This window comes from Ursus americanus, chromosome X (genome assembly GCF_024610735.1).
Source record: "Ursus americanus isolate L20-20 chromosome X, mUrsAme1.1.p, whole genome shotgun sequence".
NCBI lineage: Eukaryota > Metazoa > Chordata > Mammalia > Carnivora > Ursidae > Ursus > Ursus americanus.
The window spans coordinates 102,726,444-103,259,766 of record NC_142164.1 but is presented as its reverse complement, the minus strand read 5'-3'; the positions used below and the strand labels follow the sequence as shown (position 1 = coordinate 103,259,766).

Sequence of the window (533,323 nt, the reverse complement as noted above, 5' to 3'; positions counted from 1 at the left end):
AGTGAGCATCTTTTCATGTGTCTGTTGGCCATCTGCCTGTCTTCTTTGGAAAAATGTTCATGTCTTCTGCCCGTTTTTTAATTGGATTATTTGGGGTTTGTGCACTGAGTTTGATAAGTCTTTATATATTTTGGATACTAATCCTTTATCAGATATGTTATTTGCAAACGTCTTCTCCCATTCCATAGGCTGCCTCTTAGCTTTGCGGATTGTTTCCTTCACTGTGCAGAAGCTTTTTATTTTGATGAAGTGCCAATAGTTTATTTTTGCCTTGTTTCCCTTCCCTCAGGAGACATATCTAGATGAACACACTGTCCTTTTAAGAATATCTTTACTGAGTTTTAATTTTTTTAGATTTTTTAGTTGCAAGATACATGTTACTGTAACGAGTGTTGTACGATACGAAATAAGTATAAAGACAAGGTTGAGCTCACCTTCCTGCTTCCTGCAAGCCGCTCCCTGTGGTCGTCATAGCTAACGGACTGTGTGTTTTCCTTCCGTACTCGTACAAACCTGTACAAAGATCAATAATGGAAAGAGTATGAGGAAGCTGGGGAAACAGGGGAGGCAGAGATCGCACATTTTTTGACCGAAGTCCAATTACGTATCTTTGCAAGTCATTTAATATATCATGTCCATTGCTCTGGGGCAGGAGACCGAGCTCTGTTTCATTCTCTCTAATAGCCGAATAGCTTTCCAGAGGTTGAACCCCCCATCATTTGGTCAACCATTCCCCTTTGAATGGACATTTAGTTGTTTCCAGTTTTCTGCCACTACAAGAATGCTGAAATAATTGTCCTTGTGCCTATAATCCTTGCATACTTGGGCTTCGATTTCTGTGGGATGGATTCCCCTATGATGTGATTGCTAAGTGAGAGGATATGTGCGATTTTTAAAATGTTACTCGATATTAGCAAATTATTTTTCGTTCGTATGTAAATTTCAGGAGCGCAGGGATTTTTGTCTGTTTTGTTCATTGCTGTTCACCTAGAACAACATGGTCTGTAACGGATGCTAAAGAAATATTTGTTGGATGTTGAGGTTTTCAGGGTTGTAGCCACTCCTCTCAGTCTGACGAACAATGGCTGTTTGGGCCAATATGACAGATTATCTGTCTGTATGCCATCATTGTTCGGTCTGCCTTGACCTGACTGCTGGTGGAGTTGAGTAATACTTTCACATGGCTAATAGCCCTTTGAGTTTTCTCTTGAGAATCACCTGTTCAAATGCTGCGCCCCATTTCCTGTTTGGTCCTTTGAACGTCTGGCCTATGAGCTTTTTAATACACTTGCTGCACAGTTTTCCAGTCTATAGTTTATCTTGTTATTGTTTATGTTATCTTCAGATAACATAAAAATCTGTAATATTTGTGTAATCAGATGTTTATTTTCCCCCTTTATGATTCCTAGGGTTTCTTTTTTTTAAAAAACTTCTTTCCTTTTTTTTTTTTTAAAGATTTTATTTATTTATTTATTTGACAGAGATAGAGACAGCCAGCGAGAGAGGGAACACAAGCAGGGGGAGTGGGAGAGGAAGAAGCAGGCTCATAGCGGAGGAGCCTGATGTGGGGCTCGATCCCATAACGCCGGAATCACGCCCTGAGCCGAAGGCAGACGCCTAACCGCTGTGCCACCCAGGCGCCCCAAACAAACTCATTGTATTCTTTTTTTCTAAGCAGTGTGGAGCCCAACACAGGGTTTGAACTTACAGCCCTGAGATCAAGAGTCAGACACCAGCCAACTTGGCCACCCACGTGCCCTGGGCTCATCCTAGGGTTTCTTGTCCTACTTACAAAGGCCTTTCCTACCCCAAGGTTCTGCAAATACACACGTAGATTTTCTTGTGATGTTTGGATTTTGTTTGGATTTGTATACAGTTCAAGTTATTTTGGTATATGTTATTTGGCAAAGGACCTAGTCCCCTTTGCTCTTGGATAGAGAGCCAGTTGTTGTAGTAAGTCATCCTTGACCCTGATGAACTGAAATTACACTTCATGTACTAAGTTCATAACTTAACCTTGGATTCATTTAGGAAGTGCATTCTGTTTTTGCCATCTGTTTGTTACTCTTGTGCCAAACCCATATTGTTTTACTCACAGTACTCTCTGCTGAGCTGTAATATCAAAAGGCAAGTCCTTTTCTTTTTCACTGTTTTCTCGACACTTATTCGTCCATAGGAATAGTAAGATCATTTTACCTGGTTTCCCTTAGAAGACCCACTGGGATTTTTTCCTCCAAATTGCATGAATTTTTAATACTAAGTTGAACCTGATATTTGTATCATATTGTCTTCACATCCACATTCCTTCATTTATTCTGGTTTTGTTTTACACTCTTTAATAAAATATTACTGCTTTCTTCATATAGGTCATATTTGTCATGAGTACATTATAATTTTTTTACCTACCTAGATGCTTCTAGCGTATAGAGAAAAGCTATTGGGTTTTATATTTTTTTTCTGTACCCAGCTAAGTTACCACATTATCTTCCCGATTCCAACTGTGCTTGAGTAGTCTCTTGAATTTGTCGGTGTAGTTGCCACAAAAAGATGTCAATTATTTCCTTTTTGTGTCTTATCTTAGCTAGAACTTCTTTTTTTTTTTTTAAGATTTTATTTATTTATTCGACAGAGATAGAGACAGCCAGCGAGAGAGGGAACACAAGCAGGGGGAGTGGGAGAGGAAGAAGCAGGCTCCCAGCGGAGGAGCCTGATGTGGGGCTCGATCCCACAACGCCGGGATCACGCCCTGAGCGTGAAGGCAGAAGCTTAACCGCTGTGCCACCCAGGCGCCCCTTAGCTAGAACTTCTAAAACAATGCCGAATAAGCTAGGACTTCTGAATCAATAGCGAATACTATACGTTATAGCAGGCATTTCTGTGTTATTCCTGTGGATGGCAATACTTCAGTATTTAACCACATAGTCTAATGTTGGTTTTGAAACGTAGCACTTACCAAGGTTAGATAGTTTCTTTCCATTATTATTTGACTTAGAGATTTTATTAGGAAAGGCTAATAATATCACATAACTTTTAGCCACCTATTGATATAGTTACTTGATTTTTCTCTTTTTATTTCTTAATGTCATGAAGTATACTGAATTACATTGATAGATTTTTTAAAGTTAAACTGTACTTGAATTTCTAGGGTGAAAGTACCCTACTTAGGCAATTTTCACTGTTCTTTATACTGTTGCTTAAATTGGCTAGTATCTTATTTAGAATTTTTGCATCTGTGTGCATAATTGTGGTATTTTCTTGTTTTGTACTATTGTCAGGTTTGAATGTTAATGTAACACTAGCTGCATAAGATAAACTTAGAAACTTTTCTATAGTCGGGAATGGTTTAAAAACCGGAGGCAGGGGCGCCTGGGTGGCACAGCGGTTAAGCGTCTGCCTTCAGCTCAGGGCGTGATCCCGGCGTTACGGGATCAAGTCCCACATCAGGCTCTGCTATGAGCCTGCTTCTTCTTCTCCCACTCCCCCTGCTTGTTTTCCCTCTCTCGCTGGCTGTCTCTATCTCTGTCGGATAAATAAATAAAATCTTTAAAAAAAAAACAAAAAACAAAACCGGAGGCATTATCTGATTTTTAAGGATTAGCTAGAACTCAATTGTGAAAGCATTTGGGTCTGATGCCTCTTTTTTTCTTTTAATGTTCACCATTTAAAAAAAAGATTTTATTTATTTATTTATTTATTTATTTATTTATTTATTTATTTATTTGAGAGAGAGAGAGAGAGAGAGAGAGAGAACAGGCGGAGGGCAGAGGGGGAGGGAGAGGGAGAGAGAATCTCAAGAGGACTCCCTACTGAGTGTGGAGCCCAGCAGGGGGCTCTCAACCTCAGGACCCTGAGATCAGAACCCCAGCCGCAATCAAGAGTTGGACGCTCAACGGACCGAGCCACCCAGGTGCCCTGGGTCTGATGCCTTTTTATAAATGGTGCGTCTTTACTTTTCTGATCTTTTTAAGGTTTTCTCCTTAAATAAGTTTTCGTGTCTATATTTCCCTTGGAAACTGTCCATTTTCGCAATCAGTACATCTCATATGTTAATGTGCACGCACATCACCTGGGGGATGCCATGCAAATGCTCATCCTGATTGTGTAGGTCTGAGGCCCGAGATTCTGCGTTTCTTACGAGCTCCTAGGGATGCTGATGCTGCTGGTTCACCGACCGTATTGCTCAAGCCCTGTAAGGGTTAAGTATTTTGGTGGAACATGAGAATCACGTGGCCCAGCCTTTGTCTTCCTCGTGCCCAGACCAATGAAGTTAGAACCTCTGGGAGTGGGGCTCAGGCATCAGTAATTTTGTAAGCTCATCAGGTGATTATAATGTGTAGCTAAGGTTGAGAGCTAGTCTTCTAGATTTCCTATTTATTGCCCTAAACATGTACACAGTATTCTAATAATTATTTTATTCTCTTGCACTAAGAGTTTTATCTCCTTTTGCATTCGAGTGTTGTATATTTCGTTTTCTCTATTTTTAAAAAGATTTTATTTTTAAGTAATCTTTTTTTTTTTAAGATTTTATTCATTTATTTGACGGAGAGAGAGACAGCCAGCGAGAGAGGGAACACAGGCAGGGGGAGTGGGAGAGGAAGAAACAGACTCCCAGCGGAGCACAGAGCCCGCCCGATGTGAGGCTGGATCCCAGGACTCCGGGATCACGCCCTGAGCCGAAGGCAGACGCTTAACGACTGAGCCACCCAGGCGCCCCTCTATTTTTAAGTAATCTTTACACCCAGTGTGGGGCTTGAACTCACAACCCCGAGCTCAAGAGTCACACGCTCCACTGACTGAGCCGACCAGGAGCCCCTTCTCTGTTTTTCTTTAAGCAGGCTTTCAGAGGTTTAGCCGTTTATACATATTATCAAAGAAATGGCTCTTAATTTTGTTTATTCCTTATATGTTTGGGTTTTCTATTTAAGTTCCTCTTGCATTATTATTAGTTTTCTTTTCCTATTTTCTTCTGGTTTATTTTGTTATCTAGTTGAAATGTCTTATGTTTTATATTTCATTTATTTTCATTTCTTATTCAATGAACTCCTTGAAAGCTATGTATTTTATTTGGTATATGACCAGCTGTGCCCCATTGCATATTGTTCTTTTTCATAATTTTCTAGATAGTTCTACGTGTCAGTTTTGATTTCCTCTTTACAATAGTGTTTAACTTCTAAATAGTGAAAGTTTTTATTAATTTCTCTAGTGTTAATCTCTTGTTTTATTGGTTTGATTTCAAAGTATGGCCTGTATAACCTCTACATTTTGGGGGAATGTTTAAAGTTTTCTCTTTGGGAGAGGCACAATAAGGTTTTTTTGAAATCTAACACGGAGATATTAATATAATATTTACTTTTCTGTATCTGGTATAAATTCATAAATAAAATTGAGCTTGTTGATTATATTTTCAAATCCTTTATATCCTTCTGATTTTTGACTACTTACTTTTTTAATTTTTCAAAAAAATATGAAAATCTCCCCCCATAATGGTGTTTTATGCAGTTCCCTTGTGTTTTAAGTTTTGCTTTATATATTTGATGTCTATGTAAATTTTTGTTGCTTAGCTGTGTGACATCTTTAACATACGGGATCTTGAATTCTGCTTTGTCTGACACGTTTTCTATTTCAACAATCTTTTCTTATCTCCTATATTACGAATCTCAGTCATGTTACTATAATCTATTTAGAGGTAAGTGTGCACTGCAGGATTTATTGTTATTGCTGTTTCTTCGTCATTTTATCTTAACCCATTTGACATCTGTGTGCTGAAGAAATTGCTGTTTGATTGATGTATACCTCATGTTTGCTCCCTCATGTCTGCTGTGTGGTGTATAGATTTCCTGAGGCCTTGACTACTCCCAAATACCTTCCTTGCTTTGACAAACGATATCTTAGTGGGGAGGTCACAACTTCAGGTCATAGTCCCTTTTCTTTGACAGTTCATAGATGTTTCACTGTTTTCCAACGTCAGTGTTCTGAGAAGTCCGATGCTAGTGTGGTGTTTTGTTTTGTTTTGTTTTTGTATATGTTGCCTGTTCCTTTGTTGCCTGAAGGTTATATAGTTTTTTCTTTATCTTTGGAATTCAGAAATTTCCCCAGGATCTATCCTGTGTGTGTGCGTATGTTCTTAATCATGTCTGGGATTTGTCTGTTGAGCCCTTTCTTCCTGATGAGTCAAATCTCTATTCATTCAGCTGAAGGAAATTTTCTCGTGTGTGTATTTATTACTTCTCTGATTGGTATTTTGCTTTCTTCCTATAGTTCACATATACGATCTCCCGGATTTGTCTCATCATCATAAAACGGCACCAACAAGAAAAATGCCTTTATTCCCACACCCCAGTGTAGGATCGTTATTGTACCAAAAAATTGAAATGTTTGAAACCAATGTCTCTTGAAGAAAGAAGCCAGAATGGTAATATTTGTACATGTGTAGCTTGTCCTGATGGAGTAAGAGTGCTCCTGAGATATTTTTCTTTAGTAGAAGGAACTTTGGCCGCAAGTTTCCTGTCAAAGGATAACAGCATTCTGGGCAGCCCTTTGCCTCACCTTTGAAGAAGCACGTGAAACAGTCTTAACTTAGTGCTTAGCGTGTAAGTAGTGCTGGGTCAGAGTTGCCCACATCTGTCTCTGCTGGAATGCTCGAAGTCTTGTTAAGCTGGCAAGAATGAGAGCATTATGAGAGCAGACAATGCCATTGTCCCCGGTCATTTCATCTCACCTTATTCCGATTGCACAGGCAATGCCAAGGTCTGTTTCAAACTGGGCCGATTTACACTGCCACCCGCAAAACCTGAAAACACGGTTTTGGTGAAGATGGGCGGCGTTGTGTGAGAATTCTCGTTGCTATACACTCTCACCAAAGCATGATACTTGCAGACTTTTTCGTTTTGCCAATTTTGTGCATGTTAAACTGGTTCACTGAGGCTTGAAAGAATATTGAATATCTTCTCGCATGTTTATTGAGGATTTGCGTTTCCTCTTTTGTGACATGGCTGTATAGGGATTTTTTGGTCCGTTTTCTGTTGGCTTGTTTGCCTTTTCCTTGTCGATTCATAGACATCCTTGATATATTCTTGGTATTAACCCTTGATTTTTAACAACCCCCGCACATATTTTCTCTGGGAGCTGTGCTTGCCGTAAGACTCCTTCTGTTGTGTTTCTTGGTGAACAGTTCTTCATTTTAAAGTAGCAAACTTGAGGGGCGCCTCGCTGGCTCAGTCGGTAGGGCGTGTGACTCTTGATCTTGGGGGTGAGTTTGAGCCCCACGTTGGGTGTGCAGATTATGTAAAAATAAAATATTTTTTAAAATAAAAAATAAAGTACTAAAACTGAGATATTTTCATTATGATTAGTGCTTTACGTATCTTAGGAAAGGCTTCCCTTCGCTACAATAAAGAAGATATTCTCTAATACCATCTTCTAAAAGCTCTATAGTTTCACTTTCCTTACTGAAGTCTTTAATCCACAGCTGGTTTTAGGAAACATATGAGTTAGACATCCAATTTAGTTTTTTTTCAATTTCAAACTGGTACAATATGAATTCCATCAAAAAACCAATACCCTCTCCACTGATTTGCGGAGCCAGCTCTGTAATATGTATAATATTCCTACATATGTGGGTCTTTTTCTCTGTTTTGTTCCATTTGTCATTTGTCTTTTTCTGTAAATATACCACACGGTTTGACTGTTTTTTTAAATAACATCTTTATTGAGATATAATTCACATTATATAAGATCTACCCATTTAAAGTGTACAATTCAGTACTTTCAGTATCATCAAAGAGTTTTGCAACCATCACCAAGATCTATTTAGAATATTTCATCACTTCAAAAGAAATCCCATACTTATTAGCAGTCACTCCACAGTCCCTGCCCTCCTCCCAGCCTCTGGCAACCAGTAATCTCCTTTCACTCTCCATAAGTTTGCTATTCTGGTCATTTCAAAGAAATGGAATTTTATAATATGTCTACTAGGGGCGCCTGGGTAGTGCAGTGGTTAAGCGTCTGCCTTCGGCTCAGGGCGTGATCCCAGCGTTCTGGGTTCAAGCCCCACATCAGGCTCCTCCACTAAGAGCCTGCTTCTTCCTCTCCCACTCCCCCTGCTTGTGTTCCCTCTCTTGCTGGCTGTCTCTCTGTGTCAAATAAATAAATAAAATCTTTAAAAAATAATAATAATATGTCTACTATCTATACATCCTCTTTGTTTTAGTGTCAGTTAATGCATTTTGCCCATTTTTAATGGAGTTGTTTTCTTTCTGTCCAGTTCTGGGTTTCTTTATATATTCTGGATACAAGGCCTTTGTTGGGCGTGTGACTTTCAAATATTTTCTTCTGGTCTGTAGCTTCTCTTTTTATTTGATGTATTAACATCATCTTTTGCAGATCAGAAGTTCTACATTTTTTTACAAAGTCCAATATTTCATTTTTTTTCTTTTTATAGATTATGCTTTTGATATCGTACCTAAGAACTCCATCTAACCCTAGGCCAAGCAGTTTTTTTCTCCTATTTTATGTATAGGTTTATAATTTAGATTTAGGTTTATGATCCACTTTGAGTTAATTTTTGTACAAGGTATGATGTTTAAGTTGAGGTTTGTTTTTTTTTTTTTTTTTTTGGCATAGGGATATCCATTTGTTCCAACACCATTGGAACTTTTTCTTCATTGAACCTTTTCTTCATTGAATTGACTTTGCACCTTTGTCAAAAATCAATTTGCCATATTTATATGGCTCTCTTTCTGGACTGTCAGTTCTGTCCATTGATCTATGTGTGTATCCCTCTCCAATACCACATTGTCTTGATTACTGTAGCTTTACAGTCAGACCTACAACGGGGTAGTCTGAGTCCTCCAACTTTATTTCAAAATTGTTCTGATTATTCCAGTTCCTTTGCATTTCCATATAAATTTTAGAAACACTTGTCTCTATCTTCACAAATTTCCACCTGAAGTTTGAGTGGAGTCGGATTAGATCTGTAGACCAATTTCTTAGTTTTACCGAGTCTTCTGATCCAAGAACATGGCATGTCTCTCCATTTATTTAAAATGTCTTTTATTAGCATTTTGTAATTTTTAGCACTCATATCCTGTACATATTTTGTTAGATTTATACCTAAGTACTTAGTTTGGGAGTTATTATGGTGATATTGTGTTTTTAATTTCTGCTCCCAGTAATTATTCAGTATTATCATATAGAAATACAATTGACTTTTGTCTCTCAACCTTGAAACTGGCAACCTTTATAAATTTGCTTATTAGTTCTAGGAAATTTTTGTTGTTGATTCATTGGGATTTTCTACATAGATAATCATGTCACCTGTGACATGTTTTTACTTGTTACATTCCCATCTTATGAAATTTCTTTTTCTGGCCTTATTAGAAATCCTTGCCTTTTTCTGCTCTTTGGGGTAAAGCATTCAGTCTTTTATTTTAGCTGTGGAGTTTTTTGTAGAAGCCCTTTCCTTTTTATATATTGTCAGATTCAATTTACCAAATTTTTGTTTAGAATTTTCTTTTGAACTACAGCACCCCTTCATATGCATAAAGAAACTCCTGGAGTATTTACAGTTAACATCAATCTTGTGGTGCTTCTATTGCCTTGGCTTTGTAGTCCCAGGGTCTAGCTTTGGGTCCTAGAGACACACACATTGCCAAAAACTACGACTTGTTTGCATCAACCCTGGATCACAATTCTTTTCTGAAATTTGGGGGAAATCCCATTTTATGGACAAAGGGAAACAACTAGGAAATCATAGCAGTGAAAGGCACAGGAAGCTGGCGTCTGGCGCAGGGCCTTGGTATTAGGAATATGAATGTGTAAGTTATTCAGGGCCATCAGCAACCCTGATGTTCTTCTTTGACAGGAAGGAAATAATTTTCACTTGGGTGGGAAGGGTGGTATTATCAGGTGAAAATATCTTTCTTACTGGGTAGAAATCCCCGTGTGGCATTATTGAGCTCCTCCCTCCACCCGCACCCCAGGCCTAGCGGTCCTGGCATTTAGTCCTTACCACCCACCAGGGGATTACCCACTGAAGCCGGTTTAAAGGGACCTGCTCTGTTCACACACATGGCCTAGGATTGCAGACTCCAGGATTTGCCTCAAGAAGCTATCAGTTACTCCCCCACTGCTCCCCATCATCTCTGATTCTTCAGCTCCCGCTTAACTTTGTGCGTACTTCCCCTGCCCCTGAGATCCTGCCTCAGACACCTTGGGATGTCCCAGCCCACTGTGACCCCATTGGCTCAATTGATCCTGTTCTTGAGATAAAGACTTTCTGGTTATACAAGCCAATAAATGTCCTTTTTATGCATAAATTCTTCAGAATTGAACTTTTAATCTCTAAAAACATAAAGAGCCCTGACTAATACAGAAATATTTTATAAAGGGTATTGAATGCCAGACTAAGCAGTTTTAATCAACATTCAATAGGTAGAGGGAGCCCTTGAAAATTTTTGAGTAGACAAATGGCATCCTTCTGTTTATTCAGTCACTCCAACATTTATTGAGTGCTACCACGTACGCTGTGCTGGATCATGAGTATCCACCGGTGAACAACGTGATCCCTGCCCTGAGGAACTCACTGCTCATTTCATTCAGTAAATAATGTTTGAGTGCTGATTACGTATAATACACTGTGGTTAGTGCTTGTTGACAGAAGGCACTTAGTTCAAGATGGTAGCAAAAATGGTGGACTAGACCCAGAGGAGGATGTCATTCGAGGGCTACTGCAAGAGCCCAGCTGTGAGATAGGAAGGACCTGCGCTATAGCAGGGATGATAGGAAGGGAAAGCAGGGGCAGCCTTGAAACCAGTGAGTGGGGAAGGAAAACTGATTACAAGTTGATTGATTGCATGTGGGAACTGAGAAAGAGAAGTAGAAAATGGGTTTCGAGGATGACTCGAATGGTGATGCACGAATATTGGCAGAGATATGAGGAGGAGAATCTGGTTTGAGGGATGGTGAGAATTTTTATATCTTTGTTCATGACGGATGCTGGTTTGTGGTTTTCATATCTTGTGATCATTTCTTTTCTTTTTCTTTTCCCCAATCTGACTGGCTAGAAGTTTATCAGATTTATTAAAATTCTACAAGGAGCAGCATTTGGTTTCATTTATTTTCTTGGGTTTTTTGTTTGTTTCTTTGCTTCACTGATTTCTGCTCTGATCTTTGTATTATCTTTCTTCTGATTAATTTGGGTTTAATTTGCTCTTCTTTTTCTAGTTTCTTAAGGCGGGAGCTGAAGTCATTGATTTGAGTCCTTCTTCTTTTCTAATTTAGTTATGTAGTCCTACATATTTCCCCTCTCTTTAGTGTCATCTTACAAATGTTGAAATTCTGTGTTTTCTTTTTCATTTAGTTCAGTTTACTTCTAATTTCCTTTTTGACCCATGAGTTGTATAGAAGTGTGTTATTTAGTTACCAAATATTTGAAAAGAATGTGTACTCTGCTCTTGTTGAGGGAGTGTTCTGTAAGTGTCAATTAATTAGGTCCAGGTGGCTGGTAGTTTTGTTCAAATTTTCCATATCCTTCCTGATTTTCTGCCTACTTCTATAAATCACTGAGAGGGATATTGAAATCTCTGCCCACAGTTGTGGATTTGTCTTTTTCTCCATGCAGTTCTTTTAGTTTTTGTTTCATGTATTTTGGAGTTCTGTTATTAGAAGCATAAATGTTTAGGATCTTCATGCCATTTTTATTAACTCACCCCTTTATCATTATGAAATGCTCTTCTTTTTTTAAAAGATTTTATTTATTTATTTGAGAGAGAGAGCTTGAGAGAACACAAGCAGGGGGAGGGGCAGAGGCGCCCTGAAATGCTCTTCTTTATTGCTCGCAACAGTCTTTGCTGTGAAATAGGCTTTGTCTGAAATTAATATAGCCACTCCAGCTTTCTTATTAGTATTAGAATGGTATATCTTTTCCATCCTTTTATTTTTAACCAAGTGTATTTATATTTAAGGTCCCTTTCTTATAGGCAACATATAGTTAGGTCTTCCTTGTTGGTAATCTAAATTGACGATCTCTTTCTTTTTAATGGGTGTCTAGACCGCTTACATTTAATGTGAATATTGATGTGATTAGGTTAAAGTCTATCATCTTTTGCTAAGTTTCTGTTCGTCCTATCTGTTCTTTGTTCCCTTTGTTCTCCACTCCCAGCTTTATTGAGGTATAACTGTCAAATAAAAATCGTACATATTTAAGGTGTAAAATGTGATGTTTTGATCTACACGTACATTGTGAAATGATTACCACAATCAGGCTAATTAACATTTCCATTGCCTCACATATTTACTTTTTGTGTGTGTGTGTGGTGAAAACACTTAAGATATTTACTTTTTGTGTGTGTGTGTGTGGTGAAAACACTTAAGATCTACTATTTAAGCAAATTTCAAGTATTCGATACAGTATTATTTTTTTAAAAGATTTTATTTATTTATTTGACAGAGAGACAGCCAGTGAGAGAGGGAACACAAGCAGGGGGAGTGGGAGAGGAAGAAGCAGGCTCCCAGTGGAGCAGGGAGCCCAATGTGGGGCTTGATCCCAGGACCCTGGGATCACGCCCTGAGCTGAAGGCAGACACTTAACGACTGAGCCACCCAGGTGCCCCATGATACAGTATTATTAACTTCAGTCACTATGTTGTACATTAAATCTTCAGAACTTATTCATCCTACATAACTGAAACTTTGTACCTATGACCAAAATCTTCTTATTTCCTCCACCTCTCAGTCCCTGACGACCACATTTCTACTCTCTGCTTTTATGAGTTCAACTTTTTTAGATTACACATATAAGTGAGATCATGCAGTATTTGTTTTTCCGTGTCTGGCTTATTTCACTTAGCATAATGTCCACCAGGTTCATCCATGTGGTTGCAAATAGCAGGATTTCTTTCTTTCTTTTTTTTTTAGGCTGAATACTGTTCGTGTGTGTGTGTGTGTGTGTGTGTATGAAAGAAAATGCTACATTTTCTTTAGCCATTAATTAATTACAGGCACTTAGGCTGTTTCCGTATCTTGACTATTGTGAGTAATGCTGAAGTGAACATGGGAATGCAGGTCTCTCTTTGAGATCCAGTTTTCCCAACATCGTTTATAAAGAGACTATACTTTCCCCATTGTGTGATGACTTCTTTCAGCTTTTTTAAGTTTGAAAGAGTCTTTATTTCCCTTCATTATGAAAGATTTTCACTTGGCATAGAATTCTAGGTGGACTTTTATTCTTTTAATACACTAAAGATGTTTCTTCACTGTATCTTTGCTTGCATCATTTCAAAGAGAAATATGTTGTATAACATATTTTTTAATTATCTGGATGCTTTTAAGATTTTCTCTTTATCCCTGTTTTTGAGCAATATGATTATGATGTGTCTTGTAATGGTTTTCCTCATGTTTGTGTGTGTGTGTGTGTGTGTGTGTGTGTGTGTGTGTGTTTGCCTGGATGTCACTGAGCTTCTTGAATCTGTGAATTTATAGTTTTCATCATATTTGGAATTTTTTTGGCTATTATTAACCTGTTATTAATCTTATCCAGTGTAATTTCATCTCAGACATTGTAGTTTTCATCTCTTGAAGCTTGATTTGGGTGTTTAAAAAATATATCTTCAATGTCTTAACTTTTTGATTGTATGAAATAGTGTTAAAACTCTTTTAATGTTCTTGTTTACTAATTCTCACATCTGTGTCATTTTAGGTTGGTTTGGTTGATTTATTCCCTCCCACCCCCACCTCATTTTGGGTTGTATTTTCCTGCCTCTTTGCATGCTTAGTAATTTTTTAATTGGACGCCAGACATTGTGAATTTTACCTTGCTGAGTGCTGGATAATTTTGTGTTCCTATAAACATTCTTGAGTTTTATTCTGTGACACAGTTAAGTCACTTGGAAACAATTTGATCCTTTCAGATCTTGCTTTTAAGATTTGTTAGACAGGACCAGAACAGTGTTTAGTCTAGGGTTAATTATCTCCACAACTGACCCAAGGTTCTTCTGAGTACTCTGCCAAATTCCCTGTGAATTTTGAAGTTGTCCAGTCTGGTTAGTGGGAACAGGCTGTATTGTTGGCCTTGTGTAAGCTCGAGTACTGTTCCCTCTTCATTTAGGTTTTTCCCTGGCCTTAGGCAGTTTGCTAACATGCTTGTGCTGATTAGCACTCTGCTGAATACTCAGGGGGGCCCTCTGTAGAGAGTTGGAGTCCTCTCTTTATCTTTGCAGTTTTTTTCCTCTCTGGAACAAATTCCAGCAGATTCTCGCCATTTTGATCTCCCTAGATCTTCAACCTGGGGAGGTTCTTATTCCTAATATATAGTCCGTCAGAGATTTCAGCTGAAAACATGAAGTGTTTATCAGTGTCCCTTTTCCTTAGTGGACCCTAAACTCTTTAATTTCCCCCCATCCTTTGAGACTACTGGAAGCACTGCTCAGTTCCACGGTTTATGAGTCATCACTTTTGCTAAGCTTCTCAGCCTTTCAGCTGCTTTTTTAGAATCAGTAAATGCCTCAAAGGGAAAAGAAGTCAGCAGTGAATGCTGGTCTCATCGTGTTTCTCATCTCTGTTTTGTCTTGGCTCTCAAGTCCTCATTGCATTGGCCCTCATACCTTCAAACAGATTTTGAAAATGTCTTACCTGGTGTTTCTGGTCGTACTTTGTGAAAGAGTTTGTATACAACAAGTTAATTAACTATTGCCCAAAATAGAAAATATACATTCCATTTTTTATGGGTTACTTTTTTTTTTACTTCATCAAGGTGTTTGAAATTTGCATTCTATTCTATAAACATAATTTCTAGTTTAGTGTTAATTCTAAATGTATATTTAATGTTCCTCACCTGTCATTTTACCACTGTAGTGCCATTTTTGAGCTCTTTATTTTAATTCAGCATTCGGTGGTTTATTCACAATTTTTTTTTCCGCTGGTATCCTCCTTCCCCTGTTTCAACAGGCTTGATTTCTCCCCAGGTTTATTTGCGCAGCTGCTATCCTAAATTATTTCTATTTGTTTTCCTGGTGATATTTACCATTTCTTTAATATTATGTCTTTCTCTTTCTAGGCTTACACAATCACATGCTGGAGCACATCTTCTAAATTCCTGAAAAGGGTTTGGGAAGGTAAACTTTGAGTCCTTGCATGTCTGAATATGTCTATTCTGTTCTCACTCTTGATAGTTGAAGCTATATTATTTCCTTTCGTATGGTATTTAGAGGCTGTGATGAGAATCTGACAATAATATTATTCTAGTTCTTTTGAAGGCAATATGTTTTTCCTGTTTGGTAATTTAAAGGACTTTTTTTTTTCGTTCTTCTCAGTGTTCTGATATTTCATCATAATAGATCCAGATAAATATTGTACAAATTATCCTCCTTGGCATTTGATTGACTTTTTAAATATGAAAGCTAGTGTCTCTTTTTCACATCCAGGGCATTTTCATCTCATTTTTTATTATATTCTCCCCTCTATTCACTTTAGTTACTCTGGAATTTTCTTTAGGTCAGTGCTGATACTTCCAAATTTGTCCTTGTTCTCTTAACGTTTCTTTCACATTTTTACCTCTTTTTTTTTTAAAGATTTTATTTATTTATTTGACAGAGATAGAGACAGCCAGCGAGAGAGGGAACACAAGCAGGGGGAGTGGGAGAGGAAGAAGCAGGCCCATAGCGGAAGAGCCTGATGTGGGGCTTGATCCCAGAACACCAGGATCACGCCCTGAGCCGAAGGCAGACGCTTAACCGCTGTGCCACCCAGGCGCCCCACATTTTTACCTCTTTTGTTCCCCATTTGCACTGTGTTCTGAGAAAATCACTCAGAAAAACTAGTTCTTCAGCCAGAGTGTTTTCTGATATTCAAATTTTTATTTTCTAATCTTTAATTGGTTTATTTTAACAGCCAGTTCTTGTTTTATGAATGTGATAGCCTCTCTAATCTTTCTCCTGATATTAATAATCAATTCTAAGTCTAATAATTAAAATTTGTCAGGACTTCATGTGATCCATTTATTGCAAGACATCTATCCAAAGAAATCTAGGTCTGCAGCCAACATTCACAATGAGTAACTTACAGCTTTACTTGGTCTCTTGGGAAAAACCAAGGAGAAAATGCATCTTTAATGCCTACCTAACATATTAAATATTCCTTCTCTCTACTGCTGCTTCTCTAATAAACTTTACACTGCTGGTAAATCTCTGAAAATCCCTCCCACTATCACTTTCCAACCTTCTTAAATCCCCTCAAATATCTAGTCCATATAGCTTCTTATCTTCCCCCTCTGTGCTGTTCTTCCAACTTGGAATCTCTGTGTTCTTTACTTTTTAAAAAAAAAAAAAATCTCTGTATATTACCTATGGATTCTCTACAACAAAGGAAAACCCCAGAGCTGCCACATGAAAAAGACTCCTTCTCGCTTAGAAACTGAACATAGTGAGGGAAGATGGTGAATGCTCATACTATAAAATTCTTGTCCCTGTTACACTTTTTCCTGAGGAAATATTTGAAAGTTTCTGTAAAGAGAGTCCCAGTGTTCGGTAGTGGCGCCCCAAGAATACTCCTCCAGTTCAATCTCCATCCTTCTCCTGTTGACATGAGTTTAACTATGTTTTTGGTATTGTGGAGGCCAGGCCGGGCTGAGCCTGACCGAGTGCATCTTGATTTCTTCTCACATACCTTAGAGCCAGGGAGTGGCACACTATAATGGGAAAATGAGAAGACGTTCACCAAGTCGATACCTTTATGTTCGCAGGCTGCTTGCTGGATGGCAGTCTTCCTGAACAACTTGAAACAAACCCAGGCCATATAGAACATCCCAATGTTTGGAGGTCACATTTTAGGTTTCATTTATGTACCTTTGTCTGGGTTTCCAAAATGCTATGGTATAAGCGACTAAACAACTCGCTGCCAGCCCTGTCACGATTCATCCTGTTCAACTGAAAGCAAATGAGTACGTACAGTCTCCCAATGGAACTTCTGCGAGGGAGGGGGCCCTACTCGGGTTTCAGACCCTGCTTTATCTAAACCACTGGGATCTTGCTTATCCTGGGTCCAGTTTTGTATTTTGGATTACTTCTCCCCGCTCGATCTACACCAGAATCTTCAGTCTGAGCTTGATTATTTATTCTTGCTTTTGGAGAACAGATACGAATGACCTTTTTCTTATCCTCAGGTTAGCTTCACCAGCAATGAGAATTCCGAAGACTGTGCTGAAGTCTAAGATGGCTTAATAAATCTTGACTATAAATTAGGATTACAGGCTTTTAATCTGGATCAGAGGTTCTCAGCTCTAGCTGCCCAGTAGACCCAGCTGGTATCGTTGGAAAACTTCCTCTGCATAGGACTCAGCCCCGGCCAGTAGAATGTGGATCTCTGAGGGAGGAGTCAAGACATTGGTATTTTTAGAAAGCTCCCTAGGTGACTCAGTGTGTAGCCAAGGTGGAGAGGCTCCGCTCCTGGTGCTTTAGGCCCTTCCAGACTTGCTGTCTTCTCTCCCAGGAGATGCCGGCTGTAACAGTCTGGAGAGGTAGGCAGTGCCCAGGCCCCCATCTCACCAACATGTGCTAATAAATCGGGCGTGTGAATTGCAACCATTGTCCATTCTGCTCTTCTCTCAAGGGCTGTGAGGTGGCTCTCAAAAACAAACAAAAAACCATCTTGGTGCCCTGGAGTCCATGAACAGCCCGAACACGGGAGTCACTTGATAGCTGCTCTGTTCTTGTGGCTTCCACGCTTGTCCCATTTCCTTGGCATCTCTAATCACGGATCAAAGTCTTTTGATCTGGTACCTTAAGAAATACTCACAAATCGATCATGCTTCTTTTTTTTTTTTTAAAGATTTTATTTATTTATTTGACAGAGATAGCCAGCGAGAGAGGGAACACAAACAGGGGGAGTGGGAGAGGAAGAAGCAGGCTCATAGCGGAGGAGCCTGATGTGGGGCTCGATCCCAGAACGCTGGGATCACGCCCTGAGCCAAAGGCAGACGCTTAACGACTGTGCCACCCAGGCGCCCCGATCATGCTTCTGAAAGCAAGTGTTTGGTATCAGTGACTCTAAAACCTACATTATCACCAGCTGCACAGAGGCTGCTAAGTCCCGGGGGCTAGCGGCACTGGCGGAGCTTAGGAGGGCCCTGAGCGAACGCAAGCATGGGGGTCACAAGACCTCTGTCCCCATCCAGGGACACCTTTAATTTCTTCAGAGACTAGACATCTGCGGAGGTTATGTTTTAAGTGACATCTGATTTACAGCCTCAGACTTGCTCAGTTTGGTAGACTTACAGAATGCTGCATATGTTCCGTTTCTCCGTAACAATATGTTCTCCCCCAGACTTGCCACTTTGACTTCAAAACTCACAATGTCCCTTTTTTGGGGGCTATCTGGGGTGACTGTCCGAGCTATTACCGTTTGGGTCTGCACAACTCCTGTTCTTCATTTTTTTAAAGACTTATTAATTTATTTGAGAGAGAGAGAGAGAGTACGAGGGGGGGGAGGGGAGAGGGAGAGAATCTCAAGCAGACTCCTCTCTGAGCACCAAGCCCATGGGGCTCGATCTCATAACCCAGGTGCCCCAACTCTTTTTCTTTAGCATCGTTGTTCTGATAGTCTGACATTTATGGTGAAAATGGTTTCTTGCTCAGGTTTAACACAGAAGTTTCAATCTCAAGTCCAGCTGGGGCTCCCCGCTCAGTGAGGAGTCTGCTTCTCCCTCTCCGTCTCCCTCTGCTTGCTGCTCCCCCTACTTGTGCTCTCTCTGTCAAATTAATTAATTAATTAATTAAAGTCCAGCTGAATATTATACCTTTATACACAAAGATGGCTCATAGTGCCTCAAAATGCAGTCTAGGCTTAATGACCTTTGCCTTGTTGGGGAAGGGACAGGCTGGTCGATAACCACCCCATGCATGACCTTTCCCTCTTTATCTTCTACTTGAGAGAAAGCAAACCTTTGTGAGTAACCGGGGAGGTAAAAGATGTAGCATACCCCCGCCTCAGCCAAGCAAACACACAACAATGGTTCTTTACTTTAAGCCATATGGAGTCTAAAGAAGAACTTGGCAGGTTGTCCTTATCCAGTCAACCCATCTTGTGCGCCTGTGTCCACTTGCTCCGCTGGGAGAGAGCAACCTCCTCGAACCATTCTCAACATCTTTGCTTCTGCCCCACATCGCTTGATCTTTTTATTACCTCTGTTGCCGGCTGTCAGCTATACTGCCTTCCATCCAGTTCCCCTCTTGGCTGGAGGAGGAGAAAGCTTTAGGTCCTGCAGGTGGAAGTGGACAGTGGAAGAGTTCAGTGTGGTGAGGTGACCTTCGGGAGAAATAGTTACAAAGCAAAATAGTTACAAAGTGGAGGATAACTTCCGGTTGGTGTATATTTTGAAGCTAATTATGCTGAAAGAGCTCATGACTACTTCTTAGCCTTTAATTACATTTTTACAAAACCCTCCTCCTGTTATCCCAGCTTTGAGATGTTTCAGACTCCTACACACACACACACACACACACACACACACACACACACACCCCTATCCCTCCATAAATACCAGAGGCAACTCTGATCTTTCTTGTGTTGGTTGAGCTTGATGCCTATCTTTCATGGCAGTGGACTCCCTCAAATGTTCCCTGAGTTTTGCGTGTTCATGTTTGTATTGGACAATTCCTGTTGTGTGGCTGTGATGCTTGTTCGGATTATGGAGTTCGTTTTGAGGATTATAGGGCTGGAGAGGAATGGGGGAGGCTTTGCTGCCTCTGTGTCTGTGGGGGTTGCTGGCTTCGTGGGGTAGTTTTGGGCAGAGGGTACTTGTTGCTGCTGTCCACTGCTCAGCACAAGCCCCTGGAGAACACGGGATGAGCGAGAGAGAAACAGAGACAGAGACAGAGAGAAAGCGAGTGCTGCACGTGTGGCCTTCAAATCAACCACCTGCAAGACCGCTCAGCCCCCATAGCAATGTCCCTTCTGATGCACGCATAAGTCACATAGTATAGATTGAAAAACACTGCTGGATGACCCTTAATATCTATCATTACCTGGAGATTTTACCCATGTGGAGAAAGGATTAAAAGTGAGTTGATGGTATGGCCATTTTTCTGGAAGGACAATACTTTGTTAGACACAAATGGCCACATGTTGCTAAATTTATCTGTTGTGATGCTGAACTGAGGTACTTTTAGTTTAAAATGGCTGCTCACTTAGTACTAGTCAGATCCTGGTTTACGTGCAAAAACTTTACATGTCATTATGATGTAATTTGTCACCATACATGTCAAAATCTGCAACAAAATTGTAAAAAGACGATCACAGAAATCACTTCAAATTATAGCAGAATTGTACTATTTTTCTTTGAAAATTGATCATCAATAGGCATATATCATAATTCCCTATTAACAAGATTTTTTATTTGGCTGCTTAAATCTCTTTATCCCCAGGGTAGGCTGTGTCAGAAGATGCTATTCTCAAGGGAGTAGATACCAGCTCATAGTGAAGGCTGCCATCTACTGGATTTACTAATATTCTCTCTAACACCAGGAATTGTCTTCCAGGACTCTTGGATACTAATATTTCCTTCATGCCTGGGACACCCCCCCCCCGCACCTTACTGGCCCCATTCTAACACAGCATAAGCACAACACAGAATTCACATGGGACGGTTGTAGCAGCTTCTAATCTGGATCTAATGATGCTTGTCTCTCCTTGAGTGTGCTGCACTAGTCACTCGCTTCTAATGAACAGACTGTGACCTCTGTCCGGGTCACAACTGTCTGTCTGGTGCCTCTTGCTTGCTCGTTCTGATGAAGACAGCTGCCATGTTGTGATCTACACCATGGAGAGGTCCTCATGGCAAGGAACTGAGTGCAGTCTCTGGCCAACAACCAGTGAGAAACTGAGTCCCTCACTGGAACCAAGATTCTCAGTCCAACAGCTTGTGAGGAACACAGTCCTGCCAGCAACCCCCTGAGTGAGCTTGGAAGCAGATTCTTTTCCATAGAGTCTTCAGATGAGACTGCGGCCCCGGTTGACACGGTGACTGAGACACTGTGGGAGACCCTAGTTCTAGACCCACAGAAACTGTGAGGAAATAAAAGTTGTTTTGAGCCATGAAGTTTGGGGATAATTTGTTATGCAGCAGTAGATAAGTCATTCGAGGGCCAAAGCTGGCTCACTAGTTTTGGTGGATTTTCAAAAGCTTTACAAGCTTCCTGTTTAAATTTGGCTTAAGCCTCATAAAGAAGTTCTGCTGTGCCTGCCTGGTTAGCCTGTTAGACCTTGCTTCTCCAAGGGAGTACTGCTGGAAGCTTCTGGGCCCACTTGGTCTATGGTCCTACAAACAAGATGTCGCCAAAGGCAGGTCTTTATTATATACCAGGTGAGTGAGCATTTTAAGGTGAGTGTACTTTCCAGAGTAACAGGCATTATTTTTATTATTAATTTTCATTTGTAAGAATAAAACATTCTCCTGGTGAAAACAGTACATTATAAATAAAGATAAAGTCCTCTTTGATAGTAACCTGATCTAGGTCCCTCTCCTCCGTACCTCTCCAACTCTTTATTATGACTTTGGAGTAAATCTTTCCAGAACTTAAAAAATACGTATATAAACATGCATGTGCCTGTTCTTACAAAGATAATACTCTCCTGCAGTATCGCAGTATCATTCACTTTTTTCAATCCTCCTTACTTTTTTTTTTTACTCAACCATCGCATCCATTTCCGAAATCCCTGTTAATACATGTGCATCTAGTTCATTCTTAGCTATGAAATGATGAAAACACCACATTTCACTTATCTTGCACTGATGACCTTTAGGTTGTACCCAGATTTTCACTCTTATGCACAATGCCAAGGTGAACATCTCCCACCTATCTATTCCAGGGTGCGCTTTCTAGAGCGGATGGTGAACCATATAATACATACATATTTAGTCTTAGCGACACCACCAAATTGCTTGACAAAATGGCTGTGCCAATTTATACTTCCTGCAGGAACAAAAGTGCCTCTTTGCTCTAAACTTTGCCAAAATGTCATATTTTCCAGTCTGGAAGGTGAAAAATGATTTCTTGTTGTTTTAGTTGCATTCTCCTGGTTATTAGTGAGGTTGAAAATCCTTTCATATATTTATTGGCAGTTTTCCCCCTTTTTTATAGGGCCTCTGTGAGGGCAGTTGTGTGGGGGTGGGGGGCGGGGGGGTGAGGAGGATATGGATTTGAACTTGGATTCCAACTATCCAGCGGAGTTGCATACCAGTTCCGAGAACATCAGCTGCCCATCGCTGACAGCACTGGGAGAGCCCATGAGAAATTGAGATCACGTGCGGCCTTCCTCTGGTTTTAGCTGGGACATTAATCTAGAGAGCCACTGGGCTCATCCGGTACACGAACTGCTTGCCTCTTCCGGATATCACTGTGTGAAGGCAAAACAAGGGGCTTATGATATTGGCTTGATTAACTGCTTCCCATCAATACAAAATTGGTTGCTGCCACACTGTGGGGGTGGGGTAGGGGATGGATAGAACACGGGGCTCCCCCGGACGAAAGGGAATGGAAGACTCCCGCATGCCTAAACAGGCAGGACTGAGTCTCAGAAATTCAAGTTTGGGACCCGTCATGCCAGCAAGGCAGGAGGAATTCGGGTTCTATGATGGAGGAGGGAAACTTCAGACCGAGCGGCAAAAACAAGACTCTTGCTGGTCCACACATTGTCTTCCCTGCCAAATATGTATATTTGTGAATTTTAAAAGAATGTCTCGTATCTTTGACTCCTTTCTCAATATAGATGTATATGGATAAGCTTGCTCTTTAGACCACGGGTTACAGAATCGTGCTGGAATTAGAAGAGGAACAGATTTGATCCAAAGATCTTTATCTTGCAGCTGGATACAGAACCCGAGGAGACTTCAGTGTGTCTTCGGGAAGTGTGAGCACATTTTATGTTGTAAGGGATAAAATCACGTTATCTTGGACAACAGCATTTTGGGAAGTGTATATTTGGGCAATGGGTTATGTGAATAATGAGTGACCAAAAGGGTGGATTGATTTGCGTGGGGGGGGGGCTCACCACCCCACATTGATCCACCCTTCCTATAACAGCAAGCACGATTACTTCTGGGCAATTCCCTAGGTGTGTACAATCTTGGTGGAATGATAAATTGAGGATCTGGCAGAACTCCTGCTGCAGAAACTAAAGAGGCCCCTGAAGGCTCCATCTGCCAGATTCTTCCTCTCAAGTCTGCAGCAGAGCCAAAGTGTCAGCGTGTTGCCTAAAGTATGTGAGGGTGACTCATTCTCCTGGAACTTTTAATCCTTTAATCCTAAACAGGAGTGAAGCAAATCAATTCATTCATTCCAGTGGCTGAGCTGGGAAAGATCGGAAAGCTCCTCCAGTTGGAGACTCTGCAACTCCCCGGTTCTGTTTTGTTCCACTGGATGACATACGTCACTTTATTGACCCCGTCTCCATCAACATCCGGGGCTAGCTCAAATACTGCTACCGTGAGCATCTTGCACTTCCCTTTCGGTGCACACATTTGCACATTTCTCTTGGGCCTATACCCGGGGAGTGCAGTTGCTGGGTGGTAGTTGTAAGAGAGATTAAACAGGGGTCTTCATTAGGATCTAATGCTAAATGGTATTTTTGCCTACTTCCAGGAATGCAAGGACCTCAGAACCTTCCATTTACACCCTCTCCTGACCTACATGCCATTGTAGTTGTGTATGTTAAGCCTCCCCCAAATTAGTATTATTGTATCGAACAGTCGATATTAGAACTGCCCACATACTTACCCTTTCACTTGTACTTCCTTCCTTCCTGCGAATCCAGATTTCCATCTGCGATCATTTTCCTTTGGCTTGAATGACACTCCTTACTGTTTCCTTTAAGGAAATTCTGCTGGTGAGGAATTCCATCAGTCTCTTGTCTGCAAATATTCTTTTTCACCTTCATTTTTGAAGGGTATTTTCATTGACTATATAATTCGGGATGGGCAGTTGTTTGCTCTCAACACTTTGAAGACACCATTTCATGTTCTTCTCGCCGGGTCTGTTAAAAAAAAATTGTGTCGGTCTTATAATTGCTCCTTTGAAGGTGCTTGTCTTGTTGGCATGTCTTCTTTTAAGATTTGTGTGTTTGCCTTTTGGTTTCCGCAGTTTGACTACGATGTGCCTAAGCGTGCTTTCCTTTGTGTTTGTCCCGTTTCAGATTAACAGCGGTTCGTGAATACATGGCTTGTATGTTTCATTAGTTTGGGGAAGTTGCCAGTAATTATCTTTTTCAAATATTGTTTCTGTCCCATCTTGCCTCTCAAGTCCCCCAAAAGGGACTTCTCTGACCCCTTTGCTAGGTCTTTTCATTATAACCTATATATGTCTCTTACACTGTTTTCTGGATTTTCGTTTTTCCCCTCCGCTTTGTCATGGATACTTTTTCTCCTGGCTTATCTTCCAGTTCTTCAATTATCTCTTCAGCTGTGTATAATAATGCTGTTAAGCCCATGGATCAAGTTACTAATTTCAATTACTGTATTTTTTTGTTCTGGATTCCCAGTCGATTCTATTTACCCTTTCTAATTTCGTTGCGAAAATTTTAAATCTTCTCTTTTAATTTTTTAAGCATATTAACTAATTATTTTATTTTATTTGAGAGAACACGAGCGAGAGAACACATGTGCATGAGCGGGTTGGGGGGGTAGCAGGGGCAGAGGGAGAGGGAGAAACAGACACCCCACTGAGCAGGGAGCCCAACCCAGGGCTCGATCCTGGGACCCTGGGATCATGACCTGAGCTGAAGTTAGACGCTCAACCAACTGAGCCACCCAGGCACCCCGTTAACCAATTACTTTTAAATTAGAATCTAAAAACTTCACTATCTGGGTTGCTGTGGTTCTGCTTCTCTTCTTTGTTATTTCACATTTATTCTTGAAGGATATTTTCATTGAGTGGGGGTTGTTAGGTTGGCTGTTAGTCTCTCAGCTCACTGAAATTACCTCTTTATTTTCTTCTGGCCTCTGTTCTTTTTGCAGCCAAGTCCACTGTCAGTCTGTTTCTTCTTTGTAGGTCATAGATTGTTCTGCAGTTTCTCTGGCAATGTCAACCTTGGTCACCTGGCTGAGGTACTGCTTACCAGCTTTCTCCACTGTCAAGTGACTTTCCTTCCTTTCAACACTGTCCTCTTTGGAAGCAAGACTCAAACACAGCCCCCAAGTAAGGGGTAGGGAGTGAAGCTTCACCTCTTTCAGGGGAGTATGTCCAGAAATTATTTGGAATTCTTCTGTACAGGAGATTTGTCTCTTCTCTCCCATTAGTTTTTCTTCAGTTGCTTATATCATTATGGACTCATGGATGTTTATTTTATAAACATAATTTTAGGTTGTAATTCAATACTACTTTACGTATTTTGTTTCTCTTGCCCAAATTGCCTCAGCTTTGGCCATTATTAGCTCCTTGAGGTTGTGTCCTGTGCTCCTTTGAGATGCTCCCATCATTGTGTTTTTTGAGCACTTCCTTACTTTCTGGCACTTCGAGACGCTCCGGGCTCATCGTGTATTTTTCCTGCCCCAGTTCTAGAAACAATTATTTCTCCAAGGAGCCCTGATTCCTTTTCCTGGACAACAGCATTAGAAACCAGGAAAGATCACTTTTTATAGTTTTTTCTTCTTGTGGATATTTTCAATCATGTATTTTATTTCTTTAAATGCAGTAAGGATTTTTTCTCAATTAATCTGTCTGACATTTTGCTAAGTTTGATTCTGCAGTCTGTTGTTTTATCTGGTTCCCACTCATGGTGACTAGTTCTCCTGGATGTTTGGTTATTTTTTACATGATGCTGATGACTTTATACTTGAGAACTTGTTTTTTTGGAGAGTCGCTGAAGCCCAGGATGAAGTTGCTTTTCTTGACAAAAAGTTCTGCCTTTGCTTTTTCTTCTTGGGTTAGTCCCAGTCTGGAACCACTTTCAATCAGGTACACCGCTCTGATTTCCCAGAACTACTCAGGCAGTGTGAACCTGAGCTGTAAGTTCATGGTCACAACTTCACAGGGGAGGATTTTTTTTTTTTTCCTGTTCTAAATATCCTCAAGCCAATGGCGTCCCAGCTTACCATGGAAAAGGCCTCCTGTTACTTTCTCTACCTTGGGCAGGCCCTGGCATTGTTTTATGTCCAAATTTTCCCATTAAGCTGCTAAAATCGAAGCACATGTGTTCCTTATTAGCAAATCCCTTAGGGGTAAAAGTGATCCTGCGCTTTGAAACTGTTTCTTTCTATAGGCTCCTGCTTTCTCTTGGATTTTGGCCTGGTATTTCCTTACTTTTTTATTCGTTTTTTAATGCTGTTAAGATTTCAAAAATTTTATCCATAGTTTTAGTTGTTTTCAGTGAGATGCATAATACAAATAACACAGCTGATCTTCCCTGGAAATAGCTTTTTAAATCTAGGGACTCTCTTCAGTTCTGGAAAATTCTCAGACATTATCTCCTTAAATATTGCTACTTCCTGATTCTTTCTCTCATTTCACTCTCTGGAACTTTCATTAAATATGTGTTGGTGCCTCTCAATCTAATCCCCTCACTCTTAATTACTTTTTCATGTTTTAAATCTTTTTTTTTTTAAACGTGCTGCCTCTGAGTGATTTCCTCAGCTCTGTCTTCTAAAGCACGAACCCACTTTTTGCCCTCATTCTTGTTGATCTCATTAACGTTGGGCTTTTGTCGGCTTGCTCTGATTCATTCCCCACCCTACTCTGCCCTGTTCCATACTGCGGGCAACGATGTATCCCGGGATCCCTCCTGGGTAGGTGTGGCCAATGGGGGTATTGGCAGCCGGCTTGAGGGAGAGGGAGGGGAGAAACTGGGGCACTTCTCTTCTGTTTCGGGGTTGGGCAGTGTCTCGGGAAGTGGCTGTGTCTCCTCTGCGCCTCCATCTTCCGCCAGATAGCTGCACCTTCCACGGTGGCAGCCCCGGCTGTGGTTCTAGTTCCCATCTCGTGGCCCTAAATGCTGGGCTCTGATCCCACAGCCGGCTCAGCTATCCCTGGAGCCACAGGGGTGGTAGCGGCTTCCTGCTGATTCTGATCTCTGGGGGGGCCTCACTATCCCCTCTTGGCTTCTCAGTTCCTCTATTACCTGTGTAATGCATTCCTTATTTTAAGTTCACTCTGTTGGAAATATCTAGGGAGATTTTTCTTTTTCTGACTGGACTTCGGCTAATATTCCATCTAAAAATTGCTTCGGTGTTTTTTTGTTTGTGTGTTGTTTTTTTTTAATTTTCAAGCTTTTCATCTGTTCTCGATTCATAACCACCTGCTTTTGTTTGTTGATTTTAAATACACATTTGAAAATCCTTTCCAGATTGTTCTATTATTTCTACTTTGTTTTATGTGACTCTTCTTACATGTGGGCTTCCTTTTGTAGTGCTGGGTTTCGTTGTGGCCTTTGCAAATTTTTTTTCCAACGTTCAACTTTATGGAGGTTTTTTTGTTGTTGTTTTGTTTTCTCTCCCACTCACTGTCCCCCAAAAAGCGGTGTTAAGATGGCTTCAGCCCAGTGTCTTGAGGACAAAAGTCCATGGCTCGGGGCTTTTGCCCCGTAGGTGTGTCACGGTTCCCCACCAGGCGCTCACACCAGATACAGCGCCGCTAGCTGGTTGCGCAGCTCTCTCTGCGCTCTCGTCCTGTCCTGAGCGAGCAGTTTGTTTCCAGCAACTAACGGAGGACTCGGTCAGCCTGCAGGCGGAGCTGGGGGAACAGGAGCTCGGTGCATCCGTTCCCCTGCTGCGAATGGTGTGTGTGGGGGGGGGTGCAGTGGTTCCTTATTCCTTGGTTGGAGTTGAAATTCCCGACTCTACTGTCTGGGTCAGGTCCTTCCTGGTCTCCAAGGGCCCACACTTACGGCTGTGGGTTTCCACTTCATTTTTTTGGTCCGTGTGTTTTAAAATCATGTCCCTGAATATTTTCCGAAACACTCTATCCATCATTTTTACATTTTTGAAACAGAATGAGGGAAGTTTAGCGTCTGTTCACCCTGGGGCAACACAATCCTTAGCCACAATATAGTCCAAAGCCTTGCGCTCAAAATGTGGTCAGTGCAGTGTGTATTAAATGCAGAATCCCAGGCCCACCTGAGCTCTCTGAATCAGAAAATGCTCTTTAACAAAATCCCCAGATGATTCACGTACATATTAAAGTTTGAGCAGCACTCGGCTAAAGGTCAGTTTGCTTCTGTATAACCAGCCTGGACAAAATTAGACCCTTAGAAGCTTTTACTGCCCTGAACTCCACCCCTTCCTCGCTCTCCTGTGACTTCCATGTTGATGCATCTTGAATTTCGTTACCGTTTGGTGTTAAAGACCGTAATATTTATAAGCAATCATAATTTAGTATTACCACATATTTTACTGACTTCTCTGCTTTCCATCGCTCCTTCCCTCCCATTACTTGTTTTAGTCCCATTTTTCTCCTTGTTGAAGTTCTCTTGGGGCGTCTGGTATGATAATACTTTTGAGTCCTTATAATCTGAAAATGTTCTCATTTCGCCTTCATCTTTGACAATATGAATGGATATAGAATTCAGAGTTCAAATATATTTGCCATCTATTAAACAGCAAAAGGAAAAACAACAAAAGAAACCTTTTTATTATGAAAAAACTCGAATCTTACAGAAACGCAGAGGAAATAATATAACAAACTTCCAAGTATCAATGACTTCACATCAGCAATTATCCGTAGCTGTGCACCTGTTTTGCTGATGGCACAGTCCATGTCAGTCGCGCTCTCATTTTTTTCACGTCTTTTTGTTCCAGTAGCTTTAGGTGGCACCCTGTCCTTCCGTTCTGAAAACTTGTCACAGTGTCTTGATGTGGGTGGTGGTTTTGTTTCTTTTTAAATACTGATATGCACTCAGAGTCTCTCTCAATCTAGGGACTTGTGTTTGGGTTTAGTTCCAGCAATTTCTTGATTATTATTACCATTTTTTGAATGTTGCTTTGTTTATCTCCTGTTGGAAATAACTTTAAGAGGAACCTTGTAACCACTGAGTCTTTCCTCCCTGTGCGTTTACAAATCTCTATTCCTTTTGTCCCTTTATCTCTTGGTGCTGTGTTCTGTGAGAGCTTTTCAGTGTAGCCCTTCCGGCTCTCATTTCTCCTTCAGCTGCATACAGGCTGCTATGGGCTGATACCTTCAACGGCAACATGGTTTTGTTCCTTGGTTTTTCATATTTTAGAGGTATAGTGCTTGGTTGTGGACTTCTCTTCTATAGGAAGATTCTCCTGGGCACATGCTGAGCAGAGATGGTTTTCCGGTGGGCTTCATGTGCAGAGGGTCTGGCCACCCAGGAACATGGTGGCTGCAGCGTGAGCCCCGGCCTTCCAGTGGCAAGGGCTTCAGGTGTCACTGACAGAATCCAATGGCCACTTTAAGCAGAAAAGGAATTTTATTTCTACTTTTTAGTGAGGGACAGAATAAAGTGCTTACAGGGCACTAATACACTAATCGAAGTATCTCGATTAACTTTTCCATCTGTATACACTTGTGTAATCACCACCCAGATCAAAATATAGATTATCCCCAGCCTTCCGGAAGTTCTTTGTGTCTCGTTCCAGTTGGTATTCATCCCCTTCCCCCAGTAGAGGTAACCGTTTCCTCTGATTTCCATCACCACTGATTAGTTTTTCCTGTTTTTGCACATTATATAAATGGAATCACACCATGTGTATGTGTCTGACTTCCTTTGCTGAGCATAATGTCTATGAAATTCATCCTTGTTGTTGAGTATATAAGTTGTTTGTCCTTTTATTTTTTTATTTTTTAAAGTTTTTTTTCTTTGAGAGAGAGCGAAAGCAGAGCTAGCGAGAACACAGGTGGAGGGAGGAGGGGCAAGGACAGAGGGAGAAGCAGGCTCCCCACTGAGCAGGGAGCCCGATGCGGGACTCCATCCCAGGACCCTGGGATCATGACCTGAGCCAAAGGCAGACGCTTAACCGACTGAGCCACCCAGGCGCCCTGTTTGTCCTCATTCTATTGGACGAGTAGACCACAATTCATATATGCATTCTCCTACTGACAGACGTGGGTTTTTTCCAGTTTTTAATTATGCTGAATAAAGCTTACAAACATCCTTGCTTGTGCCTTTTGTTGAACATATGCATTCATTTCCTTTGGGTTCTAATCCCAGGAGAGTGATTGCTGGGTCATAGACTGGGCATATGTTGAGCTTTAGTCGATACAGACAATTTCCCCAAAGTTGGTTATACCAATTTACATTCCTGTCAGTAATGTATGAGACAGTTGCAGTCGCTCCACGTCCTTGTCAAAACCTAGTGCTGTGAATCTTTTTATTTTTAGCCATTCTGGTAGGTATGCAGTGGTGTCTCATTGTGGTTTTCATTTGCATTTCTCTGATGAGTAATGTTGTAGAGCACTGTGACAGATTACGTTTTTCAGATGAAGTTTCAAACAACATCTCTCATCCCACATGATCCTACAATGTAACTCGGACAACTCTTCCCATCGAGAGGCAGAGTCTCTGTCCCCTCCCCTTGAATCTTGTAACCGTGGTGGAAGTGGTACAGTGTGACTTCTGAGGCTCGATTATAAAAGGCATTACCCAGTTCTTTTGGGACACCTTCTTGGAGCCCTGAGCTTCCGCATAAGCGGTTCGACTAACTCGAGGTCATCGTGTGGTGACAAAGCCCCAACTAGCCTATATAAAGAAACCACGTGGAGATGCCCTGAGACTACATGAGAAGAGAAAGATTCCCAGCCTGCCCCTAGTTCTAACCACCATCCGACTGCAACTGCATTAGACACCCCGAGCCAGAACCTCCCGGCCAAGACATTCTCCAAGACTTTGTTCTTTTAAGCCAGTGAATCTCAAGGAGGGGAGGTTTTGCCGCCACAGGGCATTTGGCAACGTCTGAAGAAGTTCTTGTCGGTTGTCACAACTGGAAGGGGGGAGTTCTGGCATCTAGTGGGGAGAGCCCGGGGTGCTGCCAAACATCCTACAGGACACAGAACAGCTCTCCACAACAAAGAATGAGCTGGTCCCGGATGCTGACTGTGCTGAGATTGAGAAATTCCACTTTAAGCCACAAGATCCACTAGGTTTTAGGGTGACTTGTTCCATAGCAAAAGTACTCAAGCCAGCACAGACTCAGAGAGGGAATTTATTAACAAAAATCACGTAGTTCCCAGATGTCTGACAGGGCCAGAGTGTTGGGCTTAAAGGATACTCAGCCAGGAGTAGTGGTTAAACCATACCACCAGCTGTTCAGTGAAGACCACTGAACAAGCACCCACTGCTTGCCCCTGCAACGCCGAGGACCAGGTACCAGCCCCTCTGAACGCTGGAAGCAATGCTGCCCTCGCCAGAAAGTGGATTCCACGTGCTTCCAGATTCTTCCCATTGCTCACGTTTGAATCGAAGTCTCGCTTCTGTAGTCTGATGGATGATTCCTAAGTCACGTGTGAACCTATCTGCAAGGGAAGCTGAGAAAGCAAGTTTTCTGGCTTCTACCAGGGAGGTGGGACCAACATAGGAAGGGTGTTCCGAAGATACTGGGAAGCCAGAAGGTTGACAGACTTTCCTGATATTATGTTGTAAGCCTGTTGTTGTGTGTGACGACCGCATCACAACTTATCGATTCTTTTGTTAACACATTCGGAGAGTTTGCTAGATATTCTTTTCACTTCCTTTAGATAATGTTCTGACGTTATCAGACCATTTGAGCTAGAAATTTTACTTTATAGATTACAATCCCAAAGAAATATCTTTCAGAAACCAGTTTAGTATACAAAGGTACTTATTATTTGTAAGTACTGAAAACTGTAAAGAGCTCGAGTGTCTAAAACCATGGAAATGATGGACTCATTTGTGATACGATAAGAAACTTCTTAGATTTTCCAGGATGGAATTAATTCCAAATATTAAGTCATGTTGTCTCCATAGATCCAGTGTATCACATTCAAAAAATGTCACTGTGACTTTGTAATTTTATTATGATGGAATATTACGATAAAAATGACTATATGTTCTACCGGGCTAATACATGGAAAGTGAATACAAAACGCTTTATGAAAAAATGAAATATGAGTCTCAATATATTCATCATAGCCATGTAAAATTAGTGTTTACATAATGTGACGGATCATAAGAAGGCTGATTTGGGGTTTGGGTTTGTAAAGTTGTTTAAATATGGAGAAGAAAAAGGACACGCTCCCATGTTTGCAGTAACCTCCTAGCATCTGAAGAGCTTGCCCAATAGGTGGCACTACCAGATAAGAGCAGAGAGAACCTTCTCCAGGCTGCTTTCCGCAGAGTTTCTCAAACTTCAGTGGACGTCAGAGGATCTGCTTCAAACGCAGCTTGCTGGGCCCTCCCCGCAGAGGCTCTGATGTAGCAGGTGGCAAGTGGGGCCTGAGAATTGGCATTCCTAACAGTTTCCCACGTGAAACTCATGCTGCTGGTCCAGGAACCACACTGCCGCCTTTGCGCAAGGAGCTTGTCGGAGTGCAGGGAGCTGGAAGGGGGCCATCTCCGCCTGCTAACGTCCCCTGGCCCACCCACCGCCATGTTCAGCGTCCACAGAGGAGCTGGGCCTGCCACTCAGAGGCAGGGGCGGGACGGCCCTGCTTGACCTTCTATATCCTGTCTTCCATTTGAAAGGAGCAAATGTTCAAGATGAAGGGAATGCTCTTCATCTGCTGTTCCCTAGAGGCACTGAAAGACGTCACTCACAATGGGGTCTAACACTAGCCAACATGGCAAATCCCTGGTATCCCCAGTTGCTACCTGATGTACCCTCTGTCCATTCTGGGGTACCTCCTGTCTTGCAGCAGGCACCTTGGCGTCCTTTGTGCTCTCCCTCCCCTCCCTTCTGTGGACACTGATGTTTCTATAAACTGAAGCCTTCGGGTTAGTTCACTCCAGGCTCTATGTGTTCTGTGCTCTGACTACTGGTTAAAGAGCTTGCCTCCAACTCATAGAAATTCAAGCCAAATTCAGTACTGTTTTTTTTTTTTAAAGCTCTTTGTTCAAACTCTCAAACCTCTTTCCTCCCCTGTGCCCCCCATGTTCACTCTCCCCTGAGCTCGACCTAGCTTCCTAGTTCACCAAGCAAATGGAAAGAATTAGAAGTTCCACACATTCCCAGTCCCACAGCCACTGTCCCCCTGCATCTACTTCCTCTCCAGTGAGGTGGGTGCCTTGTGCCTTGTTTATGCTCCCAGCCAGGAACAGTCCCTCTGCCCGCTCGCTAGACTCTAGCCCTCTCAAGGCCGCGGCAGTCTCCTCTCTTCACTGCGTCGCCAACTTCCTCCTCTTCCCGGACCTTTCCCATCAGCATATACATGTGCTGTTCCTTCTTCTCTATTAAATGCTAGAGTGGCATCTGTTCATGGTCTCTGAGATCTGGGCTTTTGTCCTTTCAGGAGCCCCCAGTCAGGTTTCGTCTGCATCCGTCTACCGAAACCGCTCCGGTCACAAATGACCCCACGCTGCTACGTCCAATGTCACTTCTCAGGCCTCTGCAGCGGCATCTGACATGGTGGTCACTTCCTCCTTGAGACACTTTCTTCCTTGGCTCCCCCAATACCCCACTCACCTCTTTGGTCTTCTCTTTTGCGATCACGCTTTCTCATCCCATTTGCTGGCTTCTCCTCAGCTTCCCAACTTCCAAGTGTCCAGGTGGCCCATAGTTTAATCCTTGGACCCCTTCTCTGTCTGCTCTCACTGTCTGGGTGATTTCATGGGACGCCCCAGGGCTCTGAACATCGTCTATGTGCTGCTAACGCTCCAGTTTGTATCTCCAGCCTGAGCCTCCCTCCCCAACTCCAGCCCCGTACATCCAACGGTCTGCATGACGTCTCCACTGAGACAGGTGTTACGCACCCCCATCACCCGTCCCAGACGGTCTTGGCTATACGGCGCCCCACTCCGTAAACTTCCCCACCTTGGCGAATGGCAGTTCCCATGGTTCAAGCCAAACACCTCAGTGCCTGCCTTGATCCCTTCCTTTCTCTCACAACCCATACCCAGTCTGCCAGCAAATCCTCTTGGCTCCATCTTCAAACTACACACAGAATGCGAAGGCTTCTCGACTCTCTCCTTAGCCCTCGCCGCCCGCAGGCTGATGGGAGCCTGTGCGGGCCTCCTGGGTTACTGACACAGCCTCCTGCAACTTTCTGCGCTTCCCTTCTTGCCCACCTGCTGTCCTTCTCAACACAGCCGCTGGCAATCTTGTTCAAACCTAAGTCAGATCCCATCATCCTTTGTCGAAACCCTGCCCTCCGTTCTGCTCGGAACAATGCCGAGGTCCTTAGGAAGACCTCCGAGGCCCCACAAAGTCTGTCCCCTGGAATTCTGGTGTCTTCTCCATTCCTCTTCCCCTTGTTCACTCCCCTCCCGGCATATTCTCACTTGGCCTTGGCGCCTTCTGCTCACTCTGTTTTTCTCTTTCCTGGATATTTACTTGTGTGGTTCACTCACTTTCTGAAATTTTTTTTTCTCAAGAGCCCCCTTCTCAGCAGACGTTAAGCAAAGCAGATCACCCTCCACCATGTGGGTGCTGGCTGTTAGTTTGCAAACTGGCCCCCATATGAGACCGGCAGGGGAGGCTGACGAAAGAGGTAGGCCATTCCAGATTTGGGTGGCACGTTTAATAAGCAAGGGAACTTAGGAAGTTTGTCTTGGGCGCTGCAGGACGAGATCTCCACCACACCCGCCCGCCAGATTCTTAAAAGCTGATATAGAGGCTTTAACGGGATTCAGCCACATATCTAGTCCAGATGGGCTCGGAAACACCTTACCCTGTCAAGGCTGTGTCCTTGAAACTGGCTCCTTGTGTGGGACCAGTAAGCAGGACCAACGTTCCAAGGACAGGGGAAGGAGCCTCTGATTGCCCGGGTCCAGCTTAAGGGTCACCTAGCGGTCATGTCCTCTGGATGACCTCCTCCAACAGGGTGGGCTTCGTTCAATCAATCGAATGCCTTAAGTGAAAACGACTGACTGAGGTCCTCCCAGGAAAAGGAAAGCTGCCTCCAGACTGCCTTTGGCCTCAAAACTGCAACATCAACTCTTCCCTGGGACTCCAGCCTGCTGGCCTGCCCTGCGGATTTCAGACCTGCCAGCCCCATAATCACATGAGCCAGTTCCTTAAAATCTCCCCTTCTTTTCTCTCTCCATCCTGTTGGTTCTGTTTCTCTGGAGGACCTGGAGGAACACTGGTTTTGGTTCCCTGGCCAAGTTAACTAAAATTTCAATGTTCATCCCCTGACATTTCATATCCCCTTCCCAGCTCTATTTTTTCTTCTTAGAACAGGTCACTATCTAAACATACCACATATTTTACTCATTTATCTGTTGTCTGTAAACGACTGGGATGTCAACTCTGTCAGTGTATCCATTTGGGGATTCCAGAGGATTAAGGGTATATATATCAGGAAAGTGAAAAAAAATACATTTTCTCTTGTCTTCCATGTAGTGCTGAAGAAATATTTGTCAAACGAATGACTAAGTGAATAAAGCAGTGTACGAATCACTGAGTGGATGGCTGCTAGGGAAGCGGCCCCTGAAATGGCACCCACGCAGGCCTGTGAAACTTTGAGTGATTTGGAAGCCAGAGAGAATGCCCGGCGCCCTTGCCGGGCTGACACGATTCGCTGCCCTACACAAAGTGCGCCACAACGCATTGCGACTCTAGTAGCTCAACTGAGTCACAGCCTATTCCCTTTTTAAAAGCCCATCTTGAAGAGGGAGGGGAGTAGTCGCAGAAAAACAGTTAAACCCTGCTTCCCTCTTTCTTGGGGGGTGCATTATAGAATCTGTTTTTTTTTTTAAGATTTTATTTATTTGACAGAGTGAGAGACAGCCAGCGAGGGAGAGAACACAAGCAGGCTCCCAGCGGAGGAGCCTGATGTGGGGCTTGATCCCAGAACGCCACCCAGGCGCCCCTAGAATCTGCTTTTTATCTCCTTCAAGCTCAACCGAGGGCAGTGAGAGAAGCCCCGGGCGTAGCTGGACTGACTGGCGGCGCCATGGCGGGGGGCGGGGCTCATTCCAACTCTAATCCTGACGAGCTGCGCTTAACCAGCACGCACCTGTGCTCAGTCACAGTTCCGAGCACCTCGTAATGGACTTAATTCCCATAGCAACGCTAGGTGGTAAGGACTGTTGCCATCTTCTGGTGCCGGTTCACTGGCAGGAAGCAAAAAGCTCGGAGCTTGTCGGAGCTCACACAGCCACCACCGATAGAGGACAGAACCAAGGCAGCCCCTGGGCCGTGACCTCTAGGAAGAAAGTGTCCCCAGCCTGTTACTCTGAAGAAGTAGGTCTGTAAGGGTCGGGGGGAGGGCGGGGGGCAGAGATGCTGAGGCTCCTTGTGGTTTTGCATAGGACTTGACTAGAAAATCGTAAATTTGCCGACCAGGCAATTGCCAGATCTCTGCCAAGCACCCACCATGTGTTTGAGAGAAAGCAACAAGCATCGGTCAAAGCAGTTCCCTGGCTCCTTCTCTGTCCTGGACGCTGCTGAGAATCACAGGCAGGTGAAGCCAGGCCCCTGATCTCAGAGCTTCCAGCTCTGGTGGCAATCGACACCAACGACCCATATAATTAACAGAACAAGGCAGCAGTAATGTTGGGGACATCCTGACAAACAGAGCATAGTGTCCCCTTGTCTGTGACATGGCGAGTTCAGAAGCGGATTGGTGTGGCAAGCAGACGTGGCCGGATTTGGTCCGGGGGTGTGGATCCAGGCAGGAGACGCTGCGGGCACAGCCCCGGGCCTGGGCCTGCCTTAGTCAGGAGCAGCTGGAGAGCACAGGGGCGTGCAGGGACTGTATGTTTGTGAAAATACATCATAATTCCAAAGTTGGATACAGCTTCTGGGGCATAGTATTCTCGTTGTAACCAGCCTGAATTTGTCCACAAACTTAAGGGTTTGAGCATGGGATGTCTCTTAATATTTCCAAATTCAATTAAGATGGATTCAGGACCCCATGTGCTAAGTGAATAGGAAATCCAGCATCAAACTCGCTGGCTCTTGATGCCCCTCCAGGTGGTCTGAGAACACTGTGGGCCTCACACTGTTCGAACGGAGGCTCCTAGCTCGCTGGCGCCTCCTGCTGGCACTGCTGCGATGCTACTTGCCGATTCCTGGTGTCATGAGGAGCCCCAGTCCTCCATGGCGACCGTGCAGGGCTGTTGGCCTCACCGCTGTGACATCCTGGTCCCAGCGTGGCATGTTGTGCTTCCTTGGTGATTTGCTCACCCGAGGGTACTTGGCTCACGGCACACAGGCTTCCGTAGCTCACAGTGCTTAGTGTCCAGTCCTATCAGCCACACACGTTGGTCCCCTCCAGAGCCCTGATGCCCCAGGCTGGCCCAGGTGTCCATGCTTGGTGATGGTCACAGCTGTCGGCCTTTCTTTCGTCTTGGGGATGGCGACGGTGCCAAAGGGCTCCTCCCATGTCCTCAAAGACAATAGAGGGGCCATAGCTTCTCTCAAGACTTTTAGATTGTCTTCAGGCACGTTCTCTCCTTTGACCCGTAAACACATGAGACTGACTTCTCCATTTTCTGGATACCAGCAGTTAGTTTCCTCCAGTAAGACTTAGCCTTTTAAAACACAGTAAACTTATTTATATCATAGGACCCCTCCCCTTTTCAGAATTATCTTCCCTAAGGTGGCTAAGGTGACTAGCTGGCTGAGTCCAAAACCCAAGTTTATTCTCTGACAGGACACTGTGCTCTATGTGTGTCATGTGTGTTTTTCCTTCGAACTCTTCTCTTTCCTCCCTCCTTTGATATTTCTGCTGACGTTCTGTGTTCTATGGATTTTTCTGCAGCCTTTGTTACTCTAACAAAAGCAGACGGCACTAAGAACCTGGTGTGAATTAGCCTCATGTGTTACCCCTTCTCCAAGACCAGTGACGTTTCCAAATTTGGCTCCAAAGGGAACAACAATTTTCCACAAGGCTAGAGCTTAGGCTTTAAGCCTTCATATGGTGTACATTTAAAAAATAGCAGCTTTATTGAGATATAATTCACGCAGCTTATAATTTGCCCATTCAAAGTATACAATAGTTTTGGAGCACTGGGTGGCTCAGTCGGTTAAGCGTCCAACTCTTGACATCAGGTCAGGTTTCGATCCCAGGGTCATGAGTTCAAGTCCACTTCTTAAAAAGTATACAATTCAGTAGCTTTTAATATATTCTGATATGTGCAACCATCAGCAGTCAATTTTAGAACATTTGAATTGCCTCAGAAAGAAACCGTGTATCCTCTGGCGAGCATTCCCCCCCCCCCATCCCTACCAGCCCTAAGCAACAATTAATCTTTCAGCCTCGATAGAGGTGCCTATTCTGGACATTTCATATAAATGCAATCACGGTTTCTTTCACTCACCATCGTGTGTTAAAGGTTTGTTCACATTGTGGCGTGCGTCCGTACTTCATTCCTTTTTATGGCTGAATAATATTCCGTTGTATGGCTAGACCACACTCTCTGTGGACGGGCGCCTGTATTGTTTCTGCCTTCTGGCTCTTCTGAGTAGTGCTGCTGTGGCCATGTGTGTAGAAGTTTTTGTGTAGATGATGGTTTTCACCAGGTGGCATACATTTTAACCCTTTAAATAAAGTGCTTTCTAAAGCACACTCTGCCCAACCCTACGTTCACAGTCAGGCTGGGTGAGAAATCTTTTACTGTCGGCTTCACGGCTCCAAGTCCTCCCTGCTCGACTGTGGATGTTCTTGCTTTCTCTTTGCTGTCAGGCTGGGAGCGAGTACCTCATCATTCTGGATCCATTTCTCTGCCTTTTGCAGTCCTTTCCCAGCCAACTTCCTGGTATTTTCTCCGAAAATGGATAACAAAAATTGCTTTCTCTGAAAGTGGATAACAAAATGTGTCAGAATTATGTATAAATAATGCACTGATAAATATTTAGCTCTATAAATCTTTGTTAAATGAATGTATAAGTGGTGTAAAGAAGTTAGTGCTCTCTCGGGTCCTTCTTCCACGGACCAAAATGCATGAACATCATGACAATAATTTTAGGGGCTCTGAGGCCCCTCTTGTCTCTGCAGGGACAGTTGCGTTCCAGGGAGTTGAGGTTGCCAAGACAGCAGCTTTCAGACAAACACAGGATTGCAGTAACCATTGTTTTGCAAAAGGAAGAAGAATTGTAAAAAATTAAAAAAGCAGGGGCACCTGGGTAGCGCAGTCATTAAGCGTCTGCCGTGGGCTCAGGGCGTGATCCCAGCGTTCTGGGATCGAGCCCCACATCAGGCTCCTCCGCTGGGAGCCTGCTTCTTCCTCTCCCACTCCCCCTGCTTGTGTTCCCTCTCTCGCTGGCTGTCTCTATGTCAAATAAATAAATAAAATCTTTAAAAAAAATTTAAAAAAGCAGTTTGGGACTGGGACTCGGAGACTGGGGTTCTGTAGACTGGCCGGGAGCTAATGGTGTGACTCTGGGAAGTCAACCACCTCTCTGGGTCTCTGCGTTTTAGTTTTTAGTGAAGTAATATTGGATTAATGGTTCTTAACTCTTTTTTGCTTTGCAAAGTTCTTTGAAATTCTGATGAAAGAAATGAACTCTCCTTAGTAATGCACACCTACATAAAAATCTGTGTATGGTTTTCATGGTGTCTCTATAACCCCCCCCAAGTTAAGACCCTAATGTCATGCCCTAGGATCACCATGGTCACTTCCCATTTTAAGTGATGGAAATTTCAGTAATTTTAAATATCTCATCTAGGAAAAATTTGAAGGGTGTAGAGTTATTCCCAGAACCCTTCAATTGTATGACTTCAGAAAACCACTCAGAAACCCTGTCCTAAATACAATGTTTTAAGTTTAAAATGTAAAGTATGTTTCCCTACTGGGAGCTCAACTACAATTGTTAGTTCTTTGAGGTAATTTTTACATGATAAAAAGGAATGCGCAACATATTTTTACATGGTAATTCTATAATCAACCGGTTTACCTGTTGTGCCCAAACAACCGAATAATTACCTCACTTTTAAGTGGTTCTCTTTCCGAAGGGAGGCAGCTGAGTGAGAGACTGCAGAGGTGGCCAAGTGCTGCGCAATCCCACACACAGGCTCCTCTGTTCCTGTCTCTCCCTTCCCTCGTCCCCAGTGTTCTAAACTCAACCTGAACCCCCTGGGGAGCTCCTTTCGGGGTGCAGGGCTCCAGTAGATTCCATGGCGCTACCCTCCCTGGGGCCCGAGGTGTGGCCTCACGGGTTTGGCAAACCAGTTGTTTTGGTTAAACCCATCACGTTTGACCAATGGCACCCCTTGAGTGGCCTTGACCTCAACTCACAATGAATGACACCTTCAGCTCTGGGCACAGCGCTCCTCGAAAGCTGTCATTTCCCAGGACTGCCTGGAGAATCTGACTTAAGGCGAGTAGAGAAAGGAAATAGATAAATTCTAGCACTTTCGCTTCTGAATTCCAACCAGCAAATGGAAGGCCCAACTCCTCTTCCAGACCAAGGCACCGGAACCGAGGAAGCGCAGTGACTGCAGAGAAGTCAGTGCCCGTGACTGGAGCAGGTCCTCAGGACAGGCCATAGTCAGGACAATGTTAGAATGGAATAATGTGGAATTCAGCAGAAATGTGCATTACATCCAGTAGGAGCCAGATGACTTCATCATGGCTAATGTTATTACAATGAATATAAAAGGAATGAATGATTCACCATTTAGTTACTTTCCTCCCTGCCCCCAACACCTTTTCTTCAGCTTTAACAAACTGGTCCGGAGCCAAGTGCGACATGAGTTTAGTAATGACTTTAAGCACCATTTACGCTGCTATCATGGCAATTTAAATTGTCACTTTCTATTAAAAGGTCTACCTCAGAACGGTTTTAAGTGAAAGCGTTCCACACTGACAGTGCAATTAAACAAGAAAAAAAAAAAAAACCCTTTCTTGGGATGTCAGTGCAAACGCATTTTAAATAGTGGTTCAGCAGTGCCTTGCTAATTTAAACTACAGTATTGCTTTCTATTAAAGAATAGAAGCTGATTTAGGCTCTTTTTCCCTCTCTGTACTGTGTGACAGTTTGAATTGGCATCATGTCCCAGTCAAAGCCCTGATGTGCCAATGGGGTCCCTGAACCTAAAGTGGACCCCTCCCAAGGCAGGCATTAAACAGAAATAATTCACCCATGTGATGGGGAAGCATCACCTTTCCTAGCATCGGCTTTTAAAATTGCCCTTTTCTCATCCAGTGTACCTTTTTCAGACTGTGGTCCGCTTGCTTATCAGGGACGGAACTGTTAAGTTCTGGGGCCTGGGAGGGGGGTGACGCACGGGCCTTCTTGATCAAGATGACAACGCCCTGCTTCGAAAATGGATGATCAACTCTAGAGAAAATTTAGTGTGGAAAATAATTCTGAGTAGAGGTGTGTGAGTCTCTCTATTTCAGATCTCTGAGTTTAGATCTCGAGGTGGTTTATGCATTTCCCCAACCTCTTCTTCAATTCAGCCGAGGAAAGACAATTCAGGCACTTTTGTCTTTGAATACGTTTTAACACATAAACGCTAACGGAGCACAAATGTTGAACGTGCCAGTACAAAATAACATGTTTTCCCCACCTCATTTGTCTTCTGGACTCCTGTAGCCCCAATAGTCCATAATTCCCCAGCATTTGGCTTAGATAGATTTCAGCTATCAGAGAGAATAACACAATTACATTCTTAGGTGTTGGTGCCTTAAATTAGAAGTTGAAGAATATTTGAACAGCAGGAATGGCTGGCATTTTATTTTAATGGTCTTGAAGCATTTCCAGCCTCTCCGAGAGTACCTTATGTCATGAGTAATAGTCTTGCTCTGAAGCACATTAGCCTTACCAGGAGTAAACGAGGCATAACATTTAAGTTGCTTCTGTTACATTCTCAATTGATAGAGTTATTGCTCTGAAGGACACCGAGATAGCATCTTGAGAAAAGTGTCCCGATGATGGTTATAGAGATGCAATTTTTTTTGTCTACACAATTACATTTCTAACTTCACCACATTCCACACTTGACTGCCATGGAAAAGATGATCGATGTAAACCCAGTCCTTACGAGAATAATACATAAGCTACTGGGATCGAAACTCATTTTTATTTTACAAATTAGGCAAACTTTCTTTCAGTTCAATTTTCTTCCTGTTAATGTAACAGACATTTGTATTTCACCTTGGGGTGATTAGAAACAGAAGAAATGGCCTGCTGATTTGGGGACTAAGGGGAGGCAGGAAAGAGTCACCTCAAAAAGTGGTCTTATTGAAAGGTGGAGGTTTGAAGAAGGGAGAGAGAGAAACTTGAAGAGAGAGCTGGAGAAACTTGCTTTGGAATAATGCACGTAGAGAAAGTGGAGAAATCTTTAAAGACCCAGAGGGGGACATGGGGATGTACACTCAACGAGGGGCTCTGGAGGCAGCTGGAGTTACAAATCTTAGTTCGGGTAGTTCTTTCCACTTCACGCACCATGCACGCTGTCAACAACCAGATTCAAAGATCCCTGAGAGCAGGTTCTGGGTCTTACTCGTCTTTGTATGGCTGTATCCCCTGGGCCGGGAATGGGGCAGCCAGCAACATCCAAATAGCAGCTCTCAGGTGCCTTCTCTCTCCGTGTAAAAGGAGACTCTGCCCCCTCCTGTCTGGACGATGAAAGGGAGTTGGAATATTTAGGCGCTATGGGATATATAAATCGATCTCTCAAATTTTATCATTTTGTGACATTGCAGGCATCATTTCGTGGAAATTTTCACAACAGGGCCTTGAACGGCTTGCCAAAGGTGACCTGGGAAGAGAACGCTTATGTGTAAATGTAGGTTTGAGGAGAGAAGGGAAGAGAAAACAGTGGAGTTACTCCTGTGAATGAGGACGAAGGGCTATAAACTGAGCTAAGATACAGGGTGTAGCCTTGCTACAGACCAAGAAACGCATTCCATTCCTAATTAGGGAGCCTGCAGCTGCGGAGCACAAAGCGAGGAATTGGAGGCCAGTGGATGTCGGTTCTCAGCAATCCACTTGGCCACCAGCTAAATCTCCTCCTCCCATGAGAGTCTTAAATTCTCCCTCCCTAACCCCGGATTCATCTAAGCTTTCCAGCAGCATTCGTAGGGTGACATGGATAGGTTCTTTCAGGACCCTGGAAATGTCATTTATTGAAGGTAGAGGCCCAAACTTACTTAAAATGTCAGAATTTCATTTGCTCACTTTCTTTGTGTCACGATCACCACAGTCAGTTTGAGAACATTTTTGTCCCTCCCCAAAAGGAGCCCCCTACTCTTTGGCAGTTACTCCCCAATCCCCCCTCCTCCAGCCCTGAGCGATCACTAATCTACTTTCTCTCTGTACAGATTTCCCTACTGGGGATATGGCAGGTAAACGGAATGATACAGTTTGTGACCTTTTGTGTCTGGCTTCTCTCACTTAGCATTGTTTTCAAGATTCATCCACATTGTAGCACGTATCAGTACTTTGTTCCTTTTCATTGCTGAAGAATATTCCATTCTATGTGGATATACCACATTTTGTTTATTCATTCATCGTATCATGAACGTTACGTACGTTTGGGTTGAATTGTGCCCACACCCCGTCCCCCAGTGACAGGTTGAAGTCCTAACCTCCAGGACCTCAGAATGTGACCTGACGTGGAAACAGGGTCATGGCAAATATAATTAGTTGAGATGAGGTAATACTGGAGTAGGGTGGGCCCTTAATCCAACATGACTGGTGTCCTTATACGAAGAGGAGAAGGGACACAGAGGCATGCCAAGGAGAGTTCCATGTGATGGCAGACGCAGAAGTGCTGTGGTGCAGTGGAGAGCCAAGGAACACCAAGCCCCCATCAGAACCTGGAAGAGGCAAGGAAGGATTCTCTGCTAGGGACTTGGGAGGGAGCCTGGCCCTGCCAACACCCTGATTTCAGACTTTTAGCCTCCAGAACCACGAGAGACTAAACCCCTTTTTTTAAGCTGCACAGTTTGTGGTTCTTTGTTATGGAAGCCCTAGGAAACTGATGCAACGGCCATTTGGGTTGCTTCCTTTTGAGATTTGGTTTTAATATCGTGTAGGCAGTATGCACGCAAGAACGCTCTTAGCCATTTGAGCTCATTGTCTAAGCTAAGGGACACAACAAGCATGTGAGGGAGATCAAACCTTCCCATTTTTTTCCATCAAAAACCTGAGGCTCAGAGAAGATGCTATGGGACCAAGCCAGGATTGAAATCCGGGCTTTCTGATTCTATTCTCAGCACTCAATAAACCAGAATGTCAAGCAAGTTATTTAGAGCAGAAGGGTACAGCTATGCCAGATAGTACATCTCTCCCTAAGAAAGATATCGTAGCAGTGACAATAGCTAGCATTTCCCGAATATTTATGAAGTACCAGGCATTGTGTTAAGTACTTTTCTCACATGAGGCAGACACCGTTAGTTGCCTATACAGGATCTACTTCCTTATCAAAAGAAACCTAAGCTATCCAGGGTTGTAATCATACTGGCTGAAAACTACATTTCCCAGCCTTTATTGCGGCAGTGGTGATCAAGGACCACAAATCTAGGCAATACAATTTATGTAGAAGTTGCTATGGGTCTCCAGTGGGGCAGAGATAGCTCTACCCGCAGAGGTCCATGTCCCCTTCCATGGCCTCAAGACGTTGCTGGGAAGAACTGTTCATTGAGGGCCTATACTTTCTGGCTCCCTTTACGTAAATATGTGGACCCATGCAACTGAAATCTGGCCAACAAAATGTGAGCAAAAATCTAGTACCTCAATTCTAGACCTGATCCATTCTATATACTTCCCTACGCTCTATCTTCCCTTGTCTGCCAGCAGAATATTCATGCCTAATTTGACCCTGGAAGCCCCATATTCTAAAGGGGTTCTTGCATGGCTGCACTGACCAAAGCTGCATCCTATTCTTTTCCCCTAGCCCCTACCCTCCACTATCAACTGACCTTGGCAAGACTGAGAAGTAAACTTCGATTTTGTTAATCCATTGATGAGAGGGATTTTTTGTCACAGTGCTTAGCCTGCACTGACTTAAACATATGGGAAGGTTTTTGCTCTCTTGATTCAATCACTACCCCTTCCTCCTTTTTGCTGTTAGGAATTTGGGCGTGATGGCTGAGGCCACAGCATCCATCTTGGGATCATGAGAGAAAGATCACAGGAACCGCAAAGACCTCACCTCAGAAATCTGTGAGCCCTCTACCCAAGACCGGCAACTACCTACCCATGGGCTTCCTAGTGAGTGAGAAAAATGAATTGCCTGGTCTGCTGAAGCTACTATTTATTTATTTTTATTTTAATTTCAGTATAGATAACATATTGTGCTCTCTTAGTTTCAGGTGTGAGATATAGTGATGCTGAAGCTACTGTGTAGTCAGGGATTCTGTTGTTTGCAGTCCAGTATAATCCCTAACTGATACAATCCATTCATGCCAGTAAACCTTACCCAGCTCTTCAGAGGCAAGTGCTATTACTATTCCCATTTTATGATAAGAAATTAGGGGCACCTGGGTGACTCGGTCAGTTAAGCGTCTGCCTTTGGCTCAGGTCATGATCTCAGGGTCCTGAGATCCAGCCCTGATTTGGGATCCCTGCTCAGCGAGGGAGTTTGCTTCTCCCTCTCCCTCTGCCCCTCACTCTGGTCATGCGCGCGCGCGCGCTCTCTCTCTCAAATAAATAAATAAAAATCTTTAAAAAAAAAGAAATTAAATATTTTGTTGAAGATCACACAACTAGATACACAGCAGAAACCAGGGTATGAATCCTTAGGCCACAAAGCCAGAATATTAACCAATATACCATATGGCCTTTAAGGAAGACTTTTCCTAAATATGTCGCTTGTTCTATCTTATGTGACATTGTTCCATAAAAACTTAAAATCCTACACCCAATATTCAACCACTTATTTTTTATTCAAATTTATTGATGGGTCTATTTCTATAGATTCACATGTCACCGTTGGAAGACAATGCCTCATAAAAGTGAGCATAAGGACCAAGAAACAGGCTGCTTCATCAATGCAACATTTAATCAGATATATATTATCTTTTGAACTTGCCATATGAGCAGTAAGATAAGATTGATCACATAACAAAAGAATCTCTTAGTGGCTGAGTCATTAGGTTTGAATAAATGACTCAAAGGCAACAACTGAAAATAATCCATCAAGCTTTCATACTTAATATGCACTTGTTCTTTTCTTAATCTAATTCTGCTCTTAGAAATAATTTGTCATGCTTTGATGCTTAAAATACTCTTTTCTTGATCTCAATCTTCTCTTTTTTGCATAAAAGTGCTTCTCTTCTTCCCTTCCTTCTCTCCCATACTATGCCACTCAAATGCCTGGAAGCTTCCAGGAATTAAAGAATCAGCCCAAGCCTGGACTCTCCAGAGGTAGACTGGTTGTAAGGAGCAAGTAGAAAGACAGCCAGGAGATGCTAAGGATGAGCGTGACCCAGTAGATAACTTGAGGTGTCTCCCTAGCCAAAAAGCCAGTGATCCCGCTTGTTACCAGGAGTTGTCTCTTTAAACTCCCTCGCCCTTGGGGCATGTCAAGGTGAGACGCCTTGGAGGGAGCGTTTGTATGGGTATTCCTATCTCATTGGCTATGGGCAATTGTCCAGGGTTGAGCCCAAACCCAAGCTAGGGCAATCAGAATCTCTTTCTCAGGAAATGTGGAGGTTCAGTTCTGTGAGACTCAAGCGCCATGTGGGTTCTAGGACAACAGAGATGTAAATGCTCGGAAACCATGAGTGGCAGGTGTGCAGAAACCTGATCTGCAGAGAAAGAAGAAAGAAGTAGTTGTGCAGAGAAAAGCGGGAGGGAGGGAGGAAATGAGAGAGGGAGAAGAAAGAGAAATATCCCCAGCTTGCCAGGGATTTTGGTTTCCTGATTTTAGTCCGTTTCTGCCTCCAGTGCTTCAGTTCCATAAGGCAGGCCAGAAGCCCTCTCGTGGATTCTCGTTTTGGTTATGTTAGCTTAAGTTGGTTTCTGTACTTGTAACCAGAGCCCTAATTGGTGCACATTACGAGAATGACTTGAGTGATAATTGTTTCAGCAATAGCTTATGGTCAGAGTGGATGAGTTACCTAAAGCTGACATTCCTTTTCTCAAAAGCTGTAATCAACCCTTAATCACGCAGAGATACATTGCCTCTGATATGTATTACCCAGTCGCTTCCTTCTGCTCCTCTTTCCAGTCGTTTGTTTGATGATTCCACAAATGCCTGAAGTGTTCCTAGTGTGTGCCAGGTATGCTATAAGGGGCTGGGAACAAACCCGTGAATCAGAGAGCAAAGAAAAAACAAACAAGTAAATCATTACAATAAAGGAAATACCCAGATGCTATGACAGAGAGAAAATCGTCAGGGAAGGCCTTTTTGAAGAGGGACACTTAAAGGGTGACTGACAGGATAAGAGGGCCAGCCAGGCGAGGCACCAGAGAAAGCCCAGCGCAGGGCAGAACCTCTCATGCTCCAGGAATGGGCAGCGTCCAGTGTGACTGGATCCTGATGAGGGGAAGGAGAGGGACACAACTCAGGATTGACACGCAGCAGCTGCAGCCAGATCCCATGGTAATGGTGAGGAGTTTGGATTTTACTCCACTTGGAATGAGCAGCTACTGAAAGGCTTTCAGCAGAAAAGTGGTTTATAAACCACCATATGAAAAGATAACTCTGGCTGCTGGGTGTGGAATGGCTTGATGGGTGAAAGCAGGGAGGGAGGCTAACGCAGTTGGGAGGCAACGCAGCGCGGCGCTGGGACTGCGATTAAGGGCTCGGAGCTGCTCCCAGCGGGCAGGTAGCTGTGGGCGTGGCAAGAAGGCGGTGGGCGTGGCGAGAAGGCGGTGGGCGTGGTGAAAAGCTGGTGAATGTGAGTTCTGTCCTAGATGCTGAGTTGATTAAACGTGAGGGCGAGTGCAAGGGATTAGATGTGAGGGATGATGGGAAGGAAAGAATCAAGGTTGAGTCCAAGTTACTGGTCTAATAAGAGAGTGGATTTGAGGGGCCATTTCCTGAAATGGAGGATACTGGACAAGGACCAGTTTGGAAAACTGGGATATTAAGAGTTGTTGTTGTTCTATTGCAAAGGCTCGCATTTTGGTGATTTCCCCCTGCTGAGCTTGAGGAGGGAAAGAGGACCATACTCCCTCAAACAGGGGATAATGTATGTGTTCCAGAAGCCAGTCCACTAGGGCAGTCTGAACTGCCTGGGAGGTTTTCAGTCTCTAAAAGATGGTGTGGACTGGAAATTAGGTTTGCATCTCTGGGTGGGGGGTGCGGAGATGGGGCAGAGAGAGGGACACACACACAGACAGACAAAATCACACAGACGTGAATGTGAGCCTTGCCAAAGATTATTTGTCATGGGCTAAGTTGTCTCTGTTAGAAGAACAAATTCTATTTAAAAGACAGGCAAGTATCAAAAAAAAAAAAAAGAAATCTTACTATTTGCAACAAGGTGGATGGAACTAGAGGGTATTATGCTAAGTGAAATATGTCAATCAGAGAAAGACAATTACATGATTTCACTCTTATGTGGAATTTAAGAAACAAAACAGAGGACCATAAGGGAAAGGAGGGAAAAATAAAATAAGACAAAATCAGAGGGGGAGAAAAACCTTAAGGGACTCTTAAGTATAGGAAACAAACTAAGGGTTGCTAGAAGGGAGGTGAGTGGGGGGATGGGGTAACTGGGTGATGGGCATCAAGGAGGGCACATGATGTGACGAGCACTGGGTGTTCTATGCAACTGATGAATCGCTGAACTCTTACCTCTGAAACTAATAATAATTTTTTAAAAAGCAAAAAAAAAAAAAAAAACCAGAGGCAAGTATAAAACCAGTTGACTTACTGCAGTGTGCACAATTGCAATGTGTGTACCCGATACACAACATACAGGTTTCAAAGGTTGTTTGCAGCTGTGATTTTTCAGAAAGCAGTGGCTCTAATCCTGGCTGCACACAAGAATCTTCTGGAGAGCAGTTTAAAAAGACCAATGTCCAAGTTTCACTCAAGACCAGTGTGATTCAAAATCTTTGGGGTAGGGTACAGTTACCAGTATACAGTTTAAAACTCTCCTCGGGTTATTCCAAGATATAGCTCTGGTGTGAAAACCTTTGGTAAAACACAACTTAAACATGGCTCATGACATTTTAAAAAATGGCCGTTTTGGTAAGCTGTCTGCCTTCAAGCAATGATTCTAAACTAAGCAATATCTTGCACCCAGATAAGGCACAATTCGTCTTGATTTTTCTGAGTGCTTTTTCATACCAGGTGGTACTGTGTCCATCATTCCACCGCAGCTTTTCAAAAGGAAATCTCCCTAAAGTAAAACCCACCAGCCAATTTGTGTCCAGACTACCAGCTGATTTATGACTTCTTGTATTACTTTTCAGCTGATTGATTCTAGTAGAGATGGAGCCATCACCAACCATGAAAAATTTACAAACTTTCCTCCCGACTTTGTCAAATGGAAGCTTCTGGTCACTCTCAGTTTGGAACACTCGGAGGCTTGCAGAGCAAGCTGTTTTCGTGGTCGAGTGTCTCACACAGCTTGGTTGAGGTCAGAGCCACATTCCTGGGAACCTTGCCCCTGCTGAACTATGAAATTTCCTGATTAAGGAAATGAGAGGAGATAAGGCATTAACCAGCACCTACGCACAGCTCACCAACTCGGGGAGTTCTTTTTTTCTTCAGGAGAATTAAAAACAGAAGATGCTGCTGTTACAATTCTCTGAAATAAGATGACAAAACCAAGGATGAACATTTAACAGCTGTTTTGGAACGGATTCTGGGAATAAACAAAAAGCTGCCTATGGTTTCGCCACAGTTAAAAAGCACAGATACGCTGTGATTCATACTGTCTATAGCTCGTAAGCCGAGCCAAAGAAATGATGCCAAGAAAAGACAATGACAAAGGGAGAGGTTTAATCATCATGACAGTTGCAATTATAATTAAATGTAAACTTGAGAAGAGGATTGCTTCACTCTGGCAAGAAGGCCAAGGTTTGGGGGAAGTCTACAGCAAGTGGACCAAAGGCTGTTGTTAAATCTCTCTCCCTACTCAAAGAACTTCCAACTTTTACTTATTATTAATATTTATAAAGTACAAGAAAAGAAAATGGTATTATTTTAATAGCCGGTATAAGATTTCCTCTTAGAAGTTCCCAGGTCCTCCCTCCACTCGCCACTCTCTTTTATTTTCAGCCTGCTTGCCTTCCTTAAATTAAAAAAAAAAAAAACCTGTTTAGAGTAGAAGCCGAGACCGAGATGTCAGGGGGAGGAAGTGTGACCAAAATTGCCTGGAAGAGACAGGAAAGGAGTTTGTGTTTTGAACCAGAGAGGGAAAGGACAGAGCAAAGTAGAACGAGGAGAAAGTGGAATGAGCAAGATGGCCAAAGACTGGGGGTGCACTGTGTAACCCCCAAACCTTGAGCAAAGTTCCAAACATCCAAACTGCTTGTGTCGGGGAGGTGGTTAGGGATCTTACACAGCTTCTGGCAAAGCATCTGACCTTTGGCGAGGAAAGGAGTCAAGAACTCACACAGGAACAACAAGTCAGAACCATGAAGGAGGGAGTTGAGGATTTCCAGGACTCAGGGGGAGGGCTGTGGACTCTCATTGTGAAACTTGGGGTTTTGGCCAAGTTTACCTTAATCTCCCAAGGCCAGCCAGGCTTCATCTGGGATATATTTGCAAGAATTGGGAGAAGTTTTTCATTTAAGCTTTGTGGCTATGAAGCCATGCGTGGTTTTTCAGTGAGTTCTCTGCACTGTATTTTAAAAGTCATACCTGGAAAGATTATCAAGTTTCTATGGGGTGCGTGGATCCCTGATGCACACGTCCCAATTCTGACCGCATTAGGTGTCAGTCCAATGGGTGAGACAAGATCCATCATCTGACCAACCACCAGTCCACTCACCTGTGAACTCTACAAGCCATCATGTTTAGGGCACGATGCTAGATACTTGGGTGTAAACAAATACGCACAAAACATAGATCCTGATCTCCAGGAGCTTAGTGTAGCAATGACAACTGCAGTGGATTGAATTGTGCCCCCCTGCCCCATTAGGGTGGACCCTAAATCCAGGGACCGTGCCTATAAGGGACAGAAAAGGAGAAGACAGAGAGAAAAGACGGCCATGTGAAGACAGAGGTGGAGAGAGACTGAACTGCAGCTCCAAGCCAAGGAGTGCCAAGTGCGGTCGGCGGCCACCAGAGGCTGAGACGTCAGAAGGGAACGGATGCTCCCTCCGAGACTTTAGGGGGAACCAGCCCTGCCCACACCTTGATTTGGGACTTCTGGAGTCCAGAACTACAAGAGAATACATTGCTGTTGTTTTAAGCCACTCAGTTTGTGGTTATTTGTTCCAGCAGCCCCAGGAGATGAATACAGCCACCTGTACTGAAATAGCGAGGCGCCAGGATCGGAAGAACAAGGGAAGAGAGCAGGTGCTGATGAGGATGCAGAGAAGCTGGAACCCTCCTGCTTGTGGGTGGGCACGCAAACTGGTGCAGCCACTGTGGACAACAGTAGGGAGGGTCCTCAAAAATTAAAAGTAAATCTACCCTATGATCCAGCAATCCCACTTGCGGATATCTCTCCAAAAGAATTCAAAGCAGGACCTCGAAGCGCTGTTTGTACACACATTGCTCGTCACAGCGTTATTCACGGTAGCAAAGAGGTGGAAGCAATCCACTCAAATGTCCACGGACAGACGAATGGATAAAGAAAATGTGGCCTAGGCATATAATGGGATATGAAAAATAATTAAAAAGAAGGAAATTCAGTCACATGCTACAACGTGGATGAACCTTGAGGACATTATACTAAGCAAAAGAAGCCAGTTGCAAGGGGACAAATACTGGATGATTCCACCACTTACATGAAGTATCTAAAATAGTCAAAATCATAGAAACAGAAAGGAGAAAGGTGGTTACCAGGGGCTGGAGGAGTTGGTGGTTAATGTCTATAAAGTTTCAGTATTGCAAGATGAAGAAGTTCCAGAACTCTATTGCACAATGATGTGAATATTCTTAACACTTAACTGTACACTTACACTGGTTATGATGGTAAATGTAATGTTAAGCGTTTTTTACCACAATAAAAAATATAGCTGATAACCAGGCAGAAAGGGGGAAATGCCACAATTTGAGTATAGTAAGGTGCTTTGAAAGTTTGGATGGAGAAGAGTTGGCCTAAGGGTGTGGGAGTGTAAGAGAGGAAGCAGTTCAGAAAAGGTTTTATGGCAATGGCAACCATTGTGATGGATCTTCAGGGACGAAAATATGATTTTGACTTTCAGAGATGGCGGCAGATGTGGAACAGAGAAGCACCTAAATGCACCTGGCCAACGTGAGTACCAGAGACTGCCGCTAGCCTTAGAAAAAGATGCTGCTTTCTCCCGAGTGCCTGACGTGGCAAGCACAGCGTGACCAGGTTTCAGCCTGGGATCCCTTTGCTGTTCACATTCTGCAGAATAGAATTAGCTGTCGTAGGTCCACGCGCTGAGGTAAGAAGCTCAATTTGGAAGCCAAGATGATGAGCTCCATTTGGGGCATAGTGAGTTCCATGTCAGCAGGACATCCAGGTGGAAATAGGAAGCAGGAAGCTGAAAATGTGGGACCGGTGTTTGGAGGGAAGTTTAGGATTAGAAGTGTAGACTGGGGAGTCACTCCATCGTGTTAAAACTTTATGGTAAAAAATTGGTCATATGGTACCGGTTAATTCCCCATCCCTTTCCTATGGCACGCTGCTGTGGCCACCAAGGAGGCAGACAGCGCCCTCTGGTGGAAATATGAAAACACTCCTGAGCAGCACCACCCACCGTCGCTAAATTATTTTGAGCAAATACAATTCAAGATCATTCTGTTTGAGCAGGTATCCCCTTGCTGCCTGGGGTCCCACATGGGTCTGTTTAGCCCTGGTGGTGCCAGACACTGGGCCTTCCCTCTCCTCCCTGAAACTGTATTCCTGCTGAGTGTCTGGGTCCAGCAAGAAATCAGGCACACTCTTCACACTATTTCACGCTAAGGTGGACCAAGCAGAAATCCCCCGAAGCCCTGTTGCTCTGCTCCTTACGGCCTAGAGACCAGCCAAGCTTGGGGAGTCATTGTCCTAGCTTTTTCCGCCTGGGGCCTCACCTGCTCCCTTGAAGGCAGAGCCCCTCCCAAGAAGGAGTGTGGCCAACCTGAGAGAAGAGGGGGAGAGAATCCACTTACGGGAGGAGGGAGAGAACTTTTACCACTCCACTCCCTGGCTAAATGTTCCCTCACATTCTATTCCCTGGGGAAAGAGGGTGAGTGAGGGAGTCCACAGTATCCGTCTGCCCTGAAGCCCACCGAGACCCTCCCTGCCACTGAGGGCAGGGGTAAGGCCAGAGGCCCTAAAGACTGGGGCGAACTGCTGTACATTTAAGAGCTAGCTACCTCTCCACAAACAATCCTGTGTCAAGTAGTATTTTTTCCCACTTTATAGTTGAGGAGACTGAAGCTCAGAGAGGTTATATGCCTTTTCAAAGGTCTCACCACTAGTAAGAAATGGACCCAAGCAGAAGTGTGTTTTTAAATTTGAGACAATTCACATACCGTACGATTTGTAAAATGCGGTGGTTTTTAGTAGAGTCACAAAGTTGTGCAACCAGCATCGCTCTCTCATTCCAAAACCTTTTCCTCACCCTAAAAAGGAACTCTCTACCCCTTAACAGTCACTCCCCATACAGACATGTGCCCAAGGTCACTTAGCTAGTAACCAGAAGACCCAAGGCTAGAATCTGTATCTCCTCTGCCCTGCCCCTGCCAACCACTAATCTGCTTTCTGTCTGGATGGATTCAGGTATTCTGGAAACTTCATGCAAATGAAATCATGTAATATGCAATCTTTTGTGACTGGCTTCTTTCACTTAGTGTAGTGTCTTCAGGGGCCATCCATGTTGTAGCCGGTGTTAATGCTTCATTCTTTTTTATGGCTGAATATTCCATTCAGTGGATAGACCACATTTTGTTTATCCATTCATTGGTTGGCAGGATGTTTGAATCGTTTTCACTTTTTGACTATTCTGAATAATGCTGCTATGAACATTCATGTACAAATTTTTCTGTGAACACACGCTTTCAGTTCTCTTGGGTATATACCTAGGAGTGGGACTGCTGGTTCTTACAGGAACTTTATGTTTAACTTTTTGAGGACCTACCAGATTGTTTTCCAAAGTGGGTGCACCATTTTGCATTCTTACCGGTGATACGTGAGCGTGCCAATTTCTTCACATTCTCCCAAGCAAAACTCATTTTCAAATTCGTTTTCTTCTTCCTTCTCTTTCTTCCTTAAATATACATTTATTGCCTACTGTGTACCAGGCACCATGCCCAGCTTTGGGAGTTCTAACGTAAATATGGCACTGCGTCCATACCCCAGAACTCCTCAGGCCAGGGGAGACACAGCATGGTTGTGCTTGCACAAGGGTCCCTGTCTCACGCACTTCGCATGGTCGTCCCAGCCTCAAGGGTCACTTCTTGCAAAATATAAAGATGAACTGTGAAATTCATGCTAATAATTTAAATTTTTTCTTTATTTAGAATGACATTAAATAGCAAATAATACCATGACATGTTGAGAGAGAAAGAAAGAAAGACATACTGTGGAAGAAAGGAAAAAGCTCTGTATTTGAGCAGCTGTAATGGCACTCATTTGCTGCTTTTTGAAAAAGGGGTCCTGCATTTGTGCTTTGCACCAGTCCCCACAAACCCAGGCTCCGTACCTGGCTGAGTATTGTGGGGGGGGGGCGCTCTATGGAATTACATGGCAAAGGGTATGGATCCGGGGAGGGGTGAAGAATTGGGCCCTCTGTGTAATTTACCACACCCTGCATCTGATAGCCTGGGAATTTTTTTTATTTTATGAGGACAGCAGGGAGTGGAGGCTCTCAAAATTCTCAGATTCTTTAAGTGTCTTCTTGAGAGTGGTAAGGGACGATATTTGGGTTCATCAGGAACTGCTGACCAAATGTAGATTCTGTTTTATGTTTATAAATGAAATCCAGTTTGGAGCCAATTGCTTATCTCTCAACTTCAAACACAGGAAAGTCTTAGCTGGTCTTGCTCACTGCCAACATCCTTGAGACTGTTGTTTTGTTAAAAGAGACCATAAATTATTCTGGTTAGAGACTAGCTTGAGCAGTAGGGCAGGCTGACTGGAGGTGATGGTAGAGAAAATCAGAGAAAATGTCTGACTTCTTCCCTGTCCTGTCACATAGATAGTCTCTTCTTTACATAAAACTTCTTTGCTATTGTCTTCTTTTGGTTTCCTCATCCAATTTCAATCATTTTTCTTATAAATGGACTCAGAAACTTGGTGGGAGATACAGACATGTGCCCAAGGTCACTTAGCTAGTAACCAGAAGACCCAAGGCTAGAATCTGTATCTCCATAACTTTCCTTTTATTTGGAAAGAGTTGCAGTGTATTTTTGTCGACGGTTAATCAGCTTTGCAAATGTCATGTGGGGGCAACGTGTTTTTATTATTTTGGTCTTCTCCCCACTTCACTGAGCTATAAGACTCTGGCCCCCAAAAGTTTAGTTTGCACCAAAACGTTTTCATGAATTGTTTAAGACTTTGAAAAAGTTCTTCCTTGGCAATTCTATTAACCATTAGACAAGAAATTAGAGAAACAAACCTGCTGCCTGCTTAATTCAGCTCTTCACAAGCGTTTCACTTAGGAATACGTGTTTCCATCCCAGAAATGATTAGTAGATGGTTAAATTACAAGAGGAGGGAGAATTAACATTTTGAATGAAAGGGTATATAATGAGAGATTTTGAAGTGGAAGAAAATTGCTGGCAAAGAGATAGGATTTTGAATGAGACAAACTGGTCTAGCTCTTTATGTACATTACCCATTTCAATCATTACATTTTGGGGTCCTTTTCAGTTCTGGCCAGTCTTAACTGGCTGAATGCTCATCCTTTACTGCAGAGTTTTGCTGGAATTATACTGCTAGAAATAGAGCTACAGGTATCCCCCGCTTTATGACACTTCACTTTTATGGAAACCTACATTAGTACCTGTTTTCCCTACCTGAAAGAAATCTGAAGAGGATTTTTGCTTTTACGGAGAAAGGGCGAAAAGTGAAAAAAATACGGTTCAGCATTTGTGTCGCAGTGAGCCTAAAAGAGGCAGCTCGCACCCCAAGGGGCAAGAGCGGCCCCGCCCAGCTCCTTCCCCGAAACTACACTCAGGTCAGCAGCAAGCCACCAGAGCTTCGAACTGGGGCTGTGAGCATCTGTGCTTTATCTCGACTTATTTTGTGCATCCACCAGCAAGATGTGTCCTAAGGTATCAGAAAAGCCTAAGAGGTTATTTTTGAGGTCCAAGAATGCTCAAAAAGATTTCCATATAAAGTAATGATAATTGCTTCCTTGGTTTACGCCATTTCGGCTTACAAAAGGTTTCAGAGAAATGCTCGACTTTTGGATGGTGGGGAAAACCTGCACGTTGTCCAGATAGTCTCCCAAGAAGGTGTGCAGCCAGTGTGATGGTATGGGGGCAGGATAGAGCTATTCTGTCTTCCTTCTTTCTTTTATTTCTTTTCTCACTCCTGGGCCCAGAGTGCATCTGGTCTGTAGGGACATGAGCTTACTGAGGGCCTTCACCCACAAGGACAGAAGGTTCTGTGGCCTGGGAGAGCCAGGCAGAACTCTGGCTGATTACTCAAAGAAGCTCTAAGAGGCCATAGGCATCCTCCAGGTAAAGCCAGGCAACCTGGTTGGGTATAAGGTTTCTCAACATATCAGTATGAGACAGCCTCTTTGGGACTTGATCCTACTAATGTGGGGACCACAGAAATCATTGAAAACCTCAGGGGCAAAATGCTGGAATTTTTTTTCGTTTATCCATTCATCTCTGGCCTATCAAGCAAATGCGTCTCATCAGCCAGGCAGGGGACCCTGAGGGGAGCCGCCCGGTTACTCTGGCAAATCCACACACCTGGAAGGGTGAGGGGCTCACGGGTGACCCTCGGCTGTGAGGATGGGCTTGTGGGTCAAGACTCCCCTCTTCTGGGTTTCAGGTGGACCCTTCTGAGGTGGATCTTCTACAGGCCCTCAGGTAGGCCGCGATGCGGTGAGCTACCCTTGCTGAAAGGGACCCCTTTCCACAGAGAACTACCTGTACGTGGGCTGTCACTGTGGGATCTGCATTTGGAGCTCACTGAAGCTAAGACTCAGAATTTGCCTCTGTTCAGAAAAACTGGAGGAGGGCAAGGGCATACCTGAAACGTGCGTGCCATTGAAAGACATTGGCAGACACGAAGCAGAAGCAGCCTGTCCCAAACACGTCCGAGTAGCTTCCCCAGGATCTCCTGGTGCCTCCGTGAATGACCAAAATTATTCCCTTGGTGACTGATCCTGCTGATCAGTGGCAGAATGCCCAAACTTGTGTGGACCTGGACTCTAGAGCTTGACATGCTGGAGGCTGACCTAGTCGGCCCTTGACCAAAAGGAGGGACTGAGAGAGTGACAAACAGCCCTACTGGCGGCTTGGTCATGATATTCCCAACTGAAGATAAGTAGCACTCACGGAAAGTAATGTCCAAGGCAGGCCACTCTGTGAGTACTTTTGGAACTAGGCAGAGACAAGGCCACCCCTCAACCAGGAAAATGATTAACAATCCCCCACCTCTGACTAACGAGACTCACTGCCGCTCCTTTTCCAGTGACAATTCTAGCCCTTTCTTAATTTTCCCACCTCTCGAATAAAAATGAGGTTGCCCAATTACTGTTTTGCTTCTGCCGCTTGACAACATGAAATTCAGAACATATCCCTACTTCCTTAAACTCTCCTTAGAATCCTTCAACACTTGCCTAAATCCTTCAACAACCCTTCCCCACTCCTTCCTGTGTGCCGCACGGGTCCCGGACTGGGTTCTTCCTAGCTGCAGCAAGAGACCTGAAGCGACTTTGTCTTGACCACAGGTGCGTTCCTCCCGGTCTTCCGTCGGTAGGCACCTGCGCTGGCCTCTCCGCTTATCGCCGGCTGATTAGCCTTGGAAGCAATCACAGGGAAAAGAAAGCAAATGTCACCATTTACAAACATCTGCTGTTTTTTCTTCCCCCTCCTCTGTATCTGACATAAATCCCATCTTTGCCTTGTCAGACGGAATTGATCTGGTTAGTAACTTCTTTTATATCCATGCAAAATAGTGTGCCAGTAGGGCCCTTATATGCATCTGTAAGTCAGTCGGCACCGTGGTAGACGTTTACTGGAGATGTGGGAGTAACAGTAGGGTCTTCCCTGTGGCTCCGTATAGTCAATACCTTCCGTTTCCTGTTTCCTAGCATACACCTCCTTCCAATGCCCTTCCCCTGCGTCTGCCGACTTGGGCTCCAGCTTTTGCTTAATTCTCTTCTCCTCTTTGCAGCCCACCAGAAAGCAAACAAACAAAAAGAATCCCCAAACTCCAAAACGACATCAAAAAAGCTTCCGCCAATCATTTGGCAGCGTGGTTTCTCTCGCACTCAAGCCTCTACCTCAACACTTTGCTTCTTTGCAGACCTAAAGGCTCATTAATGAATGAGCAATGAATACCCAATAATAGAATAGTTAAGTATAGTGCATCGGCCGAGTAGACTATCTTCCAGCTGTTAAAGAGGCAATTAAGGCAACGTAGAAACAATGAAAATTGTTTATGAAACAATTATTTATGAAAATTAAGCATAATACAACAAATGGTGAACAGCGTGATTACAACGAGGTAGCAATCATTTGTGTGTAGCTCAGGACCTAAATGGGGGTACCAGGTGGGATTTATACTGAGTATGACATGATGGCCTGAGCAGCAGGCCTGTCCAGGCTCTATTACATGAGGGACAGAGGAGCCAGATGGGGAGGATCAGGGCTTGGGGCTACAGTGAGGCAAGTGGGGCACTTGCACAAATTAAGAGTGCCAGACAGGGTGCCTGGGTGTCTCAGGTGGTTAAGCGTCTGCCTTCGGCTCAGGTCATGATCCCAGAGTCCTGGGATCGAGTCCCGCGACGGGCTCCCTGCTCGGCAGGAAGCCTGCTTCTCCCTCTCCCTCTGCTGTTCCCCCTGCTTGTGCTCTCTCGCTCTCTCTGTCAAATAAATAAATAAAATCTTAAAAAAAAAGAAAGAATGCCAGACAAAAACGCACTTCAGTAATCTAGACAAACATAATTTAATGTAGTATTTTTAAAAATCAGAATTAAAGCAAAAAAAAAAATCCATGGTGAGCACAGTGTCAAAATTTTTCCTGCTCTTGTATGGCCCAGAGAGGGAATGCCTCACTGCCTTTCCCTAGTCCCAGCCCTGCTAAGGACAATGACTAGCCTTGTAGGGCCACTGGACCTCTCCCACTTGTAGGACTGAGCTTCATTGAGAATCAGGGCCACTCCTTACTAACCCCCAACGGAGGGAGAATCCAAATGCATACTTGGTTAGGGAACGGTTGATCAGAGGAAAGATGTTTCCATATAGTGCAATGTCAAATCGATCTTCCAAGGGCTTGGGCTGGGGCAAGAAGATCCTGCACGTCTAAGTGCCCCACCATGCAGATCTCCATAAAGGACCACTCTTAAAGTAACCTAGTTGAGTGACTCTTGGAGATTCTTCAAGTATGAAATGGAGGCATGTCTGTGAGTCAGAAGCAGCAAAGGACATCACTAGCCTGGGTGTCTGGGGTACCACTGTCCTTGTAGGAGCAGAGGCTAAAGGAGGTGCGTTACGTTTGTGCAAAGACGTGTGCGGGACAAGGCAGAACGACAGGAGCCGAAAGTCAGGCATTTGGAGATGACGTTTGTGTATATTCTGCAGGTTGGCGGTGGGGGCTGATCTGGAGAGAGACGGTTTTATAATTGTTATAAACCTATTGGACAGCCAGGCTGGGGTGGCCTGTGAAAAATCAGATTCTGGACGCAGATATGTAAGGACTAGTGGGTAATAGCCCTAAACAGAACTAGTGTAATGGCTGTATGGAATCTTGGAAAGTTTTCTTGGTGCTTTTATGTGATTTTTTTCAGTTAATGAAAGGGAAAATGAAGACCTACCACATCCACCGAGTTACCTCTGCAGAACCTGCCACGGTAACCTGGACTTGAGTGAATTTGAATGACAGTATCTCACACGATGATGTGCGCAGGAACTCTCTGAGGTCTTATCAAGATCAAGGTCATAGCTTTCCTGGTGGTGTTCTTACTAGAAAACGCTAGGTCAGGGTCCTAGGAAGATAAAATGCCTGTAGGATGAGGCCCAAAATAAGCCTTCTGCCTTTAACTTTAAAACAAACTACTAACAACAACAAACTATGATCAGTGATTCGAACGTGTAGCCAAGATTGAGAAAACCTATGAGGCCAGTGCTGTCCGAAGGAACTTTCCGCAAGGGTGGAAATGTGACACCTGCACTGCGCAATAGAGTAGAGTGGCTCTTGAGCACTGAAATACGGCTCGTGTGAGTGACTTTTTTAATGTTGTCAAGTTTTAAGTAATTACAGCGTGACTGTCAAAAGCCGCACGCCGCTCATGGCTCACGGCCACTGTATTAGCAGCGCAGCCCGCTGTGTGCTCGTGTTCAAATTTTGACTGGCGTCGGGGCCACCGAAGCACTTGGTAAAAATACAAAGGTCCAGGCAACATCCCACTTCAACAAGCCTGAGACTCTGTGTTCTTTATTTGCTTGCCAGGAGATTTTCTGTAGCAGCACTTGGCAGACTTATTGGGGATCTTGGAAAAATGCAGATTCTGAGTCAGTAGGTCTGGGGCCCGAGAGTCTGCCTTTCTAACCGGCTGTCCTTGCTGCCAGTGCTGCTGCTTACAGGACCACACTTTGGGTAGGATGGCTCTAGATTTTGATTCGATTTGTTTCTTTTTAAGGTCAATTCCAGAGTGGATGCTGTTATCCATTTTTGAACATTTTTAAAAAATTGAGATGTAATTGATATAAAACATGTTAAGTTTAAGGCCTACAACATGCTGATCTGATACATTTACATACTGCAGTATGATTAGCTTTAGCTAATAGGTCTATCGTGCCACATAATCAGTATTTCTCTTTTGTAGTGAGAATATTTTTTTAAAAGATTGTATTTATTTATTTGTGAGAGAAGAGAGTGAGCGAGAGGGAGCACAAGCCAGGGGAAAGGCAGAGGGAGAAGCAGATTCCCGGCTGAGCAGGGAGCCTGACTCGGAGCTCGATCCCAGGACCCTGGGTTCATGACCTGAGCCAAAGGCAGATGCTTAACCACCTGAGCCACCCAGGCACCCCTGTAGTGAGAATATTTAAGATCAAATCCCTTAGCAATTTTGGAGTGTATAATACAGTATTATTGACTACAGTCAGTATGCGGTGCATTCACTCTCCAGAACTTACTTATCTTCTGGTTGCAAGTTTGTCCGCTTTAACAATATCTCCCCAGTTCCCCCTCTGGGGGAAGAGGTGTCTGGGATGTCAGCTCCTCTTTGACTTCCCTCCTCCTGTTAGAATCAGGCCAGCTACATTTTATCCCCCCCACCCCAGTGCCCTACACAGTGAAAATGCCATCAACACCTTGAAGATTATTAGGAGGTAGAAATCCAAGGTAAGCGGCATCCAGATCATATCTGTATTTTTTCATAGTTTACTGGTTATTCCAGAAAAAAGAAAGCCCCCCCTCTATTTCTTTGTCTCTCTCTCTGTCTCTGTGTGTATGTGTGTGTTGAGAGGGGCCGTCACCATGCTTAGTGAGAGTGCTGTTTCAAAAACTTACTTATTGCCACAGATGTCCATGTCTGAAAAATCAAAGCTTTGCACAGTTTATGGCACAAAAACGAGATTTGGCCTGTATTTGCCAATATTAAACAGTTGTATTTCCTATAGATTTTACTAAAAATTCCCCAAAATCATTGCTAGGACTTGACAATAAGTGTAGATTCAATAGAAGGGAAAGGGGGATTTTTAGTGGGTCAGAAACATGACATCTTTTTTTTTTAACAAAGATTTTCTTTATTTATTTGACAGAGAGCACAAGCAAGGGGAAGGGCAGAGGGAGAGGGGAAAGCAGGCTCCCCACTGAGCAGGGAGCCCGATCCTAGGACCGTGGGATCATGACCTGAGCCAAATGCAGACACTTAACCAACTAAGCCACCCAGGCGCCCTGAAACATGCCATTATCTTAACACGGACTGACTTTTAAATCTCGGGAAGTTAAATAGATCTTTTGATGGGAAATCATGGGCACACTCTTTTTATGTCCACATACTGTTGTGTTCCACAGTGTCATCCAAACGCTGGACAGCTTTCTTCACACCACTCCGTTTAGATAAAAGAACCTAATTCTGCACTGCATCTCTGTCACACTCTGCTACAAACTACAGCCACAGGAGAGCGAGGGTTGTGTGGAAAGGCCGTGGTCTTCCCTAGCCTCCCTGTGGGGAAGGGAGTGTTGTCGCCCAGGTCCTGTCTTCTCTGACCCTGGAGCCGGCCATGGGTGGAGTCTGCCCAACCACTGTTGCTGGGGTCACCTTTACTGTATATTCATTGAGATTTCCAGAAAGTACCATTGCCCACTTTCCTGTTCTTCCTCTACTTTCTTGGCTACTCCTTCTCAGGCTCCCATTCCAACTTCATCTCTTCCCAAGCCAGAAACGTTGGCACCCTTCCAGACTGAATCCTAGGCTGTTTTCTTTACATATTTAGCTGCTGTGTTGCTCGGGACATACCAGTTTTTGACACTTGTTTCTTGAACTGTGCCTTCGGCCGTTCCACAATGTCCTTCTTCGGCCCCTTGGAAATTCTTTCATCTCCACTCCCTCCTTTCCTGATAATAATATTGCCATTTCTGGTTTTTTATGGCATTGGCTGGCTATCTCTTATTTCTTATACACGTCATATGGTTGGGTTTGTTTTTGTTTCAAACTCATTTGGACATTTCTGATCATTTGCATTTACTAAAATGACTGATATGCTTGATTTTTTTGTTCCAAGTTGTATTCATGCTGTATCATTGTACTTTTGAGAGTTCTCTTCCTTTTCCTTTGCTTTTACAAAGTTGCTATCCATGCCATTTTTTGTCCTTGCTAATTTGGACATTCCATTGTACTTTTCCATTCTTTTAATGGCAGTTTATTCTCTGGTATCCTAAATCGCCTATTTTCTTAATATTATTTGTAAACAAGACCCCTCAACTCTTTTCTCACTAAGTTTATTTTCCCTGCATCCCCCTACTCCAATAAGATGAGATTTTTAGACTATTTTAACTTCCCTTCCCTCTTTGGCCCCAGTTGAGAAATTTCAAATGTTCTTTCGCCATTCTGCCTCCATGTTCACCACATCGAGGCCTAGGTAACTCCGAAATAGTTTAGTTCTAGATTATTATTAAAATTACCATTCCAGCAATTTCCTTTAAGAATACCTACCTTAAAAAATCCTTATCTAATACTCAGATTACGTATTCCAAGAGGTTCATTTCTGATTGATTTAGATGAAACCATGTATTACTTATTCGCAGACATCCAGTCATTATCCATTTAAATTTTAGTACTTGAGGCCTCTGTTTTTGTTCATTCATCGTTTGGTTAGTATGATTTAAGTATTTTTCTCAAATAGGTCATATGGTTGTTAACATTTTTTAATTCTTAAAAATGAAAAACATTTTTTGTTTATGGGTGAATGAAATGCTGGCTGGTTCTGGGGTTCTGGGTGGTAGTCCAGTACTCTCAGAAGTCTCTAGATGTTATTTCAACATCCTCTGTCTTCTAGGACTTCGAATGTTGTATAAGAGAAGTCCAATACTCATCTTATTTTCCATTTGCAGAAAACCTAATCTTTCTGAGTAGAAAGTTAAGATTTATCTTTTATTCTAGAGATTTAGAATTTCACCAAGGTATGCCTAAGTATGTATTTCAGTTATTCCCAGAATGATGCTATGTAATAAACTACCACAAAAATCTTGTCGGCATTAAATTATAATTATCGGTTACTCACACATCTACAAATCTAGGCTGGGCTTGACTCCAACATTCAGGTTGGGTCCAGGTCCACTTGATGTATTTCTCATCCTCCTTGAGTCAGGAGCATCCCAAAGCGTGCTCTCCTCATGGCAGAAAGCAGAACAGGAGGATATGGAAATAAGGGAACCCTCATTTAAAATGGCATTGGGAAGCCCTGAAGGGGGAGCTCTTGGCACACCTGGCTGGTGTGCGACTCTTGATCTTGGGGTTGTGAGTTCGAGCCCCACATTGGGTGCAGAGATCCCTTAAATAAATAAACTTAAGAAAAATTTCAACCACCATTAAAAAAAAAAACCTATAAAAGCTGACCTTCCCTTCATCTCCTTGGACTTACCTAGGGCTCACCATGGCTTGTATGTCCCAAAGAGCAATTGCTCTGTTATTCCTCAATAAACTCATTTGACTAGTAAAATAACTGGCTTCTTTATTTTTGAGGTTGACAATGGTGAGCCCCATGTGCAGGGAAAATTCAGGCTTCTGCTTGTATTGTGTCCATTGGCTCAAGTGAAGCACATAGCCAACCCCAAGTCAGGAGCTTGGGAAGTACAATCTGCTCATCTGTGTTAGATGGAAGGGAGGCAATCAGTACTTGTCGCACAGGAACTTAATCAACTATAATTTGTTTATAGATCACCTACTAGGATTCTCATGGAACCTGCTGGGAACTTGGTGTACTTTTTTCAGTCTGCGAACTTGGGCCTTTGTTTTGTTCTAGGGAATTTTCATTTATTGCTTGCTTAATTATGCTTCTCCTCCACCAGTTCCCTCTCCTTCTTCATGGCCTGTCTTTGCTTGTTATGTCTTCTAGATCTGTCCTCCACCAAGACTCTTATCTTTTCCCTGTAAGTTCCACATTTTTGTAATTTTGAGATACTGTGCTTTGAGATATTTCTTGCCTTCACCCAGATTACTGACTCTAGCTGCAAGAGTAGCCATCCTCTCCTTTAATCCATCTGATGTATCTTTAAGTTTGAAAGCACAGCATCTGGTTTCACAGAGCTTGACTGCGTGGGAAGAGGCGTGTGTGCACAGGATGACCAGCCTAGCCTGGTTTGCCCAGTCCTGGTTTCAGCACCGAAAGTCTCACGTCCCTGGAACTCCCCCAATCCCAGGCACACTGGGACAGTTGGTCACCCTAATGCTGTACTTGAATCTCTTTAAATCCTAGTTTTATTTTTTATTTGTTATCTGTCTTCTCTGGTGATTCTGTTTTTGCTGGGTGTCTGCCCTGTTTGATCTTTCTTCTGGCTGCGTGTAAACTCTAAGATGTCTGGTTATTTTTCATTATCTACTGTACTAAGACCATTTGGGTTTTGCCTGTCATGTACCCATGTACCGGGGCTTGAAACTAATTCATTCATTCGTTTTTTTGGGAGAGAGAAAACCTTACAATGCCAGGGTAGCAAGAGAAGAGAAGGCATGGGACCCTTTGCTCCCATCATGCATTCGAGGAGACTACCAGTGCCCCCATACCTTCCTGGATAAACAGCGTGTGTCCACGTTCCAGTAGAGGGACCTGCACCCTTATTGCTCTCCTTTTGAACAAGCATGAGAAAACAACCTTATCAAGGAGGGGACACACAAACTGCTTGGGTGCCACGCAGTCTGGAGCTGGACACTAGATATTTAAAGAAGTTGTCTGGGAATTCCAGCCACTGGCACCTGAGGTCTGTTGGGAGATACTTTTCCATGGGTTTCTCTTGTTTCTGCACATCTTGTGAGCAGAGGCACTGACAGCTTTTATTCTGAGCTAACTTTCCAAGAAAGTTTGTAGAGTGAACAGCCTCAGGAGATAGAGATCATGTTTCCATATGGAGCCAAAGAAAAATTTGTTTGTTGACTGGTATAATAATGTCTCCCTTTAGGGCAAAAACTGGGCAGGTTTGCTTGCAGCCCTCTCTAAGATACTGGTATTTCCTAAGCTTGGTTCCTCCCCTGCTACACACCTCCACTGAATGTGCAGCATCCACTTGGGCTCACCTCTGTGTTGCCCCAATGGGACGTGGGGGGCAAGAAAACCAACGCAAATAGGAAGCGTGTGCTGCCTGTTGTGCTACGGGGAATCACATCCTTTGCTTCTGACCCAGTATTCTTGTGATTTCTGCCAGCATCCGTGAGACTAAAGCAGACTCACTTGTTTGCTTGCAGACAGGGGAAGTCTCGTACCCCCTTCCCAGTTCTCACTGGAGCCTGTTAGAGGTGACATGCTGCCCCATCAGGAATCCTTCAGTGGAAACTTCCTCCACTCTGCTCCAGCCTCAGCTGATTTGTGGTCCCAGCAAGCCAGAATGAGGTCACTTTGGGATAATTCTGCTAATTTCAAATGAGCAGATAACTGGCAACTCCAGGGTGCTCGATCACCTTTGACCTCTATATGGAGGAAGTCCCACTCTATGAAAGCATCATCTTCTAAGTATGATTTATAAGTATTTTTTTTAAGATTTTATTTGGGGCGCCAGGTGGCTCAGTGGGTTAAATGACTGCCTTTGGCTTGGGTCATGGTCCCAGGGTCCTGGGATTGAGCCCCACATCTGGCTCCCTGCTCCACGGGGTGCCTGCTTCTCCCTCTCCCTCTGCCCGCAGCTCTCCCTGCTTCTGTTCTCTCTCTCTGTCAAATAAATAAATAAAATCTTTAAAGAAGAAAAAGAAAAAAAAAAAAGGTGAGTCTGAGGTCACACCCCATACCTAGGGAATCTTTAAAAAAATATAGATTTTATTTATTTATTTGACAGAGTGAGACAGAGAGACTCTGCTGAGCAGGGAGACTGATATGGGACTCGATCCCAGGATTCTGGGATCATGACCTGAGCCGAAGACAGCCGCTTAACCAACTGAGCCACCCAGGCGCCCTTTAAGGGTTTGTTTTTTGTTTTGTTTTGTTTTAGGATTTTATTTATTTCAGAGACAGAGAGCACGAACAGGGGCAGGTGGGGCAGAGGCAGAGGGAGAACCAGGCTCCTCACTGAGCAGACCTGAGGCTCGATCCCAGGACCCTGAGATCATGACCTGAGCCAAATGCAAACGCTTAACTGATGGAGCAATCCAGGTGCCCCTGATTTATAAGTATTTTTCTAGGAAAATAACTTTATAAACAGCAGTTATACCTAGCACTAGTTACTTTTTTAGAAAGATTTTATTTACTTATTTGACAGAGAGAGCACAATCAGGGGGAACGGCAGGCAGAGGGAGAGAGAGAAGGAGGCTCCCCACGGAGCAGGGAGCCGGATGTGGGGCTAAATCCCAGGGCTGTGGGATCATGACCTGAGCTGAAGGCAGAAGCTTAACTGACTGAGCCTCCCAGGCACCCCAACCTAGCCCTAGTTATTTTCAGAATGACCCTGTAAATTTATTAAGCAGCTCCAGCTTAGTGGTTAAGATTATGGGTTCTGGAACCAGGCTATCTAGATTTAAATCTTGGCCCCTCCATTAGCTAGATTAGTTATAGTATCCTCTCAGTTGTCTCGCTTGAAAATGGAGTTTACAACACTAACCACCAAGAGGGTTATTTTGAGGATGAAAGAAATAATGCACGTCTTGTAAGTAGCTCCTTGCCAGGCTGCCGTGATAACCATTCAACAATCTGGCCGCTACGTACAGTTTAAGCAAGCCTGGTCATCACCTGTTGTCTTGCTCGTATTAGAGTAACATTAGCCTTGCTCTGCCCACTCAATTCTCCCAGGTGAGAAGGCCAGACCCGTGGGGAGGGTTCTGCAGTTCTCCAACCCTGCCTGGGAGTGGAAGGATGCCCCTACAACCAGGGAGGAGTATTATGAAACTTGCTTGGCTCATATCCAAATTACATCTTCTAACATATGAGCGTCATTTACAAAGAGAATATATTGATGTCCAACTGTTTGACTCTGAATCTCTCTCTTTCAGATGGTTCCAAACTCTGGCAGAGATGCCAGTTTTTAGCATCCCCCCCCATCAAGCACCAACTCATAGTTAAGTGACAGGCTGTAATCTATCATTTCATCCATACGCCTTAGGGTCTCTCCAACCATATGCTGAGCCCATCGTGCATGGGTCTATATCTTGCCCTCAGTGAGGCAGCGGAGAGGGCAGTGTGGGAAAGGACGTGGTCTCTTACCCCAAGAAGCTTGGGTCCAAATCTGGGCTCTGATACTTTATAGGTAGGTGACCTTTAGCTCCCAAGGCCTTTTTCCACATCCATAATTGTACCTTCCTTACACAGTCCTTGTAAGGACTGAGTGAGTTACAACATGTACAACAGAACAGTGCCTAGCATGTAGTGAGAAGAGCAGGAAGAGATCCTGTATTTTATAGTCTAGGTGTTTTTCAAGATCCAATGAAAGCAGTTAAGTACATTTTCCCTGTAGATGAAATACTGAAGTTCTGGAGATAAAGGATTATTTTATAGAAAAAGATATTTACCTGAAACACTACTGAGACTGTCAAGGATGTCCTCATCCTTTTTTTTTTTTTTAAGATTTTATTTATTTATTTGGCAGAGAGAGAGACAGCCAGGGGGAGTGGGAGAGGAAGAAGCAGGCTTCCAGTGGAGGAGCCTGATGTGGGGCTTGATCCCAGGACTCTGGGATCACGCCCTGAGCTAAAGGCAGACACTTAATGACTGAGCCACCCAGGTGCCCCAAGGATGTCCTCGTCCCTACCAGTGAGAATAAACTAAGCTCCTGCTAATGGACGGGTGGCCGCAGTGCTATTTCAGGAGGCAGCACACAAGAAAAACCAAAGATAAGATTGGGATCAGTTGGAAGGTAGGAGAAGCGGGAACAGAACCCTGGAGACAGCCTATCCAGCAAGGAACCTAACATGTTTAGTTATTTGTAAGAAAACAAAAGTTTCTTAGGAGAAGTGGATGTTTATCCCAAGATTTTCTCAAAATAGAAATCGAGAATGGGATAATAGATTTCTTTTAACTTATCATTTATGAGTAAGTACACATTCTCTCTGTAGAGAGTCTCTCTGGACTCCAGGGGCTGGGCAATACTTTTTCATCTGCAATCTTAACTCTGTCATCTTATGGTCTGTGTTCTGCCCTCTGACTTGTGATAGGGTGACAAGCCACTAAAATCTTGAGCCCTCTGTTTCCCAGTCTCTTTATTACGTACTCATCTTTGCATATGTGACATGCGTTATTCTATCGAGACTTTATCATACTGGGAATGTAGCTTAAATTGCTAAAGGATGAAATTACATGAGTTGTGACTAGGATCTAGATTCTGAAGAGGCATTTTTCTTTTCTTTGGTATCTGTATTCTCCCCACCCCAGCTGGGGCCTAACACAGTATGAGGCCCATAGGAAGTCCTCCCTACACAGTTCTGTGAATAAATACACACTCTGGGATTTTACTTCAAGAGTGCCTACCTTTTCCTGTTCGTCAGTGTGGCAGTTGCCTCAAATTACCAACCTTCATGGGGATGATTAGAAGGAAATAATCATAGACCACCAATGGTAATTTGACACAAAGCTGAACTTATTTGCTTGTCCAGGAGGACTGCATCCCATTACTCCACCACAAGTTAAGTTGCTGTGTCCCTGCAGTACAGTTGGACCTTGAACAACACCAGTTTGAGCTGCATGGGCCCACCTAGATGCAGATTACACTTGATATCTATGTCACAGTACTAGAAATGTATTCTCTCTTCCCAATAATTTCCATAATGTTTTCATTTCTCTAGCTTACTTTATCGTAAGAATACAGTATATAATACATATAACAGACAACATACGTGTTAGCCGACAGTGTAAGCGATCGGTAAGGCTTCCGGTCAACAATAGACTATTAGGAGTTAAATTTCTGGTTAGGCAAGAGATATACACAGGTTTTTGACTTCGTGGGGAGTCGGCGCCCCTAACCCCCACATTGTCCAAGGGTCACCAGTACCAAGAGGGCAAAAGAAAAGAAGTACATCAAATCGGGTGAGCTTCAGAGCGCAGGTGCCTGGTTGGTTCCCAAGACCCAGCATAAACTCTTCTTAGCAAGCAGTCATTAAGCTGGTTCACTTCTGAAAACTGCAGGCACCATACACAAAGATGTCCAGGATGGGTTACCTAAAGCCCTGCCTGGCTCGGCGTCACTCACATGGCATGTCTGGCTCGTTTGCTTGACGTTGGCCAGAATCTTCCCTTAGCAGGGCCGGGACAGCACTTCAGCACAGCGGGGTTGATCAAGTGGGAACGACCCGTTACCTGCCTCTTCGCTCATCTCTTTTGGAAGTGCCAGACCTCACTTCCCTCCATGCATGTGTACATGGAAAAACAAAGTTTAGGGAGACAGGGTGCCCTTTAAAAAGCGTAATCCAACAAAATATGAGAAGCTCTCAAAGAAATCCTTGCACACCAATGTTCCTAGCAACAGTATTCACAATGGCGCAAGGGTGGAAGCAACTTAAACGTCCATCGATGGATAATGGATAGGCAAAGTGAGGAACAGGCACACCAAGGAATATTATTCAGCCGAACAAGAACGAACAAAGCCCGATGCGTGTTACACCACGGAGGAACCTCGAACACATCGAGCCAAGTGAGAGAGGCCAGACGTGAAAGGTCACATGCTATCTGCTTCCATCATCAGGAAATATCTAGAACAGGGAGGTCCACAGACTCAGAAAGCAAACTGGTGTTTCCAGGGCTGGGGGAGGGGAGGAGGCGAGGCCGGGGCTTCTTGGCTACAGAGGTCTCTTTGGGGTGAGGAAGCTGTTTTGGAAATAGAGCTGGTGGTGGCACAGCCATGTACGTGTAGTGAATGCCACTCGGCATTTCAGTGCGCCTGAAAATGGGTGACTCTCGCGTATGTGAATTCTACCTCCATAAAAAGAAAGGGGAAACAGAAAGAATTTCAGGGCTGTTTTGAGCCCCACCGATGCAAGAAAGCAGGAACGGACATGGGGGAGCCGGGCTGCTCAGCAATTGATGGGCACCAGGAGGGGACAGGCAGAAACGGTGGGGGGGGGGTTCCCACCTCAGAATCTAACCAGAGGTCGCCAACACTTGAAACGCAAACAAATAATAGAACACATTTTCAAATGTGTAGCTCTTTAGTTTCTGCAAATAACCTGGAGTTCTAAACCAAGTAAATGATTGTATTGGGAGAAAGCAAGACATCCCACAAGTGCCTTTTCAAGTCCAGTGATTATACCTGGAGGAGAGGGGCTGGGTTCTGCGGAGGGCAGGGTGGCCCCGGAGTGCAGCCTGGGGACCGCCAGCAAGCAGGGGCGCCCCTGAGCCACTCTGCCCATTGGGGAAGTCTCCCACACCCTCCGTATAAGCCTGGCAAGCACATCATCTTTTGGCAGGTTTCACAGTTTCCTTCCAAACAAACTGGTAAAAACTGCATTTAATACACTGGGCACAAACCTATTTTAAGCACATACCAAGTCCACTCTTCTAAAAGATGTTTCTAGTATTTAAAAGGTCACTTCAGTACAGACATGTACAGGGAAACCATCTGTAAGAAGCTACGCCCTTCCCGACCCAAGGTACGACGTGGGCGAACCCTGAGGACTGTTCTGCTAAGTGAAGCGAGCCAGTCACAGAAGGACAAACACTGCTCCACGATCCCACTTATACAAAGTACCTGAAGCAGTCCAACTCGGGGAAACAGAAAATAGAATGGTGGGTGCCCGGGCTGGGGGGGGGGGGGGGAACGGGGAGCTGCTGCTCCGCGGGGATAGAGTTTCACTTTTGCAAGAGGAGGGCAGTTCCAGAGATTCCCTCGGGAGACAATGTCCAGCTACTGAGCATCACTGAACCGCACACCTTGAAAAGGTGGTATATTCTATGTCAGGAGTTTTAGCTCCTCTCAAAACTTTTACAACCATCCTAGTAAAGTAATACCCACGTTAACTGTAGTGTAGTTGCGTGGTTTTCGAGAAATTATAGGCTTTAGGAGTTTCGACTGAACCCGGTTTGGAGCTGGATCTACTCTAGAACATGAACATGAAGAGGACTCTGTCTACAAGCACAGCAACAAAGCAACGACTTGAAGCAAAAACAATCCCAGTTGCTTAAATCGCTGCCTTGTTTCTACGAACCACTCACGAGGTTGTGCTTCCCTAGAGAGTTTGAACGGTAAAATACTGACACGCTGAGGGAAAAACCAAAACCAAAATGAAGTCAAAACTCGGGAGTTGATTGGGCCCATGCTCTGGTATTTTTAAAAAGAGAGAAAATAATGCAAGACTCAGGATTTGGGAAGGGAAGGCGGGTCTCTGTCCAGTTTACCTTTGGACGGGCTTGCAGCCTGCGGGTCCGGAGGCGGCTGCGCTGTCTGGGTGGCTACTGTCGTCACAGCCACGGCACCCTGCAAGATTCTCAACTGTGGTACCTGCTGCCGGGACTGTGGCTGCGACTGCGAGGCAGGGGCCGGCTGCAGCTGCGGGGTAGGAGCCTGCTGCGGGGTAGGAGCCTGCTGCGGGGTAGGAGCCTGCTGCGGGGCAGGGGCCGGCTGCGGCTGCGGGGCAAGAGCCGGCTGCTGGGCAGGGGCCGGCTGCGGCTGTGGGGTAGGAGCCGGCTGCGGGGCAGGGGCCGGCTGCGGGGCAGGGGCCGCCTGCGGCTGCGGTGCAGGGGCCGGCTGCGGGGCAGGGGCCGCCCGCGGCTGCGGGGCAGGGGCCGGCTGCGGGGCAGGGGCCGCCTGCGGCTGCGGGGCAGGGGCCGGCTGCGGGGTAGGGGCCGCCCGCGGCTGCGGGGCAGGAGCCGGCTGCCGGGCAGGGGCCGGCTGCGGCTGTGGGGTAGGAGCCGGCTGCGGGGCAGGGGCCGGCTGCGGGGCAGGGGCCGCCTGCGGCTGCGGTGCAGGGGCCGGCTGCGGCTGTGGGGTAGGAGCCGGCTGCGGGGCAGGGGCCGGCTGCGGGGCAGGGGCCGCCTGCGGCTGCGGTGCAGGGGCCGGCTGCGGGGCAGGGGCCGCCTGCGGCTGCGGTGCAGGGGCCGGCTGCGGGGCAGGGGCCGCCCGCGGCTGCGGGGCAGGGGCCGCCTGCGGCTGCGGGGCAGGGGCCGGCTGCGGGGTAGGGGCCGCCCGCGGCTGCGGGGCAGGAGCCGGCTGCCGGGCAGGGGCCGGCTGCGGGGCGGGGGCCGCCTGCGGGGTAGGGGCCGCCTGCGGCTGCAAGGCAGGGGCCGGCTGCAGCGGGTGCCCAGGACGAGGACGGCTCTGCCCGGGTCTCCTCTGGCTCTCCGCAGAGCCGAGCGGAGCCAACACCGCTGCCTGGGGCTGCGGCAAACTCCCCTCTCCAGCGAGGGTAAGGAGCACAGCCGGCTGAGCAGATGAGGCCGTTTTCGGACTGGCTGCACCTTGTGCACCTGAACCCCGTGGCACCGGCTGCTGAGGGCCAGAAGTGGAGGCTTGCTGAAGTTGTTCTTGGGGAATCAACTGATAGAGCCGCTGCTCTGGCTGCTGTGGGGTGTTCAAAAGGAGCGAATCTTGTGGAAGCTCCAGTAGAGTAACTGGCCTGAGGCCGGAAGCATGCTTTAAAAAAAACTGAACGCGGACCGGAGGACCCCGCGCTGCAGTGGGCACCGCACTGGGGGGCCGAGCTCCTGAGGGCAGGCTGCTGGGCTTGATCCCCGCAGGAGCCGCGGCGCCAGCTCTGGAGCCCTGCCCGGGGCCGGAGCCCCTCGCCAAAGCCTGCGCTCCACAACCAGGGCCCGCCACCTTGAGGCGGCTGCGGCCTGCAGAGTTGGCCATGACCTGGGCGGCGGGGCTGCTTTGGGATGAGCTGGCGGTGGAGGCGGTGGTGGCAGGCAGCCTGCTAACTCGAGTGCCCTGTTTCACAGAGGATTCCTGGGACTTGGCCGCGACCGGGGTGGCCGGGGCTCTTTGTGAGGAGCTGCCGGTGGGCAAAGTGCCTGCAGGAAACACGCTAACTCGAATCACTTCCACAGAGGATTTCTGGGACGCGGACGTGGACGTGGACGTGGCCGTGACCGGGGTGGCCAGGGCTCTCAGCGAGGAGCTGGCGGTGGACGGGGTGGCTGCAGGAAGCGGGCTAACTCCAGTCACGTTCACAGGGGGTTGCTGGGAAAGACTTGGTGGCTTAGGAGCAGGAGCAAGAGATGGAGATTTACGAAAGCTGCTGGCCTCCCATGGAGTAAAACTGTTCCCCGACCAACTCTTTCCCGAGCTCCAGGGAAGTCTGATGCGTAGAGGTGGCTGTCTGACGCCCTTCCCCTGGACTGAAGGCCGAACCGACACCATCTCAGGCTGTTCTGGGTCTTTCCCGGGAGGAAGCCCGCTGAGGCTGGCTGAGTTGCTGGAGCTGTGGGACGAGGTGACGGGACATCTGGCCTTCTGCGGGACCGCCACCTCTGGCCGAATGACTACCCCCCCAGCATCAGTCTTTGACTCGGGCGGGACACCGTCTGAATGGTCATCTGTGGAGGGGTGCGGAGGAGACATCTGTTCCTCCCATCCGGCTTCCTTCCAGGGCCTTCTAGGTCCAGAGAGAGGTGGATTATTCAGCGGCTGCACGAAGGTCAGCTCCGTTGTCTGAGGCTCGTCGCCAGCTTCACATCCAAACACACCGCCACCTCTTACCTCACGGGCTGGCCAGATTCCCGGAGGTGAGACATCACGTGTGGCGGACCTCCTGCCTCTGGCGTATTTCTGCACATCCACTTCAGAAGGTACGGCCAATTCACAGGGTCTCTGTTTCCACATATCTACACAACTCCCTGCTTTAGAAATTTTGAGGTCATACTGCTGACCGGCTTGGCTCTCTCTGCCTTTCCTGCAAGAGGCCCATACTCTCAGCTCGGGAGGAAGTGGACAGTGAGACAGCTCCTGCTGCCGATTCAGAGAGGGTGCAGAATACCTCTTGAAGCTCCTTTTCATCGGGCGAGTGTTCATCTTCTGCTTGTCGTAGAGCAGCCTGTTTGCAGTGCAGGCTACTGCTATAGAAGGATCAAGACACAGGGGTTCAGCGGTAGCCAAGATCAGTTGGCTCTCAAGCAACAGTTTGTCTTCCTGGGTCCACTCCTGGCCATCGCTGGTTATGGACTGCACGTCGCAGGCTAAGGTCTGCATCGTAGGGCGCAGGAGAATATGCCTGCTCTGGTAGCCGGGAGGTTCCCCACCACTGCACTGCCTGTAGTCCCGCACCTGTGCTATGACACACCCACAGTGGAAGAAGTTAACCTGAGATTTTTCCAGGAGGTCCAGCAGAGCAGGAGGTAATTCTTCAGCATCCAGGTAGTCAAGCAATTCCCCTTCTTCATAAGGCAGCCGAATGGTCTCTGAATACGCTCCATGTTTCCCCTCGAGCATCAGCGAATATCCCCCCTCTCCTGGGTGTAGGTTGACCACTAAACATGGCAGCGACTCTCTCCTAACGAGCTTCTCTAGCAAGCTCACGTTGCTTCTTAGTTCCTCCGTAGCCTCGGGCTCTTTCCCACATTCTTCCACATAGATGTCATAAAGTTTTTCATAAAGAGATGCTTCCCCACTCGACGAGCGTTTCCTTTTAGGAGGCCTCTGCTGGGCACTTGCGATGACATAGTCCGCACGGTCCAAAGCTCGTTCTACGGCCTGTTGCATCGTGGTACAAAAGGGGCCCTAAAGAGAAGAGAGAACGCAAGCGCCTTGAGGGGCGGGGTGAAAACCCCGTCTTTCACGTCGAGGCAGCGTCTCGCCCGCGCCGCAAGTCCACCCCGGAGCCACGGGCCTCACTTCCAAATGGGCGGCCAGAAGCGCGCCCCACGAAAGCCCCACACGACATACCTGCGATTTGGGGAAACACCTACACGTGTGGGAGCCGCCACCGCGCCGGGTCTGGAGTCCCCGCGGGCTGGGCCGGAAGTGGACGGGAGACCCCCGCCCCGCCCTCCCCGCTCTCCCCCCGCCCCCCGGGCTCCCCGCCCCCACCCTCCCACCCCACCCCCAGCGGGAGCATCCGCTTGTGCGCATGTGCGCTCTCTGCAGGCCACCGGGGGCAGGCCTCAAGCCTCCTCCTGTTGTTGCCTCCGCCTCCCCGCCACGAGGCCCACAGCGCGCACTTCCGCTGCAGGGCCAGACCTTTGTTCTCCGCTGAACGCCAAGAGCACGCCACCAGCCACCACCGACGCGTAGGCAAGGATCCGAAGAATACGAACGTTCGGGTCCGGTCCTAGTCCACGCCAGTTTGCGCAGGAGTGCGGCTGTCGCGGAAGCCTTGGAAGCTGTTGCTTTCTTTTCTTGGCCAGCGCTTCACCCAGAATTGTTCACTCTTTCCGAGTCTCCTGTCGTGAACGGCAGGGCTGCGCCTGGTGCCCATCAGCGCTCGAACACACCCCACAGAGTCCACGTGTGTAGTAGCTCCTGCCTACGTGGAGGCTCGCTGTATTTGGTGCAGGCATCGGGATTCTTCCTTGAGTCTTCCAGTGAGCTGTCATGTAGAGGTGCGCAGGACGTGCCGTTCTGATACTTCAGTACTTACCCGGCACTGCCCTGTGTGTCCCCGTAAGGGCGCTTTACAAAGGATGCCATGCCATAGGCCAGGCGTCTCGTCTGGGAATTACAGTTCAGGATTCAACTACCGGTTTGAAAAGGTGGCCTGCGCGCGATGGACCTGAGAGCTATTGTCCCGGGTGATGGCAGCGCATTTCAGCGATCACTCTGACTTGGAGACACAGCCAGGATCCCAAGCGTGGATCTGGAGGGAGGACGATGGGGTCCTAGAGGATTGAGGGGCCCTTGTTTTCCACTACCTTTGTGGCCTTGAGATGTGCCGGCCTTTCGGGACAGGTTTTTAAATTTTAAAAGAATCTCTTGATGTTTATGTGAGACACGGTGATAATAGGATATTCATAGAAAAGTCTCACAAGGGAAAAGAAGCCAAGACAAATCGGTGAAACTCCCGAATTTCACACAGCTCGGAAACCGGGCTGGGTTTTAACTAGCGGCCATGATGCCAATTGCGTGGATAGGAGATAGGACGGTCCACCGAGAGAGGATTAAACACTGTTTGACGGAGAGCCCCTGAGAGATAGACGACCCTGGTTCAGGGATAGACAAGAATGCTTTTCTACTGGCCCACCAGCTGTCTTTGGGCGAGTGGATACTTGTGGAGCGCCTCAAGGGGGCTTGAAATCAAGTGTAGTTTCTTCACTCTTTCACACGGCCTCCCCTGTCCCTCTGTTTCCCACCCCCGCTTGCCCGAAAGTAGGCTAAGGACGAGACTGGACGGCTAAAGCCTATTCTTCTATGCAGTAATCCAAATACCCTCCCGAAAAAGAAGGAAGTCCGACACTTGTGCGGGCCGGCCGCGCCAGGCCTGGGGACAGGACCCCTAGCTTCTGAGCAGGGCAGAGGACAGGGCCGGGCCCCGGGTGAGGCCAGCCAGGGGGCCTGGGGGAGCAGGCTGAGGGACACACCCGCTCTCCGGGTGGTGCCCGTCCCAGCGAACAGGCCCCACGCCTCCTTGCCGGCTCCTGTCTCTCCTCTCTTTCCCACGTGTCTGTGCTCGCACCGCAGTCACGGGGCCACGGACAAGCGAACCGGCCCAGGGCTCCCGGTCATGGCAAAGGTCGTGGCAAACGCCTGCCGCTTCTGCGGAGAGGCCCCTCCCTGCTCAGGCCCCTGCCCGGCTCCACCTTTCCACCTCCGACACCCGACACCCGGGGCGGACCTCCAAGAAGCAGGTCTCCCGCTCTCTGCTCTCCTGCCACAGCCCACGCGCCGCGCGCGCCTCCGGAGAGCCAGCCTTCGCCTTGGCGAGGAACAGAGCATGTGCGCCGTTTCTCCTCGCCCGGCCTCTGCGTTCGCTGAGGGCGGAGACCGCGTCTTTTCCTTCCCTGTCCGCTCACCGCCTCGAGGGGTCGTTCCTTGGCACCAGGCTGGCGCCGTCGAACGAAGGAACGATGGACGCCGCGCTCTAGTTACCTCCACTCCAGACTCGTCCGAATCTTGTCAAGTAAATATTTTACCCCCCTTTCAGAGACGAGGAAGGTACCCGCAGCCAGGTCTTCTGGCTCTGGTGCCGTGGACGGTGCCAGGAGTGCCCAACCGGGGCGTGATTGACACGTGTTGTGCGGGGCCTGCCCGCGCGGACCGCTCAGCCGCATCCCCGGTGCTGTCCACTGCATGCCCGTGGCCCTCGCCCTCGGTCGCGAGAACCAAAAATGGCTCCAGATATTGCCAGAGAGCCCCCGGCGCGGGGTGGGGGGGGGGGGGGCGCGGGGGCGCCGAGATCGTGCCCTGGTTGAGAACCACTCCACTGTAGACCTGCTCTGGAAACCACCAGCGTGATCCCAATGCAGCCCCTTCGCCGACATCCCGGGGTTCTTGTCACTGGCTGGAGAGAGAGAGGGAGAGAGAGAGGTTCACCTGCCACCCTGCCAGGGGTTGGACCATTTCTGCGGTGCTTGCCCTGGCTGTGTCTTAGGTTGGGTTTCCCCAGAAGTACACCCTGAGAAGGGGATCTGAGTGCAAGCGGTTGACCTGGGGGCTCATCCGCAGAAGCACCGGTTGGGGAAAGGGGATGACCCGGGAAAGACGACAACAGCGGGCACGTCCAGGAGCAGAAGACCCCTGTGGACAGCTGGTCCCTGCTGGGGAGCTCCGGGGGGTGGGGTGGGGGGGACAGAACCAAACACGGGTCGGGTTCTTCTACCTGAGAGGCAGGGAAACTGGGGTGTTTATCCCTCCGCTCCTTTCTCCCGTTGGCTGAGGACAGCCCTGCCACTGTTGCCCGTCACTCCAGCTTGCCCCTTAGGAGAGCCACCCATGCTGACGTGGCCGGACGATACCCTCCTACGGAGAGTCACAGGCGCTTGCAGTAGTGCTCCATCCGTGGAGAGAGTGTTGAGCGCCGTGGGGATCGGGGCAGGGCACGGGCGGCATCTGTGCCACCCACGACTGAAGCTCAGTGGGAGAGGTGGGCCATTGCTTCTCAGTGCAGTCGAGAAATGTGTGCTCTCTGATATATCTGGCTGTGTGGACAAGGGGAGTGCTACTCCATGTCCAAGTGAAATGGACAGTGTCATGTGGGGGGGGGGTGAGTGTGTGTGTGTGTGTGTGCGCGCGCGCGTGCACTCGCGGGTGAGAGAGAAAGACAGAGAGAGAGTCCTCAAAGCCACCACGGCCTCCAGTGGAGGTTGTGGCCCTCTCCCTAGCCCCCGCCGGGTGGACCCCTAGGCCTTCTGGCCACAGGTGCCCTGGACGAGGCTCTGGCTCTGGCCCCGGCTGCGCGTGTATTCCAGCGTGCGTCCGTGGGCCCGGCAGCGCTTAGCGTGCTTCAGCCGACCCCTCCACTTGCACTCCCTAATTGCCTGGTCTTCCCACAAGATGAGGGGTTTTAAAAAAAATTGCTCCGAGAGCACACCGTCCTTGGAGCTCTCCAAGCACGTTAATGAGCACACTGGCTGATTATAAGGACTCCGATGGCTGCCCTCCCCTCCAGCAGCCTGACCTAGATGCACATGCTGAGAAAACTCACGGCCAGGCTAAGATACGCTAGTGGGAGAAGAGAGTTCAGTTAATTGCAAGATAATTGAGCTAATTTACAATTAGCAAACTGGTTTGTGCCATACCCATTGAGGTCTAGGTCTAGATTTTGCCACCTCTCCCCTGCTGCAGCTAATTAGAGGGCCCAGCCAGAAAATACGGACTACAGAGAGCAAGTGAAGGTGAAGATACGTTGCTTGTTGGCCTCATCTCTGGTTAACCCTCCATCACTTGCCCTGAGACTGATGTGCCTTTCCTGTGTTCAGGCCCCAAGACACACTGCAGCAAATCCCTGGGGGAGGGGGGCTCTAGCTCTGGGACATCATGTGACCGAAGGCCCCTCCCACAGCCCATTACAAAGATAGTAAGGTAGACCTTACCCAGAAGCATCATGGTAGGGAGAGGGACCACCGCAATGGGATTTTCCAGTGAGGGTGGGGGGGAGAGATTGGGCTCAACTCCAAATGCAGCATGGGCACGTGGGCGTTTAGAGCCAAGCCGGCGGGGGGGAGGGGGGGCGTTTAGAGCCAAGGAGTAGGGTGGGAGTCGGTGGGTGGAAAATTACTAAGAGGAAACCTCAGGGGTATGGGAGATTCTGGCTAAACAGAGCCAACAGGATTCTCTGCTGAAGACAGGCCAGGGTGATCAAGGCATCGCCTGGGGGATGGTAGAGGATGAGAAATGTGATCGGGTATGGGGCGTGAGGGGGTTCTGGTTAAACTGACGGAGCACGGTTCTTGCCAAAACTGGCTTCTACCAGGAAGTGCACGGATGGGCCTAGGAGAAGGTTCTGGAGCCTGACTAAAGTTTGGTCAAGGAAGGAATCTCTGTCACCATCAACTTTTAATTATGAAAATGTTCCTTATCACAGTGACAAAGGGTAAGATATACTAGAGGAAGAAGAGAATTGAATTAATTGCAAGATAAATACCCTAATTTGCAATAGTAAACCGGTTTGTTCCATGTTCATTAAGGTCAAGTATGAATGTTTTTTATTAAGTATAATATACAGAGAGTAAAATTTTCCTTTTTGAGTGTACAGACCTGTGAGTTTTGAAAAATGTTTTCAATTGTGCAATCGCCACTGCAATCAAGATATAGAACTTTTCCTTCATGAAAAAAAAAATTCCCTCATGCATATTTGACGTGGATTCCTTCAGGACCCAAAGGCCATACCACCTTATCTTAATTACTGTCGTTTTATAATGAGTTTTGAATCAAGTAGTGATAAAGCTCTCACTTTCTTCTTTTGCAAAGTAATTTTGGCTACCTTAGTCCTTCTTTCTTTTCATGTACATTTTAGAATCATTTTGTGAATTTCTACAAGTTGGGGTCCAAACGCCTAGTTCTACTAGTTATCTCTGCCCTTGATCAAGTCACTTAATAATTTTTTGGCCCTGTTTTTTTCATTTATAAATTAGAATGTTGATGCTGATGATATTTTGAAGTTTAAGTGGGACAGTCCATATAACCCATGTCCATAGGATGCCTGGCACATAGTGAGCACTCATTTAAGGTCAGCCATGTTTTCCTAACCACCACCCTTCTGAGTGCCTTAGCACCCTTTTCTTTTCTTTCTTGGGGACAGTAAGGAAGTAATGAACAGTTTGAAGAGAAATAGTAACTTGTTTAGCACGGTAAGTGGAGCCAGGGTGAGGGCAATGGGCTAGCATGGGGTGAGGTTGGGGACAGGAAACAGGTGATAGGTGACTGTAGTGCCCTAGTGGCAGCTGATGAGGTCAGTGTTAGTCAAGCTTGCAAGGAAATACTTGAGTTATTTCTCAGATAGGTTGAGTGAGACTTCAGAAGTAATTGGTTATAGGAGTTGAAAACAAGGGAAGAGTTGAATTTGGCTCAGAGTGGCTAGCATGAAGAGATTGAGTGGCTTCTGGTGGCTTATATGGTATCATATATAATTCGCAATGTTTTCCGTGTGTTGAGATTGTAGGAAGTTGGGGAATAGTACCATTCTGTAGACTGTAAACTGTCCTAACAGCAGGGACTGCTATTTTTGCCCACTACGGCTTACCCAGGGCATAGCACAATGCCTTGCATATAACTAAGTACTTGTAATAGACACAAAAATGGTCCCCCAAAGATGTCCACATCCTAATGTTTGGAACCAATAAGTATGTTACCTTTCCAGAGCAAAGGGGATTTTGCAGGTAGGATTAAGCTATGGAGCTTGAGATGAGATTATCCTTGTTTTTCTGGGTGGGCCTAATATAACGACAAGGGTCCTCATAAGGGAAGGAAGGAAGCAGGAAAGTCAGAGAGAGAGAGAGGGAGATACCAGAAGTTGCCTTGCTGCTGGCCTTGAAGATGGAGGAAAGGGCCATGAGCCAAGGAACACAGGCAAACTCTAGAAGCTGGAAAAGGCAAGGAAAGAGATTCTCCCTAGAGTCTCCAGAAAGGAACACAGGCTTGTCAACACCTTAGTTTTTGCATAGTGAGATCAGTTTTCGACTACTGACTTCCAGAACATTAAGATTATAAATGTGTTGTTTTAAGCCACTATGTTTGTGGTAATATGTTAACTCAGTGCTAGAAAACGAGTGTCTGTTTTATGTGATCGATGGTGCTAAGAATTTGTGAAGACCTGTATTCCATGGCCACAGTTTGGTGAATCTAAGTTTGCAGCACTCCATACCTCTCTAACAAAACCTGGTTGTCTGGTAGCAGGGATTGAGGGTGAGGAAAGGTGCAGGCAAAACGTGCATGCAGCCTTTCCCAGAACATCTGATGTCATCCTTCTTTAATTCTATAAAATGTTTCATTTCCAAAATCTCAAATCTCTGAAACAAATAAGTAAGAGGTTTAGGGTCTTTGGGGAATGCAAAACCAACCTCAAAAGAACAATGTGGTGGTAAGAACTCAGGCTCTGAAACCAGACAGGCCTGTTCCATATTCCTGGGTTTGCTCCAGTTCTGCAAGTTTTGATGAGTTTTAAAACGTTTTAGAGTCTCTATTTCCTCAACTATAAAATTGAGACTACATTAGACTTTGAGAGATTGAGACATGCAAACACTCTATATACAGTGAACACTCACTACATGTTAGTCATTGTCATTCTCTGAAACTAACTGGAACTGAAGAGCTGGTAATCTCAGTTTTCATTAAAAACTTAATTTACACAATCTCGATTTACATCATGGGATTATCCCTGTCTCTAGTTACACCCAGGGCAGGGAGATGGAGTTCTTGAGGGTAAGCTGTGAATTGCCGCCAGAGGGGAACTGGCAATGTATGTGCTGAGAAAGTGACCAGGCCACACGGCCTACAGAAATGGAACATTCTCCCCACCCCCTACACCTTGGGGGAAAATCGGAAGCTAGTAGCCTCCACTTCCTCCATCAAATCATCAGTGGCCTGGAAGAAGCACACCCTCAAAATATCATGAGCAAAATATGCCTTTTGATTTTGAAAGACAAGCCTTATCTTTCGCCTGAAACTAAATCTGCTGCCTAGAAGCCTTTGGGCTTCCTAACATTTATATGAAAAATGGCAGATATTCAAGCAAGGATTTTCGGAATCACAGCTTCTGCTTTTTTTTTTTTTTTTCCTATTTCTAATTCTTCCCAAGGTAAAGCACTTAGTCAGGTGTGGCTTACAGTTCATTAGAACCTCAATTAGCAGATCCTCAAAACACTAGAAAGAGGAAAATTAGAAGAAAATGAATAGACCCAAAATGTATTCATATCCCAGAAACTTATAATGAAAACAACACCTAGGGTCAGTATCCAGAAGCAAAGCAAGATCAGCGTCATCATTCAAAGACGCAGTTTTATCTATTGTACCGTACCTGCTGAGGTCAAAAAGCAGACTCATGCTACCACTTAGAAAGGTTTCCAAGGACAAGGGCTAAAACCAAAACCTTTTTCATTATCCACAACATTCCAATACCTAAACCAGACCATAGATCGTGTGGGTTTACAAGAATTACCAAATGTAGCTCAGAAAATGAAAAGTGTACTTGGTGCCCAGAAAAATAAAATTATATTTTATGCATGTGTGTATTACAATTTTATATATTAAATTCTAAATTTTTATATGTAAATATTATTTAGCTACTATATATAAATATATAAGATACGTGAATATACATAGTAAATATAAAGATATAAGGGAAAATAGTAGGCTTCAGTGCATATGTAATTTTAATATTTATATATTTCTATGTTAAAATTACATGTATATTCAAACTCACTATTTTACCTGACCTGAAGAAGTTCCTGTAGACAAAGTACCTCTCATTTAGTCAGCCCACATTTTGAAAAGAGTAAAAACTTAAAATATTTTTAAAAGAAAAAAACTGTGTCATCAGATCCATTTTAAAAGGCTGACTAATGTTACTAAGTATATAACACTGTCTAATACCAAATTACAGTCAAAATGCATTACTAAGAAAAGATGATAACCCCAACTATAATTTTAGTTTTGTCAGATATAAAAGCTGGATATGACTCCTGGCCTACATTTTTCTGGAAATATTGTTCATCTGTCTCAGAGAGTCAATGCCTTGTGCCATTGCCATTTTGATAACAATCTGCTCCTTACAAGGCTGAGGTATGAAGGTGTCATCTCTTATAAAAACCTCTTACATCCCGTGTAACCCAAGCACTAGCTTCTCCCTACTCCCCTCAAAAGGGCCTTTTTTTCTTTTATTTTTAAAGAAAGGGGGATTTGTCATCTGTCTGCTTGGCACCTCCTTTTCTGCTTTGTGAGCCCCTGCTCTGGGCCACCACCTGCGGCCATGTCTTCCTCCATGTGACAATGCTATCATGGAGCAGGGGAGAGTGATACGGGGTAGGCCACACTGCCTGGAGAGACGTGCCCTTGATTCCCCGACAACAGCAGGTGAGAACGGGCTTTAAGACTTTACTGACGAGGGCACCTGGGTGGCTCAGCCGTTAAGCGTCTGCCTTCAGCTCAGGTCATGATCCCGGGGTCCTGGGATCGAGCCCCACACCGGGCTCCCTGCTCCACGGGAAGCCTGCTTCTCCCTCTCACACTCCCCTTGCTTGTGTTCCCTTTCTCGCTGTCTCTCTCTGTCAAATAAATAAAATCTTAAAAAAAAAAAAAAAAAGACTTTACTGACCAGCCGGGGATAACTTAATGGCATTACAAAGTAGAAAATACATTTTAACTGGATGCTAAATACAACTCCTCTCATAGTCCAGAGGGCATTAAACACTTCATTGAGGAGGGTGGGGTACTTTTGAGGGTACATTCCAGTTCTCAGCCCTACTCTCAAGCCCACTCTCCTCTGTCCCTTCCAGAGAGAACATGAGAGTCCCCTTCTTCAAATACGGTCAGTTTTCATTCCGCAGTAGGAAAACTCCACCACCCACCCTCAAGGTCAGTGCTGTGCTAGGATCTATCACCTTCTGTGGTGGACACTTTGAGTCCCACTCAGGTCCCCTGGGATCCTATCTATAGTTCCTCCACCCTTCTCCCCTGGCTTCTGTATGCTTTTGCTTCTAATGGCCTCTACCAGAGACTCTTCTTGGAAGACTACTCTTAGGTTATTGGAAAAGCTTTGAAGAGCCAGAAAGAACCAGGAGTAGACAAGGACAGGAGTGTGAAAGCCCAGCTCCCTGGCCTTAAGCTGGGACAAACTCTGAGGCATAACTCACACTCCAGACATCTCCCCTCAGGTTAGGCTGAGGCTTCGTCTGCCTAAGGTCCCACCCTTGTCTTCCTCTCCTTCCCTGTCCTGCATCTGTCAACCCTTTAAAGTTCTCGCTGGAAGCACTTACTTCAAAAAACCACTTGTATATGCATCCTTATTTCAGGGTCTTCTTCTAGGGAACAGACCTAAAGTACCTCTCCACCCATTTTCAGGTATAGTCCAAGGCTCTAGGATTCTGGAGCAATACATTCCCAAAGTCCAGTCGAATGGCCCAGGGGCTCTGGTATGATATGTCAAATCCTTTTCAGTTGTCTTTCCATCGGAGTGGGATGAAACTGTACCCCTTTACTACTCCAGTCCCCAGTGTGTAAATTCTGGGCAAAATAAACATCTGTCCCAAGGACAAAAAAAAAATTCTTAGCAATAGATTTAAATTGTATTATATAGGACACACTTTCCCAAAGCCAATGCAACTTGCGAAGAGGTGCTCTACTCAAAATTAGATTATTTAATTAGGCCGAGCTCATTCTATTCCCCTCTTCTACCTCGTGCCCAGATACTGGTGGTACATAGGAAATGTATGGAGAAAATAAGCCCATTACATGCCCTGTGGAAGGACAAGCTGTCTACCCTGAGGACCATTTTTAGTAGTGCAAAGACTCAGTGGGGGCTTTTTGGTCCAGTGGTTCTCAGAATGTGGTGCCAGGATCAGGGGCATCAGCAGCATCGGGGAACTGGTTAGAAACGCAGATGCTCTGGATCCCACCCCAGACCTATGGAATCAGAAGCTCTGGGGTTGGAGGTGAGCCCAGCGATTTGTGTTTGAACAAGCTCTCCAGGGATTCTGATGCAGGCTTCAAGTTGAGAACCACTGCTTTGGTCAAATCAGGCATTTTCTTTCTTTAATCTTTGTAAACATTTTTTCAAATTCTCAGGAGAGATAGTACGACTGGCTGTTACCAAGGGGTTTCAATCCTTGACACAATCATCTATGTCAAAGAGAAAGGGTGAGTAAAACCAGGGGAATTCTGTGAACTAGGAAGCCTCCACAGCATGTGACTCTTGAATCTACCATTATTCCCTGGCCTGGGAGTCATGGACACAGTCATCTGTGACGTGCTAGAATATGATGAATGAGGTCAGACAAATAGAGTGGTCTCCATGAGCAATTTCGAAAAATGGAAACAAAGCAAGTTACTTTGCTTTAGATTGTTTGGTACAGCCTAATATTGAGATGAGCGCTCGTCCAGTGCATTCTTACGACATGAATCTGCGGATCCCGTTATTGTACATACTGTTATAGTGGCCTATTTACTCTTGTTTTTGTCCCTATACTGGAAGCATCTCAAAGATGGAGACTGTTCACTTTTGTATCTCTAATGATTGTTCGACAGTTTGGTGACCAATGTTTTTGTTTTTCCTTAGATTCTACATATGAGTGAGATCATACAGTGTTTATCTTTCTCTGTCTGACTTATTACACTTAGCATAATGCCTTCAAGTTCCATCCGTGTTGGTAGAGTCCCTCATTTTTTACAGGTGAATAATATTACATTGTATGTATATACCACAACTTCATTATCCATTCATTCACTGAGGGACAAGAAAGGTTTTTAACTGGAATCTTAAATTGACTTTGCCTCACAAAGGAGCAGTGTGTGGTAGCTTTTACAGGCCTCGGAAAAAACATTTCATCATTAAAATCTATTATTTTACCGAAAGGAGTTTATACTATTTCCTGGGCTCTCAAATCCTTTGTGAAGCTTCAGCTGGTGGGAGGACAGGGCAAGTTTTGAGGGAAGTCTGCAAAGACTGAAGAATGAGAGTGTAAAGGGGCTGGGAGAGCAGAATAAACCTGAAAAAGGTGGGCTTGTGCTGGGGGCACGGCACTGTAGACCTCTGCCACGCAAATACATTAGGGATGGGGAGACAGAGAACGCTATAAGGTTTTTTTTTAGAAAGGGAGTTTTAAGTTAAGGACCATTTATTTTAAGAGGCAGAAATGTAAAACTATCATTTAAATCACCTTCCAGGAGTGAAAGCATGCAACTAATTTATAAGCAGAAAAAAGTAAAACACATTGTAGGAAACCATGATGTGCCACCCCAAAATATGCCCCCTTGATATAAGGATTGTTTTGAGCTGAAAGCAGTTAAGAAACTGCAAAAGAAGAGTTTTCTGTCCTCCCCACATCTACCTAAAATTAGGGCATAAATTTCCCTTTGTGAAAGTGTTTCCTCTCCCCCTCCCATTCTATAGGAGGAAAAAAAAACCTTTACCACTGGAGACAGAAAGTCAGTCCTGCAATGGATCAGCGTAACAAACCTTACTAAATAACCTTTATCTTTCACTTTTGTTGTCCCCGTATAGTTACTATCCCACAATTTACTGCTCTGTCCCTCTTCCACAAGCACATTGGTTTTGTTGTTGTTGTTGTTGTTAAAATGCTGTATAAGGGGATGCCTGGGTGGCTCAGTTGGTTAAGGTCTGCCTTCGGCTCAGGTCATGTTCCTGGGGTCCTGTGATAGAGTCCGTATCGGGCTCCTTGCTCAGCAGGAAGCCTGCTTCTCCCTCTGCCGGCCGCTCCTCCTGCTTGTGCTCTCTCTCACAAATAAATAAATAAAATCTTTTAAAAAATTAAAAAAAAATAAAATGCTATTTAAGTCCCTGGGTCTAACTGCCTCCTTAGGGTCTTCACTTCTTTCTCTGTGAAGCCCCCATGTGCATATGTAATAAAACTTTTCTCCTGTTAATCTCTTTTATCAGTTTAATTAGCAGGCCCCAGACACTGAATCTAAGAGAGTAGAGGAAAAGTATCTCCTATCCTATGATATTGTCTTGGGTCCTAGAGAAATGGATTTTCTTCAGAGGTGGAAAAGAACACCATTAAGTTGGTTTTCTTAAGTTCTGGATTTTGTCTTCCTTTCCTTTTGTGTGTGTGTTCATCTTGGTGCTTTCCTTGATTTTTATAGTCACTGACACCTACACGATTTAGATCATCCCAGGCTTCCCTGTACACAACCTTTGCGGTAAATGATGAAAAAGGAAATAAGAAGACTTTGAGACATAGTACTAAGTTGAGTTTACTGCTGGACATGATAGATAAACCTGACTGAATATGGCAGGTTTAGGTCCTGGGAGACAGAGTCCTCAAACTGTCAAAGAATAATTCAAAGACAATTGAAGTAGTGAGGATTTACTCACATTTAGAAACTACACATGGGAGAGCAGCCCACATGGATACTCTCTCAGAAAAAAAACAAGGGTGGGACTTATAAAAGCAAAGTTGGAAAATTTCATGAAGACTGATTGAACAAGACCTAGCTTGCCAGTTCAGGATTGGTTCATTGTAATGAAGGTGGTCAAGTACCATTTATTGAAGCCTAAGTCTGGTTGTGGTTTTTAAGAACTGCATTTACCCATCAAGTCTGTAGGGTGACCCCATATAATGGACTTGAGTGATAGCCTGCAAAGAGTCACAGTTTCAGCATCAAGACATTTTCCCTGGACCAGTTTTCCATTAAGTAGTTGCTCAGTTCATTTTAGTTGGGCCCCGACGACAAACTATGTGACAAGTGTACGTACTCTCCCAGCTCAGGGTTCTACAAGCCTGCTATATTGAAGACCAGTTTTGTCACGTTGAACAGGAACATTTCCAAAATTACAAGTTGATGACATCACACATTATATATATATATATATATATATATATATATATATATATATATATATATATATATATATATATATTCTATACCCAGTGAGGGGCTTGAACTCACAACACCAAAATCTAAAGTCTCGTGCTCTATTGACTGAGCCACCCAGGCACCCCAGTGACAGAGATTCCTTCCTTGACCAAACTTTAGTCAGGCTCCAGAACCTTCTCCTAGGCCCATCCGTGCACTTCCTGGTAGAAGCCAGTTTTGGCAAGAACCGTGCTCCGTCAGTTTAACCAGAACCCCCTCACGCCCCATACCCGATCACATTTCTCATCCTCTACCATCCCCCAGGCGATGCCTTGATCACCCTGGCCTGTCTTCAGCAGAGAATCCTGTTGGCTCTGTTTAGCCAGAATCTCCCATACCCCTGAGGTTTCCTCTTAGTAATTTTCCACCCACCGACTCCCACCCTACTCCTTGGCTCTAAACGCCCCCCCTCCCCCCCGCCGGCTTGGCTCTAAACGCCCACGTGCCCATGCTGCATTTGGAGTTGAGCCCAATCTCTCCCCCCCACCCTCACTGGAAAATCCCATTGCGGTGGTCCCTCTCCCTACCATGATGCTTCTGGGTAAGGTCTACCTTACTATCTTTGTAATGGGCTGTGGGAGGGGCCTTCGGTCACATGATGTCCCAGAGCTAGAGCCCCCCTCCCCCAGGGATTTGCTGCAGTGTGTCTTGGGGCCTGAACACAGGAAAGGCACATCAGTCTCAGGGCAAGTGATGGAGGGTTAACCAGAGATGAGGCCAACAAGCAACGTATCTTCACCTTCACTTGCTCTCTGTAGTCCGTATTTTCTGGCTGGGCCCTCTAATTAGCTGCAGCAGGGGAGAGGTGGCAAAATCTAGACCTAGACCTCAATGGGTATGGCACAAACCAGTTTGCTAATTGTAAATTAGCTCAATTATCTTGCAATTAACTGAACTCTCTTCTCCCACTAGCGTATCTTAGCCTGGCCGTGAGTTTTCTCAGCATGTGCATCTAGGTCAGGCTGCTGGAGGGGAGGGCAGCCATCGGAGTCCTTATAATCAGCCAGTGTGCTCATTAACGTGCTTGGAGAGCTCCAAGGACGGTGTGCTCTCGGAGCAATTTTTTTTAAAACCCCTCATCTTGTGGGAAGACCAGGCAATTAGGGAGTGCAAGTGGAGGGGTCGGCTGAAGCACGCTAAGCGCTGCCGGGCCCACGGACGCACGCTGGAATACACGCGCAGCCGGGGCCAGAGCCAGAGCCTCGTCCAGGGCACCTGTGGCCAGAAGGCCTAGGGGTCCACCCGGCGGGGGCTAGGGAGAGGGCCACAACCTCCACTGGAGGCCGTGGTGGCTTTGAGGACTCTCTCTCTGTCTTTCTCTCTCACCCGCGAGTGCACGCGCGCGCGCACACACACACACACACACTCACCCCCCCCCACATGACACTGTCCATTTCACTTGGACATGGAGTAGCACTCCCCTTGTCCACACAGCCAGATATATCAGAGAGCACACATTTCTCGACTGCACTGAGAAGCAATGGCCCACCTCTCCCACTGAGCTTCAGTCGTGGGTGGCACAGATGCCGCCCGTGCCCTGCCCCGATCCCCACGGCGCTCAACACTCTCTCCACGGATGGAGCACTACTGCAAGCGCCTGTGACTCTCCGTAGGAGGGTATCGTCCGGCCACGTCAGCATGGGTGGCTCTCCTAAGGGGCAAGCTGGAGTGACGGGCAACAGTGGCAGGGCTGTCCTCAGCCAACGGGAGAAAGGAGCGGAGGGATAAACACCCCAGTTTCCCTGCCTCTCAGGTAGAAGAACCCGACCCGTGTTTGGTTCTGTCCCCCCCACCCCACCCCCCGGAGCTCCCCAGCAGGGACCAGCTGTCCACAGGGGTCTTCTGCTCCTGGACGTGCCCGCTGTTGTCGTCTTTCCCGGGTCATCCCCTTTCCCCAACCGGTGCTTCTGCGGATGAGCCCCCAGGTCAACCGCTTGCACTCAGATCCCCTTCTCAGGGTGTACTTCTGGGGAAACCCAACCTAAGACACAGCCAGGGCAAGCACCGCAGAAATGGTCCAACCCCTGGCAGGGTGGCAGGTGAACCTCTCTCTCTCCCTCTCTCTCTCCAGCCAGTGACAAGAACCCCGGGATGTCGGCGAAGGGGCTGCATTGGGATCACGCTGGTGGTTTCCAGAGCAGGTCTACAGTGGAGTGGTTCTCAACCAGGGCACGATCTCGGCGCCCCCGCGCCCCCCCCCCCCCCCCACCCCGCGCCGGGGGCTCTCTGGCAATATCTGGAGCCATTTTTGGTTCTCGCGACCGAGGGCGAGGGCCACGGGCATGCAGTGGACAGCACCGGGGATGCGGCTGAGCGGTCCGCGCGGGCAGGCCCCGCACAACACGTGTCAATCACGCCCCGGTTGGGCACTCCTGGCACCGTCCACGGCACCAGAGCCAGAAGACCTGGCTGCGGGTACCTTCCTCGTCTCTGAAAGGGGGGTAAAATATTTACTTGACAAGATTCGGACGAGTCTGGAGTGGAGGTAACTAGAGCGCGGCGTCCATCGTTCCTTCGTTCGACGGCGCCAGCCTGGTGCCAAGGAACGACCCCTCGAGGCGGTGAGCGGACAGGGAAGGAAAAGACGCGGTCTCCGCCCTCAGCGAACGCAGAGGCCGGGCGAGGAGAAACGGCGCACATGCTCTGTTCCTCGCCAAGGCGAAGGCTGGCTCTCCGGAGGCGCGCGCGGCGCGTGGGCTGTGGCAGGAGAGCAGAGAGCGGGAGACCTGCTTCTTGGAGGTCCGCCCCGGGTGTCGGGTGTCGGAGGTGGAAAGGTGGAGCCGGGCAGGGGCCTGAGCAGGGAGGGGCCTCTCCGCAGAAGCGGCAGGCGTTTGCCACGACCTTTGCCATGACCGGGAGCCCTGGGCCGGTTCGCTTGTCCGTGGCCCCGTGACTGCGGTGCGAGCACAGACACGTGGGAAAGAGAGGAGAGACAGGAGCCGGCAAGGAGGCGTGGGGCCTGTTCGCTGGGACGGGCACCACCCGGAGAGCGGGTGTGTCCCTCAGCCTGCTCCCCCAGGCCCCCTGGCTGGCCTCACCCGGGGCCCGGCCCTGTCCTCTGCCCTGCTCAGAAGCTAGGGGTCCTGTCCCCAGGCCTGGCGCGGCCGGCCCGCACAAGTGTCGGACTTCCTTCTTTTTCGGGAGGGTATTTGGATTACTGCATAGAAGAATAGGCTTTAGCCGTCCAGTCTCGTCCTTAGCCTACTTTCGGGCAAGCGGGGGTGGGAAACAGAGGGACAGGGGAGGCCGTGTGAAAGAGTGAAGAAACTACACTTGATTTCAAGCCCCCTTGAGGCGCTCCACAAGTATCCACTCGCCCAAAGACAGCTGGTGGGCCAGTAGAAAAGCATTCTTGTCTATCCCTGAACCAGGGTCGTCTATCTCTCAGGGGCTCTCCGTCAAACAGTGTTTAATCCTCTCTCGGTGGACCGTCCTATCTCCTATCCACGCAATTGGCATCATGGCCGCTAGTTAAAACCCAGCCCGGTTTCCGAGCTGTGTGAAATTCGGGAGTTTCACCGATTTGTCTTGGCTTCTTTTCCCTTGTGAGACTTTTCTATGAATATCCTATTATCACCGTGTCTCACATAAACATCAAGAGATTCTTTTAAAATTTAAAAACCTGTCCCGAAAGGCCGGCACATCTCAAGGCCACAAAGGTAGTGGAAAACAAGGGCCCCTCAATCCTCTAGGACCCCATCGTCCTCCCTCCAGATCCACGCTTGGGATCCTGGCTGTGTCTCCAAGTCAGAGTGATCGCTGAAATGCGCTGCCATCACCCGGGACAATAGCTCTCAGGTCCATCGCGCGCAGGCCACCTTTTCAAACCGGTAGTTGAATCCTGAACTGTAATTCCCAGACGAGACGCCTGGCCTATGGCATGGCATCCTTTGTAAAGCGCCCTTACGGGGACACACAGGGCAGTGCCGGGTAAGTACTGAAGTATCAGAACGGCACGTCCTGCGCACCTCTACATGACAGCTCACTGGAAGACTCAAGGAAGAATCCCGATGCCTGCACCAAATACAGCGAGCCTCCACGTAGGCAGGAGCTACTACACACGTGGACTCTGTGGGGTGTGTTCGAGCGCTGATGGGCACCAGGCGCAGCCCTGCCGTTCACGACAGGAGACTCGGAAAGAGTGAACAATTCTGGGTGAAGCGCTGGCCAAGAAAAGAAAGCAACAGCTTCCAAGGCTTCCGCGACAGCCGCACTCCTGCGCAAACTGGCGTGGACTAGGACCGGACCCGAACGTTCGTATTCTTCGGATCCTTGCCTACGCGTCGGTGGTGGCTGGTGGCGTGCTCTTGGCGTTCAGCGGAGAACAAAGGTCTGGCCCTGCAGCGGAAGTGCGCGCTGTGGGCCTCGTGGCGGGGAGGCGGAGGCAACAACAGGAGGAGGCTTGAGGCCTGCCCCCGGTGGCCTGCAGAGAGCGCACATGCGCACAAGCGGATGCTCCCGCTGGGGGTGGGGTGGGAGGGTGGGGGCGGGGAGCCCGGGGGGCGGGGGGAGAGCGGGGAGGGCGGGGCGGGGGTCTCCCGTCCACTTCCGGCCCAGCCCGCGGGGACTCCAGACCCGGCGCGGTGGCGGCTCCCACACGTGTAGGTGTTTCCCCAAATCGCAGGTATGTCGTGTGGGGCTTTCGTGGGGCGCGCTTCTGGCCGCCCATTTGGAAGTGAGGCCCGTGGCTCCGGGGTGGACTTGCGGCGCGGGCGAGACGCTGCCTCGACGTGAAAGACGGGGTTTTCACCCCGCCCCTCAAGGCGCTTGCGTTCTCTCTTCTCTTTAGGGCCCCTTTTGTACCACGATGCAACAGGCCGTAGAACGAGCTTTGGACCGTGCGGACTATGTCATCGCAAGTGCCCAGCAGAGGCCTCCTAAAAGGAAACGCTCGTCGAGTGGGGAAGCATCTCTTTATGAAAAACTTTATGACATCTATGTGGAAGAATGTGGGAAAGAGCCCGAGGCTACGGAGGAACTAAGAAGCAACGTGAGCTTGCTAGAGAAGCTCGTTAGGAGAGAGTCGCTGCCATGTTTAGTGGTCAACCTACACCCAGGAGAGGGGGGATATTCGCTGATGCTCGAGGGGAAACATGGAGCGTATTCAGAGACCATTCGGCTGCCTTATGAAGAAGGGGAATTGCTTGACTACCTGGATGCTGAAGAATTACCTCCTGCTCTGCTGGACCTCCTGGAAAAATCTCAGGTTAACTTCTTCCACTGTGGGTGTGTCATAGCACAGGTGCGGGACTACAGGCAGTGCAGTGGTGGGGAACCTCCCGGCTACCAGAGCAGGCATATTCTCCTGCGCCCTACGATGCAGACCTTAGCCTGCGACGTGCAGTCCATAACCAGCGATGGCCAGGAGTGGACCCAGGAAGACAAACTGTTGCTTGAGAGCCAACTGATCTTGGCTACCGCTGAACCCCTGTGTCTTGATCCTTCTATAGCAGTAGCCTGCACTGCAAACAGGCTGCTCTACGACAAGCAGAAGATGAACACTCGCCCGATGAAAAGGAGCTTCAAGAGGTATTCTGCACCCTCTCTGAATCGGCAGCAGGAGCTGTCTCACTGTCCACTTCCTCCCGAGCTGAGAGTATGGGCCTCTTGCAGGAAAGGCAGAGAGAGCCAAGCCGGTCAGCAGTATGACCTCAAAATTTCTAAAGCAGGGAGTTGTGTAGATATGTGGAAACAGAGACCCTGTGAATTGGCCGTACCTTCTGAAGTGGATGTGCAGAAATACGCCAGAGGCAGGAGGTCCGCCACACGTGATGTCTCACCTCCGGGAATCTGGCCAGCCCGTGAGGTAAGAGGTGGCGGTGTGTTTGGATGTGAAGCTGGCGACGAGCCTCAGACAACGGAGCTGACCTTCGTGCAGCCGCTGAATAATCCACCTCTCTCTGGACCTAGAAGGCCCTGGAAGGAAGCCGGATGGGAGGAACAGATGTCTCCTCCGCACCCCTCCACAGATGACCATTCAGACGGTGTCCCGCCCGAGTCAAAGACTGATGCTGGGGGGGTAGTCATTCGGCCAGAGGTGGCGGTCCCGCAGAAGGCCAGATGTCCCGTCACCTCGTCCCACAGCTCCAGCAACTCAGCCAGCCTCAGCGGGCTTCCTCCCGGGAAAGACCCAGAACAGCCTGAGATGGTGTCGGTTCGGCCTTCAGTCCAGGGGAAGGGCGTCAGACAGCCACCTCTACGCATCAGACTTCCCTGGAGCTCGGGAAAGAGTTGGTCGGGGAACAGTTTTACTCCATGGGAGGCCAGCAGCTTTCGTAAATCTCCATCTCTTGCTCCTGCTCCTAAGCCACCAAGTCTTTCCCAGCAACCCCCTGTGAACGTGACTGGAGTTAGCCCGCTTCCTGCAGCCACCCCGTCCACCGCCAGCTCCTCGCTGAGAGCCCTGGCCACCCCGGTCACGGCCACGTCCACGTCCACGTCCGCGTCCCAGAAATCCTCTGTGGAAGTGATTCGAGTTAGCGTGTTTCCTGCAGGCACTTTGCCCACCGGCAGCTCCTCACAAAGAGCCCCGGCCACCCCGGTCGCGGCCAAGTCCCAGGAATCCTCTGTGAAACAGGGCACTCGAGTTAGCAGGCTGCCCTGCCACCACCCCGCCTCCACCAGCCAGCTCATCCCAAAGCAGCCCCGCCGCCCAGGTCCATGGCCAACTCTGCAGGCCGCAGCCGCCTCAAGGTGGCGGGCCCTGGTTGTGGAGCGCAGGCTTGGCGAGGGGCTCCGGCCCCGGGCAGGGCTCCAGAGCTGGCGCCGCGGCTCCTGCGGGGATCAAGCCCAGCAGCCTGCCCCTCAGGAGCTCGGCCCCCCAGTGCGGTGCCCACTGCAGCGCGGGGTCCTCCGGTCCGCGTTCAGTTTTTTTTAAAGCATGCTTCCGGCCTCAGGCCAGTTACTGGAGCTTCCACAAGATTCGCTCCTTTTGAACACCCCACAGCAGCCAGAGCAGCGGCTCTATCAGTTGATTCCCCAAGAACAACTTCAGCAAGCCTCCACTTCTGGCCCTCAGCAGCCGGTGCCACGGGGTTCAGGTGCACAAGGTGCAGCCAGTCCGAAAACGGCCTCATCTGCTCAGCCGGCTGTGCTCCTTACCCTCGCTGGAGAGGGGAGTTTGCCGCAGCCCCAGGCAGCGGTGTTGGCTCCGCTCGGCTCTGCGGAGAGCCAGAGGAGACCCGGGCAGAGCCGTCCTCGTCCTGGGCACCCGCTGCAGCCGGCCCCTGCCTTGCAGCCGCAGGCGGCCCCTACCCCGCAGGCGGCCCCCGCCCCGCAGCCGGCCCCTGCCCGGCAGCCGGCTCCTGCCCCGCAGCCGCGGGCGGCCCCTACCCCGCAGCCGGCCCCTGCCCCGCAGCCGCAGGCGGCCCCTGCCCCGCAGCCGCGGGCGGCCCCTGCCCCGCAGCCGGCCCCTGCACCGCAGCCGCAGGCGGCCCCTGCCCCGCAGCCGGCCCCTGCACCGCAGCCGCAGGCGGCCCCTGCCCCGCAGCCGGCCCCTGCCCCGCAGCCGGCTCCTACCCCACAGCCGCAGCCGGCCCCTGCACCGCAGCCGCAGGCGGCCCCTGCCCCGCAGCCGGCCCCTGCCCCGCAGCCGGCTCCTACCCCACAGCCGCAGCCGGCCCCTGCCCGGCAGCCGGCTCCTGCCCCGCAGCCGCGGGCGGCCCCTACCCCGCAGCCGGCCCCTGCCCCGCAGCCGCAGGCGGCCCCTGCCCCGCAGCCGGCCCCTGCCCCGCAGCCGCGGGCGGCCCCTGCCCCGCAGCCGGCCCCTGCACCGCAGCCGCAGGCGGCCCCTGCCCCGCAGCCGGCCCCTGCCCCGCAGCCGGCTCCTACCCCACAGCCGCAGCCGGCCCCTGCCCAGCAGCCGGCTCTTGCCCCGCAGCCGCAGCCGGCCCCTGCCCCGCAGCAGGCTCCTACCCCGCAGCAGGCTCCTACCCCGCAGCAGGCTCCTACCCCGCAGCTGCAGCCGGCCCCTGCCTCGCAGTCGCAGCCACAGTCCCGGCAGCAGGTACCACAGTTGAGAATCTTGCAGGGTGCCGTGGCTGTGACGACAGTAGCCACCCAGACAGCGCAGCCGCCTCCGGACCCGCAGGCTGCAAGCCCGTCCAAAGGTAAACTGGACAGAGACCCGCCTTCCCTTCCCAAATCCTGAGTCTTGCATTATTTTCTCTCTTTTTAAAAATACCAGAGCATGGGCCCAATCAACTCCCGAGTTTTGACTTCATTTTGGTTTTGGTTTTTCCCTCAGCGTGTCAGTATTTTACCGTTCAAACTCTCTAGGGAAGCACAACCTCGTGAGTGGTTCGTAGAAACAAGGCAGCGATTTAAGCAACTGGGATTGTTTTTGCTTCAAGTCGTTGCTTTGTTGCTGTGCTTGTAGACAGAGTCCTCTTCATGTTCATGTTCTAGAGTAGATCCAGCTCCAAACCGGGTTCAGTCGAAACTCCTAAAGCCTATAATTTCTCGAAAACCACGCAACTACACTACAGTTAACGTGGGTATTACTTTACTAGGATGGTTGTAAAAGTTTTGAGAGGAGCTAAAACTCCTGACATAGAATATACCACCTTTTCAAGGTGTGCGGTTCAGTGATGCTCAGTAGCTGGACATTGTCTCCCGAGGGAATCTCTGGAACTGCCCTCCTCTTGCAAAAGTGAAACTCTATCCCCGCGGAGCAGCAGCTCCCCGTTCCCCCCCCCCCCCCCAGCCCGGGCACCCACCATTCTATTTTCTGTTTCCCCGAGTTGGACTGCTTCAGGTACTTTGTATAAGTGGGATCGTGGAGCAGTGTTTGTCCTTCTGTGACTGGCTCGCTTCACTTAGCAGAACAGTCCTCAGGGTTCGCCCACGTCGTACCTTGGGTCGGGAAGGGCGTAGCTTCTTACAGATGGTTTCCCTGTACATGTCTGTACTGAAGTGACCTTTTAAATACTAGAAACATCTTTTAGAAGAGTGGACTTGGTATGTGCTTAAAATAGGTTTGTGCCCAGTGTATTAAATGCAGTTTTTACCAGTTTGTTTGGAAGGAAACTGTGAAACCTGCCAAAAGATGATGTGCTTGCCAGGCTTATACGGAGGGTGTGGGAGACTTCCCCAATGGGCAGAGTGGCTCAGGGGCGCCCCTGCTTGCTGGCGGTCCCCAGGCTGCACTCCGGGGCCACCCTGCCCTCCGCAGAACCCAGCCCCTCTCCTCCAGGTATAATCACTGGACTTGAAAAGGCACTTGTGGGATGTCTTGCTTTCTCCCAATACAATCATTTACTTGGTTTAGAACTCCAGGTTATTTGCAGAAACTAAAGAGCTACACATTTGAAAATGTGTTCTATTATTTGTTTGCGTTTCAAGTGTTGGCGACCTCTGGTTAGATTCTGAGGTGGGAACCCCCCCCCCACCGTTTCTGCCTGTCCCCTCCTGGTGCCCATCAATTGCTGAGCAGCCCGGCTCCCCCATGTCCGTTCCTGCTTTCTTGCATCGGTGGGGCTCAAAACAGCCCTGAAATTCTTTCTGTTTCCCCTTTCTTTTTATGGAGGTAGAATTCACATACGCGAGAGTCACCCATTTTCAGGCGCACTGAAATGCCGAGTGGCATTCACTACACGTACATGGCTGTGCCACCACCAGCTCTATTTCCAAAACAGCTTCCTCACCCCAAAGAGACCTCTGTAGCCAAGAAGCCCCGGCCTCGCCTCCTCCCCTCCCCCAGCCCTGGAAACACCAGTTTGCTTTCTGAGTCTGTGGACCTCCCTGTTCTAGATATTTCCTGATGATGGAAGCAGATAGCATGTGACCTTTCACGTCTGGCCTCTCTCACTTGGCTCGATGTGTTCGAGGTTCCTCCGTGGTGTAACACGCATCGGGCTTTGTTCGTTCTTGTTCGGCTGAATAATATTCCTTGGTGTGCCTGTTCCTCACTTTGCCTATCCATTATCCATCGATGGACGTTTAAGTTGCTTCCACCCTTGCGCCATTGTGAATACTGTTGCTAGGAACATTGGTGTGCAAGGATTTCTTTGAGAGCTTCTCATATTTTGTTGGATTACGCTTTTTAAAGGGCACCCTGTCTCCCTAAACTTTGTTTTTCCATGTACACATGCATGGAGGGAAGTGAGGTCTGGCACTTCCAAAAGAGATGAGCGAAGAGGCAGGTAACGGGTCGTTCCCACTTGATCAACCCCGCTGTGCTGAAGTGCTGTCCCGGCCCTGCTAAGGGAAGATTCTGGCCAACGTCAAGCAAACGAGCCAGACATGCCATGTGAGTGACGCCGAGCCAGGCAGGGCTTTAGGTAACCCATCCTGGACATCTTTGTGTATGGTGCCTGCAGTTTTCAGAAGTGAACCAGCTTAATGACTGCTTGCTAAGAAGAGTTTATGCTGGGTCTTGGGAACCAACCAGGCACCTGCGCTCTGAAGCTCACCCGATTTGATGTACTTCTTTTCTTTTGCCCTCTTGGTACTGGTGACCCTTGGACAATGTGGGGGTTAGGGGCGCCGACTCCCCACGAAGTCAAAAACCTGTGTATATCTCTTGCCTAACCAGAAATTTAACTCCTAATAGTCTATTGTTGACCGGAAGCCTTACCGATCGCTTACACTGTCGGCTAACACGTATGTTGTCTGTTATATGTATTATATACTGTATTCTTACGATAAAGTAAGCTAGAGAAATGAAAACATTATGGAAATTATTGGGAAGAGAGAATACATTTCTAGTACTGTGACATAGATATCAAGTGTAATCTGCATCTAGGTGGGCCCATGCAGCTCAAACTGGTGTTGTTCAAGGTCCAACTGTACTGCAGGGACACAGCAACTTAACTTGTGGTGGAGTAATGGGATGCAGTCCTCCTGGACAAGCAAATAAGTTCAGCTTTGTGTCAAATTACCATTGGTGGTCTATGATTATTTCCTTGTAATGATGCTTACCAAAGTGTGTACTTCATGGAAGGTCCCTTTTGAGGATTCAACTAAGTTTTGTGAATAAACCTTACATTCATTTTCGTATCTTGAGAACCTGGAGGCTCTTTCCTACGGCAGGTCAAATTCATCATCTTAGTTTGAAATTAGATTCATGCAGTATATGTGTTCATGACTTACTGGCTGACCAACATGTAGTGGTTGTGTGAAAGTAGGTGGCTCCAGAATGTTCCAACAGGGAGCAGAAAAGATGGGCCAGGAGATGATCATCTAGGAAAATTAGGTGGGGCCAGTATAGCAGGACGTGTCTGGCAACTGGGGCCTCTGTCACAGCATGGAGTTTGGCAACAAAATTGTATTTTTTTAAGGCTACTTGCAAGTGTACAGAGGAGTCTGGTTCTAGGTCACTGCTATCCAATCGAAATATGATGTGGGCCCCATATATAATTTAAATTTTCTAGTAGTCACATTTTATTAAGTAAATAGAAACCGGAGAAATTATCCTTAATAATTAATTTTACCCAGGATATTCAAAAGATCATCATATCTCCATGTAATCAATATTTTAAAAAATTTTATTTTTTAAAAAGATTTAATTAATTAATTTATTTGAGAGTGAGAGCAGGAGAGCGAGAGAGCGAGAGAGAGAGAGAGAGAGAGCATAAACACGAGCAGAGGAGAAGAGGGAGAGGGAGAAGCAGACTCCCCACTGAGCAGGGAGCTGATGTGGGGCTTGATCCGTGGATCCTGGGATCATGACCTGAGCTGCTGGCAGATCCTTAATGGACTGAACCACCCAGGTGCCCTAAAGATTGTATTTTTAAGTAATCTCCACACCTAGTGTGGGCCTCGAACTCACAGCCCTGGGATCAAGAGTCACACACTCCACTGACTGAGACACCTAGGTACCCCTTATATCCTTAATGAGATATTTTACATTCCTTTATTTTTACTAAATCTTCAAAATCCAGACAGTTAGAGCCTCTCTTAATTCAGGTGCTAGATTTTCATCAGAAATATTTGATCTGTTCTTAGTTTCTTATAAAATCTCCAGCTGAAAATGTAGGTTCACTTTCCAACCACACAAGTTTTCCAATAATTGGATTAAGTACCAGTTTTTAAATTTATGTTAGTTAAAAAAAATTAGTTCCTCAGTCTCACTAACCATGTTTCAAGTGGTCAGTTGCCACATGTGGCTATGGTGTTGAACAGGGCAGTTCTAGAGGGAGGAGCAGCAAAGGAGATCTTAGAGCTCAGGCAGGAAGTGGGTAACAGGGCTTGAGAAAAGGCAGGGGCCAATCAGTGGAGCGCACAGTTGGAGTGGGAGTGATCATGCTGATTCCGTGTGCTTAGCCAGAGCTCCCAGAAATGCTCGCTTCTGGTCACCTGGGCCTGCAGGGGCAGAGTAGAGAGCAAGCGGCCCCAGCCATGGGGCCGGGAGAGTAATAGAGACTGGAAAACAAGGGTCAGCTCTTCCCAGGCTCTGCCTGGCAGTATTCAAAATGCTAACGAGGAGGGCGGAAACCATCCCTGTAGTTAATTTTAACTCACCTATTCCACCTCTGCCCTCAAGGAGCTTGGAACCTATGGGAGACACACTTGCCTTTTAACTCCTCTTCCTCCATTTTCTTGGTCTCTCGCTCCTCAACCCACCATGAAGCCAGAGCAACCCTGAACTGGTAATTGTGGGAGCTATGGTGATGCGTACAGGGAGGCTCACCATATCATTCTCTGTATTTTGGCATACGTTTGTAATTGGCTATATATATCCATTTGAACAGTCAAGTTCCTGATGTTCCCACGGCTCTATGATACACCTTGCCCCATCCCAACCTTCACCTTGTGCCGAAGTCCTGCCAGGCTTGGCTCTAGGCTTGTCCTTCATTCTTTCCTGCTGCATTCCCATAGCCGCAGGCAGCAAAGGGTGTGCGAGTTAATTGTTAAATTCAGTTCAACAAGTTCCTCATTAGGGACAAATTACCTGAGTTTGAAATCTGCTAATTTTCCAATCAGAGTGAGTGTTTGCACTTGTGATTTGGAAATAATTACCATATGGTAAAAGCAAAACCTATGTGGGGATTAAAGTAAAGGTGAGGGAGGACAGGAGCTTATTTTGGCATCTTCCCTGGTAACTCATGTTAGCATATGCAGATTAGTTGAGGTGCCTCTGGGGTTTGGGTGGGAAAGCTCACCTGTACTTCAGTTTTGCAAAGGCTGTTTACTTCATGTGCTAATACCACTGAAAGGTGACCTTGGCCTTAAAGGGAGAGCTGTGTGGCCTTTATAGGCCTGAATTGCTTCTGGAAAGAGAAGAGTCTTTTGAATTTAGCTGTTTCATCTAAAAATACATCTATGCTTTTGCTTTAATTCGTCGTCAGCCTAAAGCTTCTTCCTGAGTTACAAATGAAAACATCTCCTTGGGGGTGGAAGTGGTGAGCCTAAAAGTCCTTTGGGTGATCTTAACAATGGATGGATGAAGGAAAAGCTCATCTGAAAGCATTTGAAGAAATGTGGGATAAGATCTGGTGTAGAAATCTGAGTCGGTAACTTTCAGTCAGTTTGTCCCAGTCCCAATTACTATATTACCAGTTCGGGACACTTGGAAACCCACAGTAAAGAACAGTCAAGGTTTTGGGTAATTTACGAGCCAATGCAGAAAACTCCTCCTGAGACTTTGCTTTTGAAATTTGGAGCCCAGAAGAGCTTGTCTCCCTCGAGAAGGCAGTGTCCCTCTTCCTTTCTGGTAACTGGAACTGTATTTCCCTTTACACCTCAGCTGACAGGAAACTCAAAACCAAATTTGAAACTGAAATCACCATGTTTACATGTATGGTTAGCACTTCAGCATTCCTTGCTCTTTTTAAAATTTTAATTGCTATTTTAGTAGTTCTTTTTACTTGTCTTTTGTCATAGACTACTTCAAATCTTTTGTCAAAAGAAACTGGCAATGAATGCCTCCATACAATCATAAACAAATACATAAATAGCGGCTTCTATTCGTTTATATACACTGCCTCTAATCTTAATAACCTTGCCCATTAGGTATTATGGTCTTCTTAGGACTGAAGAAACTGAGGGTCAGATAGGACCGGCTTGAGGCAATAAAGGTATTAAGTGGCACAGTTGATATTTTCTTTCTCCTTCCAAGTCCGTGCCTGTGCCTGGGTACATGTAACTGATGTGTTGACAGGTCTCAACTCAGTGGTGGATTGTGTACATGAAACTCTTATTTTTTCCAATCACTGCTTTCAACCATGTGGCACCAAGCCTCTTTTCCCATTCTTTCATGACACCTTGGGCATATCTCATAATTGTCAGTGTTACCTTGGTTGGTAAAGCTGATCAATCCCAAGTACAATTTCAATATTACATCCTCTGGGAGACAGAGGACTTCTGCGGATATAGTCCTCTTCCAGCTCTAATGCTGTGATATAGTGAGGTGCCCTGCAGGGCGGCGGGGTCGGGGATCTCCGCACAGGGGCTGTTCTGTTTTTCATCTGGCCTCCTCCTTCTCGGGGGCCTCTCTCAGCCAAGGGCAGCTATGCCTGCTGACTCCCATGCCCTTCTCCCGGTTCTGCCTCTCGTCTGCTGGACAGCCATCTAAGAAATCGCTGTGCTCCTCCATACGGAGCCTTAGAAACTGCTAAGGTCCTTTTTACAACTCTGACGGCTGGGAGTGATGTTCCCATTTTCTTTCCAGGCACGTTACGCCTCAGTACTTTTTGAGCTTCTCACGTTCGGTTATCTCTTGACCACAAGGGGGCACCAGACTCCAGGTTCACACACAACACACCGCTCAGCTATTTGTTAGGCCCGGGCAAGAATTTCCTCACCTATAGCTCCCGCGGCCGCAGGGTGGGCCTGTGGATCTGTGCAGCTCGCCGAGGGTCCAGGCAGGAAACCAGGTGCCAACTTTCCCGGCATGCAGCTCTCTTAGGGTTCTCCCTTCCATGTTTCTCGGTTTGGGGGAGCAGGAGGGCACCGGTGTATCTCCTCTCCCCATTCCCATTCTGCCCCAGGAGAAAGCAGGCTCTCACCAGGAACACTCAGCCCCCCCGCCCTCCCCTCTCCGGTCCTCTCGTGTGGACATAGTGTGGTGGGTGGTGGCCCGAAGGGAACAGTCTGAGCTGTAATAGGGCCAGCTGTGCCATTTCTCAGTACTTTTCTCTGAGAGTATGCGTCTGCTGGGTTGGAAGCTTAGAACCCTTCTTCAGGATGTGGGAGCCCCTGATACTTTCTGTTTCCAGCATTGGGCTTCAGCAGCTCTGGGACAACAGGAAGAATCCTTTTGCACGCACGCGCGCACACGCACGCACTCACAGCTTCCCAGCCTTCCATTGTCTCCATCCACAAACTCTGGCTTCGCCCTCCCAGTTTTCAATGGGAAAGGGCAGAGGTCTACAACTGGTGGGACAGTTTTTCGAAGGACTGTTTGGGGTGAGTTTTCTGCAGAGTTTAAGACTTGAGTAAGAAGTCAGCGGCGAAGGTGGGGGCAGCTCGGGAAGCTTTCGCCCTCCACCCCTATTATCGCTCTGGGGGGCATTCTTTGATAGGGGAAAGTGATGTTCCCTCAGAGTTGTGTAAAGTGGTATGCAAAAATGGCTTCAAAACAAAGCCCCTCCTGCCCCGCCCCCACCCAGCAGGCTTACACTTGGGCTGTAACCAGCTCTTTACGAAGTGTTGGAGACTTTGTGCCAGAGTTGGAGGGGGAAGGGGGTGATTTTAAGAAGTGTTATCTGGGGCTATGCATCTTCCTCATACTCTGAGAAACCAGTTATTTTGAAATTATTATATTTTTTTGGTGTTGTTTGGAGAGTGTGGCATTTGAAGTTGAGATTATGGAGGCCTATGGTTATCAATAATGAGGACGGCTAGGGTAAAACCATGGGAGTGATGAACACAATCATTGGAAGAGGAGGTCAAAGAGCCCGGGGACCAGACTATTGGAAGGCTCATCTATCTGTAAGGATACTGAAATCACTGAGAATTCTTATGTTATAGTAATCAATCAGGCCCTAGAATCTTCAATGTATGCAGGGGAGTTGACTTCCCACTGTGCGGAAGAAGAATGGTTGGTTTTAGGGGTCAATTAGATCAAGATATCCCTTGATACTGGTTGTGGGAGACTTCTTCAATGTCATCTTTTAAATATTGAGAGCATGCTTATATTGCAAGGCCTTTTGCTTGATACTTTGGAAGAGGAGTAAGGCACTTTCTCCATCTTCAGTGGGATTAAAGCTTATTCAGGGAAAACAGTTTGTAACTATGTGAGGTGATAGATGTTAACTGAATTTATTGCGGTAATCATTTCGCAATATATACATATGTCAAATGATTGTGTTGTACACCTAGAATGAATACAATGTTATATGTCAATTATATCTCAATAAAACTGGGGAAAAAGTCTACTCAGAGAGAAGGGAAATACACAAATGACTATGAATCAAGGAGATTTGGCAAGTATGGTTAAAGATAAGTCTTTCCTGGGGTGCCTGGGTGGCGCAGTGGTTAAGCGTCTGCCTTCGGCTCAGGGCGTGATCCCCGCGTTCTGGGATCGAGCCCCACATCAGGCTCTTCCACTATGAGCCTGCTTCTTCCTCTCCCACTCCCCCTGCTTGTGTTCCCTCTCTCGCTGGCTGTCTCTGTCAAATAAATAAATAAAATCTTTTTTTTAAAAAAAGATAAGTCTTTCCCAAAGGAATTGGGGAAGACTTCACAAAGGAGATGACCTTTGGGTGGATCTTGGCTTTGATTTTGATAGGTTGAGATGGGTGTGGGAAGAGGTGTTCTTAGCAGGGGAGCGCCGGAGGGTGATGTGTGCAGAGCGGGAGCTATCTATGTAGCATGGCGTATGTGCAGAGAGGTAGTGAAGGATAAGGCTGCAATGATGGATTTGCTCCATATCCTGGATCTTCTTGGTAATTTAAATGAAACAAAGACTCTGCTGTTTGAATAAGGAATCCAACAGAGGACAGATGTGTAATACTCTCGTGCCTCAAGGGAGAGAAAGAAATTCCAAAGCTCTTCTTCCACTTAACAAAGAAATCTGACAGATAAATTTGTCACTTTCTGGGAAACAGAATTGACAATTTAAGTATTATTATTAGCAGAGCGACACATTATTAAGTAAGATGACCATAGTTTCAGACCTTTAGGTGTTATAGGTTCTATTTTACAAGACATAGCAACAAACGCTGATATTCAGGTATCTTAAAAGATACGTTTCCTTACAAATAACACTTTAAAGGACAGTTTTATAGTAACAGAAAACAAAACAAGATCATGGCCTTTCACTCAAACCTCCATATTGGCCAGGAGTGTGGGACAGATACTTGAGTAAATGTTCCCAGTTATAGTTTCATGACATGACACTGCCTTTGTGCCACACAATAGTGTCTGCTTCTCTGCACCTGTAGGAAGGGAACATTTTCGGGGCGCCTGGGTGGCTCAGTCGTTAAGTGTCTGCCTTCGACTTGGAGCGTGATCCCGGGGTCCTGGGATCGAGCCCCACATCAGGCTCCTCCGCTGGGAGCCTGCTTCTTCCTCTCCCACTCCCCCTGCTTGTGTTTCCTCTCTCACTGGCTGTCTCTCTCTGTCAAATAAATAAAATCTTAAAAAAAAAAAGGAAGGGAACATTTTCTCTTTATTTTCCTGAGATTTCTCACCAGCAGTTGGACTGGCAGTTTTAAGATAAAGCATTAAAATTCCAAGAAGCTTAAATCTTAAAATAGGAAAAAGAAAAAAGGTTATCGAGTAGGTTAACAAATTAAATATGAAATCGACAACATTAGGGTGAACCCTATGAAATTGCTGATATTTGACCATTTTTGCCCAATTAAATTGGCAGTTTTGTATGGTTCAATCTAATATCTCCAGTTTCAGTCTTGAACGGCAAGTGAGAAATGCGAAGTTAATTCGGTTAATACTGGGGAGTCACCACTGGAGGAAAGTGCTGTGATTGGAGCCGTGGTTTAGCAAAAGATGGTCTGGCAGGAATGTGAAGGAGGAGTTGGAGGGGGAGAAACTGGATTAAACCTTACTTTAATACCCATCGTACTGGAAATATACTCCTAGATCTGCACCCATAGTATAAATCGATTAAGAAGCTACATTAGCAGTAACCTTCTAAGTTAAAGATTGAGAGTTTCAATGTCTCCCCAGTGATGGGCTACTATGGGTGGCCTGTAAAAATGGGTTTTTATGCTCCAGTAGATCCAAATCTTGGCAAACTGTTCTATTAACCTGATTAAAAAAGAAAAAAACCCACTCTTGATCTACCTACATCAAGGAGGAAAGGAGGCATCTTCAAATCCATGGCTCTCCATGTTTGCCTTCCCATCGCACAGATTCCATGCAGCCTGCTGAGACACCCTTCCTCGAATCTTCCTGAGAAACATAGGTTTATAGCTATAGATAATACTGTGAATGGCAGTTGCATTTTGACTGCTTTTTTGAGGATAAGGCAGACTGGTAAAGGAATAAAATGTCATGAGAATAAAATCATAGGGCTTTTTGGGCAAGCCCCCAAGTCACAGAATAGGCTCACTAGCGGGGAATACTCTTATTTCATTGTTTCTCAAACTTTGGTGTGCTTGCAGAATCCCTGGGGTCCTTGTGAAAACACAGATGGCTGAGCCCCACCCTTGGAATTTCGGATTTGGTAGATCTGGGTGTAGGGGGCCTGAGAATGGGCATCTCTGACAAGTTCCCAGCTGAGGCTGTTGCTTCTTCTGGTCCTGGGACCACACTTTGAGAACACTGCTGTACTCTCTGAGGAAAGGTCTGAATATGCCTGTGAGAAGGGGGCGCTGCTCCTGAAGAAAGAGAAGCATGAAAGGTTAAAAAAGAAAAAAAGCAGGATAGAATAAGGATAGAATACTCAAGTAACTGATGTCATCCAGGTTGGTCTGCATGAGTGAGCCCTGAGAAAGAGCATTTCTAAAAAGTTCTCAGATGCTGCTGCTGTTTCTGGGCCAGGGACCACCCACACTTTGAAAACCACAGTCTGTGTACTGATTACGTGGCAGTCCTCCAGGGTGAGTGCCCTATTTCCAAATTTAAATCTGAACTATTTTTGGAGGAGACCCTTCAAAAATTTGGGTTCTCTGGGCAGAATGCCAATTGTCTCCCGGTCTTAATACCTTTATCTTAGTGAAATGGGTGGTAAAGACAGAGCAGGACCCTGGGGGAGGGGGGAGGAGGCAGAGGAGAGGAGTCTCATCAACTAATAATCTCTTGCTAGAGACCCACTGGTTCCCAAGTCACCAGATCTACAAAGCTAAATATATATCCACGTGAGTATTTTAAGCAATAGAGAAAACAGGAAAATATCAAAGGTGATAGTGGAGATACAATGCTATTAAGATTCATTTTTAAACCTGCTGGTTGTTTGTTACATTAAAACCTTCTGAGAGAGAAAAGTTACGATCATTACTCTTTGACCTGGACATTCTTGGAAACAGGAGGGCCTGGCTTTTACAAGAGTCAGCCTGTGTTCTGGAACACCATTTACTTCATAAAAATACCATGTGTGTTTTCTTTGCTATTCCTGGGGAGGGAGTACCAGTTTCAAAATCCCTTCCCCTAGTTAAAAATGATGTTATCAACTATCTCCTTAATCAGTAACTATAAAATACTATGTTATTATATCAAGAATGAGCTTGGAGACCTCAAGATGCCAAATATAGTTATGGCAGAGAGTGAGGGCCAGAGTGAATGGAGATACAAAAGCACCTCTATTTGTTCACATCTTGAAATTATAGGGTTGTGGGGAAAATATTATCCAGTCTTCCTAAGAACTGGCAGTATTCTAGTTGCTATACTTTTTTTGACGTGTTTTTGAAGCAAAGCTTAAGTATAGTCATAAGGACAGACTCTGGATCTTATTTTTTTCAATTCCCATGATGATTTTAATATGGTAGTCATTCATTGAGGCAATTAAGGGATTGAGTAATTAAAGGGGTAGGGTTTGCCTTAAAATCAGTAGCATGGCCTACAGATACCATTTCTCCCTGCTATTGTCCTAGTGCCTGGGACCATGCCCCAAGTCCAGAATAATCCTTGACTAAATTAGGCTGTCTGGACTACTGCTTCCCAGTTCCCATCAGGACCTGTCTATGGAAGATGGATTCAGTTGCAGAGAAATAAGTATGATTGTATGTATGCTAGTACAAGTTTGTCTTTTTAGTCATCAGTTATATTGATTTTCTCAGCCATTATTTCTCTGAAAATTGTCTTCAGAAAAAGAACATCAGCCAGGTGCCCTTTCTGGCCAGTATAAGGCCAAGTCTGCTTCCTCTGGTCATGGGTCGAGAACCTTTTAATCAAACTTTCCATCGGAGGAGTCAAGGTCAGTGCACTGAGAATCTGTAAAGTAGGGTTGCCAGATTTAGCAAATAAAAATACAGGACACCCAATTAAATTTGAATTTCAGGTAAACAATAATTTTTAAACTATGTCCCATATACAGCTATTCAAATTTAAATTAATTAAAATGAAATAACATGTAAAATGCAATTCCCAAGTGGCACTGGCCGTGTTGTCAAATGCTACATGTGGCTAGTGGCTGCTGTATTGGACAGCGCAGGTTAGTACACATTACAGAACATCTCCATCACCAGAGAAAATTCTGTTGGACAGTGCTGCTCACAGTGAGCCAGGAAGATATTCCTGGAGCTAGGTCCCCAGGCAGGTGGTCTGGGTTAGCAGGCCCTTGACATCCCATCTCTTCCTCCTTTACAGACAAAAATGCAAGTGATCGCCAGAGACCACAGGGAAAGGGGTAGTTCAACCCTGTGCGCATTCGTGGGGCTGATCACTCAGTGTCCGGGCAGAACCGGCTAAATTCTCTGCCTAGCGTTGCTCCCAAGAAAAACAGATCTTTCATATTTGTGTGGGGCTTTGCAGATAACCGAGCGCTTCCAAGTCCACGTGGGATTTTTAACTCTGGGTGGTAATCAGGCCCATGAGAAAAATGAGAACAGGAAAGTGAAACTGGTGCCAGAAGGAAGGTGCCAGAAAGAATTGCCTCGTGTTAGAGTGCAGGATTTCACACTTGAGCAGGCATCAGAATCCCCTGGAGGGCTTCTTAAGACGCGAATTGCTGCCCCCCCCAAAGTTCCTCGTTTGGTAGGTCTGGGCTAGGGCCCAAGAATTTGTATTTCTCACAAGTCCCCAGGTCCAAAATGCCGGTCCAGGGACCACACTTTGAAAACCACTGCTATTGTGCTGTGGTCCTACCCGGCCGAGTGATATAATGAGTTAGAACTTTTTGTTTTCTCTGACCTAGCAGACCCCTCACCCTTTTGGGGCCCCTTTGACCAGCTGTGTCTGTTCACTTATTTGTATCATTATCACTTTTATCCTTTGGGTGGCTTTTATCCATCTGCTGGTTTGGAAGTAAATCAGCGTGGAAGCAACATCAGCCGAGTCCAAGTTGACATTCTCCCCTGTCTCTGCATCAGACCGTGGTGTGCTCGGATTGTGGTCTGGCCAAGCTCACTGGGTAGATGTCTGAAGTTTTCATTTACCTATACACAAACTAAGCATCAGAAATGGAAAAAGGAAATAACTTGCTCAGGGTCACAGAGCTAGTGAGAGGTGGAACCAGGATATGAATCCAAGATTTCCAACCTCAGTTTTGGTACTAAGAATGCCCAGAGGTTTGTGAGAGTGTTCTGAGGTTCGTGGTTTTTTCAAATGATAATGGAGTTTGTTATAATTTTGACTGTAAAGGCCTTCGAAGTGGATTAGGTGTTCTCCAGCAGTTTGTGGAGATCAGCTGGACCTGTTTGGGGCATCAGCCTCTTGGTTGCTTTACCACCCAACTGACTACTTCACCTTAGAGTGGTGGTTTTCACCATTTTACAGCTTTCAATGATTTTTATTCAGTTGTTTAACTTGTCCTCATAATGGATTATTGGCTAAAGAGAGGAGACATCAAGAATATGAGTTAGAACATAACGAGCTACCAAACAATACACTTAAGAATGGTTCAGATGGTAAACAAAAAATAGAACGATCTATTTATGAGGGACATAAAAATGATAATTCTCAATTTTGAGCTCAGATCTATAAGGTATATTCATATTATCATTTCTTAATACATTAGGGTATCTCTAGTTCTTCTAAACAAAAGTGAAAAGGAGAAATTTTTATCCAATTTGGCTTTTCCTTTATTGGGAATAAAATTATCCAAACCCACAGTGTGTTATTTCTGGAGAAGTACTTGCAAATAGCAGCCAGAAAGTACTCGTGTCTCCTCTTTTAGAAACAAACCATGAAAATTATAATAATAAAGTAATTGATTTTTTTAAGTGCAAAATTCAAGAATTCCAAATACCAGGTCATAGAAGCTGTTCAGAGGGCGGTAACACATAGTTAAATTTCAGTCTAGATATTAATACATATTTGGGCCCAAACACAATATTGATGTGTCGTTTTGAATTCGTAGCTAAGCCATGTTCTTTCTTGCGTACTGAATTTAAAATAACTTAAGCAGCATGCACCACTTGTTAAATGGGGGAAGAGTCAAACTTCGTCCTTATATATTGTGAATATTATTAAAGAATATATTAAAATAGAAATTATAATACAGTCTTTAATAGTGTACTGATCTAGATTCATTTTTTAAAAGTTGCCTCTTCTTATATATCATGCTAAAATAACACAGCGATTTAGCATTTTTGTGGAGACCGATGAGATGACAGATTTCTGTGAATATACTTTATAAGGATCAAGACTGGAAGCGAGGGGTGACTTCTATGGAGAGAGAGGGTAGGTTGGTGTGTGTCTGACTGTGTTTTCTGTTAGTCAGGGCTTTTATGCTAACATCATTTCTATTGCAAGTAATAGAAGTCTAAATCAAGCCAGTTTAAGCAAAAAGAGGGGTTTATTGGCTCAGCAAACTGACATGTTCTCGAGGGCTCTAAGACTCAACTATATCAGAAGGCTCTCTGCCATTCCCTCTCTCCTCTCAGCTCTGTGTCTCTCTTTGCGTTGGTTTCTTTATCTCCTGGATATTCTTCCATGTAGTTGGGGGAGAGGGCAAACTCACATCATTCCAGCTTAGTTGGCTTCAGAGAAAACAAGAGCTTTTCTCTTCTACTATCCATAGATGGTGGACAAACAGATGATACGTAGGAAGCAGAAAAACAAAAGGAGGATACAATTCCAGGAAGAATCCCAGTTAACTCTGTACGATTCCTGTTCCCACCTCCAGTGGCTGGGGAGATGGGCTGCTATGACTGGCCAGGCTTTGATGACATGCCATCCATGTCGCGGGGGCGGGGTGGGGATAGAGAACCACACAAAGTGGGAGAAAGGCAGTGCCACAGCGCAAAGGGGCCTGAAGAAGGAAGACAGAGACAGGCTGCAGACAGAGTGGCTCTGGTGTGTGTGTTACCCGGATGTCTTCAAGGTCTCCAGACACCTTGGATGTCCCATGGAAAACAGCTTGAGCTCCTGAGCTGGACATTCCCCATTTGTCCCTCCGGATCTCATCTGGAGCATGGCTGCTTCTGTTTGGGTCCAGTCAGTACAGACACCAGCAAGAGATTGGAGACAGGAGGCGAGTCATCCGGGTATCCAACCCCCCCCCCCAAACTTGTTCCCTGCCAGACTGGCTTGGGCAGCAGCTGTTTTCCTCTCGTGAAGGCCAGCCCAGCAGCAGGCAGCTGTGTCCCAGAACTACAGCTTCTGCCAGTTTCGGCGACTTGCCCCGTCCCTTGCGTCTTCAGGCCTAGGTGGAGGCGGCTTCCCCTGAGGCTGCCCCTCGACGTCTCATCACGCCTTGTTGATTGCCTTTAACCCGGCCCTCCTGTTGCACCACGCGGTCTCCCCACCAGATTCCCTCCATTTCCACTTTTAAGTGTGCCATCTCTTTCCTGCAGGGCCCTGCCTTTCCTTTGCACCATCACAATTCTAGTTCTCCCGGAACCCTTCTTTCAAATATTTCTGAAAGACCCCCTGCTGAAAGCTTACATACTCATCCAGAGTAGGGTACTGCTCGGAACTGTCACCCCAGCTGCCCTTTGCTGCCAAGTTTCCTGGTCTTTGGATTTTTGCTCCCTGTGGCCTTGCTCCCAGCAACGGACGCAAGCTCCTGCTTTCATTTTCCAAAGACAAACTCATAATATTTAACAAACATTTACGGAGGGTGTAGGGATAACCCAAAGAAATAAGGTTGAAGAGGAAAAGAAAAGAGTGTGAAACTCTCCTTAGAGTGTTGTCTGGCGCCCTTAGAAAGCACTCTCTCGGGCCTGGGGCCCTGTGAATCTCTTTCCCTGGGCCAGTTTACCCTCTGGCTCTCGACTTTGTACCCCCCACCCCTGCAACCCCAGGAGTTAAGAGGTGACTGTAGTAGGCCTGATCAGCATAAGCGAGTTATTTTAAGGTGCAGTTGGAGATGGTGTATTGGCAGGAACGGACGACTCAAATGTTGAGGACTTGATTTTAAGAGAGGGGTGGACCACTCCGCTGCTGTTGAGTTTGCTGCCTAAAGGCAGAATCCAGATGGTTAAAGAATGTCAGCTGTGTAAGTCAGAGGAAAATGCATTTAAAATACAAAAAAAAACCCATTTAAAATATGAAAAGAACATTGTCTGGGATGTAGTAAGTGCTAATTAAGTCTTAGCTATTACCAGAGGGGAGAAGAAATGGCCGAGGAGGGAGAAGGGCATCAGCTTTCCTGACCTGCGTGCCTGGGTGGTGCAGTCAGTTAAGGTTAAGCATCTGACTCTTGGTTTTAGCTCAGGTCATGATCTCAGAGTCTTGGGGTTGAGCCCTGCGTGGGGCTCCGTGCTCAGCACAGAATCTGCTTAAGACTCTCTCCCTCTCCCTTTCTCTTCCCACTGTGCGCGTTCTCTCTCTCAAATTAATAACTACATCTTTAAAAAAATAAAATAGAAAAACAATTCTGGATCTGTTTGTAGCCCTGCAGCTGCATGCAGCCGAGGCCTGCTTTCTGTTTTTAACTAGATATGTCGACAGTGAGAGGGAAAAAGTGTGTTGTATAGTTTTGTATTAAAACTCTTAACATTTCCATGTCCTTTGGGGGCCAGGAACTCAGGGGCAGGTGGGTGCTGGCAAACAAGATGGGACGTGCTTGATACATGATAACGTTTCCCCACATGAAGAAGCAAGGCTGAAGCCCAAAGAACTCAGGTGCTGAAACATTCCCTGGGAGCCAGAGGGGTCAGGAAACAGCTTACCCTCACCCGCTTCCTCCAGCCGGCAGCCCAGGCAGCGTATTAGTGTTCCTGCAAATTAGAGCAGACGTGAATGGGATTTGAGTAGCAATGTGTGGGAGTCTATAGAAGCTGACCAAAGAGAAACACTTTTAGTCTTCCAGAGAAAAATCAGCTATGCTAGCCTCTTAAGGAGCACTCGCTCTCCAGTAGGATTTTCTGCAGGGATGGAAATGTTCTCTATCCCGTTATTCCATTCCAGTAGCTGCTAGCCGTAAGTGGCTGTTGAGCACTTGAAATGTGGCTAGTGGGACCAAGGAAATGAATTTTTAATTGAGTCTAATTTTAATTAATTCAAATTTAAATAGCCACATGTGCTATAAGCTACCAACTTAGACAACACAGTGAAGTATGCAAAATATATCTTGATTTTGGGGCAGAGGACTAGGGGATTTACATAGGCGTAGGTTTTGCTCATAGTCATGAAGTTAGGCCAGTGTACATACAACTTGGTTGTACAGGACTTAAGTGTTGGACAGCCTGCTGGTCGTGGCATGTGATGGTGATGGCCCAGGAGGAAGAAGAGAAAGCTTGGGCCTGTAGCCTGAGCAGGTGGTTGAAGAAAGAGGACCCAAGACTGGGCAGGAGGAAATTAGTGAATAACATGATCCATGAATATAAAAGTACATACAAGGGCCTGCCCCAGCCTAGGGGGAAGCTGCAAGTATATGACAAATTGGTCTCACCCTCAAGGGGCTTACCACCTTTGGGGTTGAGACAAGATCTATCCATATAAAGTGCATGGTGAGCAAGAAAGTTCAAAGTTCTGCCAAAAGAATACATACGTAGATCAATACAACGTGATCGGCGAAGGGAGAGATCCAGGTCAGCCACAGATATTAGCACCAGACTGTCTGGAATGATGGCTAGTTCTGCCACGTCCTGGTTGTGTGACCTTGGGCAAGTCACTTACTATCTCTGTGCTCACTTTGCTCATCATGAAATGGAAATGATAAAGGTGCCAATACCACAGGGTTGCTGTGAGGATGAAACGACACAACAGTCATGCAGTGCTTAGAACAATGTCTGGGATGCAGTAAGTGCTGATTAAGTCTTAGCTGTTACCAGAGGAGAGGAGAAATGGCCAAGGAGGGAGAAGGGCATCAGCTTTCCTGACCTGCGTGCATGTAGGTGCCTTCTTTAAATAACTGAAATGGCTTGTGAACAAGTTGATACCGAGCAGAAATGTTATTTATGTTGCAATTAGCTATTTCCAAGTTCACTTGCATAGCAAAAGTCAGGGGAAAAGAAGTAAAATAGATTTGTAGGTAAATGTCCCCAGAAGTAGACCCTTAGACCACAATTCAGGTGTAAGTGGTTTCTTGAGGAGGAGCTCCCAGGGGCACTGGGAAGGGAGTGGCAGGACCAGGCCAGGGAAGGACAGGAAGCCAAGCAACGGTGATCCTTTTTTAAAAAAATTAATTCCAGTATAGTTAACATACAGTGTTATATTAGTTTCAGGTGTACACTAGTTATTCAGCCCTTCTATACATTACTTATTGTTCATCACGATAAGTGTACTCTTAATCCCCATCATCTGTTTCACCCATCCCTCCACCCACCTCCCCTCTGACATCAGTTTGTTTTGTATAGTTAAGAGTCAATTTTTGTCTCTTTTTTCCTTCTTTGTTTTGTTTCTTAAACTTCACATATAAGTGAAATCATATGGTATTTGTCTTTCTCTGACTTTTTTCACTTAGCATAAGACTCTCTAGCTCTATGATGTTGCAAATGGCAGGATTTCATTCTTTTTTATGGCTGAGTAATACTCTGTTATAGTGTGTGTGTGCGCGCACGTGCATGCGCGCCACATCTTCTTTATCTGTTCTTCTATCGATGGGCACTTGGGCTGTTTCCACATCTTGGCTATTGTATATAATACTGCAATAAACATAGGAGTGCATATCTTTTTTCAAATTAGTGTTTTCATATTCTTTGGGTAAATACCCAGTAGTGGGATTACTGGATCAAATGGTAATTCCATTTTTATTTTCTGAGGAACTGCCATACTGTTTTCCAGAGTGCGCCAGTTTGCATTCCCACCAACAGTGCAAGAGGCTTCCTTTTTCTCCACATCCTCGCCAACACTTGTTGTTTTTTGTGTTCTTGATTTTAGCCATTCTGACAGGTGTGAGGTGCTATCTCATTGTGGTTTTGATTTGCATTTCCCTGATGATGGGTGATGTGGAGCATCTTCTCATGTGGCTGTTGGCCATCTGGATGTCTTCTGTGGAGAAATGTCTGCTCATGTCTTCTGCCCATTTTTTAATTGGGTTATTTGTGTTTTTTCTGTTGAGTTATAGAAATTCTTTATATATTAGATACTAACCCTTTATCAGATATGTCACTTGCAAATATCTTCTTCCATTAAATAGGTTGTTGTTTAGTTTTGTTGGTTGTTTCCTTCACCGTGCAGAAGCTTATTTTGATGTAGTCCCAATAGTTTATTTCTGCTTTTGTTTTCCTTGCCTCAGGAGACATACCTAGAAAAACGTTGCTGTGGCCGATGTCAGAGAAATTAATATCTGTGCTCCCTTTTGGATTTTTATGGTTTCAGATCTCACATTTAGATCTTTCATCCATTTTGAGTTTATTTTTGTGTTTGGTGTGAGAAAGTGGTCCAGTTTCATTCTTTTGCATGTAGCTGTCCAGTTTTCTCAACACCATTTGTTGAAGAGACTTTTTCCCATTGTGTATTCTTGCGTCCTTTGTCAAAGATTAATTGACCGTGTAATTATGGGTTTGTTTCTGGGCTCCATATCCTGTTCCATTGGTCTGTGTGTCTATTTTTGTGCCAGTATCACACTGTTTTGATTACTATAACTTTGTAGTATATGTTGATATGTGGGATCGTGAAACCTCTGGTTTGTTCTTCTTTTTCAAGATGAGCAAGGGATGATCTTGAGTGAAGTCCCGGCCTCAGGGGAGCTCTTGAGGGTAGGTTACACTCCAAGAGTTTATCCCAGATCCAGGCAAGGTAGCTGGGCCTTCAGATGCCCACGCCTGGCAGTCACTGGCTAAGCTCCACTCTGGGGAACAGAAAAACCCAGGCACATCTGCCGTCTGCACAATGGGCGAAGCAATGTTAGAAGCTGAGAGGGCAGGAAAGGCACACAGAACCACGGGGAGGGCACAACGGAACAGTGAAAGGAGCAGACCATTATAGGAAGCACTTGACATTATCCACTAAGTGCTGTGGGTTTTGCTGAACAAGGGCGAGCTGTTAAGTGGGGTAAATTGATGATGCTGAGTGCTTGCTGCTCACACAGCTGAGCAGCAGATCTCGAACTTCAGCCTCTAAAAGATCCTTTGAAAATTGTTTAAAATGTTGATTCCTGAGCCTCATCTGCAGACCTTCTGATTCAGCTGGTAGTGCCCAGGGAAGTTCATTGTCAACATGCTCCCCAGGCAGTTCAGATGGGGGGATCCTTGGGAACCACTGCTTAGTGCCTGGCGGAGGCTGGCAAGAGGGCAGTGAGGGTGGGCGGTCAGGCTGGGTTGTAGACAGGGTCCCTGGGAGTGCTTCATCAGTGCAATCAGGCGTGCACTCGTGAACAGGGGTGGAAAAGCATGGAAACCACTTCCTGAGACCCCCCCTTCCTGAGGAGGCTCGAAGTGAGATGGCGAGTCAGGGGTTGGAGAGGCTGCAGAACAATGGTCCCAACTGGTCATTCTGTGAGCCCTGAGGGAAGGGGTGATGTGATTTGCACAAGTACAATTAGGAGGTGTTTTGAGTCCCCCCTGGGAGTCCTGAGTCTAGGATTCAGGTGCAAGCGGTTTACGTGGCAGGTGATGCCAGGAAGCGTCGGCTGGGAAGTGGAGAAGAGATGAGAAGGGATGGCAGCCAATACAAAGTAAGTGTTCAGTGTCAGTGAGCAGGTTGCCACTATGGGCCACCAGGTGCAGGACTGCTGGGGACATCTGGGAGACCGTGTTGCACATATCTCTGGATTGTCCCACTTGGCAGTGAGAGGTTGGGGTGTTTTGCCATTAAATCCCTTTTATCAATGGTTGAGGGTTGCTCCTTGGAACTTTTGGCCTACTCTGGATTTGTGGGGAGCACCCTCTGTAGCTGGAGAAGCCCCAGGCAGAGTTGCAGACACTGGCAATAAAACGCTATCTAGTTGGGGCACCTGGGTGGCTCAGCTGGTGAAGCATCTGCCTTCAGCTCAGGTCATGATCCTGGGATCCTGGGATCGAGCCCCACGTTGGGCTACCTGCTCAGCGGGGAGTCGGTCTCTCCCTTGGCTCTTCCCTTGCTCATGCTTGTTCTCCCTCTCTCTCCCTCTCTCAAATAAGTAAATACAATCTTTAAAAAAAATAAAAAGCTATGTACATGTGTGGGACTGGTGAGGGCTGAGTCAATTGGGCAGGACACCAAATGTGTCTCCCAGCAGGCTGGGAATTGTTCATAAGGACAATCTCTCACACTCAGTTGCTGGCTGCCTGCAGAGCTGGTGTGAGGTGGGTCTGCTTGTGTGCAGCTGGAGGGCAAGCTCTGTCCCTGGCGGTGCTCAGTTCCTCTGCTGCAGGCCCTGATGCCTTCAGTCGGCCTATTCAGCCCGGCGGGATTTCCAGGATAATCTCAGCCAAAGAATTAAGAGGCCCCGTCCTCCAGTTTGTGAGATTCCAGAAGACTTGTGCTGCTGGTGGTCAGGAATTAGTGTCCCCAAGGTAAGAAGGAGGCCAGAGCTTCCACCCACCCCTCACCTTGTACATTTTCTGTTCATTCTGTTGATGGATCTTGGAGCCCCGCCCGGTTCTCTGAGGATGCATCTCTGCCCCCCTTGCGCCAGGCTGAGCCCAAGAGGAAGGCTGTGAGATGCGGCCAGCGTTCTGTGGAATTCCTTCTGGAACTGCCTTTTCTATCCCTTTCTTCCTAGTTTCGTCTCTGGTCTTGATCGTTCACTGCTGTCTCTTCAGTTTACCTTTCATTACCTTGAGGTGCTAATGAAGGCGTGAGAACTGACGACAACAGTCCTAGTTGTCGTCAGGGAGGTGACAGTGAGAGTGATGGGAAGCAGGTGAAAAGGACAGGGACAATTTGACCTAGTCAAGAAAACGATCCCCAGGCATGTTCCCAGAGTTTAGGAAAGAAGATTTGTAAAAACTTAAAAAAGTATGGGCAGGGGGGTAATCAGAAGGGGGACTGAAGCATGAGAGACTATGGACTCTGAGAAACAAACTGAGGGCCTCAGAGGGGAGGGGGGTGGGGGAATGGGATAGGCTGGTGATGGGTAGTAAGGGGGGCACGTACTGCATGGTGCACTGGGTGTTATACGCAACTAATGAGTCATCGAACTTTACATCGGAAACCGGGGATGTACTGTATGGTGACTAACATAATATAATAAAAAAAACATTAAAAAATAAAGCTTTAAAAATTATTTAAAAAAATAAATAAAACTTAAAAAAAAAGAAAAAAAAAGTATGGGCATGAGCTCATGGCCAGACAGTCCAAAAGGTAGAGATGAGCCAGAGAAGATGGTTGCTAAAACAACCGTTCATGATGCCGAGCCGCACAGGAAGCTGCGGAAGAGAGGAAATGGGGACATGGAAGGCAGCCATCCAGGCTGCAGATAGGGCTCTCCAGGAGCTTTGCTTTTAAAGGGATACATCTAAAAGCCGAAACCTGGCATCCTTGAAAGAGAAACACAAACATACCATAAATTCATCAGAAATCAAAAGACCAGACTAAGCTCAGATCTTAGAATGATACTAATGTAGCTGTAAAAAAGCTTTAATGCACTATTTGAGCCAGAAAGAAAATGAGGAAAGGATGGGTCTGCTTGGGATAAGTGAAATGATAAAAACAAATGGCAGAGAGAAAGGATCACACAACTCCTGATTTGTCCCCCCCCCCTTTTTATTGTTTACTAAGGGAGTGCTCTTTAAACTGGAAAGGGTAAAAGACTCTTGGTTAAACCAGAAGGGGCCGAAATAGGAAAGAGTCACTGCCGCTTGTGAAACAAATTCAAGTCAGGCAATCTGTAGGTAGAAGGGGCTGTCATGGAGGGGTGCGTTCAGTTTTGTAGGTCAAGTTTTCAAAGAAGCGCTGTTGCAAAAAAAGGGAGAGGGTACCTGAGAAAGGGAGGATCTGAAAACCATGGCGCATGAATGAAAGCTGTTGGAGCGGGGTGGGTTTAGTCAGGAAACGGAGAGGCTTGGAGGAAGCACATCCATGCTATAACCACGTGTGTGAATGGATGCCATTTCGAAGACTAGACTGTGCTCTGGTAGGGTAGAGTGGAACTGAGCCCAGTGGGTTGACATTCTAGGGAAGCAGAGTCCAATTCCATATTAAAACTTCCAAATGTTTAGAAGCAATTGCCATTGAACATCTGCCTCAAAGCAACTATGTCTCCACAACAGTCAAGTCCGAAGGGAGAGTAACTGAATTTGTCAAGGCTGTTGTAGACAGAATTTTCTTCCAGGGTGTGAGGGTTAGGTTACAGTCTCAAGCATTAATTCTTAGCCTTTTATAGGCCATGGACTCCTTTGAGAATCTCATAAAAAATAGGGATCCTCTTTATATGAAAATGCTCGTATGTGCCAACATACCACTTTTTATGTTCAATTTTAAGGAGTTCACTGTCCCTAAAGCAGGTTCATGGTCCCCAGGTTAAGCAGCCCACAGCTCAAGGGATTCTTCTGTTTCTAAAATGCAGTGATTCTAAGTCCTTTCCCTAGAAGTTGTGTTTTCACACATCTCTCCCCAGTAGACTTTTGTAATCATTTTCATAGTTCCTTACCGGAAAAAAAAAAAAAAGTGCTGATTTCATGAAACCAGCTGAGTGTTCAGGATGACCCAAGGTTTTTTCTGTTTCCTAATGTATGATTTCCACCTTGTGGTAGCACTTTCTCTCAACACCTGTGTATTCAACACTTGATATATACAAGCCAATGCCAAGTCCCAAAGGTTCAACTCTTTAAATCAGGAGACGGCTGATTCCAAGTTGTTTGCCTCTTGCTTCCAACTGTCTGCATCAGGTCAAAGCAATGTTGTAATACATAGAAGCACCACCAGATGGCACCCTTGGGAAAGTCTTGCTTTGCATTTGGTTTCTTAGCTCTGACGTCTATTCCAAACATAGCCTGGTAAAATGCTTGGGGAAGAGGGGAGAGAATCTGTTAAGGAGGAGGAAAAACACAAATGACAGGACAGCCCTTCACTTTCCTGGGTTTTGGTATACAGAGACAAGCCTTGATTACTTTCTTCTACTTCTTAATGATCAGCTTTTGGAGGTTGATGTACAGATTTATGTAATATATAAGCATTTCTTTCATAACGCATACATACGTTTTCTGCCTCTGCTGATGTTCCATGTGATTTAAAAGCTGCTCATAGTTTGGAGGAAGAGGCTGTTCTTCTTTTGGATTGTAAACTTGCACATTCACTCTTTTATTGCATCTGTCCCCTACTTCAATTCCAGTAAGAATATTGAGTTTGCACGGAAACATCACAAAAGGCCTTTCTGGGAAGGGAAAAGCTCGGTTAGATCAGCTCTCTCTGCTGTGAACACTAGGCCAACTGGAAAGAAGATCAAAGGGAAAGGCGAGGGCAGAAGTGGGCTTGGGTGGAAAGCAAGATTATCTCTGAAATTGACATGTCTGTTCAATCTTCTCTCTTGCTCCTTCCAAATTCTTCTTTAAAGAGTTAAAAAAAAACTCCACATTCCTGCTACATGAAACCTCATGTTTCCATTTCTTACTTTATTGCTTGGCATGGTGCTTGCTGCCAGTTGGTAAACTTACTTAAGAGAGGGAACAATGTTGATTATAGTTATCTTTGTTGAGAAAGAGCCCTCCATTGGTTCATGCTCTTAAGCAGGCAGCTAGCAGAAATAAGAAAACTCAGAACAGATGCCATGTTTCTTTGGGGCACGGCTTTGGCCGGCCCTTTTTTCATTTTTGTACCTGCAAGTGGAAAATCACCACTTTAATGAGCCATGTACCCTGTGGAAAAAAAAATGTTTGAAATTACCCAGTCGAGGAAAACTTTCTTTCCAAGTGTGAGAGGTAGTGCAGAATCCCACCAAATTCAAAATGGGGGATTCTTTTCTTACATTTTATTTCAAAGATAGTTCTGCTAAAAACCTGCCTTTCTGAGCAAAGAGGCATGAGCAGAATTCCAGAGTGGTAGAGCTGGGAGGAAGCAGGCATATTGCCATTTAGAGGGCATCTTTTCTGGCCTGGCTCTGCCAAGTGTTACAGGGAATGCTGAGATTAAAGAGACACTGTTCCTCTCCTCTAGGAGCTTCCAACCTGGTGGGAAAGACAAACATACAGAGACCCTATGTTATGCCTGGAATTACACTTGAGTGCCAAAAGCAAAATAAAAATAAAGTACAGCTCTGCTTGGCTGGGCAGGGCTGCAGCGATTGGAAATCTACTAAAATGCAAACTGTTAGTAAAGTCAAATTATCCTTTGTCCTTGCAATGTAAGTAACTGGCTGGACGTGGGCTATTTTTCTTCCTTTTTATACTTTTATGTTCTTCGTAAAATTTCTAAAACAAGCATGTTTAGTTCCCCCCCCCATTATAAAAGCAAGTGGGAGTCTGAAGAGGAAAATGTATACTGTTTTTGGCAATACTCATACTATGTTGACAAAAGCAAACACTTATTTGGTGGTTACTATGGTGCCAGGTACTGTTCTAAGTGCTTTTATATATTAACTCATTTAATCCTTTCAGCCACCTTATAGGAAAGGTACTCTTATTAAACCCATTTTATAGAGGAAGTAATTGAGGCACAGGGAAGTTAAGTAGCTTGCCTGGGTTACACCAGGATTTAAGTGGCTGAGCAGGCTGGCCCCAGAGTTTGCACTGCTGAGTTTAATGAACGTTATGGAGCAAGAGTTTTTCCTCCTAAATTAACTTCCCAGGTGACTGAAGCTTGTCATTCTGTCTCAGGATTGAGCTGGAGAATGACCCATTCCTGGAGCAGGATGAAGCAGGAAGGGAGGTGCTGGGATTGGAAAGGGAGACCCAAATAGCTCAATTACTTGGAGGAACGTCCAAGAGGTGACCCAAGAGTTTCCAGCTGATTGGCTTTGCCTGGCTGAAAGAGTTCTGGGCAATAGTAACTATTCCTTCTCTGGAAAAGCTGCTGTCCTGGGATGGAACATGAGGGAGAAGTTGCTGCAGGTGAGCAGAAGACCCTAGAGAAAGGCATTGGGGTTAGGGTTGGGATCAGAGTCATGTAATAGGGTTTCGGGTTAGAGGGCTGGCTAGAGTTTAGTGTTTGGATTAGCATTAAGGCTTTGGGTGACCATTTGAATTAGGGTTTTGGGTTAGCGTTAGAGGTTTGGATGAGAGTTAGCTGTCAGGAGTTAGAGTAAGGTTTAGGGTTAGAGGTTAGAGATTAGGGTTAGGAGTTATGCTAGTGTTAGGGTCAGGGAAAGCAGTCAGCATCCAGCTCTTCTGAGGGCTGTGAAAGCTCTTGCCACTTGCTGGGTCTGGGAAAAGACATGAGAATCTGGAAGGGTGATTTTCCAGAGCAAAGCAAGACCCCAGACCAAGGAGGACCTGAGGATTACAGCCCACCACGTCAGGTCTCCTATACAGGCAGAGCTCCAGCACAAGGAGCAGTCCAGGAACCATAACCAGGATGCACCCACAGTCAGGTGGCCTGTGGCAGTGGCCTCCTCGCAGGATGGGCCCTGGAACTGAGGGCAGGGTTGAGCTGCAGGGTGAGGTCCAGGGTAAGTTTCTGTAATTTAATATTTAATAATGACTGTGCCTGACAAGTGGCCTGCCAAATTCCTGAAAATTTAACAATCGCCTCTTGTAATCTGGTGCAAGTCAGCTATAGCACAGCACTGGTCTGATCCCATATCCAATTCTTTTCATAATCACCACAGCTATCTCTATGTCATGGAAGCTTCTAGTCACATCTGAATATCCAAGAGGAAATTGGGTTCTTAGATGTCACCCATTTAGAAGGGAAACAAGCATGTCAGTCACAACATTCTAGTTATGGGCATTGTAGAAACAGGTATCCTACAATTTAGTAGAAGAAGGAAGGGGGGCTCCAGGGTAGCACAGTCAGTTAGGTGTCTGCCGCTTGGGTCATGATCTCAGTGTCATAGGATAGAGCCCTGAGTCAGGCTCCACCCTCAGTGGGTAATCTGTTTCTCTCTCTCTCTCCCCGCCAACCCCTCTCCTTGCTCCTGCACACGCTTGCTCTCTAAAATACATACATACATACATACATACATACATACATAAGTGGAAGCAGATGGGTAAAGAAGAAGTGGTATATACATAATAATGAAATATCACTCAACCATAAAAAAGAACGAAATCTCGCCATTTGCAACGACATGGGTGGAGCTAAAGAGTATTATGCTGAGTGAAGCAAGTCAGCCAGAGAAAGACAAATATCATATGATTTCCTTCATATGTGGAATTTAAGAAACAAAACTGGTGCACATAGGGGGAAAAAAGAGAAGCACACCATAAAACAGGCTCTTAACAATAGAGAACAAACAGGGTTGCTGGAGGGGAGGTGGGTGGGGAGATGGGCTAAATGGGTGATGGGGAGTAAGGAGTGCACTTGTGATGAGCACCGGGTGTTGTAGGCAAGTGATGAATCACTCTATTCCGTGCCTGAAACTAATACTCATTGTATGTTAACTGGAGTTTAAATAAAAACTTGAAAAAGAAAAAAATTTCAAATTATAAAAAGGAAGAGAAATTCCCTTAATATTGATATGCGTGTAGACACATGGGAGCTGCATCTCATCATGGTGGAGGATGCGTGCTGAAGCCTCTTTTTGCGTGCAGTGACACACGCACCGCTCGATACTTACGCTACCTATGCCTCTATATCCAGGCTAGCCTTGACAGGGATTGAATTTAAGAAGCACGTTGAGTCTGGGTGTATCCGAGGGGTATCTCATCCTCTTTGAACTAGCATGTAGACGTGGGACACGTCCTGCTCACAAAAATGGCAGAAACACAAGAGAACAAGCCCAACCACAAAGGTGCATTTCAGCCTTGTTTGCATTACATTTGCTAACATCCCATTGGCCAAAGGAAGCCACATGGCCACGTCCAGTATCAGTGGGGTGGGGAAATATACTCTGCTTCCAGTGAGAGGAATTACAAAGCCTCAAGACAGAGTATGATGTAGGGAAGGGTGAAGAATTGAGAACAATAACTGCCATACCACATGTTTACCAAATGGAATCACCCAGGGATCAGCTTTTTTTTTTTTAAAGATTTTATTTATTTATTTGACAGAAAGAAAGACAGCCAGCAAGAGAGGGAACATAAGCAGGGGGAGTGGGAGAGGAAGAAGCAGGCTTCCAGTGGAGGAGCCCGATGTGGGGCTCGATCCCAGAACTCTGGGATCACGCCCTGAGCCGAAGGCAGACGCTTAACGACTGAGTCACCCAGGCACCCCCAGGGATCAGCTTTTGACTCTGAACTCATTATTCAAATCTGTTGAACTAACAAGCCTTGACCTATGTAGTCGGAGAATGAGGATAATTGCTATTCTAATGTACAATACTATAGAAGATATAGCTCCTCAAATCTAGTATCTTCAACCAAAACTTTTCCAGCTTTTTAAGGTTGTACCATACGTATCTGGGAACATGTGGGAGTTGGCCCTTCCTCACATCTCCATCATTGGTGAGCTATTCACTGGTCTGGCCAGTTTTTCTGCCCATTTCCCTTACTATAGGCCTGTCGTCCATCTCTGTCCCCCAACAATGGCCACCCCCACCACCATCTCAAGGGCTGGCAAAGACTCTCTCCTTGACCAAACTTGAGTCAGTTTCCTCTGAGTTCTCTTTCTGACTAGGCCTTGGCTTTAGGCTCAGTTCTTGGCCTGGTTAGTCTAGTTTTAGCAAGAATCCTGCTGAGTAAGTTTACTGAAAACCTCCATCCTTGGTATCTGATCATCTTTGATCTCTGATCAAGTTTTTCCGTCTCTACCCTTGATATCTCTCATACCCTGGCCTGCCTTCAGCAAGAATCCTGTTGAGTTGGTCTAGCAAAAATCCTGCTAGCTTTGATGGTTCCTCTTAGTAATTTTCCATCCACTGACTTCACCTTGCTCCTTGGCTATAAATCTTCACTTGTCCTTGTTGTATTTGGAGTTGAGCCCAATCTGTCTCCTCTCCTGCAAAACCCCTATTGCAATAGGCCCCTTCTAGAACAGCCTTCCTTACCATCTTTAACAAGTGTCCAAATAATTTTTTCTTTAACAGGGGTGAAGGAAGAAAGCAGGAAATTCTAGGTGCTGCTGTGTCATGGTATCATGGGCACACAAAGGATTGGAAGACCTGGGTTTGAAAACCATACCTTTTGCTAACCAGTCATGCAAATTTGGGGAAACTTCTCTGGATTTCAGTTCCCTCATTAATGAAGTGGAGATAATTCTACATATCTCACAGGATGTTGTGTGGTTTAAATGGTCAAAGTTGTTAACACTTAAAATGTTGCCTAGTTTTTTAGTTGGAAGACAACATCACCATCATGTCACATATCACCATGTCACAACATATGTTGGACACATTTTCAAATCCATATTGTAACTTCAAAACCTGTAAAGGTTTTAGACTGTAAAGGTTTTAGACTGTAAGCTGTTTTCCAGGAAAATGTCCATTGTCTTCCAGGAAGTGCTAAGGCATAAGCCAGTATTAAGGTGTCCTTGACCTGCCCTGTGAAGAACTCAGAACTGGTTCTTCTGCACTTGAGGCCACCCAAGGGTCATTCTATCCCTGTCCTGGTTCTCAGCCTCTACATCTTCCTTCTGCCCACAGCTGGGTTATGTGACTACACCCACAACACACACACACACACACACACACACACACACACACAGACCTTTTCTGGTTATGGCTACATTTCTCCAAAATGGAGCACATTCTCTACTAAGATCCAGGCAAGGAATTCTGGGAGGTGATGACCTTTAAGGCTTAGGGTGACTCCTAACTGCCAAATCTGGAATGAACCCATCTTCCACTGCCTTGAGGGGTAATTGTGCCTTATTAAAATACATTGACAGTTGATCTGAAGCTGAGGAAGCTTGAAATAACCCTTGTCTCTCCAACCTTACCTGCAGTTCAACTCAGTGAACACTTAATAGGACATCTTCAAAGACAGAACTAGAGATCCAGAAAGAAACGTAGGGATGAGAAAGATTGGAGTACTGAAGGAAGATCATTGGGCTTTTCAGAGTTGGTAAACCAGGTGGCTGGGGATAAAACTTTGGTGAAGAATATTCTGTGAATATTCCCACCCTGATACTTCTACCTGACCCTACTTTCATCCCACCCCTTCCACAAAAAAGACAGATCAGTTTTCCTTCTTACTTCTTCACCACACTTATGATATATACAGAGTTTGAAGGTTGCTGGCAGAGGGATGGGAAAATTAGCATAAAAAGGCCAAGGTACTGTCAACACCAAGCCTTCTTCCTGAGATTCGGAGTTAAAACCTATTGAAGTGGACCTAGGTGACACAGAGTACACACTGGAGGTAGAGAATGGCAACAAGGATCCTGCAATGCTGTTAGTATGCAGTGGTGGGCAAGACTAGAGCAGTAGGCTGGTTGCAGCTTTGAATCGGAAGTGGTATTCCATGCAATATTTTTATACTACCATTGACTGTATTCCCTGTGCTGTACTTTTCATCCTCATGACTTACTCGTTCCATAACTGGAAGCCTGTATCTCCCACTCCCCTTTGCCCATTTTATCCATCCCTTCACCACCTTCCCCATTGTGTGGTGACGATGGTAGGTACACTTCTGTACCTATGGACATAGCATAATGTATGGAGTTGTTGAACCACTGTGTTGTACACCCGAAGCTAATGTAACAATGTGTGTCATCTATACTTCAATAATTTTTTTTTAAAGAAGTGGTATTCCTAGGTCTAGAGTATGGGGCACCAATAAACTTGTCTCAGTGTAGTCCTCCTGAGGACAGGCTTAGCCTGGTAAAGTGCCAGTGTGGATGGGTCCAAAGTGCCCTAGCCACTGGGTTTGTTCTTTTTCATATCATGTAACTTAGTCTACACTCTTCTTTGGCAGCTGTAATGGGGACAAGTGGTCCCATCAACTGCACTGTTTTCCTGGCTTGGTGGTCTAGTGGCAAACTGGGGGTGATTGCAGTATTCTCCAATGTCAAGAGGGTTCTGACTCCCACAAAGAGAGGCAGGAATTTTCAGGCTGAACACTGAAAATCCCAAGGGATTCTTTTTTTTTACAGAGTTTATTTATTTATTAGAGAGAGAGCAAGAGAGAGCACAAGTGGAGGGGAGGGGCAGAGGGAGAGGGAGAAGCAGACTCCCTGCTGAGCAGGGAGCCTGATGCAGGGCTTGATCCCAGGACCCTGAGATCATGACCTGAGCCAAAGGTAGAGGCTTAACTGACTGAGCCACCCAGGCACTCCAAAAATCCCAAGGGATTCTTAGTATGTGAGGGGATGACAGGAGGGCAGGAATAGATGTACTTCTATGAGTCTGGGCAGGTAAGGGGTTAAGTATTACATTCCAGACAGTACTGAGGGGAAGGGGAGGGTCACTTGAATTGGAAACCAAAGTCTGATACCCCAGTTATAGAGTAAATATAAGGCAAGAAAAACTATCAATATGGAACTGTCTTCATTGGTATATTCTTAAATGCTAATGGGGTACATTCTTATGATACAGGACTCTGGATTTGATATGCACTTTTAGGTTTTTTTTTTTTGAAGTACAAATTTTTGTCTTTTGTTCATTATGGTAAGAAATACATAAAATTTACCATCTTAACCATCTTTAAGTGTACAGTTCAATAGTGTTAAATACATTTGCATTATTGTGAGACCGTTATCCAGAACTTTTTCATCTTGCAAAACTGAAACCTTGTCCCATTAGAAAACAACTCTTCTTTTCTCCCTCCCCACCAGGTTTTGGTAACCACTATTCTGTTTTCTGTCTGAATGAATTTGAGCATTGTAGAGACTTCATATCAGTGGAATCATACAGTATTTGTCTTTTTGTGACTGGCTTGTTGGACTTATCAGAATGACCTCAAGGTTCATCCATGTGGTAGCATGTGACAGGATTTCCTTTTTTTTAAGGTTGAATAATATTCCATTGTATGTGTACACCAGCTTTTGTTTATCCATGCATCTACTGACAGCCGTTTATTTGGTTGCTTCCACATCTTGGCTATTGTCATTAGTGCTGCTATGAACTGGAGTATGCAAATATCTCTTTGAGACCCTGCTTTCAGTCATTTTGGATATATACCCAGAAATGGGATGGCTGGATCATATGGTAGTATTATTTTAAACTTTTTGAGGAATCTCTGTTGTTTTCCACAGGAGTTACATCATTTTACAATACTACTGACAACGTACAAGGGTTTCAGTTTCTCCCCATTCTCACCAACATTTGTTATTTTCTGTGTGTGTGTTATGTTCTGTGTGTGTGTCTGTGTGTGACCACTAGTGTGACTAGTGGTCATCCTAGTGGGTATGAGATGATATCTCATTGTAGTTTCAGTTTGTATTTCTCTGATAACTCCTGATGTTGAACATCTTTTAATATGCTTGTTGGCCATTTGGGTTTTTTTAATGTTTTTTTATTATATTATGTTAGTCACCATACAGTACATCCCCGGTTTCCGATGTAAAGTTCGATGATTCATTAGTTGCGTATAACACCCAGTGCACCATGCAATACGTGCCCTCCTTACTACCCATCACCAGCCTATCCCATTCCCCCACCCTCCTCCCCTCTGAGGCCCTCAGTTTGTTTCTCAGAGTCCATAGTCTGTCATGCTTCATTCCCCCTTCTGATTACCCCCCCCTTTCTTTATCCCTTTCTTCCCCTACCGATCTGCCATTTGTGTATCACTTTTGGAAAAGTGTCTATTTAAATCCATTGCCCATTTTTAAATCAGGTTATCTAATTTTTTGTTGTTGAGTTACAGTTGTTTTATATATATATATATATATATATATATATATATATATATATATTCTGGATATTAACCCCTTATCAGATAGATGATTTGTAAGTATGTTCTCCCATTCCTGAAGTTGCCTTTTCACTCTGTTGATTGTGCCCTTTGATTCAGAAAGGCTTTTGAGTTTGATGTAGTCCCATTTGTCTATTTTTGTTTTTGTTGCCTGTTTTTTCTGTGTGTATATATGTCACGTTCAAGAAATTATTGCCAAATCCAATGTCAGGAAGCTTTTTCCCTGTGTTTTCTTCTAAATGTTTTATAGTTTAGGGTTTTACCTATAGGTCTTTAATCCATTTTGAGTCTATTTTTTAGGTAGTATAAAGGTCTAGCTTCATTCTTTTGCATGCGGGTATCCAGTTTTCCTAACACTGTTTGTTGAAGAGTCTGTACTTTCTCCATTTACTGTTCTTGGCACCCTTGTCAAAGATCATTTGACCATATAAGTTAGGGTTTATTTCTGGGCTCTGTATTCCATTAATATATCTATCCTTATGCCAGACCTCACTGTTTTTATTACTGTGGTTTTGTAATATGTTTTGAAATCAGGAAATGTGAGTCTGTCACACTTTTTCAAAATTTGTCCTTTTTGAAAATTGTTTGGGCTATTTAAGGTCGCTTGGGCTTCCGTATGAATTACAGCATTTTTTTCCATTCCTACAAAAAATACTGATGGGATTTTGGTAGGAATTGCATTGAATCTGTAAATTACTTTGGGGAATATGGACATCTTAACAATATTAAGTCTTCCTGTCCATGAACACGGGATGTCTTTACATTTATTTGTGTCTTCTTTCATTTCTTTCAGCAGTGTTTTGTAGTTTTCAGTGTACAGGCCTTTCACGTCTTTGGTTGGGTTTATTCCTAAGTATTTTATGCTTTTTGGTGCTGTGGTGAATGGAATTGTTTTCTTACTTTCCTTTTCAGACTGTTAGTGTATAGAAACGCAGCAGTTTTTTACGTGTTCATTTTGTATCCTGCAACTTTGGTGACTTTATTAGTTTTAACAGGTTTTTTTGTATGTCGACTCTTTAGGGTTTTGAAGTACAGATTTTTTTTAAAAAGATTTATTTATTTATTTTAGAGAAAGAGAGAGAGTGCACACAAGTGGGAGAGGCAGGGAGAGAGAGAGAATCTCAAGCGGACTCAACACTGAGTATGGAGCCCGACGCAAGGCCCAACCTCATGACCCTGAGATCACAACCTGAGCTTAAACCAAGAGTCAGATGCTTAACTGACTGAGCCACCTAAGTACAGGTTTTTTAAAAAACAGCCTCAGTGTAAGATAAAATATAAATGTACGACTGAAATTATGAGCCTACAAATTGTTCTTGTGAAAGTAAGTTGAAACTTCACTAGAGGGGGTCTTTGTCCAGACTTCAATAAACCTGAAATTCATGGCACCATCTCTAATTGTATAACACTTACCATTGTCTGTTATATAATGGAAGGAAGTGGGCAAACTTTTTTACTTACGTCTGTTAAAATATTCATGCATGTGATATTTTTGTTTTCAATGACATTTCTATTCCCTTACCTTTCTAGGGAGATTTCTGATAACCCCAAATAGTTTTCATCATGCCAGTGCAGATTATAAAACACTGTGTTAGGGCTTCTGGAGATTTCTGATTACATTGAGTGTATTGTATATGAGGCTGGTGTTTCAGCCTCACAATGACAAAATTTACAGTAAGACTGGTGGTGCTAGTGAAGGGAAAGGTCTGACTTTGAGGTTCTTCTTATAGGTCAGTATCCAGCATCTTCTGACGACGCTTTCATACATGCCATGGAAGAAACAGCCAGAATTGTACTTGCAAAATCTCATTGCAAAGTAGGAATCTCTCTTTCAACAGATTCCTTGCCTACAAACATTCTTCAGCGTAGAGATTGTTGGCATTCTCGGAGGTAAATGCATGTGGAAGAAACAAAAGCAGTTTTTGAACTCTCCACCCTGAGATTGAGACCTGAGCCAAGATCAAGAGTCGGATGCTTAACTGACTGAGCCACCCAGAAACCCCTAAAAACATTCTTATTTTGCTAACGTTTGAAAGACTTCCTTTTAACTTTGAAAAATATATCCTGAGACATTGATTCTGAACCTTTTGGGAATTGTGGCAACATCATTGGGTGAATTTTAAACATATCCTGTTCTGACTCCATCAGAGTTTTAGTTGTCAGCATCAGAATCCACTCTCTCTAGCTTAAGGGGTTTATTCAAAATATTAAATAGCTTTCAGAGTCTTGGGGGTCAGAGAGTCAGGCTTGGAGGCTACACACGTAGAGAGGCAGGCAAAGCTCATAACTGCTTTATACACCCGTTCCACAGGAACCTCTCTGCCAATGTACCTATGACCTTAGATACACCATTCAGCTCTGAGGCCATGGCACCCAGCTCAATTTATCATTATTTTAAAAAATTACTGAATTTGGATTTGAAAGCCTTGCAACAGTCTTTAATATATAATGGACTATGAAATTTCCTTGCTGATTGAGTCTGAGTCAGGCCAACCACCCATTTTCAAGAGGAGAAATGACATGGCTTGCACAAGGTCTTGACTCTAGGGCCAGTATAGACGGTGAGGGTGGGGAGGGGATGGGTCTGCTCCAGTCTGTCAAGACTTGAATTAAAGACGTTGTTGGTGAGGCCGGATACCATCACTGGATTCCCTTCGCTATTTTGTCCTTGGAAAGATGAGGCTTAGATTCTCTCCCCTACCTGTCCCTAACCTGTCCCTAATTAACTCTGGGACCTTGGACAAACCATGCAATCTCCCTGGCTTCAGTATCCCTATCTCTAAAGCCCTTGGAGAATCAGGCATGAGCCTAACAATAAGCTATTATTAGCTTATTTTAATAATGATAACATTCTTATTCTTATTGAGTGTTCCACTAATCGCCACATGTATGCTATCTCATTTAATTCTCATAACCACTCTGTGAAGTGGATACTTTCATTCAGTTCATTTTATGGATGAGGAAGCTGGGCCTAAAGGGGTTCAAAACCTCGCCCAAGGGGGTAAAAAATCAGAGCTCCCATTTGAGTAGAGCATTGGCTCACCGCAGGGCACCTGCTCTTAAACCTCGCCTCTCCATCTTTAGGGGAAATTCCAGCTTTTTAATACTATTGTTCTCTGATTCAACCTTGATACCTCAGTGGGAATTGAATACCCTCTTTGTTTCTGTAAGACCTATAATTGCCCACCAAACTACACTCCTTCTGGTATTGGCCCAGCATGATGTAATGACACTTGGCCCTTTCTAACAGGGAAGTGTGAGGATTAACGAGGTGATGATTGGTAAGGGCTTTGAGCCTGTTTAATAAAAGCTTGATCTTGTGGGCTTCCATATGGGAAAAGAATTATTTTTAATAGGAGTGAGAAACTGATGAGCACTCAGTAGCAAGCGGCATTTTGTTTTTAGATGGCGGTCTCTTAAACCAAGAGCTATCATTTTGTTTAATGATTTCCAACCTGAATAAGCAGTATAACAACTGAGCCTAAAATCAGTTAGTCAACCAAAAGGCAAACATTTTTGTAACCAGGAGATAGGGGAGCTTTACAGCCTTTAAACAATACAATCGGAGAGCACCCCTGCCATCTTACCAACCGGCAACATAAAATACGTGGGTTTTAATCATTACACTGAGATAGCTGGAACAGCCAGCTGATAGGAAGCTTAAATCTACTTGATTCCCAGGAGAAAAAAATAAGCTTAAAAACCATGTGGTGTGTTTATTTTATTTGTGTGTTTTAAAATCTACTGCAAGGGATTAAGAACTCAAACACTATAAACATTGCAGTCAAGTTACACCCTCTCCTCAAAATGATATGCTAAGCCCGCTGGAAGATACATAGGGACCATAGAAGGGAGGTTAAGTACAGGGGCCTGGCTTCCAGCTCTAGGCATGCTCGAGAAAGCCACTGCACCCACCTTGGGCTAGGCCCTTGTTCTAACACCAATGCCATTCCTCCTTGGGACATTCATTGCATTAGACTTTTCATGTTCCCCATGCATACCCCGATCTCCATTAGGTCTCTCCTGCTTTCTGTGTCAAGGCACTTTGAACTCACCCTTGTAACCTTATTCATAATTTTTCATCGTTACTTTCTAATGTCTGCCTCTCCCACTGTATTGGAAATTCCCCGTAGGTCTAGCCAACCCCTGATGCAGAGTCTGGCACAGAGTAAGTGCTCGATAAATATATGTGGATTTGTATATTCTTGTGGGAGAATGGGAGAAGAATGGGAAAGAACTTAAAAAAAAACAACTTTAATAGGATTTAAGATCTTTCATCTTTCCAATGTCTTCATAAAAACGCATGTTACCCAGCTAGATTTCAGTTTTAGAAATTTGTGCTGTAGGAATCTGTGCGGCCCCTAGAGATGATCTAAGAAAGTTCAGAATACATTTCCAGTGGCTCCTTTAAAAAAAAAGATTTATTTATTTATTTTAGAGAGAGAGCAGGGGCGGGAGGGGCAGAAGGAGAGGGAGAGAGAATCTCAAGTAGACTCTATGATGCGTGCAGAGCCCGATGTGGGCCTTGATCTCATGACCACAAGATCATGACCTGAGCCAAAACCAAGAGTCAGATACTTAACTGACTGTGCCACCCAGGCGCCCCGTCCAGTGACTCTTTTATCACCACTGCACTCGTTGGCATGGAAGGAGCCTTTAGCAGAATTGGGATGTCTGTGACATTTGTCTGTCTTCAGTCCTTTTTTTTTTTTTTGAAGTAGGCTCCAGGCCCAGCGCGGAGCCCAACACGAGGCTTGAACTCATGACCCCAAGATCAAGACCAGAGCTTAGATTGAGACTTGGACACTCAACCAGCTGAGCAACCCACGCACCCCCCTCTTCAGTCCTCTGATGCCACTTAGTTCATACCCAAGACCATATGCATTCGGTACAGTGGCAGAGCAGTGTGGTGTAGTGTCAGAAAGGTCCCAGTGCAAATTGTAGCCCTGCTGTTCACTGGCTGTGTAGTTTTAGGCTATCATGGCAGCCACAAAAGTGTTCCACCTGGGCCTCTTGCTTTGGGACCCTAATTGACTGTGGTCCCAGCTCCTGCCCCTTCTAAATCCACTGCTGCATAGCACGCAGGCTGTGCTTCCCTGCCAATGACTGAACTCGGTCAGTGTACCAGGGCAGGCCATTCCTGAGATGTGTGGGACTCTTCCACTGGGCCATCTTGGCTTGAGGACTCCCCATTGGCCTGGCTGAGACTTTCCTAGAGCCATGCCACAGCCCAACACTCTTCCTCTGAACTTCTGTTCCTTTCTGTCTTTCCTCTAGGAGGGCCAGACCAGCATCACCATCTGAAGGCTCACCCTGCATTCTCCTACTCCTTCCCCATGAGCCTTTCCCAGGTGGCCCCTCCATGCATCTCTTGCACATCCAATCCCACCTTGGCATCTCCTTCTCAAGGGACCCAGTAAATTAACACAACTAGTCACCTAACCTCTCTGTGACTCAGTTTCCTCATCTGTTAATTGGAGATAACATAATCTCCTATTAGGGTTGCAGTGAAGTTCAATGTAAAAAGTCTGGCATCCTGTCACACAGAAACTATCATTAATTCCCATCATTTTGCCTTCTATGGTACCACCTCCTCCTTCCCATTGACACTGTTGCTCTTAAAGTATCTTGTAGCTCTTCCCTTCATGTCCCACAGTATTAATTAGCTGACCACCCCTCTTCACCTGTGTTATTATACTAATGATAGCAGTATTTTAACAGGGGTCATCTGTGGCATAACCTCTAAGTCATTCTAAGAATGGAACAGCATAACGAAATCATGAAATGGTCACATATCTTTGGCACCCTTCTCAATCCCCTTTCTGCCTCTCTCTGTTTCTCCCCTCTCAGTGGTGGGAGGAATAGCCTTTGGGTGTCTCTTCTCTGCCCCTAATGAAGCCTGTTGCCAGGGAGGACATGCCAGTAGGGCCCCTTTTGTCCACTCTGTATTTAGCTGCCTATTCCTCCTGCCATTAGGATGGGCCTGCCCTGGGAGGCTGGGAGTAGGAGCGATGAGGTCTCAGTCTCATTGGCTCTAGCTGCCTTTCCGTGCTGCTCTGGAACTTCTTTTTAGCACTCCATTCTCAAAAGGCAGTCTCTCCCTTCTAGACTGGGCCTGAAGTTCTACTTGCACCAAAGTGGTTGACCAAATAGAATAGGGCTTGCTTATCCCTCTAAGCACACGTGTTTCAAGTGTAGCATGTAAAAGGATATGTTTGGCCTTAGTGTAGACAAGGGGTGGGCAAAGTCCACCCTTTTTTCTGGTGCTGGAGACCCTCAAAATGTCTCCTTTGCTGCCCAGACCTCTCTGGGCTGACCCACAGCGACCCATAAATGGCCTGATCCTCTAGGACAGACCTAACATTAATTCATCTTGACTTCTGAACTAGGGCTACACTGAGTGTCCTGCCTTCATTCCTAGCTGATTTGAATTTTCTGAACCTTCTGGAAACTCCCTGAGAACCCCCATCCCCAACCCTTCCTTTCAGTATCTCCTGTTGCAGTTAGAGTTGTTGCAGTCGTATTAGACTTTTAGGTGACATTTTCCAAAAACCACCTTCCTCTGTGTAACCCAACAGCCCACAAGCTCCTTTATGATGGGCTGAGAGTACCATGCAATGCCCTTGAAGTGTACAGAAGAGACTGCCTGCACCGTCTCTCTCCCATGGTAACACACTCTTTCCAAGGTCTTCAGGACCCACATGCACAGGCTCCTTTGACAAGTTAAAAGTTTGAAAACAAAGAACGAGGCAGAGAGTAAATGTTTATTGTAAAAAGTCAAGCCATAAATAAGCCTACATAGCAGACATTGTGGGTGCCCCACCCTCATCTCTTGGACCTCACCATTTCCATGTATGCCAGTGACTTCCTCCCCTAAGCCCCTGTGAGTATGAGCCCGCGGCTTACCTGGGTGGGGCGGGTGGGGACTAAATGCCGCAGGAGTGGTTCTTAACCAAGGGTGGCAGAAATTGGCATGGAGCTACTCCATCTTCCTTTCCCCTGTGGTGGAACAGCAACAAAGCGGGTTCTCCACCGATGTCCATTTGCCTCAGTTGCCCACAGTGATAACCTGCTCATTGGTATTCTTCCCTGTCTCACGTCCCCACCGCCCTCCCAGTTCTTCTTGGGTCCATGGGTTGAACTACTTGTCACTCAAATCCTCATCTCCGCTTCTGCTTCTGGGGGAACCCAACCTAGAACAGCCCATATCCTAAACAATATTCTCTGAAAAAAGCCTTTACGTTGCTTACAGCAATGAACTCCAAATTTTTTACTTGTGTACTTTCATCAGTACACACCCCTATTATGTCCATACTTGTTTATATATGACAGACTATCATTAGCCAGTGTATTAAGTCACAGCCTATAACTTGGGTAAGCTTTAGATCCATTTTTCCAGTAGGTACCTGGATAATTTTGACTTCTTTGAAAAACCTCTTCTTTTTAAAAATATTTTATTTATTCATTTGAGAGAGAGAGAGAGCATGAGCAGGGGGAGCAGCAGAGGTAGATGGAGAAGCAGACTCCCAGGTGAGCAGGGAGCCCGATGCAGGACTCCGTCCCAGAACCCCAAGATCATGACCTGAACCGAAGGCAGAAGCTTAACCATCTGAGCCACCAGGCACCCCTGAACAACCTCTTTTCAGATATAAATAGGTGATATTGTTTCTATGTCAAATATGGTAGACAAAGAAGGTTCTAGAAGGAGGAGAAATGCAATATTCATTACATTGTCAGAAGGAGAAATCTAACATTTTCTGGTTGTTTGATTCTTCTTGCTTTATTAATATTATTCCCAACCAGGGTTTCCTTTGTGGAATTCTTCAAAATTACCTGTTCATTGTGTGAGGGTTGGTTTCATTATAACTAGAGCCTAGAATCTGTAAACACATTTTAACCAGGCAGGAAAAAACTTTGAGATGTTGCGAAATGTTGAAAGCAAATGATGAGGCTTATCATCTTATCATCACTTCAGATGAGGAACTCCCACTCTGTCTTCAAAATAATTTGAACATTGTTCTTGTCTTGAGACTGACCCATAGACAGGGGGAGGGTGGCAGCACCAATCCATATCTTATCCCCTAGTTGAGTTTATTTTCTTATTCTTTGAATCAAAAAGAAATCCAATAGAAGTTATCTTTTCTTCCCCCACCCTAGCGGATCATCCTGACCACCTCTTGTGGTGTGTACCCCTACTTTGGAGGCCACTGGTGTGCTTGCATCCAGTCCCCACGTCTCCCCCTAGCCTTCAAGAGACTCCTTGCCCTGCAACCATCTTCCCATATCTGCCCAACCCTTCCAGAACACTCAGTTCCAGTCAGCCTGGCCTCTTCCAACCTCTAGCCCTTTGTTTGTTCCCAGTCGTGGTGTGCCCTCTCTCTTGCCCCGTGTGCGTCCACGTTTTGTTCATCTTTCCCATGGGTGTCTGCCCAGCTCTTCCAGCCCGGACTGATCTCACTCTGCTCCTAATCCTTGGAACACGTCTAGACTTCACTGTACATTTTTTTTTTTTTGCAACTTTCCACCGACTTATTTGTCTCTGTAGCTGAGCTCTAACAGCTGCCCACAGGCCAGAGCCGCCGGAGCCTCTAATAAGCCACAGAGGAGTCGGAGAGCTTATTAGAGGTAGCACGGTTTTTTAGGTGGTGCCAGGTCCTACATCCCCAGAGCAGCCCACAGACCTGAGGATCCTCCTGGGCTGTTAGCACAGACCTTGTTTTTTGGCTCTGCTAGTGTCTGTCTCCTCTGGTGACTGGCTGGGGAGTATAATCATGAGTGGGTCTATGGCACAGAGGCAGTAAGGAAGCCATGGAGAAATTACCTGGACTTCTACCTGAGAGGGCAGAATGGTGCCAGGCTTAGGGTGAGTTAATCCATGTTTTTCATGGATTACAGCCTTTGTTCTGCCTTCCCAGGCTGAGCCAAACACATTCATAATGACTTTTCTTTAAAAGGAGCCCACATTTATTTTTTTAAATTTGATCTCCCAAAGCACAGAATTAACCCCCCCCCTTTTTTTACAGCTTTACGAAGATATATTTCCCAGGCCATATAATTCACCCATTTAACTTGTACAGAGGTTTTTATTATCTTCACAGCATTGTGCAATCTAACCCTGTGATGGTCATTTTTGTGTGTCAGCCTGGCCTGAAGAAGCTGGTTAGTCCCCAGTTACTCAACTGAACACTAGTCTAGGTGCTGCCGTGAAGGTATTTTGTAGATGTGGTTAAAGTCCGTAATCACTTGACTTTAAGCGAGATTATTTTAGATTATCTGGGTGACCCTGATTATTCAAGTGAAAGACCTTAGGAGTAGAGCTGAGGTCGCCAGAAGAAGAAATTCTGCCTGCAGACTGTAGCTTTGGCTCATGCCTGACTTCCAGCCTGCTCTTCCTGTGAGCCTGCCCCAAGGGTTTCAGAGTTGCCTTGCCAGCCCCCACAAGTGCACAAGGTGTTTCCTTGCACTAAATCTCTTAAAATATATCTCTTGTTTGTTGTATGTGTCTGGTTGAAACCTGACTGATACAAACCCACGTTTACAGTATAAAACCAAATTTCCATTTTCTATAGGAGTCTGCTTTTCTTCCCTAGGCTACCTTACAATCTTCTGTCCTTTTATTGTGTGTTCTTATTTATTTATTATTTTAATTATTATTATTATTTTTCAAATGGTAAGAACATTTATTGTGAAGAGGGTCTAGGGTTTCCATAGGAAAATCAGAATATGTGAATACTTACAATTATTTTTTTTTTAAATTCCAGTATACTTAACATACAGTGTTAAGTTAGTTTCAGGTGTCCAATATAGTGATTCACCAACTTTATACATTCCTCAGTGCTCATCATGGTGAGTGTACTCTTAATCCCTTTCACCTATTTCACCGATCCCCCCACCCACCTTTTCTCTGGTGACCATCTGATTGTTCTCTGTAGTTAAGAGTCTGTTTTTCGGTTTGTCTCTCTTTTTTTCCTTTGTTCATTGTTTCATTTCTTAAATTCCACATATGAGTGAAATCCTATGGTATTTGTCTTTCTCTGATTGGCTGTTTTGCTCAGCATTATACTCTCTAGCTCCATCCATTTGCTGCAAATGGCAAGATATCATTCTTTTTTTATGGCTGAGTGATATTCCAGTATGAATATATATTCACCACACACACACACACACACACACACACACACACACACACCACATCTTCTTTATCCATTCATCTATTGACGGACACTTGGGCTGCTTCCATAATTTGGCTATTGTAAATAATGCTGCGATAAACATAGGGGTGCATGTATCCCTTTGAATTAGTGTTTCTGTATTTCTTTGCATGAGGGTTCTTTTTTCTCCACGTCCTCACCAACACTTACTGTTTCTTGTGTTGATGATTTTTGCCATTCTGACAGGTGTGAGGTGATGTCTCATTGTGGGTTTGATTTGCAGTTCCCTGACGATGAGTGATGGTGAGCACCTTTTCACGTGTCGGTTGGCCATCTGTGTGTCTTCTTTGAAGAAATATCTGTTCAAAAAAAAGAGAAGTATCTGTTCATGTTTTCTGCCCATTTTTAAATTGGATTATTTGAAGTTTTTTTGTGTTGAGCTGTATAAGTTCTTTATGTGGTTTGGATACTAACCCTTTATCAGATACGTCATTTGCAAATATCTTCTCCCATTCCGTAGGTTGTTGTTTAGTTTTGTTGGTTGTTTCCTTTGCTGTGCAGAAGCTTTTTATTTTCGTGTAGTCCCAGTAGTTTATTTTTGCTTTTGTTTCTTTTGCCTCAGGAGACGTATCTAGAAAGATGTTGCCACAGTCAGTGTCAGAGAAATTACTGCCTTTCCTTTCTTCTAGGATTTTTATGGTTTCAGGTTTTACATTTAGATCCTTAATTCATTTTGAGTTTATTTTTGTGTATGGTGTAAGAAAGTGGTCCAGTTTCATTCTTCTGCATGTAACTGTCCTGTTTTCCCAACACCATTTGTTGAAGAGACTGTCGTTTTCCCATTGCATGTTCCTGCCTTCTTTGTCGAAGATTAATTGACCATGTAATTGTGGGCTTATTTCTGGAAGTTTCCATTCTGTTCCATTGATCTGTGTGTCTTATTTTTGTGCCAGTACCATACCGTTTTTTTTTAAGATTTTATTTATTTATTCAACAGAGATAGAGACAGCCAGCGCGAGAGGGAACACAAGCAGGGGGAGTGGGAGAGGAAGCAGCAGGCTCATAGCAGAGGAGCCTGATGTGGGGCTCGATCCCATAACTCCGGGATCACGCCTTGAGCCGAAGGCAGACGCTTAACCCCTGTGCCACCCAGGCGCCCCCAGTACCATACCGTTTTGATCACTACAGCTTTGTAATATAACTTGAAGTTTGGAATTTTGATACCTCCAGTTTTGATTTTCTTTTTCAAGACTGCTTTGGCTATTCAGGGTCTTTCATGGTTCCATACAAATTTTAGGATTGTTTGTTCCAATTCTGTGAAAAATGCTGTTGGTATTTTGATAGAGATTGCATTAAATATGTAGATTGCTTTGGGTAGTATAGCCATTTTAACAATATTTGTTCTTCTAATCCATGATGATGGAATGTCTTTCCACTTCTTTATGTCATTTTCAATTTCTTTCAACATTGTTTTATAGTTTTCAGAGTACAGGTCTTTCACCTCTTTGGTTAAGTTTATGCCTATGTATTTTGTTTTATTTGGTGCAGTTGTAAATGGGGTTGTTCTCTTAATTTCTCTTTCTGCTGCTTTATTATTAGTGTATAAAAATGCAACTGATTTGTATACATTGATTTTGTATCCTGCAACTTTACTGAATTCATTTATCAGTTCTAGTAGTTTTTTGGGGGAGTCTTTGCGGTTTTTTATATGTAGTATCATATCATCTGCAGATAATGGGAGTTTTACTTCTTCCTTACCAATATGGATGCCTTTTATTTATTTATTTATTTATTTATTTATTTATTTATTTATTTGTAGTCTGCTGTGGTTAGGACTTCTAGTACTATTTTGTGTAGAGTGGAAAGAGTGGACATCCTTGTCTTGTTCCTGACCTTAAAGGAAAAGTTCTCATTTCTTCCCCATTGAGTATGATGTTAGCTGTGGGATTTTCATATAAGGCCTTTATTATGTTGAGGTCTGTTCCCTCTAAACCTACTTTGTTGAGGGTTTTTTTTAAATCATGAATGGATGCTGTAGTTTGTGAAATACTCTCCCCTTATCTATTGAAAGGATCATATGGTTTTTATCCTTTCTCTTGCTGATGTGATGTATCACATTGATTGATTTTCAAATATTGAACCACCCTTGCAGCCCAGGAATAAACCTGATTGTGGTGATTTTTTACATGTATTGTTGCATTCAGTTTGCTGACATTTTGTTGAGGATTTTTGCCTCTATGTTCATCAGAGATACTGGCCTCTAGTTCTCTAATTTTGTGGTATCTTTATCTGGTTTTGGTATCAGGGTAAGCTGGCCTCATAGAATGAATTTGGATGTTTTCCTTCCTCTTCCATTTTTGAAAAAGTTTGAGAAGAACAGGTATTAACTCTGCTTTAAATGTTTGCTAGAATTTATCTCTAAAGGTATCTGTCCTGGACTTTTGTTTGTTGGGAATTTTTTGTTTACTGATTCAATTTCATTGCTAGTAATTGGTGTATTCAAATTTTCTATTTCTTCATGCTTCAGTTTTGGTAGGTTATATGTTTCTAAGAATTTCTGTATTTCTGTATTTCTGTATAGGTTGTCCAATTTGTTGGCATGTAATTTTTCATAATATTTCCTTACAATTCTTTGTATTTCTGTGATATCAGTTGTTATTTCTCCTCTTTCATTTCTGATTTTGTTTATTTGCGACCCCCCCCCCCCCCTTTTTGATGAGTCTGGCTAGAGGTGGATCAATTTTGTTGATCTTTTCAAAGATCCAGCTCCTGGTTTCATTGATCTGGTTTTTCTTTGTTTGTTTGTTTGTTTTGTTTGTTTCTATATCATTTATTTCAGCTCTCATCTTTATTATTTCCTTCCTTCTGCTGGTTTTGGGTTTTGTTTGGTCGTCTTTTGTTGTGTGTTCTTAAGGGGACTTCTACATTCCTCCTGCTCCCAGGACTAAATCTTGGATTTAATGTTGATTGTATATAGGTGCAATCAAAGTAATGTTCACCTCCACCAGAAGTCCCAACAAATTGTTGGGACTCTATTTGCAATTTTTCCTATTGTAATTTCTACTAGATTATAAACTCCATGGAGGAAAGGATTGCAGTTTGTTCTGCTTATTGAGGTATCTCAAGAGCCCACATCTCTGCCTAATACCACATAATAGATAGTCCATACATATCTGTTGAATGATCAAATGCCCACAGTGACATTGTAAGCTCCTTCGAAGGAAGAGAGGGCCTCCGTTTCCATCCTCCATGAGAGCCTAACAGTGCTAGGAGAATAGAAGGTGCTTGTGGTAAGTTACAGAAATGGCCACAAATTCTTCCTTTCTCAGAAGAGCTGGAATCTTCATCTCTTAAATCTTGGCTTGGCTGTGTGAATTCCTTTGGTCAATAGGACATGAGCAAATGTGATACAAGCAGAGATATGAAAAATGCTTGGGTACTGGAACTTGGAATTAGAACCCTAACATGACCATGAGCTAGCCTGCTAGGGCATAAGAGGCTACCTGGAGGAGAACCAAGCATCCCAGCTGACGTTCTACCAACTACCAGACATGTGAGCAAGGCCTTTCTAGATCATCCAACCACCTGCCATCCTATAAGCTGAGCAAAGACACATGGGCCAGCCCAGATCTGAAGGACTGCTCAACTAACCCATTGAATCATGAGCAAAATGAAATGTTTGTAGTTTTAAGCCACTAAATTGAGGTCCTGTGTTATACAGTAATAGATAATGGATCCAGTGCTCAATAAATTCCTAAGTTTAGATAAAGAAAGATATGTCATCTCAGTTCTCAAATATTGTGTGCCTGCTATATGCCAGGTTCTATACTTGGCACCAAGAACATGAGGATTAAAACTTGTGGTTCCTGAAAGCCTCCTTAAGTATGACACCAAAAGCACGGATGACAAAACAAGAAGAAGATACATTGGATTTCATCAAAATTAAAAACTTTTGTGCTTCAAAGGATACCATCAAGAAAGTGAAAAGAAAACCCATGGAACTGGAGAAAAAAAGAGAATAACAAGTGTTGGCAAGGATATAGAGAAATTGCAACCTTCATATGCTGTGGGGAGAAATGTAGAATGGTGTAACTGCTTTGGAAAACAGTTTGTCTATTTTCCCAAACGTTAAAAGCAGAGTCACCATATGATCTAATCTGGAGAGTACTCTGACACCCATCAACCAATTTTCCAATTCTCTGGACACCAATTGGATGTCCAACAATTCAATTCTGACACTAACTATATGGAGTTCCTGTCAGATTCCGTGTATTTAAGGGGTTAGTCCCCACAGACTGCCCCCACCTCAGATGCCAGTTCCAAGTCCCAGGCCACTCATACTTCTGAGTGACTGGCTATAAAGCAGAGGTTCCCATGACCCCCTCCTCAGATTCAGTAGTTTGCTAGAATGGCTCACAGAACTGAGAGAAATATTTTATTTATGTTTGCTGCTTTCTTACGAAGCTTACAACTCAGGAATAGCCAGATGGGGGGGATGCGTAGGGCAAGGTTTGGAGAGGGGAAGGAGTGTGGAGCATCCTCCCAGCAAATTCACATGTTCACCAACCTGGAAACTCTCCAAATATCATCTTATAGAACTCCATCTCCAGCACCACCTCGCCTTCCCATGGGTCAGTGGGTGGGACTGAAAGTTTCCACTCTGATCACTTAATCTTTCTGATGACCAACCCGATCTTATGGCCATCTAGGGGTCCCTCCTTAAGTCACCTCCTTAGCATAAACTCAGGTGTGATAGAAAGGGGCTTGTTATGAATAACAACAAAAACACACACCTATTACTCAGAAAATTCCAAGGGTTTTAGGAGCTCTGTACCAGAAACCATGGGCAAAGACCAACTATGTTTTTGTATTATACTCATCCAGCAATTCCACTCTAGATGTATACCCGGGAGAAGTGAAAACGTGCATCCACACAAACACTTCCATGTGAACGTCTAGAGCAGCATTCTTTATAATGGCCAAAAGTAGAAACAACCCAAATGTCCACCAGCTGATGAATGGATAAGCAAAACATGGTATGTCTGTACATGGGATATCGTTTGTCAATGAAAAGAAATGACGTTCTGGTAAGTGCTATAATGTGGACGATCCTTGAAAAGATTATGGTAAGGAAAAGAAGTCAGACACAAAAAAACACATATTCTATGATTCTATTTATATGAAATGTCCTGAAGAGGCAACTGTATAGAGGCACAAGGTAGACGAGTAGTTGCCAGGACAACTAGGGGGAATGGAGAGTGACTGCTAATTGGTACAGGATTTCTCTTTGGAGTGATAGAATGTCCTAAAATCATATTGTGGTGATAGTTGCACAACCCTGTGAATATGCTAAAAAAGGGTGATTTGTATACTTTAAATAGGTGAACTGTATAGAGTGTGAGTTATATCTCAATAAACCTGTTTTTACAAAGTCCAGCAACTTGGCCAAGGTCAAAGAATTACTAGTAAATAGCTGAGTTGGGACTTGAATCTAGATCCAATCTGCACACTCCCTTTCTGTCTAACTTTCTATCTCATGTAAGCCTGGTATATTTATGTACCTCAAAAAATTGTGTGCATATGAAAATAGTAATATGTATTACATATATAAAACATTTTATCATCCACTTTTCTTTTTTTTTTTTAAAGATTTTTTTATTTATTTATTCGACAGAGAGAGAGACAGCCAGCGAGAGAGGGAACACAGCAGGGGGAGTGGGAGAGGAAGAAGCAGGCTCACAGAGGAAGAGCCTGACGTGGGGCTCGATCCCAGAACTCCGGGATCACGCCCTGAGCCGAAGGCAGACGCTTAACCGCTGTGCCACCCAGGCGCCCCTATCATCCACTTTTCTTAAAAAAAGATTTATTTACTTATTTACTTGAGAGAGAGAGAGCGCGTGTGCGCGTGTGCTGGCAAGTTGGGGGAGGGGCAGAGGGAGAGAATCTTCAAGCCGACTCCCTGCTGAGTGCGGAGCTGGGCTCAATCCCGCAACCCATGAGATTATGACCTAAGCTGAAACCAGGAGTCAGACACTTAAGCAACTGAGCCACCCAGGCACCCCTATCATCCACCTTTTCAAAATTAATTTCTTATTTTAATTCCAGTAGGGTTAACATACAGTGTTGTATTAGTTTCAGGTGTAAAATATAGTGATTCTAACACTCTGTACATTATTCAGTGTTTATCATGACAAGTGTACTCTTAACCCCTTCACCTGTTTCACCCATTCCCTCACCCACCTCCCCTCTGGTAACCATCAGTTTGTTCTTTGTACTTAAGAGTCTGTTTCTTGTCTCTCTCTCTCTCTCTTTTCCCTTTGCTCATTTGTTTTGTTTCTTAAATTCCACATGAGTGAAATCATATGGTATTTGTCTCTCTCTGACTTATTTCACTTAGCATAATACTCTCTAGCTCCATTCATGTTGTTGCATATGGCAAGATCTCATTCTTTTTTATGGCAGAGTAATATTCCATTGTATGTATATGTGTGTGTGTGTGTGTGTGTGTGTGTGTGTGTGTGTGTGTATACACACACACCACATCTTCTTTATCCATTTGTCTGTGGATGGACTCTTGGGCTGCTTCCATGTCTTGGCTATTGTAAATAATGCTGCCATAAACGTAGGGGTGCATATATTTTTTGAACTAGTGTTTTCATATTTGGGTAAAAACCCTATAGTGGAATTACTGGATCCTGTGGTAGTTCTATTTTTAATTTTTGAGGAACCTTTGTACTGTTTTCCACAGTGGCTGCACCAGTTTGCATTCCCACCAACAGTGCAAGAGGGTTTCTTTTTCTCCACATCCTCACCAACACTTGTTTCTTGTGTTCTTGATTTTAGCCATTCTGACAGGTGTGAGGTGAAATCCCACTGTGGTTTTGATTTGCATTTCCCTGATGATGAGTGACGTCGAGTATCTTATCATGTGACTCTTGGCCATCCCTATGTCTTCTTTGGAGAAATGTCTGGGCCCATCCACCTTTTTAAAAAAAAATTTAAATGGTTTGTGAGCATTTTTCCATGTCATGACATAGTCTCCTACAACATTAAATTTTAATAGCTACATGGTATCCCATTGTATGGCTGACCCTTAATTTATTCAACTGAGTCCTTATTATTTGGATGGTTTCTAATATAGAGAGAGCTCTTATCAAACTAACTGCTATAAACAGGCTGATAGGCTTTTTATTTTTGATAGCATCCATGGCCTTTTTTCAATGATCTCTCTCTCTTTTAAACTTTTTACTAAATCACAACGTACGTACATAATATATACATATCATAAATGTAAAGGTGGACATATTTCACAAACTAAACATACACGTGTAACCAGTACCCAACTTAAGAAACAGAACATGCTTCAGAGGGGAGGGGGGTGGGGGAATGGGATAGGCCGGTGATGGGTAGTAAGGAGGGCACGTATTGCATGGTGCACTGGGTGTTACATGCAACTAATGAATCATGGAACTTTACATCAAAAACCAGGGATGTACTGTATGGTGACTAACATAATATAATAAAAAAATATTATTATAAAAAAAAAGAAACAGAACATGACCAGTACTTCAGAAGCTCCCTTCATGCCCTCTGCCCCCCATGACTTTTTCTATTTCAAAGGAATAACAGCTGGCAATATGTCAAAGTGGCAAATCCAACATGCCCCTTTGGGGCATGGCCAGTAAAGACGTCACAGATAGCCATTGAATGTATACTCATGGCTCTTCTGCTTGTGCCTTGGCTCTCCCACTTTCAGTGCTCTGGTATCTACCAACCTTAACCCTCACCTGAGTGTCATCTATACCCTGAGTCTCCACCTTTTAGGTAGCTTCCGGAGCTGAGTGGGCAGCTGGCAAGTTGAGCTGTCATGGGTGAGCGGCATGTCCAGGCATGTGGTGCCCTCTCCCCTGCCCTACACACTTGATAAAGCTGAAGGGGAGGGCCTGGGTCGTTCTGAGCAAGGGCCAGATGTTCTAAACCAGTGACTTTCCAATTTGTCTGTGTATTAGAATCCCTGGGGGAGCTTTAAAATGTAATAATGCCTGGCTCCCACCCCCAAAGATTCTGATTAAATTGGCATGGGGTGTGGCCTGGACATGGGGATTTTTTAAAAATACCCAAGTGATTCCAGTGTGCAGCAGAGGCTGAGAACCCATGCTCTAAACTCAGATTCTTTTTTCCCCTTTTTAATTTTTTATTTAAATTCTAGTTAGTTAACATATAGTGTAATATTGGTTTCAGGAGTAGAATGTAGTGACTCAACACTTACATATAACACCCAGTGCTCATCACAAGTGCCCTCCTTAATGCCCATCACCCATCTAGCCCATCCTCTGCCCACCTCCCCTCCAGCAATTCTCAGTTTGTTCTCTATCCTTAAGAGTCTCTTATGGTTTTTCCCTCTCTCTTTTTTTTTTTTTTTACCCTTTCCAGCATGTTCATCTGTTTTGTTTCTTAAATTCCACGTATGAGTGAGATCATATGGTATTTGTCTTTCTCTGACTTATTTCACTTCTCATAATATACTTTAGTTCCATCCACATCATTGCACATGGCAAGAGGTCATTTCTTTTTGATGGCTGTGTAATATTCCATATATATCTATATCTATATCTATATCTATCTATATCTATATCTATATATATCTGTCTCTCACATCTTCTTTATGTATTCATCAGTCACTGGACATTTGGGCTCTCTCCATTGTTTGGCTATTGTTGATAATGGTACTATAAACATCAGGGGGCATGTACCCCTTTGAATCTGTATTTTTGTATCCTTTGGGTAAGTATCTAGTAGTACAATTGCTGGATTGTAGGGTAGTTCTACCTACAATGAGGAACCTCCATACTGTTTTCCAGAGTGGCTGCACCAGTTTGCATTCCCACCAGCAGTGTGAGAGGGTTCCCCTTTCTCTGCATCCTTGCCAACATCCGTTGTTTCCTATGTTGTTAATTTTAGCCATTCTGACAGGTGGGAGGTGGTATCTCATCGTGGTTTTGATTTGCATTTCCCTGATGATAAATGATGTTGAGCATCTTTTCATGTGCCTGTTGGCCGTCTGTATGCCTTCTTTGGAAAAATGTCTATTTATGTCTTCTTCCCATTTCTTAACTGGAGTATTTATTTTTTGGGTGTTGAGTTTGATAAGTTCTTTATGTATTTTGGATACTTACCCTTTATCAGATATGCCATTTGCAAATATCTTCTCCCATTCCATAGGCTGCCTTTTTGTTGTGTTGATCGTTTCCTTTGTTGTGCAGAAGCTTTTTATCTTGGTGAAGTACCGATAGTGTATCTTTGCTTTTGTCTCCCTTGCCTCTGGAGATGTGTCTAGTAAGAAGTTGGGGCGGCCAAGGTCAAAGAGGTTGCTGTCTGTGTTCTCCTCTAGGATTTTGATGGTTTCTTGTCTCACATGTAGGTCTTTCATCCATTTTGAATTTATTTTGTGTATGGTCTAAGAAAGTGGTCCAGTTTCATTCTTCTGAATGTGGCTGTCCAGTTTTCCCAACGCCATTTGTTGAAGAGACTTTTTTCCATTGGATATCCTTTCCTGCTTTGTTGAAGATTAGTTGACCATATTAAACTCAGATTCTTTTTTGCTTTTGTCAGTGTGTTGCTCAGTGTCAACATCAGCTGAGGATTAAACGCCACGACTCATTGACTCTGTAATATTTTTGTAATTCACATTAGCTTTTTTTTTTTGGCTTTCCTTAGAGGGTTTGTGCAACACTATTTTGACAACATGCCACTCTCTCTATAGATTGAACTGACAATCTCTAAGATCACTGTGGATATACTGGGTCATTTAGCCTGTATAGGAATAAGATGTCTTAAAACAATAATGAGTTACAAAAGTTAAGCATATTTGATGTGTTTTCTTATGTCTCCTGCACATGATGTGCCTTGGTACAATAATGTGCTTACTGGGAGAAATGTCGGTCTCGGATGTATAAATCACACGGGGGAGATTTGCAAAGCCATGATGCCTGATCCATCTGACTTGTTCCCTGGCTGTTTCCTGCAGAGGACACAAGCCTCAGTCAGGGAGGATTTTCCCATATAGGGGACTGGACAGCATATTTGAAAGATGATTAAAGAAGGCTTCTTTATAAGTTAACTTTAAGAGGGAAAAGGAAATGCCTGGTTTATGAAGCATAAGAAATGGGGTGAGTAGAAATCAGACACTTAAAGTAGAAAAGGAAGAGAAAGGAGTTCGAGCAAGAAGAGAGATGGGTCTGGGGTAAGTTGGCACTTCCAGGGTGTGAAAGGTGCATGGCTGACCCCCAGTAGAGGGAATGACCGGCTAGCTTACTGTTGGACTTAGAGTAGGACCATTGGCTCATTGGAGCAGAGCCTCCCAGGTACTAATGCGCAGGAAGTGTGGGCAGGTGTCTTCAGTGTTAGACAGGGTAATAAACAGTAAAAGCAAAAACAGATATAGAACCACCTTCTGATTCCTGGGGAAATGTCAAGCTCTCCCCACTTTCACTCTTAAATGTCTGCATGAGAATGCTCTTTCCTGGCTGGGGTTCGCAGGAGTCCTTTCCTGAGGAGTGCCCAGTGGATCCTGGCCAGGAGGTCTGCGCCAGCAAAGCTCAGAGCTGCTGATGCATTTGCCCACATGATTTCAAAGCAGTGGTGGGTTCTGTCTTGTATTTATACACCCAACAGAAAGAATCTATTTTAGAGAAAACAGGCGAAGAAGAGAGCTGAGGGTAGCAATTTCATAGCCTGCTCTGTAATTTAGTGTGGGGTTTTGTGCTGAAGGAGAAAATAATCCCTGTGTTAACAGACAATGGAGGATGAGAGAACGAAGGATCAAGCAATTTGGACCCTGATCCTGTGAATTTTCAATGTGTTGGGAAGGGAGGAAAACTTTTGACTTTTTCTTGTTCCATTTTAACATCATAGAGAGACATTGGTTATTTGTGGAGTCAGACGCACAGATTAAGATATAGATAGATAGATAGATAAATAGCGGGGTGGGCAGTGTAATATAATAGGATAAGAGGAGCTGAGACTACTGACCAAGGACATGGGCTCTGAAGTCAGACTGCTGCCTGGGTCTGAGTCACAGCCACCACGAATATGTCACTTTGGGCAGGTTATGTAACCTCTCTGTGCCCCCAGTGTCCTCAACTGTGAAATGGGATAATAAGAGTACATACCTCGTGGAGCCTGGCACAAAGTAAGCCAATAAAAGTTTGCTTTTATTTTATTATCATTAGTATTACTCACCAGGATATTAAGAGAGAACAGATGAGAATCATCTACCCTAGCCTGAGAAGGTCAGAGAGAATCACCTGCCAGGGTAGTGGAGGTGGTGGGCTGGGCTGAGTCTCGGATGATTAATAGGAATTGGCAAGAGAGGAGGGAGATAATATCCCCATTCCAGGCAGACTGGGGTCTGTGGCTGAGGAACAGAGCATCTGTAAGGAAGGTTTTTATGTGATTTATATTTTTTGAATATCACTATTGCTGCCACATTTGACAAATAGGTAAACACATGTATGGAAGTCACAGTTGTTTTCTCCAGTCCATAGAAAATGACTGGAGTGCAAGGGGGTTCAAGAACCTCTTGTGACGTCTCCACATCTCCCCAGGGTCTGCAGTCTACAGTTTGGAAATTATTGCTGGAGTCTGTTGTATCCTGGACGCAGGCCCTGCTTTCCTTCAACAGTGCTGTCCAGATGGAGAGCCACTGAAAGTTTTCAAACAGGGGAACCATGATGGAAATGGTTATTCTACATCTATTTCAGTGAGTCTCCTTTCAGTGCACCTTTATGTGTAGCTGACTCTAATAAATCAAAAAACTACATTTCCCAGACTCCCTGGAAGCTGTGCAATTTCAGTCCCCCCAATCAGATGTGGTCACGTGAGACAAATCCAGACCGCCTTTAAGTGGGGAGAGAGGCATGGTGGGAAGCTTCTGTGTTGCAGGTGTATCTTTCAAGAGGTCTGGTGTGCCTGTGAAGCCAATGGTTCCAATAGCGGCTTCCTGAATCCCCAGATTATATGTGAGGTTGGCAACCCTGGGGCCAGCTGTTGAAAGGGTGTCGGTTAGCCGTCAAGAGAACCCAGTCAGCCCGTGTCTGGTGTTGGCTGTATCCTGGACCCAGATCCTGCTTTCTTTCTACATTTAGCCAGTCCAGGGTCAACCCCACTCTCTGTGTCTCCTTTTCCCCACCTATAGCCCACAGGTTTGAGAAGGGAATCTCTGCCCTGGGTCTAGGTGACTTTCCTCCCAGAAGGCACCTGGGCTTCTTAGGCAGATTTCCCCCACCCTCCCCTTTATTGCAAATTTGAACATTTCCTTCCTTCACTTCCCCAGATACCTTGCCACAAAGTAATGCCACTTTGTGGGGGAAGAGTGATATAGCCTTGGGGGGGTCATGCTGAAACAACAGGCTCAATGATCTAGGTAAACTAACTGAAATGGAGGGGCAGGAGTTCCCAGGTTATTTATAAAGGAAGCAAGTTGAGACAGAAGGAGCTGTCCTCTCAAGTGGAAAGAATGGCCCTTCAGGATCTTGAAGCAAGCACTTAAAGAGAAGTGAGATGAATAAACTGTGGGAGTGAGCTGGGGAGGGGTGACCTACACCAGGCCCAACGAGGTCTCCACCAGTCCTAGAGACAGTCCCCAGGTGCAGTGTGGGCTGTGCGCTGCACTCAGACACCTGGCAAAGGGCACTGAGCAGGAACTGAAATCCGGCCCATGCCCCACTTGCCCAGTGGAGAGCCCCAGCACGGGGCTGTGTGCTGCAGGAGGAAGGGGCAGGTGCCTTTTAAAATCCACACTGAGGTGTCACGGGGGCAGCCATAGTTCCAGGTGGTGGGATAGGGAGGAGAGGCCCAGACACTGTCCATCTCAAAGGCTTCTGACACCTGGAAGGGTGTCCTCTCCCTGCCTCAAGGCACTGACACCCGGTTTGCAGAGTTGTCTTCCCAGCCCTCCTCCAGCTCTGAGACAGCAGTTTGCCCTTTTATTATGTAAGCACATGCGATGGGCAAGGTGGCATTGAGTGTTACTGTTTCCTCTGCCAAGTGTTTTCGTGCTATAAAACTGCAGAGTACGAACTCTGCAATCATTCTTTGGACTTTAAAAATTGCTTAGGAAAGAAGAGGGTGTGGGGAGGAAGGGGAGGAGGAAGACAAGGAGAGACAAAGTCCTCTTGGATCGCAAACTGCCAGTTTCCCTTCTAGAGTGACTAACTGCGTTTGGTCTTTTGTTCCTTGCCTGGGGAACATGTTCGACAAGTATAAAACTGAATTGGGTTGTTTATAGCAAGGCTTTGAAGATTCCAGGCTTTCTGCTGTAATAGCAGTGCAGGCTGTGTCTTCTGCTGCCTGGAACCATGGCCACCAAAAACAGACAACAGGTCTGACCAGAATGAGCTGCTTGGGCACCAAGGCCCTCAGCCTGCTGATAACTGGGCAGAACCTCTGTAGGGAGTGGGGTGGAGAAGGCGGGGAAGAAGGATGTGTCAGCAACAGCATGGGCACAGCCCTTGTGCGCACTGGGCGAGAAAAATGAAAGGGCAGAGAGTATGGTAGGAAGAAAGTCCACTTTCAGGGGTTTCAACCAAAAACGTCGATCACTAAAACCACTTTTTAACAAGCACAAAGCAAAGGGAAATGCTGTGCGCAAGTCGGTTCGCGCCATCTCCAGCAGATGCGCCACTCCCCCGCTTGCAGTCCCCAGCATTTACCATTTTCGTGCACACTTGCTCAGCTTCCGACAGTCAGCGGTGGCTGCTTGCACCTGAGACTCTCTCCAGACACAGCGCCCTCGCTTCTCAGGCAGGGTGACTCGGATGTGTGCCTCTAGTCACCCAGGGTTCCCCAGCAGGTTCACGCTCCAGCGGCCCACAGTAGCAAATTGCTTGCCAACACACCCTTAAGTGGCTCCCTTTCCTTCCCTTCATTGCCTAAGCTCCCCACTGCCCTACCGATGTTTCCTGAACTCTCCCAAATCACCTACTTGCACTGGAATCCTTCTATCAGCGCCCAGTTCTGGGGTAACCCAAGCTAAAACATCCTCCTACCTTTATCCATTTTGTTTAAATCGGCTCTCTTCCCTTGTTAAGTAGGTTTAACTTTGCTCTAAACTTCTCATCCTCAAACTTACCACCAGGTTGGAGTGGCTCTTCTATCCACACAGCTTGTTTGATACAAGGGGTATCCACCTTTTGAAAGTCCTTTTGTGATTCTTTTTTTTCTAAAGATTTTATTTATTTATTTGAGAGAACAGAGTGACAGAGAGAACACGAATGGTGTGTGGTGGGGTGGGCAGAGGGAGAAGCAGACTCCCCACTGAGCGGAGAGCCTGACAAGAAGCTCGATGCCAAGATCCTGAGATCATGACCTGGCTGAAGGCAGACGCTTAAGCTACTGAGCCACCCAGGTGCTCCTTCTTTTGTGATTTGTAAGGAACTTTGCCAATTCCTTGATAGACCTTAATTTGCTGTGTTAGATATTTGTTCTGGTACCTGAATTATAGACGAGCTTTCTCTTAGTAAATGTATTTTCTGATAGACGATGTGAGTGGGATCATGTTTAAAATATATTAAGGGAATTTAGAACTCAAACTAATTGTCTTGTGAGTCCTTTTATAAAACAAACCCAAATTTATGAACTTGCATGTATTTTCTTTCCTTAAATTTAACTATACCCACCTTGCTTTAAATGGGACTTCACCTATAGTCTCCCCCATTTTTAAAAATTTTTAGGTCATCTCTATACCCAACATGGGGCTGGAACTTAAAACCCTGAGATCAAGAGTCACATGCTCTACCGACTGAGCCAGCCACGTGCCCCTAGTCTCCCCTATTTTAATGCTACTTCTGCTAATGTCATTTAGCCTGTTTCTAAGGATCTAATACCGAACTATCTGAAATACAATATCGATGGCACAGAGCCTACAGGAAATTAGTTTTGTTCTCCAGCATCACTTTAGGACTACCATTGTATGTCTTTTTGTGTCATTAATTTGTGGAGAGATGCTGGATAAATCACAGACTCTGCATTCTTCCATTCTTCCAGCATATTAGTTAGTAAATTAATATTTGAAGTTGTATGAACTAAAGAAAGAATGGGACTATAGCCCTTCCTTAGAAACAAAATACTAGGGCTCATTTCAGTATAAAAGTAATATATAGGGGCGCCTGGGTGGCACAGCGGTTAAGCTGTGATCCTGGCGTTATGGGATCGAGCCCCACATCGGGCTCTTCTGCTATGAGCCTGCTTCTTCCTCTCCCACTCCCCCTGCCTGTGTTCCCTCTCTCGCTGGCTGTTTCTGTCTCTGTCGAATAAATAAATAAAATCTTTAATAAAAAAAGTAATATATACACAGAGAAAACTAGAATTCAGAAAAAAGGAAGAAATGCATCTGTATGTCTTCTGCATAAAGAAACTCAGCGTCACATTTTAGTTTATTTTCTTCCTACCTCTCTATGTACAGTTTTTGTGTTCTTATTATCATCGTGGCATTGGTGCGTTCTGTTATTATCTCTTGTTGGGCATCAGACATCATCTTAATAGCAACATCAAATTCCAGGGAGTACATACACCATAGTCTCCTTACCCAGTTCTCTACGTTCAGGTACTTTCTCCCTATTTTTACCATTATAAATGATGCCCAGCATGATTTAGTTTGTGTGACAGTATGTTCCCCTGGATCTTTCCCCAGCACTTGTAATCCTTGTGAGTGTTAATTCATGGTGGGTAGGTCCCACACTACACAGATAATGAGATCATGAGTTTCTGTACCTCTCCTCTGCACATCCTGAGCACCTGCTCTGTGTGGGGCACCTTGAAGGAGCCAAAGATGAATAAGACCCAGCATCTGTCTGCAAGGAGCTTGGCCTCTGGAAGAGGAACACAGACCTGTAATCCATAAATAATAGCAACCTGGTAAGAATGTTCTACACAGGGTATTAGGAGAGCACAAAGGAGCACGTCTCTGACTCTCCCTAGTGAAGGGTTTTAGAAGCGTAAGATTTTTCCAGACAGTGCAGATAAAGAAAATAAGAAAATAAATCAGGGGAGTGTGATAGCAATGGGTGGAGGGCAGCCACAGTAGACAGAGCAGATGGGATAGGCCTCTCTGAAGAGGTGATGTTTAAACTGAGACCTAAATGACAAGAAGGTTTCAGCCACTGAAGGACCTGGTAGAAGAGTGTTTAAGGCAAAGGATCAGCCGGCACCAAGGAGACAGGAGTGATCTTGGCTTGTTCAAGGAAGAGAATGGTGGGAGTGACATGAGTGAAAGTAGAGTGGAAGTAGAGTGGCTGTCAGGGAAAGGGAGAGCAAAGTGAGGTGGGTCAAATGAAAGGATAGCAGGGCAGCTTTGAGAGCTCAGTTGTTGTTGGAGAACATGTGTCAGGAGCGGTTCCAACACATAAGGTTGTGTGACTTTGTCAGCATTTCTTAGTAACACCGGAAGTAGAGAAGGCAGATGGTCTGACTGATAAATTGTTGGAGGTTGCAGAACAAGTGTAGTGAATGGACAGTGGAGTAATGGAGTGGAATGTACTGGGAATGGAGTGTTTGTAGTGTTGTGCTCTAAGGGCCAGGCTAGATAAGAAAAGAATGGAAAGTAAGAAGGTGGAAGACGAGGGTGTGACAAACAGGGAGAAAACAGAAGGCTGGGGGATTGGAGGTCTCAGAGGGTGTACGGAGCCTATGAGATGGAAACAAGGTAGAGAGAAAGCTAGAAGGACAAAGAGTTTTACTCCGAGAATAGAATACTGGAGTTTAAGAAAGCAGGTAGAGTTCAGACAGCTGTGGGTGATGTCAAGGTCCATTGCTGAAGTAAAATGGAGGTGATCAGGGAAGTATGGTGCAAGATAGGGTGTTACTTGATATAATCAAATCAAAACTTTTGTGCATCAAAGGACACCATCAAGAGAGTGAAAAGACATGAGGCGCCTGGCTGGCTCAGTTGCGGGAGCATGTGACTCTTGATCTTGGGGTCATGAGTTCGAGCCCCACATTGGGTGTGGAGATTACTTAAAAATAAAATCTTTAAAAAAAAGAAAGTGAAAAGACAACCTTCAGAAAGGGAGAAAATATTTGCTAATTACTTATGTGATAAGGGTCTGGTATCAAAAATGTGTATAAATAACTCTTACTTCTCAGTGATAAAAAGATAAGTAACCCATTTAAAAATAGGTAAAGAATCTGAATAGATATTTCTCCAAAGACAACGTACAGTCAATAAGCACATGAAAAGATGCTCAACATTATTAGCCATCGAGGAAATGCAGATCAAAACTGCAATGAGATACTGCTTCACACCTAGTACCAGAATGGTTATAATCAAGTAATCAGATAATAAGCAACCCTTGGCAAGGATATGGAAAAATGGGAACCCTCATACACTGCTAGTGGGAATGTAAAATGGTGCAGCTGCTTTAGAAAATATTTTGGCAGTTTCTTAAAATGTTAAAATTAAAGTTACCATATGACCCAGCAATTTCACTCCTAGGTATATACCCAAGAGTAACTAAAGCATACACCCATACAAAAACTTCTACCCAAAAGTTCATAGCAGCATTCCTCAATAGCCATACAATGCAGCAACTCAGGGGCGCCTGGGTGGGTCAGTCGGTGAAGCATCTGCCTTCTGCTCAGGTCATGATCTCAGGATTCTGGGATCAAGCCCCGTGTAGGGCTCCCTGCTCAGTGGGGAGTCTGCTCCTCCTTCCTGCTTGTGTTCACGCACGCTCTCTCTCTGTCGCTATTTCTCTCTCTCAAATAAATAAATAAAATCTTAAAAAAAAACAATGTAGCAACTCAGATGACCCTCGAAAATGTTATGCCTATTGAATGGAGACAGTTACTACTTTAACTTAGTAGTTGCTCATGGTAGATTAGGGGATGGAGATAAGCATTTTCTAAATGAAATAGAATAGGCTAGATTAGATTAGACTAGATCAGATCTTTATATCCCAGCTCAAGTGCCATTTCCTCAAGAAGTCTTCCCTAACTGGGTCAAATCCCCCTTGATAGCACTAAGCACAGTTGGAAGTTTGTGTTTGTTTGCATGATGATTGGATGGACGTTGGGATCCCAGGATGTGACCAGAAATGCCCTGCGTCTCTAGCACTTAGCACACAGTTGATGGCACATAGCAGGTTATTTCTAAAGATCTGCTCAAGGAAGGAAGGAAAGAAACTGGTAAGTGGGGGGGGGGGTGTCAAAGTTGTAGATGCAAAGAATAGAGTAACCTAGAAGGAAAGGAATAAAATGGGGGATGTAGATGAGGTCTCTAAAATAAAGGGCTCTAAGACATTGTTTTTCAAACTAGGGGACACAACACATTAGTGAATTGCAAAAATGATACACTAAGTTGTGGCCAGAATTTTTTTAATGAAATGGAATAGGGTAAGTCAGAAAATATCAGAGGGGTGCCTGGGTCACTCAGTCTGGCGCTTGATTGCAGCTCCTGTCATGATCTCAGGATGGTGAGATAGAGCCCCACCTCGCACAGGGCATGGAGCCTCCTTAAGATTCTCTCTCTCTCTCTCTGCCCCTTCTCCCACTCCCCACGCCCACACACACTCTCTCTCTAAAAGAAAAAAGAAAATATCAGAGAATATAGCACATACCAAATTTTTCATGAAACTTTTGATTCAACTGTATACACATGTGTGCATGTATATATGGTATACACGAACATACATACATGTACACATGTGTGTTGTATGTCATGATTCTACTGCTTTTCGATTTTTAAAAATTGAGACACTCCTATACCATACCTTCTGGTTCGAACATTCCTGACTGTATTTCTTTTCTGAAGCACTGATCATTCTAGTAGATTGAGATACAGACTGTGAATGTAAGACCTTTGGTGGTTTGTACCAGTAATAGCATAGCATATTTTAAAAGTCATTTGTTAAGTACAAATTAAACATTAATTTCTGAAGTATAAATTGAACATTAATGGAATTTCTTAAGTATAAACATTAATTTGAGTTTTTAGGAACAAGTTAAACAATGGTTGCAATCTCTATTAAGATGTTTTTCAGTCTCTAAAATGTACCAACAATTATGATTATTTCTTTTTTTTTTAATTTTTTTTAAAGATTTTATTTATTTATTTGACAGAGATAGAGACAGCCAGCGAGAGAGGGAACACAAGCAGAGGGAGTGGGAGAGGAAGAAGCAGGCTCATAGTGGAGGAGCCTGATGTGGGGCTCGATCCCATAACGCCGGGATCACGCCCTGAGCCGAAGGCAGACGCTTAACCGCTGTGCCACCCAGGCGCCCCAATTATGATTATTTCTAATCATTTATGATTAAGAAACCCAGGAAGCCAGTGTTTAGTTTTGTGGCAAAATGCATGTCCTTAATTTAATTTCGTTTACCACGAGTTATTTCAAAATGGTTTAATTGTAAAATTTCTTTGAATGCATGGAACACATCAAATGAGCCTAACAATTCTTTCATTTTGGAACTGTGTGCGATGGGAAGCCCAGGGCCTTTGGAGCCATTCTGGTATGCAAGGAATCCTGGTTTTGTCACTTACTGGCTGTTTGACATTTGACAAGTTGGTATATTGGGATCTTGGCTTCCTTGTCTATAAAACAGAAAAAATAATTTAGGTGGAAATTGCCTTTTGTGGAGGTCAAATTGGTCAACTGTCAGCAATTTCATGTGGCTCAAACTAATGATTATCTTACCCGGTGGTTGTGAGGATCAAACAAGACAATATTTGTTTAATACCTGGCACAATGCCTATTAAATGTTAGTATTCCCTTTGATAAAGGTGAAAAATACTAGTGTCATTGTTTAATTATCTCTTTTAAATTGGCGTCATACACATTGGTCCATTGCACATTATATGCTTACTTCATTGGTGTCTTGCCTTGTTGCCGAAAGAATTTAAGGAGACTATTTGCACATAGTTGGTACTAGATAAATATTTGGATACTAGTGAATTAATGTTTCTGTTGAGTTTTGTTTCCTTGGTCATTTTTGAGCCATCATTTGGTACTTAAGTAGAATTTGATGAAACATTAAAGAGCCCAGTTTGGACTGTTCTTTTCTAAGAGTTTGTGACAAAGTCTTGTTTTGTACTTCTATGACAGGCTGTTTTTTCATAGGAGCCAGCCCCATCCGATGGTGTCTGGTGAATGTTTAACAACAGAGTCTCTGGAAGCAAGGGTGTGTGGGTGGTGGTGGACCTAATATGTAGCACTGGCCAATTTCCATGCAAATACTTTCGTCACCTGTCACTGCTGATTTCAGGCTAGCAACTTGACATCACTGCATGCACAGTTGGGAAGAGGTGAGTGCAGTGAGCTCTTCCTAGCTAGACCCAAGATGCTCCAGCCCCACCGCTGGCCCCAAGACACATGAAACCCAACCTGAGGGCAGTGCTCTGTAGACTGGAACTGAGTGTGCATGTAGGTGTCTGATTTATATTTATGCTGCTAATAAAGAATTTTCATAATTACTGAGTATTTTTGAAAAACACAACTAACAGAGTAACTGAAAAAGTGGGACAAAACAATAATTACAATATTTATCGTTATCCTACATCTGTATGACACCTTCTCATTAAATTGCTGTTCTTGAGGAGACAACCTGCAGGGTTTTGCTCTTCTTTTTTCCTTTGGTCAACTTATTATTTTAATGACTAAAATACTAAGTAAGTATTCCCCCTAAATAGTGCTACATCAGCTTCTACGACATCGGCCAAAGCAACCTTTTTCATGACACATCTCCAAAGGCAAGAGAAACAAAAGATAAAATGAACTTGTGGGACTTCATCAAGATAAAAAGCTTCGCAGAGCCAAAGAAACAGTCAAAAAAACTAAGAGGCAGCCCACGGAATGAGAGAATATATTTGCAAATGATACTACAGATAAAAGACTGGTATCCAAGATCTACAAAGAACTTCTCAAACTCAATATGCGAGAAACAAATAAACAAATCATAAAATGGGCAGAAGATATGAACAGACACTTTTCCAATGATGACATACAAATGGCTAACAGACACATGAAAAAATGTTCAGAATCATTAGCCATCAGGGAAATTCAAATCAAAACCACACTGAGATACCACCTTACGCCAGTTAGAATGGCAAAACTTGACAACACAAGAAACAACAATTGCTGGAGAGGATGTGGAGAAAGGGGATCCCTCCTACATTGTTGGTGGGAATGCAAGTTGGTACAGCCACTCTGGAAAACAGTGTGGAGGTCCCTTAAAAAGTTAAAAATTGAGCTACCCTATGACCCAGCCTTTGCAACACTGGGTATTTACCCCAAAGATACAGACGTAGTGAAGAGGAGGGCCATATGCACCCCAATGTTCATAGCAGCATTGTCCACAATAGCTAAATCGTGGAAGGAACCGAGATGCCCTTCAACAGATGACTGGATTAAGAAGTTGTGGTCCATATATACAATGGAATATTACTCAGCTATCAGAAAGAACGAGTTCTCAACATTTGCTGCAACATGGACGGGACTGGAGGAGATAATGCTAAGTGAAATAAGTCAAGCAGAGAAAGACAATTATCATATGATTTCTCTCATCTATGGAACATAAGAACTAGGAAGATCGGTAGGGGAAGAAAGGGATAAAGAAAGGGGGGGTAATCAGAAGGGGGAATGAAGCATGAGAGACTATGGACTCTGGGAAACAAACTGAGGGCTTCAGAGGGGAGGGGGTGGGAGAATGGGATAGGCTGGTGATGGGTAGTAAGGAGGGCACGCATTGCATGGTGCACTGGGTGTTATATGCAACTAATGAATCCTCGAACTTTACATCAGAAACCAGGGATGGGGGCACCTGGGTGGCACAGCGGTTAAGTGTCTGCCTTCGGCTCAGGGCGTGATCCCGGCGTTGTGGGATCGAGCCCCACATCAGGCTCCTCCACTATGAGCCTGCTTCTTCCTCTCCCACTCCTCCTGCTTGTGTTCCCTCTCTCACTGGCTGTCTCTATCTCTGTCAAATAAATAAATAAAATCTTAAAAAAAAAAAAAGAAACCAGGGACGTACTGTATGGTGACTAACATAATATAATAAAAAAAATTAAAAAAAATAAAAATTAAAAAAATAAAAAGTGCTACGTAATATTATTTATTGACTCTCTTGATGATCTAACTGGCTCAGATCTTGGGAAACTCCTTTTTGGTGGGATTGTAAAATCCAACATCAATTTTTTTTTTAATGTGAGGGAATGCAAGTCACAGTTGGGGGAATTGCTGAGGCTGTGGGTTATTTTATGAGTGATGTATCTTACGATTTAAAAAATGCTTCTGCAAATTAAAGATTTTACTCTAAATCAGGGGTACTAAATGGGAGGTGGTATTGTCCTGGGGTAGGGGTGGATTTAAGAAATCCATGGTGGCATTTTTTTGTTGTTGTCACAATGATTGGGGAGCACTGTTGACATTTAAAGGGTCGGGCTGGAGATGCTAGAACTGAACATCATCCCATGTTCTGAATGACCTTCAGATATCCTGCTGAACTGTCACGTAGGTGAAATAAACACCTAATTTTCTAAGAATGCAAACACAGTATAAGTTGAAGGATACTTGCCTTTAGTTTTGCTTAGAACTTTCCCAAAGTTGTTCACCATGTTGGGAAGTCATAGCACCATGGGCAGTACTGATTTCGTCATTTGAGTTGCCACTAAAGCCCACTGTGTCACTCTTGGCCTTGAGCTGTCACTCACACTAATACTATGATAGTGTAAGCATTGAGCTACCTTATTTTGTCTTCTAGGATTGCCATGCCTGAGAGTTTCCATTTTGAAGTGCATGTTAATTTAGTATACATTACTTTCTCTTTATTTGTCCTTTCTGCCAGGGTATTATGTTGATTTTTTTATTTTTACAATTATGCATGTGGTATCCCTTATGGGTTTCATTTCAGGTTAGTACAGGAGGGCTACTGAATATTTGTTATTAAAGGGATCATTGGGTCTGAGATCCAATAACTAATCTAAATAACTAATCCTTAACATAATATGACAATACCATTTCCGTTTCCAAGGTCCCCAGCATATCTGCCTGCAGTCTGACATTAAAGAGTGGCGCATCATTGTCCCTTGGCTTCAAGACTATAAGCAGATTGTTGAACTCTGCCCCAGTCACTATCATTTGTGGCCCCAAATAACAATTTTATCCATTTTCTTTTTTTCCTCCTTTTTTCCTTCCTGGCATCAGCAGAGCCATTGGCGTTACTGCCACTGCCCACAGTGGCACCCGCAGCCCATCATGAGAAAAAATCATCTGCTGAGTTTTACCCATTTTCTTGATCAGTGCTTACAGTATTGTCATTTTGTTCGTCAGAACATCTGGTGCCCTCTTGGACAAGGACGTACTCAAAAAGTCCAGTGGATCAGATATTACGGCAGTTGTAAAATGAGGCGAACCTCAGTTTCCTTGAGTTTAAAATTTGCCCCTCAGGAGTGTGGAGGCAGGCATTAGCAAGCACTTCCGTTTTGTCTCATGCTGTGCGTAGTGGCATTAAACACCCTTGTAAGAAAATAAGCACTTAGTGCTGTGCACACAATAACAAAAAATAAATATATACTTTGAGCTGGATTCAAATATGAACCTACAGGTCATGTTGTCAACCCAGTGAAAAAGGAAAAAAAAAACTGCATCACCAGTGAATAAACCCGTAATGAATACGCGGGGCTAACCTTCGGCAAGTTTGCAGGGCGGCTGGCATTTGTTTCCAGCACTTGTATCTTCTTTCTCCCATGCCCTTTCCTTCCCTCAGCACCTCTTGTGCTGGCAAGCCTAAGGCTCTCAGTCCATGTGGAATCAGCAAGCGTTTTTGAGCTACTTTTTGTTTTTTTAAAGATTTTATTTATTTATTTGTCAGAGAGAGAGAGAGTGCGCACATACAAGCAGGGGGAGCAGCAGGGAGAGGGAGAGGGAGAGGGAGAAGCAGACTCTCCGCTGAGCAAGAGCTCGATGTGGGGCTCGATTCCAGGACCGTGGGATCATGACCTGAGCCAAAGGCAGACCCTTAACCGACTGTGCCACCCAGGCACCCCTTGAGCTACTTCTGGTGTTTATCAGGCAATGTGGTAGGCATGAGCAAACCCTTGTCTGATTTGAAGGAATCTCCCTGTCGGAAGGAAAGGGGGCTGATACACTTTTTTTCTCACTATAGGATTTTTTTTAGAGCAGATGGGCTCTTTCTGGCGATCAGAATAATTGTTATCCTGGACAGGCAGATGTGACTGGGAAGGGGCATGAGGGCTCCTGGGGAGGTGGTGATATTGTGTTTCTTTTTTTTTATTGTGGTAAAATATACATATCATAAAATTTACCACCTTAACTGTTTCTAAGTGTGCAGTTCAGTAGTGTTAAGTGTGGTGACATTGTTAAGAAATAAATCTCCAGAACTTTTTCATCTTGTAAAACTGAAACTCTGTACCCATTGAACAATAACTTGTTTTTCCTGTCCCCAACCCTGGTAACCACCATTCTACTTTCTATTTCTATAAATTTGACCACTCTAGATACCTAATACAGGGAGAATCATACAGTATTTACCCTTTGGTGACGGTTGATTTCACATAGTTATGATGTCCTTCACGTTTCATCCATATTGTATCATGTGACAGGATTTCCCTCCTAATGTTGTATGATTCTCCCTGTATTAGGTATCTAGAGTGGTCAAATTTATAGAAATAGAAAGTAGAATGGTGGTTACCAGGGTTGGGGACAGGAAAAACAAGTTATACCTGAGTATGTTCACTTTGGGAAAATTCATCTAGCAGTGCATTTGTTAACTCGACACACTTCTATATGCGTGTTATACTTCCAAAAAGGACTTTAATTTAAAAATTAGATGGAAATAAAATTTAAAAATCATTGCTACCGTTTCTACTAAGCTATTAGTAACTTGTGTTAATGTTTCCCAGAGGTGTTAGGGAAGGTAATGCTTAACTTGAAGGGGTGCTTGCTGAAGGCAGAACTTCAGAAGAGATGGCTTGGGGCACTTGGGTGTCTCAGTTGGTGGAGTGTCTGCCTTCTGCTCAGGTCATGATCCCAGGGTCCTGGGATCGAGCTCCATGTCGGGCTCCCCGTTCAGTGGAGAGCCTGCTTCTCCCTCTGCCCCTGCCGCCCTCCCTTCCCCCCCGCTCGTGCTCACTTTCTCTTTCTCTCAAATAAATAAATAAAATCTTAAAAAAAAAAAGAAGAGATGGCTTCACACAGGTGCTATTCAAATTTTACCTGATGTGTGGTTCTGAGCCCCTTTATACAAAAGCCTGGTACTGCCCATCACAATCCAAAATCACTAAAAATTAATACCCTGCCACCACCAAACAAGGGCAGAAGGTAAAGGGGGAAAAAAACCCTGTCCTTAAAGAGGGGAATGAAATTGGGAAGAAAGCCCATTGAAGAAAATTTTAGGAGAAAGAACAAAACAGCGTTGGAAGACGACAATCAGGTAGGGTTGTCAGATTTAGAAAAGCAAAGAGCCAAACAGACCAGCAATCAATACAGGACACCCAGTGAAACTTGAATTTCAGATGATCAACAAATAGGTTTTTTTAAAGTAGAAATATGTTCCGAATAGTGCATAGGACATACTTGTACTAAAAACCTATTTGTTGTTTGTCTGAAATTCAGCTTCTGCTGGGTGCCCTGTATTTTACCTGGCAACCCTAGACGCAAGGGAAGGAAGAGGGAGATAAAATCATATGGAACACAAAAATGTTTTTTCAATGCAGGGAACCAGCTCAAAGCCAGAGTCTCTGACAAGTACCTAGTACTGGATAATATTCCCTGTCCTAAATGAGGAAAAGAACTGTCCACTAGGAATTGGTTTGATTTTGCAATTAAGAAAAAATTAGACTTTTCTTGAATGTCTTGCTAGGGGTCCAGAGTTTAATCCGAATTTTGTCACATTGGCTATCTCCCGGAGAGCTGAGCGAAACAATAGGATAGCCTAGGATAATGGTGTGTGGGGCTGCAGGCGGGAAGGGCAAGGGACTTCCTCCCAAGACCTTAGTGCCTGTTAGTGACTTATCTTGTCAGTTTTCATCGGAAGAAATTTTGATGTGTATAAATAGGGGTTGCCATTAAAAGTACTGCATCAGTACTGGTGAGGAAAAACAAATTCCTGAGCACTCCGCCCTCCCTATTCATCAAAGCGAAAGCATCCAAGATTCACTTAAGGTGAATGAAGGCATTTGTTCTGGAAGAGTTGGCCTTGTCATACAATTTCTGATTCGCTTTGAAGCCCTGCAGTTAAACCCTTCTAATTCTGAGTCAATAGAAGGGATAATCAGGCCTGATGAATGAAAGTTCTCAGGCTCATTGTTTGAAAGAAATAATTTTTAAAATTGCAAGTATATAATAAGGATTAAGTAATTAACAAGATAAGTCTAGGCTAGAGTTTTGCAAGGCCCATTTTAATGATTTGTTTTTAAATCAGAAGTATAATTGCATGCAGTTAAATGCAGATGTCCTTTAAACAGTTTGTTAGTAGACATAGGTAAACTATATGTTCTATGATTGTTTTACACCATTAATTGCTTAGTAAGCTTTTCTTTCATAGAGTGTTTAAAGTAAACTTTGGCCTAGCTCAGTTCGAATTATCACAAAACTTTAAAACAGTGAAGACTGAATTTATTACATGGAAGCTGTATCTGTGACTGTTATCGAGTGGATATGTAGAATCTTGGATGGTACTTTTTATGGCTTTATGAAACTGTCAGTAGCCCTGACCTGTATGTCCTTGGACGGTTTCCTTAGGTGTCTATACCTTAACTTTCTCATCTCCAAAATGAGGGGGTGGATCAGATGGTCTCTAGCCTCGGAGCTCTAAAACATCATGACTAGATCACACTAAAGCTGTGTTCATCTCGGGGATCGGTAACTTAGAACAACTTACCTAGAGCTTTCCTTGGTAGTGATGTTTATTATCTTAATAAATAAAAGTAAGGAGAGTATAGAAAAAGTGTTCTCAATAGCTTCTTGTCCCCTTGGAAATCTTTCATGGGTAAATAATCAGAACTTGGGGGAAAAAACCAGAATACCCATAAAGCAATAATGTCTAGAAGAGACCAAGGATTGAAGAACCGAGACACAATGACTACAGGGGGAATAGATGCCAGGAGAGAACAACATGCCTGTCTTTGCTTCCTCAAAAAACCAGATTGTGCCTGCTTGGAACAAGAGAGTCACTCCTCGCTAGGACATTGAGTGCTGCCAGAAGCAGTATCTTCTGTTTGATTCCCATTACAGTCAGGAAAAGCATGTAATGGCAACTGTAACACAAGATGAGAGACTACGGCTGGGACGGAGTGTTTCCACCCACCCCAACCCCGAGGTGAATGGTTTACGTAGCATCCTGAGGAGCAGGCTCTCTCATCTCCAGAATCTTCATACCCATTAAGTCAAGTGTTTAAGATGCAAATTATTTGGATCACGAAACTGTTTTTGTTTTCACACTCATTGCCAAATATTTGTGCACTTTCTGAAATTGTTGTACAAATTTATAAGTGTTTCTAAAAATGTTCAGCCACAGCTTCTTGCTAAGACTCTTCCATGTGAGGCAGCTTGTGACCATGCCCTCAGCCAGCTTCTCGAGAAAGCCGCAGCTTGGGAGGGAGACTTGCAGCTGGGAGGGTAGAGTGTGGCATCAAACAAGGCAAGGTCACTTCAACTGCTTCGCCAGCTTCATTCCTTCCCCACCCCATGGCTCTGCCTTTCTCACCAAGGGGACAGAAATCTGGAAAGATATTGTAAGCGCCCCTGAGGACGGTATATGTGGACATTATGGAGTGTTTGTGCATACTGGAGGACAGACTAATCAAAGCTAATTTATAAGGGGGTCTAGGAGAAAGAGAGTTGTAATGTGGTCAGTATCATGTGTACAGAGTGTGTATGGTGTGTGATATTTTGTAGCAAACTTCAGAATTTTTTCCAGAAAACTTGGCAAAAATTTCACCCTCTTAGGCATAGGAGGTGTGGTAGGCTGAAGAATGCTCCTCCCCAAAGATATCTACCTGTTTATCCCCAGAACCTGTGACTATGTTACTTCACATGGCTGAAGGGACTTTGCAGATATGATTAAACTAAGGGTCTTGAGACAGGGAGGTGATTCTGGATTATCTGGATAGGCCCAGTGTCATTACAAAGGTTCTTAAAGGAGGGAAGCCTCTAGAAAGCAGAAAAGGCACAGACATAGATTCTCCTTTAGAGCTTTCAGAAAGAATGCAGCCATGCTGATTCCTTGATTTTAGGACTTCTGACCTCTAGAACTGTAAGAGAATAAATTTGTGCTGTTTTGAGCCACTAAGTTTGTGGCAATTTGTTACAGAAGCAATAGGAAACGAATGTAGGAAGATTCAACAGGGTGTTTTCAATTCAGCGAGAGTGGTTTGGTGAGTGTTGGGGTAATGGCAGTTGGGAATGTTCAGAGAGTCAGTTACTATACAGGGTTTTCTTGGGAGCCTGCTGTGAGCTAGGAACTGAGACCTCAGTGGTGGACAAACAGACATGGGCTCTGCCAATATGGAACTTACAGCCACAAGAGGAAGACTGGCATTAAACCAAAAATTGCTATTAATTAACTCAGGTATGCAGTGTGTTATGAAGTACTTCATGGCTCTCTGAGAATGATTAAAAGGAGATCTACTCCTTCTGCATGGTCAGGGAAGGTTTCCCTGAGGATGTGATGTTTAAGGCAGACACTAAGGATGAGCAGGAGTTAGCTGTTTCAGGTCAGTGGGGGTGGAAGGAACCTTGCAGAAAGATGGAAGAGTTTTTCCAAAAGCTGTAGGCAGGCAAAGTGTTGTGTTTTAAGGAGTTAAACTAAGTCCAGTACTGTTGGAGCCAACAGAATAAGGGCTAGTACTATACAAGAGGAGATGGAGGGGTGACTGGAGGCTAGGCTAGGCAGGGCCTTCTAGGCCACTGAAGGACAATGGTATGTCCATATTTATAATTTTGAAGATCACTTAGGCTGTAGTGGATGAAAGAATGGATTGAGGGGCAAGAAAAGATACCAAGAGACCAGTTATAAGGACACTGCAACAGCCTGGGTAAGAAGTAATGGTAGCCCTGGCCAGGATGGTGGCAGTCAGATGGAGAGAAGCAGAAGGGTTCAAGAGATTGATATATGGGACAGAGAATCAAAAGATTTGATGATTGTTGGAGTGTGAGAGGTGACAGAGAGGGAGGTGTTAAGGATGATGCCTAGGTTCATAGATGAAGCAACCTGGTCAGCAGAACTTCCATTTTCTAAGGAAGGGAACAATGCTGGAAGAGAAGAATTTTGGTGGGAAGATCGGGAGTATGACTTGGGACATGTATAGCTTGAAGGAGTCACTGAGACATTCAGGTGGAAATGTCAAATAGGCATTTGCACACACAGGGGCAGGAGATTTAAACTTAGGAGTCAGAATTTCAATGGTAAGTGAAGGCCTGGGGATAGTGGAGATTGCCTAGGAAGGGAGAAGCTGGTAACAGGAGAGCCTAGGAGTCTCAAAGGAAGCAGAGGTCAGGGAAAAGACCAGGAAGTGACTAGAACACAAGGAGAAAAACAAGGAGGGTGTGGAGACACTGAACTGAAAGGGAAAGAGAGTTTTTCAAAAAGGAGGGAGTGGCCGTGAGGTCCAGAAAAATAAGGACTAAAAAGTATTCCTTGGACATGAAGATCATTGGAGACCTCGGCATGAATTTGGTGTGGTGGAGGAAAGGGGACAGAACCTAGGAACTGTCATCTCCTCTAAGTGTTTCTGGCAGACTCTAGTCAGAACAGGGTCTTCAGGGAAAGCTAGAAACTAGGAAGAAGTCCAATGGGAAACTGTTGCTCGTGAGCGGCTGAATTACATGCACCGCCACCGCCACCACTGCGCATGCGCGGCAGTACTTTGCCCTCCCAGAAAGACAAATGTAGGTGGTGGACAAGGCTGCGGATTCCTGGGGCCTTAACCGTATCTCCTTGTTCACTTGTCACCTTTGGCCAGAATCACTCCATCATTCCTTCTTTCTCTTAGCTCTCTGGTCCTTGCTAGCAGCCATCTCAGTCTCCATTCTTGGTTATTCTGAGACTGGACCCATGAACTCACCCTCTCATTCTCTTTCTTACTTTTGTTCTCCTGGTGTTAGAGAGATTTTGTGTCTCCAGGGAGTCTGAGTGAATTGACATTTCAGAGCAATTTTTTCTTATCCAGTGTGTATGCAGTAGTTCTTCATGGAGCATGGCCAGTCCTGTGAGCAGACAAACAAAAATAGCATATTAGGTGAGTGACTTCACGGAGAAGTGTGAGGGGAGAGTACAAGTCTCCTCCCTTGTGAGAGGCCAAGAAGGCTACTGGAAGAGCCAGAGTTGCTTCTGGTTGAAGGTTCAAATGATGGTGAGACAAAATGTTCCTTTATTTTTTATTGTCTACTGAAATCCAGCTTATATATAGTTCAGATGGAATTCCTTGACCATGACTATGAGGTTCATATAGGAGTCCAACCTCCTCCACTTTTATGAGGCAACAGAGCATAAGAATGGGAACAGGTGTTCCTCGGGTTATGCTGCCAAATAAAACTTACTCAAGACCAAAGTGACTTTTCTCTCCGAAACCAGAGCAACAACAAGAATCCCGAGAAGGAAAACACACACACGCACACAGAGTGAAAGAATGAAGCCATTTTGACGGAAAGGAATAAAAGAAGAAAAGGGTTACAGAAGGAGAAACAAAATATAGCTCTGACTAAAGCAATAAGCTTGAGTGGTGAAAAAATAGTTGGAGAATAATATCAGAGTTCTGAACTTGGCTTATGAACATGAACATAGCTTTTACTTGTCCATTTGGGGGTAGTTATTCCCCCCTTCACTATTTCCTTCACCCTTAGGTTAGGAAATTATTCTCTCGAGTAAAACATTATTTTCTCTTGTTTTCTGGGAAAGTGCTTGTGCTAACTCTTCCCTCAGAATCTGTTGAATAAGTTAGTAGCTGATGAAAGATAGCAGTGGGTGACTACATTGGCATTGATAAATAATTGAGTATTATAGTTAGAGTTCTTCTCAGAGACTCACCATCTTTTTTCTAGAGATCAACTGAAGTCCAGCCCTCTCACTTTACGTATGAGGAGCTGGGCATGGAAAGATGAAGCAATTTCCCAAAGCCACAGAGCTACTTAGCGGCAGATCTAGCCCTGGGACTTTGGGGTTAGGTGTCTACTAGGCTATGCTGTCCTGTTCAAATGTACCAAACAGTCACAGTGCCCAGAATTTAAAGCTTCCTCAGGCCAGGAGGATACCATCTCCACTTCCCACAACAAATCTTTAAAGGAGGCTTTATCACTCCCATTTCCCAGGTGAGAAAACCAAAGCTCAGAGAGGTTAGCTAACTTACTTAAGACCACACTGTCAGTACATAGTAGAACTGCCTAATCTTGTGGGATAACCAAGTAGGGATTACCAGTGTCTAGTGTCCCTCAGTGGGGACAGGCGATGGTCTGCCTGGTGTCACAAGGAATGCCCAAAGGGCCACACAACCAAAATTATTAATCCAGCTCCTTGGCTGTGGTGCCTAAAGGTTGAACTTGGGGTCACTGCTAGGAAAGAGCAGAGTCCTGAGGGAATGGGATGCTGAGGAGTTATGTTTTCTTGGGAAGGGAAACTATGTGGAGCAAAGGGGAACGTTTCAGGCTGAGTAGGATGATACTTGTCCAGTGGAGACAGGGTGAGGGGAAGGGTTCTCTGAAGAGAGAACAGATCCTGTCCAGCTCCGAATGGTATCTGGAATGAGGCTGGATCTTTGAGTCCCTAACTGGGCTGAGGTGTTTATGGAATTCGATAGCATGCATTTATAGAAACTGATCAGTATGCTGTGACTGTACCATTTTCAAAGGGGGTCCATGGTTACATAGAACTGAATTAATTGTAATCCTGGGCTCAAGATAAACAGGTTCATGCATGGTTCTCTCTTTAAATAAATACATGAACAAATGTGAACACTTGTGAATCCAACATCCAAACCCAAAACTAGAGCAGTTTTTGCTCAATGAAGCTGTCTGACAGTACCAAGTTTTGAAGAGGAGGATATGGCTTGACCAAACCTTTTATTCATCCCTAGGAATATCAATTAGTTTAATCAATTTGCATTATTTTGTAGTGTTAAACATTCTCATGGAATCTATAAACCCATCCGAAAAATAACCTTATTTGTAAATCATGGGGCTAAGTAGCAAATTTTTCTTCCTGCTACTTGCAAAAGCATCGACAAATACAGGACTCTTTCTTTTTTGAGTGGGGAAAGTCTAGGTCTTCAACAACACCCGCTCAGAACCCCTTTCCAAGTTACAGTTAGGCGAAAAGGAAGGCAATACTGTATCACTTGTCACCAGTCATGTGTTTGTCGAATTGGCATCTGGGACTAGGGAGGTGTAGTCCTATTTTTTAATGAGGCTTGTCTGTGCAAAGCAATTTGAGTTTTAGAGAACTCATCTACTTGCATTTGTTTGGCATCACTTCCTCTTCTCGTGTAGGTCTTCAAGTCATGGCAGAGACAAAAGCCTTGGCAACTAAATCACACCCTGAACAATAAACCAGTGTTGGATTTCCTGGCTCTACCATACATCAGCAGATGGCCATGGGCAAATTCCTGAACTTGTCTGAGCATCAGGTTTCTCATCTGTAAGTGGGTAAATTCACATGTGCCTTGTGGGGCTACTATAAGGATTAAAAGAGGGGACTGCTCCTAACCAGCTATGGAACAGAGGAGCCCAGCAGCAAATGTTAGTTACCTTTTCTATAGAAACAGGAGTGTAAGGGACACCCTGCAACGTATCTAGCCCAACACTTGTCTCATCAAAATTTAGTGTGATCCCCAAATGCGAGGCACAGATGTAATTTTACATTTTCTAGAAGCCACACTTAAAAATGAGCAAAAAAACAAATGAAATTAATTTTAATATCTGATTTAACCGATTTAACTGATGTTTCTAACATGTTATCATTTCAACATGTATAAAAATTATTGATGAGATATTTTGTATTACTATTATTATCATTATTATTATTATTAGCATACTGAGTCTTCGAAATCCCATGTGAATTTTACACTTACAACACGTTTCAATTCGGATTGTCACATTTCAAGGGCTCAAGAGCCCCGCTCGGCTAGTGGTGCTCTTTAGATTTTGAAATCTGGCTTCCTCAAGTCTATTCTAGTGCACATTTCAAACAGTGGGAGGTGATTGACCCCATTCCTTTTCCTTTAATATTGCTAATTTATAGTTGCCTCATAGATGGGACGTGGGTCAGATTATCCTAGAGCAGGGGTCCCCATTCTCCTTGGGAGAAACGACTGGTTTTCTTGTCCTCAAAGCTTCCAAACCTCCAGAAAATTAGGATAATTGGAGGGAGGGGAAGGTGAAAAGAGTTGGGGCTGACAATAAAGCTCCAGCGCCCCGGAGAAGAGTCCTTCCTGGGATCTTCACAAGCCTCCTCGATGGAAGGAAGTCTTAGTAACTTTGGAACTGACTCAAGTTTGCTGTCAGGTTCACGTTCAGTGGTCATGATGGTTGGGGCTGGGAGGAGGCTGCACCTTGGCCAACAGCTTGGATGGATAAGGGCTGTACTCAACTTGCTGATGTGAGAAATGCCAAGTTTTCCAGATATAGGTGGCACCTTAGATGTCAGAGTCCACTGCAAATAATGGTTCATGCTCAGTTAATTATGGGCACTAAGTAAATATTAATAGAAACTGATAAGATCATGATTTGGATAAAAACAGAAGAACAGTCAATTCTGACAAGTTGCTATATAATTAACTTTCATCTTTTGGAGTAAAGGAGAACTGAATAAGGCTATTCATGTTACCTATTCTGGGTTCATATTTTTGGATCATGTTCCCACCCAGAGACTCCAAGGATTTCCTAAATGTCAACCTAACCATGGTATCACTCAAAACGCTCTTTGGTGGTTCTTGTATTGTTGGCATTTTGCTCTGTTACCTTCCAGAAATTTTCCATGAAGTTTTTGTGATCTCTTCGTAGCTGAGCTCAAATTTAATACATCATTTCTTTTTTTTTTTTTAATATTTTTTTTAAGATTTTATTTATTTATTCGACAGAGACAGAGACAGCCAGCGAGAGAGGGAACACAAGCAGGGGGAGTGGGAGAGGAAGAAGCAGGCTCATAGCGGAGGAGCCTGATGTGGGGCTCGATCCCACAACGCCAGGATCACGCCCTGAGCCGAAGGCAGACGCCCAACCGCTGTGCCACCCAGGCGCCCCTTAATACATCATTTCTTATCTTGCTTTTACCCACTTATAATATTTGCATTTTCCATGTTCTCATAGAGACCTCAGACAACACATTTTAATGACAGTCTAATGGTCCACTGAGTGCTTGGGCCATGATTTACTTAACCATTTTCCATTATTGTCTTTTCCTTCTGGATATTATAGGATGTAATTTTGTTTCATAACTTGCACACAGGAAACAGTACCTTTCTTTATTTTTTAAAATAAGATTAAATCTGGGTTTGAATTGCCATGTGCAGGGCTGGCAAGACACCCAACAGCAGCCATCAGTGGGGAGCTAGTCCCATGTGTATATGTAGGGTATCTGGAGAACCGCTTAGTGTGATGGCTCTGATACTTTTGACCCTAAGCAACGCAAATCTACCCAACCTGGCCTAAACTGTAAAGGAGATGTACTGGCCTGTATAACTGGTAGTTCAGAGGAAGCTTCAGGGTTGGATTGATTTAGTCACCTGACAACATTATCAAGGACCCTGTTTCTTCTCATTTCTGCTCTGCTCTCTACAAAGTCAGCCCCACCCTGGTCACAGGACAGTTGTCAGCTGATGCTACATGCTTACTTGCATGTGCTCAGAGATGGGGAGAAGGTAGAAAGAGAAGAGAGATTCTTCCAGAAGCTTCCTCCCAATAGCAAGCAGGTTACTTTCATGGAAGCCTTCAGGAAATTTCTCCTCGTTTCTCATTGGCCTAAATTGGGTCATGTGCCCATCCCCGAACCACGAGCCTATTGCCAGTGGTCAGAGTCAAGTTCATTAAGTTTTAGATTGAGCCATATATTTCATTACTACAGGGGCGCCTGGATGCCTCAGTCGGTTAAGTGTCTACCTTCAGCTCAGGTCATGAACCCAGAGTCCTGGGATTGAGCCCTGCGTCAGGCTCCCTGCTCAGCGGGGAGTCTGCTTCTCCCTCTCCCTCTGCCTTTCCCCCTGCTGCGCTTTGCTCACACACTCTCTCTGTCAAATAAATAAATAAAATCTTTAAAAAAATTACTACAAACAAAGGAGGCTGTTCCCTCTCCCCCTGCCCCCAGCAGAAATTCACTGCGTGGACAATAAACAAAAGTGGGGATAGTTACCAAGAGAAGAGGGAATGGACTTACAGAGATTACCAAAATGTCTTGTATCTTCCAACTTCTGTTTTCAGTCCTGCTGTACAGAAACAGCACAGCAGCCCAAAGCCCAGACCTAAAGTCTCCATTGTCTTAGAGGTCAGGGAAGATCAGCTACCTCTTTCTCTTGCCCCTCCAAGAGGTGCAAGAACAAAACAGATTTAATTTCTTCATAAATTATCCTTGCCACACCATTCCTGTGCTTAACATCTTTTCTGACCTCTTTTTGGGGGAAGAGAAAGACTACCAGTAGTAGAATGAAAACCCTCCTTTGTTAGAAACGAAAGGACCAGGATAAATGGACTTGAAGAGGATTTGTACCACCCAAAGTAGTTTGTCAAAAAAATCATGAATCTGGGCACTTGGAAAAATAGAGCTACTGCTTCAAATCACACTCCTCTTCACACTCTTAAGTTCCCACTCTTCAGATGAAGAGGTGAGCTGGTGAGTGTTGGACATATTCAAAATTTCCTTCAATAGGTTAATGGGTAAATAAATTGTGCTCCCTCCAAACAATGAAATACTATTCACATATAAAAAGAAATGAGCTATCAAGCCACAAAAAGACATGGTTGAACCTTAAATGCGTATCACTAAGTGAAAGAAACCAATCTGAAAAGGCTGTATGATTTCACCTGTATGACATTCTGGGAAAGGTAAAATTATGGAGACAGTAAAAAGATCAACGCTTGCCAGGGGTTAGCAGAGAGGGATGTGTAGGTGGAGTACAGGGAATTTTTAGGGCAGTACATTTGTCCAAAGCTACAGAACGTACGGCACCAGGAGTGAATAGTAAAATGCGGACTTCGGTTCATAATGATGTGTCAATGTAGGTTCAGTGATTATAGCAGATGTGCCAGTCTGGTGTGGGATGGTGATGGTGGGGGAGGCTGTGTGTGTGGGGGGGGAGACAGGGGGTATGTGGGAACTCCCTGTAGTTTCCACTGCATCTTGCTGTGAATCTAAAAATGCTTTAAAAAGCATAAAGTCTATTTTGGGGCACAGCATCTGACTCTTGGTTTTGGCTCAGGTGATGATCTCAGGGTTATGGGGGATTGTGCCATGTCGGGCTCAATGCTCAGCCGGGAGTCTGCTTGAGATTCTCTTCCTCTCCCTTTCCTTCTGCCCCTCACCCCAATCATGCAAGTGTGCACGCTCTCCTCTCTAAAAGAAGTAAATAAATCTTTAAAAAATATTTTTAAAATTTTAAATAAATAAAGTCTATTTTAAAAATGCAGGCTGGTATCAAAGAACGTGGAATTCAGAGTCAGGAGACCTGGATTCAAATTTGGACTGTCATGTACAAGCTGTGTAATCTTAAATTATTTTAACCTTTCTATGTCTTAGTTCACTCACATGTAAAATGAGGATATGATTCCTCCATCAGACTTATGTGATTAGACAAACATAGGTCCCTTCACAGAGCACATGGTAGGTGCCTTTAAAATATGTCATTTGAGAGTAAAGAGAGAAGAAGGGAAATACAGGGAGACCAGGAGTTCATAGCCAAGTCAAATGCTGGTGGAGGCGTTTTATAACAAGTTCCACCCGCTGGTGATTGATGATGAGATAATCAGGGGTTATTTTTTCCTCTCATCTATTCCACTTCACTTCGGCTTCTGGCTTTTGGCTTTATCAAATTATGATTTAATAAAATGTCCATTATTGCTTGAATTACTCAGATTACTACCCTTGCCTTTGTTCCCTGTTGAGAGCTGACAGGAAGGAATGTGATTTGGGGTAGTTTTATTGTTCCCGTTGTTGGTTTTCATTTATTTAAAAAATATTTGTTGTGGACGTAGTGAGTGGTACTGACACCGGACATGGCAGCGAAGCAGTGGCTAAGCTAGACTTGGGCTCAGCCATCACGGGTATTGTGTCTGCGGCGGAAGACAGACATTATGAAATTCGACCAGTTTTGAGTGTTACAGTGAGAAGCAAAGAGAATCAAGAAACAGTATAGCAAGGAGAACAAATTGCCTTCCTGGTCAGGGAAGGCCTCCCTTGTTTTCTAAGTGATGCTGCTGCTGAGACCTGAGGCATTAGCTAGAAGGAACAGGGAGCTGGGTGAGAGTGCATAGGGTAGGACAGGCAGTTCTCACCCTTGAACGTGAGTCAGAATCACCTGCAAGGAATGCAGATGAGTTGACTCTTACTGCATGATAAAGTATCCAAAAACTGAATAGCTGGAAACAACGAACATTCATTACACCAAACTGTGAGAGTTTCTGTGGGTCAAAAGTCCAGGAGCCACTTGGCTGAGTAGTTGTGGCTCAGAGCGTCTCACAAGGTTACAGTCCAGGTGCCAGGGGAAGGATCTGCTTTCAGGCTCACTCCGGTGGGCTTGTCCACAGGGCTGCCTTGCAGATAGAGAGAGAGAGAGAGAGAGGAAGGGAGAGAGAGAAAACCCCCAAGAGGGAAAGCAGTCTTTTTTTTTAATGTTCACATTGTTATTTTTTTTGTAATACATGTTCTTTAAATGTTCAGTAGTTTTTCTATGGTTATAAAATATTCTTATTACTATCTTATATATTTTCTTTGACTAGGCTTTATTTTACATTTTGCTACCAAAAGGTACTGCTTTCTTCCCCATTTTATTGAGATATAATTGACATATATCATTGTATAAGTTTAAGGTGTACGACTAATGATTTGGTATATGTACATCTTGCCAATTACCACAGTAAATTTAGTTCACACCCATCAACTCACATAGTTACAGTTTTTCCCCTTTCGATAAGAACTTTTAATAACTCTTAACAACTTTCAAAAATCCTGGTTATAAGTTAAAATAAGTTCTGGGGATACAATGTACAACATGATGACTATAGTTAATACTGTATTGTATAATTGGCTTTATTTTATTCAAAGTTTCAGATTTACAGCAGAATTGAGAAGATAGTACACAATGTTCCCATATGCCCTATGCTCTATTTCCCCTACTTTTAATATCTTGCATTATATGTACATTCATTAAATTTGTGAACAAATGTTGATACATTATTATTAAACACATTTGGTCCAAAGTTTATCTTTTATTAAAAATTCTGTAGTTTTGGGGTGCCTGGGTGGCTCAGTTGGTTAAGCATCGGCCTTCAGCTCAGGTCATGATCTTGGGGTCCTGGGATCGAGCCCTGAGTCAGGCTCCCTGCTCAGTGGGAATCCTGCTTCTCCTTGTCCCTCTGCCTCTGCCTGCCGCTCCCCCTTCTTGTGCTCTCTGTCTGTGTCAAATAAATAAATAAATAAAATCTTAAAAAAAAAGAATTCTGTAGTTTTTATTTAGTGTCCTTTTATCTGTTCCAGAATCCCATCCAGGATAGCATGTTATATTAGTTGTCATGCCTCCTTAGGCTCCTCTTGATTGTCACGGTTTCTCAGATGTTCCTTGTTTTTAATGACCTTAGTAGTTTTGAGGAGTACTGGTCAGGTATTTGTAAGAGTGAGGTTGTTTTATAACCTAATCTTTGAGGTGAGATCTTATCACTTCTGGCCGTCCTCTATTTGTTGGAAGTGAGTACTAAATCAAGCCCACGCTCAAAGGGAGAAGAATTAAACTCCATCTTTTGGGGGAGGAATATCAAAGAATTTGTGGCCATGTCTTTAAAACCCTCAAAGCCTGTTAAACGACAGATTGCCCCACCCCCAGAGTTTATCATTCAGTAGGTCTGGGGTGGAGTCCAAGAGTTTGTAGTTCTAACAAGTTCCCAGGTGATGATGTTTCTGCTGGTGGTCCAGGGATCTTGCTTTGAGAGTCACTGGGAGCGGGTCCGGGCAAACCCTGGCGTGTACAAGGAATTGAAAAAAGTTCATCAAGATCTACTTATTTCTTTCTTTCTTTTTTTTTTAAAAGATTTTATTTATTTATTCGACAGAGATAGAGACAGCCAGTGAGAGAGGGAACACAAGCAGGGGGAGTGGGAGAGGAAGAAGCAGGCTCATAGCGGAGGAGCCCGATGTGGGGCTCGATCCCACAACGCCGGGGTCACGCCCCGAGCCGAAGGCAGACGCCCAACCGCTGTGCCACCCAGGCGCCCCTACTTATTTCTTTCAAGATCCTTCTCTTATAACTGTAACCAGTACTGAAATCAACTCACTGGTTTAACTTGTGGATTTTGCCAGTTAACATGAGACTATTAGCTTAAAAAATATGTATTGCTATATGAAAGAGGTAGAACAATATTTTATGTTTATATTGGATATGATTTATTTCATTTCATTGTCACAGATGCCAGGGAGGGAAATCGGGTATCTCCATCTGACATAAGAAGTAACTGGGGCAGAGAAAGCCTGAGTGACTTGTCTAAGGCCACACAGCCAGTTAACGGTAGAACCAAGCTTAGGACTGGGTCATCTGAGCCCTGGACCAGCGCAGTTTATATTACACCAGAGTCTCTCATATTGTGTCCAACTTCTAGGACTTTGCCATGTTTTGGAGAAGCATCAGTAAAACTAGTCACATGACAGTTGAAGTAATCAAATCAACAGAAGACACAGATATTGTTTACTGGAAAAGGAAGGAGTGAAACAAGTGATGTGCCAGGTCAATCTTCTGCTGCTTAGGTTGGGAGAACCTTCCTATTTAGTGACTACCACAACTGCCACCAAGTGCACTCTAACATCCAGGTAGCACCTGCAAAAGTCGCTGGAAGAATCACAGGCTACGGGTCTTCTTTTTGTCTGCCCACGCACACTAGCAGGATTGCTTAGCTCTGCTGGCGAAGTACCCAGCTAAAGAGGTTGTCAGTACATCTCTTTTAGGTTTTGGTTTGAATGGAGAGGACATGGTAGTCTATGTACCATACCACCACCAAGATGCCCAAGATGTATTTGAAAATCTAGAAGTATGGGCAGACCACTGGATGCCTTTGAGTGTACGTATTACTTTTCTTTAAATTCAGAATGAAGATGCAACTAGTAAGCAAAGAATTGGGTGCATAAATACCCAATGAACGCACAAAAGTGAAATAGCTACACACTGATAATTTTATTCAGTGAGAACACCAGCCTAATCAGATCAAAAGAGTGGTCTCCAATTCCATTTTTACCTTTCCTTAGAGAACATTCTACTTTTACTTGATGTTTATACGTTGCCAAAAGTAAAGCAAGTTTTGGTGAAAATGGTTAAAGTCAGCAGTACTTCATATACCCCCATTAGGAAATCATGATTTCATATACTGAGCCCCAAGTTCAAGTTCACTGGTATGCAGAGAAAAAGTACCCAACACCTAGTGCAAGCATAGACTCCTATCCAAATGTAGTGGTGCTGGAGGTTGGTGAAGCATGAGTCAGGGAACTGTCCTATGGTGGTGGTGGTGGTGGTGGTGGTAATGAGTGAGGGAGTATGGAAGATAATGCCAATGACCTTTAATTTGATCTTTTCCAATGGTAGTGGTGGTATGAAACAGCCAGTTGGTGTGAGAGGGAGTATGGGGGTGGGAGGCACGAAACCAAGTGTCAGTGATGTTAGAATTGATACTGTCCAACGGTGGTTGTGGTGGCATGAAACAGAGTCCGTGACTTAATCTTGTCCGAAGGTGGTGGCCTCACGTGGGAAGATGGTGGGGGAAGGTTGGTGGGAACGAGGAGCGGAAGGCCATGAAACAGAGTGAGTGACCTAACATTCCTGTCCAAAGGTGTTCAAAAGAGAGCTTAAGGGTGGGGAGGTAGGGGTGGGGGTGGAGGCGGTGCGGTGGGCCTCGTAACAGTCAGTGACGTGACAATTAAGCCTGTCTAAGGGGTGGGGGGCGGGCGTGAAACATAACCACATTTAATTCTGCCTAAGGTGGTGGTGTGGTGGCAGGCATGAATCAGCCACTATAGTTAAGTGATAAAAGGGACATGAAAATCAAAGTTATCAAGATGTAATGAGAATCCTGAAGGGCCGTAGCCAGCCCATCCAGGGAAGGCCTCCCGGAAGAGGTGCCTGCGGTTGAGAAGGCCCTTGAACAAGGCGTAGGGTTGGATTCTGGGCGTGGACTCCGGGTCTCCTCGCAGTCCCAGAGCACCTTCGCTACCTTAGGGCCGCGAAGGACTTAGCCGGGGGCGGGACGCGGGGCTGCTGCACTTGCCCGGCGGGACTCAGCCCCAGGAGCAAAAGAGGGAGGCGCCGGCATCTGGGCGAACTCAAGCAAAAGAAAGCAAGGGCGGCGGCGGCGGCGAATCAGCAGCCGGCGCGTGCGGCCGCGCGCCCTCCCGTGCCCCCCGCGCCCTCCGTGCGCCGCGTACGTGCAGCGGCCAGCTCCGCCCCCGTGGGCGGGGCCTGGGGAAGCCGCGGGCGGCCGGCCGCAGCCCGGGAGCTGCTGCTGCTGCTGCGGCGGCTGCACCCGCGGCGCCAAGGCCGAGGCGGAGGCCGGGGTGCGAGCTTGGCTGACGTGCCGGATCCGCGCGGCTCGGCTGCGTCGGCTCTTGCGGCTGCCTGAGCGTCTTGGCTGGTCTGTGCACGGCCTCGGCGAGGATGCGGCTTTTCCGGTGGCTGCTAAAGCAGCCGGTTCCTAAGCAGATCGAACGCTACTCGCGTTTCTCGCCATCGCCACTCTCCATCAAGCAGTTCCTAGACTTCGGTGAGTGCGGGGCCGCGGGCCCCCACGGTCGCTACGGTACCCACAGCCCCGGGACGCGGGGCCGCTGCCTTCCGGGCCCGCCACCGCCGCGGGTCTCCACAGCTCCGGGCAAAGTCCGTGGGAACCGCGGGAGGGGCTCCGGGATGCCCGGGGGCTCTCCAGGGGACTCGAATTTCGGGGCGCGGAGGGGCAGGGCCTGGCAACCGCACAGCGGCCAGGGCTTTACCTGGAAACACAGAAACCGCGTCCAAGGACCCTCATCCAGGCGGGACTCCCCAGACCTGCTTCGGTAGCTTCAAATCTACTTGACACAGACCTCACCGTCCTTAAACTTAGTAGCGGAATGTGGGTAGTTTTTTAATGTTTTTACTTGTAGATTCTTTTTGTTGTTGTTGTTGTTGAGTAAAAGCTGTTTAGAAACACCCTGAGGTTGAACAAATTATGCAATGGCATTTTGTTCCTTTTTTGCCCTAAGGTGTTCGCATGTGCCTGGAGCGGCAGGACTCGAACTATTGTCCTCTTCGTGTAATGTTAAAGCAGTTAGAGGCCTGGACTGCGAACGCCTTAGATGCTGGGAGGAGAGGACGCGTGGGCTCCTAGCGTCAGAGCAGGGTCTGATACACCCCCGGTCTCGGTGCCGGCACCTTTCGTCTTGCCTTCCCTTTTGTGTCCCACCACCTCCCAGGTCAAGTGGGCTGGTGGGCAGCTGACGCGGATTGAGGTGGGAGAGCAGAAGACCCGGCCCTCACCTTGCCTGAGAGGCCTAGCTGAGATGGGAATAGATTCCACCACCTTATGCTAACCGGATCGTGTTTCCCCGGAGTGGTGCCTTTTCAACCACTAGACGAATACTTGAAATTGCTGAAGGCGAGGGAGCTGGTTGTGAACCACCTGAGAGTAAAACAAAAGTGCGCACCCAGGTATCCGAATGGAGTTCAGCATCCTTGAAGGGGAATAAAATGGAGCAGCAAAGATGTTCTAAGCTCTCAGGGGAACATAATGGGGCGTCTCTTCATTTAATGAATTTTATGTAACTGTAAAGGGACGTTAGCAGGTGGGAATAAAAACTAAAAGTGCAGAGGAGGTCGAACATCCAGGGAAGATAAGATACGCAAAATGTGATGTTGCCTATACTGAAAAAGTTGGGATAGGAAGAGAGGACTAGGTTAAAGTCGAGACCAAATTAAATTTTAAGAACCCACTTTGCCAGAGAATGATGAGGAGAGTCAAAGTTCAATGAGATGTTGATCTTTGCGTCTTAAACTTCACTCCTGAAAGCTTTTCAGTAGTTGACCATCTCTGGCCACTTTTGAAATTTTAGAGGTTTGAAGCAGCTCCTGACTTCAGGGTTTAGAAGGAAAATGTCACCGTTGCTATAAATAGCATGTTTTCCATTTCTAATTTATAGTTTAGAGAAGATTCTGAAGGTATCAGCTTCATTGGGGTAAACTGAGTTAGGTTAATTCACAGTAAAAGGAGCAAAAGGAATCCAGAAATTCCTAATTTTTTCCACCTTCAAAATTGACGTGATAGCTCTGATAACTTGTCAAAATTTCAGTTGATTTAGTTTTACAGCAAGCTAGTATCTACCCATGTTAATAGGTGTCTTGGCAAGAATGTTACTTGAGTAGGAAAACCACAGTGGGAGATAGTGTTATCGTGGAAAACCCATGGGACCAGTATCTGGAAATAAGTGTTCTAATTTTTGCTCTGCCACGAGCTCAAGAGTGTGGCCTTGGCTGAGTGAACCTCACTGGGGTTCATTTTCCTCAATAATAAAAGGTGTGGATTGTATCGGGTAATCTCTAAAACATCACTCCTGAACTGTGTGATTGTAGTTTCAAAGGAAAAGGGATGAGCTACTGAAAAGAAAATGACCAAATCTCCTGATAGGTATTTCCCATAAAAGGCTTCTGACCTATTTTGGGAGAGGTGGAAGGAATACACTAATCTAGGATAATGGAAGAAGCCTAATAATTGAAGTCTTTTCCTTATAAGGAAGCTCACAGAAGAGCTATATATAATTGTAGTGGAATTTGCTAGAAACTACAAGCCTAGTTTGTAATATCCAGAGACAGGTGGCGGGCAGCCTGTGTTTAATGACAACTAGAAGAAGAGTGCTGTCACACAAAGGCCATCTCGACTTCTACCTTTCTTTTAGTTCTAGCTCTTGATAGTTCTCTTGTGGCAAGTAATGTAGGAATTTGAGAATTTAGATTGGATGTGGGGATTTTTTAAGGTGAGGAGGAAGAAGAGTAAAGAGGCTTTATGCCCCTTCATGATGTTGAAAACGGCAGATGAAGGCCACCTCAGATGCTTAAAGGACAAGCTGGGGAGCAGCAGATGACTGCATGAGGCCAGTCAGGTGTGGGCTGTGGCAGACTCCAGGTATGTGCTGGCTCCAGAAGGGGCAGGTGATTGGTACCAATTCAGTATATTTTAAAAGACCAGAGGCTCAAAAAAAAGTAGATATGTAGACCATATTGACCTCTAGGCTGCCTTTAGGATTTTCTCCCTCACTGTTTTACAAACAGGACATAAATTTTTGACAGGGACCAAAGAAGGGACGTACATGGAATTCAGTGTTTCAGTATTCGTTATAAGCATGCGAACAAATAAATTGTAGTTTCTATGGCCACTGAAATAGCTTTATTATACTAATCTATCCACATTAGTAAAAGGAGATTATCTTCCTTAAGAGTGAAGATGAAAACTGGTTGTTACTTCAGAAGCAGTGGTTTTATTTTAAAGAAGGGTTTCTCATTCTCAACACTCTTGACATTTTGGGACAGGTCATGGTTGGGGGTGTGTCCTGGGCATTGTTGGAAGTTTATAAAGCAGCATCCTTGGCCTCTACCCACTAGATGCCAGTACCTACTAGACGGCACCCGTTGTGACAACCATATGTCTCCAGACAGCCCCATGTCCTCTGGGGGAGCAAAATCACCCTTTGTGATTTTAGCATTTAGATCCATGGTTTTCATGCCTGGGTCCCATCCCCCAAACTTATGTAAATGGTCTGGGGGTGGGGTGCAGGGCACTGGTATTTTTAGAAGATCCCCAGGTTGTTTTTAAGCATAACCGGTGTTGAAAACCACTAATTAGATGATCTTCTGATCTAGAGTACTGTTGCCCTTTCATATGTGTGCCATATTTTTCTATGCTGTTTAAAATAATAAGAGTTTCTTGAACTCAGTCTTTACTTGAAGAATGGCCTTCCACCCAGTTAGCAAGTGTAGCAGGAATAGCAAGTGTTCTAAATGGATTATGAGTTCATAATGGCAATAGTGCATTCTAAAGGGTGGAGGTTTTTTTCTTTTTTAAATGAGATTTTCTTTTTGGTCTGAGATGGGAATTACATGGTTTCAAATTCAAAAGTGCCAAAGGACACAGAAATATCACCTTCCTACTTTTGTCCACTAGCCTCCCCATTTTTTGTATAAACAGCAGCTTGTTACAGCTCTGTCCGCCTTGCTTCTTAAACTTTATACCTTAGGGAGGTCTCTGTATCTTTATCTACAGTACTTCCTTTTCCTTTCTTAGGGCTTCTGAGAGTTTGTTTATATGAGTATTCTGTGATTCATTAGCCAACTCCCTCTTTATGGCTAGTAGGTTGTTTCTAGTCTTTGCTATGGCCCCCAGGGCTAGCGCGAATCGTCCTGTACGCGCCTCATTCCGTGCCTGTATGAGTGTGTATGTAGGACATATTCCTGAACATGGGATTACTACCTCAGAAGGTGTGTGCATTTGAAACTTTCATAAACATTGTCAGATTGCTTTCCCTAGAGGTTGTCTGTTTATCCTCTCACTAGAAGTTTCTGAGAGTGCCTGTTTTCCTTTGCTTTTACCAAATTGTCGTCGTCAAACTTTTGATAAGTAAAAAGTGTTATCTAGTTAGAATCTTTTCTCCTTGAGTAAATGATTTTTTATTTTGGAAACTTTTGACCCTTACAGAACTAGCAAGAATCGTATGTTGAACTCCTGGGTTCATTATATTGATGTCCACGTGCTGTTTGTCTGTAGATCTTGTATGTATGTGCAGTCTGTCAGATTTTCTTATCAATGCCGCGGTTGTTTCAGAAAACTTTTTTTTTTCTGTATCAAAACCAATTTATCTTTCAAATAATCTGTTCTTTAAAGATTTGGTAGTGGGTTGCCTGAGTGGCTCAGTTGGTTGAGGGTCGGATTCTTGATTTTGGCTCAGGTCATGGCCTCAGGGTCGTGAGATCAAGCCCTACCTCAGGCTCTGGCGCTGGGCATGGAACCTGCTCAAAATTCTCTCTCTCTCTCCCTCTGCCCTTCCCCCTTAAAATTTTTTTTTTTAAAGATTTTATTTATTTATTTGACAGAGAGACAGCTAGCGAGAGAGGGAACACAAGCAGGGGGAGTGGGAGAGGAGGAAACAGGCTCATAACAGAGGAGCCTGATGTGGGGCTCGATCCCAGAACGCCGGGATCACGCCCTGAGCCGAAGGCAGACACTTAACCGCTGTGCCACCCAGGTGCCCCCCCCCTTAAAATTTTTAAATAAGTAATAAAATGTTTACAAAAATGAAGATTTGGTAGATTCCCCCTGTGAAACCTTTTAAACCTAGTGTGTTTGGGGACTATTGCTCTTTGACAACTTTCTGTATTCTGTGGTATTGATCTGTATAGATTTCCTGTTTCTTCTAGAGTACATTTTGTTATATTTCTTTAGAAAATTATCCTAGTCATTGAGGTTTTAAGTCCACTTGCATAGCTGGGATGGTAGTCTCTTATCAGTCTTAATTTTCTCTGTGGCTATTCCTCTTTTTTATATTTGTTCTCTCCTCCCCTTTCTTGATTAGATTATACAGTAGTTTATGACTGAATTCCTTTATTAGTTTTATGACTTTTGTTTTCTAGTTCATTAATGTCCGCTTTGACTTTCTTAATTCCCTCTGATCTCCTCAATCTCCTCGTGTTTGTTATTCTTTTTCTTCTGAGTTGAACACTTGGTTTCTTTTCTGTTTTGCTCTTTGAGTACTTAAGGCTACAGTTACTCCTCTTTTACTCACTGCTTTAGCAGCTGACGTGTAAATATTTGATCCTCTCTCCTCCCAGCTCTTCTGCATCTTTAGATTCTTGTTCTTCTGTGAACTAGGAGTTGCTCGAGTTTTTAAATTTTCAGGGCAGGTACATCCTGCATTGTAATTTTCTTTATGTTTAGTTTTGTTGCATTGTGATCACAGAATGTTATCTGGATTATTATTTCTTTAATTTGTGGGTGTTTACTTCGTAGCCCAATATATGGTCATTTCCTGTGACATTTGGGCAGCAAAAAGAAGATGATGTTCTCTTCTCAGGTTACAGAGTTTGAGATACCAGATATACCATATTAATTATGTTATTTCAGTTTCCTATACCTTTACTTTTTTTTAAATCTACTTGATCCATTATGACCTGAGAGAAGTTCAAGCCTCCTAATATAATTCTTTTTCTCCGTATCTCCGTATCTCTCTGACAGTATTTCCTTCATACCTGTTTGCTGCTGAGACATTCTTAACTGTCATGTCCTCATTGAGAGATGTACCCTTTAGCGATACAGAATGCTGCCCTCTTGCTAGGTTATTGCTTTTTAGCCTGGATTCAACCTTATTTGACATTGAGATCTAGATCCTTATTTTCCTCTTGTTTACATTTTCTGGTGGAACATTGCTGTTTTATTTTGTGTTTATTTTATTTTCAGTCTTCCTGAATTACTTTGCCTTAATTGTTATCTTGAAATGTAGTGTAAAGTTGGGTTTTGCTTTGTGATCCAACTTTCTCTGTTATGTGGTTAAGTTTAACCAATGCATATATTTGTCGATACGAAAGATCTGTCATCTGTAGTGATAAACATCTATAATTTTCTCTTGCTTTCTATTTTTAATACCTTAATTTTTCTACTGTATTACATATCTCATTTTCTTTGTTTTATTATAGTTCTTTTAACAATTAGGTTTGAATTTTTGGTTCCTCTGATTATCTTAGGCCTTCTTTGTCGAATAAGGTCACCACTAGCCACTTGAACCTATTTAGCACTTGAAATGTGACTAGTGTGACTGAGAAACTGAATTGATTTAGATTTAAATTTAAAGCTGATACTTGATTCAGTTAATTGGAAAACTTATATGTTTAGAGCAGTTTGGATATGTGACTCTCCTTTAACTGTAAATTTGATGAAATCTAATTATAGGTCAATTACTTCTGATAGAAATTTAGGTTTTGAATTGAATTGTGCTATAAGATGCACAGTGGATTTCAAAGACTTAATATAAGAAATGGTAAAATATCTCAATCTGTTTTTATATTGATTCCTTGTAGACATGATAGTATTTTGGATATGTTAGATTAAATGAAATATCAAAACTTTCACCTGTTTCTTTTTGAGTTAATGTGACTGCTAGGCAGTTTTAAATTACACATGTGTCTCACATTATTTTTCTATTGAACCGAGGCTTCAGATAGTATATATTCATTCCTTACTAGGAGTAAGAGAAGTATCACATTTTCATGTTCAGAATAAACATTTTATTGATTTTATTTCTCAGTATAACTTTTACGTTTTTTTTCCCTATGAACCTGTTACTCTCAGGATTTTTGTACTAATTTGTTGTCCTTGAAGGGCAGTTCATTCTAATGGTGGCTCTTTGTAAACTTTTGTCTCAAGGGACCTATCCTACCAGAGTAAACAAAGAAAAGTAAAAAGCTCTGCCTTGAAATTTCTTAGTTTATTTCTTCTCGGATTATTTCTCTTTGTCCTGCTCAAATATATGGGCTTCCTCAAATCCAAACACAGGATTGTTTTGAAAGGAAATTAATACACAGGGAAGAAATCCTAAAGAAATGAAAATGACTTTACTCAGATATTTCTTTTTGTGTCAAACTACCAACTATAGCCCAGAGAGAGACACAATTATCAACCATTAATGGGTGAGCAAATAAAATTGTCATTGTTTATGTTATTAACGAAAAAAATGGTGGCTCTTTGTTACATTTGCAAAAGTTTGAGTTCTGTCTTTCCATTAAGTAGTTACTATGAATGAAAACTTCACCTGGTGGTATAAGGACAGGAGGACTTGGGCTGTTAAGATGTAAATTAAAGACAGAACCTTCTGAATCTTGAATGAATTCATAGGAAATGATTCACATTTTCATTTGGACCTGCTGTTCATCTTTCAGTCTCACCCTGGCCACTTCTGGTTCCTTCACTCATCACTTTGATTTGCTCCCTGCAGACTTACTTCCCATTTGTTTTACTTCCCAGTTCCTTTGCTCTTGTCTTTTGCACAGCTGCACTGGTTTTAAAGGTGTTTGTTCCTGCCCTCCTTTTAATTTGATTTTATTATTTTATTTTATTATATTAATTTTTTTTTATTCACAACCATCTCTTTACAGAGGGCAGCCCTCGCCCCTGTGTGGAACCTCTCACAGCTTCTTCAGGCTGTCGTCTGTCTGCAGAGTTGGGTGCTCCGTAATTGGTGATTTCTGGCTCCATGTAAAGGTTATTAAACATTAAACACCTTAGTTGTTATGTAAGTTTAAACTCCCATAATGTCCACACATTTAAATATAGCATCTCCCAAATAAAACCACCAGAAGGCAGGTTGTCTGACAAAACTGCCTTCTTTTCAGAGAAAAGATTTCTACCACCAGCACACTGCTTCTGTGAACCTCGGAGCCTTTAGCTATTAGAAGGCAACAGCTAGGGGCGCCTGGGTGGCACAGCGGTTGGGCGTCTGCCTTTGGCTCAGGGCGTGATCCCGGTATTGCGGGATCGAGCCCCACATCAGGCTCCTCCGCTATGAGCCTGCTTCTTCCTCTCCCACTCCCCCTGCTTGTGTTCCCTCTCTCGCTGGCTGTCTCTCTCTGTCAAATAAATAAATAAAATCTTTAAAAAAAAAGAGAAGGCAACAGCTAATTTCCTTATTTTTACTGTTCTTGAGGTTTAAGGGCCCAGCCGCCTTCTGTTTTCCTTTAGAAAGTATTTTAATTTAAGATTCTGATACCCACTGAAAAGCTGCCTTTGGTTTCAAATGACTGGCCTTTGAAAAAGTCTTGGTTTTTAAAGTTCTTTTGCTCCCCGGAGCCTGATTACCACTGGAGAGAACAGTGATTTTTGTTTCCAGGGGAGATGAAAAGATTTTTTTTTATTATCACATTAGGAAAGAGGAAAAATAATTGTATTTTGTTTCCTCATGTGTTTATTTTGTACTTACACATATATGTACACGATACGCCTTTTCTCTAAGAAGGAAGGTTTTTCTACTATAAAGAGTTGCCAAGAATTAGACTAACCTGTTGGGAGACAGAAGCCTACTATTCAGAATTAAAGGGGAAGAGAACGATTTCAGTTTCGGTAAAGATGTCTAACTTGGCTTCATGCATCTTGATGAGTATTTAAGCTTAAAGTCAGAATTGGCCCTTTGGGGCCTTTATGATCAGATAGGGTTGGATTTCAACGTAATCTGGTTTATCAGGCTCGGGGCACTTACATTGTGGCTCTGGCTTACCTGTCTTCGCAGTTTTGTGTGGGGTTTTTGTGTGTGCAGTTTTGTCTGTAGTCTTGAAGGGGGCACATGGCCACACTTGCTGACCTACCGATGGGTGGTTTCCTCCCACTTAGCGTTAGGAAATTCGTTAGGCTGTTGGCAAGATTTGAGAAACCTTGGATTTATTACTGGATGGAATCAGAAAATATCACTGCTTTTCCTTTTCCTTTATATCATACAGGCATTTAATTACTTGACTTCCATGATAAACTGAAGTCGGAGTTGGGCAAATGCTTTTGTTTTAGGAATACCATAGTGGAAGATAGGTTGTCAAACTATACAGCCTGAGAGCCAGACTCCTGTTTTGTTTTGTTTTGTTTTGTTTTGTTTTATTAGTAGACCTTATTTTTTATCGTTTCAGGTTCACCACAAAATTGAGCAGAAAATACAGGGAGCTCCCACATACAGCCCCTCCCCAAAGATAGCCTCCCTCACCACCAACATCCCACGCCAGTGTGGGACGTTTGTTAATAATCAATGAACCAACATTGGCCCATCATTATTATCCAAAGTCCATAGTTTACATTAGACATCCACTCTTCGTGTTGTACACTTTGTGGGTTTTGATGACACCTGTTTTTGTAAATAAAGTTTTACTGGAACATGCCCATTTATTACATACTGTCTGTGGCTTCTGTCCATTCACAACAGTGGAGTTGACTGGCCCAGAGAGCCAAATGTGTTTACCAGGTGGCCCTTTACAGAGTTTTCCACCTCTAGTCTAAGATAATTGTATCCTGTTAAAGTAGCTTGCAGTGATTGATCTGAATTTGTGTTTAAATGATGGCGATCTGTTTCTCCCATTTGCTAGTGAAAGTAAATCTTGGCTATCTGGAGCATAATTTGGAGTTAGCTAAACCTTTTCCAGGTAATCGGTGGTTTACCTATAGGGTGTGTGCCCCTGAGTGGAATTATCATGTGGAAGGCAAAGTTTAAGTGTACTGGTTTCTCCACAGCCCTGCCACAGTGAGGTTTTATGATTTTAATTGTATAGTAGGTAACACAGAAGCTAAACATTTTCCTTTTTCCCCGTGTGGGTTTATTCTATGCCTTTTGTGTGTAAAGTGTCCTTGACCATTTACTAACTGGAATCTGGAGTTTTGATCATTTGCATGAATTCCCTGTATCTATTTGGCATAGTAACCTGTTGTGCTGTGTAAATATTGTTTCCCACTGTGTTCCCTTTTTTTGTAAAGTAATTATAAAAGTATACAATTAAAGGCATTTGGAAAGAATATCACCTCTAATTCTTCCATCCATTTTTTGGTGATAGCCTTCTAGCTTTTGCCCATGTATTTATGTATGTTCATGCAGAATATGGTTTCCTTTTTATTTAGTGCACAGTCTGAGTTTTTATATACTCAGTCATTTACAGTGATTTTATCATGGTCAGATTTATCACCTGTAGCATTTTGCAAATTGTACTAAACCCCTCTGGAATTTATTGCCCTTTCTGACGGGACTTTTGTAGCTAACTCACTTTTGCTCTGTTCTGTTGTCTAGTTGTGTAGCAACAATTATTAAGACCGCAGATCTTTCTTTGTTTCTGTTTTATCACGTGCTCAGTTCACAGAGTAGTTTATATTTGTGGATTCTATTCAGTCGGACTTTTCTGATTTTAACTAAATATATGTTAACTTTTGCCTTGTAAGTTGTCTTGAAATTTGGTAAGGGCAGTTCCTTATTTATTACCATACATTTTTAGAAATTCTTGCTGTTCTTGCCCACCTATTCTTCTTGGTAAATTAGTTAACTTACAGGAAAGTGTGCTAAGGGTTTGTGGATGGCTTGCCTGGCATTAATAGAAACAACCTGGAAGCATTCAGCTAGTCCATTTCCCTTTTTATGGGGGGGGGGGGAGGTCAGTCAATTTACCTCCATACTTCCCCTGGGGGCAGAGCTGGGTTTGATCGAGACCCCTGGTGGTATCCTTCATATCCCTCAAGGAGAACCCTGTTTCTGGTCAGTGTCTCATCTTTACTGAGATGATACTTTCTACTGCAATGAATGGCACAAAAATTACAGCAAACTATTACATTTACAAAGGCCTTTATTTATCTTCCCTCTAATTGAATAGTTGGGGTTCTAACCAAATCATAGATTATTTCCTGAAGCATCACGTAAGCAGTCATGATTTTGTTTTCATTCTTAGACTTGATATGTGATTCCGCTGGACCATTTGAGTTGTACCAGTGTTGTGTGCTTTCTTACTAGGGCACAGAGGTCAGTATATAATAGTTTCACTATTGGGAATAAATTACTAAGTATCTCTCTAACATTTTCCTGGAGCAGAAAGTTAAATATTCCCCAATGTCTCCTTGGCTAGAAAACAGTAGGGTCCTTTGAGATTTGTAACATACCTATCTTTTCCCAACAAATCGGTACATTTTCACTTGACCAGAGCATACTCCAGGTTTTATCTGAACCTTTCCTTGGCTCTGTTCTAGTAGAGTACAATGTTTCCTTAAACTTGGTAGCAGATATTCCGTGTATAAATTTGGTGATTTCCTCCCACTTCCGATGTTAAACAGAAAGCGAAATGGTAATTGGCATCTTGCTCTTCCTGTACTGGTCAGGTAATGTGCTCAAGTGAGCACTTTATTTCTAATCATCCCTTCGGCTACTTGATCACAGTGAGTGTCCCTTTCCCTAGAAACTGCCCTTTATATAGAAGGAGACCACTTCTTTGGTTAGCCTTCTTTCCAGATTCTCTGCCATGTCATCTCAGGCCTACCTACTCCTATTTCTGCTTCTTTAGCCTCAGCTTGGCTTCAGCAAAGCTGTTCAAGGAGGAAATGAAAATGGACTCTTTGGAAACTGAAAAAGATTGAGTAGATTCAGCTGGCGTTTTCGGAGTACTTACCAACATTGGTATAAAATATAGTATCGTGGACTTCTCACAATAGTCGTGTCCATGTTACTCAGGGCAGGTAAGAAAAGTACCCACACATACAGTAGAGCCAGGAGACCCAGGATCTGCTCAACTTACCGCCCCTCTGTAGCTGAGGAAGTAGCTAAGGATCGGGAGCAGTGTGGAAACAAAAACACACTAGAGGGGAAGGAGCGACAGGTACCCAGTTGCCGCTTGTCAAGAGTCACGGCATCCTGAAGTACAGCCATTTCCTTCATGAAACGTGTTCAGCAGTTTTTATCTTTCCCATGTAGGATCATCTAGAGAAGGAGAAAAAGGATAGTTGGTAACGCTGAAAAGTCTCTTAAAACTATGAGGACGTTCTCGGCCAGTTTCCTAAGAGGCTGAAACAAATCTCAAACATGAAAACAGAGACTAAAAATAGATGGGCAAATAGCTTCTGTCTGAGCCTAAGGAGGTTTTGATTTGTTTTCCCTGGTTGGATTTTTTTGTGAGTCATGTTAGTCCGTGGTCTTTAGTCCTGCTGCTCATGAGAATAATCTGGGGGTGGTGTGTGTGTGTGTGTGTGTGTGTGTGTGTGTGTGTGTGAGAGAGAGAGAGAGAGAGAGAGAGAGAGAGACACCTGCCCTTCATTGAGACCAATTAAATCAGTCTTTGGAGGTAGGGGCTCCAGTGCTGGTATGCTGGAGTTACCCGGGTGATTGTCGTGTGCTGAGAACTACTGTGTTAGATCCAGTAGACTCTTTGCCTAAGCCTAAGGGCTGTGAACCAGTTCAGGGGCTGGAGTGTGTGAGATGCTGAACGTTGACACTTAAGTAGTTTAGGAGTCCATCAGCATTACTTGAACACCTGGATTTGGAGTGAAGTAGAAATCGAGAAGCTTTGGGAAATTGTCACTTCATAGTCACTACCTTTGAGAAACTTACAGATAAGTGAGAAGCAGGGAAAATACATAAATTTATATGTGCTAGCCAAAATTTATGAACCGTGTGGCTTTGTGGCATGCTTTCCTGATGTCCCTACCGGTCCCTCAAAGGTTCGTGTAATAGGGGTGGTTTCTGGGAATGTGTGACATGTTTACCCTCTTGTCCTTCATCCAAAGTGTCCTTGGAGGCTTTCTGGGTGGAGAACACAATTAGAAGAGCACACAGAAAATGGTGTACTATTTTTCTTGATTTCTGGCTCCTTTCCTTGGCTGCCTACTCAGAGCAATGCTCTCTCCAGACTTGTTCGAGAATTGACATTATTAGGCAAGGTTGGTGTAGGATAAATAACTATATAGAGATACAAACCAAAATCTAACCCTCTCAGATTCATCCAGTGGGGGCTTGAGGTTAGAGATCATCTCTCCAACCTCCCCAGTTTTATCTGTGAGAAAGTAGAACTCCCAAGTAAGGAAGAGCCTGCCCGAATCATCAACTAGTTGTTGACATGACATCTTTGCCATCTCTTCCAAGGTGAACCAGAAATTATTCTCTCTAGGAGGCAAAGGGAACTTATATTTGTGTACCATTCCGTGGCAGGCACAATAGTAGGCAGATGTAGCTATGATTCTCCCAACATCCAAGTGGAGTAGATACTTCCATTTCCTGGATGGGGATGCCAAAGCTTAGATGATTTAAATATCCTGCCTAAGCAAAGTTAGGGGCAAAACCACACCTAAAATTCAAGTAGATGGAGTTTTTCTTTCTTTTTTCTTTCTTTTTCGTTGAAGGGTGGGTAGACGGGGGCGTGTAGGGGCAGAGGGAGAGGGAGAGAAAGAATCTCAAGCAGGCTCCACACCTACCATGGGTCCGGCTGGACCTCACAACCCTGAGATCACAACCTGAGCCGAAATCAAGAGTCAGGCGCTGAACTGACTGAGCCACCCAGGCGCCCCTCAAGTAGATGGAGCTTTTAAACCTGTGCTCTTTTCAGTTCAACATAGTATACCATTTCATTTAACATAATATACCACTACCCCCAATGCCCTTCCTTCCAGCGAACATAGTCTGTGTTAGTAATACCAAGGTTTTGTCTAAATTTATTCTGCTAGACAATCAGGAAATTGCATACTCTACCGCTCATCTAGTCTTACCATTTCCAAACTCTCAGACTGGTACCTACTTCATTTACTTACACTGAGACAGTTCTTATTCTGGGGACCACCACCACTTGTTAGCCTGCTTATTGTCTCTGAGAGTGTGAGCAGCAATCTCTGTGCACTTGTACTCAAATCTTAATTTCTGGTGCCTACCAGTAGCGCGAGTGTGGGCAGATCACTACCCTTCAGTGTCTTTAGCTACAAAATAGAAACGATAGCATCTCGTCATAGCCTTGTAATACTGGTGAAATTGAGAACACGCAGCACAATGCATGGCACATGGTAGGTGCTCAGTAGATGTTGGCTATGCTTTTATTATGGGAAGTCAGTGACACAGCATTTCCTGGATGAAATCAGCTTCCTGCTAAGAATAAAAGCTGCATAGGGAGCTCTTAACCTTGAATGCTAATTATCTTAAAGTTTGTTGGCTGAAGGTCCCAGCTCTAAAAACTGAGCATTTTCCAAGAAACAGTACTTTCCGTTCATAAATGCTTTGAGAGTTCCTGGCTTTGGAGCCTCTTCATTCACTGTAACGGTTAACTTAACATTTTGCTTCAGTTCACCTCGAAGATGAGTACATGGCGACCTTTACTTAAATGTTCCTGCTTCCATGACGACAAGGCATCCTGTAACTTACCAGTCCACCGTTAGGACTAGATCCTAAAGGCCCTTCTGGAATTAGGTTGATAGGAGTCTTTGCGGTGGCTTTGGCTACAGTTGTTACTCACATGCTCTAGCTGGTCAGAGCTCTGTTTGTGATATCAGTTCTGAACACATCCATGCCTTTTTCCTCCACTCCCTGGCCTGACACACCATACTGACAGTTACTGCCACTTTATTATCACCTTCCTTCCTACCTTTGGCTCCTCTTCCCCTAACTTGAAGGATTTGATACCTCTGACCAAATATGTAGAATGGAGTGGTCTACCTATAAGAGGAATTTACCATTACCAGCAAATATGACCTTGCATCCCTGAATTTTATTTGCTATAGTAAGTTTCTATAATAGTAAGTTTCCGTATAAACTTATATATTTTGATTTTCAGTTCTAATTAGGAAATATTTACTAAATACATATGGTGTGTTGCATATTGTGCTAGTAGACTCTTCAGTGTTCTGAGGAATCCTGGGACCCACAGGACATAGAACTCAGTGACTGGGGGGAATGGCAGAGGGGTTGCCTAGGCAGAGGGCACAGATTGTGGACTCAGTGAAATCTATTTACAACTTGCTTTGGCCTCACCTGGCATGCAGAAGGGCAGGCTTCTCACTAATCTGTTTATGAACACATACCTACCTTCCAAGAGTCAAGAGGATTCTGAAGAGAGAGGAAGAGGGCACTAGTGGGAGTTACTCGCTTTCCCTCCGCACAGAGGTGGCTGCCCCTCAGGGAAGGGTCCAGTAACCCTCGCCTACCTTAATTAAGAACCCCATCATGATCACCCTGTATCCCTTTTTCCTATAAGAACAACAAAAATCGGGGCACCTGGGTGGCTCAGTCGGTGAAGCGTCTGCCTTCAGCTCAGGTCATGATCTCAGGGTCCTGGGATCGAGTCCCGCATCGGGCTCTCTGCTCAGTGGGGAGCCTGCTTCTCCCTCTCTACCCCCCCATCTTGTGCTGTCTCTCTCTCTCATGCTCTCTCCTCTCTTGCTCTCTCGAGTAAATAAAATCATTAAGAAGAAGAGAACAACAAAAATCATTACATGAGCATGAGCTTCCCACCTCCATTACATATGGTAGCACATTGTATATGAGATGTTTGTATTCTTTTTAGAAAATAAAAAGGCTCTAGTTATTGGAAGACCTTTTTTTAGAAGACTACTTTTAAGGGGCACCTGGGTGACCCAGTCCGTTGAGTGTCTGACTCTTGGTTTTGGCTTAGGTCATGATCTCAGGTTTGTGAGATTTAGGTTGTTTACAGTGTCCCTCCCAAATCTTTATTTGAAAAAATTTTAGACCTTAGGAAAAGTTGTAAGAATAATACAGTTAACACCCATGTCTAGCACCTAGATCCACCAGGTACTTTGCCATATTTTTTATCTTTCCCCTCTCCATCCATCCCTCTTCCTGTCTCCTTTCCTTCCCCTTTCGCTACACATGCTTTTTTGGCTGAACCATTTGAGAGTGAGCTGCAAATGTCCTGATGACCCCTAGATACGTTAAGTGTGTATATCATAAACATAAGAGTATTCTGCTAATAACTGCTAATCACCATGATACACTTATCACACTTGGGGAATTTCTCATTGATATCATAATAAAACTGAATATTCAAATTTCCCCTCATGGCTGTTGCCTCCAGTATCAGACAGCTCAGATCTAGAACCAAAAGGTACTGTGGCCAACAAGGCTGCTGAGCTAAATGCAGAGCCCAGGAAGGGCTTCTGCCTCAGTAACGTACGATAGAGAGAGGGTGGGAGTGACTGGTAGGGCTGGCTGGCTGAAAACCACAGGATGACCAGGAAGTCTACAGACAGTAGGGTCACCCTGGACCCTGACCATCAGAACGTTAGTAGGCAGGCAGTTATCCATCGGTGAAGGGCAAAAGGGGGTTCTTCGCTAATGACACTGAGCGAGCTACTCAAGGAGAATTAGGGATCCTGTGGTGTGGTGTTGGGATCCCACCAAAGAGCCCTATGTAACCAGATATTTGGGGTCCTCACTTAGTTGGTCTTTGAAGGCTGCTTCACTCTGAAGCATTACTGAACAAGTGTAGATCACCAGATGTCTGAGGGAAGCCCACAGTGAGAAAGAGAAACTAAGATAAATAAATGGCCCCCAAAAAATGACCCCAGAAGAAACAAGTTCAGGCAATAAAAGAGTGCTTTAAAATGTAACTTGAGGAATAAATCACCTTCACCTCATGAACATCTTAGGGCAGGTCGCACTTTGTAAAGATGGCCATGATGATGCTTTTCTAGCATGTGCCCTTGCCAGCCCTCCCTCAAGAGGAGGGGGAGTCTGTCCCCTTCCCCTGGAGTCTGGACAGGCTTTGTGACTAGCTGTGTGACTTCTGAGCCCGAGTCATAAAAGGCCATGCAGCTTCGCCTTGTTTACTGAACCCATGCAAGAATCCAGCTAACCCAAGGCCGCCATGCTGAGGAATCCTATGGAGAGGCCACCAGTTAGTGCTCTGGTAGGCCATCCTAGTTGGCAAGTAATCGGCCCAAGGTTCAGACTTGTAAATGAGGAGACTTCAGAAGCTTCCAGCTCCCCACTGTCTAGTCACTGCTCCCCCCTCCAGCCCTAGCCTTTGAGTTTTCCAGCTGAGGTCCCAGACAAGCCATCCCTCCTGCTTCCTGTCTGAATCCCTAACCCACAGCGTCGGTTACGATAATAAGATAAGACATTGGACTGAAAGAAGTAGTGCAATGTCTGGACGTTGTTGGGGCGTTGAATTTGATAGGGAAGGAGGTGTGTGTGAAATCCCCAATCGTTGGCCCTTCTGTTCTGAAGTTTCTGACTCACTATTAGTAATAATAACCAAAACACAGTCTGGCCTAGAGTGGAGGCAGCCTCAAGTTTGGTAGACCCCAAGCTACCTCTATTGATCTCTGTTTATATTCAGGAATAAGTTTTTCCAAATAAAGGAAAACTGAAACTTCTCAAGCAGTGAAGTAGTATTTCTAGACACAGAGTAAACACTTAAAAAGTATACGAAACTTTTCTTTTGAAGGACAATTCAATTAATCATTGCTTAGTGCTGGTAAGTCCAAAAATTAATTACTTAAGATTCTAAAATTCAGTGTTTTCAAAAGATTGAAATCTTCTAAAAGACATAACTGGAGAAAAATCAGAGCTGTACCTGAAGTATTTTCTCAGTTATATTTTGCCCATTTTAGCATGGTTAATGGTAAAAATACATTGCAGACTCAAACATTTCGTTGGCAGTATTTAGAAAAAAAAACTCAGCATAACTGGAATGAGTTTATTATTCTGTTGGTTTTTGATGCCTTGCTATAATTTTTTCTTTTCTTGCTCTCCTTTTTCGCTCCCTGATTCCCTTACTGCCTCTTCCAAACCATCCCCAGCAAGTGTTAAAACTGAAAGATGTGGACAAGGAGAGCCCTCAAGTAATCCAGACAGGGGACTCTCCATATTGGGGGGCCTGTGCTCAACCCTCTGCTTTAATTGTAAGATACATGATCAAGTCACTTTATTAACTGAAGAAATGTTCTGCTTCCTGTAAATTAATCAGAAAGAGGATTAAAGATTTACCAGACATACAGGCCACTATGGAAACCAGGTATAAAGAGTAAGTCTGAACTCTTGCTCTTAGAAGGTGGGCCAAATGCTCTTCTCTTACCATAACTGTCACTGAGACGGCTCCCTGCACTGGCTTGAAAGTCATATGTGTTTCTGTGTCTATTCATCTTATATCTTGGTGAATGGAAAGTTATTTGGAACCTCTCTAGACAAAGCAAATCATACCTTTTCCAAATGTAGTAATTGTCTCCAACTTTTCGATGAAAGGGCAAAGTATGAGAAACAGAACGGAATGGGGTGCCTGGGTAGTGCAGTTGGTTGAGTGTCTGACTCTTGGTTTTGGCTCAGGTCATGATCTCAGGGTTGTGAGATCGAGCCTTGTGTCTGGTTCAGCACTTGGCATGGAGTCTGCTTAAGAGTCTCATTACCTCTCGCTCTGCCCCTGCCTCTCAGATAAATAAATGCATCTTAAAAAAAAAAAAAGGAAAACAGAAAACAGAGAAGAATTGAAGGGTCATCAAATGAGCACAAAAAACTGAAGAAATATGAGCGAATGCTGTGAAACCAATGACTTCTTTGCATTCACCAAGTCAGAATGTTCCCTGCCCCTCACCCACTCCTTCATCATCCTCTGAAGTAATGCTAGGAAAAAATTTAATTGGTAAAATTGAGTAAGGTGAAGCATACAGAGAAATGCAGAATAAAAATAGAAAATCAAAATTAAGGAATGTAGAAAAGCCAAGTAAGTGGGGAAAAAATGAAGCTAAGTAACTGGAAAGAATCACTGGAAAATACTTCGTATGCCAGAAGCCTTATAAAACCTGAAGCCTTTGAGAGGATATTCAATTAAAACCAAAAGGCGCTTTTTTTTAAGTTGACCAAAGGGAAAAAAAAAAGATTGTTGGAACTCTTTGATTTAAACTGAGTATCCAGCATTAGTACATAGGATAAAATACTTTCAACTTCCATGAAAACCACAGAAAGGTTGAAAAAAAGTTGGACCTTTCATATTTATTTTTAGGTTCATTAATTAACTAAAAAAAGGCTTACCCCCTTGTTTAAACTGATGTATAATTAAGGTATCTGAGTACAAAGAATTCATCTCTAAAGCTAAGTAAGAATGTAAGAGGAGGGGCGCCTGGGTGGCTCAGTCGTTAAGCGTCTGCCTTCAGCTCAGGGCGTGATCCGGAGTCCTGGGATTCAGCCCCACACTGGGCTCCTCTACTGGGAGCCTGCTTCTTCCTCTCCCACTCCCCCTGCTGTGTTCCCTCTCTCACTGGCTGTGTCTCTCTCTGTCAAATAAATAAATAAAATCTTAAAAAAAAATGTAAGAGGCAAAATCTGAGATTTTTCAGATATTCTTTTTTTAAAATACAAACTTCTGAAAGTATTCTCTATCTTCCCAGTAAATCATTGAGAAACTACTGTAGATCAGCTACTCTCATCGGTGCCACGGGGGATCCAGAGACAAAACAAGATTCTTTCTGTGCTCGTTCATGACCAGCTGATAACCCAAGATGTCTAGAATAAAGGCCTCCTGGTATTAGGTTATCTTAGACCATACCTAGTCATTGAATTCTCTGGTTAGTGCAGAGATGACCAATGGACGCATCAAGGCCTTTTATTTTAAAATAAATAAAAGTGGATGGTAGGGACACAACATAGTTTAATCCTTTTTAATCCCTTTTTAATTATGTAGGCTCATCAAATGAGCAGAGGTAACCGCACTGGACCAGAATGCAGCAGAGCTCTCAGGGCTTAGCCAGTATCAGGTTATTTGACCTGGCACCTTGGCCTTGGGCTGTTCTGCTTTATCATCACTTGCAGTCAGTAGTGCTGGCTCTTTAATGAGCCCCCTCTTCTGAATTTTAAGTTGTCAATGTTAAATATGAAGTTTAATCCTTACTACACCTCTATGAAATAGGTACTGTTCCTGTAGCGGGCCACGCTGGCTACACCGAGGCTTACAAGCGTAATGACACTTGTCACGTCCATAAAGCTTTGGAGGCTCAAGTCAGGATTCAAATCCACGTCTAACTCTGGCACATGATCTTGGCTTACTACATTGTTCCGGAAGTCTCCAGTCTTTTATCTGCATTCTGAAGTTCAAAAAGCTCTAAACTTGCAGTTGTTTTTTTGTACCTTTGGTGGCAAAACACGACCTGAGCTACTTCAGGCCGTGGTCTTTTTTCTGTTCGATGTAAATGTTCCCAGATTTCGCCGCAACTGTAGCGTGTGTATATCATAGACAGTGGATGTACGTACTCATTTTGCCTGCCGAAAATCGGAAAACCTTGACATTCTGAAACCATCTGGCCCTGTGGGTTTCCAGCGCAGACATGGTCTGACAGCCTCTTGCCACCTGCCAGCCAGCTCCCACTTCTCCCCGTCCTCCCCCTTCCCCTGACCCTACGGTTCCAATTTGCTGCTCCTAATATGCTGTGGACATGGTAGTTGAAACATGTAAACTTTCACGTCCGGAAAATTCAGGTAATTTTTTCGACTCCTGAGTTCATACTGCTATTCACAGTTCCAGTTTAACCCCCGTGAGCCCCTTCCTCTCCTCCTAAGATTCCCTCACTTCCTTCTCCTACAGGGAGAACAGTGACATTTCTTTTGTGCTTGAAAAAAAAAAAAAAAGGTGTCCTTTCTATTTAACCAGGATGTATTTTGCTGGTATGTGAAAAGTTAGATGCGCATTTTACCTTAGATAATAACAGGTCCTTCAGTATGTGATCCAATTCACCGTGATTTAAGTATCGGCACTTTTAGTGCACTTAAAATGATTTGTCTGTGAGAATCATATAGAACGTTTTAGGAATGATACATATTATCTGAAGCAAAGCAGCCAGAGTCCTTTTAAATGTTAATCATCTGAAGCCAAATAAATGTTTATAGAGCAGATGATGGAAGGTCATTGCTGAGATGTCACACCCCTTCTCCCCCACTCAGGGGAAAAGTGGAAGACAGAATCGTTGTTGAGTTAAAGATGCACCAAAGGCCTTCAGTATAGTCACCTAGAATGAGGGAAGTAAGGGATGGGTTGTTTAAGACTAATCTTTTATTCTCTTTTTTTTTAAATAGAGAAGGGGACTCAGGGGTCAGTGGGGGGAAAGAAAGGTTCTGCAGATGACTTTCACGAGTGGGTTCTTTTATTTCTAGTCTTATTCAGTGGGGAGAGAAAAGGAATAAACCAGAACTTGGCCGCAAGTGTTAGCAAATCAGATTTACTTCTGGATCTCTGGTTTGCAGCCTGTGTCACATTTGGAAGAATGAGGAGAGTTTAGAGGAGAAAGTGTTCCCTGAGCCTTGCTTGTTTGTCTCTGGGCCTGGCCCCAAGGTTGCCCATCTCCAAACAGCCTCCCGGCAGTACGGAGCATCAGGAAGGCCTATGGAGTGTGAGGGAGTTGGGATGGACCCATAAGTACCACAGAGGACAGAAGAAGGACTAATGTTTATTGATCACCTGCTTTGTGTCAGGCTCCATACATGTTACCACATTTAGTCTTTACAAAAACTGAAATTTCATCCCCATTTTATAGGTTAAGGCAGCTGCGATTTAGAGCAATTAAGAAGCTTACCAAAGGTTTCCTACCCCCAAAATGGAGGAGTTGGGGCTGAAGCACGTTTCTGTCCCCAAAGCTCATGTCTTTCTCTCATGTCCCCCATCGCCCAGTCATCATCAGGTTTAAAGCAGGACTTGGGGGTCATGCTACTCTGGTCAAAACAGCTGGGGAAGGGGCTCGGGTTTCCTCGTTCAGGTTGCTTTGTACCTTTTCTCTCACTGTGTCCTAGTTACATAAGTTTTATGCACAAGCAGCTTAGGGCAACCATCCGAAGACTCTGTGGCCTCTGTCTTCATGGTTAACACCAGATCTTACCCTCTCAGACATGTCAGAGTAGACTACTCTGCTTCTGAGCGCACCTGTGAGCTCGTTTCTCTGGTACATCCTGAGCCCCGAGTCTCAATCAGAGCAGGTCTGCGACTGCTTCCCAGAGTGACAAAGCTCTGATTCCTGGAGAAACACATTTGAAGAAAACCTCAGGAAGCAGTCGGCAAACAGGAGGTGAATATTTGTGAATGAATGGATCTGTTGCCTTCTGGAAACCCCTGTGAACAGGAGTGGATTTACGTGTTCTCCTACTTTTGTACTTGGCAGTTTTCCCACAGTGTTTATTTGAAAACAAATTCAGATTATATCCCAGGTCATTTTTATATCACTAACCAGAACACTAGAAATGTATTTGTATTAAGAAAAAACCCTGCTTTCAAGGTTGCCTCTTGGAATAATGTTCTTTTTCTATTCTAATTAAATTATTTTCTTTTTTTTTTAAAGATTTTATTTGTTTATTTGACAGAGAGAGACAGCCAGCGAGAGAGGGAACACAAGCAGGGGGAGTGGGAGAGGAAGAAGCAGGCTCTTAGTAGAGGAGCCTGATGTGGGGCTTGAACCCAGAACGCTGGGATCACGTCCTGAGCCGAAGGCAGATGCTTAACCACTGCGCTACCCAGGCACCCCTAATTAAATTATTTTCTTAAACTTGTAATTTCAGAGGACAAAAATTTTACTGGAGACTACAGGACTGTTTAATTTTCTCCTCCTAACCAGTAACCATGCTATCATGAGAGCACTTTATTATTCCATCTGTTAGATTATAAAATCATGGACCGTTTATTGTCTCTTAATAGGGAGAGATAATGCATGTGAGAAAACTTCATATATGTTTCTACGAAAGGAGCTTCCTGTAAGACTGGCCAACACAATGAGAGAAGTTAATCTTCTGCCGGATAACTTGCTTAACCGCCCTTCGGTGGGGTTGGTTCAGAGTTGGTAAGTAAATAATGTGGCTTTAGATGGGTCTTCCCATAATGCTCTGAACAGCTGGCATTGAGCCCATTTTCCCTAAAAGTATGTCTACTGCATGTGTGGGAATGAGTCATTTGGGATAGCTGCAATTTTCCAAGCAATTAAAAGTTTTTTTTTTAACTGACAATTTCAAATTGTCTTAATGAAAAGACTTCTAAACTGTACGAGACAGCTTTCTTGACTTTTCAAATTTTATTTTTCTTGTTATAAATGTAATTGCTCACTGAAACAAAAATTAGAAAGTATAGAAAAATTTAAAGGAATAGCAACAGTGTCCCACACGAACGAGTCTACAATCCTTTGGATAAGGGGATGTTGCCACTTTTTGATCAAGTCTCAGCCTTGCTCTTTTTGTTTTCTTGTTAAAAGAGTTTCTTGGTGGCAATATTTCTGTTAGAGAAAATTAAGTCATTTAAAAAGGGGAACCTTGGATTGTGAAATTACCAGTACCTAATATGCTTCATTTGCCTTATGAAAAATAAAAAAATCTCAACAGAGAATGACATAAAGTTTGATCACGTACAGCTCTGATGCAGCAAGCATGTGTTATTTAATTGAGGAAGTTGAATTTGTGACTAAACTACCCACTAGGTCAACAGGGTGAGGTTGATGTGTGGTAGGATGTAAGAGCAGGTGGTGTATTTTCAGAAAGGGATTTGCATATATTTGAGAAACACTTGCATGTCTCCTGTGTATTATAAAAGCAAGTACAAGTCACTGTGGAGAAAGCTGGAGGAGTTGGGGAGGCCAGATGCAAAAAGCGCTCTCGAGCCAGTGCAGAGGAAGTCCTGTGGGCACGCAGAGGAGCGGGGAGAAGGGACTGCTGTGGCTTTGCACTGCCCCTGGGGGGATGGAGGGAGTGGACAGGGATAGGGACAGGGAGAGCATTTTAGGGGAAGGGAATGATGTGGACAGAGAGAAGGAGAATAGAACTGTTAATTAGTTTGCATTTAAAGGGTTAATGGCAGCTGGGCTACTGAAAGGGAATGGACATCTAACAGTTACTCCTCAGTAATAGTAATTATAATCTGTTCTTAGGGCTGAGTGTGAATCGTCTGAGAAGCAGTATATTGGGTGGCCTGAGCAATTGGGTGCCCAGGCCCTGTGCCAGAGAAGCTGCAGCTCCTCCCTGTGGCAGGCTCAGGGGCTCCAGGGCCCCGGGATCCAGGGGAGGTCAGAGAGCAGCCCGGGCGGGGGTGGGGAGACACAACACTTCGCTCTCATCGTCCATTGCTTTCTACCCCAGATGCATAGTTTGTTCCAGCAGGAGCAGCAAGTGCTTGTTTGCGTGAGATTTCTGTATTGCTTCAAGAGTATCATCAGAAAATTTCCAGCAGGAAGTGTATACTCACTATTGGGGTCATTGTGGTGGGGATTGGAGGTTGACTAGATGACCTTCAAGTCCCCTGGGCCTGGTGGCAGTGACTGACTGTCGCACATCTATCGCTTATGTGAAAGTTACTTTGGGGGCTTCAAAGTGAATTGCTGGCGAGGTATAGACTCAAATGACGGGGTCAGCTCTTTTTTTTGTCTCACATTTCTCTTCCGTAGGCATCCCAAACACATACGTGTCATGTCTTCCTTTTTTTTTAAATTCAATTTTGAAATAATTGCCTATATAACAGATAGATGTGGAAGACTAGTAGCAAGAATTCCCATATGCCTTCACCCAGATTCACTAATTGTTAACATCTGGTGGCATTTGTTCTGCCGTTCTCATTCATATTCTCTCTCTCTCTCTCTCTCTCTCTCTCTCTCTCTCTGGATGTGTGTATGTGTGTGTGTGTGTGTACACTTAGGGTATATCAAACACGTGGTACACACATACATATATGATACACATTATTTTTTTTCCTAAACCATTTGGGTTAATGGTAGACATGCCTCTCTACCCCTAACGACTTTGGTATGTATCTCCTTAGAACAACTCTTAGAAAACCACAGTATGATTATCAAATTTGGGAATTTAACATTGATCCAGTAATATTTTCTAATGTGGGAGAACTTGTTCTCATTTCATTAATTGTCCTAATAGTGCTGTCTTCTTTAAAAATTTTTATTTATTTATTTGAGAGAGAGAGTGAGAGAGCACATGAGAGCAGGGAGCAGCAGGGAGAGGGAGAGGCAGGGGCTGGATCCCAGGACCCTGGGTTCATGACCTGAGCCAAAAGCAGATGCTTAACCCACTGAGCCACCCAGGTGCCCCAATAGTGCTCTTTTTTCCCCCAGCAATCCCCGCCTCCCCAATGTAGGAATCCAGTTTAGGATCACGCATTGTGCTGGGCCGTCATTTCGTTTTCCTCTTAAAAGTGCCTCTGACTCATAACAGGCCGTGAAGCCCACCTCAGCTACAGTGTGTTCTCCTTGTTCTCTGGACTTTCAGGCGGGGAAGCTCAGCAGCATCTTTGGCTCCTCTCCACTCATGACTTTGCTCTTTAAGTGAACTACCCCCTTTGGAAAGGATGGGTTACCTCCCTAGAATCCTGCTGGTGTGTGACAGAATAGAGGGCCTTGTTGCCTCTGGCTGACTTTGCCCTCTGCAGGAGGTTTGACCTGATGATTTCAACAGTGCCTGATCCATAGCCTGATTTGCCCAGAGGCTTTTAAAAAGTATATCCAGAGATAAACATACTTTAGTATCACGCATTGTTACAAAGTTCAAGTGAGGCTGATTAATACAACATTATTCCTGTTTATGTATTTATATGCTTCACAGTCATTTTTTTGTTACTGGAGTACCGTCATCCTCCCTCCGAAGCGGGATAGTAGGATTAGTGGTAATTAATTGTTAGAAATAATTATATTAAGGGATAATTCTTTCCGGGCATGTTCAGATCCAAAGCAGAGGTGACACACGTCTGAGTAGCTGGCATCTCTGAATCCCCTCCAGACCCAGCGGGTTCTGTCTGGATATGGCTGCCTCAGTAATGTGCCTCTCTGGATCCCATTTTTCTGTGTTCTCCAGATATTTATTTTGGACACATTATTTCCTGTACTGGCCCTGATTGAGATATGTAGCTATTTTTAATCCAGAAGCTGTTTCTGAGGACCTAAGAGGCATTCCTTCTCCTCCTTTGCAGTGTTGATGAGATTAGTTTAACTCTGAGAAGGAACATTTATTCCTAGTTTCTAAGTTCTTAGCATGCACTTTAGTGTCACACATGTGTTCCTTACAATTCATATGCATGTCTTGGCTAATCAAACTGTGCATTTGGTGTACCAGTTGGAATATGTTCGTGAGTAGCAAAAAATCCAACTAAACCAAACATTGGCTCATGTAGCCATAGAATGAGCTTTTGGTGTTAGTTCGATTTAGAGGTTCATGAGATTATCAAGGCCCTGCTTTCCATGGTGTCGGCTTTATTTTCAGGTTGGATTTCCTCCTGGTGACAGAATAGCTGCAACATTCCAGGGTTTACATCCACATAGCCCACTGTACAAAAAGCAGAGCAAGTTAATTTCTCTCCCAAACCCCCCCACCAAGTCTTCCCTCTTATTTTACTGGCCTGAATTGGGGGCAGTGTGCCCATTCCTGAGCCAGTCCTTTTGTTCAGGGGACAGCAGTGCAATGACAGGCTTGGGCCTAGACTATTGGACTAGTTAGTATTCACTGACAAGAAAAATACCATTACCAAGGGAAAAATCAGGCCACCCAGGAGCTTTGCATGGCATCGGCTTCCCCTGCAGCACTTGGGCTACAATGGGGTAGGGGGGAATGGGGGAGATACCTGAGTGAAGATTTAGGGTACTCTTAGGCAGAGGGAAAGGAGGAATGGATGTTGGGCAGGCAATTAACAGAGTGACTCATCTTTTTTAGGTATATGCAGAGCTTTCTTGAACTTTTAGAATACGAGAATAAGAGCCCTGAAGATCCACAGGTCTTGGATAAGTAAGTATGGTACCAAACTTAACTGACAGTAAAAACATCCAGGTTAAAAAATGTTTTGGTAAATGGAACTCATGTCGTTCAGAACCAAGAAGTATAATTTGGATGAAAGCATTAAGCTTGTTAATGGGTAACAACTCAGTATCACATTTTTAAATAATGTGAGTTAATTTAACATAGTACAAAAGGAATAATGACCCTTCAAAATGTGTTTCATGATCTAGGTCTTAATATTTTCACTCCTGGTGAACTGGTGCCAGCCACTCACTATAAATATTGCAGTAAACGTACCACCTAGTGGTAGTTTTAAGAATGCAGTGGCCTCTGGATATCTGAATTTATCTACTGAGGCCTTTACAATTTTTTTTTTTCAATTTTTAAAAAATTTTCAGTGCAGTTAACAGTTGAGCTCAGAAAACCTATAATGCAGCATCTAAGAGTGTGCTTTTAATATACCGACCTGAATTCTCTGCTAACTTCTCATGCTCATGGAAAATGTTTCTGTTCTTTCATCTTCATTTAACTGGAAAACACTCACCCTAGCTCCCAGTGTGTGTGTGTGTGTGTGTGTGTGTGTGTGTGTGTGTGTGTGTGTTTACCCCAAGAGAAGTTAAGTATCCCCTTCACATTGCTTTCCTCCTGTTTCACGTACACACGAGGGACTGCACATGGCAGGCCTGTTGTATGAAGAATTTCTTTCTGCGGAGAAGCCTGGTCCACATAGTTGTGACACCAGAGACCTTACATATAGGTGTTCCAGCAAAAGAACTAAGAAACACTGTGTTACAAAAGCAACCGTAGCTCGAGGCATTCAACCCAACCCTTTAGTTCGCAGTTAAGGAAACTGAGGTCAGAGAAGAGAAATGACTTGTTCAAAGTTGTAACATTAGTTGGTAGCAGAGCTGGCTCTGTAAAGCCTTGTTCCGTGTCCTTCATGCATGGTTCTGCACAAAGTCACATTGCCGGAACCAGCGGTGTGAGCCTTGAGTAGCTAGCTCCAGTTTCGTTGTAAATTAAAATATAAGGGGGCAGAATCCCGACCTGTCGTATACTTTGCTAGGTGTTTTGTGAATGGATTTGTGATTTGTGGAGGGAGGCATTGCGTCAGAGCCCCAGATGCACTGTTCTCCTGGCTATAGGCCATTGCTGTCATTTAACGTATTGAAATTAAAGGAATTGAATCCAGAAGCATTGTTTTCTCACAAGTCATTAGCTAGTAACAGTTTGTTTTGCTGACATCCTAGAAATTAGGATTGACTTCTCTAGCTTCAAATTTTAGGGTATAGATTTGTGGAAGTAAATAATATTAAATTGCTGCCGTATGTTCCCCAGAATCCTGTCTCAGTTTCTGGAACAGGTTATTGGTCAGATGCAATTTCTGGACATGAGCCCACTTTGGAAACTGCCAAGTGCTGGATCCAGTGCGTGTGAGATCATAATGATAATCGCTCTCCCTCAGTGAGTTTTGGTGACTTGCCCAGGTTCACACAGCTAGTTGGGATAGTTGGGGTTTCAGAAGCCCGCTGCCCTTAGCGAAGGAAGGGAAGGAAGATGAGCTAGTCGCTTTACTCAGAGTAGGAGCCTTTTCCAGTCCGGGCAGGGAGGTCACTTAAGTGAAGTGAAAGCAGCTTAGAGAACAGGCTTGTTTCTCTTAATGATAAAGTTAAGAAGACCCCAGAAGACTGGGGAAGCATTCTGAGAACTGAGCCCTTGAGACAACTCTCCTCCCTTCTGATAAGTTGAGGTGCTTCTCTACTGTAATGAAATCTTCCACTTTAGTGGTATTGAATTTATGAATACATTAGAAAGAACATTATGTAGAGGACAGATTGTCCATTATCAATTTTCTTGTGAATAATTATGACCTTCCAGTTTCAGAGTTGATTTATTCATCTCTGCTGTCTTTGTGTGTATTTGTTACAGGAGTATTTCATCACTGAGAAACGTTAAGACTATTCAGATAAGTGAAAAGAAAGTCACTCCAAATTTCCATTACCAGGGGACAACCACCGTTAACATTTTCCTTCCATTCCATACTTTTTCCTAGGCATCCATATTTTTGTATGTGCACAATATGTTTTACAAAAATAACTGTGGACATTATAGATCTCTATACCATTACTAATGGTTTCAAAATGGTCCGTCTACAGGTAAGTCATGTGATTTGACCTCCTGTCATTGAGTTGTAGAATGGTTTGTATTTTTCTTGCTACTCTAAACAGGGCTCTTAAGAATAGCTCTTAAATACAGCTGTTGGCCTTGTCCTGTTATTTTCCTGGGATCAATTCCTGGGAGTGGAATGACTCTCTTTGGTCTTTTGATATATGTTGCTAAATTGCCCCTAGAAATACATCAGTTACACTTCCACACTCTAGAGGACACTGGTTATTCTTTGCCGGTGTGATGAGTGAGAATAGTACTGCGTTGTTTTGCTTTTCTATTACTATTTTGAAGGGGAAGTTGTTGGCATCTGCATTGCCTCTGTGGTAGATTTCCCATTGATACCAGATCCCTTGCCTCATTTTCTGTTGGGGTGCTCATCTTTTCCTTTATTAAAGATAGTAGCTCTGCAAATGTATTTTTCCCAGCTTTCACTTTATTTTTTGACTTTATAACCTGTATCCCTGTAGAATTAACGAAATTCTGCAGAGTCCTATCATTTGTTTCTTCAGGGTTCTACCTGTGGTATTAAGCTTAGAACAGCTTTCCTTGCCCCAAGGCATACTATACTATATATTTATTCACCTGATTTTCTTTTATTTTTTCTGTGATGTCATTCTTTTACGTTTAAATCTTTAAGTTTTCAGCTTAAGGGTTAAAATTGGGATGTGATTTAAATTGGTAGCCAGCTGTCCCAATTAATTTGATGGTTTCCCTATTGACTTGGAATGTCATTTTATCAATATGCTAAATTTTTATGCACACATACTTACTTGCCGTTGGGCCTTGTTCCAAGCTTTTTATTTGGTTCCATTGACTTGTCCGTTCTTAGTTACCATTCTTAGTATATTTTTCCCTCTGTATCTTTATAGTAATATACCATAATTCTTGACTTGGTTTGTTTTAATTGACTTTGTTCTGTCTACATTTCATCACTATATTTTACTACTATGAGAAATTCATTTCAAAATTTTACTCTTAAAAAGTTTCACATTATTTATTCATGGAAGCTGCTGCTTTAAGACTTTCTAATAAATCCCTGGAAGTTTGGGGGGGGATTGTCCTCATGTTGTCAGAAGAAATATTAGAAATATTATTTTTTTATAGAAAGTTTCAAGCAAAACCTTGGGTAATACTTTAGTTTCTCCTTGTAGTCCATAATGATAATATCTCTACTTATAAAAATACTAGCACGTAAATAGTCTGGAGACAGCTGGGAAGTTTATGCATTAGTGCGTGAGATATAAAGACTGACCACTTTTTGTTTCCCTCCCACACAGCTTTCTGCAAGTTCTGATTAAAGTCAGAAATAGACACAATGATGTGGTTCCTACAATGGCACAAGGAGTGATTGAATACAAGGAGAAATTTGGGTTTGATCCATTCATTAGCAGTAACATCCAGTATTTTCTGGATCGGTTCTATACCAACCGCATCTCTTTCCGCATGCTTATTAACCAGCACAGTAAGTTGGATTTTTGGTCCACTTTCGAAAGGGCACCCAGAGTGATTTCTCCCAAATGTTTTCCTGTTGCCTCACTTAGAATTTACTATCTGTAGAAATTTCATTTCTAGTTTAGTTTTTCCTAAGTAAATCCTATCTATTAAAAAGCTGTTGTTAGTATTCTTCGTTAATGGAAATCCTTGAAATTTTGATGTTCATATTAGAGACAGGAACTCTGCCTGCCTTTTAAGCCTCTGCTGTTAAATTCCTGGTGAGGGCGAGACAATACTTTAATGTGTCTCTGAGAGTGTGTGCTAGCCTTTATCCAGGATGTTGTGTGTTTTTCTTTTGGTTTTAAAAACGTCGATACTGGGAATATTGAATTGGCATTTTGACAATCTGAGCAATTGATCTTTAATTTCACAGTGATCATTGAAATCAGATTAAGCAAGTTGTCAAACTGTAGTCTCGTATGGAGAGTTTTAATTCACTCACCAGGATGATAAGCAGATAAGAAAAAAACAACTAAAATTCTCACCACAGAAAAACTTTTTGGCTCATTTTCAGCATTGTCTCTTTGCCTGATTTCATAATTTTGTGAAAAAGCATCTACATGTCTAGAGTCTAAATCATCCTCTTTGCTGAAGCAGAAAATGGGCAGAGCATCTCTACTAATTTGATTTATTTGGATTAGTGATTGTTATATAATTATTATGTGTGGGTTGGTCCCAAATGTATATCTTTTAAAAATAGAAGTGTCTGATAGTGTATAGGAAATTTAAATGAAAAAAGAACCTAATTACTATTCAATTAAGCTACTTACATAACTACAATTTTTTTTTTACCTAAATGTGTTTGTCTACATATATATGTACATGTTCTTAGATCACTGATTAAACTTGTACACCTCTGTTTTTCTTCCACTTAATCATTTGGAAGTTTATGTATTGGCCTAATGCCCTTGTCATTTTTCATAATTTAAAATCTCCCCATTTTTTAAAAAAGATTTTATCTATTTACTTGTGAGAGAGAGAGAGAGAGAGCACAAGCAGGGGGAGCGGCAGGCAGAGGGAGAGGCAGACTCCCTGCGGAACAAGGAGCCCAATATGGGACTCGATCCCAGGACCTTGGGATCATGACCTGAGCCGAAGGCAGACACCCAACTGACTGAGCCACCCAGGTGTCCCAAAATCTTCCCTATTTTATTCCCTAATGTAAATTCTCCTTTTGTGGAATCTAAGTTATCCCCAGTTTTTGTTTGATTTGAAAATAAGTACACCTATAAACATTTGGATTCAGATTACTTTTTTCTTTGGGGCTCCTTTTGGCCTTTATTCAGAAGTAGTATTTTGTAAATCTTGTGTATTGTGGAAGTATTTGAATGTAGTTTTAAAGATATTTGACCAAAAAAATATTTGAACAAATATTATTTGTGTATACTACATTGAAAAATACTCCCCGTGATAGAGGCATTTGAAATGTTCACAGTGAAGTCACTTTGCAAGCCTGCACTAACAGTACAGACTGCATTTTCCAAATAAGTAGTGAATGTTGGAGTCAATGTCTAGAGTAGTACCGAGAAGGTGAGTAAACTTGGCTGAGGATACAAATAACTTTTTCATCCAGGTCACATGGGGTCAGGGCAAAAAGGGCTGGACCCCTGGCACGTGTTACTGTTTTCAGACCTGCTAACTGCAACCAGCAGATCTTAGAATGTGTCCTTCCTCCTTTGCTGTCCAGTAGAGCTGATCACCCCTCATTGTATGTGTTCTGTAGCTTTAAGTCACTCTGGATGGTAAAATGATTCTGACAAATAAGACAATCCTTTCAAGACTTGTAAGGCTACATTGCCTGCTTTGCTTTTAATCGCTCCCTTCCCTTTTGTGTTTGTTTAGCACTTCTGTTTGGTGGTGACACTAACCCCGCTCATCCTAAACACATTGGAAGTATTGATCCCACTTGCAATGTGGCTGATGTCGTGAAAGGTAAGGCGACCACTATAATGTTAGTGATTGTAGTCCAAATAGGACTGTGGTTTAATTGAGGCAGCTTGGCCACAGGGTTATGGTGCTGAGTTCTTTGCTGATTCATCAGGCCACTCTGGGCCCAAGCCACTTGTGCCAAATAGATGTTCTTTCTAGGCAGTTCAGGAAAAGATGCATAATTAGCAGTGTTTGAAATGGGAGTTTCTACCTCATTGACCAGTTTTGTCTTAAACAGTAAATGGTTGTTAGCTTAAGGAACATTCTAAGTTTTGATTGCTCCCATTATCTGAAACTTCCAGAAAATGTAAATCCACATTCTAAAGTTTGGCTAAATTCACATGTTGTAAAATTCCAGCATCTTTCTGGTGTGCACCCCAGATTTGGGAATCTATGTGGCATGTGAGCTTCACGGGTTCACTGGCCATCGGGCTAGATGGACACTGTTCTACTAGTAGCCTTAGGGTAGAACAGAGCCCCACAGCCATACGTCCCTGGTACCCAGGCACTCTGAATTTGAACAGCGGTTTCCTCATTATTCATTTAAGGTGAGTGTCACCTCCGGAAAGCCTTCCTGGTTGTAAGTGACCCACCAGGTGCTTGGACCTTTTCAGGTTTTTTTTTTTTTTCAAAGTGCTATGGTTACTCTGTGCAGCCTCAGATCCCCAAACTATCCCTTCCCAAGATTGGATCTCCTACTGTGGCCCTCCTCTCTCTCCTCTAAACACACACAAGTTTTCATGACCACAGCTCTCCCAGTTTTCATCACAGAGTTACTCTTACTTTTTCTGAACTGTGTAGCTCAGTAGGAAGCAAACGAGGGCCTTGTCTTCTTGGTGAAGCTCTCAAGCCCACCTCAAGCAGAGTGACCTTTGCTGTTTGAGCTTAGAGAGCCAAGGGAGGTGGCCTAATAGGTGCAGCCTCCCCAGTGGGGGAACAGACCAGACCTTCAGCGGCTATCAGTAGGGAAAACCTGTACTATTTGTTTACTCGGAGCATTGCTAAACCCAGGGAGAAGGACCCAGGCATGATGGCCTCAGCTCACCCAAGGATCGTTGAGCTGTTCTGGCCTCGGTTTAGGTAGGATACATCTACTCAAATTATTTCGATTTTAAGGTGAATAGGCCCGGCCTTAGCGCCTTAAGAATCCCATAGGTTGCTCGCTTGCAAGGTAACCCTGTGGTTGATCATGACCTCTGCAGGCCCCAGGGTGGAAGGGGAACAGGATCAGTCATGTCCTAGTGTGTGTTCGTCAGACCCTAGCCCAATAGCTTTTATGAATCAGAAATCCTGGTTCAGGTAGTTGACTGCCCTTAGAGAAAAAGGCACAAATTCAGAAAGTAAAAGGACATTATTATGCACTGCATATATGCCTTTTCTTTTGAACTATAAGCAATTTGAGGTCAGCTTTTATGTTTTACATTTGTTTTATAACTCATATAGAATGTATGTGCCTTTAAGACAGTCAATAAATATTCCTTGGTTTGATAAATGTTAAACCTTTTGATAATTTACTTTTTTAAAAACAGCCTTATTGAGATCGAATTCTCATATACCATACAAGTCACCCGTTTAAAGTGTACACACAATTCAGTGGTTCTTAGCGCCGGTGCACAGCCATGCGTCCATCACCACCATCAACCTCACACCGTGGTCACCAGGGAAAGAGACTCCATGACTGCTGGCCATCGTTTCCCCCCACCCAGCCCTCGGCAACCACGGGTCTACTGTGTCTCTCTAGATTTGCTATTCTGGACATTTTACGTAAGTGGAATCACACGATACGTGGCCTTCTGTGTCTGGCTTCTTTCACTTAGCAGAATGTCTTCAAGGGTCATCAGCGTCACACTGTGGGTCAGCGCTTCATTCCTCACTGCTGAGTAATGTTCCGTTGTATGGATATACTGCATTTTGTTGATTTGTCAGCTGATGGACATTTGGATTATCTGGGAAACCTTGAACATGTTATGTTAACTTCTTTGGGCCTCAGTTTCTTCACCTATAAAATGGTGCTTTTGGTTAGTCATCTTTATCATAGGGTTAAATGAGTTAATATAGAGAGAGCTCCTGAAGCAGGGATCGTGCCCAGGAAGGACTGCAGGCAAGTTTACTAGCAGTGGTCCTTGGGCACCGTATAAGTCATTTGGCTTCTTATTTAAGCCACTGATTGTATAATAGATTGGTGCCTTTACTTTTGTTTCTGGCGTAAACTATGAAATATTTTTAAAAGTCATTCAGGACATTTATAAGACAATTGGATATTTGACATTCAAGAAATATTGTTCATTTTTTAGATGTGATACTGGTATTGTGATTATGTTTTTTAAAGGAGTCCTAGCTTCTAGAAAGCTGTTTTTGAAATGTTACCCATGATAGAGAATGACATGTGGGTTTTGCCTCACAGTGACACACAACAGAAAGGACTGGGCACGTGTTGAAAACTGTTGAGGTTGGTAATGGGTATGTGAGGAGTCCTTATACTGCACTCTGTATCTTTGCATATGCTTGCAATTACTCATAATCACATTGTAAAAACAGACTCGTGTTTATCACCTCATTGTTTCTTCACAGTCTTTCATTCCTTTTCAGAGAGATTTAAACCATGAATTGGTGCAACTAGATAAGTAAGAGAGTTCTAGGCACCTGGTAGCACTTCCCTGGCACAGAGAGAAGAAGTGGCGCTAATGTGGGTCAGGAAGTCAGGTCGTGAGTCAGTAAGTCAGGTCAGAGGAGAAGATGAGGAGGAGCCTGCTGCACTTGACTCTTCAGGTGCAAAGAAGCTGCCCTTTTGCGGCACTTCCTGTCTGCGCTGCTCTTCCCGCCCCTGTTCTGTACTTCCGGTCGTGGTGAAACTTGTACTTCCCGTTGGTCTCTCTGACCGCGCCGTAAATTTCTCAAGAGCCAGAATTGCTCTTACCACTTCTGCATCACTCCTAGGGACAGCAGTTTTGTAGTGAAAACTAGCTGAAGGTGATGTGCAAAGCAGTTCAATTGATATGTGAAAGAAAGTGGGAAGTTTATGCTTGCGGTCTACCTCATAGCCTCCTGATTTCTTTGCCCTTCGGAGTCAGGGTCTGACCATGGGCCACATCGTCTCCTTCCTCCGCTCCCTCCTCCTGTGCTTACTCACAGCTCTGACTCCACTTTCTCCAGCGCTTTTCTACTTTTTACCCAGGGGCACGACTGTTGTACTATGAATAAAGCTTCAGCTGTGTCCTCATGTAATCATTCCAGCCACTAGCGTAGAGCCTGGATTCCTGGCAATGCTGGGGCCTGTGACAATCACCCCCTCTGCTCTTCGGCCACTCAGATTGTCACTTCCCGCAACACCCACGCTTGCACACACACTCCTGCCCTACGCTCATGTGGTAAAGAGGAAGGGCTCATGTGCTCTCTGTTCCCCACCGCGTCTTTCAAACCAGGTTGTTCGTTTTTTGACAGCCTCTTCCGGTAAGGAATTGAGCAGCAAACGGTGGTTTCAGTTTCGGAAAGTGCATAAACACATCGAGCTATGTTCACACAATCAAGTCTCCTGCCGCCCTTCAGTCCCTTCACAGATCGTGCCTGCTATTACCCGGGGCATACTCAGTATGCTCGTGCATACTTTCTAGAATGCTCTTGTGCTTCTTCCACCTGGTGAAGTGGATGCTTACTCAGGGCCACTTGTCCTCAAACCGGTGGTATAAGTTTTCCACCTGTTGTGACTCTATAATTTATTTCAGTATTATGTAAACTGAAGAAATGCGAGTACAGAAAAGAGACTTATCTCCATTAAAATCAAGTTGAATGCTTTGGAAAGACTTGATAGAGTCTCTTAAAAATGTAAGGAATGACAGTGAACAGGTAACTCTTAGGTTACGGGGCAGCACTGAGTAAAAATCTCAGAAGGAACCTGAGCACATGTTGCTTCACAAATATCTTTAAGTTTATTACTCTTTAAAGGAATAGGGATTGGAATTCACAGATATATGTAGCATTGTTTATCTCAGAAAGATGACCTAGAACCCCAAGCCGATCCATATTGAAGGAAGAGACTTTGGTCATATCTGAAAAGTTTGGCAGAGGATAATTATATCTTTAAATGTGCATTTTGAAGTTAGTATTAACAATAATAGTCATACTTCAGGGCTTCCTACTTTATCCAGCATTTTTGTCAGTTATCCAACTCCTGGCCCCAGTTGGGTCAGTTGAGAGGACTAATACCATGGTACCAAAATACTAAAAAGTGCTCATTGAAGAAAGTTTAGAAAATGTGGGGAAAAAGAAAAGAGAATAAAAATACCTGTTTTCGTAACTCAGTGAGAATGTTGTTTTATACATTTGAGTGCATACCACATTGACAGATGAGTATGCAACAGCAAATAATGTGAGTAATCCTTGTCTTTACAAAATCCATAGTATTTGTCTGTTTCCCCTTCTCCAGCACTAATGTGCATCAACACAACCTTCCCGGATGAATTTAGCACCTGACGGTGTAGCCTCTTTTCCGTTCTTTGTATCATTATAGTTGGAGTCCTTCCTGTATCTCATCTGCTATACTCGTAATCTCTGTATTCGAATGGATTTTCCAGCTGCGTGTGTATAATCTTTATTCCTCAATGGAGTATTGGCCTTAAATCAGGTCCCTTTCCTACCATAGCAAAATGAGCTGGGCAACCTAGCCGGAAACTGGAAAGTCTCTTCTCCTTGCAGACTAAAGCACATTTTAACAGTCAGCTCTCTGTTTGATTGCTTCTGGGCCCACTCTTAATTCTCCGAGTGTCATGATACCTGAGCAGATGCTCTTTCTGGCTCAAGGTAAGACTGAGAGAATGAACGAAGTGAAGAGCACCAATGGTCAAAAGGCCTGCAAATTCTTCCGTGTCTTCTAGCAAAAAGGCACTTGAGTCTCTACCCCCAGATGCCCCAGGAGCAATGATCAGAAAGTCTCATAGGGCCCACGCCTCACAGTTATTCCCAGTACCCCTGAGTGCTGTCAAGAAGAGGAAGAAAGGTGTGTCAATGTCTTTTGACCCTTGGCGAAGTCTTACTGTTCCCTTCCTCTTTTTGAGTAGTTGGTATTTTTTCATTGTTTTTTTATCTTCTCACGTTCTACTCGATTTCTCAGTTACTTTACTTGGTGTAGCTCTATCTCAGATGTTGTTTTCCTTTCATATTGTTTTCGGAAGCTTGATGTGGAGGGAGTAGGGGTTCTGGGTTTCACTGACAGCTCTACTATTGATTTTCGCAGCTGTGAAGCTCCTGCGTGAGTTAAGCACGGTCACATCTCCAGCCCACACGCCCTCCGTGCCCACCCACGTGGCTGTGTATGTGCATGTGTGTGTCTTACAGCCTTATGGAGCCTTCATGAATGAACAATGATGCCATACTTAGATCTCTTGAAACAGACTACAGAACACTTTTTGTAGAAGGGTAGGGACAATATTTTTATTTTTGACTAGACAATTGTATAAATGTGTAAAAGTGGGGTGCATCTTGCATAACACTAATTAAATGTGCAGAACACTGAAGCATGCCTCCTTGCTGCTTCCTTAGCACATTAATATCTACCTTTACACATCTGCAAATTATAGACTCATGGTAGCGAATGCTAGAATTAGTGTTGGAAAGCTGTTCTTAGTATCCTCTGGGAGGTACCTAACATTGTGACCCTTTTCTCTCCTGTCTTAGTAAGAAACCAGGAAATAAAATGGAAAATCCTGTGGTAAGATCATTTTAAAGGTGGAAATTTTTAAATGCATGGTACAGAAGTCAGCTCTCACAGTGACGTTGGCTTGCCTGTGTTATTCCTCCATGCTCTTATTGCTTCTCATAACGGCATACAAATGGCATCCTGAGAGCATGTCATTATTCTGGTTCAGAAATAATGTCTTGCGCTCTTACTTAGGGCTCTTCAGGCTGCAAGGTACAGAGATCCACTTGTGTTAGCACAAGAAACAGACTTATTGAAAGAAACTAGTAGGTTCCATGGTAATCCAAAGGCAGGAAGCACATCACAGTTGGAGCTATAGACATTGGAACTGGGAAACAGAAAACAAGGTTGTTTTCTATGTATATCCTTGCAACTGGGGTTGCCAAGTCATGGCCCCTCCATCTTTCTCTTGTCTGTAGGCTAACTGACTTGTTTAGGGCAGCTCACTGAGGGCAGTGGTGGGCATTCCAGGCCCTCTAGATCAGAAATACTCTCAGTGTGTCCTTTTTGTCTTCTGCCCTGCCTGAGTGTCTCCATTCTAAATTCTCAACAGATGAATTTAGTTGGCTTAGCCCATCTTTTTGCCCATGACCACAGGTTTTAGGATTCTGGTCAACCTGTAGACTGGTTGCCCTACATTAGATGTTCTGCCCCCACTTGTCTAGTTGGCTGTGGTTTGGAGAGTAGGAGAAAGTCCAGTGCTTAAAAAAACTCTGGTTCCCACTCAAGATGGGTTCTGGGTAGAAGTGTGATAAACATACCTTACTAGAATTGCACTGTAGCTTAAAAGGGTTTCTAAAGCAGCATATCTCTGACTTTGTAATGCTTTATGGTCACTTATGTTACCTCTTCTGGCAGTGGCTTTTTAAACTTGAGCTTGACAGTTTTTTATATCCTGTTAGACCCAAGTTAGGGACCTTGGCACCTTCATATTTGTTTTTTTTTAGCACTCACTCAGATTTATCCTTGTCTAGCCTCTTGTAAGAGATTTCTAAACTTGGGATGCCTGGGTGGCTCAGTTGGTGAAGTGTCTGCCTTCGGCTCAGGTCATGACCCCAGGTCCTGGGATCGAGTCCTGCATCGGACTCCTTTCTCAGCGGGGAACCTGCTTCTCCCTCTGCCCGCCGCTCCCCCTGTTCATGCTCGCTCGCTCTCCCCCCTCCCTCTCTGACAAATACATAAATAAATCTTTAAAGTATATATATTTGTAAACAAATGACTATGTGTCTTCACAATAGGGGCTAATATTTGATAGCAGAATTCTGTGGTGAATTTTGAATAGGAAAATCTTCTGATAAAAAAGTCTAATAAAAAATTTTCCATAATCTATTAAACATTCCTGTATGCTTTTTTTTTATAACTAATTCCTGGGGTGCCTGGGTGGCTCAGTCAATTGAGCATCTGACTTTTGATTTTGGCTCATGTCATGATCTCAGTGTCCTGGGATGAAGCCCTGCATTGGGCTCCACGCTCAGCAGGGAATCTGCTTGAGATTCTTTCCCTCTCCCTCTGCCCCTCCCCACCTCGTGCTCTCTCTGTCTCTTGGGGAAAGAAATAAAAAATAAATCTTCCCAAAAAACCCGTACTTCCTGGCTAAGTTTAATTTTTTGGGCTACTTGCTGTGTGAACCTTCACCCTACCCTTAAATAAAATATATTTAGTCTTGTGTGTTTATAGTTTGAGTAGCCTGAGGAGGTATATATGTGCCATACCCACCATTTTGTTACTTTATGATCATTATTTTCCTTGAAAACAGATTTTTAAAATAATAGCATTTATATTCAGTGACAATAAAAGTCATTTCCTGATACTTGCTTTTACAGATTGGTGGTAAATGCTGGCCCAAATATATTGCAGGCAAAAATAATTAGGTAAATTATCATATTTTAAAATTTTGGCTTCTAATTAAAAACTAGAAGTGTTATTAGAATGCTTATTATAAGTAGAACTTGCATTTTACTCTAGAATAAAGGAAATGAACTAATAAGCCAGTAGTTGGATTTTGGTTATGTTGTTTTAAAACTTTTTCATGTTTATGTTATTTAACTTAAACAGATTGTTTTGTTTGAGTACATATGTGCTGTCATACACCCCAGTACCCCATGACCATTCATGTCCTGGGAGAGACAGTGACAGAATTAGCATGACCTAGCCTTAGCTTTCTAGGCAAGTGGGCCCCAAATCTAGCTTCTCTTCAGAATTACTTACTAAGTTTTTTTTAAAAGATTTATTTATTCATTTTATTTTTAAAAAAATTTTTAAAGATTTTATTTATTTATTTGACAGAGAGAGACACAGCGAGAGAGGGAACACAACCAGGGGGAGTGGGAGAGGGAGAAACAGGCCTCCCGCCAAGCAGGGAGCCCGATGCGGGACTCCATCCCAGGACCCTGGGATCATGACCTGAGCTGAAGGCAGATGCTTAACCGGCTGAGCCACCCAGGCCCCCCATATTTATTTATTTTAGAGAGAGAGAATGTGCAAGCAGGGGGAAGGGCAGAGGGAGAGAGGGAGAGAGAGAATCTTAAGCAGACTCTGCACTGAGCATGGAATGCAGGGCTCAATCTCACAGCCCTGAGATCGCAACCTGAGCCAAAACCAAGAGGTGGATGCTTAACTGACAGAGCCACCCAGGTGCCCCTTAGTTTTTTAAAATACGGATTCCTAGGCCTCAATACAGACCTACTGCATCATAATCTCCAGGGATTCATTTTATAATCTGTCCATTTTTTTTAAACTTGTTAATGAATTCTACATATAGCCAGGTTTGGAAAACACTCTAGGCCTTAGTTCGCAGTCTGACCAAAAAGAACATCTGTCATCAGTATAACTGCACCTTGAAAACTTTCTCATGGGTAGGAGGATTGCTCTATTTAACAATGCTCCAACATTGGCTCCAGCCAGCCAGTGCTCTATTGGCTGAGCCAGCCAGGTGCCCCCGTAATGCAGTTTTTAATGACAGCACCGATACACTATAATTAGGAGTATGGTTTAAAAATTCTTATGTGTGGTTTTAGGAACCATTCTGGGTCTCCGCGTTTCAAGTTGCCTGCTGCTTTCTGGACTCTGTCATCTTGCACAAGTTATATTTTTGTAATACTTTTTCTGTATAATGCTCTTATGATCTCATGTGCCTGGCCAGGCTAATGCCATGAGGGACCAGCACTTTTAGCAGGACTGGGTCCTTCTCCTTTTATAGTGAATGGAAGAATGATGTTTAAACATCTTTAAAGGTGTTATATACTTGGGGGAGTTGTTTTGTGGAGGTGTGTCGGCTTTGTATGTGGTTAACGAAGCGTCATTTTCAGATTTCAGTGTTTGTTGGTTGAAGGCAAGTGGCCTTGCAGGTTCTCAGTCGGCTCTGCTTTCGTGTCACTAGGTGGAGATGTAACATTGTTTAGTGGTGTCGCCAGAGCAGAGTGAGTCTTGATTTCTCGTCTCTTTACAAGACTACTTTGCACATATTTGATGAGGTTTCTTCTACTCTAAGGAAAAACTTGTAAGTTTAGTATAATTCTAAATTTTCCTTTTCTTTTATTAGAGTTTAAAATCAATCCTACTTTAATGTCTGTTTTCACACTGATCAACTCTGTTTTAAAAAATATTTTTTTCCTCTTAATAACATGTCCTTTGTCTACCCCTCGTTGTTTCATCTTGTCATAGTTATTCTAATGTCTCTGTCTGTGATTCTTTACAGTGGTTTAATTTTAAAAGTCTAATAAAATAATCGGAATTTTTACTCTGAGGTCAAATATGATGTAAAATTTTAATTTGGCAGCAATATGAGGTAAATGAACCAAAACTTCCAGTCTGAACATACCTGAATCTTATCTTTATATTATTTTAGGTTGACAGTGTCAAATTTGAACATTTAAATTCTGTAGGGGTTACTCCCCCCCGCCTTTTTTCCATTCCTCTTGAATCTTAAGTGTCTACCGTATGCACAATATTGCTGTAGGGGATTTAAAAAAACTACAAGCCTGTCTCCAAAGAGCTGGTGTCCAGTTGAGAACATTGCAAACACACCTAGGAAGCATTTTAAGGTAATCTGAATATCTGATCTTCAGAAACTCTGAAGGTGGAACTTAAAAAAAAAATCTCACTTTGGAGACAATTCTGGCCATTCCTCAAATGTTTAAACATTGTGATACCTTATGATCAAGCAGTTTTCCTCTCCTAGGTATATATCCAAGGGAAATGAAAACATATGTTCACCAAAAAAATTTGGACATGAATGTTCATAGCAGCATTATTCATAATAGCCACAAAGTGGAAACAATCCAAATGTCCCTCACCAGGTGAATGGATAAACAAAATGTGTGTGTGTGTGTGTGTGTGCAGTGTAATACTATTCAGCTGTAAGGAGGAATGAAGCGCTGACCCACGTTGTGACGCGGATGACCCTTGAAGACATTCTGCTAAGTGAAAGAAGCCAGACACAGAAGGCCACGTATCGTGTGATTCCACTTACGTAAAATGTCCAGAATAGCAAATCTAGAGAGACACAGTAGACCCGTGGTTGCCGAGGGCTGGGTGGGGGGAAACGATGGCCAGCGGTCACGGAGTCTCTTTCCCTGGTGACGACGGTGTGAGGTTGATGGTGGTGATAGATGCACGGCTGTGCACCGGCGCTAAGAACCACTGAATTGTGTGTACACTTTAAACGGGTGACTTGTATGGTATATGAGAATTCGATCTCAGTAAGGCTGGTTTAAAAATAAGTTATCAAGAGGTTTAACATTTATCCAAGGAAGGAATATGTATTGGCCATCTAATAGGTATATACTAAGTTCTATACGAGTTACAAATCCAGTGTGAGGCACAAGCCCTGAGCCCAGATTGCTTACAGTTCAAGAGAAAAGGCACCGGTGCAGTCTATAACAATGGACTTTGCTTTCTGAATGTTTCCCGTCTTTTGGGTTGTAACTGCCTGAATTCTCTTCCAGCTATTTCTTTAATAGCCCTGATCTTCTTACCCTATGTCTTTTTTTCCTTTCAAAAGCAAACTGTTGCTCCTCAGACTTTGATAAATATTAGGCCGAATCTATTACCTTTAGCTAACTTAAAGAACATTATTTAAGCTATGGTAGTGTCCCTAATAACTTAGAGTGTGTGGCTCGTGGAAACCCATTCATTCAGCAAATACTTACTGATATTTCATTACAAATAATTGGCTAATCTTAAATCTTTTGGCATTATTATTTTTAAAAAGTATTTTAAAATTCTTTTTATTTCAGTTGATGAACCAACACTGCTATGTTACCATTTTTTAAAAGATTTATTTATTTATTTTAAAGAGAGAGCACATGTGGGAGAGGCAGAGGGAGAGGGAGAGAGAATCTGAAGCAGACTCCCTGCTGAGTGCAGAGTTCGACTCAGGGCTCGATCTCACAACCCTGAGATCACGACCTGAGCTGAAACCAAGAGTTGGCCACTTAACCAACTATGCTACCCAGGCACCCCAACATTGATATATTATTATTAACTAAAGTCTCTAGATTATATTAAGGCTCACTCTTTGTGTTGTGTAGTTCTCCTGGCTTTAACAAGCGCATAAGGACATGTATCTACCATTGTAGTATCCTACAGAGTAGTTTCACTGCCCTAAAAATGCCCCGTGCCCTACCTATTCATCCCTGCCCCTCCTACCTCCCCTTGAACCCCTGGAAACCACTGATCGTTTTATTGTCTCTATGGTTTTGCCTTTTCTAGAATGTCATATGGTTTTTAATTAAAATTTTTTTTTATTATTGAAGTATAGTTGACATACTATGTTACTTTCAGGTGTACAACATAGTAATTCAACAGTTCTAGTCATTACTCAGTGTTCACCATAATAAGTGTAGTCACCATTCTGTCACCATGCAAATCATACCCACAAAAAAATACCACCTCACAGCAGTCAGAATGGCTAGTATCAGAATGACAAGAAATAACAAGTGTTGGTGCAGATGTGGAGAAACTCTTTGGGGGAGTGTATTTGGTCCAGCTACTATGGAAAATAGTATGGAGGGTTCTCAAGAAACTAAAAATAGAAGTACCATATGATCCAATAATTCCACTTCTGAGTATTTACCCAAGGAAAACAAAGACACTGATTCAAAGATATATGCACCCCACATTTATTGCAGCATTATTTACAATAGTCACAATATGGAAGCAACCCAAGTGTCCATCGATAGATGAATGGATAAAGGAGCGGTATATACATACAGTGGAATATTACTCAGCCATAAAAAAAGAATGAAGTCTTGCCATTCACGGCAACATGGATGGTCCTAGAGGGTATTATGCTAAGTGAGATAAGTCAGACAGAGAAAGACAAATACCGTATGATTTCACTTACATATGAAATCTAAAAAACAAAACAAACAGACTCATAAACACAGGGAACAAACTGGTGGTTGCCAGAGGGGCTAGTGGGGGAGGGGTGAAATTGGTGAAGGGGATTAAGAGATAGAACTTTCCAGTTAAAAAATAATTAAGTCACAGAGATGTACAGCATAGGGAATATAGACAGTAATATTGTAACAACAAATACCTTTTGCTGCAATTTAGTCAGGTTGCATGGTGTTCAAAAAGTACAGTCTTGACTTTATAGATTTTCATGGAAAATGCCTTTTAGGAATATTTAAAAGCTAAACAAATGTACGCTTAGTATAGAACTGGCCATATTGTCATTAGTGCAGTATTTTGATATCATTGTGGTCATTAAAACTTTACAGGAGGAGAAATTTTGGTTCAGTCATAATAATTCGATTATAGCCAAAAAAAGACTAGCTTTTAAAAAGCAATAATTAATTCTGAATCCATCAGGTTCGTAACTGTCCTGTTTTTATTTTATCTATCTGTCTGCTTGTGTCTAAAGCTAAACTTTTTTTTAAAGTCTTCTTTTATTTTTATTTTTTTTATTTTTTAAGATTTTATTTATTTATTTATTTGACAGAGAGAGAGAGACAGCCAGCGAGAGAGGGAACACAAGCAGGGGGAGTGGGAGAGGAAGAAGCAGGCTTCCAGCAGAGGAGCCTGACGTGGGGCTCGATCCCAGAACGGCGGGATCACGCCCTGAGCCAAAGGCAGACGCTTAACCACTGCGCCACCCAGGCGCCCCTAAACTTTTTTATTTCTTTGCAGATGCCTATGAAACTGCCAAGATGCTGTGTGAGCAGTATTACCTGGTAGCTCCGGAGCTGGAAGTTGAAGAATTCAATGGTAAAGAAAACATCGTTTTAACCTTACGTACAAGGAAGTTGACTAAAAATCTGATGATGCCTGAGCTGTATTTCATTGAGATCCCTCCAAATATGCTGCTTTTTCATTTTTCATTTCTTTTTAAAGCCTTTCTATCTCTTTGGTCACCTAGGTATATTGTTGTAAGGAGTTTTTGTACAGGAGGATGTAATCTATTTGAACTCAGAGATCTTGGAACAGAAGTCATCAAGGTAGAAAGTGCACAAACATATGAGTAGGCAGGTCTCAAAATAAATGCCAAGCAGTTAGTAAACATATGGAAACGTGTTTAACTAGACTCATCAGAGAAGTACAAACAAGAATGGAGAAGTGCCATTTTTGTCTTTCAAAATGGCAGTGATTATTATGTTGTAATGCTTTGAATTGGTGCCCAGAAAAATACTCTCTTGACAACACTCACACATTTCTGGTATAAGTTTAAATTAGTACAGCCTTTCTCAAAAAATGCTGGCAATGTCCTTTCTCTTGGCCCAGTAAATTAAAATTCAGTAATGGTCATATTCTTTGGTCTGGTAAATTAAACTTCAGAAAATTTATTATGAGAAAATAAAGGTGTACACAGATGTATGGTTTTCTAAAACAGAAAAATTAGAAAACAACCCAAGTTTTCCACAATAGAAGATTATTTAAATAAATTGTGGTACGTCCATAAGATAGAATACTAAGCAGCCATTCAAAATAATGCTTTAAAAGAGTATTGAATGTATGGAAACAGGTGAGTTTTTAAAATACAGGCTATAGAAGTTTGTAGTGGTGCAAGTTCAATGGAAAATATTTTGAAGGATTGATAGCACCAAAATACAAACAGCTTTCTGGGTTATGGGGTTATAGCTGATTGTTATCTTAGTCATATAATTCTATATTTATTTGCATGTTACCTTTATTTATTTGTAAGTTACAAGAGTAACATGCTCGTTGGGAAAATACAAACAATACAGAATGTAGAGTAAGAAGTGAAAGTCCCCTCACTCTCTCGGGACCGTACAGAGCTTTGTTTTTTTATGTAAATGGGGTTGAAACTATACATGTTTTATAACTGGTGTTCTTCACTTCTCCTTGAAGATCTTTGCATGTATTTATGTCATTTAGAGATTATTCACGGTGTAGATTGCCATTATTTAGTCATTTGACATTGAGCAGACTTTTAGAATTTCTAATTTTCCCATGTTCTTTATAATGAACAGTGAAGGGTGTGTCTATGTCTGGAGGGTGGGAACATTTTGAACACGTGGAAGCATTTCTGTAGGTAGGGTCCCTAGAAGTGGAATGACTGAATCTTACATAGGGTGTGGGCTTTTACAATTAAAGATAAATCAAATTCCCTCTCAAAAATATGCCAAAAATGTATTTTGCTTATAATGAGATCAACATGTGAAAAGACGTTAGACCGTTGTTGTAGGACAGTCGCCCCTACATTCTACTGGAAGGTATGGAATCAAAGCTGCTTTCCAAGTCTGTTGGGTTCTCTGAGAAGAGTTGTGCCCGTATTTTGGATCAGTACACTGCCTGGACTTTGCTGGAGTGGTCCTGAGTCGCAGCGTCTCGGTATTCTCTCTTCACACCAGCTAGGCGAGGCCTGACTTCACCATGCACATTTCTCTTTGTCCAACACGGAACTTAAATTCGCAGGTATTACCAGTCGCTCTTTTGAATGAATGGCAGCCTGACTCACTCTAAAGGCCACAGCAGCTAGCCTGCTCCTGCTGATTCCCAGGAGCCAGCTGTGTCACACATTTCTTCTCAGTGAAGCCGCCACACCGGGCAGCGGACCTCCCCAGGAGAGGAGATGAACGACTATTTTTGGCACTGTCTCATGCATGATTTTTGAAGTCCCTCTACCCATCGCTAAGTTAAATGAGTGCTGCGGGTTATAGGCAGCCTCTAGTTTCCTGTTGCTTTGGGTAATGTGTTTATGATTTCTCTTTTATGATTTCTGAATGTCAAAGCTCTTTGTGGACATGGCTAAGGGCTGTGCTTCAGCTCTAACAAGTTCCGAGGTAGAGATGCAGTTCAGGGGTTGGTCTTGAACACCTTAAGTAGATGCCACTTTGTAGAGAGTGGATGTTTGCCACAGCATGTCGCCTATCTCCGTTTTCCTGGAAGAAAATCCATCAGATCTAGATTCCTACGGATTCATTTTCAGAGCCCGTGTGAACTAGCTACGCTGCTTCTTTCACATTGCTTTCATTACCCGACGGGTGCCTTGAACAGTAGTGAGTAATAGTGCTGCCCTCTGCTCTGCACTTGAGAACAATGATACTGCCACTAACCCGAAAAAACCTGCGTGGCTTCCTGAGACTCATTCCATTCTTTTGACATATCATCTTTCGTTCTGAATCTTTGGGTTTTTCTTCTTTCACATTGTAGACCCCTGAGAAAGTAGGGAATAGGACTATGGAGAACATACGTGAGTATTTAACAGTCATCACTAGAATTCTGGATATTGGGAGCCAGCTAGAATAAACTTTATTATCCATTTGATAACGCTTCACAGGAGCATTAAAAATAACAGATGTTTGTTTATCTTCTATCAGGTTTCAGATTTTTCCGACTTGCCCTCGGTGGCAACCCACATTGGTTTCTCCAGAGAAAAGCATCCATTTTGTCACACTTGTTCTCGTTTTAGCTCTCTGATTCTCCTGAGAAATCACTTGCCAGAACATGAAGCAAAGAAACCTCTTTTCTTACCTGTTTTGGATCCTTGCGGTGAGGCAGCATGGCTCAGAGGAACGATGTGAGCTTTGTAGCTAGCCAGGCGGTGGGAGGGCACACAAGGAACAACTTCCTTGTCTCTAGACACTCTAGATCACCTAGTGTGGTGATAAAAGGATACTGTTTCTAGGGCCTTAAATACAGCTCCAGACACGAAATAGGTATTTTTAAAAGGATGGCTACTGGAAGTCAGGGTTGGCTTGGGAAGGATAAGACTTACTATGATTACTACGTGGATTTCTTCACCACTTCTAGATTAGTCTTTCCTGTCAAGAGGTTCGTTCATGCCTTTGGGTTTGGTGGGCAACATGACAACTTCAAGTCATGGGTGGCTCAGTCAGTTAAGCATCTGCCTTCAGCCCAGGTCATCATTCTGGCGTCCTGGGATCAAGCGCTGCAAAAGGCTCCCTGCTCAGTGGAGAGCCTGCTTCTCCTTCTCCCTCTGCCTGCCGCTCCCCTTGGTCATGCACGCTCTCTCTCTCTCTGTCAAATGAATAAATAAAATCTTTAAAAAAAATTTTAAAAAGACAACTTCAAGTCATACTATATATACTTTGTTAGAAGAGGTTCATGGTGATGCTGGGGTGGCTCAGTCGGTTAAGTGGCTGACACTGGATTTTGGCTCAGGTCATGATCTCAGGGTCGTGGGATCAAGCCCTGTGTCCAGCTCTGTGCTCAGTGAGGAGTCTGCTTGTCTCTCTCCCTCTGCTCTTGCCCCTGCTTGCATTCTCTTGCTCCTTCTCTCACTCTCTCTCTCTCTCAAATAAATAAAATATTTTTTTAAAAAGAGGGTTCACAGAAAGGTGTGTATCTACCCTGGGATCTTTGATTTCTAGTTTCCCTATATTGGATACTTTTGTCGGTATTTTCAGTCAAGGAGTTCTGTACAACAGTTGAAAAGCCATTGCTGGTAGCCCTGTTAACACCATAAAGTTTATTTTTTAGTAATGATACTAGCCAGCATTTATTGACTACTTACATTGTGGTGGGCCCTTTGCAAACTAGTTTATCACTATTATCCCACTTAATCCTTGTATTAACCCAGTGAGATATGTACTGTGCCCATTTCAGGTATGGAACACTGAGGCCCAGATGTTCTAAATACCTATTACTGTGTCTATTAAATGCCAGAATCAGGACTTAATCCCAGTATGATTTTGAATCATGCTGTGTACTGTTTCTAATAGCCTTATCCATTGACTTTGGGGCTTGATTAATCACCTCTAAGTGCCCAGCTACCTTTTCTCTTAAATGCATTTCTTTTCTGCTTAGCCTCTAGTTTTTTCATTCTTACAGGAGAATTATCTGAAAATGAAATTCTTTGTATCCCATGTGGAGTTCTGTTGGTATTTATTAAGTGTTGTTTCAATTAATGGTTTTTAGAGCAATGACTCTATAACATATAGACTCAATTATTTCTTGAGTCTTGAGCACGAAAAACCTGGGCCATTTTTTTCATTTACTTTTAAAAATGTACCCTTAGATGGAAAATTCATATTGCACTTGTGTTCTATTTTAGAAAGTTAATAAATATCTATTAAGGGTCCACTACATAAAAGCCATTGGACCCAGGATTAGGTTAAGAGTCATGGACAAAAGCATTGGGCTCGGTTTTAAAAGGAAAGAAAGATATCTAACCTATAATGTTCCCAAAGAAAATAAAAGTACAAGTAATTGAGCAAGCCTACAGATGATTCCTAGAGAATGTTGGTTCAACTGAAAAGAAAAAAAATATCAAAGATTAGATTTGGAAGAAGATTTGGAGTGAAGAGGTTGAATTCAGAAGGCTGTTTATATAATTTATCATGCCTTTTGGTACAAGATAGCCTGGGTGTTCAGCTTGTTCCTGGGGATCCATTAAAATGACAATAAAGGAGTACAAACAAACACAGCGAAGAAACCAAGAGCAGTCATCAGTGGACCACGGGTCCCACCTCCTGCCAGAGGGTAGACCGATGGAAGTCTGCTCATTACAGATGGAGCAGAAGAAGCCACAAAGGAGAGGCTACAGCAAAGACGGAGGGACCCCGGGAGCAGAGCCAGTAGGTGCAAAGTACTGGAAAGGGAAGCCAAAGGGTGTACGGGTCAGTTGAAAGCTGGTCTAAGGGAGAGCACAGAGGGGTGATGGGGAGCACTGGGCTCAGGCTGTCCTCTGCATACAGTCAGTCACAAGCATTTTTCCTGGGTAGAAATTAAAATCAGAGTACTTTCTTCAAGAATAACCTTGGAAAAAGTGGGGCTGTTCACGTACCTGTTGTTAGCCCAAAGTAAAAGCCCTCTTCTTTGAGAATTTGGGGCACCCTCTGGTCAGAAGCCAGCTTACTGTCTGCATATCCTAAAGTCACTTGAGAAGTCTTGACCACATATGCAGGGCTCCAAGTCAGCCTTCTCGTTTAGTTGAGGGCTCCAGGGGGACTGGCTCCCTCAAATGATTCATCCAGTTCCTCATTCTTCAACAAGAATATTACTACCAAGGTGTATTAGACCTCAGGTGACACCCAGCAGCGTGAGGAAAACCTGGCTAGCATTAAACTTACCAGCTGCACTGTCATGGCCAGGAGACTACCCCCCCCCCCTTTCTAAATTCTGAGAGAAAATGATTTTGAATGCAGAATTTTGTACGAAGCCAAACCTTCAAGGGAGTCAGAGGTGTAAGGATTGAGAAATGTATTTCCCAAGGGCACCTTTCTGAGGTAGGCTATTTAACTGACTTGATGGCATATATAATATGGGCATAAGAAATAGTGAAGAACATACTAGAACTTCAATCAAAAACAGTTTGAGGGTGATAGCTATGCGGCATGTTTGGAAGGCCATCAATTATAATTTGAAAAATTTTGAAGAATGAAATGGATACCACGCACTCGAATAGGAAGCTGGAAGATCTTAGTGATATGGTAAGGAAAGCATGTTTCCTTATAGGAAGGGTGGTTAGAAGCTCCAGGAAACAAACAAAACTGTGTAAGAAGGACACAGTCTAAATAGTCAGTAACCTAAAAAAGGGTAGCATGATTTTGGAGGAGTTGGTGGAGGATTAAGAGAATCCATTTCACCTTAAAGCTGAGAACATTCTTCTTCATGTGACCCATGAAACATGTCACTGGAATCGCAGGGAAGGAATGTTGTTCAACTACACTGTCACGGCCACTCCGCAGTGATCCATATTTACCTAGTTATGATGTTCCCAACACTGTCAATTTTCAGCTTTTTTTAAAAAAAGACTTTATTTATTTGAGAGAGAGAGCATGAGTTGGGGGGGAGGGGCGGAGGGACAAGCAGATTGCCCACTGAATGCAGAGTCCGATGTGGGGCTCCATCCCAGGACCTGAGATCAGGACCTGAGCCGAAGGCAGATGCTTCACTGACTGAGCCACCCGGGTGCCCCTCAATTTTCAGCTTTTAAAAAAAGAACCTAGAGACAAATGACAGAAGAGTTCATTAGCATTACAGACCAGAATGGAAATATTATCAACCAAAAGACTAAAGCAGAAATAGTAGCAAGTGGCTACCTCTGGGTGCAGACTGGGGGATGAGATGGGAAATGGTAGAATGACTTTTACTTTTCTTCTTTTTTTAAAAATTTCTTTATTTATTTTACTGAATAATTTCAAAAGTAACTGATCATCAAGGAGTTCAGGATTCAGAGTCAGAAGCTCTTGGTTCAGTTGTCCAATTTCAGACCTCTTCTGTTTCAGTAGGCAAGTCACGTAGCCTTTGCACAGCCGTGTCCTCGCCCATAATAATGCCACCTTCCCTGTGAGCCACACTGTAGTGTCATGAAGAGTCACTTGGATAATGCATGCGTAAGCTTTTCATCAACTGCTAAGAACCTAACAAATGTTTGCTGTACTTTATATCCCTGTTACTTACTTTATTAGAGGAAGTAGTTAGGTTGAAATTATAACGTGGGTGACTATGTCTATGTTCTACTTGGAATGTTCACGTAGTTTTAGTCTTTTAAGTGATTTTGGGTCATGAGGAGGAAGGACCAAATTTTCCACCATCTATTCTGTAGCCCACGCTGTTCTTGGTGCTTGACATGGATTCAGTGTTTCTCGTATTTTCCTCCAGAGATCCCCGATGCAAGGAGGAAAGACTATGGGTCTTTGGAGGGGGGGTTGTGTGTGGGGGTTGTCTGCTAGCTACTAGTAGGAAAGTTATGTGAACCTTAAATTCTACTCTATAATATGTCTTGTTTGTTGAAATTGAACAGACGTTGACATTGCTCCTTAGTCTAGTCTGCCAAGAAGATGCACCCCTTTTCCTCTGTGGCTTCACATTCCTCATGATGACCACCTGGGTCATCACTGGGGCTGGTATCCCCGAATTTGAAAAACACTGAACTTTATTTAGATGACTTATATAATGCTCAGAATATTATGACATACGTGGTAATATTCCAAGTTTGCTCAACTAAGGTTCAGAGAGATTGAGTAACGTGCCCAAGGTCACATGACTGGTAAGTGAAGGAGCCAGATTTCTCCCCAGGTTTGTTGGACTTCCAAGCATATGCTTCTGCTCAGCCCTGCCTTTAGAGGTGGAAACCTAAATTAGCCTTTCATGTAGAGTTCTTTTTTATGTACTTGGAAAATAGAATGCCAGCAGCATTCTTGACTTTCTTATAGTTTTGGCCCTTATTCATTGATGGTTTTTGTGTCTGTTTTCAGCCAAAGCTCCAGACAAACCTATTCAGGTAGTTTATGTGCCCTCACACCTGTTTCACATGCTATTTGAGTTGTTCAAGGTAAGTGGAATTTAAAAACACGGAAAGAAGTCTTCATTTTAAATTACTTTGATTCAGGGCATAATGGATTCATTAGATTAGCATAAGAAAAAGGTTTTGCATAACCATTTTAAAAATTCTATTTCTGATACCCTGTGGGTTTTATAATTTGTACACTGTGGGATGAAAAATTGCTGTGTATGGTATAGTTTTCATGAATATTAGTACATATTGATTTTGAAGCTTAATTGTACTTTAGTGATTTTATGTAAAAATCCATACTGTTTTTTCTTCAGTTATGAGATTAGAGATGCTTTTTAGTTTCCAAACCTGGCAAAGGCTTTATTGATAGTAGCCAGATCAAAATAAATACATGTTTTTGCATATTTATGTTTCTGAACAGTAAGCACGTTAGTGCATCGGCAGTTGTTTTAGTACTGAGAGATCCCGTAACCCCTTTACGTATTCGAGTCCATTCAGAAGATCTGATGGGAGCAGAGGGGAACATAGGGAGGGGCTGGACCAAAAAGAGGACCCCTCCCCAAAAAAGAACAAAACCTCTTTAGACTCTCTACAGCTTAGCTGTTGCTTTTGTCAATCAGTAGCTCATGGCATTTATAAGAGCAGTATTATAGGCACAAGGTGTTTAAGCTAAAATTTCATTTCTTCCGATGTGTAAAATGCTAAATTGAACACCTGAAAAATCAGTTATGCTGATTTGCTTCCCAAAATTATAATGTTACTGAGGTAACACTTTAAGGTTGAGATGGGCATTCAATTGTGAACTTTCTCTTCAACAGCTGTGGCTTTTTCAGAATTTCTTTTTAACTGACATTGCTTCTACGTTTTTTTTTGTTTTTTCAGCCAAATGATTAATTTTTGTGGGAAGCATGAATAGTCTCAGGTTTTCCACCTTCTTTAGAGGAAAGGTGCTCTGTAAATGCAGATGGATAAGTAGGATTTAAAGTGCATCAATGAGCCTCTGCAGCCTCGTTACATGTGATAAAAACATTTCTCTTGGTTAAGAGTTGAATAACTTAAATACCCTAAGGCAAAAACAAAAAGAGAAAAGAAAGAAAAAAATACTTAGTATGATAGATGGAAATAAAACTAGATGAAATCAAAATAAAGCATCGGGCAATTTTTCCTTGATCCAAACACACATTTAGCTAAGTTCTTTAGAGAAAAAAAAAAAGGTGTATAAATCCAGCTAATACTTGCTCCACAAAAGCATTATTGTGTAATAAGTAATCCTGTGCTAGTTTCTTTTTTTAAATTGTGGTTTGTGAGTCAGCGGTATGCTACAAAAAAAGCCTTATTATTTCAGAACTCAATGAGAGCGACAGTTGAACTCTATGAAGACAAAAAAGAAGCCTACCCGTCTGTTAAAACCCTTGTTACTCTGGGTAAAGAAGACTTGTCCATTAAGGTAACTACTTTATTTGCACATATATTTTATCAGTTAATTTAATAGTACCCAGACCCTGAGGAATCCGAGGGAAGAGAAGAAAATGGACCATGGATGTCTTATTTGTATGTACCACGTCGGATCTTGAGCTTATTACCCTATTTAAGCTTATCAGAACCCCATTTTTCAGGGAGCTGAGCAAGACCTGGGCCCAAGGATCTGTTAGATCCTAGTGCCCTTCCTTGCCTCCTTTGTTTTAGGTTGTTCACAGTGGAACCATATTTCCCTGGGGGTTCAAAGCCCTTGTACATTTTAGAGTTTCCTGGTATGTACTTTAATGAACTTCTTGCCTCGGACTAAGTATAGATTGACTTTTTAAAAAAGCCATTTTGTACATTACAGATAAGTGACCTAGGTGGTGGTGTCCCACTTCGAAAAATAGACCGTCTTTTTAACTACATGTATTCAACTGCTCCTAGACCTAGCCTGGAGCCTACAAGAGCTGCCCCTCTGGTAAGCATCCTAAAGTGCTGCTTAAGGAAAGACCATTAACACAAGGAGGGACTCCAACAGAGCGGCCTTTCTCCCTGGCTTCTTACCCTAGCCTCTTTGAATTTGAATGTTTCCTGCATGATTTGGAGGAAGGGGGACTTTATCCCACTGCTACTTTCTTTGTGAATCCTTTGGACTTAGGTTTCTTTAATTTTGTCTAAGAAACACTCAGAGCTGAGCACCTCACTTCCTAATGTAGAGAAAAAGCACTTCCCTTTGGTTGAGACTGCTGTGAGAGCACCATTTCCCACCTGGCGCTACCCTCGGAGCGGGTGGAAGGTTAATAGCCCACTAGCAAGGGAGCCCTGGAGCGCTTATGGCCGCTGCGCGTGGTCCTGGGCACTTGGGCACCGCGTACTGTGGAGACCCAAATCACCCGGGGCCTTTGAATTTCCCCCACCACATCTGTTTATATAATTAGAATGTTAAATTATGAACACATTAAATTTTGTATAGTAAACAGCGTAAGCAGGAAACATAGGTGCTCTGTTAGGCAGTGAGGAAAGCCTCAGGTTACCATGGCAGCATTTAGACCCTGCTAGGGCCACACTTTGTTCCCCTGCTGAGTGTTTCTAATTGACAAACAACAGTTGAACCCTTTGTCATTAAACACAGCAACATATCTATCAGTCTGCAAAATGGTTGAGGGTACAAATTAAGTTTCATTTTCAAGTTCTACCTGACTGATAAACATGTGAGGTTATATTTTATTTGTGTGAATAAAATCCAAGACTTTGCATCATTTATTTGAGACAGAGTTTGTTAACTAGCATGTTGAAAACGGAGAGGAAGTAATTTTTATAGGAGTCAAGAAAATTCTTGGAAGATCAATTTTGAAAGGCATTGCCTTTCAATGCTCTGGTACCTACTTAAGTAAGTGTTAAAAGAAAAAAAAAAACACACTACAAGCGAATCTGGAGACTTCCCCAGTTGTTTAAAAGGAATATGGATCCTCTCTTCCAGGTCTGAAGAGAGCAGCTTGAGGACAGCTGTTCTGTCATCTTTTTTTTTTTAATGAAACTGAATTGACGTAAGAGACCTTAAAATATTATGTATCCAACCTCCCATTTTATAGATGAGAAAATAAGGAGGCTAGTGCCTTTGCCCAAGGTCATTGCACTCATTAGGGCACAGCTGGCACTGATCGCATCAGCGTTCTTTCCCGTGTCACATACGGCCTCTCCTTTTGAAGAAAGACTTCCACTAGCATCTGTCCCAGTTATCAACTGTATATGTCCCCAACTCCTGTCGGGTCCTTTGACACCCTAGGAAAACTTGGGTGAACCTCATCCAATCCGAGTTAGAGACCCCTCTTCTGGGTTCTCACGGCTTACCTGGCTTCTCACACCCAACGATGGCGTTGGGCTCAGGCGTTCTTGGCTGTTTCCTCATATGAGGGCAAGCTCTGGGTCTTGCTGGAGTGTAGGAGGCAGATTTCCTTGGCCTCTTTCTGGACTGTTCTAGTTTCTTTGCTGTGGTGACCACATTCATCATCATGGGTGCCTTGTCCTCACCACCGGCCATATTCTTTCAGTACTAAAGCCCTGGAATGACAGTGTGCTCGGTCATACCCAACCCTTTGGGTTAGGCCCTGCCCTAAGGAAGGAATCCAGGAAAGATGCTGGCAGATGGTAGAAATCCATGTAACCTGGTAAAATTGCTGCTCTGTAGTAGCCATAATAGCAGCTTCCGTTTATTTACTCTTACGAGGTCTTAGGCACTGTGTCAAGACTTGACACTTGTTATATTATTTAATCCTCAGAGCAGCTCTGAGGGAGGCTTTTTATTACATTTTCACATGACAAAACAGTCTCAGAGGGGTTGAATAAACTGCTCAGAGTGGATTTCTACTTAGGTCTCTCTGAGCCTAAAGCCTGGGCAGCCTCTGCTCTATGAGCGCGTTACCCCATTGCTTCCCTCGTTAACCTTGTCAGTGGATTTCATCAGAGGGGCCAAAGCTTGCGGCACTGAACCTACCCCTCCACTCCAGACTTAACTGAGATTAGTCTCAGTTGTTCTTATTGTTCTTGTCAATATCTGAGACCTTCGCTTTTTTCCACAACCTGTTACATTCAGGGTTCTATGACATGAGGATACAGGAGGGTACTGGAATTGTTTTCTCATCTCTCAACATATGTGATCTACCAATAATCAAAATATTTCAGCATTCCCAGAATCTTAGGAAGTAGACTCTCAGGAAATTTTCTTTTCAGCGCATTAGCCTGGGTACTGGGAGATTTGAACTCTTGTGCTACTCAATTTAATTTTCATTTCAGAGAGCAAGAAAATCTGATAATGGAATTTTGGGATGATGTGGTTTAGTTTTGTTACCAGTTCAAATTCCACTTGATTTGGAATTTGCTTTAAAAATGCCAACAGTTTGCTTTAAAATGCTAAAAAAGCATTAGTCAAAACCTGGAGTATTTCTAATATTTTCCAAACATAAGAGAAGTGTTTTTGCAGGGTGAAAATAGATTGTTTGCCATAAATGAACATATACATCATTGTAAAGGTTGGATCAATAGTTTATTTGCTTTAAACCTGAATTAAGAATTCCTTTTGGGGGGGGCGCCTGGGTGGCACAGCGGTTAAGCGTCTGCCTTCGGCTCAGGGCGTGATCCCGGCGTTATGGGATCGAGCCCCGCATCAGGCTCCTCCGCTCTGAGCCTGCTTCTTCCTCTCCCACTCCCCCTGCTTGTGTTCCCTCTCTCGCTGGCTGTCTCTATCTCTGTCAAATAAATAAATAAAATCTTTAAAAAAAAAAAAAAAGAATTCCTTTTGGGGGCGCCTGGGTGGCACAGCGGTTGGGCGTCTGCCTTCGGCTCAGGGCGTGATCCCGGTGTTATGGGATCGAGCCCCACATCAGGCTCCTCCGCTATGAGCCTGCTTCTTCCTCTCCCACTCCCCCTGCTTGTGTTCCCTCTCTCGCTGGCTGTCTCTATCTCTGTCAAATAAATAAATAAAATCTTTAAAAAAAAAAAAAAGAATTCCTTTTGATCGGGACCCCTGGGTGGCTCAGGCAGTTGGGCATCCAACTCTTGATTTTGGCTCAGGTCATGATCTCAGGGTCCTGGGATCAGGCCCTACGTTGGGCTCCCCACTCAGGGAAATCTGCTGAAGGATTGTCTCTCCCCCTCTCCTGCTCGTGCTCTCTCTTGCTCTCGCTCTCTAAATAAATAAATTTTTAAAAGAGAATTTCTTTTACTCTTCTGAGTAGTCCTCATACCAAGTATTTAGCATTTGTGCATGTCTCACTGTATTAATTTTCTTTTCTCGATAGGCTGGATTTGGTTATGGCTTGCCAATTTCTCGTCTGTATGCTAGATATTTCCAAGGAGATCTAAAACTCTATTCCATGGAAGGAGTCGGTACTGACGCTGTCATTTATTTAAAGGTACTACACTTTAATTAGTTATATGAAGGCATCTTTGCTTTTGAAAGCTTTAAGTGCTAATAACTAATGGAGAATAGCACTACATCATCTCTTACATTCATTTCAGATTTACTTCAGTTTTATGGGAAAACCAGGGTATGTCCTGCCCTTGATTTTATGCTCAGATATAGCAAAATATGAAACATGGAGATGTAAAAACTAAAATACTGATTTTTAAAGCCATGATTCTTACTTGTGATTTTAAATTGCGTAAGCATTGAAAGGACTAATCTAAGGGGAGACAGATTTTTCATAAACTGAAGCGTTTTAGTCTTTTACTTTAAAACTCACTGGCTTTCCCAGAGTTCCAAGAATTCAGTAATCGTAATGTGGTGATATAAAAGGCTGATCTAATAACAAAGCTTCCATAACACAGGTTTTCTCATGCATTGCTGGCATCAGACTTTTACTTATTTCTAAACTCTGGAATATTTGGAGGATTTTTTTGAATAGGCAATATAGGCACGTAGTAAAAAATTGAGAAGCTACAAAAGGGAAAACTCAAGTCTTTCCCACCACTGTCTCTAAGTCACCCGCTTCTCTTTCCCAGAGGTTACCATGGTACCAGGTTCTCATGGAGCCTACTGGAGTTGATTCTGCATTGATAAACATATGGGGGGAAATAATTTTTTCCCACATAATGATTATTTCAGCATTTTGCTTTTTTTTTTTTTTTTTTAGCTTTCCTGTATAGCTTGGAGATCTTTCTATACCCATTCATACAGAGCTGGTCATTCTTTTTAACAGCTGTGTAATGTGTTACGTGTTGTATGTAATGTGGTACACCATTATTTATCCCGTTATTTGGAGCGTTCATCTTAGATGCCAATGCATCTGAATGATATGATATTTGATATCACCTTATGGGCTTATGTTTATAAACTTAGTATGTATGAAACTTTATTTCTGTATGGGCCCTCTGAGAGAGCAACTGGCCGGTGAATAGTGCTTGGCCTAAGACCATATAGTCAAGATGATGGAGTATCTCAAAGCAGTATTAACTGAATTAAAATGCTTTTTCTTCTGGTTACTTTATGTACTTTAGTACTGGTTTTGAATGAGTGAATGTTTTTATTCCTTTAAGAGAACTTTAATTTCATCCTGGCCAATCTAAGTAAACTATGAAAATGTAATATTAATATAATTCTAAAAATATGCATTAAGGTTTCTAATGTTTTAAATAGTAAAATTGGGCTTAGTATCTCATCTGAGAAAAATGACACTGTGGACCTTCGGTGTATATTTTTGTCTGCCTCATAGGCACTTTCAAGTGAATCATTTGAGAGACTTCCGGTTTTTAATAAGTCTGCATGGCGTCATTACAAGACCACACCTGAAGCTGATGACTGGAGCAATCCCAGCAGAGAACCTCGGGATGCCTCAAAATACAAGGCGAAACAGTAATTTCCCACTTTGCTTTCTATTATCAAGTATCTGATTTTTCCCTAGAATGTACCAGCCAGATGATACCTTTAGCCAAATCTTCTTTGTGGTTTTTTTCACTGGAAGAGCAAAATGATCTCTAAAGAAAGGTTGGAGCAGCTTTTTCACTCCAGACAGGAAGGACAGCAAGAACTGGGTAGTCAGAGTAGCCCTTCCCCTAGAGGTGCTGATGTTCTAGGAGTCCTTATACTGTGAAGGTATTGAGAGCAGTGAGCAAGGTTTATCCTGCGGTAGATTTGATTTTGAAAGTAAGTTTTGCAATTTGTCATCACTTATAGAGATTGACAGGAGAATGTTTAGAGAAAGTCTGTGGGCAGGTTGAATCTGAAAAAAATGAAGAAGTTAAAATTGTCAGTCAAGATAAACAAGATGTGATTTATCCATACAACAGAAAAGGACACATACTCTATGATTCCACTTAAGTGAGGTACGTAGCAAAGTCAAATTCATAGGGACAGAAGGTGGAATGGTTGCCAAGGGCAGGGGGAATGAGGAGTTCGTGTTTAATGGGTACAGAGTTTCTGTTGGGAAGATGAAATTCTGGAGGGGGATGGTGGCGGTGGTTGCACAACACTGTGAATGTACTTAAGCCACTGAACTGTGCACATAAAAACAGCCATTTCTTACCATGTTACCAGATAACAAATGTTATGTCTCGTTTACCACAATAAATAAATGAAGAAAGAAAAAAGAAACCTAATCACAGAACAACAGCTTTTACTACTTTATGGTAATAAGGGCAACAATCCAATCTTTGGTTTCCAATTATTTTCCCTTCTGACTACTATTAGGCTCCGGCTCTACTAGCAACAATAACGGCTCTATTTATTTAAAATAACATTTTATTAACAGAACAGTACTATATGTGCATTGTAAAAAATTAGAAAATGTAAGTAAGCAAAAAAAGGAAAGAGAAACCACCATATTCCCACAACCCAGAGATTACTACTCTTACGACTTTGTGTATGTTCTTCCAGATACTTTGCTATTTGTATGTGTACGTATTTTCCCCCAAATGAGATCTAATTATTTATACTGTTTTACAACCTGGTTTTATTTCATTTAACCATTTTCACCTTTCCACGTCAGTAAATTTTCATCTTGAAAATGTCCCTGAATTGCCCAAACCCGGATCAGTTCCTAGATTGTATAACAAATTTGAGTAGATTTCAAGTTGCTTTTAATCTAGAACAATTTTTTTGTTGGTGCCGAGAGACCATCCTAGTTGTCTTGCAAAAGTATCCCACCTTGATTTATTTGGTTTCTTCTTTGACATGTCATTTAGCTTTTTCCCCATTCTCTGTATTTCCTATAAACTGTAAGTTCATCTCAAGATTCAAGGGAGCATTTCTCATAAGCACTGTTTCAGAATTACACTGTGAGACGCATGATATCTGACTGACCCACCATTAGTGATGTTAAGATTGGCCATGTTTCATGTTTCAGGATTGACTGACTGATCCCTCCATGGTATAGTTGTTTTTCCCTTCTGAACTAGAAAATAATCTGGGAGCGCCTGAGTGGCTGAGTCGGTTAAGCGGCGAACTCTTGATTTTGGCTCAGGTCATGATCTCAGTGCCCTGAGATTGAACCCCATGGCCGGCTTCCTGCTCAATGGGGAGTCCGCTTGAAGATTCACCCTCTCCCTCTGCCCCTCCCCCTGCTCATACATGTATGCTCTCCCTCTCTCTTTCTCAAACAAATAATTAAATCTTTTTTTTTTTTAAAAAAAGAAAGTAATGTGTGTAGCACTATTTCAGCTCTGTGCAACCATCACCTAACGATTTTTTTTTTAAAGATTTTATTTATTTATTCGACAGAGATAGAGACAGCCAGCGAGAGAGGGAACACAAGTAGGGGGAGTGGGAGAGGAAGAAGCAGGCTCACAGCAGAGGAGCCTGATGTGGGGCTCGATCCCATATCGCCGGGATCACGCCCTGAGCCGACGGCAGACGCTTAACCGCTGTGCAACCCAGGCGCCCCCACCTAACGATTTTTAACACCAGTCTGTAATTATGGCCTGAATCAATAATTTTATTAATGTTTCTAAGATGACTTATTTTTTTAAGATGAGTTATTTTTAATATCATTCCTTTGACAATTATTAGCTGACATTCTCCTGTAAAGTTCTTCCTCATCAATGCAGGCCATTTAGATACCTTTTTATTTTTAGATTTTATTTATTTATTTTAGAGAGGGTTAGAGAGTGGAAGAGGGGGGAGGAGCAGAGGGAGAGAGAGAATCCCAGGCAGACTCTGCGCTACGTGGGGAGCCGACATAGGGCTCAATCTGAGATTGATTGAGAGCCATAATCTCAACCTGAGATTATGACCTGAGCCAAAATCAAGAGTTGGATGCTTAACTGACTGAGCCACCCAGGTGCTCCCATTTAGGTATTTTTTGAAGTACAGTTCCTCCTGACAAGACAGGATAAGAATTTAAATCTTCTCTTTAATTACCAATTTTCAAGGTAGGAAGTTGAGGTAAAATCCACCTTAAATTAACAAATGCATTTCTGGCTTTCTCTTTTTCGAGCATTATTATGGATAGTGTAGACTTTCCTTCAGTATGTTTCAATTAGAACTTAACACACACACACACACACACACACACACACGTATATAAAGTGCACAAGTCTTAAGTTTATAGCCTGACACATTTTTACATCTATATTTCTAGCACCTGGAAAGGGCCCTCCTTTCTGATAAGACTCTTCCCCCTTTATCATCCCCACCATGTAGACATTATTCTGACTCTGTCACCCATTCTTATAAGTGACTCTATCACTTCTTAAACTTAAAAGGAACGTGTAGTATGTACTCGTTTTGTGTCTGGATTTCTGTGAGGTTCATCGATGTTATCGTGTGTAGCAGCCATCTTTTTGATGATTAAATTGGCACACCTTTGGCCATTGGTAACTATTTCGAGTCATATCCTCAGTGTTCCTTTGCTAAAACCCCACTGATCTTTGAGAGCTTTTTCTGGCCCAAGATGATATCGCAGTCACATCTTATACCTTCCCTGCCTCCATCCTAGAAGCAGCCATTTCCCTCAAGGAGTCCTATTTGCCTCTAACAGGTATTAGAGACCCTAATCTGGAAGTTGGGGATGTACATTATACCTTATATAGTCCCCTTTTCTGGACAGAACTATACAATACCCATTTTTAAATCATAAGTTCAGGGGCGCCTGGGTGGCTCAGCCGTTAAGCGTCTGCCTTTGTCTCAGGTCATGATCCCAGCGTTCTGGGATCGAGCCCTGCCTTGGATTCCCTGCTCAGTGGGAAGCCTGCTTCTCCCTCTCCCACTTCCCCTGCTTGTGTTCTCTCTCTCGCTGCCTCTCTCTGTGTCAAATAAATAAGTAAAATCTTTAAAAAAATAAAAACAAATCATAAGTTGTTTTCAATTGATGTTTTCAGTTCGATTTTAACATTGCAATGTATTTTAATTGTGCATCTTTCTTCTTACCCTGAAAATCTTGACTCTTAACGTAATGCAACAGAAAGGTATTTGTATGCACATATAGTTGATATAGCTTTGTGATTTTGCCCCATTATAATAGCGTTGGTCTTTTCTGATTAATGATATAAAGGGCATCTCTATTGATTTTTTCTCTATGGAAGCATTGTGATGGACCTCTGTAGAGTATTGCTGGACCAGTCATTCATCTCAAAGAGGAGTTTGGTTTGTGCACGTGAGTGCAAGCGTCCCCACGGCTGTGCATACAGACATACACATACCATCCCTGGCCAAGATGAAGCTAAATCAGCTTGAAACAATTGGATCCATTTCCCTTGATTTGATTTTCAGCCTCTGTGTCAGTCAGGTGACATGTTGGGCATCACTGTGACCAATTAATACAAGCTCTTGCTCTGCTAGAGGGAGTTATTTGGGTAGTACAGAAGCAGTCTTTCTAAATCATATGGTCCGTTTGGACTGTAAAAAGATGGCTTTAATTGAATCTTGTTTTAAATGCCATTTTAAAACTCTAAATAGTTTAGTAGGTTGTATACTAATTATGAGTCTTGATTTCTAATATATTATTAGGTAAACAACTTTTAGCAGAAAGCAATATTTAAAATTGGAAAATGGTTAGCCTGATGATTAAAATTGTTAAATTATACAAATAGGATAATTGGTGGTGATCTTGGGAAAATATTTACTGTACCTATGGTAAATTCACTAGGTGAATGAAAAATGCTACAAAAATGTATTTTCTAATCAGATTTTTCTTTTTCTTTTTTTTGGCTTTTTAAGTTTTTATTTTAATTCCATTTAGTTAACGTGCTGTGTAATACTAGTTTCAAGCGTACAATATAGTGATTCAGCACTTGCACACATCACCCGGTGCTCATCACAATCTAATCAGATTTTTAATAACAGCTTTATTGAGATATAATTCACATACCCCCATAAAATTCACCCCCTTAAAGTGTACAGTTTTATGTATTCACAGAGTATGCGACCCTCACCACCGTCTAATTTTAGAACGTTTTCTCAAAAAGAAACCCTTTACCCATTAGTACTCATTCCTCATTTCTAATCAGGTTTTTAACTGAGGGTAAAGAACTGTTTGAAGTATGTATAAGGGGAGTGCCTGAGTGGCTCAGTCAGTTAAGTGTCTGCCTTCATCTCAGGTCATGATCCTGGGGTCATGGGATCGAGTCCCACATCACGCTCCCTGCTCAGCGGGAAGCCCGCTTCTCCCTCTCCCTCTGCCCCTCCGCCCTACTCATGCTCTCTCTTGCTATCTCTCTCTCTCAAATAAATAAATAAAATCTCTTTTTGAAGAATGTATGAGGGATGTGAGGGCGATCTGGCTGCGACATCTGTCACCCCATTGATCGCCAGGGTTGAAGTATGTACGAGTAATAAATGGTAATTCTTTTTCTGTAGTAACCATAGAGAATAATTTTGAGATAAGACAAAGCTTTTTGAATTATCACTGTAACTAAATGCTCTGAGTAAATCTTGGTTAAATAGAGAAGGTTGTACTCAAGCTCACTATGGATATTCCTGTTCTTTTCTTTGTAGGGACAAGATCAAGACTAATAGAACTTTCTAGAGAACTGAATGCTCATGTCATCTCTGAGAAGAAAGATTGTCTTCTGCAAGTCAACCAGAGAGAACTCCTTTTCTCCACCAAGTCTGAGCAAGGCACTATAGTTACTCCAGTGCTTGAATGTGTAATTTCTCTATATGAGCTGGACCTTTTCCACAAAAACCTTCCTGTAGCTGCCAGATCGTCACTAAAGTAGTAACCTGAGCAATTTTTCCTAGTACGTTGCCGTGGTTTGGTTGGCTCCCGTCGTAAAAGAGTGCAGAGCCTCGTTAGTGCTCTGCTGCCCTCATGCTTCCCTCCTCCTCGTCATAAAGTCGAGTGTCTACATTCTCCCCAGGATTCTAAGCTCCTTCCTCATTCCAGATACAGCCAGTTTCTGCTGTTGCTCTTTGTGACCAAACACCATGGTTTTCCAAACCACCCACTAAGGCCCGGGTGATCTAGAAGTTGAAGACACCCAGCAGAGTGTGTCTTGATCATTCAGTCCTGGGGCCCTTCGTCTCACATGCGTCCTTCCTCACCCTGTGATTTCAACTCTTTCTTCTTCTGTCTGATCTGAGTGAGGTGCGGCTCCTTTCACATTAGCTCTTACTCTCTGATGCATTGCTTTTATTTTAAAATTCATTTGTGTACTTCCATTCTGTCAATTAAAGCGTTCCAAAAGTTGTCTTGGGATTTTTCACTTAACCGCTTGGTTTCAAAGATCTTAAGTGAAAAACTACCTTCCGGTTATTATCGAGTTTGTGAAAAGTGGGAAGTGGAGTTTTTGTGCTATGTAAAAATTTTGCTAGTCTAGTTATTCTATTCTATTGCTTTGTAGTTTTCTGAGGAATTGGAAGTCCCTGTGTGAGGTGCTTTACCAGTTGTAAGATCGGCTACCGAAGGGAAAAGCTCTTTCTAGTTGATTTTGAAAAATGCCCTAGGTCTTCATAATTTTCATTTTCATGAATTTTTGGCCAGTTCTGGAATTGTCGATCTGATTTTCATACTCCTTTACTTTTTTGCTGAAAGCTGGACTGGGCAGAGGCCTTGGGGTGAGGAAAGAGAAGCGGTGTTGTGCTGACCCCTCAGCCACGGAAGCCTTCCAAGAGTCCAGATTAAAGGCACAGTTTATACTGCTCCACAGGATGTGTTTCTTTTCACTGTATTTTTCATATCATCTACTTTGGCTTCTGCTTTCTCTTGACGCCCATATAAATGCTTTCAACCAATTTTCAAGTATCGAGTGCACTGGTGGAGAAGTCGTCATTTGTCAGGTATTCCCCTCCTTCAGTGCCACGGCAGCGGCGGTGAGGTTGCCCCACTGTGGTCCCCGTGGGGGGCCTCCCTGGGAGGAGTTGTGCTCTGACCAGCTGTGCGTGGGTCAGTGGCACCCCTTCTCTTCGTTCTGCGGAGTCTGATTTTGTTTCATTATGTTACCTGAGCTCATGGTAGTTCCCTTCATCTTTAGTTCTCCTCTCTTCCATCCTTAGGAGGATCTCATCAGAGAACTCATATAATCCATCAGAGAAGAGAAAGACAGATGGACTTCTGAGAGAGCGGGGACGGGATGGCCCATATGGAAGCCTGCAGGCTTGAGGACTGAGTCTGTCTTGGGGATGGGCTGTTCCGTAGGATTGTTTCCTCATGTAAAAGATGTGAAAATAACGACCCTTTCCATTTGAAGTCCCTGGCTTTCTTACGAACATTAGATAATATATCGTTATCTTACTAGGCCTCCATTTCTAAACATGCACCTTTATACTTTCAAGTATGAAATACCGTAGGGGGAAGGAGGCCACAAATTCAGGACTGGTCCCTCCTGCCTTGTTCTGGCAGTGTTTTACTGTGTTGGGCCCTCCCCACAAGCTCCGTAGGGTTGAAGAAGGAAAATAAGGGGTGGAAAACTCCTATCACACTCTTCCCTTTACAGGTCTTTTTCAAAAGTGAAGATTTCTTTCTTGTTTTAATGACTTCATTGGTAGTCCTTTTACTAATGGACTTTCTGGCTCACTTCTATCCATCTAACCCCAGTAGTCTTGGCTCTCCTGTCTGCTTTCTGCATTAAGAGTTGAACTTTGCTTCCAGAACAACCATAAGAAGAGTTGTGGGAACATCTCACAGCTTAGTGGCCCGCACATTCATTTTTCCTCTTGTCGCCTGTACATGCTTCTCTGAACCCAGGTGCGTCCCTCTGGCTGTTTGCTCGGGTTGTCAAAGCAAATGGTCAAATTGCACATAGAGCTTGTAAAATAAATAGACATTGACCCTTTTTCAGCTAAATTCATTTAGTTGTCCCATTTCTTCTGTGTTTCCCTCTCATTTACTTGATTTTTAGTATTGGGGGACTACATCTACTCTTTGGAATAACTCCTGGCCCATAGTAGGGGCTTAATAAATATGAGTTGAATCAAAAAATGAAAATTGACATTTACCTTGGGTGGTGGGCAACATCTTTCTACATTCTTAAAGTGTTTTTCTTTCCAAAGTAGAAACATTTCAGGTCAGGAGCTGTGGAAATACTGAATCTCCTGTTTATAGGGCTGAGAAATGACTTCGAAATGTAGAGAAATGAAAGGAAAGAAGCAGGGATGGACCCACAAGAACTGTCTGTTCCTTTTTTTTTTTTTTTTTTGTCTCTGACTATCTGATTTTGGCTCTTTAATATAGTGGGTTCTTTCCATCCAGTCACATGAGACAATTTTATAGCCTCGCTTACAGATTCTAAAGAACCTTACATAAAGCATCCCACTTGATCCTCAGAGTGCCGTGAGGTGGGCCACACACGTGGGACCTCTGATCTTCATATGTGTTCTAAAGCAGTTCTTTGGTTTGCCGAGGTGAATGGAAGAACCCAAGTGAGTAGTTGGGCCGTGTTTTTCCTAGGCCTGTGCTCTCAGCGGCCCACCAGGTAACCAGCTTCATCACTTTTGAGGAATTTCTTGGTTATATTAACACTCAAGGGTAAGGTAAAAACCAAAATGTGTCTATAGTGCAAGAGAACTGCATTCAGGAGAAGTTTTCTTTTGTGTGTTTTCATTTTGGCATAGTTAGTTAGAGGAGATTATCAAATGGATTTGGCAGCTTTTACCTAGAAAGACAGGCAACTTAGAGGGTATAGCTATAGGTAGTTACTGGAGTTATTTAGACTTAATTCTATGTTTCATATAACTCTGTGTTCACTGCCAGCCCTTTCATACAAAGACTCCACATTCGGTACTTGCTTTCATCCTTTGGTGGCCTGGATTACAGCTCCAGTTGGATTTTCTTGCATATTTACAAATATGCTACTGTTGCCATTCCTTATGAGCAGTAACTTGGCTGCCCATCAGATTCATGGATCACATCCTTATTCCCTCGATTCTGTGGATGCATCACTTTATTGTCTTCCAGTGTCTGGTGGTCCTGAGAGGCCTGAGTCCAGACAGATTGTACTTCACCTTTTGTAGATGACCTGCTTATTTGTACTACGTACTTGGGGCTGCTTGTTTATCCTTGAAATTCATGACTTCGTTCGTGTCTGTGTCAGAACTGACAGTTGTCTGTTGGCTTTTTCTGCTCCACGATGAGCGATACACATTGACATTCGGGCCTTACTCCATGTCTTATGAGTTTGTTCTCTTCTTCGGTAATTTGTCCCCGTGTTGGTTCTGTGTTAACTGGCCTTCACATTATCTTTCCTTTGATTGGTTTCATCCCCTTGTCTTTCTTGATGCTGTGGATTTTTCCCCCTCAGCTCTGAGGCTCCCCAGTCACTAACTCGGTGTTCTGTGGCGTTGATGGTAGGCCTAGATGCTCACAGTGTGAGTTTCACTTCTGTTACAGTTTCATTTTTGATCTCTTTCTTTTTCTCAGCTCTGCCAGGTGTTTTCTTTCATTCTGTTATCCTGACTCCTTTGTTTCATTTCTTGGAAGGCTGAACTGTGTTATCTACAATTTTCACGGTTTCTGAAATCATTCTGTTTCCAGAACGTACTTAGTTGTCTTAGGCTTCTTTCCTTCCTTTTCTCTGGGTTGTTTTGCTCTTTTATTGTTGCACAAGTATCATGATGGGTTTTTTCGGCTTATTATTTGTCTTTGCTTGGGGCCAGTTCTAGGTGCTCAAGAACAGTGTGGAGAAATCCTCCTCGACTCTTCTCAAGCGAGAAGTGTTTGCATGGTCACCTTAGCACTTAAACTGTACAGCTAGATATTGCTGGATTGTAAGGGTGGAGGCTGGTTTTGTTTCTCAGTCTGCTGGCTGGATATAGGGGAATAAGGAGTGAAGCAAAGTCTCTTTGGGACATTTTGTCTTCCGAGTGCCTTCCGCGGGTGCTGCTGAGTCCCCTGCCCTGGGGTGGCCGGCTCTCACTGGGGGAAAGGGATTCCGCTTGAGTTTCCGCATGTCCGCTAGGTGTCGCCCTAGCAGGGGTGTGGAGGTTTGAACCTGCACTCTGCTGCCGGATGCACGCGTAGTCAGCATTTGTGTGCTTGGCTCCTGAGTTAGTGTTTCTCTCCTGCGCACACAGATGCAGCACCTGAGTTCTCACCCTCCCCTCCCAGGTTCGGCTGTGGAAATGTGCCTGCACACCGTGCACTGGGCTTCTCCGGACCGCCGGTCCTTGTGTCTCCAGGTTAACAAATGATTGGTCCGGTCCTTTGGCAACCTCTCCTGGAGTGCCCAGCAACTGTGGTCTGTTTGTTTGGCAAATGCGAGAATGCTCCTCTGATTAGTCCCCCATTTCGTTGTATCTGTCAGACACTCCCCCTGGAGTCCTTGGTATGGGGTGCTGGCTTTTATTAGTTTCATAATGGACAGCTTCTTTTTCAGGTTTTGGATGTGTGTGTTGAAGGGCGGGAGCACTTATATAAACATGAGTTTATTCTGCCATCTTCCCCACAGTCCAGGTGCATAAACATTGACTTTGAAGATAATGTCCTTCATGGTCATAATCTGTATGAAAGTAAACAGAAGAAACCAATGTCGCTAGCAGGAAAGAACCATTAATAACTTAATCAATACAGGATTTTTGTTTGTTGTTCTGTGTGGAAAGATAACTTTTAACTCAGGTTCCTGTTCCATTGATTAGAGGTATCAGTACCTTCTGGTTTGAAAATAGGGGACATTATAATGAACTTAAGAAGTTATCAACCACTGACAATTATTAATTAGTTAATTAAATATGATAGAGTATTTCAAACTGGCACATAATCAGAGTTATCAACAGAAGTGGAAGCTATTTTCAATTAACAGGTTGCTAGTCCAGCTGTCTTACTGAGGGCATTGACCCTGGTGAGAGCTTGATTGTGACGCGGGTTTTCTTACCTGTCTTTTCATTTCACCCCATTTTAAAATTTGGTTCATTGAGAGAGGAGTGCAGTCCTCATCAGGATTATTTTTGTTATTCACGAATATACCGTGAGATGGTGCGTAGGTCTGGGGCCTACTCTAGAGGCACACAAGTTCATGTTTCCAAAGTGCATTTACAGGTGGACGTCGGGGTGGGGCTTTACTGGGGCCGTTTGTAGGGTTGAAGTGTCCTTTCCTCGGGGGCCAGCATATTCCACCAGGCGGACTTTCCTCACCTTCGGAGCCCAGCATAGTGATCAAGGAGCATGAGTGACAGCCTTGCTCTAGGTACCAAACCCCACCATGCAGTGCCTTTCCTGAAAGTCAGGGTGTCTGCCCTGTTTCTGTCCTGGTGTGAAATGGAGAACCGAATGCGCGACGACGTGTCAGGGATGAATGAAATGAAAGTGGTGGATGGAGGAGTCGTGGAAAGGAAAGCTGGGTTCATTCCTCCATTTGAATAATGAGTGTCTGCAGTGCGCTATAGCGCAAGTGTGCGAAGCGTTGGGCACGCGGCAGGGATCAAGCAAATGGAAATCCCTACCTCATGACCCGTTCTTGTAAGGGAAACCGACAAGACACAAAACATGGAACGTTTCCGGTACAGTGGAGAGAGAAATAGAGTGGAGCAAATCAGTCCAGTGGAGAAAAATAAAGCCAGGAAGGGGATGCTTGGGGCGAGTTGGGGGCCCCAGACCCTGTAAATGTTGTTTTCGTCGTGGACAGATGTGTTCTGTAGATGAGGAGGTGTTTGTGATTCCGGAGTTCTCTTCACTTTTGTGTTTTTTCCTGGGCATCGGGAGAGTCCATCTTGCGTGCTTGGCTCTGTGTGCGGCTCCACCGGGGACCCTGCCCAGGGTTGAGCACGCCTCTAGGTAGGCGGAGCCCCGGAGCCTGTTGCGTCTCCCCGGGTGGGAGGGGCCAGCTGTTACTGTCCGTGTTCATTGAATGGTGTGTGCTGCTGTTTCCTCATAACCAAAATGCAATGACCGCAGGTTCCAGGTGTCTTTTTAGGGCCTCAGAAATCATTATTTAAATACACCTCTAACAAGGGGAGGATGCTGCTGGAGTTAAAATAGCAGCTTGTCAAGAGGAGAGACCCTCTTGACCACTTCCATACTGGTTTTAGAGGAGGAGGAAGGGATTGCCCGAGAAGGCTTCCCTCTCAAGCCCTCGGGTTGGCATTAGCGGTGGTCACCCCTAAAAATGAAGAAAATAAAATGACAGCAGTATGGCGGTCACAGGCGCCTTGAGAAACCTATTTTTCCGCCTTCTCCTCGGTCTCTAAAATAGGGACCCGAACTGCCCCTGATCCCAGCGTTAGGGTCAGTGTGGCCTCCGTGCAGCCGGGACAAGGGCTGCTCTTCATGTCGTGACCCAGTGGCCCTCTGCAGTTTCAGAGGGGACAGGAGACCTGCCCTGGACGCTTTCACCTGTCGACACGCACTGTGGCCGGTGGCCCCGTGGTAGAGGGTAGAGCTGAGGGACTGGAGAAGGAGCTGAGATGCCTTTCATTATTCCCATAGGTAGGGCCAATTTGTCACCCTTTAAGCTGTCTTTTTCACATATAAATAAAAGCACCTTAAGGCCTCACTCCCGAAAGCATCCCAACAAACCTCTGATACAGTTCCGGCCCTGCGTTAAGCAAGAGCCCACCGAGAGCCCACTGAGAGCACCGCCTGGCACACATGGGTGTCCTCACAGCGCAGCTTAAGCCCGGAGCCCGTATCGCAGGGTGACTCCCTGGCTCTGCACCCTTTTCCCTCCAGCGCTGTCAACTCTACAGGGCAGGATGCCTCCCCCCTCCTGGCCGCAAGCCACTTCAGCCCTTGATGGAGCCTGCGTAGCTCTGGAGAGTGCCGGGGCTTGATGCCTGGAGTCCCGTGGCCCAGTTTAGACTCCTGGACATATTTTTTGTGGGGTGTTGGGAAATGTTAGAGAACTAAGGAGTAGATTGGTGGTGATACTGGGTCCAGGGAGCTCACAGTGAGAGTATGAACTTAACCTGCAAAATATTTCTCTGTTCTATAAATCTCTCGGTGACATTTGGATTAATCAAGCATAATTAAATGTAGTTAGATTTTTGTCAGATTGTAGTTCAAAATAATACTCATCTATGGAGAGGGTAATATATTCTGTAGAAATTTTATTAAGCACTTTAGTTAAGCAAACACTAAGGAGAACAAAATCAGCCTCAGGAAGGTTAATTACTAAAAAAAACCAGTATAATAGATTATGTAAATCATTTTAATTTTGAATACCGTGGCTTGAGCTTTAATTTACATAGAGAGGTATTTTGGATTTGTTTTTCATATTTTCCAAAAGTACAGAATTGCAGTTGCATTCTTTGAAAGTTCTAAGCACTAAGTTTCCATTAAGTTTGCTTAAGTTTTTCATGTTACAGTTTCCAAAAGGGAAGAATTAGAACCGCATTCTTTAAAACGCAGTTAATGATTTCAGTATTCTACTAAGCTTGTTTCAGCCCTAAGAACTGCATTTTTATTTCTGGACCTTTAAAGAAGTGATCTTTTGAAGGCAAGTCTGAAGAGAGAGAATGGTTGTGAAAGCATCCCGCTGTGCCTGGCCTTTCAATAAATGAAAAGAAATTTTTTTTTAGAAGGTAAAACATAAAGAGCTTTGACTAGTAAGATAAAACTTTTTATTTTAATAATTTCTTTAAAGGGAAAAGTAGAGAAACCAAAATGATTTTAAATGTTATATTTTTTTGTACTCTGAGAATTACATTTTCACTACCCTTGCATGTCTCAGGGAATATAGCCTTTGATAAGAATCCCCATGCAAATCTCTGAAGCTGTATCACAATGTATTCTGATTTGATAGTTCTCGTCTAAATTTCTAGAAACAGTTTCAAAAGTACTGTCATCTCAGGAACACAAGATTACCCAAGAAACTTGAACCTCACATTTATCACCACTCAGATTCTATGTGCTTGAGGCCTTTTCATAGTATGTGGCATCTAAATGTCCTTTGGTAGGTATACAGAGGTGTCCATCACACTTATCTGAGATGTTCGTGGGGAGAAAAACCCTGCAGTTTGATTTTGTTTGCTAAGTTTGCTTCTTGGCCTTCCAGTTTTCTACTGGATTCTGTTTTCTATTGGAATCGAATCCTTTGGAGATAATAAAATTTTATGTAAAAGACCATTCCATTAAATACTTCTAACTTTTGCCAGCCTAAAAGTGGCCTGCTAATGTGAATTCTGTGCATAACGTTTATGAATGGACCAAAATAGCACAAATGTCAAAGAGCATATATACTGTAAGCAGTGTGTTGCCCCATGGTGAGCAAAGTATTAAAAAACGTCCAGCTCTGGTGCTTGGGGCTGTTTTCCCAGCTCTTCAGTTGCTCCTTACCTTCCAATCTGGTCAAAAATGGCAAGCTAAGAATGGAATCCATATTACTGACAGAACTACTGAATGTTTTAAGATATTCTTACCTTGAGAATCTTTTAGTGAGAAAGGAAAAAGAATCCTCACATTCAATTCTGACTCTGTTTTGGCTCTTCATATATGCCAGACATTAAAAAGACAATTACGAATGTTCAACCTGATTGGAAGTCAAAGGCATTCATCAGTTAGCTGTGCTAACATAGTGTCACCAGAAGAGTTTGCGAAAACAGGTAGGATGAGCATAAGATTTCATACTGTTGTTTATAATACATCCTGGTACCCCCTTCTTCTAAATTCCATTTTTGTCCTTTGAACTGTTAAAACCGTGGGAAACCTCAATCAGTATTTTAAAAGGCACTATATTTGTATTAAGAACTGGCTTATGCCTTTATCTCAAAAACTGCTGAGGTTACTCTCCAATGTCTGTAATTAGAACAAATGCTTTAGAATAATTGCAGTTAAAGCCTTGCAACTGTGGGGATCTGGAAGCACTGGAGACAGCCCACCACTGAAGAGGGAGCACACTGAATCGCGGGCCTCGCGCCTTCCTGAACCTAGCGCTGTCAGGAGGCGGAGTTGGCCTGGCTGAGTGGGGAACCCCAGGTAAAACGGAAAATAGAAGGGGCTAGGTCAAGACCATGTAGCCGCCTCTAGAACTCTTCCTGGGGAGAGCATTGCTAAAGTCCCTTGGTATCTTGCCTTTCACTTGTAGAAGTTCCTCCTAGTGCTGCCGTGTGAATCTGACCAAGGGATTGTGCATATGCTGGAACTGACCCCTCAGACTGAACCAAACCAAACGTACCGTGACTCTGGGTAGACAGCCAAGGCAAGGTCGACCTAGGAAACAGAAAGTACTGAGTGTTTCACAAATTGAAGCTGACTTCGGAGCTGGAGGAGTGGAGTTCCAGCGCCCACGCCTCTGCTTCCATGATGCTCATCGCCAGAGCGCCCACTCTCTCACGCCGCCCTGCGCCAGAACCGGCCGCAGCCCTCGGGTCCAAACCCGGGCTTGCGCTTGAGCCCGTCCCGGACAGACGACCACGTTTTAGCCGGATGGGGCGCACCGCTTGAGCGGCCGGCGCACCCTCATCTCTGCCGGGGGCCTCGGTGGGCACGTCGTTCGCGGTTGTAACCGCTGCTTCAGGTGTGTACACAGCACACCATCTGTTGCTCTAAGTTCACAGCCGCACACTAGTACACAAGTGCTTGCAACTGAACTATTTTCCACATTTAGAACCCAGATTGCAAATACTTAGGAAACGCTTGAACCAAAAAAGAGAAGTCATTGCAGAGTCAAATATACCATCGTGAACATATCGAATGCTGCATTTAAATGTAAAATTACTTGCTAGGCCAGTTTTTCATCAGAACTCTTTGACGCACAAAAGCAGTGCCTACGCTGGGAACCATAGCTGATGTGACAAGAGAAGAATATTAACTTAAATGAAATAAAAGTTCATTACAATTTTTGTACCTGTAAGTCCAACTCTGACCTGGTTCACTCTGCATCTGTCACCGTAGTTACAGTGATAAATACACGCGTGTGTCCAGTGTTCACGAGCTGCCTTGTGATTCACAGAGTCAAGTCCAGCCCCCTCGTGTTCTGTGCTGTTCTGTGGCCTGGCTGGTACACCCTGTCATGAGTGAGGGATGACTTTGGTTTGACATAATTTGCAGCCTCACGTTCTGTGGAGAAAAGTGTTCTGTTGTTGTGATTGTTGCAAAAACACAACCAGAGCAGTGTGTGGCTCGGATAATGTTCCCCCTGAATTGCAGAGCCATCTGTGGTGTGTGTCATAGCCACACTAGTCCTGGAGCACGTGGACAATTCTGTACCAATGTCATCGAACAATAAAACAGTAGTTGTGATTCGCTGTGCGTCAGCGTGGTCTTTTCCTGCGCTCGGTCTGCAGTCTCATCCCTGCCACCTCTGAGCCTCGTCTTCTACTCACTTTTTGAAATTCAGTAAGTGAGGAGTACCAGGCACCTTTGTAAGTTGCTGGGAATGGACAAGGACACTTACGATCTTAAGAGCCATTGGGGTTATAGGTTATTTGGATTCTCGGTAGCAGGGAACATCCTGTTGGAAGATAAAGGAGCTGTTTAACAGTAAATAGTTTTCACGATATTTTTCAAAATACGATCTGTGGATCAGAGAAAGGGGACCATATATTGTCCACACCAGGAGAGTTTTGACAGTGAAAAGAACACTTAATAATTACACTGTAAAGCGTGTAAACCACAGCTGTGCTGGGCAAATTGGGCCTCACTGGTCATGGACCATCTATACCAGAATGACCTGAAGTGCTGGTTACATGCAGACTCCTGGGCTCTCCCTCCACTCCAATCATTCAGATGCTCTGGGCTGGGGACTTCGGAATCTATATTTTAACAAATGCCATGGGAGAATTCTTTAAAAAGTGTAAGGTGGGGAACTGTTGCCATTTGGAATACGCAGAAGATAAACAACTTGAAATTTGCAATTGAAGGGCTATTGGTTCCATGGTGTCTTTTGAGGAACTGGGGCAGCACCGACACCAGAACCCAGGGCCTCCGAAGACATGTGGCTGCACTTCTGGACTTGCTGAAGAACTAGGAGGTGTGGTCTTCATGTTATTTACCGGTGTGTCATTCTTTCACGCAACAATCAGTGGTGAATGGTCTTTTTAAAATTTCAGAGCCACATACCTGCTATCTTGTATATTTATCACTAAAAAAAAAAAAGACCTAGAAAATTCGATGCAAGAAATGGGTTTGAATGATTCTTGGGGCATGCTGGTATCAGGAAATCAACACATCTGCCTTGCTTCTGCTGTGCCTTGGTTTCCTTGTCCATAAAATTAGGGAGTTGAACTATATGGTTCCAAAGTTCTTTCCAGGTCTGCTGTTTTATGGCACTCTTTAAAGCCTAAAATAGGAAGCAAGTACTAATCAACTGCTTTCATGTTGTGCTCTATTTTGCCCAAAGCATACAACAGCAGTGGCTCTTGAAAGTGACCATGGCTTTCGTTCGTATTTTTCAATTATCTATCTGAATTTTATGAAAAGTCAGCCGCTGTGCTAATACATCCTTCATGACTAGGGAATAGCGTTCTTGTCGCAGCCACTCCTGCCGTGTTTTGAAATCATACAGGAAGTATGGTTTAGGCTCACCAAGAGACCCTCCAACTCAAACGTCGGTGGTTTTGGGAAGCCGCTGCAGTGCACTGCCCTTCAGTGTCCCTTTTGACTTCCTTCTCAGTCTTTTCAAGGTTTTCCAATGACTTAATGCATGTTTGCAAATGATTATCTGCTGATACTTTCAGATGTTCACTGTGTGCTAACACATAAATGTACTCTTTGATAACATGAATAAATCATAAGGTATCGTGTAGGAGGGGTTGCCTCTGGGAAGGGAACCTGTAGCTACACCACTGTCCGTGAGGAGAACGCTGCAATGATGGGAATGTTCTTTATCTGTGCTGTCCAATATGGCCGCCACTAGTTGCCTGAACACTTAAAATGTGGTTGGTTCAACTGAGGAACTGAATTTCCCATTTAAATTGTATTCATCTAAATTTATTTTTATTTTTTTAAAGATTTTATTTAGAGCATGCGCGAGCTGGGGGAGGGGCAGGGAGAGAGAGAGAAAGAATCTCCAGCCGGACTCTGTGTTGAGCGCAGAGCCCAAAATAGAGCTGGATCCCAGGACCCTGAGATTGTGACCTGAGCCGAAATCAAGAGTCGGACGCTTAACTGACTGAGCCACCCAGGCGCCCTATATTAATCTAAATTTAAAAAGCCCCACGTGGCTAGCGGCTACTGTGTTGGACAGTGCAGCTATAAGCAGCCATTACATGCTTTTGAATTTTTTTGTTAACATTGGGCCCCCATTTTCACCAGTCATTGGGCTGGGTACTTAACAGTATCTTTGGCATTTCTAAATATTGGTCTTAAAATGAATCCTTTGCCCACTGCCCATTGATGACACTTTTATCGCTTTAATAGTCTCTCTTTGGGTAAGCAAATGATATTTAGACCTTTTCCTGTCACAGCTGTATGGCAGATCAGTTCTCGTCTTCGTCATATAAGTCGTTGACCATCAACTTCTGAATCCAGTTACTCCCCAAGGCTCACTTTGTTCCCTCAGTTCAAGTATAGCCCAGAGGGTCTCAACCTGGTCTTATTAGAATCTCCGAGTCCTGGACACCCCTTCGGATCCATTCTGTCAGATAGTCTCTGGGGAATACCTTTTTAAGAGTTCCCTAGGAGATTCTAACATGTGACCACATGTTAGAATGTTAGAAGGAATTAAAGTTGCTGGTGAACTTAAGTAGAGAGATTTTCTTGCATTATCCAGGTGGGGCAAATGTAAACACAAGAGCCCTTATAAGTAGAAGAGAAAGGCAGAAGGCTTGTTGGAGTAGTGTTGCGTGAGAAAGACTGCAGTGGTTAGAAAACCACTGAAGAAGTCTAAACTACAGACCCGCCTTTGAGAACAGTAGAATGCTGGCAGCAGCACATCCTGTCTCCCTCACACAGAGTGGGTCCCAGGGGCCTTGCAACTTTATTGATGTTCTGTTTCACATGTAATTGGAAAATACTTAGAAGAGATCAAAGGCCTTGTTGATTTGAATTTGGGGCAACTGAGCAGCCTTGCTGTTTCTTACTGTACAAGAAACTCTAAGCTAATGGTACTCTTACTGTCCCCTGGCATTCTTGTCCAAACAGAATTTGCCAGTCCTCAAACAAAATAAACATGTTAATGATTTTTAATAACAGTGATGGATGCAGAAGCTTCCACAGTTCCTTAGTAACGGCTTCATATAATAGTGTAATTATTTCTAAAGTTAGAGATAATTATTGTCACCTTGCATGGTAATTGGAACAGAACTTCCTATATGAAAACTGCTCTTTTCCTAGGGCTTCAGCTGGTAAAAAATAGCAAGTTTATGAGGGCAAATACTGCCCCATTATCCAGGTGAGAGAGGCCCGTCAGTCACACTGCAATCGAGGAATTTCGGGTGAGACCTCAGATGGCCACCTCATTCATCGAACAGCTCTGTCCACATAGGAGAGTTGTGGCCCAAGCTCCGCACGTGTTGTGAAGGCCTTGAAGGAAAGTGTGCTGATGCCTTTGGACTTTGGTAGCTCACCTAGAGCCTTACTGTTGATGGGTCTAGCTAAGGGGCGGACATCATCAGCCTCCTCCATTCAGCATCCTCAAAGAGTGGTTTCTAATAAACTGAAAATCTATTTAAAATCTACTTATTTTCCCCCACTCCGAGTAAGAGTTGGCAGTCCTTGCACTCGGAGAAAGAGCACCCACACCCAAAGAGATGAGGAAAATAGTGTGAAATCAGTTGTTAGTAAAATCATTGTAAAACTCTATTTGGCAGAATCAGAAACTTGGACTGTTCATCAAGAGCTCAGAAAGTCAAAGGTAGGGCCAGTCAGGAGAGGCCAGGGTTGAGAGTCAAGCTACTGAGCTGAAATTGGGGTGGGGGACAGGATTGTGTCCTCTTTAATCTTTGCATCGCCAAGACTAGCAGCTCACTCAAATGTTTATTGAATGCTCCAGACAGGAATGTATGGTAGGCCTTAAGTTAAAATGCTAATAAAAGGCCACAATGGGAAAATGAGTTACTCTAGATAGGAGCATGGCGTACTTTGATACTGGATGGCTGGAAGTGAGTTCTAGCTTCAAGTGGCTGTGGTCAACATCCAAGGACCAGAACAACCAAAAACCAAAAACCAGACGGAGAATAGGCAGGAAACAGATTCTGCCTGATAGTCAAAAATTGTATTCCTGGGCTTGTTTCAGCAGGAACATAGCCAATGATCAAAGGCTTTGGTTAGCTGCCCTTTTGCTTCTTGTCTTCTTGAGATAGCCAAGTATGAATTGGAGGATATGTACAGAGAACGGGGCAGGCGGACTCTTAGACTTCCTTCTCTACCAGCCATGACTCTGTGTTCGTGAGTTGAAGATCCAACACATTTCTCCTCATGGACCAATTAACATGTCCATTTGGGTCAGACATCTTCCATTACACCTATTCTGTGCTTCCCTTGTGGGCGTCAAGGCTCAGGAGAAACATTTTAAGCAGGTTCATCATGAGTATACACAGGAATGTTGAAAAGAGGAATATGAATCTATCTGTGTGAGGGTTACTATTTCTCAATTCAGAAACTGGAAAAAGGTTCGAGGGTTTATGATGATTATCTTCAGTCACCTTGTGGTAGATAGCATAATGGCTTCCCAAAGATGTCCACATCGTAATCTCCAGAATTTGGGAATATGTTATATTCCTTGGCAAGAGGGAATTAAAGTTGCTGGTGTACTTAAGTAGAGAGATTTTCTTGCATTATCCAGGTGGGGCAAATGTAAACACAAGAGCCCTTATAAGTAGAAGAGAAAGGCAGAAGGCTTGTTGGAGTAGTGTTACGTGAGAAAGACTGCACTGGCCATTGTTGGCTTTGAAGATGGAAGGGGGCCATGAGCCGAGGAATGCAGGCAGCTTCTAGAAGCTGGAAAATGCAAGAAAACATTCTCCCCGCCAGCCCCGCTGACACTTTAATTTTAGCCCGGTTAGACCCATTTTGGACTTCTGAACTCCAGAGCTGAAAAATGATAAAACTCTGTTGTTTTAAGCCACTGAGCTGGTGACAGAAGTAGGAAACTAATACATGCCTCTTCAACTTCTTTCTACTATTGTTAATTCCTGGGTACCAGATATGGAAAAAAAATAATCACTAACTCAGTTGTGTTCATGTTGATTTGTGGGCAGACTAGTGAATAGCATCTTGTCAACGTCCGTCCAGTGGAACATGACGACCAGACGAGAAAGACTGGTTCCCTCCTCAAGCTATGTAATCAGTCATGTCCTGCCACGTGCATGGGGGAAGATGACAGGTTTTCTTTGAACTTGGAAATTTTAGAGTGACAAGTTCATTTGCAAGTATAATTAGCTGAAAAGGTCCCTGTGGAAGGGGTAAAGTATCCCAACTCTTTCAGGTATAGATTCATTAATTCTTTTAAAATGGAAGGTTATGTATCAAATATTTTAGTTATGTCTAATCCCTCCATCAGCACTCTGCTTTTGTGAATACAGTACAGTAACCTGGCACGTCAGTTCCTTTCCCTGCCCCCCAAGAGAGAGAATGAAGGTAAGGAGAGCAAAAATTGCTTGTAGGAGACAAGTCAACTCTGCACTCAAGCTTTCGCCTAAGTTTCCCACATTCGGTCAGCAGCGGCTGAGGTTCAGCTAATAAGGTTCTTTTTTGTTTTGGTTTGGTTTTCTAGAATATAAGTTATGGCAGTGCAACTGGGCCTAACAAAGGTCAGTTAGCGCTGACAGATATTTATGCTCTTAATGATATTTTCATATTTTAATGGTTTATTGGTTTTTACTTGATGATTTCTTAAAGGATTCCATCACTGGGTATGTATTTCAGAGCTGATGAACTGTCAGGCTTTATCCCAATGGCATCTCGGTGGGAGTCTAAGCGCTCCGCTGAATACCTGAAGAAGTTGCCTAAACATTCAAATCCAAGAACGAATGAGGACTCCGGTACCAGGGGACTGTGTGTGTGTGTGTGTGTGTGTGTGTATAAACATTTTTGATAACGTACCTTTTTTATCCTGGGGCTTCTGTTTATTAACAAAAGCCAATTCTCTTCAGGGCAAATATTAGAGTTCTTCAGTATGAGTTTTCTTATGCTTTAGAACGGATTTTTCCGTCGTGAACATTTTTGAGGTAGCACGAAGTCAAGAAGAAACCTGTAGCTGTTACTGTAATTACGACCTGTCAAGAGTGTGTTTGATCTGGGTGGCAAAGCCAAGGACTATGGTCTGCGAATAATGGGTGTTCTGTTTTTAAATGGGTTCCCTGGCTGCATACAGGCCTGGCTGGTTCTTCTAGAGTCCAGGCTAATGTTGGAACTGTGGTGGGTTCGCGGCTCAAGCTCACCAGATGGAGTTCATAGGAACTCCGATTGGGCCGGGGCAGGGCTGCGCGCAATTCCCGCCCGAGAACCTCGGCCTTCATTGCCGGCGTTCGGGCTGCTGACTGCCGGCTTCCCTCCTACCGGAGGCGCTTCCCTCCTACCGGAGGCGCTTCCCTCCTACCGGAGGCGCTTCCCTCCTACCGGAGGCGCTTCCCTCCTACCGGAGGCGCTTCCCTCCTACCGGAGGCGCTTCCCTCCTACCGGAGGCGCTTCCCTCCTACCGGAGGCGCTTCCCTCCTACCGGAGGCGCTTCCCTCCTACCGGAGGCGCTTCCCTCCTACCGGAGGCGCTTCCCTCCTACCGGAGGCGCTTCCCTCCTACCGGAGGCGTTCCGGCCGCGGACACGGCCCCGCCCGCCGTGGACGTGCAGGGGCGAGGCCGCCGGCAGGGCCCGGGGCGGGAAGCCGGGTGGAGCCTGCGAGCCCGCGGAGGCGGCGGGGCGACGCCGGCGGTCGTGGAGGTCCCGGGGGCCCGGCGGGCCGCCTCTCCAGTGTGCTGCCCAGTGACAGGTAAGTCTTTTCTCATGGTCGCTTAGTGGCAGCATCCTAGCTGGAGAAGCGTAGGGACCACGCGGGTTGCGTCGTAAATTCAGAGACCTTTCTAGGCAATGATGGCGGCAGCCATTGCCGTCAACCCCCTCATTGGACAAAAGCAGACCCTGAGGCCACGGAAGTGAAGTCGTTTGACCGAGGTCGCAGAGCCAGTTAACAGTGGAACCTCCAGCTCAAGGCCCCGACTGGGCCTCCTAGTGTGACCTCGCCTCTAGGTGGGTCTGTTCCTAACGAGCTTTGCCTTTGCCGTCAGGTGTGGGCCCTTTGGCACCTGCAGCCCATTGCCCCGCGCTACACAGCACGGAATCCGCATCCTCGCTGCACGTGGGCAAGACCGCCGCCACCCCGGTATTTGTCCACCACGAGCCAAGTTCACGAACGGGAACACAGTAGCACACTTGTAAGAAACACGACAAGCCACAGTGCAATTACGTATCCCTTTATTTATAAACAAGTTGGGAATGCTGTGTCCAGTTGGGGAGCGGGAGTGGGTTGGGGAGGGACGAGGGGCCAGGGGTGGAGGGCTGATTCCAGTAGTTCGCGTTATTCAGCACCAGAGCAAATGCTTGGGCATAAGGTCGTACTTGAACCCAGACGAGTCTTCGTCTTCTTGTATGTACAGCAGAGTCTTAAGTATGTATGCTCTTCTTATGGCTTTGTCCCAGGACACATCGCAGTGACAAAACAAAAAAAGTCTAGAGAGAAGTAGAAGTTGCAAATGCCTCATGAGCTGATTCTATTATTAAAAAAGAAAAAAAAAGTCTGGTGGCCTAGACTAGTGCTGAACGGATGCCTGAGGAACAGGAACACCTCTGCTCCAAACGGGCTCATCTGATTCAGCCGAGTCTGTTACGCCATCCCGTATGTCTCTCTGGGGTATGTCTGGGTGCTAAAGTAAGTCCTGAAGATGAAGAGAAAACAAATGCACACTCTTCCCGTCCCTCCCTCAAGGGATGGACTCACAGTGACTACAGCCCGAGGCCTGGAGCAAGACTGCAAGCCCACAGAGCAGGTCGGAAGGCAGCCTTAGGTCTCAGGGTCGCTCCTCTTGAGGTTTGTTTCCTTTACCTTTCTAAGGTCCAGGCACATGGGAGCTGGCTTGCCAGAAATGGGCCGTTCGGTGTGACTAGGATATGAGAGTTTCCCCTGTGTTTTTAGCTGGTGGAAGGGTGAACTTTGATTTCAGGGCCCTGGGAAGAGGAGGTGGCAGCGAATGGAGAAGTGGTGGAACGGGGGAGCTTGGGGGCACGGCACCCCCACCCCTCATGGGTATTCACTAACCTTGGGTGTCTGTGAAAGGAAGCCTTCCTTCTTCACCTGTTAGGGGGTGAGCGACACTTTGAAGGGGAGCAGAGAGTCCCTGCTCCCCCACTCCCTCCCCTCCAGCCCGTTTCACCCACCCTTCTTCCTATCCTGCCCCCTCTTCTGCAACCCTCAGTACTGTTCTGTAGTCCTCAGTCTAAAGCTTCCTTCCGTTTCTAGGGCAGAAGGAACACTTCCTTGCTTTCTGTCATTTCTGCTTGCCTCTTCAAACCTGCCCGTGATTTGTATGTCTCTCACTCCAGCCCTGACTCACTCATGGCCATGACTGTTGATGGGTTGACCCAAACGAAGGGCAACCCCATCTCCTCCTGGGAAGGGGGAGCTGGAAGACACTGATGGCCAGGAGCGTTACAAGTTGGGTTGCAGAATCCCTGCCCCCATCCCTTCTCAGTAGTCTCATAGCCTTAGGACAGCAGGGAGGGATTGTTAGAGGACAGCGTGGGGACATAAGGTGAGATTTAGAATGGTTTGTGGGTGGTTTCGGCCCGTCCCTGGAATAACCCAGGTGTCGGTCGTGTCCCATCACCGGCAGCTGTGAGGGCACTGAGTCTGAGTCACATGAGGGGCACCTGTCAGTATGGTGTGTAAGGCCTGCAAGCCCAGAATCAGCCTGGGAGAGCCCCACATTACTCGCTTCAGAGCACAGTTCAAGGAAGAGTGGATCTGTCTGCTCTGGGCCATGGAATAGCACATAAAAGGCCTTCCCAAAATAGTTGCCCCTACACAGTGAGGTCCAGAAACTGGTTGAGAGCACAGATTTTCTATAATGGCCTTCCCTCTCTCCAGGCCCCTCTTCACTCCTTTTTTCTGCCCTTGTTCTCCCCACCTCACTCTGCCTGGCTGTGCTCATCCTTGCACTGCCCCCAGTGTCAACCAGCTGGAACGAGGTCTCTGTGCCAGTTGGCCCTGGCTGCGTGACGGAAGAGCGAGCAGAGGGGCACAATGGAAAGCTGGGGCCTCGCTCCCTCTGCAGAGCAGTGCTCTAGGCCTTGGCTACAGAAAGCTTCCTTTTCACGCGCCACGTTCCCGCCAGCCCTTTGTCCCATGTGAGCGCTCAACAGAACTCTGGAGAGCGTGCCAGGAACAAGGGGATTCCAAGCCAGCTCGGCCTCGTGGTTTTGCTTCCCAGTAAACACCACTTATCTCCAGGTGGGCAGGGAGGTAGTTCAACCCCGACACAGGGGGGAAAGACATGCCACCTTCCTTCATTGGTTGCCCCACATCTCACCCAGAAGGCAGGTTCCCAAGGCCTCTGAAAAGGGGTGTTTCTGTCACAGGAGATGCTGAGCTCTGCCCACAAGTTGCTGGTTTGGGCCTCTGCTCAGCCCGGCCCCAGCTCTCCCTCTGGCTTTCCTGGCACAGACAGGCAGTGCCTCATCTACCTAGGAGCGTGGTTCTACACCCTAACTCCACCTGCTCCTTTCCTACCTGTCACTGGCGGACAGTAACTTCAAACCACTCAGCAGCAACGCTTAGGCTCTTCACCTCATTTGGCAAACCTAAGGCCAGGGCTAACTATATAACCACGTAGACCATTTCAATGCTAAGATCACACTGAGGTTCCCACAGTGCTCTGGGAAACTCTTCAGAGCCTCCCTCCAGCCCAAAACATGATGGGAGGCCATGAGAACAACATACTCGTTTCCTGGTTGGGACAAGACATTTCTACAGGAATCCAGGATGGATTTTTGACAAAGTGCCCAAGTCACAAGGGAACCAGGTAGTCCTTTAGACCAAGGATTTCAGCAGGGGATTCGGATGAGAGCGGGAGCGTATATTGTAAAAGGCTACCACCATATATTCATATTGCATATGGTATACACCCTGGATAGCGTATTGGGAGCACACAGAGAACAGATACGTGCAGGTAGCACCCCCTATCGGTATACTATGTGGTTTCGCACATCAAACTGTTACTTGAGGCCTGTGAAATTGTTAACTGGTCAGAAATGGGAAAAGCCGTTCCAGAGTTAGCATCCTTTAAGGAGAAGCTCCAGGAGACGTTTACCATCTCCTAACTCAGAGCCAAAGCAAAGCAACTCCTCTTTATATATATATAATATATACATATATTATATATATAACCATATATATACACACACATATAAAATGTTTTTCTTTGTTGCATTTCCCACAGATTAAGGTAATTTCTAGAAACCATAAAGTCAAACCAATGATGAAAAGTACAACTAGGAACATTTTAGGCCTTCTATGGCGTTCTCCTCAACTGAACTGTCCTCTGAATAAGAAGTTAAGGTTCATGCTAGATGGCCTTTTATATATCTGGCCTAAAGCATGTCTTCGTCTATGCACCACATTCCTAGAACTGGAAAGAATTGATGTGTTGCAACATCAGGCCTCAGTGGCTAAACTGAGAAGATTGGAATTTGTCTTTCACTTGACTATTTTAGAAGCACTTTGCCACCTCTCTCGGAAACAACTTTATTCTGGCAGAGCTTGGGTGGTAGGAGGCAACGTGCAGGGCCCTTATGAGCTGGAAGTAGCAGATTGAGGGAACAGCCGCTTCCATGGGTGGTGGACTTGGTAGGGGTGAGTATAAGGACCAAAGCAGAAGACACCCGAGTCAGTGCGAGTCTCCTGGGGGTGCTCTGCTTCCTTCCTTAGCAAGGTTAAAGTAGAGTGATTCTAGATGCTGCTAAGAAGGTTTGTAAAGGTTGTCCGCTGGAAACCTCCATGCAGAGCCCGAGTCTTAGGCTAAGTGGAGACCGAGGGAGAGCTGGTCCCCAGGCCTTCCTTTAGCTGAGCTGCAGCTCCTGCGACCACCGTTAACCTTCCAACCCCACCCAGGCACACCGGTGACCCTGCCCTCGCCCCAGCCTGTGTGGTGCGGCCCTTGCTGTCTGCCAGCAGCCTTTACTTCTCATCCTCATCCCCCTCACTCATGCTGCTGATGGAGGCTGAGGCTGCTTTGGGCGAGGAGGGGGGTGAGGTTTTGTTGGGGAGCCACGAGAAGGTGGGCGACGGGGAGCGGGAGGGGGACCGGCTCCTGGTGGGGCTGCTCACAGGGCTCTGCTTCGGGGACAAGGCCTGCAGCATCCGGCTACTCCTCTCCTGGAACATCTGCTTCTAGAGAGAAATTGGAGAGAAAGCCTCTGTTAAGTTAGCCATCTGAGGTGGCAGGAAAACAAAAAGGGAAGGCAGGAAGGAGAGCCGCCACTCCGCAACACCGGCACCCACAGACTGGTCCTACAGTTGATGTCGTCCAGGACGACGTGCGGGGGGCAGCTGAGTGACATTCGGGGGCAGTGGGATGACCAGCTCTGCTGGTTCTTGGGACTCTTGCCTTCTTGCCTGCCTTTACTCCAGCTACAGAGTTTAACTGAGTGTCTGTCCTCTCCCAGGCAGATAGTAATGTCCAAGGTACAGCAGGGCAGTGGGAAATAAAACAGAAGTCCCTGTCCTCATTGACATGAGGACGGATCACACAGTAAACAAATGAACAAAGTGGATGTCAGACGGAATTACGGTCTGTGAGAAAAAATACAACGCGAGACGATAGCAAATGAGGGTATGAGTTTGGGGGGTGCCTGGGCGGCAGTTGTAATGAAGGTGCCCAGGGAAGGCCACAAGGAGAAGATGCTATTTGAGCAAAGACCTGAAAGAGATGAGGGAGGGGCCCATGTGAATGGAAAGCGGGGGCAAACGCATTGCACACAGAGCACCCCAAGAAGGGAGCATGCAGCACATGTCCGAGAAGGAGCAAGGAGGCCATCCATGGTGGCTGGAGTGGAGTCACCCAGGGTGGAGAGGAGCGGGTGGGAGGGGGCTAAGAGGAAGTCACCAGAGGAGTGACTGTGTCATGTGGGCTCTTGGGGGCCACGTGAGAACTCTGGCCTTTACTGTGAGACTAGAAACCTCGGGAGAGTTCCTTTACCTCTGAAGTTCCGAGTGCCAGACTAAGGAACTCTGACTTTGGTTTTAAAAGGACCACCCTGGCTACAGTGCAGGGAACAGACTACAGGGAAGCCAGAGCAGGATCCGGGGCAATGGTGAAGAGCCCACTGTAGTAAGAATCCAAGTAAGAGGAATGATGGCGCCCTGGACCACGCTCATAGCCACGAGGTTGAGATGAGGTGAGAAATGGTTGGAGCCCTGGTAGATATTTTCCCCCATAGTTTTAGTAAGGTATAGTGGACTTAAAGTAAAAGCCAGCCTTTTTAGTCTCCGGTTCTGTGAGTTTTGATAAATGCCTGCAGCTGTGTGACTGCCACCACAGTCAGGGTGTTAGGAGGGTTCTATCAGCTACCCAATCCCCACGAGATCCTTTGTCACCCTCCCCTAGCTTCTGGCAACACACCTTTTTCCTGTCCCTCCCGTTTTGCCTTTTCCAGAATGTCCTCTAAATGGAATCATGCAGTACCATAGTCTGGCTACATTTTGAAGGTAGAGCCCACAGGAATTGCTGACAGATGGGATGTGGGGTGTGGGAGGAAGAGGGGACAAGAGACTCCAGTTTCTGGCCTATGAAACTGGAAAGCCAGCAGTGTCATGTGCTGGCGTGGGAGACTCCGTGGGTAAAAGGGGTTTCACCGGTAAGACAGATGTTCGCGCTGGGGATCTCCAGTGACTACTGCCCGGTGCTTTCAGAACTGAGCCTTTCCCTGGCACTGTCCTTCGGCTTGATGGGTCTCCCAGTCCTGGCCTAGCAGTGGTGCCCGAAGATATGCCCTTCTGCTCTGCCTGCCGCTCAGCCCCGCACATGTACCCATATTCCATTCCACCCACCCCTGAGCACCCTGCCCATGCCGCCTGGGCTCTGTGCCCTCATTTCTCTCCCTGGCTTGTCACAGAACCTCCGCCCCCAGCACCTCAGTCCAATGTGGTGATCCTAAACTGGCCCTGAGAGCCATTTCTCCTGTTTGCCATGTTAGACTGCTCTTGTCATTTGAGTTACTCCACAAACCACTACAGAGCCCCCCCGCCCCAAAGACCAGGTGCTATGTCCAAGCTGGGGCTCCAGTGATGTACAGGAAGGGGGGGTTGAGGTGGGAAGGAAGGCTGTGGAGCTGGTGGAGGGGTGACTTTCCAAGCAGAGGGTGCTGAGGAGAGAGTACTACGTACAATTCTTGGCATGACTACAAGCTGAGTGCCTAAGGGGTTGACCGTAAGCTGGGGCTGCAGTACCAGGAGCAGCTGGAATTTTTTCCCCAAGAGCCCCAGGAAGATTTCAATTAAAGGAGGGGTATGATCAGATTTGTGTTTTAGAAATATCTTTGAGTGGGAGCATAAAAGCAAAGAGACAAACCATAAAGGAAAAGATGGGTGTTCGGCTATATGAAAGTGTAAAACTTATGTACCCTCCCCCCCCCAAAAAAAAACCACCACGAAATAAGGTAAAAGGCAAATGAAACACAGGGGGAAATTCTTGCAATATTTAACTATAAATAATGGATCTTAGTATATAAACAGAGCCCACAAATTAAAAAGAAGAATGTAAAGACGTTCACAGAAAAATGAGCATATGCCTTGTTAAGGCAATGCACGAAAGACTGACAAACGACCTATAAAAAATGTTCAGCATCGCTAGTAAACAAGTGCAAAATGATTGTTACAGGGTTTATCTTCCCAGCATGTAAAAAAAAAAGATTTCCAGTTTTATTGAGATGTAATTGACACAGCACAGTTTAAGGTGTATAGCGTAATGATTTTACTTATGTATATTTTGACATTACCACAGTAAGTTAATGTCTGTCATCTCATAAATATAAAAAATACATATTTTCCTTATGAGAACTCTTGTGATCTGCTCTTTCATACATACCACACAGCATGTTAAGCATAGTCTTCATGCTGAACATTACATCCCTAGTACTTATTTATCTCATTAAGTGGAAGTTTGTACTTTTTGATCACCTGCATCTGATTTTCTGTCCTTCACTCCTTTCTCTGCCCTGATAACCACAAATCTGATTGCTTTTTCCCTGAGTTGTTGTTTTTCTCACTTGTGAGATCATGTATTTGTTTTTCTCTGACTTACTTCACTTAGCATAATGCCCTCAAGGTCCATCCATGTTATCACAAATGGCAGGATTTCCTCCTTTTTAATGGCTGACTAATATTCCATTGTCAACACATACTGTACTTTATCCATTCATCCACTGATAGACACTTAGGTTGCTTCCATGTCTTCACCATTGTAAATACTGCTGCTATGAATGTGGGGATGCAGAGAGCGCTTTGACATAGTGTTTTTGTTTCCTTTGGATATATTCCCCAGAGTGAAATTGCTGGATCATATATATGGTGGTTTCAGTTTGAATTTTTTGAGGAACCTCCATACTATTTTCCATCACGGCCACACCAATTTACGATCCCACCAACAACGCACAAGTGTTCCTTTTAATCCATGTCCTCATCAGCATTTGTTATTTCTGGTCTTTTTGATGGTAGCCAATCTAATTGGTGTGAGGAGATAAGTCATTGTGGTTTTGATTTGCATTTCCCTACTGATTAGAGATGCTGGGCATCTTCTCATATACCTGTTGGTCCTTTGTATATCTTCTTTGGAAAAATGTCTATTTGGGTATTAACCCATTTTTTGATTGGATAATTTTGAGTATTTGCTATTGAGTTGTAGGAGTTCTTTATATATTTTGGATATTCACTCTTAACGACTGCGCCACCCAGGTGCCCCTTGGATATTCACTCTTATCAGATAAGTGGTTAGGACATGTTTTTCCCGTTCTGTAGATTGTCTTTTACTTTTGTTGATGGTTCCCTTTGCTGTGCAGATGCTTTTCAGTTTGAGGTAGTCCCACTTAGTTTTGATTTTGTGACTTGTGCTTTAGGTGTCCTACCCAAAAAAGTCACTGCCACAACCCATGTAAAGGAGCTTTTCTCCTATGTTTTCTTCTAGGATTTTTATGGTTTCTGGTCTTACATGGACATCTTTAATCCATTTCAAGTTAACTTTGGTGAATGGTGTAAGGTAGGGATCTGGTTTTATTATTTTATGTGTGAATATGCAATTTCCCTAGCACCATTACTTGAAGAGACAGTCTTTACTCCATTGAGTATTCTTGGCTCCCTTGCATGGGTTTATTTCTGAGCTCTCAGTTCTGTTCCATTGGTTTATGTGTCTGTTTTTATGCCAGTACCATACTGCTTTGATTACTATACCTTTATAATATAGCTTGAAATCAGAAGTGTGGTGCCTCCCACTTTGTTCTTTCTCAGGATTGCTTTAGGTATTTGGGGTCTTCTGAGGTTCCATGTAAATTTTAGGATTTTTTTTTCTGTTTCTGTGAAAAATTCCATTGGAATCTTGATAGGGATTGTGTTTAATCTATAGATGGCTTTGGGATGGTATGGACATTAGTAATATTAATTCTTCTAATCTGTGAACATGGGATACCTTTCCATTTCTGTCTTTAATGTTTTCATCACTATTTTACAGTTCTCAGTGTACAGATTTCTTACCTCCTTGTTTAATTTATTCCTATGTATTTTATTGCTTTCAATGTTATTATAAATGGGATCAGTTTCTTTTTCAGATAATTCACTGTTAATATGTAAAAATGCTACTTATTTTGTTATGTTAATTATGTGTCCTGCAACTTTACTGAATTTGTAGATTACATATAACAGTTCTTTGGTGGAGTCTGTCAGATTTTCTGTATATAAAATCATGTTATCTGTACATAGACAGTCTCACTTCTTCCTTTCCAATTCTGATGGGCTTTCATATTTTCTTGCTCTGGCTCTGGCTAGGATTTCAGTAACATCTTGAATGGGAGGAGTGAGAATGGGCACCCTTGTCTTGTTCCTGATTTTAGAGGAAAGGCTTTCAACCTTTTGTCATTAAATACCATATTGGCTGTGGTTTGTCATCTACAGCTTTTATTATGTTGAGGTCAGTTTATTCTATACCTAATTTGTTAAGAGGTTTTATGTCATGAATGGTTATTGACTTTTGCCCAATGATTTTTCTGTGTCCATTGAGATGATCATAAGATTTTTTCTTCTATTCTATCAATGTGATATATCATAGTGATAGATTTACATCTGTTTAACCATGCTTGTATCTCAAAAATAAATACCACTTGATCATGGTGAAAGATCTTTTTAATGTGCTGCTGAATTCTGTTTACTAGTATTTTTTAAAGATTTATTTATTCCAGAGAGAGAAAGAGAGTGAGTGAGTGAGTATGATGAGGGGAAGAGGAAGAAGGGAAGCAGACTGTGTTGAGCACAGAGCCCAATGTGGGGCTTGATCCCAGAACCCCGAGATCATGACCCCAGCCAAAACCAAGAATCGGACACTCAAGTGACTGAGCCACCCAGGCATCCCCTGTTTACTAGTATTTTATTGAGAATTTTTGCCTCTATATTCATCAGAGATAGTGGCCTGTAATTTTCTTTTAGTGTTCTTTTCTGGCTTTGGTAATGCTGGCCTCATAAAATAAATTTGGGAGTGTTCCCTCCTCCCAAACATTGAGGAGCCTGAGAAGTGTTTACATTAATTCTTCTTTAAATGTTTAGTAAAATTCAGCATTGAAGCCATCTGTTCCTGGGCCTTTCTTCCTTGGGAGATTTTTTTTTTAAGATTTTATTTATTTATTTGACAGAGATAGAGACAGCCAGCGAGAGAGGGAACACAAGCAGGGGGAGTGGGAGAGGAAGAGGCAGGCTCACAGCGGAAGAGCCTGATGTGGGGCTCGATCCCATAACGCCGGGATCACGCCCTGAGCCGAAGGCAGACGCTTAACCGCTGTGCCACCCAGGTGCCCCCCTTGGGAGATTTTTGATCACTAATTCAATCTCCTTACTAATTGGTCTGTCACATTTTCTAATTCATTCTGATTCATTCTCGGTAGGTTGTATATTTCTAAGAATTTTCCATTTCTTTTAGGTTTTCCAGTTTGTTGACATATAGTTGTTAATAGTAACCTCTCAAGATCCTTTGTGGCATCAGTTGTAATATTTACTTCTTCAATTTCATTTGTAATTTTGTTGATTTGAGTCTTCTCTTTTTTTTCTTGGTTTAGCTAAACATTTGTCAATTTTATCTTTTCAAAAAACTATCTCTTAGTTTGGTTAGTCTTTTCTGTTGTACTCCTGATCTCCATTTTATTTGTTTCTTCCCCAATTTCTATTTCCTTCCTTCTGCTAACTTTGGGTTCACATTTTTTTTTTTTTTTAGTTCCTAAAGCATAGCATCAGGTTGTTTGAAATATTTCTTGTTTCCTGAGGTAGGCATTTAATGCTATGAACTTCACTTTTAGAACTGCTCTGTCTGGGGCGCCTGGGTGGCTCAGTCGTTAAGTGTCTGCCTTCGGCTCAGGACATGATCCCAGGTCCCTGGGATCGAGCCCCGCATCAGGCTCCATGTTCCGCTGGAAGCCTGCTTCTTCCTCTCCCACTTCCCCTGTTTGTGTTCCCTCTCTCACTGGCTGTCTCTCTCTCTGTCAAATAAAATCTTTAAAAAAAACAACTGCTCTGTCTGCATACCATAAGTTTGGGTACATTGTGTTTCCATTTTTGTTTGTGTCAAGATACATTTTACTTTCCCCTTTAATTTCTTGACTCTTGGCTGTTCATACTATTGTTTAATTTCCATGTATTCGTGAATTTTTCAGTTTTCCTCCTGTTAATGATTTCTACTTTGAGACCATCATGGCCAGAAAAGGTACTTGGTATGGTTTCAATCTTCTTGAATTTGCTAAGACTCGTTCTGTGGGCTGACCTCTTTATCACTGCATAATAATAATTGTAAAAGACCTTCTTTGTCATGTTTTACCATTTCTAGATTTAAGTTTATTGAGTATAAGTATAGCTACCCCTACTTTTTTGGTTGGTTGGTTGGTTGGTTGTTTTTTGGAATACCATTTGCTTACAACAACTTTTTCCAACCTTTCACTCTCAGTCTGTGTGTGTCTTTAGGACTAAAGTGAGTCTCTTGTGGGCACATATCATTAGATGTTTTCCAAATTTTACCACTCATTCTACGTGTATTGATTGGAGAATTTAATCCAGTTAAATATAAAGTAATCATGAATAGGTAAGGACTTACTTAGTTTGCCATTTTATTAATTGTTTTTGTGTCTGTTTTATAGAACCATGATTCTTTGTTCCATATCCTGCTTTCTTTTTTTGTGTTTCAATGTCTTCTGATACCTGTATGGTTTCACTTCTTCATCATGTACTTTTGTGTAATTATTACAGGTTTTACCCTTGTGGTTACCACAAGGTTTATATAAAATATTTTAAAATTATAACACCTTATTTTAAACTGGTAACAACTTCAATAGAACTTCTGAACTTTACGCTTTCATCCCCCCCCCACTCATTTTAGGTTATTGATGTTATAGTTAACATACTTTCTATACTGCATAACCAGTAACAGATTATTGTTGTAATAGTTAGTTCTACAATGTTTTCTAACATTTTTCAAAGATTTTATTTACTTATTTGACGGAGCACAAGCAGGGGTGCTGCAGAGGGAAGGGGAGAAGCAGGCTCCCCACAGAGCAGGGAGCCCAACGTGGGGCTCAATCCCAGGACCCTGGAATCATGACCTGAGCTGAAGGCAGATGCTTAACCGACTGAGCCACCCAGGCGCCTCAATGTTTTCTAACTTTTTTTTTTTAAGATTTTATTTATTTGTCAGAGAAAGAGAGCACAGGTAGGGAAAGCAGCAGGCAGTGGGAGAGGAAGAAGCAGGCTCCCCACTGAGCAGGAAGCCCGATGTTGGGCTCAATCCCAGGACCATGGGATCATGACCTGAGCCGAAGGCAGACGCTTAACGACTGAGCCACCCAGGTGCCCCTGTTTTCTAACTTTTAAAATAGAATTGTTAGTGAATTACACACCACCCTTACCACATTATAGATTCTAATTTTGACTATATATTTACCATTACCAGTAAATTTTACACTACCTTATGCTTTATGATGTTCATTAGTGTCCTTTTACTCAAAGAACTCCCTTTAGCGTTTCTTGTAAGGCTGGTCTGGTGGTGGTGAACTCAGCTTTGTTTTTTGGGGGAAAGCCTTTATTCATTTCTGAAAGACAGCTTTGCCAGGTACAGAATTCTTGGTTGACATTTTTTTCCTTTCAATATTTTGGACATACCATTCCATTCTCTCTTGGCCCAAACCAATTTTGTTGAGAAGTCCACTGATAGTCTCATGATGGTTCCCTTGTATGTAATTTACTTCTTTTCTCTTGCTGTTTTCCAAATTTTTTCTTTGACTTTTGACTATTTAATCACAGTGTGTATCAGTGTAGCCCTATTGGGGTTCATCTTATTTGGGATCCTTTGTACCTCATGGATTAGGATATTTTAAGCATTACTGCTTTAAATTTACTTTCTGTACCCATTGCCTTCTCATTCTCTTTTCCTTCTGGAATTCCCTTAATGTGAATATTGTTTGTCTTGATTGTGTCTTTATGTCCTGTATGCTTTGTTCACTTTTTTCATTCTTTTTTCTTTTTGCTCCTCTAACTGGATTATTTCAAATGTCCTGTCTCTAGGTCACAGTTTTTTCTGCATAGCTGAGTCTTTTAAGATTTTATTTTTAAGTAATCTCTACACCCAACATGGGGCTCAAACTCACAACTGTAAAGAGCTGCACCCTCTACCAATGAGCCAGCCAGGAGTCCTGAGTCTCCTTTTGAAACTCTGTTGAATTTTTTAGTTCCGTCAATGTATTTTTCAGCTCTACATTTTTTTTGATAGTTTCTATTTCTTTGTTGAACTTCTTGTTTTGTTTATACATCATTTTCCTAATTTTTAGTTTTCTATGTGTTATTGCAGTTAACTAAACTTTAAAAGGATTATTCTGAAATTATTCATAGATAGCCATTTCTTTGAGGTCAGTTATTAGAGCTTTAGTAGTTTCCTTTGTTGGTGTCATGTTTACTAGATTTTTTCATGATCCTTGATTCTTTACGTTGCTCTCTGTGCATTTGAGTGGGCAGTCTCCTCTTCCAGGCTTTATGGGTTTGCTTTTGCAGAGATAGCTTTCTGCCAGTCCCCTCAGTGTGGGTTTCTGGATGTGTCAGCTCAGCTGGTAATATCCTTAGGCAGGTGGGTTTTGCCATCAGGGTCAATTTCTGGGTGAGGCCCCTGATTGAACTCTGAGGTTGGGGTTAGGGGTGCCACTGTCTGAGAATGGTTGGATAAGATTGCTGGTTTGGTTCCTTACCAAGTGAGACTGTACCAATTGCCTGGGTTCTCTGGTCAGGCTTACTAGACTGGCAGGACTCCATACTAAGCAGCAGGTGGAGGTATGAATTAGCTTCTCTGCCCTCTTGGGGCAGGAGAATGGGTCTACAAGGCTCATTGTTTCAGGATCTAAATCAGGCGAGGCTGTGTACTGAATTCCCTGGCTAAAATGGGTCAGCCTGTTTTGTTCTGCAGATGAAAAGCACCGTGGGCAGTGATCTCTGTGCAAGTGCCATATAAGTAGGTTTGTTGGTTGGGATACATAGTTTTCTGTGTGTTCTAGTTAGGTTCCCTGGTCAAGCAGGCCGAAAACTGTATTCAGTGGGCAGGGCTATGAATTAGTTTATGTATCCAGGCACAGCAAGAGAAGTAGCTCCAAGACCAAAAAGGCTTTCGGTTTATGGTCTTGACTCAAGCCAGCCTATGCCACAAGTTCCCTGCCTGAACGGAGCCACTGGCTTTGCTCTGTAGACTGTCAGCTCTGCCTGTTGGACTCTGTGCTTGAATGTTGCTGGGCTTTGCAGCCTCCCTGGTCTTACAGCCCAGCTTTCTGTTTGGGTGGTGCTGGGAGCTTTACTCAGCAGTAGATGGGGCCGTGACTCAGCTCCCTTGCCTGGGTGGGACAGTAGGGCCAGCTCCAAATAGGCTCCCGGTTTTTGCAGATCAGGCCTTCTGGTCGGTGGGGGTGGGGGTGGTCCGGAGCTGCACTCAGTAGTGGGTAGGCTACGAATTAGTTCCAGTGCCTGCGTAGAGTCAATGAACCCTCAACACCTAGCCCTGGCTTTGCAGGCAGTCAGCTCTTCCTGCCGTATTCTTGCCTCAAGTGCTGCTGGCCTCTGCAGCTTCCCAGGTGTTCTCGCCAGCCTATCTGGTTGGGCAGGGTTGGAAGCTTCACTCAGCAGTAGGGGACAGAGGGCTATGACTCAGCTCACCTTCCTGCACAGAGGCAGACCAAGCTCCAGGGCCAGAAGAATCTCTTTGAGGGCCAGAATCGGGCAGACTTGTGCCCTGCTGAGTCCCCGGGACCAACCGTTCCACTGCGTTGGCTCTGCAGATAAGCAGATCCACTAGCCAGGACTACCACTGCTTGGGTGCTGCAGGAAGGGACTCCGTCAGCCAGTACCTCCCTTTCAGATTCACAGTAGCCGATGCCCACAGATTGCCTTGTTCCCGTAGAATAAGACCAGAGTGGGGGCTCCCAAGCAGTGACCTACAATGCTGGGGGAGCTGGATGTCCACCCTGGACTCTCTTTTCCCACTATAAAAACCGGAGGCTCAGCAGAGACCTCTTTGTGTAATGCTGGGCTGGCCTGGTTAGAGGCAATAAGGTCAGCACATAGCCTCACCCCCATGTTCTAGGATTTTCTCAGTGGTGTCTGGTCTGTGAATAGTTGTTAGTTCTTGTGAGGGGGGGCAAAGTCAGGAATGACTTAATGTCACCATCTTATGAGCTTAATCCTCCAAGATTTTTTTTTTATTTGTAATGGCCAGTGCTGGTGAGGGCTCAGAAAAATGACCACACTCCTGTTACTGCTGGTGGCAGGGTAAAATAAGGGTGCCCTTCTGAGGAGTAACTGGGCAATAGGTAGAAAAGCTTTTGTTTCCTGAAGAGATAATCTGAGCTATAAATAAATATGGGGTACACGGATAGTCGTTGCAGGGTCATCACAGACAAAACTGCAAATCCCTGAAGTAGGTGACAGAAATCTTGCACAGCTCTGAGGTGATACATTAGGTGGCTGATGAAAATCCAGTCCTTACAGAATATTTAATAATGTGAGAATGTTCGTGAGCTACTGCACGGTAAAAATGATTTGGGAACATATGTTCTGCATGATCCCATTTTGTAAAAGGAAACATACACATGCAGATGGAGAAAAGATGGGCGCGAATATCCCAGTGACTAATCCGTGCAGTTGGACTGCAGGTGCTTTTTAGTCTCGTTTTCTTTCCTTTCTCCTTTCCTTTCCTTTTAAAGATTTATTTGTTCGTCAGAAAGAGAACACAAGCAGGGGGAACAGCAGGCAGAGGAGAAGCAGGCTCCCTGTGGAGCAAGGAGCCCAATATGGGACTCAGTCCCAGGACTCTGGGATCATGACCTGAGCTGAAGGCAGATGCTTAACCGACTGAGCCACCCAGGCGTCCCATTTTCTTTCCTTTCTCACATTTCTGTAATGAACACACATTACTTTTATCACCATAAGGAAGACACAGATGACTGAGGCACGGAGAGAAGGCCACGGGGCCCTGCATTAATGACACAGAATGGTACAGCCTCAGGCACTTCATCAATCCCTCCCCCCAGCTTACAAGCTCTAGCCCGTTACTTTTTAGGATCTCAAGTTTTCTCTAGCAAATATAATTGATATGACTTGCTGATCACTAAGAACATTTGCAGATTTAAAATTCCACAATCCTAAGAACCTACCAATTATTCACCTTCCATTAAAGGCATTGATAATTCTGCCAAAAGACATCCAACCCCCTCAAACTCTAACGGAAACCAGGTGCAGTAGTACAACATCATTACCTTAGAGGAAGCCCATTTATGAGACAAAATCAAATGCTGAAAGGATAGGGTGGCCTATTATTAATAGCAACATTAAAAGAATCCTTGAACTTCTAGCAGTCATTTGAAAATAAGTATTTTTATTACTATAATCTCTAAGTGTATTTATAGTGGCAGCCTTTAGCTCTCTTGCTGTTAATGGATTGTCAGCATTTCCATTAGAAGCTCACTTCGTAAGTAATCTACAGCTTGTCTACTGTAGTTTGACTCAAGCTCATAACTAAGAATATTATGCCTAAGGTAATGCAATAATTTGAATCCTTAATGATAAACAATGGTGTCACGCTTCATATAATGTGATATCCATGCAAAACAACTCTAGGTCTCAGTTTGGAAGCTCTGTGATCTGTTTCTGGTGCATAATGAAGCATGATTCTTCTGCAAGGGAGTTAAATTGGATCAGGTCAGCAGACAATTTGTAATGAGTTTCCTGGTAAGAAAAGCACTTAAGGAATACAAAAATAAGACCGTGGCACGGCATTTTCGTAAAGAAAAGGTATTTAAATTATGTCTGTAACTGTATTAAGATACTTCCATTTATAAAGTTTTCTCCCAAGAAAATAATCCCATTTACTCCTGTCCTAGTAAAACTAATTTTCTCTCTCTCTTCCTACAAACTTCTCCTTTTTAAAAAGTTCTTCACATCTACTGAGACAGTACATGTCCTGACCAATGCTTTCCAAAGTTTCAGGATTTCAGAGAGATTCCGGCTTACCTGCCACAAAAAGAAATGAAAAATATCCTAGTTATATCTGGTTTGGACTTCTGGTAAGCACTGTGGAATTCAAAAAGCGAGTTTATTTCAGCCAAATCAATCAACAACAAAAACTAACCCTTACAAACAATGCCCGACATATGCCTAGGTGCTGAAGGGCTTTAGAGTGCGACAGTTTCATCCACCCAACAACCCTACGAGTTACTGAGGCAAAGGAACTTGGCCAAGACACCCAGCTAGGAGGTGAGTCCTGCTCCTGACCAACTCTCTGTAATTAGCCACTTTCATAGTAGGAAGCTTTTCTGTTGACTCATTTGCTTGTGCATTTGTTGAAACCAACTGTCAAAAGGCTTCAAGTAGGAAATTAATTCAGATCCACTGAATTTTATGTTCTGTAAAATCAAAACAGTCTTAAACATCAACATGCTATTACGATGATTATATACCTATTATTTATATGTATAATATGTATTATACATAAATATTCTCTTTACACACACACACACACACAGGGTAGCAAGCACTGGAGAGAATGTGGAGAAATCAGAACCCTTGTGTACTGCACTGGAATGTGAAATGGTGCAGTCAGTGTGGAAAACAGTATGTAAGTTTCTAAAAAAATTAAAAATAGAATTACCGTATCATTTAGAAATTCCACTTCTGGAAATGAAAGGAAATTAAACAGATATTTGTATAGTGATGTTCATAGCAACATTATTCGTAATAGCCAAAAGATGGAAACAATCCAGATGTCCATTAATGCATGAATCAATAAAAAATGTGGTATATACAAATAATATCCCATTATCTATATATATGTATATATATGTATGTGTGTGTACATGTATATATGTATATGTGTATGTATACACACAATCTGATATAGATTCTTTTCCCTCAACTTGCATGAAGTAGAGTATTTCCAAGATGGATGTTGACAAAAAGCCATTTTGTGTATTATAAAATATTATGGAGGGTTTTCTTGGCATGGAGAATCTGAAAGTTGACCACTCATCGCTTCAACAAACATTTACTGACAGCACACTATGGTTCAGGCATAAATCCAAGCCCTAAGGGTATAGCAGTAAATAGGGGGGAGGGGGTGTCTATGCTCATGTTTGTTTTTTTATTAAGGTATAACAGACATATAACATTAGTTTCAGGGGTACAACAGGATGATTCACTATTTGTATGTATTGTGAAATGATCACCACAATTAGTCTAGTTAGCATCCATCACCATATATGGTTACAGTACATTTTTGTTCTTGTGATGAGAACTTCTAAGATCTACTCCCTTAGCAATTTTCCATACTCAATAGAGGATTATTAACCATAGTTACCATGCTGTACTTACATCCCCATGATGTATTTTATAATTGTAAGTTTGTACCTTCTGACCCCCTTCACTCATTTTGCCTGCACCCACTCCCTGCCTCTGACAATCACCAATCTGTTCTCTGTATTGATGAGCGTGGTTTTTTTTTTTTTTGCTTATTTGTTTTAGATTTCACAAATAAATGAGATCACACAGTATTTGTCTTTCTCTAACTTATTAGCATAATGCCCTCATGGTCCAACAATTTGTTCCAAATGGCAAGATTTTCTTCTTTTCTGAATAATATTCCGTGGTGTATATATACACTTTCATTATCCATTTATACGTTGATGGATACTTAGGTTGCTTCCATGTTTTAGATATTATAAATAATGCTGCAGTGAACATGGTGGTACATAGATCTTCTCAAATTAGTGTCTTCATATCCTTCAGATAAATACCCAGAAGTGGAATTCCTGGACCATATGGTAGTTCTATTTTTAACATTCTGAGGAGCCTCCGTAGTGGCTGTACCAATTTACATTCCCACCAACAATGTACAAGTGTTCCCTTTTCTCCATATCCTGATCAACACTTGTTAATTTGTTGCTTTGATAATAGCCATTCTAACAGGTGTGAGGTGCTAGCCGCTTGTGGTCTTGATTTGCATTTCCCTAGTAATTAGTGATGTTGAACATATTTTTCAGGTCCTGTTGGCCATCTGTATGTTGTCCTTGGAAATATGTCTATTCAGATCCTGTGCCCATTTTTAAATCAGATTGGTTTTGTACTATTGAGTTGTATGACATCTTATTTTGATTTATTAACCCCTTATCACATATGATTTGCAAATATTTGCTCCCATTCAGTAGCATACCTTTTCAATTTGTTAATGGTTTCCTATGTGCGGAAGCTTTTTAGTTTGATGTAGTCCCACTTATTTATTTTTGCGTTTGACGCCTTTGCTTTAGGTGTCAAACTAAAAAACCTAACTGGCAAAACATGTCAAGGAGCTTATAGGAGCTCCTTGGAGTTTTGTTTTCTCCTAGGAGTTTTATGGTTTCAAGCCTAATATTCAAGTAAGATAGTGGTCCAGTTTCATTCTTTCTGCATGTGGCTACCCAGTCTTCCCAGCACCATTTGTTGAACAGACTGTCCTTTCCGTATCGTATATTCTCAGTTCCTTTGTAGTAACTGAATTAACCATGTATGTGGGGGTTTATTTCTGGACTCTTTACTCTGTTCCATTGATCTATATTTGTCTTAAATACTGATGCCATCTTATTTTGGTTACTAAAGCTTTGTAATATAGTTGAAATCAGGGAGCCTGATGCCTTCAGCTTTGTTCTTCTTTCTCAAGATGGCTTTGGCCATTTGGGGTCTTTTGTGGTTCCATACAAGTCTTAGGATTGTTGGGTCTCTTTCTGTAAAAAAAAAATGCCATTGAATTTTGATAAAGATTGCATCGAATCTATAGATTGCTTTGGGAAGTATGGATATTTTAACAATATTCTAATCCATGAGCAAGAAGTATCTTTGTTTACTTCAGTTTCTTTTTTTAAGTATAGATGATATACAACATTTTATTTTAGGGTGTACAACACAGTGATTCACGCATTAGGAAATGCTCACCATGATAAGGGTAGTCACCATCTGTCACCATGCAAAGCTATTACAATGTTATTGACTATATTCTCTATACTGTACTTTTTATCCCTGCCACCTAATTTATAACTGGCAGTTTGTACCTCTTTATCCCCTTCACGTAATTCATCCACCCCACTCACAGCAACCACTAGTTTCTTCTCCGTATTTATGAGTTGGTTTTTTTTTTCTCATTTTGATTTTTAGATTCCACATAAAAGTGAAATCATATGGTATTTGTCTTTTTTTGTCTGACTTATTTCACTTAGCATAATACCCTCTAGATCCATCCATGTTGACACAAAGGGCAAGATTTCATTCTTTTTTATGGCTGAGTAATATTCCTTTGTGTGTGTACACATATTTGCGTGTATACATATCTTTACACACATCACATAGTTATCCATTTGTCCATCATTGGACACTTAGGTTGGATCCATTACTTGACTATAAATAATGGTGCAATAAACATAGGGGTGCATAACATTTCACAGGAGTGTTTTTGTTTTCTATGGTTAAACACTCAGATGTGGAATTACTGGGTTGTATAGTAGTATTGCTGTTTTTAATTTTTTGAGTGTTTTCTGTAGCGGCTGTACCAAGTTTACATTCCCACCAACAATGTACAAAAGTTCCCTTTTCTCCACATCCTAACCAACACTTGTTATTTCTTGTGGTTTTGATAACTGCCATTCTGACTGTGAGGGGATGATAGGTCATGGTGGCTCTAATTTGCAGTTTCTTGATCATGAGCAAGGTTGAATATTTTTTCATGTGTCTGTTGGCCACATGTATTTTTCTTTGGAAAAATGTTCAGGTCCTCTGCTCATTTTTTTTATTGGATTGGGTTTCTTGGTGTTGTATAAATTTTTTACAGATCCTTTCCAAATATCTTTCAATTCAGTAGGCTGCCCTTTTGTTTTGTTGATGGTCTCCTTTTCCGTGCAAAAGCTTTTAATTTTAATGTTATGGCTGATGTCAAAGAAATGACTGTTTATGTTCTCCTCGAGGATTTTTATGGTTTCACGTCTCACACTGAAGTCTTTAAACCATTTTGAGTTCATTTTTATGCATGGTATTAGAAGGTGGTCCGGTTTCATTCTTTTGTGTGTAGCTGTCCAGTTCGTCCAGGACATTTGATACTTGATTACATTTTCTTTCTCTTTGTTCAAGTTCTGTGTTCATCCATTCTTTTTTTTTTTTTTGACCTTTAGGAGATTCACTTTATTTTTTAATTATTATGATAGGTTAGTCACCATACAGCACATCATTAGCTTTTGATGCAGTGTTCGTTGATTCATTGTTTGCGTATAACACCCAGTGCTCCATGCAATACGTGCCCTCCTTAATGCCCTTCACCGGGCTGGCCCATCCTCCCACCCCCTCCCCTCTAAAACCCTCACTTTGTTTCCCGGAGTGCATAGTCTCTCATGGTTTATCTCCCCCTCTGAACTCTCCCCCTTCATTTTTCCCTTTCTTCTCCTAATGTCCTCTATGCTACTCCTTATGTTCCACATATAAGTGAAACCATATGATAATTGTCTTTCTCGGCTTGACTTATTTCACTCAGCATAATCTCTCCAGTCCCGTCCATGTTGATGCAAATGTTGGGTGATCATTCTTTCTGATGGCTAGTAATATTCCATTGTATATATGGACCACATCTTCTTTATCCTTTCGTCTGTTGAAGGGCATCTCAGTTCCTTCCACAGTTTGGCTATTGTGGACAATGCTGCTATGAACATTGGGGTGCATATGGCCCTTCTTTTCACTACATCTGTGTCTTTAGGGTAAATATCCATAGTGCAATTGCTGGGTCATAGTGTAGCTCTATTTTTAACTTTTTAAAGAACCTCCATACTTTTTTCCAAAGTGGCTGTACCAACTTGCATTCCCACCAACAGTGTAAGAGGGCTCCCCTTTCTCCACATCCTCTCCAACATTTGCTGTTTCCTGCCTTGTCTATTCTTGCCATTCTAACTGGTGTAAGGTGGTATCTCAATATGGTTTTGATTTGAATTTCCCTGATGGCTAATGATGTTGAACATTTTTTCATGTGTCCATTAGCCATTCGTATGTCATCATTGGAAAAGTGTCTGTTCATATCTTCTGCCCATTTTTGATTGGATTATTTGTGTTTTGGGTGTTGAGTTTGAGAAGCTCTTTAAAGATCTTGGATACCAGCCCTTTATCTGAAGTGTCATTTGCAAATATCTTCTCCCATTCCATGGGTTGCCTCTTTGTTTTGTTGACTGTTTCCTTTGCTGTGCAGAAGCTATTTATCTTGATGAAGTCCCAGTAGTTCATTTTTGCTTTGTTTCCTTTGCCTTTAGAGACATGTCATGGAAGAGGTTGCTGTGGCCGATGTCGAAGAGGTTACCGCCTATGTTCTCCTTTAGGATTTTAATGGATTCCTGTCTCACATCGAGGTCTTTCATCCATTTAGAGTTTATCTTTGTGTATGGTGTGAGAGAATGGTCGAGTTTCATTCTTCTGTATATAGCTGTCCAATTATCCCAGCACCATTTATTGAAGAGACTTTTTCCCATTGGATGTTTTCTTCCTGCTTTGTCGAAGATTAGTTGACCATAGAGTTGAGGGTCCATTTCTGGAGTTTCTTTTCTTTTTTTTTTAAAGATTTTATTTATTTATTTATTTGACAGAGAGAGACAGCCAGTGAGAGAGGAAACACAAGCAGGGGGAGTGGGAGAGGAAGAAGCAGGCTCATAGCAGAGGAGCCTGATGTGGGGCTCGATCCCGTAATGCCAGGATCACGCCCTGAGCCGAAGGCAGACGCTTAACCACTGTGCCACCCAGGCACCCCGTGGAGTCTCTTTTCTGTTTCATTGATCTACGTGTCTGTTTTTGTGCCAGTACCATGCAGTCTTAATGATCACGGCTTTGTAGTACAGCTTGAAATCAGGCAACGTGATGCCCCCAGCTTTGTTTTTCTTTTTCAACATTTCCTTGGCGATTCAGGGTCTTTTCTGGTTCCACACGAATTTTAGGATTGTTTGTTCCAGCACTTTGAAAAATGGCATTGGTATTTTGATCAGGATGGCGTTGAAAGTATAGATTGCTCTGGGCAGCATAGACATTTTAACTATGTTTATTCTTTTGATCCATGAGCATGGAATGTTTTTCCATCTTTTTGTGTCTTCTTCAATGTCTCTCATCAGTGTTCTGTAGTTTCTAGAGTATAGACCCTTTACCTCTTTGGTTAGGTTTATTCCGAGATATCTTATGGTTTTTGGTGCTCTTGTAAATGGAATCGATTCCCTAATTTCTCTTTCTTCAGTCTCATTGTCAGGGTATAGAAATGCAACTGATTTCTGTGCACTATTTTCGTATTCTGCCACATTACTGAATCACTTATGAGTTCTAGTAATTTGGGGTGGAGTCTTTTGGGTTTGACTTCTTCTTTGCCAATTTGAATACCTTTTATTTCTTTTTGTTGTCTGATTGCTGTTGCTAGGACTTGTAGTACTATGTTGAACAATAATGGCGAGAGTGGGCATTCTTATCATGTTTCTGATTTTAGGGAAAAGGCTCTCAGCTTTTCCCCGTTGAGAACGATATTTGCTGTGGCCTTTTTTAGAGATAGTTTTTGAGGAGTGTACCCTCTATCCCTATACTCTGAAGGGTTTTAATCAGGAAAGGATGCTGTATTTTGTCAAATGCTTTTTCTGCATCAATTGAGAGGACTGTATGATTCTTGTCTCTTGTCTTATTAATGTGTTCTATCACACTGATTTGTGAATGTTGAACCACCCTTGCATTCCAGGGATGAATCCCACCTGGTCGTGATGGATAATCCTTTTACTGTACTGTTGGATCCTATTAGCTAGGATCTTGTTGAGAATTTTGGCGTCCATATTCATCAGGGATATAGGTCTGTAATTCTCCTTTTTGACGGGGATCTTTGCCTGGTTTTGGGATCAAGGTAATGCTGGCCTCATAGAATGACTTTGGAAGTTTTCCTTCTGTTTCTATTTTTTGAAACAGCTTCAGGAGAACAGGTATTCTTTCTTCTTTGAATGTTTGGTAGAATTCCCCAGAGAATCCATCAGGCACTGGACTCTTGTTTTTTAGGAGGTTTTTGGTCACTGCTTCAATCTCGTTACTGGATATTGGCCTATTTAGAATGTCAGTCTCTTCCTGTTTCAGTCTTGGTGGTTATAGGTTTCCAGGAAGGCACCCATTTCTTCCAGTTTGCTTAATTTATTGGCATATAGTTGTTAATAGTTTCTAATGATTGTTTCTATTTCCTTGGTGTTAGTCGTGATCTCTCCCCTTTCATTCATAATTTTATTAATTTGGGTCCCTTCTCTTTTCTTTTGGATAAGTCTGGCCAGTGGTTTATCGATCTTATTAATTCTTTCAAAGAACCAGCTTCTAGTTTCATTGATCTGTTCCACTGTATTTCTGGTTTCTAATTCATTGGTCTCTGCTCTAATCTTAATCAGTTTTCATGTGTGGCTTAGGTCTGTTCTTCTGTTCTATCTCCTGTTGTTTAAGGTTTGAGTATAGGGTCTGTATTTTAGATTTTTCTATTCTTTTGAGTGAGGCTTGGATGGCTATGTATTTCCCCCTTAGGACCACCTTTGCAGCATCCCATAGGTTTTGGACCGATGTGTTTTCGTGCTCATTGGTTTCCATAAATTGCTTAAGTTCTTAATTTCCTGGTTTACCCAAACATTTGTTTTAAAGATTTTATTTATTTATTTGAGAGAGAGAGAGCACGAGAAGCAGGTTCCCTGCTGAGCAGGGAGCCTGATGCAGGACTCAGTCCCCAGACCCCAAGATCATGACCTGAGCCAAAAGCAGATGTTTAACCGACTGAGCCACCCAGGTGCCCCTTAAAGATGGTCCTTAGCTTCCAAGTGTTTGAGTTTCTTCCAAATTTTTTTCCTATGATTGAGTTCCAGTTTCAAAGCATTGTGGTCTGAGACTATGGAAATAATCTCAGTCTTTCTTTTGGTATTGGTTGAGACCTGTTTTGTGACCCAGCATATGGTCTATTCTGGAGAAAGTTCCATGTGTCTTTGAAAAGAATGAGTATTCTGTTGTTTTAGGGTGGAATGTTCTGTATATATCTGTGAGGTCCATCTGGTCCAGTGTGTCATTCAAAACTCTTGTTTCTTTGTTGATTTTCTGCTTATATCTGTCTATTGCTGAGAATGGAGTGTTGAGGTCTTCTACTATTAATGTCTTATTATCTATATGTTTCTTTACTTTGGTTAACAGTTGGCTTATGTAGTTGGCTGCTCCCCTGTTGGGGGCATAGATATTTATAACTGTTAGACCCTCTTGTTGGATATACATTTGAGAATAATATAGTGTCCTTCTGTATCTCTAACTACAGTATTTAGCTTAAAATCTAATTTGTCTGATATGAGAATTGCTACCCCAGCTTTCTTTCGAGGTCCGCTGGCATGAAAAATGGTTCTCCATCCTTTCACTTTCAGTCTGGATGTGTCTTTAGGTTCAAAGTGAGTCTCTTATAGACAGCATGTGGGTGGGTCATGTCTTTTTATCCAATCTGCAACCCTGTGGCGTTTTATGGGAGCATTTAGGCCATTCACGTTGAGAGTGATCGAGAGACAGAATTTTAATGTCATCATGTTGTCTGTGAAGTCCTTGTTTCTACAGATTGTCTCTGTAAATCTCTGTTCTGTATCACTCTTGGGGTCTTTCATCTTTTGTAGAACCCCCCCTTAATATTTCTTGCAGGGCTGGTGTGGTGGTCACATATTCTTTCAGTTTCTGCCAGTCTTGGAAGCTTCTTGTCTCTCATCCATTCTTAATGACGGCCTTGCTGGATACAGTATCCTTGGCTGCATCACTCAGTGCTTCTGAATATGTCTCTGAATCTTCTCACTCAGTGCTCTGAATATGTCTTGCCAGCCCTTTCTGGCTTGCCAGGTCTCTGTGGACAGGACTGACATTATTCTGATGTTCCTCCCTCTGTACATAAGAAATCTCTTCCCCCTCGCTGCTTTCAAGGTTTGCAAATTGTACTATTATATGTCATGGTGTCAATCTGTTGTCATCGATCTTGGGAGGGGTCCTCTCTGCCTCTTGGACACGAATGTTTGTTTTCTTCCCCAGATTAGGGAAGTTCTCAGCTATGATTTACTCAAATATGTCTTCTAGATCTCTCTCTCTCTCCATCCCCTCAGGGACCCTGATAATTCTGATATTGGAATGCTTCATTGAGTCAGTAATCTCCCTCAGCTTAGCTTCTTGAAATTGGATTCTTTTTTTCCCATGTCACCTTTTTCCTTCTTTTCTAACAACTTATCCTGTAACTCACTAATTCATTCTTCTGCCTAGTTTACCCTGGCTGTCAGAGCATCCAGTTTAGACCACATTTCATTTATAGCATTTTTAAGTTCCACCAGATTCATTCTCATTTCAGCCCTTAGAGATTCTATATTTTTGTTAATATTTTTCTCAAGCCTATACATTATTTTGATAATTGTTACTCTGAAATCCATTTCTGACATCTTGGTTAAATCCATATCCATTAGTTCTGTGGCAGAGGCCATAGTCTCTGTTTCTTTCCTTTTTTGGGGGTTCCTCCTCCTCGTCATTCTGATGAGGAGAGGTTGCGGGGATGTACAGAGCCCAAATTATTGACCAGGATCCAAACAAGATGCACCTGTTTTATAGGGACCTTAGGGATGTGGGCTTCTTGATTTTTCAGCCTGCCTTCTGGGGGAGGGGCCTGACACGCTGATACTCAGGCAACCCTGTTTGGGTAGAGTTGCCCTACCCCCTGTGGGGGAGGGATGGGCTCAGTGAGAACCGGTTTTTGGGGGGGCTTTTGTTCTCTGGCGGCTTTCCCTGGCAGCTTTCTGTGTCTCTTCTGAGAGAGCAGCAGTGGCCGTATCCAAACCTCTGTCTCAGAACAGAGAGATCGCAGTCTGCTCTCCACTGAGCTTTCCTGGCCACACTGACTCCATTTCTGTCTGTGCTGCTAAAAACCCCGCAGCGTCCCGGGTTGTGTGCCCCACAGCCGGTCTCCCAGTCCTCGCTCCCAGGGCCGGCACATCTCTGTCCTTTGTGCTTCTAACACTGCCGGCTGCCCCGGTTCCTGCGCGCGCTCCCGAACTCCCGGTCTCAGTCTAGTTTCCCGGAGGCTACCGTCCCGCGAGTCCGCCCACTCCCCAGTGCAGGAGGCTTCTGCTTCCCGGCGCCCGAGTGCAGCAGCTCCCTCCCCCTTCCGTTTATATTCTGATATCTGCGTGCAGACTCTCGGCTCCCCGCCTGATACCTCGAGACCAAGCACCGGAGATGTTCTGTTTGCAGGCATCCAGATGTATCTTCTAACGTCTCAGGCTGATTTCGTGGGTGTTCAGGATGGTCTGGTAGATATCCAGCTCAATTCAGGGGACTGGCTGAAATAGGGTCCCCTACTCCTCCGCCATCTGTCCCCCTTCCTGTGTTCATTCTTTTCCCAAGTTCAGTGAGCACCTCTATGACCATACTTTATTAAGTAAATCAGTTGTCTCCATTTCCTTAAGGACTTTCTCTGAGGTTTTCTCCTTTTTTTAAATTTTGAGCATATTCCTCAATTTTCCTTGATACCAACCGTGTTGGTTTCTGTGCATTAATTAGATACAACAGCCACCTCCACCCGTGCGGAAGGAGCAACCTCATGTCAGAGATGAAACTTACCATTCAACCCTCCCCCAGCTCTTGGGTTGTCTCTCAAACCTTTGTGATTGTCCAAGCAGTGTATTTTATTTTTAGTGGGTCCCAGTAGTGGAGGGTGTACCGAGGCCTGTCAGCATCCCAAAAGGGAAGATCTCGGTGAGCACCTAGATTCAGCTGATTGGAAGCCAGACCCTCAGGCAACAGCTTTTAAAATATGCAAATATAGGCATATTTCAGAGATCCTGTGGGTTTGGTTCCAGATCACCACAATAAAGTGAACAATAAAGCAAGCCAAAATAATTTTTTGGTTTTCTCGTGCATACAAAAGTTTTGCTTATACTATACTGTAGTTTATTAAATTTGAAAGTGCATTATGTCTAAAAAAACAATATAGAAGTTTTAATTTAAAAATACTTGTTAAAATAAGCTATCCATTTTCTGAGCTTTCAGCTAGTCAGGATCTTCTTCTTGGTGGAGGGTCTTGGCTCAGAGTGGATGGCTGCTGACCGATCAGGGCGGTGGCAGAAGGCTGGGCTGGCTGTGGCAATTTCTTAAGACAACAGTGAACATCTTCCCAAATTGGAGTCCATCTTCTCAAACCCCACTACTGTTGTCTCAACTAAGTGTATGTAATATTCTCAGTGGTTTGTTGTTACTTCAACAGTCTTCGCAGCATCCTCCCCCCAAGTAGATTCCATCTCAAGAAGCTGCTTTCTTTGCTCCTCCGTAACAGATGGGGAGTTGCTGCTTAATGTTTCGCCAGGAGACTGTCGCAGTTCATTCCCATCTCCAGGCTCTAATTCTCCTGCTCCTTCCACCACATCTGCAGTGTCTTCCTCCCCTGACATCTGAAACGTCTCAAGGTCATCTGTGATGGTTAGAATCCACTTTTTCCAAACTCCTGTGAATGTTGGTATTTTTACTTCTTCCAGCGAATCACAAATGTCCTTAATGGCAACTAAGATCCTTTCCAGAAGGTTTTCAATCGACTTTGCCTGGCTCCATCAGGAGAATCACTAGCTCTGGCAGCTCTAGCCTTACGAAATGGGTTTCTTAAATCGTAAGGCTTGAAAGTCAAAGTGCTTTCTTGATCCATGGGCTAAAGAAGGGATGTCGTGTGAGCAGGCATAAAGCAACATTAATCTCATTACACATCTCCACCGGAGCCTTTGGGTGACCAGGTATGTTGTCAATGTGCAGTAGTATTTTAAAAGCAATCTTTTTTTCTGTGGACTTACAGTATTCAGTAAACCATGTGCTGTCATCCACGCTCTGTTCCATTTATAGAGCACAGGGTCGATGTAGCATAATTCTTAAGGGCTCTAGGATTTTTGAAATGGAAAATGAGTAGTGGCTTTAACTTAAAATCCTCAGCTAGGTTAGCCCCTAACCAGAGATTCAGCTTCTATTTTAAAGCTTTGAAACCAGAATTTCAACTCCCGTCTCTAGCTCTGAAAGTCCTCGGTAGCGTCGTCTACTAGACGGCTGTTTCGTCTACGCGGAGCAGCTGCTCAGTGCAGCCGCCTTCACGCGTTTCCGTAGCTAGACCGTCAGGGTGACTGGCTGCGGCTTCTGCGTCAGCACTTGCTGCCTCACCTGATACTTCTATGATCGTTCTCTCCTGAAACCTCATGACCCCACCTGCGATGGCTTCAGATTTTCTCTGGGTGGCCTCCTCGCCTCTCAGCCTTCACAGAATTGGAGAGAGTTGGGGCCTTGCTCGGGATGGGGCTTTGGCTTCAGGGAATGTTGTGGCTGCTTCGGTCTTCTATCCAGACCACTGAAACTTTCTCCAGATGAGCAAGAAGGCTGTTCCACTTCCTTATTGTTGTGTGTTCACTTGAGTAGCACTTTAAATTTCCTTCAAGAACTTTTCCTGTGTATTCACAGCTTGGAAAACAGGTACAAGAGGCTGAGCTTTCAACATACCTTCCTCACTAAACTTAAGCATTTCTAGCCTTAGATTTCAAGTGGGAGACTTGTGACTCTTCCTTTCACTAGAAAACTTAGAGGCCATTATAAGATTATCAGCTGGCCTCATTTCAGTATTGTGTCTCAGAGAATAAGTAGCCCCAGGAAGGGGAGAGAGGTGCGGAAAAAACTGCTCACTGGAGCAGTCAGAACACAGACATTTATCAGTTAAGTTCGCCGTATTATCTGGGCATGATTCATGGTGTCCCAACACAATTACAAGAGTAACATCGAAGACCACTGGTCACTGTAACCAATATAAGAATAATGAACACGTTTAAAATAGTGCATGAATTACCAACACGTGACACACAAAAATAAGCAAATGCTATTGGAAAAATGGTGCCAATAGACGAGCTCAGTGCATGGTTGCCACAATCCTTCAATTTGTAGAAAACACAGGATCTGCAAATATAAAGTGAAGCCCAACAGAATGAGGCACGCCGCCGTACCCACTCCTGCAGGACTGCAAGCTAAGCTCCTGCTGAGCACCAGAGTTCAGTCAGTGAGAGGTACTCGTCCATGGCAGTGGTTAAAAGTCAGGACACCTGACCCAGGTACAAGTTGCTTTCTAGTTGATATCGGTGACCTGGAGCAAGACAGGGTGAGTGCAAAGATGATGTGCAATGGCCCCAGCCCTCAGAGTGCACCTCATTAGGTCCCTAGATCTGTGCCAAACCGAAAGTCTTGCTTAGGCCCCAGCTCCTGGACAAATGAATAGGCCTCTTTCATAGAAAGGCTGGGGGTGAATCTCAGCCTACTGTCTGGGCAGTGCCCTGGGGGTGGTGGCTAGCCACCAGAGGTAGGACACCGAGGAGCATCCCTCAGGTGGCAGCCCCAAAGACCAGGACACCAGACACATGTACAACCCCCTCCCAGGAGCTACTGGTGCTCTTCTGGGTGGAAGACAGAGTGTGAAGGTAGCACCGGCCCTCCGAGGTCTCGGAGAGGCTTACGGTCAGCCCTTAGACGGGTGTTTAATTAGAAGCCTGCCCCTCCAGCCACAGCTAAAAGTTTTATTTCACAGAAAGATGGGTCTCTAACCTCTTGCTAGGCCCTGGGGGTGGTAGACGGTTGAGAATGCTTTCTCAGTTGGTTAGTCTTAAGGGACCCTGGAGGGGAGGTTGCACTGGCTACCAGATCCAGGAGATCTCGAGGTGTCCTCTCGGTGGCTACAAGATGGGGGTACCAAAGGATGGTACAAGCTCCTTTCTGGGAAATGCCAGTAAGCTGGAGTGAGTTAAAGGGAAAGTGAAAGTTGACCTCCACCAGCCTCTGTACCTAGAGACTAACCCAGCAGGCTCCTAAGCTGTGTGTTAATTGAGATGCCTGCCTCTCAGGCCAATGATTTAAGATAAGCAAATAAAATCCTTTCACAAAGGGATATTATTCAGCTTTAAAGAGGAATGAAATTCTGACACATGCTACAACATTGGTTCAACCTTGAAGACATTATGTTAAATGAAATTAGCCAGATAAAAGGACACACACTGTATGACCCCACTAGAGTCGTCAAGCTCATAGAGACAAAGAAGGGGGATTCCCAGGGATTGGGGGGACCAGATTATATAAGTACAGAGTTGCAATAGGCATGATGCAAAAGTTCTGGAAATGGATAGTGGTGATGGTTGCACAACTATGAATGTATTTAATGCCACTGAATGGTACATTTAAAATGGTTAAAATGCTAATTTTTTTATCACAGTTTGAAAAAATTAGTAGTGGACCTCACATGTAAATCTGTTCTTTCTGAAAAACTAACACATCATCAAGGTTTTTAAAAAAGATATCTCCTATATTAGATGCAAATGCCTGTTTGGTTTGCATACGGATCAATCTGACTAATTGGATTGGGGCCGAGGGTATTTGTGGTCTGGGGTGAACTAAAAACTTGGACCTGACCTAAGGTTATTCTCTCTTGGTGCTCCAGGAAAAGGTCTATGTTCATGTTGTAAAACAGAATAGATGCCTTTTCATTTCAAGCAGGAAACGGGTCTATGGTTCAAAGTCAATTAAGGACTACGGTGGCAGATCATTCAAAATGATACCGACTGTTTTTAAAATGTAGCCTATGTGGCTAGGGCACAATGTTTAAATGGAATGTGTCTGACACTTGCAAGAGAAATAACCAGGTTTCACTAGGAAGGCCCTACCCCAAAAGCGGACCCCAAAAGCTGATTCAGCACCCCCTGATCCTGGCTCCATGCACCTGAAGCCCTTGGAAATGAACAACATTGCCTCCAACATGGGAACAGAGCTTCAGAATTCAGCTCCTTTAAAGCTCCTCCCTTGAGGATAGTCTGGAGGCTATGTCTCTGAAAGACAAGAGGGACTACCAAGTCTCTGTGGGGAAGGCTTCCCTTGGCAGCTGTGGTTGGGTTACAGGCTGTCTTCTGAGTGTGAGTCAAGACTAGTTACAAGAATCAAGCAAAAAAAAAATGGATCAAGAAGTTAAATAAGCAGAGCTGTAGGTGGGAAGATTGAAAAATAACCTTTTGAGCTCTGCTAATCCCCCATCAAACTGAATAAATGGGAATACGTCCTCTGTTTTAGCAGCGATGCCCCCCCAGGCCCCACCTTCTGAATTTATTCACATCTTTGTGTGGTATCTTCCCACAATATACTCCAATTGTCTGTGTGACCACTACAATATGGCATAAAGGGACTGTCACTTCAGATATTAGTCTTAAAAGATGATAGCTTTTCTCTTGAATACTCTATCACTCACTCGGGGGAAGCCATCTTCTCTGTTATGAAGACACGCGGGCAGCCTGTGCAAAGGCCCACGCAGGGGGGAACTGAGGTACCTTGTTCCCAGTCACAAGATGCTGAAGAGGATCCCCCAGCTGAAGTCCCGACTACAACATCATGACGGACCCTAAATGATAACCACCCAGCTAAGCTGCTTCCTGACTTGCAGAAACTGTGAAATAATATTTGTTGTTTTTAAGTCACTAATTTGGGGGCGAATTTGTTACTCACCAATAAATAATATCCCCAGGGACGCCATGATTTCTGCTTGCTTAAGAGGAAGGCTGACACTCCCTCTCCTGAGTCTAGATGAGCAGGCCTGAAGCAGCATTTTGGCAATGGGCTTTGTCACAGAGCCTTAGAGCAGTTTTGGTACATCTGTTTCTCCACCATGCCATACCCTGACCTGAGGGGGGGGTGAAGAAAAGTGATTGCCTCCCAGGGACCGTCCTATGGTGGGTGATACAATGCTGGTCAGGAGAAAGAGGCTTGGCCCCAGGCTCCATTCCAGTACCTCCAAACGCCTGGGACCGTAGAAAACTTTCATCGTTCTCTTAGGCCTTTGTTACTTTATCTAGAACACAGCTACTCCTTTTGTTGTGTGGTTAAAATGGGTAGAGTAGATATAAAAAGGCTTTTGGAAAAGGTTTGACCTGCTATACAACTTCTAAACTGTAACAACATGGTCATCTCCAGCACTTCGCACTCTGCTGGAATGGAAGGGTTTGGGTTTGGGTCACACTTCTTCCTATCAGGCGTCAGGTCCCTTGGGGAAGAATGTAAGACTCTACTGTAAGGAGCAGACGCAAATACTTCCGTGTCCAGGGGCAGCGGGAAGGTCAGGTCGGAGTGGTGTGCAGATGGCAAACTAGAGTTCATGCCCTCCTGGGAAGAAATTTTAGAATGCTGTGGAAGGCCCAGCAAACCTATTCTGCCAACTGAATTTGATCCAAACCCCAAGTTGTACCAAGTCCTGTACCAAGCACCATAAGCAATAAAAGGCTAAGGGTATATATCTATACAAACCTATATTTAGGATAGTGATATCAATATAGATCTAAATACAGAGGATTAAACCTCATCACCGCAGATGCCAGAAGGTTCTGTGAACAGGTCTCTCTCACGCACCCATGCGTCTGTTCAATCCAGACACATTTATGGAAAACCCACTATAAAAAGCGACATACAGAGCTGCACACCAGTTCTGTCGTACGAAGTTTTGTACTTTAAATCCTTCTATTTTGTACTTCTCCAAATTGGGGTTATTTGTAACAGTACTGTATTTGCAGGTAATGCAGATCCTCTATTTTAAGAAATGAGTTCTAGTCCCAAATCCACAAATAAAGAATTATTATAATAATAGCATATTCATGAAAAGCAAATTACTTATCTTGGCGTTTAACATCCTTGTAACTATTCCTGTACTTTTAATGTCAACAGAAAAAAAGCAATGTCTAAGTCTGGCTGATATGGTAAATTAATGTTAATAACAGTTTTGACACTAATAGCAAGTTTTAAAAAGAAAAACCTCCAGACTCGAAGCTGGGTTTCATTTCTTAAAAATCACCGCAGCTAGCTGTCACCAGACTCCTCTAGAACAATTCCAGCTACTATTTCACCTTCACTGGGAGCCTGAAAGAACGAAAATCTATAAAGTTTCTATGAAATTCTATTCCTTTCCTGCCTATGTTCGCTCCAAGTGGAGAAAACATCCACCCCCTTGAGTTAACGATACCAGAGACATATTTCTCCGCAGAGACACATTTCTGAATCCCTATAAGGAAGTGAATACCCACATGGTTTCTTTTAAAAAACCACTAGCTGTCTGTCCTGCCCCTGAACATAGGTTGTGAAAATGTGAGCTATTAAAGTACACATTAAACTAACGGGAAATGCTACACTTCACGTCCTAGATGCCATGGAATCCCAGAGACCAGGTTCTGCACCTTCTTTTCACGTTCTTCCTAGCACTGTGCGTATACAAAAAGGCCCATGAATTAAACTGATTTGAGCCAAAAACTTGAACAGGCCCATGGAGAATGAAAAGGAACCCAGCACTTGGCTCCTCCAGTATCGCTAGCTCTTTCTAGAAGTCATTGAAAGCTCAAGCAGCCCCTTGCAAACCCTCTACCCCTCTCAGACTCAGCCAATAGGACCTGATTGGCCTACAACACCCACCTCTATAATCATTTAGAGGCCACTAGACTTGAAGCAAAGCATCTCTTCCAACTTCTCAAACATTGTTCTTTTTCTATTACTAATTGAGTGTTTTACTTTTAGATAATCCTATAATGAACCAGCTCAAATGAGCAGAGGCAGCAGTGACAACCCATCAATAAAATAATTAAGCCAAAGTGGATTTTGTTAGAGACTTCTCATGTCATAATAGGAAATCTAGGCTACTTAAAATCAAGGAAATCAGATGGAATCGCTTCGTTTGGTTTTAAAAAGGAAGGCTAGCTTTAAATGATCTCTTTCATAGAACCCTCATTAACGCTGCTGACAATACTGGTTCTTTACTCTCGAAGTACATGCACAATAGAAATACCAAGGGAGTACGAGGTGGTTTCCAGAATTTTCTTTTCCCTTTTCATAGCTTCCACTCAAAATTGTCTGTAGAATTTAGATGAGAGCCTCTGCACTTTCTCTCTCCGTTTTAAGATGTAGATCATGGTCTCAGTCTCCTAAGACTCGCGCATTTTATCGCACCACATGTATACCATGGAAAAACGGGAAAATCAGGGCATGACAGGCACAGATACAGGACAAAATCCTACCTCTTCTCTCCCCCGCCCCACCTCTCTCTCTCTCTCACAAGTGATGGAAGAGGAAGGTACCTGACCAAAAAAGTGACCAAGGCGGCTGGGTTTCTTTTGCCCCCTTCTCCCCTGGTGGATCCAAGAGTCCATTAGCTTTATCTCATAACACAAATGCCACGACACCACTGACCCACTTGACTCCCACCCCCAAGCTTTGCCTGATTTCCAACTGAGAGACTACGATAAGCTACAAAACCAACCTCCGCAGTAACAGACATTCAACAATTACCAAATGGCTTCAAGGTCTGGACAAGAAATTGAAACAGAGGCTACAACTGGCCTTGGGTGCTATAGGGTGCCGTATTGAGGGATAAAGCGGAAACTAAATAAATGACATGACTTGAAGCCACTCAGGCATGAAGCTACTTATCGGACTGAGATAAGGGACACACTTGAGGGGCTCCACAAAAATGAAGAGAAACTGAAAATGCCCATCACTGCAGGGCCAAGTGAAATAATTACATACCCATGCACCGTCAGGCCCAAACAGCTCCAGGAAGTTGCCAATGAATTCCCTTGACTTCTCTTCCCACTTTTGAATTAGATCATGACTCTTTTCTTCCACTCTGTTGACAAATTCCTTTGATCTTTCCTCCACATTCTTGACCTTTTCCTTCATCTTGTCTACCTGGTTTTGGAAGCGGTACTTCTTCTCCTGGTCAAAAATGGAAAGAGAAAAAAAGAGATTTACCCCAGAGGGCATGAGAGAGACCAGTCATTCACACTAATGGTCATTTTATTTCAACTTGTGTTTGTTCTTAACCTGAAGAGTCAGGATGTTGCTATTTCCAAGGGCTAGATTGACGGGAAGGCACATCTCTTCTAAGAAAAGTCATTTGTCATTAGTCTACTTGGATACGTAAAGTGAAATACAAGTGATTTTAATATTCTCTTTCTTGTAAGCTTCAGAGTTGAAGTCACTTACATAAGAACCAAAAATACAAATTTGCTGTTTATTACAGGTAGCTATTGGGCAACCCCCCCCCCCAAATTCTCCTGGGATTTAGATAAAAGTATGGGTTGTCCATAGAATAGTCACTCAGAGTCTGCCCGAGTTCTCTGTTTTACTGGGACATTGTTAAAAGCAGTACTGGTTGAAATTGGCCACTGGCTGGGCCTTAAAAGCCATGTGTGACCCTATAATTTTCACTGTAATGATGTTTTCCATTAAGCTGACTGAACTGCATCCATTTCCTTGGTGATGAAGACAGCTTTCATCCTGACAGCTTCTCTGGACTGAGATTTTGTCCTTCTTATAGCCCTTATGCAGCCATGCTGTCCCTGTGTGCCCGGAAGGCCCTGTATGTTGGGCAAGTCACAGGCCACCTCTAAACCTCAGTTTCTGCCTCTGTAAAATGGGGATAATTATCATCCCTACCCCATCAAGTTGCTGTAACGATTAGGTCAGATTCTGCACGTGAAGTGCTTGGCACAAAGCCTGGCATTCAAAAGTAAGAACGCCGTGTGCGCTGGCTGTTTGATTACGATGAAGCAGCCTAAGCCTTTCATCACGCTGCCTGATGAGAGTGCTGTCAAACCACGAAAATAACAGGAGATGAAGGGTCTTCCCCTCCAGGAAGTCATGATAGATTTTCTCCTCATAGGGTAATAAGGTTTTTTCTTCACTACATGGGACTCAAGTTCCTATCTCAGAATTTTTTGAGACACCTCAAAATTGCAGAACTGGGTCAGGATTACCTGATTCAGACCTTCCAAACTTGACTCAACCTCAGGGTGGGTGTGAGCTCCATCTGTGCCGCGGCCTGGAGTGACCGGCAGCCACCTCTACTCTGCCTGAGGGACCTCGGCCAGGTCCCCTCTGAGCACAGCGTTACTTGTGTCTAAGTGCAGGGACTTGCACTGGGTGACTGGCCGCTGGCAGGTCCCTGCCTCCTCTGAGGTTCTGTGCTTCACCGACGTGCCCATCCAGCACATTCGATTTTCTCTCCGAACTGCAGCCAGCCTTGTTGCCACAGAAAGGCAGTGAACGCGTCCACGCTGACTACACGGTTCCTTGAGCTAAGTGGCTTATCTAAAGGCCGTTAGAAGAGAACGAGCAATAACTTTTGAAAATGGTTTGACATGCTTGGATGGCTGACTGGATTCAATTTCAAAGAATAGACAGTTTAATTTATTGAAATAACCAGGGCTTTATTCTCTATAAGATACCAAATAATGGTATTCTTTTCAGCCACTTGTTCTGGGGCCACTTGAACCCAACATTTTCCATTTTGTTGCCCGACTGGTGTGAAGCCACAGAGTCTGGCCTCCCGATGCTCCCTGCCTCGTGAGGACAACCAGTTAGCACTGACAGTTAACAAGCCACTCCTCATCTCGCAGGTACCGATGACTGATCTGTGTAAGCTGCTGGATAGTTATGGCTGCACATACTTGTAAGCATCTAGTTTGGTAGAAAAATCACTCTTTGAAAATCTATTGGGGGGGTGTTGAAGTTCTGTACGGATGAAGGGTTCCTGTTTTAATCAATTTTGTCACCTCCTTGGAGTCCAGGCAAATACAGTTGTCCAGACGCACTAACATCACCTCTAGCAACTGGACTGCCCTCTCAGCTTTGTAACTGCCTGTTTTGCTTGTTTTAAAGATTGTTTTAACAGTTGCTCTATTATTAAACTAACAGCAGCTCTGTGGGAACAATACGGCACAAATACAAAAGGAAGCCAACGACTTTAGGCTTTATTTAAGCATCTGTAATTTCTCTGGACAATAAAAAAAAGGCTGTTAAGGTTTCTAATGAGCATCTGTAAGGCCTTAATAAAGCGAAGATTTAAAAGTCATTGTCTCTGGGTTTCGCTTTTCATTGCCTCTGCCTTCCTTCCCTCCCTTTGAGCAGAAGACAACGCTTGCCTTTCTCGAGGCAGCTCTCCCAGACACCCTTCAGTTAAGTCTGAGAACTCTAACAGAGGGAGGCTGGAGCAAGAGGAAGGGAGGCAGCTCCTTTATAAAACAAGGAGCTCACTACCGTGTGCTTTGGTGGACTTTGGACTCTGGTTTCTCCATCTGTAAATGGGGATAACACATCACTGGGTCGTTGCACGGACTGAATTGGGACAATAAATACACTGCATCAAGAACACTGTGTGGCACTGGAATTTAAATTAAAACTTAAAAAAAAAGAACACTGCGAGGCATACAGCAAGCACTCAACGAATGGTGGCAGGGCTGGTGTGTGTGGTGGTCGTCGGGGGGGGGCACACTTACATTTATAAAGCTGACATTTAGCTCCTTGGCTGTGTACCCTCTCTGGAGGTTGCGTCGGGCATACACATCATAGTCACGGACGATCCTGGTGATGATGTCTGATGTTGAGATGCCTTCCGTTCTCTGCGTTGGAACGAACATTCCTGTTCAAAGAGTAAAGAGGAGAAAAAGTGAGATGGTCTCAGCTGCCCCGGTTTCCGTCCGAGCTCTCGTTTCCAGGACAGAGCTGCGGCCCCTGGGTGTGGGAGCGAGGCTTCTGCAGGGCGCCAGCCGGCTGCTCCGGGCCCAGCTCCCGGCACTTCCTGCCTGCCCGGCGCCCTGGCCCTGGGCCCTGGGGGCTCCTGGCATTCGTTCGGGCCACGTCTTTCCTCTCCGCCTCTGATCGCCCTTCCCTGCTCACATCGGCTGCAGCCTTCCTCCTCCTCCTGCAGGGCCCAACTTCAAGGTGGTGTCTCTAGCAAGTCTCCTGACATCACCTGACAGAAGCCACAACCTCAAGGACACAAACGTGTCTTCCGTGAACAAAAGCATTTTAAATACCTGTCTCCTTGGCAAAAGGGAACATTTGCAAAGTAGAGATCATGCCTCGACTGCCAGCCCCCAGCTCAGTGCCCTTTTCTGGCACATGGAAGGTGCTCGGTAAATGCAAATTAAGTAAGTAAGTGACTAGAGAGTCACCAGTGAGGCGGGCGAGTCCCCTGCTTCCCTAAGGAAGTCTGCGTCACATTCTACTGAGGAAAAGACGCAAAAGGTATGAGTTTGTTGTCTCTGGATTGAAGACATGCCCTTGGGCTGCTAGAAGATTTTATCTCCCTCACAGTAGTCTACTCTGGAGGGTGCCTTCACCACTCGGGACCCTTTCCTCTAGAACAGGTGGGAGTGAGTAAAGCCAAGCACAGAGGATGCCAAGTTCTCGAATTCCTTGCTGCCCTCTGAGCTGTATCTGGGTGCTCCAACGGAGGGCTATAGAGAGGCCGCAAGTGTAACTGGGGCAAGAATGTGGTTCATGCTTACACCTCCGTTGTCAACTGAAATGACCTGTTGACAATTGGGGGATTTCTACCCAGTATGATCCCGGCCAGTCAGAAATATCAGGGGTGGGATGGCGTGACAGACAGACAGGGCCTAAGGACGAGGCTGGGGTCTCAGTTTGGAGACTTGGGCAAGACTCATGCCGCAGAAGTCAGGTTACTTAACCTCAGTGTCCAAAACTGAGAAATGAGGTGACCGGACAAGATGACTTTGGGCTCATCTGTGCCACTTCCTTCCCCCTCACTCCCCAAGTCCAATCAATCTCCTTCCGCTCACCAGTCTACTTCCTAATAAGGCTCCCCGATTCACCCACTTTTTTCCATCCTCCTCCATCTAAAGCCATCTAACACCATCTAGTTCAAGGATGACAGCAAGAGCCTCAAAACCAGTCTCCGGCGATGTGGATTTTTGTTCCCTCAACCCTGTCTACACACAGCAAGAGCCACAGAGCAGTCTTTGGAAATAGAAATCAGAGGGCTGCCCAACATCTGTCCCTGGCTTTCTACGGTCCTCAGGATTTAGCTCCAAATCCATACCTCGGCTCTGTGGCCGCTTGCTTTACCCCTTCCCTGCGCTCCCTCAGGTCTCCTCTCAGACCCGCCCCCAACCTCACTGCCTAAGCCAAGCCCCCCCCCCTGCAGGGGCCCCATTCTCATTGGATCCTCCCGAGCTGTCCTGCCCAGCTCCCCCCCCACCGCGCCCTGTCCTGAGCCGCCAGGCCCCCTCCCCTCACTGCCGCCGACACACACACTCTCTCCCTGGTGAACTCTTGGTCATCCGCTGGGTTTCACCTTTGGCGTCACTTCCTCCAAGAAATCTCTCAACCCCCTGGGCTGGCTCTTCTGGCTTCTTATTCCCTCCCATGGTCACTGCTCTTTTCCTTCAAACATTCCAAAGCCTTCATAAAGCAGCTTCTCCAGCAAGGCCTTCCCCACTTGACGCTTGACGGCAAGCTACGCGAGGGAAGGCACTGCTCCTGCAGGGCTCTCCTCCGGATCTCAGCACCGGGTGACAAGCAGGCACTGTAAGGACATTTGCTGCATGACTGACTACATGACTCTTGATCTCTAAGTGCCCTTCCAAATCCAGTTCTATTTCTCTTTCCTCCATGAACTCGTCAGGCTTCTGCCCCTGCCAGCGTGGCCCACTGAGCCCTCTGACATCGGCTGCACACGCGTGGTAGCGGCCGGCTGGCGCTGCTGGTGTGTGAGACAAAGCATCCGGTTTCTAACATTCTGGGGCTCAGAGCACAGAGTGGGGTTTACCACTAGTCCAAAACTTCTAACACCTTTTGAGAATACGGACTTGAACACAGAAAGCCAAAGGGAAGGCAGAGGGTGCGAACTTCCAAACACCTGTACCGTACAGCCCCCAGCCCACCCAGCTGTGCAGGCGGCCCTGGCGGGTGGAGGGACACTCAGTGGTCCTACGTGGGGGGGCGGAGATAACATCCTCACCTTGGGAGCAGCAGGGAGCCTCCTACTGAGCACTGTGCCCCCTCTCTCAGCAGGCAGATACTTTTCCCACACCCCTGCTGCCTGGTGAAATGTGCAGAAGATTCTCCAGCTGCTAGCAGATTTCAGCAAGTCACTTAAGCACCGGTGACACGAGCTCACCCTTTCTGTGAAGCTGCAGAGTGAGGTCTTCGTGGCTGAGTGACTGAAAGTTGCGGGCGGGGACAGACTTGCTTTGGCTGGTGGGGAGGTAGGTCTCTGAAAGAGGCCAAGCCCTCTGCTGACATAATGAGGCACCCGGCTTCCTCCAAATCCTAATTAGTGCTCTGCTAAAAATATTCAGTAATGAGCATGATCAGAGAACCTTTTTTATCATGCTTTTCCGAATTGCAGTGTTTGGTTATGGAGCTATTTTAAGCGGCAGCCAAGCACATGTTAATGAAGGAACCTTTCGACAGCAGTAGGGGCCACGTTAGCAGGAGGACGAGGACCGTGGACCTGACAGTCTACCTCATTTGCGCGCCATCCTCTCATCCAGCTTTGCTGGAGGGTTTTGACATGTAGTTCTGACAAGCAAAGCAGAGTGCTGTGAAGTTTAATTCATGCCCTCGATATCTCTGTCTTCATTTAAAGTGACTTTTGACTTTCAACATAGGCCTGAATTCGAGTGGAAAGTCCTATGCGGATGCTTAGGCCGCTTCTGAGCGTCTTTGTCTCAGGATCAACACCCTGGCCTTCTCTGCCGTGGCTCTCCCTTGGTGAGGGACCAGCAGAGCAATGGACCTGTGCGGGAGAGGAGGCACACGTAGTCTTCTGCCCATGCTCCCAGGGCAAGTAGAATATCAGACTGATATTCGGTCTGAAGATGGGGACCGGGGCAGATGGAAGACGGGCACAATCCCCGTCCCCTGGGATGACTCGCCCGTAACAAAGAGAATGTGGTATTAGTGACACTCGGAGACTTCCAACGTTAGGGCCCAAGAAGCCTTGAGGCTTCTGTCAAGATCGCTAACTCTCCAAATGCCTCCCCCTGGGACGCACACCCTGGTAACGTAGCCCCGCAACATGGAGAGGCCACAGGTAGGCGCTGCAGCGTCCACCCCGCCTGAGCTCCCTGTCGAGCACCACCACCCACTGCAAGCCAGATAAAGGCACCATCTGGGCCCCCCAGCCCAAAGGGGCTTCAGATGATGGCAGCCCCAGTCAACCGCTGAGTACGACCATTTGAGAGACCCCAAGCAAAAACCACCCAGGCAAGCCCTTGCCGGAATCCTGCCCTACAAAAACACGAGCAAAATAAAGTGGCTCTTTTAAGCCAGTAACTGTGGGAGTAATTTGTTATGCAACAATAGGGCGCTGGATCGTTTTGAGTTAGGAAAATATTGGACCTGTTCCTATACCCTAAAATCAGGAAGGCAACTTTTTCTTAGCTCACTAGAGGCTACTCACCCAGAAATAAACCACCACCGAATGCATGTGTTTACTCTACAAGGTCGCTGAGAAACTGTGACCCCAGGAAACTCGGATTCGGTTCACCCTGGGTAAACCAGATACCCGGTCCAGATTCTTGCTGCTCTAAGTGAGGTCTGTGGAACCTAGGAGCCCATTTCCAATGGGGATCTCAGGTCTCATCGGACCTACTGAACCCAAATCTGCATTTAAAAAGGTCCTGCAGTATGTCTCCTAAGGCAAGGAAAACAAAAGCAAAAATAACTATTGGAACTACATCAAAATAAAAAGCTTCTGCGCGGTGAAGGAAACAACCAACAAAACAAAAAGATAACCTACTGAATGGGAGCACTTATGTGCAAATGACATATCCCCTAAGGGTTTAGCATCCAAAATACATAAAGAACTTAACTCAACACCAAAAAACAATCCAACTAAAAATGGGCAGAAGACATGAAGACAACGTCCAGATGACCAACAGACACATGAAAAGATGCTCAACATCGCTCCTCATCAGAAATGCCAAGCAACACCACGCTGAGATAGCAGCTCACCCCTTCAGAATGGATGCAATCGAAAACAGAAGTAACAGCAGGTGTGGGCGAGGATGTGGAAAAAAAGGAACCCTCGTATACTGTTGGTGGGAATACAAACTGGTACAGCCACTGTGGAAAAGACTGGAGGTTCCTCAAAAAATTAAAAATAGAATTACCATAGGATCCAGCAATAGTACTACTGGATGTTTACCCAAAGAATACAAAAACTAATTCAGAAAGATATATGCACCCCTATTGTTTATTTCGGCATTATTTACAATAGCCAAGATATAGAAACAGCCCAAGTGTCCACTGATAGATGAATGGATAAAGATGTGTATATGTACAATGGAATATTACTCAGCTAGAAAAAAGAATGAAATCTTGCCATTTGCAACAACATGAATGGATCTAGAGGGTATAATGCCAAGTGCAGTAAGTCAGAGAAAGACAAATACCATACGATTTCATTCACATATGGAATTTAAGAAAACAAATGAACAAAGAAACAAAGACAAATCAAGAAATAGACTTAACTATAGAGAACAATCAGACAGTTACCAGAGGGCAGGTGGGGAGGGATGGGGAAAACAGGTGAAGGGCATTAAGAGTACACTTATGATGACGAGCACTGAGTAATGTATAGAATTGTTGGCTATCTTGTGCACCTGAAACTAACATAACACCGCACGTTAACTGTACAGGGCGGGGGGAGGGGAGGGAAAGCAAGATCCTGTAGGGATCTGTAGTCACAATTGCATTTGACAAGCACTGGTCTATACCAGGTCCTTCATGGCAATTTTAGGGAAGGAGCAGCCAGCTCACAGCTCAGATCTTACAAAGACTGAGAAAGGTAACCATCGCTCCATGCCTTAAGCCATCTCCATGTAACTGATTCATCAGCCAGTTTCTCCCCTCCTTCTCCCCTCCTACTCCTGCCATGTTCTTCAGCAGCCTTCCAAGTCTGAACGTTTCCAAGTGTGGGGTTTCCTTTCTTGGAATGCCTTACAAACAACATTGGGATCTGAGAATGTCAGGCCTTCCATTCTCACCCAATGCTCCTCACCACTGAGGGAGGGAGGCCTTTCTGAGAACACGGTACAGACCTGACCACTAGCCCTGCTGGGGGCAGCATGGAGATTCCCCGGCTGCCACAAAGACGTCTGAACCACAAAAACACCATCAGGGAGACTAAGTATATTATAGATCACAGAATACTTTTCTGAAATATTATCCAGTGCTGTTTTCATTTCTGGGGATGATGTCTGTCCTGAGGCCCCACTCCCACTGACGTGAAGACCTCCATCACCTCAGGGGAAAGTAACCAGAGCTGAGAATACAGGAGACTACATGCAGCTTTTGACTTCTAAACCTGGCTCTTTTGAAGGCTCATTTCAGAAAGAATAGTTATCAGAGGTTAGGCTTTCACTTGAAAGAGCCACGCTTTGAGGACTACAGAAAGGGTTTTCTAAATCCCAGAAGTGCCCCTTTAATTATGAAGAACCGGAGGCTGAGTGGACTCCGAGTACAGAATGTTTTCCTGCAGGCCTTGGAGTGGGGCAAGCCTGGAATTAACCCAGTGCAGCTTCCTGTCCTCCAGGCAGAAGAAAAGCCCCTCCTTGTCTTGAGGGGAAAGAACCCAGAGAGGGATAAGGAGGGGAACAGTGGAAGTGAGAAAATGTGAGCAGGGCCTGTCCGTTGCCCAAACCAGAGTCAAACCGCAGGGGCAGGGACAGGTGAGAGATCGCATTAGAAAGCCCCGAGCACAGAGGCAGGCACATGGGTGGCTCATTTGGTGAAGCGTCTGACTCTTGATTTTGGCTCAGGTCCTGATCTCAGGGTCATGGGACTGAGCCCCGTGTCAGGCTCTACACTGAGCGTGGAGCCTGCTTAAGATTCTCTCTCTCTCTCTCTCTCTCTCTCTCTCTCTCAAAAATAGGGAGGGGCAGAGCACAGGGGCTGGTACCCTGTTTACCTCCAGAACTGACATGGCTCCCCCAACAGCCCTCCAGTAGATTACAGGGAACTTTTATAAAGTTCTCAGGGCCCTCCGGAGGAACACTGGAGGTAGCAGAGCAATCAGCATGACTGCTGGGTAGCCGCCACTGGCAGCAGAGGGAAGGGATCCTGCAGCAGAGGCTGAAGCAAGAGGGGGTTGGTGGGGTGGGGAGGGAGGTGCCGAGAAATGTCAGAAGGCTACGAAGGGGGCCTGAGAGCCACAGATGATGGCAGAGCGGGTCTGATATCACACGACGAAAGATCGGCAAGAACCAGTTCCCCACTCCATGTCGGGCCAACACACAGGCCCCCAAACTGTGGATCACCCCAGGAGAAAAAGCCTCAAAGTGGATTCTACATAGTCCCAGTGCAAACCTAGAAGGGTCTGACTTACTGTCAGCGTCAGGCGTGGTTTTTAGGTTCAGCTACAGAAATGACTCCTGGCCTCCTACCCAGTTGATCCTTCCCCCACAAGAGACCTGCTCAGGGCACTTCCCGGACTCTGGATGGCATCCGGCTCCATGTGACATATTCAGTCTAAACGACCCCATCCTGCCAATCTCCATCTCTGCTCTCACCTCTCCACCCTATAGTAGATGAGCACTGGTTTTCTCCAAACACGCTGCCCGTCTTCATAGCCCCCCACCTTCGGACATGCCTCCCTGACCCCTCCAGAGCCTTATAATATTGTGATGTAATGACTTATGTCTGTCTCCGCTCCCTCCACTGGGTGAGGGCTACGTCTTATTCATAGTTGTAGCACATCCTCCCTCCAACAATTCCTGGCTTCTTGGACACACTCAGAGAATTCATGAATTCACCAGTGACGGGCAACGCCGTCCAAAGATGGAATGTGCTGCCTTGGGAGGTAGGAGCTCCCCCATCACGGGGGCTGTTCAATTACCAGTCCTACCAGGAACTGGCGGTGATGCCAAGGAGGGGCCAGGAGACTGGGTTTGTGACGCTCAGGAACCCATCCTACCTCAGGAGTCTAGGGATTGGTAAATACCGGGAAAAGCCTGTAGCGGCAGCAGGCCGGATATAAGCGATGGCGGGACCAACACGGGAGGAGCTCCAGTGGTCCCGGGAACAGGGAAGACGGCGCCGATGGGGGCAGCTCCAGTATAATGGGGATATTCGACTTCTCGAACTCTCTCAGTAAGGCAGGCGGTAACTCATGAGACGGGAGCATCTAGACACGCCAGAGAACGGCTTACCGGCCAGCGGAGGGTGTGCAGGGCTGTGACGGTGCCAATGGAAGAGGCGTCGATCGAAAGCAAAGCAGCAGAAAACGAACCAAGCCATTACAAATCTATGTGTGCACCTGCGCTTAGTTAAACACCAATTCCAGCCCATCCTTTCCTCAAACTCTTCGCTGCCCCAAGATTCTCAGGCAGCAGTAGGCTTATGGGAGGGTTACGGAAGGTAGCGTGAGGAAGGAGGGTGGATGGAGAACCCAAGGAATTCAGCTACTATACTGCCTCCCTCCATCTTGGATATCTCCATTTTTAGGGTCAGAAAAACCAGGTAACCCTGTAAGAGGACAGAAGTAATCACCTTTGCCCCATCTGTCTTTTCAAATAATCCAAGTGGACAGAATCTGGGGAGGCTGGGTATTTAAAAAATCCTAGTAATGACTATTTTAATTCTTAGGTGATTATAGGAAACCCTGTGACAATGACTGAAAACCTGAGCTCAGGAAAATAACAAGTGTTGGGTAGTGGGTGTATAGCAGAGACGATTTTCCCATTATACATCTGCCCCAAATCACCTATAATTTGTGATTTAGATTATTTGCCTTTTGTAAGATAGAGCGAGAAAAATGCAAATTCACAGATACAATTTTAAGATCTTTCATTCAGATCACAGTTATTTTTGAAACAAGTCAAATGGCAAACCCTCCTATCTTTCCCTGAGATTTTTTGAGGCTACGGTGGTTTGGAGTAATTTAGTACAGGTCGTCAGCATCTCCCTTTAATAAAGGGGTGAAGGACTCAGGGGCCATGGTACCAATGGAAAGCAAACAGATTGGATGCAAGGGTTGATATAATTACCCCCAAACTGCCCCCTTAATCTAAGTAATTTGAAAAACCCTACAAGACAGAGTGCGTGCCCAAATTATCTAGGTAAACGGCTCTACTCCCTGCTCGGTGGGACGAGTCCTTGCAGACAGAAGACCTCCGTCCTAAGCTGACTCCCCATCATACTCCATTAAAAGCACCCTCTTGGGGGCGCCTGGGTGGCACAGCGGTTAAGCGTCTGCCTTCGGCTCAGGGCGTGATCCCGGCGTTATGAGATCGAGCCCCACATCAGGCTCTTCCGCTATGAGCCTGCTTCTTCCTCTCCCACTCCCCCTGCTTGTGTTCCCTGTCTTCGCTGGCTGTCTCTCTCTCTGTCGAATAAATAAATTAAATAAAATCTTAAAAAAAAAAAAAGCACCCTCTTGCTTAGCTAGCTCGGAACGAGCACTACACATGTACCAGGGACTATGCTGGGGATGTGAAGATGGGCGAGACATGGCGTAGACCACGGCACTTCATTCTAGCTAGGGACGGACACGGACACGGACACGGGGACACACACACACACACACACACACACACACACACACACACACAATCAGGATGCCATCAAAAAGGGGCTGAAAAGAAGATCCATTTGCAAAGAGTATCTGAGGAGGGTTGGAGGAGGGTAGTGCTGCTGAATTATGCCGCAGGGAGAGGGGGCATGTCAAGGGCTAGCCCCTCAACTGGGCATGGAAAGGAGTAGCAGCTCAGAGGAAGGGCGTGCCAAGCCCAGAGAAGAGCTGGAGCCGAGGCGTTAAGTGGGGGTGTGTCTGGGCACCGGGATGAACTCCATGTGCCTGGAGTTTAGGGCCTGAGCAAGGCGGTGCAGAGCCCAGGCTAGCAAGACGGAGGGGCTGGGCAGGGCCAAGGGCCAGAGACCCAATCACAAACCCCAGGAGTGGTGAGAGAGACTGAAGGGAAAGAGAAGGTCCCAGAACTGTCCCAGAAGTAGAGGACAAGAGCACCTGGGAGAGGAGAGTGGTCAGCAGGGTTGTTAGGTCCAGAGGACAGCAAAGAAGCCGCTGGGTTGGGTGGTCCGAAGGTCATGAGAGAACCGAGGGAGGATGGGACAGGAGTCACGCACAGGTAGCTGAGGAATGACACGGAGGTACGCCTGCGTGGGGCCGGCAAGGGACGACGCAACAAGGACGGGACTGGAGAAGGGAGAGGGAGCGCAGAAGAAGGGTTTAGTTTGTCTTGTTTTTGTAGACTGTCAAACAACAGTAAGCTGAGAAGAACCAGCTGGAGAGTGAGAAGCTTGCACCGCCAAGAGAGGAAGAATGAAGCAGACGGGCTTCAAGGAAGGGAGGAGGTGGGTCCAGGTAAAGAAGTCAGCCTGGGACAGAACACCTACCCCTGCCCCTCAGGACGCAGGCGAGGAGGCGAGGGTGCAAAGAGTTGCGGGTACATCAGGGCAGGAAGGTCAATGTCATCAAGGAACATCAAGAATCCCGCTGAGGCTGGAAACCACAGATCTGCTACGATGCCCAACAGTGATTTCCCTCAAGTCTTCGGCGGCAAAGGAATAGAAACAGAGAACTTGGCCAAGAAATGAACCCCAGGGAGTCTGCAGTGGAAGGAAACCCACCACTCTCCAGCCCCCCCCCCCGATAACACCCTGGGGCAGACTAGTCTCTGACCTTCAAAGACATACTTTGTGACAGCTGGGACAACGTCCATAGCTTGGGCACCATGTCTGCCGCCTACAATGGCGCTTAACAGTTTGGGGAAGGAAATATTTTATGTGATTTCCCCAACATTTACCCATTCTCTCTTTTTGCCTCTGTGTGTGGTACCTGAGGGTATGACGAACATGTGATAGGACGACAGATGGCAGGACTGACTCTAGAGACAAGGAGCCCAGATCGTTAATTACCCAGTTATCTGTCTTCTGGAAGGAACTTTCTTGGAAGTATAAAATAATTTCATTCTGAGGACCTAAATGTGAATGAGGAAAATGCCCTTTAAATAATAGAGTCCTATGATTTTAGTCTGATGAGCCCTAAAATTGAGCCACGCACTAAAAGCTGGTGTAGTCGTGGTATGGCAAAGAGTCCTTTGGTGCTCAAATTAATTCTCCAAATACCTACATGGTGCCTGTCCTACGACGGAGCCTTAGCACATGTCAACAGAAGCTTGTAAAGGCTACTTGGCAGACATCTGAAATTCCAGTGCCTTCCATGTATATGCTGCAAGACTAGGGCAGGGGTCTCTTATTAAACCTTGTGTTCATAATGCAGTGGACAGGCGAGCACAGGGGAACTCACCTGCTTCCTTTATATGCTTGTAAACATCATCAGAGCCGGCAGAAGAGTAGGGAATGTCATCGTGGGCCACAAAGTCAATCTGTTGGAGAGAGAGGCGTGATGTCACCACTGGGATGGATGTGCATGTGTGGGTGTGCAAATGCTTTTTAAAGCTCTCTCTTTTTTTTAAAGATTTTATTGATTTGTCAGAGAGCGAGAGAACAGGTAGAGGGAGAAGCAGGCTCCCCGCTGAGCAAGGAGCCCGCTGTGGGACTCGAGCCCAGGACCCTGGGATCATAACCTGAGCCGAAGGCAGACAACTGACTGAGCCACCCAGGCGTCCCAGTGTGCAAATGCCTTTTGAAATAAAGCAGTCGTAATAAAGGAGCTGAAATAAGGAGTTTATAATGTGCACTTGAATCCTTGATTGAAAGGTGCTGCCAACTGTCTCCATCTCCAGGAGATAAAGGGAACTAAATTGGTTGGTCTCCTTCACTGGTCCCTCCATTTCCTCTGACAGTTGGCTTTCTAGGCCTTCTGTCCTTCTGCTTTTAAATTTTCTCCTTAGAGAATTCATCCATGCTTCAGATTTTAATCCCCCTCGCTATGATGAGGAACCCGAACCTCTAGTTCCTGTCCCACTGATGGCAACAAGCCATGTTTTATGTGGTAAAAATGATTTCACACCTTTTTTCTTATTTGATCTCCCTAACCACCTTGTTAGGCAGGTGGGGGCCCATGCTACTGCTTCCATTGGGACAGAAGGCTGCCAAAGCTAGAAAACTTGTCAGATTTGCCCCAAGTCACCCTTTTCTATTTTGCTACCCCTTGATGTCACTTTAAAGTCAACCTATTTGTGGGGCGCCTGGGTGGCTCAGTCGTTAAGCATCTGCCTTCAGCTCAGGGCGTGATCCTGGTGTTAATGGGATCGAGCCCCACGTCAGGCTCCTCCACTGGGAGCCTACTTCTTCCTCTCCCACTCCCCCTGCTTGTGTTCCCTCTCTCGCTGTCTCTCTCTGTCAAATAAATAAATAAAATCTTTTAAAAAAATAAAGTCAACCTATTTGAAATTTAATTCAGCCTGAAAAACTGGTGTCCCCTCCCAGGGGCACCTCCACTTTCCCAGTGTACCTAGGCCCTAAACACCTTGGAACTGACCTTCTTTCCCTACTTCCTTCAGTCTCCAGGCACAAAGCTCCCAAGGCCGCCTGGGGTGTGTGCCTGTGCGTGCGTGAGCATGTGAACGTCCCTACACACACACACACCCATCAGGTCCTCTCCGTGGCTGCTACACGAAATCCAGGGCCCTGTCACCTGACTACTGCTACCATCTTGCACCTGACCTTCCTCACTGCAGGCTGTCTCCTTTCCAAGTCACCCCTCTGTCACATGGGGGGGGCAGGTCCTTCTTAACTGGGTTTCTTCATGTCGTCCTTCTTCCTGCTGATCTCCCCTAGCTCCCTGTTTCCTACTCCATCAAATCAAAACTTGCTGCCCGGCTTTTGAAGCCCTGGGTAATGAGGCTTGACGCCACCTCGAGAGGAAGTTTATAGTAGCAGTCCCACCTGCCCGCCCCACCGCTTGCCAGATAGAGAAGTCATAAGTTGGTGGTAAGGATTAAATCAGTATTTCTGAACCTTGGCACTTGTGACATTTTGAGGTGGATCGTTCTTGGGGGGGGGGTGCCCTGGCCTTTACCCGCTAAATGCCAGTAGCCCTCCTCTAGCTGCGACAACCAAAATGTTTCCAGACACTACCAAATGTCCCTTAAGGGCAAACTCAAGCCCAGCTGCGAATCACTGGATTAAATGATGTCATGATGGAAAGGTGCTAAAAATATTAACCAGAGCACAGTAAGCACTCAATCAATGTTATTATTCAATCCATTCTTAGTACTCAAACTTAGTTCCTCCTCCTCTCCAATACATAACAACGATGACGACAAAGTCTCAGGCTAGCCGTGAGATTGAATGCGATTCATGTAGGAGCAAAGCCCTCAGCACAGTGCCCGGCACATGGTGAATAATAAAGGGCGGCCACTACTACCATCGTCGGTACCCCCATCATGCCTGGCACAAGTCGAATATACAATAGATGCTTAGTAAAAATGTGTTAGTGATTGCTAGAAGTAAATCATATTGTAGTTTCTCCTTTTGCTTTTTATTCTTGCTGGGAAATTATCTCCTCTGCTATTACCATGCACATTTATCAGTGTTCTCTCTTCTCTTCTGCATCGGGAATTTAAAAATAGAAAAGAAAACTCTTAGAACAGCTTCATCTTGTGGGTTTCTTTTTTCTTTTTTTTGGTACGGCTTATAAAAGGAGAGAATAGCTCCTAATGCGGGGCTGGTGAGGAGATACAAAGCACGTAATTTCATGCAGATCAAAAGAAATTCTCATGTTTTCAACTAATAAAAATCTTGTATCAGTAGGAGTCTCAGGGTCACAAAATCATATCTACAAAGTTCTTTCCTTAAAGGCTGACCTGTGCCCTGCTGGATATAATGCGTGTTCATTTGTTCCTTGAAAAAGGATGCCTATGAATATACAAGCATCAATAATGATGGTGGTGGTAATGACAATGACGTTTTGGAGCTCTGGCTATGGGCCAGCCAGTGTTCAAAGGGTTTCACTTATAGGATCTCATTAGATTCTCAAAACAGCCCCACGGGAGAAGTACCGGCATCACCCAAGTTTACAGTTTAGGTAAGTGAGTTCAATATCCTGCTCAAGGTCCCACAGTTAGGAAGGCATAGAGGACGTATTTGGACGTGGGTGGTCTAGCTCTAGCACCCACAGTGAGGAAGTGAGAGGCTATCAATCCCCAGTCCTGGGCAGAAGACCGGTGCTGTATCAGGTGACACCAGATGACATTCCTGATGTTACCTCTTTTAAAGAGTGGAAGTCCCTGGGCTTTCTGCATGTAAGCTGCAGAATCAGACTCTAATTCTGCTACTAAGGGAACATGGAAGAGTAAGTACCTTGTGTTTTTCCAGAAACTCTGGAGTGAGTGTCCACGGAGCATCTCTAATGACTTCATCCACATAGCGACAGTGTCTGAGAGCCTCATATCTCTCTGCTTCGTTCATCACGGTGAAACCTTTGAACTTGTGGGTGAGGTCATCACTGCAAACTGAAACACACATATGCATGAAAGGCCGCTACCTGGCCCAGGCGCTGCTCGCAGCCATCCTGGTACATCACGGCTTGTTCAGCAAAGCAAAAGGAGCTCAGCCTTATTCGCTACACAACATAACCAAACTTGTTTTACAGGAACCAAGCATCAGGAAAGCAAAGCAAGCTGAAATCCATCAGCAACTGAGAATTCCATTTTAGTGCTAATTTTGACTTCATTCCCTGCCGCAACTTCTATTAAAATTGTTCTCCACACTACCTAATGTGACTTCTGTATTGTTTATTTTCCTATCGCACCATTCAGTAAAAATTACTATTCGGGGAAAAAAATGGCCGAATGAACAGAGAGAGAAGGAAGAGAGAAAAAGAAAGGAAGCAGGAGGCCTGAATTTTAGAAGGTTTGAACAATCAGTTCCAATTCCCTTGCTAGATCATTGAACTTAGGAACCCAAGTGTGATTCCTTTGCGTGCATGTGCGCATAGGCATACGTGCACGTGCATACGACATGTGCGCACACACTTCCATTCCCCGGATTGAGGTCCGGTCACTACACATCAGACCACACAATCAACAGGAGGAAGCCATAAAATACAAGATCTGATCTAGCAGAATTCATCCTTGTAACATTTCTTACCCTTTCTAGATCTCAGGTTCCTGAATCTCCAAATAGGGGTTAATATCATCCACTATCAGCCTTAGAAAGGATTTTTTGAGGATTTACATAAAAGTGCTGAACAAGAAATATTACTCATTATTCTATCCAGAATCTATTTGTTGTCGGGAAAGGCAGCTTTCATACATGTCAGGAAGAAATGTCACTGTGGGTCTGGTTCCCGTTTGCCAATATCCTGGGGAAGGGCCCGCTACGGCCAGACTGCCCTGACTGCTCCGTAAGAGGTTTTATGGACACACAACGAATTTACAAAATTTAACTGTTCAATATATGTTTTAAAAACAAAAATATGCTATTTTCTTGGAACTGAAGGATGACGCACATCCAGAACCAAATCTAGCCGCAGAGTAAGCCCAGCCAATGCAGCCGGCGTCCCGGGAAACCTCCCAGGGCAGCCCTCACGCGTCCCACCTGCAAGCCGTCGGCAGACCTGCCGCCCCTGCCTTCAGAGCGCCCTGCAAGCTCCGTCGTGCTCACCACCTCCACCCACCTGGGTTACCGCACTGGCCTCCTAACTCATCCCTTGTTCCAGCCTTGCCCGCCCCCAGCAGCCTCTTCCTATTGGCTGGAGTGATCCCATTAAAACCTGTCTGACTGTCATTCTTGGGCTCAGAACCCTTCCCGTCTCCCTCAGAGCAAAAGAGAAACAGTTCCAGCGGCGCACAGGCCCCCACAAGAGCCACGCCTCAGTCCATCCCCTGCCTCTCGGATGGCGTCTCCTTCTTGCATCCCAGCCCCCAGCCTCCGTGCCGTCTCCTGAAGCCACCAAGAATGTTCCTGCTCAGGTCTTGGCACTTCCTGCTCCCCAAACCTGGAACAGTTGTGCTCCAAATATCCACAGAGCTCACTTCCTCCCCTCCCTCGAGGCTTCCCGGCCATCCTATTGAAAATGCCATTTGGCCCCACCCCTGGTGGTGGACATCCCTTTCTCGTTTTACTTCTTGCCATGGCACTCCTCAGCATGTAATTGCCTTATTGAATTTTACTGTTGATGTCCCTCCACTAAAATATATGCTCTCTGAAGACAGGGACTTTTTTTTCATTTTCTGATGGCCCATAGTGGGCTCTCAACAAGTATTTATTGAATGAATGAAGAGTGCCTGAAACATACAAATGCTCAATGTTTACTATGATTTAAGATAATATTTCTCTGTAGGCACATCTCAACATATACATAATTAAGAGACTAGTATGTCTCTAGATACACATGTGGATCCCTACATACCTCCTATACATACTTCCTGAGATGTTGTATAGACCGGTATAGGATAGAATACAATAAAGAAAACATTGTAGTGGTTTCTGTTACCCAAACACCATCAACCACGTGGCTGGCTCAAAAAGTTTAAAGAGTATCAGAGTCACCTAAGGAGCTTGCTAAATATAAAGATGCCTAGGTCTCACTGCCGAGATTTTGATTCAGTGGGTTCTATGGTCTGAATGTGTCCCCCTAAATTCGAATGTTAAAATCTTAACTCCCAAAGCTGGTGATATTTAGGAGATAGGCCTTTGGGAGGCTCTTAGGTCTTGGAACCCTTATGAATGGGGTTACTGTCTTTTAAAAGAGCCTCCACAGAGCTCCCTAGCACCTTCCACCACGGGAGAAAACAGCAAGAAAGGAACAACTCTGAATCAAGAAGAGGGCCCTCAGCAGAAGGACACCACGTTAGGGCCTTTTCTTGGAGTCTCCAGCCTCCCGAACTGTGAGAAGCTCAGGCTGTTTTTAAGCCAGCCAGCCGGGGGCGTCTTGTTGCCGCAGACCGCATGAATTAAGACAGTGAGTCTGGAGTGGGGCCTAGGCAGCTCTATCCCTGACAAGCTTCGGGATAATTCTGATATGTACAACGTTCAAAAGCCCCTGGAGCTTATTATGAACATCTTGAGCAAAGAGCCCAGCCTGTTTCTGCATCACCCATTACCCAGCGGGGGGTGGGGGCGGCAGGTAGTAGGGTCATAATGACTGTGTTATGTACTGATTCACTGAGTGCACTGGCTTTAGACTCCATAAATAGGAATTATTTACGGGTCAAGATATACAATTTAAAAATTGATCTGAGACTTTTTAAATGTTCTGTTAGGACTGTATTAAAACACTACCTCAAGATTCATACTGAGCAGAAATGGAGTTCAGATCCGTCCGTTTTCTATTTTACATGACACAGAACGAGGCTGGCCATATCCTCTCCCCTTTTGAACCTGCACCTGAGCAATTTGGTGTAACTTCTAAATGACCGAAATAATGGCCTCCTGACAGAGCACAAAGAAAACAAACATCCTGTTTATGCCAATCTGGGGTCCTAGTTTCATATCCCAGGAGTGACCTCAAGAAGCAGCTGAACATGGTGACCGGTTATTGTCTAAACATTAATTACGCCCAAAGCAGCGCTGTTGTTCTTGAGTCTTGGCAAACGCGCTCTGACAACCAGCTGGGGACTGTGAGCGGGGCTGCTCCGTGGACGGATCCGCCGAGTTACGCGGGAGCTCATGCTGCAGCTAACCTGCCCTGGCAGCTCACGGCGCTCGAGATGAACTATTACCAGTACTGCGCAGGAGAGAAAATGTACTAGAAGGGATGAACTTTGGAACCAAACAGACTTGGGTTCTAATCCCCGCTCTGCTGCTTAAAACTAGGAAAATGACTCAAAGTCTCTTAAGACCCAGGCATCCGTCTTTAAAACATGGCAGAATTTTGATAATTAAATGTGATCATCTGAGGAAAGAGTATGTTCAATAACGTTTGCCATTTATTGATAGTAGTATAAAACCATCACTGCGGATATTCATTTGTTTTGAGCTCCGTCTTTTCCCTGCCCCCATTCCAAGCAGGTGCCCAGTCTCCTGGTACAAACTCCCCCACAGAAGCTGTTAAGTTCAAGTTGCTGGTACACAGCCTGCCTTCCTGGCTGCTGTTTCCTCCACACCAGAACTCATTAGAGGAATTCTGTAAGGAAAGAGACAAAGAGAGAGTAGAGTCCTCCAGATGAGGAAGAGGCCAAAGGTGTGAGGATCCCATAAGCAGCAGGGCCAGTGGCAGAGCCCCAAGAGGGATGATGACACGGCGCCCTGGGCACAGGGGGTTCACGTGCGCACACTGCAGGTGCCTCACCTTGCACAGGCTCAATGGCGCTGGGCTCAAGACTGGAAGCCCCTCTCTTGTTTCTGTAAACATTTTGGAATCTCCTTTGACTCTGCGGAGGTGAAGACAGCCCAACAAGGACTGAGATTCAATTTCCCACCAGTCAGGCAAAATGGAGTCCTCGCGGAATATTTAATTTCAGTTAAAGTACAAGTGAACTTAAACCCAAGTTTACGGAATAATATTTATGTCTACTATAGTAGGGGTACTATTACATTCATTGTTGTCATTTTTTATTCCCCTCCTATGAGGGCGAAGTAGGTATTTGCTGACTCATAGCCTTAAAAAAATATTTTAGGGAAAAAATTCTGATATAAATTTCAATTTCTTGGCTTGTTTTTAAATGATATTAACTTATGTTTTTATTTTTTTAAGTTTTTATTCAAATTTTGGTTAGGTGACACAGTGTAATACTAGCTTCAGGTCTACAATATAGTGATTGGACACTTCCATCCACCACCCGGTGCTCATCACAAGTGCCCTCCTTCATCCCCCTCACCTGTTTCACCCATCCCCTCACTCCCTCCCCTCTGGTAACCCTCAGATTGTTCTCTATAAAGAGTCTGTTTCTCAGTTTGTCTCTTTTTCTCCCTTTGCTCGTTTTTTTCTTAAATTCCATATATGAGTGAGATCATATGGTATTTGTCTTTCTCTGACTTATTTCACTCAGCATAATATACTCTAGCTCCATCCACATTGTTGTAAATGGCAAGATTTCATTCTTTTTGATGGCTGCGTTAATATTCCATTGTGTGTATACACCACATCTTTATCCATTCATCAGTTGATGGACACTGAGCTGTTTCCATAGTTCGGCTATTGTAGATAACGCTGCTATAAGCATCTATAAGCATCAGGGTGCACGTATCCCTCTGAATTAGTATTTTTGGATTCTTTGAGTAAAAACCTAGCAGTGCAATTGTTGGATCATAGGATAGTTCTGTGTTTAACTTTCTGAGGAGCCTCCGTACTGTTTTCCAGAGTGGCTGCACCAGCCTGCATTCCCACCAACAGCGTAAGAGGGTTCCCCTTTCTCCACATCCTCGCCAACACCTGTTGTTTCTGGTTAAATGACACCAGCTTTTAAATTAAGAAGAAAAAAGGGCTCTACAATTGGTAGTTTCAATTCACTAAAATAATGTCAATGAGGTAGGCTTACATGAATGAGTTTTCAAATTATTACTGGCCATAATGCTTAAATAGAGATGCAGATATTATAATCATAGTACAAAACCATGGCATTTTGTGTCGGTTTTTGCCCACGGTTGAGAAGCAGAACGTAGTACTTCCACTTATCGCAGTTTCTGGTCTTTGAATCAATTATTTCTACCAAATACCAACTATTATGCCAAGCAGCTTTCTGTGCACTTGCCCTGACCAGAGTGGTTTCCTGAGCGAAGCCCTTGTTCCACCCAGGGAAACTCCTACAGCAAACCCACCTGTAGACATACGGGCCCCAACATTATTACAGCAGGTTCTTTCAATTCACCATAAACATTTTATCTGCTAACTACACGCATCATTGCAAGAGCCCATCTTTCAACCAACAACACAGGATACCAATTCGTAAAGGACTCCCTAACTTTCCTCAGGATAGAACTGTCTGCCATTAAAAGTGGCTTATGATACTCAAGAAAGATAGTCTAAAGGTAATGGTCTTTGAATTAGGGTACACATACCCTTGGGGATACACCAAGACTTTTTAGGAGATATCCAAACACAAGAAGCTTTAAAGGACTCAATTTCCAGATCCTCAACTTCCAAAGGCACCCATTCCTAAAATTAATGGTCCCAGAGAAAACCCGTGTGTCCAAAACCACCCTTACTCCACTATCCAAAAGAAAGACACCATCCAAATCTTACTGTGCTGCATTGCAAGGGGAAGAGGGTTAAGGCTCCAGGCCAAACCAAAGGGAGATCTTGCTTAATGACTACTGCAAACACCATGAATCTCTAAAAGCTTCCTGTCTTACAGAGATTTCTGTTATAGGTAAAGCCAGGTGTTGGAAACTAATTACAGTAGAGTGGAGAAGAATGCAAACTGTTGCCTAACAATTGTGCCTTTTCATTCTCCCAACTATTGTCAAAGGATGCAAGGATCTTGAGGGATGAGGCCCAGGAATTCAAAGCAAAAGGAGCAATGGAAAGAAATATTGAATGCTAAAAATGGCTTTTTCATGTAGTTAAGGGTAAGCATTTTCCCAGCTATTCTCAATACTCATATTGAATCCTAGAAATGCCTTTTCTCTTTTAGTTAAGAGTAAGCATTTTTCCCAGCTATTCACTTCAAAATCAGCTCAATAAGGCAAAGCTGTATAGGCTGATACCACTGCATCTTAGAAATGTAACTGGAATATTTTCTAGAATTATCAATTTTCTCAAAATACATTGGAATAAACACATGGATAAAACATTTACATGCTTTTTTCCAGATTCCATATGCATTATTTTAAAAGGAAGCTAAGATCTATTTTATCAGATCACATTATAAAACTTACTCCATTTATAGAAAATCCTTATCCTATTTCCTCTTCTAAATATGCATTATTTTCTATCTCCTCCTAGCACAAAATATGTACTGCCAAATTATTTTTTTAGTAGTATATTCACTTTTCTATTCTTAAATACATAGGGGAAGTGTACCTATGGTATCTAATAAAGATAAATAAGTCATTTCTGATTTTTACATTTGATTTTATTTAATTTTCCCCAAAAGCCAAACACCAGAGTTTAACACACACACACACACACACACACACGTACCAATATTTAGAGAAGAAATAACATGTCTTTTTATCATGCCTCTCCTTATAAATATGGTACTATTTTACCTATAAATTACATTGCATTACTATAAATTAAGCATAATGATTTATTGTCTTGTTTACAACTTATTATATTACAGCTACATAATTTAATCTGACTGATTCTGTTTCATACAATGCATTCTATAATGTATTTCTCAGTGGTTTTCATAAGGCTTCCTGAAATACATGAACATATTTGAATTGGAAAGACTTTTTCTCCAAGTTTTTGAGTGGGTTTGACAGTAAAGACTACCTTTGCCAATTAGGTTAGGTAGCGTTTTCTGCAGATTTAGTAAGCAAAAACTGCAGCCCCAAGGTTTCCGGGTTTTTTTTTTAAGTTTTAAGAAAACGATAAAACCATTTTATCAAAAATTATTGGATTGACAGAGGTATAATGAAATTACCAATATTTTCATTTCCCCAACCTTTCCTAAGTATATCTAGTTAAGCAAGTTGCTTTCAAGTAAAAAAGTAAGGGTTATAATTAGGAATCATTTGGTAAATCTTGGTAAAGCCTTTTTGTTATACTTCCCAGAAAGAAAGAAAGCAAATGATTCGCATAGCTTGGAAACAAATCTTGCAGGTCAGGTCATTTCTAATCCATTGCTTGCCTCAAATTAGAAAGAGGACCTTAATAAATTATCACTTGATAGACCATTAAAATTATTTTGTTGACAGCAATAAATTATTTTTGTGATACATGACAAATAACTCAGGAGTTCAAAGACTGAGTGGCATCACTATAACAAACTTCTTCCATTCCCATCTAAATATTTGTGTAAACAAAATATTTCAGCACTTAAATCTATAATAAGGAAGAAGAAGAAGAAAATCAATGTTAAACCCTGTCTCATTCTAGCAATAACATATTCATCCACAAATCATAAAACCCTACTCATCTCATTTAAATGTCAGAGAACACTCAACAGGAAAAATCCCCAAGGAAAAAAGTCTCAAGAGAATCCAGAGGATGAAAGCAGCTTACCAATGGAGGAGCAAGGGTAAAAATACAATGGATGTCTCCACAGAAACAATGGGAGCAAGAAGAGAATGGAGTGAAATACTTAGTATTCAGAGAAAAAACCCCACCAACCTAGAATTCTGTACCCTGTAAAATTATCGTTCGAAACAGAAGAAGAAATAAAGACCTCCTCCAACAAACAAAAAATGAGGGAATTTCTTTCCAGTAGACCTGCTGCACAAGAAATGCTTTTAAAATTTCTTTAGGGGCGCCTAGGTGGTGCAGGCGTTAAGCGTATGCCTTCGGCTAGGGCGTGATCCTGGCGTTCTGGGATCGAGCCCCACATCAGGCTCCCTGCTCCACTGGGAACCTGCTTCTTCCTCTCCCACTCCCCCTGCTTGTGTTTCCTCTCTCGCTGGCTTTCAATCTCTCTGTCAAATAAATAAATAAAATCTTTGGAAAAAAATTTTCTTCTTTAAAAAAAAAAGTTCTTTAGGGAGGAGGAAAATGTTGGGTCAGAAATTCAAATCTACATAAAGGAAGAAGAAGGATTCAAGAATAAGATAAGACAAAACATTTTATTTCTCTTAATTCATCTAACAGAAACAGTTTGTTCAATGTAGTAACAGCAACAATATATTCAATTATGAATGAATGCAACAGTACAAGGGATGGCAGGGAGGAATAAGAAATATTTTCTTTTTACAAGGTGCTTGTACCAATAGTATAGCGTTGTTTGAAAGTGGACTTGGATTAGTTTAGAATGTATATTGTAAACTCTAGGACAACCACTAAAAAAGTGAAAAGAGAAGAGTCCAGTGCCTGATGGATTCCCTGGGGAATTCTACCAAACATTCAAAGAAGAAATAATACCTGTTCTCCTGAAGCTATTTCAAAAAATAGGAACAGAAGGAAAACAACCAAACTCATCCTATGAGGCCAGCATTACCTTGATCCCAAAACCAGGCAAAGATCCCCGTCAAAAAGGAGAATTACAGACCCACATCCCTGATGAATATGGATGCCAAAATTGTCAACAAGATCCTAGCTAATAGGATCCAACAGTACAGTAAAAGGATTATCCATCACGACCAGATGGGATTCATCCCTGGAATGCAAGGGTGGTTCAACATTTGCAAATCAATCAGTGTGATAGAACACATAAATAAGAGACAAGAATCATATAGTCCTCTCAATTGATGCAGAAAAAGCATTTGACAAAATACAGCATCCTTTCCTGATTAAAACCCTTCAGAGTGTAGAGATAGAGGGTACATTCCTCAATTTCACCAAAACCATCTATGAAAAGCCCACAGTGAATATCGTTCTCAATGGGGAAAAGCTGTGAGCATTTCGCCTAAAATCAGGAACACGACAAGGATGCCCACTCTCGCCATTATTGTTCAACATAGTACTACAAGTCCTAGCAACAGCAATCAGACAACAAAAAAAAATAAACAGTATTCAAGTTGGCAAAGAAGTCAAACTCTCTCTCTTCGCAGATGACATGATACTTTATGTGGAAAACCCAAAAGACTCCACCCCCAAATTACTAGAACTCATAAGGGATTCAGTTATGCGGTAGAATACAAAATCAGTGCACAGAAATCAGTTGCATTTCTATACCCTGACAATGAGACTGAAGAAAGAGAAATTAGGGAATCGATTCCATTTACAAGAGCACCAAAAACCATAAGATATCTCGGAATAAACCTAACCAAAGAGGTAAAGGGTCTATACTCTAGAAACTACAGAACACTGATGAGAGACATTGAAGAAGACACAAAAAGATGGAAAAACATTCCATGCTCATGGATCAAAAGAATAAACATAGTTAAAATGTCTATGCTGCCCAGAGCAATCTATACTTTCAACGCCATCCTGATCAAAATACCAATGCCATTTTTCAAAGTGCTGGAACAAACAATCCTAAAATTCGTGTGGAACCAGAAAAGACCCTGAATCGCCAAGGAAATGTTGAAAAAGAAAAACAAAGCTGGGGGCATCACGTTGCCTGATTTCAAGCTATACTACAAAGCTGTGATCAAGACTGCATGGTACTGGCACAAAAACAGACACGTAGATCAATGGAACATAAAAGAGACTCCATGGGGTGCCTGGGTGGCACAGTGGTTAAGCTTCTGCCTTCAGCTCAGGGCGTGATCCCGGCGTTATAGGATCGAGCCCCACATCAGGCTCCTCTGCTATGAGCCTGCTTCTTCCTCTCCCACTCCCCCTGCTTGTGTTCCCTCTCTCACTGGCTGTCTCTATCTCTCTGTCAAATAAATAAATAAAATCTTTAAAAAAAAGAAAAGAAAAGAAAAGAAACTCCAGAAATGGACCCTCAACTCTATGGTCAACTAATCTTTGACAAAGCAGGAAAAAATATCCAATGGGAAAAAGACAGTCTTTTCAATAAATGGTGCTGGGAAAATTGGACAGCTATATACAGAAGAATGAAACTCGACCATTCTCTCACACCATACACAAAGATAAACTCTAAACGGATAAAAGACCAGGAATCCATTAAAATCCTAAAGCAGAACATAGGCGGTAACTTCGACATCGGCCACAGCAACCTCTTTCATGACATGTCTCCAAAGGCAAGGGAAACAAAAGCAAAAATGAACTACTGGGACTTCATCAAGATAAAAAGCTTCTGCACAGCAAAGGAAACAGTCAACAAAACAAAGAGGCAACTCACGGAATGGGAGAAGATATTTGCAAATGACACTACAGATAAAAGACTGGTATCCAAGATCTACAAAGAATTTCTCAAACTCAACACCCATAACACAAATAATCCAATCAAAAAATGGGCAGAAGATATGAACAGACACTTTTCCAATGAAAACATATGAATGGCTAACAGACACATGAAAAAATGTTCAAAATCATTAGCCATCAGGGAAATTCAAATCAAAACCATATTGAGATACCACCTTACACCAGTTAGAATGGCAAGAATAGACAAGGCAGGAAATAGCAAATGTTGGAGAGGATGTAGAGAAAGGGGAACCCTCTTATACTGTTGGTGGGAATGCGAGTTGGTACGGCCACTTTGGAAAACAGCGTGGAGGTTCCTCAAAAAGTTAGAAATAGAGCTACCCTATAACCCAGCAATTGCACTATGGGGTATTTACTCTAAAGATACAGATGTAGTGAAAAGAAGGGCCATATGCACCCCAATGTTCATAGCAGCAATGTCCACAATAGCCAAACTATGGAAGGAGCTGAGATGCCCTTCAACAGAGGAGTAGATAAAGAATATGTGGTCCATATATACAATGGAATATTACTAGGCTATCAGAAAGAATGATCACCCAACATTTGCATCAACATGGATGGAACTGGAGGAGATTATGCTAAGTGAAGTAAGTCAAGCTGAGAAAGACAACTATCATATGGTTTCACTTATTTGTGGAACATAAGGAATAGCAGGGAGATCATTAGGAGAAGGAAGAGAAAAATGAAGGGGGGAATTCAGAGGGGGAGACGAACCATGAGAGACTATGGACTCTGGGAAACAGAGTTTTTTTTGGGGGGGATGGGCTATCCCAGTGAAGGGTATTAAGGAGGGCACGTATTGCATGGTGCACTGGGTGTTATACACAACCAATGAATCATGGAACACTACATCAAAAGCTAACGATGTACTGTATAGTGACTAACATATTGTAATAATAAAAAAATAAAAATAAATAAAAATAAAACAATGAGTACAATAAAAAAGAAGTATAATTGATATGCTAAGAAAGGAGAGAAAATGGAATCATAAAATGCTAAATTAAAACCAAAAAGGCAGAAAAAGTGTGGAAGATACACGTAGGAACAAAACACAAAGGCAACAATCAGAAGACAGAAAAAATATGGTATACATTCAACCAACTATAGCAATAATCACTTGGAACACATATGGTCTACATTTATCAATTATAAGACAGAGATTGTGGATCAAAAAACAAGACCCAACTGTATGTTGTCTACAAAAAAACCCCTTTTAAATATAAGAACATATATACATTAAAAAGGATCGAGGACGTGGAAGTAGGTACATTAATTTCAGACAGAGTAGACTGCAGAACAAGGAAAGTTATCAAGAAGAGAGGGGCATTACATAATGATAAACGGGTCAATACTCCATGAAGACATGGCAATCCTTAATGTGGATGTGCCGAAAAAGAGAGTCAAAATGCATGAGGCAAAAACTGTTAGAACTGCAAGGAGAAATAGATGAATCCACTATAAGAGTTGGAAGCTTTAACACCCCTCTATCAGAAACAGATAGACCTAGCAGACAGAAAATAAACAAGGACATAGTTTAACTCAACAGTACCATCAATCAGCTGGATATAATTGACACCTACTGACTAGTTCAACCGACCACAGCAGAATACACAAGTTCTCAAGCTCACATGAAGCATTCACCAAGACAGACAACATTCTGGGCCATAAAACACGTCATAACACATTTAAAGGAATAGAAAACATACAATGTCTGTTCTCAGACCACAGTGGAATTAAACTAGGAATCCAGATAGCTGGAAAATCCCCCAAATACTTGGAGATTAAGCAACGCACTTCTAAATAAGACACGGGTAAAAAATAAATAAATCTCAACAGAAATATTTAAATATTTTGAGGTAAATGAAAATGAAAACACAGCTTATCAAAATGTGTGGAATGCAGAGAAAACAGCTTAGAGGGAGATATGTAGCATTAAATGTATATATTGGGGGAAAAAGAAAGTCTAAAAACTCTAAATATCTGAAGTCAATAATCTAAGCTTCCACCTTAGGAGACTAGAAAAAGAACAGCAAATTAAATTCAGAGTAAGCAGAAGAAATAATAAAAATCAGAACAGAAACTAATGAAATTGAAAATAGAAACCAATAGAGAAAAACCAATGAACCCAAAAGTTGGTTCTTTCAAAAGATCAATAAAATTTGTAAGCCTCTAGTTAAGCTAAGAAAAAAGAGAAAATACTCAAATTATTAATATAGGATCCTCGAGAGGGGACATTATTGCTGATCTCATGAACATTAAAAGGATAATAAAGGAATATTACAAGCAACTCCATAATTTGGTAACCTACACAAAATGGACAAATTCCTTGAAGGACACAAGTTGTCAAAACTTACACTAGAAAAAACAGACAATATGAATAGGCCTATATCTATTTTAAAAAGTGAATCAATATCTAATAACTTTCTAAAAGAGAAAACACCAGGCCCAGATGAGTTTGTTGGTAAATTCTACCAAACACTTAAGGAATAAACTATACTAATTCTCTACAATCTCTTCCAGAAGACAGAAGCAGAGGGAATACCTCCTAACTCATTCTAGGAGGCCAGCATTACCCTAATACCAAAATCAAAAAAAGACATTGTAAGAAAAAAAACTCAGACCAAGTTGTCTCATGAAAATGGATGCAAAACTCTTCAACAAAATATTAATACATCAAATCCATCAATATATAAAAAGAATTATATACCATGACCAAGTGGGATTTATCTCAGGTATGCAAGGCTGGTTCAACATTTGAAAATCAATTAATGGAATCCATCACATCAACAACCCAAAGAAGAAAACCACAAGATCTTACCAACAGATGGAGAAAAGGCATTTGATAAAATCCAATACTCCATGATAAATACTCTCAGAAAATGGAATAGAGAAGAACTTCCTCAGCTTGATAAACACTATCTACAAAAAAAACCTACAGCTAATATCACACTTAATGGAGAGAAAGTTGAAGTTTTTCCAGTAAGATCAGGAGGAAGGCAATGACATCCCCTGTTACCACTGCTTTTCAACATTGTCCTGGAAGTCCTAGCTAGTGCAATAAGCCAAGAAAAACAGACAGGGAAGAAAGAAATAGAATCATTTTATGACCACCTATGTAGAAAATTTACAAGAACTTAGCAAAAAACAAACAAACAAACAAACAAACCTAGAACTAATAAGCAACAACAGCAAGGTTGCAGGATACAAGTTTGATATATGAAAGTCAATCACCTCCCTACATACGAGCAATGAATGAATGAGTTTTAGAAATTAAAAATGTCGGGGCGCCTGGGTGGCTCGGCGGTTGAGTGTCTGCCTTCGGCTCAGGGCGTGATCCCAGTGTTACGGGATTGAGCCCCACATCAGGCTCCTCTGCTATGAGCCTGCTTCTTCCTCTCCCACTCCCCCTGCTTGTGTTCCCTCTCTCGCTGGCTGTCTCTATCTCTGTCAAATAAATAAATAAAATCTTAAAAAAAAAGAAATTAAAAATGTATTACTGCTTACATTAGCACCTCCCCTCCCCAAAATGAAATACTTAGCTATAAATCTAACAAAATATTTATAAGATCTATATGAAGAAAACCACAAAACTCTGATGAAAGATATTAAAGAACAAAATAAATGGAGAAATATTCTATGTTCATGAATAGGAAGATTCAGTATTGTCAAGATGTTAACGCATCTATAGATTCAGTGCAATCCCAATCAAAATATCAGCAACTTATTTTGTGTCAACAATTTGATAAATTGATTCTAAAGTTTATATGGAGTTTATGAAGACCCAGAACAGCCACATCAATATTGGAGAAGTAGAATAAAATTTGAAGACTCAACACTACCCAACTTCACTACTTACCATAAAGCTAAAGTAATCAAGAAGGTATAGAACTGGTGAAAGAACCAACAGAGCAGTGGAACAGAAAAGAGAGCCTAGAAATAGACCCACACAAACATAGTCAACTGATATCTGACAAAGGAGCAAAGGCAAGACAATATAGCAAAAATAGTCTATTCAACAAATGGTGCTAAAAACTGGATATCCACATGCAAAAAAAAATACTCTAGACACAAATCTTATACTCTTCACAAAAATTAACTCAAAATGGATCCTAGATTTAAATGTAAAACACAGAAATATAAAACTCCTAGAAAACCTAGATGACCTCGGGTATGGCAGTGATTTTTAGATACAACACGGAAGACATGGCCCATTGAAGACATAAGTGATAAACTGGACTTAGTTAAAATTAGGAACTGAGGCTCTGTGAAAAACAATGTCAAGGAAATGAGAAAAAACACAGACTGGGAAAAAATAACTGAAAAAGACAGAAGAGGTAAAGGACTGTTATCCAAACTATACAAGGAACACTTAAACCCTAATAAGAAAATGAACAACCAGATTTTAAAAAATGACAGAAGATCTGAACACACACCTCACCAGAGAAGATATACAGATGGCAAGTAAGCATATGAAAAGATGTTCAACATCTTATGTCATCAGGGAATTGCAAAATTAGACAACAATGAAATACCACTCTATACATATAACAGAGGCCAAAATGCAAAACACTGACAGCACGAAATGCTGGCGAGGACGTGGAGCAGCAGGAACTCTCGTGCACTGAGGCAGAAACACAAGGTGGGACAGCCACTTTGGAACAGTTTGGCAGTTTCTTACAAAACTTAACATACTCTTTTTTAAAAAGATTTTACCTATTTATTTTAGAGGAAAAGAGAGAGAGAGCGTGCGCACGTGCAAGTTGCGGGGAGAGGGGAGAGCCTCATGCAGACTCTGCACTGATCACGGAGCCCGACTCGGGGCTCAATCCCACGACCCTGAGATCATGACCTGAGCTGAAACCAAGAGTCAGATGCTCAACCAACTGAGCCGCCCAGGTGCCCCAAAACTTAACATACTCTTTACAATCCAGCAATCATGCTCCTTGGTTGGTATTTACCCAAAGGAGTTGAAAACCTATGTCCACATAAAAACTTGCATACGGATGTTTATAGCAGCTTTATTCATAATTGCCCAAACTTGGGAGCAACCCAGGTGTCCTTCGGTAAGTAAATGGATGAACTGTGGTACATCCAGACAATGGAGTATTATTTTATTATTCAGCACTAACGAGTGAACTAGCAAGCCATGAAAAGACATGGAGGAACCTTAAATATGTATCACTACGTGAAAAAAGCCAATCTGAAAAAGATTCATACTCTAAAATCCCAACTACATAACACTCTGGAAAAAACCGGTAGAATCGGTAAGAAGATAAGTGGTTGCCGTGGGCTGGGAGGAGAGATGCAGAGCACAGAGAATTTTTAAGGCAGTGAAACTAATTCTGTATGTACAATGTGACAATAGTGGATACATGTCATTACGCGTTTGCCAAAACCCATAGAATGTGCCACACTAAGAGCAAAGTCTAACATCAGCTGCGGACTCTAGGTGACGTGACGTGCTGGTATAGCTTCATGGACTGTAACCAACGTATCACTCTGGTCAGGGATGTTGATGACGAGGGAGGCTATGCCTGTTTGGGCGTGTGGGAATTCTCTGTCCTTTCTGCTCAATTTGGCTGTGAACATAAAACTTCCCTTAAAAAATTGTTTATTGAGGGGATGACTGGGTGGCTCAGTCAGTTAAGCGTCTGCCTTCGGCTCAGGCCATGATCCCAGGGTCCTGGGATCGAGTCCCGTATCGGGCTCCCTGCTCAGCAGAGAGCCTGCTTCTCCCTCTGCCTGCCGCTCCCCCTGCTTGTGCTCATTCTCTTTCTCTCTCTCTGACAGATAAATAAAATCTTTTTTAAAAAGTTTCTTTCAATAAAATCTTTTAAAAAAAAAAAAAAGGGGGGGGCGCCTGGGTGGCGCAGTCGTTAAGCGTCTGCCTTCGGCTCAGGGCATGATCCCGGCGTTCTGGGATCGAGTCCCACATCAGGCTCCTCCGCTGGGAGCCTGCTTCTTCCTCTCCCACTCCCCCTGCTTGTGTTCCCTCTCTCGCTGGCTGTCTCTGTCAAATAAATAAAATCTTTAAAAAAAAAAAAGTTTCTTTCACAACTATTTAAACTTAGGAAATCTTAGTTGTCAACCTAAAAAAAACTGCAAAAAGGTATTTAGTTTTTCAAAATTCTTACAGGGATCGTGGGGAAGAAAGTCTGAAGACCCCTAGCCTAAGACGATAATCATCAGCAGGGGCCTCATCATTCCCTAGAACACACTTCAGGAAATTTGTGGGGCATCTTTAGTTGTCACAATAATTGGAGGTGGTTACCAGCATTTAGCTGGCAGCTTCTCTGTGGGTGATTTTTCGCACAACATGAAACATTTCTGAACGTCCCTGCACTATTGTTTTAAATCATTTTAGTTTAGAAACTAATTTTGTTTTTCTTCTAATCACAAGGTATTTCTGGGATAGCTGTGATAGACGCTGTGTTTCGGAGGAAGGCAACTGCTACACGGGAAGATTGTACTTGTCCACAATTTTATCAAAACGCGTTTGCTACCACAATGCCCCTCGCAGTAACTGAGCTCCGATACCATGGCCCTTGGGAGCACCCACAGCCATGGCTAGTGTTCCCGTTAAGTGTGACCCACATCAAGCCACCTCCTACCTCGGGTCCCCAAAACACTGCAGAGGTCTCCGCAGGGCCTCAGCAGCTCAGGACCACACTCCAGGTGGTAGTGCTTCTTCCAGAAATGGTCTTCTACGCAGGATAGAAAGAAATGACCAGCAGATGGGTTCTCTGCCTCCCTTGGGTGCCCTCTGCATGACTCGTCAGGTACTCATTGTCTTTTATCATCTCTTCCTTCCATAAAGAATTCCATTCAATAATCAAGGGGGGGGTAATCAGAAGGGGGAATGAAGCATGAGAGACTATGGACTCTGAGAAACAAACTGAGGGCTTCAGAGGGGAGGGGGGTAGGGGAATGGGATGGACTGGTGATGGGTAGTGAGGAGGGCACGTGTTGCATGGTGCACTGGGTGTTATATGCAACTAATGAATCATTGAACTTTACATCAAAAACCAGGGATGTACTGTATGGTGACTAACATAATATAATAAAAAATATTATTATAAAAAAATAATAATCACGTGGTCACCATCATCAGTAAAATCTGTAGAAAGTGCTTCTCAAATATCCAAGTCGTAGTCTTAAACTTGCAGGAGGTAACAAAATACTTTTAAAACAGAGACATGGTCTCTTAACAGCACCTTTTTCCTCACAGTAGGGGTTTAAGGGTTGACGGTGCCTAGTTCAGCTAATGGCACAAAAACTGATCACCACGAAAGGATACGCTGCTTCCAGAAGCTATAGAGGTGAGATGCAGGTCTCCCTAGGCAGGTACTATCCCCTTCACCCAAACTGAAATCGGTAGGCCTTCTGGAGGAGGAAAATTTCCATCCACATCTAACCACCCTTCTTCCACAAGCTTATGAAACAAGCCATTTCCTTCACTGTGAACTCAAATTACCCAGGTACGTAAATCTCCATTTCTTTAACACACCGTACATCCACTCCATTAACGAGGTTATTGTAAGCCACTACAGTTCGCGCAGCATCGACCTAAGTGCGGTGGGCCACACAAAAAGACAATGACCTTGTTTAACCTTAATCATCCTTAAGCCCCTCAGCTCTCTCTGATTTGAAATCAAAATAACATTGCTTTTCTCCTAACCTTCCAGAAAATTCTAAAAACATAACTTTGATCATGGCTCACTCACAAGAAAAAAGGCATTGATGGAAAACATGAAGCGGTTGCACTTGGTGGTGTTACTAGTCTGTCTCTCTCTGGGAGTCAGTGGCGCATAATCCCATGATGTAACTTCCCCTACAGCTTTTTAAACGTCACGTTAAATTTCAGGCAGCCAACAAGTGAGCCGGTATCGGCTGAAGTGGGAGTAATAACCATGTGAGATTTTAACAATGGAACTCTGAAAGGGGTCTTTTTCAGGAAGCACATTACAAAGGAATTTTCTAGACAGAGAGAAAATGCAATTCTTACCTCCAACCAACAAGTAGCTGTTGGGAAACAGGGTTTTTGCTTGCATAAGTGCCCTTGCGTGACCAGAATGGAAGAGGTCAAATATTCCATCCGCGTAGACTCTGACAGGCCTGTCAACTGTGGAAGAAACAAAGCGTCATCAACACACCTGCAGAATAAGGAAGCGCAGTGACCTGCTTCTTCGTCGCCGGGATGCAGCGTGAGTGAGTTTACCTGGACAAAACACCATGTCTGTGTACCATCAGTCTCTTACCAGCGCACACGATTACTTTTACAAAGAGGTTCTTCTGACGCTAGCAAAGTGGAGGAAAAATGGAGAATTAAGATCGACCCAGAACACACATGTTAAGCCCACAGTCAAGACAAACCCAAGGCGGTGGGAGTTGTCGTAACCGGGAGTCGAGTCTCCGCTTCAGACACACTGGGCGCCAGCCAAGGGCTGGCCCAGTCGCCCGGCGGGAGGATCCAGGCAGGAGCGACTGAACAGCTTCGCGAGGAGAAACGACTTCATTCTGGACTCCGCAGACCCGCTCCCGAAAGCAGCGCCGGGCAGGAGTGCGCTCGCGCGGCTCCGAGAGGCCGGGGTGCGCCTTGCCCGCGAGCGCCCGGTCACGCTGGTAGCCGAAATCAGCTGTGGGGGTACGTAGCACCCCGGAAACTGCCAAATGCCACCAACCTGGGCTTACTTCCCTCCGGGAGGGCCAACAGTTAAACCAGCACACCACTGCGCAAAGGTCACTCCCTAACCTCTTCGGCGTCGCGTCGTAAGAGATGCGGGGGGGGACGTGCCCCAAAGACAGACGAGTCAGGTGACACGTGGGGGTGGGCCTCAGTGTTGCAGGCCTGCGACCAACGCTACAGTCCCTCTGAGGGAGAAAGGTCAAGAGAGAAGAGGCCTCAACAGACATTCTCACAGGGCCATATGGTGCTCTGGGGAGGGCCATTCCGTGACAAAGAGGGATACACACCACCGCCCCCTGGGAGCCAGGAGATGGCACTAGAAACTACAGGATGACACTTTGTTGCGACAGCCCAAAGACCCACCTCCTCAAATAAAATGGAGACATCGGGGGTAGAGGGGTTGGGTGCCAACTTTTACACCATTCTGGGCTATCAAGGAAGGAACTAGAAAGTGAAAATACGGCAAACTAAAGGCTTAAATATGGAAAACTGAACATATATGCATGTATCTCTTCCTCCCAAATACCACAAGAATTAAAGAGAAAGAATTAAAAAGGTATATCCCCCCCAACCCAAAAAATAAAAATAAATAAAAGGTGTAATCCCCCAGGGCAGAGGAAACAAGGCAATGACAGTGGATGAGAAATGTCCACAACATTCTGCGAAGTTGATTGTCAAATGCTGAGTGTCTATAGGAAACAAGAATCGGGGTGAGGGCTGGTAGGGAAAGGGATTGTTGAGTCGTTGGGTTTCTTTAATAAGCCTAAGAGTCCTACTGACTTTTTCCAGTATGTGCATGTATTATAATGATGTTATAAAAATAAATTCAAAAAAGAAATCAATGCAAACTTCTGGTGAATGATTTTTAAGACAGATTTAAAATTGTGATTATTTCCTGATGTAGTACAACCTCATTAATTTGGAATATAAATTAAAAGGAATGTTACATTAATAGATTCAGATGGTACAATGTTTCTAATAAATTAAATTTCTCTAATAAAAAAACTTGAGAGACTTTATGTCAGATAGGGAATTGCAATTATTCCCAATTATACACCATTTTGAACAAACAGAATTGCCTTCACAGGATTATACTGGATTCTAAATAAGGCATGGTAAATAGAAAATGCTTTGAAATAACAAACTGTCTAATGAGGGATCCTTGGTTTCAATGCTCTTATTCAATTTGAATTCAATTGAGGAAAATTTGTTTTAAGATATAAATCCCAGGGGAAAGCAGATGGCAGTTTTGCAAAACTTTTTGTTATTGATTCAGAGGTGATCAAGAGAAATGAATTCAGGAAGCAGGGAGGAAAGAAAAGTAAAGAAAGATGACATAATTACCGAGAAAAAGAACATTTAGTAAATCTTTGAAGAGTATTTGTGGAGTTGATTTTGCAATAAGCTCACTTTTTAAAATTGTCGTGTGTCAGCAATTTCCAGACTGGGAAACAGGACCAAAAACAAAAAACAAACAACCCCCCCCCCAAAAAAAAACCCACAACACCCAAAACCAAAACCCAATCTCAACAAATGAGTACTTCAAGAAAAAAAAAAAAAGACAAAGAAAGATGGAAGTGGGTCTGCAGATTAGAGATTTAAAAGACTTATCAACATATTTAATGTATAGATATTATTTGGATTTGGGTTCAAACTATCAGTAAATGAGGACATAAGATAATCGGAAATTGGAACACTGGCTACTTGGTAACATTTAAAGAACTACCGTTAATTTTTAGGTGAAAAAAATGGCATAATGGTTATGTTTTTCAAAACTGTTTTTTTAAGACATTTATACAGAAATATTTATGGATGGAATGCTAGGAAGCCCAGGGCTTTGCTTCAAATTACTCAAGAGGGGGCAGTGGATGGGGGCATACAGGCGGCCAGACCAGCATGGGGTGGCAGGTGTGAGGTATAGATGACAGACACATGAATTATATTGTCATTATATTGTTCTACTTTTGTGTATGTTTGAAATTCTCCACAATAGATTTTTTTAAGAGTGTGGCTATTTTTTTAGTTTGTATGCTTATTTGTTTTAATCTTTTGGTTCAGATTTTCTGGACATCCTTTTAGGCATTTGGGCATTCTTCAGAGCACCTGTGTTGGGAACCACTGGCCAGTAAAGCTGGGGGTTTGGCAGTGATCCCGAGTGGGAACGCAACTACTCCATGGCCATGGTGGAGAGACCTTAAGGTGCCTCCCGGGGAGCCCTGCCACCTGGTGTTCACACCTCGGTGCCATCTTGTCCCTTTGAAATGTGAGCGGGACCTGTGCCTTGTTTCTAACTAGCTGAAAATGGGAAGAGGATGGATGGCACTACCATGATTACGTTACACTATGTAAGATTCCATACTGCAGCAGACTCACTCTTTCTCTCACGGTGGCTTTGAAGAAGGACCCTATCGTGTTTTGAGAGGGTCACATGGCAAGGAACCGCAGGTGACCCCCTAGGGGCTGAGGGTGGCGTCTGGCTGACAACCAGCAAAAAGCTAGATCTTTAGTCTTAGAGCTGCAAGGAAACAACTTGAATGAGCTTGGAAACAGGTCTATCACCATCAAGCCTCCCTGAGCGATGAGCCCTGGGTGACACCTTAAACGTACCTGAGCAGAGGACTCAGCTAAGCCAGGCTCCCGACCTACAGAAATTATGATGTCATCAATCTGCATTGTTTTTTTTAAAGATTTTATTTATTTATTTGACAGAGATAGAGACAGCCAGCGAGAGAGGGAACACAAGCAGGGGGAGTGGGAGAGAAAGAAGCAGGCTCCCAGCGAAACCGTCGGGAGTCTGCTTCTCCCCTCTGCCCCTCCCCCCACTCATGCTCACTCCCTTGCTCTCTCTCTCAAATAAATAAAATCTTTTTAAAAATTTCTTGAATAGAACCCAAAAGGACACATTATAAAGCCAAAAAATGATAATAATAAATTGGACCTTACTTCAAACTCACATCTTCCAAAGATATTTTTACAAAAATACAAAGGCAAGTCAGACAGGGAGAAAATATTTGCAAAATATTTATCTGATATAAGCCTTGTATCTAGAATACAAAAGAACTGTCAAAACTCAATAATAAGAAACACCTCATTCTAAAAACGGCAAGAAAACTAAACAGACACTTCACCAAAGAAAATGTAAAAATGGATGGCAAATAAGCTCATGAAAAGATCTTTAATATCATTAGTTATCAGGGAAATGGAAATTAAAGCTAGAATGATAGACTACTTCATACCCCTAGAATGGCTAAGAATTTAAAAATATATTGACCGTACCAATTATTGGTGAGGGTACAGAGCAACTGGAACTCTCCAACAATGCCAGTGGGAATGTCAAATGGTACAATCACTCTGCAAAGCAGTTGGGCAGTCAGTTAAAAAGTTATAAACATACACCTACCGTAGGGCCAGACAGGGGGCAATCACCAACTGCATTACACCTGAACTCACACTTTTGTGGGCTGTGTTATGGCGTTTCTTGGTATTCCTTCAGACTCAGGCAACAAAAAGAGGGGGACTATTCTTTTTTGATTATGGCTGTTAACCTACATTTAAACAGTGCTTTAAAAGTCTGTATGATTTACCAAGTACCTATCTTTCACTTAATCTTTGCATCAACTCTAATGTATGTGGGAGAGAATGGACTTACTATCCTTACTTCATAGAGGGGGCAATGGACGCTCAGCCTAGTTAAGCAGCTTACCCTAGTTAAGCAGCTTACCCAGTATCGTAAAACCAAGCTGTGATGAAATGTGAGTACAAAACAAACTTCACTGCCCTTTCTTCTAACTCATGGTGTCTGCTAGAAAACGACATTTCAATGTGCTTTTTTTTTTTTTTTAAAGATTTTATTTATTTATTCGACAGAGATAGAGACAGCCAGCGAGAGAGGGAACACAAGTAGGGGGAGTGGGAGAGGAAGAAGCAGGCTCATAGCAGAGCCTGATGTGGGACTTGATCCCGTAACGCCGGGATCACGCCCTGAGCCGAAGGCAGACGCTTAACCGCTGTGCCACCCAGGCGCCCCTCAATGTGAATTCTTTTTAAAAAGAGCGAGATTAGTACTAAACACCCACTAATTATGGTCACTAGTATTGCTTTTGTGTACAATTGATGTGCAAAAATGATGGCTCAAAAATTAACCTTGAAAAATCAAATAGTTTATCAAGTTTATAATAGCTTTATATAAACTTGATAATTTCCTTCTACTTGTAGCCAGCATTTACTGATAGTGATTGAACTTTTTAAATACCTTAAACTCAAATTTTAAAAAAGTATATTTAGGGATGCCTGGGTGGCCCAGTCAAGCGTCTGACTCTTGGTTTCGGCTCAGATCCTGATCTCAGGGTGGTGGGATCGAGCCCTGAGTCAGGCTCCGTGCTCAGTGCCGGAGTCAGCTTCGTATCCTCTCTCCCTCTGCCCCTCCCACTCGTGCTTTTGCTCGCTCACTCTCTCTAAAATAAATAACTCTTTTAGAAAAATGTATATTTAAAGAAAATTATAGTACAGATGCACACAAATAAGGCAAAATGCACTGAGGTAGTTCTTGAAAAAATTAATTTGGCAAACTCTACACACGGTGGAAATGGAACAATACAAATCCCCCTTTGAGAAAGAAAATAGGCAATTAGAACTGAATTTCCTTTTAAGATAAAAGGCAGCTGTAATGAAAAGGGACCCATGAAACAATCACTTGAACTTCTCCTTTCTCTGAAGACAGAGGAGTGATTCTTGGTCTCTGATAGATATGAAACTTTGCAGGTTCATAGTTCCACAGCTGGACTAATTGAGCTAAGATCAAAGGTGCCAATTCCAATTGTTCTACTGTGCTCCTTCTCTTCGGGCTCACAGAGAACATCCAGGAGCTAAGAGCGATGAGCGCGGTTTGTCATTACCTCTTTTAGAATTCATATGCCAGCCCCTGTTTGGGCAGACCGACAATTGTGAAACATATTGTAGGCAATTGTACTAAGTCATAATATAGGGCCAGTGAAGGAGATAAAGACTTCAGTTATAACTATAATCCTGGAGTACATTATAAACCCCAAATGTGGGTCGGTTTTGTCTTTTTGATGGAACGTTCAAGACAGCCCCACAAAAAGGTAATTGCTTAGTAGTCCTGAAAATTACCAAACGTTCCAAAAAAGCAATGATGTTTTTCTTGTTTTCTACTAAAAGCACAATGCTCCAACAATTACATGTGGATAATCTCCCCGTCACTCCCTCCAACCATTACCAACAGTTACTCCTCATCAGTGGCTCTGGCAGTGAGGTCCCAGGGCACGAAGCATCAGCAGGGTACCCGTCAGGGGTGTGCCAGCCCCACCCCAGATCCGCTCCATCACACACTTGCCAGGTAATGGCTGCTTTACCACTGCAGAGGATTCGAAGCGGCTAAGCGGACCACTACTGTAATAAAGCGACAATTATCAGAGTGTGGTCTAAGCCTAGCATGTGCCTTCTCCTAATCAAAAAACTAACATCTCGTCACATTTTAATACGGATGCTAGACGTTCTAAATAAAGGAATTTCTAACAAAAATGTGGCCCTCGCCCCTCTGCCAGCCAGGTGTCCACCAACATCACAAACTCTTGGATAACTTCCCAGGGTCATCACCTGAGACAACAGGAGACTCTCTCTTCTAGTACGAAGAGCAGCTCACCTTTGCTCCATCTCCCTCCTGCAGTGACCCCTGTTCCACAGAGCCCACGACACAGTCGTTTCAAAATGCACCACCCAATTTTCTAACTTGGTTCTCGGGGTTTAAACTGCTTGGTGGTGAGCCTACGTACCGGTGCCCAATCTTACCCCATCAGCTTGACGCCGGCTCAGAGCATCACATCCAATTCTCTGATTTTATTTCCAGAGGGCGAGCTCCTCCTCTTGTCCCAAACTGCCATTCATTCACTCAGTCACTCACGAAATATTTACTGAGCACACAGGATTTGACAAGCATGTCTCTAGGCGCTGGTGAAACAGCAGTGAGCGAGGCAGACAGCCCCGCCGCTACGGAAGATCACAGCCACTGTCTGTCTGTCTTGTTCATATACCTTCCAGCCTCCGGTTCAAAGCCTGCGTTTTCACTGAGCTCCCGGGTCGGCTGTGCCCCGCGCAGAGATTCGAGGTAAAAGGGACTTGGGGGCAAATCCTAGCTCTACCTAGTCAGCTAGGACATTTGACAAGTTACATTTCCGTTCTCCAAGTCCTCAAGAAAAGACACAATATTACCCATCTGACAGTTTTTGCTGTCAAATGAGTAACAGACCAAATGCAAAGACCAAATGAGCGAGAGTACAGCACGCAGCACTAGCAGGTGCCCAGGAAGTTCTACCTCCCTCTCCCTGGAAAAGTAAGGTCCTCTTCTTCGGCGGCCTGAAGCTCAGTCTTTAACTTTAGGTTAAATTTGTTCTTTCATAACCACCTGGACCATTGCAGCTTTTGGATTTATTGCTTGGGTCAGCATTTCTCAGCGTGTGGTCTGTAAACCACCAAGTTCACAATCACCTGGCTATTCTCTACGAAATACAGCTGCCTGGGCCCCATCCCAGATTCAGGGGTAGGGGAGAGAAAGCAGGAAATCTGCTTTTTTTTTTTTTTAAGATGCTTTATTTATTTGAGAGAGCGAGTGAGCATGAACAGGGCGGGGTGGGGGGGCAGAGGGAGAGGGAGAAGCAGACTCTCCACTGAGCAGGGAGCCAGACACAGGGCCCAATCCCAAGACCCTGAGATCACGACCTGAGCCAAAGGCAGACGCTTGACTGACCGAGCCACCCAGGCGCCCCAGGAAATCTGCTTCTTTAACAAGCTTACCAGTGATTTGATGCACACTTAAGAGTGGGAACAACTGGTTTAGCTGCTAGGAGCTACCTCCCCAAGCCTCTTCTTGAGTTTCTCAAAGCTTATTAACTTGGCCTGCCCTCGCCTCCTCACCTCACTCTCTTGAAGCTCTCCTTCAAAAGGAAGCCGAGTGTCACGATCGAGAGGTCAAGCTTGAACACAAACGGGTTTGATGTCGAACGCCAGCTTGATCACCCGCCTGTGGGGCTTAAGTGGGTCCCCCTGCAGCAGCAGCACCTGGGAACTCATTTAGAGAGGCTGATGATTAGGGCCCACCCCATTTGGACTGAATCAGGAACTCGGGGGGGGGCGAGCCCCACCCCTCTAGTTTAATAAGCCCTCCAGGTGATTCTGAGGCACCTCCAGTGCGAGGACCACGGGCAGCCGCTCGCTCAATAACCTGGTGAGATTCGTGGCTTCTCTAAAGCCTTCATTCCCTCACCTGGGAAATCAAGTACTAACCACAGACAGCTGTAGAGTGAAAGAACATGGTAATAGTAAGCACTTAATAAATACCCATTATTATTATTAAGCAAATTGTCCTTTGTCCCACGGATTCTCTTAAGCCTGGGATGTTTGCTTTGTGCCACGGTGAGCGGAAACCGAGTTACGCCATCTTCAGTGTCTCAAGGCTGCACTGCTCCACTAGTCTTAGTTTTCACTCCAGCCCCGTCACCTGGAATGCTCCTCATTTACTTCGACACAGCTAGCTCTGTGCCTGCACTTTTCCCATTCCCTTCTGTTGGCTGCCCACCTAGTCCCAATCTAACTTCTCTCAAAACAAGCAGCTCAGGTCAGCTACAAGGTCTTGCCTGACTATTCCAGGCCAGATGAATCTGCCCTTCTTAACACTTTTAGTTATCTGTCTTGCAAGGCTGAGACCCTAAGCACATGCATGCATATTATTTGGGGGTTTTATTTCATATCAAGTTGTCTCTTTAATTAGAGGTGTACCTTGGAGATATTGCAGGTTCATTTCCAGACCACTGCGATAGAGCAAATACTACGATAAAGCTAGTAAAGTGAATTTTTTGGTTTCCCAGGGCATGTAAAACTTATGTTTAGGAGCACCTGACTGGTTCAATTGGTAGAGCGTGCGACTCGATCTCAGGGGTGTAAGTTCAAATCCCGAGTTGGGTGTAGAGATTACTTTTTTAAAAAGTTATGTTTATACTATACTGCAGGCTATTAAGCACACAGTAGCATTATATGTTTAAAAAAACCCAATGTATATGCCTTAATTAAAAATAACACGTTAGAGTAAAAAATGCTAACCATCATCTGAGCTTTCAGCGAGTCATAATCACCGCTCACAGATCACCCTAACAAGTAAAATAATGAAAAAGTTTGAACTCTTGCAAGAATGACCAAAATGTGACAGACACAAAATGAGGGAATACTGTTGGAAAAATAGTGCCCACTGACTTGTCCGACACAGGGTTACCACAAACCTTCCATTTGTAAAAACAAACAAACAAAAAACAAAAAACCCAAAAAAACCAACACGCAGCACCTGCGAAGCACACTCAACAGAACACACCGAAATGAGGTACGCCTGAGCTCCTGGGATGGTCCTTTATAGGCCTTTTTCAATCTCTTCCCTAGCCATCTCTGGTATAAAGGAGTTAATGAATCAACAAACTTCTAGCCCACGCTATGTAATTTAAGGCACCCTCGGAGAAATGTTTTTAAAACACAGACTTTTAAAAAAGATAATAATTATAATAGGTAAAGTTTAGTATAAGCCTTCACAGTTTAAAAACTGCTTTGGTGTTTTTAACCAAATCTTGTCCCCCCACAAAACCACCTGAAGCAGGCAGGTATCGGAGCCCCTGCTTGTGCCAGAAGAAACAGGTCCAGGCGTTCCCATGACTTGCACAAAGCTGTAGAACTAGGAGATAGCAGGGCTGGGGCTCCACCTCCTGCCCTTTTACTTGCTGACTTTGGTTGGTCCGGTTTACCAGTGTAGGTGGTATTCTTCTTGCACTGTGCTCTACAACTCCAAATTCAACTCTCCAACTGAAAACGCTAAGGAATGCTGGACCTACTCTGCCTATTTTTTAAAGATTTTATTTATTTGAGACACAAGGAGAGAAAGCACGGGCAGGGAGCAGGATGTGGGGCTCAATCCTAGGACCCTCGGATCATGACCGCAGCCGAAGGCAGAGGCTTCACCGACTGAGCGAGCCAGGCGCCCCTCTGCTACTGTAAACATCAGAACAGAGCCCATTCAGAGAGAACAAGGAATACAGCCTCACCTGGTGTTCCTAAGCGGGCCTGAGCGATGGTTAGTTTCTCATGGGGGGCTCGGCACTGGCAGCTGCTTTCATCAGCAAATGGGGCAGGTGCGGTCAGGGTCTAGAAGGGAAAAAGAGAAAGGGAATAGAGTTTGACAAACTTTCCTTTGGCACTCACTTCCCCTGAAGCCTTCTTTCTGTTGGCTACACAGGTACGAAGAAGAACCAGAATATATGCACTGAGTCTTTCAGAGAAATATTATACCGTTAGAGATAAAAACAGGGACATTGTCACTGAAACCTTTTTTTTTTTTTTTGGACTGATGCTCAGAAATCATGCGAGTGCCGCACTCTCTACTAGATGCCAGGTACCAGAGGAGCTACTCTCGACAGGTTATTCCTTCTTGGCCCCACAAGAGTCTAGGATGGCTAAATTCTTCTATCCTTCCATAATACAGGAGAATACCATCTCTACTTTACAGAAAAGGCAACTGAGGCCCAGCAGCACGATGAAATATGCTAAGTCATGCCCTTGGAAAGTCACAAGGCTCGGCTTTGAACATTTCACAACCGCCCAGGGCCGACTGCGGAGATTTAGACTTACCCACAGCCTGGGATACTCGGCTGGAAGAAATGCCATACTCAGAAGCGTGGCAGACATGGCCTGTATTTCACGCGCCCCGGCCTGGCCAATCACAAGCTCTGACGTCACTGGAGTGCAAAGGCCAGAGCCCTTATCCCGGCCCTGGAAGGGCCTAGGAGCCCAGCCTTTCTGGCGGGCTGCAGATAACTGCTCCTGCGGTAGCTCCAACAGCCACCGACGGCTGCAGGCCCCGCCCCAGGCAGCCCGGGCTGGGGCTCTGGGGAGCGCCGCGAGAGAGATGTAGTCACTTGGAAGCCTGCCCAGGAAGTGGCTCCGCATCCTTTAGTCAGCCTCTTAAAATGAAAACCTCACTCTCTCCAGAGGAAGACAAAGGGAGCGGTATTTCTGTAAACAGGGCAGATGCAGTCCAGGGTCGTCCATGTGTCGTCTCGGAACCATGGCATTACCGTGGTCATCGCTACTTCATCTTCGGTGCATTTAAAGCCGAAGGTGACTAGTCGCCGTACATGGTACTCTGATTGTTGCATGAACTGTTGCTCAGAGACAGACCCAGGTGTTCCTTAACTGGGGGAGACGACTGAAGAATGAGCCGCACGTTTGAAGAGGGGCTGTGACCCACTTCTGCCAGTCATTTATTCACTCACTCATTCATCCATCATTCATTCACTCATTCAACTGCGTGTCAGGCACGGTCTTAGAACCGGACATAGAAGTAGGGGGAAGACCAGTTCCAGTCCTGGAAGAGCCCGGTTCTCCTCTGCACTGCCAAGAAGCAGTCCTTGCCCCACTCCCAACCCCCTCCCCATTGTAGCACCTTCCGCCCTGGAAGCTGGAGTCCTGCCCCAGACTTGTCTGGAGACCTTCCAGTCGCTTGAGACTTTCTTAACCCCCACCTTCCCGTTCAGGGCTCCGAAAGTAACCAAGACCAGAGACGTGTGTTCAGGAAACTTGGGTCCATTGCTGGTTCTTTTTCAGACCCAGCGAGGTGACCTCGTGGGCCACGGTGGGCCAGAGCACCATTTGTAATGCAGCCAAGGGCACCATGACAGGAGCAGAGGCTCCGTGGTCACAAACTGCCGTCTCAAACCCCCTCGCCAGCACTTACGGGCTGGGTACTCTGATTTGGCTCTTCTGACTGAAAGGAACCGATACTCATTCAAGACAGCTCAAGAAATGAAGGATTATTTTAAGGATCTCCCAGCATAGAAATTGTGGGGCAGGGGGTGGGGCAGCATCTGGCTCCAGAGTGCTCCGCCCCCACCTGGTTGCTCTCTGCATGTGATTCTTTCTGTCCCAATCCCATTTACCCTGTATCTGTCCACTACAGTCAAGTCTCTGCTTGCTCCTACTCCCCTATAGAGCTCACATGTAACAAGTGGCCTCCCTTTCATAACACTCATTCATCAGCTTCTGACTCTTTCAGCCCCAGCTCCAACCAACTTACTCCTTCTTCCCATGTTTCCCCATTCAAATTCCTAAAGGAGAATCAGACTGGTGAGCTCATCTTTTCAAAGCAGGCCACAACCAGAAGAGGCTGGCATTGAATCAGACACCCACCTGGGCCCCACAGGCTGTGGCTGGTAAAGGGACAAGGAATGGAGAGGGAGGCCATGGGTGGCCTGTCTTTGCCCCTTTAGCAGGTGCTATCTTCAGGACAAGAAATGTATTTGACTTTGTGTAATTTTAAAAGGATGTACCACAAGGCGCCTGGGCTGCTCAGTACGCTAGGCAGCCGGCTCTTGATTTTGGCTCAAGTCGTGATCTCATGGGCCATGGGATCGAGGCCCGCATCAAGTTCCCTGCTCAGCGGGGACTCTGCTTGGAGATTCTCTCCCCCTGCCCCTCCCCCAACTCATGTCCGTTCTGTCTTTTCCTCTCTGTCAAATAGAGAAATCTTTTTTTTTAAGATTTTATTTATTTATTTGACACAGAGAGAGAGACAGCCAGTGAGAGAGGGAACACAAGCAGGGGGAGTGGGAGAGGAAGAAGCAGGCTTCCCAGTGGAGCAGGAAGCCCGAAACCGATGCAGGGCTTGATCCCAGGACCCTGGGATCACGCCCTGAGCCAAAGGCAGACGCTTAACAACTGAGCCACCCAGGCGCCCCGAGAAATAAATCTTTAAAAAAAAATAAGGGGCACCTGGGTGGCTCAGTCCATAGAGCACCTGACTCTTAGTTTAAGCTCAGGTCATGATCTCAGGGTTGTGAGATCGAGCCCCGCATGGGGTTCCCCACCTAGCAGGGAGTCTGCTTGATACTCTCTCTCTCTCTCTCCCTCTTCCTCCACCCCTCACCACAAAAAAATAAATAAATCTTTTAAAATAAATAAAATAAATCAATTTTAAAAATGGATGTTCCTTAGCTGAAGTTCAGTTTCATCTAGAAAATGGATACCTATCTCAGAGTTGTTGTGAAATAAAGAAATAATGTATATAAAGTACCTGGTAATCGTGGCACTTATTATTACTATTAATATTTATTATTATATATCATCATATATAATATTATATATTATGATAATAGATAATGTAGTTCCCCCTAGAAACAAAGCAAACTGACTCGTGAATGAACTTTTAGGACACAATCTAAAGAGGTAAATGGATTGGGGGTTAGCTTTTATTAATGATTCATTAACCTGTAATATACATGGACAGTGAATCTTTTTCATATGATCTAAAATAAATTACTATTTGGAGATTTTTTATGTGCTAGTGGCAAAGTTTATTAAAAAGATGAGGTGTTGCCTTTTTCCAAGAAAGGCGTGTTCTAGAGGGGTGTGAAATCTGGTAATTAGAGTGGAGACAGACAAAGTCGTAAAGCAACGACAGTTACTCAAGAGTAAAGAGAAACGTTTATATGCATTCTGTATTTTCTCTTAATTATCGTGGCCTAGAAGTAGGAAAAAGAAAGAAGCGAAGAGACGGAAGGTAGACAGAGTTCATAAATGAGCTTGTGTGCGCGTGCGAGCATATTTAACAACAGCTGACACGGAGAAGGGGTATTTCTTGGTCTGTACAAGGCACTGTGCTTGGAATGGGGAGAATGCACATGGGGAGAATGAGCCACAGACTTGTTGAGAACATTGCCAGAACATTGCCTTCCAAAATGAGGCAGATTACCCCCTCGGTTGAGAGTCGAGTTCTACATTCAGGAAGACCTTGGTTAAGGCTCAGCCACCAACAACCAGCCCTGTGACTTCAGCCAACATTTTTTTTAGGCCAAACACCTGAGAATTCCTTCTCGGAGCCAGAACAAATCATTTGATTTACAAGGAATCTGAAGCTACTTAGGTTCTCTCTCCTCTACCTACAAGGGGCAAACCAACCACAGGAAAATGTGAGTAAGAGAACCAGAGGCTCCTGAGAGAGGCAGGGACTGGTCCAACCTGGATTCCAAGCTAGCTAGCTAGCTATCCCAGCCTGCAGAGGACCCAGGCCCCCATCTCTTCCTTACCATTTGCCAGACCTGGGACGGTTCCAGGGATCCTCTGGGTCTAGGCCCTAAATAAGACATAAAACTGAGGCTCAATAATGTAACATAATGGCTAAATCTTTGAGTGCCTATGTAGTACCATGTAACCATCTACACAGAGCACCTTAAATGTATTAGCTCACTGAATCTGACAAGTCTGAGATAGCTGCTATCTGCACTGGACTCGACAGAACTTGTCTTCAACACAGACACCCAATGGCCGCATGAAGTTGCAGTGCTGTTACCTCCCTCAGACTCAGTTACCTTTCCAGTTCCCTTTGAACTGAGGAAACTCTTAGCGTTCTTAGACAATTAGCATAGAGGGGCCTCAAAAAGGAGACAGTGGACTTCCTGGTAATTAGAGAAGGGGGGCAAATGATTAATTGAAAAAACAAAAGGATGGGACCATATGTTTCACCCAGATGTGGTGGGTGTAGTAGGTCAGATGACTGACGTATCATTAGTTACTGGGCAGCCACAGCTTAGACCCCACTCAGATCACCTAGTGAATGTTTACTAACACCTGCTATGTATTCCATATGATGCTAGATGTTTGGAGGGTGCGTAAGTACGAGAGAAATAAGAAAAGAAGGAACAGAATTAGCTCTGGGGCAGCAATCCTCAAAGGTGAAGGGTGGCCTTTTTAGAACAGGAGGAGATAGGAGTTTGAAAAGGCATATTCAATATTCAGTAATTTCAAATCTGGAAAAAAAACCCTACCTTTTTAACATACAAATCATAGAAATTAAGCCTCTGAACTGGTAGAGATCATCAGAGGACAGACTATGCCCCACAGATAACCATATTCTAAATTCAGGGCTGGGGAGTCACATGAAATTTTTATGTTTAGCAGCAAAGACAGAGAATTTTAAAGGGTTAAGAAGCCCTGGCCCCATGCCCTGAACCTCATATGTGCAAGAACCTTGCCAGACCACAGACTTGGGGCTAGACTGCAATTAAACTTCTTTCTACCTGATTTAGGATTTCAAAACACCCAGTCATTGCATGTGAATATGTTGCCTATTTATCATTCAGGTTCTGGTAATGTAAACTGCACTGTATCATACCAAAGCCATATTCTCATCATGCTTTTTTTTTTTTTTAAGATTTATTTGAGAGAGAGTGAGGGTGGACTGGGGGAGGGGCAGAGGAAGAGAGAGAATCTCAAGCAGACTCCCCCCTGAGCACAGAGCCTGATTCAGGGTGTGATCCCAGGACCCCAGGATCATGACCTGAGCCAAAATCAGAAGTCTGCTACCTAACCAACTGAGCTACCCAGACGCCCCTCCCACCATGCTTTTTAAAGGGAAAGGCTTTAGATGTTGGGCATTTCATTTGCAGAATGTGTTCAATGTGACAATGTTCAACATTGTCAAATATTTACTTAAAAGCTATTAGACATTCCATGGGGCACCTGGCTGGCTCAGTCGGAAGAGCAAGCAACTCTTGATCTCGTGGTCATGATTTCAAGCCCCATACCGGGTGTAAAGATTGCTTAAAATAAATAATTTTTTAAAAAAGCTATTAAACATTACATAAAATATATAATGCAAACGTTAGTTGAGTGCAGAAAAATGTCAGTAGAACCTGTGCTTAAATAATGTGCATCAATGCCTGGCAACTGGTCCAATCAGACAGCAAGCTAACCAACCAATCAGAATGTAGCATAGTTGCTGATGCTGGTGGCCAGATGCAGAATCTCTTGTTTATGCTAAGCTCTTTTTTTTTAAGATTTTATTTATTATTTGTAAGAGAGAGAGCACACACAAGCAGGGGGAGGGAGAAGCAGGGCAGGCTCCCCACTGAGCAAGGGGCCTGATGTGGGACTCGATCTCAGGATCCTGGGATCATGACCCGAGTTGAAGGCAGCTGCTTAACCGACTGAGCCATCCAGGCATCCCCTATGCTAAGCTCTTCTTAACTGCAATAGGACAATCCACTTGGGCAGGCCTGAGTTCAAATCTTAGCTCCATTATTTAATATCCATTTCATTTTTAAAATATGATTTTTAAAAAACTGCTGGTCCTGGGGCACCTGGGTGGCTCAGTACGTTAAGCAACCCACTTTTGATGTCAGCTCAGGTCATGATCTCAGGGAGGTGGGATCGAGCCCCCCCCCCCCGCCAGCCCTCAGCAGGGAGTCTGCTTCTCTCCTTCTCCCTCTCTCTCTGCCCCTCACCCCCCTGCTCATGCCCTCTTACTCCCTCTGTCAAATAAATAAATAAATCTTTTAAAAAAATTACTGGTCCTTGGGGCGCCTGGGTAGCGCAGTCGTTAAGCGTCTGCCTTCGGCTCAGGGCATGATCCCAGCGTTCTGGGATCGAGCCCCACATCAGGCTCTTCTGCTGGGAGCCTGCTTCTTCCTCTCCCACTCCCCCTGCTTGTGTTCCCTCTCTCACTGGCTGTCTCTATGTCAAATAAATAAATAATCTTTAAAAAAAAATAAAAATAAAAAATTACTGGTCCTTAACCTAACCTTCAGTATCTTCACCTATAAAAGGGAGGTAATAAAACGATCTACCTCGTGCAGCTGTTGTAAGGAGTAAATGAAATGATGTATGTATGAGTAATATCTTCCTTCTACTTCTCCAGAATCCACTCTCTTCCGACCCTTCTCTACTCTTCTCTGCATGACTTCCGGTATGGACTGCACCAATGGGCTCCATTGCCTTCCTGCTTCACGTTGGGTGGGGCCGTGAGAAGTACACAAACACCAGAGGGCAGGACGAGAGTGGGCTCAGGCTATCTTTCCCCTTGGCTTCCTCCCTGCTGGGAAGCAGTATGTTGTTTCTGTCCTCTTACCAAAATTCACAGTTTCCGTTGAGAGGCCCCTCTTTATAGAGCGCTCTGCAAAGTTCCAGTAACCACGGTCTCCCCTGACCCCTTCATGCCTAGAAGTGACAACCCCTAACATTTCCAGGCTGAGGGTGCATACCATCCCTTGAGGTTTCCTGAAGCACTGCCCATACCCTTGTAAATAGTCCCTTTTCTTAAACTCTTTTTCATATTTCCCATTTAGAGTGAGCCGTCTGTCTCTCGACAGGGCCTTGACCGATAGAGTATATATATAATAGTATGGCTGCCAGGCTCAATAAATGCTAACTAGCAAATGTTGATGAGGCCTGTTAGAAGCACAGAGATCGATTGCAAAGTGAATTACTCATAGTTAATAAAGTCATAACCAGCTCAAGAACGTCCTCCAGTAGGAAAGAATTTTACAGCAGCATTACGGCATTTTCATCAGGATTTGCAAAAGAGACAGGAACGGGACTTCAGAAAGAATCTATTTCTCCCATGTAGGCCTTTTGCCTCAGGACTCACCAGCTTTAGAACCGCAAACTCAGAATTAGAAAAAGACATCACAAAATCGCAGCCCTCAGTCTCATTCTGTTAGGTTTGTGTTTACCAGCTGCTGAACATAGTTTTTAAGGCATGATTTTATTTGAGATCAGAATACGTTCATCTTCTGAAGAAAGGGAAGAAAGAGTAGATTTTATGACCGTAGGCCCAACACATGTAAATCACTAGGCTCTTGGACTGTGTCAGTGATTTTGCAGAATCTCGGATCAGGCAGCTGCCGCAAAGCCTTGACAGATGCCAGTGGAGTGGAGAAAAAGGACGCCTAGCACATGGCTCAGCACCAAGAAATATCTATTTTTCATCTAGCTAAGTATGGTAGGCACATATTATGAAGTAATAGGCACCATTAAAAACAGTAAGATACAGACGCACAGACAAGGAGCAATTTTTAGGACATTTTCCTAGTGACAAAGCACTATGTATAATATGTATACAGTTATACTGTAGGATATCATTTATGGGTAGAGAGAAATAGGTAACTGTGGAGAAATGGTTTAGAACTGTGCTGCCCAATAGGGTAGCCATTAGCCACACGCGCCCATTGAAATTCAAATTATATTTCATGAAATTAATGAAATATGATTAAAAACTCAGTTTCTCAGTCACTCCAGCCACGTTTTAAGTGCTCGATAACCAAATGTGGCTAGTGGCTGCTACTATATTAGCACAGATATAGAACATTCCTTTCACCGCAGAAAGATCTATTGGATAGCACTGGCCTAGAACAATATACAACAAATTAACCGGGGTTACCTCTGGGGAAGAAGACCACATTGGGAGAAGAGATGAAAGGACGTTTTCATTGTTTACTCCATTTACATCTGTTATTTTATTTTTACATGAGAACATATTCATATCATTTATCTACTTTTAAAATAAATTTAAAGAAATACATCCTATCTTGGGAATTCAAGGATGCAGGAAATTTAATCCAGGATCAGGTGTTCCAAATGTCAGAGAACATGTCTAACAGGAAAACAGGAATGCTTTAAAAAATAACAACTATTATTTATAAACTAACTGTTAAATGATATTATTCTCAGGTATATGGAACATTCAAAACTCATTTGAGCTTTTAATAACAATTTAAATTGTCTTCATAATATCTACCCTCTATTCCTTTTTCCAAGCTCCAACAAACACCACTTGAGGGCTTGCTGTGTGCCAGGCGCTGGTGTCAGGTTCTGAGAATGCATCAGGGAACAAAACAAGATCCAAAAACTCCTGCCTTTGTGATCCTTAAAGATAATAAACAGCGAAAAAGAATGTGAAATGCATATGTTAAAAGGTGATAGTGCTTAGAAAAAAGTAAAGCAAGGAAGGGGGATAAAGAATATAGGGGGCTTACCCGTAAATAGGATAGCCAAGGGAGTTGATGTATGTGTCAATATATAAAGGATCAATTGAGCCATGCAGAGAAAGAACACTCCAGGCAGAGGAAAAATCAGGCGCCAAGGCCTGAGGCAGCAGCATGCCCAGCTTCTTCCAGCAACAACAAGGCCAGTATGCCTGGAGGGCGTGAACAAAGTAACGAGGTAGCAGATATAGCCAGAGAGCTGAGGTACAAAGAAGGAGATGGGAGACACCCAATGGAAAGGGGTTTTAAGGATGCTGCAAAGACTGGCTTTCACTGAGAAGACGGAAGCCATCAGAGTTGTGAACAGGGAGTAATAGGATCTGAGTCTTAACAGGACCACCTGGCTGCTATGCTGAGGTTTAACTCTCAAAGGTCAACAGCAAAAGTAAGAAAACCACTAAGGTAACTGGTATAATCATCAGGCAAGAGTAGGTAGATGGAGGCTGGGGCCAGGGTGAGGTGGTGAGAAGTAGTCGGATTGTGGATAGATTCTGAATAAATAAATTTGAAACTGATTGAATATAGAACATAAAAGAATGAGAGGAGTCAAGATAACTGCAAAGTTACTGGCCTGAAGAACTAGAAAGATGGCATTGCCATTTCCTAACATGGGGAAGACACTGGCAGAGTAGGTTTGAGGGTGGGAGGGACAGGCTGGGGAAATCAAGAATTCCGCTCCCACACATTTGGTTTGACATACCTACTAGATCTCCCAGTGAAGATATCAGGTAGGCAGTTGGCTTTACAAGTCTGGAGTTGGGGACAAAGAACTAAGCTAGAGAAACAGGTTAAGAAGCCATAGGAATATAAATGATATCTAAAGCCACTGGACTAGATTCGTTCTTTCAGCTCAGGGCATGAGTGCAGGCTGAGGCAAGATCCTGGATGTCTAATGAGGAGACATTGTGTATTTATGACCACCCTCCCCGGACTACTGGCAGCTCTAAGAAAATGGAGACTTGGTCTGTCCTATTCATTGCTATATCTCTAATTCCTAGGGCAGTACCTGGCAGACAGAAGGTTCTGGCTAAACATTTGCTGAATGGCAGATTTAGACTCAATGGAGAGAGAACAATTACTGATAAAGAACTGCAGAGGGAATTATTGATAATGATTATTGATAAGGGTTAAGCTTAATAAGAAATACAATTACCAGCGTTTCCTATCTTTTTCTTATCATCATGATACATACTACAGAAGACTTGGGAAAATAAATAAAGAAAAGCAAAACTCACTAATAATTCTACTTCCCAAATACAACCATCATTAGCACTTTCTAGATTTCTTTTAGGGCTTCTGATATATTATGGATATGTATTAACTACTTTGGAACCTTAACTGCACGGACAGTGTCTTCCACTCAGTATGTCAGGATTGCTCTATCATGTAGTCTTCGACTTCACTATTTTTATGGGCGTTATCTGGTAGTTCCATACCCCCTTTTTCCCCTTGCCCTGAGCCTCAAATTCCCAAGCATGATTGTTTTAGGCAAGACAATGAAAAGCAAGGGCATCATATCCCAAAGATAGGATGTTAAAATTAAAAAGACAGGAGGGAAGCAGGAGCATCTGATTTATCTGCTCATTTTTCTATTCTGAAAGGTTGCAAGTGGCACCAGAAAATACGATATAGGTGAAGGAAGTTGAATCGTGAAGGGAGACGCCCTGGTTGGCGTGGAGACAAGTGCTGGTTAGTGAAGGTCCTGAGAGGAGAGATTAGCAGGTATCCCCAAATGAGACAGAGTAGTCTATGGTTAAATTCAGCAGTAAGATAAATGTGAAGAACAGTCCTTTCAAGAAAGTAATTTCCTCTTCCAAAGGTTCTGGGTAACTGGTCTCCCGCTATGCTGAGCAGCCTCCCCCAGGCTTGGCCCCCCCCCAACACTAATGACATCGGGCTCCAGCAGGGTGTATAATGAGACCCAAGCTGTTCCAGTGTGCCAGCCGTGGCCACTTTGTGACATCCCCCAACCTCTCAGGAGTCCGCGCTTCTGCAAAACCACCTCACCATTGTTTTTAATAGACTTTCTCTTTTAGAGAAGTTTTAGGTACACAGCAAAATGAGCAGAAGGTACAAATTATTTCCCATTTGACTCTCACTAATTCTGATAGCTATAAGGCATTCCACTGAATAGAAAAAACCAATTTATTCAAATCTCTCTGTTGGTGAATATTAAGTTGTTTATGTTTTACTAATATAAATAACATTCTAAACATAGTTCTGAACCTCTGATTATTTCCTTAGGATAGATGCCTAGGAGCTGAATTACTTAGACCAGGGGTATGAACGTTTTAAAGATAAATATTTGTAGAACATGTTAACATGTATTGGTAAATTAGCTTCTACAAAAGCTGTCTCATTTATACTCACATTACAATGTATGAAAGCACCTAGCTTGCTGCCTTCTCACCGGCTTTGAGTATTATCTTTGTCAATTTTACAGACCAAAAAATGGCATCACGCTGTTTCAATTTGCATTATTTTGATTACAAAAAGATTGAACATTTTTCAAATGTTTATTAGCCATTTGTATTTTCTTCTGAGAATAATCTGTCCTTGGCTCATTCTTCTATTGTTGAGGATGAGTATTTTGAAGTTAGTTAAAAGCAAAAGCATAGCACAGTTTAAAAAATTATCTTAGATATCTTGAAAAAATACATTTTCCAACTTTATCTGAAGTTCCCTCATAAGAGGTGCATTTTGTAAACCCATGTGTGAACAGCTGCATCCAGGTCAGACGAGCAGTTCCTGCCCTTCCAGTGACCGGAGATCAGAAGCTGTACTATGCCCTGGGAATACAGGCTTCCTTGAAACACTGACCACCCATGAGCCGTAAGCCCCCCACACCCATGTGCCACCTTCTGAAATGTACTGTTAATAATATTGTATTTCACTTATTCTAAAATGTACGTTTAATACTACGGTTCACTTATTCCAAAATGTATGTTTCCCCCCACATTTTAATATCTCTGAGATTAGGAGAGGGTCTTACAAGAAATATCTTAAAATCAGTGTCGACAATTTTCTGACATTGTAACATCCCTGCAATGGGACTCTTATCTCATAATTAATAGCATCTTAGGTTCATAAAATGCAGAGATGCTACTGGCAACAGAAAATAATCATTTTTACCTAGAAATTTAAAAATTCCAGACCCTAAATCAATTTTTCTTAGGCAGTCGAGCTTAAGGAGTTTATAATGAACATCAGTAACAACCTTATATCTTATTCATATCCCATCTCCTTCGCCAAAGGACTTGAGGTGACTTCAAAAAATAAATTTTGTAAGTTTAATAGTTGCAAGATCTGGGCTGAGGGAGGAAATATGGGTTTCAACAAAGGTCAGAAGCAAAATGAACATAGAGGGATACCTATCCCAGTTCTCTACACTTCAGGCTGGTCACAAAAATGACTTTAAGCTCTCAGCAGTCGAAGCAAAGAGAAAGACAAAGTTAATATTGTCAAAATCGCTACTGAGGAGAAGCTCGGCCCTTCCCAATGCCAGATTTCATAGAAATCCCTCCAGCTGTGCTCCCATAAGGGGCATGCACGCGAGGCCGGGGGTGGGGGGCTGCTCTGTGGGGGAACCAACATACTCAACAACAACACCCTGATAAAGACAATACTGTTTTTTTTTAAAGGTTTTGTTTATTTATTTGAGAAAGAGAGAGGAAGAGAAAGAGCACAATGGCAGGGGCGGGGGGGAAGGGCAGAGGGAGAAGCAGGCTCCCCACTGAGCAGGGAGCCAGATGTGGGACTCGATCCTGGAATCACGACCTGAGCCAAAGGCAGATGCTTGACCGACTGAGCCACCCAGGCGCCCCAAGACAATCCTGTTTTTTATGTTTGTGTCTGTGGCACCCTCCACACAAGGCAGAGCCTCAGAACCAGAAAGCAGTTCAAAAGAGCATTTCTATAAGAGGCCAAACATGCAGTATGAAAATGCATTCCCCTCCCTCACCGCTGAATCCAAGGGCAAGATCTAGAATATGGAGACCAGGGGTTTCGGAAGTGGGATGGGCAAGACAATCCATTAAAGAGCAATACTTGTGCTTAGATTTATTTTTCAGGTTAAAAAACAAGCAGCATTACTGATATCTAATTCTAAGATGCGGATTTATACTGGTGCCCTATCTGTGTCAACATAAAGTCTACAAGGTGTCCTCAGGGAAGAATGCAAGTTGTACAATTGAGAAGGGTGGCCTGGGTCCCCTGGCATTTTCATTTGCTTTCAGTTTATTGTAACGTGGTGCAGCTTGTCTGGGCCTGGATAAGGACATTTGTAGATTATATTACCTAATTTTAACTAAACCAATGCTCGCCAGATCACCAAGCGGCTTAAAGCATTTCCCACAATGAAATAGGAAAGCAAAAAATAATACAAGCGCAGGGGAATGACAAGAACGTGGCAGAGCTGACCCTTCTAGTCCTTGCAGGAGTCTTGCATCAGCTACTTTATCAGGTGTGAACAATGAAGACCTAATCAGATCCCCGGGAAGACAGCTGAATGGACAATTAACACAAAGGAGACTATTTCAAATATCCACTACCATTAGCATTAAACTTCACCGGGAGCGTCTATTGTACCTTGAGATACCAGGTAATGATCACATGAAGCTACTTGTAGTTACCATGATACTGAAAAGCAAAGCATCCAGAACATGAAGACCAACCTCGGTGATTTTTTCAGTAATGTTTCAAGACATGAAATTTAATCCAGTCCTTTACAAAATATTGTGGCGTGCCATGATACATGTGAGAAGCCTTTTCAAATTTCCATAATTCAATAAAGAAAAGCCAGAAGTCTCACACCACTGCAGAAATACCTGCTCTTCATGCCACAGTACAACTGGCTGCACTGGTATGTGGGGAAGAAAGTGATGTCAAGCTAAGACGCACTCCTTTGTCAGTCAAATATATCTAGAAGACATATAGGAAACATCGCCGCAGACTGGAAGAAGCAAGCATTAGAACAAATTACGCAGTGTGGGAGGGCTGCTATACAGTTGGATGGGAGTACAGATATTTCTAACATGTCGCAGCCTGAGGTATTTGCTAGATTCTATTTCAATAATAAAACCTTTTTTTTTTTCTGAGCCGCTAAAGGAAAGATGTTCCAAAGAAGATGTTCCAAAGAAAGACATTCCAAAGTAGATTGATTGTGCAAAGTGGACGACTTATTTAATAAAAACAATATTTTAGGGGTGCCTGGGTGACTCAGTTAAGCATCTGCCTTTGGCTCAGGTCATGATCCCAGGGTACTGGGATCAAGCCCCATATCAGGCTCCCTGATCAGGGGGAGACTGTTTTTCCTTCTCCCTCTGGCCCTCTCCCTGTGCGCTGTGCTCTCTCTCTCTCTCTTGCTCTCTCAAATAAATAAATAAAATCTTAAAAAAATATATTTTACGGGAAAAAAAATCTAAATTTACCTACCAATGAAGCAACAGCATTGCTGTTAGCCCCCAAACTCCCACCAATTTGAGAAATACCTCACTGTCTTCTTTTCAATACAATTCCTCCATTGGATCTCTAAACCCCGTTCCTCAAGATTCCATCCTGGAAGACTGGGGGGTAATGTAGATTCATTTAACCAGATCTCATACAGAGATAGGCAGATACAGGGAGGATTCCTTTAGCTTTAATTACAGCTCTTCTATTTTTCTTCCCTTAAAAAAAAACCTCATAGGATGGTTTGAGGTCAGTCATTTCTAGAATTTGCCCTACAGCAGCATTATCTGGAGGCACTCTTGCTAGCTACCCAGTTCCATCCACTTCCTTCTGAGTCTGGAAATGGACTGAGGCCTGGCCATTGTTATAAAACACATAGAGATCGGGCATCATGGCTTTTAAGTCACAAATAACCTGACTAGGGCTAGACTGGTCCCAGAAGTAAGTTCAAAGGTTTACCTATGCTCTCTTTGGGGCTGGGTCCTGACCCCTGGAGCACAGTGGCCAAAAGCTGTAATTGTAGGTAGCAACTGATACTATTCCCTAGAATGGTGTCTGTGAGGTCACCGGAATTGTCTGGAAATGGGCAATCAGTTGCAGAGTGTACCCTCTCTCCATTACTATGGTCAAAATATCTTTCAACTTTGTACTCAAGAACAATACACATACAGAAACGTGCACATATCCTAAGGGTGTAACTACGAACTTTCACAAAATGAGCACGTGCAGCACCCAGGTCAAGTAACCAACCAACGCCAGCACCCGTCCTGTGCTCCCTCTGCGATCCTGACTTCTAAACTCACAGATCACCGGGCCTACTTCTAAAATACTTAATAGATAATGGAATCATGTAGCGTATATTCTTTTGTGTCTGGCTTCTTTCATTCAATATTATGTTTGTGAGATTTATCCATATTTTTGCAGGTAGTTGTAGATTCTTCTTTCTCATTGTTGTGCATTTTGTTGTGTGAAAATACAACAGTTAATCCATTCTACTTCCGCTAGGCATTTGGGTCATTTCCAGTTGGAGTTATTATGAATAATGCCGCTAAGACCACCCTAATACTCGTCTTTTGTAGCCATATGTACAAATTTACTAGGAGAAACCTTGCCGGGTCAAAAATATTTACTTTGAATTTCTAAATTTACTACCAAGAGCCTAGCCATCTAAATTGTTTCCATTCCTGGTCCCAAAGGTGGACACTGTGACATGGGAGAGCTAAATACAGCATTTCTCAGAGTGCACACAAAAACACCTTCTTCCGACTCACCTGGAAGCGTGAGCAGGTGACTCTCTGCTCGCTGATGTTGGGGAACTGGGTCTAGTGGAAACAGGGGGCTTTAGAAGTCAAACAAAACTCATTTTTAATCCCAGCTTTATCAGTTAGTACTTGATCTTTGGAGAATTACTTAATTCTTGGTTTCCTTATTTATCACACAGGGAAGAGTAATTCTTACTTCACGGGTCCACAGCCCAGTTAGATGAGGTAACACGGAGAAGGCCCCAGCACCAGTACCCAGCACAGTGTACGCTATTCCCCCATTTGCCCATGGAGGACAATGAGTGAGACCCCTAGCCTTAAGCCCGACTATAGAATAACTTCCTTTTAAACTAAATAATGCAGAGGTACGATAGAATTCACTATCACGTTGACTATGCCTACGGTCAATATCAGGCCACTAGAGATAAGCACAGAAGTCTGCATGTACCAGAAACAGGCTTTCGACATCATTCACGATGCTTCTATTAACCCATTATTATTCGTTGTTATTCTTCTTAAACACCAGCTTAAATAGACATCACCCCCCTTTTACACGGATGTCAGGTTCAACGTGCATGAATTACTAAGTGGAAAACAAAAACACCAAGTCAGAGACTTGGGCGGGAGGGTGGAGAGGATATGAAAATGAATCCAGCTCGCTGGGCCGGCCCCGTGTGGCCCGCACATTATTACACAGGCGCACGCTAACCGGGCTTGAGGCTTTATTTTCTAATCACTGTGTTTTCAAGTGTGCCTTCAAGATTGTTGAGTGTTCAGCTGTCTCTTTATCCCCAAGCAGGGTCAGCTTCCCCAGCCTCCCATACAACCTGTCTCATGCTGGGATAAAGAGGAAGGTAGAAATGTTAAAACAATAATGCTATGGTCTGAGGCCAGCAACGGGTAATCAGACCCTAGCAAGGTAGAAGCTGTTACCTGGGAGATTATTCCAAGAAAATAGGCCTAGCTTGCAATGACTTGGTTTGCTCCTACCTTCCTTGCTTTCTCCTTTTCATCCTGCCCCCAGGCATCAGACCGAATAAATCTTTTTTTCTACATTTTTTTCACCAAAGGGCACCAAGAAGTTTTGTGTGGGCATGAGCCAAAGACTCAAGAGTTCCAAGCCTATGGCCTGAGCCACTGTTGGACTCTAACCAGAAGCATTAAGTGTAGGTAGGTGGCTAGAGAAGGCCCCCAGAGCTCAATGCCATACTGCTGTGCCTCAAAGAACACCCAGTATTTTGAACTTCAGTATTATGAAATCAGTTAGGAGGTTATTGTTCACATTAAGAAGAGATTCAACCTAGGTTTCTTTGAACAATGACTAGAAGTTCGTTCAGCATGTGATTCAGAACACATTCAACCTTTCTGAAGAAGCTTCTGAGGAATAAAGTGGGAGACAGCAGGTTCGTACAATACTAACGTAAAGTTCCAGAGTATTTTGCAAACATGTTATTCATATTTAGCTGATGTGTCCTGCCATAAGATCATTCAACCTGTTTTTACCCCAAATGGAGAAAACCAAAAGGAGGGGAGGAGTGGGGTGGCCCTGATTTGGGATAGTAGCATGAGATCAAACAGAACACATGGGGGTGGGGCATGTCCCATGGCTGGGAAGCTAGAATCACCATCTTGGAGCTGGGGAAGATCATCTCTTCAGCCTGACATGGGTGACAGAACAGGGGTCCAGAGAGGGAAGCCACCGGCTTAAGCCCACACAGTAAGTCAATGGCAAAACTCAAGTCAGAATGAGACTGTGGGCTCCAGCGAGCCAAGACCAGGCTGCAGTGTACTTGTCTTGCCAGGCGCCAGCCCTTCCGCTGTGGGCCAGCCCAGTTTCCCTGGAGCTCCCAATCTAGATCTGCCTTGATCTTGGGGGTCTGTGTGGAGCCCCAGAAGCCATAAGGGAATGGATCCATTCCCTCTCTCCGGAACCACATCTCATCAGGAACCATCAGCCTTCCCACCCTTCCCTAGCCCCACCCCTAGCCTGGAGGCCTCTGGAGAGGAAACCCCTGGGGTTGGACCCAATTTCTCAGGCTATCCCATAATTACACTTCTGCACCCACCAGGACCTAGCCACTAACTTCACCTCCGCCTTCACAGAGAAGACTGAAGCTGTCAGATAAGAGAGGCTTTCAACATTCAATACCCTCTACCTTTAAAACTTCTTACCCAAAACAGTCTTGCCAGCTTCCTCACCATCACAGTGAAAGAAGTGTCTCTTTTCCTACCTGAAGCCAATTCTCCCACTTGTTCACTGGAACCCAATGTCTCCAGCCCAACGCTCATTCCCTTCCTCATTTTCCCCCTATCACTTTCACTTTCTCCCACTGGCTCTATGCCATTTATATTCAAGTACAAGTTACTACCATCTTACAGCAATGAGCCAACCAAAAGCCTTGGCACACTGGATGGATGGAAGGAAGAATGGAAGCAAAGGAGGATATATAGAAGGAAAAAAAGAAGAGAAAAAAGCTAGCTTCTCTCAACGCTAAATCCTGATTTATCCACCTTTGGATCCTCCACATTCTATCTGTTTACCCTTTCAGTCAAGCTTCTACCTCCCCACCTTCTAAAGCCTCCTCAACTCATTGCCGTCTGGCCTCTGCTTCCATCACATCACTGAAACATCCACCAGTGACCTCTTCTTTCTAAATCCAAAGGAGGCTTTTCCTCATTATCTCATTTAATCTTTCTGCTGCATTTGGTTCTACTGGACATTCCCACCACAGAGCTTATCCTGCTGTTGGCCCCCTGATCTCCCAGATATTAGACAAGTACCTCTCTGTCTTCTGTTTATGATCCTTCCTCTACTGGCTCTTTAAATGGCATTCCTCAGGGTTCCATTCTGAAAAGATTCTGGGATCAAGTAGATTAATTTCACCAGATTTCATGTAGAGACAGGCAGATATAAGGAGCCTTCTAATAGTTTTAATTACAGCTCTTCTATTTTTCCCCTTCTAAGAACCTGATAGTATGGCTCAGGATCAGTTATCTTCTAGAATTACCCTGTAGTAGGATTATCCCAAGGTGCTCTTGCTAGCTAACCATTTCCATTACCATTTTCTTAGTCCAAAAACTGTCTGACTCAGTTTCACTCCTGTCAATTTCACTACTTCAATTTCACTTCCATCTCCGCCATGCTGAGCTCTTCCAGATCTCCCACTCCAGCTCAGAACTCCCTGAGTTCCAACACCAAACACTGACTAGACACCTCCAAGTGGAAGTTTCCGTGGCATCCCCAAGAGAACTCTTACAAACTACTGTCCCCTGACACTCGCACCTCAGTGATGGCACCCACTTGAGGAAGCCAGAAAACGGAGTCTTCCTTGATACTGGCCAACCCTCAGACTCAGTTATCAAATTCTGGGGTGTTGACCTCCTTAGTGTCTCCCATATTCATCCTGTTCTCTCCACCGCTGCCCCATCCATAATTTCAAACTTAAATCTCGTTAGCCTCCTTTGGTTAGCCTCCTAACCAAAACACATAGGGCAAAAAGAAATATGAAGAGCGCAAAATATGAAGTAAAGTGATTTCTTCGCTACGAGTAAATGTGTGTGTGCGCGCACGCGTGCACACGCTAGACAACACGAAATTTATTTATCGTTGCGGCTTCTCCCAGCTCATCCTCCACAAGCCTGTGCAGCTGTCTGAGCTCCCTCTAAAGTCACCTATGGCTACTGAGCACTTAAAACTGGCTAGTCTGAATGTAGATGTGTTGCAAGTACAACATACACTCCTCATTTCACACTTAGTATAAAGAATATAAAATACCTCATTCATTATTTTGATATTGATGAATGTTGAAATGATACTATTTTGGATATATCAGGCTAAACAAAATGTATTATTAAAATTAACTTCACCTTTTTCAACTTTTTAAACCGTGATTACTAGAAAATTTTAAATTATATTCTTTTCCTACTGGACAGCGCTGGCCTAGAGGCTGGAGTGTGCCACTTACAAAGGGGACTTAAGAACCCCTCAAAAGCAGACCGATCCCTCCCATGTCCAAAAATGTTTGTGGACCAGCAAGTTGCATCTTTCCTTCAAATGCAGGGACGCGTCTCGACTTGGGGACCAGGTGAATGGAATCATTCCTGCGGGGAAGTACTTCTGCTCAACGGATAAAATATAGCTTAAAAGGTGTGTAAAGTCCAACATATTAAAGTCAAATTTACAAAAAAACCCACAAAAACCAAAAACCTACCTCTCTTACCAGGGATTTCAGCATCCTGGCTTGTTTCCACATACCAAACTACTGTCTTCTGTTAAATGGGAATGATTTTCCAGGCCAGGGGCAGTGGATTACTTCTTTTATTCCTCCCCACAGCACGTGGGGCATTGCTGTACATGCAAGCTGCTAACCAACTGGCTAACTGGATCCTGTTGAGAGGGGACTGAGTTTTCTCTCAGGTACCTTCTGAAGCCCGGCATCACTGAACGCTTTAAATCCTCCTCACTGCCCGAAGACACACACGCCCCTCTCATTGCTATATGCACAAACACCAAAGTGAAACAAAGAACCTACCCATCTTTTTACTGATTTGGATTTATCTCTTCCATAAGGACTTTAGCATTAGGCAAATGGGGGGGGGGCTGGAGGGATGGTGAAAGAACAAACTTAAAAGAATGGAAGAAACCGATTCACTGATTCCATGCTCAATACGCCTGACAGGTATTGATCTGCAAGAAATGGAAGTTGCATTTGGACCGAGACCAACAGGAAGAGGTCTAATAATAACCTTGGGCAGAATTCCAGTTGACCACAGTAAATGCCCAAGGAAACTCATGGTTGTTTATTTTCACCAACACAGCACATTAAGTATCTCCCTTTTTAAAATACATGCTGCTCTGTGGTTAAATAGACGGTGACACTAGTAAAGGCAGTCACTGACGTCTCTGGAAATCCAGTCATCTTTCTGAGCATTAGCGGGTGAGCATCCTACCTCCCACCTGGCACAATGCACCTTCTGCAAGACAGCAGTCTCTTGGCACTGCTCCACTTCGAAGTAAAGCCTGAAATGAACTCCTGCTAACGTGGCATATCGAACCAGCCCTTTTCCAGTTCCAAGGCCTTCTCAGTGGATCGGTGGTACATCCATCTTCATGGGAGTGACCACTGCAGGCTAGAATCACAACTTCCTTCTCGTAGCACAAGGCACTCCTAGAAGAACTTGACCAAGGTCGTTCGCCAAATCCTTAAGCAGACAGCTTCCGGGGAGGCTGGGCCATGTTAGAAAGGGTTTATGGGGTATCTGCTGGGCCCAGAGGATTTGTCTAAGCACAATCTGAGATATGAGGACACGGTCCTTGCCTGAAAAGGGTCTTCATCCCTTAGGAATCAGCGCTATTACATCATACCGCCTATGACCACTCAGTTTCTATTCTTGACAGACAAGCTTAGGAGTCACTTTGCATCATGTTTAAGATCAAAGGGGGGATAACAAGTCAAGGATCAAGAATAAATACTTTAACAATGGAAAGGAGAGTTCTCAGAAACATCCCAAACCTGAACACCACGGTAAAGTAGTGAGAGTATTAGATTACATCCTAAGATATAAGCTTTATTAGAAAACCGATTCACTGATTTTCTGTTTATTTCTTTTCTAATTTCTTTTTTAAAAGATTTTATTTATTTGAGAGAGAGAGAGAGCACAAGCTAGGGGAGAGGGACAAGCAGACTCCCCACTGAGCAGGGAGCCCGATGCAGGGCTTGATCCCAGGACCCTGAGATCATGACCTGAGCCAAAGGCAGACGCTTAACTGACTGAGCCACCCAGGCGCTCTCTTTTCTAATTTTTTTTTTACCAGTGTTACTTAATTCTTTTTACTCCTCTCCTGACGTTTTTTTTTCCAATGAAAAATAAGGCAGGTGGAAAAACAACAAGTACTTCTTTCAGAAAAATTTCTCCCTGAACATGATTACATCGCATCCTCAATGTCCTTATCAATTTGCTAGTTCCGAGGATCTAAAATATAGATTGTTTCCAAGCCCTGCTTATTTACGTGTGTCTGCTTCCCACTTCAATTCCTTAAAGGGCTATGCCAGGCTCTGGATTAGAGACCAGAGATACACTAATGACAGGACAGGTTTCTAGTCCAGATCCCCCAGCAAACTTTGACTCACAGGGAGGTCATCACACTCCTTTCTGCCCCTACTACACCTGCTAATACAGCTCTGAGCATGTGGTGCCCATATCAACTCGTAGGCAAAGTATCTGTTTATGTGTCAGTCTCTTCTAGAATCCCTAGATCACAAACTGCTTGAGGACTCAGCTTATAGTAGGTACTCAATCAGTGTGGGCTGAGTTAAACAGGATCACAACAGACAACCTTCGCTGAAAATATGTAGGCAAATGCACGTAGACACAGGGCCACTGTACCCTCCTTTTCCAGTGCCAAGCTAAAAAAGAGAGCACAGTTCATTACAAAAAGGGCATTTGACAAAACTTCTGAGACTTAAATAAAATTTGTACTTAGACAATGACGTTCAGCAACGTAAGTTCACATTCCAGTACTTGCAGCAAAGCTTTACGGCCCTTTATATACCCAGAAATTTCCTTTTCAGTATCCCCAGGTAAAGTCACAGTTTGGGGAGCCAGTGCGTGCCTCAGCTAATACAATGAGAACCATTTTGCTAACCGCTACTCTTTTTTTAAGACGATGTTTTGTTATTGAGTCCTGTTGCCTCTAAACTATATGAATTCCAGTTTGATAACAAGTGGGAGAAGAAGACTGTCCTCTGAAGGGAAATCTGTTAAGTCTTTCGTGAACTTTAAGTAACTTTGGAACTCATCCGCCACACCCTGCTGATGCTTGCAGTGCCAGTAACCCACATGTGATTTGGAGCGATATGGGTGGGTGTTGGGAGAAACAAAGAATTTATATGTTTTGAAATGTGAAGATATTAGCAAAACTAAAGATCAAGAGAAACTACTAAAAACCATAAGAAGAAATGCTATTTAACATCTTCACTTGCCCCTCTCTCCATCATCAAAATTTCTCAGTAAGTAGTAAGCATGTGCCATAGCTATTCAATTCAAATCATTAGCAAAGGAAAGTCGGGCTCTAAAGTATACATCTAAATTTAGAATATACCCCTACAGTGATCAAAGTTGGCTGAGAAAAGGTGATTCTAAAAATTGAGTAGGGGGTTATAAATTGGCTGCAGCCTCTGTTTAAACAGAGCAAAATTTCAGTAGACCATGATAACGATGGACAACATAGAAAGTTTTCATCAAAGGTAGATCGAAGCCACTGCTTTCACCGTTCGACTTCTGTACACACACACTCTTACTTTAAGTTAGATGTGCATAAAAGATGGGAAGGCAATGTACCCACTCTGGAGTGTGTTGCAGGGGAAAGATCTTCCACTTGGCAGGTGTAGAGCTCTGGGTTCAAATCGCACCTCTAGCCCTTGGAAGCAATGTGACTTTGGGGAAAGTCGCTTACCCACTCTGAACCTCAGTTTTCTCATTTCTAAAACAGCAGGGACGTGGAGGTGTGACACTGCCCGCTTTTCAGGGGTCTTTAGAGTCACCTCCAGGATGAGACATCACAAGTCAGAGTGCAACTTCAACGTTCTTCCTTCTCTTGATTTCCTCTGCCAACCCTCTCTCGGGCAGAAGCAACCAAGGGGCAAAATAAGTTAAAAGGCAAGAGGGAAGGAAAAGAAGTGGGCAGGAGAGACAGATGATGCACAAAGTGGAGCTGGATGCTGCCTCACTCTCCCCTGCCCTTTACCTGTTGGGAAGGTGTGTGATGCAAATTTGAACACCGGGGTTAACTTTAAATATATATATATGCCATTCAGTAAGCGGCTCAAGTGCTAGGGGGAGGTTTATATTAAACTGTCCTAAGAAAAATAAATTGTATAAAATAGAAACACAGTGAAGAAAAGCCCACAGCACTCTAATGTAACTGCCTTCGTTTTCATGTTTTGGGAAGTTGTTCTAAGGCTGCCTTTGAACCTTTGTAACCCTTATGAAGAAGTAACAGTTTTGCATGATGGGCCGGCCTTGGAATCTGTGAGCCTTCATTCAGGGAGCTGAAAGAAAATGCCACATCGCTAAATACTTTTTAAAAAACCTCTTCCCAGGGTCAAACTCCATAGCCAATCAAAATATGGCACCTCTTAACTGGGGGGAAATCGCTAGAAAAAGGATAGCTCTAACTAGTGTGCTGCTTGGACTTGAGGGTGCAAAGAGAGGTCTCTCCAAGTTTCCCAAGACTTCAGGCCACAGAGAACCCACCCCCCATTTGGTGTTTTTGATTCCTTGAGGATGTTCGCTGAGGTAGTTGAGAACCATCTTCCACACCTGCTTAAATAAGCATGCCCAGTGGCAGAGAAACTGATCAAATTTGGAATACCAATCACTGAGATGGAAGGAAGCTCTGAGTGCCCCGTTTCCACACTTTCGTTATTAAAGGCATACAACCCTTTTCTAAGTAGTAAATGTAACTTCCCCCGGGTTCCCACTACCTGAAGACAAACCCTCCCAGCACAGTCCGGAAATGCTTCGGATTCATTTAAAAGGCACCTTATTTCTAAATACATCACTGAGGGCTTCTTTTACTTACTCATTTTGAAATTTTCAAACGAACGGGGAAGTTTTGCTTCTATATCGTTTCCATTTTTCCAAAATTGGCATTAGGCACCAAAATGAGTTGGGCACCGAATCATTTCTCAGCTAGAATTTAGAACTTAACAACGGACTCGTCTCGAGCTTTTCGAAGAGAATACCATTTTAAAGCGCACTGTAGGATTTTTATCTTCAGATGAGAATCTACCTAAAAGGAAAAAGGCCATCCATCCCCTCCTCCCAAGGCAGAAAAACAGCATAGCCCAAGCAGCCCGTTTCCTACCCAGCCAATACAATAATGCTTTGTAAGCTGAGAGCAGCGCCCCAGTATAGAAGCTAAGTATAAACAGCTGAGAAGGATTAGGCAGTAGCTCCATTCTCATTTACATGAAAATCCTCCTAGCATCGTTTTCCTCGCTGGCTGCAGGCGCATAAGGAACTCTTTTGTGCCATAGCCAAGCATAACATTTGCATCCTTTGTCTTTACTTACCAGTCGAGGCTGTGGGCATGTGTGCTCTATTTCCTCCATGGTTTCTGAGGGAGGCTCATTGGAAAGGGATTTTGGGATACCTGTTTCTGACTCAGCATCAGTGGTAAGTACTGGCATGGCCAGTGAATGCTCCCTCCAGCTCTACACCCTCTGTGAGTCTCCTCCCAGGCAGAAAATGTTTTCTTTGTCACGTATTTTTCTCTTCTTCACCCATCCCCCTTCTTCGCCCCTTCTTTCTCTCTTCCCTGGGGGAAGTGAAGAGGTTCGGCCCCCCCCCCGACCCCCACCCGTTTCCTTCTCCGAAAAGCCAAAAGGCAAGGCCTCAGTTTATCACTATAACAACCAGAAGGCACTGGAGCGGCGGGTGCGGGATACAGTACTTCATTTGCATGGAGCGCGCTGGTTGGCTACTGTCATCATAGTACCACTCCGCCGGGGAGCGGCCGGGCCCCATTGGCTGGCCCGCGGTGCCCACGGGGCCCGAACTTGCTGCTTTTGTTTCTTCTGCTTAATTCAGTTGCAAAGGTCCCTGTCTGCGCGGGGCAAGGAACCCGCGCTGTACTACCCAGATAAGATAAAACCGCTTCCTGAGGAGCCCACCAGGACTTCTCGACGAAGAACATAACAGACCTGCACTAAAAAAGGACCACATTCCTGGCATGTTTCCCTATCATAAGTGTTTGATGTGCTACAGTCAGAATGTTGCTAAATAGGAGTCACCCTGAAGACAAAGCAACATTTGGGCCCAAACTCCCTGTGCCCTCAATTGTCAGCTAGCCTCAGAGGGCCTCTCAGGGCATTTATTGTGGGCACCCGAGTGTTCACCCCCTTGACTACAACAAGAGCACTGACAGCCCCCCCCCCCCCTTAGGCCTGGTGCAGCCCCAGAGCCTACCCCTGGGGCTGCCCTGGGAGGAATTTTTGAAGGAAGCGGATTGTCTGACAACCTGCCTCGCACCTCTGACTGCCCTCCCAGTGGCTTCCTCCCTCAGCCAATTCCTCTCCCCGGCTATTCTGCGTTTCCTCAATGAACTCTTGTTGCCGTTGTATGCCTTTCAATGCACTGTTCCATTAACTGGTCTCTTATTCCTCCACTCCCCTTCTACCAGTCGTGGATACCATTTCCTAAGCACCCTGCTCTCAGCCAAGTGCTCACAGCAATCACAGAAACATTCCAGTTGCAGTGTTAGTGATGATGTGCCTTAATGTCTAAATCATCCATGAATATCCCCCATTTTACGAGGGGTGCTCCGAAGACACACACTGAAAGAACTTACAAAGGTATTCATTCTAGTGAAATATCACACTTCTAGTAACATTAATAAAACTCATGATAACTATTAGAATTTATTAAGCACCTGCACAGTGCTAAGTGCTTTACCCAGATTTTGTTTAATCTTCATTGGAACCCAAAGAAGTCGATCCTGTTATTATCCCCATTTCACAGGTCAGGAAACTGCAATTTAGAGTAATTGCCCAGGGCCTCAAACTCATAAGCAGAGTTGTGGGGATTGGAAAGATTTGCAGGGGATGTGGGGGAGGAGCTGGGATGTAGCAGATGCAGTACTGTAGAAAAAGCACCTTGGTAGGAGTCCTCTTAAGACAAGTCCCTGGGCTTCTAGATCTTTCATTTTAATCTATAGCAGTGGTTTTTCATCCACATGTGGTCCAGGACCAGCAGCAGCAATATCAGCATCATCTGGGAGCTTGTTAGAAATGCAAATTATTGGCCGCTCAAGATGAGATTCTGTAGGTCTGGGGTGGGGCCAGCAATTGCATTTCTAATAAGTTCCCCAGGTTGATACTAATGCTGCAGGTCCCAGGACCATGCTTTGAGAACCAGTAGTCCAAAAGATGGGATAAAAATACTACCCTGCCTCCCTCACAGAATTTGGGAGATCAAATAAATATCATGTGAAAGCACTTTGTAAATTAGAATGTGGTATACTAATGGGCTTCATTTTCATTACTCCTCAAATAAGACAGCTAGCCTTAAAAAGAAAATGGACCCTGCAGCATAAATTTACAGCTCGACAGTTACAGATTCTGGCACTTTACATGAGAATGACGTCACCTGACTGTCACCTGTTATTACCTATGCTTAAAGAGAGCTCCAATAATGCAGGAATTCCAGTGACGGTGGGCCATCTGAAAAGGGGGAGTCCTACCCACTTCCTACCCTTTCCTGCCTGCCCTGTCAGCCCTTCTGGAAACAAAACACCTCAAGCTGCAAGTTTAGTTCTAACAAGTCCTTCAGCTTGGAAGAGCCAAACCCTGCAATACTTTTAGGAGGCCCTTTCCCACCATGCTGGGTGATATAGGCATGATATCGTTCATCTAATCTCAGTGTTTTCTTTACCTTACAGCGGCAGTTCTCAAAGTGTGGTCCCCAAAAGAGTAGCAACAGCAGCCCTGGGGAATTGTCAGAAATCCTTAGTCCCCACCCCAGATCTACCTAATGAGAAAATTCAGGAGGTGGAGACCAGGAATCTGTGTTTCAATAAAATCTCCAAGTTTTGGAGGCATTCTGCCATATGCTAAAGTTTGAGAACCACCGTCTAGAGCCACAGGGTCCCATTGGAAAGCCCTTAACCCTCTGACCCACGCTGGGTTCTGGACCACCAAGCTGCCAGCTTGGTTCCTAATTCGTCCTCTACTTCCTTCTCTAGAATGGGAGGATCTCCTGTTTACCTGCCTATTTAGCAGAGTCCTGGTGTCTAGCGGGGTCCTTGTGGGAGTTATTTTAACTTGGGGGCTTCCTAATGCTATTAAGGTGATCAGCTGAGAACAACCAGTTAATTCCATAGTATGGAATTAAACATCCCATAACCCTCTAGGGGTTATGCCGAGGGGAAGGGGATGACTATCAAGGGATAACAGAAGGGAAGTTATTGGGGTGATGGAATTGTTCCCTATCCTGATATGGTAATGGTTACACAAATGTATACACGTGTTAACATTGTTAAAAACTCCACACGGGATATTTGTCGGGACATGCTAACAGCCTTTAGAACGCTCACACCCTTTGACCTAGGAATTCTGCTTGGGAATTTACCCCCAAAGAAATACTCAGAGCAGCACACAAATAATTGTGTACAAAGACACTTAATCCAGAATAACTTATAACAGGCAAAAAAAAAAAATTACAACTTGCAGCAATAGGAGTAAGGGTTAAAACAAAGCACATTCACACAGTATTACATCGGCACTAGTGGTCAGATCAGCGCTGCCCCTCACAAGCCGCTCATCTTTACTTCTACCATTTATTAGGTACCCCTTACATTCTCGGCACTATGCTCGGTACTTATCATGAGCTGCTTGTGAGCCCCAAGACACCTAATCAGATATGAATAGTGGCCCCACTTTGCAGACGAGGAAACCAAGCCCTAGCGATCGTCCCATCAGCTTGGAAGAAGCTACAAATGACATTATTCTTCCTGCAAGCGTTCGTCACTTCGACAACATCAAATTGTTGAAAATGCCATTCCCAAAGATCTGCAGCGAAGAACTAAAATTATCTCCTCAGAGCAGAAGCTGTCTGAGCCCGATCCCCCCAGGCCTCATCATGGGCGACAACCGCCAGCCCGCTGCCAACTGCCGGCCACGGCGTCTCTCTGTCCGAGGGCTTTCTTGGGCCCTGGGAGACCCCCCTACCCACCAGCATCAGGGAGGCAGGGCTGAGGGGCCAGAAAATCAGTGGCCCACATCCCTAAGAGCTCTCCACCAGTGACTGACAGGAGTGAAAGTATAAACACCCCAGCGCTCTCGGCCCTCAAGTGGAAGGACTGAGTCCCATGCTCTACATGGACTCCCAGGCTTCCCCGGTGCGATTAAGTTCCAACGGCCACCGTGGTAGCTGGCTCGACAGTACACCCTCCATTGCCTGCCTGCCTTTCCTAGTCTCCCTTGCCCACACTCTTGTAGCTGTTGCCTGGGCTCATTTCCCAAATGAACTACTTGAACTTGAATCTTTGTCTCAAGATCTGCTTCTGGGAGATCTCCAATTAAGACTATTTCAGTGCCTCATCATAAAGTGTTAATACCTGGTTCTTATGGCAAAATATCTTTTATACCCTCATATGGATACAAATGAGCCATAACATCATATGTTAGCATATTGTCTGTTAGCCTATTTTTTAAAGTAGGCATTACACTTAAGCTTTCTCTTCTTTAAAAATACCTTTTTCTTCCCTTTTATTTTCCAATCTTTAGTCATCATTTTAGAAATTTTATATCCATTGTATAAAAATGTTAGCTCAACCCGTACTGGTAATTTTAAATTATTTAGTTACAGTTTGTATGGCCCCCCCAAAATATGATACTGCTCTTAACATTTATCAAGAATGCCATGTGTAAAACCTCCTTTCCAAATCCTTCCTCCTTACCGTCAGTCCTGTCTCCACTATTTCTTCCACCTTTCCTTTTTCTTTCTCGTTCATTTTTTTCTCACTGCCTCAGATATACCAGATAAGGAATGTATCACAAAGTGAGAAAGGAGATTGAAAAAGCAAGGTAAAGTTGACGGAACTTAGGGTTTCCTGGAAACCATTATTACCTTCCGTGGAATTTTGTTACTTTTACGGCTCTATTTTGAGCCACTTCCCAGTTTTCCACATGTGGCTTATGGTTTGGGCCTAAAACCTGACATAATCCAGAAAGAAAATTCCACCATACCAAGTAATGAAACTCATGCATAAATCCTCTTCACCTACTTCAGGAAAATTATGGTAATAAAAATGTTTTTCAATGTAAAGCATTTCATCTCTCGCTTGGTGCTTTTACACATTGAATTAAATCATAATAATATTCCAAGATGGACAGGTTTTAATACCGAAATTTTTCAAATGAGCAAACAGAATCAGAAAGGTTAAGTATCTTCAGTAAGGTCACACGGTAAGGGGCCAAACTACCACTTGAAAACCGGGTCTCTTGAATCAGAGTTCAACCCTGTTTTCCACCAAACTACACTGCCTCACTTTTCGATCTGGTTATATTTGCTTTGTTAACTAGGCTGCTGGGCTAACTCATGCAGAGTTCATCATTCCAAACAGCCCCTTCCCTGCTTTTCTATTGGATTCGAGTAACATGAAGCACTCTTCACTTATATTCGTTCAGTTCATTTCGTATCTCCAAAACCATGGACCTGGACTTACTGTAGGTGCTTGCATCTACTTAGGAGAGAAAAATAAACATGGAGGCATTGCCTGATTCACCAGTGGGTCAAAAGCCAGGCTGATACAGGTCCATGACCTATACAAGCCATTAGGGGGGAAAAATAATAGACATAAAAAGTAGTCAGAGCTTCAAAACTTATTTTTTTTAAAGATTTCATGTATTTATTTGAAAGAGAGTGAGTGAGAGAGCACGAGTGAGGGAAGAGGCAGAGGGAGCGGGACAAGCAGACTCCCCTCTGAGCAGGGAGCCCGACAGGGGACTAGATCCCAGGACCCAGGGATCATGACCTGAGCCGAAGGCAGACACTTAACCAACTGAGCAACCCAGGGGCCCCAGGAGCTCTGTTTCTTAGCATTCAAAGACACCATGCCACAATGGTTGTGCCTGTGTTTGAGAAGGTCCTAAAAGAGGTAAGTTGTTGTTACCTACATGAGATGTGTTTATCTAACTGCTGATGATAAAATCAGTTATAAGCATAGTACATTTGGTTTTGCTCTAGAAAAACAGATATGATAGCAGCTTTTTGCATAAATTAAAGTTGCCCTTAGCTGGAATAAATCATTCTTATTGACATTAGCAGCTGTGTAGTCAGTAAAGAATTATTGTTGCTATTACTTGGTGGTATTTATAAACACTTTTATTTTCTAAGTGCTTTACAATCACTTATTGTCTAATTAATATCTAATCATCTGTTTACAAGTAATAATCACACATGTAGTGCAGTTTAATCAAAACTCCAAAGGCAGCCGCCATCATGCTCAAGAATATTGTGTGAATTTTGGTCTCTCCTTGATGGGGTTTGGGTCCAGACATATGGCTGAAACAGATGCAACTGCAAAAAAAATGAATAGAGATTCCTCACTTGGATTTGAGCATAATTTGGAGTCAAACTTTTGCACACCAAACAAATTATCTGAATGTCACTGGATAAGTAAAAATATAGGTAATCTTCACCACTTAATGGCTCAATTACACATAGAAAATTTTTAATTTAAGCCACAAAATTGGATGATAGTTTATAATAAATGTTCAAGGGCAGACACCGACTGAATATTGGAAGTGTTCGTCACAATCATCGTTTCAGTGATTACCATGGAAAAGATCAAATTTAACAAAGGTGGCTCGGGGAGGATCGAGGTCTAACGCAGGTTCAAGTCTAGACCAAGCTACGGTCAGTATAAACACCTGCCAGACGTAATTACCTACTGCGATCCCCTGTCAGTCCCCCCAAGTGTTATTCTATAAGTAATTAAGGGAACCATGGAAGAATTTTTTTAAGCAGGTGAAGGATATGCATACTAATGCAGTTTTCCCATCCATTTTCCTACAAGTAGAATCGCTGAGTCAGGGTATTTGCATTTTCAAGGCTTTTTGGAAGTGTTTTTTGATACTCTTATCAAACTGTCTTCCAGAATAGCTGACCAAATTTACACTTCTGATACTCCAGAAGAGCTGTCTTTCTTGGCTATTGGTATGCTGAAACCAGTTTCCTTCCTTCTAGGTTTGCCACCAGGCAGTTTCCCAATACCGCAGCAAATACTGCAGGGTCCTGAGGACTGTCCCGGGGCCTTGTGAATGTGATTACAACGTGCTTGACTGGCACGTGAGTCAGCAAAGCTATCTGAGCCGAGGATGGATAAATCGACTCCCAAGTGAACCATCATTACAATTCTGGGACTTTTTACCAACTGATTTTGAACGGCATGAACTCAAGAGTGAAATCTTCATCTTGCAAAACCTGCCCCCAGAATCTTTGAATGCCCAAAGAGAGATTCGGTTTGGGGCCACCTGACTGGCTCCGTTGGTGGAGGTGGAGCGTGAGCCTCTTGATCTCGGGGTTGTGAGTTCGAGCCCCACACTGGGCGTAAAGATTACTTAAAATCTTCAAAAAAGAGAGAGAGAGAGAAAGAGATTGGGTTTCATCTTCTGTATTAGTTTCCTCTTGCTGCTTGTAACAACTGACCACGCGTGTTGTGGCTTGAAACAACACAAATATATTCTCTTAGTTCTGGGGGTCAGAAGTCTGAATGGGTCTCAGTGGACTAAAATCCATGCGTCAGCAAGACTGCATTTCTTCTGAAGGCTCCAGGGGAAAGTCCGTTCCCTTGCCTCCTCCAGCTTCTAGAGCTGCTCGCATTCCTTGGCTCGCAGCCCTCTTCCTTCCGTCTCCCCAGGCAGCAGCTGCCTCACTGCAGCCTCTGCTCCAACAGTCACGTCTCTCTCTCCCCAGCCTGCTCCTCTCGCTTGAGAGGACCCTTGGGTTTACACTGGGCATTTGGATAATCCGGGATAATCTCTTGCATCTCAAGATCTTCAGCACATCTGCAAAATCCCTTTTGCCGTGTCAAGTGGGATAGTTACGGGGTTCCCAGGTTCTGGGAATTGGGATGTAGACATCTCTGGGGGGCCATTATTCTGCCTACCACACATTCCTTAGCATGAGCTGAACCAGGTAGCTCACCTCCAGATATTGGAACAATACATTGCCTATAATTTTAAAACAGTCATTTGTAAAACCCTGCTTTGTGTCAATCACAGGTGCTAGGCCAGGCTGGCAGGTAAGAATCCGTGCATAGAGAGGTTAAGTGATTTGTCCAAGGTCACAGAGCTTTGGCAGAGCTGAGTTTCAAACGCAGGTCTATTGGACTTCAAAGCCCCCGTGGATCATACGCAGCATCTGTCGCTCAGCATTTCCCATGCTCTGCTCTCTTTGCTCCCTTTGGATAGCCTTCATGTTGAAAGCTTCTCACTTAGTTTGACATTTAATGATACAACCCAGCTAGATAAAACCTTTTATTAAGCCCCTATAAATCTCATATTTGACTCATTCAGTAGGTGCCAGTGGAGGATGTCATCAGGAAACTCATTCAAGACGATGTCTCCACACGCTCCAATAAATCTTCCCAAAAGCAGCATCGGATGGGTTCTCCCCCCAGAATACGAACAGGAGTGGACTCACCAGGTCATCTTCTCTGTGGGTGAAATGTTACTCTGAGAAATACCAGGTGGTGCCAGTGAGAAATGATCTTTCCAGCAGCCTACAAGTATATCCACTCTCTTACTCTTGAGAAAAGAGAGCCTGACACTTTAGGGGTCTCATTTCATGTCTTAATCAAGTTTCTCACCCTCTCTGCTTCACTTCGCAAAATTCTCAGCCTTGGCTGTGCACGACAATCACCTGGGGAGCTTTCAAAACCACAGAAGCCTGGTCCCCACTCCCCAGAGATTCTGCCCTTATTGGCCTGGGCTGCAGCATCAGGACTTTGAAAAATACAGAACCAAAAAAAAAAAATTGATAACCACAGAGATGAAATGAAGCAGAGATGGTGAGAGACTTTATTAAAACATAGGTTTGGAGGCGTCTGGGTGGCTCAGTCGCTTAAGCATCTGACTCTTGATTTTGGTTCAGGTCATGATCTGGAGGTTGTGAGATTGAGCCCCATGTTGGGCTCTGTGCCCAGTGGGGAGTCAGCTTCTCTCCCTCTCCTTCTGCCCCTCTCCTCACTCACGCTCTCTCTAAAATAAATAAATAAATCTTGACAAAAAAAGACATAGGTTTTGACCCTCAACTATTAGGCTCTCTTTTTTCCAAGAATGTCTATTTTGTTTGCATCAAAAGAAATAAACTGTATTAGGTCCTGTATCCCATGAAGGCAGCCATGTAAAAACCTTCAATATGTCCAAAAGCAATCATTTTAAACATGTATTTATTTATTTATTTTTAGAGAGAGAGAGCCTGCACATAAGCAGGAGGAGGGGCAGAGGCAGAGGGAGGGAATCTCTAGCAGACTCCCCACTGAGCGTGGAGCCTGATGCTGGGCTGCATCCCACGACCTTGAGATGATGACCTGAGCTGAAAGCAAGAGTCGGACACTCAACCAACTGAGCCACCCAGGCGCCCCCAAAAGCAATCATTTTAAACACCTACTCTACTTAAGTGCCAGGTGAGGGGCTCTGTGGAATGACTCAGTAATGGTGCTTGACAGTAACTATATATAGTCAATGTCCTGCCGCAGAAGCCCATTCTTGCTACAAGGATAAATACTCTTCAGTAAGTAAGTAAGCAAGCATGAGATAAAAACACTTCCAAAGAAAAATAATCCTTTATTTCTGCAAAGTAGCCTGGATAACCTCACCACATGACTCAACTGTAGGAATTCAAAAGCAATAAAACCATCAGCATTAAACCATGGCAGTCCCTAGCACATATCAATACTACCACTGCTCAAAACACTTTTGGAATAATTCTTTTGAAATTTTCATCATGGCAATTTTATAAGGCCACTTATGCAAATCGGTTTTGGGGGTGGTAGAGCATGCAACTCTTGATCTCAGGATTGTGAGTTTGAGCCCCACATTGGGTGTAGAGATTACTTACAAATAAAATCTTAAAAGTAAGAAAATCAGTTTTTATATGATCAAATCAGTATTTTTTGGATCCAAAGAGGTATTAACCAGATTTCCAGATTTACCATTTGCTTATCAAACTATCAGTTGGCTTTAGGTTGTTTCAAAAATATTGGAGGGGGCACCTGGGTGGCTCAGTCGTTAAGCGACTGCCTTCGGCTCAGGGCGTGATCCCGGAGTTCTGGGATCAAGCCCCACATCAGGCTCCTGCTGGGAGCCTGCTTCTTCCTCTCCCACTCCCCCTGCCTGTGTTCCCTCTCTCACTGGCTGTCTCTCTCTCTGTCGAATAAATAAATAAAATCTTTAAAAAAAATATTGGAAATAACGCTCGAGGATGATTGTGTCCTCTATTGACATCCAGTAACAACAGAGGAGTGGCCTACTCTGGCAAGAAATTCCTGAAGAGCTAGAGATCTTAGTGAGGAAGGTGACCCCAAGGCTCTAAGGTCAGTTCTTTAGAGCAGAGGTTCTCGTACTTTAATGTGCATAAGAATCACCTGGAGAATTTGTTGAACTTGTTTCCCAGGCCAGGGAAGGCCCTTGATTTTCTCTTCAGCTGGTATAGGTGCTGCCTGAGGCCCACACTCTGAGTAACACTATTGTAGAGCTAAACTGAAGATAAAAATACCGATGTGAATATATGAGTTTTATTATCCTTTTTTCAGAAAGGACAGAAATTGTCCAAAGGACTCAGGAGCCAATTTGGAGAGACTCTTGTCAGCCAAAGATGGAAAGTTTGCACGTCAATAAGGATGAGAACTGCAGGGGACTGAAATCCGCCAAATACGTTTAAATCCGCCTGTTCAGGGGCGCCTGGGGTGCTCAGTCAGTTAAGCGACCGAGTCTTGGTTTTGGCTCAGGTCATGATCTCAGGGTTGTGAAATTGAGCCCCGTGTCAGGCTCTGGGCTTAATGCAAAATCTCCTTGTTCTTCTCCCTCCACCCCCCTCTAAAATAAATAAATAAATAAATAAATCTTTTTAAAAAAAGGAAATCCACCCATTCATAATTCTATTGAACAAAATCCCAAACAAACCAAAAACCTCAGTTGTCTGCATTGGTGGGTACAAGAGATCACACACATATTTTGAAAACTGGAAGTCAGAGGGAAAGAAGGCATTTACCTCACCTTTTCTATTCAAATGTACTTCTGAGTGACCAAGTAGTGAGAGTGTATCATCTGAGAATGAGTAATAAAAGTATGAAGATAGCAAAGAACTTGATGGATTGGACCGTCCCTATTTGATAAGCCCTAATGAATGATTGGATCTAGGCAATGAGCATCGGCAACTGCCAACATGACAAGAAGACAGACAACTGCAAATATTGTACACACCTGAGAGAAAGAAGTCCATATACCACCCATCAAATAGTTTGTCAAGCAAACAGAACCTGGCTTCAATCACACCTCTTGATCAGAGCCCAATTTATGGGAAATACACAAGGGATCCAGGAGTACCTTACCACCACAGGGATGCAATCAGCAAAATCAAGATTGTAGGAAGCTCTATAGGATAAACTTAGTTTCTGCAACCAAAAAATTGCAAGAAACCTATGGATTAGATGAAATCTAAAAGACACAGCAATCACAGCAATGTAATATATACCCCATATTATTAGGATCCTAATTCAAAACACTGTAAAAAAATTACAATATGTATGAAACAATTAGAAATTTGAACAGTTTTGGGGCACCCGGGTGGCTCAGTTGGTTAAACGTCTGACACTTGGTTTCAGCTCAGGTCATGATCTCAGGGTAGAGAAATGGAGCTTCGAGTGGGGTTCTGCACTGAGCACAGTGTCTGCTTGAGATTCTCCGCCTTGTCCTCTGCCCCTCCCCCCACTCTCATGCACACACTCTCTCTAATAATAAAATAAATAAAATCTTTAAAAAAAAGAAATTTGAACAGTTTCTGGATGCCATAAAAGAATTATTATTAAATGTTTCATGTATAATGATATCTTATTTATGTTTCTTTAAACTTTATTTTAGAACTATACAGAGAAGGGGCACCTGGGTGGCTCAGTCATTAAGCGTCTGCCTTTGGCTGAGGTCATGATCCCAGGGCCCTGGGATTGAGTCCCTTATCGGGCTCCCTGCTCACTGGGGAGCCTGCTTCTCCCTCTGCCTCTGCCTGCCACTTCCCCTGCTTGTGCTCTCTCTCTCTGTCAAATAAATAAATAAAATCTTTAAAAAAATAAAAAAGAAATAAATACGCAGTGAGGTATTTGCAGATGAAGTGTATTGTGTGGGTGTGGGGAATGGTTAGGGCTCTAGATGAGTGCTTCTTAACTGGGTGGAACTCGGTCTTCCGACGGACATTGGGCCATGTCTGGAGTCATTTTTGGTTATCACGTCTCGGAGGCTGCAGCCATCTACTGCTAAACTTCTTATAATGCACAGAAACAGCCCTCCACTGTGGGGGGATGGCTCTGCGCAGACACCCTGACAACCTTGAATGTGTCCACATAGTTCACTTTGGCAAAGACTCGAACTGCAGCTCACCTGAGTGTTGGCAGAATGTCTCATGATCTTCCTAGAATGTGAGAGGCGGGAGGCCTGTTAGGAGCTGCTTGGAGGCCACCTCCCACTTTCTTCCGTATCTCCACTATGAGACTCTCATGAGGCAGTTTCTTTCTTTCTTTTTTTTTTTAAAGATTTTAAAATTTTTTTGGAAAGAGAGTGAGAGTGTGCAGGGGGGAGGGGCAGAGGGAGAGAGGAATCTTCAGCAGGTTCCATGCCCAGCACAGAGCCCAACATGGGGCTTGATCCCACAACCCTGAGATCATGACCTGAGCCGAAAACAAGAGTTGAATTCTTAACCGACTGAGCCCCCCAGGTGCCCCTCATGAGGTAGTTCCTAATCGCCTCTTGGGTTCTGTTGAGGTATGGGGTTTCCTGTCCTGCCCCCCACTGCAGAAGAGAAAACCAATTAGTTGCCATCTATATTGGGCTCCTCAGCAACAGGAGTCTAGAGGTCATCTGGCCTCTTGTTTCATGCTGTCCTTCGTGTGTGGGACAAGGACTATAGGAAGCTGGCACCAATGGCTACCTGTCTTTCACTAAGTAAGTAATCAACTGTCTGAATCCAAAAGCAACTCAATATACTTTTACCAGTCAAATCAGCCAGAACTCGGTTTTGGTCTTGCCTTGTCTTGTGTCTGTACTGGACACACATTACACGCAGAACAATTATCCAGACCCAAATAATGCCAAGGCTGAAAAGCTCTACAGGCAACAATATTGGTCCTGAGTTGATCATTGTTGAAGCTACGTGATGAGTTCATGAACAGCAGAAATGGGAAGACATTGTTTTGTCTAATTTTGCATGTTTGAAACTATCCCTAATAAAAGCTGTATTTTTTATTTTTTAAAAATTTTTAAGTAGGCTCCACATCCAACGTAAGGCTTGAACTCACCACTCCAAGATCAAGAGTCACGAGCTCTACCGACTGAGCCAGCCAAGCACCCCGAAAGCTGTGTATTTTTCAAAAGATAGAGAAAGAGGAGAGAGAGAGGGAAAGAAACCTTAAGAGACTCTTAATGAGAGGGAACAAACTGAGGGCTGATGGAGAGAGGCAGGTGGGGGATGGGCTAAATGGGTGGTGGGCATTAAGGAGGGCACTGGTTGTGATGAGCCCTGGGTGTTATAGTAAGTGATGAATCACTACTCCTGAAACCAATATTGCACTGTATGTTAACTAACTGGAATTTAAATAAAAATTTAAAATAAATAAACTAAAAGAATCGGTCACCTTGCTTTATTAGATGTCTAACACTTTAAGTGCATATAATGAGGCAATATGCAAATAGGCACAAATCTACCATCAGACTTCTAGCTCCACCACTAAATTACAAACTGTGTGTTCTTGAGCAAATTACCTAACCTCTTTAAACCTCAGTTTCCTCACCCACAAAATAAGGCTATTACGCTCCTGAGGGTTTCGTAAGGATTAAATATAAGTATTTAGCTGAGTGACTTACCTAAATACCTTTATTAGACCTCCTTCCTCTGTTATTTTTGTTTGCTACTCTTCGATACAAAAATGCAAAAAGCCCTTCTTGTCACCTGGACAAGTAATTCTGATCCAGTCAGTTTCTTTTCAGATAATTCCCTGGAAAATGTAAATGGCCCTGATATAAAACATTTGGTTCTAAAGGCTTAAGACAACAAACTCTAGAGGGACCCTGGAGGGATGGGGAGTATGAAGGAATGTTTGTAGTTAATTCATTACTTCTTTTTTAAAAATTTTATTTATTTCAGAGAGAGCGAGAGAGAGCGAGGGAGCATGCGTGTGGGCCAGGTGGAAAGGGGCAGAGGGAGAGAAAGAATCTCAAGCAGACTCCGGAGCATGATACTGCACTCGAACTCACAACCCCGAGATCATGACTGGAGCCAAAGGCAAGTCAGACGCTCAACCGACTGAGCCACCCAGGTGCCCCAATTCATTAGTTCTTAATCCCAGGGTCATTTTGCCCCATAGAGGACATTTAACAATGTCTGGAAACATTTTTGGTTGTCAAGACTTGGGTGGGGCAGTTCTACTAGCATACTGGTTAGAGACCCGGGATGCTGCTTAACATTCCACTATATGCACAAGATTGCTTCCTATGACAAAGGATTGTCCTGCCCCAGATATCACTAGTACCAAGGTTGAGAAACCCTGGTCTAAAGTGACCAGAACTCCTTGATGAAGCTTTTCCTAGATAATTAACTTGACTTTTCTTTGTTCTTCTTATCTAACACATACAGGTTATTAAAGCCGTGCTCAGGAGAAATCATTCAAAATGTGATTACTCTAGCTCTGTGGCCCTAATTTGTTATTCATTTCTTTATGAGAAAAAAATCTGAGTAGTGTTCTGCTTTTATTGCCTTTGAGTTTCAAATAGCAAACTTGAAGCATGCACTGATTACCTTCTTAATTAATAGGCTGCGATGGCAGGGCACCACTTTTTTAACTAGTGGGAAGGATGTACCACCTCTCAACAGCTTAGTCGTCTTTATCCCCAACTGTGACGCCAATGCGGGACGATTGGGATGAAGGGGATTCAGACATTGCTCCCCAAACAGATATATCTTTCTTGTTAAAATAGTTCATCTTAGTTTCGATGACACCTGCCTACCATGTCATATTAAATATAAAACATTATGGGTGATTTGCCCTCCCATCCCGCATCCCCCTTTTAAAGTCAAAATACTTGGGGTGCTTGGTTGGCTTAGTTGGTAGAGCATGTGACTCTTGATCTCAGGGTTGTGAGTCTGAGCCCCACGTTGGATATAGAGAGATTACTAAAATAATAATAATAATAATAATAATAATAATAATAATGAAGTCAAGATACTTGACATCAAGACCTCAATGCCATAGGTAAATGGCAGTAACTGTATTGAACTGGCAAACAATAGCAAGGCCATTTCTGTGAGATGTGTTGTGTATTTCATGGAGCAATGGGGCAAAAATGTTTGAGAAGATAAAAAGTGGGGAAAAAATCTATACAGGTGGTAGAATGGCTTAAGGATCAATGAGGTAGCTCCTTTTATTTTATCTCTCCCTCAACCCACTCCACCCCTTCTTTGAAAACTACCCCACCCCACAGCCCAGGGAATTGGGTTGGGACACCTGATTAAGAAGCCAAGCCATGGGCATGGTTCAGTGGTTTCTCAGATCCTCAGATTCCCTCTTTCAAGAATTAGAACTAAGGGGCTCCTGGGTGGCACAGCGGTTAAGCGTCTGCCTTCGGCTCAGGGCGTGATCCCGGAGTTATGGGATCGAGCCCCACATCAGGCTCCTCCGCTATGAGCCTGCTTCTTCCTCTCCCACTCCCCCTGCTTGTGTTCCCTCTCTCGCTGGCTGTCTCTATCTCTGTCGAATGAATAAATAAAATCTTTTAAAAAAAAAAAAGAATTAGAACTAAGAGAGGGAGACTGAGTAGGTCAGGGCATTAGAGTAAATATGTCTGCAAATCACCCTTTCTGAGGTCTTCTCAAGCTGCTCCGGTTCCTTTCCTTGCTGAGACCTGCTTTTCAGCATCGGGCTCCCTGCTCACTGGGAAGCCTGCTTCTCCCTTTCCCTCTGCCTGCTGTTCCCCCTGCTTATGCTCTCTCTCTGTGTCAAATAGATAAAATCTTTAAAAAAAACTAAAAAATAAAAGGATGGTTCTTTGAATCTCCTGAGTGCGTACCACAAAGGAGGTGCTCGTTAAATAATACAGTACCCCTGAAGCATGGAAGACAGACACAAAAAGGATGCCCTTTCCTGCTCTGGTTACTATTCTTTTTAACCTTTTCTGTCTAGAGAGGAACAAGAGTGATTCCCTTCAACAACCTCCAAGTGAACCAACCTGCAGAATTAACCAGAGCTCTCCATTTCCCCTAAGAGTCCTAAGAGCACTCTGAATGCTTCTGTCTAGTACTAAGTTACTCTTGAGAAAGCCTGGGTATTTTAGCTCTGAACGGTTGAGCTTTACATTTTCCAAGAGTTAACTGAACTTTTCCCCAAACCTGTTTATGCCCATTGTGACTGCGATGATACAATTTTATTAAATGTTACATAAGCTGATAAAAATGATGCAAAAAAGAGTTATTTTTAAGAAACTACATTGTTTTGGAAAGATAAACAGTCATGTGGCTTTTAAAAATTACTGTTGAATTAGGTGAGGGCAAGACAACTGTAAAAGATAAGGAACAAAATCTCCCCAAATCTAGGATTCTATACTCAGTGTTTTGAAAATATCTTGAGTTTTCACTTCATTTAGGATAAACCAAGAATAAAAATCATAGATATTGCATATGTGTATGCCTAATAAAAAAAAGACAACACAGAGCTCTAGCCAGTGGTCCAATTAAAGGATTGGCCAATTAATAATGTATGTATTTTAAGTTTAAACAAAATATTTAACATATGTATTAATCCTTTTTTCAAACAAGTCTTTATTAGGAACTTTTTATTTTTCAGTTAACTAACCTACTGGTCCCCATTGTAAATGGTAAGAAGACTTCTGTGCTTCCTGGTGATTGTAACTCTCCTACCTTGTATAATGGAGAAAACCCTACAAAGCTCTTCTTTTTTTTTTTTAAGATTTTATTTATTCGACAGAGAGAGAGAGACAGCCAGCGAGAGAGGGAACACAAGCAGGGGGAGTGGGAGAGGAAGAAGCAGGCTCATAGCGGCGGAGCCTGATGTGGGGCTCGATCCCATAACGCCGGGATCACGTCCTGAGCCGAAGGCAGACGCCCAACCGCTGTACCACCCAGGCGCCCCTACAAAGCTCTTTTATTAATTCTCCATTTTTGGACTGAATTCCTTGTGTGATATTTACAAAAGTCCTTCAATTGCCATCTTAAGGAAAGTTATAGTAGCCACATGGAACAGCATGTATGGGACAGATTTGTAGACAAGTCTTACCCATCTCTCTTGGAGGCTGAACCAGCTCTGCACATCTCTGGGGAAGCTGAGAAAGAACTGTAGAGGGGGAGTCTGCCACCCCTGGTGTCTCTGAGAGATCCCACCTGACCTTCAGATATCACAAACCTACAGCAACCCTAGGATTCTGGCAGGATTTGGGGGGAAGAGCCCTGTGAACAGGGACCGCTACATCTTCATTGTGGGTGTTAATAATAAAGTCACTCAGTGTAGAGGCTGGAGTCAAGTTGAAGTTGGTCCACCCAACAATGATGCATGCCTCAGAGGCTGGGTTGAAATTCATTCATTCTCCCAGACAACCTAGAGTTGCCCTTAGATGAACAAACTCAGGATTCTCCCTGGGCAAGGAGGATACAGAACAAACCGGGATTTGACTTCCTTTCACTCATTCAACAAACATTTACTAAGCGTCTATAGTACATCAGGAGCCGTGCATCCAGGATGAATGTGATAGCCCGTACTCCGGAAGAATATATAGAACAAGAACACATAGGTAGGGCAAGCACTTAATGATGGATCTTTTTAACAAATATGATGGTACTGTTAAATCTAATCATATCGTCCTTGCTTTCAAAAAATTAACATTTAAATTCTTCTGTACTTTTAAGACTTAATGGAACAGAAGAGGACAGATTTGAAACAGATATTATTTTTCTTTTCATCCTGAGCCGTACTTTCCATCGTTTCTCCTTTCTCTTCTCTTTCCATGTGTGTATCTGTGTGGATGTGTGTGTGTGCGTGCGTGTGTATGTGTGTGCATGTGTGAGAGAGAGAGAAAGAGAGAGAAAATTTCTAGTTCATGAAAAGTCAAAGAGAATTTTCCAATGCTCAAATAGAGGCGGCTGGCTGGCTCAGTCAGTAAGGCATGAGACTCTTGATCTCAGGGTTATGAGTTCAAGCTCCACATTGGGTGCAGAGATTACTTTAAAAAAAATAAAAATACTGGGGCGCCTGGGTGGCTCAGTCGTTAAGCGTCTGCCTTCGGCTCAGGGCGTGATCCTGGAGTTCTGGGATCGAGCCCCACATCCGGCTCCTCCACTGGGAGCCTGCTTCTTCCTCTCCCACTCCCCCTGCTTGTGTTACCTCTCTCGCTGGCTGTCTCTCTCTCTGTCGAATAAATAAATAAAATCTTTAAAAAAAATAAAAATATTAAAAATTTTAAAACATGAAATGCTCTAATACCTGGGCAAGATTGAAATAGAGAGTATGTTTTCACATTACAAGTCCTCGTTGCAAGAATGGGGCAAGATTAATTTTATGCCAGTTCTTGTATATCCTTTGCTCCATGGCATGTGAGAGCTAGTTCCAACTCCCTGAGAATAAAGGACAAAAATAAGAGAGACCAGTAAGATTCATTTTCTTCCCATAGTTGCCAGCTATTAGACCAGAGGAACCCCAGGTCTCAGCAGACACGGGTTTCACCTCTCTGCATCTTCTTGTGTGCTAATTGAGCCATTCTCGTGAGCTGTAGGATTTCCAGGATGCACAGTAGTCATAGCGTGCTTAGAGGACCACAGTGGGTGGGCATCTATAGTTTAGGGAGAGAGATTAGTGTCCTCTAGAAGCCCAGATTCGATTGGAACAGGCATGGAGCAGGTGCACTACCTTTCAATTTTCAGAGTGAGAACTCTCAGCAGAGCCGCCCATGGCAGTGATCACACATCTGTTGACTGGTGTAAACAGGACATGGGACCCTTGGATCCGTCTACTGTATAGTTTCCAAAGGAGATGAAGACTGTGTTGAGTTAGCTGCAAGTTGTGCAAATACATGCCTGTTGTTGTAAACGTGAAGGAATTACAGATGGAGGAGAGGAAAGAAGCCCTAATTGTGTTTTGGAACAAAAAGTAAAAATGTAATATTTACTTCCCCTTAGTGCCTTTAAAAGATGCTCAGATATCTAAACTTCAGAAATTTGGAGTGTTCCAAATCGTTTAATTCCCTCCAAAGAAAGACTAAACAGTCAACCTACATTTATATTGTTTCAATTATTTTTTTCTTTCTTTGCTTATGGCTTACACACTAGAAATCTTCCTCACAGAAGACAAGGAAGTGACAAATCATATTCTTGAAGTTTACCACTAAATTGAGGAAATGAGTTGTGTTTTTTGCTAAAAAGGAATCCACCTTTGGTATGACCACTTCAAGTGAGGTGCAAGAATCCACCTCAGCTAAAGATTTAGAAATCCAAGGGTCATTCTTCTCTAAGTAACTCAAAATTCTTTTCTTCTATTCTATTACCTAGAACCAGGACAGGACCTGGCAAACGTGCTCAACACAGTATTTAAAAACTTATGGGCATACACGATGACTGGTGCCCTGGGAAGGCAGCTTTCCCTGCTGAAGGAGCCGGCAGATTTGGTTCCAAATCCTCAGGCAGGAGAGCACTGAGCCCCCGCCCCCCCATCTGAATGCCTGGAAATCATCTTTCCTCACAGGAAGCCCTTATCTCACAATGAAAACTGGTAAAGGGAAAAGAAGAAATGAGAGCATTTTCATTTTGATCCATGGATTCTCTGTAGAAAATTGGAGTTCCTTCCAATGAGTGACATCTTGAAAGAAGATGTCAGTCAATCAACAGATATTTATCGACCCCCCTCCCCTGTTCCAGGCTCTATGAGGGGCCCACAGGAGCACTCCTTCCGGGGTATCCCGGGATAGAGTAGAAGAAGCAAGGGTTTTAGAATTAGATCTTGAACTCATAAAATTTTTATTGTGATAGTATTTTATGCTACTAATTTACTTAATGACCCAATGGAAGAGAGGAAGGTAAATCAGTAGTATAAAATGATTTTACATAGAATTTAGAAATAGCAGAAGGTTTGCCAGAAAGAACCAGGCTAACCATATTATTTCCTACCAGGGCACCTTAGGGGATCCTGTTTTAATGAATAAATAAAAATGATGTGTAATTATCATATCAATTGCTTGCATCTAAGTGAGTGCTTCTGGAGTCATTTGATGGTGCTTAAAAATCTTTGGTCTCTGAAGTGCGTTTAACGTCTCCTTGACTCTTATCTATATTATTAATTTGCAGATCAAAGTTAACTTGGTGCTATGCAAATGAGGAGACTTCCAATGCATGAAATTTTACTGTTAAATATTAAATCCGTATTACTTATAACAGAACTGCAATATATTGTGAGGACATGTGTCAACATATTGAAAAGAGACACTACAACTTAAAACAGTATTATCCAATAGAACTTTCTGCAATGATGTAATATTCTAGCTGTCCAAATAAGGTAGCTACTAGTTGCATGTGGCTATTGAGCACTTGAAATGTGCCTAGTACCACTGAGGAACTAAAATTTAAGTTTTATTAAATTTTAACTAACTAAAATTTAAATTTAAACAGCTATGTGCTGTTAGTGGCTACTTTATTTGACAGCGCAGGCTTAAAGAAAAAGTGAAAATGGATTCCAAGACCCTGAATTTCAGCTATACTGTACCCTTACTAACTTCGGCATTTTACTTAACTTCTGTGAGCTTCACTTTTCTCACTTGAAAATGAGGATACAAATAATATCTACCTCACAGGATTTAGAGTAGAAGGAATTGAGATGTATTCAGGCATTCTCCAATTTCCGAGTAAGTGCCAATCAAGGACCAAAGTTAAATATGTGGAAAATCAATAACCAGCTCTCTCATTTAAAGGGAGTTTGCATTCCTAGGAAGCTCATAAATATTACTAAATTCATAATTATTTTCGCTGTTCGGATAAAATATTTAATAATAATGTTTATAACTATCGGCTGGTAAGCAGTACCGTTAGCTTGGGGCTATCAGTGTAGGGTGCACAGAAGCGGTGGGAATCAGAAAGTTAAATTTATAGAGGTTGAGGTCAGCTTGTGTACGAAAAGTACAGTGAGAACCGAAAGGGTGATTAAAATGTCAACGCAATCACTTCTTTGTTATTGTTATAATTAACATCTTGATTGCCCAAGGAGGTTAAATAAACCCAGTCCATTTAACAGGTACAAATTAGCAGAAAAGGCAAGTAGTTAGGAGCTTAAGCAGGTCGTTGGACATAATCACCTGAAATAAGGTACATAAAGTACTGGCCACGGGGCATACCACCTACTAAGGACTAAAATTTGCAGCCATTATTTTTTTGAAGATTTCATTTTTAAGTAATCTCTACACCCAACATGGGGCTCAAAATCACAACCCTGAGATCAAGAGTCACATGCTCTACTGACTGAGCCAGCCACATGCCCCCAAATTGCAGCCATTTTTATAGCAAGTGATGCTCTTGGGAGACCCACAAGATGAGAAGACCTTGGTTATTTTTCAATTCACAACAGGTGTGGGAGAACAGAGTGATTATTTGCACAGATTGAATTCTACATGAGGGGACATAGAAAGATCATCTCACCTTTCCATATCCATAGCAGTCAAAACTAAATCTAGTTGTTTTGATCCCATTTCAAATCTATTTTTGGAATGAGGCATGAAAGAACGAATAAATGAATGACTAAAATGCCTCCTGATTCCCCCATTTATTCAACAAAATGAGCTGGTAAAACTCATGCGTCCTCAACATACACTTTTTTCCAAATCTGAGACAATACTGAGACGAATGCGGAAGGGACCAGTTGGGGGACACGGTCTACCAGTCGCATTGCTCAAGCACCCGGTGCCTGTGGGCCCAGACTACTTTGTGAGGCATGTGGAGCTTTAACCAGCCATCCACAGGCACTCCAAGGAGCATGGGAAGGTTTTGAAAGAGTGCTGAAACAGGAAAGAGCAGAGCTGATGTCCTGAGACCCGAGAAACCACTCTCAGGACTGTGGTGGGAAACCAGCTTTACTGTGAGGCAGAAACTTGTCATTGCCAGGAAGCTTCCCCTGTCCCTCATCTCTTCTTCACATCATCTGAAATCGTCTTACTATTTCATCCCACCACCTAAACTTTTTCTATCTAGAACTCATTTGGTTTAACAAGGCTCCACTAAAATGTACATTCCCCTAGGCAACCCCCCTACCCCCAAAACAAAAGACGGTATGAGGTGGTCTCACTTCCGCAGTAACTGCATTCCAAGAAATTCAGAAATGGGTGTCAGGATTCTGTGACTTTTCTAACAGGAAAACTTCTCATTTTATAGGATAATCAACACTTGGTTAAAACATTTCTCCAATGCCCTCAAGCTCCCACAGCATCATTCTTTGCCTTGAACCACCTACATTTCCTCAGACTGATTTGACTTTTTTTAAAGGAAAGAGAATCTGTTCCTGTCATCTAATTCTATCCAGGGAGCTCGCATACTTAGGGGCTAAAGAAAGATGAGTCACAATTTTTATCACCTTAAGATGGAGAGGATACTATTTTCATTTCGAGTGTGACTATATTAATTAGCCAGGTCCATTACACTCACAGACACATGGGACTTCCCTTTTTGGACCAGCTTTGATATTCAAAGAGGCAAAAATCACTAAGAAAGCATGTACGTTACCGTTACCTTGCGCCAGAAGGTGGGGGTGCGACTGTCCCCGGCGTCCCCTTCCGCGGTGCTTTCCTGGTGGCCCACCATGTCTGCTCCTGGTCTCCTTTCCCTGTTTCCCCAAGTCCTCTCTTCCCTTCGGAGTTCTTTTGAGTCACAGGGTGAAACTGTCCTTCTCTGGATCTACCGGAGCACTTGACCAAAGGTTAAGCTTGGAGACATGCTCTGAGGAACTAGTCGTGTCCCAGTGAGTGAATAAGCAGAGATCCCAGGTGCTGGGTGTTCTTGCTTTATTTACCGCCGGCCTCCCCTTGTTCCCTCTGGGCTGGTGTTCACTGACAACTGCTGTGCTCTGGACTGGCGCTCTGATGGCCTGTGGTGGGGGGACAGGCAGGTTGTGGAGGAAGCCGCACTCGTGAAAAAGGCCATTGTTTAATCTACCCTGTCCCTCCCTGGAGCTATGGCAACAAATTCCGTTGGTGAATTAACTATGTCATTGTGTGCCGGCTCAACTGATTATGCTCCTGGAATGACAAACATTTTCTCTCTTTTTTTCAAGATAAAAAGTAGTCAAGACCTTGAAGTGTTAATATACAACTCAGCACTTTCTTTAAAGAGGAGAATACAGATAGAGAAAAAGGGGATTCTAATAAACATTTTGTCTCCCAAGGAGCTATTCTAAGCCCACTGATAAACGGACTTGTGCATTTTAACCATGTACAACCTTCCCAGTTTGTGTTAGGATCATTTTCCCTCGAATAACATTGTGTGTTAGAAGGACTCTTTAAATATGCATGTGCCGGGGCCTTTCCGAGAAAAAGATTCTTTTCAAATCTGGCCGCAGCCGAGCGCTGCCGTTAGTGTATCACGCCTCGGTTCAGAACGAAGATTGCTGTCCGTCTAAATTCACCCTCGCCACGTCAACATTTTCCCTGTTCCACGCTAGTGGGAAAACTCTTAGTCGCTTGCTCACATTTTCCAGTCTCCAGGATGATACAACTTGCTCTGATCGGTTAAAGGAGATTTTCAACCTTGGCATCCATCCATCCCGCACTTTCTCTGGCTGAGGGCTGGGCTGGCTGCTGCAGGAGCTCTGTCAGGGAATTCGCTGCTGCTTTGCCGGGCGCGTAGTGTGTAGTGTGTAGTGGCTGACTTGGCGAGCTGGAATCGCGTTTCCTAGGATCCCCTTCCCTTACGGCTCTGGGTTGGCATTGGCCAAGAGAGGAATTTGCCCAAGAAGGTGAGCGTGGAGTAGCAGTCTTTCCCCAGGTTGTCGTGGCTGGGCTTGGTGACAGAAGGTCCCAGCTGATCCTCACTCCCCTTTGCTCTGTGTCCAGATCTTCTTCCCAACTGCTGACCCTGTTCATTAACAGCAGTCCCGAAACCACCATCAGATAGTTCTTAAGCCCCACGGAAGTAGGAGTAGCTTCCGGGGGGCGGGGGTGTCCTTCTGTGCTTTGGCAGCTGGATGTGCTGGGCTTCTGACTGCCAGGTGGGTAACTTCTCCCATCATCCAACTCCCCCGCCGGCCTCCATTCCTCCACGCCTCCCAGCCAGGTCTATTTCCCAGGATAAATTCCTTTCTCCACAGCTCACAGTGGCTCTGCCTCTCCAACTAAACTACGGCTGATACACGAGTATGAGGACTGTAGGATAGAACCTTCAGCACGAGGGGATTTTAGAGGGCAACAGGGAGAAAATCCCATAAAACTTGCATCTACAAGTGATTGAGGAACCCAAGGAAGTAGATGTTATATTTGTGTCAGACCTCTCCCCCAGGTCCCTGTAGCCCTCAACCTGCAAAAATTCTTTTCAGATCCAAGCATTTCTTTCAAATGCCTTTTCCTTCTTCATTCCTACGGTTTGGTCTCTTCCTCATTCTTCCCCCCCAGAGATCATCCCCCTCCCCCGCCCCGCCCGGAAGAGGCTGAAATTGCCTATCAGAGGTAAACCACACTCCAGGGGTGGGTTGCACCTGGTCAACTAAAGAAGAAAAAGAAAAGTCCAAGTCCTGGGCACATTATATAATCTCCCAAAATGATCCCCTGGAGCCACTGAAAAGATGGCCGAACCGACACAGCACACACAGATGGACTCAAAGAGAAGATTTCTCTGAAACGAAAGTAAAATCTGGCTCAGCTGTCAGGAAAATATCATCCCCCTCTATCCGCACTGGTTTGCTCTTCTTAATAATGGAAAAATCACTCTTGTGTCATCAAGGCCCAACAGTTCACAAGAGAGGCTTGTTTTGAAATTGCCTCTTGTTGTCATCTCTTAGAATAACAGTGCATTTGATTATATTTTTGTGCTTCTCATCACACATCCAAAGAAGAATCACCGCCAATCTATTTCCTCAGTTAATTCCTGCTCAGAGTAGGCGATTATTTGTCATGAGCATGAGCAAGTTGAGAGGATAGGTTTTGGTTAATTTTGACTCTCAAGCAAATAGAATGGAGACAGGGCCACCAAAACAACAACATACTGTATTCTTATCACAGATCTGGTCAGGTCATTAAATTAAGCCACTTACCCTTGCATCGTGAAGATGTCTATTATCTGAACACTTACTGGTGGCTTTCTGGAGTCTTCCCTGCTTTTGAATCTCATAAACTAAAACGGTCTCGGGGGATCCCTGTGAACAATTCCCTGTGGTCTATACAGGGGGTGCTCCAGAGCCCTGTGTCAGTGGGTGGAACCTAGTTGCCCAGGCCCACAGGGGTAGAACTGGGTGGGCAGCAGGTCCCAGCTACTGGATAAGGTACATTGTGTGAACTAGAAAAGGGTGTTCCTCTGGGCCCAGCAGCCTGACTTGGTGAAGAGAGGGAGGGCTGGATTTTAGCCCCTCCTGATTCTCCCAATCTTCGGGAAATCTTTGCAGCCCCTGACCCTCAGGGTAAAGGGCATTATTGGGGAAGCAAACTGTATTAGTCCCATTATAAGAGATACACTCTTGAATTTGGGGGACAAGTATCCTCGTGGTTCACAAGGTAAGGTGTTCTATGCTGGGAGGTGTGGCTGGTCAACCAGGCCTCAGCTCCAGAGCTGATGAAACTACCCTTCTTACACACAAATTCCCCAGGAGCATTCTGTTTGCCTTCCTGGTACCTCACTAGTGGGCAGAGTGTGCCCAGGATTGTGGCTTTACATGCCTCATTTGAGAGGGCCCTGTTTTAGCTCTCTTCTGAGGAGTCCAGGTAGCCACGGACAGGGTACATGACTGGAGACCCTTACACCCCAAACCCCTAGAATATTCTTGAGTTGTCCACTCAAATGTCCCACCCTGTTTTCAGGGCACATGTGGCCTCTTCTTCAGGGCCAACTTCCTGGGGGTAACCTCCCCAGAGAATTGCATACCCTTGGGCATGAGGGATGGTGGAGATTTTAGCAGGAAAATGTGAACAGAATCTGGATATCTGGGCTGACCTCACCCTGTGGTGTAGCACAGGGGAGGGCCTTTGACTCTGCTCTCCTCCCCCCCTGCCATATACACATGTACACATGGTCTGTTAGCATAATTTCAAACTTTTAAATATTTAGACAAATGATACACGGGCCTCCATTCAGATTCTTGCCCTGACCCCACAAATGATAGCAGTAGGCCCGGCTAGAGGTATTTTAAATCACTGTAGAAAATTAATGGATTAATTAGCATTTTCTGGATATTTTAATTATAGTTAATTACAGGTAGTTTGTCATCAAAAGTCTAATCATCTCTGAATGTAGGAACAATATGATTTTCTGAATCTAAGTGACTCGAGGCTCGATTCTGGACTGAGATGAGATAATTTGCTCCAACTCTAGCACAGTCCTTGGTGTACAGTGGTTGCTTTGAAAATGACTGTTAATGAGTAAATGAATCCCTGAAGCATTTTGTTAACTGCCTGTCATCTTTTGCCCCTCCTATGCTGGATAACTGGCTTAGAAACTCTTTGACGGTGGGGTGCCTGGGTGGCTCAGTCGTTAAGTGTCTGTCTTTGGCTCAGGGCGTGATCCCAGAGTCCTGGGATCGAGCCCCGCATCGGGCTCCCTGCTCTCCGCTGGGAGCCTGCTTCTTCCTCTCCCACTCCCCCTGCTTGTGTTCCCTCTCTCGTTGGCTGTCTCTCTCTCTCTTTCTGTCAAATAAATAAATAAAATCTTAAAAAAAGAAAAGAAAAGAAAAGAAACTCTTTGACGGATGAGTTTAGCCAAGGCGGGTTTTGGGAGTCTTAGCCAACTGGGCTTAGAAATTCTTTGACTGATGAATTCACCCAAGGCTGTTTTGGGGGTCTTAGTCCAGAGATGAAGCCAGGGAACAGACGAGAAGATGGCAGCCTCTTTGGTCCTGGAGGAAAGTGACTACCTGTGACTCTCTGCCTTTTTGCTCTTCCTGAGCCCCCGGAATTAGCTAGCCACAGTTCTGAGGAAGGAATACACAGTTTGGACTTTGCCCTTCCAAGTGATGGACTAAAAACATACTCCACCCTCATGATGTCAAGACATGTCCAAGTTCAAGTGTAGAATTTAGGTATTTTGCATATTCCATTGGATTTACTGAACATGGACGTTGTATCAAGCCCTCAACCAGGTGAAAATCTGAAGGCCGTTACAGCAGTACCAGCCTTCGAGGCATTACCAGTGTACGAGGGGCTATTACATTGAGTATTTCCCTGACCTAACCGATCTATTTTACCACCCCCAACTCATCATTCTCTATTCCCCCTTACCCTGCTTTGTTTTACTTCACTAGGGACAGATGACATGTACTGCTTTACTCTCTCTCTCTCTCCCAGGAGAGTCAAAGGGCAGGGTCTTTGCTTCACGGCCGATATCGTAGAGTGTCTGGTACATGTAAGTGCTCAGTAAACATTTTGTTGATGAACATATTAATGTGGCATCAGAACTGCGCTGGTTTTTTTCTTGTTCAATTTGGCTTTGAGTGGGTGGGAGAATAGCACAAAGAAAAGCAATCGGCTTTGACGGTGGGAGGTGCTCCTGCAGGGACTGGAGGCCAGTAATGCTAAGGATGGAGTTCAGATCTGGTCAACAGCTGGTGTCAAAGAAAAATAAATGCACTGAGAAACTGTAGGAAGCAAGGACCTTTGGAATTTCTTAGCTTTCTTTTTAGGCACACAGTAGTTGTAGTTTGCAGTAACTCTTTGAAACAACAAAGCTCCAGGCGAAGAAGTGAGTTTGTTCATCCACTGGGCCATTAACAAAACTCCTCTAAGGTGTTAGAGTGATAAGCCAAGTAACTCAGAGATGGTTTTCCTCCCCTCACCTCGTAACAACTATTTTCATGGATTGCTGGTGTTTTGCAGACATTTTTCTCTTTAACAGAAAAACCAACTTTCTGCCTGGTGTGAGACTGACTGGAAGAAAAACTGAACATGACATATTTTGTAGTTGCTTCTACATCTTTCCCATGGCTTTTTGTTGTTCACCAGCAAGAAGATGCAAAATTTCTGTGCTTGAGCAAGGGAACCTGGTACATTGTATCTTTTTTTCCTTTTCCCTCCTCCATTCTCTTACCCACCAGGGCAAAAGGGAATTTTCACCTTCAACTGTGAATCTTTTTTTTCCCCCGAAGATTTATTTATTTGAGAGAGCCGGGGGGGGGGCAGAGGAAGAGAGAATCCTCAAACAGACTCCCTTTTGAGCACAGAGCCCAATGCAGGGCTCCATCCCAGGACCCTGAGATCATGACCTGAGCCAAAATCAAGAGTCGGACACTTAACTGACTGAGCCACCCAGGCGCCCCTCAACTGTGGATATTTAAGAGGTTCTTTTGTGGGAAAGGCCACAGGTTAAATGATTTCCAAGAACTTCTGCACCTCAAAAAGTATCAATTGATGTATCAACTGTATCAACTGGTGATTATAAGAGAAATACACTTAGATGTCCTGTGAAAATCTATGGAGAAAGAGAACAACATATAACATTCCCAAACTTTTTTTTTTTGGTTTTTTAACTTTCATAAACTTTTGATTCAAGAAAATGAACTCAAATATCTTGAAACGAATCTATGTAGTTAAGAAACTTTGGGCCAGGGGCGCCTGGGTGGCACAGCAGTTAAGCGTCTGCCTTCGGCTCAGGGCGTGATCCCGGCGTTATGGGATCGAGCCCCACATCAGGCTCTTCCACTATGAGCCTGCTTCTTCCTCTCCCACTTCCCCTGCTTGTGTTCCCTCTCTCGCTGGCTGTCTCTATCTCTGTCGAATAAATAAATAAAATCTTAAAAAAAAAAAAAAAGAAACTTTGGGCCAGAGGGTGGAAGTTATGTGCACTGAAAACTACTAGAAAAGACTGCTGGGAAAAATTAAAGAAAACATACAAAAAGGGAGAACTGTGCCATGTTCATGGATTGGAAGACTCAAAGTTGTTAAAATATCTATTTTCACGGGGCACCTGGGTGGCTCAGTCGGTTGGACGTCTGCCTTCGGCTCGGGTCATGATCCCGGGGTCCTGGGATGGAGCCCCACGTCTGTTTCCCTTATTGGTGGGAAGCCTGCTTCTTCCTCTCCCCCCTCTCGTTCTCATGCACTCTCTCTCTCATGAACGAATAAAATCTTCAAAAAAAAAAAAAAAAGGAACAAGAGATGGTGCAACGATTTAAAAAAATATATATTTTTTTTTCTCCAAATTAATCTATATATTCAGTACAATCTCAGTCAAAATCCCAGCAAGCTTTTTAGTAGAAATTGACTCCATGATTCTGAACATTATATGGACATTTAGTAAGACCTAAATTAGCCAAAATAACTTTGAAAAAGAAGAACAGTGTTGGAAAACTCAGACCCCCTGATTTTAAGACTTATTATAAGGGGACCCTGGGTGGCTCAGTCAGTTAAGCATCTGCTTCTTGATTTTGGCTCAGGTCACGATCTCAGAATCCTGAGATGGAGCCCCGTGTCATGCTCCGTGCTCAGTGCAGAGTCTGCTCATATCTCTCCCTCCCCTTACTTGCTCTCATTCTCTCTCTCTCTCAAATAAATAAATAAAATCTTTAAAAAAAAAAGACTGACTATAAAGCTACAGTAGTCAAGACAGTGTGGTATTCCCATTAGTATAGACACACAGATGAAACAAAATAGAAAATCCAGAAATAGACCCACGTATATGTGATAAATTGATTTTTTTATAAAAGTGCCAAGATAATTCAATCATTAAAAAATTGCTTTTAGGGGTGCCTGGCTGGCTCACTTAGTAGAGCAGGCAGCTCTTGATCTTGGGGTCGTGAGTTCGAACCCCACATTGGGTGCAGAAATTACAATTTTATTTATTTATTTTATTTGAGAGAGAGAGAGAGCAAGGTTGGGGGAGTGGGGAGGAAGGGCAGATAGGGAGGGAGAGAGAGAACACCAAGCAGACTCAGGGCTGAGTATGGAGCCTGACATAGGGCTTAATCTCACAACCTCGAGATCATGATCTGAGCCGAAACCAAGAGTTGGAGGCTTAACTGACTGAGCCACCCATGGGTCCCTAGTGTAAAGATTACTTTTTAAAAATCACCTTAGGAGCTCCCGGGTGGCTCAGATGGTTACGCCTCTGCCTTCGGCTCAGGTCATGATCTCCAGGTCCTGGGATCGAGCCCCACATTGGGCTCCCTCCTCAGTGAGAGTCTGCTTCTCCCTCTCCTTCTGCCCCTCCCCCTGTTCGTGCTCCCTCTCTCTCTCCCTCTCAAATGAATAAAAAATACCTTTTAAAAATCGCCTTAAAAATGCCATTCATAACAACATTGTTCACCATAGCTGAAAGCTGGACTACTAGCCAAAAGTACACCACTAGATGAATGGATAAACAAAATGTGGTATATACATATAGTGGAATATTATTTAGCTTTGAAAAGGAAGGACATTTTTGTTTGTTTGTTTGTTTTAAAGATTTTATTTATTTATTTGACAGAGAGAGAGAGAGAGACAGCCAGTGAGAGAGGGAACACAGGCAGGGGGAGTGGGAGAGGGAGAAGCAGGCTCCCAGTGGAGGAGCCCGGTGTGGGGCTCGATCCCAGGACTCTGGGACCACGCCCTGAGCCAAAGGCAGACACTTAACAACTGAGCCACCCAGGCGCCCCAGGAAGGACATTTTGAAACATGCTACAACCAGATGAACCTCAAGGACATAAGGAGGGGTGCCTGGCTAGCTCAGTCAGTGGAACACCTGACTCTTGATCCCAGGGTTGTGAGTTCAAGCCCCATGTTGGGCGTGGAGCCTACTGAAAAAAAAATTCTAGGGGTGACTATGTAGCTCAGTCGATTAAGCATCTGCCTTCGGCTCAGGTCATGATCCCAGAGTCCTGGAATTGAGCCCCGCATCCCTGGGCTTCCTGCTGAGCAGGGAGTCTGCTTCTCCCTCTCCCTCTGCTGCTCCCTGGGCTTGTGCTCTCTCTCTAATAAATACATAAAATATTTTTTAAAAATTCTAAAAAGACTAAAGTGGGCAAATGATTTGAACAAATATTTCATCAAAGAATATACACAAGAGATGGCCAAGAGACTTCTGGCTTTAGTTCCCATTTGTAAGGTGCTTGAAAGTTGTTGCTACCATCCTTATATCAAGAAAAATATGGATAAGGACGCCTGGGTGGCTCAGTTGGTTAAGCATCTGCTTCCAGGTCAGGTCATGATCCCAGGGTCCTGGGATCGAGCCCGTGTCTTTGGGCTTCCTGCGCAGCGGGGAGTTTGCTTCTCCCTCTCCCTCTGCTGCTCCCCCTGCTTATGCACACGCTTTCTCTCTGTCAAATAAATAAATAAAAAAAATATTTTTTAAAATGAATTTTTAAAAAGAAAAAAATGTGGATAAACTGAAAAATCAATGAATTTTCTTAGGCCCATCAGAGAATTGAGATAACAGGGAGAATTACCATCCCCAAACCTAGAGAGATAGGCATGTACAGAGATCTCGTAACTGACCTCTGCTCACCTGGAACAGAAGCTACTGGAACCGGGGTGCCTGGGTAGCACAGTTGTTAAGCGTCTGCCTTCGGCTCAGGGCATGATCCCGGCACTCCAGGATCGAGTCCCACATCGCGATCCTCTGCTGGGAGCCTGCTTCTTCCTCTCCCACTCCCCTGCTGTGTTCCCTCTCTCGCTGGATGTCTCTCTGTCACATAAATAAATAAAATCTTTAAAAAAAATTAAAATAAAAAAGAAGCTGCTGGAACCATAATCTGGTGGAAATACTTAAACGGTAATTTTAATAAATTCTTGGAGGCTGAGTATGGACTAACATGAAATTTGGAAATTCCTGGGGCTGCAATCACAGAAAGGACCCCACACTTTTGTTGGCTCTTCCTCCAGGAATCCCACCAGATTCTCACCTTGAGGATCTAAGAAATATCTCCTGGAGACCCTGGCAGAAGACGAGGAAGAATAACCATCAGGAAAGCCTCGCAGAATTCTATCACAAAGACCTACTCTGCAGAGGGCAAGACTCTGTCAGAGAGTAATACTGCTATATTATTCCTGGTTAGGGAAGGGAATTTCAGCCTTCTCCAGCCTTCCTGTCCCAGCTATGGAGAAATAAAGACAATTGTATTCCACATGGGATGAGACTTCGAGGAAATAAATTGGAACTGCTGCAGTAAGGGAAAGAAGTAGGGGAAAGATATGAAAATACCAGTAGGAGGAGAAAGAGAAAATAGAGCAGAAGACATATTTGAAAAACGGCCAGGAACCTTCCAAAGAATTGGTCATTAATACGACAGACACAAAACTACAGACCCAGTAAGCTCAGAGAACACCAAGCAAGATAAATACTGAAACAATCAAACAAACAACAGTGACAAAAACCCAAACCTAGGAATATCTTATTCAAACTGAAAAAAAAAAGGTGAAAATCTAGAAGGAAATCAGAAGTGGGGGGAGGGCAGTGGTGGGAAAATTTACTTATAAAATAAAGATAAGAATTACAGTGGGCTTCTCATCAGAAACCATGAAATAAGTGTTCTGAGGGTCAATTTCCAATGTGTGGGTGAGGGCATTTCACTCCCCCTGCCTGTGTTCCCTTTCTCGCTGCATCTCTCTCTGTCAAATGAATAAATAAAATCTTTTTTTTTTTTTAAAGAAAATGCCCCTTAGTTATAAAAGAGAGAGAGAGAGAGAGGAGAGAGAGATTATTCTCCTGTAGGAAATGAAATGCTATTTACTATGCCTTCACATTTTTAAATTTTATTTTATTTTTTAAAGATTTTATTTATGATTCCACACAAATTTAAGGGCTGTTTGTTCCCAGAAATGGACCCTCGGCTCTTTGGGCAACTAATCTTTGACAAAGCAGGAAAAAACATTCAGTGGAAAAAAGACAGTCTTTTCAATAAATGGTGCTGGGAAAATTGGACAGCTACATGCAAAAGAATGAAACTTGACCACTCTCTCACACCATACACAAAGATAAACTCCAAATGGATGAAAGACCTCGGTGTGAGACAGGAATCCATCAAAATCCTAGAGGAGAACATAGGCAGCAACCTCTACGACACCGGCCACAGCAACCTTTTTCATGACACGTCTCCAAAGGCAGGAGAAACAAAAGATAAAATGAACTTGTGGGACTTCATCAAGATAAAAAGCTTCTGCACAGCCAAGGAGACAGTCAAAAAAACTAAGAGGCAGCCCACGGAATGGGAGAATATATTTGCAAATGATGCTACAGATAAAAGACTGGTATCCAAGATCTACAAAGAACTTCTCAAACTCAATACGCGAGAAACAAATAAACAAATCATAAAATGGGCAGAAGATATGAACAGACACTTTTCCAATGAAGACATACAAATGGCTAACAGACACATGAAAAAATGTTCAAAATCATTAGCCATCAGGGAAATTCAAATCAAAACCACATTGAGATACTACCTTACGCCAGTTAGAATGGCAAAAATTTACAAGGCAGGAAACAACAAATGTTGGAGAGGATGTGGAGAAAGGGGATCCCTCTTACACTGTTGGTGGGAATGCAAGTTGGTACAGCCACTTTGAAAAACAGTGTGGAGGTCCCTTAAAAAGTTAAAAATTGAGCTACCCTATGATCCAGCAATTACTACTGGGTATTTACCCCAAAGATACAGACGTAGTGAAGAGAAGGGCCATATGCACCCCAATGTTCATAGCAGCATTGTCCACAATAGCTAAATTGTGGAAGGAGCCGAGATGCCCTTCAACAGATGACTGGATTAAGAAGATGTGGTCCATATATACGATGGAATATTACTCAGCTCTCAGAAAGAACGATTACCCAACATTTGCAGCAACATGGACAGGACTGGAGGAGATTATGCTAAGCAAAATAAGTCAAGCAGAGAAAGACAATTATCATATGGTTTCACTCATTTATGGAACATAAGAAGTAGAAAGATCGGTAGGAAAAGAAAGGGAAGAAGAAGGGGGGGTAAACAGAAGGGGGAATGAACCATGAGAGACTATGGACTCTGGGAAACAAACTGAGGGCTTCAGAGGGGCGGGGGGTGGGAGAATGGGATAGGCTGGTGATGGGTATTAAGGAGGGCACATATTGCGTGGTGCAGTGGGTGTTATAAGCAAGTAATGAATCATGGAGCTTTACATCAAAAACTAGGGATGTACTGTATGGTGACTAACATAATATAATAAAAAAATATAATTTTTTAAAAAAGATTTTATTTATGAGAGAGCTGGGGGAGGAGCAGAAAGGAGAGGGAGAGGGGCAAGTAGACTCTGTATGCTGAGAGAGCCTGACGTGGGACTTGATCTCAGGACCCTGAGATCATGATGTGAACTGAAACCAAGACTCAACAGACTGAGCCACCCAGGTGCCCCTGCATTCACATTTTTTTTTAAAGTAAGCTCAACACCCAATGTGGGGCTTGAACTCATGACTCTGAGATCAGGAGTCACAATGTTTACTGACTGAGCCGGCCAGGTGCCTCTATATTTTTCATTTTAAAATGCAGCTTGGAAATAACTTTTCATTGTATGAATGGTCTTCAAAAAATAAAGCTGCTGAAGCACGAGAAGAAAAGCAGAGAAATTAGAGACTTTCTCAGACAAACAGACTGAGAGAATTGATTGCCAGCAGACCTGCCCTTCAAGAAATGTTAAAAGAGTTTCTTTAGGCAGAAGGAAAATAATACAGGTCAGAAACTGAGATCTACATAAAGTAAAGAAGAGCATCAGAGAAAGAATAAATGAAGGTAGAATGAAATTTTTATTTACTTATGTATTTATATATGTATTTATTTATTTCTGTAGGCTCCACACCCAACATGGGGCTTGAACTCACGACCCTGAGATTAAGGCCTGAGCTGAGATGAAGAGTCAGATACTTAACTGACTGAGCCACCCAGACACCACTGGTAAAATAAAATTTTTAAGTTTTCTTTTTCTTAATTGGTTTAAAAGATAATTAAAGCAAAGCAGTAACAAGGTATTGGGTGATTAGAGTGTATAGATAAGAAACGAATGACAGGGGTGCCTGGGTGGCACAGCAGTTAAGCGTCTGCCTTCGGCTCAGGGCGTGATCCCGGCGTTATGGGATCGAGCCCCACATCAGGCTCCTCTGCTATGAGCCTGCTTCTTCCTCTCCCACTCCCCCTGCTTGTGTTCCCTTTCTTGCTGGCTGTCTCTATCTCTGTCGAATAAATAAATAAAATCTTAAAAAAAAGAAAAAGAAAGGAATGACAGCAATGTCACAAGGGGACAGGAGGGAGGAGTTGGGTGTAATCAATTATAAGGCACCTGCACCACAAGTGAAGCAGTACAATGTTATCTGAAGGTGGGTTTACAGTATTTTTAAATGTATATTGTAAACCCTAGGGCAGCCACTAACAAAGTTTAAAAGAAAAAGGAAGTATAAACATTATGCAAAGGGAGAAGATCAAATGCAATCACATAAAATGCTCTATTAAAACCCGAGAAATGGAAAAAGAAACAAGGAACAAAGAGAAACAAAGAACAAATGCAGTAATGAGAAAGCAATGACAAATGGCCAATATGCACATAAAAAGATACTCAACATCATTAGTCATAAGGGAAATACAAGTTAAAATTCACAATGAGGTACTAATATATAACCAGTAGAATGAAAATGAAAATTAAAACTGATAGTATTGCTGAATCTCTCCTACTTTGCTGGTGGGAATGTAAAATAGTCCAGCCACTTCAGAAAACACTTTGGCAGTTTATTTTAAAGTTAAACACATACTTACCATATGACTCAGCAATCCCCTCCTAAGTATTTACCTAAGAGAAATTTACCCATACAAATTTACAGAAATGGACGACAGATTAGTGGTTGCCCTTTCTTAAGGATGGGGTGGGCGTAGGGGTTGAGCAGACCAGCAGGTGTGGCTATATAAGGGCAACATAAGGGATCTTAGAGGTAGAAATGTCTTGTATCTTGACTATCAATGTCAGTATCCTGGTTGTGATATGATACCACAGTTTTGCAAAATGTTACCATTGGGAGACACTGGGTAAAGGATATACATGGATTTTTTTCTGTATTATTTCTTTTAACTGTATGTGAATTTACAACTATCTCAAAATTTAAAGTTTAAATTAAAAAATGTAAGGCCAGGGGCACCTGGCTGGCTCATTTGGTAGGATCTCAGGGTGGTGAGTTCAAACCCCACGTTGGGAGTAAAGCTTACTTTAAAAAACATGTAAGGCATACTACAACAAGTAAAAAACAAGTAAATATTGACGGGAATTTTTAGAAACATGCCCATTGTATTAAAGAGATATACATAGGGGCGCCTGGGTGGCTCAGTCGTTAAGTGTTTGCCTTCGGCTCTGGTCATGATCTGGGATCGAGCCCCTCATTGGGCTCCCTGCTTGGCGGGAAGCCTGCTTCTCCCTCTCCCACTCCCTCTGCTTGTGTTCCCTCTCTTGCTGTGTCTCTCTCTGTCAAACAAATAAAATCTTAAAAAAAAAGAGAGATATAATGTAATAAGTCTAACCATTAACTATTTATGCCAATGGAAGGAAATGAAAGATCAGTCAAGACATGATCTTTGTTTTTGATCCAAGGGTAACATATACAGGTCCAGAAAGCATCAGATTTGTACACACATACGTAACTTTCAGCAGACATACCTTGCTAATCATGTCTGATCTAGGGGACGTGCCCCTTCCCGGCTTTTGAACACCTTTCATTTCCAGGATGATCTTTTATTTTTTTAAATTTTTAAAAAAGATTTTATTTATTTATTTATTTATCTGAGAGAGAGTGAGAGTGTGCGGTTGTGCGGGGGAGGAGAAGCAGAGGGAGACAGACAAGCAGACTCTGCACTGAGCGTGGAACTGGACCTGAGGCTCGATCTCACAACCCTGAGATCATGGCCTGAGCCAAAATCAAGAGTCAGACGCTTAACTGACTGAGCCACCCAGGTGCCCCCAGTATGATCTTTTAAAGCAGATGACTATAAAACAAACTTTTGGCTCTTCCTGAACTATCAACAACTCTTTAGGAATATCTGTCTTTCTGGCAGAAATTACTCAATAAGTAGTTAAGGACAAAGGGAAATGAAATCGAAGTTGTCATTATTGTGGAAGGAACACACAGGGCGATATGATGAAGCAACAAGTCATGATTGCTTGAACTAAAATGATTCTCCTTCCCCTAAGCCCATACCATGGACATGCAGTCAGACTGATTTCTATCAGTACAGAAGCTAACCAAGAGGGCTGGCTTCACATTATTTCTAATAAAGCTAGTGCTGGGCTTGCATGAGTCTTTTAGGTAAACCAGGCATCATTCCATTGAAAGGAAGCCACCATACTAAATGCTATAAGATACTAAAGAGTGAAAAGTCTTTAGAACAGGCAGGAAATGAGCCCTGCTTCCTCATGGAAAGAGGTGTGCCCAACTGATTATTTATGTCAACATTAACATTCTTCTGATGACTAAAAGGTTTAGCAGTGCCTCCTTAGACCACTTGTTCTCAACTTTGGCTGGACATTGGAATCCCATCTTTAGAAATTCTGATTTAATAGGTTTGGGGAGCTACTGGACATTGGACGTTTGAAAAACTGCTCAGATGATTCTAATTACCAGCCCAAGTTGAGAACCATGCTCTCAACTTTATCGAATGCTGGCCATATGCAAATTAAGAAGCCCTCATGCTGCCATCCTTTCCTAAAATTCACTATTGACTGACTATATGATCAGTGTTCTAACTCTCAGTTCTTTCTTAACTTTGCCCCAATACCTTTAATAATTCCCACATGAAATCTGGTTTTCTGTTGCCAAGTGTTAGTTCATGCTGCTGATTTAGAAGGTTCTGAAGCATTAGTACAGTTATTTGTCTTCGGGGGCAGGTTTTATTCACAATGACATTGCATATTTATGCTGTGAGCCAGGGCTCAGTTATCACAAAAGATTTGCCCGTTGGTCAATAATTCATGTGGACTAACTTGAGGACATTGTTCCCTATGGGGGTGGGAAGAAGAGGATTGTGTGGTAGTAGGTTTGAGGAAAGGGTTCAGATGCAGTGACGTTGATGGCTAAAAATAATTCTACATAGAACAGTACTCAAACATAGCTAATTCTCCTTCCAAGTTTTTAGTTAAATTAGTGCTGTCTAGTTAAGATATACATGCAGATGTGTCTGTTTGTTTTTATTGTTTGATAAGTATTTTTCATGGCCATCCTAAGAAAATAGATTTTTCTGTCTGGACATGACCAGAGTGGCAGGGATTAGAGATCAAGTCATTCAAGGACAAAGCCTCTAGACTCCATGTTTCATACTCTATTCCCCAGGATTAAACCTCACAGGGTATAATGGGTTGGCTGGGCGGCGGGAAGTTAGGGGGGACATATCTACGTGGATGGCACATATTTAAATTGCTGTTGGTTTTTCTAGAATCTCACAGTATTTATTCGTTAAAAAATTAAAATGCAACGGGGGAGAGAAGAGAATTGAAGATTTTTGTTCATTAATTCCTCTCAGGATTATGTCCCTCCCCCAATTTAATTGATTTAGAAAACCACCTTATGTTATAATTGTTTTGCTTCCTGAAAGGGTTTTTGTTCTTAGTGTTGTGAGTACTGACTCGATTTCCTTAGAACACTCAGAGATAGTTTCTTAGGGACAGACCTACTTTACTTAAACTCACGAGAGACACATTCTAACTAAAATAAACACCTATTAACTGATAGTGGGGATCATCATTTTCCAAACACTGGAATGCTCTCATCTTCTATTTAGCATTCTTCTACCCCAGTATTTAAGTATCTGAAATACTAACTAAGAGATTGTTTGGTGACTTTGGAATGAGAATAAAGCAAAGAAACAGAATGCTGTGTCAGCTGGAGATATTAGTTACATGCAACAGAAACAGACTTCGGCTGATTTGAGAAAAAAGGAGATGGAGAGAAAAGGGGAGGCGGATGGAGGAGGGAAGGAAGAGGAGGTTGTGAGAAGATCTTAGATATTCACAGAATCACTAGGAAGGCTGGAGGAGCAAGCTGAAGGAGGTAGGCACATAGCAGGGCTCTGAAGCTGAAGTCACTGGTAAAAATCACACCTCTGCCATTGCTGCCCAGTAGGAAGTGGGAAGCTGCTACCACTGACACAAAGAATGTCCCTGTTCTTTGTGACACTGGCTCCAAATTCAAAATCCTTGGTGGAAATGGCCAAGTATAAGACTGTTCATGTGGTAGCTGGCAGAGTTACTGGGACAAAAGCATCTTCAGCTTCTAAAGTGCTAGATGGGGGCGCCTGGGTGGCGCAGCGGTTAAGCGTCTGCCTTCGGCTCAGGGTGTGATCCCGGAGTCCTGGGATCGAGCCCCACATCGGGCTCCTCCGCTGGGAGCCTGCTTCTTCCTCCCTCACTCCCCCTGCTTGTGTTCCCTCTCTCGCTGGCTGTCTCTATCTCTGTTGAATAAATAAAAATAAAATCTTTAAAAAAAAAATAAAGTGCTAGATGGGTCTGCCTCCTCACAAACTCAGAATGTGAGAAATACCCCGAACATGTCAGATACTGGGCAGCCAAAATAATGTCAAATATCTGTCATGAATTATTTAAGCAGTTATTTATCCCCAACAACAAGAAAACCCAAGGCATGTATGTATTTGTCTGTATCTATTTAAAGACCATATCTAAGTAGCGAGAAGCCTGCCTTTCTCCCCAGTATCTCTCTCCCTTGGGCAATGTTAGATCCATTTCATTTTATCTCTTCAATCTCTTATTGGCTGGGTGTCATTCATTCTTGCTTTAGAAGTGAGGTGAGCTTATAATTAAGCCCAAGTATTTCTCCCATTGCGCGTTGATTCGATGAGTCCCGGCCCCAGAAGCATTGCCGTTAGGCAAAGGACTCAACAAACACCACGAGGCTCCCAAGGCACAGGAATGTCTCACGTGCAGGGGGTCAGCACATGCCATCCCAGAGAGCTGTGCTTTGTCCAAGAGCAGAGGTACACATAATGAGCTGTGCTTCGGGAAAGGGGCCTGCCCCACGGCCCCTGTGCCTTTTAAAGACTTTTTAAAAGATTGATTTATTTACCTGAGTGAGAGAGAGAGAGAGAGAGCGAGCGAGCACGAGCCTGTTGAGGGAGTGTGCAGGGGTGGGGAAGGGAGAGAAAGAGAGAGCATCTCAAGCAGACTTCCAGCTGAGCTCAGAGCCTGACAGTGGGGCTGACTCCATGATCCCCGAGAGCACGACCGAGCCTAAACCAAGAGTCGGATGCTCAACTGATTGAGCCACCCAAGTGCCTCCCTATGCCTTTTAATAAGCAAGTAAGTCAAGAGAGGGGCTTTGCAACTTATGTGCCTGGAAAAATGATTTGAGCTTGGGCATCACCAGCTAGATGACCAGGGGAGTTGCATATCTACTCATATCACCTGGAATTCTTGTGGGACGTCAAGGGCACACACAGCACCATTCATTTCCTTGCCTATTTTCAGCTGGCAGACAATCCTCTCTCCACAGCTACACATAAACAACATTACCTAGTTGTGTTCAGAAACTCCGCATGGCCACAAAGCTGATATTGTTAATAAACCCAAAGATAACCAGGCTCATGCTAGCAAACTCATGCTGCTATTGGAACCAGTGTCCTTATTTATTGATTGCGATGAGTAATATACCTGGCAGTATACCTGCCAGGATAGAATTTGGTTGGCTGGTTGTCTTCCCCTCTAGATAAAAGAAAAAAAGAGTCTAGTTTATGAAAGAAAGTTTGCTTGAAGAGTAGGCAAATAGCTTGGGCTGGTATGGTGGCTTCACAGATGTTAGGCATCTGTTCCACCATCTCCATGTGTGGCATTCATCTTCAGAGTTATCTCATAATCCAAGATGGTTGTTGGAGCTTCTGCCATCACATCTGTGTTGCAGGAAGAAAGAGAGAAAAGGCGAAAGGGCAAAAAAAGAGAGTCCCCTTCCAGATGTGTCCAATTTCATTAAGCAGCCTTCCTGTAAGTCTCCCCCCAACAGTACTCTTAAGTCTTGTGTGCCAGACATTAGTCATTTAGCTAAACCTTGGTGCAAAGGAGGCTGGGAAATACAGTCTTTTCCTCTGTCAATGTGCCCAGCTAAAAGTCTACATTTCATTACAAGAAGGGGAGAATGAATGTAGCAGTAGGCAAATAGCAATTTCTTGACATACCTACCTCATATAGTTATTAGTAAGATCAGTGCAATGGTAAAGCTTACTGTAAAAATACAATAAGAATAATAGCTATTTGTTGAATGCCTTTTAGGTGTTGGCCTCTTAATGGCACTGTACGTGTATTATTTCAATTAAATTTGACAATTGCTCCTTAAGTAAGTATAAGCACCTTTGTATTATAGAGGGAGAAACTGAGGTTTCAGCAACCAGCTGATGGTCACTTAAAAGTAGTAGTCTAAGAATCAAACCCGAAATCTGACTCTACGTGATGTTGTAATGCCTCCTGGCATAATATTACATAGAACAAATTGTAAGCAGAAAGAATCTATAATGCTATCATCTGGAGAAGATATACTCCATTTTACATAGCATTGCTATTTGATATACAGTTACAATTAAGTGTGCGTATCACTTTTCCCTCTGCTCTTTTCACTTTATAAAATATCATACACACTTTCCATGTTTTGAGTTTTCCCAATTATTTTATCTTTTTGATGTCACATCATTAAACCTGTTCTCTGATGTGGACATTTAGGTCCCAACTTTTTGCTGATGGAAAATGGTAGCCATTGGCATCTTTGCATTTGTTGTTTCTTGTGAGTTATTTTCTATTAACTTTTACCTGCAGAACCCATGGTTTGAAAGATAAAAGCATGCTATGGTACTGCCACATCTTGCAATATTATTTTCCAGAAGGTTGTACCTATTTACACTGTCACTGGCAAAAAATAAGCAGTTCCTCAACAGCAGTTTACCAGCAATGAATAGAGTTTATATAGAGAGATATAGATAAAAAGATAGAAATGGTAGGAAATGGTATCTCAAGTTAGTCTTAATTTGTTTTTCCTTGTTTTTAGTAATAATGATAAATTTAAAAAACTTTTCAATTTGTAAAAAAAGTACAAAACTCATCTCTTGTTGGGCAGGAGAGAGCAAGTCTAAAAAAATTGTGATTTTTTTTTTTTGCATAACTAGATAACAGGTAGATTTACAATGAAGTTAATGAAATAAGCTTTGATGCCTCTTGCTTGCTTATGGGCCACTTCTGAGGCCCTGGAAGATGCTCTAGTAATGGTCTTGTGTTTTTGTAAAAATTCACAAAAGTAAGATTTTTTTTAAAAGATTTTATTTATTTATTCATTCGACAGAGATAGAGACAGCCAGCGAGAGAGGGAACACAAGCAGGGGGAGTGGGAGGGGAAGAAGCAGGCTCATAGCAGAAGAGCCTGATGTGGGGCTCGATCCCATAACGCTGGGATCACGCCCTGAGCCGAAGGCAGACGCTTAACCGCTGTGCCACCCAGGCGCCCCCAAAAGTAAGATTTTTAACTACAATCTGTTATGGCTACTTGGTGGTTTGCTGGTAAACTGTCTCTCTCTCTCTCTCTCTCTCTCTCTCTCTCTCTCAAAAAATAAAAGGGGGTCTGGTTTTTTATTTGTAGCATTTGCCTATTTCCATGGTGTAAATACTCCCTCCATGGCTGATTTCAAGCTACCAATAGCTTAACAAGTAGATTATGAAATTCCTGAATATGTAACAATCAGCTCTTAAGCAGCACTACCCGTCCCTTTGATACACTTCCTTTCCTGCTTTGTGGTGGCAGTAGAGTGGGCACAGTCATCATGGGATTCTCCTATGGGAAAGTTGAGTTGGTGTTGCATTGCATTTAGACTTAGTGGCATCTATGTCAGTTGAAAGCACTCTCATTATACTTAAGATATTGATAGACCTCCTGGTGTAGGAATAGCTTCCAGGAATATTCCTACCCCACTGTGCTGACTCAGAGTTTTGACCTGAATGTGCAGGGCCAGAAGTGCTATCATAACATGAAAGTGTCCTACAGGTCCTGGCTTCTGGAAGTATGAGGGTCATGAAAGAGAAACAAGTTTTGAAATGCTTAGAATTCTAAGGTGGCATATAGAAAATGGTCAGACATGTGAAGCTGTAAAGGAAAGATTTGGTTCTTATTGATGCCTAGCCAAAACAGTTCTCTCCTGTTAGGAATAAACTTTATACTATCAAAGTTGCAACAATTTTTTTAAAGGGAAAGTATAGGCATAAATCTGTGCTAGTGCTTTAAACAATGAGTGGATTTAAGTGTGAATTACTATGTGTTATATATCACAACATATGGGTCATATAAGTAATGGTAAAGCTGAAAGAAAAATTTCTAAAAAATCAGAAATTAAGAAGCAAACATTGATCAACCCTGCTGGAGGACAGACTGAATTATCTTTATATTCTCTTTAAAGAAAATGGTATTATAAAATTGTCCCATGAGGAAGAGAGCAACAAGTATGTTGGCAAAAGTGCAGGAAAAAATATTACAAATGTGGGGCAGGCACATGTATAAAAATGTTATACCTATTTGGAAAAAGATAAAATGAGATACATACGTTATGTGCACTGTACCGAATACGAGAATCTAATGTCCTTTTTTTTCTCTCGTAACACTGACATTTTGCAAGAGTCTGGGTCAGATGTTTTATAGACCGTTCTATGCTTTGAATATATCTGATTGTTTCTTCATGGTTAAATTCAGGTTAAACATTTTTTGCAAGAAGATTATATAGGTGATGTTGTTCCCTTTTCCAAGTGCACCACATAAGGAGGCGTATGATTGCCCCTTATTGATGATGCTTCTTTTGGTCAATTGGGTAAGATAGTGCTTTATATATATACATACATATGTATACATACACACACACATGTATCTATAAACACAGCGAGTGTGTTCACACGCGAAGAAGCAAAGTTATCAGGCAAGACTCAGAGTGCGCAGCAGGAGGCAGTCGCTTTCCCAAGGCTCTGGGGAAACGGGTCCAACCACGCCCATCCTACTGCCCGCCCGCGTCTTTTTTCTCGGAAAATCAACTCTCAGAACCAGAGAGTCCCTACTCCAACTCGCCCAAATCTTTTCCCATCAGCATGGGTGCGCCTGCGCAGCGAGCTTCCTGGCGGCTCCTTTCCAGCGCCCGGCCGCTTCTTTTTCCCCGCTCTCCTCGGCCTCCCAGTCCCTCGAGCTTTTTCCCTAAGGGGTCATAACAGGGCGCCAAACTCGCGTCCGCGGGAAGGCCGGGGGCGGGGCGCGGCGCGGCGCGGCACGTCAGTGGCCTTCCGGGCGGAAGTCCGCAGCCTCCGGAGCCTCTGATTGGCTTTCATCCTGGCGCCTGTGTCGGCCCCCGCGCCAGTTTCAGGCTGGTTGGCGCGGAATCGGGATACTCCAGGACCATGGCGCCCGTGCACGGCGAAGACTGCGACCTGGGGTCGAGCGGTGAGGGACGACCCCGCACGGGGGGGTACCGCGTTAGGAGTGCAGGGACCACGGCATGATTGCGGGTGGTGAGGGCTCTGGAGAGGTCTTTTTTATTTTTTCTTAGGGAGGCACGCGTCCGGGTTGCCTGACGGGTCCTTTTGGGCGCGGACCTCGGTTGTCCCCGGCTGGGACCCATTTAGTGTCGGGTGGGGCTTCCGCACAGGGCCGTTTGCTCCTGGCAAACCAGAGCGCATCCCTTGCAGGGCCTGTGTCACTGTTGGTCTCCGCACTACTCTGCATTTTCTTGTTATTTCTTTTGGTGACTGCATTCCACGTGCTGGGCACACCTTCATCAGAGTGGCCCCGGTGGGTTACAGTCTTGGTTCAAAGTACCTAACAACTCTGGCCCCAAGTATCTGCTTGAGGGCTAGGACAGAACGGATGTGCGCCCTTTCTATAGAAACTCCCAGGGAAATTGTTATACGTTGTAACTCAGCAGGAAAGAAAGGTTTCAGGGCTGTCACCAGAAGATACAAATGCGTTTTGTCTTTGTAGGAAATGGGTTTCTACTTCATGCATTACCAATTTTTTTCTTTCAAATTCTGTGGAAAGTTCTTCAAGTTCTGCGTAGAAATAGTGTTCACAATGTAGTCCTCTTTGGTGAAGTTCCCCCCCCCAAAAAAAAGCATCAGCTCAGAAGCATTTGGGATGCCCTGTATATGACTCCGTTTTCAGTGGTAATCTTTTATTTCCAAAAATAGAATACAAAAATGTAAATGACTTTGTCTGATTTCTGATTTTTGAACGGTGTTCAAAACCAAAGTGTGACTTAACTTCAGTGAACTTCTTTAAAATCAGATGCTTTACTTTCTTAGCTCAAGGTACATCTCCTGTCACTCAGATACATTTCCATTAATGAGAACCTGCTTTCTAATCAATTTCCTTTGCGTTCACCTAGTTGTGAATCACAGATATCAATTTGTTCTGGCCTTTCGTTTTTAAGACAATTTGTTTTGGAGAGTCGTCTAGCCTGGATTACAAATGAGATGTGGGATGTGAGTATGTGAACAGTCTTTGCAACCCTCCATCAGTGATTTGCCACTAAGGTGTCTTTCTTCACCCTAAAAACTGTACGTCATCTGTGAACATCAAGAAATCACTCTTTGGAGGATACTGTGTAATCTTGAGACCCCCCCCCCCTTAAGTCATGGTGTTGATTAAGTAGTTGCTGGAGACTTGTGACTGGAATTTTTCCCTTAGAGCGGAAAGATTGTTACCTGAAAGACTGTTGCAGGCTACTGTCTGTCTGCTTTTGGGGAGGATGGGGGTACTTCAGATGGTAATTTTGAACCAAATATTTAAACTTTTGTAATGGATTTTGTTCATGCTTTTTTTTTGTTGTTGTTAACTTACCTGCATGAAGCATTGGACACATTCCAAGAAGGAAATTCTAGGCCTTTTTTCTCTTAGGTATTAGAAGGTAGGGTACCTTGACAATGGCAGTGAAAAGTTGAAAGGTCTATAACTAGCTATTATTTCATATGAAAAGGGATCAGGGAGAGTTTAATGATTTAAAAAAGCAGGTACAGTGGTTTATTCATTTGTTCATTCAGCAAATATTTATTACATACCTACTAGGTATAGGCATTCTGCCAGGCTCTGGTGTTACACTGTTAAAATGATAGGTAAGCTGGACATAGTTTCTGTCTTCCTGGAGTTGAGATGGTAAAGAGCTAATTATGTGTGGTGCTATATTGAGGCTTCTCTGAGAAAACCACTTTGCTTTATTTTTGCTTTCTAGAAGCTAGACTAATGGTACTGTTGGGTGTGGTGTGTGTGGGGGGGATGTGTGTGTTGGTGTGTATGTGTGTGTGTCTCCCCTGCATCTATACACACATACACATACATTAAATGGGATTCTGTATTGCTGAGTACAAAGCAAGCCAAGGATCTTCATTTAATCCTTTACAGCTTTATGAAGCAGACATGATTATCCCCATTTCACAGGTGAGGACCCTGAAGCTCTGCATTAGTCAGAGTCCTTAGGTGTAAGCTACGGAAGCCAACTCTAGCTGATGTAAATAGAAAAAAGGGAATTTAAGTATTTTAGGGATTAGAAGGATATTGTGTTATTCACAGAAACTCCAGGTGGACTGGAGAATCATTGGCGGGGCTGCTTAGTCAGGAACGGTGATTAAAGTTGTGCCACGAAACTGGTCTAGTGAGGAGGTCATTGCCAGCCATGGCCAAGTACTTGATGTTACAGTTTGTACCTTGGGACATTGCTGGCTCTGTGACTCCAGGTAATCCTCTTGCAGCTGTTGCTGCTTCTAGAATCTTCCATTAGCCCACCCACTTTCCTTCTGACACTAGCTTCTGATTTAAAGTCTGAGCAGGTGTTCCTGATTGATGGAGCCTTTTCATGTCCTAGCTGTAAGGGCGTGTGGGAAAGAGCATTGGCTTTTTCAGCTTCTGTAGTGGGACTTGGGCTCTGAGTCCCATCAAGTTTTATAAGAAGGGGATTTCACAAACAGGTTGAGGTGCTGGGCAGCTTAAAAACCAACAACAAGGCATCTGGTCACTGCAGCTCAGAGATGTTAACTGGTGGTCTCATGTCACCCAGTAAGTGGTGGAGCCAGATTGTGTTGCTTCTCCCTAGTCTCCTGTTCTCCCACTCTGCACTCTCATGTAAAATTTACCTTCCATGCTGACTTTCTCTCGGTTTCTGAATACACCTTGCAGTTTCATCCCTTTGTAATTTAGCTCATGCTTTTTTTCTGTGCTTCTGCCCCCTTTCCCCCTATGCTCTGATGGTGAAATTCTAATGCTCTTTCTGGGTCTGTGTTGGATACCTCCCCTGAAGCCTTCCCTGATTTCTCAGACAAAATTAGCAGCATTTTTCTGTGTTCCTCAGTAACTTGTCCTTATGTCTTCTGTGGTACCATGTCTGTATGATGGAGGGAGCCTCAGGTCCTTTTGCTTTATTTGACTGTAAGCCCCCTTAAGGATAGGCAACTCTTCCTTCCTGTAATTGTACCCCAAACCCTGTAGAATGGCACATCGTTGCCTGTGAAGTAAGTCCATGTGAAGAACTATCTGTTTTGTCAGAAGAGTCTACTAAAGGGGTCGACGGCGTCTTTAAGGGGAATCTCCGAAACCTTGTCATGTTGACCTGCTCATGATTTTTTGAAATCATTTGAGTGATGCCCAAGATTTTGTGGCTGTCATCATTAAGTACCTGCATTCCTTAATTTTTACTTAATGCCTTTATGAAAATGGATTTAAAAGTCAAATGGGAAAGTCAGACAATAGACGGAGATGTTCGAAAGAGATTCCATTTCTAGAAAGCTAGAAAAATAATAAGATCTTTAATTATGCTTCACCTGTAAGATTTAGTTTCCAGCAGTTTATTGTCAGCATTTGGTACATGTTCTTTAAATTGCATCTTCTATTTCAGTCAAATGTTTTGTCCGTGAGTTGAATGTTGTTATGAACGTTCCAGAGGGGTTGGAGCTTTCAGATGCATCTTATCAATACTTCTTTCTGTGCCTCCTTCTTTTTATGAAATAATTAGCACCAAATACAATTTAAAAAGTCAGTTTCACAGACATAGATGGCAATCGTGTTAAGCCAAAATGCATGGCTGGCAGGCAGCACTGTCTGCTTGACTTGGTTATTCATCAGCTCGTAAATGAAAGTCTTAGTTTTGTGGATGAACTCTTCAGTGTATGTGTTGTGGTCAGTTTATAATGACCAAAAGCAAGAGTAATTCAAAAGTTGAATGAATGAACACTGAGGCCTTCTGGTATTCCAGTACTTTTTGACAAAATACGTTTTAATCTTTGTAATTTTGCACTATCATCCTATGTCCTAACCAAGTGAATGAGGCCTGGAAATCAGTGAAGGAATCAAGAATCTCTTCAGAGCCATGTTTTTAAATTCTCCTGACCCCCCACTTTATCCCTGCTTTGAAATTCCAAACACTTTATCTGAATCTCTGTCAGGGCATATATTCTAAAGATTGTTTTTGAGTTGGTTGCTCCTTATCTCCTATTTTAGATTATACATTCTGTGAGTACAGAAACCATGTCTTGCTGATCTTTTTGTCTTTCAGAGCACCTAGTGCTTTGTAGAGAGCAGATTCTCCTTTAAAGCCTTTCAAATTTTGATTAATAGAATACAAAATGAATTGTCCTTTTTTTATAACTCTACTTACGGCCTGTCATTTCTAATGGAAATGTTATGGACTAATGGCTCATTTCCTTTCTCTACTGTGTATCAGTTGAATTTGGAATTTTCCTCTTTTTGGAGGGTAAAATAACAGTTGCTTTAGTTGTTTTAACTGGGTCTTAGAGAAAATTTCTGGAGTCACAGGAGCTGCATGAACGTGACCTTCAAGAACCATCTACAGTATGAAAAGTATCCATTTGTATATTAAAATTGTGTTCCTGTTGACTAGAAATGTTCCTGTTACTGAGGGAAGATGGCTGAAATTTTGTAACATTTCATGTAAACTTGGCTTTTTTTCAGCGGTGTCAGATTCAGGGAGTTTTGTAGCTTCTCGATCCCGGCGAGAAAAGAAATCAAAGAGAGGGCGCCAGGAAGCTCTAGAAAGACTGAAAAGGGCTAAAGCTGGTGAGAAGTATAAATATGAAGTAAGTAACCATTTTTTTCTTCTGTGCATTATCTTATTCATAGCCCGTAGGTATTTTATGTCCCCTTTGTCATTGATTAGAAATATGCATATATTTCATGCTTTTAAGAGTAATTTCTTACTATTGAGCAAGCATGGGCATGAGGTAGATTTATGCATTGTGTCAACTACTTGGCTCTTTAAGTTCCTGTAAGGCGCTTTACAGATGCTGTTAAATTCTGAAATGAAAGTAGCTATACATTTTTTTCCTTATTAAGCTGACTGCATGGGGTGCCTGGGTGGCTCAGTTGGTTAAGCGTCTGCCTTCGGCTCAGGTCACGATCCCGATCCCGGGGTCCTGGGATCTGAGTCCTGCATTGGGCTGCCTGCTCAGCGGGGAGTCTGCTTTTCCCTCCTCCCTTTGCCCCTCCCTTTACTCGTGTGCTTTGCTCTCTCTTGCTCACTGTCTCTCAGATAAATAAATAAACTCTTTAAAAAAAACAGCACACTGCAGCTTGGTAAGTTTCATAGCTTTGTTTGAGGAACTTAGAAATGCTTTTACTTTACTCTTAAGGTATTGAGCAGTCTAGCTAAGCACTACTTTTCCTTGGAGAAAATTGTTCCTAATTTCATCTGCAGTGGGTGAGGACTTGGGCCTTACTTCTGCTGTGTCCTGTGTATAAGATTGAATGTGATACCCTTTTGGCCATTTTCCTCTAACCACTGTTGTTGTTGGCCTGCAGGTAAAAAAAAAACCAAACAAAACAAAAAACTGGAGTGGTTACCATCTAACACAGCATTGTCTGGCTTCACCTTCAGTGTGCTTCCTGATGATCTCAGCTGCCTCAGGGCTTGAAAGTGATTAATTAATACGAGAAAAAAATGATAACAGCAGCTGCTACTATACTTTTTTAGCGAACACTGTTCTAAGTGCTTTTACAAATAAATTCATTTATTTAATCTTTCCAATAATCATGAAAAGTTAGATACTGTGATTAACAGCATTTCATAGGTGAGGATCCTGAGGTCACAGTGGCAGAGCCTTGATTTGAGCACAGGCAGTCTGGCTTCAGAATATGCATATTTAACCATGGCCTCTACTGTGTTGTGCAATTAAGAAAGTAGAAGAGGATTTTTGTCATTTGGCATTAGTCACTCGAGTTAAGTGAGTCAACCAGATCACAAAGGGTTGCTAAAAGGATTACAGTAAAGCAGGAGTAAAGCATTTTAATGTACGTACTTCTTTAAAGGAGTTGTGTGGGGGCATTTCAGATGTTGACACAATGTGACTGATTTTCCTCTAATCACTCATGTTAATTGCATGGCTCTAAGAGTTCATGCCGAGCAGTAGCACGTTTTTTTTTGACATAGAGTCAATGACTTTTTACTCAAAATGTTTTTCTAAGGTAGTTTTCTGGTGTCTTTTTGATAGTATAAAGTGAGTTGCTTAAATAAGGCACCTAATGGACTTCAACTAACACAATCCTGCCAGTTCCCTTCCCCTGCGCAAAGGAAATTGGTCAGTATAGTAATATTAATTGGACTAGTTTGTGTTTGTGTTGAGTCAAAACTTAATTTGGTAGGGCAGGTAGTTTCTATTATCAGATGGTGAAAGGCCAAATCAACATTTGCCAGTGATCCCTACAGAACAGGTTAAACAGCAGGTGAAAACTAAGCCTGATCCTGCAATTGTTAAAAGTTCTCGTAGCTGTGGCAGGAGTCTAGTCAGCTCTGCCCGTTGGACTCAAAGCTCTGTGTCCCAGCGGTTTTTCCTGGAGTCTTAGCTCTTCAGCTGGAGTTAGTCATTTCCTCCACCCCCTACCTGCTTGACCTCTGGAGAGAAGGGGGCAGTTTTTATCGGTATCTATGAGTTCTTCTGAGCAGCCCACCAGATTCTCATCTGGGCAAGTCGATGGCAGCTGAGGTCATGTGCCATGTGCCTCTGTTCTGTTTGTTGCTTAAACTGTGCTGAAGTGGTCTACTCTCTTCGTGCCAAGAGTTACCGGCGTTCTGGCCCTCTGGCAGTTGGGCAGCTCATGTTATTGGAGAACTTGCCCTTCACACAGCTCAGCATTTCAGTGTCTGCAGTCTCAAGACCTGAGAATGGTAGGGGATCCATGGTAATGCAAATAAGGATCACTCAAAAATTATTTCTAGTGTGCCCGTAGAATAAAGAGTATGATTGTTTTGCTGATTTGAGGAGGGGAATAGGTGGGGGAAAGTTTCCTTTTGAACTACATTTGGTTGGTTGAATAGTTACTAAAATTGTCAGTTTGCAGGGCAACATCAGCTAGGGGAGAGGGAGTTGGCATGCCTTATGGGTTTGCTAAGTACAGGTGAAACCAGTCTAGAAATTACAAGTGAATAATCCCCAAAGCAGCTAACAAAGAATTGGCTATAATTCAGTTTGTTTTTTATGAAGTAGATGAGTAATTGATGGTGTGACAAGTATATTATGCTAATGGAATCATTTAATATCTTGTGTTAACACCCACCTAAAAGGAATACTAAGTTAATTGATGTCTATTTAAGGCAAACCTGGTAGTGGTGTTGAATGTCAGAACTCATGATTTGGTTGCCGCTACTCCTTCAGGCTGCCATTCCAGTTTCAATTTGACAATTTTTCATCAGAATTGTTTAACACTTTCACTCCATTTGAAGCTTTCTCAAACTTTTATGGCGGCAGGTTGAGGACTTCACAAGCGTTTATGAAGAGGTTGATGAAGAACAGTATTCGAAGCTGGTTCAGGCCCGCCAGGATGATGACTGGATCGTGGATGATGGTATGTGGGAAGAAATTGCCTCCTAGGCATTGTTTTAGTTGCTTTTCGTCAAGTCTTATGTGGTAGAGTTGCTGCTTTTCATGAGCAGATGTAAGACACTGTTAAGATGGTATTGTTGGTTCAGATTTTTCTTGAATAAGTTGAGAGTGCAGAGCGAGTACAATAGAAAGTTTATTTTGGGGTATTTTGGAGAATGCAGGCACATACCTCAGGTAAGTCCTCCAGGAAATGACTCTGTAGGAATTGGGCGGAACCACGTGCCTGTGGGGTATCCTCAGGTGATGTGGGGATAAGAAAACTGTCTATTGCACAGAGTGGCTGTGAGGATTACACAAAGCTATATGCATGAAGAGTAACTTGGACGGTCGACAGCACCAGATAGAGGCTAGTCCTGATGTTTTTTACAACCCATGTTGAAAGTTCACTCGTTCCTGCTTGTCGAGTGTGACTTGTTGGGCATGCGGTTGCTGACCGCCTGACCACAGGGAGCAGCGTGGACTGCACCTGAGACCATATTTATGTTTCTATTTCTGTAGTTGGACTTAGCCAGTATTGCCAGTTTTCCCTCATAGACCGAGGTGCTTTTCCGGGCCTCGATTCTTTTGCTTTTTATTCTTTTGGTAGAGTAAAACTACCGTTAAGCATCCTATTGTGCCAGATCATTTCCCTAGCTCACCTAGATGGGCATAGCATAAATCCTTTGGTTTTGACACAGCAAACCTGCTGTGTAGATGCTATATTCATCTGACACCTGTCTGAACAGGATTCTGCTGCACTTAAAAATGGCATAGGCCAGGAGAATATCTGAGTCAGTATAAAAGGAGTTTTTGTTGTTGTTTTGGCTAAAATATTACTGGCCACTTTTAGAAACTTGATCCCAATTTTAAATTTTGTTCCTGCAGATGGTATCGGCTATGTGGAAGATGGCCGAGAAATTTTTGATGATGACCTTGAAGACGATGCGCTTGATTCTCATGAGAAAGGTACTTACATTTTGTTTTCAAGAGAGTGCCATTTTGAGATTGAAAGAAGCAAAATTTGAGATGACTTGGTACTTTGACACAGTTTCCTTTAAAGGAAAAGGACCTACCACAATTGTTTTTAGGTGTAGAATATGTTGTAATATGGAGGGAAGCATAGTGATGTCAAAATTAAATGTAAAAAGCAAAAACAACACCATGAAATGAAGTTTCATGACTCTTATCATCCAAAGAGTTTGCTCTTTTACTTATTTTTGAATTTCAGTTGTGTGGTCATTTTAGACTTGCTGATTTTGAGAGCTGCAGCAATAAGTGATGTCTTTTAATTCCTACTGAATTGATGTATTTAAAATTTTAGCTCTTTGATAGTAGTACAGTACAATAATAAGGTTTAGTAATCAACTTGCTTTGTCTAATCAAAATTTAAAATGATATAAATGAATGCGTCAGATTTTCTTAGCTGCATAATCATTGGCAAAACATTTTTTTTGAGTAAACAAGCCTGATTTAGTTTCTGTAAAATGTGAAGGGGAAATTATCTTCAGTATCTGTTTTTTTGATTTGCTTCGTTATTATCACCAAGTGTAGATCGTGGGTCAGCAAACTATGGCCCACTCACAGCCAGTTTCTTTTAAACAGCTTTATTGAGCTATAATTCACATCCCATACAGTGCACCTATTAAAGTGTACATTTCGATGGTGTTTACTATAGTCACAGAGTTGGACTCTGTCACAGACTATAGTCACCACAGTCTCACATTTTCATTTCCCCAGAAGGAAATCATGCCTGTTACTGTGTAGCTCCCCAGCTCAGAATGGTTTTTTCATTTTTAAAAAGTGTTTAAAAAAAAGAGAAAAATACAAAGAAGGATATGCCATAACACCAGACAGATGTGTGTGGGTGCAAAGCCTAAAATCTGTGTGATCTTGCCCTCTTCAGAAAGCCTGGGCCCTAATTGTGGATTTTTAACATTTTCTACATTTGTTTACTTTCTTCCTCTTCCCCCTTCCCAACTGTATACAAACAGACTTTATTTTGGTCAACTTATTGAAAGTAAGTTGTAAACACCATGATACTTCACCTCTACATGCTTCATCAGTGACCTCCTAGGAACAAGGATGCTTGTCTGCTTAGCCACAGTACTCTTCTCATGGTATCATCTAATATGTTGGTTCGTATTAAGAGTTCCCCAGTTAGCCCAAAATGATTGTTTTTTCAGATGCAGAGTCCACTTTAGTTTTTATGCCTCTTGAGTCTTAGTGTAGAGCAGCGCCGTCTCTCTCCTCCTCCCCCTCTGGCTTTTTTTTTTTTTTTTTTTTTTTTTTTTTGTCTTTCATGATCTTGACATCTTTGAAGGGACTAGGCTGGTTTTGTTGAATTTCCCATGGTCTGGGAATTGCCTGATTGCTTTTTGGTACGTAAAGTCAGGTTAAATATCCTGACAAAAGTATGATATCGATGAAATTGTGTCTTTCCCACTGATCATACCAGGGGCGCATAAGGTCACTTTGTCCCATTTTTGGTGATATTAAGTTTGATCTCTTGGTTAAAATGATGTTTGTCAGATCTCTCCTTATAAAGCTACCTTTCCACCTTCGGGTTAATGTAAATATGGGCCAATAATTTGAGACCCTGTGTCTCTTTTCCCCACCAGGTATCACCCAGTGCTTTCAGCATCTACTGATGTTTTTTTCCTCTCCTTTTTAAAATGATCACTTCAAACTCATGGACTGAAAATTACTGTTACAGTTCAGTATTCATTATCATTAATTTTCTTTGTGATGTTCAAATTATCCCACATTTGGCAGTGGAAGCCTCTTTGAGCTGCCTCCTGTGTCCTTTTGACATGACCCCATCAGTCTTTGAGCATTTCCTTGCTTCCTGGACCAACAAGATGTTCCAGGTTCTCCTTGTATTATTCTTGTCCCAGACCTGAAATCAACCATTTCCCCCAAGAGTCATGGCTCTTTTAATGGAGAATGGTATTCAGATCTCGGGGATGGATGGTACTTCCTGCTACTGGGGTGTAATGGTTTCTAGACCCTTTTGGTGAACAGAGTTCAGAGACTTTATATATATGTCATGGTTTCATACTGATATATTCAATTCAAATACAGCACCACAGGGTTCTTCTTTATCTTGCCCAATTCTATATTTGTATCTGCCTTCAACCCCAGTGAAAACCCTTGTCCTCTAAAATAGACAGAAAATAATTTTAGAAATTTTAGAGCTACTAAACCAGGATGTCTCCTGACAACCTTCCTAAATGAAGTTTGTAATTTCTTTCCAGTTTTATTTGGTTTATATCGTGGTAAAGGTGTCTAGTTAGAGAATTGTGTTTGGAAGGTATATGAAGTAATTTTTTCTGTATGCTATTTTACCAGTTTATAGGTTCATTTGGTGTTTGTATTCGTATTAGGGTTTTAAAAAATCCTTTCTTTTTAATTTTATTTTTTGAATATTGTAAGACATTTTTATGATTTCAAAATCAAAACGATATTGAGATAGACTCAAGTAAGTCTTACTCTCATCCCTGTGCTTTCTACTTCTTCATTTCTACGCATTTCCATAGGTAACCATTTTTAATAGTTTCTGATTATCCTTCATGTTTTTCCTTTTACAAAAAAAATAAGGGTGTGTGTATTTTTTAAATGTGGGATGTTATTTATTTATTCATTAGTTAAGTTAAAATATGCAGACTGTCTTTCTTGTTTCTGCCAACCTGTGTAATGTAGGTACTGTTTGGTCACAGTGTGGCTATACAGTGTGGCTACACAATGGTGCTGTTTGGTCACAATGTGGCTAATTGTGTATTTCTAGTTTTTGTGTGTCCATGAAGAAGAGAAAAAAGGAGCCTGTGTGCTTTTTTATCTCCCCGAACTGAGGAGGCCATTGTTCGAGTTCTGGTTATGTTTGTTGCCTGTATCATTTTGAATGAGTCCTATCACTTACCTGGACATGACTTTTGTTGGCTGTAAATTAGGTTCCACTGGACAGGGAGGTTCTTGAGAAAAGGACCCGTGTCCTAGTCATCTCAGTGCCAGTCACAGTAGCAAGTGCAGAGAAAGTATGCAGCATTTGTTGAGTAAATGAGCCATCTTTGTGTTTCCATTGTCATCTTGTTACCTCTTCATAGTAATACATCAGCAAAGAAAAGGACTTGGCATTCTGGAGGAGAGCTAGTCTTGGAAGTCTTTATTCCATGCTTTGCCACCATGCATCCACAAGTGCCCACTGTTTCAGTGTCCCTTAGGAGAGCCCAATAAAGTCTCAAGATCTTAGGAAGGGAAATGGAATTTTGCAATCCTCTTTGAGGACTTAGAAGAAATTGTAGAGTTTTGCATAGCTGTAAAAGGATAACTCTATGGTGTGGATCCAGTCCCTGACGTGCTTTCAAATAGAGACAGAAAATATTAACTAAGTCCTAATGAAAAAAATTAGTAGGAAAATGAATGAAACAAACAGAAGCACTAAAATTGTGGAAGATTCTACATCAAATGTTGACTCCTATTTTTTATGTTTCTTTTTGTCCTTCTCTCTAGATACTACTAACCTACAATGGTGAGATTAAAGCCTGCTTATGAAACCTTCCTTGCTATTCAAACCTCTATTCACCCTCTCTTTTGATAACCTGTATTAGGACCTGTATTTTGTATTCTTTTTTTTTAAAGATTTTATTTATTTACTTGACAGAGAGAGACAGCCAGCGAGAGAGGGAACACAAGCAGAGGGAGTGGGAGGAGAAGAAGCAGGCTCCAGTGGAGGAGCCTGATGTGGGGCTCGATCCCAGAATGCCGGGATCACGCCCTGAGCTGAAGGCAGGCGCTTAACGACTGAACCACCCAGGCGCCCCTGTATTTTGTATTCTAAACATTTTGGCCATTAATTATATTCTGTTTCCAATAAAAAATTATTTCTCTTATATTTTTCACAAATGTCCTACAAACTTTTTCATTTTTAGGCACATGGAAAATTGCCCTTTTTATTGTGGTTAAATACATATACAATTTATATGTACAATTTATCATAAGTGATGTTTAATACATTAACAGTGCTTATAGCCATGACCATTATCTAGTTCCAGAACATTTTTATCCCCCTGAATGGAAACCCATATCCATTAAGCAGTCACTCCCCAGTCTTCCTTCCCCGATCCTCTGGCAACTGCTAGTCTTTCCGTCTCTATGGATTTGCCTATTTTGAATATTTCAGGTAAATGGAATGATAAAATATGTGACCATTTGTGCCTGGCTCCTTTTGTTTAGCATGATGTTTTCAAGTTTCCCTTATGTTGTAGCATGTATTAGTACTTCATTCTTTTTTATGACCGAATAATATTCCATTGCATGGATAGACCTCATTGTTTATCCATTTATTAGTTGATGGAATTTGGGATGTTTCCACTTTCTGGTTATTGTGAATAGTGCTGCTATAAACATTTGTGTGCAAGTTTTTGTTTGAACACCTGTTTTCAGTTCTTTGGGGTATCTACCCAGGAATGGAATTATGTGTATTTATTTTTATTTACTTTTTTTCTTACACAAAAGATATTTTTCTATAGATGCTTTTGTACTTTGTGTTTTTTCGCTTAATATGATATCCTGAAAATCATCCTATATTAGCACATAGAGATCTTTTTTCTTTTTTACTTGTTTCTATATTGTTGGATAGTATTTTACTGTATAAATGTATGATGATGGTGTATTCAAATGATTTTGCTGAGTCGTCAATAAGATTTTCAGTAATTTGCTTTTACAGATAATTCTGCATTGAATAACTTGGTGCATATTGTGTTCTCCTTGGAGAAAATTCCTAGAAGGAGGATTGTTGGCACAGAGAGGAAAATGCACATGAAGTTTTATGAGCTATTGCTGTAGGACTTGTCCCATTTTACACTCCCATGAACAATTTGAGTTCCCATCTCCCAACAATTTATACTCCTATGGCCTCAACAATAGAGTGCATTGTGAAGCTCTTGGAGTTTTGCCACTCTGATAAATGAGAAACGACATCTCAGTGTGGTTTTCATTTGCATTTCTTTTACAGATGAAGTTGAGCATCTTTTCATAAAATGTAATAGCTGTTTATATATTTTTTATGTGAACTGTATGTGCGTGTTTATTGTGCACATTCCTTTTGGGTTTGGGGGCTTTTTAATAATCCAGGGCTTTTTTTTTTTTTTGTCAGAGGAATTGGTCCTTTATCTGCAAAACATTGTAAACATTTTCTCATGTTTTGTCTTTACACTTGTTTCTGTTGTAATTGAATTTATCAGTTTTGTTTTCTTGCAGATGGACTTTGAATCAGTTAGAACGACTTTCCCCACACCCAGGTTACAAAGGAACTTGCCTTTTTTTTTTTTAAGAGATGGGGAGAGAGAGAAAGGCCGGGGGGTGGGGAGAATCTTAAGCAGGTTCCATGCCCAGCGCAGAGCCCAACACAGGGGTCGATCTCACAACCCTGAGATCATGACCTGACCTGAGCTGAAATCAAGAGTCGGAGACTTAACTGACAGAGCCACTCAGGTGCCTTGGAACTTGCCTTTTTACTAAAGTCTTGCATATGCTCATGTTAAAAATTTTGATCTGTGATTTATTTGGTGTTTATACTGGCTTACTTCTTTACAAATGGGTAGCCAACACTACTTATTAAAAAGTCCATCTTCTCCCCACTGATATGAGATGCCATCTTTATTATGAGCTAAATTCCATAAGTAATTTGGTCTTTTCTAGATTGAATTTTCTATTTCATCTGGTCTGAGTATTCCTATGTCACTACCACACTATATGAGCTATTCATTTTAGGTCTTTTTGAGGTAGAGACTTTCTCTGGAATGAATCAGAAAGAGGGAGTAAAACTGACAGTATTAGAAGAGTTCGTAGGTGATTTACACATGGCCATAAGAGAAAACGTATGGCATAAGTTGTTCTTTACTGAGCAGATGTCTCCGTGCCATTTAGTGTTGTTACAATATATTGTGTGTGTATAGTTGCTGTTCCTCGTAAGATGGAAATTAGGATGTTATACTAACGTGACTGGTAATCCTCTTTCTTCATAGTTAGTTTTCCTGCCAGATTTAGGATAGCACTAAAAAGATGATCTCGTGAAGCCTGTTAGACTAATACCCTGGTTCCAGATGAGCTTGATTGTTTTATTTCTCTTGGGGAAAAAAAACACAAAAATACCCCCCACCTTTTAACAAGATTTTTATTCACACTAATAATAGCTGTTAAACAGTACCACTTAATAACTTATTCTGGTATTTAAGTAGTATTTCATCAGTTTTTTAAGATTTTATTCTTAATATCTTTACACCCAACGTGGGGCTCAAACTTAAAACCCCGAGATCAAGAGTCGCACGCTCCACCAACTGAGCCAGCAAGGTGCTCCATCATCAGTTTTCATAATAACATTTAGCCTAAGTTTTCCTGAATTAAACTGCCTTTAACAATTCGTTCCTCTGTTCCGTGTTTAAAATCTCATATTTTTGTATTGAATTCTTTTTTTCTTCTCATTTTCCTGTACAGAGGGCAAGTGACTTGGCCTTTAGTTTCCCATATTGATTTTTGCTGGTACATGTTTATAAATCAGTTATATTCCAACAGGAAAAGATGATAAAGCACGTACCAAAGACAGGAGGAATGTAAAGAAGGCTGCGGTGACAAAACCAAACAGTATCAAGTCAATGTTCATTGCTAGTGCTGGGAAGAAGACTGCAGATGTGAGTTTCGTGGTTTTCTGATATTTTGTCTTTTCCTTTGAGAAGTAAATTTAGTAGTTGATTGTATATACAATAGGTGGTCAGTGTGTTTGAGCTCAGCTATTTCAGTTGTAGCTTCCTGATTTCAGTCACGAAGGTGGATGTAGATTTCCAGGTGAATTTAGGCACCTCATTGTTTGGAACTTGGAGGTAGAAAAGTGAATGAAAAGCGGCATGGACAGTGTGTTTGTTTCATTGATTAGCAGGAGGATCATGGAATGAGGGTGAAAACAGGATGGGAGCTCTAGGTTTAGGAGTTACACGTACACAGGTGGTTGTTAAGATCTGTGAACGGATGAGCACTCAGGACTGAAAAGGCAAGGACTGACTTGTTGGGTTCTTCTTTCACAGACACATGGTCTGCATGAAAACATGAAGTGCAGGGCTTTCTCATTCTGCCTCTCTTTATAATTTCCAGAAGGCTGTAGACTTGTCCAAGGATGATCTGCTAGGTGACATTCTACAAGATCTGAACACTGAGGTAAGTCATTCTCTGGGAGTTGTCAAATAGGCGGGGACATAGGCTGAAGAAACAATTCAGTAATTTTACAAAACAGACTGTTGCTAGAATTTAAAACAAAAACTTCAGTGACAATACCACCACATACACCCCATAAAAACCCCACAAAAAAAATCAGCCCCGTGCCCAAACACCTCTCCAGATTGGTTTCTTACCACGTTGGGTGAGTAGTTTCCAGCTGTTACAGGTTTATGTAATTATGTCGACGGAGCTGCGTGGGGATGTGTTTGAAATAGTAAGAATATATACACACGAGTCAGTTCTGAGAATGCGCACTGCTTGTGTTCAGTTGCTGCAGTGTATGTTCCCGAAATAGATTGAAACCTGTCAGTCTGCACAATCAGGCGTGAGATCCTCATCTTGAATTCAGAGAGGGAGTGAAGGAAGAGTCAGTCAGCTGTCCCTGAGAGAACTCAGGCTCAGCTGCTCTGGGAATTTGCAGTTGGGCTATTTCACGTGAAGACTAAACTCATTTAGAGGTGTGTTTTCTTTCTAAGTAATCCTTGATTAAAACAACTAACACCGACACGTGTGGTTCTAGCTTGACAGTTTTTAAATGTAATATCCTGGAAGGGTAGGGGAAAAGTATGTTAAGTTGTAAAAAAGAAAAAATTGGTGAGAGGTGGATTTAATATCTATTCTGGTTTTTTCATGAGTCTGTGGTATTGTTGCTATAGTAACTGCAGTACATGAGCATAGATCTGTGGGGGGAGCAGGGAAGGAAAAAATGCTTTGCTTATTGGGCTTCAGTGGGGGAAGAAATGCACTTTTTCTGTCTTGTGGTAAGCTAAGCATGGCGGGGAATGTCTTATTCCTCCCTTTAGAAACCTCAAATAACTCCACCACCTGTAATGATACCAAAGAAGAAAAGATCCGTTGGAGCTTCACCGAATCCCTTCTCTGTGCACACCCCCAAGGTAAAGTGTGTGGAAATACCTTCAATCTTGATTTATATTATTGCTTAAAACTTACTTTGTTGATTTTCTATATGAGGGAAATGCTTTTGAATTTGTTCTTGATTTTAGTTTTAAATTAGGACTCCCGTTTCATTATATAGTTTCATGTATTTCAAAAATAGCATGTGCCTGGTTTTTTCATAGTAAATTTTTAGTAACTAGTATGTGTTTATTATAGGTATTACAGCTGTGCTAAATGCAATAATTTTCTTCCTGGAAACAAGTATTTTTTTTGTAAATGTAGGTAACAGTAAAATAATGGAAGCTATTACATTAATAATACATAAAATTGTTGTATAAATGGGAACTGTCATTTTCTCTGGTCAGGGTAGGACAGTTGCATATTTTTTGGTATGCAGGTCTAACTGATTGAACGTTTAAAAATATTTACAGGCAGTTCCTTCAGGAAAAACTGCTTCCCCTGTCTCGAGGAAGGAGCCTCCGTTAACTTCAGTTCCTCTTAAACGTGCTGAATTTGCTGGTAAGTCTGATGTCAGGCAGACCTGCAAGGGTGTTGAGCAGTTGCAAAATGCTGTCAGAAGTGGAGGCCCCGTGAAGGAGGAAGTGGAGGTGATTTTGAAGGAATTGTGATAGCAGGTTCAATTGTGAAAGATTTGAATCCACAGCAGTAAAAGTTAAAAACCATCCAGTTTGGAGATGGAAGAGAAATGCAAATACAGTGTGGGAGAAAGGGTAGGCTGCCGTCGCCGTGCTGGGGAGGCCTTCGTGTTCCACGGCAGCGGTACATGATGGGAATGTGTGATGACGCCTACAGGAAAGCCAGTGCCAGCGTTGTGTATAGATGACCAGGAGGACTCAGGAGCAATGGATTTTGAAGATGGTGACTTTGATGAGCCCATGGAGGCTGAGGAAGTGGATATGGAGCCTGTGGCTGTCAAGACTTGGCACCAAGAGAGTGAGCCAGCAGAGGGGGTGAAACATGAGGCAGATCCTGGGAAAGGGACCACGTCCTACTTGTAAGAGCATTTTATGACATTTCTGGCAAGTAGCACTATAAATTACTCAGTTGGATTTTAAAAGGTTTTCAAAATGTAATTTCTGCAGGGGAAGTTTTCTCCCAGATGTTTCTTGTTGGGACATTGATCGGGAAGATGACAGCAGTTTCTCAGCCCAGGAAGTCCAAGTGGATTCCAGTCACCTTCCACTGGTAAAAGGGACAGATGAGGAGCAGGTGTTTCAGTTTTATTGGCTGGATGCTTATGAAGATCAGTACAACCAACCAGGTAATCATATGTGTGTCTTTAATGCAGAATAGTGCCTTTCCCTTAAGTGGTTTAGTTATTATAATTGGCAAAGGCTCTGTCCTCATGTACGTGTGTAGTACGAGAGCAGCACTCATTCATTGTAAAGTGTGTGAGCAGCCCAGGTTGAGAGGAGTTGTGGTATGAATAATCCTTAAAAATGTTTTTTCCGTAAACCAGTTATATGTGATTTTGGAATGTGTAGTTGCAGTTCACCTTCGATGTATCTAGAGTTGTAGGTACACACTTTATTTTAAATGGAATTAGTCATTAATTTGTTTCTTTATTCAGCACATTGAACACCTGTTGTATGCCAGGCACTAAGATGGCATGAACAAACTGGAGAAATTCCCAGTCCTAATGGAGCTTACATTCTAGTGGGGTGGGAATGGGGGTGAGGACATGGGCAGTAAATAAGGTGAGTGGATAAACGGTGTGAAGGCATTTAGTTGCGGGATGGCTAAGGAAGGCCTGTCTGAGGAGACCACCATTGGGCTGAGATTTGAGGCACATGCTGAGCTGAGGAAAGAGCATTTCAGCCTGAGGAACCAGTGAGCACAGAGGCCTGGAGAGAGAAAGGAGGCCTATGTGGTTGTAGCCCAGTAAATCAAGGGATAAGATTGGTAGAAAATGAAGTTGGAGACAAAGGCAAAGGGCGGATAATGAAGGACCTTGAAAGCCATGTTGAGGAATTCAGATCTTACTCTAAGAGCAGAGGGGAAAGCAGTGGAGAATTTTAAGTGCTGGTAGAGCTGGGGTGGTGGTCATATGGTTGGGTTTACAGTTTTAACAAGAACCTTCCAGTTTGTGTGGAGAACAGTGTGTTTGGAGGGGAGGGGGGAGACGGGAACCGGGCTAATGAGGAAGCCCTGGAGATCAGTCCGTCCAGGGCAGGCATGCTAGTTACTTGGCCTAGTGGTGGCTGTGGAGAAGGAGAGAAGTGAATGCATCTCACGTGTATTTTGACATGAACCTGTTGATGGGTTGATGTGGGGGCTGACAGGAGGAATCAAGGATGATTCCTGGGTCCTCCTCCGAATGAGCTGAAAATGTGAATTCTGACTCAAAGCCAGGAGGCTCTCGTTTCTTTTTGTACTGCTTGAGCACTTCTTCACCACAGGGCTGGGCATGCCAAGGTATGTCGGACTAATATAAAATACTGTACAGATCCTGAAATAGAGTTGCCTTTATTACGACCCATGTCTGGGTGTGAGGATTGATGCAGCTGTGTATTTTTCAAAGTGGTTGCCTGGAGGCTGCATCTGGTGAAAACAGTATCAGTAAAGCAAGTGAATGAATAAGAAGAGTAAGTATTAACCATAGGACTTGAAGGCCAGATTTACCTTAAAGATAATCAGACATTGAGTAACTGGAAAGTTGTTACTGTCTCTGCAGAGACAGGGGAGGCAGAAGTATTAATAGACTTCAGCATATCAAATTGCACAGGAACACTTGGATAGCCATTAGAGTAGCAAACTGCCATGTGTTAGTTTCTTAGGTAAAGAATAAGCCATCTTAGAATGGTATCTACTTTAGCTGTGACAAGATAATTTGGTTAGACCCTCTCACCTCCTTGGTTACCTCTTTGCTACTCACCAGTGGAAGGTAGACTAGTAAGTGGGATTGCGTGAGGCTGAGCAGGTATTTCCCATCCATTGCCAAAACCCTGGCCTTCCCCCTTGTATGGCTTCAAGGGGACACCATTTTCACATGTGCTTCATGTGTTTTAGGCTCCCTGGAGCACAACAGCACTGTGGGGCTTGCTGGAGTTGTGTGATGTGCCCTTCCCAATGCTAATCCCTTTGCTGTATTCGCTCGATGCTGGCTTTGATTCTGTCTTGGTTAATGTTCCCATCAAAACCAGAAAATTGGGAGCAAGCCTTGATTGCCCCTTTCCTTCACTTTCCTCAGCAAGTCTTGTTAATTTTCCCCTCCTAAAGTAGACAAGCTGTCTTCTCTTTCTCCTTGGAGCTTCCACCTCTGATTCCTTCTTGCCTACTGAAACCATTGCGCCAGCTTCCTAAGGGATCTCTCAGCTGTCATCCCCTACATTGTGGCCAGAGCCATTGCTCAGAAGGGTAGCACTGATCACATAATTTGCTTGTTAAAAAAAAAAAAAGAAAGAAAGAAAACTCCTCCGTGGCTACTGCCTACAACGCAAAGTCCAAGTTCCTTTGCAAGGCTTCTAATACCTGCCGTGTATGACTTTTGTGTTCTAGAGATAGTTCCCTGTTCATATTCATATTATATTATTCATATATTCATTTTATTAACTCCTTTATTTTCAGCTTCCAGCACAGTGCCAAGCACATTGTAGGGATTTAATAAATGTTTGACATAAACTGCACAGCGATTGACAGTCCTGTAGATGCACGTGAAAGGTTTCAGAGAGCCAGAGGTGCATTCACTGCTCTTACTGAGATTGCCTCTTAAAGCCTCATAGCTACATAGGGGAAGAATGGGTAGCATAGAGATGAATGGTGTCCCCATCCCCCATTAATCCATGTATAAAGCATCAGATTGCCCAATGTCAATTGCCAAGGGTTAGAACCTTAAACAACAATCTTCTTTCTTCCTGTGTAAAATGAGTTTATTATTTCTACCTTTTGTTTACTGTTTGATAATCTTTTTTTAAGTCTTTTTTTAAAAGATTTTATTTATTTATTTAAGAGAGAGAGAGAGAGAGGAAGCACAAGCGGTGGGGGGAGAGGCAGAGGGAGAAGTAGGCTCCCCGCTGAGCAAGGAGCCAGATGCAGGGCTTGATTCCAGGACTCTGGGATCATGACCTGAGCCAAAGGCAGATGCTTAATCAACTGAGCCACCCAGGTGCCCCTGAGTGATACTTTTATAAAAACAAAAACCAACATCGTTTTGTAGGACAAGGTCTAGAGCTGCACCGTCCACTGTGGTACCACACATGTCCACATGTAGCTCTTCAATTTTAGATTTAAGTTAAAAGGAAATAAAATTTAAAATTCAGCTTCTCAGCCAGTAGCCACATTTCAAATGCTTTAATGGCCACATGTGGCTAGTAGCTACCATATCCATGGATGGCACAGATAACAGAACAATTCTGTCATCACAGAAATTTCTAATGGTTAGTGCTCGTCTGTAGTAATAGGTGTTGGAGGTTAAGATTGAGGCATTGAAGCACAGCTGTATTAGGAAAGCAACCAATTTATGGTATGTATTGTTACCAAATTCCTGGTACTACCATAGTCAAGGATAGGCCTTTTCAACCACTATTGGGAAATATTTTGCATTTGAAAAAGGTACTGGTCTGTTATTGCCCTATCTTCCAAATACTATGGTAACAGGAAATTTCTAGTGCTAGAGAAGGCCTCAGACAATCTGGTCTAGTTAGGAGGAAGCTAAGGCTCCAAAAGATAAAGTGGGCAGCCGTTAGTGGCAGAGTTCTGGGCTCCTCACCCTCAGTCCACTGTGCTGTTCTGTGGCACTTCTTAAGCTGTGTCCTCTGTGATTGATTCCAATGGGTTAAAAAGGATGGCTTGAAAAAAAAGTCCTTTAATCTCAGGGGGTTGAACAGTTTCATCATGATAGCAGGTAATGATCACTGAGCCTTGGTGAAATCAATGCTGCTAATAAAAACGAAGTACTCCCAAAGACCCTGTTATTGTGTCTCACTTTCTTACAGATTCTAAGTAAGTCAGTTGTTGCTGAATGCTCCATAATTATGAAAAGAATCTTACTCTTTGCATATGGGAAGATATCCTGTCTTCATTATGACTTTTTCAAGGTTGAATAATCCTGACTGCACCTGGTTTCAGCTAGTAACTTTGGGGGGAATGTAATCTTTGTTTACCATGATCTTTTTGTGGCAAATGAGGCATAAACAGTGTCAAATGTGTGCATGAAGTGTGGTATTAGTTTGACTGTAAAATGAGCTATTTGAATCTGTGAATCCAATATTAGGGTCTTTATTTTTCTTTGCATGGAATTTTGTTTTTTCGTCTCTAACTGTTGTGAGGATGACTTTTAATTTTCTGAGCTCCTGTGATTTTTTTTCTTTTTTAATCGTTCCCCACAGTCCTCCCTTTTCTCCCCTTCTTCCCCCCCACCCCAGCTGAAAATCACATAGCTCTTTTAAGAATTTTAATCATCTGCAGAAATGAAAATTTTTTAGATGGTCTTATTTCTACTAGAACGAGTGACAAAAGGAAGCACTGATGAGCTATCTTGTGAAACTGGAGTAATTGGCCTTGTGAACAGTAGCCTTTGCATGTGCCAGAATTTTCTTAGTGTCTCAGACAAGTAGCTGTGTTAAGTGGCTATGTTGATTACTGCTGTCTAATTATGCTCAGAGCTCAGGATTTTGCACAGTGGCCATCTTTTAGGTTGACTATCAGATCTCTGGAGTCCTTTCTTGATGTCCAGCTTTCAGGAACAGTGACTTGATATCTATCTAGAAAGGCTTGTTTTTACTTTGTGGTATACATTACATAGGAATTTCAAAAGGGGCATGTCTGCTGATTTGGTTACTAGAACATTTGTTACATAGAAATAGAAGAGCAAGAAACATGACAAGCACTACCTATCCAGATTGTTAAGTAGTCTATCAGGTAGAAAGGGTAAAATAGAAGATAATAGTTGAACCATATTATGAGATATATATCATTATATGGAATAAGGTATTTGAGATCTATTATGTTTTTCCCCAAATGCAATTTTACATATAGAAAAATATTGATGTGTACCACACATTGTTATTGTTATACATGAATGTTAATTTTTATTGGTAAGTACAAGTGCTAAAAAGCAATTTAGTATTCTCACACTTCGTTAGAGGTTTAAATGGGAGATTCGTTGGAGAATAGTTTGCTTTTTTTGTTTCTCTTAATCTGGGTAGTACTGGTTCTAGGGAAGTTTTTTTCCCTACACTGACCTAGGGTATCTCTTTAATTTCTGAGGTATGGCTACACTGACCCTGGGATCTCTGCAATTCCCCAGGGTTTCTGTACTAACGTGGGGTGTCTCAGTAGTTCTCCAAGTGTGTCTGCTCAGACTTGGGATGTCTCCCCAGTAACTGAGGTTTGTCTCCATTTACCTGTGAGTCTCTAATTCTAGGGAAAATGTTTACACCAAGTTAGAGAATCATTCGGTCCCCTGTCATCTCAGTGGTTACAGGTTTTACCAGTGTGATATTGTTGTGTGGCTTAAGTACTGAGTAAGCGAGCTGGGGCTGCGGAGCGGGCAGCAGTTACAAATTTACTGTAAAAAAACATCATGAAGGCTTAAATGTGTGGATACATACAATGAGCCTTTATGTTGCCCCTTTAATGGGATATAATTGAAATGTTTCTTTTCTCATGGTTTTTCCCTTACTCTTTTAGGTGTGGTATTCCTGTTTGGCAAAGTTTGGATCGAATCCGCCAAAACCCACGTGAGCTGTTGCCTCATGGTGAAAAACATCGAGCGAACACTCTACTTCCTTCCCCGAGAAATGGTAATCATTAGTGATTAGCCTCTAATTCCAAGTACATTGTTCTGCCACCAACCCTATTCTTCAACAGAGCTATGACTTCTCCACAGCCTTGATGCTGCTTTCTTGCTGCCTACCTAGTAACCACTGGTTGTCAGCAGCTCCTTTAGAGTTTGGGGAAAAAGAGAGAATGGAGTAAAACTGGTTTTTGACTTATTACAGTGTCAAAGTGTGAGTTTTATTATATAATAGTATCTTCTTCCCCACCCCTTATTTCCATAGTAATCAGGGTTGGGAGTGTATGGCTCTAAAACATCACATGGCATTTGGCCCGTTGTCATGCTTCTGCTGTGCAGGCAGCAGTACCGGTCCCTCCACAGCCGTTGAACCAGATCAGCTCTGTTTGCTCCTCCTTTTTAAATTGGGACTTACCATCCACACTCCCCTACCAAGCCCAGCCCCTCCCCTGAGATCTCAGTTGAACTGTGAATCTGAAGCTTCTTGGTGAGGATTTACAACTCTATTTTCCCATTTTGTAGAATCGGTCCTTTTTATCTGATGTGTTTTTATGGTGCCACTGGAAAGATTTGGGCATTGGGTTTAGTACATTTTTGGGGTCTGCTGCTATCTTTGAACTCCTCTACCTATAAGACTGTTCTTTAAATGTTTAAATTGCTGAAGGTGAAAACTGAATTAGACTTGGGTTTCTCGTTGTTAAAAGGATTTCATGTACAGATACTTTTTTTTGCCTCCCCTCTCCTCTCCATGGGAGAGCAGAAAATTGATCTAAATACAGGAAAAGAAACAGAAACTCCAGTGACAATGAAGGATGTTTATGATGAATTTGATGAAAAAATAGCAGCAAAATATAAAATCATGAAGTTCAAGTCCAAGGTTTGTATTTGGTGATAATTTTTCCCCACTGTTTATTAGTTGTTTGTTCTTTTCCTGACTTACAAAGTAGTTCTTGTATATCTTCTTTGTACAAAATGTCATTGAATGGAAATTTCACAGATATCAATGTAAGATTAGCAGGATTTGTAAAAATATTTTCTTTCTCTTTAAACTACTTAGAAAATAATTTTCTTGAATTTGAATAGAAAGATAACAAAGCAAAGCAATCGTTTCCAATCCTTGTAGCATATCTTGTGTTCTTTTCTGAAATGGAGAAGAAACTCTTCTGATTTTGTTTTTAATTAGTTGTTGGCAAGTTGTTTTGGTCAGAAGGTTAAGGTTTTATATTTTAAAAATCGGGGACTATGATGCTATTTCTGATAGGACAGAAATCTTTTATTTGTGTGTTACATATTGATCGGTCTTGATTTTAGTGTGATAAATGACACCTTTGGCCATCATCATCATAGGGGCTTGTAACTCAGCATACTTTTAACAGTGATTGCAGCAAAGGGAAGATTGAATTGCTGAAGATAAGGTTAATCATCTTAACTATTTGAGCTTTGAATTATGGCTGATGGATCAGTTCTCTCACATTCTAGAAATAGTGTGGTATAATGGTGAAGAGCATAGGTCCTGGGACCAGACCGCTTGTGCTTTAAATCCTAGCCATATGACTTTGTAGTATGTGACCTTGGGGCAGAGTGAGTTCTCTGGGCCTATTTGTTCATCTGAGAAATGGGACCCTATTTCAAGAGTTGCTGGAAGAGTTAAGCCACTGAATTCTTATTAGGTGATTAGAACAGTCCTTGGTACTTAGTTAGCACTCAGTAAATATGACCTATAATTTTAATGCTAATATTCTTCTAGCAAGATGAAGTTGGTTAATATCAAAGAGTAGCAAATGATTTAATACATTAACATTATAAAAATCTTTAATCTTTTATTGCCCTTCTTGCATGCAAATATTTCTAAGTTCTTTAGTGTCCAGGAGAAGTCTTTTTAGCATCTTGTCAGTGTTTTTAGTCCTAGTGGAAGGGGGGGGGAAAGGGTGCCCTTTTGGTTTTATTTACCTTTGTGTTCCATAAGGATACTAGATTCCTCAGTGTTGAATACAGGGACATGTGTTGTGCATGTAATGCTTGTCATTTTAATTTGTGAAAAGTTTTTGTCTTAATGATTTTTAAATATCTACTTACCCAGCCAGTGGAAAAGAACTATGCTTTTGAGATACCTGATGTTCCAGAAAAATCTGAGTACTTGGAAGTTAGATACTCGGTAAGTCAAAGAAAATTACTGGGTTTTCATTGAGAATGACATTTCTCTATTTTTGAAATTTCAACTGGCTTTCAATTAGGAGTATCAGCAGGGCTCCTCAAGCCCACAGTTCATTGAGGTGGACTTACAGTAATGAATAATTAAAATGGATAAAATTAATTTGAATATATAGAATACCAGTTGTACTGCCTTCCTTGGCTTTCAAGTATGCATCTTTAAATAAATAAGTTGAAACTGCACAACTGCTTGCTCGTCAAGTGGAACGAATGCCACATGATGGAGTTGAATATCATTAGTCTGTTGAAGTGTCCCTTCTGAGCAGCAGAAAGGTGAGAGAGGAGCATCAGTAGCGTCGCTGTAGTGCTGCTCTTGCTCCCCTGATAGGCAAGGTCATTGCTGTGGGATGTTAATTAACTGGGCCTTAACCTCTTTTTACCTTTGTTATAGAGTTTTGATCTCACAATGTTGGAAAAGGGAAACTTTTAAAAAATATTTCTGACAGTGGTGATGAAAAGTTTTTTTAAATGAGTTCCACTCTTGCTTTTATTCTTCTCATGGAGTGGTACTTATCTGGCTATTCTTTATCAGTAAGGCATGTACAGCTCTGGACAGAAATCCTCTTTTGGGGGAGCTTCTTGGCCTATTTTTCTTTAATGGATGCCATCAAGATGTATTATTTTGTCATTGTGAATTGTTTTTGTGTCCTACTGTGAATTGTTTTGGATTTCATTTGTTGCAAATTACATTTCATATGTATCAAAGGAGTTTCTTCCGGTGGTTCGTAGAGAGGCTTTTGTTTATTTCAAATACAGACTTTGGAAAATGTGAAGTAATAGTTTTAAACAAAAAAGGGCTTTTTTTTCTTCTTTGCCTTTTTCAGGCTGAAATGCCACAGCTTCCTCAAGATTTGAAAGGAGAAACTTTTTCTCATGTATTTGGGACCAACACATCCAGCCTGGAAATGTTCTTGATGAACAGAAAGATCAGAGGACCTTGTTGGCTCGAAGTGAAAAATCCACGTAAGGAAACATGTTTGGAAAGCTAGATTGCTGATAGAGGTGGTTTTTAAGAAGTTAAGGAATTGGTCTCTGTATTTCAGTGCGTCTACTTCCTTTTTTATGTTGTCTTCCTCAAGGTGTTCCTTGAGTGAGTATAGGGAATATGTTTGGAGCCACTTGATCGCTGCGGTGCCTGGCAGTTTAGTGGGAGGGAGGCCTTCCTGAGCCCAGGTCTTTGTGCTGCTGTTGGCACATACTTCTGGCCGATGACACCCACCTGCTGTACATAGTGGACTGCTGACCTCTGAAGGAGGGGATGCATCACTGCCGGAGGCAGCTAGTGCTCGTTTGGTTTCTTACCTGATGTTTTCCAGTATTTGCATCTGTGATACTCTCTTTTGGCTTCATGAATCTCTTAAAAATGTTTTGTGATTCCTCCAAGGTGGTGTTTTTTTTTTAAACCTATTTTAGGGGTCCTGGATTCTTCAGAAAGTCAGATGAAAGCTGCGGACCTTTTTCCCAGGAAGATGAACACACACACACACACACACACACACACACACACACACACACACACACGGCTTTGCATACAATCCAATAAATGGGCTTATTTTTAGTTAGATGTTGTAATAAGACATTCTTATTAGAATATGGGGTTGAAGACTATCTCAGTTAATCACAGATGTCTTAATTATAGTAGTTTTCCTTTTTCAGCAAATGGCTATTGATCTGTTGTATCTATTCGCTTTCAGAGCTCTTGAATCAGCCAGTCAGTTGGTGTAAAGTTGAGGCAATGGCCTTGAAACCAGACCTAGTGAATGTGATTAAAGATGTTGGTCCTCCTCCACTCGTGGTCATGTCTTTCAGCATGAAGACAATGCAGAATGCAAAGACACATCAAAATGAGGTAAAGAAATAGGGCAGATTTGTGTACCTATGCTTTAGATGCAATGCTTGCTTGAACTTGTACAACTATTCTACAAGGGAAAATTGTTCTTTCTGGAGGAGAAAGAATACTAATGCACGCCCAAACTCCATTTTCGAGAATGAATTGAATTTGTTGGATGTTTGAGTTTTTCTTTAAAGACTTAAAAAAAAATTATTTTTTGTTTTTTGAATTTTTTATTTTGGCAAACTTTAAGTGGACTTGGAATAATACAGTGAACTCTCATATTCCTTTTACTCTTATTCAGTAGTTAGTAAGATTTCGTCACACTTGTTTCCCCCCCTCTTTTTTTCCTGTTGAGCTAAGGTTAGATATTGTATAATTTACCATTGTATACTTTGGTATGCATTTCTCAAAACGTGCACACTTTGTAATGGAATACCATTATTGCACTTAGTAACTATACCAGTGATACCTTGATACGATCTAAAATACTCAGTCCATATTCACATGACTCTGTTTACCAAAAGTGTCTTTTTTTATTGAATTATATTTGACATCTCTTAGTTTCCGGTGTACCACATAGTGATTTGATGTTCTTACGCTTTACAAAATGATCACCACGATAGGTCTAGTAACTATCTGTCATCATATAAAGTTATTACAATATTACTGGCTCAATAATGTTTTCTACCAGTTGGTTTACTTGAATCAGGATTCATATAAGATTCACAGATGGTGTTTCATTTTTATGTGTCTTGAGTCTCTTTTAAATGGGAGCAGATCCCTCCCACCCTCTTTTTCCATTGACATTCACTTATTTAAGAATCATTGTTTGTTGTCTAATAGAATGTCCCATTTTCTGTGTTTGCTTCCTGGTGTCACTGGTTGGCACAGTATGGCCTGTGGGCAAACCACCCTTACCATCTGTTTTTGTAAGTTTTATTGAAAGACATCATGTCTATTTGTTTGCATATTATCTGCAGTTGCTGTAGAGTTAGTAGTCATGGCAGAGGCCATGTCACCTGAAAGCCTAAAATACTTAGTATCTGGCTCTTTACAGGACAAGTGTGCAAGCCCCTGCTAGTTAGCACTAAAGAATTGGTTAGATTGAGTTTTGACTTTTTGGGTCAGTATACTGTATAGGTGATATGATGTATTTCATACTACATTATATATCAGCAGGCGTATAAGGTCTGGTTAAACCACTATTGGTGGGGCTATGATTGATTAGTGGGTTCAGGTTTTCATCCAAAGGAGGGTTTTTTAACCCTGGCACTACTGATGTTTTGAGCTGAATTATTCATTGTTGTGAGGGCTGCCCTGGGCATTGTGGGATGTTTAGCAGTAATGCTGGCCTCTGCCCGATGCCAGGTAACACCCTTCCCCCCTACTTGAGACAACCGAAAATGCCTCCACACATTTCCAACTCGGGTGGGGACAAAAGTTGTTCCCATTTGAGAACCTCTGGTCTAATGATCCCCCTCTTTATTTTTTACCTGAATTAGTTATTTCATTAGGACTTGTAAAACAGCTTTTTAATTCTGTCATCCTTTCCATTTTTATTAGTTAAACATGTTAAATATTAGAACGTTTATTCATTAAATTTTTCTATAAAATTAACTTTTCCTTGTTAACCAGCACTATTTGGTTATGCTGCAGTAGTTCATACAGGAAACATGAGGTCAATATGTACTTCTTTCTCTTTCATTGCCAATTTTCTGAGTAGGAACTTGGGGGCCTGCATTACATGCAGGGTTGACCAGTGATTTGTTTATTTTTGTCATGACATATTTTGCTTCCTCTTTTATTGAATATTATGAACTCACAGGTTTTATATTTACTCATTATGTTTCAGTTCATTGCCATCATTATTACTGTTACTTTTGATGCTTAAATCTGTCTTTGGTCAGTGGGAGCGTCTTTATTGTTCGCTTCTAACTCCTTTTGACATTGAAGGGGATGTTTTTTAACAGCAGCCTTTTGGCGTTGTTTTTACTCTGAATTCTTTTTATTATGTGACTTGATCTTTTAATAATAGTTAGTAGATGGCCATAGTTAACAGTTAAGTGCTCGGGAAAGGTTTAATTAGTTAAAAAAAAAAAAAAGTACCCATCCTCTAGCCCCCAGAGTGATGTTTTTCAGTATCATTTCACAATAAAGGAAGTAGGGCTTCATGGAGAAATGGCTGATTCAGGGCAGCAAATGTCCAAGATAAGCCTGAAATATCTAGTTATACTAGAAAGTGAGGACGATAGTACGATCTACTGAAGATGTGTCAGAAGGGCCCAGGAGTTAACTCGAAGAGTTTCCTAATGGCCAAAGATGGGACAATTTGAGTATGGATAAAGATAGCTGCAGCAGATTGCAAACATGAGTTCGCACTGATCGTGTAAGCCCTAGCAACCCTGCATTGGTCATCTGTGAAGGCAGCTAGGGAACCAACTCATTGGTTTGAAAATAAAGGGATTGAATCTAGCATTTCTCGTAATCTTTTTGAACTCATATTGTACCTCAGGTAACCAAATAATCAATGAAGGGAAGTTTCTCTTCATAGAAGGTTTCTATCCAAGAAATGATGAAGGAAAAATTGAATATTACACTTTGCAATCCCTAATGAAATAGTGGATCTAGCAACCAGTGGTTGCTAATAGCACTAAAAGAGAGCTAACCAGACATGATGTGCCTGTGCCGTTTGGTAGAAGTAATTAGTAGCACCTCTAACATATTCTTGCCAAAAAACTGAATGTGATTTTGATCAGACCTTTAGATCTAAATGTGAATTCACTGGCAGTACAGAAACAGAGGAACTTGTGAAATGGTATTGTTGGAATACAAGCAGCAAAATCGATACTGTGGGGCACTGTATAGGATGAATGACCCAGTTTCTTCAACAAATGAATTGCAGGGAAATTATAGCTGGGGTGGGGTTGTGCCTATAGTTTTACATATCAACCAATTGCAAAGTATGGGCTTACTTAGTAAATAAAATTGAGATTGTTGGGAAAACATGAAAATTTGAATCCTACCTGGATATTTAGTGATTTTAAGGAATTACTGTTAATTTTATTAGCTGTGACTGTGTTACATTTTAAAAACTTACCATCTTTTAAAGTAGTTATTTTTAATGGGGTGAGATTTTGCCCTTTTGGGGACATTTGGCCATGTCTGGAGACATTTTTGGTTGTTACAACTTGGGGGTGGAGGGCAGTGCTATTGGCAGCCGGGGATACTGCTAAACCTCCCACAGTGAACAGAACAGCCCTCATAACAAAGAATTATTTGGTCAAAAATGTCCATAGTGCTGAGGTTGAGAAACCTTGTTTTACAGGTACATGCTGAAATATTTGTGGGTAAAATGATAGGTCTGGATTTTTCTTCAAATAATCTGGGTGGAGGCAGGAAGTGGATAGGGATAGTGATGAGTTGATAATTGAAGGTGGATGGTTGGTATATGAAAGTTGATTTTGCTGTTTTTTCTCTTAGTAAATGTTGAGTGAGTGAATGAATGAATGAATGGATGAATGAATAGGAGAGACATTCTGCAGCCCTAAGTAAATTAGATGGCTTCCTAAGGGTTTAGATTACTTGGTTAATAAAGCTGTTGACTCAGCAAATGTTTCTAAACCATGTGCTAGTGTGATGGAATACTTGGGACTCAAAAGACAGAGGAGGAGGCAGATATTAGCCCGATAGCAGAAATAGATGTAAAACTTACAAAGGATTCATGGGCTCTGGATAGCATCTCATAAAGGAAGCTGCCCTAGCCTGGGAGGCCAGGAAGGTGTCACTGGTTGGGGAAACTTCTTGGGATGCTCTGAGGATCAGCCCCTGTGGGAGAGTGAAGACAGCAGGCCTGGCAGTGGGAGAAAACTGTGTTGCATTTACAGCAAAGGTCTCACTCAATCCCAGGGAGCTCAGGCGTAGAGACGACCCTTCAGAGTTGCTCTGAATTCAAATAAGTGGTTTGGGCCTTTGTTACCAGTTACCATCCCTCCTCTCCTCTGATGCACTAGGTAGTCGATGTAGGCTGCCCTCAGGCAGCTCTCAAGAGACTCCTCTGTGAATGTCAGCCTCCAGCTTTCTTAGTAGTTGGGAGAATGAGGGCCCTTGTCCTGAAGAGGCCTTCTGGGTGACACACCACAGTATCTACTCCAGAAGTCTTCTCTGAAGAAGTAGGGCTGGACCTTGAGTACTGGTGGGTGAGTAGGAGTTAACTAGGCACAGAGAAGGTTTTTTTAACCCCCCAGGGGCAGCAAGCTTTCTCCAGCACGGTGCCATGGGAAGCCATTGTTGGTGTCAGCACAGAAATAGGGACACCGCTTAGGAGGCTGTTAGATGAATAGGTTGATATAAAGTATTGAAATCTGGATATGAACATATGAAAGTTTAGACAGAAAAGTCTCCTAATAACCTCAGCCCTCCGAGACAACTACTATTAACATTTTTGTGTATTTCTTTTCTGTCTTCTTTCTCTGCATATTTTATTAAAAAGCTAGGATTTTAGGGGCACCTGGGTGGCTCAGATGGTTAAGCATCTGCCTTTGGCTCAGGTCATGATCTCTAGGTCCTGGGATGAAGCCCTGCGTTGGGCTCCCAGCTCGGTGGGGAGTCTGCTTCTCCCTCTGCCTCTCCCGTTGCTCGTGCTCTCTCTGTCTCTGTCTTTCTCTTAAATGAATAAATAAAATCTTAAAAAAAAAAAAAGCTTGGATTTTACTATAGATGTAATTTGATTTTCTGCTTTTTTTCTACAAAGTTTTTCCTATGCCTGTACTGTTTCTAATCACAACAGTAGTACTTGCCATTTACACAGTTTGGGAAGTACCAGTTTTTTTCTTTAAAGTAGTCTCTACACCCAACTCAAAACCCTGAGAACTTGATTTGCATGCTCGACTGACTGAGCAGCAAGGCGCCCCAGAAAATACAAATTTTAAAAAGAAAATGAAGAATACCAACTGTCCTTCTTCCCCAGCTTCGTCCATGATTGGCATCCTCCAGATTATTAGTCATGCATATCTATAGCTTGTTTTTTAAAGATGGAGTCTTTAAACATCACTTACCTGTTTCTTTTGAGACCGCTGGCTGGGAGTCAGGAGTCCTGGGTTCCAGTTCCAGGTCAGAACTTCTATTTCCCCCTTCTATTTTCTCTATTTTTTGTTTGTTTAAATACTTTCGTAATAAAAAGTTAAAATATTCATAGGGACTAAAATGTCTTTCTTTTAATATTCTTGGTGGTTTTGGTGAGAATGCAGAATGCATAGTAGGCATCTGATAAGTGATCTTTTCCCTCCTTTATTTGCAGATTATTGCTGTGGCAGCTTTGGTCCATCACAGCTTTGCATTAGATAAAGCGCCCCCACAGCCTCCCTTCCAGTCACACTTCTGTGGTATGTATATTTTTTAGCTGGTCTTCTAATGGCTTAATTTTAATTTTTCTAATTTTTTTCTCTGGCTGTTGGATCAGTAACTTTTTCTTTTGATGTTTTCAAGAGTAGTTAGTACATATTGTTAAATAAGTTTTTAAAAATTTTTTGTCAGCTATGGACACTGAGTTTTACTGGATTGGTGGCTCCTATTCATCTGGTTTATTTTGTTCAAGGAGCAGAAGTTGGGAGGCAGTTTGACTTTTTTTTTCTGTTCCAGTGGTTATTTTACTGGGGTACTCTACTTTTTTTTCCTGGGTCAAAATTATGCTATCACTGTTTCCTTCTCATGATGTCTTTAGCCCATCATAGAAGCCTGACCAAAGTTTTCTGTGTGGTGAGGCAGTATGCCAGGGCATAAATGAATGTCTCCCTGTTTAGGAGGAGTTACACTATATCAAATTAGATTTAGGTTTGCTCTGCATAAAATTCAATTGGTGAAAAATGTTACACAGAAGTCTGTATGCCATGAGTCAGTCTCCAAAGAGGATTCTGACCTATTCCATGTTGAGACCTTGGCCAGTTAACTAACCATTTTTTTTTGTAAACAAGAAAAGGGCATAATACTATTGATCTGTTATATTTCCTGAACTCTTTTCCAGCCTAGAACCAGCAGTTAGATGGGGCAGCATCTCCTGTCTGATTTTATGGGTATTGGGAAAGTGGGACAAGGAAACAAGCAGAGAAGGGAATATCATGTATTATTATTGTGAAGTTTCACTCTTTAAGTGTGGAAGAGAACAGTCATGAGGTCATCTCAACATGTATTTTATTCACCTGCTCTCTGTATGTCACGGTGTGAACATCTGTTTTGAGTGGCAAGGAACTTACAGTGAGAGAAGCTTTGGTCATCTTTATGTTTCTAACTTTGAGAAGGTTAGCATTCCTTCATAGTGTACTGGTTAAGGCTTTGCTGGTGGGGGGATTCCCTTTGGGCAAGACTGTTAAACATCCTCCATTCTGACTTAGATGGGTAGAAGATGTTTCATGAAAGTAGTTTTAAACAGTTATAGGGACTTAGGGTTCTCTGCATGGCTATTCTTTTTTTTTAATCTAATCTTTTAAACTTTTAAAAAATTGAGGTATAATTGACATGCAACATTTTAGTTTCAGGTGTGCAACATGACAATTTGATAATTGTATGTATCCTGAAATGATTGCCACAATAAGTCTAATTAACATCTGTCATCATAGAAAACGGTTTTTCTTGTGATGAGAACTTCTTAAGATTTACTTGCTTGGCAATTTTCAAACATGCAAGACAGTATTATTAAGCATAGCCACCATGGTGTACATTACATCTCTAGGGCTTATTTTATAACTGAAGTTAGCACCTTTTGACCCTCTTAACCCAGTCCCTCCTCTACCCCCACATCCCATCCCACCTCTGGCAACCATCAGTCTGTTACTTGTATCTATGGCCTCATTTTGTTTTTGTTTTTTTAGATTGCACATATAAGTGAGATCATATAGTATTTGTCTTTCTATGTCTGACTTTCTTCGCTTAGCATAATGCCCTCCATGGTCTATCCATTTGTTGTCACAAATGGCAAGGCTTTTTCCTTATTTTTTTATGGCCAAATAATAATCCATTGTATAAATATACCAGTTTTCTTTATCCATTCATCCATTGATGGGCACTTAGGTCGCTTCCATTTCCTGGCTCTTGTAAATAATGTTGCAGTGAACATGCAGGTGCAGATACCTTTTCAAGTTAGTGATTTCATTTTCTTCAGGTACCCAGAAGTAGAATATACCTAGATCATAGGGTATATTTATTTTTAATTTTTTGAGGAACCTCCATGCTGTTTTCCACAGTGGCTGTACCAGTTTATATTCCCACTAACAGTGTACAAGGGTTCGCTTTACTCCACATCCTAGGCAACGCTTATTATTTGTCTTTTTTTTTTTTTTTAAGTAGGCTCGGTGCCTGAGATGGGGCTTGGACTTAACGACCCCAAGATCAAGTGTCACATGCTCTACTGACTGAGCCGGCCCCTCTTGTCTTTTTGATAATAGCAGTTCTGACAGGTGTGAGGTGATACCCCCGTGTGGTTTTGATTTGCCTTTCTTTGATAATTGTGATGTTGACCACGTTTTCATGTACCCGTTGGCTATCTGTATGTCTTCTTTGGAAAAGTGTCTATTCAGAACCTTTGCCCATTTTTTTTTAAAGTAGGCTCCATGCCCAATGTGGGGCTTGAACTCATGACCCTGAGATCAAGAGTCACTTGCTCTACCAATGGAGCCAGCCAGGCGCCCCAGCCTTTGCCCATTTTTTAACTGGACTGTTTGTTTTATTGCTATTGAGTTATAGGAGTTTTTCGTATATTTTGAATATTAGCCTCTTATCACGTATATGATTTGCAAGTATTTTCTTCCATTTGTTAGGTTGCCTTTTCATTTCGTTGATGGTTTCCTTTGCTGTGCAAGAGCTTTTTATTGTGATGTAGTCCTACTTGCTTGTTTAAGCTTTCGATGCCTTTGCTTTTGGTGTCAAATCCAAAAAATCGTCACCAAGACCAATGTCAAAGAGCCTACTGCCTGTTTTCTTCTAAGAGTTTTATAGTTTCAGGTCCTTGTAGTCAAGTCTTCAGTGCATTTTCACTTAGTTTTTGTGTACGGTGTAAGATTGTGGTCCAGTTGCATTCTTTTGCATGTGGCTGTCTAGTTTTCATATTACCATTTAGTAAAGAGACTGTCCTTTTCCCATTGTATATTCATACCTCCTTTGTCATAAATTAATCATATATGCATGCATTAATTTCTGGGCTCTTTGTTCTGTTCCATTGATCTAGACATCTGTTTTTATCCAGATGTTTTGATTACTGCAGCTTTGAACTATAGTTTGAAATCAGGGAGCATGACGCCTCCTGCTTTGTTCTTCTTTCCCAAGATTCTTGGGCTACTTGGGGTCTTTTGTGGTTCCATGATGAATTTTAGGATTGTTTGTTCTGGCTTTTCTTCTGAGGTCCAACAACGTGACCGGTGGAAATACTTGAACTCTTAACTCTTTAGGGATTAGGAGGTATTTGTTTATATTTAAGACAGTTTCCATTTGGAAATGTGTGGCATATGTGTACTTGAAATTCGACTAAGATGGTGATGGAATCTTTTTTTTTCCTTCTTACAGTTGTGTCTAAACCAAAGGACTGTATTTTTCCATATACTTTCAAAGAAGACATTAAGGAAAAGGTAAGGAACTCATCATTTACTCCTTTTAAATATGAAGCATCAATATTTATTTAGAAAAAGAAAAGGAGAATGATGTGGATTAGTAGACTAGGCTATTTTATATGTTAATTTATTAGATCTGTTCTTGCTAGATTGGACTATGACATTAATCCATTCAAAATGTATTAGAGATATGAAAGTAGAAACATCATTTAACAGTGTTTTACCACCTGAAAATAATGTGATTCTACACCCTGTTAGTAGGTGGATGGGCTCAAATCCTCCTTCAGATAGCTTAAGTGGAAGCCTTTCCAAAATGCATGATCATGTGATTACTGTTTTGATAAGTATTGGGTAGAGCCCCTTCCCCCATCCTCCAGCTTTAAGAAAGCCAAGTCAAGTTGAGACTACTGTGAATAATGAAGGGGACACATATTGGAAAGATCGATATGGGCTGGCCAGAATTGGTCAGTAATCTCTCAACTGCTAATGTACTCCATAAAGAAGTTTTCATGGGTCCTTAATAAAATAGGGGGTGGGGAAAAAAGTAATGCAATGTAGTGAGTTTGTCACAAAGGTAAATGTATTCAATGTAAAGAATTTATTTTTTGGAGAGGATGTTTCTTTTGTGAAATGTTAGTGTTCATAAATTTGTGGGTTAGTTTTGTTTTTTTTAATATCCTCACTTGACAAAATTTTAGCAACCTTATTAGGTTCCACTTATTTTAAGTTGGCTTGAGAAGTCCAGCAGTCTGGGAGGTACTTTTGGGTCAGGCTATTATTTGTGAAGTGCTCTGAATTACCTATCCAAGTAAAATGATCTAGAAAAATTCATTTAGAGTCAGACTGATATTTGTAGCCAAGTTAGTTGTAGAAAACACATAGCTATCAACTTCCATTTTAAGAGAGTCTTAATAAGAGTGGGTCTTTTGAATACCTGATTTATATTCAGTAATCCAAGTGGAAGCCTTTTGTGTGAAGATAGGTTTTATTTATACTTAAGACACCTATAATTCTTAAATGTATGTTTGTTTTCAGTCTAGTTTCTTATTTATGGGTTCTTACACCACTCTTGGAGATTAGTTTATACAATCCTTGGGATTTCTTTGTGTGGTAAATACATAAACAGCAGAGTCTACCAGGGATTATACAGGAAAGTAAGTAATGTTTTTGACAGGTACTTGGATTCATGTTCATATGTGTCCAGATGCACAAGTGTGTCCCTGTGGAGGGACATGTCTCTACTTCATAGTGCTCAGCATTTCAAGTTTTGCTTTATTTACACACTTATAACTATGAGCTCCTTAGAGACTTTGGGCAGTTATTACTGTGACACCTAGAATCAGCAATTTCATTGCTTCATTTAGTTTTGAAATGGATGGATTCTTTTTGTTTTTTAAAAAATTTTATTTATTTATTTTGAGAGAGCGAGAGAGAGCGTGTGCATGCACACATGATCAAGGGGGAGAGGGAGAGGGAGAAGCAGGCTCCATGCTGAGCAGGGAGCCCAATGCCCAATGCAGGGCTCGATCCCAGGACCTGAAGGCAGATGCCTAAGCAACTGAGCCACCCAGGCACCCCTAGATGGATTCTTTAAATTCTAAGAAATCAAACCCTGCTTGAACAAGTAACCAAGTATAGTACTTAAAAGTAAAGAGTAAGTGACTGGTATGTTTTCGTCTAACAGAATGTGAAGGTTGAGATTGCTGCAACAGAAAGAACATTGCTAGGTTTTTTCCTCGCCAAAGTTCACAAAATCGATCCTGATATCATTGTGGTGAGTAGAAGTCTCATCGTGCCTTGGGGGAGCTCTTCATTCCTTATTAGTTCTTTTCAGTACTTGTTGAGCAGCAGAGAATCTTTTTTTTTTTAACCTAGGTAAAATTGGTATATAACATGATGTAAGTTTCAGGTGTATAGTATTACAATTTGACATCTGTATACACTACAAAGACCAAGAGTCTCATTACCATTGATCACCATACCCTTCACTTTTTTGCCCATCCCTAAGCCCCTTTCCCTCTGGTAATTAGCAGTCTGTTCTTTATCAGTGAGTTTGTTTTTGTGTAGTTTTGGTTGTTCATTTGTTTTTTTTAGATTCCACATTTGAGTGAAATCATACGGTATTTGTCTGTCTCCATCTGACTTACTTCACTCAGCATAATACCCTCAAGGTCCATTCATGTTGTTGCAAAAAGCATGATTTCCTTCTTCTTCCATTGTGTGTGTATGTACCACATCCTCTTTATCCATTCATCCATTGATGGACAGTTTAGGTTGTTTTGATATCTTGGCTATTATAAATGAACGTAGGGTTGCATATATCTTTTCGAATTAGTGTTTTCATGTTCATATAAATATCCAAAGTGGAATAGCTGAATCATATTGTAGATATATTCTTAATTTTTTGAGGAATCTCTGAACTGATTTCTGTAATGGCTACACCAATTTACATTCCCACCAAGTAGGAGGGTTCCTTTTTCTCCACATCCTCTCTACTTGGAATTTCTTGTCCTATTGATAATAGCCATTCTAATAGGTGTTGAGGTGGTTTTGATTTGCATTTTCCTAATGCTTTGGGATGTTGAATATCTTTTCCTGAGCCCATTGGTCATCTGTTCGTCTTCTTTGGGAAAATGTCTATTGACGTCCTCTGCCCATTTTTAAACTGGGTGGGTTTTTTTTAAATTCAGTTTATGAATTCTTTATATATTTTTTGAATCTTCAGAGAAGAAATGACCCTATGGACTGCTGGGAATTGCTATAGTTTCTGCTAACAGAAAGGGGGGGGGTTAGAGCCAGCCCACTATAAAGTAGTTATTTTCCTCTCAGAGAAAAGCAACTCATGTTATTGTTGAAGTTCAGGATATTCCAGTTATTTCCACTTTAGAGACCAACCTATAAGTAAGTAAACTTGTGTTAACTATTGGTTTCTCTAAAATTTTGGATTAGTGGTCCACCCGTATAGTGGTCCTAGGAATTCCCTTGATTTGGTGTCAGTCTCCAAAGTGTAAGTATTTTAATTTTATGAGCGCACTGGTTCTCTCTTTTTTTAAAGTAATCTCTACAACCCAACGTGGGGCTCGAACTTACAATTCCAAGATCAAGTGTCGCATGTTCTGCCGACTGAGCCAGCCAGTTACCCTGAGCTCAGTGGATCCCTGTGACCTATTCTTTTATTTTTTTTTTACTTTATTTTTTTAAATTATTTTTTTAATGATTTTTTATTATATTATGTTAGTCACCATACAGTACATCCCCGGTTTCCGATGTAAGGCTCGATGATTCATTAGTTGTGTATAACACCCAGTGCACCATGCAATACGTGCCGTCCTTACTACCCATCACCGGTCTATCCCATTCCCCCACCCCCTCCCCTCTGAGGCCCTCAGTTTGTTTCTCATAGTCCATAGTCTCTCATGTTTCATTCCCCCTTCTGATTACCCCCCCCTTTCTTTATCCCTTTCTTCCCCTACCGATCATCCTAGTTCTTATGTTCCATAGATGAGAGAAATCATATGATAGTTGTCTTTCTCTGCTTGACTTATTGCACTTAGCATTATCTCCTCCAGTGCCGTCCATGTTGCAGCAAATGTTGAGAACTCGTTCTTTCTGATAGCTGAGTAATATTCCATTGTATATATGGACCACAACTTCTTAATCCAGTCATCTGTTGAAGGGCATCTCGGCTCCTTCCACGATTTAGCTATTGTGGACATTGCTGCTAGGAACATTGGGGTGCATATGGCCCTTCTCTTCACTACGTCTGTATCTTTGGGGTAAACACCCAGTAGTGCAATGGCTGGATCATAGGGTAGCTCAATTTTTAACTTTTTAAGGGACCTCCACACTGTTTACCAGAGTGGCTGTACCAACTTGCATTCCCACCAACAATGTAGGAGGGATCCCCTTTCTCCACATGCTCTCCAACAATTGTTGTCTCTTGCCTTGTCTATTTTTGCCATTCTAACTGGCGTAAGGTGGTATCTCAGTGTGGTTTTGATTTGAATTTCCTTGATGGCTAATGATTTTGAACATTTTTTCATGTGTCTGTTAGCCATTTGTATGTCTTCATTGGAAAATTGTCTGTTCATATCTTCTGCCCATTTTTTGATTTGTTTATTTGTTTCTCGTGTATTGAGTTTGAGAAGTTCTTTGTAGATCTTGGATACCAGTCCTTTATCTGTAGTGTCATTTGCAAATATATTCTCCCATTCCGTGGGCTGCCTTTTAGTTTTTCTGACTGTTTCCTTGGCTGTGCAGAAACTTTTAATCTTGATGAAGTCCCATAAATTCATTTTATCTTTTGTTTCTCTTGCCTTTGGGGATGTGTCATGAAAAAGGTTGCTTTGGCCGATGTCGTAGAGGTTGCTGCCTATCTTCTCCTCTAGGATTTTGATGGATTCCTGTCTCACATCAAGGTCTTTCATCCATTTGGAGTTTATTTTTGTGTATGGTGTGAGATAGTGGTCAAGTTTCATTCTTTTGCATGTAGCTGTCCAATTTTCCCAGCACCATTTATTGAAGAGACTGTCTTTTTCCCACCAGATGTTTTTTCCTGCTTTATCAAATATTAGTTGCCCAAAGAGCCGAGGGTCCATTTCTGGGCTCTCTATTCTGTTCCATTGGTCTATGTGTCTGTTTTTGTGCCAGTACCATGCTGTCTTTGTGATCACAGCTTTGTAGTACAGCTCGAAATCCGGCATTGTGATGCCCCCAGCTTTGTTTTTCCTTTTCAACAGTTCCTTGGAGATTCGGGGCCTTTTCTGTTTCCATACAAATTTAAGGACTATTTGTTCCAGTTCTTTGAAAAATGTCCTCGGTATTTTGATCGGGATAGCATTGAAAGTGTAGATTGCTCTGGGTAGCATGGACATTTTAACTATGTTAATTCTTCCGATCCATGAGCATGGAATATCTTTCCATCTTTTTATGTCTTCCTCAGTGTCTTTCAAGAGTGATTTATAGTTTCTAGAATATAGGTCCTTTACGTCTCTGGTTAAGTTAATTCCAACGTAATGTATGGTTTTTGGTGCTATTGTAAATGGGATGGATTCCCTAATTTCTCTTTCTTCGGTCTCGTTATTCGTGTACAGAAATGCAACTGATTTCTGAGCATTGATTTTGTATCCCGCCACGTTACTGAATTGGTCTATAACTTCTAATAGTTTGGGAGTGGCTTCTGTTGGGTTTTCCATATAGAGGATCATGTCATCTGCGAAGAGAGACATTTTAACTTCTTTGCCGATTTGAATACCTTTGATCCCTTTTTGTCGTCTGATTGCTGTTGCAAGGACTTCTAGTACTATGTTGAATAATAGTGGCGAGAGTGGGTATCCTTGTCGAGTTCCTGATCTTAAGGGAAAGGCTTCCAGCTTTTCCCCATTGAGAATAATATTTGCAGTAGGCTTTTCATAGATGGCTTTTATGAGATTGAGAAATGTACCTTCTATTCCTACACTCTGAAGGGTTTTAATCAGGAAAGGATGCTGTATTTTGTCAAATGCTTTTTTGGCATCGATTGAGAGGATCATATGGTTCCAGAGTCTTTTCTTGTTGATATGATGTATCACGCTGATTGATTTGCGAATATTGAACCACGCTTGCATCCCAGGTATGAATCCCACTTGATCGTGATGGATAATCCTTTTAATGTACTGTTGGATTCTATTAGCAAGTATCTTGTTGAGGATTTTGGCGTCCATATTCATTAGGGAGATCGGTCTGTAATTCTCCTTTTTGAGGGGGCTTTGCCTGGTTTGGGGATCAAGGTAATATTGGCCTCATAGAATGAGTTTGGTAGCTTTCCTTCTGTTTCTATTTTTTGAAATAGCTTTAGGAGAATAGGTATTATTTCTTCTTTGAATGTTTGGTAGAATTCCCCAGGAAAACCGTCCGGGCCTGGAGTTTTGTTATTTGGAAGGTTGTTTATCACTGACTCAATTTCTTCATAATTAATTGGCCTGTTTAAGAAATCAATTTCTTCCTGTTTCAATCTTGGTAGTTTATAGGTTTCCAGGAAGGATTCCATCTCTTCCAGATTGCTTAGTTTATTGGCATATAGCGGTTGATAAAAATTTCTAATAATCCTTCCAATTTCAATGGTGTTCATCGTGACCTCTCCTTTTTCATTCATAATTTTAATAATCTGGGTCCTTTCTCTTTTCTTTTGGATAAGTCTTGCCAGTGGTCTGTCAGTTTTATTGATTCTCTCCAAGAACCAGCTTCTAGTCCTGTTGATCTGCTCTACTGTACTTCTGGTTTCTGCTTGATTGATTTCAGCTCTGATTTTGGTCAGCTGCTTCCTCATGCGTGGATTAGGCCTGTCCCTCTGTTGCTGTTCCAGCTTCTTGAGGTGAGAATATAAAAACTGCATTTTAGATTTTTCTATTCTTTTGAGTGAGGCTTGGATGGCTATGTATTTCCCCCTTAGGCCTGCCTTTGCAGTATCCCATAGGTTTTGGACTGTTGTATTTTCATTCTCATTGGTCTCCATAAATTGCTTAATTTGATTTTTGATTTCCTGGTTTATCGAGTCATTCCTGAGCAGGATGGTTCTTAGTCTCCAAGTGTTTGAGTTTCTTCCAAATTTTTCCTTGTGGTTGAGTTCCAATTTCAGAGCGTTGTGGTCTGAGAATATGCAGGGGATAATTTCAATCTTTTGGTATCGGTTGAGACCTGTTTTGTGTCCCAGAACATGGTCTATTCTTGAGAATGTTCCATGGGCATTAGAATAGAATGAGTATTCTTTGGTGCTGGGGTGTAGTGTTCTATATATATCTATGAGGTCCAACTCGTTGAGTATGGCATTCAAAGCCTTTGATTCTTTGCTTAGTTTTTGCCAGGGTGTTCTGTCTATTTCTGATAGTGGAGTGTTGAGGTCCCCTACTATTAATGTATTTTTATTTATATGTCTCTTTATTCTGGTTAAGAGTTGGCTTGTGTATCTTGCTGCTCCCCTGTTGGGGGCATATATATTTATAATTGTCATATCCACTTGTTGAATACTTCCTTTAAGAATAATATAGTGCCCTTCTGCGTCTCTAACTATAGTCTGTAGTTTAAAATCCAAATTATCTGATATGAGAATTGCTACCCCAGCTTTCTTTTGAGGTCCATTTGCGTGAAAGATGGTACTCCATCCCCTTACTCTCAGTCTGAATGCATCTTTGGGTTCGAAATGAGTCTCTTGTAGACAGCAAATGGATGGGTCATTTCTTTTTATCCAATCTGCAACCGTGTGGCGTTTTATGAGAGCATTTAAGCCATTAACATTAAGACTGAGTACTGAGAGATATGATTTTAATGATGCCATGTTGCCAGTAAAGTCTTTGTTTGTATTGGCTGTGACTTTCTGTTCTGTATCACTCTTGGGGCCTTTTTACTTTTATAGAACCCCCCGTAATATCTCCTGTAGGGCTGGTTTCGTGGTTATGAAATTGGTTAGTGACTGGCGATTCTGAAATGTCTTTATTTCTCCATCAATTCTGAATGACAGCCTTGCTGGATAAAGGATCCTTGGCTGCATGTTTTTCTCTGAAAGAGCTTTAAATATGCTCCCCCAACCCTTTCTCTCATTCCAGGTCTGTGTAGACAGGTCTGACGTAATTCTGATGCCTTTGCCTTGGTACGTGAGAAATTTCTTTGCCCTGGCCGCTTTCAATACTGTATCCTTGGATCTAATATTTGCGCATTGCACTATGACATGACGTGCCATAGGTTTGTCATGGTTGAGCTTGGGAGGGGTCCTCTCTGCCTCTTGGACACGAATGTTTGTTTCTCTCGCTAGATTAGGGAAGTTTTCAGCTACAATTTGTTCAAATATCTCTTCTAGACCTCTGTTTTTCTCCACCCCCTCGGGGATGCCGATGACTCTAACATTGGATCGTTTCATTGAGTCAGTAATCTCCCGTAACCTACATTCGTGGGCTTGGATTTTTTTAAGAGCAGCTTCTATTTTGTTTTTTTCCTCTATTAACCCATCCTCCAATTCACTAACCCGTTCCTCTGCTTCTGTGACCCTGGCCGTCAGAGCCTCTAGTTTTGCCTGCATTTGGCTCATAGAATTTTTAATTTCTGTCAGATTCGCTCTCATTTCTGTCCTTAGGAATTCTATATTCTCAGTAACCTTTTTGTTAATAGTTTTTTCAATTCTACTCATCATTTTGACCATCGTTACTCTGAATTCCATTTCTGATACTTTGGTTACATCCATATCCATTATTTCTGTGGCAGAGGCCACAGACTCACTGTCTTTTCTTTGCTGGGGGGGGGGGGGCTTCTCCTTCTTGTCATTCTGATGAGGAGAGGTTGCGGGGTTGTCCAGAGCCCAAATTATTGACTGGGTCCCAGGCCGTGCCCCTTGTTTTATAGGGATCTTAGGGATGTGGGCTTCTTCTTTAAAGATTTTATTTATTTATGTGGCAGCCAACCAGCGAGAGAGGGAACAGAAGCAGGGGAGTGGGAGAGGAAGAAGCAGGCTCCCAGCGGAGGAGCCCGATGAGGGACTCCTTTCCGGAACGCCGGGATCACGCCCTAAGCCGAAGACAGGCGCTCAATGACTGCGTCACCCAGGCGCCCGGGTTGTGGGCTTCTTGATTTTTCAGCCTGCCTTCTGTGTTCTGGGGGAGGGGCCTGCCACGCCGATACTCAGGCAACCCTGTTTGGGTAGAGTCTCCGTGTCCCCTGCGAGGGGGGATGGGGATGGGCACTCCCTGAGCCGGTGTTTCCAGGCTTTTGTTCTCTGGCGGCTTTCCCTGGCGGTTTGCTGTGCCTCTTCTGAGAGTCAGAGCAGCAGCGGCCAAATTTCAGCCTCTGTCACAGAACAGAGGGATTGCGGCCCGTTCTCTACTAATGTTCTGGCCACTTTAACTCTGTTACTGTTGGTGCTGCTCAACCCTGCAGCGTCCGGGATGTGCGCCCCACACCCGGCGTCCCAGCCCTCACTTCCAGGGCCGGCGGGTCTCTGTCCTTTGTGTTTCTAACGCCGCCAGCCGCCCCGCGCGCGCTCCCGGATCTCCCGGTCTCAGTCTGGATCCAGTGAGCACACCGGGATTCCGGTGTTCCGCGAGATGCCTGGTGGCACGCGCACCCGGCTCACGGTCTCAGTCTGCTGTTTTGCGGGTGCCGTCTGCGAGCGCCCACCTGCTCTCCCGTGCAAGTGGCTACCGCTTCCCGGCGCCCGAACGCGGCGGCTCCCTCCCCCTTCCGTTTATCTTCCGATATCTGTGCACGGTTTCATGGCTCCCCGCTTCGTACCTCAATACTCAGCGCTGGAGATGTTCATTTGTAGAGATCCAGATGCATCTTCCTGCATCTTAGGCTGGTTCCGTGGTTGTTTAGGCTGGTCTGGTACCTATCCAGCTCGACTCGGGGGACCGGCTGAAAAACGTGTCTCGTACTCCTGCACCATCTTAACTCCTCTCCCCCTGTGACCTATTCTTGAGAGGTCAGGGCTAGGAATTTTTTTTTCTCTTCATAACCAAGTATATTCCCACTAGATAGGAAGAGTAATAATTCAGTGAATTATGTTTGCCCCAGTTTTTAAGAGTCATAAAGCAACATTTTGCTTTGTTTCCTCTGGCTTTAGTTTGTACGCTCTTTGATATGATTTCTTCCTTTTTTTCAGTTAATGGATCAAATTATGTTGTGCTTTTGATTGTTTTGAAGGAAAGTAGGATATAAATGCATGTATTTTAAGTGTGATATTGGTAATTTGGTTATATGGAAGCCTTGCAAAAAACGTGTGCTATGTATTTCTCCATGTTCACTTTTGCTCTTGGACACCTTTCTTGACCATGGTGTGGCCAGAGTACCTAGAACCTGTAGGTTGTTATCAAGTGTCTCTGCACCCGCCTCTCTTCTAGTATTCTAGGTATTATATATTTTGTTACACATGTTGAAAGCACCAGGAAGATTCTGTCCACAATGCCCTGCTTTGGTGCTCTGGCTCAGAACTAGGTCCTCACCGGTTTCCCCTAGTAGTCTCTCGCGGGCTCCAAGGAGATGTTGTGGTGCCTAGAATAGCTTGCCTGCCTTACGGTGTTAGAGCAAAGTCTGTGTGTGAGAAATCCAAACTGATCTGATGTAAGAGAGAATCCTGACACTGGTGTGAATCCCTAATCCCAGGAATGATAATTTGGAAATCAGACTTCCTCATGTCGTTGGGTTTCTTAACTTAATAGACAAAACTGCCCTAAATATATAGTGGTACACATTTTTAATTAAAATTAATAACAAGTAAATCTCTTTATTAATTTGATTTATTTTAAGCTTCATTTAGTTTTTTAATAAACGTAGACAGTGAATCATATTATTCACATGACAGAAATTATCATTTTATAGACATGGAAAACTTGGTTGCATTTTTGTTTATTTTTAAGTAGGCTCCATGCCCAATGTGGAGCCCAACATGGTACTTGAACTCACGACCCTGAGATTAAGACCTGAGCCGAAATCAAGAGTTGGATGCTTAACCGACTAAGCTACCCAGGTGCCCATAGTTGCATTTTTGAGATAATTTCTACTTGGTATAGTTTTGTTTCCTAATTTGAACTATCACCTGGTATTGTATAGTTTGTTAGATATTGATTAGGAGTCTTAAGTCAGTAGTGTTTGAACTCAGTTCTTTAAAAAGAAACTAGATGCAGTTCCTGAGTTTTCTAAGAAGTCTGTAGTATAAACTGTTACACAACACAGGCAGGTTCTCAGTTTTTAAGGAATTAAAATGGAATTATTTGAATACAGTTTTTACTGATCACGAAAAAGTATGGAACATAAAAATCTGCCTCCGACACTGTGAGGCATGAGCTGCAAATTAAAAGACATCATAGGAACCTTGCATCAATTAGGATGAAATAAAGTTTATTCCAGCAATCTGCTTAGCAGCTTTGTTAATGTCAAGGCTAATGAATGCTGCTGATGAATACATTCCTGAAGAAGAAAGGAGCCCAATCGGAGGTAAGCTCATGATGCCTTCAATTAGAGACCAGAAAAAGAAAGGGCAAAGAAATTCTGTGCATATGAAGATAAATCCTCTAATTTGCGTTTGTTATAATGTTATTGGCTGCCTTCTTTTTCTGACTAGGGTCATAATATTTATGGATTTGAACTGGAAGTGCTCCTGCAGAGAATTAATGTGTGCAAAGTTCCTCACTGGTCCAAGATAGGTCGACTGAAGCGATCCAACATGCCAAAGCTTGGGGTAATAATAGTTTTCAAAATCTTATTTCTTGACTTGGCTTCTTTTTATGGAGTAGCTACCCGGAAACACACTGTGCTTCTTTGACTAAGAATTGGTTGTCTTGTGATAGGACATTTTAACTTTGGCACTAAACATCTTTTCCTTTGAATGCAGCATTATATGAGTTGAAGCCACTGGTAGTTTTTAAAATCAGCTGTTAGAATCCAGAGGTGGCACGTACATGTTACCTCCACTTCAGCATTACTGATGCTGCAGCTCTTAGAGCAGAGTTGTGGGGTTCCGAGATCAGTGAGTGTTATCATTCAGGACTGAGAGGGGAAGGAAGAGTGGGAGGGAGCTGACGTTGAATGTGTAAGAAGGGCTAAGTGCCTGTGTGTTAGTTGCCTGTCACGGCAACTCCAATTTCCCTGTACTTCTCACAGGGGAAACAGAACTTGTTCAAGGTTGTAAGGCTAGTATGGGGAAGAACTGAGGTTTTGAACCTGGCCTATGTATTTTTCATCCTAACTTGCTTGTTTCACTGAGGGAGGTTTTGGTGGATTTTGTATGAAGCCATCTTCATTTCCTAAGCCTGAGAGTGCTCTTTGCTTGAAATCTTATTACTTAAAGCTTATAACTAAAATGGGCATGTTGCCTTATCAGAAAACTTACGAATCTGTACCTTTCATAATAGTCTTCAGTGGCTTCTGCTGTTGCAGATTGGAGTTGGAGCCAGTGCTCTTGCTTCTTTTCCTGTTCTTATCTTTAAGGTGATAGAATTGTCATTAACCTTCATCCCAGCGGTTGATTTACTAACTCCTCACCCCTTCACAGTTTTCTTTATGTGGCATCTTCTGAGTGAGGTCTACCATGACTGCCCTATTTAAGGTGCAGGCCCCCTAAATTCCAGTTTTCCCCTTTGTTCTAGTTTTTCTCTTTTCCATATGCTATTACCTCCTAAAACTGTATAGTTTCTTGCTTTTGATGTCTTTTTGTTGTATATTTCAGAGGAGATCAGGAATCTTCTCTGTTTTGCTCACTGCTGTCTCCCTAGTGCCTACAACAGTGTCAGCTATGTAGCGGACATACAGAAATATTTTTTTTAAGATTTTATATATTTACTTGACAGAGAGAGAGTACAAGCAGGGGGAGCAGCAGAGGGAGAGGGAGAAGCAGACTCTCTGCTGAGCAGGGAGCCAGATGCCGGGCTTGATCCCATGACCCCAGGATCATGACCTGAGCCGAAGGCAAATGCTTAACTGACTGAGCCACCCAGCCGCCCCATACATTTTGAACTGTTTGAGTGATGACTGGCTGAGTGGGTGAATGGGAGATTGAGAGTTTCCTCATTGTAATTCTGGGCTAGCTTCAAAGCGGGTTAGAACAGAATGTTCCCAGTGTCTGCTCGTCCATGTGATTTGCTTTTTGTCCTCCCCCTGTAGGGCAGGAGTGGATTTGGTGAAAGAAATGCTACCTGTGGCCGAATGATCTGTGATGTGGAAATTTCAGCAAAGGAATTGATTCGTTGTAAAAGCTACCATTTGTCTGAACTTGTTCAACAGATTCTGAGAACTGAAAGGTTTGAAATCCCAATGGAAAATGTACGAAATATGTACAGGTATGATCCTGGATGCTTTGGAGTTTGTCTGTCTTGAAGTAAGCTAGAGCAAGAGGCCAGCATCACCCCCAGGCTGGAGGGACCAGGAATGTGTGGTGTTCTGGAGGGTAACTGCCTTCATGTCAGCACCAGCCTCTCTGTTACTTTAATAACTTAAATTATTTTGCCTTTTGAATTATTTTAATTTTATCAGTGTACCTCCATCTCCCTTACTCCTCCTAACCTCATCTAGATGTTTCCTAAGAGCAGTTTGGAAATTGATGTGATACTGAGGTTTCTACCCTTAATTCTTTTTTTTTTTTTAAAGATTTTATTTATTTATTCAACAGAGATAGAGACAGCCAGCGAGAGAGGGAACACAAGCAGGGGGAGTGGGAGAGGAAGAAGCAGGCTCATAGCGGAGGAGCCTGATGTGGGGCTCGATCCCATAACGCCGGGATCACGCCCTGAGCCGAAGGCAGACGCTTAACCGCTGTGCCATCCAGGCGCCCCTCTACCCTTAATTCTTTAATTCAGGAGATAGTGTAAATCTTTTGGAAATAGAAAAACTGAGAAATCATGAAGTTATGTAGAGATATTACTTGATTATTTCTTTTTTCCATCTTTATTGGAGTAAAATTGACAAATAGAAATTGTATATATTTAAGGTATGCAAACCGATGTTTGGTAAAATATATACAGCATTGTAAAATAATCACCATAAGCTGACTAACATACCCATCACCTCACATGGTTACTGTTTTTTTGTGTGTTTGCAGTACTTTAGATTTACCCTCTTTGCGAATTTTAAGTATATGATAACAGTATTAACTGTAGTCACATTGCTATATATTAGACTCCAGAACTTACTCATTTTGTACAACTGAACCTTTGTGCTTGATTTTTTCCTAAACTAAGTATCTTCTACTCCTCTTGCCACTTATTCTTTTCTGCCCATTCCTCCCAAGTCCTTGGACTGCTTCTCTTTCTGACTACGCTCTTTCTAGGTGATCTTATCGAGTCTCAGGAATTTCAGTACCATGTGGGTGCTGATGCCTCCCGCTTGGGTATCTTCAGCTTATATCTCTCCCTTGAATTCCAGACTCCTGTTTCTACCTGCCTGTTTTACTTGATGTCTAATATGAACCTCCAGCCTAACTTGTTCAGAAGCTCAAGGCCTGATCTTTTCTCCTAGGCTCCTCTTGTAGTTTTTCCTTAAGACTGACAACTCTTATTTTTCCCTTACTTCTAGAACTCTCCAGAGTCATGTTTGGCCCAAAACCTTTGAGGTTTCCTTGATTCCTCTTTCTCATAGATATCCTATGTTTGAGCCATCACAGAATCCTGTCAGCTTTATTTTCAAAATATGTCTAGATCTGACCACTTCTTTTCCCCTCTGTTGAGCCCATCCTGGTCCACGCTACCCTCCTCTTTCCCCTGGATTAATGAGTCATATGTCAGCCTCTTTGTTGGTCTCTTTGTTTTTGCCCTTGACTCCGTGCCGTCTGTTTTCAACCCAGGAACCAGGGTTATCTTGCTAAAGTTAAGTCAGATATTGTACTCTGCTCAAAATCTTCCAGTGACTGTCATTTAGAGTGTAAACCAGAGTCCTTACTCTGACTTACAAGGTCCTATACAGTGTGTCTCTCTGCTTTTAACTCTGTCCTTTTGACAGAGTGCCTAAATGATGGCACTCTCCATCATTCTCTCTGTTCTAGCCACTGGTCTCCTTTCTGGTCCTGGAAGTGCGCATTTGTGCTCCGCTCAGAGCCTTTGAATGTGCTGTTCTATTTGCCTGGATGCTCTTCTCTCAGATATCCATTCACAGGGATTGCCTCCTCACCTCTTCCGGTTCTTTATTCTAAGTGAACTCTTCCCTGGTTTCCTAACTAAAATTTCAACCTCTGCTCCTGATACTTAATATTTCCTTTGCTTCTAAATTTTTTCTCCTTAATACTGAGCATTATATAACCTACTATATATATACGTATTTTAATTTATAGTCTGTCTCCCCCATGAGGACATAAGCCCCACGAGGACAGGTGTTTTTGTCTTTTGGTTACAGCCAGAATCTACAACTATGCCCGGCATGTAGTCAGCATGTAACACATACTTATTAGATAGAACGAATAAAAGGATTTAGGTAGTTTTCAGGTCGTAGTTAACATATAATTTTACTTTGTATTTTTGGGATTTTTTTTGTGTGTGCGTGTTTTGGAGGAGGGCATTGGGATCAATGACATGAATGAATTCGTGGTTTCATACCAGCCTTATTTTAGAATGTTTCCAAAGCCAAGGTGCCATTGCTCTGAAGTTACTCATACCAAAATTTTTTTGTAATATTTTATGAAGTTCTGATTATAGTCATTGTTTCTTTTAATTACTTGATTCTGTTTCATTCTTACTTTTCTGTACAGTGAATCTTCTCATCTGTTATACCTGTTGGAACACACCTGGAAAGATGCCAGGTTCATTTTGCAGATCATGTGTGAGCTAAATGTTCTTCCATTAGCATTGCAGATCACTAACATCGCTGGGAACATTATGGTAAATTTAACTTAGAAAGGGGGAAAAAGCATTTCCTGTTGGATTCAGTGTTTGCTTGGGGTAGTTGTTATATGATAATGAGTCTAAATGCATGCTTATAAAATGAGTAACTTGTATTCTGGAAGCTGGGCTTCTTTTGTGAAATGAACTGGTTGCAAGAAGGGGAGGAAAGCCAGGTGCAGTATGTTGAAATTTTGGGTGAACATAAGGATCATCTCTAACATCTGGATGTGTCTGATATGTGGAATGGTCTATTTGGGAGTAAAGAAATAGCCCAAGTGGTGTCAGTATTTTAAGCTTTCTTTGTCTCTTTTTAAGTATAACGCTTAAAACGTTAGAATGAATTTTGTACCTTCTTATTTTTAAAGCAGCCCTTATTAAGAAGAATAATTGTGGAGGAGGTGCTGTGATTAAATTTACCACCTGAAAGTTGCTTTTGTTTGTTACAGTTTTGAGCTCAAATTTAAAAAAGAAATTCTATTTAATAGTCTAGGACGCTGATGGGTGGACGATCCGAGCGTAATGAGTTCTTGTTGCTTCATGCGTTTTATGAAAACAACTATATTGTGCCTGACAAGCAGATTTTCAGAAAGCCTCAGCAAAAACTGGTGGGTCCAAAACTGCATAGTGTTTTGCTTTTTAAAAAAATCCCCCCCTTTTATTACCTCGTAGCCTTTTTTGCTGTGATAAATTCTGCTTCCAAAATAATTAATCTCCTGTATACTGTAGAAACCATGTCAGAGTCATTCCATTGTGTTTGTGTGGTGATTTCCTTCTTCACTTTTTTCTGTGTGGATAAAGATTATTTGTGGAATACGAAATTCTTTGAGGCTAACATTAAGTCTCTCTGATGGGTGACCATACCAGGAAAGTGTTTTGCCATCTTAGCTGTATCCAAAGTTAGATACCAGTTAAACCTTTTATTTCCTTAAATGTGTGAGCCTTTATTTTTGTTGCTTTGTTGCGTTTTTATATGCTAGTAGGATCAGGTCACTGCAGTCAGTTTTCTGAAGTGGCCTCCATGACATTGGAACTAAAACTTAGCTACTGATTTGTCATCACTGATAGCGATTGACTCAAAGGAGGGGAATTTAATGTTAAGATGGTTCAAATTCATGTATTTGTTTTATGTATGTTATCAAAATTGATATAGGCAATGTTAACTTACAGGACTTTGACTTCTGAGGTGTTGAATATTAGTTATTTAATAAACTACTTGGGAATGAATTTTCAGTATATGGACATTTATTTTAAGGTGTCCACATTAACAAGAATAATCATATCTGTATAAAATATTTAATATTTCTACATCATAATTGTTAGAGTAATGAATTTAAGAGGACTCTTTTACTGTCTTAGATTTTATATAATATGAAGTATTTTTAGTATCCATTGATTTTAATAAAAGGTTCTGTGAATTCAGAAATATTTTAAAGTAGAATTTGCATATTTATTCAGGGATATAGTGTTTTGGTAAGTCCCATGCTTGGCATTCATTTAGGTTTGTGAACATGTTATAGTAACTGTCATTCCCCACAGGTAGGACCATTAGCTAAAACTAAAGAATGCTGGTTAGAATTGTGTACTGCAGTTGGAAAAGGAATAATCATAAGGCTTCTTAATTAGTTAATTAGTTGCTGGCTGGTGAAGTTAACTTTCCATTTGATATTAGGGAGATGAAGATGAAGACACAGATGGAGATGCCAATAAATACAAGAAAGGACGTAAGAAAGCAGCTTATGCTGGAGGCTTGGTGTTGGACCCTAAAGCTGGTAAGGTTGTGCAGCAGGTGGCTTTGCTCCTGGTGTTAAGGAATTTTTTAATGCAGACCTAGGCTTGAGAAACTGCAAGACCCGAATTGTATTTTGTAGGTTAGCAAATAGGTCTTGTTATGACCTTATTTTTATTTTCTGTTCATGTGAAAATCTTGGCCAGTCACCTGACATGAATGAATATGAATCTTTTTTATTTTTTTGCTGTGTTCTAAGAAAGCTTTGTTTATGGATATTGAAATTTAAATTTTGTGTAGGTTTCCTGTATCATGAGATACTCTGCTTTTTAAATTTTTTTTCAACCATTTAAACATGTAAACACTATTCTTGGCTCATGCATGGTACAAAAAGAGGGAGTAGGCTGAATTCAGTCTGAGCATAGTTTGTCAACCCCTAGTCCAGTATATAGCCGTTTGTCTTGTGGTAGGAGCACCTCTCTCTCCTCCCATCTGCTATAGAGGGTGGGCTCTGCCTCTGCCTGAGCTGCCAGGACCAGTTCATTTGGACAACTAAGTTCAAGAAAGTACAGACAATAATCACCAAATTGAACTTCAGCAGCAGAGTTCTCCCCCTCCCCCTTGTCATTAACAGCAAAGAAGATGTTTTGTGGTACACAGAGCTAGAGAGGATCTTTTTTTTTTAACCCTCAACTATTTTCAGTGGTACAGTTAAGTACTGTTAAGTATATTTACATTGTTGTACAGGAATAATGCGAGTTTTTTCAAGTAACTTGAGCTCTTGAGTAGGAGACATTTTTGGCAAAAGTGATTTATTATTAGTTATGTTGAAACAGAGTCCTTTGGTGTTAGATAGATCTGGGCTTAAATTCTGCCTTGTGTGATCTTGGGCTTCCTCTTGAACCTTTCTAAGCCTCACTTTCCTCTTCTGTAAAATGGAGATAGGAATAATATCTACTCTTGAAATTAATATAGCACTGTATGTTAACTACACTAGAATTTTAAAGAAAGAGTACCTACCACACGGGGACTTGAGGAACAAAGTGATTCTTTGTATAGTGTTTGTCACAGAGTATGCTATCATTATTTGTTGTTGTTTTTATTTTCTTAATAGTGGACATTTATTTTTATTCAGTTTCTTCCTAAGGTGAAGATAACTCTTTGTAAATGTCCTAGAGAAATATAGTAGCTTTCTGTTCACCCTTTGCAAGTAAAAAGGGTGGATCGTTCCACTACTCACATTTATATATATACATCTCTTGTTTGATTTTAACACTGCTTGTGTACAGGTGAGTGGGCTTCCCATTTTAGTCTTAGAAAGTATGATGGTAAAAAAATATGTATCTGCTTACTGGTATGGATCACTAAACATTTTGGGGGTCGAGGTGGCAGGGTAGGTGGGAGGGAATACTTGCCTAAAGGAGAATTTTACAGCATTTTTTTGAAATGGATATGACACCTATCTGAAGTAATTGATAGGAGAAGGGTTTTTTTTTTTTTTTTTTGCCCATCATAATGGTGCACTTGGGGACTGCTGTAGAAAGGATCGTTCGTTGTAGTTGGTTTCAAGGTGAGACACGTTCTCTTCTTTCCTCTTCTTTTGTGACTTGAGTTTTTACTCTAATACAAGGCATTTTTATGGAGTGATAGTTGACAATTTTTTTTCTTTGGTATAACTCGCTGCTTTAGATAGTATATCATTTTTAATATACTTAATTGACCAGTACTTCTAATGTTATGTTTTGACAAATCTGCTTTTTTAACGCCCCTCCCCTGCCTTTTTTTTTTTTTTAACCCTTCTCCCATCTGCTTTTTCTAAAAAGACTTTTTGTAACGTGGCTTTTTTGTTGCAGGATTTTATGATAAGTTTATTTTGCTCCTGGACTTCAACAGTTTGTATCCTTCCATCATTCAAGAATTCAACATTTGTTTTACAACAGTGCAAAGAGTTGCTTCAGAGACACAGAAAATTACAGAGGTTTGTGTTCAACTGGGGGCTCTTTAAATTGAAATTAAAAGCAGTGCTTAAAGAAGGAAGAGAACCAGAGTGGTTAGTGTCCTAGTTTTTCCTTTTAAGGATATAATTTGTCCTTTTTTAGTGGTCTAAACGTCAAAAGTGGTCAAAAAAGGGAGAGGGTTGAATAGATGGAAATTCACTGTAGTTCTCTACCTTTTTATTTCTCAGTTTTATTGAGATGTATTTCACATACGTTTCATCCATTTGAAGTACACAGTTTAATGGCTTTTAGTGCAGTTGCTGAATTTTCAACCTTCACGACAGTTAATTTGAGGGTGTTTTCGTTACTCTTCAAAGAAACCCTACCTTTAGCTGAACCTCCTTCTGTCCCTCCGTTCCTCCCAGATCTCAGCAACCACTAATTTTTCTGCCTCTATACATTTGTGTATTTTGGACATTTCTGGTAAATGGAATCATGTGACCTTTTGTGCCTGGCTTATTTCCCTTAGCATACTGTTTTCTTTTTTTTTTTTCAAATTTTTATTTAAATTCTAGTTAACATATGGTGTAATATTGGTTTCAGGAGTAGAATTTAGTGATTCATCACTTATATATAACACCCTGTGCTCAACACAAGTGCCCTCCTTAATACACATTACCCATTTAGCCCAGCCCCTGCCCACCTCCCCTCCAGCAACCTTCAGTTTTTGTTCTCTATAGTTAAGAGTCTGTTGTCTGGTTTGCCCCTCTTTTCCCCCCTATGTTCATCTGTTTTGTTTCTTAAATTCCACATATGAATGAAAGCGTATGATATTTGCCTTTCTCTGACTTACTTCACTTAGCGTAATACACTCTAGCTCTGTCCATGTTGTTGCAAATGGCAAGATTTCATTCTTTTGATGGTTGAATAATATTCCATTGTGTATATATACCACATCCTCTTTATCCATCAGTCGATGGGCATTTGGGCTCTTTCCATAGTTTGGCTATTGTTGATAATGCTGATAAACATCAGGGTGCATGTGCCCCTTTGGATGAGTATTTATATATCCTTTGGGTAAGTACTTAGTAGTGCAATTGCTGGGTCATAGGGTAGTTCTATTTTTAACTTTTTGAAGAACCTCCCTACTGTTTTCCAGAGTAGCTATACCAGTTTAGCATACTGTTTTCAAGATTCATCTGTGTTGTAGCATGTATTAGTACTTCATTCCTATTTGTTGCTGAATAATTCACTGTACAATTCTTTTATTAAATTTATTCCTGAATATTTCATTCTTTTTGATGCTATTTTAAGTGGAACTATTTCCTTTATTTTTGGATTAGTCATTGCTAGTGTAATGAGATATAACTGATTTTTGTATATTGATCTTGTATGCTGCAACCTTGCTGAAGTCATTTATCACTTCTAGTATTTTCATGGATTCCTTAAGATTTTCAACATACAGTATCATGTTATCTGCAAGTAGAGGTAGTTTTAATTCTTCCTTTATAATCTGGATGCCTTATAGTTCTTCTCCTTTTTTGCGGGGGTGGGGGATGTCGTCTAACTGCCCTGGCGGGAACCTTCAGTACAATATTGAATAGAATTGGCAAGAGCAGACACTCCTGTCTTGTTTCTGGTCTTAGGGGGAAGGCATCCAGTCTTTATTTCACCATTGTAAGTATGATGTTAACTGGGGGTTTTCCATGGGTGGTGTTTATCAGATTGAGGAAGTTCCCTTCTGTTCCCAGTTTATTGCATGTTTTTTATCATGAAAGGGTGTTGGATTCTGTCAACCACTTTTTCTTTATATATTGAGATGATCATGTACTTTTTATCCTTTATTCTTTTAATATGGTAAACTACATTGATTTTCATGTTTTGAAGCAACCTGCATTCCTGGGATAAGTTCCACTTGGTCTTGGTGTATAATCCTTTTTGTATGTTTCTGGATTTGGATTTTTAGTATTTCGTTGAAGAGCTTTTTGCTTGTACTCATAAGGGCTTTTGGGTGTATAGTTATCTTTTCTTGTTATGTCTTTGCGTGGTTTTGGTATTAGGATAATACTGGCCTCATAGAATAAGTTGGCAAGTGTTCCCTCCTCTTCTGTTTTTTTGGCAAAGTTGTGAAGGATTCATGTTAATTCTGCTTTAAATATTTGGTAGAATGCACTAGTGAAATTACCTGGCCTTAAGGCTCGTCTTTTTTGATTTCTAGTGCAATCTTTGTTATAGGTCTATTCAGTATTTTTATTTTTCCTTGGTCCATTTTGGTAGTTTGTGTCTTTCTAGGAATTTGTCCGTTTCATGTAAGGTTATCTCTTTTATTCTTGATTTTAGTAATTTGAGTCATTTTTTTGTCAGCGCAGCTAAAAGTTTGTCAGTTTTGCTGATCTTTACAAAGAAGGAACTTTGGTTCTGTTGATTTTTCTCTATCTCCTGTATTTCCATTCTAATCTTTATTACTTCCTTCTTTCTGCTTTCTTTGGTTTAGTTGACCCTTATTTTTCTATTTTCTTAAGGTGGAAAGTTAGGTTATTGATTTGAGATCTTTTATGATAATATAGATATTCACAATTATAAATTCCCCTGCAAGTGTTGTGTTAGTTTCATCTCGTTCATTTTGGTATGTCACTCATACGTTTATTATCAGGCCCCTCTCCCATCAATCGACCATTGATCTGACTTCTATCACCATTGCTTAGTTTTGCTTATTCTAGAACTTCATATAAGTGGAGCAATACAGTATATACTCTTTTGTACAACATAATGTTTTTGAGATTCATCCATGTTGTTGCATTATCAGTAGTTCTTTCCTTTGTATTGCTGAGAAATATTCCACACTTTATCTAGTTTCCTGAGATGAGCATTTGGATTTTCAGTGTTTAGTTATTTTTTAAAAGATTTATTTATTTATTTTAGAGAGAGAGCAAGCAAGCAAGAGCAAGCGAATGGGGGGAACGGTAGAGGGAGGGACTCTTCAAGCAGACTCCCTGCTAAGCTCAGAGCCCGACATGGGGCTTGCTCCCACGACCCATGAGATATCGTGACCTGAGCTGAAATCAAGTGTTGGACCCTTAACTGACTGAGCAACCCAGGTGTCCCATTGAGTTTAGCTTTTATTATTAAAGCTGTGAACATTCTTGTTCATATGTTTTGGTGGACATGTGCTTTAATTTTGGGGGGACAAATACCTAGGGAGTGAATTTGCTGGGTTGTATGGGGAGTGTATGTTTAACCTGAAAAGAAGCTGCCAAATTATTTTCCTGAGTAGTTATACTGTGTTACATACTCCCCCTAGCCATGACTGTGAGTCGTTCCACATCATCTCCAACACTTGCTATTTTTATTCTTTAAAATTTTATATTTTAAGTTCTTCTAAATTTTGGCCACGCAAGCCTTTGTTACTGATTGTACTCACTAAACACCCTTTTTAAAAAAATCGTTTTGAATTATTTCACATGGATTTAATCTAACCAGTGATTAGTCAACAGTTTTACGTAGGACTTAATCAATCACTTAATGTGTGGTTCTTCGTATATAAAGCTTATATAATTGACTGCCAGTAGGGAGTTTGAGTAGATGTGGTTCTCCAACAGTAAAAGATGTAAAGTAATATGTTATCTCTGTATATTGTTTTTCTCTGGTTCTTTGTACATGTGGCAGAAGATGTCTGTTTGCCCTCTTGCTCCTGATTTTACATGTCTTTTAATTCTAACTACATGCTTTGGGAGCTGTTTTCCAGCCCCAGTTCTGTCTTCCTAGAAGAGAGAATCTTAGAGGCTTGCTTAGGCCGGTGACCACACCTGGTCCCATCAACTGTGACCACAGGAGTGGGTTTACAGAGTACAAATACAGCTGCCAAGGATGGGCCTTTCTGTGGAACTAGAGGATAATTTTACAGAGAAGGTATTGAGTAAACATCCCCAAAAGGTAGTGTCTGTATTGGATAAATAATATTCATCAGGCCCTGTCCTGCTACTGTGTCAGCCTTGTGATAATTGTCATGGTCCAGCCTCCTCCATCCCCAGCCTCCTCCATCCCCCTCTACTTTTTTGTTTATTTGAGCTTTCCAGTTTGGATTCTGGAAATATAATAGAATCATTTAAGAGTTGGAAGGGACCTTAAGTGTCATCTAAGAAATACTATACATGGAGCGAGTTTATAGGTTCTGTATCTCTGTGTGGTACCTCATTTGGTCTTCAGAATAGCTAGTGCCACACAGCTAATGGTGGGAGAGCCGGGCATGGATTATAAATTTCCTGACTCCAGATCCTTTCAGTTAACTTTTTATCTGACCTCTCTAGTTGTTATAAATAAATTAGAAAGTATACCAAGATCTCTTTAATAGGTTTGCTCTCATCATCTGCTATATTAGAAAACAGTAGGTCCCTGTTACTATTGTAAGATTGTTCATTTGAAAACATTGATCTTTATAAAATCAGATACTTTGTAAAGGCTGGATTATCAAATGGCATTGAGCCGATATACTTGAAGGCAAGAGGTTTATTTTTATTTTTATTTTTTTTTAAAGATTTTATTTATTTATTTGACAGAGATAGAGACAGCCAGCGAGAGAGGGAACACAAGCAGGGGGAGTGGGAGAGGAAGAAGCAGGCTCATAGCGGAGGAGCCTGATGTGGAGCTCGATCCCATAACGCTGGGATCACGCCCTGAGCCGAAAGCAGGCGCTTAACCGCTGTGCCACCCAGGCGCCCCAAGAGGTTTATTTTTAATTCTGAACCTTTGAAGGGGCAAACATGCTTGGCTTTTCTTTGTGGCCTGTTAATAGAATTAATGGAGGCTTCAGAAAAATGGTCTAATGCTTTCCCCACTTTTTCCTTCTGTAAATAAAAACCAGAAGATGGCTGGTTACTTTTCTAAAATGTTGCTATTCTTTTACCAATTGCAAGGCAATTTGCAGATAAAAGGTACTCCGTAGATGCTAAGGAATTTGTATCTATTAATTTTTAGAAATGTCATAGACTTTTAAAATATGTGCTCCAAAATCTTAAAAGAAATTTGCTGATTTAGTATTTAGAGTTTTAGTTTTTAGTCTAAAACATTTACAGTAATTGCCACAATTCCCCATAGTTGTAAAAGTTTATGGCATTTTGTTTGAGAGAGCATTTGACTTAAAACTGTAGTTGGGCTGCATTTTTTTAAAATCCTAGAGGTCTCAGTGTTTTTATTTTAAAAATGACTTTTCCAAACATGTTGCTCCCCAATCTTGTTGAAGAGAGGAGAGGTGTATATATAAAAATCGATCCCTTTAAATGATATCTACATTAATTAATAATGTGAGGGGAGGATGTACTGGGAATGAGGCTGACAGAAGTGGGAGAAGAGGCCAGTGTTGACTTGTTCTCAGCTTTTTCTTCTCCCACCCATGTGTTGATCTATATTTAAGCAGGAAAGTAGCTTTTCAAGATTTAATCATCATGTAAAGCTCCCCAAAATACTATTTTAGAAATTTGTTTTATGAAAGTTTGGTTTGTCTGAAATTTCTCTTGTGTGTTCCTCAGGATGGCGAACAAGAACAGATCCCTGAGCTGCCAGACCCAAACTTAGAAATGGGCATTTTGCCTAGAGAGATCCGGAAGCTGGTAGAGAGGAGAAAACAAGTCAAACAATTAATGAAACAGCAAGATTTAAATCCAGACCTTGTTCTTCAGGTATATCTTTTCACTAAGAGACATCTGAGTGACAGTCTCAGCTTTCAGACTTTGATTATCTAGGAGTGATTTAAACATGATGCTATGGGCAATTACATGGGCTTATTTTAAGTTTGTGGAGGGGAAACCATTCAAAAACACTAGAATGCCTCAGAACGGAAGACACCTCTGTCTGCAGAGCTGTATCTGAACAAAATCCTTCTGACTTCTGGGAGCTTTGGAGTCTGTGTTTACTTGCCTCTAGAAGGTCAGGGAATCATGGATCTGGGAGGATGGGTTGAGTGTGTTGACAGTTCTTTTTTTTTTAAGGGATATTGAGGGTTTCTCCTCCTTATTGGTGATATAAAAAGACATCTAATGTAATGATTAAACATCTACAATTATTGTTGTCTTTTGTCCTTGTGTTACCTGCAGTATGACATTCGACAGAAGGCTTTGAAGCTCACAGCAAACAGTATGTACGGCTGCCTGGGATTTTCCTACAGCAGATTTTACGCCAAACCACTGGCTGCTTTGGTGACATACAAAGGAAGGGAGGTAAGTGGTCTCTCTAAAATGAGGGTTTTTTTAAACTATGACATGTTATAATGTGGGAGAGCCAAGTTTGTTACCCAGTTATATAGCTTCAAATGCCCCTTTCTTAGGACAAATTTGAGACAGTTTTTAAAGTAAGGATTTGTTCATTCATCCATTGAGAGAGAGTATTTATTGAGCATCTACTCTACCAGGCATTGTTATGGGGTAGAGTGTTGAGCAAGACATAAGATGCCCCTGCATCATGAGGGTCACATTCTATGTAGAGCAGGGGGTGTAGAGTGGCATACAGTGGGGACTTGGTATGGGGAGAGGGTAGTTTGGGAAAATAGACTGTAAATAAGTGAATAAACAAATGCAAAAAATAAGAGAATATGATAGAAATAAGTGCTCTTCAGATAATTAAAACAAGGTGGTGGGCTAGTTTAATGTTAAGATGGTCAGGGAAGGGTTCTTTAGGAGGTAACATGAATGAGAGCAAAGTGACGTAAGGGAGCTAGTTTGGTTGCTGATTTTATTAGGTTGGAGTGTGAGGGAAAGGAAGAAGTCAAAGAGGATGCTTCCATTTTAGTCCTACAGCTGGTTAGCTTATGGACCCATTTACTAAAATGGAGAAATCTGGGAGAGAGGGATTAGGAGTTCTTTTTTGACTTTGAGATTTGTAATAGATCTCTAGGCATATTAACTAGGCAGTTGTATGTAGAAGTCCACAATTCCAGGAATAGATGAGCAATGAAGTTACAGATTGAGAGTTACTGGCTTTAGAAAGATGAGCCAGATACCAAACAGATTTGAGATGCTATCACTTTCTAAACACTATAAGCTTTACCTGCTTTAGCCCCACATGCATGGGTTTTTCTTAATTTGTAAAAGAATAGTTATGTTAAATACCAGATTCCATTTCACTCCAGTAAACTATTGATTCCCCTCAGTAGATTTGAGACTACTCAGTCTTAAGGAGGTAATTAATTCATGGTTATGGGCAGAATGCTCATTTTGAGGGTCTGAAATCAGAATACTGTTGTGTAGGGGTTGGCAAAACTATGGCCCATGGGCCAAATTCAGGCAGCCATCTATTTTTGTAAATAAAGTTTTATTGGAATATGGCCATACTTATTTGTTTATGTTTTGCCTGTGGCTGCTTTTGCATTATGATAGCAGAATTGAGTAGTCTGGGTGGAAACTTGCATGGCCTGCAAAGCCTAAAATATTAGCCATCTGGCCTTTTTCAGAAAACATGTTTCCTGACCTCTCCTTTAGAGTCTAGACCAGCACTGTTTGGTGGACCTTGAGATGGTGAGAATGTTCTCTACATAACACAGTAGGCCCAGGTGGCTGGTGAGCGTTTGCTCTCTGGCTAGTGTCAACTTGTGGAGGACCTGGATTTTGAGTTTTATTTAATTATAATTAAATTAAACTTAAATTATCCACATGTGGCTCGTGCCTCTTATACTGGTCAGTGGCGATCTGGCTGCCATGAAACAAATAGGATGTCCAGAGTCACTCTTCTGTTGACAGCCCTGTCTCACAGACTTGGCTTAGGGCACAGTGAGGAGGGGTAAAATGCGTGTTAAACACCTGCAATGTATGAGAAGCTTCCAGATGAATTTCTTCATTGATACCCCACGAGAATTCATTGATATGGTTCATAACATTCCCATTTTGCAGAACGTGGAAGCTAAGACTCAAAAAGGTGAAGTATAACAAGTGACTGTTTTGAATTGAAATCCATATTTTCCTGATTGTAAGGCTTCTACCACAGTAGGGTTGTCTGCCCCATCTCATCATGGCTTTCATGACTGTGCTTCTGCTTTATATTCTACCTCTTAGTCCTCGAACGACATCTTTTTTGATACTCATCTCAAGCCACAGGCCCTTTTTACTTGGGAAGATACGGGTATTTTAGGGGCTAGTTGAAGTGAGGGAAGGATGTTTTCAGTTTCTTAGGCTAAGTTTACTTTAAAATTATTTAAATTTTATTTCTGTGTAAGTATCCAGTGGCTTCTGATAGAATACCATCTTATTTTTGTATTAGGAAATGCACTCACTATGCCCCAACTGGGTGATAATACATGGGTTGACTATTGAGATTGGATCAAGGTTACTCTTAAGTTTCTCACGAGAGGCAATAGTTGACAATTTACTCCCTTGGAGAGTGCCTCTTGCTGTTGGGAAATCCCTGTTGTTACATTTTCTGCATTGGCTCAGAAATCCACAAGCTTAAAAGGGCACTGTTGATAATGATAAGCCCCAAATTTGTCCAGCGATCTCCCCCACTCCCCTAATCCATTGTATTTTAAGGGCAATATTTTTGTTTAGCTTAATCTTTAATAGGGCCTTTAAACTCAATTTTAATTTCTCTGTTGTATAAAATATAGCAGTAACAAATCTTAATAAACTATTAAAAAAACCCTCTGCTCTCTCCACTAAAAAACAAAGAGTTTCAAACAAATCTAGAAATAATCGTATGTCATTTAAATTCTTGGTTTCTCCTTTCCCCCTTGTCTCTTTCCCCTTTGCTCCTTCTCACAAATAAAAAAATATAACAACTGTGGAAAGTTGGCCTTGAAAGTAATGTGAGGTTAATGAGAAATAATAATTACACAGTCGCTCCCTGGAAATCTTATTCTAGAAGAAGATTCAAAGCCACCTACAGAAATTATTTCCTAAAATAAAACTGATTGTTAAAGTATTGGTGATAATTATTAGCACTGGTGGATAGAAATATTCTCTGTGGTAATCGGTCTTTGGGTTTACTAACATTTTCCATATATACTGTTAGGCCTTTGTGATTTCAAACGTTTCTTGATTATTAAACAGGTAGGAGGGGTGAAGTGTAAAATGAGAGTCAGTTGGCTGAGATTTGAATACCTTTGTAACTTATCCCACTTGTCTTTTTTGTAAGAAGATGGAATGGACGAAATAATACAGTAACCTGAAGATCTTAGAAGTTGTTTGCTTTTCAAGTCCTTGTAGGATAAATTAGATTAAGGTTCAAGTGGAAATGAATGAGAAGGTGACCTGGTAGCATGTCATCTGAAAAGATTATAAAATTTTACATTTGAATATGGATTAATACACAGTCTGAGGCTGTAAGCCCCCCTCCTTTCTTGTTTCTAAGTCTATTTTGTGTGTGCTCAGTTTTGTTGGAATCATGCAGGTTTGGCTCTGGTGACCTAATAATTTCTGTAATCAAATGTATTATGGCTGCTAGAGTACTCAGGGTAATTACTAATTGTACTTTCATAAACAGGTTTATAATAAAAATGCTAATAGTTGTGTCAAATGGACATCAATATTGTCTTTTCCCAGGTGTGATCTTTCACACTTTAAACTCTTCTGTGATTTTTAATTGCTCGGTGGTAGAGGAATTAGTTAATGGTTAAAGAATTGTATGAGGGACCTCATAACGTGCAAGTTATTTAAAAATAATGAAGTCAGTGTTTCCAGAGAAGTAATATGGAAACTTAGTTTATAGACACTTGAGAGTTAATCAATATAAATATCATCTGTATTTGTGTTTGTTCTCAATGTATGTATAGAGAGACATAAAAAAAGATACTGGGCAAGTTGATAGCACTAAGTGGACTTAAATTTTAAACTACCCAGACGGCGGACTAGGTTGTCAATTGACTGGTGTGGTAATTGAAGTGATTGTTCACTAGATGGCGATAGACACCCTGAGATTATTAATCAATTAAGGGTTTTATTCTGTGAACAATAGTGAAGGCCATTTAGTGACACAAATCTGCCCAAATTTTTGACTTTGATTAATTTTGGAACTGTTAAAGGCTAACGCTGGACCAAAGGATCGTAATAGTCTAATCTGTTTAGTGTTTAAAATGATGATGTTTTTGAACTGTAAGTTTTTATTGATAAGAACAATCACTGAATGTGTCATAGCAAGCAGATTCTTCTGTCACATAGCTAAATTCATACATCTAGCCATGAGGCTACAGTACATGACTCACTCAGTTCCAGTATCAGGCTAATCTAAAGAGAATTGAAATGATTTTGATATATAATTTCACCCCTTTGAATTTTTTGTAAAGGGATTTTAAACTTGCTCTTTACTTACAAGCGTACTCATTGCATAATCCTTAGTGTAATGGTAATATTTGTCTTTATGGAATAAGTAGTATTGCACTCTGTTATTTCTGTGCTCTTGATAAAACCAATTTTGGTCTGGATTTCTGGTTGCATTTTAAAGTGAACGTATGCTCTCTTATTTGGGTGTAGAGCCCATGTGTTGTTAGTTTCTCACCGGGTAGGCTGACATGAGTCTTTGCCAACCAGTTGTAGAGTGCCTAGCTTTCAGTGGTGTTCGGAGCTGAAATTTGTGCACTTAGAAAATGTATCCAAGTCATTGCATGAAAACATTGCAGTCTGGGCGAGCCTTCCTGGGAATCTTTTGGCATTGTGCTAGCACCTGTCAGAAGCCCTTCAGAATGGCCCCCCGGGACACAGGGCTGTAGCCTCTGTTGGTGTCTGTGGTTAAAGAGAATGAGTGCATATGGAGACTCTTACAGTTAAGTGCTAAGGGAGACTTTCATCTTTATCTGGAAATAAGAGAAAACATCACGTTTCCAATCTTTTTTCTTAAAAAGTGTAGTTTTTAAAAGATAATTAAAAGCAGTAAAATATTATAGAGACATCTAAAGACTGGTTCCTCCCACCCTCTCTCATTTCTTTCTCCCTCAAAGGTGACTGCTCTCTCAGGGTTCATATTGTGCCTTTTGCCCATGTTTTTTTGCTTTTACAACAAATGTTTATCTATACCTGTGGTGCATTAAAAGCTTTCACCATTTATGTGTCATGCTATACGTATTTTTTTTGCTGTTTGCTGAAAAAAAAAAGTAAAGAGGGAAAAAGTAGGGGGAAAACCCTACTTTATATTTTACTTCTTAAGTATATCTATGTTGATGCATTTTTAGATTTGATTTACTCATGTTACCTCTTGTATAATATTTCAGTGAATCAGTAGAGCACAGTGTATTTTTTGTTCTTCCATTGTCCATGTTTTTAGGTTTCCAAGTATTCCCTGTAGTTCTTTTGCTTGATAAACAGTGCTACAGTATAGTATCATATGTGCAAGAGTTTCTTTCTCTCCTATATTACCAAGAGTGCAATTTGCACATCCACAAGCACTCTGTGACATTTTATTGATAATAGCAGTCATTTAATTTATCACAGCAAGCTAATTCTTTCAAATAGCTAGATTCATATCTGTGTCCGTAGAACCACCAAACTTGACTCCCTCAGTCACAGTATCTGAGGTTAATCTGAAGAGAATCGGAAATGATTTTGACATGCAGTTTTGCCTCTTCGAATTTGTTGTTTCTTTTTCTTTTGAGGGATTTTAAACTCACTATGAACTTGTTAACATACTCCTTAAGTAATCCTCAGTGTTCCATATCCTCAGCACTTGTTTTTCTCAGAATTTTTAGTTTTCTCCAGATGAGTGTGAAATGGTATCTCATAGTGCTTTTAATTTGCATTTCTGGAATACTAGTTAAGTTGAGCATCTTTTCATTTGTTTGAACTCTTTGGTTTTCATGACTGACATGCCTATGTGTATATATATGCCCCCTTTCTTTTTTTAATTTTTTTATTATGTCATGTTAGTCACCATACAGTATATCCTTAGTTTTTGATGTAATGTTCCATGATTCATTGTTTGCATATAACACCCAGTGCTCCATGCAATACGTGCCCTCCTTAATACCCATCACCGGCCTATCCCAATTCCCCACCCCCCTCCCCTCTGAAGCCCTCAGTTTGTTTCCCAGAGCCCATAGTCTCTCGTGGTTCATTCCCCCTTCTGTTTACCCCCCCTTCATTCTTCCCTTCCTTCTCCTAACAATCTCCCTGCTGTTCCTTATGTTCCACAAATGAGTGAAACCATATGATAGTTGTCTTTCTCTGCTTGACTTATTTCACTTAGCATAATCTCCTCCACTCCCATCCATGTTGCTGCAAATGGTGGGTAATTGTTCTTTCTGATGGCTGAGTCATATTCCATTGTATATATGGACCACATCTTCTTTATCCAGTCATCTGTTGAAGGGCATCTCGGCTCCTTCCACAGTTTGGCTATTGTGGACATTGCTGCTATGAACATTGGGGTGTATGTGGCCCTTCTCTTCACTACGTCTGTATCTTTGGGGTAAATACTCAGTAGTGCAATTGCTGGGTCGTGGTGTAACTCTATTTTTAACTTTTTAAAGAACTTCCATACTGTTTTCCAGAGTGGCTGTACCAACTTGCATTCCCACCAACAGTGTAAGAGGGTTCCCCTTTCTCCACATCCTCTCTAACATTTGTTGCTTCTTGCCTTGTCAATTTTTGCCATTCTAACTGGCGTAAGGTGGTATCTCAATGTGGTTTTGATTTGAATTTCCTTGATGGCTAATGATTTTGAACATTTTTTCATGTGTCTGTTAGCCATTCATATGTCTTCATTGGAAAAGTGTCTGTTCATATCTTCTGCCCATGTATTGATTTGATTATTTGTTTTTCGTGTATTGAGTTTGAGGAGTTCTTTATAGATCTTGGATACCAGCCTTTTATCTGTAGTTTCATTTGCAAATATCTTCTCCCGTTCTGTGGGTTGCCTCTTTGTTTTGATGACTGTTTCCTTGGCTGTGCAGAAACTTTTTATCTTGATGAAGTCCCAAAAGTTCATTTTTTCTTTTGTTTCTCTTGCCTTTGGAGACACGTCATGAAGTTGCTGTGATATGCCCCCTTTCTTTGGGTCGCTTGTCTCTTGCTATTTGTTCTTATGTTTTCAAAGGCTAATCTTTGGTCGTTTACGTTGCAAATATTTTTTAGTCTGTGGCTTTTCCTTTAACTTTATTTCTGGTCTTTGATTGTGTAGAGGTTTTTTATTTTAATGCCAAATAATTTGATTTTTTTTTCCTTAAGAAATCTTTTCCCTCCTCCAATGACACAGACTGCCTAGCTTTCAGTTTCTTTTCTTATTTAGATCTTTAATCCTCCTGGAAATTATTTTTTAGGGATGCTATAAGTTAGGAACCTAATTGTATTTATCTATTTGCTTCCTTATGGAGTTGTTGAACCTGTTCCTCTGTTCCAGGGATCAGCAAACTGTGACCCATGGGCTAACTGACCCACTGCCTGTTTTTTGTGAATAAAATTTTATTGGGCCTGCATTGCTGTTAAGCACAGCAGAGTTGAGTAGTTACTGCAGAAACTAAATGACCCACAAAGCTTAAAATACATACTTTCTGGTCTTTTACAGAAAAAAGTTTGTGGACCTCTGGTCTAAAAGAGAGTCATGAATAATAGGAAAGTCACTCCTTTCTAACACTGTCAGTCATAGTAGGTGAAAATAGAGGCAATTATAGTAAAGGTAGTAAGGAAGGAGAATGATCTTTTGGACATATAGAGGGTTTGAAGTTCTCCTTGGCTTAGATTTTCATAGGAGAACTTCTGTCAACCCAGGTGAAAGGCAGGAGAGGCCTGTGAATCCTCTGAGGTTGTATGCAACATATTGTGTGTTTGTGCACATGTGTTCATTTTGGGGGGAGAACGTGCATAGCATTTAAGAGTTCTCAAAGGGGAACCTGATTCTCAAAGGGGAACCTGATACAAAAAGGGTGAAGAACTGCTGGTTCTCAATGTTTCCTTCCTGCCTTCTTCTTCTGTAGGTTGAAGGGAAACTTTTGCCTTAAAAATGTGTGCTTCTGTCACCTAAAATATGGCAGTGTGAAGAATTTTCTTGCCAGATCAGACCCATGGAAACTGGGGGGGGGGGGGTGGTAGGAGGGAAGAGTTCTATTTCTTTCTCCAGAATTCTCATAGCCACCATTAAGACTACTTTTAACTTCAGCTGACCTAATAACATTTTGATTTCTTTAATATAAGAAGAGAATTTCTTTTAAGGCTGAGATGAAGGTTTTATATATTTTGGCAGAATATATTTTATGTTAAAAAGAAGCAATATCCTTTTTCAGTGATTACAGGCTACTTACCCTTTTAAAAGTTGTTTACATTGTAAAATTCTAAGTCGGAGACACTTTTTATTCCCTTTTTATTGTATTTCAGGGGTGCTTGGGTTCTAAATTCTTTGCAGTTCTTCAAAACTGGTAATGCTATTCCGCGTTATTAATTCACGCCTACTAATTCAGAATCTGTGGTGATTCAAATGGAATGAGTTGAAATTCTTCATAGTATTAGTTAATAGTTATTTTGGAGCCTCAGTTCTTTTCATATACCCTTAAATTCTGTAGAAACACCTATTTCTGGTCAAGTAAGTGGCATCTTAACTGCAGATCTTTTATATTGATGAACTTTGACTAGTTAACATCAACATTTGCTTGTTCATTTCTCTGTATCCTTTCTGAAAGTCGATGAAAGTAGTGTTGGTAAATATAAGAATAAGAAGCACTAATTTGGAAATACCCCATGGAAGCCTGGTCTGAATTATGATAACATAGACTTTCAGTAATTTGAGAGAAATGCGATGACAAGAGATTTCAAGTATATAGAATAATTCATACTTTATTAACACAGTGTTGCGTTTATACAAATAAATAAGTGGATTACATTTATGCCTGGTTTGAATTGATATACTTGAAAACACTGGCATAATATTTCTTTCAAAATACCCAAAACTTTAGACTTTTTGTTTGAATCTGAGTATAGTTGACACACAGTGTTACATTAGTTTCTGGTGTACAACATAGTGATTCAACAAGTTTATATTTTATGCTGTGCTCACCGCAAGTGTAGCTCCCATGTGTCACCACACAGTAAGGCATGGGAATGACAGGTACAACATAGGGAATACAGTCAGTGCTATTGTAATAGTGTTGTATGATGACAGATGCTGGCAGAACTTTAGACTTTTAAAAATAAATTCAGAATGCCCGTATCCTTCCTTCTTAATAGTTGGAAACTAGCACCTCCAAGAGGTGTGGACATCCACCTGTGTGTGCTCTTACAGTGCTGAACATTGGAGGGTATGTGTAGGTTTAGGAGGACAGAAGGCGCTTTCTGTTAGAGGTAGCCGGGAAGAGGGCGATGAATGAGGTCAAGACCTGCCTGTGAAATGGGTTGGAGGTCTGTGAGTGTAACAGGACAAAGCTTCAACAAGGAGATACTGATGGACTTTGTTCTTTATCCCATTTACGTTGCCTGAAGTTTGGGATGGTCGCCTCATCTTTGTCTTAGGCGAGCTTTGGAGAATCCAAGGAAGGCCCTGTTCGTGCTGATCCTACAAGCGTTTATCAAGAAGGAGCACCCTGCCCCCCTCCTCCACACACATTATATACCCCCCCTCACCGGGTGCCAGCGGCAGTAACAGGTGGTCCTGAGGCTGTGTGGGTTGGCCTCTCCCATCTTTCAGAATCTTCTCAGTACTAACCTGAAAAGTGCCAGGGTTTATTTATTTTTTTTAAAGAAAGGTTGAATTTCCTTAGTCTCAATGTGAATTAATGCCTTTTTTTAACTCACACGTTGGGCGTTTTACTACTAGATTTCAGAATGGGTCTGCATAAATTAGTGTGAATACTTAAAAATTTTCCTTTTGCTAACAAACAAAACAAAAGCCTACAGCCTCACATGATTTCAATATTCTCTAGTCTGCACTTCCCTTCAGTTTGTGAGGGATCACTCTGTATGTCTTGCTGTTCCTCCTAGCCCCTAACCCTGTGCCCAACAAAGTGGATGCTGGTTTGCTCTAACTCTGGGATCACACTGGCCTAGTAGTTATGGGTGGGTGGAGGTGGAGGAGATGCATTTTTTAAAATAGGATCTTGATATTTAGACCTATTTTGAGTTTACAAGAATGGCTTGGGTACTCAGAACAGGAAAAAGGGTACTTGGTACTTTTTTACTAGGCACTCATATTTGAGAAGGCAGGGATGGTATTTTCACCTATTAAATTTTACCTGTTTAATTACTGAAACCACTGGGGATGTGGCTAAGGATGAAGAGATAAATGCTGTGAGATTGACGTTGTGTCAGCTCTGCTGATCTCTGCTGAGACAGAGAGAGTTTCATAACTCTAACTTGACTCACGTAAGCGAGTCCTGGAAATCTCCTTTCTTCCCCAGCCCTCACCAGAAACTGACTTTCTTCTAACCCCAACGCAATCCTGTTTCTACATATGTGAACATTTTATATAAACCTGTTTTGGTGTATGTTTCTTTTTCACAAGTTGCGTGTTGTTTGACAGGTGTTCTAAAGCTCCTTGCTTTGGCATGGAACCAAGATGACAGAGCAGTAATGATTTCGAAAGTGCCATTCCCTCCTTGTTAAGAGACAAAAAGAAAAGTGTGAAGTTATTAACCACTATTCACCAGTGGCATAGAAATTGGTGTAAGGTTTAATTGTCTGGTTTTACAGTCAGTCTGCATAGGTAATTTCCTGGATAATACTACTCTTAAGGAAAGGGGAAGATACCATATAACTTTATTTTTTTCTCCCACATCCTTCTTCCCCTCTTTTCACAAATTGCAGATTTAGATGGATTGAAGAGAAAGGATCACTGCTAACCGAAATATTGATCTTTTTTCCAACTCACCCTTTCCTCATCTGCCCAGGTAATAGATTTATGGGTGACAAGGTTGTGCTTGGCAGTCTTGCAGGTTTCCCATCCCCCAGATGGTTCAGCTGCCCCAGTGTTTGAACCTGATGGTGTACAAGATGTCACTGCACTGTCTCCTTGCCTAAGCCATGCTGGGTGTATTTATTGCTAATTGGAAGAACCTGCTTTCAGCAGCCCGCACCGTCTGGTGGCTTGAGCGTACTTTTCACAGCAGTACAGTCAGACCCTTTAGAGACACGTCCATCTGAAATTTAAAAACAAAACAAGCTGATTGGGTTTTTTATAGCTCAGGCTTGGTTAACTGAGGGAAGACTAATAGAATTAGTGCCTTCTGTTTGTCTTTCATCCTTTCAGTAGTCAGTGTGAGCCTGTGTCAATTTGCCATATTATAAATACTGTGTTAAATTACAGTGAGCTGAGTTTGGTAAGTTGTGGGAGTTTTGGAAGGCAGGGAGAAGAATGGCTTTATGTATGTGTTTGTGTTGAGAAGCTGTTTGATTTTAAGCCAGGGATTCCTGAGCCCTGTGGTCATCGTTTTAGAGATCTTGTACCTACTTTGAAATTTAGTGCCAGTGTCGGGTTGTATGCCTGTCCTTGATTCATTTTTGTTACTGATTTTTTTATTTAATTGGCTTATGTCCCTTTTAAATTTGAACGTATTGGAGTCTCAGAAAAATTTAAAATTTTTCTTTGAAAATTCCCTTATTCTTTTTTTTTAATGATATGTTAGTGACCATACAGTACATCATTAGTTTTTGATGTAGTGTTCTATGATTTATTGTTTGCCTATAGCACCCAGTGCTCCATGCAATACGTGCCCTACTTAATACCCATCACCGGGCTAACCCATCCGTCTACCCCCCTCCCCTCTAAAACCCTCAGATGGTTTCCCGGAGAAGGAAGGGATAAATGAAGGGGGGCGGTAAACAGAGGGGGAAATGAAAATTCCCTCACTCTTAAAAAGCAAGATGAAATACAAAGTAACTGAAGTCTCTACTTGCATTTTGAAAAGAACAACAAAGCATGAATGATTTCCAGAAATGATTTTTGTGTGGTGTCTGGAATTACTAATTCTTCTTTACATGTTTGGGGTTAGTTTTCTACTGCCTCTTTTTATTGGCTTTATTCCACATTGAACAAAAATCTGTGGCTAAATTTTGAGGCTAGGGATGAGATTTCTTCCCTTAGGGCTAGGAGTCGAGTGGGACGGGAATGGAACAGAGATTTCGGTCATAATTTGGAGTGTCAGACATTTGGCTATATTTGTTTCAGGGGCTATTCGCCCCTCCTGACTTAACCACAGACTATATTTTCAGCCCTGTGCAGGAGGGTGGTGTGCCTTCTGCAGGCAGGGAGGAGGAGGGTTGGGGAGGGGGCACTTGGGGAGAGGGATAAGCTCATGGGCTATTAATAATATGCATTGTTCTTAAGGCCACATGTAATATTTCAGTGCACTGGCCAACAGGGTAGGGTGTATGTTCCTATTTAAGTTGGACTGCCTGGCATGGTGCGATAGACAGCTGATAATTGTATTACAGGGAAAATTTGTGTATTTCTTTCTTAATGATGTCCTGATAGGGCAAGAAAAATAACTTGTTTGTGGAAGATTGGCTTAGAGTGGATGAATATATTTAATTGAATTACTGATTCTTGCCTCATAGCCAGAAATTCTTCAAGTAATATTTGCTGAGTGTGTACCATGGAGGGAAATGGAGACAAATGACATTGCTTGTGACCTGCAGGCTTGAGACGAAAGCCTTAGGTAACGATTCCAGTAAAACTAGAGCTAGAGCTTAGGAGGCCAAACTCGTGATTCCTTACTAGTAAACAAGAGAAAAGATCGTCTGTGGGAGCAAAATGCACACAGAAAAGCTGGAGCATGTGCTGGAGAAAGCCTGGACTGGAAGCCAAGGGTGCCATGCTCACCCACTTGCTTGTTTGCTTTGTATGGCTTTGAGCAAGTTAGTCATTCTGAGCCTCTGTGTATTCACTTGTCAGAGGGTGCCAGATAATGAGGATTCCTACCACATGCTCCAGTTACAAAGCACCTTAACAATATACTATTGTATATTGGTCCTTGAACACTTATCGAACACTAAATCCCCAGCACACCGGCACCATGCCCAACACAGGTAGGGGCTTGGCACCTTCCTCTGAGCTGTATATTTGGAGTAGATGAGGGAAACGAATTAGTAGGCTCCTATTAATGTATTCCGAGCAAGTGATGGTGGTTGCTTGGCTGGTGTGATGGCTGACAGGTGATGGGGAAAGATACAGATATGACAGACATGTAAAAGAAAAATGTCAGCAAAACCTCGTGGTAGATTGGATGTAGGACTTAGAATGGGGAAAGCATCAAGGACAACTCCAGAACAGTTCCTACTCCTGCATGGGTGACTCGTGCAGGCAGATGGATGGGTTGTTTTTCACTGAGATGAAGAACACTGAAAGATGACTGGATTTGGGGCTGGGAGGGGGAAAGATGAGCAGTTGATTTTGGACATGTTAACTTAGCAGGTTAGAAATGCAGGAGTCACTGGTGTGTTGAAGTAATTGAGCCATGGATATGGATGAGATTACTTTGGAAGAGGAGAGAACAGAACAAGAAGTGGGTGTAGGGCCCAGTTTTCCAGGATTTCCAGCATGGAGTGGCTTAGAGGAGGGGGACGGACTTACAAAGTTTGCTGTAGAAGAGCCACCAGAGAAGGAGAAAAGGGAGGAAGATGTGGTGTCAAGGAAGCCAGTGAGGAGCTTCTCAGGGAGGTGGTGGATGACTGTCAAAAAGAGACTGAAAATAAATAGTTTTGAAAATTTTCCATTCAATTTTGGGATGCAGAGGTGATCACAGACTCTGCTGGTGCTTTTTGAATGCAGTGATGGTGGCGAGCAGAATTGCTGTAGGTAGAGATTGTAATTCTCCCCAGTTTATGGATGGGGGATTTGAGGCACAGAGAAGTAACTTGTAAAACAGTTCAACTAAGTGGCAGTTCTGGAATCCAGGCCTAGGCCTGGGGGCCTTGCACTCCCTGCTCTTACCCCCTCTACCTACCACCTCCTCCCCACTAGCTTTCCAGGTAAAGCCCCAGTGAGTGTAACCCAGCTCTGCCTCTCCCTGAGCCGGGGACCCACTGAGTACTTGCTTAACCTCCCTGAGCCTCGGCTTCCTCATTTTTAGCAATGGTAACTATCCAATGAAGTTGTTGATTAAATGAGATGATGTTTGTCCATGCCTTGATACAGTGTTTTATACGTAATAAGTATTCAGCAAATGTTGGCTAAAAACCAAACACCTTATGCTGGCATGTCTACCCTCTCTTCAGAGCCCCTCTTACCCCCTTCAATGTTTTTCTGTCACTGAAATGCTCACTGGTCTACTGTAATAAAGCCCAATTGTATGGTGTTGGTCAAATTGTTTTTTAACTTTGTTTCTTCTGTTTTTCAGGTCTCATCCACCTACATCACTAATTTCTGTGCTGTCATTTCCAGTCTTCCTCAAAACTCATTCTCCCTGACCTATTTAACCTGACCTGCCTCACTCTTTAACTTAATGTTGTTAGTTTATATTTACATTTATTTAGTCTTATGAGCTGAAAAGTTTATTCAGTTTTATGAAATAGATTCAGGGCCCAGAGTGTTTTTTTTTTTTCATGTCCTTTATGGTATCTAGTAGTGGCACAAAGTGGCAAGCACCAAGTATTTTTGTAATATTTCCAAAGTAGTTGTCTTCTTACCCCAGTCCTGAGATCAACTTATTAGTAAATCCTGCCAACTTTACATTTAGAATATTCAGCTCAGACTGCTATCCTCTCTGGCCAGGATCACCTCAGCAGCCTCCCTTCAGTGTCTCCCTTGTACTCTTGCCCCCTCTAATCCATTCTGCACACAGTAGCTTATCTCTATTTTTAAAGTGTGATTGCAGCATGTCGTTTCCAGCAGCTTCCCATCTTGGTTCACCTTGGCTTCCAAGGTCCTGTTTGGTTTCCCTCACTTCTCCAGTTGTCTTTTGTGCTATCGACCTGCTGCCCTCCCCTCCCCTACTTTTGCTCACCCCCTCACGCCCTGACCACCATTTTCTTTCAGTTCCATACATTCAATTCTGTCCCTCCATAGGGCCCTTTTGCATCTGGGTCCCTCTGCCTGGAAAGTTCCTTCCCAGGCTTGGTGCAGCGTTGCATGATTCTCTCTGTCTTCAGGTCTCAGCTTATATTGCACCTTATTGGTGAGGCCTTCCCTGACTCCTACCTAAATAGGTTCATCCACCCCACCTCCAGCTTTCATTTGTAAATTAAAGTTCTTTTTCTTTTTTCCCATTATTTTTTGTAGAGTAAAATAACATATTCATGTGGCCATCTCCCAGAGCATTTAAGATTTTGTCATAATTGCTTCATATTTTCTTTGAATAAAAGAAAGCCTTACAGATAATTAGTGTCCTCTGTGTTCCCTTCCCCAGTCTCCTCCTTTCCTCTCCAGAGGCAACTATTGTAAAGTTGGTATGTCTCTTTCCTTTTTGCATGCTTTTGTTACTCTTGAATGTGCTCATTTAATTGATGTAAATGATGCATCATATTTGAGTTTGCAACTTGCTTTTTTTCCTCTCACCATTGTCTTTATGAACTCTGTGTTGAAACATATAGATCTGATCATTCATTTGAACTGCTCTCTACTATCCCATCACAGGAACATTCTGTAGTTTATTTTTCCATTTCTCTAGTAGATGGTCTTTTAGGTTATTGTTGGTATTTCACTATTATGAAAAGTAGACCTTCCTGTACTTGTCTTTTTGTATATGTGTGACAGTTTCCTCTGTCGTGTTCTTTTCTTGCTCAGCACCATTTTGTTCCCATTTTGGCACTCATCATTTTGCATTCCCTGACTTACTTGTTTTCATGTATTTATTCATCATCTGCTTTAGGCCATGAGCTCTATTAGGGTAGGGAGTTTGTTTTACTCAGCCATACGCATACAGCCCCTAGCTCAGATATTGGTGTGTAGTAGGTACTTGTTGCATGAATTCAGCTACCTGCTTTCCATCTGTCTTGTATGCTTCATCCCTTTGGTTTTTGAACTTCACTTTTCAGATTATTGAAGAAAGGTGAACACTGATGAAATGAGTTTCCAAATCCTGTGGGCTGTGAGTGCAGGTGATTAGGTCAATCTGACATGCAGAGAACCGTAAGAGAAACAAAATTGAAAAGCAAGTTTGAAGTTTAAAGCAAGTTTGGATTAAATGCTTTTTTCATCTTGAAATTTGGAGATGAGAAATGACTTGGAGCCACGTGGAACTAGTTTTGGTGAAAGGAGCTGGGTTGATCACTTGTGGGCCCCTTGCACATCTGTAGCCTTATATTTATTATTGCAGAACTGTGGAAGGCTGAGGGGATTTTGGTATTTATTTTCTAAAATCACTTTACTTCAGAATTAGAAAGTGAAGAGCTATCTCTCTCTTACTTATTTTTGGAGTGGGACTTGGGATGGGCACAGGAGACATGGCCATAGATAAAGGGACATGAGAGGAAATTTTGCCCTTTGAAGTACAATTATTTAAATCAGTTTTTTTTAAATGCTCATTTTGGAGGCACCTGGCTGGCTCACTCAGAAGAGCATACGACTCTTGATCTCGACTCTTGATCTCAGGATCGTGGGTTTGAGCCCCACATTGTGCATAGAGACTACTAAAAAATTAAACTTCAAAAAGTACTCATTTTTATTAGGGTCCTCTGAATCAGTGCATGTGTTCTATGCTTTGGTTTTTGCACTAAATTCACGTGCAGAGAGGGAAGACCAACTCATAGGAGCAAACAGGTTTACCTGCACCCCTTTGCTATTCTTAAAATGGAGATTGCTGCTCTAGTCACACGTGGGGCCTCGTTTGCAGTATGGGGCATCTCATTCTTTCTTCTAGGAGCCTGTACAAACCATAATATTGAATCACTGTCAATTATATTGGGAGGTATTTATTAGAGAGAAAAAATACGGTTGTAGTTAGGTCCTACGCTAATGAGTCCTGATTTATTCTTCTTCGGTTTCGAGTATGTTGGTTCCCCCTCCCCCACTCAGTACATCATGGCACATGTGACTGGCCCTTAGGTTGGGTGACAGTTATTGTGAACTTCCAAAGAGGATGAGGATCTGCTCTCACTTTCCCCTCTGTAGGTAAATAGTACATAATTAGATACACAGCTCAATTAGGGATAATAGTAATATTAGTTAAGATATATTAAACATTTAATGCTCACCAGATGCTGTTCTAAGCACTTTATCCTAACAGCAGAAACCTACTACAACATATATATGCTGAATTAAAAACAACAACTTGTTCCATTTGTGTAAAATGTCAGAGTCATGTTACTGTGGGGTTTATGAAAAAGTCTTTCAGTTTGTTTTCTAGTTGCTGTGTGTGTGTGTGTATGTGGCAGGTGGCATGGAGGAAAAAATGTCTATGTTTATTAGATGTATGGTAACGTACTGAACTGACAAAATCTAAATGGTCATGAGCTAGTTCCTAACATCCTGCCTACTCCTCACCCACCCCCTCAGTGAAAGCTTAGCCTCTTCCTGTACATGGGGGCTGGGTGGAGGCTGGGGCCAATCCTCGATCTTGAGTTAGATCTGAATTTGCCTGATTGTGAGGCAAGTTAGCACGAGCTTTTATGCTCTGATCTCCATTTTATAGATGAGAGAACTGAAATGGGGAGATGTCCGTAGCTTGCTGAGGGTGGCCAGGCTAGTGAATGACAGAGCCATAATTCAAATCCAGGCAGTCTTGAGCATTCATAACTGCGCCCAGTGTACATTGCCTGTGTTTTCTTGCAGGTTTGTGTATGCAACAGGCATCTGAGAGGGAAGAAAATAGTGTTACGTCCTCACAGTGCTTGGAGCCATTTTGGTTTGAAAGGTTGTATGCCGATTAACAGATACCATTCTGGGTTGGTTAGTACTTGCTGCCGCTGTAGATTTTCCATGCATTGGACACTCCTTTTACTCCCACAGTCCTGTGACGCCAAACGTGAGGGAATTTGAGTGGTCATAATCACTGTGGCCCTAGGAATGAAATTCTTAAGGACGAGGACCAGGTCGGGAAGCCCACGTGGAAAGACAGGGATGAGGGGGAATACTTCCTTCTGTCGTGTGTGTTTTGTGGCATAATTGGTGGTGGTGCCATCCGCCACAGCTGAAACTGGGATGGTTCTGGCGCATTTCTTTGTGTAGCTTGAATGTGGTTCTCATTGTCTGTTATAATGGCGAAGGTCGTAGAGTGTTTGCTGTAAGCAGAATAAACAAATAGGTCCAGAAAAATGTATTCAGTAATCTTTGCTTGATGAGCAGAACCTAGCAGTTGTTGAAAACAAATGAAGGGGATAAAAACTCCCCTAACTTTTATTTACCAATCAGATTGCATAGGAAAAAAACAGCCTATTTTTAGACCGAGGCTCCAATTATGCTAAGCCTTGAGGATAATGAAACAGTCTGACACAAAAGAGTGTGGTGACGCAAGTTTGTGTGGTGAAATTCCAAGACATTCACTGACTTTTTAGGATTCTGCACAGTGAATATTAAGCTCCTGAAGTGTTTGTTGCCCAGAAACAGTGCTTTATTCTTTTACATGCAGCGGAATGAAGTGAACCTGTGTTGTAATTAGTTTCTTGCATGGAAAAAGGGAGAGTGAGCACGCATCATCTGTCCCTGCACCCTATCTTTGGCCTCTTGCGTGTGTCCCTTTTATTTGCTGAAGCCACCCAGTCATGCTGTCGTTAATGCTGCATATTGCCTCCTGTTTGAGTCACTCTAATTTTTCTGCGTGTTCTGTAACATCGAGGGTCTCCAGTTTTTCAATTAATTTTATGTTGCAGATGTAGCAGAATTGGGAGGTTTTTTCCTGCTGCTCTTTCTTCATTCTGCGTCTGAATTACCCTTAGCTTTTTGCTCCTGTTCTTTCTTAATCATGTCAGGTGACATCTTTCCTTGGAACTAATTAGTTTGGGGGATTTAAGTGAAATGCATGCTGGCACAGGGCTTCATTGGCTGTGTCGATGGAAGTTGGCCGTTGGTACTTTCCAGTCTCACGTTGCCTTCTATTTACAGGTTTGGTAATGGGCTTCTGGGTTTTCGTTTTGCTGCCTGTTATTGTCTTCCAGAAAATGAAGCTGAGGTGCTCAGTGCTCATGTGATGCAAAGGGTAGAGCTTCCTTCCAAGGCACCTTGTTTCCTTACTCCCTGAATCGAATCCTGCTATAGCTTGGGTCCTAAGGAATCTCCTGGAGTCAGGAGCTCTGCCATCTTCCACTTAGCCTCAGAGTTTTCTTTTTGAAAGCGGTCGCCGAAAGAACTAAGTGCGGGGAGGCAGAAGGAAAGAACTGTCGAACCCAAGAAGCCAAAGTTATGAGCTCCTGGCATTGGTGGTTGGTGGAAGGCTTTGATGAAGTGGAGGAGGGAATGGGGTGTGGAGGAGATGAGAGAGCTTCTCATTAGATTCAGACTGCAGTGCATTGGTGCGACCTGTGCAATACCAGAAAACATGAAATAGCAATCATGTGATTGATAAGGACGGCCTGGTTGGATGAAGGAGGGAGCTAGGAAATGGCTCTGGCTGGATGCCTGCTATCCACATACAGTACTTACTCTATTTCATTTAATCTCCCACAACCCTGTGGGTACAGGATATTATCTCTTTTTACAAATGAGAAAAAAGTCTCAAAGGGATTGAGAAAATTGCCAAGGTCTGTTTACTTATAAGTGGCTCAAATGAATATGGCAGCTTACAGCTGTCCTGCTCTTCTGAAATACAGGAAACACAGGCACCAAGAGTATTTATCTTCTTATGTTTGGTAAGTAAAATACCTGGTGGTCCATCCACTAGAAAGGCTGTGATAGCTTTTTTGTTACTAAACTTCAATAGAGATCTCTTTCTTAAAACTGTAGATGGGCCAAATTCAGTTCAGCTATGTGGCCTGCTATGTGCCAGGTGCAGTGTTGAGTCCTGAGGATCCAAAAGTGAGTCAGACCATGGTTTCTGGTCAGAGTCTGAGTCGGGAGTGTGGTGGAAGAAAAGGAAAGACAATGACCTGTAGAGAAATTCATTACCATATGATTAAGATATGTTTTTTAAAAAGGAGGAAATTACCTGGAGGTTAGAGAACGATGTCCACATTCATAGAATAGTCCTACTATGAGTTCATGGATTCTTTGGTCATTGATGGCCAAGACTTGGCCAGAGAGGTATGGGATGCTGTTTTTTTAGGGGTAAAGCTGAAGAAAAACCATACATTGTCGTCACAACCTTGGCGGTCTTTCTTTTCTAGCCAGCAATCTGAATGCATGTGGGTAACAAATTTTTTTGGTTTTGGTAAATGAAGTATCTTGTATTTCTACAGCTTTTTCTTTACTTTTTAAAAGTTTGTCTGTTTATTTACGTAATCTCTACACCCAACGTGGGGCTCAAACTCAAGACCCTGAGATTGAAAGTCACATGCTCTTTCCACTGAGCCAGCCAGGCGCCCCAGCTTTTTCTTTTCTTAATTTTGAACTCTCCTCACCCCCTTTTCTAACTTGAGGGCAGAGGGGTTTCTAATTCCAGCTTAGCACATAACTGTCATTCAATAAAAATGTTTTGCCATGGGGCAACAGAACTTGAAGTCTTCCTGTGATTAATTCATATTGGTTTTTTGGGGAGGAGATAGAAGGGGATTCATTTTTGTTGGTTAAAAAGCTTCCTCCTCACCTCAACAACAGCAAAAATTGCAGAGAAATCATTAAGTGTAGATCACAGCCCAAGATAAGTGAAAAAAATTTCGTAACTTAAGTTTCTTTTATAAATTCCATCTTCTAGCCAGATGCATTCCATCTCACCCAGAATGCTGGCGGTATTTGTAATTCTTAAACTGTGTCTCACTCTTGCTGTGTGCTCCATGAAGAATAATGCAATTATGAAATAACTATTGGCAGTCTCGAGGAATCCTGGATAATAGGTGTTCCAGAATCTGCCAGACTTGGAGACCACCTCCCCTTCCTGGGGCAAACTGATTTCAGGTCTTTCTCATCACGGGAAGATGGGAATTGTATGGAGGGTGTCAAGAATCAAAGATGAGTCAGGATGTTTCACACAGTCTCATTCTCTAATAAACACAGTGTAAAGTAGCACTTGAACATGGCCCTTGGCCTGATGGTGGGACTCTGTAGCACCTCATACATTGAAAGGTGTTGAATCTTTCAGTGCTTTTTTCAGGGCAGAAATAGCAGTCATCAAAAAGCATAACTCTTGTATTTGAGATGCAAATTATATATAACCATGTCAGGATTTTCTTGAGGGTTTCAGTCTAGAAGACCAAAGACAGCGTCGATTCTGTTTTCTAGAAGGTGAACTCGAGGAAATTATAGACTAGGAAGCTATGTAATGCAATTCTAAAAAAAATTGCTCAGCAGTTGTTTTTCAGCATTTTATAGTGAGGGTTAAGGATCAGTATTGGTTCACCAAGAACAGGAAGTATAGTTAATTTTGTTTTTCCTTTTAGGCTTAATATTGGGTGGAACCACACGAAAGTGCTAATCTTGAAAATCGAAAGTAGTTGGATATCAGCAATTTCAAAAACTCTAAGAGTTTTTGTTGCATTTTTTCATGATAGTACAATTAGTGCATGTTCATTGGAGCATTCTTAGAAAATATAGGAAAATAAAACTTACTCGTAACCTAACCTCATTGTTTTGGAAATGTCACCACATTAGCTATTACTTTTAAAACCAACAGAAGAAACAAGATAGGCCAATTTTAGGTTTCCATTTTTGATAGGTTTTACTAGATAAGATATATAATTTGATTCTATCGCAACACTTGAAAATGTTTCTCATAATATCATTATGGCCCCGTCAAGCCAGTGTGAACTGAATCTGTTTAGAATTGGGGGAATCTCTAGTTTCCCAACAGCTATACCCTAGAGAGGTTTTATTAGTAGATTGTTATCAACTGGTAGGGACACTTCTTTTATCATGTGGTGAGGCTCAGTGACCCTGTCCTGATAAATATTATTTGTAGAGACTTAGATGAAAACAAAACATGCAGTTAGCAGATTTGCAGGTATGTCACAAAGTTGAGAGGGTTGGCTGTTAGTTCTTTCCAGCCAGACTGTGGGCTCTTTAAGCACAGGAGCCAGAGTGCTGAGAGCATTTCTTCTGGAGTTAGCCATGTGGCTTTGGGTAGTTACCTAACGTCTCTCTGCCTCAGTTCCTTCATCTCTAAAATAGAAATCAGCAGAACACTTACCTCACATGTTTGTTTGGAAGATTAAATGAGTTACTAAGTATAAAGCACTGAGAATAATTCTTGGCCCTTAGTAAAGGATCTGTAAAGGTTAGCTGCTTATTGTTGTTGTTCATCTTTTCCTTTCTTAAATGGTAGATAACACATACTTCTTCAATTCATGAATGAATGATCTAATCAGCATCTTAGAGACTTTGTAGGCAAGTAGAATGGGCCCATACTGCAAATGAAATGTAATAGACAAGTCTTACATTTATGTTTTGTAATATTGGACTGTCATGTAAAGAAAGGGTTGAGATTTAGTCTGGGTAGCTCCAGAAAGTAGAGATGTAGTTAACTGACAGAAATTTTCTTTCTTTCTGCTAATTAGCTCTACTAAGTAGTGGAGTTGCCCTTTCAGGTAGTGGAAAAATTCAAACAGAAACTTCCAGACCATTGCAAGTATATAATAGAAAAGAGAAGCCTTCTTTGAATCAGAGGTTAGGCTAGATGACCTCTAAAGTCCCTTCCAACTGTAGGCTGGTACTGTGATTCTGAGTGGAATATGTAGGATTATCACAAAACATGTAGTAAGCCCCCATGTGTGCATCGTTGGAAGGGTCAATGCTGTTAATCCGGGCCCAGCCCAGCCCGGCCCTCCCTGCTTCACTTTCTTTCACCTGTTGTACGTCAGCCTGGCAGTGGCCCATTGCCCCACTTGATGCCGTCTTACAGCCTAGCCTGGTGTCCCAGGCTGCCCCCTCCTCCACAGCAATGCTAATAGGACAAGTATTTGTTTTTTAGTAAACAAAATCAGGAGAAAATTTTGGCTTGCCAAGTGTATCTCAGAAGTGTTTAAAAAGCCAAGCAGAAGATTTGGTGCATGCTGGATGTGCTTTCATTGTAGCTTTCAAAGGGGTGGAGGGTTGATTTCACCTTTTGTTTGAGAGTTCTGGGCTCTGGGCTTCTGTACTTGCCTGGTGTCTCCCCCTAAGTGTAGCATCAATATTTAATCCTCCTGGGAGGGTGTCACTGAACTCCTACTGTCACATTCTCTTTGGGCTTATATACCTTGGGCTGAAATGATTTTTCATCATTATGAACTCTGATCCCTTGCCCTTAAGCTATTTAAAGGTAGCTTCCAAATCAAGTTAGAAAGCTGGCTTGGGAGCCCAAGCTTGCTTTCTTAGGGCTCTTTGCCGAATGATTTCTGACATGTCTTGTCATTGTTTTGTGCTGCTCTCCCCATTTATGATATTTGGAGCATTGGCTTTTTGCCACACTTGTCAAGGATTTATGGGAGTTAATGACATGTAGTGTATAAAGTGCGTTGGGATTCTTTCATGCAACTTGGTATTATCTTGAAAGCAAGAGGTTTAACTGTTCATTTGTTAGATAACTAGTGGGATTTTAAACAGATGTAATCACACCATGTCTATTATTTAATGTATTAGGTGATAAGCACCAACTTTTACTGCTCAAATTTTAAACGAAGTGGCATTCTTTCTTTTTTTTTTCCTGTTTATAAAACCTGTTATTAGGAAATGCCTTTGGAAAAATTTGGAGTCAGGGTCCTGAAAAAATTCTTCAGTTTGTGTTTTTTAATGTTCTGGTTTGTCCTTAGTTTTGTTGCCTGGCACTCGATAGTTGAAGTGAAGAACTCATGAAATCACCGTTGTGCTGCTGCTCCCAGCGGGTGTCTGTAGCTTGTGTCATAGAGATGTTAACTGAGGTCCATGCTGGGCAGTGTGCGGCCCAAAGGGTTGCTGCCCTGTGTGCCAGGTGGGTTAATATGTTTTAGAGAAAGCATCTGTGGAATTTTACAGTGGATATTCTTTTGCAGCCATATTAATTTTACCCCTTTTGAGTCATATCAGTTTACCAGCCAGAATCTAGAGCATGCAAATGCATTATTAGAGTGATTTGAAACAGTTATGACACACAGGGAGTGAACTTTATGGGGATGATTCTGATGCTTTCAAGGCCTAGGGTCTCACTGCATGTATTTTGAGTTAGAGCAGTAAGCCTGGTGCCTTAAGAGGGCTTTGCTTCCCCTTTTAATCTTTGGAATTTATGAAACCAGGGGCTTTGTGGCCTTCAATAGGAGCATTACACGTAGAGCCTGAAGGCCCTTTGAGTAGTGAAGCCAGAGAGAGGAATAGGTCTGTTTACTCTTGTCCATGTGTTGAGTTAATGTGTACAGTGTAGAGCTCTGCAAGGTAAAAGTGAGGATCACAGAGGTGGAATACATGGATGATGTTTTCAAAGATTACTAAGCTTTTGATTTCTGGACTCATCTCATTTAGGCTGAAAGGAACCTTAGTCCAACCCCCTCGTTCTATAAATGAAAAAGTAGAAGTCCCTAGGGTCCAACTGAACCAGAATCAGAACTGATCTAAAACCCAGGGGTCTGCCCTCCCACACCAGAGCTGATTGGATCTTATCATTCTGGTAACTGCTGTAGAACACCACGGCAGTGTTTAGAAAATACTGAATCATCATGTAAGAAAATGACTCTGCCACTGAAATAATGCAGTTGTTGGGTCTATAGTCCAAGCAGGTTTTATCATTTGTATTAAGTAACTTCAGCTGTTCCATAGTCTTTGGAAAGTCTGAGCTATTTATTTTGTCCACCTTTTACCCAGTTAACAGAATGCTTACTCTCTTATTGCCACTTAAAAGTCATCTGGAAGACTCATGCTGACAATGTAATGCACGGGGAAGGAAGGGGGTAAAGTAGGAAAACATAATTATTGCATGCACGGTCTTTTTAAAGGCTATTTTCTCTTCCCTCCTCTATCTTTTGCCCAGCCTAGTTGGGTGGATCTGATTTATATAGCTTTGTTTTCCCCTTTCTTTTCCTAAATTGGGTAAGAGCTGAAAAACTATTCAGGAGAAGCTGCAAACTGTAGCAAAGCCTGTGAAAAAGACAGTAGTTTGTGCCTGTCTCAGCCTTGTTATAGATCTGTGGATAGTCTGGAGCTTACAAAACTGTACTTAAATATTTTCTGTAATATAGGTTGAGGACAGATTTCTATTTGCTGTTGATGACTGTCAAAACAACTTCCCTAGAGCGATTGTCACAGAGTGCGAGGCCTCATTTTCTGATGGAGAAACTGCTTTGGTTTATCCTCACTGTATTTTTACATGATTATTTCTTATTTTCTCAAGTGCTTATGACATTTAATAAATTTGCAGTTGAGAATTGTGGCAGCCAGTAATGCGATATAGGGAAATTGGGCACCTGGAAACTATTTAAATACAAACAAATGACAACACAACTTAACCAGCAAGAGTATGATTTTGAAATTGTGAATGAAAGTGATCTAGGCCTGAGACAAGCTGAAACTGTATTTCCTCCTTCATTCCATTCTTACCCAAAGTTGCTTTTCCTTCAAACACAGGCAAGTCTTTTGTGTAATCCTTGGGAATTGATACTTCATAGGAGTTCTTTATTTCAGTTATTGATGGGTAGTATTCTTAAGATTCAGTGCTGAAGATGTGGCTTTTTTCAGGTATGTTTTGCTGAATCCCAAGCTTTTTCAAGGCGTACTGTAAAACCAGCCCTATTAATAGGCAGACGTTTGTACAGTACAACTTATGTCTGCTTGGTTTTTTATGTTTGGTTTCAGCCAAGGTAGACCACTACTCTGAAGGATGAAATGCAATTTAAAAAGGTTTGGCCAAAATAACTTTGTAAGCCTCCTTACTCTATGAATATTTAGGAAATAGTCTGCTCGCAGGGAAAATATATTGTTAAGTTTTATTTATACCAAAAACATTTTGAGCAACTAGCCTTGATATGTAGGGCCAAATTACTTGAATGCTGAGATTATATTATTTCAGAAAGGACTGTAATATTCAGCTTTCTCTTTGTGTCATATGTTCTTGTTAAGATGCAATGCAAAGAAAGTATTAGGTAAATATATTTTTTCAAGGCATACACTTTTGTAGTCTTTAATTTTTTTGATTTTTGAAAGCTTCTTTGTGTTAGGTTTTATTGTGGTTAAAAATGCATAAAATTTACCGTACTATTTTTAAGCATACAGCTCAGTGGTGTTAAGTATATTCATGTTGTTATGTGATAGATCTCCGGAAGTTTCTCATTTTTTTAATAATATTTTTTTATTATATTATGTTAGTCACCATACAGTACATCCCTAGTTTTTGATGTAAAGTTCCATGGTTCATTACTTGCGTATAACACCCAGTGCACCACGCAATATGTGCCCTCCTTAATACCCATCACCAGCCTATTCCATTCCCTCACCCTCTGAAGCCCTCAGTTTGTTTCCCAGAGTCCATAGTCTCTTATGGTTCATTCCCCCTTCTGTTTACCCCCCCTTTCTTCTTCTCTTTCTTCTCCTACCGATCTTCCTACTTCCTATGTTCCATAAATGAGTGAAACCATATGATAATTGTCTTTCTCTGCTTGACTTATTTCGCTTAGCATTATCTCCTCCAGTCCTGTCCATGTTGCAGCAAATGTTGAGAAATCGTTCTTTTTGATGGCTGAGTAATATTCCATTGTAGATATGGACCACGTCTTCTTAATCCAGTCATCTGTTGAAGGGCATCTCGGCTCCTTCCACGATTTAGCTATTGTGGACAATGCTGCTATGAAGTTTCTCATTTTGCATGACTGAAACTCTATATACATTGAATAGCAACTCTCCCTTTTCCCCTCTTCCTGGCTCCTAACCACTGTTCTGCTTTCTGTTTCTATGAATTTGACTACTTCAGATATGTCATAGAAGTGGAATCATCCAGTATTTGTCTTTTTGTGACTGGATTATTTCTCTTTTCATAATGGCTTCAAGGCTCATCTGTGTTAGAGCATGTGACAGGATTTCCATCCTTTTAAAGGCTGAATAACATTCCATCTTATGTGTGTATGTACCACGTTTTGTTTGTTTGTCCTTTGAATGATGTTCAGGTTTCTTCCACCTCTCTTGACTATTGCGTTTAATCTTAAAATTTTATGTTTCTTGGATAATACATTTTTGCCAGGTCAAAATCCAGCACAAACATTGGTAGATACGCATGTGTGATTGAGTGTAACAGTGGACAGAGGTATGGAAAATTCTGTGGCTTTAAAGATTAGAATGTATATATCTCTTAAAATTCTGTAGGATTGATATTAATTTAAATATACCTAAGTATTTTGTTTTTTTATGTGTGCTTAAAATATTTTTAAAATTGATTGTCAACCAAATGACCCTGGTAACTGCAGGGTAAAGTCTTTGAGGTTGTGCAGTATTAATAGACAAGGTTTTCCCAGGTGCGTACAGCCTTAAATTTTCTTGAAACTGAAATTGCCTCTGAGCTCTTTTAAAATGCTCATTTACGGTTTTATGCCTGAGACCTACTGTCATTTATAAAAGCATCTATTTGAAGTTCGGTGAAGCATCGTGTAAGCAACCAGACGATAACACACAGTATGCGGTTCACCACCAACTGGAGTACAGTAGGAAGTGGATATTTGCCTTTTGGGATCTTGGGAAGATTACTGTTTCCTTTGACTAACCCTCATGGAATCATTAAATGTGGAGAGAATATTGAGCTTGCTTCTCCATAAGACATTTGCTTGAGCTTCTTGTTACCATTAATTGCCTCTGTGGGCCAAAGGAAATGAAAGCGTGGGCAGGCAGTCAATTGGCTACTGATATAAAAAGGAAGTGAAACATAGGACTGGCTTTTATAGTTGAAGGTTGAGAGTATACACAATTAACAGTAATTTCATATGGTCTTGTAAATAGTTTTCCATATACCTGATGTGAATAAGAATTAGTAATGCCACGTGATAAGGAGAGCATTATTTTAATGTTTGTATATGTCTTGGAGATGGAAGATAGGATCATTTAAAGAACAACAACAACAACAACAACAACAACAACAACAAAAGATGTTCCAGGACCAGTAAATAAGTTTATTTGATTTGATTTGTTTTTAGGATTTACCCTTAATTAGAGTGGTCAGATATTCTTAGTAGTTTTTTTTTTATGATACAAGATAAGAGCAGCTTGACATCAAAGTTTCAGATACATATGTTGCTACTTGGTTTTCAGAGTCTTTTAAAACATGATTAGATGGCCTATACTTATTTTCTAAATTAAAATACATTAAAATTATTTTGGTTTTTGAGAGCTTTTGAGAAATTATCTGACTTTGATATAGTTGGTATTTACTGTCTTTTTCCTCTCTGCTGGGCACTATCCTGAGCATTATACATACCTTAGTTTATTTAGTCCTCACTGATAGCCTATGAAATTATTATTCATTTTACCAAAGAGGAAATGAGCCACAGAGAAGCTACATAACTTGCTTAAGGTCACATATGTAGTGATGGGAAGTAAGATTTTATTTGAACCCAGGCGGTTGATCCTAGGCCGACATTGATCATATTAATGACTATGTTGTGTTAGTTTGTACTTGGCATGCAGAAGTTCTTGGCATTCAGCACACCGTAGGGTTTGAGCAAATATTGGTTATTTCTATTGAATTTCTTAGGTTGACTGGAGATGCTATTAAAGTTTGCTGTAGGGTCCATCTGGGTGGCTCAGTCATTAAAGCATCCGACTTTTGATCTTAACTCAGGTCTTGATCTCAGGGTCGTGAGTTGAAGCCCCGCACGGGGCTCCACACTGGGCATGGTGCCTACTCAAAAAAAAAAAAAAAGTTTACTATAAAAAGCGTGATAGGAAGCCATTGCCCTGGAGACTACTGATTTACCTGATTGATTTCAAGCCAGGCTTTGCTTGGATGCTGACATCTAACCTTGAGGTTAATATATTTTTATTTTTTTAAGGTTTTATTTATTCATTTATTTTAGTGATGTCTACACCCAGCATGGGGCTTGGCTTACAACCCTGAGATCAAGAGTCTCATGTTCTTCTAACTGAACCAGCCAGGTGCCCCTAACCTTGAAGTTAATTTAAAGTCAGTTCTAAGAGAAACTGAAGAATGACCTCAGTCATTTAAGCAGATGATACTGTTTTGTCAGTGTAGTATGATGATATAAAGCTTTTGTCCTCTGCTTTTGTAATTAGAGAAAAATAGAATTGAAGGACTGGTCCTGACTTTTGAGGTAGTCCAATTTAGTCCCTCCACTTTACCACTTGAGGAAATAGGTAGAAGTACCTTCTTTTTCATAGAGCATGCCAGAGCCAGGATTGATGATAAAATAGCTCACACTGGCATAACTTTTACCTTTGCCAGGCCTTGTTCTTGGTGCTTTATGTGTATAAGCTCATTAACTCCTGAGAACAAGCCTATGAAGTGAATATTCCTATATACCTATTTTACAGATGAGGAAACCAAAGTTATGTAACCTACCACAAGTCACACAGCTAGTAAGCAGTGGAGCCAGGATTTGAATTTAGGCAGTTTAGCACCAGAGTCTGTGCTTTTAACCACCCTGTTAATGGTTGTAATATAATGTAATTGCCTTTTTTTTAGGGCAGAAATAATTGATTATCAGTCATTTCCTAAGGTTCAGTCTGACATAATTTGAGATCCTTCCACAGCATTTCACTACTTCCCCACAATGGGTATTTGTGGTTATTAGCAATATCTGCTTATGCAGGTTTTTTTCCCCAGGGTTCCAACCCCCTAGAAAGAGATGCTAATTTTTTTTTCCATTTTCGCATGTATCTCCAGTATGCTTTTTCTTTCATTAGTATTTATTTTTCCTAATTGGTATTTTTTAAATTTCTGTTTTACAAATGGGATGACTTTGCCATTGCCTGTTCTAGTATCATGTTGAATAGAAGTAGTGAGAGTGGAAATTCTTACTTTGTTCCTGATTTTGGGGGAAAGCATTCAGTCTCGTAGCATTAAGTGTATTGTCAACTATAGGTTTTTCTTAGATACTGTTTTTCAATTTGAAAAAATGCCTTTCTGTTCTTACTTTGCTGAGAGTTTTTTTTTATTGAAGTATGATTGACACACAAAGTTAGAGTTTTTAGTTTTTAATCAGGAATGGATGTTGGATTTTTTCAAATGTCTTTTCTATGTCTATTGACAATCATAAGGTTTTTTTGATTGTTTAGCTCCGTTTTATTTTTTAGTTTGTTCATATGTTGATTTATATTGATTTTCATATGTTCGATCAGCCCTGCATTTTTGGGGAATGCTCCACTTGGTCATGATATACTATCCTTTTTATGTATTCTTGGATTTGATTAGCTGAAACTTGTAGAATTTTTGCATTTATGTTCACAAGAATTTTTGCATTATGTTCACAAGAAATTTTGCATTAGTGTTAACTTTTCTTTTCTTGTAACATCTTTGTCAGTCTCAGTCAGACCGGGGTAATACTAGCTTTATAGAATGTGTTGGGAAGTATTCCTTCTTCAATTTTCTGGGAGAGTTTTTGTGGAATTGATACTATTTCTTCCTTAAATGTTCAGAGTAATACACCACGAAAGCCATCTAGGCCTGGACTTTAATTGTGTAAAAGATTTTAAGCACAAATTCTGTCTCTTTAAGATATATAGAGCCATTCAGGTTATCTATTTCTTCTTATGTGAGCTTTGGTAGTTAGTATCTTTGAAGAAATCTGTCCAATTGGCATGAGGTTGTTTATAATAGCTGTAGAATTAGTAGTGGTGTCATCTCTGTCATTCCTGATACTGGTAATTTGTGTTTTTTATTTTTTCCAGCTACTGTGGTCACCCTAAACTCTGTCTTCTGCCCCCTTAAGCCAGTTAGACAGCTGCTCCACACAGGCATAAAGCTGTAGAAATGGGCAGCCTGCCCAGAGTCTTTCCTTTTTTCCAGGTGTAGACTTCCCTCCATATTTGGCCTATTTTTGACTGTTCTCCAGTCCCTTTAGGTAGTTGTTTTTTAGATTGCCCAGAGGTTACAGTGGTTTTCTATGGCAGGGTTTGTCCAGTGCTGGAAACAGAATCTCTGAGTTTTTGGTTTTGAGACGTTGTAGCAAATTGAGATGTGCTTGGATAGCCTTTATTGGATTTGATACGGAATAGCTCAGATGGATATTTAGAATAAGTTATGGAGTTAGGGAAAGGTGAAAAGGAGAAATATTAACTTTTTTCAAAATCGTTTCAGTGGGAAAAACCATTATTACTTGAAAAAGTGAGTATTCTTGAGTATGTCAAGCTTCTGTATCATTTTGAATGCTTTTGCTTGTCATGGGGTTGACATTAGGTTTTCAAGAGAAAATGGTGGAAGAAAACACATTTTAGGCCTGTAAACAAAGCATTTTGAATTGCTTACTGTTTATTTGATCAAATTCATTTTAGGTCATATTAATAGTGTAATAGCTAAATGTTTTATTTGTAACAAACTTTCTTGGCCATTTTAGATTGAACATTATGCTATTTTAGTATATATCGTAATTTGAATTGAAAGACACTAGAAGTCGTCTTAGGTCTCTGGACCCCAGCCTGATATTTACTAAACAGCTATCGTGAGCCCCACACTGTTCTAGGCACAGGAGGTTCCATGGTGAACAAAGAGCTCATACTCTTAAAGGCTCAGAAATCTGACCTTTTTATCACACTGCGGATGGTCAGACTCACATGTACATGCCCTACTGCCAATTTGTTCATTTGAAATGAGAACTACAGCTGTTAATTAGACTAGTAACGAACTGAGAGATTAGTGCATTTTCTCTTTATAGACAAGCCACATGGGAAGCCAAATTACAATCACAAGGTTGCTTGGTGAGACTGGAATCAAAACAAAGGGACTTGGTTAGATAATCCGTGATTAGGATACACCTGCCACAGGGACTGTTTGGGTTTCCCCTGAATAATGCCAAGTGGTAAAGCTTGCTAATGTCTGGTTCTTGGGGCTTATTTCTGTGCTGACCATTTTCGTTCATTTACAATTTCTTTCAAACCAAACTATAATACAATTTTTACTAAGCAAACTGGGCATGCTTCCGAAGATTACACTTGGATCTCCTTGAGAAACCTTCAGAGGCTTTCAAATTCTGGGTCTGGGTGCACACATGTAACAGTCTCTTGGTTGATCTTAGCAGAGTGCTGTCGTACCCATTGTGTGAATAGATCTTACCCCCAGAGGGTGGCCCTTTTTTTAGCCTTATATTCATGGTCCTGAAGGGATATGTGAATCCTCTAGGGTTGTCCCCATGTACTGCCAATAATATAGTTTAACTCTGTTTAAATGGTTATAGAAGATTTCACTTCTGTCATATAACTTACTGATGGCATACTCCTGTTCTTAAGATCAATCCCTATTTAAAACATTGTTTCAATGGGAAAGGCTAGTTTGTCCTAATGGAGGTAAAGTAAATTTATTTGAAAATGTAGAAAAAAATCTAAATTTAAACCTAGGAAGTCCTGGAACCCAAACGTACATATTTGATTTTTAAAAATTAAGGAATATACTAGAACTCCATGTAAAAGGTCCAGGAAACATGAAAAGTAGTTGCTTTCGAGGAGGAATGGCACAACTTAACATATAATAGAGATTCAAACCTTGGAATAGTGAGCCAGTTTCACTTACTAGAGTCTTAAATTGTTCCCTCATTTATTGTCTGTATACCCGCTGCCCATCATCAGCGTAAAGCACTGTTGAGTTTACAATTAAAAACAGTGTTAAGACCCAGCGAGCACCGCATTTGTCTACATCACTTTTCATGTTTTCACTAATTGAAACAAAGCAATCCTGACTGTCCATACATTCCCCCAAACCTGTGAGCAGCCAGCAAGGCCTTGGCAGGTACCAGTTCGCAAGCCCCTTGAAGGTAAGAGCTGTAACAGTAGGAGTGGCAGCAGCAGGACTACTGTGTGTGTGTGTGTGTGTGTGTGTGTGTGTGTGTGTGTGTGTGAGTACTTCGCACTGTTGCACAGAGCCTTTTCACCCGCATTAGGAAATTTGAATTTCCCACGTGGAATATGTAAGGTGTATGCGTGCTGGAAATCATTTCTGCTTTCTAGTTAACAATAACTTACATTCTATCCTCATGTAAATTTTTGGCCTGAAAAATGGAAAAATGTCCCCTTTGAGCTGTCAAAGTGCCACTTCTTACAGATAAACTTAGCCATTCTGTGACATTTTAGACTATACCTGTAAGAATTCTTAACACCAAGCTGATCATTTGAGACGAAAAGCAAAACTAAGATTCACTGTCTGACTCTTGGTTGGCGACTGCCCTTTATTGCCTGCTAATGATTTGTTGAGGTGAATAAAAATACAAGGCCACTTTCTACCTTGTTTCAGTCTCTACACCATTCTTTCTTAAAGTGCTTCCCAGTTAATAACAGCTTTACTTCTGTAGCTGTTCTAGATCTGCGCTGTCCAAGTTGGTAGACATTAGCCACAGGTGGCTTTTAAAATCTACATTTTAATTAAAATGAAATAAAATTAAAATTCAGTTACTCGGTCACACCAGCCACATTTGCATTCCTCCATAGGCATGGCAGCCACTAACCACGTTGGGCTATTTAAGTTAATTATTTAAGACCAAATAAAATTAAAAATGGAATTCCTCAGTCACACTAGCCACATTTCAAATGCTTGATAGTCATATATGGCCAGTGGCTACCATATGAGACCGCGCAGATACAGAACATTTCTGTCACTGCAGGAAGTCCTATTGGATAACGCTCTTCTGGGAAATCTAACTTCTCCTTGTTTTGGGGGAAGGGAAAAGACTATCAGATAATTCTGCCATTGTTTATATTTTATCTGTAAGATTCATGTTTCTCAATACATTTACCCAGCCTTTCTATATGCCGTAAAATATGTATTTCAAGTATACTTTTAAAAAATATACTAAACTTTTAATTTTCTTAGTGCTTCCTAAGTGTTCAGGTCTTACAGGTAAACAGCAATGGGAATCCAAGTAGAAACTCATGTAACAGTAAAAATGTCCAGTTTCTCTTCCCTTGTATGGATTTTTGCTGAAGCGCAATAGAAAAAATGGTAGAGGAACAGTAGAAGTTTCTGCACTACTTCGAAGATGCACAGCTGACATATACGAAGGAAAAGTAACAGTCAAAATGATTCACATAGTTGAGATTCCATGATGCTAAAATTTAGGTCAATTGTACTCTCATCATCTTAAATATTAGTCAGAGAGTTTTGCTTGGAAAGGCATTTGATAATTGAAGAATCTCTCAAGTGTAAAGCTGATATTAAAAATTCAATATCACATAGTAGGATATAAAGTGTTAATGAGTTAACTAAATAAGATGTCGAGCATATCTCATTTACCTTTTCTTCTTTCTGAACTTATATACTCAGGTTATGCAGAACTAAAGGAAAATTCCAGACTAACATCTCAGGACTATATTTTCGTCATGAGTGATTCATTTAAAGATGCAATATCATGTAATGTATTCAGATTAACTAGGACAAAACACTCAGAGAAACGTCTTTGGTCCTTGCCTGTGTTAAGAATGTTCCCCTGAGTGCTTAATATAATGGAGATGGGTGTTTACTGAAGGTGACCGGCACTCTGCCATGATGAAGGACTGGGTTGGATAGGTCTTGTTCAGGGGCTTTGCAGAACAGACATTTGGATACACTGAGTTCCAGATAGAGGGAGAAAGTTGTCTAAATATAAAAGAAGTGATCACCTTTTAAAAAGAAGAGCAAATCTCCCCAGAACACTGGTAGTTGTTATATTGGTGTGATTCCGGACAATCGGATGTGTGTTTAATGCCTTTTTCACTTTTGAAAGCTATCATTTCTTGCAAAGTCAGACAGTATTAGAACCTCAAAGGACAGCTGTTGTTTTTTAAAGGCCTTCCCACTAGTTGGGGTGATAGGTGTAATGTTCACATAGAAAGTAAATATTCCCCCTTTTATTTCTGTATTCATTTTAGATGTTCTTTGCCTAAGCAGCAGTTTGTTATGAGCGTGACTAGAGAAGAGAGATTTTTATTCATATTTAAAGAACATCAGTAATAAAAACATTTCCCTAGCTGTGACAAAGAAGAGCCTTTGTTTAAGGGTTAGGTATGTCTAAGGAAGTGACTCTTGTTAAGAACTAGGGAATAAAATATAATTCATCTTATCTTGTGTAAGGAAAATTGTCCTAACTTGCATGCTGCTGAGTGCCTAATTTACATTTAAAGCTGAAGTAATGAAGCCTTTATTTTTTTGCCAGAAACTCCCATATCTCTCCCAAATATATTCTCTATCAGACAAAAAAAAGCTCATTATTTTGCATGGTAATGTGTCTTTGCTGATGCAGAAAAGCAACGTAATTTAGGATGAAGGATTAATTTAAACTTTCTTATGCACTCTTTTGCAGATGATTAAAATTATTTCTAGGGATCAGAAGGTGGGTTTTCAGAGCACACCAAAAAGAATAGCTTCATCCTGGTGAATTGCAAGGGAAGGGATAGTCCTTTTCTCACCAAAAGAAAGAGGTTCCTGAAAACTCTTGGACCTAGAATTTAAGCCTGAGAACTTTAGACCTCATGGAAACTATAGTCATGGGCTCTGAAGTGTTGGGAGTGGATCTATGGAAGCTCTTAGGAAAACACAGTATTTATATGCAGTTGGATAAATGTAAGTCTGATACAGATGGCCCTTTAATTTATACTCTTATTTAGTAATCAGGGGTACTGTATATTCATTTTCATTTACTATCCCTTATTTAATAGAACGTCTGCTTGGTTGCAGAACAAGCATGCTTCGAGGCATTTTCTTTTCTGTCCCATGGCTGGTTTTCTACCTAGCTGCTCATTACGTTCCTCATTTTCAAACTCAGAAATTCTGGATGCCCCTCTCCCTGGGGCTCAATTTAAGAAGATTAGATATGGGAGGTTAGTGTAGTATCCTGCAAGTGCCAATGGAATATGTCCCCTCTTAAACATTCTTTGTGTATATACACCTCACACCCATATATATAAATAACATGTATGCTAAGAAGAACTTGTCATTGTTAAGCTACTCAAGAACTTCCAAAGTTTTCAACATAGTTGCACGTTTCAGCAAAAGCAGTCAGTGTGCTTATCAGTCAGTGGCATAATCACTTATTGAGTACCACTTTGGGTTTGTGAACAAATGGACATATTTACAGCCTTTTGGAGCCTGACTGCTCCAAAGGCTGATTTTTGATTCCAAAATCAAAAAGTTTTCTGGGTACGCCAGTACAAGAGTTTGAGATCATAGACAGCAGTCACCTGATAATTTCTGAAGCCAGCTCTGTGCCCCATCTCCATTCCTTGGGCCCTGGGGGTGTCCCAGATGGGGTGAGAGTGCCATTGACCCTCCCTCTTTACGCTGCCCAGCAGGCAGTCATGAAACTTTGGAGGAAGGAAAAACAGCTCCTTACCAGAAAGAGGTTGAAGCTTTTGTTCTGTGAGTAACAGAATTTCCTATTAAAACCTTGACTGTTGTATTGTTTTTAAATTTATTATTGGGCTTTAGTTTGTCTTTTTATCTTTTAAGAAAGATTGTATGCATTGAAAGTCTGCTACATTTTTGAAATTTTTTAAGAAGCAAACTGGAATGTTTGGATTTCCATGTTGTTTATAGAGTTCTCATCTCATAGAAGAACATCCAGGAAGATAGTTTAGCAAATTTGGGGTTATTTTACCCTAATTTGGTAGTCCGTATAGGGGGCACTTGCGGAGTTTTCCTTCTCATCATCATCATAGTCAAGATTTATTGACTGCTTATTCAGTAAGGAGTACTTGGATGAGGCATGTGAAACAGATTCAAATATTGAGACACTCCTGTAACAGAAAAGAGTGAAGCTACTGCTGTAGTTCATCAGAAATCAGGAGAACTTTTTTTATTATTGGCCTGAACGCGCTGAAGTTCAGAGTAAGACTGTGGTCATTATCCATTACCTCTTTTCTTCCAAACAGTGAAACTCTTGGGTTTCTGTGGACAAGGCTGCTTTTTAATGGCATGTTCTCCAAACAGCTGTTACGCACCCCCTCCCCAATACCACAGACCACATCTGTTCCCACTGTTGATTAGCTAGAGGGTGGAGAAAGAAGAGAGGCTGTAGCATGTGTAATTACCAGTAATTAATTCTTGTTGAGCCTCCTCATTTCCTTCTATTCTAACTCCACCTACTCTTCTTCCTGTCTCTGTTGTAAATTCTATTTCATGTTGGCTACTTGTGGAAAATCATCTTGATGGGTATACAGCTGTTTTCCTAAAATTTTACATTCACCTTACAGTGAAGCTTTTATTTTTCTTCTGGTGGCAAAATCTCAGGATAAGGCAAGGCAGATGAGAAAATCCTGAAGTATAAGTGAGCATAGCTCCCGGGGCTAGCTTTCCTGCTTCCTCATGTTCTGTTTCTGTTGATACTAAGTCCAACTGTCAACAAATATTTATTGACTATTTTGTCTCTTAAAGGAACTATTGGAAGGCATGAATAAGTGTGAGGAAAACAGTTGTAAGGTATCATTCTGGTCCTCAGCGTTAATGTACAATGTAATTAGAGACCTAAAATGTGTACACGGGAAGATAATGGTAGTAGTTAACTTAGAATAATTATGCGGTAATTGCCCAATTGTCGAGACCATAAGGTGGAGGTAGTGTTCTTTATTTATGATAGTGTTTGCTGTTTTTCTTTCTCTTTGCAATAAGGTAAGGCTAAAGGAAGTAGAAATTTGAGCGTTTTAGCTAGTATGTCACAGTAAAAGAGATATATCCATAGGCTTACTCTTTAAAGAAAGTTCACAGTGTATCTTCTTCTCAAGTCTTAAAAGCCTAGATCTTCAAGATGCGATGCCTCTTGGGAATGTGTTTTTATGAGAATGGGGCTTCAAGGAGAACATTTTAAAATTGCTTGTTTCTAAAATGTAAAATAATTTTAAAAATGTATTTCCTGCCCCAGTAGGGAAGAGATGACACTGGGATTAATAGGAGGATTTGATTAAGGGATTATTTACCAAAATGGGGGCAGGATCCAGCAAAATTACAAGAAAATTATGTGAACTCCAGGGCTAGTTATAGCAGGGATGTTATACTCTCCAATGAAAGGGACTGGGAGGAGCAACACATACCTGACCCCAAAAGAGGGATTTGGGTGAAGAAGTCCTTATGATTGCAGGGGAATGGATTTAGGCAGCCCCTGGGTGCCCCCCCCAGGGAAAAAGCCAGGGTTATCAATAGCCTGTTCTCACTTCCCTCTTGATCTATGCAAAGTTCTCCATTAGCCACGCTCATTTGGAAATTAGGGGACAGGGGATATAATATAGTCCATTAGGTCAGCCTCCCCTCCCCCCCACCAGAGAGCAGAGTGGAGAGTGCAAGGGGTTGGGGAAAGGAAAGGTATCTGGAAAAAAAAAAAAAGAAAAGAAAGCTATCTGGCCCTTTGTAAGTTTGTCTAAGCATGGAAAATCCATCTCGAATAACATCCTATGCGCTGAATAATCTTGGCAACCAATAGGCATAGGTCTGGAATCAGTATGCTTTGTGACAAATCAGTCACTTCTCAAGCATGTGCACAGGGAGTCATTGATAGAGGTTAGTGATTCTCACCTGGGGGTGATTTTGCCCACCATGGAACATGTGACAGTGTCTGGAGGACATATTCGTATATTCATATTCATATTCATATTGGGCTTTGTCATTAGGATCTGATGGAGGGTAGTGATGATGAAGGGGAGACAGTGAAGTGCCTTTTCATTCTGTCAGGGTGGGTGCCCAGGCGATTGTTGAAGTATCTAACCTAAGGAATGGCCATTACTTTGGGCGAGAAGAGACTACTAACCTTTGAAAGAATGATTGAAATTGAGTCTGAGAATGAAGTTACAAGACAGTATAGGTTTTACACATTGAACATGAGGTGGGCAGGGCAAACCCTTAAAAGATAAAGAAGAGAACTGTTGCGGACAGTTGGGTTGTGTGTTGCAGGGTCTTCAAGGGCGTGAGCTACCTTTTTTGTCTTGTAAAAGTTAAGCACCATGTTTTGAACGGTACAGACTGTGTATATTTGTCAAGTGAATGAGTACGCTGAGTTGAAGAGAAATCATTAGTAACAGAAAGAAAGGCACTAGTGGGAAGGGAAAGATGAAAGGTGCCGGGTAGGGAAGAGGTGAGATTCTTACACGAGGGGAAAGATACTGTAGATTACAAAGAAACGAGAGAGCTAGGCCTTAGAAGGTATCTTGGCTGTGCCACTAAACCTCACAGGAGCCCAGGCTTCTGGACTTTATGTCTGTCCCTGACCTGGACCCTTGAACCTCACAGTTTCCTTTTTTTAAGATACAGCACATAGGAACAAGGACGTTTAAATGATGGCGTCAGAAACCATTCGTCCCATTCCTCTTTTATCAGCACTGCCCTCCCTCCCTTTTAATTTCAGAGGCACTATTTCCTGCATGGACCTAGAACTGCCTCTCTTTCTGGACTCAGCTAAAGACTGAGGCATGCTTCCAAAGAGGTTTTAATAGATCACTCCATTGGTGTGGGACTTGGTGTGATTGGCTCAGTCGTCCTGTTCTTACATTTCTGCATGACAGCTCTTAAGTCCTGTTCCTTTTGTTTTTAGCCAGTGGAAACTGCTTAGTTGGAAGTGATCACATTTGTCTTTTTTTTTTAATTTAAATTCAGCCAAAATATAGTACATCATTAGTTTTTGGTGTAGTGTTCAATGATTCATCAGTTGTGTACAACATTTGTCTTTTTAAGTTCCTTTTTAAGGGCAGTGACATCTTGAAATGTCCACCAGTAAGACTCATCAGCACGGCTACAGAAATGTTTGCAATCCAACGTTATAGTCTGTCTTGTAGATTTTTTTTTTTAAGTAGGCTCCATGCCTAGCGTGGAGCCTGATATGGGGCTTCAACCCAGGACCGTGAGATCAAGACCTGAGCCAAGATCAAGAGTCAGACACATTTTTTTAAAGATTTTATTTATTTATTTGACAGAGAGAAAGACAGCCAGCAAGAGAGGGAACACAGGCAGGGGGAGTGGGAGAGGAAGAAGCAGGCTCCCAGCGGAGGAGCCTGATGTGGGGCTCGATTCCAGGACTCCGGGATCACGCCCTGAGCCAAAGGCAGACACTTAACGACTGAGCCACCCAGGCGCCCCAAGAATCAGACACTTAACCAAGTGAACCACCCCTGCACCCCGCCAGTCTTACAGATTTTTTAAAAACAGCTTTATTGCTACTAATTTCACAAACATGCTTTTGCTCTCTCATCATGAATTTAAAGGAGACACCACCATCTATGCATGCTCAAGCCAGAAGTCAAAGATTTATCTTTGGTTTTTCTCTCTTTTCCTTACTTCCAACATCTCAACCCTTAGTGTGTCCTGATTCTACTTCCCATCCTGCTCTGCTGCTACCACCTTATCCCTTGCCCATAGTATCTCTCCTCTGGACTGGTACTTCTGCTCATTCCTCCCAGCTCTCATCCCAGCACCTGTAAGAATACTTATCATGTAGTAGAAGCTCCATATGTATTGAATAAATAAACTGCGAAAGTTATTGATCGGGGAAAAAAAGAAAAGTTACTATGATGGATAAGATTCCTTACAGCCAGCCAGCAAACTCACCAACCTTTAGACCCATCTGAGCGAAACTACACATTGTCTCTGTGATGATAATAATAGTGGTCACAGATTTGTTAAGGCTCATCTGTTTTTTTCCTCCCCTCACCTGTGACAGATTGTTGACACTCATTTTTAGGATGATAAGCAAAGGGTTTATAAGTGGCACTGGAGCCAGCAACACAGGTCGCTCCTCTTTGGCAGTCTCTTGGACAAATCAAGAGTGGCCACAGGTATGAAGTACGCCAGGTAACTCCTTAGACTGCTTGAGGACTGATTGAACGTAACTATGAAATCACTACAAGTTTTGTGGGGGAGGCTAATCTTTTTGGGGCCATGACCCATTTGAGAATTGGGTGATAGCTGGGGATTCTTTACCCAGAAAAATATGCATAGATACATGAATACAGAATTTTATAGTCCGTTAAGGGGGTTCAAAGACTGAGCTGTAGTTCATAGCAGGAGTATGTATAGTTTGAAAATGCATCCTCAAAATGATGTTGTTATATTTGAGATAGGTTAAAACATGTATTTTTTAACTGTAACCGACAGAAGGTAACATGGCAAAATAGCACCAGATGGGGATATTGCAGAAAAGAGATTATTTCTTTTTTTTCTGATACTTAATTGGTATCACAGCAGAATCTTAAGGGGTAGGGAATTGTGAGGGTTTGTTTGTTTGTTTATCAAACCAAAAAATGAGGGATATTGGCTGGTTTTGCCTTATTCTTTTGTTGAAGAGGCAGAGGAGCATGACCCATAAAGCTCTGATTGCTGCAGACCTTATGTGCCTCTTAACCTGGAGCGTGGACTGTAGACAGACCCGCTGAGCCTCCGTGGGCCCAGCAGGCAGTGGGCGAGGAACAGAGGGTGGAAGCAGGTGGGTGTAGGGCACAAGATGGAAGGAGAGAAATTTCTTCAGCATCTGCCCAGGTTGAACCCAGTCCTCCCCCACCTTCCCGCACTTTTTCTTCTCTCCCTGTTTTAGTTTGTCTTGGCATCTCCATTAAACAGGCACACCAGCAAAGGAGATTGTCCTCTTGGCTAGAAGTTCTTGTAAAAACTTGACTATGTTTTTTATTCCATTTCCTTTGGAGTTAAGAAGAGCTCTTATTTCCAAACTTACAGTCGTGGTTTCTTGTTTTCCTAATGTTTTCATAATCTCAAGCTGGCTTGTTTTTGATAAGTCACTAGAGCAGAAGGTATTTTGTCCCACTACCTAAGCAATAAAAGCAAGTATGTAATGCTGTAGTACCAGAGTTCTGGGTTTTTTTCTCCTGCACAATATATTAACTAAGCAGAAAATTTAAAAGAACAAAGACAATAAAAGTAATGTTTGTTAGTGGTAGTTTGAGATATTTCAGGAGAGATGAGATGTGAAGAAAAGCAGTGGCCATATTTAGAAAGCTGCCTCAAACCCAAGAGTATCTATTGAAGTAAACTTGATGACAGACTTTTTTCCTCTTCATGAATCATTGTATTCCTATAAAAGCGAAAATTCCTCTTCATCTAAACAAACGGCTTCCACATCTGTTTTCTTGGTTTCTCAAAAGGGTGTCTTTGGCTTGCATTTTTTTTTAAAGTGTTTATCTGTTTAAAATGAAATATCGTCAAAAGCAGTTTATACATCAAAATCCAAGTTGGTCTTCAGCTTCTAAGAATTAGTCAAGAACGATCTGGTCGTAATGGTGGTAGTATAGGGAAAAAAGAACACATTCTGTATTCTGCACTAGATAAGTTCTCTCTCACCATACTCTTTAAGTCTCATTGATTTCCAATTAACTGTACACGCTCTTTTGGCTTTGGGGACTGACCAAATAGTTAACTTTGTCTTTGGTAGCCCATTCCAATATTTTAATGCTCTGGGCTCTGAGTTCTGAAAATAAGTATTTTCCAAATTAGTAGCAGGGGAATTAATTTGTTAGTCCCATTGACTAAGAACTGACCTGTAGTGAGATTGTTTTCTTTAATCCCATAATCAATTTTCCCCACTCTGTCACTAAGAGAAACACACTCCTAACTGGTGTGTAAAGTGCCGTACGCGCTTTTCTAAAGCCCTTATTCAGTTTGCAGTCTCTTGTGAGTCTGTGTGCCCCTCAGGGGTTTCGGTTTTATCTTTTTTAATCTTTAGCCTCTTCTTGTGTGACAGGCTGCCATGCCCTTGAGCCCATCCTGCCTTTTAAAAATAAAGAATGAGAAGCAGCTGAAGTGCCAGCTCTTTTGCAGCTGACAGGAATCTGATCTACTGCTTGGATTCTTTATCTGAGTACCGACATGCCAGTGGTGTGTGGCTGGTCTTAGCCGTGCCATTCGCAGTCACAAGGTTTAGGAGGGTGGGAGCAGAGGAGGTTGTCTTCAGGAGAAAGAAAGTTCTTTTTCTGTGTGGATAAGTCCAGGAGAAAGGCTGTGGATCGGCACATGGGGCCCTGCTGCAGGGCACAGGACTCCCGGCTGCTGACCGCCCAGTGGGATTTCTGGGCCCCATCTAGGCGGTTTTCTTTCAGGAGGTTGTGCAGGCCTCCTCCCTCTGAGCTACAGCTGTCAGTTCTGTCAAAACAGTAGCTTGCTCTGAGGTCAAAGGTCCATGAGAACTGTGAGACATTTGATGTTATCAAAACCAAATTAGCAACAAAGGCAATTAATTTAATCACTTCTGACTTAGTTTCTCTCAAAGGGTGTGAAGAATGTTATTTGGAAACTGAGAGGAACCCCTCCTCCATAGCTCCTTTTTTTCGTTTGGACAAGTATGAATCAGAACTGCTTCACAAATGGCACCAAACTTGCTGGAAGAAAGAAAGAATGCCCTGCCCCCTGCCCGATGCAGGAGAGAGGCGGGGGGAGGGGGAAGGGTGGCTGTGCAGGAGCTATAGGAGGTGCTTGTGGAGTGAATTGATGGAGGTTCAGTCTCCCTGTTGAGCCTATCACCGCCTCAGTGAGGGGAGCCACTGCCTTTGGCTGTTGTGGTTGCTCATAAAAAGACAAGGCGCTCCCCCTTCTTTGACCTTGTTTGGAGGGTTAATACAATTATTTGTATTAGGTACTAGCCACCTGTTGGGATCGGTCTCGTTAAAGGTCAGTGTGTGGTGCCTGGCTGTCTCTGGCAGCCTGCATCAGATTTGCCCATGGCCACTCGTTTGTGTGACACCTGCCAATTGTGACAGAAAGAATGGAGATCTGATAGCTGAAAGGGAAAGGAAGGTGCTGGAGGAGGAATGAGGGATCAGGGGTCCCACGGAGCACCATTACTATGGTTTCGATGCTGGTTTGCCTTGTCTCCCTTTTCTCCTGTTGCCCCATCCATTTCAGTGGATTCTGTCTGCGTGCTGACATTGCTTTCATTTATTCATTTATTGCTTCTCTGTAGAGCATTGGATTTCTTAGACCTGAAACTTCTCACATCCCCTCCGTTGAGCATCTTAGCTTCCATCTGCCTCCCTGTCCTCTCTATTCACATGTCCAGAGGCATAGCATATTCATCACCTCTGATACTGCCCTTAAGGTTCTACTCCCCAACCTGTTCCCCTTCCTGGATTCCCTGTCTCAGTGAGTGACAGCACTGTCTACCCAGTTGTTAAGCCAGGAACATTGGTATCATACTTGACTCCTCTACCTCTTCCTCGTGCCCCAAATCCAGCCAATTGCCAAGTCCTGTAGATGCCACTTCCTAAATGCCTGTGACTCTCCAGTGCAATAGCTATTGTGCTACGTAAGCTTCATTACTTTTCCCTGGAGACTGCCCCCCCCCCCCCGGCTGATAGGTATTCTCCACATGTTTTATGGTCAGAGAGACCTCTTTGACTTGTCAATCCATGGTGTGACTTCCTAGTTTAAAGTTGTTAATGTGGCTTACAAGGCCTTTCACAGTTGAGCCTCTCTCCTGCCTTCTCCCTACTTTCTTGAGCATTCTAGCCTTAGTCATACTTTTTATTTTTTTCTTGTTGCAAAAAAACCTTCCAAAATTTTTTGAAAGTTTGATGTTGTTTAATCACCATTGAGATTTTCTCTTTGTCCTTTGGATCCTCACCAACATTCTTCCTCCATCCTCCTTTGCCTGTTATTCCCTATAACCCACCTTCACCTTATATACATTCTGCTTCTGTCAAGTTTTCTCTTAACTCCCACCCCAGGGGCTCCTGTTCTCTGTGTGTGTCTGGATATATGTATATGTTTTTCCTGTCACATATTTGGTTCTCTGCTCCACTAGATGTTATAGACTGTAGAGGGAAGACATTGTGTCTGAATCATTTACTTTTGTGTTCCGTTTCACCTAGCACATGGGAAGTACTCAGTAAATACTTGGTGAGTGAATGAATCAGTTCCTTTTTGAGGTTCTAAGTGAAAGGAAAATTATAGTGCTTCCTACAATTCATATCAAATTCTTGAGCCTTGGCCAGATTAGACAGTGGCAGTGCAATGAATTACAAAAGTAAAGGTTTATATTTTTTTAAATCATAAGGAGCCAAATCCTGTATAGTCTTTGTATTGATGTTTTATCTTCTTCATATTCTGCACCTCTACCCTAAATGACTTTTCTCGACTTGATACCTGTTGCTTTGAGAATTTCTCTGTATTCTTCCCGGAGAAAATACAGAAGGTGATGGGATAGGAGGAAAAGTGATGGATAAATGGGAAAGCATTATTTGATTGATCCTTAAATATATTTTTTCTAGAGGCATGCCTGAACATGTGTCTGTAACACCTGTGTCTCTGGAGAGGTGAACACAATTCCATTTCCCTAAAACTAGACCATCTTTCTGTAAGATTTTTCTTTGAAGCAGGAACCATCCATATTTTGATCATAACTAGTTCCTAGAATCTGTTTTCTGAACTTCTAATAAATGGGAGGGCAAAGGACAGCATTTTGTAAAAAAAAAAAAAAAATCAGTAACAAGTTGCTCTAGGAGAGCATATCGAAAGTACAGTCAGTATAGAACAAAATGTAGTATTTATCTTTGGTACTGAGCTAGGGAGTTGTCCCCCCTCCCCCGCCAGGCATTGGGTTTAAAAAGTTCTCCTTCCTCTGACCTTCCTTAAAGCAGAGAGTAACGACGAACTGTCCCATGGCTACCTTGTCACACACCAGTCCTAAAAAGGAGCTTTCAGAAATCAAAAATGCTTCCATCACAGTAGTGACAGCAACCCCTTGGTCACTCCAGCTTCACGTTGTCTCCAGACCACCGCCTAGCTGCTCTGCCAGGGTCCAGCTTCAGGCCAGGTACTTAGTCATGACAAATGACAACCTGTTAAATCTGCTTTTCGTGGGCGCTGGGAGCTCAAAGTTTTCTAGTCACATATTCCCATGACCTCAGTTATAACGAAAATGTTGCAGATTCTAGAAAATGCTAATGTCCTTTTTAGCTGTAAGTATTATCTTGATTGCAGTGCTTCACAATTGCCCAACTTCATTATCTGCACATAGCCAGCCTGACGCCTTCTTCTCAAATAGACAATTATGATCAATTAAGCACTTTCAGGCCTTATAGAATACTTAATTTTATTAGTCAATTATTTGTGCTTTGAAAGAGTTAATGGTAGCTACCCAAGCCATTATTAGAAATTAGTATGTCCCAAAATAGAAAGGCTATTTCCTTTGTGTATGGCACTGCAGTAGAAAATGCCAAGCATAGTTTTTACTGAGTTAAAGGGTGAGGGAAGGCGGAGTGGGGGAGAAAGTTACATGTAAATCATTTAGCCATTAACCTAATGGGTGGATTTATAAATCCTATTACTATAAGCCCTTTTCATTTCCACTGAGGCCTGGTGCATGCTTGATCCCACTAATGTAAAATTCATTCCGTCTAAGTGATTACTGAAGTAAGACACTTTGAGTCAATTTTAATCAGGGTGTGTGAAACTTGCTTGAGCGCCGATGCTCACTAAAGCGCGGACATAGTTTGGCCGTGTCTTAATTAGCCCCCCAGATGAGTTATGCGTGGAGTCAATCAGGGAACCAAATCTGAGCCTTCTGACATGTCCGTGTCTTTCTGTGAGGGAAATAACACTGTAGGGGCTGAAAATACGCAGCTCCAAAGCAAGAGGCAAAGACCTTTGGGCAGGGTTGTTTCTAGTCCTGTGGACATTATGTGAATTCTGAGAAATCTGAAAGCTTGATTCTTATGGCTAATTGGAGGATCTTCAATGGTACTTATATTTAAATGAGTCACACTTTCAAATCTGGTGTAATATGTGGATCTTCTTCCTAGAAAAATGCATATAGGCATACATTCAAATTTTTCCTTACAGTTTCAGGGATGTTCACATTTCTTGACCCTAGGTTAATATCTCCTGCTCTGGTTTCAATCTTGGTGTCTTAGGATTTGGGTATTTTTTGGAAATTTAGTATTTAAGAGTGTAGGCTCACACTTGAACTCTTGTGTCGGTGAGTAGATTTGGCTCAAGGGTGCTTTAAAGCCAGCTCTACAAGCTCTCCAGGGTCCTGTGTCAGATATAATCCCAAGTATGGCAATAATGCACAGAAGTTCCAGTGAAACAAAGGGGACACAAGTTTCTGAACTGGTGGTTGGAGTGGAGGAGGAATAGAGAGTAAGAATGTTGTGAAAGGAAGATTTCTTTAAAGGTGAAAACAGTTTTTTAAAAGTCAAAATGTAAGGTGGATTTAAAAAAAAATACACAAGATGAATAAATCTTTGGGGCCAAGGAATTAGAAGACAAGGGAGAAGTTCACTTCTCATTTCACATCTTCAAAGTCATAGATTGTAGTAGTTTAAGTTCACTTCTCATTTCACGTATTCAAAGCCATAGATCGTAGTATTTTAAGTTTTTAAGTCAAAATTAGAGCCTTGACACATTTTAGGGCAATAATTGAGAGATACTCATAAATATCACTGAGTGTATCTGTTAGGGAGGAGAAACCTATCAGAAAGCTTTGTTTATTCAGCGTGTTTTATATTCTTTACACATGAGCTATCAGAACGTCTAGGCTGTAAATTATGGATTTAAAACAAAATCAGTTTATCTGGAAATGAGCCGTATGGGAGAGTTACACTTTCAGTCAAGTTTATAATTAATGGGCCTTTATCACCGGGGGAGACATTCATTTCTCTTGAGTGAATATTTGCTTATCTAACATGCATAGTGCTTGAAGGTGGGGTTAAAACTGATTCGCTCTTCACTTCTTGCATGGAAAGAGCTAGCTTTTAAAAGCGTACTGTGTGTGGATTTAATAGCCACTTTCTGCGACCAGCTTTCGGGTCCTTGTTGTGGAGATGCACTCATCAGTCCATGGCTTTGCTCTTCTCATGTTGGACCACTTGGGTTTGCTTTCTTTTATCAGAACTTAAAAAATAAATGTTTATTGAAGTAATTCAGTAAATCCTATGTGCCAGGCATTGTGTCAGGCTTAATAGCTAAGACATGATCTCTGCTTATGATTTGCTTATAGTATCTTACTTACCTTTGTAGTAGAGTGGTGGGCTCTGGTATACACAGGGTACTTTGAGGGCTACCTTGGACTAACGTATTCCTTAATACCATTTAGCTGGGGAGGCCAGAGAGATTGTTCTGATGGTGTAAAGTTCCTTGTAAAATAAGTAGACATTAAGTAATAATACTAGCTAACATTTATGCGCACTTATGTTCCAGGGACTGTAGAAAAGAATTTGCGTGTGTTAATTTAATGTTCACAGTAGCTCTATTGTAAGGAAGCTGTGGTTACCATCTCCATTTTACAGTCAAGTGTTGGGGGCACAGAGAGGCTATATTGTGTGCCTGAGTTCACACAGCTTGTAAGCAGTGCTGTTGCACTTTGAACTTAAGTAGTCTGTATCAGTCAGGGTTGTCCAGAGAAACAGAACCAGTTTGGGGGTGTGTGTGTATGGAGGGGGGTTAGGGGGGAGAGAGAGATTGATGGATTGATTAATTTTAAGGAATTGGCTCATGGGATTCTAGGGGCTGGCAAGACTGAAATCTTAGGGCTGGTCTATAAGCTGAAGACTCAAACACACAGCACGTGAGTCTGTAGTTTCCTTGGGGGACTTCATTTCTTTCTCTCTTAAGGCCTTCAGATGATTAGGTGAGGTCCACCCACATTATGGTGAGGATAATCTGCTTTACTCCAAGTCTACTGATTTAAATGTTGGTCTCCTGTTAAAAAAAAACACCACCACCAAAACAAGAAAACCTTCACAACAACATCTAGACTGGTGTCTGATCAAATAACTGGATATCATTGGCCTAGCCCAGTTGACACATAAAATTAACCATCACACAGCCTGACTTCTGAACCCACACTTTGGACCACTGTGGGGAAACAGCATGTGAAAAGCACAGAAGCAAGAAAAGAGCATGGTGGCTTATTCAGTGAACTGAACATATTTCAGGAAGGCTGGATTGAAGGGTGCATGTGGGAAGCATCCGAAGGTAAGGTGGGCCTCAACTATATCATGAGTCTTGGGTCAAGCTAAGGGATTTGAATTTCGTTGTAAAGAGTACATTTTATAAAGAACACTGGCATAGTGTGAAGAGTGGTTTGAAATAGTGGTGCTGGAGACAGGCTGAGTGAGTGGTGAGGACTTGAGGAAGGGAGAGCACATTGGCAGGAAGAGAAAATCTCATGTGAGACTTGTTAGCTCATTGGATTAGAAAGGAAGTCAGCCCTTTATTTTAGTTTGAGACTCTTGGAGGGGCCATTTATCCTATTTGGAGACCGGAAGGATTTGGAGGAGATGGATGGAGTTTAGAAGGAATTCTTATGGGACAGACACTGGAATATGTGCTTGGAGAAAAAAATGTTGTCATTAGTATGTCACTGATTCTCAACCAGGGGCAGTTTTGTTCCTCAGGAAACATTTGGCAATATCCGGAGACCATTTTGGCTGTCACATCTGGAGAGTCTGTGTGCGTGCATGCATGCTACTGGCATCTAGTGGGTAGAGGCCAGTGACGGCCCCCCATGACAAAAAATTCTCCAGCCTAAAATGTCAGTAGTGCTGAGGTTGAGAAGTCCTGATGTTTATGTGTAGACAATGTGTATGTATTCTCCTGGAGGAGACGGGGAGATCTCAGTAGAGGGTGTCGAATGTTTTATGTATAGTAAATATACCCACTCACTTATATTAGGTGCATTAAGCTATATGCAGACAACTTGTGAGAGCCTACATATTTCTAGTCATTTTACAACCACATAGCCCTCAAAGTACCTAGAATATGGATATATATTCTTGTAATGCGGATGGTTTTTGTTGGACATATTAGTGCCTCCTTTTCCTATTACTAAAGAAATGAATGTGGTTGAAAGACAAAACAACCAGATAAAAGGATAGAGGTGTTTCTACATGTCAAACTTGGATTCTAGATTTTTAGATCTGGGAGGAATCCCAGCCTCTTCATTTTTTAAATGAGGATGCTAAGACCTAGAGAGAGAACCCAGATGGTTCGCAAATCACTCAGCTACTTATTGGCAGTTTAAACCAGTACTCACATTTCAGACCCCTGACTTTTCTTTAAACTTGTATTTGTATAATGTTTTTTCTTTGCTATCCGTGTTTTCGTCATAGAGTTCTTTTTATTCCCACGTATCTCAGGGACCTGGGTGGTCCTTTTCCCCCAGTTTTAAAGAAGGTAAAACTCAGGTTTAAAGGCAGTAAGGAACCCAGACAGGAGTGTTCAGTGGTGGAGAACGAAAGTAGGGTGCTTATTAAATCCATAGCTTATGCTCCTTGAGCATCTTAGAGAGAAGACACACACCTAAGAATATCAGGGGATAGGAAAATAAGAAAAAGGCCGTCGAATGTAATGAAGATGAAATAAATGTTTGCCAAGTGGGAGAACTGAGTAACACAGAGTCCTGCTTGGAAACTGCCGAAATTGGGACTAGGAAAGCTTAGATAATGGTTGGATTACCAAATATCATAATATTTATATTTCTTCTACTTTTTCTCTTCCCTATCCTTCAAAACCATTCATTTTGCTACCCCTGTTATGCTAATGTTTTTTTTTAAAACCTTTTGAGTTTAAATCTAATTTTATGTCATCGGTAACAGAAGAATCCTAAAGCCATTGAGATTTCAGTTGTCATTCTGTTCCTGCATTATTTGTTAGGATTTGACCTTACCCAGCATTTTCTTAATTTGTAGGATTTCTGTTGCATTTAGTATTTGCATCATCTGCCATCATATATCATCAAAGTAGGTTTCTTGTTGATAGTAGATGTCACTGTCACAGACCTGTGCTTTTGTAAAAGGAGCTTGCAACTTTTTTTTAACCATGGAAAATTGGTGTTTTCTCACTTTCATTTAGTATTAATAAGCACAGTTTTAGTCTATAATAGCATTTAAAACCATTTCCTAACCTTTAAATGCATTGACAGACACCCGTATTCTGTCCTGACAAAAAGTAAGGACCCCAGCTTTATCCCGGCCTCGGCAGGAGAAGCTGTAAGTACACACGTCAGTAGAAGTTGGTCTTAGGTCTCTGCCGCTGTTAAACCCGGCGTCATAAACATGTTCTTTCTGCTTAGTAAATCACATTGTGTGTGTATTTCTGAATACATTATTTTCTTTGGGAAAGAGTTTTTTTAAATACACTTCACATTTCCTTTTAGTCCCCACCACCCTTCACCAGCCTTCAGAGGCTCAGATTGGGGTTAAAACACTTTTTCGTATTATTTTAATTACTGCTCTCCCCACCCCCAGCCCCACTCCTTTCCTGTTTCCCCCTCCTCTTTTCCCCTAACGGCACTGTTCTGGAAAGCCTGCAATGATTGATATGATGGCAGTGCTGTCATTCTTTTTAACCAAAAAAAAAGTCATTTTTGTTCTAGTTATTTTAATAGAGTCCCATTAAAGATGTATTGCTGACTGAAATATCGGCACGAAGGGCTCTCACTGAGCTGAGCCCAGGAATTAAGAAGTCAGGAAATCGGCTGCTGCATTGCAAGAGAGCCTTGTGTGACACCGAATCTCCTGATTGGGGAGATCATTACTGCTATTATGACTCGACTTGCGTAGGAATTTTAAATTCCATCTGAATGTCAGTAATAACCCTCTTAGCAAATTATCCTGAATAAAATCACGAAGGCATTTTATATAATAGGTGTTGAATTACTGGATAGATTTGCTAATTAAATACTCTTTGTTCTGCTGCAGTTGACATTACAGGGTAAGATCTTGAACAATTATTCTCAACAGCTGTACTTTGTTAAGGGAAAAATTAACCGCAAAGTTTATTTTTTTACACTTGAAGTTGGCAGATTTTTGAAATGTGCTTGAAAAAATTCCATCATCCAATTGGTAATGAGTAGATAAATATGCAGGTGTTGCTGTGAAATCAGATAACTGCAGACTGCCTTATTAATGAATTTAGCAAGCCTTTATAGCCCTGTTTTCTAGCTGTTGGCACTTATAAAATGATTTTCTGTCAGAATGGGTAGCTTTAATATTAGGCTTGTCAATTTGAAGTGAACTTATGAACGGACATCTTGTAATCACTGTACCATGTGTCCAGTAGACTTTTCTTGATACCTGTGACTTCTTTTAAAAATGCATTTCCTTAATGGGGAAAATACCTGTGAAGTGTAAGTTTTTAACTGTTGGCTTCCAGAGCAGTCATGTGGTATGGGTTTTTTAACAAGGTAGTGAAACATTCTGAAAAGAAAAAGAGACATAAGTTCCAGCTTTTAGATCATACTCTTGACTAGTTCTGTTATTTTGGGTAAAATCAGAGGGTCTAATCTTACTCATCTATAAAATGGGGTTTGTAATACTGCCCACTCCTTAGGATTATTCGTTCAGTATTTTACAAATAATCGTCAATAGCTCCTGTGCACCAGGCTTTCTGCTTCATACTAAGCATTTGGTAGTGCACAGGGTATCTAGCAGTTGAGCCCTCCCCAGTGAGCAGTTTGAATCAAGGGTGGCTTTCGGGTGATTCTGCTCTTTAGCACTTGGGTAAGCGTTGGTCCAGACAGGGCACTGTGGTACCTGCCGTGTAGAAGTGCTTAGTGAAGAGGCGTGCTAGGTCAGGATCAGCCTGGTTGTGGATTGTCTCCTGTAGAATGGACTGAAGAGTTGACGTGCTGTGGTGAGGACCTTGAACCTGAAGTCGAGCATAGTCATTGGCTATTGTTGAGGTCCCCTGGAAAGATGGCGATGAAACTATCCTCAGAAATTGGTATAACCTCTGGGGCGCCTGGGTGGCTCAGTCTTTAAGCGTCTGCCTTTGGCTCGGGTTGTGATCCCAGGATCCTGGGGTTGAGCCCCGCATCAGGCTCCCTGCTCAGTGGGGAGCCTGTCTCCCTCTGCCTGCTGCTCCCCCTACTTGTGTGCCCTCTCTCTCTCTCACTGTCAAATAAATAAATTCTTTTTTAAAAAAAAGAAATTGGTGTAACCTCTGTGGAGAGCTATTTGGCTATATTTATAAAAAATTTGAACCCATATAACCTTTGACCCAGTAAGTCTTCTTATAGGAGTTTATCTTGTTACTGGCAGTTTATTTATGTATAAGGATTGTTTGTTGAGGGGCGCCTGGGTGGCTCAGTCGTTAAGCATCTGCCTTTGGCTCACAGCGTGATCCTGGTGTTCTGGGATCGAACCCTGCATCAGGCTCCTCCGCTGGGAGCCTGCTTCTTCCTCTCCCACTCCCCCTGCTTGTGGTCCCTCTCTCGCTGGCTCTCTCTCTGTCAAATAAATAAATAAAATCTTTAAAAAAGAAGGATTATTTGTTGAAGTGTGATTATAAAGGTAAAGATCAGAAACAGCCTACATGTTTATTACTAGAACGCTGGTTAAATATATCACGATCGAGTCACACAATGGAATACTGTATAGCCAGTAAGAAAGAATAAGGCAGTTCTGTGTGTATAGATAGGAAATAATCTCTAAGATAAAAGTTATTAGGTGGAGAAAAGCAGTTGCAGTATAGTCTTTATGTTTTGCTTCGTTTTCTACCATTTTTGTGCAAAAGATCCAACACCAGGTTTCTGCTGTCAAAGAGAAAATCGTTTCAGTAGCAGCCCTCAGGTCACACGTGGAAATGGTTGTGAGTTGGTGGCGGGAGAGAATAGAGGCGGTGGTAGATCTGAAAGATGAAGGGTGCCAGTACACATTGGAGGTACACTCAAGGGTGACATAGTAGGCTTCGTTCATGGTGTGAAAGAAGAGTAGAGGAAATTGGCTCCTGCATATGCTGAGTTGCAGTGAAAGGTTGACAAATTGTGTCTGAGGTATTTTTCTTAGGTAATGGTTACCTTGTGGACTTGTCTGTTGTGATAGGGAGGCAAAGCCTGTTGGGATGGAAGGGGGGAGTTCTATCCTCACTGTGATTAACTTGGTTGATCTCATTATTGCCCTCTTCCTGAAGGAATTGTCAGATAGTCTCCCACAATGCAGTTCCCTGCAATTTAGATGTTTAAAAGTGAAGATGAAGTGGAGAGTGAATGTTTTTTAGGAGTTAACTGAATTTCAGGAAAGTAATTGGGATTACTGTGAGACCCACCAGTCACCAAGCAAATGGTATTTTGAACACCTGTCACATGTGAAGCCTGAAGTTAGGCACAAACATGTGCTCTGGCCCCCAAGAGCTTGTGGTCTAGTTGGGAAGGGGACAAACTGTCAACTGAAAACCGTTTTCAGAATGGGATTTTCATGATTACCTTAGGCCAGTGGTCCTTAGCCCTGCCTGCAACATAAGTATCTGGAGAGCTTTTTCAAAAAACTTACCTGGGCTGGTATTGCTGTTTGTTTGTGTGCGTGTGTGTGTTTTTTTTTTTTTTTTTAAGTTCCCCAGGTGATTTCAGTCTACAGCCACTATTAAAACCATTGATTAGGGGCACCTGGGTGGCTCAGTCGGTTAAGCATCTGCCTTCAGCTCAGATCACGATCCCAGGGTCCTGGGATCGAGCCCCGCATCAGGCTCCCTGCTCAGTGGGGAGCCTGCTTCTCCCTCTCCCTCCGGCTCCTCCCTCTACTCGTGCTCTCCCTCTCCCTCTCTCTCTCTTTCTCAAATAAATAAATCTTAAAAAAAAAACCCAAACCATCGATTAGCCTAATCCATATTCACCAGCACCCACCACCCTCAGGACAAGGGAAGGGCTTTCTTCTCTAAGAACATAAGACAGTGAATGCCTGAACAAAATTAGGAGACTGTAATAAAGCGGAGGAAGCAGTGGAAGTGGAAAGTAAGGGGTGGGTGTAAAAGATAATCTAAGTTCAGGGTTTATAGGGCTCTGTAATACATGTCTCCAGTCTGCGGCTATATGGGCCTAGGGGCAATCCTGTCTACACATATTATCTAGATGTTTGTCTCTATTCACCGAATATTTATTGAGCCCTGCCTTTGTACTGGGCACTGTGCTAGCTCCCAAGAATATGTGAAGGTCTACTCTCTGCCTTCAGGAAAGTTACAATCTTGAGAAGAAATTTAAATCTAGTGCATATATATTTATTTTTTTCACTTTTTAAGATTTGAATACCATGGGTAAGAATTGCCAGATTTGAAATGCTCTGTTAAGCTTTTGTTTTTCAGCCATGCAGTTCTATTTAAATATTAGTAATGAGAATAGTTTGCCTTTTTGCCATATCATAAAGGGATGTTTTTATTATGCATGTTTATTAAAAATAGAGCTTTACATAAATATTAAGTAGATATTTACAGTAGAGCTGCTTACATATCTCTGGCTAAGAATCAACATAGAGGCTAATTTACTTTTAAATTATGTCGATGTTACTGTTATTTTAAGGTTTGTAGTTAGAAAACCATGAAGAGCTTTAAAATGTATGACCAGTCTTTGGGTTATCTATCTCTATGTACTTACTTATGTTAATGGTTTTGTAACTATGTAATACATTAATCTTCACTTTTTCTTTCATTTAGATTTTGATGCATACAAAGGAGATGGTACAGAAGGTAATGCTGAACATTTTCATTATACAGTGACTCTTAAATATCATACCTGGCGACGTTTTGTATTCAAGGAAAATTATAACCCAAACAGACTGGAGATGGCTTCTTAGGATGCCTAGTTTACGTTTATAATCCCTCCTAATGGATTATAGCTTTTTTCTTTTACTAACACGGATATGATCTAGCCGCTGCTTGAAGCCTATATGTGAGTGTTTCAAGCAAATTAGTAACAGTGCTAATTAGAGTTTACTTCTAGGCCTTTATACTGTATGTGCTCTAGTGTTGTTTGTTATGATTGATTTTTTTTTTGCATTCTTCATATTCTACTGAATACTGTTTGAAACTATGAAGAATTTCATATGGATTCGTGCCCCTGAATTGTAAAACACATTATGTTTCTGCTTTGTAAATCACCATGACCACACTAAGCTTATGGTACAGTGGATAAATATAGACCCCCCCTCCTAGTTTCTTATCCTTCTTTATATTATTCAGTTCCACAGTTTGTTTCAGTTGAAACTAGACATTTCCCCTGCCACTCTGCTGTCTGTTTGTTTTAAGAAAATTAGCTAGGTTTTCTTAATGTGACAGTGGCTTTCCTTTCTAGTTTATTGGAGCTTAATCTTTGATTGTACTCCTCTGACAATATGGATAAGAACAAACATAAACTTTTGAAAAATCAACGGAACCTGTAATTTCTGTAGTATAAAAAATCTTGAGTTTCATTGTATATGATCACTGTTTTTGTTGTTAAGTTTTATAATTTTTGCTTCTTATTAGATGAATCTTGAAGTTATTTATGGAGATACAGATTCAATTATGATAAACACCAACAGCACTGATCTGGAAGAAGTATATAAATTGGGAAACAAGGTGAGATAATTTGATGAAATTATCTGTTTTACCTGCTTTTGTGAATTCTCTTTTAACATGGAACTTCATAAATTCATGTATGTGTACATGCGTGCTTCGGAAAATAATAAACTTGGTGCTTCTCATTTCCTCATCCTCTTATTTTTCTTAACCTCTACTCCAATTGTTTGTTTTTAAGGGTAAAATTCAATGGAGAGTATTTTTTCCTTAAATGATAAATACATTTTTACTTTGAAAACAGTGTGAGATGTTTTCATCTTGTTTCTAAGGCTGGTGACTGTGGTGTTCTCACACTTTTGTGATGTTGGGCTTAGGCCTGGCTACAGTGATATCTCTGACTCTAGCTGCTGCTGTTCTGGGTCTTGCGAGGGGGTTCACAGTGCCTCACACCTGTGATATACCCTGTGTCTACTTTCCGATAAAAGAAGAAAGCAGAAAAAATTTTAATTTAGATTTAAAGTACGGCTCGGTTGGTTAAGCATCTGCCTTTGGCTCAGGTCATGATCTCAGAGTCCTGGGAAGGAGCCCCGAGTCAGGATTCCCTGCTCAGCGGGGAGTCTGCTTCTCCCTCTCCCTCTGCCCCTTCCCCGCTCATGCTGACCCCCCCCGAAATAAACAAATAAAATCTTTTAAAAAAATTTAAAATATTGTCATATTTATAATTATTACATTATGCATGAGGAGAACTGTATCTCCAGTAGTATTCAGATGGGTTTCATATCCTAATACGGATAAACACCTATCTTCATACATGTACACACATTTATAATTTTTACAAGAGTATGTAAAATATATTTGAAAAGGAAAGTGGACATTTAAAAGTAGTCATTTGTTGCCTCCTAATTGCAGTTTACAATTAGCAAGTGTTTCTTCAGTAATTGCTGTGTTAACATCTTGTCCCAATAAACTAGAACTAAGATAACATCTTACAAAGTAACAACTTCCTGCCTTTCTCCACTAATATGTGTGAAATATGACCTGTAGGCTTCACCTGAGAGCAGGCCTGGCCTGTTGTCCTCATATTGGACTTGAAAAAGCTGTGTATTTTCCCTAGAGGTGATTGGCTGTGCCTTGATCTTATCAATAAAGAGTAGGTGATGTGGTCATTTTTTGTTCAACATATAGTTATTTCCTTATATGTAAGGTGCTTTGGGAGATACAGGGAGATCTTAGACATTACTATTTTTAAGATTTTATTTGTTTATTTGAGAGGGAGAGCACATGCAGTGGAAGGGGCGGGGGGGGGAGAGAGAATCTCAAGCACACTCTGCACTGAACGCAGAGCCTGATGCGTGGGGCTCCTTCCCACGGCCCTGAGATCATGACCTGAGCCAAAACCAAGAGTCAGATGCTCAACCAACTGAGCCAACCGGGCGCCCCTTAGACATTATTTTAATAGTCAAGGTTTTACTTATTTCTAGCCACATACCTACTTGTTGGACTATCTAATCTCTAATTCAGTAGTTTGAAGGTAAGGACATATGCATTTATTATTTTTTTTTTTGTGAGTAAAGCGATAGAAGTTTAAGTGAAGATACAGAGAAAGCTCTCAAGAGTGAGGGGGTCCCTGGCAGGTTTGGGACAGGGTTGCCAACGAGCGCCTTTAGGGTTGATCTTTTATAGAAAGCTAACCAGGGAACTTTTTTTTAATAATAATATATTATGTTAGTTACCATACAGTACATCCCTGGTATTTTGTTTTTGTTTTTGTTTTTTTAAAGATTTTATTTATTTATTTGACAGAGATAGAGACAGCCAGCGAGAGAGGGAACACAAGCAGGGGGAGTGGGAGAGGAAGAAGCAGGCTCATAGCGGAGGAGCCTGATGTGGGGCTCGATCCCAGAATGCCGGGATCATGCCCTGAGCCGAAGGCAGACACTCAACCGCTGTGCCACCCAGGCGCCCCATCCCTGGTTTTTGATGTAAAGTTCCATGATTCATTAGTTGCGTATAACACCCAGTGCACCATGCAATACGTGCCCTCCTTACTACCCATCACCAGCCTATCCCATTCCCCCACCCCCCCTCCCCTCTGAAGCCCTCAGTTTGTTTCTCAGAGTCCACAGTCTCTCTAACCAGGGAACTTAAATCCTTTTAACATCTCTATTGATAACACCTTCAGTGGCTTACTTCCTTTTCAGTGTCTGCTTATTCTTTGTTGGTCATAGGTAATTATCGTAAAGACACCCACCCCGCACATGCATTTGGTTTTTAGATTTAAAAAGACTTTCATAATTTTTGTAAATTTCCTGGGGCGGACCCTGCCAATTCTGTCCTTTGGTTGAATGGGATGATATATTTATATTACGTGTTTTTTTCAGTTTGTTTTTGTCCCTGTGCTCTTTCAGTGGTTTTGCATCACACTCAGCATAATACTGTATTATATATCACCTGAGTAAACGCATTCTAATCTTGTGAGAATTCAAGTTCTGTTTAGATTAACTCTTGGGAATTGGTAGCATGTTCATCTTCTCCCTGGTAGATGTTGGAGGGCTAGTATTAATGCTTGAAATTTTCACAGGTAAAAAGTGAAGTGAACAAGTTGTACAAACTGCTTGAAATAGACATTGATGGTGTTTTCAAGTCTCTGCTACTGCTGAAGAAAAAGAAGTACGGCGCTCTGGTTGTTGAGCCAACGTCGGATGGGAATTACTCCACCAAACAGGAGCTGAAAGGGTTAGATATAGTTCGAAGAGATTGGTGTGATCTTGCTAAAGAAACTGGAAAGTGAGTTCAGCTTTCATTTTTGCTTTGTTTGTTTGTTTGTAAAAACTTGGAGTATTAATGACATGGAGAAGATCTGTGATTCTGCAAAGCCCAAGGATGCAATATCTTTGTTGTTGTTGCATATTAATGATTCTCACTCATTTGGAGTGGAATTTCCCAGGTAGATTAAAACTTACTTAGCAAAAGCTATATTTGCTCAGTAAGAGATACTTGCTGTAAGATACATCTTAGGTGTTGTAACTCATAGTGAGGGTGAACCTTCACATTTTAGCTCCCTACAGAGTTGGTTTCATTGATGTTGGCTTGTATCTGTTTTGTTTTGCTTTCATATTCTTATTAGAAAGTGCCTTGTGTTGTGTTCCTGAATTGTTGTAGAGCCTTTTCAGGAACATAATTGTTAAGGTGTTCCCATGTTGTGGCTTAAATATTCTGGGATTCTTAGTGGACCGTAGACTGAGACTTTGTTCCCATCCATATCATTTGTGTATAAAGATTCTTATGAATCTCTAGCAGAAAGGAAAAAATACGTGATTTTTACTAATCTTAGGTTAATTTAAGAGCTAGTTCTCAAGTACCATAAGTACCTCAGAAATAATAAATGTCATGGCTGATCCCCCTAGCTTTGCATCTGAGACTGGAAATTGTGATACTAAGGCCTTTTTTAAAGGGTCACATTAATTTCTAAAGCATCCATTTAGAAAAGCCTGAATCCTTAGGTATTTAATGTACCATCTTTTTAGATATTCCTGTTCGATGAACCTG

At 42.9% G+C, this 533,323-nt stretch overlaps 4 protein-coding genes, 2 non-coding genes and 1 pseudogene across 10 annotated transcripts in view; 4 read left to right on the top strand and 3 right to left on the bottom strand.

Moving 5' to 3' along the window:
* Window positions 1-72,144: 72,144 nt before the first annotated feature.
* SUPT20HL1 (SUPT20H like 1) lies at window positions 72,145-75,486 on the bottom strand. The gene has a single exon (XM_087860079.1). It carries the CDS (start codon window positions 75,484-75,486, stop codon window positions 72,145-72,147), a length of 3,342 nt encoding a protein of 1,113 aa, XP_087716205.1.
* An 18,070-nt stretch (window positions 75,487-93,556) lies between these two features.
* LOC123785382 (transcription factor SPT20 homolog pseudogene) lies at window positions 93,557-181,845 on the top strand (annotated as a pseudogene).
* LOC123785391 (small nucleolar RNA SNORD35) lies at window positions 163,227-163,310 on the bottom strand. The gene has a single exon (XR_006777626.2). It is a non-coding gene; the product is annotated as a small nucleolar RNA SNORD35 (small nucleolar RNA).
* On the top strand, window positions 181,679-256,904 carry PDK3 (pyruvate dehydrogenase kinase 3). Of its 2 annotated transcripts, XM_045787117.2 has the most exons (12): window positions 181,680-181,986; window positions 204,393-204,534; window positions 208,388-208,459; window positions 211,897-212,081; window positions 213,956-214,045; window positions 226,869-226,946; window positions 234,365-234,441; window positions 235,748-235,849; window positions 236,231-236,341; window positions 239,661-239,774; window positions 241,074-241,213; window positions 246,290-256,904. In XM_045787117.2, the coding sequence occupies exons 1-12, from the start codon at window positions 181,881-181,883 to the stop codon at window positions 246,318-246,320; spliced, it is 1,248 nt and encodes a 415-aa protein (XP_045643073.1). In that variant the 5' UTR covers window positions 181,680-181,880; the 3' UTR covers window positions 246,321-256,904. The 2 variants fall into 2 exon arrangements, with proteins under 2 accessions (XP_045643074.1, XP_045643073.1); XM_045787118.2 differs by lacking the exon at window positions 236,231-236,341 and having other exon boundaries at window positions 181,679-181,986.
* A 7,091-nt stretch (window positions 256,905-263,995) lies between these two features.
* PCYT1B (phosphate cytidylyltransferase 1B, choline) lies at window positions 263,996-391,328 on the bottom strand. Of its 4 annotated transcripts, XM_045787115.2 has the most exons (10): window positions 368,371-368,583; window positions 343,815-343,914; window positions 334,039-334,155; window positions 315,515-315,666; window positions 312,555-312,633; window positions 301,753-301,895; window positions 299,000-299,188; window positions 267,920-267,982; window positions 264,854-264,889; window positions 263,996-264,267 (listed from the first exon to the last, which is right to left on the bottom strand). In XM_045787115.2, exons 1-10 carry the CDS (start codon window positions 368,485-368,487, stop codon window positions 264,202-264,204), a joined length of 1,062 nt encoding a protein of 353 aa, XP_045643071.1. In that variant the 5' UTR covers window positions 368,488-368,583; the 3' UTR covers window positions 263,996-264,201. The 4 variants fall into 4 exon arrangements, with proteins under 4 accessions (XP_045643071.1, XP_087715605.1, XP_087715607.1 ...); XM_087859479.1 differs by lacking the exons at window positions 264,854-264,889; window positions 368,371-368,583 and adding an exon at window positions 344,398-344,715; XM_087859481.1 differs by lacking the exon at window positions 368,371-368,583 and adding an exon at window positions 390,836-391,328 and having other exon boundaries at window positions 263,996-267,982.
* Window positions 391,329-412,507: 21,179 nt separating this feature from the next.
* The window catches only part of POLA1 (DNA polymerase alpha 1, catalytic subunit), a 299,145-nt gene continuing 178,329 nt past the window's right edge, over window positions 412,508-533,323 (top strand). The window contains exons 1-29 of the mRNA XM_045779581.2: window positions 412,508-412,657; window positions 417,170-417,294; window positions 419,959-420,055; window positions 420,958-421,038; window positions 427,642-427,757; window positions 428,215-428,277; window positions 429,141-429,233; window positions 429,666-429,753; window positions 430,048-430,249; window positions 430,338-430,516; window positions 435,886-435,998; window positions 436,752-436,868; window positions 438,072-438,146; window positions 439,027-439,165; window positions 439,897-440,051; window positions 445,333-445,417; window positions 448,587-448,648; window positions 450,315-450,404; window positions 459,714-459,830; window positions 461,252-461,427; window positions 463,824-463,953; window positions 464,442-464,561; window positions 465,626-465,725; window positions 467,536-467,660; window positions 473,145-473,294; window positions 473,709-473,831; window positions 528,932-528,964; window positions 529,742-529,834; window positions 532,356-532,561. Coding sequence (XP_045635537.2) covers window positions 412,615-412,657; window positions 417,170-417,294; window positions 419,959-420,055; window positions 420,958-421,038; window positions 427,642-427,757; window positions 428,215-428,277; window positions 429,141-429,233; window positions 429,666-429,753; window positions 430,048-430,249; window positions 430,338-430,516; window positions 435,886-435,998; window positions 436,752-436,868; window positions 438,072-438,146; window positions 439,027-439,165; window positions 439,897-440,051; window positions 445,333-445,417; window positions 448,587-448,648; window positions 450,315-450,404; window positions 459,714-459,830; window positions 461,252-461,427; window positions 463,824-463,953; window positions 464,442-464,561; window positions 465,626-465,725; window positions 467,536-467,660; window positions 473,145-473,294; window positions 473,709-473,831; window positions 528,932-528,964; window positions 529,742-529,834; window positions 532,356-532,561 — 3,296 coding nt within the window. The 5' untranslated portion in view covers window positions 412,508-412,614. The remainder of the gene's footprint in view (window positions 412,658-417,169; window positions 417,295-419,958; window positions 420,056-420,957; window positions 421,039-427,641; window positions 427,758-428,214; window positions 428,278-429,140; window positions 429,234-429,665; window positions 429,754-430,047; window positions 430,250-430,337; window positions 430,517-435,885; window positions 435,999-436,751; window positions 436,869-438,071; window positions 438,147-439,026; window positions 439,166-439,896; window positions 440,052-445,332; window positions 445,418-448,586; window positions 448,649-450,314; window positions 450,405-459,713; window positions 459,831-461,251; window positions 461,428-463,823; window positions 463,954-464,441; window positions 464,562-465,625; window positions 465,726-467,535; window positions 467,661-473,144; window positions 473,295-473,708; window positions 473,832-528,931; window positions 528,965-529,741; window positions 529,835-532,355; window positions 532,562-533,323) is intronic.
* LOC123780628 (small Cajal body-specific RNA 24) lies at window positions 466,797-466,926 on the top strand. Its single transcript, XR_006776461.1, has one exon.

Coding starts and splice junctions, on each gene's coding strand:
- SUPT20HL1 (XM_087860079.1), bottom strand. CDS start 75,486: ATGCAACAGGCCGTAGAACGAGCTTTGGACCGTGCGGACTATGTCATC.
- PCYT1B (XM_087859479.1), bottom strand. CDS start 344,715: ATGCGGAGCCACTTCCTGGGCAGGCTTCCAAGTGACTACATCTCTCTC. Junction 299,189..301,752: donor TAAATGTCAGCTTTATAAAT/GTAAGTGTGCCC, acceptor ATTTTTGACCAG/GAGAAGAAGTACCGCTTCCA. Junction 267,983..298,999: donor TTGGGCCTGACGGTGCATGG/GTATGTAATTAT, acceptor ATTTCTCTCTAG/AAGCAGATGTTCCAGGAGAG.
- PDK3 (XM_045787117.2), top strand. CDS start 181,881: ATGCGGCTTTTCCGGTGGCTGCTAAAGCAGCCGGTTCCTAAGCAGATC. Junction 204,535..208,387: donor GTGGGGTTGGTTCAGAGTTG/GTAAGTAAATAA, acceptor CATCTTTTTTAG/GTATATGCAGAGCTTTCTTG. Junction 239,775..241,073: donor ACGCTGTCATTTATTTAAAG/GTACTACACTTT, acceptor TCTGCCTCATAG/GCACTTTCAAGTGAATCATT.